This window comes from Urocitellus parryii, chromosome 9, assembly GCF_045843805.1.
Source record: "Urocitellus parryii isolate mUroPar1 chromosome 9, mUroPar1.hap1, whole genome shotgun sequence".
Lineage (NCBI taxonomy): Eukaryota > Metazoa > Chordata > Mammalia > Rodentia > Sciuridae > Urocitellus > Urocitellus parryii.
In genome coordinates this window covers 63,297,917-63,874,632 of record NC_135539.1, presented here as the reverse complement: position 1 = coordinate 63,874,632, position 576,716 = coordinate 63,297,917, and the positions used below count along the sequence as shown (strand labels likewise).

The following is a 576,716-nucleotide window of genomic DNA, read 5'->3' as shown; positions in this document are numbered from 1 at the left end:
TTGATTCTCAAAGGACCAGGAGTTTTACAAAAGAGAGAAGAAATGTATGGTGTTAGTGACAATAGGGAGAAAGGAGGGTGTTCAGGTGGGTCCTTTATTTGAAAGAGGTAGAGAAGATAGTATCCTTAAAGAACATCTAGGACTTCACTATGGGAAGACATCAATAAGATCATTCAGAGATGAAACTAAAACTAGAGACCTGCTATTACTGGTCAGAATTTTGAAGAGCACTTGATCAAGTGCCAGTGCATAATAGATGCTCAATAATTGTTTATTGATGGAATTAGTAAACTGACCCATTAAAAATGAATGCAGTAGATAAACCTGACTTGATCTTGAACCTATAACCCAGCCCAATTTGCATGTCACAGACTATTTGATTTGGAGTGGCTCAGCTTTGTTTGCTCAGTTGCCGAGGGTCTTGCTAAATTGCAAGGCTGGACTTGAACTTGCTATCCTTCTGCCTCAGACTCCTGAGTCACTGTGATTACAGACATGCACCATGGCACACAGTTGATTAGGGCAAAATTATGTAGGTGTCTAGGCAAATACTATAGGGAAAAATCAGGATAGTCTCAGACTTCTCTAAAAAAAATTTTAATGTCTACAAAGTGCTAAGAAAAAAACGATAAAGCACAAGAATATTTTTCTCAAACTGACATTCAAATATAAAAACAAGAGACAGACAAATAGTGTCAATCATAAACAAACTCAGGACCCACAGAATCAAAAACTAAGAAGTAGAGAGAAAAGCCACAAATTAAAAAACATCTTGTAATCAGGAGTCCATTAATTTAAATATAGAATTAAGATTAAATAATTTGTGAAGTATATTCATAGAACATAAATGTTAAAAACAATGATGTTATAAAAATGATGATATAACAGAAGACATCAGGTATGGAGAAAGCAATGGAAGGAAATAGAAGGAATTCATTTGTGAACGTTTCTTTGATATTTCTCTATAACTGGGAGCCAACAGATGCAGTCTGAATTTGATAAATCAAAAAATGATCTGGGCACAGTGGTGCATGCCGGTAAACCTAGCAGCTCAGGAGGCTGAGTAGGAGTATCGTGAATTCAAAGGCAGCCTCAGTTACTTAATGAGGCACTAAGCAACTCAGTGAGACCCTATCTCTAAAATAATATTTAAAAAAAAAAGAAAGAAAGAAAAGAAAAGAAATGAAAGCCAGGCATAGTGGCACAGGCCTATAGTTCTAGCAACTCGGGGGACCAAGACAAGAGGATTGCAAGTTCCAGGTCAGCCTCAGAAATTTAGTGAAACCCTGATTCAAAATAAAAAATAAAAAGGGCTGGAGATGTAGCTGTGTGGTAAAGCACCCCTGTGTTCAATCTCTTGTACCTAAAAAGAAAATGATGGTAGTACATGTAGACTATTCAAAAAGCAGATAATATGCCTCCAAAATTACCCAAAGATCCAAAATTATCCAGATAAACACACACACACACACACACACACACACACACACACACTCCTCTAAAACCTAATACAGAAGAGACCATACATAGGAGAATAGGAAATCTTAAGATAAAATGGAATAAATGCTAAACATATGTCTTATATTAATACGTATAAATGAGAAAAAGGTATAAATAACTATAAAATTATTTATATTCATTATAAAAAGTCATAGACTACAGAGAAGAAATCACAAAGTCTAACCAGACATTTATACAAAAGAAAATACAGTAGAATTACAGAGAAGAAGCTGTTTTTTGGAGGATAAAAATCTAGACAAAAAGTATATAAACCACTGACAAATGTAGTAATAAAATAAAAAGAAAAGGGAAAAAGTAACAAATAGACAAAATAATGAATGAAAAGGGCAAATAACATTTGGTATTGAGGAAATCAAAAGATCTTGAAAATACTTTTGAAAATATAAATGAAAAATATCACATAGCAAAAAAGATAAGACAAATCAAAACAAACATGGACAGAGTGGCTGAGAAAGCTACAGGAGAGTGTCATTAAAATCTCTAAGCAAAGATGGTGTGTTTTTTAAAATATTTATTTAGTTGTAGATGAACACACAGTATCTTTATTTATTTTTATGGGATGCTGAGAATTGAACCCAGTGCCTCACACACGCGAGGCAAGAACTTTACCACTCAGCTATGGCCTCAGCCCCAGCAAAGATGGTTTTATTGTCAATTCTTTAAAAATATTAAGAACCAACTAAGTGAAATAGAATTAAACTGTTCTAAAACACCAATAGAGAAAATCCTTTATATTGTATTTATGAAAGTTTAACACTACACAGAAACCTAACAAGACAGAGCAAACCTCGTGCTGCGGACAAGCTATGTCATTAACACAGACCAAACATGCTTGTGTCTTTCCACATATTAGAATTTATCAAATCACAATAAAGTGGCTACATCACTTTCCTCAGTGGCACTTCACGGAATACTTGTGGGTCACCTGGTGGTCAAAGCCAGGCACTCACAAGTTCTTTTTTTCCAGTCTTAATTTCTGACATCTGTAACATTCAAGTCATGCTTCATACTTGACACAATCATACAGAAAGCCTAAGATAGGGTTAAGGCAGCCACAGGGGTTCAGGAGGCTGAACTGAGAGCAAAGACAGAGAGCAGATACAAATGCAAAGAGTCACTGTAGGTGGTCAGATAAGATTATGAATCAGCCATAGACCCTGCGCAGGGCCACAGAGCTGTCAAACAAGGAGAACTTATTCTACGCCAAGATTCAGAGGGCAATTTCTGAGTGTCAGCTTGGAGGTCAGCATGAATGTCAAGTGGAGTGGGCCATGAGTGGTTGTCATGAGCAGGAGAAACCGCACTCCTCCAAACCCAGATAACACATTCGAAAGTTTGTAGTTTGGGATAATTTTCCCAGGCAAGTCTCCTGAGGAGTGACCAGGTGACAGGGTCAGGGTGCCACTGTATCTTGTCTCAGGAGGTTCTTCATTTTATGGTTCTTAGGTAAGGGGGTTGCTTCTAGTGAGGTTAATAAACTCCCATGTCTGGTGTTCCTGGTATGATTTGGAATATACACATGTCCAGGTACTCCTTGACTTAATTTGATAAGTCGGCTTACACAAGTTATTTATCAATTTGTGAGTTATGGTTGTGCCAGGTAGATAGTGGCTGTTTACTTGTATAGACAAGGTGTAGCATCATTCTACCTTGGCTTTGTACTGAAAAGGGTGTAGCTCATGACAAATTACTGCTTTACATAACGCAGTAACTCAGGTTTAGGCCCAACTTGAAAGCTACTGTTCTGTACATCATGAAATAACTCTGAGCCAGGCACGACCTGCCCACCACACCTTACTTATTAATATCTATGCCAAAACACCAATAAAACAGTAGTTATTGTAATTTAGCAGTATTCTTAAAATATGCCATCACTAATTGGCTTGCTCCCTGGACTGTCAAGGGGAATCAACATTAGTAAAACCAAGAAAATACTTGGGGCTAGGGTTGTGGCTCAGTGGTAGAGCGCACGTCCAACATGTGCGTAGCCCTGGGTTCACTCCTCAGCACCACAAAAAAATAAATAAATAAAAATTAAAAAAAAAAGAAATACTGTATTTTATCAATACCCCAAAGGGAAAAAGTATGTATAATCACTTTAATAGATTTTAAAAAAGGTATTTCACAAAGTTCAGCATTCAATATGTTTATAAAAATAAAAAATAAGAATAGAAATTGCCGGGCGATGTGGTGCAGGCCTGTAATCCCAGTGGCTCAGTAGGCTGAGGCAGAAGGATTTCAAGCTCAGAGCCACCCTCAACAAAAGTGAGGCACAAATCAACTCAGTGAGACCCTGTCTCTAAATAAAATGCAAAATAAGGCTGGGGATGTGGCTCAGAGGCTGAGTACCCCTGAGTTCAATCACTGGTACCCATCCCCTCCAAAAAAAAAAATGAATTGATAATATTAACAGAACACAAATTTTTCTCATGTACACAAGCATGTTCTCCAGAATAGATCATAAGTTTGTTAGGTCATAAAACAAGCTTTACTGAATTTTAGAAGATTGAAGCCATACAAATATTCTCTTTTCTGATAATAACGAAATGAAACTAGAATTAATAACAGAAAGAAAAGCTGAAAATTCACAAATATGTGAAAACCAAACAACATACTCTTGAACAACTAATGAGTCAAAGAAGAAATAATAAAGGGAGTTAGAGAATACCTTGGGCTAAATGAAAACAAGACACCACATACTAAAACTTATGGGATACAGTAAAAGTGGCTCTAAACAGTGTTTATAGTTGTAAACAGGTATAATAAATGTTATAATAAATGTTATTCTATTATTGGGTGGTTTTTTTTTCCATCAAGAGTATTATATTTTGTCACATGATTTTTCTGTATCAATTGAGATGATCACGTGCAGTTTTCTTCATTTTCTTCACTCTATTAAAGTGGAGTACTGCATTGATTGAGTTTTCATATGTTAAACCATTCTTATATTACAGGAATCAATCCTACCTGGTCATGGTGAGTAATCCTTTTAATGGGCTACTAAATCCACTTTGCTGTTATTTTATTGAGGACTTTCACATCAAGATTCATTAGAGATTTGGGTTTTTAAAAATTTTCTTCCCGTGTGTGGTTGTCTGATTTTTGGTAGCAGGATCATGCTGATTTTATAGAATAAGTTAGAAAGTGCTCCATCTCTTTAGGTTTTTGGATGGTTTTGAAAAAGATTGATGTAAATTCTTCTTGAAATATTCGGTTAATTCTTGTTTAAACATTTTGGTTTTAGAATTTGCCAGTGAAGCCCTTTGGTCTAGGGCTTTTCTCTCTTGGAAGGTTTTCTTTTTTAATATTTATTTTTCAGTTATACATAGACACATATCTTTATTTTATTTTTATGTGGTGTTAAGGATGGAACCCAGTGCCTCATGCATGCTAGGTAAGTGCTTTATCTCTGAGCCACAATCCCAGCCCCTCTTGGGAGATTTTTGATTACTGATTCAATCTCCTTGTTAGTTATAGATCTATTAAAATTTTCTGTTTAATTATGATTCAGTTTTGGTAGACTGTATGTTTCCAGTAATTTGTCCATTTCAGCTAGGTAACCCAATGAGTTGGTGTATAATTGTTCATTTTATTCTCTTATGTGTGTGTGTGTTTTGGTTTGTTTTTTCTTTTTTTCTGTAAACTAGTAGTAATGTCCCCACTTTCATTTCTGTTTTTGGTAATTTGGGTATTCTCTCTTTTTTCTTAGACAATATAACTAAAGATATGTCAACTTCATCAATATTTTTCAAGAATCAACTTTTGATTTCGTTGATTTTTTGCCATTGCTTTGCTATCCTCTGTTTTATTTATTTCTACCTTAATCTTTATTATTTCCTTTTCTCTACTAGTTTGGGGTTTAACTTGCTTGTCACTTCCTAGTTCCTTAAAGTATAAGATTAGATTATTGGGGCTGGGGATGTGGCTCAAGCGGTAGCGCGCTCGCCTAGCATGTGTGTGGCCCAGGTTCGATCCTCAGCACCACATACCAACAAAGATGTTGTATCCGCCGAGAACTAAAAAATAAATATTAAAAATTCTCTCTCTCCTCTCTCACTCTCTCTAAAAAAAAAAAAAAAAAAAAAAAAAAAAAAAAAAAAAAAAAAAAAGACAGCATGGCCCTAAGCAACTTGGCAAGACCCTGTCTTTAAAAAAAAAAAAAAAAGATTAGATTATTGATTTGAGCTCTTTCTTTAAAAAATGTGTTTACAGTAATAATTTCTCTCTTAGCGCTGCTTTTGCTATGTCCTATGTTTTGGTAAATTGTATCTTGCTTTTGTTTAACTCAATGTGTTTTCTAATTTCCTTTGTAATTTTTCTTTGACCCATTGATTGTTTAAGAGTGTGTTGTTTGGTTCCCACATGTTTATCAATTTTCCAGTTTTCCTTCTTTTTTTAAAAATTTTAGTTTCATTCCATTATGGTGGGAAAATATTCTTAGTGTGACTTCAGTCTTTTTAATTTATTAAGACTATAGCCTATCATTTAGTCTATGCTGGAGAATATTTCATATAAACTTAAGAAAAAAATGTGTATTTTTTTATTGTTGGATGGAGTATTCTAAATAGGTCTCTGTTAGCTGTTTATCTACATATCTGTTATGGTTTAGATATTAGGTATCCCCAAAAGCTCATATGTGAGACAATGCAAGAAAGTTTAGAGATTAAATGACTGGGTTATAAAAGATTTATCCTAATCAGGATATTAATCCACTGATAGGGATAAACTTGGCAGTAACTGTAGGCAAATAGGATGAGGCTAGAAGAAGTGAGTGCCTTGGAGTTTATATTTTTGTCCTTATTGAGAAGAGCGCTCTCTCTGCTTCCTGGTGCCACGTCCCTGACTGCTTTCCTCTGCCACACACTTCCACCATAATGTTCTGCTACACTGGAGCCTCGAGGAATGGAGGTGGCCTTCTATGGATTGATACTTTGGAAACCTCGAGCCATCAAATAGACTTTTCCTCCTCTAATTGTTCTTGTCAGGTCTTTGGACCACACAGAAGTGAAAAAGCTAACTAAAACACTTCCCATCCATATATCCATCCATCTGTCTTTCTCTCTGTCGCTCCCCCAAAGACTCATGTGTTGAGGGCGTGTTCCCCAGTGCAGCAATGATCAAAGGTAGGGCTTTGGGAAGGGAAGAGATTATGAGGGTTCTGACCTCATCAGTGGGTTAGTCCATTGATAGCTGAATGTACTACTGGGAAAAGGTGGATACTGTAGGCAGATAGACCACGTTGGGAAGAAGTAGGTCATCTGCCATGAGCTGAGCAGTTTTTCTCCAGCACACCCTTCTACCATGATGTCCTGCCTCACCGCAGGTCCAAAACAATGGAGCTGGCTGACCATGGACAAATCTCTGAACAGGCCAAAATAATTCTCCTCTAGTGTTTTGGGCACAGTCGTGTAAAGCTGACTAACGTACTTCCATATAGCTCTTGTGCTTTTTAGCCTGGAAAACTGCACCCAAGGATGTTCATGTGGCTATTTTCTCTTCATTACTTAGATTTCTGTTCAAATATAACCTCAGAGAAACCCCTTTTGACCACAGTGTCTAAAGCTGCCCCTCACCTCACCACATCCCCTGTCATCTTCTATCTTGTTTCCCAGCTTATTGTTTTCACAGCTTTTATCACAATCTGAAATCAAATGACTTATTTGATTCTTTACTCATATGTTCTGTCTCTCCCCATAGAATATAAGTTCAATAAAAAAGGAAATTTGCTTGCTTGCAGCAAGAGCTTAGTAAATACAGGATGAATATGTATTTGTTAACATTTGCTAAATGTCACCTTGCTCTTCAAAATAGCACATTATTTTTACTTAAATAAATTTGTTTCTATGGTTTTTTCATGCGGGGAAACTTAAGAAGCAATTCTCATCCCCTGTGTAGTTTTTCTATGTGTTTTCCTTCTCTGAAGTTACTATTTTAAAATTTCATCAAAACTCTTTGTGCCTTTGGAGTTGAAAGATTGATCATCTAGTTCAGTCTATATCCATTACAGTTTTGCATATTTCAATAAAAACCCTTATTGTTTTTTATACATTTCAGATTTTAGGGAAGTTTCTATAAAACGTCTTTCTTTTTTACAAGCACTGCTTTTTTAAAACAGTACTTTAAACAGCCATTCTATTTTTGTGTGTGTGATGCTGGGGATTAAAACCCAGGCCTTGGGCATGCTAGGTAAGTGCTCTACCAGTTGAGCTATATCCTCAGCTCAGCATTGCTGTTCTTTTCTGAATATTTACACTAATTACATTTGAGAGCAATATGTATTTTCTAGGATAATGGTTTATTAAAATAAGCCTCAAAAGCCAAATGAAAGGAGATATAGTTGAGGGCAGAAATGTTAAATTGCCTTGGTTTGGAAGAGAATATTTTTCTAAGTGACCACCTTGTTGCAAGTGGTAGTTTGAAAAATGGTAATTTCAGTGGAGAGTCTTTATTTGTATACCGTAAAAGAACCCCTTTTCGGTCTGCAAATGTTGGTGGCTAGTGTGCAGTCTGATGTTTTCTAGAGAACTGTGTATAGATGCATACTCAATTACTTTATCCTGCTAGTATATTAAATTCCAGATGAGAACACACACACACACACACACACACACACACACTTTCCACCTGTAATTCTATACTACATAGAAATGCAAAATTAAAGACAGAGATTAATTAGTTCAGCCTTTAAAAAAATCCCATTAAATATCATGTGCCCAGATACCCAGAAGCATTCACAAACTGAAAGGTGCATGCACTAGACATCACAGGGTTATGTCCTCAGAGGAGTATTTACTTTTTGAATTTAATGAAGAAGAATGCACAACATGATACTGGAAACTTGCAGAACTGATGGGTCATTAACAAACTTGAACAGGACATCAAATATCTTTGATGAATTAGGAAGTTGTCACTATGATAAAGAGAAGAAAAGGTCTTCATTATCCCTGCTAAGGGTATGAAGCACTAACAACATGATATTAGATGATCAAGTCCTTCACTCTTCACAGAGACTGCTGCAGGATAAACATCATTTTTGTAAATAATTTATGGAATTGGCTTTCTGCCTCAAAAGAGAAATGTTACCAAAATAAACCATATTAACAAGGTGCTTTAACTAATTCCCAATTGAAATTAGGTGGGTTTTTATTTTTAGGTTTTATTGTTTTTGATAATAATTCAGTCACATTCAGTACTAAGAAAATAAGAAAAAATGTTCAGAATTATGGCTCTTACATTCTTTTTTTGTGTTGTTTACCCTATATAGAACAAAAAGTGGTCACATGGTATATTTAATATTTATTTGGCTGATACTATGTTTTGAAAGACTTCAGCATGGATTTTTTTTTCTTTCTTTTTTTTTTAATTGGTTGTTCACGGGCTGGGGATGTGGCTCAAGCGGTAGCGCACTCGCCTGGCATGCGTGCGGCCCGGGTTCGATCCTCAGCACCACATACCAACAAAGATGTTGTGTCTGCCGAGAACTAAAAAATAAATATTGAAAATTCTCTCTCTCTCTCTCTCTCTCTCTCTCCTCTCTCTTAAAAAAAAATAATTGGTTGTTCACAACATTACAAAGCTCTTGACATATCATATTTCATACATTAGAATCAAGTGGGTTATGAACTCCCACTTTTACCCCAAATACAGATTGCAGAATCACATCAGTTACACATCCACATTTTTACATAATGCCATATTAGTGACTGTTGTATTCTGCTACCTTTCCTATCCTCTACTATCCCCCCTCCCCTCCCCTCCCATCTTCTCTCTCTACCCCATCTACTATAATTCATTTCCCTCCTTGTTTATTATCCCATTCCCCTCACAACCTCTTATATGTAATTTTGTATAACAATGAGGGTCTCCCTCCATTTCCATGCAATTTCCCTTTTTTCTCCCTTTCCCTCCCACCTCATGTCTCTGTTTAATGTTAATCTTTTCTTTCTGCTCTTCCTCCCTGCTCTGTTCTTAGTTGCTCTCATTATATCAAAGAAGACATTTGGTATTTGTTTTTTAGGGATTGGCTAGCTTCACTAAGCATAATCTGCTCTAGTGCCGTCCATTTCCCTGCAAATTCCATGATTTTGTCATTTTTTAGTGCTGCGTAATACTCCATGGTGTATAAATGCCACATTTTTTTTTACTCATTCATCTATTGAAGGGCATCTGGGTTGATTCCACAGTCTAGCAATTGTGAATTGTGCTGCTATGAACATCGATGTGGCAGTATCCCTGTAGTGCGCTCTTTTAAGGTCTTCAGGGAATAGTCTGAGAAGGGCAATAGCTGGGTCAAATGGTGGTTCCATTCCCAGCTTTCTCAAGAATCTCCATACTGCTTTCCAAATTGGCCGCACCTGTTTGCAGTCCCACCAGCAATGTACAAGAGTACCCTTTTCCCCACATCCTCACCAGCACTCGTTTGTTGTTTGACTTCATAATGGCTGCCAATCTTACTGAGGTGAGATGGTATCTTAGGGTGGTTTTAATTTGCATTTCCTTGACTGCTAGAGATGGTGAGCATTTTTTCATGTACTTGTTGATTGATTGTATGTCCTCCTCTGTGAAGTGTTTGTTCATGTCCTTGGCTCATTTGTTGATTTTTTTCTTTCTTTAGTGATCCAAATCCACATATTTCCCCCTTGGATTCCAGTTTCTTGAATCAACTCCTCGTGGCGTCTAAATGCCTAGTGTGTTCAAATTTCATTTTTTGTCTCTGAAACATAAGGGTGGAGAGAATAGGAGTTCCCTGGCTTTCACTTTCTTTCAAATGGAAAGACTCTTTTACTAAGCATATATTGATTGATTAAGCACCCAGTATATATATCACAGCACCTGTGCTAAGTTGCACTCAAAAGAAGACATGCCCTCATGCCTGAGTAGAGGTCTGAGCTCATGCGTTTTTCAAGCAGTTTTCTCCTCTGAACTACATAACTTTCTCCACTCTGGTGCTGTTCAAAAAGCTTGAGAGAGAGGTTTTCATTATTTACAATAGAATCCTTAAGACTTTAGGAAATAATTCTCCTTTGGAATCTCCAATAAGATAGACCTGTGAATTTTCATATGAGACAGAAAGACAAATATTAAAAGATAAACCCAAGCAGTAAATTTTCAATTGTTAAAAGAAATCATGCCCACAGGGAGATCTTCAGTCAATTCTGGTGAGGTTTAGTCAAGTTTCCCAGTTAAACCCTTTATCTTAAAGTAATAACCATACTAATAATATGTTTAACAGCATTTTAGTGACTATAAAGACAATACTTTTTAAAGAAAAATTGAAAAGCTAAAAAACATTGAAGAAGAAAAAAATATAACTCTTAATCTCATCAGAGAAAAACGTCCCTCTAATGTGTTTTCTATGTGTCTGGACACAGCTTAATTTGTTTGTAGTCAATTCTGTCGCTCTCTTGATTCATTGTTTCTGCCTTTGTCTCTTTTTTGAAATGGCCTTTTCCCCTTTTTCCTTTCTAGCGCCTTCCAGGTCATATGAAGAGTATTCAAGTCTTTCCCAAATTCTTTTATGATTTCATTTTTCTCTTGCTTTTAAGTCTTGTCTTTGAACAATTCCTTTTTTTTTTCTTTTTGGCAAGGAGTAGCAAATTGTTTCAATCCCATTTATTGATAGTTTTTCCTCATGAATTTGAATTGTTTCCTTTATATTATAATATTTATATACTACATGAATCTGTTTTAGACACTTTTTAAACACATTTTTACTTTTTGAATTTCTCTACTATCACACTGTTTTTATTTTGGTAACTAGTTATACTATGGTTCCCAGCTATTTCTCTCCTAGTTAACTTGAGATTCAATCCCACGGTTTAAAAAGTCTAGGGGAAAATTGATTGGGATTGTATTCAATTTGCATGTTAATGTTGAGAACACTGGCATATTCACCATTTTACGTTCTCAAATACAGAATATTGATTTATTTGGTCACATATAGTATTCTAGTATTTCTTATATTGTTCAAAAAAGTTTTACAGTTATCCTCAGAACAAAGCTTTATACTTATCCTCATGTAAGTATTACATATTTATTGTTAAGTTCATCAGATATATAAGTTTTTAAATTTTTTTAAATGGATATAAAAAACATAAAACATGTACATATTAAACTATTAAGTTCTAAGTTTTCAGTTCTGCAACTATTTCAACAAAATTGACAGATGTACATTAAAATAGGTTGGAAATCATAATCTAGAATTTATATCCTTTATATATATTTCACATTATATTTCATATACATGTTATTTTTTTTTCAAATAATCATACACTAATTGTACTCTAATTGCATACCTGTTACTTTTCTCAAAAGAATAGGGCCCTAAAAATGTAACATTTGTTTCAAAGTGACCATAATTGGTATATCTGTTGCTCAGTTTAAGTATTTCATCCTACATGTAAAATGATTGGATACAATGGGTTAACGGGGTATCGGATAATAATACATGTATACATTTCCTAATGTTTAAATCAAGTTAAATATATCCATTCCATCAAACATTTATTGTTCCTTTATGTGAAAACTTTGAAAATCCTTTTCCCTAGCTTTTTGAAAGGCACAATGCGTTATTGTTGTCTATATTTACCCTTCTGTGCAAGAGTACATCAGGACGTCTTGCTCTTCTTTAGTTGTGACTTAGTACCCACTGATCAACTTTTCCCTGTGTCCTTCCACCTGCCCTATTATCCACAGCCTCTAGTAATCACCATTCTACTCTCAACTTCTATGAGATCCTGTAGTATTTGTCTTTCTATGCCTGGCTTATTTCACTTTATATGATGGTCCATCTGTGTTGCTGTAAGTGGTAGGATTTCATTCTTTTTTATGGTCACATAGTATTTCTTTGTGTATATGTTACTGCATTTTCTTTATCTATTCACCAGTTGATGGACACTTAGGTTATTTCCCCTTTTTCGCACTTGTGAGAAGGGTCGCAATGAACATGGGACTGCAGATGTCTCTTCATGACATACTGATTTCATTTCCTTTGTATACGTGCCCAGTAGTGGGATGGCTGGATCATATGGTAGTTCTGCTTCTAATTTTTAAAGATTTCAACATTAGTTTATTTTATTTAGATATTTATATGGATTTTTAAAAATCTTTTATTCCAATTTGTTATATATGAGAGCAGAATGCATTACAATTCAGATTACACATACAGAGTACAATTTTTCATATCTTTGGTTGTATACAAAGTATATTCACACCATTCATGTCTTCATACATGTACTTAAGGTAATGATGTCCATCTCATTCCACCATCTTTTTTACCCCCATTCCCCCTCCCTCACCCTCCCCACTCCTTGGCTCTATTTAGAGTTCGTCTAATCCTCTCATGCTCCCCATCCCAAACCCATTATGAATCAGCCTCCTTATATCAGAGAAAATATTCAGCATTTGTTTTGGAGGGATTGGCTAACTTCACTTAGCATTATATTCGCCATCCATTTACCAGCAAATGCCATGATTTTATTCTCTTTTATTTTTGCTGAATAATATTCCGTTGTGTATATATACCACATTTTCTTTATCCATTCATCTACTGAAGGGCATCTAGTTTGGTTCCACAGTTTAGCTATTGTGAATTGTGCAGCTATAAACATTGTTGTGGCTGAGTCCCTGCAGTATGCTGTTTTTAAGTCCCTTGGGTATAGACCAAGGAATGGGATAGCTGGGTCAAATGGTGGTTCCATTCCCAGTTTCCAAGGATTCTCTATACTGCTTTCCATATTGGCTGCACCAATTTGCAGTCCCACCAGCAGTGTATGAATGTGCCTTTTTCCCCTCATCCTCGCCAAAACTTATTGTTGTTTGTATTCTTAATAGCTGCCATTCTGACTGGAGTGAGATGAAATCTTAGAGTAGTTTTGATTTGTATTTCTCTAATTGCTAGAGATGTTAAACATTTTTTCATATATTTGTTGATTGATTGTATATCATCTTCTGAGAGGTGTCTGTTCAGTTCCTTGGCCCATTTATTGATTGGGCTATTTGTTTTTTGGGGGGTTAGCTTTTTGAGTTCTGTATATACCCTAGAGATTAGTGCTCTGATGTGCAAGTGGTAAAAATTTGCTCCCAAGATGTAGGCTCTCTATTCACCTCACTGATTGTTTCTTTTGGGGAGAAGAAGCTTTTTAGTTTGAATACATCCCATTAATTGATTCTTAATTTTAATTCTTACACTATAGGAGTCTTATTAAGGAAGTTGGGGCCTAATCCCACATGACGGATTAAATGCAGGGTCTCTGGTTTTATGCCTAGGTTCTTGATCCACTTTGAATTGAGTTTTGCGCAGGGTTGAGTTTTAATTTTTTGAGGAAACTCTATACTGTTTTCCGTAATGACTGTGCCAATTTACGTTCCCATCATAGTATGTAAGAATTCCCTTTTTCTCCACATTCTTGCCAGCACTTGTTATCTTTACTCTTTTTTGATAATTGTCATTCTTGCTGTGGCAAGGTGATATCTCATTGTGGTTTTGATTTGCATTCCCATAATGATTAGTGATCTTGGGCATTGTTATGTTATCTGTTGGCCATTTATTGTCCTTATTTGAGAAATGTCTGTTAACCTATTGCCATTGCCCATTTTTAATCAGTTTATTTGGTTTACGCTGTTGAGTTTTTGGAGTCCCTTATATATTCCTACATTTTCTTCCATGCAGGAGGCTGTCTCTTCACTCTGTTGATTTTTTCCTTTGCTGTGCAGAAGCTCTTTAGTTTGAAATCCCATTTGTCTATAGTTGTATATGTTTCCTGCACTTTGAGTAATTCAGAGCATCTCAGCGGGACCCTATCTCAAATAATTAATAATAATAATAATAGGGCTGGGGATGTGGCTCATGGTTAAATGCCCCTGGTTTCAATCTCTGGTACCAAAAAAAAAATGTCTTTATTATGGTGAGGTACATTCTTTCTATATTTATATGTTGAGTTTTTATCATGAAGGATTTGGAACTTTATAAAAAAAAAACAAAACTTCTGCATCTATCAAGATGACCGTATGGCTTTTTTCCTTCATTCTGTTGACATGGCATATCACACTTATTGATTTGCATGCATTGAACAATCCTTGCATCCCTGGAATGAATCCCACTTGATTATGCATGTGTGCAAGTGTGTGTGTGTGTGTGTGTGTGTGCGCATATTTATTTATTTTGGTGCTGTGCTTCAAACCTAAGGCCTTGCACATACTAGGCAAATACTCTACCACAAAGCTACATCCCCAGACCATTATGTTTTAAAATGTACCATTGGGCTTTTTTGCTAGTATTTTGTGCATATGCTCATCAGGGATATTGACCTGAAGATTTTTTGAGGTAGAGAGTTTATAACTGGTTTGGATATCAGAGTAATTCTGGCCTTTTAGAGTGTATTAGGAAGAATTTCTTCCTTTTCTATTTTTTGAAAAAACTTAAAGAGAATTGGTCTTAGTTGTTCTGTAAGTGTTGGGTAGAATTCAACAGTGAAGGTATCTGGTTGAGGGCTTTTCTTTGATGAGATACTTTCTATTACAATTTAATCTTGCTGTTTGTTCTTGGTTTGTTCAAGTTTTCTGTTTCTTCACGATTCAGTCTTGGTAAGGTGCATGTATCTAGGAATTTGTTCATTTCTTCTAGGTTATCAAATTTGTCGCCTTATGTTTCCCATAATAATTTATAATGATCTTTTGTATTTCTGTGGTGTCAGTTGTAATGTCTCTCTTTTCATCTCTGATTTTATTTATTTGAGTATTCTATTACTTTTTTGTAGTCTAGCTAAGAGTTAATCTATTTTATTTATCTTTCAAAGAACCAGCTCTTTGTTTTCTTTGGCGGTATTGTTCTCTTGTTCTCTCTCTCTCTCTCTCTTTCTCTTTTTTGTTTCTTGTTTCCATTTCATTTATTCAACTCTGATCTTTATTATTTCTGTCCTTCTACTAATTTTGAGTTTAGCTTGTTCTTGTTTTTTTTTTTTTAGTTTCTTAAGATGCAGTGATAGTTATTTGAGATCCTTCTACTTTTTTTTATGTCGACCTTAATCACTATAAACTTTTCCTCTTAGTACTGTTTTTGCCATATCCTAAAGGTTTCAATATGTTTTGTCCTCATTTTTATTTGTTTCAAGAAATTTTAAATTTTCCTTCTTGATTTCTTCCTTGATACATTGATTGTTCAAGAACAAATTGTTTAATTTTCATGTATTTGTATAGTTTCCATGTATTTGTAATTTTTTTTCTCATTGATGATTTTTAGTTTCTTTGCATTGTGGTCAGAAAAGATACTCAGTGATTAATTATTTCAATTTTCAAAAATTTGATAAGATCTGTTTTGTGGCCTATAATTTGGTCTGGAACAGATTCAATATATGTAAATATTATAGTATAAAGAAAACAGTTTAAATTAGGAAAAATTATCAATAAATGGGATTGAAGCAATTTGCTACTCCTTGCTCAAAAAAAAATTGAGTAGTTTGAATTAAAGACTTGAAAGCAAGAGAAAAATGAAATCACAAATGACTCTGGGAGATACTTCAATACTTTTCATATGACCTAGACGGTGGCAGAAAGGAAAAACCATTTCAAAATAAAGGCAAAGGCAGAAATAATGAATCAAGAGAATGATAGATTGACTACCAACAAATTAAGCTGTCTCATAGTTGCAGCAGTCTGCATAGTCTCAGGAAATCAGTGGCTAGGCCCTAGGTCACTCACCACAAGTCTGCAAATGATGCATATGAAACTGAAGTGAGTCCCACCAGTGCTCAGGTCTCTCTGGCCAATAGCAGGCCAGGCTAGAGACTCTATCTCTGAGCTCTGGCCTGCATACAGGGCCTTCAGTTTCTACTGAGTGCCAAGTCTCACCATAGTGGGCCTGGCATTGGGCTCCAAGATGAAACCTTATGCTAGGTTTTGTACTTTGCTCCCTACTCTGCAGCCCATAGTTGAAGGAGAGGTCATGGTCATAGTCAGCCACCTGGCCTTACCATAGTTTCAGCAACTCACTCTGCGGGTATTTGCCTGGCTACAGGGGTGATTGGGCTTTGCCTAGCAGTGGAGGGCCTGGTTCTGGGTTTCAACCTGAGGATCTGGACTTTATTTTCTCTTCCTCCCCTAAGTGAAAGGCACCTCTCTCCATACTGGACTTCTTGGAGTTAGTTGGAGGGATGACACAGGAAACTCTTTCCTTCCTGATTTCTTCAATGAATCTTTTCATTTTATTATTCTAAAAATAAGCACTGTGGTTTCTCACCCAACTTCCTTAGCACTTGTGAATATAACTGGTGCATGAATAGCTGTTTAGCTTGGTGTGTCTGTGGGGAGACAATTGATGGAGGATCATAGCCATCATCTTGCTCTACCAACCTCTTATGTGTTTTTATCTTTTTACTTATTATTTTAAATAGAATCAACTTCTAATTACACAACCACTGGTTATTTTAGGGTTTTGTGCATTCATCCTATATTTTCATGTTTAGTTCAAGTTATTTTCAATTGATTGTTTTGGATTTTCTAGATGATCAAGAATATCATCTACAAATAATGATATTTTTAACGCAACCTTATTGATATTTACCATTCTTATATTTTGTATCATATTACCTAGCATTCTACAACAATGCAAAATAGAAAAAGGCATAGTAGATATTTATATATTTTTTTCTTACACTAATGGAAATGCCTGAAAGATGTACAGTTAATTTCAAAGTCTTTTTAAAGCTAGATTTTCTTCAAATATTTGAATATTTCTTGCAAACATTTTGTCTCTATTCTGTAGCTTGTCTTTTCAGTCACTTGACATTTTCATTTCACAAAGCATAACATTTTAACTTTAATAAAATTCAGGTTATCCATTCTCTCATTTGTGGATTTTGCCTTTGATGTTGTATCTAAAAAGTTATAGCTAAACCCAAGGTTATCTAGATCTTCTCCTGTTAACCTTGTAGGGTCGTTGTTGTTTTATACTTTACATCTAGGTCTGTGATTAATTTTGAATTATTTTTTGCAAAGGGAGTATGGTTTAAATTCATGTTTTTCTATATAGATTATAGATTATTTCAGCATTAAAGAAAAGATTGTCGGGGAGAAAGAAGATGGCGGCGAAGGGACTGCATCACCCCAGGGCGCCGCGTCACTAAGTGGGAGAAAGACGATGCAAAACGGCTGAAGGATATCTTTGGGAAGTTCCAGTGAAATTGAGGTGCTCCAGAATCTAGTGGACAGATTTCCATCGTGCGAAGTTCGGCTCTGAGAGCTCCATTTCCCCGCACGGAGGGTCGCATAGCCTGACAGGCGATCGCCCGGAGGCTGGAGTCTGTGGCGCGCGCCGGGGAGCGGCAGGGTGCCGGAGCGGGGGAACAGCGATACGGATCCAGGGGGGCTCCCGCCAGTGGTACATTGGAGCCCTTAGTGCTGAGTTCCAGCTTTGAAACAGAGGAGAGAAGCAGCCCAGTTTGGTTCCAGACACCGGTCGGACCACAGTGGAGAACAGCAGCCGCCATTTCGGAGAGATGATGTAATCATCCCCGTGTTCTACTGATCTCAGCCCATTCAACTACGAACAGGTGATATCAGGCTGGTATTTGCCTGCGTCTAGCAGACAGATTTCTTGCTCAGGCTCGGGGCGGGGGTTCTTGTGGAGAATACTCCTAGAGGCTCGTGCCTGGCAAGGCGTGCGCCGGGCACTGAGCAGCTGGATTCGGGTTCCCGGGGCTAACCTGGCCCAGGTCTGAGGAAACTGTGGAGACTGCCGGCGGAGGCCAGCTCCAAGTGGAGCGTGCGCTGAGCTTGGGGCGACTGGGTTCTAACTCCTGGAACAGTTTTGGCCTGGGGCTGGGGAACCCGTGGGGGTCGCTCCCTGGAGCCAGCTCCCAGCGGAGAGTGTATCAGATCGGAGAGGCGGGGTTCCGGCTACCTAAGCTGCTTTGGCCCAAGGCTAGGGAACCGGCCTTGGTGACTGCTTCTCAATCAGGGTCCGGCGGGGTGTTGTAGGGGCAGATTGGAGCTTCCTCCTGCGCCCAGAGCAGGCCAAGTGACCCGCCGGCATGGTACCATGACACCCCAAAAGCAGCTGGGGCTGAAGAGAGCAGCCGCCCACGCCTAGAATAGGACCAGCGATTCCACGGCGCAGTAGCCAAGTAACCTCATTTGGAGTAGGGGCTGTGTGGAGCTGCCATCCGAGCAAGCAGGGCAGGCAGACCTGCCGCCAACTGGCAAGACAGGCCAGGTAGCTTGCCACCGTGGTGGACACGTAAAACTGAGGCAGTCACATCACACTGGTTGGAGTGGGGGTGGAGCAGGGTCGCCGCCCGGGTCCGGAGGGGGCTCAGCGACCCATTGGAGAGGTAGTCAGGTACCCCCATTGGGAGTGGGGGCTGTGCAGAACTGCGACCCACCGGCCTAGAGGTCTGCCAGCGCTGTAGACTCGTCACACCAATTGGAGTGGGGGCCCAGCTGAGCCGCCACCCACATCCAGATCAGGACCAACGATCCCAGGGAGCGGTAGTTACGTTACCACAATTGGAGTGGGGGCAGAGCAAAGCCACCACCAGTGCCCACAGCGGGGGCAGACCTGCGACCGATCAGCGGGGTAGACAGACCACCATAATTAGAGGAGGAGCACAGCCAATACCCTCCCAGCAAGGGAGACTTCCCAACTATACAAGAGCAACATAAATAAATAGGGGGTAAATTTCAAAAACACAACAGTGGCACCAAGCAGAAAGAAACGCCAGCAGTATGAAAAGACAAGGAAAGAAAGGACCACAAGTAATGCAGGTCAACTCAACTTTAGAAGAGGTAATAGCTGCAACAGATGGAATGTCAGATAAAGACATCAGGATTTATATGCTTCAGATGATCTGGAGTCTCAAGGAAGACATGAGACAGCAAAATCAGACAATGAAAGATCACATTGACAAACAAATCCAGGAAGTAAAAGATCAATTTCACAGGGAGATAGAGGTAATAAAAAACAAACAAATAGAAATTCTAGAAATGCAGGAAACTATAAACCAACTTAAAAACTCAATTGAGAATACTACCAGCAGAGTAGATCACTTAGAAGAGAGAACATCAGACAATGAAGACAAAGTATTTCAACTGGAAAAGAACATAGACAGCTCAGCAAGTCTGCTAAGAAACCATGAGCAGAACATCCAAGAATTATGGGATAATATCAAAAGACCAAATTTAATAGTCATTGGGATACAGGAAGGCACAGAGCTCCAAACCAAAGGAATAAAAAGTCTATTCAGTGAAATAATACGAGAAAACTTCCCAGACTTGAAGAATGAGACAGAATCCCAAATCCTAGAAGCCTACAGGACGCCGAATGTGCAAAATCATAAGAGATCCACACCTAGACACATTATAATGAAAATGTCCAACATACAGAATAAGGAGAGAATTTTAAAAGCTGCAAGAGAAAGAAAGCAGATTACATTTAGGGGTAAACCAATCAGGATAACAGCTGATCTCTCAACACAGACTCTGAAAGCTAGAAGATCCTGGAATAACATATTTCAAACACTGAAAGAAAATGGGCTCCAACCAAGAATCGTGTATCCGGCGAAATTAAGCTTCAGATTAGAAGATGAAATTAAAACCTTCCACGATAAACAAAAGTTAAAAGAATTCGCAGCTAGAAAACCATCTCTTCAAAAAATCCTTGGCAAAACATTACAGGAAGAGGAAATGGAAAATAACATTGAAAACCAACAATGGGAGATAGGACAGTAAAGGGGGGAAAGTAGTCAAAGAGGATAACAAATCAGGGTTAGTAACATCAATAAACAAATATGGATAGAAGAACAAACCATATCTCAATAATAACCCTAAATGTTAATGGCTTAAACTCACCAATTAAGAGACACAGGCTAGTAGAATGGATCATAAAACAAGACCCAACAATATGCTGTCTACAGGAGACGCATCTGATAGGAAAAGATATTCATAGACTGAAGGTGAAAGGCTGGGAAAAATCATACCACTCATATGGACTGCGGAAACAAGCAGGAGTGTCCATACTTATATCTAATAAAATAGATTTCAAGCCAAAGTTAATCAAAAGGGACAAAGAAGGACACTTCATACTGCTCAAGGGAACCATACACCAACAAGACATAACAATCATAAATATATATGCCCCAAATAATGGTGCAGCTGTGTTCATCAAGCAAACTCTTCTCAAGTTCAAGAGTCTAATAGACCAACATACAATAATCATGGGAGACTTCAACACACCTCTCTCACCACTGGACAGATCTTCCAAACAAAAGTTAAATAAGGAAACTATAGATCTCAATAACACAATTAACAATCTAGACTTAATTGACATATATAGACTATACCACCCAACATCAAGTAGTTACACTTTTTTCTCAGCAGCACATGGAACCTTCTCAAAAATAGACCATATATTATGTCACAGGGCAACTCTTAGACAATATAAAGGGGTAGAGATAATACCATGCATCTTATCTGATCATAATGGAATGAAACTGAAAATCAATGATAAAAGAAGGAAGGAAAAATCAAGCATCACTTGGAGAATGAACAATAGGTTGCTGAGTGATCAATGGGTTTTAGAAGACATTAAGGAGGAAATTAAAAACTTCCTAGAGTTAAATGAAAACACAGACACAACATATCGGAATCTATGGGACACATTGAAAGCAGTTCTAAGAGGAAAATTCATTGCTTGGAGTTCATTCCTCAAAAAAAGAAAAAACCAACAAATAAATGATCTCATACTTCATCTCAAAATCCTAGAAAAAGAAGAGCAAAACAACAGCAAAAGAAGTAGAAGGCAAGAAATAATTAAAATCAGAACTGAAATTAATGAAATTGAAACAAAAGAAACAATTGAAAAAATTGACAAAACTAAAAGCTGGTTCTTTGAAAAAATAAATAAAATTGACAGACCCTTAGCCATGCTAACGAAGAGAAGAAGAGAGAGAACCCAAATTACTAGCATACGGGATGAAAAAGGCAATATCACAACAGAAACTTCAGAAATACAGATGATAATCAGAAATTATTTTGAATCCTTATACTCCAATAAATAGAAGATAGTGAAGGCATAGATAAATTCCTTAAGTCTTATGATCTGCCCAGATTGAGTCAGGAGGACATAGACAACCTAAACAGACCAATAACAATAGAGGAAATAGAAAAAACCATCAAAAGATTACCAACTAAGAAAAGCCCAGGACCGGATGGGTATACAGCAGAGTTTTACAAAACCTTTAAAGAGGAACTAACACCAATACTTTTCAAGCTATTTCAGGAAATAGAAAAAGAGGGAGAACTTCCAAATTCGTTCTACGAGGCCAACATCACCCTGATTCCGAAACCAGACAAAGACACTTCAAAGAAAGAAAACTACAGACCAATTTCTCTAATGAACCTTGACGAAAAAATCCTCAATAAAATTCTGGCGAATCGGATTCAAATACATATCAAAAAAATTATACACCATGATCAAGTAGGATTCATCCCTGGGATGCAAGGCTGGTTCAATATACGGAAATCAATAAATGTTATTCACCACATCAATAGACTTAAAAATAAAAACCATATGATCATCTCGATAGATGCAGAAAAAGCATTCGACAAAGTACAGCATCCCTTTATGTTCAAAACTCTAGAAAAATTAGGGATAACAGGATCATACCTCAACATTGTAAAAGCAATCTATGATAAGCCACAGGCCAGCATCATTCTGAATGGAGAAAAATTGAAGGCATTCCCTCTAAGATCTGGTACAAGACAGGGATGCCCTCTCTCACCACTTCTGTTCAACATAGTCCTCGAAACACTGGCCAGAGCAATTAGACGAAAGAAATTAAAGGCATAAAAATAGGAAAAGAAGAACTTAAATTATCACTATTTGCAGATGATATGATTCTATACCTAGCAGACCCAAAAGGGTCTACAAAGAAGCTATTAGAGCTAATAAATGAATTCAGCAAAGTGGCCGGATATAAGATCAACACGCATAAATCAAAGGCATTCCTGTATATCAGCGACAAATCCTCTGAAACGGAAATGAGGAAAACTACTCCGTTCACAATATCCCCCCAAAAAATAAAATACTTGGGAATCAACCTAACAAAAGAGGTGAAAGATTTATACAATGAAAATTACAGAACACTAAAGAAAGATATAGAAGAAGACCTTAGAAGATGGAAAAACATACCCTGCTCATGGATAGGCAGAGCCAACATCATCAAAATGGCGATATTACCAAAAGTTCTCTATAAGTTCAATGCAATGCCAATCAAAATCCCAACAGCATTTCTTGTAGAAATAGATAAAACAATCATGAAATTCATATGGAATAATAAAAGACCCAGAATAGCAAAAACAATGCTAAGCAGGAAGTGTGAATCAGGCGGTATAGCGATACCAGACTTCAAACTATACTACAGAGCAATAGTTACAAAAACAGCATGGTACTGGTACCAAAACAGGCGGGTGGACCAATGGTACAGAATAGAGGACACAGTAACCAATCCACAAAACTACAACTATCTTATATTTGATAAAGGGGCTAAAAGCATGCAATGGAGGAAGGATAGCATCTTCAACAAATGGTGCTGGGAAAACTGGAAATTCATTTGCATCAAAAAGAAGCTGAATCCCTATCTCTCGCCATGCACAAAAGTTAACTCAAAATGGATCAAGGAGCTTGATATTAAATCAGAGACACGGCATCTGATAGAAAAAAAAGTTGGTTATGATCTACATACTGTGGGATCGGGCCCCAAATTCCTCAATAGGACACCCATAGCGCAAGAGTTAACAACTAGAATCAACAAATGGGACTTACTCAAACTAAAAAGTTTCTTCTCAGCAAAAGAAACAATAAGAGAGATAAACAGGGAGCCTACATCCTGGGAACAAATCTTTACTCCACACACTTCAGATAGAGCCCTAATAACCAGAATATACAAAGAACTCAAAAAATTAGACAATAAGATTACAAATAACCCAATCAATAAATGGGCCAAGGACCTGAACAGACACTTCTCAGAGGAGGACATGCAATCAATCAATAAGTACATGAAAAAATGCTCACCATCGCTAGCAGTCAGAGAAATGCAAATCAAAACTACCCTAAGATACCATCTCACTCCAGTAAGATTGGCAGCCATTAGGAAGTCAAACAACAATAAGTGCTGGAGAGGATGCGGGGAAAAGGGCACTCTTGTTCATTGCTGGTGGGACTGCAAAATGGTGCAGCCAATTTGGAAAGCAGTATGGAGATTTCTTGGAAAGCTGGGAATGGAACCACCATTTGACCCAGCTATTCCCCTTCTCGGTCTATTCCCTAAAGACCTAATAAGAGCATGCTACAGGGACACTGCTACATCAATGTTCATAGCAGCACAATTCACGATAGCAAGATTGTGGAATCAGCCTAGATGCCCTTCAATAGATGAATGGATAAAAAAAATGTGGCATTTATACACAATGGAGTATTACTCTGCATTAAAAAATGACAAAATCATAGAATTTGGAGGGAAATGGATGGCATTAGAGCAGATTATGCTAAGTGAAGCTAGCCAATCTTTAAAAAACAAATACCAAATGACCCCTTTGATATAAGGGGAGTAAACAAGGACAGGGTAGGGACGAAGAGCTTGAGAAGAAGATGTACATTAAACAGGGATGAGAGGTGGGAGGGAAAGGGAGTGAGAAGGGAAATCGCATGGAAATGGAAGGCGATCCTCAGGATTATACATAAGGACATATAAGAGGAAAGGAGGGGTAAGACAAGATAATACAAATCGAAGAAATGATTTACAGTAGAAGGGGTAGAGAGAGAAAAGGGGAGGGGAGGGGAGGGGAGGGGGGATAGTAGAGAATAGGACAGACAGCAGAATACATCAGACAGTAGAAAGGCAATTTGTCAATCAATGGAAGGGTAACTGATGTGATTCAGCAATCTGTATACGGGGTATAATTGGGAGTTCATAACCCATTTGAATCAAATTGTGAAATATGATGTATTAAGAACTATGTAATGTTTTGAACGACCAACAATAAAAAAAAAGAAAAGATTGTCCTTTCAATATTGAATTACATTTGCCCCTTTATCAAACATTAGTTGGTAAAATTTGTGTGGCTCTATTTTTGAGGTCTCCATTCTGTTCTGTTGATTTCTTTTTCTATTATTTCACCAATACTGTCCTGCAGTTTTGTTTTATAGTGAAGTCTTCAAGTCAGATAATGTCAGTCCTCCAATTTTCTTCTTTTTCCAACATGGTATTGGCTCTCTTGGATCTTTTGCTTCTTCATATAAACTTTAGAAGGTTTGTCATCTGCGAAATAAGTTGCTGAGATTTTGATTGAGACTGCATAGATAAAGTTGGGAAGTATTAATACGTTGGCAATTTTGGGTCTTCCTCTTCACGTATAGCATATAGTTAGATCTTCTTTTATTTCTTTCACAAAAGTTTTATAGTTTCCTCACATAGACCTTATACATATTATGTTAGATATATATCTTTTTTTCTCTTTTTTGTTGCTGATGTAAATGATATTACATTTTTAATTCAAATTCCAATTGCTCATACTTTATATTTTGCAACTGTGATATAGTCATTCTAAGAGGCTTTTTTGTTTTATTTTGGTTTTTTAATCTTTGGCATTTTCTACAATCATGACATCTACTATCAAAGACAGATATTTTTCCTTAATATAATGGTCAATTTGAATTTTCAACTTGATTGGATTAAGAAATGAGGATTAAGAGGCTTCTGGGGTCTGTCAATGAGCGTTTGTCTAGGAGTGATTGGCATGTGGGATAGCAAACTGAAGTGGAGACCTCCGTAAGTGTGGGCAGTGCTGTCCAATAGGATGGTGGCTTGGATGGAATAGAAATTGGAAGAACAAAGAAGCAGCAGCAAAGCAAGCTCGATTCTTCTAGAATATGTTCATTGCCACTGCAAGCAATCGCCTCAAGATATCAGACTCTTGCTCCTTCATCCTTTCAAAGTGGACTCTACCAGTGATTCTCTGGGGAGTTTCTAGAAGCCTTCATTCTCAGACTGGGGTAAAACCATTGATCCCTCTTGTTCTGAGGCTTCAGCCTCTTGAACTATGCAGCTACTGGTTCTTCCAACTCTCTAGCCCGCAGATGGCCACTATGGACTATCCAGCTTCTAGTCATATGAGCCAATCTAATAAATCCCCTTTTTATAATCACACTTCTTGTTGATTCTGTTCCTCTAGAGAACCCTAATACACTTAACAATCCATAAATCTTTTATTTCCTTTTCTTGACTTATTAGCTAGGACTTCCAGTTAGATTTGAAAAAGAGTGGCAAAAGGGGACATACTTGCCATTTTCTTGATCTTAGTGACAACACTTGTCGTTACTTGACATTGAATATGATATTAATAGTAATTTTAATAGATATTCTTTATCAAATTGAGGAAGTTCTCCTCTATTCATAGTTTACTGGGAATTTTTTTAATCATCAATGTCAATATCATGATATCATTTGAAATGAATGATTTTATATTTAAAGTTGGATGCTTATACCAGCACATATTTGTGTCTTTTTTTTTCTTTAAAATCCACTCTGATAACCCTCTGTCTCCCCCTACTTCCTCCCGCCGGCACTGGGTATTAAACCCAGGGGTACTCTACCATTGAGTTACATCTCTAGCCCTTTTTATTTTTATTTTGAGACAGGGTCTCACTTATGATCCTCCTGCCTCAGTCTCTTGAGTAGCTAGGATTACAGTCATCTGCACTGTGCCTGGCTATCCTGTCTTTTGATTGTTATGTTTAGACCATTGACACTTAAAGTGGTTATTAATATATTTGGCTAAATCTACTATTCATTACTGTTTTCTGGTCATTGTCCTCTCTTTTTTGGTTGTTGTTTTCTTGACTTCCACTCTTTTTCTGCCTTCTCTAGTTTTAACAGCATTTTATAATTGCATTTTCCCTTATCTCTTTGAATATCCATTACTCTTCTCTTTTTACTTTGTTTAGCAGTTGCCCTAATAATTCAAGTCTTCATTCATCAACACTGCATCACTTTATGAGTAATGTAAATACTTCAAAACAGAGAAATTTGAACTCATTCATCCCATCTCTTACAACATCTCTTTCAACACTGATATAATTTATTTCACTTATCTGTAAGATATAACCATCAAATTATTTCTGTTATTTTGGACTGGTTTCTGTCAGATCAATTAAGAACATGAAAAATGAAAAATTTTATTGTATTTTCATCTATTCCTTCTCTGATACTCTTCCTCTGCTTAGAGGTGAGTTTCTGACTTACTTAGTTTTCCTTCTTTCTAAAGAATTTGTTTAAATATTTCTAGCAAAGTAGTTCTGGCAACAAATTCCCTCAATTTTTGTTTGCCTGAGAATTTCTTTGTTTCTCCTTTATTCTTTTTAAAGCTTAGAATTAATTTAAATATCTTCCCTCATTTTAATTTTATATTATTTTGACAAGAAAAAAAATTAAAATGCAAGTTATTGAAACAGATACACTTTTATGATTAGCTGGTTTATGTAAAAGCTGGAGGCTTTGTTCTTTTGCCTGCAAATAGGAAGCTAAGTCTTAGGAAGATGGATCAGTTATAATTTATTTTGAGAAGTATGCTACAAAAATGAGTGTCTTATTATAAATCAGGTCACGAAGTAAGGATAGGAAAAGAGAGCAACATTTTCTTTAAGAAACAGAATTCTTTAATAGTTCCAGTATTTTATTTGTATCCACAGGATTTTAATTTATGAAGGTGAGTGAGTGCCTACATGGAGAATCGAATGCCATTGAAAGAAAAAATTTATTACTCACATGTCCCAAAAGAAGAGGGCACATCCATGCTACAGAGGGCCAGCCAGGAAAGCACCAGTATAAATGCCATGTGATGAATGATACCAAATAGGCAAACACAGTCTAAGAAAACACAGTTAGAATGCCCAGCCCACCAGTTTTTCCTAAGTGTTAAGAGGAGGAGCGAATCTCAACATGGGCTTAAGGTATTGTCTTTTCAGGAAAGAAGTTGCCTTGCTGAGGAGAAGGAGGTCTAAGCTAGATCATCCCCTCTGTCCCAAGCTAGGAAAATGGCTGTGGATAATTCATTGCCCAGTGGGTCTCTAAGTTTGCAGAAACATGCTAAAAATTTCTTCTACAAAGAGATGACTTTTCCTTTTACTTCAGGCACTTGGGAAATTCCTCAGGTGTGAGGCTCAGAGAAGGAAGTCATCAGTACAACTACTTTCTTAGCCACAATGGAATACCTACAAGGTTAGAAACTCTCTAGAAGTGCACAAAGGCTGCCACCATCACCAGGACGTGGAAAATCTGATGAGGTTAGAACCATATGTGAAATTTTCTGGGACAGAAGTGCTTGGGAATTTGACCAGCTCTGGTGGTGTCCATCATAGCAATAAGGGAGAAATAGCCCGTCTGGCTCTCTGGTGGTGTTGATAAAACCCTCAGGGAGATTAAAGTGCATAGCAGGTCCAACACTACAAACCAAGTCCAGGAACACTCTTTCTCTTGCCTTCTGATGCTTAGGGGAGGCAAACCTGTCCCACTGTGCCACAGGGATTCAGAAATACTCAGGACACAGGTAGTGGAACGATGGTTATCAGAAGCAATAGGAATGACAGAGCCCAGAGACAAAGTTCTCCATAACTAGCAAAGTGATCTCTGCATAGTTCCATTGGAATGAGTCCAAGACTTCGTCTAAATGAAAATAGATGATGTGAAAGAGCTAGGGGAAACTGAGGCAGAGCACTGTACCCACAAAGAACATCCCCCAAACTACCTGCTCCTGTGGAAAGACCATGAAATACACATTTGATCTGAATATGGGCAAGATTTCCAAAAGGAAAGAGCATAAAACCAAGCAGATAAATCCAGACTGTGCCAGTTTCTGTGTGGGTATGGAAGATGCTGAGGGAGGGCATGGGCAGTCTGGGACCATGCAGCAGGCAGCCACCATGTTTCATCCAGTTAAGGAGCACATCTCTGGGATGATTGTCCAATGTTCCTCTCAATAACTTATACACAAACTCCTCCATTTTCTCTTGCTTGAAAGAGAAAATACCTGTTCTATCTCCTTTTTATGAAATGCTGGGCCTGTTTGCTCTTCTTCAGTTTTGGTTGGGTGGGTAATTATTCATTTGTCCTTCTTTTCTATCAGGGGTCCCAGTTCAACCAGTTCCACCTGTCCGTTTCTCTATTAGTGGCAAGAGTTCACTGCCATGGGCCACCACAGATCCTTTGGGGGAAGACATCTTCTGGCTGTTACTTCATACCATAAAGCTCTGCATTTGGCTTAGTTTGGAATCTCTTAGAATCTAGGTCAGAGATGTCCCTGTGATAGTGGACAGGCCAGGGGGACATGTCCTGTTAGGGGGTCACTGTTTCCTGCTGGAAGTAACTTGCAGCTGAATGGTCCAGGTTCTTCAGCACATTCCCTTGATTGGAAGAGGCATGACACAAGGTCTCCTTTACTTTTGAAGGATAATTTAGCTGGAGACAGAATCCCAGGACGATGGCATATTTTTTCTTCAATACTTGTTCACTCCATTATCTTCTCAGTTGCATGGTTTCTGAAGAGAACTCCAACATAATCCTTGTTTTTCTTCCTTTTAAAATATTCATTAGTATTAAATACACAATAGTGGGGTTCCTTTGGACATATTCATAAGTGCATATAACAAAGCTTGCTCCATTTCAATTCCCAGTATTTCTCTTCTCCCTCCCCTTCTTCCTCCCCCTCATCCCCCTTTGGTATCCTTCGAGATGTCCTCCCTATTTTCACTCTCTGCAGTTTGCATGTGACATGCTGCTATGATCTGGATGTTTGTCACTTCCAAAACTCAGGTTGAAAAGTCATATGTTAATGGTGTTTGAAAGTGGGGTCCTTGGGATATAATTAGGATTAGATGAGGTTATGAGAATGGGACTACCATGATTGCATTAGTGGCTTGATAAGAGGAAGAGAGACCCAAATTAATATGCCTGTCTTTCCATGTGATGCCCTGTACCATCTTACAACTCTGCAGAGAGCCCCCACCAGCAAGAAGGATCTCCCAAGTTCCCTTGACCTTGGGCCTCCCAGCCTCCAGAACTGTGAGAAGAAAAAAAAAACAACTTTATTCTTTATAAATTACCTAGTCTGTGATATTCATTTATAGCAATAGAAAATGGATGACGATACCTGTGTAGTATAGGTGTTTTATTTTTTAATTTATCCTGTTTGGTGTTTTCTGAGCTTCCTGCATATATAGTTTAAGGTTAATTATTACTTTTTAAAAAATATCAGTCATTATTTTTTCAAATATTTCTTCCTTCTTTTCCTTTCTTCTCTTGTGTCACATGTTATATCTTTTGTATCTATCCTACAGATCTTGAATATTCTGTTAAAACTTCTCATTCTTTTTCCTCTTTGCATTTCAGATTTGGAAGTTTTGATTGACATTATTTAAGCTCATATTCTTTTTCAGGCATTTTTTATGGTGAGTTTTTAAATTTTATTTCTAACATTTCCTTTTTAATTTTTTTAAGTTGTTAATGGACTTTTATTTTATTTATTTATATGTGGTGCTGAGAAGAGCAGGAGAATATTGTCTTTACTCAAAAATTGGTATGTTTACATGGCAAGGTAAAGATACCTATGAAACCTCTCATATCTCTCTCTTTTGACTTCACAATGACTCTCTTTCCTCTCCACCTGTCAGCAGCACAAGGATGTTTTTCTTCAGTCTTCACTATGAGAATCTGACAGGGGTCTTGGAGGTAAAACTCACTGAAGTGTGCAGGGTCTGCTTGGGATTTTAGTTCTCAGACTTGTCCACGTGGCACCTCCAGAAATTCTTCAGTTACAGGTTAAGTTTTCCTCCCCTGCCTCTGGTTCCCCAGATTCTGCTCCCGGGTTTCCTTTTCTGTACGTTGCACATCTATATGTATCATCCTGAATTCTCATTTCCATGGTGGATCCGAGAAGAATTGTTGATTTTCCATTTGTTCAGCTTTTCCATTGTTGTGAGTTCAAAAGTCATGGTTGTTAAGCTCTTTGCAAGCTGGATTATAAACCAGGAGTTCCTCACTTGTATTTTTCTTTTTTTTTTCAACTGTGCCAATTCACATTTTAAAGAATTTGGGATGGCCTACAAAACTGATTGTATGCATGTTATTGAAAGAGAAATTAGAAATTAAAGCTATGAAAAGATTGAAGCAGGAATGCTATTTATATTAACTGTGATAGGTGCACACCCGAGCATTATGTCAGACCAAGAATTTCCTGATACTGAAGTCAAAAGAGAGAAATCTGAGAGGTTTCATAGGTATCTTTACCTTGCCATGTAGACATACCAATTTTTGAGAAAAGACAATATTCTTCTGCTCTTCTTGTCTAACGTAAATTTACCACATGGAGTAAACAAAAACATATTGAATAACATGCATATCATGGACAATCTTGTCACCAACTGTCAGGAGAGACAGGTTTTTTGTGCAGCCCTTTTCAATAGTGGCTTCCAGTAAAAAGTCAACCTTAATGCTTGTCTCACTGAACACAATTCTGACATTAATATGCTCTAGCTTTATATCGTCAATGTAATGTGAAACTGGGCTAAAACTTTTACAACCTTAAGAAATGAATCGCTGGCTTGAGAGGTTGTCTTGACTAAATATAACTTTTCTCAGGGCTGGGGTTGTGGCTCAGCAATAGGGTGCTTGCCTAGCCCGTGCGAGGCCCTGAGTTCGATCCTCAGCACCACATAAAAATAAATAAATAAAAACAAAGGTATTGTGTCCAACTACAACTAAAATAAATATTAAAAAATTTAACTTTTCTCAGTTTTAGGCTTTAGTAATAATTGGGTGTTACAGGGGACCCAATAAATAAATGATGCTCCCCTCGCCTTTTTTTTTTCCAACCACATTCTGAATTGACTGAAAAATATCCATCAGCAGACAGAGGACACAAATGTCATCTTCATTGCTCACAAAGCTGATGTTTGGAAAACATGGCCTCTACATGTAGGCAAGTGGACCTCCAATGGCTAGACCTCAGAAACTCCTTGTGGGCAGTCCTGCACCTGGGAAGTCCATCCCACAAAGGGATCAGGCAGAGCAGGAAAGAACTGTTGGTCCTCTCCCATGTGACAGAAGGAGTCTAGCCTACACATAACCAGTTTGTCCTTCCAAATCCCCAAGTCAGAGTAGCTCCTGAAGGTTGTTACTGATGATACTTCACTAGAAAGGACATCTGGGAAGTAGAGAAGAAGTATTGGCTAAAGTACTATCTGAGTAGATAATTCAGGGCTCTGCTTTCTGACAATAGCTTTACAGCAATGGCTGCTAATTAAAGACATACTCGTAATATCAATTAATGTATGGATGTCGTCTGTGCCTTTCTGTTATGAGCATTGAGAAGCTTAAGCCGTTGCCCATGCACCTTAAGACTGGCCTCTCTTACTCTGAGCTGGGAACTAGAGGCACCTTTGGGCAAAACTAAAGTCTTCCCCATGAACCTAGCAAGTAGCTGGCCATGATGGCACATGCCTCCTGTAATCCCAGCAGCTCCAGAGACTGAGGCAGGAGGATTGGAGGTTCAAAGCCAGTCTCAGGAACTTAGCAAGATCCTGTCTCAAAATAAAAAATGAAAAGGGGCTGGAGATGTGGCTTAGTAGTTAAGACCCCTTGGGTTCAATCCTTGGTACAAAAAAAAAAAAAAAAGCCAGCAAGTACTTGATTGAGATAATACAATTCTACACCACAGTATATAAATGATGTGATTTGGGTCTAAAACCAGGCTTTGGAGGGGAGGGGGGATAGTAGAGAATAGGACAGACAGCAGAATACATCAGACACTAGAAAGGCAATATGTCAATCAATGGAAGGGTAACTGATGTGATACAGCAATCTGTATACGGGGTAAAATTGGGAGTTCATAACCCACTTGAATCAAACTGTGAAATATGATGTATTAAGAACTATGTAATGTTTTGAACGACCAACAATAAAAAAATAAATAAATAAATAAAACCAGGCTTCATCTGCTTTTAGGGCTGTAGCAAAAGGTCAATAATTCCCAGGGAAATGCCAGATTCTAAGCATAAGCTCTTGGTATGAACACTTGGTTTCATTCACTGAAAAATGTCCCCCCAAGGTAATGAATACAGTGACTTCCTGATACAAGCAAACAGGGAGTTTAGAGTTCTGAAATGAAACTCATATTTGGAATAGTTGAAGGTTTTGTGGGAAAATACATTAAATTTTAAAGAGAAAGATGAGAAATTGAGATAGCTGATATATAAGGTATACTTTTTGATGTGCTGTCAAAAGATTAACCAATCTGTGTCTTATTAAACAACTCAGTAATTTAATAGGTTAAGCTAATTAACCACAATCAAGGTTTACTGACATGGTTATACCACAAACAAGGATTGGAAGCTATACACAGTAAGCGGCCTAAGTTGTTTCAGACTTCAGCTGCAGCAGGTTTGCCCAGTGCAGATTTTTTGCTTTGTGCGGTTTCCTTCAGAAGGTTCCAGTGGGAGCATGAGATGAGCAACTAATAAGTCGAGTATCTGTTAGTGCTTCCATTTCTCCCAGCAAAGGGATTTCGTTAAACTCAGTTCATACGCATAATTCTCACATCTCCAATTGTTCTTTCTAAGCCCCTGTCAATATTGCTTTGGCTGCTAATTGCAGCCTGCCTAGAATGGAAGGGGAAGATTTATGCAGAGAAAACATATTCCATACTCTTTTCTTTACTTAATAAAGATGCAGATGATAAATACATCCAATAATTATAGAAGTCTAGGTATGCACACGCGCGCATGTGTGTGTGTGTGTGTGTGTGTGTGTGTGTGTGTGTGTGTACACCAAAGAAATGGGAGATTTGGATAATAATAATTTCATAAAGTTAGCAAGAGTCACTATTATTACATATTGTCTATAAAGAACTGAATTCTTTTTTCTTCATATGTAGTGTGTGCGCATAGGTTACATTGTTTCAAAATCTTCAGTTGAATCAAAATTAGTTCTTTAGGAAGTGAACACATTATAAAGAAGAGAACCAGTGATTTCTGCTGAATTTCAGTTATCTGCAAATTCCACTCATTCCTTTTAAAGGCAGATTTTATACTGTTCATTTACTAAAAAACTTTTGTAGCTCTCTATTATCCACAGAATAACTTCTATAAAAGTAAATTTGGTGAAATAATTAATTCAAAGCTTTCCATGATTTATCCTGTCTCTTGAGAAACTAGACACTCTTGTTAGTGTTCAGTCATATTAATTTATGGTTTCTTCCTTATCTGCTCTTGTTTCCACAATCAATTCTTTATGCAGCATGGTGATTATAATTACAATCTCTGAATGTCAAACTTTGTTCCACTGCTTAGTACTTGAGTCCTCTTGAACAGGTTTCTTAGTCTATCAGTACCTCAGTGTATTCATCAATAAAATGTAGCTAATAATACTCATCTCATAGTGTTTCCATGAGAATTAACTGAAAAAAAATGTATATTAGGTGCTTTGAATGGTATTTGGCCTTCAGTGAACATGCAGTATTACCTCTGATTTTGACAATGACTTTGACAATGATGGTAACAGTGATGATGACTGCATGCCTTTCACCAATGTCTAATTATTAAAATTTGAGTTGTTCACTGGATGTGGTGGTGCACACCTGTTATTCCAGAGACTCTGAGGCTGAGGGAGGAGGATCATAAGTTCAAAGCCAGCCTCAGCAACTTTGTAAGACCCTGTCTCAAAATAAAAAACAGAAAGGGCCTGGGATATTGCTTAGTGATAAAATGGCCCTGGGCTCAACCCCCAGTGTGTGTGTGTGTGTGTGTGTGTGTGTGTGTGTGTGTGTTTACTTGTTCTAGGTTAATTCAAATTGTATCCAGTCTAAAAAAATCGTACGTCCCTTCCCATGCTTCTAGCTTATTTTTAAATGGACATAAATGCATATAATTAGACTCAGAGTGATAGTATATAAAAGAAGATGAGTGGGGACAGCTTCATAAAGTAACTGAGCTTTGTCTGAAAATTTTGTATGAAGTGATCATTAATGTAGGTTTGACAAAGAACAGTCAAGCCTGAATGAAGAGGAGGTTGGGGTAATATGAAATAGGAAAAGGCATGGTATTTATAGGGAAAGTCATGAGTTTTTGTTTGGCTATACCTGAGGTCACCCAAAAGGAGAAATGATTCTGAAGTTAGGGAAATAGGACAGGGTTAGAGAGACTGTCTTGAATTGTACAGTGAAATTGCAACTATTTAAGAAATTCCCATTATCTTCTATCACCTATCTCCCTCTTTTGTTTGCATCAGCTTTTTATAAGTGTATCTTCTTTATATTTGCAAAATATTGGTGTGGATAGAAAGCAAACTAAATCTTTATTTATTTATTTGTGGAAAAATGTCCTCAAGCATTTGAAAGAATTGCCTGGGTCTCAGGCCATTAGCTGGGAAGCTGGAGTGTTGTTTTCCAGGTCACTGAGGATCATATCCAATGGTGTGGCCCTGACATAGACCTTATGGTGCTCCATTGAACTGGATAAATCATGTTGTGGGCTGCAGTCATGCTTCTAGATTTTTCCTTAGGACTATCTGTAATATTTCATCTATATGTTCCTCACTTATTAGGTGAGATTCCTGCTGTGCCCCAACATTTTTTTCAGGCCAGAAATATATAAATCCCACTATAGCCAGAATCTTTCCTCCCACTTGGCTGTAGACAATGAAGACCTCCATTGCCAGGCTAAGGAAGCACTCTGGAATTCTCTAGGGAATTCTTCTATGGCAGCCATATTAAGTAGATTTATTCATCTGCAAATGAGATATAGCATTAATCTTCTACAGTAAATCTGTATTTGGGCACTCTGGGCACACATCAGCCTCTCCAAATCTTGCTCTGTTCATGGGGCTTCCTGCTTTATCTTTTTATTTGCACAAGGATTTCAACCTTTCTTGAACTTCAACTCAGTTGACCAAGGTTCTAGCACTCTACCTAAACCTTGACTCCATTGTTCTTCAGAAGATACGTCCTCCAGGAACTGGCTGAGATTTTGTTCCTAACCAAATGTACAATTAGCAAGCATGACACTGCCACCGTTCTCTTTTCATTCTCTGCCTGGTGAACTGTTGGGGATGCAAATCAAGTCAAGATGGCACCTGGCAGTTTGCCAGGAGGAGTGGTTTGTGAAGCAACACCAGCGAGCCATTAAGATGATGAGGATTCCTTATTGACTGACTGCTGTATCTAGATGATGTTAATTAAGTTAAGCTGTGTGTAATTAGTTAGGTATATATACCTCTGCTGTCCGGCAGAGAGGCGGCTCCTGCTACCTTGGGTGCCTGCTACTTTGAGTTCTCACTCAGTTCCCGCTGAGTTCCTGCTTCAACCTTCAAGTTGCTTGTCACCTCCCAGTTATTTGCCCAGCCGGACTACGGCAGTGAACTGCACCACCTTTGATACCAGCACAAGCCCAGACAGTGCTGGGGTTCCTATGTACATTGGAACCTGTCCATTGTGGGAGTCAATTTCATGCCTGGGTTAGTTTCCACAGACTGTATCTGCCCACTGCAGAACAAATCATTGCTGAAGTCCCTGCACTCTTGGAGCTTGTTCTCACCCAAGGTTCTTGAGCTAAATTACCCTTTCTATCTGACCCTGAGTTTTCTTCTTTAAAATATATATATGGAAAGAAAAACAGGCAGTCCTTTATAGGCTGGTTAAATATTAAGTAGAATTCTGCTTCGTTTGTTTTATTTTAACTTGTCTTTAGTAAATATATAGAGTAACTTTAAGCTATTCTTAGATGCAGTAGTTGATAGATTTTTAAAACCTTCCATTTTCTACATCCCAAGCATCTTCAATTTTCCATAACAGTTACTGACATTTTTTTCTGATGGGGTTTAATTATTTTTATCATTGCTGTTGTTATTGGTAAGCAATGTCCCTTTGGCTGTCACAATGTTTAGCAGGTCTTAATAGACCAAAACTTTGAGTCCGTCAGGAGGTTCAACCAAGACTGAAAAATCCAACGTAAGAGCTGATATATGCAAGAGACATAAGTCTTTACCGAGAGCACTACAGTTAGATGCAATGATTTTTTTCCTCAAGTGGAAGTTGATTCAAATTTCCTCATAGACACAGCTAGAGATTGTTTTTATTGTAATTTCCATCTAATGCTTAATCAAAATTTCTATCACCATTGTCATTCATGGCCATCATCATTATCATTGCAGCTGACATTCTTCTGGTATAAGCTTGTATCTTTATGCATATTGTATTTTAGGAATACAGTCTCTGTGAATACAATGCTATAGGACTCAGTGTCAATTGGAATGACCTAGTAATGGTTAAAAAAAAAGTCTTTTATTTATGTACAACTTTGGCCCAGAGGCTGAATGGACCACGCAGCATGTTAGAAATTGTCAATTCAACATATCAGAGGTGCACTGTGTGGAAATCTCCTAGGATCTGGAAATTGGATAGGATGCTGTACTCCCCAGCCCAGTCTCTCACTGAAGACCTGGGAAGAGAATTCCACTATTACACAAGGCAAGGGAGAATTGACATACCCTGTCTGAATTTCAAGTAGGAATTGCTTGCTTGAAGAGGAATCAAGAAGAAATAAAACCAGCAGTTACATCAGCAAGATAGCATAATAGAGTTTTCCACTGTCATCTCCCCACAATGCACTAAATTTGACAGACACTCAAGAACAAAAGAATGTCGGGTGCAGCGATGCACGCCTCTAATCCCACAACTCAGGAGACCGAGGCAAAAGGATTGCAAGTTCTAAAGCCAGCCTCAGCAACTTAGCAAGACCCTGTCTCAAAACAAAAGGGGAGGTGACTGGGGATGTGGCTAAGTGGTTAAGCACCACTGGGTTCAATCCTTATACAAAACAAAAGTATGTTTGTGCAAGTCCCAGAGTCTATTGGAGAAGTTCTAGCACATAAAGCAAAATGTTTTAGAATAAACCAATCAAAGAGGATAAGAAAAACAGGCTTACTTCCCTTGACCCAAGTTGTCCTTCCCCCAAGGTGGCCCAGCCCAGTGCCAAGAGAGACCTGCTGGGCCCACCATTCTTTCCATAGGAGAAAGAGAGGGCATAGCCACCCTAGATTTGCCTGATGCAGCCAAAGAAACCCACCTCTTTCACATCCCACCCAGAATACTGAAGAAGTGAACAAAGCTGATCGATTGAGAAGAGTCAGGGGTCAGAGAAGAGGAGGAGGAACTTTCAGCATCAAGGCTCCCACCTCAACAAAAATCTCACCAACAACTTCCGGAATTCATCTGGAGGCTCATCCATAAGCATTAGGACTACTCTCTTGCAGATTCCTCCCCCACCCCAACTGGTCCACAGAAACTTCCAGTGCTCTGAGTGCTTCGCTATTCTTCTCCTGTGACCAGATTCCTGTATGTGTCCCCCAACAGCAAACATGAGTCTTGCAGACAGTTGATCTCTGTGGAATTAGGAGAAGACAAAGTTGAAAAGAAAATTACAGGCCAATCCCCCTGATAAACACCTATGCAAAATCCCTCAACCAAATTCTAGCAAAACAAATTAAACAGCACATTAAAATGATCATATACCATGACCAAGTGGGATTTGTCAGAGATGCAAGGATGGTTCAACATATGCAAATTAATAAATGAGTTGAACCACATTAGCAGAATGAAGGACAAAGCCAGACAGTCATTTTCACAGATGCAGAAAAAGCACTTGACAAAATTCAACATCCTTTTATGATAAGAGCTCTCAACAAAATAGAAGTAGAAGGAATATAGCTCAACAAAATAAAGGCCTCATATGAGAAGAGTCTTCATTATACCCTATGGGGGAGGGGGCAGGGGGGAGGGAAGCTGAAAGCTTTTCCTTTAGGACCAAGAACAAGACAAGGATGCTCACTCTCACCACTTATTGTTGATCATAATACCGAAAATTCTACCCAGAGAAATTAGGCAAGACAAATAAATAAAAGACATTCAAATCATAAAGGGAAAGTAAAATTGTCTCTGCTGATGAGGTGATCTTATGTATAGAAAAGAAAATCCTACAGAGTCCACTGAAAACATGTTGGAACCCATAACCAAATTCAGTAAGATTTCAGGATACAAAATTAACATACAAAAAATAGTTGCATTTCTTTTTGTTGTTATTGGTACCAGGGATTGAACCCAGGTGAGCTTAACCACTGAGCTGCATCCTCAGCTCTTTTTAATATTTTATTTAGAGATGGGGTCTCGCTGAGTTGCTTAGGACCTCACTAAATTGCTGAGGCTGGCTTTGAATTTGTGATCCTTATGCCTCAGCCTCCAAACTGCTGGGTGCACCACTGTGCCAGCTGCATTTCTTTCTATACACTAACAATGAATATCTGAAAAAGAAATTAAGAGAACAATCCCATTTACAATGGCATAGTTTAGGAATAAACTTAACCCAGGAGATGAAAGATCTCTAAACTGAAAACTATAAAACACTGATGAAAGACATTGAAGGAGATACAAATTAATGGAAAGATATCCAATATTCATAAATTGTCAGAAATAATATTATCAAAATGTCTATTCTACCTATTATGGTATACAGATTCAAGGCAATCCCCATAAAAATTCCAATGGTGCCAGGCATAGTGCCTATAGTTCCAGCTACACAAGAGCCTGAGACAAGAGAATCACTTAAGTCCAGGACTTGGTGGCCAGTGTGGGCAACATAATGAGTGAGAATCTGTCTCAAAGTGATAATATTAATAATTAAGAAATAAAAAATGTTTAAAGGAAGTAAAAAAATCCAATGGCATTTTTCACAGAAAGAAAAAGCAATTCTAAAATTTATATGTAACTACAAAAGACTACAATTAGCATCAGCAATCTTGAAAAAGAACAAAGCTGTACTACATCAGACATTCTGATTTCAAATTACATTATAAAACTATAGTAATAAAAACAGTATGTTGGGGCTGAAGTTGTAGCTCAGTGGTAGAACACTTGCCTTACATGTGAAAGGCATTGCATTTGATTCCCAGCACCACATATAAATAAGCAAATAAAATAAAGATCCTTCAGCACCTAAAATAATATTTAAAAACAGTATGTAACTAAGAGTTAAAAATGAATAAATAAAAACTTAAATCAACCAACAGATCAGAAGAGAGAGTCCAGAAATAAACATACATTTTTAGTTAACTAGTCTTTGATAAATATGCCAAGAATACACAATGGAGAAGGGACAGTATCTTCTGCAGTGTTGGGGAAACCAGGTATCCACAAGCAAAAGGATGAAATTGAACACTTATCTTATACCAGCAAAAATCAACTAAAGTTGATTAAAGACTCAAAAGTAAGACTTGAAACCAAAAAAGTTCTAGAAGAAAAGATGAGGGAAGCTCCTTGAAAGATTTTTTGAAAGGATCTTACAAGATTTTTGGATATGACACCAAACAAAAATAGCCAAGTGAGACTATAGCAAATTAAAATTTCTGCACAGAAAACAGAACAGTGAACAAAATGAAAGGAGGACCTACAGAATGGGAGGAAATACTTTTAAACCATATGTCCACTAAGGAATTAATATGTAAAACACATAAGGAATTCATATAATTCAACAGAAAAAAAAACCAAATAATTATATTTTAAACCCAGCAAAGAACTTGAATAGAAGGTCCTTTTCCAAAGAAGATGCACAAATAGACAATGAGTATATGAAAAGCTCACTGTCTCTAATCATCTAGGGAATGCAATGTCAAAAGCAAATAAATAAAATATGGGCTGTGGATGGAACTCAGTGGTAGAGTGTGTGCTTAGCATGCACAAAGTCCTGGGTTCGATCCCAAGCACCAAACATGCAAAAGATAAGTATTGGTAATGATTTGTAGAGATTGGAACATAATTCCAACAGATTGCACACTGTTGGTAGGAATGTAAAACAGTGCAGTCATTATGGAAAAATGTGGAATTTCCTCCAAAAAAATAGAATTACTATATGATCCAGCAAGTCTACTTCTCGATACATATCCAAAAGAAGTGAAATTAGAATCTTAAGAGGTATTTGTAATTCCATGTTCCAGCATGATTCACAATAGCAAAACATGGACATAACCTAAATGTCCATTAATGGATGAATGGATAAAGAAAATGTGGCATATATACACAATGGAATATTATTCAGTCATGAAAGAAGAAAATCCTGTTATGTGACTATATGGGTAAACTTCATGCTAAAATAAATAAGCTAGTCACAGAAGGTATTTTTATGAGGCATCTAAAATTATCTAATTTGTAGAACCAAAAGTAGAATTATGCTTGCCAGGGGATTAAAGTTTAGAAGAAATAGCTTTGGGCATAGAGTTCAAATTTTAGTTATCAGATTAATAAATTCTGTGAATCTAATGTACATCCTGGAGACTATGATTAATAGTATTTTATACTTGAAATTTTCCAAGATGGTTCTTATGTATTATTACCACATAAACACACACACAAACCTGGGTAACAATGTGAGGTGATGGGTATGTTAATTAGCTTGATTATGTAGTCATTTTACAAAACATATGTATATCAAATCATTGCATTGTATGTATACCTTGAATGTATACAGTTTTTACCTGTCAGTCATACCTCAATAAAGCTGGGGGAAGTCCAGATACATTTACTAAAACTAAACTTTATGGAGTGCTGCCCATTGCTAGGCACTATGTCAGCCATGTTATACACAGTCACACATTTATCCTTTCACACAACTCTGTCACATAGGAGCTCTTATTGTGTCTTGTACAGATGGGGACACTAAAGGTTAGAAGAAAATAACAACACATCTCATTAGCTACAAAGTAGCCGAGCTGAGCTTTGAAACATTTCCTCTAGAATAAGAAATAGCGGGGAGGGGTTGTAGTTCAGTGGTTGAGTATGTATCTCTGTGAACAAGGCCCTGGGTTTGAACACCAGCCCTGCAAAAATAGATAAAAACCAGAATAAGGAAAAAAAAAAGGAAAAATGAACATCATTTGTTGGGAGAGCTCGAGAAATATCTAAAAATAATCTGTTGCACAATTCAAAAGAAAATTCTGGAAAATGATTGCTTCAAGAGGCCGTTGAAGATGTTTGATAGGGTGCAAGAAGATATGGCTCCTAGGAACTGAGAAGAGAAACCATAAAAGTGATCAAGACGGATTTTGTTTTCTTTTTTGATGGGGCTGGTGATTGAACGCAGGGCCTCACCCTGGCTAGGCACGGGCTCTACACTGAGCTACACAAGTGGAAAATAAAACAAAGGAGAAAAAGGGAAGTAGGCTAAACCATCCACACTCTTACCTGTATTTGCATCTGGTTTTAGATTATTAATCTGCCATTGTGTTAGTTATCTATCCTGGTGCTACTGTCTCATTCTTTATTATAACTTTGTGATGTATTAATGTCTGTCAGGGTAAGACTGACTTCATTGTTTTTTTTTATACATGTGTGTGATTTTTAAAATCTCTTGGTAAATACAAGAAAAGGAAACTTGCTTATTCTTGTAAATGTACCTAGGGAAAAACCAGCAGCAAATATTTTTAACGGTGAAATGTTAAGAGCATGCCCTTTAAAGTTACGAACAAAACAAAATGGCCAGCCATCACTACTTTATGCAATATTATCTAGAGGTTCTACCCAGTAAGGTAAAAAATTAAAAATAAAAGATAAAGACTTCAAAAGAAGAAACAAGCCAGGGTGTGCTGGCCACACCTGTGATCCCAGCAGCTTGGGAGGCTGAGGCAGGAGGATCTCGAGTTCAAAGCCAGCCTCAGCAGTGGTGAGATGCTAAGCAACTCAGTGAGACCCTGTCTCTAAATAAAATATAAAATAGGGCTGGGGATGTGGCTCAGTGGTTGAGAGCCCCTGAGTTCAATCTCTGGTACCCACCCACCCCCCAAAAGAAAACAAAAAGAAGAAACAAAACTGGTATTATTCCCAGGTTGGATGATTTAAAACAAGCATTTCAAGGGAATCTACAGATAAACTATTAGAATTAATGTGAGTGCTCACCTACTTTCCTGGACCCAAGATTAAAATGTAATAGGCCACTGAGTTTCCTGTACAATGAGGAAAGATTACTTATGAAAAGCTGGATACCCTTAGGGCTTGAAGGGGCTAGTTAAGTAACACCCTTCTCCCCTCCTCCCACCTGAACTTAGAAAAAACTGAAAGATGGACAAATAAGTCCAGAAGAGACATCAGAACATGCACAGAGACCAAGAGAAAGTGGGGGGTTAAGACAGGAATCTCTCAAGTAGAGGTTACAGAAAGTGCCAAGATTCCTAGGTGGGAGCAAGTCTGGTGAGCTAGGGTAACCGCAAGGAGGCCAGTATGGCCAAAGCAGAGAGAGGGAACAGCAAAGTGACCAAGGGCAGGGAGGGCAGCCAGGCCAGGGAGGTCAACTGAGGTCAGAGAGGAAGCCAAGGACTCAGTGGTGCAGAGGTTGTGGACGTAATGGGGCAGGGTGATAGATAGGAAGGATGTCTTTACCAATTTTTGAGGGACTCACATTTTTATTCTAATGGGCTCTTCTTGGTGGCTTTTGAAGAGAAGGAATGCTGTGGGGAGTGGGGGGCAGAGGGCACAGATGAGGACGCAGTGGATGTGGTCCAGGTGAGAAATGGCTGTGGCTAAGGGTGAGTGGTAGATGTGGAAACTATAATAACAAACGAACATTGAACAATGATTCATAAGAATAACTCATTGAAACTGGCAAAAGTGGGAGGGGGAGAGAGAGAGGAAGTGAAAAAGTTAAATTGCTCAAAAGTGAACACATTGGAAAAGTATTTGTTATCTCACAACCAAGAATTAATAGCCCGAGACATAAAAAATACATTACCCCTGCTGGGCAGGAGCGAAGTCCACCCTGGTTATAAGTGTCCATTTATATATATATATATATATATATATATATTCTGCTTGCCTCTGTGAACTGATGGATATTCATTCACAAACTTCAACACTGGTTCTGCATAAGTACTTTGATTTTTTTAAAATTCAGGGACATGCAGAGATGAAAGAGCAACTTTTCCAAGTAGATTTGTATTCATTTTCTGTAACAGAAAGGAGCCCACCTCATTTCTGAGAGCTAAATAAACACATTCCAATTTTAAGCAAGATTATATGTTTTGACTTTTCCTTCTAGTTTTTATTGTTTTATTTTTAAACATTCCAAATGGATTTTTAAAAAAATATTTATTTTTTTAGGTGTAGATGGACAGAATGCCTTTATTTTATTTACTTATTTTTTATGTGGTGCTGAGGATGGAACCCAAGGCCTTGCCTGTGCTAGGCAAGTGCTCTACTGCTGAGCCACAACTCCAGCACAAATGGAATATTTTATATGTAAAGAATCTACAAACCTGAAAGGAAAAGCCAGCCCTTGTTGCCTGGCCCAACCTGACAGCAGCACATCTCATCAGCAGTGGAAGTGACCATGGAAGGGACAAGAGGACCTACCAGGTGGAACAGGACTGGGGACATTGCACTCCTGGCGGAAGAAGACAGGAGAAGGGATACAAAGAAAAGAAAAAAGAAACAATAGAGTGGCAAGTTAGTTTGCTGGTTGTATTTATCAGTTCTCAAGAAGCCTGTAGTAGCTGGGCATGGTGGCACACACCTGAAATCCCAGCGGCACTGGAGGCTGAGGCAGGAGGATCATGCCAGCCTCAGCAAAAGCAAGGCACTAAGCAACTCAGTGAGACCCTGTCTCTAAATAAAATACAAAATAGGCTGGAGATGTGGCTCAGTGGTCCAATGCCGCTGAGTTCAATCCCCAGTACCAAAAAAGAGGAGCTCTCAGAAATCTTTTCAGGAGAATTTCCTGGAGAGGGAGATTTTTATCTTAATACACTTCACACTCAAAGAATTATTATTTTGAAAGGTAGAGTAAAATGCCACTGAAAACAAAGGTGGTGTTTAAAGAAGCCTTAACTTGGACACCAAACAAAGCAAGTGCATTTGTTCACCTCCACAGAACTCACTTGGATTTCATCTGTGCCAGCCTGTCACAGAAGGCCTTCCTCATGCTTAAAAGTAGGCCTGGCAAATTGGTGCAACCACTATGGAAAGCAGTATGGAAAGTCCTCAGAAAGCTTGGAATGGAACCACCATTTGACCCAGCTATCCCTCACCTCAGTCTATAGTCAAAGGACTTAAAATCAGCATACTCTAGTAATGCAGCCATGTCATTGTTTATAGCAGCTCAATTCACAATAGCTAAACTATGGAGCCAACCTAGGTGTCTTTCAATAGGTGAAAGGATAAAGAAAATGTGGCATATATATTCAATGTCATATTTCTCAGCTTTAAAGAAAGAAGAATGAAATTATGGCATTTGCCGGTAAATGGCTGGAGTTGGAGAACATCATGCTAAGTGAAGTAAGCCAATCCTGAAAAAAACAAAAGCCAAATGTTTTCTCTAATATGCAGATGTTAATTCACAATAAAGGGGGACACTAAAGAAGAATAATGTTACCTTAGATTAGGTAGAGGGAAGTGAAGGGAGAATAGGGGAGGGGATGTGGGGATAGGAAGGGTAGTAGAACAAAACAGATATTATTACTTTATGTATATATATATATATGTGATTGCATGACCAATGTGATTCTACAACATGTACACTCAGAAAAATGAGAAATTATATCCCATCGATGTATGATATAATTAGTGAATCCTTAATAACTTATCGACACCCTGGCATGGGATCTGGCCAGTGCAGAATAATTTTATGAATCATCAGGCAGGTAGAGAGAGAGCCATACTTAATCCCCTTTGAACATCGGCTCCTTTGCTTAGGAGATGTGTAAGCGCTGCTGCTCCTTATCCCCTTTGTTCTCAACTTTTTGTTTTGAATAACACATTTTAAAACAAAGTGCTTGGATGCAGTTTTGGAAAGTTGTTATAATTAAAATTGAGAAAAGAAGTAGCAGCATGCAGAAAGTTGCAATAAAATAACAGTGATTTATGTATCACTGATAAATATATACACACACATACGCACATGTAAGAGAATATATTTACAAAACTTTATTGGAGTGAGTCAGGGGAAATGGAATCACACAATTTAAGCATTAAACACCCCTACAAATCTGTCACCATTTGAGGCCATAGGAGGAGTAACAATGAACATCAGTGTTTAGTTTTATATCGTTTTTTATATTAAAGACTTTGTTTCAGATTCAGCTGTCATCACAACAAATTGAGGTGATAATCAAGCTGCCTTTGATGACAACAGGAGCACAATGCCAGGGACAATGGTTAGGGAAAGGCCCTGAGACCCACCTAGTGTTTATGCTAACCCAGGCTTCCTGGAACCCACCAGCTTTGGACCATTACCCCCTAAATTGCTCTTTTACTTTCCTGGCCCATAATGAGCAACGGAAATTCTTGATGATTTTTGGAATGTGCTTAAGATACTGAAAAGTTCAGGTGGTGGAGATCTAGCTTTAGAGAATGAGCAGGAACTGGGGATCAGCCCAAGTACTGCCAGGGAGCCAGCAAGGTCAATGGCATTCTCAAAGTGCCCCTGCGCACCGCTCAGTGCTACACAGCCAGGCCCAGGCTACTGTCCCCAGTGCTTGAGGGCTGCCCTGTCCTTACATTCCTAGGCCTGATTCATGCTTGGGGTGGCTCAGTTGGTGAAGCTTGGTTCTGCCCCACCTGAAAAAGAGGCTGAGAAAATGAGGATCTGGACTTTTCAAAGCGATTCCCACTGCAATTCTCACAAGATTGGGCTGGAAGGAGGAGGAGGAGGAGGAAGAGGAGGAGGAGGAGGAGGAGGAGGAGGAGGAGGAGGAGGAGGAGGAGACCACCCCAAATGACTTCTGAACAACGTCCACTATACACCAGATTGATGACTGTTACAACTCAAAATGCAATGAAAGTTTGCATCAATCTGCACTCAGACCCCACCACTGCCTGTAAAGAAAATTCCTCATCGAAAGCTAGAAATGGGCAGCCTTTTCCTTAATTTTGCATTGGTATTCAAGTTGCTCTCACAGTTTCATGTTGACAAATGAAACTTTAAGAGCTTCTTTGGCCACTTCCTTTTGTGAGTGAGTCTGTGGGTACAGGTACGTAAACAAACATGCCCACTTGTTGGCTGTTGTCCCAACACATGAGGAAAACAGGGTCACACACCCAGTGAATCAGCCTCTGAACAAGTTCCATTCAGATCTGAGCAGGTGATCGTGGTGATCCTGAACACGAGATCAAGGAAGAGTCAATGTGAGGTAATTGTGTTTGAGATGATGTCTTGTGAATGTGAAGGAGAAACTAAATTGAAAGGCCATACTAAGTGACCAAAGGTGTTTCTTTCCATCTTCACATTTTATGTGAAAGAGAGAGAAATCCTTTAGCAGAGCTACTTGCTAAGCATGGCCCATGTGAGCCAACCCACAGACCATGCAGAAAGCAAGACTGTCTATACACAACAGGATTGTGCTAACCTGCATCTGTGCATATCTTACGAAGATTAGAATGGGAGAAGAAATAGAGATAAAGAAAGGAAAGAGTGTAACTCTAGAGCACAGCAAATCACTTAAGCTCTCTGGAATTTGGTGGGCAATATCTAGCTAACGGTATTGCCATAAAGGATTTCTCTGTCTCTCTCTCTCTGTCTCTCTCTGTCTGTCTCTCTCTCTCTCTCTCTCTCTCTTCCCAATGAAAGGTGCAGATCAGGCAACTTTCCCATGTGCTTTAAATATCCTGAGTGCCAGCAGAGCTAGAGGAGAGTTAACTCTTGGGACGAGATGGCTTTCCAGTTTTGGAGGGGTGGGGATGGAATTATATATATTATATATATGCCTTCACGAAACCCATGCTTTCAAAGAGAAGTATGTTTTTCAGAGCCCAGCAGTCAGAAGATAAAACTAGAATAGTTCACTTTAGCCACTTAGGCCTGGGGTTCCTCAGCAGATGTGATAACAGAATGTAAATATTGACATCCAGCTGTCAGCCTATTGGCCTTCCTTGCAGAGGTTAGGAGAACTTGGCTGCTCGTGCTGAGAGCTGGCTAAGGGCAGGCAGGAAATTCAGAAGAGAATATATTTATTAGATTTTTTTTTCCTTCTAAGTTTGAGGCTTTAAAAGAAAAACAAGGCAGAGGAAACACAGGGCTTCCTCCCTGCTGGGTCCTGTCTGCTCCACCCTGCTCTTCATTTCTGTCATGTTTCCAAGGGACTGAACAGCTAGCTGTTTCTGAGCACTTTTCTGATAGCCTGTATTAGCTCTTGATGGGGAGTACCACGTCTGACTTGGCTGTGAAGTACCAAGCTTGACCTTGAGAACTGCAGGCTGACCACTGGCCTCTTCCTGGTCCCCACTTTTTTTCACATCAACTGCCTCCAGTTGCAGGACCTTTTACAGGGAATGAGCTTTCAAAGTGTCAACCCTATTCTGGCTGCCAGCCTGTATTTACTGCTGAGAGGGGTCCCCCACTGAATGGAGACTTTCATTTAGTTGGCAAAGACAATATGCAGTCATGTTCCTCATAATGACATTTTGGTCAATGGTGGGCCACCTATATGATGCTGGTCCTTAGAGATTCAGTTGAAAAATCCCCATCACCTAGTGACTTTGTACACTTCCCAACATTGTAGGACATTACTCTGATTTACTCACATGCTCGTGGTGATGATGGTATAAACGCATGATTCAAGCCTTACGAAAGTAGAGCACTTATGATTATGTGCAGTATGTAATGGTAAATATTGACCATATCTTACTGGTGTGTTTATTATACTTTTTATTATTATATAGTCCTTCTACTCATATAAAAAATGTTTACCATAGTACAGTGTGTGGTGTTACTCAAGCAGCAGAGAATCATGTTACTGTCTCTTTTGATTATGCCAGGGGTCACATTGAATGATTGACCTACACCATCTAGGTACAAGTAAAAACCCATTGTGACAGGGAGGAGAGTGAAAGAAAAAGCCCTCTATCCTTGGGGGAGGGGCAAGAAGCCATCCTGGGTCTAAAATCCTACAGCACTGCCATTTGACATCTGTTGGGCTAGGGGTATAGCTAAAGGGTAGAGTACATGCCTAGCATACTCAAAGCCATAGGTTCAATCCCCAGTACCAGAGAGAATAAGAGAGAGAGAGAGAGAGAGAGAGAGAGAGAGAGAGAGAGAGAGAGAGAGAGATCTGTTACCACTTGGGAAGGGGCAAGAATACATTCACACAACAACAAAATTGGCGAATAATGCACTTCTCAGAATATGCCGTGGTCATTAAGCAATTCAGGAAAAGAAGCCGTCAAGCATGTGAAGATCTGAGAGAAGGTGACTCGAGGCCAGAAGAATATCAGAAGACACTACAATACCTAATTGGAGAAGACTGGACCCCGTAGGAAAGGAAGGAATGGGGTCTGAGAGGTATTAGTGACCAAGATATTGTGGAGACCTGGGGTCTATGACGAGGGCTGTAGACTTTACTTCATCGCTGACAGAAAAGATTAAAACAGGGGAGTATATGTAATTTTGGTGTACAGTTTTTTTAAAAAATTATGACTGCTAAGGAGAAAGGGAATTGGAGATGGGTGGGGGGATAGGTGAAGGAAGGGGAGCAATGATCACAGTGAGGAGACTGCTACAGCAGTATAACAAAGAGACAATCTGGCCCTAGTGTCAGGAGTGACAATGGGAACAATGGGTGGATTGGGGTGTGTTTTGGAAGTAGGGTTGCTGGGCCTTGCTGGGCTGCATGTGGGAGGTGAGACTAAGACGTTAACAACAGTAGGTGGGTTTTTGGCTTCAGCAACTGGAAAAGTGGCAGTGCCATTTATTAACTCTGGACAGAAGTGTGGCTTTGCAGAGGGGACACAGGAATTCAGATCTGACTGAGGCGGCTCTGAGATGCATCATAAACCAGAAGGGAGGCAGTGAGTGGGGGGCTGGTTGGTCAGTCTGAAATGGCTAGAGGCCCCAGATACTGGGGAAATTCACAGTTACTTATAGATCCTTTCCTTAAGACATCCACCTTCATATGAGAAGGTTAAGCCTCAGAACTGGACATAGGAGACAGCCTTCTGCCTGAATTCTTTTATGTGGAGCAAAAGTCTTAAGTTTCTTAGGGGAGGGATAGAAAGCAGTACTACCAAAGTGCATGTAAAAACCCACTGTGACAGGGAGAAGAGTTAAAGAAAAAGCCCTTTATCTCTGGGGAAGGGGCAAGAAACCATCCTGGGCCTAAGATCCTATAGCATTGCCATGTGACATCTGTTGGGCTTGGGGTGTAGCTAAGGGGTAGAGTACATGCCTAGTGTGCTCAAAACCATAGGATTAATCCCCAGTACCAGAAACAGAGAGTGAATTAAGAGAGAAATCGAGAGAAAGATCTGTTACCACCTGGGAAGGGTCAAGAAACTCCCCACCAAGACCAACCACAGATAAAAGGTAGTTTATTGCCTCAGGAAAGAGGTGATAGGATGCTACAAAAGCCCCACCCAAGGTTAAGAGGTATTAAGAGTGAGACTGGACCCAGCCAACAGACAGCATCGCCTTGTCCCCCTCATGTGCCAGGCACAGAGTAACAAGCAGTAAGAATCTAGCTGGGAAAGGATTGAACATAGAAAGTGACCTCCTTTCCCCCCCTTTTTGGTCACAGATATGCAGGAATAACCTAAAACTAAAATAATAACACTGAGAAAGCTCCCTAGTATCCCAGCCCCAGATGTAAATTCAGGTTATGTTAGAGGAAATTGAGCCTGGACACTGAAGTTAACCCCAGAAGCACCAAAACCCAATTCATTTCAATTTCTCACTACATTAATACAAGCCCTCACACCAATGGCCTGACAGAGGAAATATGCCCATGTCCAGTCATACGTACTATTCATTATACCACTGTTTCACACAGGATGCTCAGCATTCATTCAAAAGTCACATAAGAAAGGAAGAAAAATCAGTCCATTATCAAAATATAAAACAATCCAAGATTCAGAGGCAAGCCAGATGTGGAAATGATCAGAGATTTAAAAAGAACTATTAAAGGACTTAGTGGAAAGGATGGACAACATGCATGAATAGTTGGAAAACTTCAACAGAGAGATGGAAAAGACAAATGGAAATGTTAGCAATTAAAAATATAAGCTCAAGTTGAAGAATTTGATGGCATCATTAGTAGACTTGACAGAACTGAGGAAGCAATTGTGAATTTGAAGATAGGAATTATCCAAAGGTGAAACACAGAGGGAAAAAAGTGAGACTACAGAACAAAGTATCTAAGTCTTATGGATGATAAAAATGATTCCACATGTGTGAATTGGAGTTTCAAAAGAAAAAGAAAAGGACATAGGAAATAGTTAAGGAGATAGTGCTTGAGATTTTTCTCAAAAGAATGAAAGTCATTAAAATACAAATTCAAAAATCTCAGAGAACCTCCGAGCCTCAAATTCTATGACAAAACAAAATCATTTATGCATATCATAATCAAACTCCTGTGAAAAAACAAAAATCCTGAGAACAACCAAAAGAAAAATAAAAACATGTAGAGGAACAAAGGCAATAATTAAAGCACACTTCATGTCAGAAATTATGTAAGCCAGAAGACAGTGGATGGACATTTGTAAAATAGGGACAGAAAAATAAAACTGTTATTTTGTCAATCTTAAAATTTTTTTTTCTGAAAAACAAAAGGTAACTCATTGCTAGTAGACCTGTGCTACAAAACATGTTAAAGACAATTAGATCAAAGTTGGAAATACCATATAGAAAACTAAAAGTTGGAAAAACCATATAAAAATACCATATAGAAAACTACCAATAGAAAAATGATTAAATAAAACACTTTTTACGCAGTGAAATATTATGCATGACAGTATAGAAGGATAGATAGCAATAGTCATACAACAGTAATTATATCTGGGTGATGGGATTATTCATGATCTATATTTTCTTTAGACTTTTCTGCTTTTTTAGAATTACTTGTAATTATCATTTATAATCTTTATATATTAGGGAAAAAAAAGTCAGGCCAGGTGCAGTGGTGCATGCCTGCAATCCCAGCAGCTTGGGAGGCTGAGGCAGGAGGATCACAAGTTCAAAGCTAGCCTCAGCAAAAGTGAGGCACTAAGCAACTCAGTGAGGCCCTGTCTCTAAAATTCAAAGTAGGGCTGAGGATGTGGCTCAGTGATCAAGTGCCCCTTAGTTCAATCCTTGGTACCCCATCCTCCAAAAAAAAAAAAAAGAAAGAAAAAAAAAAGAGGAAGAGAAAAAAAACCAAAAAGTACTTTTTAATTTATTTCAAAAACTCAAACTATTATCACCTATTTACATACTAACAAAAGACTCATGTTTGTTTTTTCATTTCAATTTTCTGTAGTACTTTATGTAATACCTCTCTAATAATACTGAAACACTTTTCTTTGTTGGATAAGGAAGAGACATAAAAGGCAGGGGGATTTTCACTTATAAATTTTCTTAAAAATCCTCTATATTCTCTGCCTCTGAATATCTCATAGAGGAATAGCTATACTCATTCTCTCATGCTTTTAAAATTTGTCTAAACATCCTTCAAATTAGTTATGTGTCACTTAGCAATAGAGATATGTTCTGATAAATGTGTCGGAAATTTTGTCATTATACAAACATCAGACTGTACTTACACAGACTAAGACAGCTATGCTGTCACCTGGCAATATAGTCTTATGAGACCACCATCATATATGTGGTTCACTCTTGACTGAAACATTATGCAGTGTGTGACTTTATATACTAACATCAAAAGACAACATTAGGGCTGGGGTTGTGACTCAGTGGCAGAGTGTTTGTCTCACATGTGTGAGGCACTGGATTCAATCCTCAGCACCATATAAATAAATAAAATAAAGGTATTATGTCCATCTACAACAAATAATAATAATAATAATATAGACAACATTAAGCCAGACACAGTGGTACATATCTGTAATCCCAGCAATTTGGGGAGGCTGAAGCAGGCGGATCACCAGTTCAAGACCAGGCTTGGCAATTTAGCAAGACGCTGCCTCAAAATAATAAATAAAAATGGGTGGGGGATATAGCTCAGTGGTAGAGCACCCCTTGGTTCAATCCCCAGTACTACAACACATGCACAAAAAAAGATAACATACAGCTCAGTGGTATAAAATGCATGCTTAGCATGTGTGAGGTCCTGGGTTCAATCCCTAGCATCTATCCTACCCTGAAAGGCAACATAAAAACAACTAAAAAGGAGAGCACAAAGAGGGAGAAAATGTTTATATTAACACATCCAACAAATGTCTCATGTTTGGAATATATACATAATTACCATTAACCCACTAATTCCCAAGTTTTCAATTCAGTGAATATTTCAATGAAATTGACACAGGTGCGTTAAAATGGGTTGGAAATCCTAATTTAGACTTTATTATATAATTTTAATTTATTAAGTTATCATTATATTATCACTAATCATTCACATATTTCCTCAAAGACATAGAATTCTAAAAAATATTTATTTCAAAGTTACCACTGGTGATATACTTGTTGTTCAATTTAAGTTTTTTAGGTGTTCCATAAATGGAATGATGGGACATAATGGGTTGGTCAATTAATTAAAAAGACAGACAACTTAGTAGAAAAATGGGCCAAAGACTTTGTATTATGGATGTGCTAAGAAGTAAAGACCCAGGTGTGATTAACATACAAGAGTTTTTTTAGAAGAAATGTCTGGGTGTAAGGAAATAGGTGAGCGGCTGGGGAATGCTGAATGAGCCAATGGTTAGGCTGGGGAGGTAGCTCAGTGGTAAAAGGGTGGAGTGCTCAAGGCCCTGGTTTCTATTTCCAGTAGAAGGAAGGAAGGAAGGGAGGAAGGGGAGGACAGGGGAGGAAGGAAGGACCCACCCAATAGTCCACAATGAAAAGATGATGATGAGTGAGAGGAAGAGGGAGAAAAGAGTAGCTGGAAGCCTCTTAGATTGCTTTGTGGTGTAAGAAAGTTTCAACAAGGCTGTTGGGGAGTCATCAAACCAAAGTAGTCCATCAGATGAGTCCCAGGTTTCCTAGGAACAGGTTTGCCTTAGAATCCTCAAAACACTTACTCATTAACAGAGAGCAACCTATGGGACTGTTGACCTTGGAGCAAATACTGCATCAGTTCCAAAGAGCAAGAGCTGAGGTCACTAGGACCCTCAGGTGGTCTATGGTGAGGTCCACATTGTGAGGAACGGAAACCTCTTGCTGATAGCCACATAGGTGAGTCACCTGGCAGGTAGAGAAGTTCAGTCCCAGACCAGTCTTCAGAAAACTAGATCACAGGCACTAGAGAGCCCCAGCCAGCACCTAAGCTGGTCCTGCACTTTTGACCAAAGGCCTGTGAGATCACAAATGTTTGTTATTTTAAGCCACTAAATTAGGGGAAGAATTGTTATGCAAGAAGAGATTATTGGAATGACCTTCTTCTACATACCATGTTTTAAAATTTTTAAATATTTCAAGAATTTATTTCTATTTAACATATAATATAAATCCCTGTGTAGTATTTCACTGTATGAGTGAATAATGTAAGGTCGTTTTTTAAACTAAAATATAATAGAAATTATTGTAATTATTTTAAACAAAATAGAAGTCCTGGGTTCAATCCCTAGCACCTATCGTGCCCCCAAAGGCAACATAAAATCAAATTAAAAGATAGAACACAAAAAGGGAGAAGGTGTTTATATTAACATATCCAACAAATGCCTCGTGTGAAATACATAAATAATTCCACCCATCTTGAGAATTTCACTAGGAAGCCACTATTGATTGTTTAATGAGTATTCTCCCAGATTTTCTATACAATTGCAAATACATTATATGTTTAGTCCTATAACTTGCTTTTTAAAAATTTATAATAAATTATGCACATTTTCTGCATAAATTTATTTTAGAGTTTAACTTTGTATTCAGGTAGATGTAATATTATTCTAAGGACATATAACATTTACTTAATTTTCTTTTTCTTTCTTTCTTTTTTTTTTTTTTTTTTTTTTTTTTTGCTGTGCTAGAAATCAAACCTAGGGCCTCTAACATGCAAGGCAAGCATTCTACACCCAACTCTACCTAATGTCTGACAGTTTTGTATTCTATTGTTTTCTATCATGATTCTGGACATTACTTTGTTTCCAATCATTAACTATTACATATAGTCCTGCAATGGACAATCTTAAGCCTTAGTTTTCTACTCTGGAAAATGAAAATAATTTCATCATGCAATCTCTAGATTGTTGCCAATATCAGATGAGATGTAAAACAATTAACATAAAGCCTGACATCTTGTAAAAAATCTCTTTAGAACTTTAGCTTTTGCTGCTACTAGGCATTATTGAAGGTTATTCATGTCATGAATTTTGGTAAAGCCTGCCAAATTGCCCTCCGTAATAAATGTTATAAATAAATTATATATAGGCATAGACAAATGGTACATTTATTATGCTCTTTATATTATCAATTTTAAAAATTAATATATTTTTAGTTAAAAGACTAAAAAGTAAATCAAATAAAAACAAATACAGAATTCATTGTTCTAAATGTCACATCACACTTGTGAATTCATTAGAGGATCTTTTCTTATTTTTTTTTTTTGCCTTACTTACTTTGTCTATTTCTGTATTGTCTTTTCAAATACATTTTTCTATAACATTCTTTAACTTTTGTCTTAACCCATATATTCCAAGTTTTCAATTTTAAAAATATAATAAATATTTAAAAATTATTTCAGTTATCAGAAGTGGTATATTTTTTGCTCAATTTAATTTTTTTTTTTTTTTTGGTACTAGGGATTGAACCTAGAGGTGCTTAACCACTGAGACACATCCCCATCCCTTTTTTTATATTTTATTTAAAGACAGGGTCTCACTGAATTCCTTAGGGCCCCACTAAGCTGCTAAGCCTGGCTTTGAACTCATGATCCTCCTGAGCCACTGGGATTACAGGCCTGTGCCACTGTGCTGGTTCAATTAAAATTTGTAAAGGCATTCTACATCTGGGATAGTGGGGCAAAATGGGTATATAAGAACTCTTGATGAAACATGAGTATTATTTTGTTTCTCAGATACGTTGCAAATATTTTTCCAATTTGATCCTTTTATTTTCAACATTGCCAATGTAATTTTTCCATTCTGAGTTTTAAACTTTCATAAAGTATATATGCCAGCTTTAAAAACTTAAGTCTATCATGTTCATGGATTGGAAGACTTAATATTGTCAAGATGGTAATACTATCCAAAGCACTATAGAGATTCAGTGAAATTCCTATCAAAATTTTAATGGGCATTTTTTTAAAAAAGCATAAGTGACCCAAAAGACTGTGAGAAATGGACAAGCTGATTATCAAATTTATGTGGAATTTCAAGGGGTTCCAAATAGCCAAAATAATATTTAAAAATAAGAATAAAGTTGAAGGTCTCATGCTTCCCTATTTTGAAAATTGCTTACAATAATCAAAAGAGTGTGATCCTTTCAAAAGGATAGACATAGACAAATGAATAGAATTAAGAATCAGCAATAAACCAGTCTAAATGCCAACATCAATGTACTATAAGATCTAAAACCACAAAACTCTTAGAAGAAAGCAGGGATAAATATATATGGATTTGGCAATGAAATCTTAGATATGAAAAATAAACTACAAACAACAAAAGTAAAATAGATAAGTTCAGCCTCATCAAACTGAAAAACTATCATGTATCAAAGAGAGTAAAAAGACAATCTACAGAATTGTAGAAAATATTTGTAAACCATGTATCTGATAAGGAACTATTATCTAGACTATGATAATAAATAACATCTTTCAATGTAACAATAAAAATATAACCCAATTAAAAATGGGCAAAGGAATTGAGTAAATATCCAGGGGAGATATGCAAGTGACCAATAGCAATGGATAAAAATGCTCAACTTCATTAGACATTAGGGAAATGTGAATCAAAACCATAAGGATATACCACTCCATACCCGTTAGGATGGCACTGGGTGGGGGGGAAGATGTTAAAAAATTGGAACCCTGATATATTACTGAATGAAAGGTAAAATGGTTCAGTTGCTTTGGAAAAGTATTTGGCAGTTTTTCAAAAGTTAGGCATAGAATTAATGTATGACCCAGCAAATTCACTCTTAGATATATATTCAAAATAACAGAAAACAGTCAAATACTGTACATGAATGTACACAGTAGTACAATTGTAGTAGCCGAAAGGTAGAAACAACTCAAATGTTTATTAATACATGAATGGATAAACAAAATCTGGTGTGGTATTTACATAGAATGAAATATTCTTTAGCCATATTTCTATGGAAAGAAATATTCTTTAGCCACAGAAAGGAAGAGCCATGTGCTGTATTGTGGATGAACCTCAAAAACATGCCAAGTAAAAGAAACCTGTTACAAAATATCATGTTTCATATGATTCCTTTTATATGAACCATCCAGAATAGGCAAATTCACAGTGAGAGCAGATTGGTGGTTTCCAAGGGCTGACATCACTGAGGAGGTCACCCTTCAAGTATGACTTGACTCTGTTCTTCCCTCCTCTGGGTTTGCCTTTATGCTCAGGCTGGCTCTCTTCAGGGTAGCCTGATGGACATGGCAATGTTGCCTCTATAGACTGACCTTCCAGAAAAAGAGAGAGCTGCTATTCTCCACAACTTCAATCTTATGGGACCAATGCAGGTGACCTGACCGCTGAATCAAACACTGTAGAGAAAGATTGTATTATGCTGATTGGGTGAGGTCAAAGGTTACCCCCATTCTTTGAGCTGGAGACATTCCCACCCAAACCAGATGGCTGCTGTCCTACAGGAGACAGTGGAGACAACAGAAGCTTCTGTCTCTGGGGTGGGCACTCGGGAAGCTGGGGTAAGGAGACTTTCCATTGTATCTTAAAGATTTTTATTATCACATGTACGTAGCTTCCATTTGAAAAAACTTAAACGTTTCAAAAATGTAACTCCATCTGGAATTTATTTTGATATAAAAAAAGTGAGACAGAAACCTAGATTTAATATTTTTCTGAATTTGGTCAACACCGTTTCTTGAAGAATACCCTTTCCCCCACTGATTTAAATGCTTCCTTTATTGTATCCTAAGGCCCCAAATACACGTGGATCAATTTCTGACTTTATATTCTGTTTCAGTCTCTACCTTTCTGTTTGTCATTCCAACTCTATCTTTAAAATGTGTTTTAATCCTTTTTTTGATGTGGGGGGCAATGCACTCTCATTGCTCTTTATTTCTACAACTCTGTTGGCCATCAGCCCATGTCTATGCCTCTAGATATACTTATTTCAGGTTCCTAAGAGGTACAGTGGGATTGGAATTGGAATTGCAAGGAATGTATAGATATTTTTTAAGGAAAAAGTAATATTTTTAGGTGTTTTTTTTAATTGTCAATGGACCTTTATTTAATTAATTTATTTATATGTGGTACTGAGAATTGAACCCAGTGACTCACACATGCTAGGAAAGCACTCTATCACTGAGCGACAATTCCATCCCCAAAAGTAATATCTTTATAATATTAACTTGCCCTATTCAAAATGAAGTATACAGTTGTACCTTTGTATTCGTGGGGGATGGGTTCTAGGACCACTAGTGAACACCAAAATTCATCGAGTCTGAGCTGAGTCATTTATATAAAAAGGCATAGTTATCTGCCTATAGTCTACTTATAACCTCTCATAGACTTCAGATCACTTCCAGATTATTTATAATACCTAGGCAATTCAAAGACTCTGTATACTGTTATACTGTTAAGCTGTTATACTGCACTGTTCAGATAAAAATGACAAGGAAAATGTCTGTACATGTTCAGTTCAGATACAATTTCCTTTTTCAATTTTTTTTGATCTGCAGTTGGTTGAATCCACAGATGTGAGACTCAGATAAGGAGAGCCACTACATTATATTTATGTGCCTATTTTTAAGTCTTTTCAGTAGAATTTTAAAGGTTTCTTTGTTTTTTATTAAATTTATTCCTAGACCTGCTTTTTTTGTGTGTTGATGTTGCTATTATGAGTAAGACACTTTCATTTTTTGTTCTAACTTGTTTTCTTGATATTTTACAGAATAATTGAGTTTTATGTACTTGTTTTATAATCATCTGTCTTTCTGAATATTACTGCCAATGTACCCTCAGCTAATTTTTCTTCTTCATTTTATTTAATTTTGGAGTGGAAATTTCCATAAGCTTCTACCTACTTTGTTATCTTTATAATCATTTGGGGGGATTAGATTTGAACTAAGTCTAGAAAATCCTATGGGATTTAGATGTGGAGAGGGCACTCGAGGCAACAGGAATACTATACAAAGAGGTGGGATGGGTGAGGGGTTCTCAGAAAGGATCATTGCATCTGACTGGTTTGGTTGTGGGTTACAATAGAATCACTGACTAGATTAGTAGGGGCATTAAAAGTCACTCGAGAGAATAGACCGAGAAGGGGAATAGCTGGGTCAAATGGTGGTTCCATTCCCAGCTTTCCAAGAAATCTCCATACTGCTTTCCAAATTGGCTGCACCAATTTTCAGTCCCAACAACAATGAACAAGTGTACCCTTTTCCCCACATCCTCGCCAGCACTTGTTGTTTGACTTCAGAATGGCTGCCAATCTTACTGGAGTGAGATGGTATCTTAGGGTGGTTTTGATTTGCATTTCTCTGACTGCTAGCGATGGTGAGCATTTTTTCATGTACTTGTTGATTGATTGTATGTCCTCCTCTGAGAAGTGTCTGTTCAGGTCCTTGGCCCATTTGTTGATTGGGTTATTTGTTATCTTATTGTCTAATTTTTTGAGTTCTTTATATACTCTGGATATTAGGGCTCTATCTGAAGTGTGAGGAGTAAAGATTTGTTCCCAGGATGTAGGCTCCCTATTTACCTCTCTTATTGTTTCTTTTGCTGAGAAAAAACTTTTTAGTTTGAGTAAGTCCCATTTGTTGATTCTAGATATTAACTCTTGTGCTATGGGTGTCCTATTGAGGAATTTGGAGCCCGACCCCACAGTATGTAGATCGTAGCCAACTTTTTCTTCTATCAGACGCCGTGTCTCTGATTTGATATCAAGCTCCTTGATCCATTTTGAGTTAACTTTTGTGCATGGCGAGAGAAAGGGATTCAGTTTCATTTTGTTGCATATGGATTTCCAGTTTTCCCAGCACCATTTGTTGAAGATGCTATCCTTCCTCCATTGCATGCTTTTAGCCCCTTTATCAAATATAAGATAGTTGTAGTTTTGTGGATTGGTTTCTGTGTCCTCTATTCTGTACCATTGCTCCACCCGCCTGTTTTGGTACCAGTACCATGCTGTTTTTGTTACTATTGCTCTGTAGTATAGTTTGAAGTCTGGTATCGCTATACCGCCTGATTCACACTTCCTGCTTAGCATTGTTTTTGCTATTCTGGGTCTTTTATTTTTCCATATGAATTTCATGATTGCTTTCTCTATTTCTACAAGAAATGCCGATGGGATTTTGATTGGCATTGCATTAAACCTATAGAGAACTTTTGGTAATATCGCCATTTTGATGATGTTAGTTCAAGAGCATGCTACAGGGACACTGCTACATCGATGTTCATAGCAGCACAATTCACAATAGCAAGACTGTGGAACCAACCTAGATGCCCTTCAATAGACGAATGGATAAAAAAAAATGTGGCATTTATACACAATGGAGTATTACTCTGCATTAAAAAAATGACAAAATCATAGAATTTGCAGAGAAATGGATGGCATTAGAGCAGATTATGCTAAGTGAAGCCAGCTAATCCCTAAAAGACAAATGCCAAATGTCTTCTTTAATATAAGGAGAGTAACTAAGAACAGAGTAGGGACAAAGAGCATGAAAAGAAGATTAACATTAAACAGGGATGAGAGGTGGGAGGGAAAGGGAGAGAGAAGGGAAATTGCATGGAAATGGAAGGAGACCCTCAGGGTTATACAAAATTACATACAAGAGGAAGTGAGGGGAAAGGGGAAAATAATACAAGGGGGAGAAATGAATTACAATAGAGGGGGTAGAGAGAGAAGAGGGGAGGGGAGGGGAGGGGGGATAGTAGAGGATAGGAAAGGCAGCAGAATACAACAGACACTAGTATGGCAATATGTAAATCAATGGAAGTGTAACTGATGTGATTCTGCATTCTGTATACGGGGTAAAAATGGGAGTTCATAACCCACTTGAATCAAAGTGTGAAATATGATATATCAAGAACTATGTAATGTTTTGAACAACCAACAATAAAAAAAAATAAAATGGAAATGTAGTTACAGTGACATAGGACAGAAGCAGGAATTATATGAGAATGAGTGTTATCCATAATATAAGAAAATCAATTTGTGAATCAAGTCCACTTTCAATGTATTTTAATAAAATATTTTAACATGTGGGTATAGTACACTAAGATTTTATAGTATTAATAATCATGTAACTGTATAAAGGAAATAAAGAAAAACAAAAGTGTAATAAAATAAAAAAAGAAACAATATATTTTAGAATTCTAAAAAAAAAAGTCCCTTGATACCATTCCATATCAATTAGGATGGCTGTTTTACAAGGTAAGAATAAAAAATGGAAAATAACAAGAATTATCAAGGTTGTGAAGAAACTGGAACTCTTGCTCATTGTTGGTGGAAGCATAAAATGGTGCCTTGCTATGAAAAACAGTATAGCAAGTTCTTGAAAGTTAAACACACAGTTACCACATGATCCAGCAGCAAGTCTCTTCCAGGGATAGACCAAAAGACTGAAACAGATACTTCAATCATCAATGTTTATGGCATTATTATTTATGATATCCAAAATGTAGGAACGACCCAAGGATCTACTGCCAGGTGAATGGATAAACAAAATGTGGTGTATATACACTATGAAATATTTATTCAGACTTAAAATGCAATGAAATCCTGATACATGCTACAACATGAATGGAACTTGAAACATTATGCTAAGTGAAGTCAACCAAACACAAAGCAATAAACACTGTGTTTCTACTTATACCAGGGACCTGGAATCAGAAAATTCATAGAGACAGAAAATAGAAGAGAGATTAGCAGGTGTTGTGGGTAGTGGGCAATAGAGAGTTACTAAATAATAGATAAAGGTTTGAGATTCTAAAAACGTTCTGCAAATGGACAGTAGTGATGATTGTACAACACTGTTAATGTATTTCTTGCTACTAAATTGTCAATTGAAATGGTTAAAATGATGATTTTTTAAATGTATATGATAAAATGTATATGGGTGTGCAAAAATTATATATGAGAAAGTCAAAGTCAATTGCAGGGACATAAGCAAAAGGAAAAAACAACGCTTAAACTTAAAAAAGAAAAGACTTATTTGAATATTTTTGCAGCCAGGAGTAAGTTCAATTTGTTTTATAGGCAATGAGAACCACTAATGGTTTTTAAATAGGTACCAGAATGAAATGCTGATAATGGGAATTTTTAAATTTTATTTTTAATATTTCAAAAGTGCTTTTATCAAAGTATTATGGGTTTAGAAGATGGAACCTAGGAGAATTTGTAATGAATCCCAGCCGTAGTTCCACATCCCAGAAGCAACCTTTCTAACTGGTTTTAATTATGTATGTTTTAATTTTTGAAGGGTTATTCATATCTATAAATAATATTCTTGCCCATTTTGTTATCTTTTCAATTTTAGATACTATTTTAGTTGGAGATTTGTCTGACTTACACTACCCAATATTTCAAACCCCCAAATAAAGTGATATCAGAATCTTCAGTGCTTTGTGGAGTTCCCGTGCTGCTTTCAGATTGCATATTTTGAGCTTTATTCATTTTTACATCATATATAAGCAGAATTTCTGACATCTGTAAGCCTCCTTTCAGATGTCCTCCACTCTGATCATAATTAAGATTTCTGTTCTTTGTCTTGTATGTGATTCTAAAAGTTGAAAATCAGTCAAGCACACTCATTATTTTGACTATGTATCTTCCACAAAGGAGCCAGGGGGTATGATGGTTCCATGGCCTCTATTATATAGCTTTTGTTTTGTTGTGGCACTCTTTGTCTTCCTTTCTCTCATGTGTCTACATTTATCACACTGTGTCTTTATAAGCACTCAAAAAATGATGCGGTGCAGAATGCCCAGGTCAGGACTTACAGCTGCTTCTTCTGCTCTGGATGGATCCTCTCTATGCCTGCTGCATAGCTCTCACCCCAGGACTTTCCTCCACTTCTCTCCAGGGTTGTATTTGCTGGTATCAGAATCATGTGTTGCCTTCTTGGTTTGATCAGATTTTTTTCTTTAAGCTTTCCCAAACCTGAAACATTTGTCAAATACTCTTTAGTGGGGAGAGTCAATTTGAAGGGTTCTTGTGTGCCTTAAAATGCTTTTATCCTCTTTTGACCATTTAGATTGGTAGAGAAGGCTACATTGAAACCCACTCTTCCTCAGAACTTTGAAGACATTTTTCCATTTTATTTTAAATTGATGAGAAGTCTAAAGCCCATTTGATGTATTATTTAGGATGGGCCCTGGTGGGGGTTTTCCCTGCTTTGGAAATTTTAGTATTTTCTTTTATCACTGATGCTCCGAAAACTTTCAATTATATGTCTCAGTGGGAGTCTTTTTCCTTTTCCCATTCCTTATGTTAGGACCTTTTTAATCTTGGTGTGACCTTCATCTCTGGGAAATTTATGTTTGTTAAGTCTTCCCTTTCATCTTCTCTATCTTCCTGGAATTACTATTAGTTAGATATTAGCTGTCCTGGATTTATTTCTCTCTAATATTTTTCCTACCATGTTTTCCTCCTTGTTCTTTGTTCTACATTTGGAAAGAGATCCTTATGTTTATTATACATTTCTCTTGCTATTAATTTTTGGAAATTATATTTTTAGTTTCTAACAGTTCTCTCTTCTCCAAAGACTATTTCTCCTAAGCAACTTTTTTCTTATTTTAAAAATCTAATATTTTCTCAAATTTCTCTGACAATATTAGAGAGGGTTTTGTTTTTTGTTACTTTTGTTCTTTTATTGGAATTGTCTCCACAATATGAAGACTATATATATATATATCTTCTACATGAGTGTGTGTATATATATATATATATCAGTATAAAGAATATATATCAATATCAAGAAAATATATATATTCTCCATATATATGTATATATATAGGAATTTTTAATATCTCTCATCTGTTGATAGTCAATTTCTTCCCCCACCTACAGTGTTGAATTTGAGGTTTTTAAAAATTCCATTACTAATGGGAAGAATAGAAGTCTCCTGAGGCAGAGAGCATACATTTGTGGGGTTAGTCAGCTGACTAGATTTGGAGATGACAATAAAATTCAAAGAAACAGTACAGGTGTGGTGTGCAGTATAGAGAGGAAAAGGAGTAAAATATCACAGGGAGACATTTGCAAGGAAACTGCTACATGCAGGTAGGTGGAGATGATGATGTATTCACATACTTGCAATAGTAGTAGAAAGGAAGGGCAGATATAAAAATCAGTGCAAGCAAAGAATTAAAAGGATTTCATGTTGATTTTGTGTGGGAGGTAAGATAGAGAGAGGAGTAAGAGACATACTTTAAGGTTCAAGCCTGAGAAACTAAGAAAAAATGGTGTTAATCAGAGAAATAACAAAAAATAAATAAAATAAAAGCAAAGAGTGGGCAGGCAATTGATCTAGGGAAAGAGAGGAGTTTGGTTTTGAACATGTTGGGTTTCTAGTGACATCAGTGTATGCAAATACCATGTAGCTCTTGGGCAAGTGGAAATTTGAGGCTAAAAAATTAGAGAACAGAGCTAGAGATGCAGTTTTGGGAATTGTATAAAAAGACTGATTATCTGGGCTGGGGTTGTGGTTCAGTGGTAGAGCACTTGCTTAGCATGCGTGAGGCACTGGGTTAAATCCTCAGCACCACATAAAGTAAAAAAAAAATATTGTGTCCACCTATAACTAAAAAAATAATTTTTTTAAAAAAAGACTGATTATCAAAATTGATGACAATTCTAATGGGGACCACAGAGAATAGCTAAATGAGAACTGGGGCTGATTGACTGAGTATAGGCCACACTTCCAGGTCTAAAGAAGGAAAGGAAATCACAAAAGAAGAAACATAAGTAAAAGAGAAATAGAGCAGAAGAGCATCACACATTTTGGTGGAGGATAAATTTTGATGTGAGGATAAGTAAACAAGACAATGCTTCATAAGCCATAAGAATGAACACTGAGGGACGGTGGCATGTGGCTAAAATGAGCAGAAGACCAAGAGCAAAATGGATTTTTAGAAATCATGTCTTTCAAGCCCTCATTTTAGAGAGAAGGCCACTGACTTAAAAAAAGAAAAGAAAAAGTTAATCATCCCACCAAAGGGACACAAATATTGAGGATTTTATCTCTGCCTCTTGGCCTAACATTTTTTTGCCAGAACCAAACCCTACCACTCTGCCACTTTTCTGACCATGACATGTAGTGTCATCTATGTTTTACCATAGTGGAGTTCTTTAGAGCAGAGACATTATTTTGAAAAGAAAACTAGATAAGAAAGAATATACAATCTATTGATGTCAACAAAAAAAGGTAAAAGATAATATTATCATATTCAGGATGATGCTATACATGACTGATTTGAAAAGTCTAGCAATAAGATCAATGTAAACATATCATACAAGTTATTTTAGCAATTATTTATTTTTCTATTGTAAATGGACAAGTATTTCTTTTAATAAAACATAGAAAATACATATAAGATAAATATCACTGCATATTCTATCACTCATAGACAATTATTCAACATGTTGGTGATTTTTCTCATCCTAGTTCTGATGGTGATTTTTCTAATCCTAGTTCTCATCCTGGTTTATACAGCTGAGGTCACTCATAAGAGACAATTTGCTTCCTATTTTCTTCAATAATATTATGTTACAAATATATATTGTAGTTAACATTCTTAAATGCTTACCTTATGTCCATTTTTTACCTTCTAAATTATTGACAAAACCATGAGTTTGTTTAGGAAACAACACATTCAACTAAAACATTGAACTTCCTGGAGCCGTTTGCAGCTAGGGGTGGCTAGGTGACCCAGTTTTGGACAGTGACATTTAAGGAGAGAGGTAAAGACCTCTGAAAAAGCTTTTGGATGGAACAGACCCAACTTATCTGTGGCCTGTCGCCTCTTCCTCTCTGGTATACATACATGATACTTAGCAGGTGATGTGTGAGCAGCTACATTTGACTAAGAGAATGAAATCTACACACATAGAGAGATGGGGAGTTGAAAGAGAGAAAGACTCTGGGGTCTCTGATGTTATTAAACACGCACATCAGCCCTGGCCTGCCTTTCTCTGGACTTTTTTATGTAAGATAAATGCTTTGAGTCAAAATTATTTGGGGTTTTGTGTTGAAACCAATATTAATGAATACATTTGGTGAATGACTCTTAAATGTTTTCCCTTTGCATCATAAAAGGCTATCACACATTTAATTTTCAATTCATATTTTTTGGAAAACAAGATTTTTAGGAGCTTAGAAAAAAATGATGCACATAATACAGGACCTTTCAAACCAGGGTGTCAGAATAAGAGCCAAAAAAGGAAAGAGAAAAGTATTTATTCTAGGAAACCTAGGTGAAAGAGAGCTTCTAATGTTAAATCTAAAATTTTTTGTAACTTTATTTTATTAATTTTTTTAATGTGGTGCTGAGGATAGAACCCAGCACCTCACATGTGCTAGACAAATGCTCTACCACTGAGCCACAACCCTAGCCCTTAAATCTAAAATATTTCATTGTTCCTGGAACCAAAATTTTGTTATCTTATACCAGTTTATCAATTTTTTTCCTAGCATGTAGTTCTAAGAAAAATGTATCATGTGAATCTAATAACAGGATAGTGAAAACCATGTCTTTAAAAGCAGTTTTTTTACGATACAGCAATTTTATCATATATTATTCAATTCCTAGCCTCCAAAAAAGACAAAGTAATAATAAACTATAATAAACTGTAGTCCAATCTAGCACATTACCAAAATAGGTAATCTCAAATTCTCTACCTTTATTTTTAAAATTGTTTTTAGTTGTAGATGAACCCAATATCTTTATTTGCTTATTTTTATATGGTGTTGGGGATCAAACCCAGGGCCTCACACGTGCAAGGCAAGCACTCTACCACTGAGCGACAGCCCCAGCCTTCTGCTCTTCTTTTTGTTAGTGGTTTCTATCCGCAAAACTGACACTCTATAAGGAGAGTCTGGGTGACATCAGGTCCCTTTCTCTCCACAGCTGTACTTTCCCCTCAATGAAACCAGGTCAGAAGAGAAGTCTCAGATCAGAACACTTGTCTTCAGTTTCCCAGTTGACCTTCAAATGCTTGGCTTGATTCACTGGGGACACATGAAAGGACATTACAAAATGTCGCACTGTCAGTTGCCAGTCATCATCTGTTGGTGGTGAAGATGTCAACCATGGCCGTTCTTTCTATCTCATATGAAGAGCCAGGCCAAAAGGGGGTTTTTGTACCCGTGTGTCAGGTAAAGCTTTTTATGTACTTGTTTTTATTTTTCCCACTGGCAAGCTTTCTTTGGGACAACATAGACACAAAACTCAACACAAAATGGATCAAGGGCTTAGGAATACAACCAGAGATGCTGTGTTTAATAGAAGAACAAGTAGGTCCTAATCTCCATCATGTGGGATTAGGCCCCAACTTCCTTAATAAGACTCCTGTGGTGAAGAATTTAAATCAAGAATCAATCAATGAGATGGACTCAAACTAAAAAGTTTTTTCTCAGCAAAAGAATCTGTGAGGTGAATAGAGAGTCTACATCCTGGGAGAAAATTTTTACCCCTCACACATCAGATAGAACACTAATCTCTATCTGATATATATAATGCTAAGTGAAGTTATATAAAGAACTCAAAAAACTAAATACCAAAACAAAACAAAACAAAACAAACAAACAAAAACCAAACACCCAATCAATAAATGGGCCAAGGACTTGAAGAGACACTTCTCAGAACATAATGTATAATCAATCAACAAATACATGAAAAAATGTTCATCATCACTAGCAATTAGAGAAATGCAAATCAAAACTACTCTAAGGTTCCATCTCACTCCAGTCAGAATGGCAGCCATTATGCATATAAACAACAATAAGTGTTGGCAAGGATGTGGGGAAAAAGGTACACTCATACATTGCTGGTGGAACTGCAAATCAGTGCAGTCAATATGGAAAGCAGTATGGAGATTCCTTGGAAAATTTGGAATGGAATCACCATTTGACCCAGCTATCCCTCTCCTGGGTCTATACCAAAAGGACTTAAAAACAGCATACTGCAGGGACAAAGTCACATCAATGTTTACAGCAGCACAATTCACAATAGCTAAACTGTGGAACCAACCTAGATGCCCTTCAATAGATGAATTGATTTAAAAAAATGTGGCATATATACACAATAGAATATTACTCAGCAATAAAAGAGAATAAAATCATGGCATTTGCAGGTAAATGGATGAAGTTAGAGAATATAATGCTAAGTGAAGTTAACCAATCCCAAAAAACCAAATGCTGAATGTTTTCTTTGATATAAGGTAACTGATTCATAGTGGGCTAGGGATAGGGAGCATGGGAGGAATAGACGAACTCTAGATAGGGCAGAGGGGTTGGAGGGGAAGGAAGGGGGCATGGGGTTATTAATGATGGTGGAATGTGATGACCATCATTATCCAAAGTACAGGTATGAAGACACGAATTGGTGTGAATATACTATGTATACAACCAGAGATATGAAAAATTGTGCTCTATATGGATAATAAGAATTGTAATGCATTCTGCTATCATATATAAATATAAATAAATAAATAAATAAAAGTATTGTGTCCAACTATAACTAAAAAATAAATAAAAATAAATAAATAAATAGACTCCAATCATACTCCTTTTTTTTTACCTTTGTTTTCCAAGGAACTTGAAAGCAAATTTTTATCCCAACTTTATGTCCTCCCTTTTTTGTACTATTCATTTCTACACTCAATTTTATTTATAATTTAAATAAATTACATAATTTAAATTATATATTACAAATGAAATTATTTATTTTATAAATACAATTATATTATAAAATTATATCATAAATGACATTTATACTGTAAAATAAAATTTTTATACCTATATATCAGTCTATGTTTTCCCTGGATATGAATCTTAAAACATCTATTTCATTATATATCTGTGTTTCAAATCATTGGCAGAATATAGGTGGGTATAAATAATAAAATATGGAAAGTCAAAATAATTTGTACAAGTGTGTGGTCTTCTAGCAATCTGGTAATTAAAGGTTAGAATTAGAGAAACAAGGCATGATCTGTTAACACATACCTCCCAAATATTGGTAGCTCTAGCCGAGATTCTGGCTAGAATTAAACAGCACATACTTTGAGACCATAGTCATTTGCAAATGCAGAATAACAGCGAGAAGGATAATAAATACTGTAAGGACCCAGCTGTGCAGGTGAACTCTCCAGACCAAGGTGTGTTTATTCTTCTGCCTCACAGCAACTCCCCTCTGAAGTCATTGTAACAATTATTACCTCTGTTTTACAGATTTGTACAAGGGGTTCAGGGAGGTCCTGTGGTTACCTGGAAAGGTAGCCACTGGTTATGAGGACCGGGGAAGGGAAATGGCAAGGTTGATTTTTGTTATTTCAGGGAAATGGCCTTGGTAGAGTTCTCACCAGCATGCATCTTGGGAAGCATTCTGAATCTGCTTGGATGCTCATTGGTATCTGGTTGAAAACCCTGATTTCTGCACCCTAAGCAAGAAGAGATCACCTTTGCCTGGAAAAACTTTGGACAACAAGTGGTAACAATTATCTTCATCAAATGTGACAGCACCAATTCCTAACCCCTGTGGAATGTTTGGCCTTAAGCAGGGTTGGTGTCAGACCAGCCCTGGTGGTTTAATTCCCAAACTACCCTTAAAGTCCATGTAAACCAGAAAGGCTCAAAGGCACACAGGGGCCCTGAGAAATGATCTCATCAAGCCTCCACACTCCATCAGGTGACACCTAAACCATGTCCACACAGAAAGTCCCCAGGTTACATAGAGGAAGCTTTAAAGTAAAGCTTTCAGGGAAAAAAAAATCATGTCGTCTATGATCTGTGAAATACTGCGGCTTTGGTTCAATTTCTGCACACATACACTTGCCTCTTTGACTGCTGCACATGCCTGACAGTTCCTGGAAACATTGTGCAGAGTCAGACAGCCAGACAGGCCATGCAAGAAGCCTACAAGATGTGGGCACAGATTCAAGAAATAAGAGCAGGCCTCCTAGAGGGGAGTCAGGAGCTCTAACTTCAAACAGAATGATCTTAATGAGCCGGTGTGGAAAAAACAACAAAGATTTTTGCATTTCAGCTGCAGCAGCCTTGTGCTCCCCTCCCCAACCCTTTTTCAAGGTCAAGTCAGGTCTCTGTAGCTTGCAAACCTCTAACTAGTAGGTTCTAGCTGTGGCATTGACCCTCACCTTGGGAGAAGAACTCTAAAGTAAGAATTGCCCGTCAGAGTTGTCCTGTGTCAGTCTGAGCCACTGGTCCCTTATACCCTGACTCACTCAGTCACTGGAAGCAGGAACCCAGAACTAAAGAAACTGCCCTCAGGATATTGTTTGCGATTATATTTCCTGGAGCTGGGCAGCCAGGTCTTCTTTGAAGAGAAACTTGGAAAGAGCTGCTCTGTGTCCACTGTAAAAGCAAAACAAGGGACTCCTCTGATACCTGAAGGGCTGCCACCATGATATTTCCAAAAACTACCTTGGGGTGTCCTATTTCATAAATGTCTTAAGTTGAGGATAATCATCCTTCCAGATCCAAAGGAGATTGGTTCTAGGACTGCTGCAGTTACTGAAATCTTCAGATGTCCAGGTTCCTTATATAAAATGGCATAGTATTTGCATATAACATGCATACACCCTCTTGTATACTTTAAACCATTTCTAGATTAACTGCAATACCCAATGCAATGTAAATGATATGTAAAGAGCTGTTATACTGTATTATTTGGGAAATAATGAAAAGGAATAAACTGTCCATGTTTGGTACAGATGCAATTAAAAGTATGTATTTGAGAATGGAAGAAATATATGCTTGAGAATGGAAGAAACTCCTTAGCATCTAGAAAGCCCCTAGAAATAGATAGATAGATAGATAGATAGATAGATAGATAGATAGATAAGAAAGCAGTTATGGGACCAGATACAGAGCCCAGAAATAAATCCACACATTTTCATTTAACTGATCTTCAACAAAGGTGTTTAGAATACAGAATTGAGAAAGGACAATCTCATTAGTAACTGGTGATGAGAAAACTGGATATTCATGAGCAAAAGAATGAAATTAGACTTTTATCTCACCTCATATACAAAAATCAATTAAAAATGGATTAAAGAGCTGGGCACAGGGGCACACCCCTGTAATCCCAGCTACTAAGGAGCCTGAGGCAGGAGGATCACAAGTTTGAGGCCAACCTGGGCAACTTAGCTAGTCTGTGTCTCAGAATAAAATGTAAAAAGGGCTGGGGATGTAGCTCAGTGGTATAGCACATGACTAGCTTTTGTGTGAAGCAATACCCAGTATCAGGAGGAGAAAGAAAACAGATTAAAGACTTCAACATAAAACCTGATACTATAAAACAATTCGAAGCAACCTAGAAGAAAAGCTTCTTGACATTAGTCTAGGCAAAAGCACAGGGAAAAATAAAGAAGTGGGATTTCATCCAACTAAAAACTTAAGCACAGCCAAGGAAACCATCGGAATGAAGAGGACAACCTATGGAATGAGAAAACATGTTCGTAAACCAAACATCTAATTATAGGGCTAACATCCAAACTATACAAGGGACTCAATAGCAACAAAACAAAAATTACCTGATTAAAAAATTGGCAAAGAACCTAAACAGACATTTTTTAAAAGAACACATACAAACACATCTATGAAGAAAAAATGCCTAAGATCACCAACCATCATAGAAATACAAATTAAAACCACAGGATATCCTAGCTTCTGTTCTGATAACTATTATCAAAGCAACAAGAAATAACAAGTGTCGATGAGGATAAAGAGAAAAGACAACTCTCACACACTGGTGGTGGGACTGTAAATGAGTATAGCTGTTACAGAAAATAGCACTGGAGTTCCTTAAAAAATTTTAAGAGAACTACCATATGACCCAGTAATTCCACTTTGGGTATATATCCAAAGAAAATGAGATCAGTACATCCAAGAGAGAGATTCACTCCATGTTCATGGCAGAATTATTCACAAAAGCCAAAATATGGCAGAAAAACAGATGAAAAATAGATAGCATATATACATAATGGAACACTATTTGGCCACAAAAAAGAAAGAATTTCTGTAATTTGCAATGTCATAAACGAATCTGGGACATATTAAGCTAAGTGAAATAAGCCAGGCATAGAGAAACATTGCATGATATCATTTATAGAGAATGTATGGAATCTACAAAAGTTGAACTCATAAGAAGCAGAAAGTAAAATAGTGGTTACCAGGGGTTGGGTAGCTGAGGATTGGTGAGATGTTGGGCAAATGATTCAAAATTTCAGTTAGGAGGCATAAGTTCAGGAGATTCATCATATAATGTTGACTACAGTTGATAACAACATACTATATATGTGTGAATTGACAATATATTTGAAAGGCTCTCACCACAAAACAATGATAATTATATGAGGTAATGTGTATGTTAATTAACGTCATTTAGCTATTCCAAAATGCATATATAAATTAAAATACCATGTTCTACATCATAAATATAGGGTCCGTTTCTTTCCAGTTGGACTCACCATCATCCAAGCCACCATGAACATTTCAGCATTGCAGTTTCCAGTTATCTCTAGGCCATTCCTAACCCAGTAGCTCTGTCCTAGCTCTGTGATCAAAGCAACAGATCAGTTAGCACTCCTCCCACCACACACAGATCCTACCTTTGGTCTTCACAGCTGGGTTCAGAGCTCAGTTCACTTGAGACAAAGATCTAGCCCAGTCCTCTGTGTTTCAGAACCACAGGAAACGGCTCAACATTTTCCAGAAGGTTCCATGGAAGTCAGCCTCCTTTCCCCACCACCCACAAACTTGAGGTTAGAAAGTAACACTTTTACCCCACCCCACAAAGTAGAAAATTTGCAACCACCAGGTCCAAAGAAATTTCTTCAACAATCTCAGAAAATTCCCTTCCACACTTTAAGCCTTGCTCTCTATGTGGCTAAGGAGGTTTAAGAATCATTGACAGGTTACCCTTCTCTTCCCACAGCTAACTTCTGCACTCGGTGGTGCGGAGTGGTGGGATGTCCTGTCTTTAATGCACACTGGTATTCTGATTTCCACTGTGTTCCCCTTATTGGCACTGAGGTCAGAACCTCCTGTTTTATCTGGATCATCTTATTTAACCTACAATAGTAATGGAGTAGGTTCTACTGTCCTCCATTTATATATAAGGATATTGGAGCATATAGAGTTTTCACTGATTATAAATCAAGACTTTGGATTCTGGTTTTTCTAACTCTAATCTGTGTTCTATGACTTGGTGTGTACAGAGAAAGTTCAAAATATTCTAAACCAAATAAATAGAATAGGTAAGAGAATTTAGTAACGTTGCATGATACATTTTAATAAACAAATATCAATTTTAGATTTATATACTAGAAAAATAGTAGAAGTAAAAATTTCAGAAATATTATATAAAATAGCACAAAAATTTAAAACCAAGGAACACATCTAATAAATGAATTACATGGTCTTTTATGCTGAAACTTCAAAAATTGTTCAAAGAAGGCTGGGGCTATATCTCAGTGGTAGATTGCCTTGCACGTGTGAGGCACTGGGTTCAATCCTCAGCGGTTCGATCCTCAACACCACATATAAATAAATAAATAAATAAATAAATAAATAAATAAATAAATAAATAAAATATTGTGTCCATCTACAACTAAAAAAATATATTTTTTTAAAAAACTGCTGAAAGAAATTAAAGATAATATCTTTTAAATAGAGTGATATCATGTCACAAATTAAAATGTCAATTCTGTCCAAACTAGTCTATAAGTTCAATTCAATCTTAAGCACAGTTCTAGCAGGTTATTTATAAAAATTGCCAAGGTGATTCTAAAATGGAAATGCAGAAGACCTAAATGGCTAATGCAATCTTGAGGAAGACCTAAGTGGGAAGATTATTAACTCCCAGATGTCAATAGTCATAAATTTTGTGTAATTAGGAGATAGCTGTAATTACATAAAAATAATTAAATAGATAAATGGAATGAAATTGAAATACATCAGGAATATGTTTATGTGGTTACCTCATCTAAGACAGATGACAAACTGAAGGAGGGAAAGGATGGGTTTTTTGTAAATGCTGCAGGGTCAAGTGGATATACACTTGGAAGGAAAAAAAACGGGAACCTTGACCTTTATTTCACATGAGACACAAAAATTTATGCAAGGTAGATCTTAAACACAAATGTAAAAAGTGACACAACAGGCCTCTACAAGAAAACACCAGAGACTGTTTTCATGACTTTGGAAAACAGATTATAATTTTTATAAAGAACAAAGAAAGAAAATAAATTGATATATTGAATTCCTTGTTAGATACCCATGAGATATGGATGTATATGTCAACAAAATGACATGTTCAAGAATAGTCATAGCATGGACTGGGGTTGTGGCTCCAGTGGTAAACACTCACCTAGCACAGGTGAGGCACTGGGTTTGATCCAGAACACCACATAAAGATAAATAATTAAAGGTATTAAAAAATATTTTTAAAAAAGAAGGGACTGAGGCTGTGGCTCAGAGGTAGAGTGCTCACCTAGCATGTGCAAGGCCCTGGGTTCGATCATCAATACCACATATAAATAAATAAAATAAAGATATAAAAAAAATCACATCAATCTTTAAAAAAAAAAGAATAGTCATGGGCTGGGGTTGTAGCTCAGTGGTAGAGCGCTTGTCTTGCATGCGTGAGGTCCTGGGTTCAATCCTCAGCACCACATAAAAATAAATAAATAAAAATAAAAATGTTGTTTCCATCTACAACTTAAAAAAAAAGAAGAGTCATAGCAGTATTGTTTATTGTTTTCAAACTTGTTAACATTATCACCCTACATTATATAACCATTATATATAATTGGTGCTTTCCATGGAAAATTCATTTTTAAAATATTCATTTTTTATTTTCTGTCATGAAGACTTTAGTGTATTTATAAACAATACTGGAAACAAATGAAATACCAACAACAATACAGTAAACAAATTGTGATATAGTCCTTTGTTTGTGTGTTCCACAGAAGCATTCTATGGCACAAAAATATTTCTTTTCTTTTATAAAATAATCTTCAAATTTTTTTATATTTTATATTTATAATTTTATCATCTTTCCAGTTATTTTATATTTTATTAAAAGTTCTCTCTACATGGGTATTATGTTTTGCTTATTATTCTTTTCATATTGTATGACTTTCATAGAAATAGGGGAGGGCTAGGAGTACAGCTTGGTGGTGGAGCCCTTAACTTGCATATGCAAAGCCCTGGTTTCTGTCCCTAGCACCACACACACACACACACACACATACATCAAATATAAAAGCAAAAAACAAGAGAACCAAAAAATCTTTTAAATTTTTAAAAAAGCAAAACCATAGAAAAAATGCCTAATTTTTCAAGTTGAAAAAAAATGCCTACACCAATTTTAAAGAAAATCATCCAGAGTCAGGCACCATGGCACATGTCTGTAATCCCAATTACTCATGAGGCCAAGGCAGGGGATCACAATTTCAAGGTCAGCTTGAGCAACTTAACAAGCCCACCCTGGGTTCAAACCCCATGAAATAACACACACACACACACACACACACACACACAAATACACACAAAAGAAGGAAAGAAAGGAAGCTATCAAGAATTTTCAGAAGAATGGTGGTAGGTATTGTATGTTTTACAGTGCAAAAGTATTGCCTTATTTAGATGTAATGGTAAATTAGCTCATATCACTATAGCTTAAGAAAGTAATCATTTATTTAAAGTAATTGAATTAAGGGGAGCATAATTTGATTTAGTTCAGTAGCTACTGCCTTTATTACAAAGTTGAAAATCTGCCTTTATTAAAAGACTGTCCTCAGGTTGGAGGTATAGCTCAGCAACAGAGTACTTGCCTAGCCTGCATGAGGCACCAGGTTCAATCTCTAAAACTTAAATGTTTTTCATTTTGTAAATTTTTAGAAAATTAAAGTGAAAAATAATTAAAAAGTAAAGTGAATATCATTTCTATGGGAGTTGGGAAACCAAATAGTTTTCAAATTTGTTAACATTATCACCCTATATTATATAACCATTATATATAATTGCTGCTTTCCATGGAAAATTCATTTTTAAAATATTTATTTTTTATTTTCTGTCATGAAGACTTTAGTGTATTTATAAGAGACCAATGAATTAAGGAGCTTCAGCAGTCACAATTGCTTGATTGGCTTTCTGTTATACTATTATAGGGTAGAAATGATTTTTATATGATTTGATTTTTTTTCACACACCTGCACAGATAGACTATTTGGAACATCTTTCAGGTGGGGATAGTTCTTCAGAGGCCCAAGACTACCCTACAGAGTCGCCTGCAATGCTCCCAGAACAGTGTGTGTTGAGCTGCTGGAGAGTCTTCATAATATTCTAACCAGGTCAAACTTAGAGGACTCAGAAGCCATTCAGGTAGGATAAGTGTGAGAGGGAGTTGAAGACTGCTTGGCCTAGGGTCAACTGGAAAGAACACATTCCACTTCATGTCATTCACATTCAGTCTTTTACATGAGCGCTGGGTTGAAAAAAACCATGCACATCTGCTGCTCTGGGTTGACTATCACTATCAGAGGGTGAGTTTCGAGCTCTAGACTGTGCATCATCTTATCATCTCCAATTGTTGGCTCTCCAAGCACACCAACTACTATTGTGACAGATGGATTTGCCTATTCACAGATGACTATGAATTAAATACCCTTTAACAATGTAATGAAAAATCAAAATGCAGAAAGAAAAAAAAAGACAAGAAGGAAAGTGACATAATGGAATTGGAAAGATTGTAGGGGCAAAAGATAATTTATTTATAAAGAGAATCATCATTACTGATGGAAACCAAATTGGAGCTGCTATCTGAAGACTTTGTCTCTTGTAAGTAAAAACATGCAGCGTTATTTTGTTTTTATACAGAAATCCAAAGACGACTGTTATACAAACTGAAAATAGTAAGCAGCTCCTAGGGCCCAGATGTTTGTTTAGGCTTCTCTGGTCTCCCAGGAGCCCGGGTCCTATTTCAGCAGGAGAGCACGCAGCGTCCTTGGCTGGTGGCCACTGTTTGCCTCACACGGAGACAAGCCTGGATAAGGGTTTGGCCTGACAAACATTTTGTTAACTGATAATTTATTTAGAGACATTAATTGAACCACGATGATAAAACCTTTTAGAACTAACCAAGTTTAGAATGGGTAACTCAACAACTCTGCCGTTTTCCCATGCACAGTTTTCCGTTTTAGAGTTTACAAATTTGGTCTGTTGAATTTCCACACTCCGTGTTACCTTATTAATGAACTTAGCAAAATTTAGGTAAAAATTATTCAGAAACCAACACATTTGTTCTCTCACATGGTCACTTTAAACTGCAAACCCTCTCCTGGATTATAATACTTTTTAATCCCTAATGGGATATTCAAAATACATATAGTATAAAGTTGTGTCTTTGCCATGCAATACTTACATCTTGTTCAATAAGAAATGTATTTAGGATTCAATGTATTAAAAATAATAATTTGCTTTCATTGTGATTCTTCAAATAATTATACATTTCAATTAATTATGTATATTTAACAACTATACCAATAATTATAAGCTTTATATTACAACACAAAGTATATAATGGTGATATTTTATAATTTTTCTCAGGGCACAAGAACTTGAAAAATTGAATCAAAGAGTTTCAATTTTTTTGAGCTCCAATTCCTGACTCTCTACCCTTTTGATTCCAAGGCCATTCAGACAACTGTTCCCTCTGGTTGAAGCCTAGAAACATCCAAATACCTCTGAGGCTTTGAGTTCTGCAGCAGAAGCTACAGGTTCAGAACATCATGGTTTGCAAAGTTAGGCATTGAAAGCTGTGGAAGAGACTTGTCTTTGTAGTGACCCAGGGTGAAGACATGGATACCAAATGTGCCTGGGGTGAGGGGCACCAGCTGTCATCAGAAGACTCCTCTCTTCTTGCATAGGCTAATGAACCCGGGTTCTCCACATGTGAAGGGATTTTATACCCGAGGATATGAATCCGCCGGAAGACCACTCACCATTTAGGAGGCTACTATGACTTTAATATAACTAAATGCTCTCACATAACCAAAGCAGTTGGCACCTAAGAAACACCCCTAATCAAAGGAATAAAAGAGAATTTTATTGTGAGTGTTGAAGGATAGGCAATTAAAGCACAAAAGAAGTCTTTTAAAAGGACAGAATTTGGTTGTGTTTTTAAAATTCAATAGATGAACTGAGAAACTAAATATGCTGTACTCTGCAATGGAGTTTTAGTAGATTTACCAGAGAATATAGCCCACTATGCAGAGCAAATTTGTGAGCCATGGGTAAGAAATATTAGAAATCCAAGATGGAAAGGAATGAAGAATAACTTGGGTCTCTGGATTGAGAGTGATCACAAAGTTAGAAAGTAGAACAATGAAAAAGGACACAGCACTCTGGTGAAATTCCTGTATCCCAAGTGTACACCAAATATGTGGTACACATTCAAGATTTTACAATATGATTGGTTATTTCCAAGGCAAATAGAATCAAACAAGTACCAGTCTTCTCATCTACACTGCTGGAAGTGAGAAAATAGTGAAACCACATTTAGAGGGTACTTACAGGACAGCGAGAGAGTTCAGAATCCACTATACAGCCAAGCAATGGCAAAAGAAAGGTCATTTTCAATATACAGTGAGCTCATAAGAATATGCAGCCATGTTCTCTTTCTGGTAAACTACCAGAGGAAGAATAACCAACTAATTGAAATCCAAGAACATCTCAAGCCAAGCACTGCGGGCCATACCTATAATCCCAGCTACTTGGGAGGTTGAGACAGGAGGATCAAAAGTTTGAGGCCAGCCTGGGCAACTTAGCAAGGCTCTGCCTCAAAATAAAATGAGAAGGGATGGGGATGTAGTGTAGAGTAGTTACCTAATGTGTGAGGCTCTGAGTTCAAGCCCCAGCATTGACATGGAAAACAGCAACAACAACAACAGCAAAACCCTTAGATGGAAAGAAACAACAAGTCTAAAGAATAAGACTGGCTATTAAACCTTTTAGATCTCTAGTTGAATCTAAGTGGATGAGGATAATGTGCCTGAGAATTGCAGTGTAACTATTTGCCAAGTGTGCTTCCCACAGATGTTCTAACCCAACTACCTCTCTCCTTCCCCCATCATCACTTTTCCTCTTCATAAGTATGTTTGAGACTCTCCTGCCCCAAACCCTTCTGGGACCCCCTCAGCTCCCCCTAGTTATTTATCCATTTCTACTACTTCCATTCCATGGCGAACTTCTCTGTAGTCCCTGCTCCCATTCCTTACCTCCCTCTGCTGAACCTTCCCTTGTGAAAGTCATGAATAACCCCCTTGTTACCAAAGCCAATGGTTGTTTCTTTCACCCATTCTTACTCTACCTAGCCACAGCCTAGCCAGTCAGCAGGTGACCTGACTATGGAGGTAGATGGTCCCCTTCCTTCTTAAAACACTTTCTTTTCTTGCATTTCATAAACACCACACTCTTTATACCGGGAGCTGCACCTCTAGCTTCTTTGTGTGTGCCTCTGCCTTTGTTGGTGTGGACCAACACTCAAACATTGCCCATGTGGGCGTATTATGAGGTGAGTGTATCATGAGGACCCCTCCCTTTTGAATGGGATTTAGGTGCCCTTCTTAAAGGGTTTGATGAAAAGTTGTCCGTTTTCACCCTTTCACCTTCTGCCATGTGAGGACAGAGGATTCAGAATTCAATTGACCATCTTGGAAGCAGAGAATGGACTCTCAACCAACAACAAGTCTTCCAGCACTTTGATCATGGACTTCCCAGGCTCTGGACCTGTGAGAAATAGAGTGTTATTCTTTTTTAAATTACTCACTCTGTGGTATTATGTTATAGCAGCACAAAATGGACCAAGATTCTAATCATGAGAGAAATGTAAATCAAAATCAAAATGGCTTATCTACCTTATGCCCACTAAGATGCTCATTATTTTATAAAAAATAAAGAAAACAGTGTTGGTGAGGATGTGAAGAATTCAGAACTCTTAGGTATTGTTGGTAGAAATATCACATGATGTTAGCCACTGTGGAAAACCTAATGGAAGTTCCTCAAAAAATGAAAAATAGAATTACCATATAATCCAGAAACTCCACTTCTGAATATATATCCCAAAGAATTTAAAACAGGATCTCCAAGAGATAGTTGCACATCCATGTTCATTACAATATTATTCATAATAACCAATAATTGGGACCAATCTTAATATCCATGAACAGATGAAGGAATAATTAAAAGGGGGAAATGTACATGTACCAGAATATTGTCTAGCCTTTTTTAAAAACATAGAAAGATATCCTGTTATATTTCTCAACATGGATGAACCTTGAGAACATTGTGTTAAGTGAAATAAACCAGTCACAAAAGATAAATACTGTCCAATTCTATATATAATATCTAAAATAATTAAACTCTTAAAAACAAAAACTTGAATGGTGGTTGCCAGGAACTGTGGGGATCAGATAAAGTAAAATTATTATTCAATGGATATCGGGTTTCAGTTTTGCAAGATGAAAAATTTCTAGAGATCGGTTGCACTGGAGATATGTGTGTGTATCGTTAGCTCTACTGCACTGTTCAGTTAAAAGCTAATTACAAGAGTAAATTTTATGTGATGCATTTTTGACCACAATAAAAATAAGTAAAATCCACTTGAAAGAATAACAAAAAAGAAAGTTACATAATGTATGATTCTGTTTACACAACATCCTCAAAAAGGCAGAACTAAAATAACAAAAAACATAAATGACTGCCAGAGGTTTGGGGGGAGAGTAAGAATGCAAGAAGGCAGATGGGACTCTTCTGTCACCTGAACATGGTGGTGGTTATGTGAATTGAGCCATGAAATTATTACCCTCCAATCAATCTTTCTACATTTAATGTTGAGAATAGAAAGTACCAAAATGCCTGAATTTGTGTAAATGATTTTATAAATAGCATTAAAATATTAATGATTCTGAGTCATATTGGCATCTAGGTCAGCAATTTATGTATCTCCCAAGAGAACTCATAGAGTCATTTTATGAGAACTCTTTATAATGACCATTTTAGCCTGTATACCAGGTTACAAATTACTTTCCATGGCTTCTTTCAACATTGTTCTTCCTTTACTTGTGTGGTTTTTTTTTTCTTTTTAATTACTTGATTTGAAATTGTTCTCATGCTAAGCTATCCTTTTATACTTTTTCTGATTGAATGGGTGGGGAGCATTTATCATTTTTTCTACTCACCCCTTCTAGTCTTTTTCCCCATATCATGTTTTACACCTCCCAGCTTGAAGTCACTTAAATATGTAATTAAAAGGCTTTCTAAAAATCTGTCTTCTAGATTATTTATGAAGATGTTAAACAAAACTGGATTTGACCTTAAACCCTACCAGCTCCACTAATCTAAACCAACATCGTTCACCCACATACTGCTTCATTTTAGACTATCTATTGTTTACAGTCCTATCTGAGATCCATGTCATGGTATCAATAACCAAAAGCATTCATCCTCATTTCTCTAATGCATATGCTACCAAATGCTTACCAAAAAGTCCAGGTGTTCTATATCTTTTGACTATTCATTTGATAATTGTATAAAAAATTTGATCTCACATCCTCTTAGTGGCCACCTACAAGGAGGCAAGCAATGATGTGAGTCCATTAGAATCAGTTTGTTCTTGAGAGTTGGATAATAAGTCAGGAAGTAAACAGAATAAATGAGTGATAAAGACAGATTCCTTACACAGATAAGCAACTCTACAGCTTGGAGTAGCAACATGTGAAGAAAGAAAGAGAAGGATATAAGGCAGGAGAGAAAAGGGAGGGAAGAAGAGTAAAGCAGAGAAGGTTTATTTTGCAAATGTCTATTACAAAAGATAACAATGTGTGATTTGCAGGCACAATTAGAATTAAGTGAAGATGATGATGAAAAATCAGAGTAAATTAAGTGATGAATAATGCAATGTGCTGTATGAATATAGAGACGAAGGAACAACAGAGAAGTAGAATCTGAGCTGTACTTTTAAGAGAACTAGGGAAAGTTAAGGCTTTGAATGAGATTCATATAATGATGAAAGAAAACAGTGGAAAAGGAAAAAAAATTAGATTCCTTTCTTCCAGACAAATAAAATGGGATCCTCAATAAAAAGGAGAGCTAAAAAATAAGATGCTTTAATAACAAAATTAAAAAATAATTTTACGGGATAAAATTGGGAGTTCATAACTCATTTGAATCAAACTGTGAAATATGATGTATGAGGAACTATGTAATGTTTTGAACGACCAACAATAAAAAAAAAATAATAATTTTAATGTAGAAGATGCCTCAAAGTTCAGAACACAAATAAACACAATATTATCAAGGATATCTTCAATCTGAAAAAAATGAAATAATGTAAAGCCATGTTTCTAAATGTGAAATACTGGTGGCTTAATCTATGGGAGGAGAATGATGAGCTGTGTCACTGTTGGTGATAAAAGCATGCCATGTTACACTGCTCTGATCATGTCACTCCTCTGATCATAGCACTCCTCTGCTTAAAATCTTTATGCAACCATAACTGCCTGACCTTCAAGGCCTTTTGTCAACTGGGTTCACTCCTCTAGCAGCAGGTCATCTATGCCTACTACTTACTCATTAGGTGCTTCCTTACTGCCTCACCAGATTCTCCCTGGACAGCCAATGTTACAAAATATATAATATCTAGCACATAGTAAGTGCCTCAAAAATGTCATTTCCTTACTTACCTTATTCCCCTTCCCAGGACCCCTGTTCTGTACCCATCAGACAAAAAGTATGCTGTGCTCATAACATACCTATGTATATTTTCATATTCATTCTCAGAAATATCTTTTTGCCCCTTGTTTTTTTTATTTGGCAAATGTAATTCAGACCAGCATCAATGTCAATATTTTTATCCTGCCTGCCAGAAATGACCACTACCTGTTAGCTGCCTCCATAGCACTCATTCCTATTGCCAGGATTTTATTTCAATGAGTTCTCTTCCACTGACCACAAGTTCCCTGGGGGCAGCAAATGTGTCTAGTTATTCTTGGAATATCCAGAGTTTAGCACAGTTGATCATTCATTTGTCCCATCACCAAAACATTGATTGAGCATCTATTATGTTCTAAGCAACATGGATACAGAATTAAGAAGAAATATTCACTGCCATCAAAAGAACTCCATGCTATTGTGAGAGAAGACACATGAATACAGTCAAATGACTTCAGAGGGATGTCACACATTTGGTAATTTCTTCCTCGTGCCATTTTGGATTGTCTACATTTGTAAAATGAGAATTTTATAAAATAAAACAATCAGAGGCTGGGGATATAGCTCAGTTGCTAGAGTGCTTGCCTAGCATGCACAAGACCCTGGGTTCAATCCCCAGCACCACAAAAAAAAAAAAAAAAAACCACTTGGGGGCTGGGGTTATGGCTCAGCGGTAGAGTGCTCGCCTCACACATGCAAGGTCCTGGGTTCTATCCTCAGCACCACATATAAATAAATAAATAAATAAATAAATAAATAAATAAATAAAAGTTATTGTGTACAACTACAAAATAAATATTTAAATAAAAACAATCAGTATGTCATTTTCACATGGAAAAACATCATGGGTATGATGATAACATTCTATATAAGGAACAATTGGGGACACCAAGAAGGAAACCAAGGTGGGGGGAGTCAGGTCAAGTGATGTTTCACAGAGGAGTTAAACAATGGGTTCTGACCATTAGAATAGAAGGGCTGAGACAGAGATCTTGGCCCTTCCTGGCCCTGGCTCCCTACCCAGCAGTGGTCTCAGAAGGTTGAAATACTCAGAAAATTCTCTTCTACTTTACAATACTTTGTTTTCTTTATTCAGATCTAGATTATATGCTTTAGAAAACCCACATCCCACACTAAGGATCAGAAGAGAAGAACTCACAAACCATCCAAGTGATGTCCTATACAATTCCAGCTAACTCTTCAGATTATTTTGTTCTATCTAGCCTTTTATTCATTCATTTAGAAATACTGAGTACCTACAAGGTATACTGTGCTGTGATTAACTGTGACATTGATTTCAACTATTATCTATGACTAGCCATTAAAATAACTTGTATTTTTATATTTCAGACACTACATTAAGCAATACGGTTTGCTCACAGCATAGTATCCTAACCATGTCTTCCAATACTCTCCCTGTCTTGGTTCCTGACACCTCCCCTCTGTGAGCACCCACAATTATTTGCTAATTAATGACAAGGCACAAAAGGATGAATGAGGCAGAATCCCTGACCTCAGGGAACTCGCATTACCAACAAGGTTCTGGAGGAAGAGTAGCTTCATCTCTGTATATTACAATAGAATTGTTTCTTACAAGATATAGTGGTGACACTCTAAGCATCACATTTTTAATTGAACATGATCAGGAAGGATCTAATTTGCACAAGTTAATCGGTTTTTAAGATTAAATATTTTAAAGACAAAAGATTTCCAAAAAATGAAGTAAATATTTTTGGACATGACAGAGAGGACAGTTCATGAATTGATGTAATTTACTATACTGATATCTGTTTTATATGGACTTTTTACATAAATTTCACATGCTGTGATATTAAAGTAATATGTTGTGAAATTTTATCACTTTCAAAATCAGGACTGAAATATTTTAGAATTGTTTGATTAACTGATTTTCCTATTTATTTTGAAATATTGATATATTTTTTTAAAAAAATATATAAATCAGTACTAAATTTTAATTTTTAAAATTAATGAGCAAAATTTTATAAATTATATTTTGAAATATTAATACATTTTTTAAAAATATATACATCAGTACTAAATTTTAATTTTTAAAATTAATGAGCAAAATTTTGTAAATTAGTCCTCTTTATTCCCACTCTTTAAAATAACTACTTGGGAGTTCATCTTGTATAGGTTGTGTTTTCTATAAGACACCTGGAGGTTTTCTTACCAGAAATGATGACAGCTGAGAGTGGTTCAATTACTAAGTTATACCCTCCTGGTTAATTTACTCAAGAAAAGAGTATATAGCCTTGACATCATTTAAGCAATTTTTAAATATACAATAAGGTTTTATTCGCTGATTGCCTATTGTTCTCAGTTTAATGAAACTATTTATATTTATTAGATAACTTTCTTCCACTGAAAAGAAAAAAGTTCTCTTCATGTAAGATTTCCAATAAACATTGAACTGTACTGAGAAAGAAGGCAAGTTATACTGCAAACCCAACTAGACCATGTAAACCATTATTGAGAAAGTAATTTTCTGTTCCTGGGGGAAAACACTCAGTAATTCCATTCAAGATCCTCTATCTACTGTGGTTGGTGGAGCCACTACCATAGGTTCAGATGAATAGGATCTGGTAGAAAGAACATTGCAGGTTAAGAACACAAGAAAACACTACCCTTAAAGAAAGATTCTTCCATTCATAACAACATTGACAAACCTGGAAAACATTATGTTAAATGAAATAAGCCAAGCATGGAAAGACAAATATGCAGGATCTCACTTATTTGTAGAATTTTAAAAAGTCAAACTCGTAGAAGCGGAGAGTAGCATAGTGGTTACCAGTGGTTGGGGATATAGAGGCAGGGGATTGACGAGATGTTGATCAAAGGATACAGCAGAATGACCATGGATAACGGGAACATATTGCATAGTTGAAAATTGCTAAGAGAGTAGATCTTAAGAATTCTAATCACACAAAAATTATAAAAAAGGTTTCTCATTTATATATATATATTTACATTTTATATATAATATATATAAAATATATATTATCATAATGATAAATATGTGAGATAATGTGAAAATTTCACATACTTTGATATTAAAGTAATATTAAGTAATATCAAAAAAGTAATGTATTTAACATAACTTGATTTACTCATTCCAGAATGTGTACATATATCAAAACATTGTGTTGTATATCATAAATACATACAATTATTAGTTGTCAATAAAAAAAAAAAGAACAGTGTAGGAGAGACTAGGTAAGTGGATTCTGGTCCCTAGCACCCAACACTAACTAGTGGCAGTGATTTGGACAAGTTGTTTGGCATTATGGGTGTCAGTTTTCTTATTTGTGAAATACTGGAGTTGGACTAGAAGTTTTGTTTCAAAATCTCCAGGGAGTGCTCGCTGACTGGAAATAAGGGAGTATTGACTAGCTGGGTCTTATATACCCACTCCTCCTTCATTGCCACAGCCATTCTGCTTGTATTATGTATTTTGCTTCCACTTGAACTTTCTTTTGAAGTGAGATTTCTGAGGCTAAAAATGTCTGACCTCTCTGATCCCTTTTAGCCTGACATTCGAAGATTCTGTGAATCTATAGATGCCAGGGTTTATGCTCTCTGGTACATTTACCGTGTTAGTGAGGCGCTTTCAGGTTGAAGGAAAAGAGCAGTGGGTTTTATCTCAGGTAATAGGTGCCACGGTTTGAAGTGTGTCTCTCCAAGTTTCCCATGTTGGAACATAAATCCTAAGGTGATGGTATTAAGAGGTGGGAGATTTGGGGGAAGCGATTAAGTCACAAGAACTCAGCCCTTTTGGATAGAATAGATGACCTTATAAAAGAAGTTGAAGGACATTCTGGGGCCCTTTTTGCCCTGGTGCCACAGGAGAACACAGGAAGAAGGTGTCCTGTAAGGAACAGTCACTCACCAGGCCCTGAATATGCTAGTTTGCTTGATGTTGAACTTTCCAGCCTTAGAACTGTGAGCAGTAAGTTTCTATTATTTATAAATTACTGGTATGTGGTATTTTAGTTGTTGTTTGTTGCAGTGCAGGGCCCCACATGTGCTGGGCAAGCACTCTACCACTCAGCTACACTCCCAGTCCTTTTAATTTTAAGACAAGGTCTTGGTAAGTTTCCTGGGCTAGCCTTGAACTTGGGTCCTCCTGTCTCAGCCTCTGTGTGCCCTGCCTGATTCCTTCCCCTTTGTACCTCATCTTTCCCTCTCCCCCTCACCCCAATCTTAGTCAATTGGTTGCTTTGGTTTCTCCTCAGTAAACCTGCAAGGGCACCATCTGTCCTTGGGGAGAAGACCATAGGTTCTTCAGAGAAGGAAAAGCTCCCACCAGACCAACTCTCCTCTCTTTCCTTGTGGATAAAAGTGACCACGTTTAGAACATATGTGCAGTGAGTGTCTCTGCTCCACTCCTTCCCTTGAAAAGATCCCTCCTAGGATGCAGGGAGGGGAGAGAAAGGGAATAGAAAGAGAGGTAAAAACGCCTGCCTGGCCACAGGAACTTTTTTTTTTTTTTTAAAGAGAGAGAGAGAGAGAATTTTTTAATATTTATTTTTTAGTTATTGGCGGATACAACATCTTTGTTTGTATGTGGTGCTGAGGATCGAACCCGGGCCGCATGCATGCCAGGCGAGCGCACTACCACTTGGGCCACATCCCCAGCCCTGGCCACAGGAACTTAATGAAAATAAACAGAAAATAGGATCTGCGTGGCCCTGGCATTGCAATTGCTGCCTTTCACATTAAATTAGCTGCCTCTCCTCTGTGCACATGTAATTTCCATTAAGGTTGACTTAGTCCCAAACAGGAAAGGATGAATAGATCACATTATGTTAGCTGTATATCCATGAATGACACAGGAACTATTGCGAATGCATTTGGAATTTCTTTGGGTTTAAAAAGCGAGTCTAATTGCAAAGTTGCTATAGTATTGGATATAAATTTAAGTCAACGTGATAACCATTGCCTTATTTTGGTCGGTTTCATATTTAATGAAATTTGGATTATAGTAGGAGTTTATAAAACAAGGAGTTTTTATTTAAAAGGGGGGAAAATATCACAAAACTAGATAGAAAAAATATAATTTTAAAGTCCATATTTTCAAAAATCTATGATTGGGCTGGAGTTGTAGCTCAGTGGTAGAGCACCTGCCTAACACGTGTGGGCATTGGGTTTGATCCCCAGCACCACATAAAAAATAAGTTAATTTTAAATATAGATTATTGTGTCCATCTACAACTAAAATATTTTTTTAAATTGGGGTCAATCATAATATTTAAAAAGATCTATCACTGACCAAAAAAAAAATGAATGTAATGATATTGATTTTAGTTTAAAATGAAAAACATTTAGAAAGAGGGATCAGAACAGTCAGTATGGCAAAGGTGAATTTTCTTTAAAACAAGGGATGTGACTTTCTACTATATATAAAGCCAAAGTCACTTTTTTCTGAAATAATGCTTTCTAATCTAGTTATTGAGCCTTCTAGGAAGATTGATGTGCACTAATAGACTTAATATGATTTCACTGTTGGCTTTAATTGTATGGTTAATTACATTTCATTATTAACATCTTTGACCACAAATTCAATCCAGATTTCTTATTATCAATTCATCACAAAGTCCTCTGTCAATTCCAACTCCTAAGTTATCTTCATTTTTATTAGGAACCCCACCCCAGCATCTCTAGCTCAGATGACAGATATAGCCTTCTAATTGGTCTCCAGCTTTCCCACTGTCCCTTTCCCATCTGTTTGCCACATTGCAGATGAAAGGAGGGGTCTCAAAGGTACACAGATGAAGTGAAAGACAAACTCCACTGTCCCCCAAACGTCCGTCTGACCTGACCTTCACCTGCCTCTCTGTTCTCATCCTACTAAAGCTCCCACTCTTGGTGTCTTTCAAAACTTTACCCTGGCCTCCAGTCACAGGACCTGTCCATGAATTTAGGACCCTTGCCCAGAATCTCTGCTCTTCTCACTTTACTTAATTAACTTCAAGCACCCTCAGGTCCAAACCCAAGGGTCATTTCCTCCAAGAAGCATACCCTGGTCTCCTTCCCTTACTGCATTACATGCCCCTCTTAAGCTAGCACTGTGTGACTCTCTTTCTCATGCTTATCACATTCACACTGCTTATTGGTTTGGTAATTATGTGATTAGTGTCTCTCTCTCCTACTTGACTAAAAAATAAAGAGGCATCAAGTCTGTTTTTTGCTCACTTCAGGGCCTTCAAGGGTAACTGGCACATAATTGGCAACCAGTTGTATGAATAACATGAAAATAGCTGAACAATAATGTCAGTACATTAAGGATATGAATTGAAATACATATGTGCAAAATTGTTTTGCCATAAATTCAACTATTTTAAAAATTAAGGCCAAAAAATTTACAAAATTTTATTGGTTGGTTGGAATAGAATCAAACTATCCCAAAGATTGTTTTAATAAAATGCTTAGTTTTTCATGCTATCCATGAATATTAAATGATAAAGCTATGTATATTAGCCTTAGATCCTATGACATTCTTTCTACTCTCCAAATTTAAAAAAAAATGTTTTGTTTGGTCACGATTTTATAAGTTTAAAGTGATTAGTTTTAATTGAATTTCATAGCTTTAAAAAATAAGCAAAATAATGCAAAATTTAAAAGTGGAAAATGTTACTGATGGTAACTATAGTAGTAGAAATAACAAGAATCTAAGAAAACTGGAAGTACTGTGCTCTATTTTAAGGTGCCTTGGTGGTTTCTCATAATTTATATTTCTACCTCAATAAATATTGCTATTTTTCCCTTTTGCCTAGGTCTCATGCAGGTTTAAATGTGGTCAAAGATTTGGATAGTTAACTTTTATGTTCAGAAACATTTGATTCTAAATTTGTAATCCTTAGTGTATTTAGGAAATAGACATCTATGAACAGTCTGGAAGAAAAAAAAATTCCATTACAATCCTGAACAGAAGCAGGATTAACTCTTTAACTTGCTGTGCACAGTACACGGTGCAGCCTCTAATAGCTTGACTATTTAAATAGAAATATTTTGCCCAAGTCAGACATTAGCAATTAAATACTTTGGTAATGTAAAAAAGTACTCTTAAAACAAATCACGCTGATGAATTAAGGGCACTTTGTGTTTCTCGCTCCCAACTTATTCATATCATCTGAAAATGGTGCCTGGCATAAAATAGGCATTTAATGTGTGTTGACTGGAGTATATGCAAGTTCAACTTCAAAACCTTGATTAATATTCAGAATATAAATCTTTCATTTTGGGAAATTAATTCTTAATTCTGTTAATCTTAATGGCTGTCCAATAAGTACATCTGAAGGTCTTGTGCTTTAGTGGCAGTAAAGGTCTATTTCATTTGTATAAAGGAGAAATTCTTTTCAGCAGGTTAAAAAAAAAGTCTAATAGGGCTGCAGGCCAGAATGAATGCTCACTGTTACTTTTGAATTGTAATATTCAACTTATTCAGGCATTTAAATTCAGCTTATAGACATTGATAGTTTATTTATAAATCTAATACTTATGTGCTGAAATAAAAAAACAATGGCTCTTTCTTCTAGGGAGTCCAAGAGCCCTTGGACCCTTGCATTTAATTATATCAACATGTTTGTACAATAAGCTGTTCTGAATAGGCATGTTATACCTCTAAATGAAGGAAAATAACAATACCAATACTGAAAGTGTGACATCAATACACATGCAAGTGCCTGCACATCCATGCACAAGGAGTTCAACATCTAACATTTTAGCAATTTTTCAGATATTATTTGTGTATTTTATGGACATTTAATCTTAATCTTATGATATTCATTCATGAGGTTGGTTTTACTATATATACTTTACAAATAAAAGCTTAGCAAGTTGTCACTTGTCCATGAAATGCAAATAGCAACTAGTGAGTCCAAGATTCAAATCCAACTCTGTCATATTCTAAAGCCAGTTGTTGATTTTTAACCACTGTGATATTTCTCCCAGACACATTAAATTTATTTTTATTAAAAAACAAAAAAAGTTTATTTTATATCTATTTTATTACATCATTTATTTAGTTTTACCCTAACTTATTTCAAAAGGCTTTCTTGAAATACATCTTCCTCACACACATACCCTATACCAAATTATAAGGAGATTGAGGAGAGAAAATGAACAAGGAGAGGGGAGATGAGTATTGGTATGTTACTAAGTATGAGTGGTAAAGTAATAATAATAACAACAAAGGCTCTCACTTTTTCTTTGATTTCAGAAAGATCATAAATCTGACAGTTGATTTCTTCTATTTACTTTTTTAAGATACCAAATGTACAAAGAATGATATAATACATACCCACCTCGACTCTTGGCTTAAAAAATAAAGTATTCAGTTACATTTGAAGTTCCTCCTAAACTGTGTCTTCTATCGCCCACTCCCCCCCACACACACCAACTATTCTGAATTACATTCTATAAACACTTGCTATAGACAATATACTATATTGTTTTGCATGCTTTAAAACTTTTTATAAACAGTTTCATATGGATACAAGCGGGTAAACAAATGCTGACATAGAGTTTGCAATGTTTCTGTGTCTTTTTTTTTTCCATTCTTTTTTAAAATCTGGAATCATTTCCTAGATAGAAGTTTTAATTTTGGGGAGTCGGGGGGTACCAGGGACTGAACTCAGAGGCACTCAACCAACTGAGCGCACATCCCCAGCCCTATTTTGTATTTTATTTAAAGACAGGGTTTCACTGAACTGCTTAGCTCCTCGATTTTGCTGAATCTGGCTCTGAACTTGTGAACATCCTGCTTTAGCCTCTGGAGCTGCTGAGATTACAGGCATGTACCACTGCACCCAGCTTAATTTTTTTTTTTTTTTTTACATTTTAGGTAATCAAATTTATCAATATTTTCTTTGTGGTTTGTCCTATCTGTGTTGTATTTACAAAGTCTTTTCTTCTTAAAGATTATAAAAACATTTCCCTACATCTTAAAGTTTTGCTCTTCCCACTTATACCTTTAATCTCTGCAGTAGTTGGTTAATTTGTATGTGTAGACCTGACTCTAACATGGAGTGCCTGGATAGTTGGTCAAAAGTTATTCTGGGTATTTCTGTGGGGGTGTTTTTGAATGAGAGTAACATTAAAATCGCTGAGCTGAGTAAAATAGATTGCCTGCAGTTGAAAGCTAAATAGAACAAAATAACCAACCTCCTTAGAGGAAGGGAGAGCTGATAAGTCTTTAGTCTTCAGGTGTAACAAGGTTTATAACTAACACACACACAAACACACATACACACACAACCATATTTCTTGTGTCTCTCTGGAGGTCTCTAATACAACCCACCTGGAAATAACTTTTGTGTACATGTGAAAGGAAGGATTCAATATTACATTTGTAGAAATGGAAATTTCAATGTTCTATGACCATTGAACAGTCTACCTTCCACTCACTCATCTGTGATGGCTTCTGTGTCATAATCCGTCACACAGAGGCACAAGGGCTTGATTGACATAGCTTTAAAATGAGTCTTGATATCTGGTAGAATGATGTTTCTGCTCTCCTTTTCTTCTGGCTATTTGGCTCCCTTTTCTTTCATATAAGTTTTATAATCACCTTATCAAGTCTACAAAGTTTTCTTTTTATAATTTCATTGTATTTTATTAATTTGGAAAGAATCAACATATTTATATTATTATAAATTTCCTATATATAGGAAATTTAGGCCACTTCATGCCCTAAATAAATTAATCAAATGAAGTTCTTATGCATACATTTTAAATATGTATTTATAATATTTTTGTGTGTTTGTTCTTCTAAGCTTCTATTTGTTGCTGGGATATAGAAATGCTTCTTTTTAAAAATAATTGATATTTAGTAGAATGACCTTACTGAACTTATTTATCAAATCTAATAGTTTTTCTCTCGATATTTTTTGTATTTTCTTCATAGACATCTGTAACTAATGTTAGGAGGTTTTGTTTGTTTCTGTTTTACTTTTTCTTATCTTACTGCAAAGGCTAATCCTCTCAACCAAGTTGAAAAAGAAGCAACAATAGAAAACATTCTTACCTCATACTTGATTTTTATATTTCTAGTACTGAGGATCAAACCCAAGGCCTCGTATATGCTGGGCAAACATTTTACTGCTGAGCTATATTCATTTTTTAATTTGACTTTTGTTTTGAGACGGGGTCTCACTAAATTGCCTGGGCTGTTCTTGAACTTGCAATCCTCCTGCCTCAGCTAAGATTACAGGTGTAGGCCACACTGAATTTCATACTTGATCTTAAAAGTGTTTCTTCCAATGTTTTTTGTTTTCCATTAGGTATGATGTTTGCTGAAGATTTTTTCTATATATCTTTTTAAAAATTTTGTTTAATATCTTCATGTATTAATTTATTTTTATGTGGTGCTGAGGACCAAACCAAGTGCCTCACATGTGCCAAGCAGGTGCTCTACTACTGAGCTGCAACCCCAGCCCCTCTATATATCTTTTATCAGATTAAGGATGTTCCTTAGACTAATTTGCTGATTTTTATATAAAAATAAATGGCACTTTATCAAATGCTTCTTTCTGCATTTATTGAGATAATACACTTTTCTTCTTTAATCTGTTAATACGGTGCATTCATGAGTATTATTTTTGTCTCATTAATCTTTCTCTTTACTGTGTATCATCCTTAGAAATAAGTACATGAACTATATATGTAAGATTTTAAAAATAACTACTAAAAAAAACTGTGCAATCCCCAGCCAAGTCTAGAATCAGAAGAAATCTTAATTTTAGAAGCTTCCCATGAGCCTTTCACCCATCACATCTGCCACTTCCATAAGCAACACTACCTGGATATATGATGACCAACTCCTCACACCTCCATATGATTTGCTATCTATGTATACACATCCACAAACAATATAGTTTGGTTTTGCCTACATTTGATTTTTTTCACTCATGATTTTTGCATGAGGCTTTTAGTTTGCTCATTTTCATTGCTTTTAAGGAGATAGACTCCTATTCTTTTTTGCTAAATTTCTTTTGAAATTATCAACACATATTGAATTTTATCAAATCTTTTTCTTTCTTTCTTTTTTCCCCCCCAAAAGTAACAATTCAACACTGTTGGAGTATTTTATTCATTAGCAGTGAATCACTAAGCGCAGACTACTTTCAAGACGGAGGATTACACAAGGACACAGATGCTAGTAGATGGTGATCACTGAAGATCATTTTTGAGACTATCTGCCTCATCTACTGGAAATAATACATGGTGGTGAAGTTTACATGTTAGTTTACAACAAATAAAAGTATCGAGGACAGGAGTGATTCTCAGTGGTGGAGGCTGCGCTTAGTATGTGTGAGTCTCTGGGTTGATTACCCAGTATCACTAAATAAATTAACAATAGATATAGACTTTTTTTTTTTTCCTTCTTGGAACCAGGGATTGAATCCAGGGGCTCTTAACTACTGAATCACCCCCCCCACACACACACACACAGACACACACACACTTTTTTAAAAACTTGAGACAGTGTCTCACTAAGTTGCTTAGGGCCTTGCTAAATTGCTGAAACTGGCTTAGAATTTGCAATCCTCCTGCCTTAGCCTCCCAAGTTGCTGGGATTGCAAGCATGTGCCACCATGCCCAGCTGCATTATCACATTTAATCTGTAAATGAAATTATAGAGTAGATAATATTTTGTCCCTCTTCTCTTGAGGGGGAAGATGATATTCAAAACTATACATCTGCACACACAAATATAGAATTATAACATTATATAAATATAACTTTATAATTTCATATAACATTATAACATCATTTCCTGAATGGTTTTCTTAACTGTTTATAGTAAATTTAATTTAATAGATCATGTCCTTTCTACTAATGTATTATTTGACATTATGTAGCTAGGGGCTGGGGCTGTAGCTCAGTGCACAGTGCTTGCCTAGCATGTGTGAGACACTGGGTTTCATCCTTAACGCTACATAAAAATAAACATAAAATAAAGGCATACTGTCCATCTACACTACAAAAGAAATTTTTAAAAAAATTATTATCTCAATTTTTCATATATTTTTTTCTTTTTAATAATTAATAATGCTCTACTAAACATTTCTGAGCATGGAATTTTCTGCTTCTGATGAGAATAAATTCCCTGTGGACAGAGTATGAGTTAAAACTTATTGCTACATTTTACATTATTGTGTTTTTCAAAAAGTCTGTATCACTTTATAATGCAGAAACTACTATAACTTTGTACAATGCATTAGTATAAAAAGTCTCCATTTCTTTGATCTCAAATATACATTTGTACATGTTATTGTTGCTCTCAAAAGTGGCCATTTTTAACTTTTGAATATTTACTACCTGCCTTTTTTATGTTAACTGACCATTTTGCATTCATTTAATTATTCAAATTTTTGCATCAAATACAGTATATTACACTTAGACATTTTCTCTATATTTGAAAATTATGGACTGCTAGTAAGAGTTAAAAAACAAAAAGGATTCACTTGGTATTTCCATTTGCAGCATTATTACATCTATTTGAATGAATGACACATAATGACTTAATGTTAGGTATTTGAAAGATCTCTAGGAATGTTAGAGCAAAATCTTCCAAAGCATGTTAACTATTTTCATGATTTCAAAAGTTCTTTTGATAAAGCTGCTGTTTTGAGTTGGCTTAAACTATTTAAATGGCAGAATAAAATTGAAAGGATAGTTTTAAGAACATTTGGAAAGCAAAAATCAAAAAACAGAACAGTTTTATTTCCCATGAACATCCTTTTTTAAAGACAGACTATAATTCTCCTGAGTATATAATTCAAATAACATAGTGGATATAAAATGTAATTTATTGCAGCATTTGCAGGAAAACATAAATCAAGGAACTAGCAAAACAATTGTAAGCTATAAAAAAAATAGAGAAAAGGATTTTTGCATAAGAATGATGAAAAGAAATTCTGAGTTGTTAAAGAAATTAAAGATCCTTCATTTAAATTATTCTATTATCCCACTAGTTTCAGTACATAGAAATGTAAATAATATTCCTGAGTAATAAACACACACATTAACTTTCCCACAGTATAATTTAAGTTTTTTTCAAAATTAAACATGCTTCTTTCTCACTTGTAATATAAAACAAAAAGCAAGAGCTGAAAGAACATTCTGAAAGAGTAGAAAATCTTCCCTTAGACTTCAGTTCCTGCATCTACTTCACAGTTTGATTTCTCCATGAAAGCTGACTCATACTCCTTAGAAATAAGGAATAGGTTTATTGAACACTTTTTCTACATCAATTAGGATGAATGTGTATCCTTTATGTAGTAGTATTCATTCATTGATATTTCTAATGGCAGACCAATTTTCCATTCCTGGATTAACTCAAGTTGGTCACTGTAGATGTTAGTTGTCTATTTTTTTATTTGTTCTTTTTAGATATACATGATAATAGAGTGTATTTTGACATTATACATACATGGAGTATAACTTATTCTAATTAGGATCCCATTTTAGTTGTCTATTGTCTCCATACCAATTTAGCTTGAATATAGGAGTTTAAGTTACAAATTCTTTGTTTTGTTCTTTAATCTCATGTGGTCTTTATGGGTGGGGAGTCCAGTCGTGGCTTAGTAGGTAACTCTAGCTCATTAACTCAGGTGAAGTTGTAGTCAAGACGTTGGCTAAGGCCACGTCATTTGGGTTAACTGGACTAGAGGATCCCCTTCCACATTCATCATATAGCAGTTGGCAGGAGGTTCAAGTCCTCATCATGTGGTCCTCTCTTCAGAGCTACTCATGATAAGACACTTGACTTCGTCAAAGTGACTGACCTGAGAGAGAAATCAGTAAATCTAGAAGCAGCTATATTTTTAATAACTGAATTTCAGAAGTGAGATTCCTCTGTGTTTACTACATTCTATTGGTCACCAACAGCAACTGATAATACATGAAAGGGAGAAGTACCAAGGTGAAGATCACAGGGGACCATTTGGAAGATTGCCTACCACAATCATGTAGTTTCATACTTTCTACAGATTGCTAGATTCAGTTACTGACACATTATTACAGTTTTGGTATTTTTGAGTGAAATTACCAGTAATTTTTTTCTTGTAATCAAGTTTATTCTGGCCTCATAAAAGGAAATGAGTATTGTCTTCTTTCTATTTTCTTAAAGAGTCTGTACATAATATGAAAATTAAACAGGATTAGTTCCTTCAGTACTGGAATTCAATGTGAAGCTATGTCCTTGACTCGATTTCTTCAGCATACTGTATTGAAAGATCATTTAGGTTTTAGAACAATTCCATTTTCTTCTTCTTTTTGACATAGTTTTTATAAATTGTACCTTACTAGAATGTGCTCATTTTATCTACATTTTCACATTCAGTGATAAAATTATTCATAATGACTTGTTATTATTTGTTTAATAGCTCAAGCTTTTATAGTAACATCCTCCTTTTCTTTTCTGATATTGTTTATTGTCCTCTTTTTGTTTTCTTTTCTGATATTGCTTATTTGTGTAGTCATACTGTCTCTATTTTTAAATTTGTCTCACTAAAAATTTATTAATTTTATTAGGTTTTTATAAGAATCAATCTTTGGCTTTATTGATTCTCCATGTTTTATGTTTGTTTTCTATTTTACTGGCTGCTGTGTTCTTGTTTATTAGCAGTCCTTCCTTCTATTTCCTTTGGGTTTAGTTTGCTATTCTTTTTCTATTTTCATGAACTATATCCTTTTTAGCCATTTTCTAATATATATACATAGGACCATAACTTTCATTTAATTATAGCTTTATCTGAGTCTCACGTTTAAATACATAGTATTTCTATTATTATTCAGTTCAAACTACTTTTATATCCACTATGATTTCTTCTTTGACTTGTCGTTTACTTAAACATATATTGAGTTTGTTTTCAAACATAAGAGGGTTTTCTTGACATCATTTGATGTTGCAGATTTCTATCTTATATTATGTGAGGAAAATATGCTTGTTATTATTTTAATCTTGTAATGTTTATTAAGGCTTTTTTTGAGATCCAGCGTATGGCCAATTTTGGTGAATGTGCTTGTTATATGCAATATTCACTATGTGCTTAATTAGATCAAGTTTATTATGATGTTTGAGCCATTTGTATTCTTAAGAATATTGTTTTTGCTCATTTTCTGTATTAATTACTAGGTGGTTGTTTTAACATACAGAACACATTTTGAGAGTGGATTTATCAATTTCTCTTAATCTGTCAAAATTTTAAGTCTAATATATTAGGTGCATACAAATTTTAAATTGTTAAAAACTACTAATTGAAAGGAATCTTTTATCATCAATCATCCCTGTTCACTGGGAGTAACATAATTTGTCTTAAAGACTACTTAGTATAAAAGTAATCTGGTGAGGCTGGAGTTGTGTCTCTGTGGTAGAGCACTTGCCTAACATGAATGAGGGACTGGTTTGATTCTCAGCACCACATAAAAATAAATAAATAAAATAAAGGTGTCTGTCTACAACTAAAAAAAAAAAAGTAATCTGGCTATCTGTCTAGACCTTTTAGTTTTCCAATTACACTATAGGTGGATTTGCATTAACTTCTATCAAGGAGTCTTTATTAAGCCTCATTTTTGTATATTCCCTTTGTAACAAACTTCAGTTTATTTTACAGTTATTTAGTAAAATCATGTCCATCTTTTTCTCAATTAGCCCAAATAAAATTGAGCTCCACAGTCCTCCTTTGCTTTAAGTTACAAATAAAATTCCATAGTCAATGCTTAAAAAACAAGTTTCATAATTGACAAAAGGAATTCAAGAGGCAGATGAAGGAAATGTGCTCTGTCCCCTACATAAGAGTGACCATCTTTATGTCACAAAACATATTCAAATATTCTGATTTGATGTGGCACTGAGACCTGTGGGAATATTTATAATTCTACTTACTAGTCTTGTTCTTTATTCTTATAAATTTATCCTTGAAAGGGTAATATGAACAAAGACTCTGGAAATCATTGCCATATGCTTAAAAGTAAAGAGCCCTGTAATTCTGAAGAGTTGTCTTCCTCAATAATCTGATGCTCTCTTAATGTCATGTTTGACATTTCTGCATTTCTGTATAGTATAAATACTTGTAAGAGTATTCTGTGAAATCAGTAGATTGCTAGCATTTTTTTCCTTCTGTCACCTGCATGATAAAAAGAATAAGTACCCATGATACTACTAGATTTTTTAATAATATAATTTTATGATATTGTCTCATTTATATTAATTGGTCTAATGGCTTTAATATTTCAGTACTCTCTGTTCTGCTTGCCTGTTGCCTGAATTGGGAGTTTCCAGGCCTGGGCACAGTAACGCTGATGGCTTTGGTACACTCTGTTTTTGTGTTCACACGTATAGTTCTGTTTAAAGAAGTATACCACAGTTGCTTCCTCTCAATCAGATGTACTGCTGTCTGCTCCCATAGTTGATATAGGGGTACAGAGGGAGGTGAAAACCTCTATTTCCAGATCTTTCCTCTAATTCAGGTGGTGTCAAGCCTTTGCTACTGTCAAAAGCTGTTATCTCACCCTGTGCTCATGCCTATAATCCCAATGGCTCAGGAGACTGAGGCAGGATGATCACAAGTTAAAGGCCAGCCTCAGAAAGTTAGTGAGACACTGTCTCAGAAAACAAAAAGCGCTGGGGATGTGGCTCAGTGGTAGAGCACCCCTGGGTTCCATCTCAAATACCACGAAAAAAGAAACTGTTTATCCCTGAGGGAGTATTTGTTGCTGCTCACTCTTTGCTAAACAACCACATCCCAAGCTTTGGCCTGGACCAAATGAGGGGAAAAGGAAGGAGCAAATTGTAGTTCAGGCTAAGGTACTATTGGTGTGGACAGTAGAGGTGGTGTCATATGGAACTTTCCTAGTTTCCAGAAGTTTTTAATTCATTTTTTTAAATGGTGATAGTTCCTCCTTCTAATGCCATCATTCCAATCTTACTTTCCTCTCAGCAAGGAAAAATAAATAAATAAACCAATGTGACTGGCAAAGTGTCTAGCTTTCACTGAGTCACCAACTACCCTGCTGCGAGGAGAGAAATTTCTGTTCTGGAGCAAATTGCTGAGTCTTTCCTTCTGGGCCACCTGCCCACACACCACCACCACCTGCTCTGCTCAACTCCTGCATGAGTATCTTAGTCACAGACTAGACATCTTCCCCTTGCCTTTTTTTCACTCATTCTAGAACCACAGAAGGTATCACTGAATCAAAATGGAAAGATAAAACATTAACCACACACTATGGAGTTAGATCCTAAACATTAATTCTAGAATCAGTCAGATATAAGTTAAATTCTGGCTCCACCATTTACTATTTTGGAGACCTAAAAGAATTACTTTACTTCTCTGAATCTCTTTGTTCTTGTCCATAGAATTGGGATAATAATGCTTATCTGGCTATGCATCTATTCAAGTAGTACCTAGCCTTTGCTACTGTCAAAAGCTGTTAACCCCAAAGGAGTATTCACTGCTGCCCACTCTTAATCCACCACATTCCAAGATTTTCCCCTGGCCACATGATGGGCAAGGGAAGGATGTAATTATGAAATTAAATATATATATTTTGGTACTAGGGACTAAACCCAGGAGCACTTAAATACTGAGCCACGTCCCCAGCCCTTTGTTAATATTTTGAAACAGGGTCTCACTAGGTTGCTTACAACCTCACTAAATTGCTAAGACTGGCTTTGAACCTGCGATCCTCCTGCCTCAGTCTCCTGAGCTGCTGGGATTACAGACATGCACCACCACATCCAGTTTGAAATAAAATATATTTGTGTAAAGTGAGAGGTCCTTAATAAGTATTCAATATTTCATTAGTAACTTGTCTACCTCGTGGCTGAAGCATAGAGCAATGTGAAATCTTAGGATTTAAAAAACAAAGTATATTTTATTTAAAATATTTTTCATAATTGAACCTGAACAGTAGATTAGCTAATACCATCAATTCTGCCTAACTTTCAGTTTTGTCTCCTTTTTCACAACATTATTTTTTTTACAAATCATTATTTGTGAAAAATGATATCTTTTTTGTTTCTAAAGACAACTCTAAAGTTGAAAATTCCTGGGGTACTCCATAATAGGGGTGTAGGGGTTACATTTGTGAGTATTACTTCCAGAAACTCTACCAGATCTCACAGTGAACATTGGTGGAAAATCTCTTTGTGCTTCAAGCTGGGAGAGGGAAAGAGGAATCATTTTGAAATAAATCAAAGCATATTCTTCTTAACAAGAGCTGTCTTCCAAAGAATCTATTTTAAAGAAAACACCAAATCAGCTATAGTTATACCTACTTAATCTACCTGGAAAAGAAAATATCCAACTCTAGCCCCATCTAGTCATTCTATCTCTACTGAAAAACACTTGAAGTTCTCAGTATAGTGGCACAGGTTCACCAAAAGATAGGCCTAATAATAAAACTACAGAATGCTTCCCTTCCCCTGACCAAAAAAAAAAAAAAAAAAAAGATTATGCTGGTAATCCATTTTAAAATTGAGTTCTGGGTTGAATTTATTTTCACATATTCCAAAAATACTCTTCTATTGTGATATAAACAAAAAAAAATTCAACCAAAAGTTATCTCTTCCTGTCATCAGATAAATAAAATAGGTTTTTCACTGACATACAAAAACATACTAAAATATTAATAGGACTGTTCTCCTGATCTGGTCCTTTAAAAGCTGACCAAGGTCAGTTTTCCTGGGAAAGGACTTTGAGATGCAGATTTGTGTACAGTATAATGTGTTGAAGAGGGTCCTGGGACTCAGTACCTGTACAGAAAAACAAAGAAAATAGGATTGAGCAGAGGGAGAAACTGAGTAGTGGGACCATCCATAGGCAGCAATGGGGATGGCAAGGCCCTACAGAGTTGTCCTGTCTTTTGTTAGTCAGTGTGACTACATATTGTCCAATCCTCAACTGCAGGCTGTCCCAGGAAGGAAGGTGGGGTGACTCTTTTCTGCTGAAGGCACTTCCAGAGAGCTGGGCAGTGATGTCTGGGGTGCCTGAGTCATTGACCACAGCATCTACAACATGCCTAAATCAAATATATTCAGAATTTCTTTTTTCCCCACACTTTTTAAAATAATGATTTTTTAAATAACTATATTATTTATTTAATTATTATTTTTATGTGGTGCTGAGGATCGAACCTAGGGCCTTGCACGTGCAAGGCGAGCGCTCTACCGATGAGCCACAACCTGAGCCCCTCCCCACACTTTTTATTGATGCATTATAGTTGCTCATAATGGTGAGATTTGTTTTTACATACGTGTAAATCCATACAATGTAACAATATAACTTGGCACCGACTTTCTTAAACTTACATTTAGGTGGGTATTGTAAACTAACATCCATGAACAGTTAATAGCAACAACTTAATTCAGGCAGAGTACTTCTAAAACTCATCAAGAAGGAAAAAATGAAAATAGAATAAAATCCTTGCTCATTCAAATGGAAACAAATTTGCAGTCAGCAATATAATTGTTTAATATGCCAATTATCTGTTTAAAAAAATAAAATCAGAAGACATTTCCAAATTACATGACCCTCTTACTAACCTGTTAGTCATATTAGTGTATATCCTGTTTGAGTTGTCACTCTCTTTGACCCTCAATGCCCCAGAACAGAACACAGATTTGATACATGTAACTACAAGTCAGGAAACCTACCCTGCAGAATCTCTGAAAGATAAAAGACATGGGACTTTCAGTGACTGCTGAGCTATTTCATGGTCTGAGAGAGATTAACTTGAGCTAAGCCCTGCTGGGGAATTTATCACTTTCTTGAATCTATACTAAGAAAGTGTGTGGGGGGGGGCGGTGAAGGAATGAAAAGAAAAGCTCTTTACACTGGAATGTCAGTTAGAAAATGTTAAAGCAATAATAGCCTTAGAAAATTCACCACTTTGTCACCATGATGTTAATAGTTTATTTAATCAAAAACTCATTAATGGATGTTAAAACAAATGACTGCTTGGTAGTTTAATGGTACAGAATTTTTACACAGTCTTGAAATAACTAGAGCTGGGTGCAGTGGTGTATGCCTGAAATCCCAGCAGCTCATAAGGCTAAGGCAGGAGGATCCCAAATTCAAAGCCAGCCTCAGAGATAGGGATGAGGCTCATTGTGCTGCGTTCAACCTCTGGCACAACACCCCTACTCCCACCCCTGCAAACAACAACAACAAAAACCTTTTCCTTAGTGATTATTAATTACATAGAGAAAACAACAGTAACTATAGTGAAAAAATCTGGCACTTTCCACCTTAGCTAACTTGATTCAACTTAACATTGCTAGGAATGGGAAACTGCTGTGATATACTTACATCGTTAATGTAAAATTCCTACCAAAAATGCATACTCCTGAATTTAATCATGAGAAAACAAGCAGGCAGACTCAACTGAGACACAAGCTTCAAAACAACTGGCTTGCATTCTTTAAAACTGTCAATGGCATGAAAATAAAGAAAGGTTCAGGAATTGTTCAAGAATAAAGGAGACTAAAGTATGCAATCACTAAATGCAATGCATGATCTTGATTTGGATCTTGGACTAGAAGCAAAAACTTCTATGAAAGATATTATTAGGATAATTTGAAAATTTAAAAAGGTGCTTACACTAGAAGAAATTGTTGAATCAATGTGTGTAAAATGTCCTGACTTGCATAATCACATGATGGTAATGTAAAAGTATATTATTATTCTTAAAAAATATATACTGAATATATAGGGATTAACATTCATGATATCTGTAACTTACTTTCACTTGCTTAAGTTAATCATACTGATAATATTAGTAATAATAGATGTACATAAACATAAAAAGAACAATCAAGTAAATGAGGCCAAATGGTATCAATTGGTGAATTTAGGAAAAGGATATAGAGTTGTTTATTGCATGATCTTTGAAAATTGATTCAAGTGTAACTTTTACCAAGCAATAAGTTAAAAATAGGTAGACACACACAGAGATACATACACACATACACACACACACACACACACACACACACACACACAACTTCTGTTTACTAAAGCAGGTTGGGGGCAATGTAGCCTCTTCTGTGCCAGCTGGGTATGTCCCTCTAGGATCTGGAATTTTATTATTAATATCATTTTCTATTAAGAGAATTGGAATCTTGGGAGAAGAGTGATTTTTGTATCTAAGGCAAAGAAAGTACAATGTGAGTCTGGGACACCTTATTGAGTCAGAAAAATAAAACTTTTGTATTATGAGTTAAGTTAAAAGGAAATAATACACAGCTAAAAGAGTGTAACATTGGCCAGGATGAAACAATTGGAACATCAAAGAAAACAATGATTATATTTGAAATAAGTTGTAGAGGAAAATTCATCTTTTCTTTTCTTTTTCTTTTTTTTTTTTTATTCAGGTGACTAAGAAAAGACTGAAATTTAGGCAGAGTTTAATGCAAATGGATCCTGGGCTGTCTGTGTAATTTGCAGGACCTGATGTAAAATGAAAATGGCTAAAATATGGGCTGGGTTGTGGCCCTGCGATAGAGTGCTTGCCTAGCATGAGTGGGGAACAAGGTTTGATCCTCAGCATCACATAAAAATAAAAATAAAATAAAGATATTGTGTCCACCTACATCTAAATAATATATTTTTAAAAAATATGCTAAAATATAAAGCTTTTCTTATTTTGGTGTGGTCTCTTTCTCAATTGGTCATTGTGCTTTTTATTTGCTATTTAATGCCACTTAACATGACCTTTCTTTAAGTAAAGAAGAATTATAATTTAAATATATTAGTGTGAATTTTTACCATTCATCTTTATATTGAGTAAATTTTAAATGAAAATATGAGAGCATTTAATTTGTATGCACAATTTCTGAACCTACACAACTTATAGTTTGTCATTCTTATATGCCTACATATTTTGTTCTTACCAGAACAGTAGAAACACAGTAAAAAAATTTAACTCAATTGTTTTCTTTCACTTCTTGACACATGCCACCCATTCTGCCTATCTTTTCTTCCTTCTGTGGCATCTTTTTCAGCATAAATTGTTGACAAATTTGGGGAAGTAGGATGATTAAGAAAGGATGTAAAAGGATTAGCTGGTCCTTTATGTTGTTTAGAACAATATGGACTTCTTTCTGTGTTCAAAATAAGTTCCAGTTTGAATAGAAAACTTGGTTTTCCAGTCCTGATAGTGCCAGGCTCACTGCCAAAAAATAACATTTACCTTGAAGACTCCAGCTTTGAATTTCCATCATTTAAATGTTCATTGGAACTCTGTGCTCATGGTCCTCTCAAAACTATATGCAATAAGGCAGCAAGGAATTGCCCACACATTACATGAATGTTGCCTCTCCTCAGGTACATTGTGGAGAGCAGTGGCTTGAATCACAGTCTCTCTGACTGCCTGGTGGCTACACTGCACTGGGAACTTCCTGTGCAAAGGTGCAGGTCAAGATGGTCCAGTTGCTATGGTGATGCCCAGCCTGAAGAGACAAAAGTGCAGAGCTGTATCATTTGGGACCTTGAACTCAGGCACCAACTCCCAGATAAGAATTCTGAGCCTAACAAGATAACCCTAATGTCTCACCAGTCTTGTGTCTTTCAGATTTCCTGCTTTGCTGAAACTCCCACAAATAAACTTTTGATGATAAAACCTATACAATAAACGTGCTGTACTAGCTCTGAGTCACTTCTCCTCCATCAGAGATCAGTGTCCTACCTAGTCCCAGCTTGCTCCCTATGTGTGTCTGTTTGTCTTTTCTCAATCCCCATCACCTCTTGCTGGTTTTTCTGAATTAATGGCCACAGCTGAGAGATGAGGCCACATCACTACATGCTGCACAGTCCCTCTGGACTTCACCAACAAAGCACGCCTTCAAAGATAACATTATTAAGAACGTCAAGACAGAGGAGCAGGGACCTAGTGTGAAGCCCTGTATGATTCCATGAAGCTGGCCCTGAAGGCTCTCAGAGGATATCAGATATAGAAATCAGAGAGGGTAATTTCAAAGATAAAAAAAAAAAAAACTTTTCCTCAGAATTTTTCTTAGAATGAGGAAGATGAATGATTGAGTCAAATGATAAATCTAATTTGGCCAAAAGCCAGTTTCTTTGTATCTTTCTTTAGCAAAGAAATATTGACTTCCTGGGCAGTCACTCTCACACTTGGGCCAAGAGGCAGGGCTAGGAGAGGGCTTTCTGGTTTGGCTAAATTTTTGGAATGAGGGGAAGAAAAAATATAGAGAACTAATCTCCCTGCCCCTTTTATTTGCCCCTTTTTCCGTATAGAAATAGAACTACTGATTTTTCACTAAATGTATGGCCGTTTAGAAGGAACATTACATACTCCACCTCTTCCTGAAGCCAGGTGTAGTTATGTGATTAAGTTTCACAATAAGGTGTGTGTGGAAAGTTTTGTATGGTTAACAGAATGCACCCTTCAATGGAGTCTATGTGTGCCCTTTCTTCACCTTTCTGCCTCCTGTTGGTCAGAACATATATGATGAGAGCCATCTTGGATTTTTGAGATAAAGGAAAGACAATTTGGGATCATGAGCAATGAATGGAGGGCACTTGATTAACTGGTAACCTCATAGAGCATTTCTCTGAACCACCTAACTTCAGACTTTTGAAAATCTTGAAAATTAATTTATTTCCTTTTAGCTGCTGTTATTTATACACAACCAAATGTATTTGAAAAGCCCTCATACTTTAGAATCATAGAGAGCAGTTAAAATTTAGTTATTAATTCACTCAACTATACTCAGTACTCAGTACCAACCACTGTTCTAGACATTGAGGATACAAAGTCTGCTCTCATGAAGTTACATGTTCCAGTAGGGGGAGGTATTCTTCAATAACTAAATATACAATATGGCAGGAGGTGGTAGTGCCACCACAAAGAAGGATAAGAGAGTTAAGGAGAGCCAGAGAGTGTTTTTCTAATAATATTATATTTGAGCAGAAATCTGAAGGAAAAGTAGTAATATTGAAACCACATTGTAATTTGGGAAAAGAATACTCCAGAAAGACAGTCCAGCAAATATTAAGTGGGAAGTAGGAACAGGATGGACATGATTGAAGAATGGCAAGGCCACTAAGACTGGAGCCAAGGGAGAAAACAAAGGAAGAATGTAGATCAGAGGGCCTAAATGGTAGGGATTTTGGATTTTCCGTTTAGAGAATAATCTGAGGGCTTTAAGAAGAGGAATGAGGCAATCTACATTGTATTGTGAAAGTATCTCTGAAAAGATTAGGTGGGAGGGGACAAGAGTAGAACCAGAAACACCAAGTGAAGTTGACGGTGAAATGAATGAGGATGTTAGTTGTGGAGAAGTGAAAAGATGATGGGCATTTCTGAGATTAAAAAAGACATGATTTGCTGACAAAATGAATTGGAAGAATGGGAGAATAGTGTCTCAGAGACAATTCCAAGACTTAGCCTGATGAATCTATCTTGATAAGTATCCTGCTGTAAATTCTAGTATGTAGACAGAGATTAGAGGAACATAAAAGCTTTGTGGCACTTATCATTCATTGTAGTAGTAACTACATTCATGATGACCCCATGTGTGCTAAACACAATTTTTTAAATTTCCATAACAGTTCTGTAGAGTAGCTATCACTATCCTCACTTTTATAGACAAAGACACTGAGGTTCAAACAGTTTGCATAACTTGTTCAAAGTCATACAACAACTGAGTGGCAGAGCCGGTATCCAACTCATATCTCCAAAGCATGGGTTCCATCCCCTTCCACTGCACAATCTTTGATATTTCTACTCTTCCATCAGTTTAGAGCAGGACTCGACAAACTAAGCCACACAGGCCAAGTCTGTCTCTATGCCTGTTTTTGTATAGTTCAGGAACTTAGGGAAAAAATTTGAAAGTAAAAAATGTTTCATGGCACTTGAAAAGGATATAAAATTCAAATTTGTGTCCATAAATAAAGTTTCTTTGGAACACAGTCATGCCCATTCCTTTATATATTGCTTGCAGCTATTTTTGAGCAACAATGGCAGAGTACACTAGTTTCAACAGGGACCATAAGGCCCACAAAACCTGAATCTGGCCCTATACAGAAAAAGGTTGGTAACCCTGGTTTAAAGAGCAAATTCTAACATTTGTAAAATGCTACATCTGTGAAACATTTTTATTGTAGTTAATATCTCTAAAGTCAGAGAAGGTAACCCCCTGTAAGAATTTGTTTTGCCAGTTACGAATTAATCACTCATGTACCTTTGTTCTACTGCACAAGTACACCTTGGCTAAGAATCCAGAGTCAGAATAATGGCAAGTAATCTTGGACAACTCTCTCTCTCTCTCTCTCTCTCTCTCTCTCTCTCTCGTGCAACTGCTCACTCACTCTTTCTCTCTCTCCACTGAAACGAGCTGTGTGATTCAAGAGATTGCACATTCTTTTGAATTTATTTTTGAAATTATTAAAGGATTTGCCTTTCAGAGCTCTTTTTGAAAAGTTTAAGTTCTCAGATTTCTAGCTTTGAAACTGTATCACACACTAATCTATAGACCCTAATTGCAATCAAGTTTACTTCTACTGAACGCCAATGGCAGATAATCATGATAACATTAATCAAGGGACAGCCTTCCATAGTTGAACAAGTCACTCTATTTCTACCCAAAAGGAATTATGTAAAGTCTACAAGCATGGCTCTCCAAGTAGAAAGTTTGGTAATAACATAGTGTGAAGGACAATAAGAATACAGAAAACAAGATAAGAGCCAAATGTGAAGGGAGGGTGTTCAATCTCTATGTCAAGTACAGAAAGGCTCTCTGAGTTGAGCTGCAGTTTTTATCAGTGAATCTAGAAGCAGCTGAGACTGAACTTGTGTGTGCGTATGTGTGAGTGAGTGTGTGTGTGTGTGTGTGTTGCTGTCATTACTGCTGGCTTTCTCTTCCAATAAAACTTTATCTTCTCTGAATTGAGCTGAAACAGCTCCTTTCCATCCATCCATTGGGGCCGGTTCCAGAAAGATGAACCATCTTATCTGCAGAGTAGATTTGAAAAAGGACCCACCTGAACTGCATTCACATGTGAATAGCAATGCTGACCAGACTCCTTAGAGAGCTAGAAGAGATTCTCCCCTTTCCTTTGCTCATGTCAAGTGGCCTTTTGTCACACCCAACTATCATATATGTAAATTTTCCAGTACTGTAATTTGCCTGTCACCTACTCCTGGTAACAGGTATTTTCTTTGGGACCAAACTTTTGCTTTAAAGTCATAGGACCACAGGATTGCATTCTGTATGATTCCATTTATATAGCATTATTTTAAAAAAAACAGCTTTATAACGTGAAAAATTTACAATATAATTTACCCACATATTTACCATATACTTTACCTATTTAAAGTACACAATATTTTTTAGAATACTCATAGAGCTGTGCAACTATCAACATAGTCAATCTTGTAACATTTTCATTATCCCCTCCCCAAAAACCCTGTATCTATCAACTATCACTCACTATTCCCCCACATCTCACCAGCCCCAGTGAACAACTAACCCACTTTCTGTCTTTAAAGCTTTGTCTATTCTGGCCAGTTCATGTAGATGGAATCATCCACTGTGTGATCTTTTGTGGGTAGCTTCTTTCATTTAGATTGTTTTCAAAGTTCATCAATATGCATGTGTTAGTCCTTTGTTTCTTTTTATTACTAAGTAGTATTTCATTGAATATATTCTATGACACTCCTGAGTTGAAAAAATTACAGACATGGAGAACAGATTAACGGTTGCCAGGTGTTAGGAGTGGTGTTTTTAGTGGGTGGGTGCAATGTGACTATGGCTATGAAAGGTTAGCACAAAGCATCCCATGGTGGAACTATTACGGATCTTAACTGCAGTACTCACCACCCAAATCTACTCGTGATAAAATTGTGTAGAACTAAACACACAAATACACATAAATACTTGCAAATCTGGTAAAATTTGAGTAAGATCAGCAGACTTTAGCGGTATTGACTTTCTAATTAGGAGATAGTACTTCACTTATGCAAGCGGTTGCCACTGGGGGAAAAATGGTTGAAACGTATATAGGAACTCTTCATATTATTTTCTATGACTGCAAGTGAATCTACAATTATCTAAAAATAAAAAATTTTGAAAATAATAATAGGCTGGGCATGGTGGCACATGCCCCATAAACTCAGCGGCTCAGGAGACCGAGGCAGGAGAATAGCAAGTTCAAAACCAGCAATTTAGTGAGATCCTAAGCAACTTAGTGAGATCCTGTCTTAAAAATTTTAAAAAATAAAGGGATTGGTGATGTGGCTCAGTGTTTAAGCATCCCTGGGTCAATTCCTAGCACTACTACTATACTACTACTACTACTACTACTACTATAATAATAATAATAATAATAATTAATAAATTTAAAAATAAAAAATAACAATAGAAACTGGGGAGTGATTCAGGAATGCCAGAGTAAGGACCTCTGAAAGTTCATTCTTCCATAAAAATGACAAGAATGCTATCAAAGATTGTCAAAATCAGCATTTCATAACTCTGGAAATTAACAAAGACTTAATAATTTGACTTCAAGAAAAATAGCTAAATCCTGGTTAAGAACACTGGGTTTTATGGCATTCTAACTTACCTGTCCCCATTCCCCTCTCCCTAACTCTAGGGTAGATTTTAAAATGAAGATTCCTGAAATCATGGAGATAATAACCAACAGTTTGGCAGCCCCTAGAAGAAGCAGAATGTTGTTCTTCCTAAATCCTATTCCCAGATAACTGTCATATTGTGATCTTTAAGGTCCCCAGAACATCCCACTCATAAAACTTGTCTTTCTCTGACTTTACTCAGAGGTCATTCATTGTGAACAGCATTTTCCCCAAAGATATTTGTAGAAAACAGTCAGTTGCAATTGTTTAATATCACAACTGCCTGAGGCAGTGATAACAGCTGGGACATAAACAGCTAGCCATAAACACTTGAAAGGAAAAGCTAGGATATCAGATATTCATAGCAGGCTTTGAAAAGTTGACGAATTTCTGGGAAAATGATGGCCATACATGCACACATAGGGCTGTTTGCCTCCTAGGAAATACCTGAGAAGGTTCTTAAAGCCCATCTCTGACTAACCATTAACTAACTGTGTGTAAGCAGGAAGTGCAGGTTAAGGCCAAGTTGTAAACTGCCTGCCTGAACTTTGAAGGCGTATCCCAGCAGGTGCACAAAATCCCTCAGCAAAGTTTGGTTCACTTACTGGTCCAAACATTTAAGGAAATATCTGAATAATTGTTAACTACATGCTAAGATAACCAAATAGATGTGCCAGTGCACACCCCCGTAACACAGATTTTAGATAATTAATTCAGGAAATTCAATAACAAATAAATAGCAGCAGTAACAGCAATCCCTGGCAATCAAGAGAAATCTGATTTCCAAATTTACCACACTATAAAACTTGCAATTTTCAAAGAAAAATTAGGAGAAATACAAAGAAACAAGAAAGTATGGTCCATACAAAGAACAAACAGTACACAATAAAATTGTCTCTGAAGAAACCAGATGATGGAACTAGGCAAAAACTTTTAATTAACTATTTTAAACTTACTCAAAGAACTAAATGAAATCATGTCTAAAAAAAATAAAATAAAATACTAGCCGGGCATGGTGGTGCATCTACTCCGAGGAACAGAAAGAAAAAGAATGAAGGAAAATGAATAGAAGCTCAAAAACCTGTAGGACGCCACTGGACATACCAACATATACATGATAGGAATTGTAAAAAAAGAGGAGAGAGAAAGTGGGCAAAATGAATATGGGTGTCCCCAACTGACAATGGTTCCACCAATTATTTTTTGACTTTCAATGGTATGAAAGCAATGTGCACTCAGTAAAAACTTTTCTTTGAATTCTGAATTTTAATCTTTTCTCAGGTTAGCAATATGTATTAGGATACTATCTCATGATACTGGGAAGTTATGTATTTTTATTTGCTAAATCTGACAACCCTACAACAAAGACTTTACATTTTAAAAAATGGGAGCAAGGATTATTCTTTGTAGAAATGAGAATATCCCCATGTGCTTAGAACAAATTGTTCATATGTCAGAAGAATACAGTTTGAGATATCATTATGAAACAAACCTTAACCATAACTATGATCTTATGTGAAAAAGATAATTAGATAAAGCTAATGAAGAATAATATGAACTGAAACACAATAAGCACCACTTTTGAATATAAATGAACACAAAGATTGTGAAATGCAATTCTGTAATTAAATGGAAAAAGTAGTTGAGCTTCAAAATATTTTCTAAAGAGTGTGCAAGATTATTGTACCCTTTGCACATCTAAGTCTTCTTCAAAATGCTCTTATTCTGCATATAGAAGAACTGTCTTTAACCTTGCAGGACAAAGCTTGAGAAAAATTTGAATTGTCTGTGACATGTCCTATGACAACTGAGGAGAACATATGTGCAAATTATATTTCTTGGCTGTATTTATTCAAAATATCAATGAGAATTGTTATGTGACTGAAGAACTGTTGGATATAGAATTCATCATGGCACTCCATTAGAAACTGACTTGTTTTTAAAAATCATGGATGTTTTAATACATACTGATCCAAACCAATCTGTTATCTCGGACAAAAAAATAAAACAAAGGATTTGCATTAATAGCATGTCTCTTACCATGAGGGATCACACATGGTGAAGCACAGAATGCTTCCTGGAAGTAGTGACTTACTTCTTACTTCTCAACACTCTCTCATGACTGGAACATGAACAGTTCTCCAGTTTATTTGATTGTTTTTGTCTTGGGGATTGATCCAAAATTTAGGTTGTTGCCCTCAGAGAGGAAAAAATGGGTTTTGTTTTTAAATTGAACAATATTTATTGGAAACTTACTATAGGCTAGGCACTATTTGGGGGAATGTAAAAGACCAAGTCCCCATTATTATGGAACTTGCATTCTAGTGAGTGGATTGGACAATACCTGAATAATGAATAAACAATTAAAACAACCAGAAGTAGTATTGTGGCAGAGAATTTTACAAGGTAGTGTAAGAGAACAACTGACTGCCCTTTTAGGTTAGGTCATTAGGATGAGCCTATCTGAGGTGGTGAAGTTTGAGTACAGACCTGAATGAAAGGAGAAGGCAGCCAGGCAAAGATCTGGAAGGAGAGCTTTGGAGCAGAGGGAGTGGTGAGGCACTAATAGGAATGAGCTGAGCTCGGTGCATTCTGAAGGAAGAAACCAGCCCAGCAAAAGGGAGGCTGGTATGAGATTAGGTTGTAGTTAGGCAGAGACTAAAAGGAATTTATTTGAAGTGTAAGGAAGAGCCATGGGACTTTTCAATTAAAAGTTACATAAATAAACATACTTCACATATTCCGTAAAGGTGAAGCTGGTATTCTAACAATGAGAAAAAAGTAAACATTTTGAAAGTAGTTTCGTAAAGTAAGCAAGGAACAATTTTTTTTTTGTTTTGCTTTTGTTTTAAATAAGCTAACCTTAAACTAACATCTTAAATATTATAACAGGAAATATTTGTTAAGCCAAGATTTCCCCCAAAATAAAGAATCTGACTTTTCATTGAGACAGATATAATTAAAAATGATGTCTTATTTTGAAATCTGACTTAACATTTAACAATAAAGTGAAAATCTGATTCATATTTTTATTTATTTGGATACTTAGAGTTTCTTTTTGTGTTTTGTTGTTGTTTTGTTTTAAGATGGGGTATTGCTATGCTGCCCAGGCTGGTCTTGAACTCCTGAACTTCTGGGTTCATATAACCTTTCTGCCTAAGCCACCTGAAAAGCTGGTACTTAAGTTTCACACAACTGCACCCAGCTACATGCTGAGAGCAACAGCTGAGTCGGAATAGCCCCTGGCATTTTGCCAGTAGTATTGATTGACAGGTGAGGCATTACTATCTGCCTAGGCTGCTACTTTGCAGTTCTCACGCTACTTTGGAGTTCTCCTGGGGATTCCCGGGGATTCCCGGAGAGTTTCCATTGGTTGGGGAAGTGCAGGAGGAGGGATTTCCAGAGGATATTTCCGGCTGGCTGCTGGTTCCTGGACAAGCCATGTGGCCTTCGGGAGGAGTTCCCGGGAGCATGTGTGGAGTGTGCTGGTGGAGTTCAGAAATAAAGTTTGTTCCTACCTCAGTGGCTCGTGATTTGTGCCCAGCCAGACTGTGGCAGCTACATACTTGTATTCATGTCTAGCATATGTGAGAAAGTTTCTTCACAAAGACATAGATCTCAATAGAAGAAGTTGGCTCTGCCACCTAGCCAGAGGCTCATTTTCAGTTCCATTCAGCAATGGCACAAAGGTTTTTGCTAATATTTAATTTAGTAATTTTCTATCCCTCCTTACATTGCATAATTATTTTTACAAACTAATTGAAAAGTGAGGCCTTTAAAGGTTCTTTTTAATTAATGGATTTTGGAAGATTTTAAACTTTTTTAAAAAAGTTTTTATTAGGGATACATATCATTTTTGGCAAAGAAACAAAAAAATCATGGAATTATTGAAATGTTTTCAAATATTCATGTCCACGGGTGGCTCTGTATGGTTTGTGCTTCTTTCTCACTCATTGTTAAAATATTGGTTTTAACCTTTAAAAGTCTTCATGGTGTTTTCAAATTTTTAAGAAAAACAAATTAGAATTTCTTCTTTTAAAATGTGGCATTTTACTCATCATCATTGTCATCACAAATAGAAATCAGAAAATTTAATCCAAAGAAAGGCACCCCAATGATGTAAAGACAAAAACATTAGAAATCTTTAAAATGTTTACAATTTTAACCCAGTCTGGTTTCTTACGTATTTTGTGTTTTCTTATAAGAATAAATTCACATTTTACAAGCATTTCTTTCAGTATGGAATTAAATCATGGCATTGAAATGAAATTATATGTCAGGTAAAATTCAGTAACATCAATAGACAATATTTGGAATATGGTTAAACAGGTGGTGGAACATGGTATTGCTTAATCTGAAGAGTATGTGTCAGTATTCATGAATATTATATTTTTCTATTTTGCTCATCAGAACCAAGTTTTGAAATACATTTTCACGTTAATAGTTAAAATTTTGGCTTGGAACATGGGCTTGTCATTTAATAGTTAAAATTGTGGCTTGGAACATGGGCCTGTCATTGACTCATCTACACAGGTATCCAGAAGAGTAAGGAGTAACAATGTAAATGTGAATGATGTGACTCTTTGATGTGACTCTTCTTGCCTGATAAATAGTTGCAGATGACATCAACTTTGATGGAATATTTCTTGTTCTGACATCTTTGTATTATCTTTTTTGGACCCTTAATAAATAAGCCCCTTATATTTTAAATCAGTTTTGTAATTCTCTGTGTGATTTCTTTTTTAGTCCAAAATAATGGATACTGTTTCTTTATGTTCCAGTATTTGTTCTACATTTATGTTTTATTTTTCTTAAAGTTTTGTGTTATGGGGTTGGAAGCATGGCTTAGTAGTAGAGTACTTGTCTTGTGTGTGCAAAGCTATAGATTTGATCCCAAACACTGCAAATAAAAAGAAACAAGAAAATTTTGCCCAAGGAATGGTGCTGTCAGAGTACACTTATGAAGGGCTGGTTGAAACCAGTGTGGGACTGGTTACTTGACTGAGTCTAGTTTACATGAAAGATGAAGATTTGAGGAGATGTACCAATGTGTCTAGTACAGGTTATCATGTATGAAAGTGAAAATTTATATTTAGAACACTTGGTGGCTGAGAACCGTCAAGGACACACTTGATTCTGTCCATTCACACTAAAATAAAATTTTTAAAAAAGCAAATCAACAACAGAAAAAAATCCTCTCTTTACTTCTCTCTCCATTAACAATGTAGTAGAGGGTAGGTCTTAGAATGTTCTTTAGTGTGTCACTAAATCCTTAACACTAGCCTTTTTATAACTTCTTTTTCACCTTATTTTTGCTTTCAATATTTATTTCAGTATGATTTCATCTGGATAAAAATGCTCTTTTGATGAACATATAGTGGTCTCTGGCTCAATTTTGCAATCTGTGCTGTCAGCCCTGGCATCAGGGACTGACAGTGGAGATAGTGACCAGGTTTGGGTGAGCAGTCAAGGGAAAGAACTGGAGCAGTTCTTGCCAGATCACTTTGACATCTTCATTCTCCTCCAGCCCTCATTTGAAATAGTGGCATTATTATAATTGATTCAGGGAAATGTGGTCTAAACAGGTACTTAGGAGCAGGAAGAGGGCAGAGAAAGTAAGCCCAAGAGGGATAAAATGTGGTTATTTTCCTATACCACAGAAAGGTGGATTTTAAAACTCTCAGTTTGGCTTTCATCAAGTTACAAGTCATAAATAATCAAATTTCTTGAAACTTCACAAGTCAAGACTTACACATGTTGGACCAAATTTGCACCAAAGTGATTCTTATTGCCCATTACCAATCATTTATTGTACTGAGAGTGTCACTTACCATGTTATTCACAACTCTGGTACTTTACAAAGAAATTCAGTGCTATCAAGTTCTTAAAAGGGATAATTTATAATTTGTATTCTTATCAGTAATTTTCATTCTACACTTCTAAAATTAACAAATGGAAAACCATTACTCAAAAGAAGAATCAGTGAGCTCAGCTTTCAAAGGAGATGAAGACTTGAATATATAAGTTAATCTTATTAACAAAAAAATGAGCTAAAATACTTAGGAAGTCATTGGTCAAAAGACATCCTGTACTAAAATCATAAGGCAACCATAGACAAAGACTAGATTAGCATTTCAAAAGTTCAATTCTATTTTTCTTCCTCATGAGCAAATTTATGAAGGGAGAGAGGAAAAGGAGAGGAATATTTTCCATTCAAGTATCTAAAAACTACTGTAAATGAAGGGTATCTGGTTCATGGTAACATGTACAGTTTTCTCTTATAAACATGATTTTCCTTAAATGTACAGGTTTAGGTCAGAATCAATATCTCTTAATTTGAAATTATTAAAGTTCTAACAACAATGAACTATGTTTACCCATGATTATTCCTTTAGAATGCTAAAAATATCCTTTGCCTATGAAAATGTTGTTTGCCCCCTGGTGGTGAAATTATTATTATTATTATTATTATTATTATTATTATTATTATTATTATTCTATTCTAAAAGACTTTAATTATGGAGTCTTGACCCTAAAATCCTTTCTGTGGTAAGAAAAAAAGAGCATTAGGGCTGGGGGTGTGGCTCAGTGGTGGAGTACTTGCCTAGCACGTGAGAGGCACTGGGTTTAATCCTCAGCACCACATTAAAAAATAAAGTAAATAAAATAAAGGTATTGTGTCCATCTACAACTAATATATATATATATATTTAAAAATAGAGCATTTTATATTGGAGGTATAGAGGGATGAAGCTGAACCATGTGGCTTGGTAAAGTGGGCATGATACAAGTCATGTTTGGGTCAGCCCATTTAAATTTCTCATATCTTACCATTTGAAACTAAGCTTTTCTTAGTCCGTTTCCATATTGATCATATTGTTAATTCAGTATTGTAAAGAAGGGTGCCTCCTTTTAGTAAATCTCATAATAAGCATGTACAAGTCTTGGAATTTCTATACATAATCTAATGCCTTATCTGAGGCTGTTGATTGAGGTAAACAGTGACTCTGTACTGTTTTCTTTTGAGTTCCAATTTGGCATCACAAACAATATTAGGACTCAGCGGCAGAAGGCCCAAACCAAGCTGTTCAGCCTAAAAGAATAGATGATGAAGAGTCTGTTAAATTTTTCTTTTGCAGACTAATTGGAATCTTTGTATGTGAACAATCGCTGTGCTCAGACTGAATGGAAGAATCTGTAGGAGAAAATATCCAGGTTGGCTAAAAGGAGAAAAGTTTTAAGAAGTGATTCAAGTAAGTTACTACAAACCTTAGAAAAACTAACGATAACTCTCAAAATGTAGAAGATGTTAGAAGTTTAAACATGGATTTTATTGTTATGTGTTACAATAAATATTGTAAAGTCCACGAGAAGCAGAAAACAAGCAATGTGAAAATACAGAGCTACTTTACACAACAACAACAAAAAAATCACTGCATATAAAAAAAATCACTTCATCTTCAGTGACTCAATAGTTGAATGTGAGTATTTTCCCTTCCTTTGTTGGCTACATGCTCTTAATTCAGTATCTACTCTTTAAACTTAATCTGAATCTGGCAGGAAAAATCATGAATAATGTGTTTTTGTGAAACTAGAACAAAAAAATCAGTTTTAAAATTAAATCAGTTATTATTTCATAGAGTTTTGTCTTTCACCATCCTGGACAAGAAAGTGGATGGATATATCTCTTATGTAATAAACAATCAAAGCCTATGTTATCTATGAAGTCAACATTGAAACATTTACAAATTGATAAATTTTCTTTATGGAATCCTTAATGCAATGTAGGTGGAGATTTCCTGTAGTATGATATTAACATTTAAGTAGCTGTTACTATGTACTAGGCAGTAATTATCTTACCCACTTTCCAAAATACTCTTATGATTTTGAAACACGGTAGTATTATCTTAATTTTAGAAATGTGAAAGCCAAAACACAGAGATCCCTTAACTAGGAGAGCCAGGATTCAAATTTAATCAATCTGCCTCTAGAATCTCTGTTCTTATGCACTGTGAGATTATTTGAGTAAGTAGTACATTATTCAGAGAAGAGAAAACCATAGTGTCAACATGTTAGAAATAAATTTATTATTTATAACAGAGAACATCTGTATTTATTTATGAAGACCTTCAAAATGATTAAAATTCAATACTGCAATTCAAAGAGGATTATTTTCCAAGGAGGCGCTTCCCCAAAACAATGTTTTTCTAACCTTTGTCAACTCAATATAAGTTTGTGAATGGTGTTTGAGTAAATAAATTACTGACTGAAAATAATGTTCCATTAAAGAACAATCATATCTTAGAACCACAATTCCATATATTTGCGAAACAGCCATACAGAGACTAATGAGAACATTTCAAGATTTAATGAGAGGCAGATATTCTAAGTCACAGAATGAATAAGCCACTTATGGTTATTTTAAGAGATATTTGGATTTTAGCTAGATCAGGTATTACACATTCAACTTGGATATGGTTAAATTTGATCTTACTGAAAAGTGAGGGCTAGACTACTAAATGTTTTATGTAAACCTCTTTTGGGGGCCAGGCGCGTTGGTGCATGGTTCAGCTTGGGAGGCTGAAGCAGGAGGATAGCAAGTTCAAAGCCAGCCTCAACAAAAGTGAGGCACTAAGTAACTTAGTGAGACCCTGTCTCTAATAAAATACAAAAATTGGGCTGGTGATGTGGCTTAGTGGTTGAGTGCCCCTGAGTTCGATCCCTGGTTACCACCCCACCATACACCAAAAAAAAAAAAAAAAAAAAAGAAAAGAAAGAAAGATACTTCTTTGGGTCCTACTTATCTGTTAAATTACCAATACTCTTTTGCATTAACCCATGGAGATTTGTGGTTATTATAGTATTCAAGTTTTTATGAGATCAGAATGTCCCTCGTTACATTTATGTGAGTTACCCATTCAACAGCTTAGATTCTCTTCTTTTCACTGCCAATGGCTTACTCTCCTAATGCATCTTCACCACACAATATCTTGATTGAACCTTAAACTTTCTCAATGCCATAACCTACAAAATATGAAATATAAAAAATTCCATTTCTATATTAGAGTAGATTTGCTCCCAGCTTACTTGCATAGGCACCATGTGGAAAACAATTTGATGCCCTCATTGAAACCCTCAACGCAGGTTTATGGTTATTTATGTAATTCCTCATACTTAACTGACTGTAACTCCTTAAATTGACAGCTCACTAATTGTCTACCTTCCTTCTTCAAGACATTAAAGGGTATAAATGGTCTTTGAAGTTACTGCCTCCACTAAATTCCACAAGCTTTTTCTACAGTTTAATTATGATAGATGCTTAAGTTTGTTTTGTTGTGTTTATCCTACTTTAGGTTTGCTGAGCTTACTCTGTGTGGCTGATTTTTTCTTTCTCTTTTTCAAATAGCTCTTAGTGAGAAATATTGGACATACCACACAATTCATCCATTTTTAAATAAACCAATATCTTTTAGTTTCTGTACAAAAGTTATGCAACCATCACCACAATCTAATTTTAGAACACTTTCATAACCCTCAAAATGAATCCCTTTCCTATTTGTAATCAATCTGTAACTTCCCCTACCACCAACCCTAAGTAACCACTAGTCTTCTTTCTAAGTTTACCTATTCTGGACATTTCATTTAAATGGAATCATATAATATGTGATCTTTTGTGACTGGCTTTTTTCACTTGGTATAATTTTTTCAAGGCTCATCTGTGGCAAAGCATGTATCCACTCTTCATTTCTTTTTATTGCTCAATAATAATTGGGAATAATAACAATCCTATTATATGAATATAATATTTTGTTTATCTGTTCATTAGCTAATGGGTTTTTATGTGGGTTATTTTCAGCCTTTGGTTATTGTGAATAATGTTGTTATAAACATTTGTATACAGGTTTTTGTGTGGTCATATATTTTCCTTTCCTTGAAAATGGAACTGTTAGGTTATATAGTAGCTATATACTTAGCTTTTTGAGACACTGCCAAACCATATTCCAAAGGTGCTGCCACATTTTGCGTTCCCACCAACAATGTAGGAAGGTTCCAATTTCACCACGTGTTCACTGACACTTTTTATTGTCTTTTTTTTATAGCCATCCTAATGGATGTAAACTGGTATCTCACTGTAGTTTTGACTAGTTTTGTAATTATCAGCTATTTGTATATCTTCTTTGAAGAAATATCTATTCAAATGCTCATTTAAAAAATGAAGTTATTTGGGCTGGGGATGTGGCTCAAGCGGTAACTCGCTCTCCTGGCATGTGCGGGGTGCTGGGTTAGATCCTCATAAAAAATAAAATAAAGATGTTGTGTCCACCGAAAACTGAAAAATAAATATTAAAAAAATTCTCTCTCTCTCTTCACTCTCTCTCTTTAAAAAAATGAAGTTATTTGTCTTTTTGTTATAAGGATTCTTTATATATTCTGGGTGTAAGTACCTGATTAGGTAGGTAATTTACAAACATTTTCTCAATTTTCTTTTCCTTTCCTTGATAATACTGACTGTAACACAAACATTTTAAATTTCTTTGTGGTTCAGTTCATCTTTTTTAAAAAATTGTATAATTTATGTACTTGGTGTCATATCTAAGGAATTGTTGGCTAACCCAAGGTCACTGAGATTTATTCCTGTTTTCTCTTATAAGAGCTTTATAGTTTTAACTCTTACATTGAGGTCTATGATTAATTTTAAGTTATTTTTTTCAACCTATTGTTTTGTGTCTTTCATTCCTTCTATGATTCTTGGCTATTCTCTTTTGAACTATTGCTTCTTCCTCATTCTCTCTTACCTCTTTTTCTAGGACTCCAGTTATACCTATGTTGGATTATTTATTGTGCATTTTTTTAAACCCTATTCTGTTCTCTCCATTCTTTTTTCTTTCTGTGCTTCAGTTTAGGTGTTTCTCCCCCCCTCCCTCTCTTTCTGCATTTCAACTTTAGGTATTCTGTTGTTTTCATTCATTGAATTCTTGATTTCAGATACTATATTTTTAAATTTAAAATTTTTCCATTGATTCTTTTTATGGATTCTAATAAAATTCTGTCCCTTTTAACCCATTTGTCCACTTTTTCTTCAATTTTACAATCTATTGCTTTATTCCATGTTAGTTATTTTACTGTTCTTAAGATTTCAGTTGATCTGGCTTATCTGCAGGTCATCTGTTATATGCTTTTTCTCCTCATTATTGGACAAAATTTTCCTATCCTTTTTATGTCTTATAATTTTTTACATGCCAAATTTTTAAATAAAAAAATACAGACAATATAGATATTATTTCTCTGTAGAAATGTAAAGAGACAAATGGGTTGAAAGTCTGTTTACTTCAGTTCAATCAGGGACACAGAGGTTTGGGACTGGGTTGCAGTAAGACTTGATCTACTTGTGGTTTCTCTATTCTTCATGTGTGATTCCTCTGAGATTTCAATTGAGAGCCAGGAAGGTGACTATCTCCTCTGTCCTGGAGATTCAGTTTTGTCTTTGAGAGGTTTTAAACTTTGTTAGCCTCCTATTCATATAACTTCAGAAATATTTGCAAATGTCTAGAGTAGAGAGAATACCTGTGTATTCGAGACAGATTCTTCCTTCTGGTAGAGTTAGTTCTACATGCTGGTAGAATGTGGGGTGATTTTATTCTAGTTATTAGGCCCAGCCTCTCAACTTCCTCAACAAATGTCTTGTGGGAAAACTGGTTATATGTTTGGGGCTTCCTATGTTTCCACATGACACAACTCACATGACTATGAATGTTTTTCTGGTTTCTTTTTTTTCTACTCAGAACAAGCTTGATGGGGCCGGGGCCAGAATCAGTGAATGTGACAGGTGAAGAAAACAGCTCATGGGGCTGGGGATGTGGCTCAAGCGGTAGCACGCTTGCCTGGCATGCGTGCGGCCCGGGTTCGATCCTCAGCACCACATACCAACAAAGATGTTGTGTCCGCCAAGAACTAAAAAATGAATATTAAAAATTCTCTCTCTCTCTCCTCTCTCACTCTCTCTAAAAAAAAAAAAAGAAAGAAAACAGCTCATGGTGATAAGTTCATTAAGTTCAGGCATTAGCAAAAGAAGAGTCATTCAATGCATAGTTCCTTGTGGCATAATGACTAAGTATGTGAAGATGCCAAACTAAGAGTTTATAACATGAATGTCACTGTGATTTTGGCAGGGTCCTGGACCAGCAAGTACATCATCTCAGAGTGGACTAGTGTTATTGGAACTGAGGAAAAGGAATCTTCAAGAGAAATACCTTATGTCAGTGAGAAGCACTATACTGAAGAGATGCCAATTTTGTGTCTGCTTAGCCCTAAAAAGGGATGGTCTCCGTGTAGATAGAATATGTCCCTGGCAGAACTTTGACAATATAAGGTTACAGATCAAGAGGGAAATAATAGCTCCCAAAAGATCAGGGTAAGATTCCTGGATTTGTGGCAATATGGTACCAGTTTCAAATGTTATGTTGCACTTCTTATTTTATCATCTAATGATTAAATAAGAAAATATGGATGCTAGGATGTTACATAAAAGTAATGCTTAACACCATAGCTTTCAGATTATTTTGATGTTTATTTAGGGACTTGGTGAAGATGACTTTTCCTTTAAGAAAACTTATACATCACAAGAAAAAAAAAACCTAAAAATCATAGTAAGGAAAATGTGGTAGCAGGTATTTGCAAGATTCATCTCAACTAATTGGTTACTGTCAGATACTATACATTATGCTCAGCACTGGAGATACACAGACAAGGTAGTATCTCTTACTATGAATTAAATGTGGTGTCCTCCTGAAAGTCATATGCTGAAGCCCTTATCTCCAATGACATGGAATTTGGCGGTGGGGTCCTTGGATGGTTTATAGGAGTTTATGAGGAATTAGTGCCTTTTTATATGAAATATAAGATGTCTCTGTACCCCTCACTGTTCCTGGCCATGTGGGGATATAACAAGAAGGCAGCCAACTGAGAAACAGGGGCTCTTTACCACAACCTAGGCATGCTGGCACCATGACCTGGGACTTCCCAAATTTCAGAACTGTTGTGAAATACTGTTGTGTAAGTCACCCAGTCTGAAATATTGTGTTATAGCAGCTACAGAAGACTTAGACACTCCTGCTCTGGCATCTTTGAAAGGCCAATTTCATGATAGATTAAAATATGGTGAATTCAAGAATATGTATTATTTTAAAGCAAGATATACTTGCATTTGTTTATAACATTTAAAAATTATTCAAACTCTATGCTAAGTCCTAAGAGTTGCAACCTAATAGTCTTTAACTTTTATCAAACATAATTTATTCTTACTATGAAAGCAAAAGTAGGGTTATAATCATCCTGTTGAGGATAGCACAGTGGCACTTGCCTGTAATTCCAACAGCTCAGGAGGCAGAAGCAGGAGGGTCATGAGTTCAAAGCCGGCCTCAGTAAAAGCAAGGCACTAAGCAACTCAGTGAGATGTCTCTAAATAAAATACAAAATAGGGCTGGGGATGTAGCTCAGTGCTCAAGTGCACTTGGAGTTCAATCCCCAATACCTAATAATAATAATAATAATAATAACAACAACAACAACTATAACAACAATAACCCTGTTGTGCTAGATTTAAAAGGCCAGATCCAAGAAGTGAAAAAGCAAGGGACCAAATTTATCTAACTCAAGCACTTCAACTTAGGCAAGCTTTTTGTTTGTTTGTTTGCACTTACTTTTTCAATAACAGTAGGAAATGAGAGAGGAGAAATGTGAGAAAGGTAAAATGAAATAAAGTTTACATAAGAGAACAATAGTGGTGGAGGAAAAATATTTAAAAGGCACTGAACAGAAACAACACAAGACCAGAAGGTGAGACATTGTTACGGAAAAAAAGAAAAAAATAGGTTTTTAGCCCTAGATGTCTTTCTTTTCTCAATCAAGAAAAGAACTCCAAAGTGGATAAACTACACTTCTGAGACTATGATTGAGTCACCATTGTGAATTCTCCCAATTGCCTATTTTATGGTGTTATGCTGGTAAATCTTAATTCATAATTTGAGCTATACTTTTTGTCTTGGTTAGGATTCCTTTTCTGTTTCTTCTCTCAAAAAGATACCCTAAAACTGGTGTCTTGGCGCACATCTGTGATCCTAGCAGCTGTGAAGGCTGAGGCAGGAGGATGGCAGGTTGGAAGCTACCTCAGCAGCTTAGTGAGGCTCTAAGCAAGTCAATGAGACTTGTCTCAAAAAAAAAAAAAAAAAAAAAAAAGACAAGACTGGAGATGAAACAACAACAAAAAAACTGTAGACTACTCACTACGTTTGTCTCCTGTTTTAGGTATTGGTTCAATTCCTCCTACCTGTGCTGTATGGAATAAAAGCTACAATCGATATTCAGGCTTCTTTATGCTTTTAGTGTTCAATAGGGGAGGGCAAAACGGAAACCTACAGGTGGGATCTTCCTGGTGGATGCGTGATGTTTAACTGTCCAATCTTTTAAAAGACCTGTGTAAACACACTTTACACTTCCTAGCTGAGCGCAAGCGCCAGAGACAACTCTCCGGGAGGCCTAGATCTGGGGCGCTTAGCGTCCTTACTTCCGGCCCCGCCCCTCTCCGCAGTTGCTAGGAAACGTGATGTCACCGGAAGCGAGGCCTGCGATAGGCTGAGGCGAGGGGAAGCCTCTCCCCCTCTGAAACCTCAGCGCCCAGGCGCTGGCTCTCCAGCTGTTTGTAGGCCTGTGGGTGAGGGTCCCCGGAAGGGAGAGCCGGCTGCGGCCCCGCCCGCGCACCCGCGGGTCCGGTCGTCCGCTCCCACCGTTCCTGTGCTCCAGCTGGCACCGGCCGCCTGGCTGGTGACTCTCGAGAGGCTGCCCGCTCTTCTGACTGACAGGCACAGCTCCCACAGCCGGCGCTGCCCGCCACGTCTTGGGTCTCGGCCGACAGCACTGCGTGGCGGGTGACCTTTCCGAGCCCCGAGCGATGTCTGCTCCCAGCTCCGGGCTGGCGCGGGTTCCTCAGCGCCGCAGGCTCGTGCGGTTCTCGACCCCGCTGCCGCGGTGCCCACTGCTGCTGCCGCTGCTGCTGCTGGCGGCCGCGGTGCCGGCGCGCGGCTGGGAGAGCGGCGACCTAGAGTTGTTTGACTTGGTGGAGGAGGTGCAGCTCAACTTCTACCAGTTCCTCGGGGTGCAGCAGGTAAGAGCGAAAGCGCGCGGGTCCGGGCGGACAGGCGCGCGGAGGCGGACTCTGATCCTGTTCCTCCGAGGGAGCCGGATACCGGGGACTGGATGTGCTCACTCCCGGCTCTGCTGCCATCCTCAGCCCAATTCACCGGCGTCTCCTCGGAACTGTAGCGTGGCAAGGGTTTCGTTCACTTTTCCAGTTTTTCACCCTTGTTCCAACTTCTCAAGTTCCGGTCTCAGTGACAGGCTGGACGGTGGTGATACCTCCTCTTTGCTCTGGCATTCTGGGCAGGATCCTCTCCCCCGTCCCCATTCCCACTGTACAGGAGGAAGAAGGAAAAGTAGTGCGGGTAGAGGTTTTTATTCTTATTTCATCTGCCTCCTTTCCTCTTCCTTTCTGGGAAACATAGGCTCGCATTTTGACCAGTGTTTGTATAGCAGAAGTGTTTGTTTTGCACTGTACTTTGTAATCTTTTCAGCCTGTTGGATAGGGGTTCCTATCACAGTTTAGAAATCTGGAGGAATTGAAGCCTTCACCAGGTTGGTCCTGGGACTCACAGGAGAAGCCATGAAACTTTCAAGGCAGTAGATTACTTGGGGTGCTGCTGGAAGAGATGCTCAGCTATTATCGCAGAATCTGTTACTTTGTCTTTCCTTTGGTTTCCTTTCGTTTAGCTTGAAACGTTAACTTGTGAAATCCGTTTGTTGCCCTTTATTTCTACCATCTAGGGTGGAAGAGTGAAGGTAATTATTCAGTCTACATGAAACTTTGTGCCAAGAAAAAGATGACTTTTCACTGACTTCAGAATTGTGGAGAGTGAAAGAATTTCACACAATCTCATTTTAGTCCTTTATACAATGCTTTAAATAGTTATGCGAGCAGGGGGAAAAAAGGAAATTTACCAACAGTTGTCATTCAAGATGAATTTAACTAACTAGATGAAATGCACATTCCCCCCTAGATTACTAAAAGTTTGGGTGAACTGTTGAACTTTTAAATGGAAATTTAATTTTTCATTTAAATCAATTAAGTGGAAATTTAATTTTCCAGCATTGCATTTTCATCATTGAATCTAAAATTGCTAGGTTGTCATGGCACCATGAGTTTAACAATTTTTATTTTTGAGAATTATAAAGAACAAAAGTATTTTACTCTTAAAATTCTAATCTGCAAATAATTTTGTAATACTATGAAGTGTCATCTGGTGCCATTTCCTGCTCCAAAATATTTGTCATTTCAAAGTAAATGACGATGCAATATGTGTAATAATAATTAGTTAAGCTAAGTTTTTTTTTTTTTGAGAGAGAGAGAGAGAGAGAATTTTAATATTTATTTTTTAGTTTTTGGCGGACACAACATCTTTGTATGTGGTGCTGAGGATCGAACCCGGGCTGCACACATGCCAGGCGAGTGGGCTACCGCTTGAGCCACACCCCCAGCCCAAGTTAAGCTAAGTTTGAAGACTAATTTTTGAGAAGTCCTTTAATATAGAGAATAATTATTTAGAATTAATTGGTAAATTCTGTAGCTTATACATAACCTAATTTTAAAAAATCTTGAAGATGCTTTACAGTTATTCTTGGAGATTAAGGTATACAAAATTTTAGAAGTAGGGGCTTAAAATTTCCAATTGTGTAATCCAGCATTGCATGTGCACTCTCATAGTTTTCATTTATAATTTCATGAAGCTTAATTTTCAGTTACTTCAGCAGTGTGAACAACCAGAGCACTTCAATGTATGAGCAAACATGGGGAAGTAAAGAAGCATTGATAATGGAAAAGATTCTTTGTCGAGGTAGAATTGAAAAGAATAATTTAGAAAATTATTTTAATTTGTGTTTCTCTCTCCTACTATATTGAAATTGGACAGAAAGTGAGAAGAAACTTTTAATCAGAGAAATGGATTGGAACAAGTTCCTTATTTGAATCTTAACTTTTCTTGGAAATCTTTCAGAGACCAAATATTTGGTAGAGACAAATGCAGCCTGTTTGAGGTCTTTAATGTATAACTTTCAAGCCTTAGCTAAGAGGTCTCTTGGTAACTACACAGACATTTGGGAACAGGACAAAGTAGATAGAATACTCAAAGTGGAGACTTGATTCTGTGCACTTACCAGTTTTGTTATTATTCATTCAACAGAGATTTATTTGGTGTCTGCTGAATTTTTAAACACTAAGAGTAGTCCTTTATATAAAGCAATACTCTTGACCTCATGAAACTTAGGAAAAAACTTAGTAAGAAGGAAAACAGGTAAACATAAGTATATGGTCAGAGAAGGTAAGTCTAGTTTTGGGGGGCTTTTATAACAAAGTACCATAATTGTTTAGCTTTCAAAAACAGACATTTCTCATAGTTCTGGAGGCTGGGAAGTGGAAGATCAAGGTGCTGGCAGATTCTATGTCTGATGAACGCCTTCTGGTTTATAGATGGCACCTTCTTATTGTGCCCTTACATCACTAAGACGTGAGGCAGTTCTTTAGGACTTCTTTTATAAGTCCTCTAATCCCATGCATAACGGCTCCAACCTTATGGCCTAATCACCTCTCAAATGCCACTTCATAATATATTGGAAGTTAGGTTTCAACATAGGAATTTTGGAGGGATTCAGCTATTCAGAACATAGCATGCTCTTCAAGGAAGAGCAGAGACAAATGCAAAGACCTTGAGGCAAGAGTTGCTTGGTGTTTTAGGAACAGCAAGGCAGCCATTGTGGCTGGAGCAGAGTGATGGAGGAGAACAATAAGAGGAGATGAGATCAGAGTCATAAGTGGTAGAAGAAGATCATGTAGGGCCTTACAGGCCACTATAAAGATTTTGGCTTTTACTTATAAGTAAGTTGTGGGCCCAGTTGAGAGGGGTGGCATTGAAAAGAAGAGATATGTGAGTTGAGTTAAATTTCAAAATGAGCACTTTATTGTGTTAAAGATAGTCTATAAGGTGCCAATTACTTGGATGAATAATTGTGGTAGAGAATGTAGAATAGACGTGGGTGGTGCAAGTGGTCAGATTCTGGATTTAATGTGAACATAGAAGTGACAGAATTTTCCTGATGGTTTGAAAGTGGGGTGTGTGTGTGTGTGTGTGAGAGAGAGAGAGAGAGAGAGAGAGAGAGAGAGAGAGAGAGAGAGAGAGAGAACACAATTGAAGTCAGTTCTAAGATTTTGGCTTCAATAACCTGAAGGATGCAGTTGCCATAGTTGCCATTTATTGAGTTGGGGAAGTATGGAATAGGAATCTAGTTGAGGGAAAATCAGGAATTTGGGGTTTGAACACGCCAAATTTATAGTGTTTATTAAGCATTGAAGTGGAGATGGCATATGACTATTTGGTTTTTTAGGTCTGGAGTTCAAGCATGAAAGTTTATGTTTTAGTCAGTTTTTTTTTTTCTGTGACTAAACAACTGTAGACGAAAAAAGGTTTATTTGAGGGCTCATGGTTTTAGAGGTCTTAAACCATAGACAGCAGGCTCTATTCCTCATAGCTTCAGGTGAAGCTGAACATCCTTGTGGGACAGTGTGGTGAGGGAAGCAGAGAGAGACTCCACTCTCCAGTTACAAATATATACACCAAAGTCATGCCCTAATTCCCAACTCCTTCATGCACACCCTACCACTTTGGTTACCACTTAGTTAATCCCTATCAGGGGATTAATTCATTGATTGAGTTAAGACTCTCACAACCCAATAATTTTTCCTCTGAACCTTCTTGCAGTTGTCTCACATACGAGCTTTTGGGAGACATCTTACATCCAAACCATAATAATTTGGGCCAGAACTATTAATTACTTAGAAGATAATTGGAAACCATATAACTGGATGAGTTCACACAAGAGAATGAATGTAAAAGAGAGGAGGTCTGGGAACTAAGCTTTGGGGATCCAAATGTTGTCAGGTCAATCAGAGGGACCAGCAAAGAAGATGGGAAGGAGCAACTAGTGAGACAGAAGGCAAACCAAGGAAGGTGCTGTCTTTCAAATCAAGTGGAGACAGTATGCCAACTGATTAGCTGGTTAAAATTAAGATGATTCTAACAATTAATTGGATTTAACAGTGTGGAGGTCTTTGGCTTCCTCAGCAAAGAGCTATTTCAGTAAATTAGTGAGATCAGTAATCTGGTTAGATTGGGTTCAGGAGAGAATGAAGAGGAAGAATTGGAGATAATTAATGTAGAAAATTGGACAGTAGTGAATAACCACGGTGTCTTCTTTTAATCCCTTAATCCACCAGGTTTTAGTGTTCTCATTCACTCTCAAAGCTCTATAATTTGAATAACTAATGGTTTCTAGAACTTGGAGCAGGCCACCTGCTGGCTTTATGACCTTGGGCAAGTTAGTTGCCTCATTTTTGCAACAGATAATTATTTACTTCATAGTTAGGCACATAGGATATACTGTCATGAAGTTACAGTCACATAAATCTTCAAAAACCTTTATTTTCATCAAAAAACTTAATTGTGATTAATATTGGTCTTATACTATGTTTTAAAATATCTTATAGTATTTTAAGAGCTAAATATTTGAGTTTTGGGATATTATTTATATTTACTTTTTTTTTTAGTACAATTAGGACTTACTTAGAAATTCAAGGTAGAATTTGTTTCATTCCCCATCTTATTTAATAACAAATTCAGTGAGGCTAGGATTCATTCACTTATTGTTTCTGATTACCATCATCTAGCATCTGTACTTTCATACATAATCAGATATATTGCAAAAGCAAGGGCAGGTCTCCTTCCACATTCCGGGCTAGAGAAAATATGTATATAAAAGAATATGCTTCATCATTAGATGGATGCCAGTTTTATTGCTAGTAAGGTAGTAGACATTAGCTATGTGCATCTACACAGTCAGCTAATAGAATTTGAGTTGTTTAATTTTAAAGCTAAGTGTTTAAAATCACGGATTAAATAAAGACATGTCATAGTATAAGCAGCAGAATTAAAGTGGGAAAGAAGTAGTATTAAAATGCCACTGAGCACAATAATTAGAATTCTGAAAAGGAGTAATTTTCTTAAACAAATTTTGGAATACATATAATTTAAAGTTGTAAAAGGCACAAGAATTTTGAAAAATTACCTGAGACTTGTATATACTGTGGCATATATAGTGAACCGTATTTAAAAATGAAGGAATGCCTATTATCCCAGTGGCTTGGGAGACTGAAGCAGGAGGATTGCAAGTTCAAAGACAGCCTCAGCAATTTTGTGAATTCACAAGTAACTTAGCAAGACCCTATTCCAAAATAAAAAAGGGCTGTGGATGTGGCTTAGTGATTAAGCACCCCTGGTTCCATACTCAGTACTAAACAAACAAACCGTGTTGTCATTTGCAGGGGAAATCCATAGAGAAATCTTAAGGTGTATATGCATGCCTACTTAGGAAGATAGAAACTTCTTATTTCTAGCAAATCCTTAAGTACTTTATTCATCCATTAAAATATATCATTTTTGAGGACGTATTCATTAATCAATTGAATTTATATATTACCAAGAAACGTTTGACTTTGGGAATTTTTTTCAAAATAGCAAATCTTATCAGCAGTTATTTTCTTTTTTTATTTCTTTTTTTTAAGAGAGAGAGAGACAGAGAGAGAGAGAGAATTTTAATATTTATTTTTTAGTTTTCGGCGGACACAACATCTTTGTTTGTATGTGGTGCTGAGGATCGAACCCGGGCCGCATGCATGCCAGGTGAGCGCGCTACCACTTGAGCCACATCCCCAGCCCAGCAGTTATTTTCAATTACTGCATTTTTAGTAACACATAAAATTAATATTTAGGTTCTTTTCTGACTTTAAAAAGTGTTTTGAGTCAGTAGTTTGGTGATTAAATTTGATTTGTGGAAGTTAATGTATATATAATGTAGAAAAACTGAAATTTTGATTTTACTTGTAGTTAACTACATCTTTTTGTATGGATCTTTTATCTGCAGTAGGAAATAAACTTCCTTGGTTTAAGGAAAACATACTAATTTAGATACTGATAAAGTTAAAATAATTGCCATGTTGTACAGTTTTATAGTAGTTATACAGAATTGATATGTGATTTTTAAAATATTTTTTAGTTGTTGATGGACCTTTATTTTATTTAAGTGTATGTGGTGCTCAGAATCAAACCCAGTGCCTCATGCATGCTAGGCAAGTGCACTACCACTGAGCCACAACCCCAGCCCCTTGACATGTGATTTTTGCATTGTACCTCTTAAAGTATTTAAGACTTAATTTAGATTGATCTCAAAAGTAGTTATTATGATGCTGCAGTCATTAATACACTATTCGAGAAAGACCCCAATGCAAATCAGATACAATCCCTACACAGTGGGTGGCAAACATATCTTCAAGGAAAGAGAATCATTTGATAACTAAAACATTTTAAAGTTGTTTGAGAACTTCTACTTTGGTTACTTAAAGCTCAATTCCATTCACATGTCTCAGATTCTCAGTAGACAGCTTTGGAAACTGCACCTTGTGTGGACAAATCAACTTCCCCTGAGGTAGATCTTAGCACTGGAAATTGAACACCTCACAAGAACAGCATCAAGGAAACAAAGATGGTATCCACAGGACGTGCAGAGTATTTTGGAAAAATGTCAGCATCAACCAGGCACAGTGGTACACTCCATAAGGCTGTGCAGGAGGATCACAAGTTCAAGGCCAGCCTCAGCAATTTAGTGAGAACCCGGTTCAAAATAAAAGACTGAGGTTGTAGCTCAGTGGCAAAGCACCCCTGGGTTCAATACCCAGTACCAAACTAAAAAAAAAAAAAAAAAAAAAAAAAAGAAAGAAAGAAAGAAAAAGAGGAAAAGAAAGTAGCTACTGTGAAAAGCTTTACAATTTTCAACGATGTTGCCATCTTTGAAAACATCACTAAAATTTGTTGTTTTGAATTGCCTTCAGAACAACATATTGCAGCATATTCTTCATATTATCTTTATTGTAGTAAGTTTGCACATTGGATTTGATTTGGGAATATAGTTAATGTTATCTGGCACCAAACTGGTGATTAAATTAGGTTAACAAGCTCAAATAAATGTACTTTATATTGTTAAAGAGATTTGCATATAAATTGTGTAAGATTCATAAGCTAGCTTGAGTATTGTTCTTAGAATAGTCCTAGAGAAACTTTGAGTGATAATCATGAAGTAACTCTAATGCCTTATAGGGTAATAATATGTATTGGAGTAAATGACCTTTAGGAAAAAAATACAGAAAAAAAATGCACAAATATAAATATAGAAGGTAATAGGGTAATATCTCCATCTTGTGGCCTTCTTTGGATATTGCCATTAAAAACGTTGAGGGGTTGTATTTTCACAACTGTAGGCATAAATAAGAATAAAATATGAGACAGAAGAAAATAAAATATGGGTTAAAGATTTCTTCTAGTATATAGGAGGAAACTTTAACACTGAACTTCACAATTAATGTACTACATGCTGACATAGTGATGTTCTCCCTTGGGCATCCTTAATGGTTCACTCCAGTGTATCTTGCAAATACATTTTTTTTTTTTCTGTAAAATGCCATGGTGTGAAAGAGGTTGGGAAATACTAAGGCATGAAGTTCTGATATTTTATTCCTGGGGAAAATATGTATGTAAATTTATAAATATATATATATATATATAAATAAATAAATATATATATATATAAATGTATATGTATATGAAAAACATAAAAAATTGTATAAATTTAGTCTTTATCAACATTTTAAATAAACTGAATACCCTTATTTGGCTCTTATAAAGCTAAAGCATTTTTTAGCCTTTGAGCTAGAGAATCAAGCTAGAGAAGGAATCAAAGTTTTTGAGGAATAAGCATTTGTTGGTTACTTGATTACATGCTTTACATGGCAGAATGATGATGATTACACATTTCTGCAGTTTTCAATAAGTCAGAGGAATACAGTCAGCCCTCAGCATCCACAGTTCTATACCAACTATGAATGAAAAATATTTTGGAGAAAAAATGGCATCTGTACTAAGCATGTGCACATTTTTTCTTGTCATTATTCCCTAAACAATACAATGTAGCTACTATTTACATAGCATTCCCATTTTACTAGGTATCACAAGTAATTTAGAGATGATTTAAGGTATATGGGAGGATGTATGCTGTTATATGCAACTACTGTTCCATTTTATGAAAGAGACTAGAGCATTTACGGGTTAGGGTGTCTGTGAGGGTCCTGGAACCAATAGGATTGTACTTTAATGGTTCGTAACCATTGTCTGTAAGAAGAAGAAAGAGATGGCTTTTGGAATATGTAAATGTGTAAGTTCTTGGTAGCCTAAAGTAATATTTTGTTATACTAGGCAATATAAAATATTTCACTTACCAGCCCCGTATGGTAGGATTCAATGGACTCACCTGTAATCTCAGAGACTTGGTAGGCTGAGCCAGGAGGATCAAAAGTTCAATGATGGCCTCAGCAGCTTAGCAGGACCCTGTCTCAAAATAATAATTAAAAAAAAGCACTGTGGTTATAGGTGAGTGGTAAAGCACCCCCGGGTTCAATCCCTGATATCTAAATAAATAAAAAAAAATTTTCACTCACTCAATCTTTTTTTTTTTTTTTTTTTTTTTTTTTTAGTTTTCGGCGGACACAACATCTTTGTTTGTATGTGGTGCTGAGGATCGAACCCGGGCCGCACGCATGCCAGGCGAGCGCGCTACCGCTTGAGCCACATCCCCAGCCCCTCACTCACTCAATCTTGACCAACAACTATTTCAGATTTTTGACAGATTGCAGATTTTTTCCGATCACTTATCCCTTAAAGAAGTACTCTGTGGTAGATAACAAGCTACAGATGTAATTTTAGATTTTCTGGAAATCATATTTAAAGACATAAGAAAGAACCAGGTAAAATTAATCTTAAGAATGTATTTTATGTAACCCAGTATTACAAATATCGTTTCAACATGTATTCCCATTTATGAAAGTTGAGGGGCTGGAGATATAGCTCAGTGGTAAAGTGCTTGCCTAGTAAGCTTGAGGCCCTGGATGTGATCTCTAGCAACATACACATACCAACACCCACACACAAATACACATTACTAATGAGATATTTCACATTTTAGTTTTTTGTACTAAGTCCTCAAAAATCTGATGTGTATTTTACATTTATATTTTCACACACCTAATTTTAGATGCTAAATTTTATTGAAAATACTTTAGTGTGATTTCATAAGATGTTCTGTTAACAAGTAGACTCATATACCCATATATTCCAAAAATACATAAAAGTTTGAACTGAATTGAACATCAGTTTTAAAATGCATATATAAATTAATTAAAATTAAAAAATTGTTTTCTCTGTTCTAACACATTTTCAGTACTCAGATATGGTTATTGGACATTGGATGGCACTCATTGAATAATAAAGCATTAGAGAATAAACATTTCTGTATTTTGTAGCTGTAGTGAAGTATTTTGGGGTAAAATCACTGATTATGGCTTCTGTTTTGTCAGGGACATATTTTGTAGTTTTTATATATTTTTGTATTTTAATCCAGTGTAGTTTTTATTATTTTGTTTTTGAGGTGGTTCCAATTGTGCTAGACATCATTTTCCTAGTTAGTTATCTGTATATTTTGTCCATGCTTTTTTATTTTTTTATTTTTTATTTATTTATTTATTTATTTTAATATTTATTTTTTAGTTCTCGGCAGACACAACATCTTTGTTGGTATGTGGTGCTGAGGATCGAACCCGGGCGGCACGAACGCCAGGCGAGCGCGCTACCACTTGAGCCACATCCCCAGCCCCATGCTTTTTTAATATTTATTTTTTAGTTGTAGTTAGACATAATATCTTTATTTATTTTTATATGGTTCTGATGATCGAACCCAGGGCCTCGCATGTGCTAGGTGACCGCTGTACTGCTGAGCCATAGCCCCAACCCTTGTGCCTCCTTTTTTTTGCTCTGTAAAGGCTATTTGTATAAAGGTCATGCTGTTCTTGTAGGAACAATGAACTTCCATGCATAGGTTCTCAGTTATGAGTGGTTTCAAGTAATCAGTTTAATTCAAGTTGGTCATTTGACTTTGCTGACTCACCTGATATATTTTATAATTCTGTATTATATGTATTAATTTAATATATTAAATCTTTAATTATGCTTTGACCAAGAAATCACCTGTGTTCCTACTTTTCATTTTAACTTTGGATTTGCCTGTTCTCTCTATTTGTTCTCAAACTTATACAGTCTGATAACTATTAAATATTTATTGTATTCTCTGCTGTCATCTGTTTTGATTATTTCACATTATATATAATCAAGTAACTAGAAAGAGATTTCCAGATGCAGTTCTATTTTTGTGCCAGTCTTTTGCCTCTTTGTAATACCAATCAGAAATTCCAAAGTCATCCAGTTTTACTATCTGGCTTTGCCACCTCTTTATAGCTCCTAATGAATACTATTTTCTTTTGGACTGAATTATTAATTACCAATCTTTTGACTTTGCCTTTTATAATATCAAAAGCAGCTGAAGAAGTCAATCTTAACGTTGACAGTCCTTAAACCTACATAACTACTGTTATTTTAAATGATCTGACACATGAAACAAATTGCATGGGAGTCCAAGATGTTAAAAATTCCATGTTGAGGGAAAAATAACAACAAAACAAAAATTAAAGAACAACCAATAATTGAGTCCTGAAGTTGGAGAAGATCTCACCAATATCTGCTTCCTCACCAAGGAATTTCTTCTGTAGCATTCCCATCAGATGGTCATCCAGCCAGCTTGATTATGGCTAACAAAGGAATTATTAAACAACTTATTAAATTTTTGTATAATAGTAGTACTCTGGAAATTTTTTTCTTATTTAAAGCCAAAATCATTCTTCTTATGTATTTTCAATAATCATTCAACATCTTTTTGGGGGGTATCTTTGAATATGTATTCCTTCAAATTATTGATCTGTAATGCCTTAAAATAGATTCACAAGGGAAATAATTGTTGATTCTCTCCACACAGTAGGGTTGCTAAAACATGATAATACAGGTAATCTGATACTAATTAATGTAATACTTTTTTACATCATTTTTAAATGTGTACCAAGTCTCTTCTAGAGAAGACTTCAGCCATAATCGTTAGAATTGTCTTGAAACTACATTGAGCATGGTTTAGAGTTGTCTTTAAACTACATTGAAAATGGTTTGAAGTTTCTATAAATAATTCCAGGGGCTCATCAAAAACAACAATTATAGGAAATTTCCAGAAGATGGGAAAATAAGATGATTGGGGGTATGCATTTTTTGATAACATGAACCACAAAATTAACTTAATTAGAAATGTTCCCAGAAGTTGTTATAAATTTTTAAATCAGAAACCGTAGATACAGTTGTGTAGGTTGTGTTTTGTGTTTTTGTTTCAAACCTATTATCGTGGTATAAAAATATTTATAATTCAGGATTGTTGTGAAGAATTACACATAGGTTAAACTTTGCAGTAAATAATTTCTTTGATAATTTAAATATATTTCTGTAGGTAGAATTTTAATTTTCAAATTCATCTTGAGAGGGAGTTTCTCTTTCCTGTTTACCTCTTCCTAGTGTTTATAGTTGCTTTTACTTCTTTTCGACGAGCCACCTAGACAAGAACTAGGTTGTATATAGGCAGCTTAGGGCTCCCTCCTGAGGTTATATTGAGGCCATTGCAGATCCAGATACCAAGCCTGCAAGCTTCTTGGCCTGGTCTCAGCTGCGGGACTAAAACCATTGCCTCTTTAACATCTCAGATATATAATCTTTTATAAATTGTAGCTTTAGTGATTTTCTCACTTTAAACATTCCCCCCCCCCTGCCCCCCCGCAGGTGGTAGGATTCCATTGCAATCCCTAGTTTCAAACATCAAATCTAACTCTGATCCCAGGATCAAAATTCTGGTTTCTTCTGCCTGTTTGTATGGAGGGAGCCAAGTAGGCCTATAATGTGGTGCTGAGGATTGAACCCAGTGCCTCACATGTGCCAGGCAAGCATTCCACCACTGAGCCACAACCCCAGCCCATTTGTTTTTGTCTACAGAGATACTTAACATTTTTTTTTAAAATCATGTGTATATTTTATAATTTTTCTCTCTTTAAATTTTAGTGTTGGTGCATATTTGGAGTGGGGTTTGGTATTCTTTCAGTGCTGCTTTGATATTGGAATATTTGGGAAAGATACAAGTCTTTTATAATAATTATTATTTTTAATGTTGAGTTTTCTATTATCTAAAAACCTTTACCACTTATCATTCAGAAGTATAATCAAGTCTATTATAACAATATAAGAATCTATTACTTAGGCACTACAAAGTATTGTTCCTTTCCTGTCCCTTTCTAGTATTGTTACCAGACTATCCAAGACTGGCAAGTAACATTTTAAATAATCAGTTCCCAGAGTTTTTTAAATATAATAACAAGTAAATCTATTATCTTAGAGTGATCTTATTATTGGAGATGCACAGAGGATAGCCCTATAACATCTTTGAAAACTGGGAATAATCAAGTTATTGTAGAATATGTGAGTAAATTATGACATTCTTGAATGTGATATAATTATTAATAAAATATGTGAAAATGACATAGCAACATGGAAAATACTTATAAATGAAAAAAGCTAGGTATTAAGTTATGTTCACATTTTATTATAATTTCATAGGAATTATGTGTATGCACAGGAAATAGAAACATGAACTAAGGAGAACAGTTTCATTTGTGGGGTTGGTGGAATTTTCTTTAGGAGTGAATATTTCATTTAGAGTTCTGTTAATATTACTGACATGTAAATTATATTACTTTGGAAACAAGAATGTTATGCAATTAAATCACAATCAGATAAACTAACACGTTTTCATGTTTCTGATACGTTTTTATGTTACTTTTTATTTATAATTTACTGAAAATTATAAGTGTTAAAATAATAAAACAAATAATCTTAGATGAAAAAGCTCATTTCACAGTTTAACTCATGGTTAGTACCATTTGTTTATTTTGTTAGTTTAAAAATATTCCAAAAATTTTAATAATTATTCCAATGAATCACAAACTATTTCATTGTAATTTCAAATGTGAGTCTTGGTAAAATGAAGTAGAGTCATGGTCTCTAGTAAATAAAAGTGATTGTAAATGCACTTATAATAAGCTATGGGTGTAATTATACATTCTGGTTAATAAATACCATGGCATACTGGCCAAGAAAGCCAACTAATAAGTCTTGAGGTTGAGACCATAGTTTGGTGCTTTGAATCTTTGCATTATTCATCTGAATCCTTTTATATCTACTATATCTCTTTAATTCAACATTGCAGATACTACTGGACAACCAACCACACTGTAGAATTTATACCCTTTAAATCCTCACGGTGCTTTCAGGTTAGAGTTGTGCTGTCTAGTACTGTAGCCACTAACCACATCTGGTTATAGAGCACTTGAAATATGACTAGTTAGACTGAGAATATGAATTTTACCCTGTATTTAATTTGTAATTAATGTAAAATTAAATTTGAAAAATAGAAGGAGTAAATAATATTTTCCCATTAAGCATGATTTTATTGTTTGGGTAAGGACTACATTTCACTTGAACCATCAAAAATTTCACTTATAAATTAAGATGTGCTGTAAAAAGTAGCCACTGGAGTTTGAAGACTTAAAATGAAAAAAAAAAAAAAACAGTGTAACATTATCTCATTGATTTTTTTTAATGTTTATTGCATGTTGAAAAGATAATATTTTGATTTATTGGTTTAAGGTAATATAGTCTTTTCTTTCTTTCTTTCTTTCTTTTTGGTACTAGTGCTTGAACCAGAGGAACATTACCTCTGAGCCATATCCCAGCCCTTTTTGTTATTTTTTATTTTGCAACAAAATCTTGCTAAGTTGCTTCAGGCCTCTGTAAGTTGTTGAGGTTGGCCTTGAATTTGTGATCTTCCCGCCTCAGCTTCCCGTGTCACTGAGATTATAGGTGTATGCCACTGTGCCTGGCTAATGTAATATATTTTTTAAAAATTATTTATTTCTTTAGCTGTATTTGGACACAATACCTTTATTTTATTTATTTATATGTGGTGCTGAGGATCAAGCCCAGGGCTTCGCACGTGCTAGGTGAACGCTCTACCACTTAGCCACAACCCCAGCCCCATGTAATGTATTTTTAAAATTATTTTTTTTCTGTTTTCTTTTACTTTTTAAAATGTGGTTATTAGAAAATGTAAAGACTTGCATTGTTTTCCTATTGGATAGTACTGATTTACTGCAGGGATGGAAAAACTGTGGCATGCCCTTGGCTTAGACCTGGTATAGAACACTGGAGTTGAGTAGGGAAACAGGTATTCATATTGTCTAGAGGTACAAAAGGTAACTGGTGAGTTCAGAAAGAAACTTTCTGTTTAGTAATTCTTTAAATTTTTATGTTTTATATATCTTTTCTAATATAGCATATATTAGTACAGTAATAGAGTCTATGTAAGTTAACGAATAAATAGGTAGACAAAATTCAGATGTAAATATAAAAATTAATAATTTTTTCCTGATAAAGTATTTGATTGACAATATTTGATGACCACAGTTTAGAGGATATTGGGGTAGTGGGGTATGGGGGAAATATATGGGAGTATGAACTTTTGGAGTGAAGAAATAAGGAGCTCAAAAAATCTGCTCCCCCAAAACAATGATAAAACTTGACAAAATTGTCAAAAACAGTCATTTCAGGACTTGGAAAATTGACCAAAGGCATACAGCAAATTGACAAAATGTGTTAACAAATAAGAACGACAAAACTAGGGAATCTCAGGTATTAAAAAAAAAAAAAAGATTTGTGGTGTTTTAACCTAGGACTGCACCTATCCCTCCTTCCAGCGCTATCTGGGAGGTAGTTCTGCCAGGGTAGTGCAAGGTGTGAGAATCAATAGCTTCACTGCTGGAGGGTAGTACTTGATTAGATTTGAAGTGAAATTGAAAATAGCTGTAGCCTCTGGGTGTAGCTGGCAAATAAAGGGGGCAAGCAATAGCCCAGCAGACTTCTCAGAAAACTTAGATCCAGAGAATGAGACAGTCATAGTAGGTCTCAATAAGCTTCAACATAATCTGACAATCTGAAAGTCTTCTCATATACACAAGGATGCATGTATACTCAGGAGGGAACAGAGAGAGTTCTAGCTACTCATACATTCCTGACTGAGCATATGCAGAAAAGAGACAAGAGGGTCCAGTGAAAACTGTGAGCCTTGGAAGATTTATAAAATGCCTAAAGTTTGAATGAATTCCCTAATTCATAGACCCATCCATCAGTAAAAAAGCAGAACCCTTATTGACCCAGTGTGTTTGAGCCCAGCCTCTGACCAATGTTTGGTTAATCATCAATTGATGCTGACATAGGAACATTATCTAGAAAACCAGCCTTAAAAATAAAAATAAGGGAGAAAAATCCAAAAACATCTGAGCCTAGATTTCAGCAGACTCTAGAGGATAGTCCTCAGCAAGAAATTTAACAAACAGAAAATGGCAAAAACAACCCCTAATATGTATAGGAGGTAGGAGGGAGAGTCAAAACCTCCAATACAATATCAAATTATCAGATTTTCAACAAAAAATATGACACACTCAGGAACAAACATGTGTCACTCATAGGAAAAAGAAGCAGTCAATTGAAACTGCCATTAGATGGGCTCAGGTATTGTATTTAGCAGGCAAAAACTTCAAATTTGTTATTATAATTATATTCAAAGAAACAGAGGAATTATATATAAAGAAAAGTATGACAGTGACTCACCAAATTGAGAATATCAGTTAAGAGAGAGACATTTAAAAAATAACAACCAAATGGAAATTCTAGACTTAAAAAATATAAGAACCGAAATGAAAAATTAACTAGATGGGATTTGATATGAAGAAGAATCAGTGGACTTAAAGTTATACCAGCAGAATTATTCAATTTGTAAAATGAGAGAGAGAGAGAGACTGAAAGCCTCTGTAAGACATCATGAGCTTTAAATACCTAATTAGATGAGAAGAAAGTTTTCACATCAATAACATAAGCTTTTAGCTGGGTATGATGGCACATGTCTTGTAATCCCGGCAATTTGGGAGGCTGAGGTAGGAGTATTTCATGTTCAAGGCCAGCCTAGGCAATTTAGGGAGACTCTGTCTCAAAATAGAAAATAAAAAGTGCTGAGAATGTAGCCCAGTGATAGACCACTCCTGGGTTCAATCCCTAGGACTTGCGGGGGTGGATAGCCTAGGCTTTTGCCTTCAGTCACTAGAGAGAAAAAGAGCAAATTAAACACAAAAGCAAGGAAAAGAAAAGAATATTAAAGATTAGAGCAGGAATCAATAAATAAGACAAAAATGGTAGAAAAAAACTATGAAACCAAAACTTGGCCCTTTGAAAGGCTAACAAAATTAATAAACTCTTAGCTAGATTGATCAAGAAAACAAAACAAAACATAAATTACCAACTTCAGAAAGGAAAGAGAATGTATCACAGATAACTCTACACCAGTTAACAGGATTATTGTAGGGGCTGGGCTTATAGCTCAATGGTAGAGCACTTGCCTAGCATGTGTGAGGCACTGGGTTTGGTCCTCAGCACCACATATAAATAAATAAAATAAAGGTATTGTATCCATCTACAACTAATTTTTTTTTAAAAAAGAAAGCTTTAAAAAAAGGATTTTTGTGAAGGCAATAAAATATACTATGAAGAATGTTGCTAACAATAAATGTTGGAAAGGATGTGGGAAGAAAGGTACACTCATATATTGCTGGTGGGAATGCAGATTGGTGCAACCATTATGGAAAGCAGTGTGGAGATTCCCCAGAAAACTTGGAACAGAACCACCATTTGACCCAGTCATCCCACTCCTTGGTTTATACCCGAAGGACTTAAAATCAGCATATTACAGCGATGTAGCCATATCAATGTTTATAGCAGCTCAACTCACAATAGCTGAACTATGGAACCAACATAGGTGTCCGTCAACAGATGAATGGATAAAGAAAATGTGGAATATATGCACAATGGAATATTACTCAGCCTTAAAGAAGAATTAAATTATGACATTTGCTGGTAAATAAATGGAGGTAGAGAATATCATGCTAAACGAAACAAGCCAGTCCCCAAAAAACCAAAGTCCAAATGTTTTCTCTGGTATGCAGATGTTAATTCATAATAAGTGGCAGGAGCTAGGGAAGAATTGAGTTACTTTCGATTAGATAGAGGGGAGTGTAGGGAGGGGAGGGGTATAGGGACGGAAAGGACAGTAAAATGAATCAGACATTACTACCCTATGTACATATATGACTACATGATCATTGTGATTCTGGCACGACCAGAAGAATGAGAAATTATACTCCATTTATGTATGATGTATTAAAGTACATTCTACTGTCATGTATAACTAATTAGAACAAATTTTAAAAAGAAATAATAAAGTCTCCAAACCCTCAAAAAAAATGTTGCCAATAAATTAGACAACTTAGATTAAATGGACAAAGTCTGTTTACCAAAACTATCTCAATAGAAAATCTAAATAGACTTAAATTGAATTAGTAATTAAAAATCTTTACACAAAGAAAAACCCATTTCCAGATGGCTTCATTGGTGAATTTTTTTCTTTTTTTGTTCATTTTCTTTTTGGTACTTGGTATTGAACCCAGGGGGGCTTTATCGCTAAGCGACATCCCCAACTTTTTTATTTTGAGACAGGGACTTGCTAAATTGCTAAGGCTGATTTCTAACTTGCAATCCTCTTGCCTCAGCCTCCTGTAAAGGCATGCACCATTGTGCCTGGTCTTTATTGGAGAATGCTATCAAAAATATAAAGAAGAAATTATTATAATCTTTCACAAGCTTTCAGAAGATAGAAGAGAAGGGAATACTTCCCAACTTATTTTATAAAATAAATATTATCCTGATACCAGACAGAGATATCATAAGAAAACTAAGCCTGGCATTGTGGTACATGCCTATATTCCCAGTTAATCCCAGCTTCTAAGGAGGTTAAGGCAGGGGTATCACAAATTTGAGCCTATGTTGGGCAATGTAGCCATTACCATCTCTCAAAATAAGAAATAAAAAGGGGTATGAATCTGACTTGCGGTAGAGCCCCACTGAGATTAATCCCTAGCCCTGTAGGTGTGGAGAGAGAGAGAGAGAGAGAGAGAGAGAGAGAGAGAGAGAGAGAGAGAGAGAGAAAGAGAAAGAAATAGAGATGGAGAGAAACTATAGACAAGTAACCCTCACAAGTATACTTGTAAAAATTTCTAGCAAAATAGCTGGGAATGATGGTACATGCCTGTAACTCGTGCTACTTGGGAGGGTGAGACAGGAGGATCACTTGAGCCCAGAAGTTTGAGACTAGCCTGAGTAACATAACAAAACCCATCTCAATAAAATAACTAATTTTAAAAATTTTCTAGCAAACTGAATTTAACAACATATAAAATAGAGTAAACACTGTAATCAAATGAGATTTATCCCAGGAAGGCAATGTTGGTTTAACATCTAAAATTCAGTATAGCATACTGTATTAATAGAATAAAGAATAAAATCTAAAGGGTCATCCTGGACACACAAAAAATATTTGGAAGAATTTAACCCTTATTTCTGATAAATACTCTCAACAAACTAGAAATAGAAGGTAATTACTTTAACCTAAAAGAGAATCTAAGAAAAAAATTTAATAGACTCTTAGGCCAGAAAGATACAAGTGGTTAATAAGCATATAAAAAAGGGGATTAGCAGTATTAAAAATGCAAATTAAAGCCATAAAGAATAATATCATACCTAATAGAATGGTTGTAGTTAACATGATGGACAGTAAAAGCACTGAATGTGAAGAGAAAGGAACCTTTTACACTGGTAGTGGTAGTATAAAATGGTGCAGTCACTTTGGAAGAGTGTGGCAAGTTTTTGTTGAAGTTAAAATAAATGTAATGTATATCCCAGCAATTCCTCCTAGGTATCCCCAAAAGAGAAATAAAAATGTATTCCACATAGAATATACATGAGTGTTTGCCGCAGTCTAGCTGGGCACAAAATCACGAGCCACTCACAGCCTTGTAGATTCAAACAGCAATTCTTTATTCCTTAACTCTCACCGGCACTCTACACGCACGTTCTGGGGAAAATCCGCACTGTCCACCGGGCTCTGCATCCCAAAATACCCTCTGAATCCCACGGGAACTCAAGGAGTGGGCACCTGAGGCAGCAGGATACACCCTATTCCCAGCAGGATCCACCTTAAACCTGGAACCACCCTATTCCCAGCAGGATCCACACCCTAAACCTGGAACCGCCCTAAACCCGATCCACCCTGGTCCTTGAGCAGGGTCACCTTTCTCAAACATTCATGCAATGTCACTGCAAATGACCTGGGTCCAAGGCAAGCCCATTTCCACAATGGAGAGTCCTCCCTCTAAGCAACATTGGGTAGGCTGACAAAGAAATTGCCATGTGTCATTCCTACTTGGCTATGGCTCTCAGCAAGTATTCATAGCAGCATCATTCATATTAGCCAAAACTTGGAAACAATTTCAAATGCCCAGTAACCCAGGAATGGATAAATCAAATGAAGTATATCTATGCAGTGGAATACTGTTCAGTGTTTGGTATAAAAAAGAAAGAACTTCTAGAATAATTTGCAACATGGATGAATCTCAAGAACATTATGCTAAGTGAATGCAAGAAGTTAGACTACATGTTGTGTGATTTCACCTATTAATAGATTGATTGCACTACCAGAGATTGAACCCAGGGCCTTGTTCATGGTAGGCAAGCACTCTACCACTGAGCCCTGTATGATTTCATTTCTATGAAATATCCAGAAAAAGCAAGTACAGAGACACAAAGCAGAATAGTGATTGTCTAGAAATGGGAATTGAATGCAAATGAGCACAAGAGATTTAAAAATTTTTACTTATTTTATTGGTTTTTATTAATTATATATGACATTAGAATCTATTTTGATAAAATTATACAGGCATAGAATACATCTTATTCTAATTAGGACCCCATTCTTGTGGTTGGGCATGATGGTAGGATTTACTTAAGTATTTTCATATGTGTACACAGGAAAATTACGTTAGATACTTTCATGTGTATATAGCACAATTTCTTTATCCATTCGTCTGTCAATGGGCATCTAGGTTGGTTCCATAGCTTTGCTATTGTGAATTGTGCTGCTATAAACATTGATGTGGTTGTGTCACTGTAGTATGCTGATTTTAAATCTTTTAGATATATGCTAGGGAGTGGGATAATTAAGTCAAATGATGGTTCTATTCCTAGTATTTTGAGGAATCTTTGTAATGCTTTTCAGAGTAGTTGTACCAATTTGCAGTCCCACCAACAGTGGATGAGCATTCCCTTTTCCCCACATCCTCATCAATATTTGTTGTTACTGGTGTTCTTTTCTTATTTTTTAATATTTATTTTTTAGTTATAAGGACACAACATCTTTTTGTTGTTGTTGTTTTTATGTGGTGCTGAGGTTTGAACCCAGGGCCTCGCATGTGCTGGACAAGTGCTCTACTGCTGAGCCCCAGCCCCAGCCCCATTACTGGTGTTCTTAGTAATTCCCATTCTGACTGGAGTGAGATGGAATCTCAGTGTAGTTTTAATTTGCATTTGTCTAGAGATATTGAATAGTTCTTTATATATTTGCTGATCATTCACATTTCTTCTTTTTAGAAGGGTCTGCTCAGTTCCTTTGCCCATTTATTGATTGGTTATTTGTTTTATTGATGTTAAGCTTTTCGGGTTCTTTGTATATCCTGGAAATTAATGGCCTATCTGAGGTGCAGGTGGCAAAGATTTTCTCCCATTCTGTAGGTTCTCTCTTCACACTCTTGTTTCTTTTGCTTGTAAAGAAGCTTTTTAGTTTGATGCCATCTCATTTATTGATTTTTTTTTACTTTATATCTTGTGCTTTAGGAGTCTTGATCAGGAAGTCAGTTTTCATGCCACTATGTTGAAGTATTGCACCTACTTTTTCTTCTTGGAGGTGTGGAATTTCTGGTCTAATTCCTAGGTCTTTGATCCATGTAGAGTTGATTTTTGTGCAGGATGAGAGAAAAAGCAAACATAGCGTCAGAAAGCAAAGTAGTTAGTGGTTGTCTAGAAATGGGAATAGACTGCAAATGGGCACGGGAGATCATAAAGTGTCAGAAATATTCTAACGTGGGATTTTGGTTGCACAACTTATAAATTAAGTGAAATCATTGATTTGCACACTTACCACAGGTGAATTTTATATTATATAAATTATGCCTCAACAAAGATATGAGGAAAAATAAGATATTTTATGGGAAAATTTTTATTTTCTGTATTGAAAGTCTTGACAGATTACTCTGTAAAAGAACTTAAATTGTGAAAATTACAATATGTCTGAGCACTTCTTCCACTGACCTCTTCCATATACAGAGTAAACTAAACACATGGGTTTATTTCTACTGCTGCATCTTGCTGTCAGAACTTGGTCTTACTATGTTTTTAATTTTGATGTTCATTAAAATGTAATTTCTTTAGAATTTACCATATGATTTCTTTAAAATGTCTTAAAAGCTTGTTAATATATATTTTTATTAATTTTATACCTTTTAGAAAATAGCTCAAATAATAATCATGAAAATTGAAATTTTAGTTAGATGGAATATGATTTTAAGTGTCTGAGGGAGACCACTAATTGTCCATTCTCCTCTTTTTCAGTAGCAGAACCTCATACTATTGGATACTGAGGTTAAAAAATTGTGTGTTCCTGCCTCCTTTGCAGGCACTAGTAGCTAATAAGGGTTGGACTTCTGGTAAAGCACTTAAAGGATGATACACCATTTTTCCCTGGATGAGATATCTGTAGCAGCTATAGCAGATATCTTGAAATTTGAGGTGATCTTGAGAAACCTAGAGAGGTGGTAGGACCCTGGGTCTTTGTGACCATAACTGCCTTTACACTGTTCACCTCCATTCTTCTGGGCAAGGAAAAAGTAGACTTATGTTACTTTTTTTAAGCCATTAGTATTTTGGGCCTCCATTACATGTAGCTTTTTCTGACACAACTATTCTTACCTGTATGAGAAGTTGTTCTTTGAATATATTGAATTTGTCAGGTTTTCATTACTATGACAAAATACCTGAGAAAATCAACCTAGAGCAGGAAAGATTTATTTTGGTTCATGGTTTCAGAGGTTTTGGAAAACCATGTTCATTTAGTCCTATTGTTTCTTGTTTTGGGCTTTTGGAGAGGCAGAACATCATGGTGGGGAGAGCATGGTGGAGCAGATTTATTTACTTTATGTCATTTAGGAAGGAAAGGCACGGGGGTGAGGGGAGTCAGCTAGGGACAAGATATACCCTTCAAGGACATGCCTCCAGTGACCTACTTCTTTCCACTAGGCCTCACACCCTAGGTGATGGTGTTTCCATCACCTCCCAGTAGGGCCATAGCCTAGTCCTGAAGCCTTCAGAGCATGAACTTTTGAGATTCATTTTATATACAAACTATAGCATGTGTTTTCTTACTAAATTTTTTTATACAAATACTCAAAGAAAACCACTTTTGACATTTTTATCTATACCATTTTAGGTTTTTTTCTTTTCATACCTTTTTTTTTCTTTTAACCCCAGTAACATTGTTCATACTATTAACTGTACCTAAAATTTCTTTTGACTCCTACAGTACCCTGTGTGAGTACCTTTTATGAGAATACAGTATGCTGCTTTTATTTTTTCATTTTGATAATATATACATAATGTAAAACTGACCAATTTAACTATTTTTAAGTGTAAATTTCAATGGCATTAAGTACATTTACAACATTGTGCAACTTTTTCATTGTCACTATTAATTTCTAGAAAATTTTCATCATTCCAGATAGAAACTGTATCTATTAGACATAACTTACACTTTCCTCCTCCCCTCCAACTGATGGTAACCTCTAATCTACTTCTCTTTCTCTCTGAATTTGCCTGGTCTGTGTACCTCATATATATGCAATTATATACTATTTATCCTTTTGCATCTGGCTTATTTGACTTAGTCTTCATAGTGCTTTATGGTTCACCCATGTTGTAGAATTTCTTAGAATTTCAAACCTTTTTAAGGCTGAATAATAATCCACTGTATGTTTATGCCACTGTTTATCCATTTATTTGTTGATGGACATTTAGATTTTCACCTTTGGTTGTTGTGAATAATGCTGCTACAAATACTGGCATACCAGTGTTTGCATATAAGTATTTGTTTGTATACAAGTATTTGTTTGAGCCCCTGCTTTCAGTTCTTTGGGTAGATATCTAGAATTGCTGGATCATCTGATAATTCTCCATTTAACTTTTTGAGGAACTGCCAAACTGTTTCCCACAGCTGCTGTACCATTTTATATTCCTATCAGCAAAGCTCAAGTGTTCAAATTTCTCTACATTCTCACTAGCATTTATTTTCTGTTTTTTATTTTATTTTTTAAATTTAATAGTAGCTGTCTTGGCTTTTTGTTACTATGACAAAGTACCTAAAATAAACAAAAGGGGAAATGTTTATTTTGGTTGAAGCTACAGTCCATGGGTGCTTGGCTCTGTTGCCTTTGGTCTTGTGATATGGCAGAACATCATGGCAGGGAGTGTGCGGAGGAGGAAACTATTCACCTCATGGAGGCCAGGAAGCCCAGGGGAAGGGGCATTGGGATCACAACAGCCCTCAATGGCATGTCTGCAGTGTCCTGACCTCCTAAAGGCCCCACCCAGGCTGGCCACCATAGAACAAAAGCCCAACATGTGAGATCCAAACCATAATGGTAACTACTAAGAGAAAAGAAATGATGTCTGCTGTGGTTTTGATTTGCCCTTCTCTAATGGCTAGTAATAATTGATCTTCTTTGGGGAAACTTCTTCTATTGAAGCTCTTTGCTCACTTTTAATTAGATTTTTACTTTTTTTTATGGTTGAATAGTAGGAATACTTTACATATTCTGGATAGTAACCCCTTTTCAAACCTTTTTAAGGCTGAATAATAGATATGATTTACAAATATTTTCCCCCATTTTGTAAGTTGCTCTTATTAATGTTCTTTGGTACACAAGTTTTTCATTTTGATGAGGTCCAGTTTACTTATTTATTTCTTTTTTGTTTTCATTTCTGGAGTCATATATACGAAACATTGTCAAATTGGATATCATGAAGTTTTCCGTTGTTTTCTTATAAGCTTTGCCCTTTTGCCTCTTATGTTTAGGTGTTCAAATTATTTTGGTATACAGTATAAGATTTCAAAGAAAACCAGAGCCTGACAGTAGTAAATCAATAAAAACAGATTTTTAATGAGGAACTATTTTGATAGGGGAAAAGAGACCTCTTTATAAAATTAGGCTCAATTCTGAATGCAACTTGGAAGGTAGGGATTTGTATTTAAACAACTGAGCAAGTAGATGGAAAATTACTACGAGGAAATACCAAAGGTAAGACGAAACAATTTAATAAGACAAAAACAATTTAATAAGACTTTTGCTTTAGGCAGGAAGGTAATCAGAAGGGATGATAAGGGAGTATGGAATCTGATTAGATATATTGATGGTGGTCAGATACTGAAAACCATTGGGGAGGAATTCTGGTGCAACTGTCTTAGCAGAATTCTTGCTAAAATTGGGTAATGTATCGAAGGAGATGAAATTCAAAGATTGAGGCCTGATTAGGAATATAATTTAGAGTAGCCTAACTAAAGTTTGTTGGTAGAGTCTTTGTCAAAGATAGAGAACCAGCTTTACTCTTTTGCATGTACATATCCAGTTTTCCTAACACTATTTGCTGAAAAAAACAAATTGATTGTTAAATTATATTATTTAGTTTTAAAAACAGCACTATCTATTAGAGAAATCCAAATCAAAACTACTCTAAGATTTCATCTCACTCCAGTCAGAATGGTAGCTATTATGAATACAAACAACAATAAATGTTGGCGAGGATGTGGGGAAAAAGGTACACTCATACATTGCTGGTGGAATTGCAAATCAGTGCAGCCAATATGGAAAGCAGTATGGAGATTTCTTGGAAAATTGGGAATAGAATCACCATTTGAACCAGCTATCCCTCTTCTTGGTTTATACCCTATGGACTTAAAAACATTATATATACTACAGGGACACAGCCACATCAATGTTTATAGCAGCACAATTCACAATAGCTAAACTGTGGAACCAACCTAGATGCCCTTCAATAGATAAATGGATAAAAAAATATGGCATATATACACAATAGAATATTACTCAGCAATAAAAGAGAATAAAATCATGGCATTTGCAGGTAAATGGATGGAGTTAGAGAAGATAATACTAAGTGAAGTTAGCAAATCCCTAAACACCAAATGTCGAATGTTTTCTCAGATATAAGGAGGCTGATTCATAGTGGGGTAGGGATGGGGAGCATGGGAGGAACAGACAAACTCTAGATAGGGCAGAGGTGTGGGAGGGGAAGGGAGAGGGCATGGGGTTAGAAACAATGGTGGAATGTGATGGTCATTATTATCCAAAGTACATGTATGAAGACACAAATTGGTGTGAATATACTTTGTATACAACTAGAGATATTAAAAATTGTGCTCTGTATGTGTAATATGAATTATAATGCATTCCTCTGTCATATATAAATTTTAAAAACAGCCCTATCTAGTTTGTTATCTTACTGCCATTTTGTAATTGAGGAAATTGAATTCAGAGTCTTCCCCAGGGTCACAAAACTAAAGAGCCTTTTAGATTGAAATATCACATTCATTTTAAAGCTCATTATCATTTTATCATTACTCTGTATTTTTTTTTTTTTTTACTATCCAAGTGCTACCTGTTCTTGAACTATTTATGATCCAGCAATCCCACTGGTATATATCCAAACAAATTGAAATCAGTTTGTCAAAGAAACATCTGCATGTTTATTATAGCACTATTCACAATAGCAAAGATATGGAAATCAATACATTGCTGGTGAGACTGAAAATTTGTGCAACCAATCTGGAAAGCAGTATGGAGATTTCTTAGAAAACTTGGAATGGAACCACCATTTGACTCGGCTATCCCACTTCTCAGTCTCTACCCAAAGAATTTAAAATCAGTGTACTAGAGCAGTGCAGCCATATCAATTTTCATAGCAGCTCAATTTACAATAGCTAAACAGTGGAAGCAACCTAGGTTCCCTTCAATATATGAATGGATAAAGAAACTGTGGTATATATACACCATGGAATATTACTCAGCATTAAAAGAGAATAAAATTATGTAGGTAAATGGATAGAATTGGAGAATATCATGCTAAATGAAGTAAGCTAATGCCAAAAACCAAAGGCCAAATGTTCTCTCTGATAAGTGGATGCTGATCCAAAATGGGGAGGTGGGAGGCATGGGAAAAATGGAGGAACTTTGATTGGGCAAAGGGTGGGGAGGGTAAATGGAGACAGGAAAGATGGTGGAATGAGATGGACATCCCTACCCTAGATAATGTAAGACTGCATATAGGGTGTGACACTACATCGTGTACAGCCAGAGAAATGAAAAGTTGTGCTGCAATTGTGAATCAAATGCATTTTACTAAAATACCCAATCAAAATTAAAAAAAAAAGTGTGGAATCAACCCAGGTCCACTGATGTATGAAAAGATAAAGTGATGCACAGTAGAGTATTAATCCTAAAAAAGAATGAAATTCTGGCTGTCCCAGAAGCCACTGCCTCAGTTACCTGGGAAACAAATTACAATGTTACCTCCCTGGTCGCTGCCGCTAAACCAGAAGTCTTCTGTCAGTCAACCGCTGCCTGCACTGCTACCACCTTTGCTGCTGCCTCTGATTCTGCTGCTGCCAGCCTGAGGTCGCTTGGAGGTCTTCTTTCTGGGTGCTGCTGCCATGGAAGAAACCGCTGCCTTGGATGCAACTGAAGCTGACACTACACTGCTGCTGACCCCCAGAGATCGCCTGGTGATGCTGTCCCCATACCAGCAGCTACTGTTGATGCGCTGCTTGCTGCCAACAACCACCGCCACTGTCGCTGCTACCTTGGTCTAGAATATTGCTTTGGAGGAGACTCCAGGTTTGGTTGCACGTGACTGCACCCATTTTGGGACACCAGCCAGGGCCAGGGGCCTGGGTGCTACCAATAAACCACCACAAGAGCCTCTGTCTGGGGACTCCAGCTGGGACCTGCAGGTCCAGTGTGGGGGGTGCCTGCAGGTCCAGTGTGGGGGGTGCCTGCAGGTTTGGAGGAGCCTGGAGTCTTCCTGCTCAGAGTGCTAGTGGCACGTGCCTTGCCCCTACATCTCAGGGCTGCATTAGTGTATTCTTGGTAGTCTCTCTGCAAGTAGGAGCAGCATTGAGATCTTGAGACTGCAGTGTGTCCAAGACTGATGTATCTGAAGCCCAGATCGGTGGGATATATACTGGGTTTGTGAGGGCTGATCTGGGTTTGGTGATCCCGAGATATGTCAGAGATAGGGCTGAGAGACTGTTGAACACTGATAGAGACAGTTTGAATTTCCAGCAAGATTTATTTTATTTTTTCATTAACTAATTTCTCTCATATTTGGAACAGGATTTTTTTATGCATCAGTGTATGGAGGACAATGATATATGAATGGTGTTTTGCATTCTTGTTGTACTCTTATGTCTTTAATTTTTTCTCTTTGTTCGTATTCTTTCTCTCTCATCTATTTTCTTTCCAACTTTTCTCCAACCAACAACTAATCTCTGTCAGCTCCTTTTCCACTGTTCCTGTGAATTTTTACTTCTAGCTTCTCTCTTCCTCTCTCGCGAATATTATGTACTTCACTGCCTCTGTTTTCTCATCCACCATTTGAAATTGTAAATAGTTTTAACAAATATTCTGTTTGTACTATAGATAATTATTGAACTCATCATTTTGGTTTCATGTGAGAAAGCAGTACACATCTTAGTGGGAACTATTAGATTCAAGGCTATATATTGTGTACACTAAGTGCTGTTGATATTGGTCTCACCAGTAAAGGCGAAGCACTGCAAACCTTCGGGGGACACTATAGGTCTACAGGGTAGAATTTATACTGCCTTAGATCCATACTTTTAGATGGGAAAACACATTAACAACATGAAAAAATAAGGGAATAAAATGCCCCAAACAAACCAAGATGCTTCAACAACAGAAGCTACTGATAGCACAGTAGAAGATGTTCAAGAAGGAGTTCAGATTGTATATAGTTAAATTGATATGTGAAGTAAAGGATAGTATAAGGAGTGAAATAAAAAAATATAGGAAGTGAATGACCACTTTGATGAAAAGTTAGAGATCTTAAAAAAAAAGCAGAAATCCTTGAAATGAAGGAATCAGTAAACCACATTATAAATTCAATAGAAAGCATCACCAACAGAATAGACTACTTGGAAGTTAGAACCTCAGACAATGAAGACAAAATATATAATCTTGAAAGTAGAGTTGAACATGTGGAGAAGATGGTAAGAAACATGAACAGAACATCCAAGAATTATGGGATAACATGAAAAGACCAAATTTAAGAGTTATCAGAATAGATGAAGGAGCAGAGATACAAACCAAAGGAATGCACAATCTTTTCAATGATATAATAGCAGAAAATTTTCCAAACCTAAAGAATGGAATGGAAAATCAAATACAAGAGGCTTACATGATCCCAAGTATTCAAAATGACAGCAGACCCACACCAAGACACATTATAATGAGAATGACTAACACACAGAATAAAGATAAAATCTTAAAGGCTGTGAGAAAAAAAATCAAATTACATATAGGGGGAAACCAGTTCAGATCTCAACTGATTTTTCAACCCAGACCCTCAAAGCTAGGAGGTCCTAGAACAATATATTTCAAGCTCTGAAAGAAAACAGATTCATCCAAGAATTTTATATCCAGCAAAATTAAGTTTCAGATTTGAAGATGAAATTAAAACATTCCATGATAAATAAAAATTAAAAGAATTTTCACAACTAGGAAGTCTACGCTATTGAGCATTCTCAACAGAATATTCCATGAAGATGAAGTGAAAAGAAAAAAAAAAGTGAAAACCAGCAAAGGGAGGTTCTACACTAAAGGGACATTGAACCAGATGAGAAACTAAGATAAATCAAAAACCAGAAATAAGGGCTGGGGTTGTGGCTCAGTGGTAGCATGCTTGCCTAGCGTGCATGAGGCACTGGGTTCAATCCTCAGCACCACGTAAATGTAAAAATGAAGATGTTGTGTCCACCTAAAATTAAAAAATAAATATTAAAAAACCCAAATAAATCAAAATGGTAGGGAATACAAATCATATCTCAATAATAACCTTGAATGTTAATGGCTTAAATTCATCAATTAAAAGACATACAGTGGCAGATTGGATTAAAAAGCAAGAGCCAACATTATGTTGTCTTCAGAGACTCACCTCATGGGCAAAGACATCAGCAGGCTGAAGGTGAAAGGATGGGAAAAAACTATCACTCATATGGATTTCATAAACAAGCAGGGGTTTCCATTCTCATTTCAGATAAAGTAGACTTTGAACCAGAGTTAATCAGAAGAGACAAAGAAGACATTTCATACTTTTAAAGGGAAGTATATATAAGCAGGACAAAACAATTATAAATATTTATGCCCCAATCAATGGAGCATCTATGTACATCAAGCAAACCTTCTCAATTTCAATAGTCAAATAGACAACAATACAATAATACTGGGTGACTTTAACATATCTCTCTCATTACTGGACAGATCTTCTAAACAAAAACTAAATCAAGAAACCTATATAACTAAATAATACAATCAATAATTTAGACTTAACAGACATATTAGAATATTCCATCCATCAATGAGCAAATAAATATACCTTCTTCTCAGCAGCACATGATTCCTTCTCTAAAATAGACCATATCATATGCCACAAAGCAACTCTTAGTAAATAAATACAAAACAAACAAATAAACAAAAAACAGAGATAATACCCTGCATTCTATCAGACCACAATGTAATGAAATTAGAAATCAACAATAAAATAAAAAATAAAAGCTACTGTAACGAATGGAGATTAAATAATACACAATTGAATGATGAATGGATAGAAGAAGAAATCAAGATGAAATAAAAAAATTCAGAGGTAAATGAGAACACTGATACAACATATCAAAATCTCTGGGACACTATGAAGGCAATACTGAGAGGAAAGTTTATTGCATTGAGTGCACTTATTAAAAGAATAAAAAGTCAACAAATAAATGATTTAATACTACATCTCAAAGCCCTAGAAAAAGAAGAACAAATCAATTACCAAAGCAGTAGAAGTCAGGAAATAATTAAAATCAGAGCTGAAATCAATGAAATCAAAATAAAAGAAAGAATTGAAAAAATTGACAAAACAAAAATTTGGTTCTTTGAAAAAAATAAGTAAAATAGATAAACCCTTGGTCATGCTAACGAAGAGAAAAAGAGAGAAAACTCAATTACTAAAATATAAGATGAAGAAGAAAATAGCACAACAGACACATCTGAAATACAGAAGATAATTAGAAACTATTTTGAAAATTTATATTCTAATAAAATAGAAAATATTGAAGACATCAACAAATTTCTAGAGACATATGACCTACCCAAACTGAATGAGATCATACATGTTAAACAGATCAATTTCAAATAATGAAATAGAAAACGCCATCAGAAGTCTACCGACCAAGAAAAGCCCAGGACCAGATGGATTCTCAGCCAAGTTCTACATGACTTTCAAAGAAGAATTAACATCAATAATCCTCAAAGTATTCCATGAAATAGAAAAGGAGGAAATCCTTCCAAACTCATTCTATGAGGCTAATATCACTCTGATACCAAAACCAGGTAAAGACACATTAAGGAAAGAAAACTTTAGACCACTATGCCTGATGAACCTGGATGTAAAAATTCTCAATAAAATTCTGGTAAATTGCATACAAAAACATGTTAAAAAGATAGTGCACCATGATTTATCCCAGGGATAAACATTCGGAAATCAATAAATGTAATTCATCATATTAATAGACTTAAAATTGAGAATCATATGATCATCTCAATAGATACAGAAAAAGCATTTGACAAAATACAGCACACCTTCATGTTCAAAACACTAGAAAAACTAGGGATAGTAGGAACATACCTCAACATTTTAAAAGCTATCTATGCCAAACCCAAGGCCAGCATCATTCTAAATGGAAAAAAATTGAAAGCATTCCTGCTAAGAACTGGAACAAGACAAGGATGTCCTCTTTCACCACTTCTATTCAACATCATCCTTGAGTCTCTAGCCAGAGCAATTAGTCAAAAGAAAGAAATTAAAGGGATACAAATAGCTAAAGAAGAACTTAAACTATCACTATTTGATGATAACATGATTCTATATCTAGAAGATCCAAAAAATTCCACCAAAAAACTTCTAGAACTAATACATCAATTCAGCAAAGTACCAGGATATAAAATCAACACCCATAAATCAGATGCATTCCTATACACTGGAAGAGAAATTAGGAAAACTGCTTTATTCACAGTAGTCTCAAAAAAAATAAAATAAAATACCTGCAAATCAACCTAACAAAAGAGGTGAAAGACCTCTACAATGAAAACTACAGATCACTAAAGAAAGAAATTGAAGAAAGCTTCAGAAGATGGAAAGATTGTCAATGCTCCTAGATAGGCAGAATTAATATTGTCAAAATGGCCATACTACCAAAAGCGTACAGAGTTAATGCAATTCCTATTAAAACTCCAATGATATTTTTCATAGAAATAGAGAAAGCAGTCATGAAATTTATTTGGAAAAAAAAGAGACCCAGAATAGCTAAAGCAATCCTTAGCAAGAAAAGTGAAGCAGGAGGCATCACAATACCAGACATTAAACTATACCACAGAGCTATAGTTTCAAAAACAGCATGGTATTGGCACCAAAATAGACTTGTAGACCAATGGTGCAGAATAGAGGACACAGAGACAAACTCACATAAATATGATTATCTCATACTAGACAATGGTGCTAAAAACATTCACTGGAGAAAAGATAGTCAATTCAACAAATGGTGCTGGCAAAACTGGAAATCCATATGTAGCAAAATGAAATTAAACCCCTGTCTCTCTCCTTGCAGAAAAATCACCCAGGGGCTGGGGATGTGGCTCAAGCGGTAGCGCGCTCGCCTGGCATGCGTGCGGCCCGGGTTCGATCCTCAGCACCACATACCAACAAAAGATGCTGTGTCTGCCGAGAACTAAAAAATAAAAAATATTAAAAAAAAAAGAAAGAAAAATCACCCAAAGTGATCAAAGACTTAGGCACTTGAACAGACCCTAATAGAAGAAAAAATAGGCCCAAATCTTCACCATGTTGGCCTAAGATCTGACTTCCTTAAAAGACACCTAAAGCAGAAAAAGTTAAATCAAGAATCAATAAATGGAATGGATTTAAATTAAAAAGCTTCTTCTCAGCACAGGAAACAATAAATAATGTAAGGGCAGAGCCTACAGATTGGGAGAAAATCTTTACCACATGCATCTCCAATAGAGCATTAATCTCTAGGATATATAAAAAACTCAAAAAATACCATAAAAAAACAAATAACACAAATCAAACAAATAACCCAATCAGTAAATGGGCTAAGGAACTGAACAGACATTTCACAGAAGAAGAAATCCAATTAATCAACAAATTTATGAAAAACTGTTCAACATCTCTTAGCAATTAGAGACATGCAAATTAAAACTCTCACTCCTGTCAGAATGGTAATCATCAAGAATACAGGCAACAATAAGTGTTGCCGAGGATGTGGGGAAAAAGGTACACTCATACATTGCTCGTGGGATTGCAAATTGCTGCAACCACTATGGAAAGTAGTATGGAGATTTCTCAGAAAACTGGTAATGGAACCACCATTTGACCCAGCTATCCCAGTTCTTGGTTTATACCCAAAGGACTTAAAATCAGCATACTATAGTGACACAGCCATATCAATGTTTATAGCAGCTCAATTCACAATAGCTAGACTATGGAACCAATCTATGTGTTTCTCAATAGATGAATGGATAAAGAAATGTGGTATATATATACTCAATGGAATATTACTCAGCTTTAAAGAAGAGTGAAATTATGGCATTTGCCAGTAAATGGCTGGAGTTGAAGAATATCATGCTAAGCGAAATAAGCCAATCCCACAAAACCAAAGGTGGAATGTTTTCTCTAATATGTAGATGCTAATTCACAATAAGGCGGGGAGCACTAGGGAAGAATTGTGTTATCTTAGTTTAGGTAGAGGAAAGTAATTGGAGGGGAGGGAAGGAATGTGGCGATAGGAAAGATAGTAGAATAAAACATATTATTATTGTATGTATATATGTGACTACATGACCAATATGATTCTGCAACATGTACACTCAGAAAAATGAAATATTATATCCCATCTATGTATGATATATCAAAGTGCATTCTATTGTTGTGTAACTAATTAAAACAAATTAAAAAAAGAATGAAATTCTGTCATTTGCAACAACATGAATGAAACTAGAACATATAAAATAAGCACAGAAAGACAAATAAATACAACTTCTGACTTCTGTGGGAGTTAAAACTTTGATGTCCAAGATGTAAGGAATAGACTGTTGGTTACCAGAGCCTGGGAAGGGATTATGAAGAGATGATGGTTAATAGTATAACTTCTTATGTTTTATAGCACAGTAGCATATTTGTGATTGACAATTAATTGAATATTTTAAATAACTAGTAAAGTACTTTGAATGTTCCCAACACACACAAAAATAAATGTCTGAGGTGACAGATATGCCAGTTATCCTGATCTCATAATTTCACATTGTATACATCTATTGAAATGTCACACTGTACCTTATAAATGTGTACTATTGCTTTATGCCAATTGAAAACAAAAATATATTAAAAATCCAAATGCTACTTATTTTTAAAGGCCCACCACAAATTTAATCTAATTATTAAGATTTTCTCTATCACCTGCCCTTCCAAATCTGATATGACCAATCTTAACTACATGGAAGTTTTAATTTTATTAATTTATTTGGTGCTGAGGGTTGAACCCAGGTCCTTATACATGCTAAACACATTATCTAACACTGAGCTACTCCCCAATCCCAGTAGCAAATTTTTAATAGATTCTTATTTGTAGTTTACTGCAAACAGTATATATTTAATGTATGACAAGTTAATAAATGATAGAATTGTGAATCAGAATAGTCTAATATTGTCATGCCAGTGTAAAATATGAGTTGAAATTGCAAGGATGGTAATATTCAAGGGAAAAATGTAATTTTACAGTTGGCTTAAACAAATCAATTGCACAAGGATAAAGTGGGAAGATCTAGTTCAACCTCAATAAAAATAAATGCTCAAGTTTAATTTGAATGCACATTGAATCAGGCCAACTATATGGTTTAATCTGTTTTTAAAATTTAACTGCAATTTTCACTAATAAACATACAGCTACTCTATCCCAGAAAATGAGAAATTTAATGTATTCTGTATCGATATATTATAAACATTCCTTGTAACATTACTTTAAGAAGGCTACTGAAAACTGAGTTTTAGAAAGTAGAGCTGCAAATATAGTAGGGGTTCTGGGAATCTTATCCAAAGAGGAACATATTTAGTGTGAAAAAGAAAGGCTGAGGAGATATCTGATCTCTGAATTCAAATGTTAAACTTAAAAAAAAAATTTCTAGGCTATTGTTACTTATAATTTTTCATTTTGTAATAATTTAAGACTTTAAAGATAGCACAAATATTAGGCTGCTTGTATATTTTTCACCTCACTTTCCCAAATGTCTTTCATAACCTTAGTAAAATTATCAAAACCAGGAAATTAACACTGATACAATACTATGAACTTATGTATAGATATTATTCAAGTTTTGTCGACTATCCCCTTAACTTCCTTTTCCTGGTCCAGAAACACACATTTAGTTGTTATTGCATTAAATATCTGAGGCTATCTAGTTCTTTTTACTGGAGAATAAATAGATAGTTTAGATATCAAAATACAGGCATTAAATGTGCGTAAGTCTCCTTTGTGTATTTCTTAATGGATAGAACTAGGAAATAAATATATGTATTATAGTTTGATATCTAGATTTTTGTGTCTTTTTGTTTACTACTATTCAATAACTAGCACATGTTTAGAACAGAATTTATAGCTAATAGTATAGAAAGAATTTCTTACTTGGCATAAAATTAGACTAGGTAACCTAGAGAGTTTCCAATTTCATAAATCTGTTATGTTCTGATTCTGAGAAAGATAAACTAGAGAATTATATCAAACAAACTTACTATCTGTATGTTCATAATAAGAAAAATGCAAAAGTCATGGGAGCAAAAAGGTTTTATTATTATCAAAAACAGTGAAGGAAGTTGAAGATCTAAAAGTCCTTTTATCCACTTAGCCTGATTTGCAGAAGGCTTTATCAGTAAAGCTATGGTGAAAAAAGAAGAAAAGCAAATGAGGATATCTCCTTTACTGGTGTTCTAACGTTGCTTTCTATTCATTATTTTCTACTTTATGTAGATGAGATCAAAGTACAGGTATTTCTACAATAATACCATATATACTTTATATTCTGCAAAATAGTAGCCTAATAGTAACAGGACTGACAGAAAAAATTAATTATGTTAGAGTCTTCGAAATTTATGGAACTTTATAAGTACTAACAAAAAAAGCAGTACTTTAAAAAATTAATTAAGTCTTTATCAGCATTTCCGTCTTCTATCATGGTCAGTTCCTAAAATCCTTTAAAACCTAGTGTTCATGATATATATATATATATATATATATATATATATATATATATATATATATATATATATAATATAAAAGAAAAATTCAAAATATGATCCAGAGTACAGTGTTTTCCACTAATGCATAAGTTTAAAAATTAAGAAATTGGGGGCTGGGGATGTGGCTCAAGCGGTAGCGCCCTCGCCTGGCATGCGTGCGGCCCGGGTTCGATCCTCAGCACCACATACCAACAAGGATGTTGTGTCCGCCAAGAACTAAAAAAAAAAATAAATATTAAAAAAAAAATTCTCTCTCTCCTCTCTCACTCTCTCTTTAAAAAAAAAAAAGAAAGAAATTGTCTCTGTAGCTTCTTTTTTGTGGGGGGAAGGAGAGTACTGGGGATTGAACTCAGGGACACTTGACCACTGAGCCACATCCCCAGCCCTGTTTTGTATTTTATTTAGAGACAGGGTCTCACTGAGTTATTTAGTGCCTCACTTTTGCTGAGGCTGACTTTGAAATCAGGGTCCTTCTGCCTCAGCCTCCTGAGCTGCTGGGCTTACAGGCATGTGCCACCGCGCCCAACTTTCTTTGAGCTTCTTTTGCACCACGCCCCATGGACTCATCAGATAGCTCTACATCATGGGAGCCATAGAAGTTCTTTTTTTTTTTTTTTCTAAGAATTTTTTAATATTTATTTTTTAGTTTTCGGCAGACACAACATCTTTGTTTTTGTATGTGGTGCTGAGGATCGAACCCGGGCCGCATTCTGCATGCAATGCTGGGCGAGCGCGCTACCGCTTGAGCCACATCCCCAGCCCATGAAGTTCTTGAAGCTAGTAAACCAGCTGCTACTTAGATTAATGGAAGGCACTTCTGTAGACGTTTAGCTGTTTTTTATAAAGGTGTTCATATATTGCTAAGACTTTGTTCTTTAATTGTAAGCAAACTTGTCTCTAATCTTTAAGAAAATGGGGGAAAACAATCAAGTTGAATTCACACAATTTCTATATTATAAGGACATCACTACACTATTAACTATTATTTATGTATAAGATAATTTAAGTTAAAGAAGCCCATGTTCTAGCGGTAATTAACTGTCAATATGCTGAATGATTGCTAATATGTGTACACATCAAAGACAATGTTTAATCAGAGTTGATATTGCCTAGTTGTGTATTTTTATAGTCTTATATGTTTCTGATAACACTGTATTCACATATCACTTGTTGAATTTGCAGAGTCTTTGAATGAATGATGGTTTCATGAAGTATTTTAACCTTTGGATACCCGAGTCTTATAGAGGCTCTTTTCAGTAGTAATTTTGTGTATAATTCTAAATTGTTCTCTCCTATTCCTTTGCCTCCTTCTATTCCTTCACTCATTAGTCCTAAACTCTAGGCTAGGTCTAATGAAATTTTTTGAAGAAGTATGTGATTCCTGCTCTTTACAGATAGGAAATAATTTGGAATCATTATAAGACAAATATAATCAATTAGTAGACTGTAGTTGTAAACACTAGGCTTGCTTGTGCTGTGTCCTAGCCTTGCCCACTTTTTCAAAAAGCACTTGCTTGTGCTGTGTCCTAGCCTTGCCCACTTTTTCAAAAAGCACTTCCAATTTAAGATGTTGCTGATTGGCCAGTCTTATCAAGTTGTGAATTGATCATTTCACTTGTTGATTTCCCCACTTTGCTGAAAGGAGAGGATTTCTGAATTCTATAAATTTACTTTGTCAGTGTTATGGTTTAGATATTTGGTGTCCCCAGAAAAGTTAATTGTTAGACAATGCAAGAAAGTTTAGAGATAAATTGATTGAATTTATAAGAGATTTAACCTAATCAGTACATTAATTCCCTGAAAGGGATTAACTTGGTGATAACTGTAAACAAGCAAGGTGTGGCTGGAGGAGGTTGGTCCCTGGGGCATGCATGCCTTTGGTGTTTATATTTTGTCCTAGTGAGGGGATCTCCAGCTGGCAGATCTTTTTGCCCTCTCCCTTTCTCTCTGGGGAGAATGTTTAGTACTAGGAACTCTTTAGTACTTCTTGAATATTATATTACATATTAAAAAGTTAATTAAGAAAAATATTTCTTCATATATATTTAGTTGCTAAGAAATTAAAAAGAAGGAAGAAAATTAGAAGAGAATAACTTTAGGGAGAAAATTATTGAAGCTTATCTAAATTATATAATAAAGTAAATGCTCCCATATAGAACCTAGACAACCCCATTTAGATTAAAAATACAGGTGTAGTGGTGCACTCCTGTAATTCCAGCGATTTCAGAAGTTCAAGCAGGAGAATCAAAAGGTCAAGGCTAGCCTCAGCAACTTATGGAGGTCCTAAGCAACTTACCAAGACCCTAGCATGCATAAATCCATACATACATCCATATATGCTGGGGATATGTCTCAATGGTAAAATGCCTGTGGGTTCACTTCCTAGTACCAAAACAAACAACCCTTTATCTAATGGTTGCTTTGATATATAAAATGTAAAATCTATCTTGGGCATGGATTTTTTTTTTCCCCACATATCACTTTGGAAAAAAAAATACTAGTTTTCTTTAGATTTTTCAAGGGATTTTTGTATTATACAATTCTTTCATCTTTCCTAAAATGAGAAATGGCCTATTATAAACCCTCATTATTCAGATGGGAATGTGGAGATTGTGAATAATGTAATGATCATATGTAAGATCATAGTAGAATATAAACCTCCTGACTCTTAATGTAAATATTCTATTGGGTATATTAGGATGCTTTTATTTAATGAAAAAAAATCATAGTAATTGATTATTGGCTCCATATACTTTGGTCTCTTGCTTTGGGAATCAGTTCTAAATTGAAGTCCAAAATTGACCCTCACAATTAAGAGAATTCAGAAGACATATAGAGATATCTGTATCTTTTTGAGCCACACATGTCTTTGCATGGGTTTCCTACTTTGGGAAATTATTTTTCTTTCAGAATTTTTAACTTAATTCATATTTTAGTTTCTATAAATATCTACAAAACAAGAGAGTGAATTCTTGAGAAGAATCTGGTAATAGTTCCTTTATACAAATTAAGCTTTGTAAATTAGATTATTAGATTGTAGCTTTTAGCTAAATAGTGTTTACTTGGAATAGTCTATTGTTTTCACTTTTTAAGTTTGGTAGCTTTCTTTTTTTAAAAAATTGCTAAGAAAAAGGCTTGAGTTTTGTCTGGCATTTAAGTACTAGGATTCTGCTTTTGTGCTCATGAGACTATTTCAAGGGAGTAGAAGTCCAGTAGTGTGGTGAGGGTCCACTCTGTTCTCTACCTACCTCCAAAAAAGCATCATCATGCTCCAACTCATTCAAGAGAGTAGATGTGGGATTATATCTGCTTCTTTCTTCTGTTGCTTACCATTGGCCCTTGCCTCTTTACTGATTGTTTTGATTGATTGCTTTTGCAGTATTTGTGCTGGTGGTGTTATGGGAAAAAGAGAAATAGAAGATCCTAGTAGGTGGCCTGCATTCACAAAAAGACTAAGAGAAAGACTGAAGTTGCTATAATTGTCTTTTTCTCCACCAGTTTTAACATGGCCATGGAAGTCAACATAGCATCAGTCTCATAAGGAAGGCAGAATTCTCTAGTTCCTATGTTGGAAGAGTTGAGAAAAAACAAATCAGGGAAACATCTCTTCCTCTTAAAATGCAAGGGTAACCTTTTCAAAGTGCTGTTGACTTTGTTGGATTAAGAAATACAGTGTATTATCCCTTCACAACCCTCCTCAAAATAATCTGTTGGGATTTTCCCATTATTTGACTAGCATTTAGAAGTATAATTACTAATAAGATTCAGTAATAAATAATATGGGCAGGAGAAAATTTGACATGGAATTTCAGCTGATGGTGGGGAAGTTGGTACCTTTGGGAGCATGGATAGTGAGGAAAAGACAATGTTAGGATTAATGAATAAACATTTATGTGAATTGCCTTAGTTTGCAACTAAACAATTATGTACTTTTGTTATTTATCTTACTTCATAGAAACAAGACTTTCACATGTCAACAATGCACTTTTACCAAATATTTGTACACCTAGTTGGTACATGACACTTTTCTAGATTTTATAGAATATGTTGAGAATTTGATCCTTGCTCTCAAATATACATGATTTTAAAAAGATGTGACTGTATTTGAGAAGCAGGAAAATGAGTCAGCAGTAAATCTATCACTATCTTAAAAAATATATAGCCCTTTAAGATGTAAAGTTTCACTTTAAGTAGTTAATTGTAGTGATAGCAATATTGCTTATGCAGCAGCTATAACGTTGTTACAGACCTCTTCAGTGAATTTTAGTGTTTCTTTATTACATTTTTGCCCATCTAAATATGTTACTCTTTCTCTAATCTTTCCCTAATTTATCTAAAGAAATTTGAGGTGAGAATTACACTTTAAAAATACTTTAAGTCAAAAAGCTTGAATAGTTTAATAAAGGACTTGTGTAGGTTAAGTTTAGGGATAACTTCTCTTCCTTTGAAAGTGTTTCTTAATTAAAAACAGATGAGAGTAGAAAAGAAGGTATTCAGAACACTAAATAAAATGCTGTGTTTTGTGGAATTGACAGAATTCATCAATACATGTAACAATGATTTATCATTGCATTTGGTCCTAACACATATCAGTGTAGATCAATAGAGGCACAGTAAGAAGGATAGGTAGTATAAAACACTAAGGTGAAAGGGTTAATTGGCCTTGTTGGGTTCAATTTGCCACTCTAGTGGCACTTTCTGTTGTCTGTGTAAACAGAGTTGCTAAGTACTTTCCCACTAAGCTGCCACTCTTTTATTTATACAGTTGAACCACCAGTGAGGGATGGATCAGTTTACGATCCATCCTTTTCTTCCTCCTTTTCTGCCCACTTCATGCTTTTTTCTCCAGCTGTTGCTACACACCTCTCTAATCGTAATCTTTCCTTAGTCCTTATGTTTTTTAAGTTTCTTCTTTTCTCTTATTTATTTATTCATGTGTGTGGATATATACCTGGTTCTACTGAACTGTCCTTAATTCCTCCTCACCTCTGTTCTCATTTTATCAATTTATATCTCAAAACTTGCTGAAACTCTGAATTTTTTTCAAGTAACATTTAAAAAACTCTTTAAAAATTAAAACATTGCATATTTAGCTAAAATCCTCTTTATCTGCTAGTACCTCCACCCTACTGTGAGTTAATATATACTTCTAGACCATTTTAATATTTTTATATATTTATAAACATGATATTGCTGGAAATCTACATATGATATTCTGAAAATATCACTCTGCTTTTTCACTATATATTGTATTTTTAAGAATTATGCATATTCCACAGAGATACATTCATGTTACCTAGATCTAATTTAAACTGATAATTGCATTGTATTTCACATTTTAGTTTTTTACCTATTAATGGACATTAAAGTTATATCCAATTATTTTCTCTATTTTAAGCAATGCCACAATGAATAGACTTATAGATGTTTTTATGTATGTTTGTGCTGGTGGTGTTATGGAAAAAAGAGAAATAGAAGATTTTGCTCAACTAAATGTGTTACTCTTTCTCTAATCTTTCCCTCATTTATCTAGAAGAAATTTGAGGTGATTATTACACTTTAAAAATATTTTAAGTCAAAAAACTTGACTAGTTTAATAAAGGACATGTGTAGTTTTTCCTGGCAGTGTTTTCCAAACAGCATTAATAAAATCAGTTTAGTAGTTTGGAATCTGCATTTTAAAAGAGAACAGAATGTAGTAAAAAGTGTCAGAGTAAATGGTATTTATTTTTTCATGAAATACATATTTTGGGGTTTGAGTTGTAAATATTAAATATAGCTGTTACTGTATAACTCAATCAAAAAGTTTAATAAAAAATATATTTTATATTATATATCTTAGCCTGCTCTGGATTATGTGCTTATAAGTGGATTATTCTGGATCATAGTCTACCTCATATTTTGTTAGACACAGCCAACTTTTCCAAGTGGCAGTGCTAATTTATGCTCCCCACATGCTAATCACTATTTAATATTCTAATTAATACTTTTACTAGAATATATTTTCTATATTCTTGAGGATTAAAAATTCTTATTCTAATTTTAACTAGTGAGGTTAAGTATAACTTCTTTATAATGGAAAAGTATTAAGATCTGTCCAGTTGACAGATTACTATTCTTAAAAATCGTATGAAAGCTAGAGAAACCTTCATCTGCACAATTTTTTCTAACATTTTCTCTTTTTTTAATAATGAACATAAAACTATGGTCTTAATGATTACTAAAAATAATTTTACTTTTGATGTCACATTCTATTACTTTACAGTTTATCTCAAATTTGTTTTTAAGCACAGTTATTTTACCTAATATCAATGCCTTCACGTTCATAGCATATTGGAAGAGTATTGATATCCCTCAATATGTGAATTTAATGCATTTCAGCAAAATTCTGTTGTACCCATCTTCTCTGTTGTAGAACAACAGATGCTAGGCAAGTGCTAGGAAGTATTTCAGGCCTTTTTAAGACCACTATAGAATGAAAGAATCCTGGTAATGAATAAGAACATTAGAAAAATAATTTAGGTCTAATTGTTGTTGGTTATCTATTTTTGGCTTGTATTTATTTGATAATGGAGATATAGTCTTTTTCTTTTTAAGTTATTGTTAGTGCTTACTAAAACTTAATCAGATACCTGTTTCATTAATTGATGCTCTATTTGTCCTCATAAGTCATGTAGGAAAGACTATTCCTTTAATTATAATGGCTCAAATATTGGAATTATATTCTTCTTTGGTTGTGGGAATTTTGATTTTTATCATAACAGGTAGCCCTATTATTTAGGTAATGTGCACATAAATATGTACTGTATATGCTAATTTCATTTTTGAACTTAATATTTCCTTAAGGCTTATTCTATAAATTGCCAATTTTTAATATTGCTTTATTTTATTTAACTATGGTTTATACAGTTATGATCAAAGTTGGAAGCTGATTTGATAAATGGTATCATATTTAGAAGGGCCTTTCAGCTTTTTATTCTTTTGAAGCAAAAACTTTTTTATAAGACTGTATCATGGTATTTAGGCATTTCAGTTCTGTTTTCAATCTGAAATTACCTTATTTCCAGTTTCTTGTTGTAAAACATGAACTATTATCCAATAGAAGTTAGGGCAAAAGTAGTTCTGGATTAAAAAATCAATGAGTGCTCATTTTATACAGACCATGGCTATGGACTTCTATATACTCATTTAGAGCATGTATTGTTTTATGCTGTCAAGTAAGAATTATTTATAGGACTTATTTAACAACTAGTATAACTCTTTTTTTTCTTTTGCATTATGTATATAGTTTTTTTTTCTTTTTTTTATTGTTGGTTGTTCAAAACATTACATGGTTCTTGATATATCATATTTCACACTTTGATTCAAGTGAGTTATGAACTCCCATTTTTACCCCGTATACAGATTGCAGAATCACATCAGTTACACTTCCATTGATTTACGTATTGCCATACTCGTGTCTGTTGTATTCTGCTGCTTTTCCTATCCTCTACTATCCCCCCTCCCCTCCCCTCCCCTCCCCTCTTCTCTCTATCCCCTCTACTGTAATTCATTTCTCCCCCTTGTATTATTTTTCCCTTTCCCCTCACTTCCTCTTGTATGTAATTTTGTATAACCCTGAGGGTCTCCTTCCATTTCCATGCAATTTCCCTTCTCTCTCCCGTTCCCTCCCACCTCTCATCCCTGTTTAATGTTAGTCTTCTTCCCATACTCTTCTTCCCTACTCTGTTCTTAGTTACTCTCCTTATATCAAAGAAGACATTTGGCATTTGTTTTTTAGGGATTGGCTAGCTTCACTTAGCATAATCTGCTCTAATGCCATCCATTTCCCTCCAAATTCTATGATTTTGTCATTTTTTAATGCAGAGTAATACTCCATTGTGTATAAATGCCACATTTTTTTTTATCCATTCGTCTATTGAAGGGCATCTAGGTTGGTTCCACAGTCTTGCTATTGTGAATTGTGCTGCTATGAACATCGATGTGGCAGCATCCCTGTAGCATGCTCTTTTTAGGTCTTTAGGGAATAGACCCAGAAGGGGAATAGCTGGGTCAAATGGTGGTTCCATTCCCAGCTTTCCAAGAAATCTCCATACTGCTTTCCAAATTGGCTGCACCAATTTGCAGTCCCACCAGCAATGTACAAGTGTACCCTTTTCCCCACATCCTCGCCAGCACTTGTTGTTGTTTGACTTCAGAATGGCTGCCAATCTTACTGGAGTGAGATGGTATCTTAGGGTGCTTTTGATTTGCATTTCTCTGACTGCTAGAGATGGTGAGCATTTTTTCATGTACTTGTTGATTGATTGTATGTCCTCCTTTGAGAAGTGTCTGTTCAGGTCCTTGACCCATTTGTTGATTGGGTTATTTGTTATCTTATTGTCTAATTTTTTGAGTTCTTTGTATACTCTGGATATTAGGGCTCTATCTGAAGTGTGAGGAGTAAAGATTTGTTCTCAGGATGTAGGCTCCCTATTTACCTCTCTTATTGTTTCTTTTGCTGAGAAAAATCTTTTTAGTTTGAGTAAGTCCCATTTGTTGATTCTAGATATTAACTATTGTGCTATGGGTGTCCTATTGAGGAATTTGGAGCCCGACCCCACAGTATATAGGTCGTAGCCAACTTTTTCTTCTATCAGATGCCGTGTCTCTGATTTGATATCAAGCTCCTTGATCCATTTTGAGTTAACTTTTGTGCATGGCGAGAGAAAGGGATTCAGTTTCATTTTGTTGCATATTTCCAGTTTTCCCAGCACCATTTGTTGAAGATGCTATCCTTCCTCCATTGCATGCTTTTAGCCCCTTTATCAAATATAAGAAAGTTGTAGTTTTGTGGGTTGGTTTCTGTGTCCTCTATTCTGTACCATTGGTCCACCCGCCTGTTTTGGTACCAGTACCATGCTGGTTTTGTTACTATTGCTCTGTAGTATAGTTTAAAGTCTGGTATCACTATACCACCTGATTCACACTTCCTGCTTAGCATTGTTTTTGCTATTCTGGGTCTTTATTTTTCCATATGAATTTCATGATTGCTTTCTCTACTTCTACAAGAAATGCCGTTGGGATTTTGATTGGCATTGCATTAAACCTATAGAGAACTTTTGGTAATATCGCCATTTTGATGATGTTAGTTCTGCCTTTCCATGAACAGGGTATATTTTTCCATCTTCTAAGGTCTTCTTCTATTTCTCTCTTTAGGGTTCTGTAGTTTTCATTGTATAAGTCTTTCACCTCTTTTATTAGGTTGATTCCCAAGTATTTTATTTTTTTTTGAGGATATTGTGAATGGAGTGGTTGTCCTCATTTCCATTTCAGAGGATTTGTCGCTGATATACAGGAATGCCTTTGATTTATGCGTGTTGATTTTATATCCTGCCACTTTGCTGAATTCATTTATTAGCTCTAATAGTTTTTTTGTAGACCCTTTTGGGTCTGCTAGGTATAGAATCATGTCACCAGCAAATAGTGATAATTTAAGTTCTTCTTTTCCTATTTTTATGCCTTTAATTTCTTTTGTCTGTCTAGTTGCTCTGGCCAGTGTTTTGAGAACTATGTTGAACAGAAGTGGTGAGAGAGGGCACCCCTGTCTTGTTCCAGATTTTAGAGGGAATGCCTTCAGTTTTTTTCCATTCAGAATGATGCTAGCCTGAGGCTTAGCGTAGATTGCTTTTACAATGTTGAGGTATGTTCCTGTTATCCCTGGTTTTTCTAGAGTTTTGAACATAAAGGGATGCTGTACTTTGTCGAATGCTTTTTCTGCATCTATCGAGATGATCATATGGTTCTTATTTTTAAGTCTGTTGATGTGGTGAATAACATTTATTGATTTCCGTATATTGAACCAGCTTTGCATCCCAGGGATGAATCCTACTTGATCATGGTGCACAATTTTTTTGATATGTTTTTGTATCTGATTCGCCAGAATTTTATTGAGGATTTTTGCATCTATGTTCATTAGAGATATTGGTCTGTAGTTTTCTTTCTTTGAAGTGTCTTTGTCTGATTTCGGAATCAGGGTGATGTTGGCCTCGTAGAATGAATTTGGAAGTTCTCCCTCTTTTTCTATTTCCTGAAATAGCTTGAAAAGTATTAGTATTAGTTCCTCTTTAAAGGTTTTGTAAAACTCTGCTGTATACCCATCCGGTCCTGGGCTTTTCTTAGTTGGTAGTCTTTTGATGGTTTCTTCTATTTCCTACATTGATATTGGTCTGTTTAGGTTGTTTATATCCTCCTGACTCAATCTGGGCAGATCATATGACTTAAGAAATTTATCTATGCCTTCACTATCTTCTATTTTATTGGAGTATAAGGATTCAAAATAATTTCTGATTATCTTCTGTATTTCTGAAGTGTCTTTTGTGATCTTGCCTTTTTCATCCTGTATGCTAGTAATTTGAGTTCTCTCTCTTTTTCTCTTCGTTAGCATGGCTAAGGGTCTGTCAATTTTATTTATTTTTTCAAAGAACCAGCTTTTAGTTTTGTCAATTTTTTCAATTGTTTCTTTTGTTTCAATTTCATTAATTTCAGCTCTGATTTTAATTATTTCTTGCCTTCTACTTCTTTTGCTGTTGTTTTGCTCTTCTTTTTCTAGGATTTTGAGATGAAGTATGAGATCATTTATTTGTTGGTTTTTTCTTTTTTTGAGGAATGAACTCCAAGCAATGAATTTTCCTCTTAGAACTGCTTTCAATGTGTCCCATAGATTCCGATATGTTGTGTCTGTGTTTTCATTTAACTCTAGGAATTTTTTAATTTCCTCCTTGATGTCTTCTAAAACCCATTGATCACTCAGCAACCTATTGTTCATTCTCCAGGTGATGCTTGCTTTTTCCTTTCTTCTTTTATCATTGATTTTCAGTTTCATTCCATTATGATCAGATAAGATGCATGGTATTATCTCTACCCCTTTGTATTGTCTAAGAGTTGCCCTGTGACATAGTATATGGTCTATTTTTGAGAAGGTTCCATGTGCTGCTGAGAAAAAAGTGTAGCTACTTGATGTTGGGTGGTATAGTCTATATATGTCAATTAAGTCTAGGTTGTTAATTGTGTTATTGAGTTCTATAGTTTCCTTATTTAACTTTTGTTTGGAAGATCTGTCCAGTGGTGAGAGAGGTGTGTTGAAGTCTCCCATGATTATTGTATGTTGGTCTATTAGACTCTTGAACTTGAGAAGAGTTTGCTTGATGAATACAGCTGCACCATTATTTGGGGCATATATATTTATGATTGTTATGTCTTGTTGGTGTATGGTTCCCTCGAGCAGTATGAAGTGTCCTTCTATATCCCTTTTGATTAGCTTTGGCTTGAAATCTATTTTATTAGATATGAGTATGGACACTCCTGCTTGTTTCCGCGGTCCATATGAGTGATATGATTTTTCCCAACCTTTCACCTTCAGTCTATGTATATCTTTTCCTATCAAATGCGTCTCCTGTAGACAGCATATTGTTGGGTCTTGTTTTTTGATCCATTCTACTAGCCTGTGTCTCTTAATTGGTGAGTTTAAGCCATTAACATATAGGGTTATTATTGAGATATGGGTTGTTCTTCTATCCATATTTGTTTATTGATGTTACTAAACCTGATTTGTTATCCTCTTTGACTACTTTCCCCCCTTTACTGTCCTACCTCCCATTGTTGGTTTTCAATGTTGTTTTCCATTTCCTCTTCCTGTAATGTTTTGCCAAGGATTTTTTGAAGAGATGGTTTTCTAGCTGCGAATTCTTTTAACTTTTGTTTATTGTGGAAGGTTTTAATTTCATCTTCTAACCTGAAGCTTAATTTCGCCGGATACACGATTCTTGGTTGGAGCCCATTGTCTTTCAGTGTTTGAAATATGTTATTCCAGGATCTTCTAGCTTTCAGAGTCTGTGTTGAGAGATCAGCTGTTATCCTGATTGGTTTACCCCTAAATGTAATCTGCTTTCTTTCTCTTGCAGCTTTTAAAATTCTCTCCTTATTCTGTATGTTGGACATCTTCATTATAATGTGTCTAGGTGTGGATCTCTTATGATTTTGCACATTCGGCGTCCTGTAGGCTTCTAGGATTTGGGATTCTGTCTCAATCTTCAATTCTGGGAAGTTTTCTCGTATTATTTCACTGAATAGACTGTTTATTCCTTTGGAATGGAGCTCTGTGCCTTCCTGTATCCCATGACTCTTAAATTTGGTCTTTTGATATTGTCCCATAATTCTTGGATGTTCTGCTCATGGTTTCTTAGCAGACTTGCTGAGCTGTCTATGTTCTTTTCAAGTTGAAATACTTTGTCTTCATTGTCTGATGTTCTCTCTTCTAAGTGATCTACTCTGCTGGTAGTATTCTCAATTGAGTTTTTAAGTTGGTTTATTGTTTCCTGCATTTCTAGAATTTCAATTTGTTTGTTTTTTATTACCTCTATCTCCCTGTGGAATTGATCTTTTACTTCCTGGATTTGTTTGTCAATGTGATCTTTCATTGTCTGATTTTGCTGTCTCATGTCTTCCTTGAGACTCCAGATCATCTGAAGCATATATATCCTGAACTCTTTATCTGATATTCCATCTGTTGCAGCTATTACCTCTTCTAAAGTTGAGTTGACCTGCATTGCTTGTGGTCCTTTCTTTCCTTGTCTTTTCATACTGCTCGAGTTTCTTTCTGCTTGGTGCAACTGTTGTGTTTTGAAATTTACCCCCTATTTATTTATGTTGCTCTTGTATACTTGAAAAGTCTCCCTTGCAGGTGCGGGCGGCGGCTGTGCCCCTACTCCAATTGTGGTGACGTGTCTACCACGCTGGCGGCTCTCTGGGCCTGTTCCGGGAGTGGAAGGCGGCTCTGCTCTGTCCCTATTCCAATTGGGGTGTCGTGACTACAATGTTGGCAGATCGCTGGGCCTGTTCCAGGCGTGGGCGGTGGGCTTGGCTGGCGGGATTCCACCTAATGGCAGTCCCTAACCTCCCTGCTTGCTAATTAATGGCTTCTCTGAGGCGCCACGCCTTCTGTAGCCGCAGGGCAGGCCACGCGAATCAGTTGGCCTGGATCTCCGGGCCCTGCTGCAGGCTGCTGGGATCCCTGGCACTCTATCACTTTGATTTTTTCTGCTTGCCCCTCCCCCAGCGCTGGCTAGCCAGGTTTCCTTTTGGCTGCTACTGGGAGGAGGGGTTGGAGGTCAGGTGTCTCTGGTTTCCCCCTAGCCTGTATGGAGGCTCAGCTTGATACTCCCTCTCCCGGCAAGCCTAGGAGAGATTTTATGCGAATTCCCGCTGTCTGGGGGGTGAGCTGAATGACACCGACCTGTTTTGATGTCGCACTCTGAAGGAGAGTGGCGGTGTATCCTTCAGCTTTCCCGGATGGTGGCCGCTGACTGCCTCGGCGGAGTGTCCGCTGTGGGGGATGGGACTGTACCGCTTCCTTCCCCTTCTGAGAACCCGTGCTCGGCCCAAGGGTCCGTGTGGGCTTGGCTGGTGGGATTCCACCTAATGGCCTTCCCTAACCTCCCTGCTTGCCAATTAATGGCTTCACTGAGGCGCCACGTCTTCTGTAGCCGCAGGGCAGGCCACGCGAATCAGTTGGCCTGGATCTCCGGGCCCTGCTGCAGGCTGCTGGGATCCCTGGCACTCTATCACTTTTCTGCCTTCTACTTCTTTTGCTGTTGTTTTGCTCTTCTTTTTCTAGGATTTTGAGGTGAAGTATGAGATCATTTATTTGTTGGTTTTTTCTTTTTTTAAGGAATGAACTCCAAGCAATGAAATTTCCTCTTAGAACTGCTTTCAATGTGTCCCATAGATTCGGATATGTTGTGTCTGTGTTTTCATTTATCTCTAAGAATTTTTTAATTTCCTCCTTGATGTCTTCTATAACCCATTGATCATTCAGTAACCTATTGTTCATTCTCCAAGTGATACATGATTTTTCCTTCCTTCTTTTATCGTTGATTTTCAGTTTCATTCCATTATGATCAGATAAGATGCATGGTATTATCTCTACTCTTTTATATTGTTTAAGAGTTGCCCTGGGACATAATATACATGTGCTGCTGAGAAAAAAGTGTAACTGCTTGATGTTGGGTGGTATATTCTATATATGTCAATTAAGTCTAGGTTATTAATTGTGTTATAGAGTTATATACTTTCCTTACTCAACTTTTGTTTGGAAGATCTGTCCAGTAGTGAGAGAGGTGTGTTGAAGTCTCCCATGATTATTGTATGGTGGTCTATTAGACTCTTGAACTTGAGAAGAGTTTGTTTGATGAACATAGCTGCACCATTGTTTGGGGCATATATATTTATGATTGTTATGTCTTGTTGGTGTATGGTTCCCTTGAGCAGTATGTAGAGTCCCTCTTTATCCCTTTTGATTAACTTTGGCTTGAAATCTATTTTATTTGATATGAGTATGGACACTCCTGCTTGTTTCCGAAGTCCATATGAGTGATATGATTTTTCCCAACCTTTCACCTTCAGTGTATGTATGTCTTTTCCTATCAAATGTGTCTCTTGTAGGCAGCATATTGTTGGGTCATGTTTTGTGATCCATTCTACTAGCCTGTGTCTCTTAATTGGTGAGTTTAAGCCATTAACTTTTAGGGTTATTATTGAGATATGGTTTGTTCTTCCAGCCATATTTGATTATTTACGTTATTAAACATGGTTTGTTTTCCTCTTTGATTATTTTCCCCCCTTTACTGTCCTACCTCCCACTGTTGGTTTTAATTGTTATTTTCCATTTCCTCTTCCTGTAATGTTTTGCTGAGGATTTTTTGGAGAGATGGTTTTCTAGCTGCAAATTCTTTTAACTTTTGTTTATCGTGGAAGGTTTTAATTTCATCTTCCATCCTGAAGCTTAATTTTGTTGGATACACAATTCTTGGTTGGAACCCATTTTCTTTCAGTGTTTGAAATATGTTATTCCAGGATCTTCTAGCTTTCAGAGTTTGTGTTGAGAGATCAGCTGTTATCCTGATTGGTTTACCCCTAAATGTAATCTGCTTCCTTTCTCTTGTAGCTTTTAAAATTCTCTCCTTATTCTGTATGTTGGGCATCTTCATTATAATGTGTCTAGGTGTGGATCTCTTATGATTTTGCACATTCGGCGTCCTGTAGGCTTCTAGGATTTGGGATTCTGTCTCATTCTTCAAGTCTGGGAAGTTTTCTCGTATTATTTCATTGAATAGATTGCTCATTCCTTTGGAATGGAGCTCTGTACCTTCTTGTATCCCAATGACTCTTAAGTTTGGTCTCTTTATGTTGTCCCATATTTCTTGGATGTTCTGCTCATGGTTTCTTAACAGTCTTGCTGAGCTGTCTATGTTCTTTTCAAGTTGAAATGCTTTGTCTTCATTGTCTGATGTTCTATCTTCTAAGTGATCTACTCTGCTGGTAGTATTCTCAATTGAGTTTTTAAGTTGGTTTATTGCTTCCTGCATTTGTGGGATTTCTGTTTGTTTGTTTTTTATAACCTCCATCTCCCTGTATAGTTGATCTTTTGCTTCCTGGATTCGATTATGTAATTCATTGTTGAAGTGATCTTTCATTGTCTGATTTTGCTGTCTAATGTCTTCCTTGAGACTCCAGATCATCTGAAGCATGTATATCCTGAATTCTTTGTCTGACATTCCATCTGCTGCAGATATTACCTCTTCTAATGTTGAGTTGACCTGCATTGCTTGTGGTCCTTTCTTTGTCTCTTCATACTGTTCAAGTTTCTTTCTGCTTGGTGAAACTGTTGTGTTATTGAATTTTCCCCCTATATATTTGTATTGCTCTTGTATAGTTGCAAAGTCTCCCGTGCAGGTGCGGGCGGCGGCTGTGCTCCTCCTCCAATTGGGGCAATGTGCCTACCACACCGGCAGGCCGCTGGGCCTGTTCTGCCGGTCAGTAGCAGGTCCGCCTACCTTGCAGGTGCAGGTGGCGGCTCTGCCCCTCTGCGGGCCGCTGGGCCTGTTCTGTTGGTGGTCGCAGTTCCACCTACTTTGCAGGCGTGGGCAGTGGCTGTGCCCCTCTGCGGGCCGCTGGGCCTGTTCTGCCGGTGGGTCGCAGGTCCGCCTACCTTGCAGGTGCGGGCGGCGGCTCTGCCCCTCTGTGGGTCGCTGGGCCTGTTCTGTTGGTTGCAGGTCTGGCCTGTTCTTTTGGTGGTCGCAGTTCCGCCTACTTTGCAGGCGTGGGCAGTGGCTGTGCCCCTCTGCGGGCCGCTGGGCCTGTTCTGCCGGTGGGTCGAAGGTCCGCCTACCTTGCAGGTGCGGGCGGCGGCTCTGCCCCTCTGTGGGTCGCTGGGCCTGTTCTGTTGGTTGCAGGTCTGGCCTGTTCTTTTGGTGGTCGCAGTTCCGCCTACTTTGCAGGCGTGGGCAGTGGCTGTGCCCCTCTGCGGGCCGCTGGGCCTGTTCTGCCGGTGGGTCGCAGGTCCGCCTACCTTGCAGGTGCGGGCGGCGGCTCTGCCCCTCTGTGGGTCGCTGGGCCTGTTCTGTTGGTTGCAGGTCTGGCCTGTTCTTTTGGTGGTCACAGTTCCGCCTACCTTGTAGGCGCGGCGGGGGGGGGGGACAGCTCTGCCCCTCTGCAGGCTTCTGGGCCTGTTCTGCTGATGGGTCGCAGGTCCGCCTACCTTGCAGGCACGTGGGGCAGCTTTGCCACTCCGCGGGTTGCCTGGCCTGTTCTGACGGTGGGTCACAGGTCCGCCTACCTTGCAGGCGCGCTGGGCGCCTCCGCCCTTTCGCAGGCCCCTGAGCCTGTTCTGCCGGTGGGATGCAGGTCCTCCTACCTTGCAGGCGTGGTTGGCAGCTCTGCCCCTCCGCGGGCCACTGGGCCTGTTCTGTCGTTGGTCAAAGTTCCGCCTACCTTGCAGGCACAGGGGGAGGGGATGGCTCTGCCCCTCAGCAGGCCGCTGGGCCTGTTCTGCTGGTGGGTCACAGGTCCGCCTACCTTGCAGGCACGTGGGGCGGCTCTGCCCCTCCAAGGTTTGCTGGGCCTATTCTGCCGGTGGGACCGCAGTTCCGCCTACCTTGCAGGCGTGGTTGGCAGCTCTGCCCCTCCTCGGGCCACTGGGCCTGTTCTGTTGGTGGTCACAGTTCCGCCTCACAACTAGTATAACTCTTGAGGGAAAACAAAAGATTAGATTTTTTTAAACTTCTAGTTTCTTTTCCAAGGCCCAACTTTTTTCTCATTTAAATTAATTATATGCTCAAATATCATTCAGACTCTTCACTGGCCTTCAAATGTGATAAAGCTGCTTCTTATTTTTAAGAAGAAAGTCATATTACTGCATTTATTTTAGACTTCAATGTATACTCTTCACAAAAAAACTTAAGAGAATATTTAATACTTGAATAAAGCTTTAACCACTAATTCTTAAAGTATTTTTAATAAATGTTCTTTCTTGGGGAAAATATAGTTCAAAGTGTTGATCCAATAGTCAAAACATAGTCCAATAGTCTCTGGATTGATGCAGCTTTGCAAATTGTTACTTGTTTGCAATAATATATAAATTGAGAGTAAGACTTTTTAAAATTTTATAGTAGTTTGGCAGAGTCATGACTATCGAATCTAACAAAATATAGACTTATGTCTTTTTTTCATTTCAGTGTTCTAGTAATTCATTTATATTTTACAAAAGTCTCCCTGAAAGCATACCAAAGTCTAGGGCACTCCCAATATCAGTGAACCAGAGCTGTATGCAATTCTTTATTTTATGAAAATGGACATAAAATAAAGAAGATGTAAAGGAAAATTGGGATAGAGTGAGCTTAAATTGTGGTTTATATTCCTAAAAATTTTTTGAGAACTGGAATTTTTTTTTGTACTTGAAATCTCCTGTTTACATGACATATTCAGTCATGTTTTCTTGTTTATTCTTAATAAGCTCAGGTTATTTTTTTATGGAAAAACTAGTTAATTTATTATCAATACCAAACAAGATTTTAAATCAATTAAAATATTTCATTAAGCATAGTGTTACTTTCACATTTGCAACAATCATAGTAAACACATTTCTTGGCATAAAGGCACAGCCTTTGTTTGGAGTTTAAAATATCCCCAACTGGGCTGGGATTGTGGCTCAGCTGTAGAGCGCTCACCTAGCACAGGCCGGACCCGGGTTCGATCCTCAGTACCACATAAAAATAAAGGCATTGTGTTGTGTCCATCTACACCTAAAAATGTTAAAAAAAAAAATCCCCAACTGCAGGATTACAAATATAAAACTCCCGTGTTGTTGTTTATGTAATAGTGGATTAATCAAATTAAGTTATACCGTCCAGAATAAAATGAAATGGAAGTAATTTACTCATAAGATTCATATTTAAATCATCTTTATTTACAAAATACTATCCTAAGAATTATAATTCCATTAAGCTTAAATTGGAACAAAAGTAAAATCACTGAAGTAATAGAATAAGAGCTAAATCAAATAACTTTTGAAGAGAGATCAAAACTATTGTCAGGTTTCTTTTTGTGCTTCTGGATGTTCAGTAGCAGGCTTATTTGAAGGTGGAATTAATCCTGAAGGGAACTCACTTCTACTTTCAGAATGTGGGGGAGGGATACGGGTGGAAATCCAGCTCTTGAGGGAAGATACTGAGGAAAACACTGGGGTCCCATTGGGAATGGAGGCAGTGGTGGGCCCGGTGGAAGATAATCTTGAAATGCTGCATACATGTTTCCTGGAGGACGTGGAGGGGAAAAAGGTTCTCTTCTCATGAACCGACTACTTGGATCCACTGGGAACAATGGGCCTCTGATTTGGAGGGAAAGGTGCAAAAACAGAGCCAGAGCCAGTTGCTTGGTTTTCAGCAGGGAGAGGTGAATCAGGCACACTGGAATCACCAAGATCGACTTCCTTTCTACTATATTCTGTTTCTAAAGACATAGGCCCATCCACTTTATCTGAAGAAGGCATATTAGAACTTCTGAGTTCTGCTAGTCCCGGTGGTCTGTCATAATTAGAATAATATCCATGTTGCCTTTGTAGAGGAAGACGTGGATCAGAATATGGTTGGCCTGGTGGAGGGATCATCATCCTATGCGCCTGTTCCCATGGACTCAATGTCAGAAGGTGCTCTCTGAGGATCAGTTAACCTATCATAGTGTGAGTTTCTTCTTTCATTGCTAGTCAGATGGTCCAGAGGATTCTCTGGGCCCCTTGAGCCTCTTCCTCCTCCCAAAGGTGAGAGTGTGAGTGGACCCTTCTTTTCCAAATGAGGAGGTCTCATTTCAGATGACGGTTGGGGCCCAATGGTGAGGGACCATTTGGGGAATGCTTTCTGCCAAATGCTGTATTTGAAACATCAAGTGCAAATGTATCTTTTTCTAAAAGTTTAAATTTAAACTCCTTTTCAGTTAATTTTTGTGTGTTGTGAGCATTTTGTTTCCTTAAATAATTCAGGTTTCTTTCAGCAATCCAAGCTGCCAACTCACTATTATGTGCTTTTTTTCTCAGAGGAAGTAATCTGCCCCTGAGAGAAATGAATGGTTCTCTCCAATTCTTCTTCAAGATATTTAGCTTGCTTTCTGTAGGTCTCCAGCTGTTCGGTTGTATGGCTGATCATTTCTTCCACTTTGGGAAGTTTTTCCTCTTGCTCTACCTGGTAATTTTCCTCTGCACTTAATTTCCTGTGGAGTCTCGTTATACTTTCTTGATATCGTTCCATCATGACTTTATATTTCTGCTAAAGCTTCTGATTCTCACTTTCAAGCTGTGTATTTTCTGACTGCAAAGATGCTTGTTCAGTCTTCAGATTTTTAGTATGTTCTATAAGGTCTTCCTTTGTTTTCTCTACTTCAGATAATAAAGTAAAAATTTGACTTCTTTCTCCTTCTAAGGTTTAGTTTAGTACCATAAACCAGTTTCTTCAAAGCTCCTTTTGGTTGATTATCTAAGTGAGCACCAATTTCTGATTTACTCTTCATTTCTAATTCCAAGTTACCAGCATCTGTTTGGGCTCCTGTGCTTGGAGAAGACCTATCTTTCATCTTCAGCAAGCATTCAGTCAGAGACTCGATGTGATTTTCTTTATCACTTAGAACTTTTTCTGCATGTACTTTAAAGTCTTCAAATGGTGTTTTTTCTTTATTGCGGACACATACCTGTTCCTTCTGTACTTTCTGACTTTGCTGAAGTTGGGAATTTTCATTCAAAGCCTCTTTTATTGCCAGCATAAGTCCTTTTCATTCATTTGAAATATTCTGAAGTTTGTTTTAGCTTCATCTATTTGTGATTTGAGGGATTTTGATTCATCTTCTAGGGATTTTATCCTTTTTGATATATCCGCCATTATTTCATACTGTTTAGAATGTTTAACTTTCTGTTGTTTTAGCTTTTTCTAGAAAGAGTAATTCATCCCCACATTTAGAATTGGACTTATCTAGCTTTTCATATGTTACCTCCAAATTTTGTGCTTCTGTTAAACCCTTCTCAAAACCACCATCCTTTAAAGATAACTGTAAGCCTTCATGCTCTTTTTGAGCAAGGCTAACTTTTTCAAGTAGTTCACATTTTTCTTCAATTAGTCCAGAAAGTTTTAGAGCAAGCTTTCTTTCTCTTCCCACATAAAGCCTGCTTCTAACAGATTGAAAATGTCTCCACAAAAATGAGAGAACAGCAAAAAAATCCAATAGTTGTACATATCACCAACTCCCAAAGAATGCCATAAGGATTAGGGCCTGGTTTCATGTCTTCAGACAATGTTGTCACAACCCTGCATACTTCTTCCAGGACCACCCCCTAATATGGCTGAGGGGCAGCCCTTGGCCCCTCCATCACACCAAGATTTCTTTGGCTATTGCTACCACAACCACAGCTTGCCCAGCCACACCCACACAGGCTGTGGTCTTGTCTATGTTTGGCCTGCACCAGGCAACGGAGCAAACCACTGCAGACTGGCTGGAGGGGTTGAGGGGGAGCCATCATCACCAGCTCCCACAGGCCTCATGGGCTCACACTGCCCTCCTTTTGGGGAGTCTCTGCCCCTTCTCTATGCTGGGTGTCCTGAAGCAGCACAAGCTCAATCTGGTCTCACTTGAGCCCACTGTGCATTCTCTCCATGCCATCCACCCCTGGATTTGGTTTCAGCCAGGCCACTGTGGAGCTTATTTTGCAGTAGTTATTCTATATAGTCATAATATCCAGTTTGATGTAACTAAAATTCTAAAGCTTAGTAGACTTTTTTCAGAACTTTTATGCCATATATTCATATTTATACCACTTGTTGTTTTGTTTTAATGACTCATTCCTTTCCCTCCCCTCTTGTCGCCTCCCCTTTTCTTTCCTTCTATCTATCTTTGTCCCTTCCCTCCATTTCTGTTCTCTCTCTTCCCTTTTCTTGCAGTGTTGTGGGCTAAACTCTAAGGCCTTCTACATGGTACCAGTGAGCTACATCCCTGGCCCTGTTAAAACTTTCTGTACAAGTAATTTGAGTTACTTCTATAGGACCAACTCTCATGTTAGACATTTTAAAAAGTAATTTTAGAAGCGTTGTAACATGGGCACAAATCAGTTATGACAAGTTACTTTAAAAAAGCACAGCATATCTAATGTTCCTAAAAAGAAGGAGCTTAAAGCTTGAGTTGTTTTTCATGTCAGTTTTTCTAGGCTACTATTTAGTTAAAAGAGTCTTCAAAATTTTTTTTCAAATGTTCTTTTCTTTTGACTTCTCATAGGACTTAAAAACTTCTAAGTTGGTCATTATAAATATATAGCAAAGAGAAGGACAGATATGACTCTTTGAAATGGTTTTAGCTCCTGAAAGTGAATTATGTTCTTGTTAAGATAAATAGTTCATTGCTTGATGTAAATAAAAGACATCCAGACATATTTTTTAAAAATTTCTAGTTATGCTTGAATTGTTCATGAGACAGATCTAATGTTTGAAGGAAAACATTCACTAGTAGTCATTGGTTTTCTAAATATCTCTAAATATGTGAGAAGTTCATTATGCCACCATGTATGATTAGACTGATTATTATTTATATTTCTATGGCCAGAGTTGTATCAGTGTAAACTAAAACACTTACCCTATTCCATAGGGCATGAAAGTTTAGAAACTTTTTAACAAATTTAATTATGTGAGGTAATATATGTTAATTAGTTTGATTGTGGTGAATTTCATAATGTATATATGTGTATCAGAATCAACTTATCAGTTGGGCATGGTGTCATGCATCTATAATCCCAGTCACTTAGGAGGCTGAGGCAGGAGGATCACAAGTTCAAGGCCAGCCTCAGCAATTTAGCCAGGCCCTAAGCAATTTATTGAGAGCCTGTCTCAAACAAACAAACAAACAAACAAACAAAACAAACAAACAAAAAGCCAAGCCAAAGTATCAAGTTTGCAACTTAGATATTACAGTGCTATTGTGTGTGTGTGTGTGTGTGTGTGTGTGTGTGTACTGGAGATTGAACTCAGGGGCACTCAACCACTAAGCCACATCTTTAACCCTTTTTTAAAAAATATTTTTATTTAGAGACAGGGTCTTACTGAGTTGCTTAGTGCCTTGATTTTGCTGAGGCTGGCTTTGAACTTGCAATCCTCCTGCCTCAGCCTCCCAAGCCAGTGGGATTACAGATGTGCTCTACAAAGCCTGGTTTACAATACTATAATTTTAAACTGTCAATTATAATTCAGTAAAGTTAGGAGGAAAGTCTAGAAGCTATTCTTTCAAACTTTAAGACATAAAATGTAGAAGAGAGATCATAAATATAGACAAATTAGGCAAAACATCTCCAGAAATATTTAGGATAAGAGTCTAAATTTTTTGGCTGATAATTTTATTTTTTAATCAGTGAACATACTAATTGTGCCTGAGAAAATAATTTTAGTAATATTTTTATGGCAGTAACATAGCAGAAATCAAATCAACTTTATATTCCATTGTGATCCATGTTTGAAAATAAACATTTGGTCTGTCAACTTTAGATAGAGATGCTGACAAGGGAAGGAGTTTGTCAAGATCTACAAAGAAAAATATTCATCATGGAGCAATATTTGACAGGGTTGCAAGTACTTTCTTTTCACTTGATAAGTTTCAGATCCTTTATTATTAAGTGTTTATTAGTCTGTCTTTTAAGGGAGAATTTCCTGTTTCTGTCTGCTTTCTAGTTTTAGTGCTATTTCTACATTATTGCTTTCAAAAAGAAATCTCATATTTCAATACTTATTCAGAAACATGAAATTTTTGTTGTTTTTTTTTACTACTGACCTCCTTTAAACAACTTAGTAAAGGAGGAAAATGAGAATATTAATTTATTAACTAACTTTTAGAATGATAAAATTTGAAGAGCAACAATGGGGAAAAGGATGTATTGTCTTAAGGGCACCAAGGAAAATAACCTTAACTCTAGAAATTCTATACAAAGTGAATCTGTCTTTCAAGAAGGAGAACAAAATAAAGACATTTCCAGATAAATAACAAAAACAGAGTTAATAAGATACAGTTTCTTTTTGAAGCACATACCAAGGCTAAACTTCAAGAAGAAGGAAAGTGATTGTCATGGGGAAAGACTGAGATGCAAGATGGAAAAATTAGTATAATGATAATTACATAAGTAAATCCTAAGCAAACTTGACTGTATAAGAGAAATATCTGATTTTTTGAAAAGGGCAAATAGGATAAAACTAAAAGTTTGGGTGACAGTGTTACCGCTGTTGACTGGTGACGAGTCCTTGCTCCCTGATGTTGAAGAATAACACCAAAGAAGCACGCCGAGGCAAGGTCAGAGTAGAGATTAGAAATTTATTAAAGGACAGAAGAAAAGACTTCTCCCAGAGGAAGAAGGGGACCCAGAAGGTGGAATCCAGTTAGCGGGCAATGTGTTCCCCTTTTTATAGGTTTGGTGATGGAATGTAGGTTGGAGGGCCTGAGGGGTGGGACACAGGTGGGCCAAAGAAGTAGTCTGAGCAGGAAGGACTTCATTATCACTTCTCGGTGATGGGCTATCTCCAAATCTGCTGGGGGCTATTCATTAATACTTCTTCCAGGTGGACCTTGCCCTAGGGCCTCTTCAGGACTTCATTAACATTCCATGAATTGTCCTGTTTTCCCTGAGTCATTCCCAGCATGGCCTCCATTTTAGATTTCACTCGGTATTAGACCCAATTTACCTAACTACACTGACTACCTAACTTTAAATCTGGCTTCAACAGCAGTATATAAGTTTGGAGGAAGTGATCAGAGTTCAGGTTATTTTAAGGTTCTTATAGTTTTAAGAGGAGGAAGAAGATAATTAACTTTAGACTTTGTCAAATTTAATATGTATTTCAAACTAACTGGAGTAGCCATTAATAGAATAGAACCTGTAACTTCAAAATAAGTATGATGGGAAGTAGGGGAAAGAATGTATGAAGAAATAGTTAAAAGAACACTTATGAAATAAAGAAAACAAAAAGGAAGAAAAGAAAGAAAGAAAGAGAGAAAGGAAGAAAAAAGAAAGAAATATAAAAGGCCAGGATCAGATGTATTAATAAACCACTTTAAATGTACAAAATCATCTTGTTAAAGACAAAAGTTAACAAAATTTTTAAAAAATGGCAAAACAAAGATATAAACACCCAAGATATAAAGATTTAAAAAGAATAGAAGTTAATGGATGGAAATAAATTCATGCGACTGGACCCACCCAGTACTCTGAAGTAAAGCACAAACTGTCCTGCTCAATAGCACTTCTTATACATAGTGGAGTTTACAGTTATGTGAAGCATATTTTTAGACAATAGTTATCTTTAATAGCTCTAGTTAGTGAGAGACATTAATGTGTTTTGCTTCTTGTAAGTGTATTTGAAAATTTGTTTAAATTGACTTTTACCTGTGTATATGCTGTTTGTTGTCTTAGGATAATCAGGAAGAACCAGAAAAAAATGGGTTTTGGGAGCAAGTAGAATATAGTTTGGCCACTTGAACAAAACTGAAATATCTTACCAATGGATTGTACTTCATGACATACAGAATTAAAGACCCTCTGATTCTAATTCCTGTATGAGTTTGAACAATAATTACTTAAAACAAGAAACTAAAGGAAGAAGCCAGGTATGGCGATGGTGCCTGCCTGTAATCCCAGCCGCTCATGAGGCTGAGACAGGAAGATTGTGAGTTCAAAGCCAACCTGTCTCTAAATAAAATATAAAAAAGGCTGGGGTTTGGCTCAGTAGTTAAGTGCTCCTGAGTACCATAAATAAATAAATAAATAAATAAATAAGGTCCTTCATTAATATGTACAATTTTCATGTTTTATGTATTAATTAAAACAATTTTTTAATTGAAGGAAAATTTACTAGAGAGAGAAAATTGCATTGGAAATTAGAAGTCTTGCTTTATCAATCATTATATAATATTTTTCAGTACATAATTTTGTCATCTATTAAAATGAATAAGGAAACTTGAATTTAAATGAAACTTTAAACTTTACAGAAATAGTAATAATGATTTTCAATGATAAATTAAACATAGCAAAGGGGGGGAGTCAGTAATAAAGTAACAGGCTTTAATTATATTTAGATGGATAGAATAGACTTTAGAGTAAAAATAAAGCCCTTTCTAATTCTGAAGGTTTAAGAAGTAGACAGTCTTATATCAATAGTCTGATATTAGTATTTAGAATCATTTACTATTCATTAATTTAATAATTATTTAGTGATTACTCAATATGTGCCTGTCATGACTTTAGGGACACAGCACTAAACAAAACAGCTTAAAATTCCTGCCTCTGTGGTGTTTATATTCTACTGGAAGAGATTAAAAATCTGTGGAACATATATTAACCAGATAGTTCAAATTCTATAGAGAAACACATAGTGGAAGAGTGTAATAGGGATGTTTTGGGAGAAAGACTGCAGTTTTAGGTGGGGGTAGATGAGGAAGTCCTCACAGAGTGATTGGTATTTGAACAAAAACAATGGAGAGGATGTGAATCATGAATATAAATGGAAAGACCATTTCAGGCAGAGGGATCAACAAATGCAAAGGCTCTGAGCATGCCTATGGCCAGTGTGTTCAAGAAACATCAAGGAGGAGGCATGAATGTGGAGAAAGCCAGAGGAATTGTAGTTGGGGATGAGTTCAGAGATAATGAGACATCAGGTCCCTGTGACGTCATAGGACATTTTGAGGATTTGGGAGGTTTGGATGTGATTGTAAGGAATTTGATTTTTTAAAAAGAAATTATGTTAAAATGTATATAACAAGAAATTGTCATTTTTAAACATCTTTAGGATTAGAACTCATTGGCATTAAGTATATTCACAATGTTACACAACCATCACCATGATTTTTTTTCCAAAACTTTTCCATAATCCCATACTGAAAGTCTGTCTCCCATTCCCTCTCCTGGTAAACTAGTAACTTCTATTCTACTTTCTACCTATGAATTTGCCTGTTTTAGATATTTCATATAAGTGAAATTGTACAATGTTTGTCTTTTTGTATCTAGCTTATTTTACTCAATGTTTTCGAGGTTCATTCATGTGGTAGAACATATAGTATTTCAATCCTTTTTATGACTGGAATCTATTTTATGTATATAACACTTTTATTTATCCATTTATCTGTTGATAACAATTATGGTTGTTTTCACCTTTGGCTATTGTGAATATTTGATATACCTAGCCTAGTTATCTCATTAGATTAGAAGCCAGCTTGTCACAAGTTATGAAGGATTCATTTCTGTTTTCTGTAAAAATATCAGGATGTCTGTATGGCCTGGCCATTAGTTGATGTTGTAAAGCTGATTGGAATGCCTGCCTGTGCCCTGAACTCACCCAGGTCCGGTTTTCCCTGACCATATAACAACCCTTTCCTAAACCTTAGTGACGCCTCATAAATTCTGGCCCTCCCTGGCCAGACAACGACCCTCTCTGAGTCTCTAAGATCTCCATAAATTCTGATGCCGGGGCCAGCAAAATGTAAACTTGTGTTATGCTCTTCAGAATGTTGTTATCTGTAACCCCCCCCCCCCTTTGTGTAACTCTTTGGGCTATAAAACTGGGCCACAAAGAAGCCTCGGGGCTGTCCTTGGCTCCCATGATTTGAGGGGCAAGGCAGCCCGGCCGGTCGAAATAATAAGCTTGCTTTAATTTGATTTTAATTGGAGTCAGTGGTCTTTTCTTGCGTCCTGGTCTAACATATTGCAGCTATGAACATTGATGTACAAGTTTCACTTGAGTCCTTCCTTTCAATTCTTCTTGTTCTTGTTTCATGTTCTTTTTCTTTGTTTTTTTCCTTAATCTTATTTTTATTTTTGCAGTACTGGAGGTCCTTGCATTTCCTAGACAAGTGTTGTATCACTGAGCTACATCCCTACCCCTTTCTAAATTTTATTTTGAGATAGGGTCTTGCTAAGTTGCCCAGGCTGTCTTTGAACTAGTAATCATCTTGCTTCAGCCTCCCAAGTAGTGTGTGCCACTGATTGGCCTTGCTTTCATTTCTTTTGGGTATATACCTAGAAGTAGAATTGCTAAATCATGTGTTAATGAAATGTTTTAACCTTTTGAGTAAATGTCCTTCCGTTTTCCACATGAGTATTATCATTTTATTTTTCCACCAGTAATGTATAAACTTTTCAAATTTTTCCACATCCTCACAAACATTTGTTATTTTCTACTTTTTAAAATATAATCATCATAGGTATGAAGTGGTAGTTTTGGTTTGCATTTTTCTAATGATTAATGTTGAGTATCTTTTCACATACTTAATAGCCATTTGTGTATCTTCTTTGAAGAATGTTATTCAAGTCCTTTACCTGTTTTAAAATTGGATTATTTGTCTCCTTGTTGTTAGAGTTCTTGATACATTCAGGATATTGACTCCTTATTATATGGTTTACAGATATTTTCACCCTTCTGCTCTTGTTTTCTTGGTAGTGTCCTTTCATGTTGTTTTCTGTGTCTTGTGTTTTTGTTCCTCATTGTCTCCATTACTGTCTGTTTTTGTGTTTTCTTGGTTTTTGTTTGTTTGCTTTTGGTGGTGTAGGGGATTGAAGCCCGCACTTTTGTATTTGCTTGATGAGTACTTTACCACTGAACTACACTTCTAGCCATTTAGTTGTTGTTGTTGTTTTATAGTATATCATTATGATTCCTTTTTCTTTCTTGTTTAGTATCTATTTTAGTTATATTCTAAGTGGTTACCTAGTGTAATAAGTTAAATTAGGTTGTTAGTTGAAGGTATTAATTGTAATTCCAAAGATACCCCCACTAAGGACTTTACTTTGGCTTTTGATCTGAGTAAAATGGAAAACTATTGGAGGCTTTTGACTGGATCTTTTTTTCCTCTTAGTCTGGCTGCTATGCTAAAAATAGACTACAGAAGGTAGATGCCAAGCTGGGGCAGAAGTTGTGAAATAGATTTTATAATGAACCAGGCAAAAAATTATGGTGGCTTAAAACAAATACTGATAATGACACATGGTATTACTGGTAATTGTGTTCAGATTCAGAGTATACTTTTAAAGGAAAAATGAATAAGATTTGCTAATGAATTTTGTGTGGACTATGAAAGAGAGAAGTTAAGGGTTATGTGAAAGGTTTATGGAAGATGAATTTTCATTTACAGGTGGAATTCCAACTTTAGGATACATGTGTATTAAATGGACTCCTTATCAATATTTTTAAAAATGTATTCCACATTTAGGAAAATTGAAGCATCTCAAAGATATGATATGTTCATTTTCTTGTAAATAAATTTTAGAAAGAATTTTAACAGCAAAAGTTTTCTGCCAAAAAATAAAAGATTTTGGGGCTGGGGTTTTGGCTCAGCAATAGAGCACTCGCCTAGCACGTGTGAGGCATTGGGTTAGATCCTCAGCACCACATAAAAATAAATAAATAAATAAAGGTATTAAAAAAATAATAAAATAGATATTTTTAAAAAATAAATAAATAAAAGATTTTTTTGCTATTAAATCTTACACTTGAGTAAAATCTATTTCACAACTTCAGAAAAAACTTACTCCTTCCACTTATATGAAGTGTCTAGAAAATGTAAATCTATACAGAACATAATGAGAAATATGTGAAAAACAACTCACTTCATAAGTGTAGCTGACATATTCATGTCAAAAAGAAAAAGTTTTCCTAAAATTTGGCTTTTAAAAAGCATAGTAAACCTGGGCATAGTGGTACATGCCAGTAATCCCAGCAAATCAGGAGGCTGAGGCAGATCTCAAGTTCAAGGCCAGCCTCAGCAACTTATTGATTCCTTGTCTCAAAATAGGGCTGGGGATGTAGCTCAGTTGGTAGAGTGCTTGCCTCATATGCTCAAGGTACGATTTTGGGGCTCGATCTCCAGTACTAGGGTAAGAAAAAAATGCTTGGCCAATATACTGAGTTTCATCACCAGCATTGTAAACAAATACAAGGAAGAAGAAAAGAAAAATGTTAAATGTAATACGAAAATATTTAAAGTAAAAGGTGATACTCTCCTACTTTATCCTCAGTCCCATTTCCAGAGGTGACTGTTTTTAAAGTTTCATGAAATATATGGATCTCTATTATTTTCAAATTAACCTATATAAACTTGCATTATCAACTTTGTACCATGTGGTTTCGAATCATATCATACATTATTCACTTAATTATAAGACATGGTATTACTGTTCTGAACTATCCATATATGTATATATTTCTGTGTTGCAGTAAATAATTTTAAATTGAAAAAAACTAGTTTCAGGTAAGTTGTTCATCATTTTCTTCTGCAATGTTATAAAATTGATATAATCTTATCTCATTGATTCTCAGCTGAGGGCAGTTCTCTCTCCCCTAGGGATATTTGACAGTGGAGACATTTTTGGTTATCCCAACTGGAGATAACCAAGATAACCTTTATGCTTCAGTTTCCTAACCTATTTAATAATAGTAGCACCTATCTTATAAGGTCGTTGAGAGACATATTAATAAAACCATACATATGAAGGACTTAGAATAATGCTTGAAACATAGTAGGGATTTGGGCTGTTATTGTTATATTGTTAATTTAGCATGGAAATCCAGACCTGTAATCAAAACTATAATTTTTTTCAGTTTTTTTCTGTGATAAACAAATTTCTCATAAAAAGTAAAATCTAATCAAAAGAATGAAATGAGATCAGTCTGAGATTCCTGTTATAAATATATTAATAAAAGTGGCCTATTAATAAATGTTTGTTAGAAATTTGGGGAAATTTTAAAAATGATATGACTTACCAAGTTAACTCTATATTCATATATGTATTTCTTATGTAAATTATTTTATTTAATATTTAAAAATTATAGCTTAAGTTATAGTATAGCAGTATTCCTTGAACTGAGACATTATTTCATTGGTGTTTTCTCCTAAGTTCTGTAGTGGAAGTTTTATTTTTTGAAAGTCCTAACTCTGGGAACATAATTCAGGAAATAACTGTTCATATAAAAGAGAAAGATATTAAGTAATTTTTATTTGAATTGAATTCCCACCTTGCTTTTTAATTGTTAATTTTTGTTTTTTTTATCCTTTCCTCAGTGTTAAAATCCTTATTCTGATGTTTTCCTAGGCCAATGAAGACATTTTGAGGAAACATTGTTACAACTACATCCTAAGGGTAGAATAAGAGTGTTCAATTTATTAAATTCTAGGTTATTTGTATAAGGAATAAAAAATGCTTATTAGTCACATCATAGTTTTTATTTTCTCTTTTAATAACTGCTGTATTTTAAAATTTGTTAATCTTTGCTATGTTTCTTACCAATATCCTTATCAGTGCAGTAGTTCATGAAAACACATCATTAACTTAATAGGTTTAATTCAAAGTATTTTCATATATCTTCCAAATATAAAAATACCAAGCAACCGTTTCAGATTTAAAGGCAACATATAATGCTACTGTTTTCTAAAAACAAATACAACTTTATTGTTTCCACAATTTTTCTAAGACAATAAATGGCATAGGAGAAAAATACAAATCCATTTCTTGAACTTAAAAAAGAAGGTGGATAAGTGATTTAAAAAACACATGGATTTCTTTTCCTGTCTTTCTTTGCTTTCTTTCCTCTTTTTTTAGGTTCAGTTTTAGTTTTTACCACTTGATGGCAGTGATGGAGCTAGAGCTACCCCAAGAAGGTTAGGGCAAGAACTCATTATGAATAACAAAAGGGTAGGTACAAAGGAAATCACTGACATTTTAATATTATTCACATTTCTAGGTGATATTACTTATATTGCAAGTGACAGTAATAGGGAGAAAAGCCTCTAGATGGAGCTTCAGTACTTTCTAAGGGAGAACATTTGCTCTCTTTCTAAATTCATGCTTTATATTATTTTACATAATATATTGAATCCAAATGGACGTCTTACAAGATAATATTTAAGGATGAATTTATGTCAATTGTAATTAGGGAAATTAATTCACCATATCTACTAATAATTTGAAAAAATGGCTATTTAATGTCTTAAATTTCTATTTCATTACTATTAATATTTGTTGAAAAAGTATGTTAAAGTGTTATTCAAATGTTTTTATCTAGTATGAAAATGAGCTTGCATATCTAAAAACTTAGTAAAAGGCATTTTATTAATAAGATATCAGGTGCTTAAATTAATATTGCTTTATAAGTAAACAAAAGTATATTTTTTATTAAAGTTCCAATTTTCTTTTCACATTTTAGTTACAAGACCATTGTATTTCAACTTCTGATAGTTTATTAGAATTACATATATATATATGATTGATATTGCCACATAATTAAAACTATCTGTTATAATCAATAGTAATTAAAAAATAGGCTTGTTTAATTATGGGGCAATATCAATTTTAAGCACTTGATTTTGTATTAATAAAATGTCCTTTACTAATGTCATATATTAGCTCATTTTATGTGAATTATATATATATATATATAGATATATATGGATATCTATATATCTCTCTATATCAACTACATGTATATACATGGTATATGTCTATATATTTATACATACACTTAGTTTTGAATTGAATTTGAATTTTATAATGACAAATGTATATAGAGTCAAGTTCTTTAGTTCTTTATTAGTAAGGTGGTTGTCAGAAAAGAACATATTGATGTTAAACTTGTTAACAGGAACTTTGATTTTAGGTTTAATTTAGGTTTGACTTTAATTTCAGTTTTTAAAAATGATAGTCTTAGCTATAAGAGGTTATTAGTTTGAATAATTATAGTTAAAATTAAAATGTAGTATTTTTCACATTTATACTGGATATTATAGTGTAAGTTTGGTAATCTAAATGCAGTTGTTTTTCATTAAACTAAATGATGATTTTCTCAATAAATTTGTTGGTAGATACTTTAGGATTTGGGGATTTATGTAAACATCTAACAAACTAACTCTGAATAAAGTTAGCCATTACTCTATTATCTTGTGTTGCCTTTAGACTGGAAAACGGTGATATTATTTGAGTCATTTAGAGTTAGCTTAGATATCTAACAAATTAGTAAAAGATATTTTATTAATAGGAAATCAGGTAAAATCAATATTGCACTATAAGAAAATATACTGTCATTGTTATACCTGTTATTATTCAATGTTTCAGTTCTTAAAACAAATATTTTTCCAATTTGGTTCTCCAATTTTTAAAAATATTAACTGAAAGCCTTAGGAATTTTTACAAAAATCTTATTTTAAATAAAAAAGAACACACATGCATATATTCCTACTCTCATTATAAATGTTTTCCTTTTATAGTCACAATCCATTATTGTATATTGAAGGAAAGTTATTATTTCTATTAGGAGAAAATATTAATGTTCTCAGTGCACTGTTGATTTTAGTGTCTATTTCTTTTATGGATAACAAGAAAACTTGAAACAATAATAGTAAACTTTCTTACTTTCTAATATACTATTATTTAGGTTAATTTTAATGTCTCAAAGCATTTCAGTGAATATGTGGCTATTTTATAATTTATATTTATAGGACTCAAAATATGGGAAGGAAATATTGGATAATATTTGATTTGGAATTGACATTAGATAATAATTGTTTTATGTTGAAAGAGAATGTGTAAATGGAAAATCATATGAAAAATGGCTTGCAGTGGTTTTACTTTCTTCAATTTCTTGAATAATGATGATTTTACTTTTTCTTACTCTATTTGAGACAGAAAGCTCATTGAAATAGAATAGTTGCCATAACTTTTTATAATTACATGTAATGATAGAGTTAGAAACAGTTGATTTTCATTCTTTGGCTAAGCAAATATGGTACAGATTCATTTCAGGATATGTATAGAATCAGCTAAATTTGCAGCATAATTTGGTTGTTAATCACCTCAGTAGTAACAATCTCACAGAACACCATGTGTTCTTTTATTTGTTTTTTTATCTAATACAAGTTATTTGAAATTTAGCAAGAAGGGAACACATTTTAGAAACATCTCATAAATGTTCAAGTGTTCTTTTGTTTTTAATATCTTGTAAAGTAATATAATTGCATCAAATTAGTTTTCAATTGTGTAATGAAATGAACTTGAAAAGATATGGTTTGTTTTTCAGAATAGGAAAACTCCAAATCGAGAGACTGTTAGGTTACTATAAAGATCTATAAATATTAACTTTATAGTAGTAGTCACAAATGAAATAAATTCTTTTAAAGTGGTTCTGGTTAAGTTTCAACCAAAATTGTTGACTTGAGGAATCTCTTGACATTTTCCCATTTCTCTGAAGCATTTGTTCTATGAAGTAACAATGGTTTATATACCAGGTTAATTTTACATGTTAAACTATTTTTTTTGTTTTGTTTTTTAAACTATTTTTTAAGGAAAAAGATGAAGTGATGTAAATATTAGAACTGTAGGACTATTGTTTGCAATAGTAGTACAGGCTCAAAATTGTCTTTAGGCCAGGTGCAGTGGCACAGGACTGTAATTCTAGCTATTCAGGAGCCTTGAGACGGGAAGATTGCAAATTCAAAGCCTGCATAGGCAATTTAGTGACACCCTGTCTTGAAAACTAAAAAGGGCCAGAAATATAGCTCAGTGGTGCCCCTGGATTCAATCCTCAGGACTGCAAAATAAATCAAACAAAACAAAAAATAAATAAATACTCTCTTTAATTTGGTGGTGGAAAAACAACTCTTTTTCTGTCATTTAGGTTGTTAGATTGTATTTTCTCCTTTTTAACCCATATGTAGGCATTATATAGTACTATCACTAGCATTTAAAGCTGTTTAGATACTGTTTAAATCTTGCTGCCAGTAGTTACAAAACCTGCAGTGAAACATTTCTAAAGATTAACACTTCCAGTTACATTTAAAGTATTTATGCTCACTTTCAATCTTAATACTATAAACATCATCATTAGCAGTATATTTTATCAGTGTTGTTAAGACAAAATAACCAAGTAGAGAAAAACTATCAAAGTTCTCATTTCTTTCAGTAAACTAGGTTTGAAATAAATTTTCCTGAAATGTAATCTAGTTAACAGATTTTATTAAACTGTATGTTGAAGGTGTAATAAACACAAGGAAATCTGTAACAGTTATTATAGTTCTTAACAAAGATCTGTTTTGTCAAAACATTTTATTATACTAGGAAAAAAGTACATTGTAACAGCTCCTGCTGTTAATACAAACTATGAACAGTAGAGATTACATTTGTCAGTTCTTAAAATATATCTGGATAACTTTACACCCCATTAGTTAGTTCAGATATAATTTTCAATATGTCTTCAAGTTTGGTTTTACACTATTGGATAGTTTTTACTAATATCTGAAATATAATCAGAATAGCAGCTGGAAAAACAGTTTGGCTACCTAGTTATTTTGTTTCTCAATAAAAATTTTATTTTTTATTATTTTTATTCTAGCACTTTAAAAATTACAGTGTTTAATCTTACATTAAAATAATTCTACCATTAAGCTACTTAGATAGCTATTGAAATACTTTTAGAAAGCTTATTTTCTTTTGAAAAACATCTTTTTTTATGAAGTTGTATGACAGTGATCTCCTGGGGTTGTTTCTTACTCTGAATCCATCCCTAGTCCCTAAAATTTTCATCATTAAATCAGATAAAAAAGTAACTATTTCTCTAGTAGGACCATGACTTTTTAAATTAAAAGGCAAGATATATCAATGAATAAACAATCTGAATTTGGTCTTCGGTGTCCTTTTAATTTTTATGAATGTGAATAATGCTCTATGAAAGGCCATGTTAGTGTAAATGTAGATGAAATTTTAATAGTAAAGGTACTTTAGTTTACTTCTAAATGTAAATTTTATGTTAGTATTTTTAAGTAAAATAACCCTAATTTATGAAACATTTATTTAAATATAAATGCAGGGGCTGCGGTTGTGGCTCCATGGTAGAGTGCTTGCCTAGCATGCATAAGGCACTGGGTTCGATCCTCAGCACCACATAAATGTAATATAAAGATATTGTGTCCACCTAACTTAAAAAATAAATATTAAAAATAAATAAATAAATAAAAATAAATGTAGATGTGGTAGTCTATAAAAATTGTAATTGTGTGAACATCTCCAAATTCATTGATAGTTTTAAAAAGTTAATTCATACTGAAGTTATTAATAGTTTGTTAGTGAAGGTTAACTAAATAATGTCATGTGAGACAAGTACATATAAAGTCTATAGAGTATACATATATATGAATATAATTATAACAAAATTATCTTAGATTTTTTGGGTGTGTGTGTGTACTGGGAATTGAACTCAGGGGCACTCAATCACTGAGACACATCCCAGCCCTATTTTATATTTTATTTAGAGACAGGATCTCTCTGAGTTGCTTAGCACCTCACATTTACCGAGACTGGATTTGAACTTACAATCCTCCTTCCTCAGCCTCCTGAGCCCCTGAGATTACAGATGTGTACCACCGAGCCTGGCCTTCGATTTTTATTAAATATTTGAATTGATATTTTTATGTGTCTTTTGTAGTCATTTTATTTCCTTTTGGTTTTGACACTCAGTATCTTGAGAATGCAACTTTGTATAGAAAATGAATTCGTAAGCTCACTTTGAATCTCATCTATTCTAGGATAAAAAAGTGTGTCTTTAAAAAACTTTTCATGTGCTGGTAATGTTTATTTAGAGTATTTTCTTATTTCTAAATATGTAATTAGTGAAGAGGTAATGTATTACCTGAATGTAAAGAATCTAGTGACATATGCTTTATGAATTACCCTAAAAGTTATTTTTTATAGACTAGTATAAATACTATATTTAAAAATAATTAGAATTTAACCTTATAAATGTGATGTTTTGATATGAAGAGCCATAATGTAAATAAACCCTTTTACACCAAAAATTTTAATATGTAAGAGCTTGCTTATAAATTATTGTCAATACTTCAGTAATGATTTCTTGAACACTTCATGACAACTCATAAAATTATATGGTTTAGAATAATAAGAATTAAAATGCATAATGAAATTAAAATTGATCAGTAAATAAATATAAGCATTAGGGTACCTTGTATAAGTCATGACCCTTAGGGTTTGTTCAGAGTCTTTAAGTGTGGTGAAGGGCATTTAAATTTAGATATCCTAACATTTGATATAAACCAATAGCCAGATTTCTTATTTTAATGACTAAATGTTTTAGAAAACTTGCTCTTCTCCATTTAAAGTAGTCATGTTGTAAAAGGACTTCCAGAGTAAAGAATTAAGGAAACTTTCTGATCAAAATTTCTAACTTTTTGATCATGGGTACTATTCATGTATGTGATTCTCTCTGATTTATTGTATACAGATGATTAATATATATTACAATTACAGTGTATGCGTATGATTATATTGAGACTTTTAAAGGAAAGTCTTTTTGTTATTAATGTCATTTCTCATTTAACCTTTAAAAATTAATTTGGTTTGATTTTAATTATTTGCATAAAATTGTCTGAATAGAGTTCCATGCAAAAATCATGTAGCCTTACAGAACTGTACATGTTACAATTAGTGAAATAAGCCTCAATTATTCAGATAAAGAACTATAGATGTAATTGATAGTTTTGTTAGCTTATTAATTAAGTTGTTTTCCAAGTAATTGTTATTTTAACCAGTGATATCCAAAGATTTGTTTTGTTTTCATCTTAAGCTCCAGTTTAAGAATAGATTTGTTCTGGATTGGGGTGAAAGTGTGTTTAACTTTTGAAAAATAGTTTGATTTCTAATGTCATTATTCAAAGAAATGGGATATAATAAGAATACTACTTAGTACTAACCAGTTCTTTTTCCTTGTCAGCTTGCAGTCTTTAATATTCAAGTTATCTGTGAGACATTCTACATATTTATTACTTTTTAAGGATGCAGAAACTATTGCCCAAAATAGTTCTAGAATAAAGTAAATGACCAAATATTGAATCTAAAAAGCATTTGGATATAATATCACATGGATCTTCAAATCAGTTTGATGGAAATCAATTTGCAAAATTTCTAATTCCAGACTGATTGTGTTCAGTGACCTTTAGGCACATTAGGAATCCAAAGTTTAAGAACAACCTAAGACAAATTAAAAGCTCCCATTCTTTAAAATACACATTACTAATCTCAGCTTCATTGTCATACCTTCCAATTGGAGACTTTGATCTTAATAAAACATATCTTCCGATGTGTAGTTCAAACAAATTGTATCTCTCCTAGCAGGAGGTCAGACTTTATCAATTACATTGGAAGCAAAATATTTTTAATTCTTTGCTTACCTACAGTATTTAAAAGATTTTAATTTGAATGCATATTTTGACTAAATCTTTCTGTCTACTGCAAAACTAACAGAACAGAAGATTACAAAAAGTGAAGTGAAATAACCCTAAGAATGAAGGTTCAAATTTTTTTCCTTCATGTTACATTTGTGTTAGAATCAGGAATAGATTGTTGAAATAATTTCTGGATGTATTTGAATGTAGTCTCTCTTTTTCTTTTTTTTAATGCCTTTTTTAAAGGCATTAAATCAATGCCTTTAATTGGTTTGATAAATGATTTTAAATCATTTCCAGATTTAAAGGGTTATGTTCTATACTATTTTGAATTCCCTGTGCTTCGGTAAAGTGATTACTTTCTAATACCAAACTAGATAAACTACTTCTCTAAATCTTCGTGATTGCCTTGGTAATTGGGAGAGTTAAGAGAAATGCACTTTTATGAAAGATAGTCTACTTTTAATTTAGTAGTATATTTGTGTGCTGTTTTGCATGATGAACCATTTTAGGACAGGGTTAATTTTATTCAAACGTACTCTAGTTTTTGCTTAAATAATTGTTCCATGCTACAAGTGTTCTCAGTCCAAATATCATATAATTTTATCCTGTAGTTGTCTACAAAGGCAAAAATATGTATTGATCATCAAGAATAGATTTTAACTGACATTTGGTAATTTCTGTTGTATGTTCCTTATTCAGAGTTATTTGAACTTTAGAATTTAGTTGGGTAGGACAATTAAAATGATATTAATTGAACTTTTTTGTTAATTATTATATTTGTTTATGATCACATAGGATGATAACCTGATTATATACTACTTTCATAACCTCTTTAGCTTTTCTCCTTGAACCAGCTAAATTCCAATTTTAAGTACATCTTTGTAATACATGCTTCAAAATTATTTAATGACCATTGCATTAAATCATTTTTGTAAGGTTGAAATATAGACTTTTTGGACATTATTCATTGCAATGGCCTTTTTAAAAAATATTTATTTTTAGTTGTAGTTGGACACAATACCTTTATTTTATTTATTTTTATGTGGTGCTGAGGATCAAACCCAGGGCCTCACACTTGCTAGGCAAGCACTCTACCACTGAGCTACAACCCCAGACCTGATTGCAATGACTTTTTTAAAATCAACGTATTCCTTTTTTTTAAGAAACCAGAATTATTAAAATCTTCAACCTCCAGCAACTGAATATTTTAATTTTGTTTCCCAGATCACATCAAACTTCTAGTTAGGCTCATTTCTGTCTACAGATCACTGAGAAACTTCCTCCTTGTTTTTCATAACCATTCTGCTTCAATTATTGCCATAATCTCCTGAAACCATTCGGGCTATATACTCATCCTTTAAAACAGGTGGAACAAAATTTAGAATTTAATGACCTATATTTACTGCTGCTTCTATGTGTATGTTGTGTCATTGTTGTTGTTTATTTGTGGTTTTTCTTTTTTTTCTGTGTGATTTCTGCAATGATATGCTTCAAATTATTGCAAATAATTTGACCAAAATTTTTGTCAACAAGTCAAATGGAACAAGTATACTGAAGCAAAATCTCTCTCTCTCTCTCTCTGTCTGTCTCTCTCTCTCTCTTTCTCTCTCCCCCCCCCCCCCCGCCTCTCCCTCTCTCTCTCTCTCTTTTAGAGTAAGAACAATCAAAAACTTTCTCAGACATAATGATCAGGAAAAAAATCTGTAAGCAGCTATTACATAGTAAAATTCCTTTAAAATTCATAGAAAAGATATTCAGTATTAAAGTACATATCACTCTGTTATTAATTTTTATATTGCTTGCTGATTGTCTTCTGAATTTGTGTTCTTTCGACCTGTCTTATAACAGAGAAGAATTATTGCAAATCTTCTTTGTAGCTATACCCTTAAAATGAACTGCATAATCAAGAGGAAGAATAAAGCAGGCCCTTGTGTATCATGTCATCCATTTTATCTTTTAGAAGATCAGAAATGAGGCTTCTCTCCTTTTTTGTTTATGCAAGTTAAGGAAGAGTAGGAAAACAACTCCATAAGCCTGTGAAATAAAGCTGATTGGCAGGAATATTTTGTTTAATTTGGATGTAATCTTTTTTTGTATTTTTATTTTGCTTTTTTTTAGAAGAGAGGTTGCTTAAATGCAAACATTATATATTATTATTATTATTATTATTATTATTATTATTTTGTACCAAGGATTGAATTCAGGGGCACTCAAACCACTGAGTCACATCCCTAGCTCTATTTTGTATTTTATTAGAGACAGGGTCTCCCCTAGTTGCCTTAACGCCTCACCATTGCAAAGGCTGACTTTGAACTTGCTGTCCTCCTGTCTCAGCCTCCCGACCCACTGAGATTACAGGCATGCACTATGGCACCCGGTTTATATATTTTATTTACTATTGAATTGTTGTCTCTTTTGTAAGGAGCTCATTTGAAGAGTCAAATCTACCAAAGTCATTTAAAAGATATGCAGTTTTCTAATGTAAGCATTTTATTGAAATGTGCAAATTTATTTATTCAGAAAAAAAGCAAACCCAAAGCATACACTTGGATCAATTTTCTCAAGGGAATCCATCTGTGTAATCCCCAAATGAAGAAATACAATATTACCAGAAATCCTCTTATACCTACTTCCACTTATCCTCCTCCAAGGTAACTATTTTCCTGCCTTAATTGTACCTTTTAAAAAATGTGTATACACAGAATTATAGAGTATATACTCTAGTTGCTTGGCTTTCTTTCTTTTCTTCCTCATGAAATCTATCCATGTTGTATAGAGCAAATGTTTACTCATGTTCGTTATTATGTATTCCATTATATGAATGTACCCTAATTTATTTATTCATCCTATTGTTGATGAACATTTAGATTGTTTCAGATTTGAGACTGTTGCCAGATAAAGTGATGAGCATATTGGTACAGGCCTGTAATCCCAGCTGCTCAGCAGGCTGAGGCAGGCAGACAGCAAGTTTAAGGCTAGTCTCGTCAATTTAGCAAGACCCTGTCACAAAATAAAGCATAAAAAGGGCTGTGGATGTAGTTCAGTGGTAGAGCATCCCAGGGTTCAATCTCCAGAATTAAAACAAGAACAACAACAACAAAGAAACAACAACAACAAAAGAAAACAAATTTGGGACAATTTTGAACAATGCTTCTATGAACATTCTTTCTTGTACATGTCTTTTGATGAGCATGTATATTGATATCTTTGGATTTTTTTTTCTTTTTGTTTGTTTTGTTTTGTTTTGTTTTATTGTACTTGTGATTGAACCCAGGGGCCCTTTACCACTGAGCTACATCCATAGCCCCTTTTTATTCTGACACAGGGCCTCACTAAGTTCTTAAGTCTGGCCTCAAATTTGAGACCCTCCCACCTCAGCCTTACAAGTTGCTGAGATGACAGGCGTGTGCCACTGTGCTCAGCATTTGTATGAATTTCTATTGGGTATATTCCTAGGAATGAAATTGCCCAATATAGGATTTGTGTATGTTCAGCTTTAGTAGATACTGAGCAGTTTTCAAATGGCCATACTAATTTATATTCTCTCCAGCAATGCATTGGTGTGGATGTTGCTCTACATCCTTATTGACACTTGGTGTTGTCTTTGTTATGAAGATGTAATCTTTGGGGCTTGGAGTATAGCTAAGTGGTAGAGTGTTTGTTTAGCATGTATGATGAAGCACTGAGTTCAATATCCAGATCACTCCCCCGAAAAAATCCAGATAAAATATTTTATAAAATCTTTAATAAAAGATTTTTAAATCGTCTATTTTGTCCATTCTGGTAGCTATGTAGTGATATCTAACTGTGGCTTCAATTTGCTCTTCAATGATAAGTGAAATTGAGTATTTTTGCTTATTTATTGGCTATTAAGCTATAAAATTATAGTTTGTAAAGTACCATCTATGTTGGAGTAATTTTCTTATATAGAAAAGTAGGAAATTTAAATTTATTTGTTCTTCCTCAGTAATTATCTATTGTGATTTTGATTCTTTTTCTGTCATTTCTCAAATTATTTTTTTAAATATTTATTTTTTTAGAAGTAGTCGGGCACAATATCATTATTTTGTTTATTTATTTTTATGTGGTGTTGAGGATCGAACCCAGGGCCTTGCACATGCCAGATGATCACTCTACCGCTGAGCTACAATCCCAGCCCCTCAAATTATTATTTAAACTATCAGGTGTTTTGTATAAAATTGAAAATATGAAGAAACACTAATATAAAATAAAGGATTAAGGTAAATGTAGAATCAATAACAATATACCCCAGATCTTTTAAAGAACAGGTAGGCAAAATTGTACAGCCTATTTTACTGGTTCTCTCTCCCTTCCATTTGTCTTTCCTTCCATGTCTTTTTTCCCCATGACCTTTTACCACCTCCAATGAAGAATGTAAAAGATCTGTTACCTTTCACTTGCACCTTCATTCCTATTAATCCATAGACTATTTCTCTCAACTTTTATTTTCCATACATTTACATATCATTAGATTTCTATCATTTATGCTGTTATTTTTACTTCTAACAACTAAACTATATAGACTTAAGCTTGCATTTATTCTCTCTGTTCTTTTGCTGGAGGTGTCCTCTCTTTGAAGACCAGCTTTTCTCCTACATTTGGATTCTATTCCTCATTCTGCTCCACCTGCCATGGAAATATACTGTCAGTGATGCTATGTATTACCTACATTTAAATTCTTTTCTCAATTGGATCTTTTTCATTGGCATTTAAATAGATGTTTCTTTAAAAGGAAAGAAAACTTTACTCAGCCACACATCTCATTCCTTCCAGACAGCCAGATAACTTGAAAATCTGTCTTCTGGACTTCACTTCTTTGTCATTCCTTATCCCACCCTAGTTTGGCATCTATACCCATTACTCTACTAAAACCTCTCTCCCCAAGATTGCCAGTGACCTTCATAATACCAGATCCACTTCATACATTTTAGTGCTGATTTTACCTGACATTAACAGTGCTTTATCTGCTGACTGTTCTTTATTCTCAGAATAAAACCACACCTTTGGATTTTATATCTACCTTTCTGGTTTTGTCTTCACAGTCTTCCATTTAACTTTTCTCTATTAGAAAGTAATTGACATTTTTCAAAGCTTATTTAAGCCTGCACATATTACCACTCTGTACTTGCATCCTTAAACAATCTCATTCTTGCTTATGATTTGAATTTTCTTCATATACTATTGACTTTTAAGTTTATATGTCTACTACAAACTGTGTCTTTGAGCTTTAGATATATGCATCCAGATGCTTAATTGACAGTTCCACTTAATTTTTCAAATTCTCTCTACCATCCTAATTCTCTTCCAGTGTTTCCTATATCTGTGAATACCAATATCCTTACTTGTGCAACTCTGTTACCCACAATTATTTACAACCTTTCCTCCAATATAATTAATCAACAGAAATTCTAATAACATTGTTTCCTGTTTTTATTTTACTGCCCAGCATTACTGAAGTATAATTGACAGATAAAAACTTGAATATATTTAAGTCTTAACATGATGATCTGACTCTTTTAAAGATTTTTGATTCTGTCTCCCCTGGAGGTTATCATTACCACTCTTGCAGTATTGTAATTCTGTCTCCCCTGTGATTATATTAAATTTATCCAGTCTTCTCTGACTGTGCTACACTTGGATTTCTTTTTATCTTCAATTTTTTATTTGTTCTAATTGTTACACATGACTGTAGAATGCATTTTGACACATCAGACATAAATGGAGTGTAACTTCTCATTTTTCTGGTTGTACATGATGTAGAGTTGCACAGGTCATATAATCATTCATGCACATACGGTAATAATGTCCAATTCATTCTATCATTCCTATCCCCATACGCTCTCCCCTCCCTTCATTCCCCTCTGTCTAGTCCAAAGTACCTTTATTATTCTTCCCACCCCGCGCCGCCTTATTGTGAATTAGCGTCCACATAACAGAGAAAACATTCAGTCTTTGGATCTTTGGAATTGGCTTATTTCATTTAGCATGATATTCTCCAGTTCTATCCATTCTAGCAAATGCCATAATTTCATTCTTTTTTAATGCTGAGTAATATTCTGTTTATCCATTCATCAGTTGAAGAGCACCTAGGTTGATTCCATAGCGTAACTATTGTAAATTGAGCTGCTATAAACATTGATGTGGCTGCATCACTGCAGTATGCTGATATATATGTTATTGGTCTTTAAAAAATTATTGGTTTTAAAAAAATTATTGGTGAAATTCTTGATAGCTGTGTTTCTTTATGGTTTACTTGATATGTTAAATCTTGGGAAAGGTATATTACAGTCTTCTATGATGATTGTTTTTATCAAGTTCTTATATTTAAGAGTTTTTGCTGTTATATAGATGAAATTTTGGTAGTTTAGAACACGAAAGCTGATGACTTTAAACTTTTCAAAGGATTAGACCCTTTATTGTTGCCTATTATTTGAATTGACTTTGAATTCCATTTTTCTGATGTTAATGGCAACACTACTGCTTTTCTTGTGTTTATTTCTGTCTTTGTTCATTTATTTTCAGTTTTTTAAAAAATTTTAACCCAATTTATTGTAAAACATAAAAAATATATACATTTATATTTACTTAGAAACTAATATGCTTTATTTTCTTTTTCTCTCCTACCCTTAGTATTTATTATACTTTTTTTTGTTTTGTTTTACTTGCCTTTATTGAGTTAGTAAAATTTCTTTTCCTGTCAGTTAAGTTCTCATAATTTTTTTTGGGGGGGGAGGGTACCAGGGATTGAACTCAGGGGCACTCAACCACTGAGCCACATCTCCAGCCCTATATTGTATTTTATTTAGAGACACGGTTTCACTGAGTTTCTTAGTGCTTTGCTTTTACTGAGACTGGCTTTGAATTTGAAATTCTGCTGCCTCATCCTTCTGAGCTGCTGGGATTATAGGTGTGTGCCACTGTGCCTGCCTCTCTCATAAACTATTCTCTTACACTTCTTATCCTTAAAGATGAAAATAAAACTTATATTTCCCAATTTATGGATGTAAATAAAATAATAGCATTTGCTTCACCAATTACCCTTCTTATTCTTTCTTTTCTTTTTAAAAAGATTCTAGGTTTAATGTTTTGAACGACCAACAATAAAAAAAAAATCAAAAAAAAAAGATTCTAGGTGATTATTAGGTTGTCTCTTATGGCATGTCTCTTATGTTTAAAGAACACTTATAAAACACATATATAACAAATTACCAATCCTGCATATTGTATGAGTTAGTACTTCACTATCCTTTTATTGGTTATGGAAAAATTTAAAACATACAATAGTAGAGAGAACGTTTTAATGAATTCTCATATACTCATCCCTCAGATTTAACAACCATCAACATTTGCTGCATTCTCCTTTTTTCTGAAGTCTTTAAAAATAAATATCAGAAATTATGACATTTTACTCTGGAGTACATCACTAAGCATCTCTTTAAAGACATTTTCTTGAGTGCCTGCAAGCTAGGCGAACCTGCAACCCACGGGCGGGTCAGGTCCAGCAACCTTGCCGAGTGACAGAACAGCTACACGCGCCTGCAGGGAACACAGACAGGACCCACCAGTAGGACAGGGCCAGCGGCCTGCTGAGGGGCAGACCCGTCCCCTCCCCCAGTGTCTGCAAGGTAGGCGGGATTGTGACCACCGGCAGATCGGGCCGAGCGGCCTGCTGAGGGGCGGAACCGCCCCCACCCCCAGTGCCTGCAAGCTAGGCGAACCTGCGACCAATTGGGAGATTAGACCCAGCAACCTGCGGAATGACAGAGGTGCCCCTCGCGCCTGCTGGGTACGCGGACCTTTGACCGACCAGCAGAGCAGACCTAGGGCCTGCCAGCGTGGTAGACGGATCACACCAATTGGAGGAGGATCACAGCCACTACCTGCCCTGCAAGGGTGATTTTTCAACTATACAAGAGCAATATAAATAAATAGAGAGAAAATTTCAAAACACAACAGTTTCACCAAGCAGAAAGAAACGCCAGCAGTATGAAAAGACAAGGAAAGAAAGGAGCACAGGCAATGCAGGTCAACTCAACTTTAGAAGAGGTAATAGGTGCAACAGATGGAATGTCAGAGAGGTCAGGATATACATGCTTCAGATGATCTGGAGTCTCAAGGAAGACATGAGACAGCAAAATCAGACAATGAAAGATCACATTGACAAACAAATCCAGGAAGTAAAAGATCAATTTCACAGGGAGATAGAGGTAATAAAAAACAAACGAATAGAAATCCTAGAAATGCAGGAAACAATAAACCAACTTAAAAACTCAATTGAGAATACTACCAGCAGAGTAGATCACTTAGAATAGAGAACATCAGACAATGAAGACGAAGTATTTCAACTGGAAAAGAACATAGACAGCTCAGCAAGTCTGCTAAGAAACCATGAGCAGAACATCCAAGAATTATGGGACAATATCAAAAGACCAAATTTAGGAGTCATTGGGATACAGGAAGGCACAGAGCTCCATACCAAAGGAATAAACAGTCTATTCAGTGAAATAATACGAGAAAACTTCCCAGACTTGAAGAATAAGACAGAATCCCAAATCCTAGAAGCCTACAGTACGCCGAATGTGCAAAATCATAAGAGATCCACACCTAGACACATTATAATGAAGGTGTCCAACATACAGAATAAGGAGAGAATTTTAAAAGCTGAAAGAGAAAGAAAGCAGATTACATTTAGGGGTAAACCAACCAGGATAACAGCTGATCTCTCAACACACACTCTAAAAGTTAGAAGATCCTGGAATAACACATTTCAAACACTGAAAGAAAATGGGTTCCAACCAAGAATCGTGTATCCGGCGAAATTAAGCTTCAGGATAGGAGATGAAATTAAAACCTTCCACGATAAACAAAAGTTAAAAGAATTCGCAGCTAGAAAACCATCTCTTCAAAAAATCCTTGGCAAACATTACAGGAAGAGGAAATGGAAAATAACATTGAAAACCAACAATGGGAGGTAGGACAGTAAAGGGGGGAAAGTAGTCAAACAGGATAACAAATCAGGTTTAGTAACATCAATAAACAAATATGGCTAGAAGAACAAACCATATCTCAATAATAACCCTAAATGTTAATGGCTTAAACTCACCAATTAAGAGACACAGGCTAGTAGAATGGATCACAAAACAAGACCCAACAATATGCTGCCTACAGGAGACACATCTGATAGGAAAAGATATTCATAGATTGAATGTAAAAGGTTAGGAAAAATCATACCACTCATATGGACTGCGGAAACAAGCAGGAGTGTCCATACTCATATCTAATAAAATAGATTTCAAGCCAAAGTTAATCAAAAGGGATAAAGAAGGACACTTCATACTGCTCAAGGGAACCATACACCAACAAGACATAACAATCATAAATATATATGCCCCAAATAATGGTGCAGCTGTGTTCATCAAGCAAACTCTTCTCAAGTTCAAGAGTCTAATAGACCACCATGCAATAATCATGGAGACTTCAACACACCTCTCTCACCACTGGACAGATCTACCAAACAAAAGTTAAATAAGGAAACTATAGAACTCAATAACACAATTAACAACCTAGACTTAATTGACATATATAGACTATACCACCCAACATCAAGTAGTTACACTTTTTTCTCAGCAGCACATGGAACCTTCTCAAAAATAGACCATATATTATGTCACAGGGCAACTCTTAAACAATATAAAGTGGTAGAGATAATACCATGCATCTTATCTGATCATAATGGAATGAAACTGAAAATCAATGATAAAAGAAGGAAGGAAAAATCAAGCATCACTTGGAGAATGAACAATAGGTTGCTGAATGATCAATGGGTTTTAGAAGACATCAAGGAGGAAATTAAAAACTTCCTAGAGTTAAATGAAAACACAGTCACAACATATCGGAATCCATGGGACACATTGAAAGCAGTTCTAAGAGGAAAATTCATTGCTTGGAGTTCATTCCTCAAAAAAAGAAAAAAACAACAAATAAATGATCTCATACTTCATCTCAAATTCCTAGAAAAAGAAGAGCAAAACAACAGCAAAAGAAGTAGAAGGCAAGAAATAATTAAAATCAGAGCTGAAATTAATGAAATTGAAACAAAAGAAACAATTGAAAAAAAAGTTGGTTCTTTGAAAAAATAAATAAAATTGACAGACCCTTAGCGATGCTAACGAAGAGAAGGAGAGAACCCAAATTACTAGCATACGAGATGAAAAAGGCAATATCACAACAGACACTTCAGAAATACAGAAGATAATCAGAAATTATTTTGAATCCTTATACTCCAATAAAATAGAAGATAGTGAAGGCATAGATAAATTCCTTAAGTCTTATGATCTGCCCAGATTGAGTCAGGAGGATATAGACAACCTAAACAGACCAATAACAATAGAGGAAATAGAAGAAACCATTCAAAGATTACCAACTAAGAAAAGCCCAGAACCGGATGGGTATACAGCAGAGTTTTACAAAACCTTTAAAGAGGAACTAACACCAATACTTTTCAAGCTATTTCAGGAAATAGAAAAAGAGGGAGAACTTCCAAATTCATTCTACGAGGCCAACATCACCCTGATCCCGAAACCAGACAAATACACTTCAAAGAAAGAAAACTACAGACCAATATCTCTAATGAACCTTGACGCAAAAATCCTCAATAAAATTCTGGCGAATCGGATTCAAATACATATCAAAAAAATTATACACCATGATCAAGTAGGATTCATCCATGGGATGCAAGGCTGGTTCAATATACGGAAATCAATAAATGTTATTCACCACATCAATAGACTTAAAGATAAGAACCATATGATCATCTCGATAGATGCAGAAAAAGCATTCGACAAAGTACAGCATCCTTTTATGTTCAAAACTCTACAAAAATTAGGGATAACTGGATCATACCTCAACATTGTAAAAGCAATCTATGATAAGCCACAGGCCAGCATCATTCTGAATGGAGAAAAATTGAAGGCATTCCCTCTAAGATCTGGTACAAGACAGGGATGCCCTCTCTCACCACTTCTGTTCAACATAGTCCTCGAAACACTGGCCAGAGCAATTAGACAGACGAAAGAAATTAAAGGCATAAAAATAGGAAAAGAAGAACTTAAATTATCACTATTTGCAGATGATATGATTCTATACCTAGCAGACCCAAAAGGGTCTACAAAGAAGCTATTAGAGCTAATAAATGAATTCAGCAAAGTGGCAGGATATAAGATCAACACACATAAATCAAAGACATTCCTGTATATCAGCGACAAACCCTCTGAAACGGAAATGAGGACAACTACTCCATTCACAATATCCCCCCAAAAAATAAAATACTTGGGAATCAACCTAACAAAAGAGGTAAAAGATTTATACAATGAAAATTACAGAACACTAAAGAAAGATATATAAGAAGACCTTAGAAGATGATAAAATATACCCTGCTCATGGATAGGCAGAACTAACATCATCAAAATGGCGATATTACCAAAAGTTCTCTATAAGTTCAATGCAATGCCAATCAAAATCCCAACAGCATTTCTTGTAGAAATAGAGAAAGAAATCATGAAATTCATATGGAAAAATAAAAGACCCAGAATAGCAAAAACAATACTAAGCAGGAAGTGTGAATCAGGCGGTATAGCGATACCAGACTTCAAACTATACTACAGAGCAATAGTAACAAAAACAGCATGGTACTGGTACCAAAACAGGCGGGTGGACCAATGGTACAGAATAGAGGACACAGTAACCAATCCAAAAAACTACAACTATCTTATATTTGATAAAGGGGCTAAAAGCATGCAATGGAGGAAGGATAGCATCTTCAACATATGGTGCTGGGAAAACTGGAAATCCATTTGCATCAAAATGAATCTGAATCCCTATCTCTCGCCATGCACAAAAGTTAACTCAAAATGGATCAAGGAGCTTGATATTAAATCAGAGACACGGCATCTGATAGAAGAAAAAGTTGGTTATGATCTACATACTGTGGGATCAGGCTCCAAATTCCTCAATAGGACTCCCATAGCACAAGAGTTAACAACTAGAATCAACAAATGGGACTTACTCAAACTAAAAAGTTTTTTCTCAGCAAAAGAAACAATAAGAGAGATAAACAGGGAGCCTACATCCTGGGAACAAATCTTTACTCCACACACTTCAGATAGAGCCCTAATAACCAGAATATATAAAGAACTCAAAAAATTAGACAATAAGATAACAAATAACCCAATCAACAAATGGGCAAAGGACCTGAACAGACACTTCTCAGAGGAGGACATACAATCAATCAATAAGTACATGAAAAAATGCTCACCATCGCTAGCAGTCAGAGAAATGCAAATCAAAACTACCCTAAGATACCATCTCACTCCAGTAAGATTGACAGCCATTAGGAAGTCAAACAACAATAAGTGCTGGAGAGGATGCGGGGAAAAGGGCACTCTTATTCATTGCTGGTGGGACTGCAAACTGGTGCAGCCAATTTGGAAAGCAGTATGGAGATTTCTTGGAAAGCTGGGAATGGAACCACCATTTGACCCAGCTATTCCCTAAAGACCTAATAAGAGCATGCGACAGGGACACTGCTACATCGATGTTCATAGCAGCACAATTCACGATAGCAAGATTGTGGAATCAGCCTAGATGCCCTTCAATAGATGAATGGATAAAAAAAATGTGGCATTTATACACAATGGAGTATTACTCTGCACTTAAAAATGACAAAATCATAGAATTTGGAGGGAAATGGATGGCATTAGAGCAGATTATGCTAAGTGAAGCTAGTCAATCTTTAAAAAACAAATACCAAATGACTCCTTTGATATAAGGGGAGGAAACAAGGACAGGGTAGGGACGAAGAGCTTGAGAAGAAGATTTACATTAACAGGGTTGAGAGGTGGGAGGGAAAGGAAGTGAGAAGGGAAATCGCATGGAAATGGAAGGCGATCCTCAGGGTTATACAAAATGACATATAAGAGGAAAGGAGGGGTAAGACAAGACAATACAAATGGAAGAAATGATTTACAGTAGAAGGGGTAGAGAGAGAAAAGGGGAGGGGAGGGGGGATAGTAGAGAATAGGACAGACAGCAGAATACATCAGACACTAGAAAGGCATTATGTCAATAAGTGGAAGGGTAACTGATGTGATACAGCAATCTGTATACGGGGTAAAATTGGGAGTTCATAACCCACTTGAATCAAACTGTGAAATATGATGTATTAAGAACTATGTAACGTTTTGAACGACCAACAATAAAAAAAAAACATTTTCTTAAGTAATCATGATACTATTATCTTACCCAATATATTTTTTTTTACTTTTGAGTATTTTAATATATTTATGAAATACTTGTGATATACAAATGTGTAAATATAACTAAATAATAAACATCTGTGTAATCGATACTCCACTCACTATGTCAATATTACTAATTCAAATAATTTTATGTATATTATATTTATGCATGATGAATATATTCATTCAATGTAATTTAGTAAAGGTCAGTATAGTCTTGAAGAACAGGCATTTTATCTTATTTTTATTTTTAATTGATAACAATTTTGCTTATTTATGGATTACAGTACAATGTCTTGATACATGTATATATGATGTAATAATAATCAAAGCAGGGTTATTTAGCATACCATCTCTTCATATTTTTATCATATTTTGTGATGAGAATATTCAGAATACCTTCTTTTAGATATTTAGAAAAGGTCAATACAATATTATTAACTTTGGTCACCCAATTGTTACCAGATCATCTAACTGAAAATTAGTAATTAGTGAACCCAATATAATTAATAATTCCTTAATAGCATCTAGTAGGCAGTTATTATTTAGATGTTCCCAATTTTCTCAAAAATGTCCTTTTACTCTGGTTTTGTTTGAATCAGGGATCAAACATGTTCCATACATAACATTTAGTTGTTCTGTCTCTTAAATCTTTTTAATACAGAACTATTCCTTCTCCCCTTTATTCCCTCCCATTGACTTGTTTAAAAGAAATCTCCTTTTCAGGATAAATCAGTTGCAAAATATATTCTAAGATAGCTAATCTAGTTACCAGATTACATAAATGATTATTTTGTTTTGTGAATAGTTTACCTGATATTCCTGGCAACTCAGCAACCCAGTAATTAGATATCAGAAGCAGCTATCTCCTGAGGCTGCAGTCTTGTATATCTACATTTTGAGGATGCTTACCTTTTAAATCTTATGGGGAAGGCACAAGTGTATCCAACTCACATAAACAGGTTATTAATCCAAATACATTTGGGCTCAAGTTTAATAAAAGGACAGAGTACATCCCTCTTTTACTGTACTGGAGATTAATATCCAATTTGTCAGGAAATCATTTTTACTGACCTAAACTCTCAAAGAATAATAAATGTTCTGTATTTTATAGCAATAACTAGGGTTCTATATAGGTCAGCCTAGCATTGGTTACTATATATAGTTTAAAGCTGAGAAAGTCAATTAAAGCAATAATCCTAAATAAATTTTAGTAGATTTTTCCAGAAGTAATTGGCTTCAACAGTGATCTATAGTGGAAGAACCCAAAGCCTTTTCCCTACTCCTTTTGTAGCATATTGGCCATAAAAACCCAGACATAAAATTTATCATCAAGTAAACTGCTTTATTTTATTTATTATTTTTATTTGCCATAGAAAATTATTATTTGGGGTGGTGTGTGAGGGATTGAACCTAGGGCCTCCCACATACTAAGCATGTATTATACCATTGGCCCATACCCACAACCTCTTTATTTTAAAATTTATTTTTAAACATTTTCTGTTTTCAGTGTACTATAAATTTTATACGCATCTGTTATAAAATCCTGTAGTCCTAAAGACAGTATTTTGATACAAGTTTTCTTCCTTGCCCCCCTGAACCACAGACCAGAGACCAGATAATAAAAATTGTTTGTATTATCATTATTAACTCTTATTAATTGTACAGATGAATGGGTTTCTCTTTGACATTTCAACACATGCACATATTATGCTTTGTTCAAATCTGCCCTCTCTAATACCCTTTCTTGCCTTCCCTTCTCTTCCCTACCCCTAGTCTCCTATTAGTGTTCTCAGAGACAATGTCCTTTAAATGTCTGAGTTTTTTGTTGTTATTTTTTTGGTACTAGAGATTGAAGCCAGGAACACCTACCTCTGACCTACCCCAGTCCTTTTTAAAATTTTATTTTGAGACAGGGTCTCACTAGTTGCCCAGGTTGGCTTGAAACTTGGAATCCTTGTGCCTTAGCCTTCCAAGTTGCTGTGATTATACGTGTGCACCTCTATCCCTATCTTAAGTGTATGTTATTTAGTTATTGTAGTGATAAATGCAATTATGTCCAGACACATTGCTTTGTGTTTTTTTTTTTCATTGCATATGGTTGGGGGAGTGGGCTATGTTGACTAATAAATTTACATGAGAAGATCAGAATTAAGAAGGAAAAGTCATTATTAAGAGTTTATAATCTGTAATATCAGATGAGAGAATAACTCAAAGACCTAGTAAGAAAGATTACTGTGTGGAATTGTTGATCTTAGTTAACATCACTATACAGATTCTCAGTTGTCAATGAGAGCTAGAAGTTACTCAACTATGTACCTAAATATATTACTTTGAAGCCTTCCTCCCTATTGAATCTGATAGCCAAATAGATGATGTTTGCTTGTATTTAATATTCCTGAGGATTTTTTTCAATCACCTGGCATACCTAAAAATGTAAGTGTCAGACTCATGGGGATACTGTATAAGTAAAATGAATTTTAGATTATTGGAAATCCATTGATATAAATGGTCATCAACCTTTAGTCTATGGACCAAACCAGCCACTAATTGTTGGTTTTGTAAATAAAGTTTTATTGGAATACTACCACACTCATTTGATTTTATTGTATGTGAGTGCTTCACTACAATGGAAGAGTTTAATAGTTACCATCAAGTCAGTTTGGCTCACAAAGCCTAAAATATTTACTGTTATGCCCTTCACAGAAAAAAAATTGTCAATATCTGATATAAAATAAGGAGTCTACCTAAGTCACCTAAAGTAGAGATTTCATTGCTCTTATATAGCAAAACTTTATGAGGATAGGAACTGTGTTTATCAGGATCATTATTGTATCCCCAAATTTGCACATAGTAAGCACTCAATAAATATTGCTGAATCGGCACACATGTAATCGCAGCTACTTGGTAAACTGAGACAGGAGGACCTCAAGTTTGAAGCCAGCTACAGCAACGTAGGGAGACTTTGTCTCAAAAAATAAAAAGGGCTGGACTTGTGGTTCAGTAGTAGAGGGCCTCTTGTTTCAGTCCCCATTGCCCTCCCACACATACAAAATTGCCAAGTATATTTTTTTAAAAAACTCCAAGTCTGTTTTAATCTTCTCAGTTTCCTAGTAACACAGTCTAAAGCATGAATCCAAGTATACTACAAATCAGATTTGACAGATGTTTAAAAAAATAAAGGAGAAATGGTGACTTTCTAGCCCACCCTTTGTAATAATAACAACATTACTCATGTTTGTGGTGATGCTACTGTAAGCAAACCTGAACTGCCAGTTTTATAAAAATATAGCACATACAGTCATGTATATAATACTTTACTGTGATGCTATTTTAAGCATTTACTATATTTTTATTGTTATTTTAAAGTACATTTCTTCTATTTAGAAGACACCGCAATACCGTATTATACCAACAAGAGCCTTATACATCTAAGTCACGTTTACCGCGAACATTAATTGCATCATTTTTGCATCATTTTCCCTGCGTTTTATTTTGTTCTTCATGATCCTTGGAGCAATAGGCTACATGGTCTATTTAAATACATTTATGTATGTTTGTGTGTGTATGTGTGTATATGTATACATATTTATATCTCCATTTTCTAGATGAATAGTAGGCTATCCCATCTAGATTTTTTTTTAAAGAGAGAGAGAGAATTTTAATATTTATTTTTTAGTTTTCGGCAGACACAACATCTTTGTTTGTATGTGGTGCTGAGGATCAAACCCAGGCCGCACGCATGCCAGGCTAGCGCGCTACTGCTTGAGCCACATCCCCAGCCCCATCTAGATTTTTGTAAGTGCATACTGTCATGTTCATACATGATATATTTGTCAGAACATATCCCCATCATTAAGCTCTAATTTAATCCTCCGCACTCTACTTTCTCCCTAGCTACAGATATGTCAATCTTGTTGACATTTTCAGAGAACCAACTTTTGGTTTTATTGATTCTATTGTTTTTCTCTTTTTAAATTTAATTTATCACTGCTTTAATCTTTATAATTTCCTTTTTACTTCATGATTTGGATTTAACTTGCTATCCTTTCTTGTATTTCTGTAAGATACAAAGTTAGGTTGAAATTTTTTTTTTCTTTTTTTAAGTGTTCATAGCTGTAAATTTCCTCCTAAGTACTGTGTTTACTGCATCCTGAGTTTTGGCAAGTTATTTTTTTATTTTTGCTCACATTAAAATATTTTTCATTTTCCTAGTGATTTCTCTTTGACTTTTAAAAAATCTTAACTATCATAATTATAATTTTATTCTTGTTTAATTCTCAGTTGTCTTAAGTTGGAAAAATAGTTTTTTCATATTTCTTATTCATATTTATTATTTATTATTTGATATTTCTTATACATAATGGTAGTATTCATTGTTGCATATTTGTAAATGCACACTGTATAACAACATAATGTAGCCAGTATCATTCCCCAGTATGTCCCCTTTTCCTTTCTTCTTCCCTTCTTTTGGTCCCTTTTTCTACTATATTGGTCTCCCTTTGATTTTCATGATATCTCACATACCTTTCTTTTTCTTTTTCCTCTCTAAAAGAGTGTTCTTAAGTTCCATCCGTTTTTCTGTTAATGACATAATTTCATCCTTCATTATGGCTGAATAAAACTCCTTTATGTATATATGCCACATTTGTTAATTCATTTATCCATTCATGGACACTTAGGCTCGTTCCATAGTTTGGCTATTGTGAATTGAACTGCCATAAACATGGGTAGGCATGCATTGCTATAATATTATGATGATTTTTTAGGATAAACACTGAGGAGTAGTAGAGTTGAATCATATGGTGGTTCCATTGCTAGTCTTTAGAGGAACCTCCATACTGATATCATGGTGGTTGTATTAATATACAGTCCCACCAACAGTGTAAAAGTATTTCTTTTTCTCCACATCTTCTCTAGCATGTATTATTGTTTATATTCCTGATGGCTGCCATTGAAACTAGAATGAGGTGAATCTCAGTGTAGTTTTGAAAAGTGTTTGTGTAGTTCATTTTCCCATTTATTAATTGGGATATTTGATTTTTGTTTTCTTTTTTCTTTGTGTATTCTGGGTGTAATCTCTCTGTCAGAGGGTAAATAGATTTTCTTCCATTCTGTAGATTCTCTCTTCCTATTCTTAATTTTTTTCTTCTTCTGTGCAGACACTTTTTATTTTTATGCCATTTCATTTATTAATTCTTGTTATTATTTCCTGACCTTTAGGAGTCCTATTGAAAATGTCATTGCCTTAACCTGTATAATTTGGAGTGTTGGCCCTATGTTTTCTTCTAGGAGTTGCATACTATCTTGTCTGATCTCAAGATCTTTGATCCATTTTTCATTGATGTTTGTGCAGGGAGAAGGGTAGGGAACTAGCCTCATTCTTCTACATGTGCATAACTAGTTTACCTAGCACCATTTGTTTAAAAGGCCATCTTTCATTTAATGTGTGTTTTTGGCACCTTTGTCAAGTATTAGATTACTGTGCCTATGTGCATTTATCTCTGTGTCTTCTTTCTGCTCCATAGATCTATGTGTTTTTTATGCCAGAACCATGCAGTTTTTGTTACTATAGCCCTGTAGTATAATTTGAAATCAGGTATTGAAATGTCTTCAGCATTGCTTTTTTTTGTCTTAGAATTACTTTGGCTATTCTGAGTCTTATTCTGTCAAATGAATTTTAGGACTCTTTTTTTTTTTCTAGTTCTTTGAAGAATGTCATGGTATCTTGATGGGTATTGCATTGAATCTATGTATTGATCTTGATAATATGGCCATTTTAACAGTATTCATATTGCCTGTCTATGAACACGGAAGATCTTTCCATCTTCCAGTGTCTTCTTCACTTTCTTTCTTTAGTTTTCTACATTTTCATTGTAGGTGGAGTTCTTTAACCTTTTTGGGTAGATTTATTCCTACATTGATATGATTGATTGTTTTTTGGCACGCGCGCGAGTGTGTGTGTGTGTGTGTGTGTGTGTGTGTGTGTGTAAATGGTGTCATTTTTCTGATTTCTGTCTCAGGAGATTGATTTTTGGTGTGTAGGGAAGCTATTGAGATTTTTGTATGTTGATTTTGTAATCTGCTACTTTGCTGAATTTGTTTCTTAGTTCTCGCAGTCTTCTGGTGGAACTTTTTGGATCTTCTAAGCATTGGATCATATCATCTGCAAACAGTGATAATTTGACTTCTTCCTTTTCTGTTTTTCCTTTTCTTGCCTAATTGCTCTGGTTAGAATTTCTAGTAATATTATTGAATAGGAAGTAGTAAGAGTGGATGTCCTTGTGTTATTTCAGATTTTAAAGGAAATGCTTTCAGATTTTCTCCATTCTCTATGATGTTGGCTTTGGGTTTATCATATACAAACTTTATGATGTTGAGGTAATTTTCTCTAAGCCTAGTTTCTTCATTTTTTAAATTTATTTTTTGGTATTGAGGATTGAACCCAGGGATGCTTTACCACTGGACTACATCCCTACTCCTTTTTACTTTTTATTTTGAGACAATATCCCACTAAGTTAGAGAGCTTGGTAAGTTTCTGAGGCTGGCCTTGAACTTGAAATCCTCCTGCCTCAGCCTCCTGAACTGCTGGGATTATAGGTGTGTACCACCATGCCAAGCAATTTCTTCATTTTTTATCATGCTGAATTTTGTCAAAAGCTTTCTCTGCATCTACTGAGATGACTATGTGATTTTTGTCCTTAATTATATTTATGGAGTGAATTACATTTGTTGATTGCATAATCCATCCTTGTAATTCTGGAATAAAACCAATTTGGTTGTGATGTATTAAAATGTTGTTGAATATTATTTACTAATATTTTATTGAGTATTTTTGCATCTAAGGTCATCAGGGATATAGATCTGTAGTTTTCTCTCTTTGGTGTATCCTTATCTGGTTTTGGTATCAAGGTGATACTGGTTTCATAGAATGAATTTGGTAGCATTCCACCCATTTCTACTTCATGGAATAATTTGAGGAGCATTGGCATTATTTCTCTTTAAAGATCTGGTAGAATTCAACTGAGAATTCATCTGGAACTTGGCTTTTCTTGTTTGGAAGGCTTTTTATTAATGGTTCTATCTCATTGCTTGTTATTGGTCTGTTTATGTTTTCTGTGTCCTCTAATAACATGTATCTAGAAATGTATTCAGTTTTGTCACGATTTTCCAATTTATTGAGATATAAGATTTCAAAATAGCCCTTAGTGAATATCTGGATTTCTGTGATATCTGGGTGATTTCTTCTTTTCCATCTTTAATTTTACTAGTTTGGGTCATCTTTTTCTTTTGGTTAGTTCAGCTAAGGTTTTATCAATCTTGTTTATCTTTTCAAAGAACCAACTCTTCATTGATCCTATGTATTTTTTAAATCTCTCTTTCATTGATTTTGTCTCTGATCTTAATTATTCCTTCCTTTTTGTTATGGTTTGAATATGAGGTATTCCCTCCAAATCTCCTGTTAATGCAGGAGGTAAAATGATGACATTCTGAAACCTGTAACCTAATCAGTCCATGCTAGTTTGAATGACTTGATGATAACTGTGGGGAGGTGAGGCATGGCTGGAGGAGGTGGATCACTGGGAGTATGCCTTGAAAGTACTATTTTCCTTCATCCCTTTCCTACTCCCATCCCCACTGTTTCCTGACCCAATCATGGCTGAGCAGCTTTCCTCTGGTGGCCTCATCCCTCATTATATGCTGCCTCACCTTGGGCCCAGAGCAATAGAGTCAACCATCTCCGGACTCAGACCTCTGAACCCATGAACCCCAAATAAAATTTTCATCCTGTAGGTTGTTCTTGTTGAATATTTTGGTCACAGCAATGAAAGAACTAACTAAAACACTTCTACTGGGTTTGGAATTTCTTATTATTTTACAAGGGATTTGAGAGGCAGCAATAGGTTTTTGGGGATCTTTTGATTTTCCTATGTAGGCACTTATAGGAATAAATTTTCCTTGTAGAACTAGGTTCATATTATTCCACAGGTTCTGATACATTGTATCACTGTTCTTATTTGAGTCAAAGAATTTTTAAATTTTTCCCCTGATTTCTTCAATCATTGATGTATCATTCAAAAATGTATTATTCAGCCAGGTGCTATAATCCCAGCAGCTCAGGAGGCTGAGGCAGCAGGGGATTGCAAGTTCAAAGCTAGCCTCAGCAAAAGTGAAACACTAAGCAACTCAGTGAGACCTTGTCTCTAAAAAAATTACAAAATAGGGCTGGGGATGTGGCTCACTGGTTAAGTACTACTGAGTTCAATACCCAGTACCAAAAAACAAAACAAAACAAAACAAAACAAACCCTCAAAAATGTATTGTTTTCATTCTATTATTCCACTATTTCACTCCATTATGTATAAGATGCAAAAAAATAAATCAGTTTTTCTTTAATTTGTTCAAAGTTGCTTTGTGGCCTAAAATACAGTCTATTTTGGAGAAGGTACCATGAGCAGCTGAGAAGAAAATGAATTTCTCTTTTGTTAGATGAAATATTCTGCTGATATCTGTTACATCTATTTGAATTATAATATTTTTTAATCTTTGAAGAATTTTTACTAAGTGGATGACTGTAATGATTTAGCCTTTTGTCCCCACAAAAAGCTCATATATATGACAATGTAAAATTTTTCAGAGGTGAAATGATTAGATTATAAGAGGTATAGCTTAATCAATGGGTTAATTCACTGATATGGATTAACTGGGCAGTAACTGTAGGCAGTTAGGGTGAAGCTATAGGATATAGGTCTCTGGGGGCATGACTTTAGGTTTATATTTTGTCCTTGCAAGCATCCCCCCTTCCTGGTTGCCATGTCCTGAGCTGCTTCCCTTCACTTCACTCTTCTACCTGTTGTTCTATCCCACCTCAGGCCCACAGCTAGGGAGTTGGCCATCTATGGACTGAAATATTTGAACCATGAGCCAAAATAAACTTGTTTTCCTCTACATTTTTCTTGTTATATCTTTTGGTCACAGCAATGAAAAAGATACTAAAAAATGACCTAGCTATTGGTGAGAAAGGTTTGTTGAGACACCCAATATTATTGTATTAGGGTCTATCTGAATAGAATAGTGTCTGTTTCAAAGTACAGCATCCCTTTATGTTCAAAACACTAGAAAAACTAGGGATAACAGGAACTTACCTCAACATTGTAAAAGCTATATATGCTAAGCCTCAGGCTAGCATCATTCTAAATGGAGAAAAACTGAAGGCATTCCCTCTAAAATCTGGAACAAGACAGGGATGCCCTCTATCACCACTTCTATTCAATTTAGTTCTTGAAATACTGGCTAGAGCAATTAGACAGACAAAAGAAATTAAAGGCATAAAAATAGGAAAAGAAGAACTTAAATTATCACTATTTGCTGGTGACATGATTCTATAGCTAGAAGATCCAAAAGGGTCTACAAAGAAACTACTAGAACTAATAAATGAATTCAGCAAAGTGGCAGGATATAAAATCAACACGCATAAATCAAAGGCATTCCTGTATATCAGCAACAAAACTTCTGAAATGGAAATGAGGAAAACTACCCCATTCACAATATCCTCAAAAAAAAAAAAAAAACTTGGGAATCAACCTAACAAAAGAGGTGAAAGATTTATACAATGAAAACTACAGAACCCTAAAGAGAGAAATAGAAGAAGATCTTAGAAGATGGAAAAATATGCCCTGTTCATGGAAAGGCAGAACTAACATCATCAAAATGGCGATATTACCCAAAGTTCTCTACAGGTTTAATGCAATGCCAATCAAAATCCCAATGGCATTTCTTGTAGAAATAGATAAAGCTATCATGAAATTCATATGGAAAAACAAAAGACCCAGAATAGCAAAAGCAATTCTAAGCAGGAAGTGTGAATCTGGAGGCATAGCAATACCAGATTTCAAACAGTAATACAGAGCAATAGTAACAAAAACAGCATGGTACTGGTACCAAAACAGGCGGGTGGACCAGTGGTACAGAATAGAGGACACAGAGACCAATCCACAAAATTACAACTTTCTTATATTTGATAAAGGGGCTAAAAGCATGCAATGGAGGAAGGATAGCATCTTCAACAAATGGTGGGAAAACCGGAAATCCATATGCAACAAAATGAAGCTGAACCCCTTTCTCTTGCCATGCACAAAAGTTAACTCAAAATGGATCAAAGAGCTTGATATCAAATCAGAGACTCTGCGCCTGACCGAAGAAAAAGTTGGCTCCAGTCTACATATTGTGGGGTCGGGCTCTAAATTCCTTAATAGGATGCCCATAGCCCAAGAGTTAATAACAAGAATAAACAAATGGGACTTACTTAAACTAAAAAGTTTTTTCTCAGCACAGAAACAGTAAGAGTGGTAAATAGGGAACCTACAACCTGGGAACAAATTTTTACTCCTCACACTTCAGGTAGAGCCCTAATATCCAGAATATACAAAGAACTAAAACAATTAAACAATAAGATAACAAATAACCCAATCAACAAATGAGCCAAGGACCTGAACAGACACTTCTCAGAGGAGGACATACAATCAATCAACAAGTACATGAAAAAATGCTCACCATCTCTAGCAGTCAGAGAAATGCAAATCAAAACCACCCTAAGATACCATCTCACTCCAGTGAGATTGGCAGCCATTATGAAGTCAAACAACAATAAGTGCTGGCAAGGATGTGGGGAAAAAGGTACACTTATACATTGCTGGTGGGACTGCAAATTGGTGCGGCCAATTTGGAAAGCGGTGTGGAGATTCCTGGGAAAGCTGGGAATGGAACCACCATTTGACCCAGCTATCGCCCTTCTTGGATTATTCCCTGAGGACCTTAAAAGAGCATACTATAGGGATACTGCCACATCAATGATCATAGTAGCACAATTCACAATAGCAAGACTGTGGAACCAACCTAGATGCCCTTCAATAGATGAATGGATAAAAAAAAATGTGGCATTTATACACAATGGAGTATTACGCAGCACTAAAAAATGACAAAATCGTGGAATTTGCAGGGAAATGTATGGCATTACAGCAGATTATGCTACGTGAAGCTTAGCCAATCCTTAAAAAACAAATGCCAAATGTCTTCTTTGATATAAGGAGAGCAACTAAGAACAGAGCAGGGAGGAAGAGCATGAGGAAAAGATTAACATTAAACAGAGACGAGTGGTGGGAGGGAAAGAGAGAGAGAAGGGAAATTGTATGGAAATGGAAGGAGACCCTCAATGATACACAAAATTACATATAAGAGGTTGTGAGGGGAAAAGGGGGGGGGAACAAGGGAGAGAATTGAACAACAGCAGATGAGGTAGAGAGGGAAGATGGGAGGGGAAGGGAGGGGGGATAGTAGGGGATAGGAAAGATAGCAGAATACAACGGTCGCTAATATGGCATTATGTAAAAATGTGAATGTGTAACCGATGTAATTGTGCAATTTGTATTTGGGGTAAAAATAGGAGTTCATAACCCACTTGAATCAAATGTATGAAAGATGATATGTCATGAGCTTTGTAATGTTTTGAACAACCAATAAAAAAAATAGTGTCTGTTTCGTGTAATTAGCTGCATTGACATTTGGGTCATAAATATTTACTATCATTATTTCTTCTTATTGGGTTTTTGCCTTTATCAGCTTTTGGTTAATTTTGACTTGATGTTTGCTTTGTTGGATAAGAGAGTAGCTACTCCTGCTTGTTCTGGGGTTTCATTTGCATGAAGTATAAATTTGCATATTTTCATTTTCAGCCCATGATTGTCTTTGCCTGTAAGTCTCTTGCAAACACCATATAGTTGGGTCTTTTTTTTTTGCAGGGGGTTGGGGGTACCAGGGATTGAACTCGGGGACACTCAACAATGGAGTCACATGCTCAGCCCTATTTTGTATTTTATTTAGACACAGAGTCTCTCTGGATTGCTTAGCACCTCGCTGTTTCTGAGGCTGGCTTTGAACACACAATCCTTCTGCCTCAGCCTCCTGAGTCACTGGGATTAAAGGTGTATACCACTGTGCCAGCTACTTGGGTCTTATTTTTAATCTATTTTACTAGTCTGCCTTCATTTGGAGAGTTGAAACCATTTGCATTCAGTGTTATTACAGAGATTTTCACTAATTTCTGTTATTTTGATTTATTTATAATTTTTAGTTTGGTTCTATTTCTTATTTGTTTAGCTACTTTTCAAATGAGGTCCATTTGCAAGCTCTGGAGTTTGCTTTTAATTTTTTTTTTCTGTGTATAATTTCTTTAAGGATTTTCTGTAGTGCTGGTTTAGTAGTCATGAATTCTTTTAGTTTCTGCTTGTCTGGAATGCTTCAGTTTTGAAGGATAGCTTTGCTATATATTACAATTCTGGTTGACAGTTGTTTTCTTTCAGGAATTTGAACACATCAATCTAAGCCCTCCTTGATTTTAGTTTTTGCTGAGAAATCAAAAGTTATTCTGATTGGCTTGCCTCTAAATGTGACCTGATGTTTTTCTCTTGGAACTTCTAAGATTCTTCCTCGTTCTTCATGATAGGTATTTTAATTATAATGTGACATGGAGAAGTTCCTTTTTGATCTTGTCTATTGGGGTTCTGAATGCCTCCTATTTCCAAATATCTATCTCATTCTAAAATTTGGAAAATTTTTATTATTGTTGACCAAGAGTGGTTATCTTTGCTATTAGTCTGCAATTCACAAGTCTCTTCAATTCTGATGGTTCTTAAGTTTGGTCTCTTAATGTTGTCCCAGATTTCTTATATATTCTGGTCACAGTTACTTATTTTATTTTCTTTAATGCTATGGGAATGTTCATGGCCAGCCACTTTGTCTTCCAGCTCTGAGATTCTATCTTCTACATGGTCTACTCTATTAGACTTTCAACTGAACATTTTATTTGATTTATTGTGCCCTTCATTTCTAAGATTTCTGTTTGGTTCATTTTTACTATCTCTATCTCCTTGATTGATTTTTTAATTCATATTCTGTACTGACGTCCTAAATTAATTTATCTTTTTGTGTACTCTTGGAATTCATTGATCAATCTTATAATCAGTGTTTTGAATTCTCTATCTGATATTTCAGTCACTGCAAATTGGAATTTAAGAGATGTCATGTTACTGTGTTTTTTTTCACATTTCTTGTTATCCTATGTTGGATTTTATGTATCTATCAGTATGGATTTCTCTTCCACAATTTTGTATGGGCCTTTTTAGGGCACATGCTCTCTTGCCAAATTTTCTGGAATAAAAGGTTGTAAATTTTTCAAAATATTTCCAAGTGGGGTTTGTAGTATATTTTCCCTATTAGTTCTTCAGTGATTATTGTATTTTGACATAATGTGTATTGTGTTAGAGCTTGAGCATTCCACTTTTTCTGTAGGTCTCAAAAGAGTGAGATTCTTCTAAGAGATCCAGTAATTGCATTGATTATAGCAAAGTATTTAGGGTACACCTTCTGTGATTGCCCTTCTTCACTTAACAACCCTGTATATTCTAAAGGGATATGGGAATGATCTAGATTGGGAACCCCCATAGTTGCTTTCACAGTCTTTGCGTTAAGTCTCTGTTTTTGCTGTAGGACTGGGTGTCCAGAAGTGAGATCTGAGGGCTCCCCCACCCCATAGCTATTTGTACTTGAGGCATATTTAATGATGGGGGGTTTTATTTCCTGTATTGTTTAATTTTTAGCATGTCTTTTAGCTGGGTTTTGAGTTTAACTCAGCAGCAGAATCTCTACTTTATGAACTTTTAGTGTCCCAGCAGATTCCCAGCATCTTCCAGAAAAGGGGTAACCAACAACAGCAACAACAGCAGCAAACAATATACAGCATCAAGATAAATGCCCATTGCCTACTATGACATCTGCAACACTACAAAAACACAAATGAGGGATCAGCAATTGCCAATAGCAACAATAATAAATAGCTGTGAACTAGATCTGGCATTAATGCTGATAGCCAATGTCAACTACACCATCTAATAATTGCAGCAGCATGAGTAATAGTAGCAAAAATTATGTAAATCAAATAGTCCTAAAATGTGTTAAAAAATAGAGTTCATTAAAAGAAAATGTGATAGGAAGATAAAATTTAGAATGCTTAAAATTTGAACATAGAAAGCAGAAAAATTGTAGCAAGTGATGGCTATAAAGAAGGATAAAAAAATAAAAGATGGAGAGAGAGAACAAGAAAATTTGGGTATTAGAGGGAAAAGGAAAGAAAAAGAAACATGTGAAACAAAAATAAACAAAAAGCTGGACTCTCAAAAGACAAAACAAAAACAGCACACAATTAAAATTTTTTTAAATGAGAAAAAAAGAAACAAATATGTATATGTCCACAAATCCATCAGCACAGATATAACACCAAAAGAAAACAGAAAAAAATTGTAACATAGAATGGAAGAATTGTCTCTCCTGAGATGGTCAGAATTGTCAACAAGGATGGATGTTCACTGCCTATGCCCACCTGTCCTTCCTGTTTCTTTTTGATTTATGGACCCCAAAAATATTGGGATGGAATTTGTTAAACCCTTTCCCCTTTTTGTGTTGCTCATCATACTGCTAGCTGGAGCAGCTTAAAACTGAAGCTGGTTGAAATAACTCTCAGCTTCCCTTCTCATTAGCCTAAGGTAGGACAGATGGGAAGTACTGTCAGTTGGAGTTTTGTCTGGACAGACCACCAGACCATGCTCATCTAGGGTATTAATGCTGGGTTTTGAGTTTTGATCTAAGGTGGGGCTGCTTCAAAATTCTAAGTAAGGAGCTCTGTTAGCTGGGGCTTAGCTCTAATCAGACCTTTGGGAGTTTGACAGGTGGTATTTGCTGTGGAGAAATTGGATCAACACAACCCTAGGACCAGGTAAATGCTGATCTCTACTAGGTGTCCAGATAACAGGGGCCTCCTGCAAATTCTTCTTGTAGGGTGATGAGTCATCATCCCTCCACAGGTCTCACACACTCTAACAGTCATGAATATGGCTTTCCCAGGCTCCGTCCTGAGTGTAATCCCACCTGCCCATTCATTTTCCAACCTTCTTCAGCTGGTCACGTGAACTGACAGACAAGGCAAAGCAAGCAGCACTTCCCTCCATATTTCTGACAGAATTCCTCTGGGTACATTCTTCTCTGTGCCTGATTCAATTCATTCTTCTAGGTACATTCTAGGCCACAGGTAACTGCTTACCAGGACAGAATGGCAATATTTACTATGATCTCCTGGGCTCCAACGGCAGCAAGCTGCAGCATGGCCTCCTCAAGATGGCTCCTGCCTCAGTTCTCTGCTTGCCAATTAAGAAACACAGAGCATCTTGCTGTGTGCAGTCTCTGGTTCAGCTAAGTTCAGATTGCTTTTCTGTAAGGCTTTTCTCTGCCAAATGTGTCTGTTCTCTTGCTCTTTCTGTTTATATTGCTTTTCCCATTTGTGATGAACCAGTGCTGCTGCAACTGCTACAGTGAACTTTTCCTTGTCATTTGTTCCATGCGCCTAAATATTTTGGTCTCTTAGGAGTCTCACTGTTTAATACTGAATTTCAGTGAATTTTATCTTTCACGAGAAGCAGTACTCTTGCTGCTTGAATTTCAAGCCACAGAGCAACAGAAAATGTAGCCTTCCTCTAATTCACCATCTTTAATCCTAAACGAACATTTTCTGGCTTTCAAGGTGCCTGACATTCTCCCTATCTACAATTAACTATTAATGTTAATGAATTAAAATCTTCCATAATGCAGCAGTCTAAAAGGAAATGTCCAATAGGTGATCAAATACTGATATTTTATGGCCTTTTTGTATCAATAACAAACCTTCTAAACATAGTAGAAAAAATTTTTTTTTTAAGCTTTCCAATTTTATTCTCCTAGAGCACATTTTTCTGACTTGATAATGAGTGTGGTGTTCTATGGAGACAACATAAGGATATTTTTCATATTATGATATTTTCTGATTTTCTTTTTTATTTCTCCCTTGACTCATTGGTTTTTCAGAGTGTGTGGTTTAATTTCCACATATTTGTCAATTTTCCAAATTTCCTCTGTCATTGATTTCTAATTTTATTCCATTGTCATTAGAGAATATACTTAAAATTTCAGTCTCTTAAGATGTATTAAGACTTATTTTGTAGCTTACTATAAGGTATTCCAAGTGTACTTGAGAAAAAGGTGTTTTCTGTGTTGTTGAGTGTAATATTCTATAGATATCTGTTATGTGTGTCTAATTGTTTTGTACAATTGTTCAAATTTTGTTTTCTTGCTAATACCTCTGATTATTTCAGTTGTAATGTAAAGTGGAGTGTTTTACTATAAACTGTCTATTTCTTCTTTCAATTCCATTAAATCTTTGCTCATATTAGTTTGGGGTTCTGTTATTATATGCACATATTCAGGTTTATACTTGTTTATAATTGTTATATCCTCTTTATGGATTGACCATTGTGTCATCAAATAAGATCATTTTATGCCTCTTGTGATAAACTTTGTCTTAAAAGTCCATTTTGTCTAATGTTATATAGTGATTCCAATTCTCTTTTGATTACAGTTTTCATGGAATATCTGTTTCCATCCATTCATTTTTTGCCTATTTGTGTCTTTGGTTCTGAGGTGAATCTCTTGTAGATATCATATATAGTCTCATCATTTTTGTTCATAATCCATTCTGCCATTCTCTTTGATTGGAGAGTTAAATACATTTACTTTTAAAATAATTACTGATTTTAAAAAAAGACACTTGCTATTTTGCTCTTTATTTTCTATATCTTGTTTATTTTTCAATTCCTGCCTTCTTTTATGTTAGACTTTTTTCTGACCATTGGATTTGCTTTTCAATTCTTTTACTATGGATCTTAGTTTCTTGGTTTTCCCTGGGGACCACAGTTAACATCTTAATTCAGATTAATACCAATTTAGTTTCAATTATATGAAACAGTTTTCTTCTGTAGTGATCACTGTTCCTTCCTTATTTTATTTTCACAGATTACATCTTTATATGTGTATGCCATAATCATAGATTTATACTGTTGTTTTATTTAAAACAGACTTGTAATTATTGCTTTATAGTATAGTAATTACATTTGTATCATGTAGAAAAAAATTGGAGTCACCAAAATATATTAGTATTGTTTTTTGTATTTACATAGATATTAATCTTAGGCTGTTTAGGGTACTTTAATAAGATACTTTGCAATAGGTAAGTTATAAACGATAGAAATTTATTGCTGACAATTCTGGAGACTGGAAAATCTAAGATCAAAGCACCAGAGATTCAGTGTCTGGTGAGAGCCTGTTCCTCATAGGTGGTATCATCTATGTCCTCAGATGGTAGAAGGACAAAAAAGGGTAGCTCTTTAGGACCTTTGTTATCAGAGTATTAATTCCATTCATGAGCCCTTATGATCTGTTTATATCACATTGGCCCCAACTTTTTTTTCCCCCATGGCAGATGTGCCTTTATTATGACCGATATTGTAAAAGACAAGAAGCATACTTTATGATTAAGAACTATTGATTATATAATCAACCATGGTGGAATCAATAAATACTTAACAATTATTATCTTATAATGAAATATAAAATTCATTTTCAGCATTTTTAGTTTGTGTCACTTTTTTATTTATATATGGCAGCACAGTGCATTGTAATTCTTATTACACATATAGAGCACAATTTTTCATATCTCTGGTTGTATACAAAGTATATTCACACCAATTTGTGTCTTCATACCTGTACTTGCATAATAATGATCATCATATTCCACCATAATTAATAACCCCATGTCCCCTTCCTTCCCCTCCAACCCCTCTGCGCTATCTAGAGTTCATCTATTCCTCCCATGCTCCCGCTCCCTATCCCACTATATATTAGCCTCCTTATATCAAAGAAAACATTTGGCTTTGGGGTTTGGGGAATTGTCTAACTTCACTTAGCATTATCTTTTCTAACTTCATCTATTTACCTGCAGGTGCCATGATTTTATTCTCTTTTATTGCTGAGTAGTATTCCATTGTGTATCTATGCCACTTTTTTTAATCCATTCATCTACTGAAGGGCATCTAGGTTGGTTCCACAGTTTAGCTATTGTAAATTGTGCTGCTATACACATTGATGTGGCTGTGTCCCTGTAGTATGCTGTTTTTAAGTCCTTTTGTATAGACCCAGGAGAGGGACAGCTGGGTCAAATGGTGGTTCCATTCCCAATTTTTCAAGGAATCTCCATACTGCTTTCCATATTGGCTGCACCAATTTACAGTCCCACCAGCAGTGTATGAGTGTGCCTTTTTCCCCTACATCCTCGCCAACACTTATTGTTGTTTGTATGCATAGTAGCTGTCATTCTGACTGGAGTGAGATGAAATTTTAGAGTGGTTTGGATTTGCATTTCTCTAATTGCTAGCGATGATGAGCATTTTTTCATATATTTGTTGATTAATTTTATATCATCATCTGAGAAGTGTTTGTTCAGGTCGTTGGCCCATTTATTGATTGGGTTATTTGTTTTTTTGGTGTTTAGCTTTTTGAGTTTTTTATGTACCCTAGAGATTAGTGCTCTATCTGATGCGTGAAGGGTAAAGATTTGCTCCCAAGATGTAAGCTCTCTATTCACCTCACAGATTGTTTCATTCACAATAGCTAAACTGTGGAACCAACCTAGATGCCCTTCAATAGATGAATGAATAAAAAAAATGTGGCATATATACACAATGGAATATTACTCAGCAATAAAAGAGAATAAAATCATGGCATTTGCAGGTAAATGGATGGAGTTAGAGAAGATAATGGTAAGTGAAGTTAGCCAATCCCAAAAAAACAAATGTTGAATGTTTTCTTTGATATAAGGAGGCTGATTCATGGTGGGGATAGGGAGCGGGAGTATGGGAGGAATAGATGAACTCTAGATAGGGCAGAGAGATTGGAGAGGAAGGGAGGTGGCATGGGGTAATTAATGATGGTGGGACGTGATGATCATTATTATCCAAAGTACATGTATGAAGACATGAATTGGTGTGAATATACTATGTATACAACCAGAGATATGAAAAACTGTGCTCTATATATGTAAAAAAAAAAAAAGACTCATAGCATAAGAATTAAAATCAAGAATCAATAAATGGTCCCAAATTTTAATACTATCCCATTGGGGATTCAATTTCAACACAAGAATTTTGGAGGGTCACAAACATTTCTTTCAATTTGATTACTGTCTAGTATTTTTGTTTGTTTGTTTGTCTTTTGTTTTTGTTTTTGTTTTTTAATTATTTTCCTTTTAGGCCTGAAGAGCTCACTATAACATTGCTGGTAAAGCATGTCTACTACCACTGAATGTTAATTTTTGTTTGTTTATTCAACTGTATTTCTTTTTTTTAAAAAGAGAGTGAGAGTGTGTGTGTGTGTGTGTGTGTGAGAGAGAGAGAGAGAGAGAATTTTTTAATATTTATTTTTTAGTTTTCAGAGGACACAACATCTTTGTATGTGGTGCTGAGGATCGAACCCCGGCCGCACGCATGCCAGGCGAGCGCGCTACCGCTTGAGCCACATCCCCAGCCTTCAACTGTATTTCTTAATTTTTCATTTTGAGGGATAGTTTTGTTGAATATGAAGTTTCTTTTTGATGGATTTTTATATTATTAGCATGTTCAATATGTCATTACACGAAATTTTGACCACCTTACTTTCTGATGAGAAATTACCTATTAATCTTACTGAGAATCTCTTGTACATAATAAATTGCTTCCTTTTTCTTACTTTCCATATTCTCTCTTCTTTAACTTTCTGCAGTTTGATGATAATGTTTCTAGATGTGGTTGTCTTTTTGTTTTGCCTTAGAGTTTGCTAAAATTCTTCAATGTGTAGATTCATGTCTTTAAAAAAAATTAGCCAAGGGCCAGAGTTGTGGCTCAGTGGTAGAGTGCTTGCCTAGCATGCATGAAGCACTGGGTTCGATATAAAAATAAACAAAATAAAATAAAGGTATTGTGTCCATCTACAACTTAAAAAATATTTTTAAAAATTAGTTTTTCTTTAAATATTTTCCTTCTATTTCTATATTTTGAACTTTATTATTTATATGTTTGTATTCCTAATGGTATAGGTCTCTTAGTTGTGTTCATTTTTCTTTTTCTTTTCTTTTTTTCTCTTTGCTTTCCAGACCAGGTAATCTCAATTGGCTTATCTTCATGTCTATTGATTATATCTTCTGCCTATTCAGATATGTTGTTGAGTGTCTTTCCTAGAGAGCTTTTCATTTAAATTATTATGTTTTTCAACTCTAGAAGTTCTTTCAACCTTTTTGTTAATATTCTCAATTTGGTGAACCATCATGCTTTTTCTTTAGTTCTTTGTACATACTCTTTAAGTATATTTAAAATAGTTAAAAGTCTTTGTCTAGTGGTCAAAGATCTAGACTTTGTCAGAGACAGTTATTATTAATTTTCTCTGTGTGTGCACCAAAAACTTCTGGTTTCCTTGCATATTTCATGAGTTTTGGAAGAATACTGGACATTTTAAATATATAATGGTGACAATTAGATTCTCTTAGCTTCTCAGAGTTTTGTTTTTACAGCTTGTTGTGTGGGGTGCTATGTCTAGTGATTCTTCTGAACTTACTTTGTAAAATGTTTATTTTTTGTTGTGTGTGGCCTCTGGAATGACTGCCTATTAGCTCAGTGGTCAGCTGATGATTTGGCAAAGATTCCCTAAATATTTAGAACCAGACAAAACAAACACACACACACACACACACACACACACACACACACGTGTCTTCTTGTCCTTGCTGGTGGCTCTGTGTGTATGATGTATCATACCTTCAGTATTCAGCTGGCTAGTGTCTTATTCCCCAGTCTTTTTTCCTAGACTTTGTGATGTGTCCATTGTTTGCCCAGACATTTTCCTTTGCCCAATTTAGCACCATCTAATAAGTTGCCTTTTAATGTTTTTCACCACTGCCTTCTCTGCTCTAGTAGAGTTCTGAGTTTGGCAAAGTAAAGGCAGCTCTTTTATACAATGTCAAGGGCAGATCAAAACAACCACAGTTTTTTGAGAACACCTCTGCTCCCTCCAGCATCAGAAATGTCACCAAAAACTTAGGTTCGCATCTTCCATAGCCTAAGAATTAGCTGAGTTCTAATTCTTAAGCACTTGCCTGATTGCCGTAAACTTTGATTGGTTTCCAGAGTTCAGTTAAAGTTGATTCTGACAGATTTTGCCAGGTTATTCACTGTTTCATTGGAGGGTCGGACCCTTAGAGTTTTCTATCCTGCCATGTTCACTGACTTTTCATCACCCATTGTTTCAGTTTTGATGAGCATATATTACTTTCATTTGTTTTTTAAAGAATGACAATGTCTTTTCTTTACAGAGGTTATCCAAGTGTTAAAATCATTCATAGTGAGCTTGCCAGAGAACTATATCACACTTAGGAAAAGAATCCTGGCAAATTAATCTAGTAGAACTCTAATATCAACTGTGTTAAAAATGGTCAACTCAGTCATAGCCCTGTCAAAAACTTTTCTCTATGAGCCAAAAAGATAAAAAGCTCTCTGCTGAAGTTGGAAGTTGAATGTGTTAAGATTCAGGCCTAGCAGAAAGTGATGTAAAATGTGTTAGACAAGCCAACACATATCAGTCTTTACCTTTAAAACTTCCACTGGAAGCCAGGTGCTGTATGTATACCTATAATCCCATTTATTCAGGAGGCTGAAGCTGGAAGATCACTTGAGCCCAGGAGTTTGATGACAGCCTGGGCAACATATTGAAATTCTGTCTCAAAAAACAAAAATACACAAACAAAATTTCAATTGAATATTTTCACACTGTAGTTATGATAACATGTTTGATATACTTTATCAGATTAATGGGAATATAACAGTTCTTCTCACTCCTTCTCAAAATAGTAGCCCTTTGTGAAGTTATTCAGCCCAAAATTGAAGCTAACAAAGGGGACTGATTATGAAAAAGAATCAAGTATTTTCCTTATTTGAATTCTCTTTTTATCTATATGCAAGCAGTGTGTACTTGAAAAATTACTTAACCTCTCTCTCTCTCTCACCTCATCAGTAAAATCTGCCTGGTAATAACTGTACTTACATCATAGGCTTGTTATGTGGATAAAAACAAGTTAAGATTCATTAAGCATGTTACATTATATAAATACATAATCTAATTTTAGGTACAACATGTCTAGAGCATGTCTTTTTAGATAGAAACATCTCTAAGCTTTTCAGCTTTATCAACTTAAAATAGAGCTTTTTGGTGAAATAACTCTATTGGGTGGGTTCTTAAGAGGAAAATAGCCAGGCAGGGTTTTTGTGTAGCCTGAGAGGTCAGTTCCTTAACAGAAATTGTCTGTATACATGAAGTTGGTGAACTGCATGTTAAAATGTAATGATCTGGGAGATCAGGAGGATGGGCCAACATAGAGATAAGGCTAAAAAGATGGAAAAATACAGTTGATGAAGACACTAAAGGTAACTACTGAAATGTTTGTAATAGGAGAGCCATCTGGCCAAATTTGTTTTTTGAGTATATACTGTGGCAGAAAAAAATGGAGTATTTGGGTCAGAATGGCAAGAATGGAAGCAAGGAAATGCCTTGGGTGACTATTAGTCATTTTTTAAAAATAAGTCATAGATGTTATATGATTAGCATCTATCAGTTTTTATGTAGCTGGGCACGGTGGAGCACACTTGTATTCCCAGCAGCTCCAGAGGCTGAGATAGGAGAGGATGTGGCTCAGTGGTCAATTGCCCCAGAGTTCAATCCCCAGTACCTGCCCCCCCACACACCAAAAAAAAAAAAAAGGATATGTAAGCTCTTATTTTGTAAGAAATCTACTTTGGGAGTAATTTTCTCTCTGGTACAGTCTCAATTTAATAAAATATGAAATCCAAATTAGAGAATGGTTATTCAGTTGACACTTGGCTTCTGATCAACCAAAAGATTCATCACACATTTCCATTAGATAATCATTTCTTTCTACCACAGATAACCTGTAGTCTAATGCAGGGAAGACATCAATTTCATTGAGCAAATTAGAATGAAAAATAACCATATTACCTGCAAAACTTACTTTGCTAATTTTCTAGTTCTCAGCCTTTTAATCACAAAAATATTAATACCTAGCATAGGATACTGAGCAGAAGCAACCAGCCCCAGAAAACTGGTAATGAAAATGATAGTTTATAAAAGGAAATCTTTACAGATTAAATATAGTCTTACTTTATCTTTCTCCATCTGTTTCTTTAACAGCTTTTTAGTCCCACTGTAAAAATCCTTGTTTTTTTAATTTGTTAGTCATTTGAACTTTTTATTAGTTGGAGGAATTAATTGGACAAATAGCTATAAAATAAAAGGTAAAATTTTATAAGAAACTTTATTATCATTTTGCCTCATGAATATGTTATTGAAATTTCTTTTAAACTTAGTAGACATAAAATTTTAAATCCCAGTGTATTCTTTGTTCTTTATTTGTGTATTTTGTATTAGCCATGTAGAATGTTATTCTCTGATTTTACCTGTGCATACAAGATTATATAAAATGTAATTTTAACATTCACTTAATCTGAAGTACTGAACCAAGTGTCCTTTAGAATATATTTAAACTATATTAGTAATATACAAGTAGTGGGAAAATTTATTTCTACAAATACTGGGGAAATTGGAAAACATTGAAAACATCTTTTAAAGTACTGAAAAATATTTAAGTATAATATACATAACTATTTTAAATTATAATTTTTAGATAAATGCAAATTTAACTGCCTTCAAATACGCATACTTTTTGACATGTGAAATTGATATTCCATAAATTGTTGCTGAATGTTAAATTCAATATAAATAACAATAAATAAAGTACATATGGTAAGCCTGGGATTCAGAAATTAGCTTTAAGATTCTCAAATAAATAAAGACCTTCTTTGAAGGCACACAGATGTATTAATTTTTAATTTGCTTCTTTTTGATCTCTTAATTACTGAAAAAGATTTATTGGTTAATTTTAGGAAGGCAAGTGTTTGAAAAGTTTTGCCAAATACTGTCTTCTTTAAATGACTGTATGGTAATGAAAAGTTAAGAGGAGAGCCAAATTAGATTGAATAATTGTTCAGTCATGTGGGTCAGGCTAGCTGCGTAGCCTGGTTGTTAGACTGATTGCTCAAATTACATTGCCTGGAGTCCTGCACTTGGATGGCTGTCTTCTCAGATCTTAACAAGGTTCTGGGAATTTCTTTTTCTGACAAAGTTTGCTTTGTATTTCCCCCTCCCCCTACCACCTCCAGGATGCTTCATCTGCAGACATCAGAAAAGCATATCGTAAGCTTTCACTGACTTTACATCCAGACAAGAATAAAGATGAAAATGCAGAAACTCAGTTTAGACAAGTAAGTGAAATATGCCTTTATATATATATTGTGACAATTGTAATAATAATTATATTTATGGTTGAATATTAATTTACATGTAGAATATTTCCTTTTAAAAATGAAATAGTAGTCTAAAATATAAATTTATTCAATTTTTTAATGAAATAAGTTTTCACCAACATTTTGTAGTGTCAGACTCTCTAAATGCTTGGAGGGTCATAATTGTCATAATTTTCTTGTCTAAATTACAGCTTTTGTTTTTAAAAGGTGTATTTTAAGATAAGCTATTAGCTTTTGCTGCTTTCACAAAGATTCTTTTTGACCTCAACCATTTTTTTTATCCTCTTAAGGTGCTACCCAAAACGTAAAACATTACTTATAGTTAAGATTTATCTGTTTATTGCACTTATGCACACATAGGGTTTTCTGCATGTACATTATAGAGCCTTCACTTTCCTGTGTGTTATTTCTTATAGTTGAGAGTATTTTTGTTTTAAAGTAATGCTTCTGTTTTAGTTGGTGGCCATTTATGAAGTTTTAAAGGATGATGAACGAAGGCAGAGGTGAGTGTTTATTTGTGCTTCTGAATTAAGATGTAGTTTCATGCAACATCTTCTAAAAAGAATTTAGTCTTACTGAACATTTTATTTATTATAAGTTGGTGTTCTATTTTCATTCCTTCCCAGAAATCCAGTGTTTACAACTGTATTTTTTACAAATGTAGTTTTTAAAAAAAATTTACAATTAAATGTAATTTTTGTTGAAATATTTACTAGTTTGAATCAGTATTTATAGACTCTAAGATCAGGAGTCAAAACTTTAGGCGGTTCTGCTTCATAGATAAGATTTTTAACATGGATGTTTATGCCCTGGGAAATACAAATACCACTTGTTTCCAAACAAATGTCCATTCTATTTGATATATCTGTATTAGTTCCTATCTGATATGTGGTTGTTGGTCTTCCTTCTCTCATTTCTTAAATGTTTATAATTAGCCTGTTAAAGATAGTCAAGTTGATACATTCTCTTTCTTGGTTGTAGATGGACAGAATACCTTTATTTTGTTTATTTAGTTTTTATGTGGTGTGGTGGATCAAATCCAGTGGCTCATATGTACTAGGCAAGCACTCTATAACTGAGCCACAACCTAGCCCTTAGTACGCTTCCATGTTTCCTCACTCTCAAAATAATTAACCAAATTTATGACTGAAAAAATATTCATGCTTTTCTCATTTCTTTTGCCTTCATCCCATTTCTTAATTCTGCTCAAGTTATTGTGTTTAGTGTTAAACCTCAAAATGGAGACAGCCTCTTACTCTGGGACTTCTCTGTGCCCCTTTCATAAGAGGGTAATACTCTTACATAGTGGTTTCTAGTTCCATTGATTTAAGAAGAGATTGCAGAGAGGCTCCTTTCCTTTACTCCCTTTAGAATGTGTGGAATATGGATACTATTGTGGGGCTTCGAAGTTTTATAAGTCAGACTCACAGTAAGATATACATTCAAAATAATACCTCAGGGGACACACACACACACACACACACACACACACACACACACACACACCTGAAATAAAAGGCTCACAAAACCCTATTGTATTTGAAAGAGACTTGATTTTTTCCATTCTGGTCTGTCTAGTCTCCCACCCCACCAAAGCTGCTTTGGTCCACAAAATTGATTTCATGAGACATGATCCACAATCCAAAATTTTAAAATGTTGCCTTCCAGTTTTAAAAAAAAAAAAAAGTACTTAAAACAACAACAATCCACCAACCTCAAAGCTCAGTTATTTGAATTATAAGCTTAAAGCCAACTTAAGTATTTGTATCTATCTGTGGTACTAAAAATACATCTTAAAAACAACTCTGAAAATATGCTATGAACATCATTTTGAGTCTTTCTTCAAATGTATTGTCCAGAATTATTCTGTATCCTAAAATGTTAGCTACCACTCTTGGCTGTCATCTTGACTGTTTAGTTTGAATACCTCCTCAGTTTGTCAGATTGCAAAGCAAGGAATCAAGGTATTCTCTTGAAATATTCTTGGCTTTATAACAAGGGCTGGCATTGATCCAGGTATCATAGCAGACATTCCTTGGGTTTGAGATAATCTATAGTGTTGAAAGAGTCCTAAAAGTGTGTTGAAAGAAGTGTTGGTCATTCTGTGCAAATTTTCCAGTAGTTTCTTTCAATGAGCCCCTACTTTTGTTTCACACATCAAAAATGTGTCTGTAAAGATAGCTTTATTTAGTCTTCCAACATGTTGAGCATCAGAGTTTGTCTTTTTGTTTGTTGTTGTCAATAAACTTTGTAACAATATCTTTCAGTTACTGAAATTATCTGTCTTTTCATATGAATCACTTCTTATATATAAGCCGTCTTCTCATTAACATAAACTCATCTAACATTTTCTCTCTAGGATTAGTTCCCTCTGCGTTTATTTAGAGTATTGGTAGAAAAAATGGATCTGACAGTTACACAAACAGCTGTAGTATTTATACCCCTTGAGGCCCAAGTAACTCTTTGGTAACTGGTTTTCCTTGAGGCAAAAGTCTTAACTAATCAAGCTGAGACTCACTCCTCTAAAGCTTGTGCCTGAGGCCAGGTGACCTGTGAGTATTTAAGTGAGAAAAGCATCTCTGCAGACAATTACCTAATGTTCATAATTCCTTAAAAAATAAAAGAAAAGAAAGAAAGAATAGAACACTGCTTTATCTTCTACAGAAGATTGTCTCATATTGGCCTTAAAAGTATTCTTGATATCATAATTGTTTATAATAAATATTCATTAAATAAGTGTTTTTAAAAGTGTAACCTTCCAGGGCTAAGGATATAGTTCAGTGGCAGAACACCTGCCCAAAATGTGCAAGGTGCTGGTTTGGAGTTCATCTCCTGCGCACACATTAAAAGTGATCTTCTGGGAATTTGCAGTTTGGAAAATTGTCAGACATGTTTTCTTTTCTTTTTTTTTTCCTTACATGTGAAATAATCAGATGTATTATCTAAATTTTGATTGAAAAGGGAAGAGAAATGAAATAAGCAACAAGCTGGATAATGTTTTTAAGAAAAACACAAGTATTATTTTATTTCATAACAGCCAAAGTATTAATTATATATCATGAAAATATTTTGCTTTAAGTTTACAACTCATTTACTGTTGATAATGTACAGAGTTTTACAAACCATCACTGCAATCCAGATTTTTAATATTTCTATTATTTCAAAAAATTCACTCAAGGGATTGGGGTTGTGGCTCAGTGGTAGAGCACTTGCCTAGCATGTGTGAGGCACTGGGTTCTATTCTCAGCACCATGTATAAATAAAATAAAGGTCCATTGACAATTAAAAAATATTTTTGAAAAAATTCACTCAAAACTCATTTTCAGGCACTCTTGTCTCTGATCCCTATTTCTGGGCAATCACTGATCTACTTTACATGCCTGTAAATTTGTCAGTGCTGCTTATTTCATATAAATTGAATCATGTAGTATATAGTCTTTTGCATCTGGCTTCCTTCTAGTAAAATAATATTTTTGAGGTTTATCCATATTGTAGCACTTCATTCTTTTTTATTACTAAATAGTATTCCGTTGTGTAGATATACTACTTTTTTGCATCCATTCACCAATTGATGGACCTTTGAGTTGTTTCTACTTTTCTGTGATGTTAAATAATGCTGCTGTGAATATTTATGAATAAATCTTTGTGTAGATGTATGTTTTCATTTCTTTTAGGTAGATTCCTAGGAATGCAATTATGAATAAACTTTTAGACCCCTATTCTCCCAAAAGCATAAGCTGTATCATGAAAATAACGGGTTTTACTGGTTAGTGGTGTGAGGAAACTTAGCATAGCAGCCTTTCTTAAACTCCTTAGGTAACTTACTTATTTTGGGGAACAGTAGCCCAGCTACTGGTCCAACATAAATTTCTATACATGTGCCCTGAGTTTAGCTAAGTGTTGGGTTCCAGTCATCATACACACACACACATACACACCGTATATATGTAACTGTATATATACATACATATTAAATAAAAGTATTGGGTACCAGTTATATATATATATATATATATATATATATATATATATATATGCGCGCGCGTTTGTGTGTGTGTGTGTGTGTGTGTGTATAATATGACTAAAGTACAATCTACTTATATATATATACACACACACACATTACATTGTGCTTTAGTTATATTAACATAATTTACTTTTGTTTTAAATCTGTTATAAATTTTAACCAGTATTTTTTTTGCTCATCCAATTATGCAGATTAAAATCTTTTTGTCTATTTTGTTTCTGTATTTATGAAAATTGAATGTATTTTTTAGTTTACTAAATGAAATCATGTTTTGTTTACAGTGCAATTGAAGGTATAGTTATCAGCCTCAGTTAGATAAAATTTTAAAAATGCATTACCTAGTTATTGTTGTTTGATTACAGATTTGTTTTAATCAAAATAAACATTAAGCTGAGAATAAAAAATCTCATTTTATAACCTACCTAATTTGAAGATATGACACATATACAATGTAGAAAGTGCTAAGTACCACAATTTTTAACATATGTGTATATTGTATGTTAAATATATATATGTATACACATGTATGTATATATGTATAAACATATTTAAAGAAAGCATAGGATCAGTTAATTTTGTCTTGTTTTCTGTTTATGATCTCTATATAATTAACTTTTACTGGAAATTTTGAAATCTGACCCAAATTAAATTTATGTTGTTGTTAAGCTAAAAATTTAAGCTTTATATGATGGGAATCACAATTTAGTCAAGTGCCAGAATAATTCATTTTCAAAATACACAAATTTTCTATTTTAGTTTCTGTTTTGTTTCAAAATGTGCTGATATTTTAAATTTACATAATTTTTCCTGTTGGTAATTCAAAATTTTAAGATTTTACTTGTTTTCTAGAAACTATTTATATTAGGCTGAATATTTTTGATGAACTGTGGGTTCTGAATGGAACTTACTAAAGATTAGACAACCATTATTTCATGTTTATCACATACATTTTAAGAAAATCAAATGAAATAAGCATGCATTAGGTCATATGTTAGATATGTGGAAATGATCAGTGTTTTTATTTAGAAGAAAATACCTTACAGTTATATGACTTTTTGCATTAATGATGTTTTTATCATAGAGATTTGCTTCTGTGTGTTCTATAACACATTTATACATTTATACATTTTTAAGGAATTTTTAAAAAAATATTTATTTTTTAGTTTTAGGTGAACATAATATCTTTATTTTATCTTTATGTGGTGCTGAGGATTGGACCCAGTGCCTCACACATGCTAGGCGAGTGCTCTACTGCTGACACAACCCCAGCCCCATTTCTACATTCTTGATCTGGTTTTCACACACAATTAAGAACAGTTTGGATCAGTCTCAATTATAGAGTATTTTAACAGTATTATGTGCTTAAATATAAAAACATGATAAAGGGATGTCTTAAATTTTGTAGTGTTAACACATGTTTTTCTTTAAGTAGCTTATTGAAAAATACAGTGCCTATGTGTTTAAGAAGTGTATTTGTCTTTTCAGTGTTTTATCAGGAAAGCAGTAATTTATCTTTTAACAGTATAAATTCTAAAAAGTGAATTTTAATAGAAGCCATCTTCCCTTAAAATTATCAGTCCCCTAGGTCATAATGTTCATTGATAATAAAATCAATAGAACATGATTCTAAGCTTAATCCTTGGACACTATTGTTTAGAGTAGCAGACATAATCTAATAAATATCTGGTTGTGTTTAATATGTTCAGTACACGAGGTTTTGCTACTTTTAAATTTGGTTGTACACTAAATACAGTTTATACGGGGACTAGAAAAGTAAGTATTAACAGATGCTTAGCATTTTCAGCAGTATTAATAATAAAATATTTGATAGGAAATTCTTAACTATGAGTTCAACCATGTATTTTTCCAGTGCAGTTAAGATATAAAACAAATTTGGCATTTAGCACTGCTTCTAGAAAATTGTCTCCACTTTCTTAGATGGTCTTCATTAATAAGCTTACTTTTTTCACAAAGTCATTTCAGAGAGATTTGCTGGAGATAATAATTTTTATATTAGGCTCCTCCACCCCCAATGAATATGAAGTAAAATAAGGATTTAGAATAAACTTGGAACTTAACATTCATTGGACTTCATTTGAATGTTATAATCGTGTGCTGTAGTAATTGAAACCTTTTTACTTTTCCACATCTAGTTTTAAATGAGATAGTTTTTTTAAAAAAAATTTAAATATAATTTTTTAAGAAAAGTAATGGTAGGGTTTTTTGTCATTATATTTTGATGTTAGTATTCAAGAATTGCTGCAAATATTGAACAGGAGGATATTTAGCATCAAATTTTTCTTGACCCTGCTACTATACAACCATATTTTAATTTCTGTACTCTCACATATAATACACAGTTTGCATTTTAAGAGTTTAATGTTAATTAATTTTCTTTGTTTTCAAAATTTGTTTATTCTTATCTAATAGTATTATTAATAATCTAAGTTGATTTAAGAGTCAGATGTTCTAGAATTGCTAATAAAATATATTTTGCATTAATAACCAGTCTTTTCAATGGAAATAGAAGTTGCCTGTAATAGACCCTCTGCTTAAATTTTTTTAGCATATCTCCAAGGTATCAATTTAATAACTATCAAAGTAACTACTGCAGTTGTAGCATTTAAATTGATTTACACGTCAAGACTGGCAGTTTAGCAGCTGCGCTATTATTCCTAGATCGGTCAATTTACTTGAGAAAAACCTACTACTGAGTTCTTCTGACCTGCCTGACAATATAGACCCTATTTCTATTCCTGTAATTAGGCCTGCGACTAACTCAGAATATTTTTAATTAAAATATTTTGGTCAATGTGTTGCACCAAATTAGGCCTTTCAGTGAAGATTTAATTCTGGATATAGTGTGATTAGAATATTTAATGAGTTGTGTTCAATTAAGACTAACAGGTTGTGTGTGTTGAACATAAAAGTGTTTGTGAGCATTTTGTGTTTCACAGTCATAAACAATTACTTCTTATTTTTAATCTTAAAAATATTTGCTTTAATAACTGATAGGTAAATTTAAATTCAGTTGAAATTTTATTTTAAAGAAATTTTTTAAATAAAAAAATATACTTTATCCCTGTAGTACCAGGAAAGATAATTTAAATGTATTGCAAGGAAAGGTTTTTTTACTTATTAATGTTCTTCCTTCCCAGCAAAAGCCAAAAATGAGGAAATTGCCACTTTTTAAATGGTTACAAATAAGCAGTTTTATTAAGAAGTCTGACATAAATGTTGACTGTTTTCATATCCCTTTTTTTTTCTAAAGGAAGGTGAGCAATACAAAATACAAAGTGCTCATTTTATAGCTTTAAGTTTTTTGGATAAAATAAGGCATATAAATGTTTTAACCTTGAATCACCATAGTATGAGGTTAGAACAAAAGACACAGACTAAAAATTTTATCCTGAATTTGATTCAATATATATGTAATTCATGGTAACAAAACCTCTGATTTTGATTTTTCTCCCAGCAAGAGCCTTCCTTTTCTTATGGACTTTTGTGGTGTTAGCTTTTTCTTGTGAACTTTTTGTGATTCGAGACTGTGGTTGACAGGTAGATCATTTGTACCTCCTTTAGATTAGATCCTGGGGTTCTGTAAAACATAGTGTATTCTTACTGTGCACATTCTTAAAGGTTGTCAGTATTTGGAGCCACATACAGTGCTTTGAATTCACTAGACACTATATGCTGGTAATCTACGTAATTTATGTTATCTATTTGGGAAAATTCTTTTCTTTTTAAATATAGGTACAAATAAAGCTTTTTGTTTTTATTTTAAAGACCCCATGAATAACCTTTATATTTGCTACTGTAGGTATGATGATATTCTGATCAATGGACTTCCAGATTGGCGGCAGCCTGTATTCTACTACAGGCGGGTGAGAAAAATGAGCAATGCTGAGCTGGCATTACTCTTGTTCATTATTCTCACAGTGGGTCATTATGCTGTGGTTTGGTCAATCTACCTGGAAAAACAATTGGTAAGTATTGGTGATAAATCAAATGATCTGGCTTCCTTCATTTCATGTGGAATTTCAGACATTTATTTTTCAAGTGATGAGAATTTCTATTTTCAACATATACTCATCATTCTAATTGTTTTACACTCAATAGTTAGTGTTTTATTTATTCCTAAGAAGTACCAATGTAATAAGAAAAATAATATTGCTTTTTAAAAAATGTGGCACTCAGGGGCTGGGGTTATGGGTCAGTGGTAGGGCATTTGCCTAGCTTGTGTGAGGCACTGGGTTCGATTCTCAGCATCACATATAAATAAATAAAATAAAGATCCATTGACAACTAAAAAATATTTTTAAAAATATGGCACTCATTTTAAAACTTTTCGAAGATCTGAATATCTAGCTGAAAATAAGAAAGTACATGTTTTCTTAATTATCACCTTTTAAATAGAATTATTTTTAATATAAGATTTATTCTTGAAATTTTTTGTCACAGGCCCTTACATAATGAATGTTTATTTTAAAAACATTTTAACTAAATTCATAAGATTCAAGATTAATGTATTTTATGACTTCAGAGATTGGTTTAATAGAAAATTATTACATTTTTCTTGGTCTGAAAAGCTATTATACACTTTATTCTGCCATGGGTTTTTATTTATATGCTAAAGGTAATCAAACATATTTATCAGGATTCATGAATTAGCATCTGTTTACTCATTCCTTTTGAAGAGACATTATTAAAGTCGCATGAATGAGAAAAAGTAAGTTGAATGCTTTTTCTTAGAAAACTTTGATTGCTATGGAGATGCACATGACTGACAGTGCCAACTTCATGTGTGTTAAGGCCTGGATACCATGGCAACAGTCATTGTGAAAGATTGATGATTTTACTTAATTATGTTGGACCCTACATACATTTGCATAAATGTACCTCTGAAGTGTTTACTCTTCACAGAAGCATCTTGATAACATTTAAGAATACATGTTAATGATAACCTGTAACCATAATTCTTTCCACATTAAGGATGAACTGCTTAGTAGAAAAAAGAGAGAAAAGAAAAAAAAGACAGGCAACAAGAGTGTGGATATATCAAAACTTGGTGCTTCAGAAAAAAATGAAAGGTAGGAGTATATAAAAATACTTTATAACTTGAAACTTTTTAAATGTCTTTAATATGATTCAACATCATATGTATATCCATTTCAGATATGCTTTCATTTTTATCTATAGTAGGTTTATAAAGACTAGTGAGCTGAAGTTTGTAAGACAAATTCTAATCTTTAAGAAAATTAGTAAAGTGCTTATATATATATATATATATGTATATATATATATATATATATTTAAATAATATAAACTCTCAAATTCTTGTAGTATGAAATTTTGTACTAAACTTTAGAAACAAAATATTACTAAAAGAATCTATCTCTTAGCTCAGGAATGACAATATATAAAGAGGCAGTGATATGTGGTACACTCAAAAAGATACCATGATTTCTTCTATTGATTCATAGAAAGAAATAAGTGGTTTAAATAGTTCACACAGCATGACATAAACTGGATCAATGTGGAATGGAGATCAGAGACCATTCTGCCTGTCTTCTGTTCTGATGACATCAGTGAGTAATGCTTCAGTGAACTGCAAATGACATTAATTTTTATGTATTGGTTTGTTTATGCTACAGTCTTTGGATCTGGTTGTCAGCACTTGGGAACATTCTGACTATGGTTAGTCTTTTATAGCTGAAGTAATCATAAGGTTTAAGAATTCATTATGCAAAAGTGATGAAAGGTCCAGGTTAGAAAAGGATTTTTGTTTGTTTATAATTTGAGTATGAGTCTCCTTTCCCAAAATCTTAACCTAGATTCTCTTACTTTTTATATATTATTGCATTTGTAAGTATTGCATTTCATAGTAGAGTAAAATTAAGTGATAACATCAATATTCTTCATTGAATATTTTTACTTTTTTGATTAAAATAGGTGTTCAAAAAAGAATTCATGATCTTTTAAAAAACATTTTGTTTTGTTTCCTAGCATTTTCTGTTTCACTGATTTGTTTGGGTTTTTCCCCTTTTAGATTGCTAATAAAACCACAGTGGCATGATTTGCTTCCATGCAAGCTAGGAATTTGGTTTTGCCTTACACTAAAAGCCTTGCCTCATCTAATTCAGGTAAAAGGTACTTCTTTCATATCCTATTAGATGCTTTCTCTTTTAGTTATTCATGAAATAATTTAGGCCAGTGTCTGCTATCTGAATGCTATTATACACATATGCTTTATAAGATTGATTGAATTGAATGATATTATTATAAGTTAAACCTAATTTAGAGTAGTTTCAAGATTGTTTAGTTATCTTATTGCTATAATTATCTCTTACTTTTGCTTTTAGAACACCTTAGAATTCCAGGACACTAGGAAAAGGAAAAAAAAAATTCTATCGTTAGGACAGATATAAAAGCAGTAAAAGTTTAATCTATTATAATGAAAGGCATAACCGGTAAAAAGGAACAGAACTCAAGTGGCTTATCACCTATTATTTTAATAGCATTTGAGTACATGATGTTTTTTTTTAAAGCCCTTAACATGAGCATCTGTATAATTATGCAAAAATATATATATTGCTTTTCATTTATTTGCAATTTTAAGAAGAGTGAGGACATTTTGTTTTCTGATAATCAGAGTGTCTTTTTCAAGATAATACCCAATAAAATGTGGGTATATATATATTTATATGGCAATTAACATACAAAATGTGTTCTATTAAATTATTGCTTTTGCTAATTCTAATTGTTTTGCTTACTTAGAAAATTCCCAACACATAAATGTAATACTTGAAAGTAAGTAAATACTTTTTACTGCAGAGATTTTTGAAGTTTTTGAGATTATAATTTTGGAGGAGAAATGTTTTGCTTCAGTAAATAAGTGTATTTAAGCTAGAGAACCAGTTCTGCCTACTTTGTTTTTAGTTATCATCAGAGCTATCAATCTTAAATACTTATTTGTTATTTTACTCTAAGTAATTTGCAGTCATTTATTTGGTAAAATTAACATATTTCTTAGCATGCAGGGTAATTTTCCAAACAAGAACTAATGTATTTCAGTGGCTTAGCTTTACAATTTATTTTAAATTATTTGCCTATGGTATCTAGACCCATCAGATTAAACAACTGTTTTGCTTCATCATAAATTTTTAGAAAATAAGAAATTTTACAAAATCTTTATATTCTCTTTAGGAACTACTTTCTTAAACTGTTTGATTGGTTTGAATTTTAAAGTTTCTACTTACCTTTTGGTACCTTTTGCCTATCAACTTTTAGATACTTATGCATTAGCCTTTCAGGGCCTCTATAAATCTAACTTTTAAATTTTAAATCTAATAATCTAAATTATTTCTTCCTCACAAATGCATTCTAGAAGAAAAACAAGATGATTTTTTCCTTTTGCTTAAGCTAATGATTTGGAGATATAAGATTAATTTTTCTGAACTGGTTGTGGTAGCACACACCTGTAATCCCAGCTACACAAGAGGCTGAGTCAGAGGGAGCACAAGTTTGAAGCCAGTTTTAGTAACTTGGCAAGATCCTGTGTGAAAATAAAAAATAGCAAGGGCTGAGGATGTAGCTCAGTGGAACAGTGCCCCTGGGTTCAATTCACAGAAGGGGAGGATGGTTATAGGAGGAAGGGAGGAAGAAATGGGAGGGGGTAGTCTGAGGAAAAGGGAGGTGAAAGGGAGAGAGGGAAAGGAAGGAAGAGAGGGAGGAAGGAAGAGTCAAGATCAGTTTTTCTGGTGGTCACTGACAAAATAATGTAATACAGTTTGCTTTTACTGATTGTAGTAGTGTAATAAGTATTTTAGATTGATAGACATATAATTTATGTAAGACATTAGCAAACAATACTGAATAGTTGCTGTTAGGATTAGATTTTTGTTCACTTTTTTTTTGGTTCGTTGTGAACCTTTGTATTAATTCATAATAAAATTCTATATTGGTTCATCCATAAAACTATAATGTGAATACATATGCTTGATGATACACATTTTTATGTGATTCTTCTTTGAGAACCTCTTAAATAGCATACTTAGGACATTTAGAAAAATTCATTTTAACAGAAAGCAATCTGAATTGGTGATTGGTACAATAGTCAAAAAAGGGCCCTACTAAAGACCTAAGCATAAATGTCGGGGTATGGCAGTGCACACCTAAAATCCCAGTGGTTTAGGAGGCTTTAACAGGAAGATGGCAAGTTCAAAGCTAGCCTCAGCAATTTAGCAGTGCCCTAAGCAACCTAGAGAAAATGTTGAAAAATGAAAAACTGAAAAGGCTGAAGATGTAACTCGGTGGTAAAGTGCCTCTGGGTTAAATTTCCAGAACCCTCTTCCCCAAAACAAAAGCAAAACAAAACCAAAATAGATAGAGACCTGCACATAAAAAATGACACATATAGCCTTAAATATTTTAAACATGTACTTCACATTTATTCACCACTCTTATAATATAGATCTATTGTTGTATTTTTTAAAGAGTACTCATTTCATTGGTTGAAGTTCCCTGTCCTTTTTCTTGCATAAACCATACCTATAATCTCAGTTTCTTTAAAGACAATCCCAATCTTGATATCTTTAAAGAAGAATCTAATTAGACTCTTAGGAAACAATGTCATTGCAGAATCCTTATAGATTTTTGTGATTTCCCCCATATAGTCTTTCATCTCTAGTTAAAAGCATCTTTAGCAAACTTACATGGAGCCTTCCAAAGCACTAAACTTGGTTCTCTTAGAAACAACTTTTATTTCCTACTCGTATTTTATCTTTTTAACATGGTTTTTAATTGACTTGTGTAATTACAAAAACAAGTATAACTGACACAAATGGGTTTTTGGTTTATTTTGTGGTACTGGGCATTGAATACTGAGGTTGCTATACCTTTAAGCTATACCCCCAGCCCTTTTTATTTTTTATTTAGATAACAGGGTCTCATAATGTTGCCCATGCTTGCCTTGAACTTGTGATTCTTCTGTCTCCTGAGCTGGTAGGATTACATAGGTTTAAAAGCTAATACAAACAGCCCTTGTAAGCATAAATAAGCAGATATTAACAAGAGTTTTACATCTTGTATGAGCCTCTTGAATTTTCATGAAAAGTTAAGTAAAACTGAGCTGCAAATATTCTAGGTAATTTTTTAAAAGTGGGAATTTTCCAGCAAGTGCAATTCACTCTGGAGAATCTGTATCCAAATCTTGTCATAGCAACATCCCTTCCCAACTTATTTTCTTTCCATTCATCCTCTAAATATCCTTTTCTTTACTGCATTTGGTATATGTATAGAGTTATCTACTGGATTGGGAAAAGTGATAGTTTTGACTCAGCTTATGCTCCAGGTTCTATTTGTTACTCAACATTAAGGACCTCTTAAGAAAACTCTGTTATTTATTGCCTATTTAGGTTACCCAAATTTATTTTCTATACCCCCTAGAAATACTTACAAATGACAGTAGTTCATTCATATACATATAGATATATACACACACATATAATTTATTATATATATAATATTTAAGCTTCATGTGGTCATATGTTTAAAAATAATGCAGCCATTTGAATAAAAATGTATAAACACATGTAAAAGTAAGGTACTACAAGGGACTCTAGAAATGAATATGCCTTCTAGGACATAAGTCAGGTAACAGTTACAACACATGAATTGAAATAACCAGGATTCAATATGGCATATAAGTTTCATGTGTATAGTATAAACAGTGAGTTCTGGGGATGTTCAAAGATGTAAGTTGTCTCTATTTAGCATGACCAGGAAACACTAAAAGGAGGAGCCACTTGAACCAAGTCTTGAAAGATGAATAGACCCTTAACAGTAAAGTACCTACTTTATGAAATAGGTCAGATACAAAGATAATATCATTGATATAGTACTTCCCATACTATCAGTTTATTAAGATACTGTGTTAAATCTGAAAGAGATCTGAGAAAAACATTGCACAGTGGCTTTTTTTTAATAAAGAGGATATCACATAGCCCATTAGTATCATCTACAATTATATTCTGTGCCTCCAGATGCTGAGTATATCCATTAAGGAATTTACATTCTAATAGATGATCAGGTATTTATATTCTAGTAGATAAATATGATATAACAAGTCTAAAATAAAATATTTAGACAGAATAAAGTTACTTGATAGAATAGGAAAATATTTTTATCTTACTTGTCTGTCAAAGATATGTGTACAATGTTAGAAGTGGTAGAGACAAAGCACATAATGGTTATTAAGTGGGTAAAAAATACTCTTGAGTGATTTTGTGGTCAGGCAGGGTAGAGGTAAAAGTATGTTTTTGTGTAGTGCCCTTTGCTTTTTTCTTTTTCTGTTTCTTTCTTTCCTGTGCTAGGAATTAAACACAGGGCCCTCGCACATTCTAGGCATAAAATGTACCACTGGGTTACATCCCTACCCCATATCCCTTGCTTTTTGAGAAGGTTCTTATTCCCTCCAGTACTAAGTTGTGTTCCTTTTTTTCTCTCTAAAAAGGATTTTGTGATGATGATAAGAATTTGGTAGATTAGAAAAACAAAGCTATTATACTTGACATGTTGCTGTATAACATTATTGATAATGTTGACTTAATAAATCAAACATTTCCTAGATGGGTTCATATTCAAGGAAAAGATTGATAGAAATTGCTATTTAGCAAAATGTATGCCCCATATCATTCATGTACTTACACAGGCAGAAATGTAAAAGAAGTCAAATGAGAAACTAATGGAAAAATAATATAGAGAGTATTTGTGAATTAAGAAGTAGAGAAAAGGCTAGTGTGTGCTTGGAGAGGTAAGAACATTGGAGAAGAGTAAGATGCATTTCTATATGCAGAGAAGTTTAGGGAACTTGAGAAAGTTTGTGGAATAGTTAAGAAAGCATGTAGAATGATCAGCATAAGATGTGGAATATGAATTAGAATATATCAAGGAACTTGGACTCTATTAAGACTTGGCTTATATGCATTGAGGCTAGAAGTTATTTGTAACATGTAAAGTGTAGCCCCAATGACACTTTCACATCTTACCAGTTTGTTTATGTCTTCATGATAGTTTTGAAGGGAGTACACATTCTTTTAAGACTCAACCTGTCATTAATGTTGTTGTTATTCAGTGTTTAATTCCAGGAAATTATTCTAACCTTCATAATGTCCTTTTAGGATGTGTGTATATGTGTGCATTGGGGATTGTACCCAGAGTCTTGCACGTGATAAACATGCACTCCACCACTGAGCTATGTTCACAACCCTGGAATATTTTTAAACTGATCTTGTGTTTTGTACTCATGAAAGTAATAAAAGCTGATGAAGTATAATAAGTGTTATGTGCTTATTTTCAATCTAACTCTTACAACTTTTTAGTTTATTTTTGTCATTGTTTGTGTTGGAGCCTCATACATTTGGGTCCATAAACAATTTGGATTATTAAGATTATCTGTTTCTCAGATAAGATTAGAAAGTGCCAGATATCTTACGTGATTACCAATTTAAATCAGTCATTGTCTGAGATGAAACAGGTCTTAAGTACTCATAATTTATTTACTAGATAGTTTTACTTTCAGAGAATTCACTATTTAAGTTTCTGATATGCTTCTTAGTAATATAACTTACAAAATATAAAACTCATTTAGTTGTGCATTGCCTAAAGTTGTAATTTTTTCACATTGGTAAGTTCTAGTTCTACCATTTCTCACTACCAACCTGTTCTAACATAAACACAGTTAAAATAAAAATTATTGTAGGAAGTTTCCAGTATGTATATCCTCACTCCCATGAGAAATTAAAGATGGTGTAAGAGCAGTAACTGAGTAACGAGAAGAATCTAGTGTTGATCTAGCTTTTATTTAAATAAATAAATCAATAAAAGGGTGCTTAAGAGGGTAAAGGGAGTACGATATAGTACTTTATGGTATTATCAATAAATGAAAGCATCCTCCCTCCCAAGCAGCTTCTCCCATGGAGACTACAACTGTGGACAAGTCTGGAGGTCACCCTCCCTTACAATCAGGCCCCTTCCTTTCCAGACCCTTTTGCTTCTCTTTGCTGGGACTCTGTCAGAAACCAAACAAACAAAACATTCACAGCTAATTAGCAAGGAAGAAAAGCCTCTAAAAGACTAAGAGGCATTTGTTGCCTGTCCTTCTCAGAGTTAAGTACAGGTTTTCCAAGGGATGAAGCAGCATACTTTAGTTCTCTAAAACTTAAAAAAAAAAAAAAAAAAAAAAAAAAACCCGCTTCAGACAGATATGTTTTACACAGGAAGCACATACACAAATGAGAAGGGATAGGAAGCTGGTCTGAATTTTTATGAGTGAACTCTACTATTAAAAAGGGACAAAAAGATGCAGAAAACTGGAAAAACCTCACAACATAAGGCAAACATTCCTTACTTCAACTCTATGAGAGGAGGGCTTTAGGTGCAAGTACTCAGAAATCCAAAGACAGAATACAAAGTTTTCTAGTTTTATTGCTAAATGTAGAAAAGATGAAAAGCCATAAAATGCTAATTAGCTAGGATGTTAGAGATATTTAGTCTTATTGATTCATATTTTGTAGATGAAAAATATTTAAGACTCAGATTGATAAAGCATTTTGTCCAAAGTGATGCAACTAGTTAATGGTAGAAGTGAAACTTAAAGCAGATAAAAATAAATATTAACATATAAGAAATATAAAATCTTAAAAATAAGTTTTCTCAATAGCTGGATAACTAGAGCTTCCTATTTAGTATAATAAATTGTCTAATTCTAAACTCTCTTTCAGAATAATCAGGCTGATTTATAATTATGATAAAAGCTGTAGAAGGATTCTTAACATTGGATTGGGGCTCAATAGAGGGCTTCTATGGTCTTAGTTTATCTCTCCTCTTTGCCCAAGTGGAAAAGTAGCTTTTAGACTTTGCATCTTTTGAGTACAACTGTCTCAGGCAGAAGAGGGCACAGCTTCTGGTGTTCTGTTGTATTTTTATTTCCTTTTGTGAATTCAGTATTATTATAATTCTGTATAGAAATGTTGAATCTTATTCAAAGTATACTTATTTTTTCTATATTCTTTATTCTTTACTATAAATGTATTATACATTATGAGTAATCCTGAAATTGTAATAATAGTCAATAAAACAACAAAATTTAATATAGAGCATATCACTTTGTAGGCAGATTTTCAGAAATGTACTTTTGGTGTCTTCCTGTGATTAAGGTTATTTGTTAGCTTACAGCAAAAGAGGAGATTTGTGCTATCAAGCAATCAAAAAGAAATGGAGTGTGCTGGGACTGTACCACAGTGGCAGAGCGCTTGCCTAGCATGTGTGAGGCATTGGGTTCAATCCTTAGCACCACATAAAAATAAATAAAATAAAGGCATTCTGTCCATCTACAACTACAAAAAAAAAAAGAAAGAAAGAAAGAAAGAAAGAAAGAAAGAAAGAAAGAAAGAAAGAAAGAAAGAAAGAAAGAAAGAAAGAAAGAAAGAAATGGAGTAATGGAGTATACTCAGTCTTTTTTCCAACTACTTCTTCTCAGAGCTTTTCCACATTCTTTGTTCTCATATTTCCTGGCTTCTGCTCCCTTTAGATCAGTGCCCTTTTTTCCAACCTTTCCTTAGTTTGCTTAATGTTTTGAAGTTTATAAAAAGAGGTAAAAGCAAGCCAAAATATAACACAAGGCCAGCTCAGTATGTTATTTTTATTGTGTAATAAAGTATGTCAAAATGTTAAAAGAAAGATTTATGTATGAATTTTCTTCATATCACCACTAACCTCAGAAATATTACATCTTCAGAGTTTGGCTAAATTATCATTATTATGAAGTCTTTATAAGGACAACCAAAAAATTCCCATGGTACATTCTCTTGTACTAATTTTATAACACTTAGCATTTTGTGTTATAAATTGAACATCCCTTGATTCCAAAATCCAAAATGCACCAAAATCCAAAACTTTTTGAGTTATTGACATTGATGCTACCAGTTTGATGGCTCAGTGAACACGGAATTTATTTCATATACAATATTAAAAATGTTGTATGAAGTTACCTTCAAGAATATTGTATAAAATTATTTTCAGGCTATAAGGTATATATGAAATATAAAATAATTTTGTGTTTAGACTTGGGTCTCATCCCCAAAATATCTCATTTTATATATATATATATATATATATATATATATATATATATATATATATATATATATATAATGAAACAAATATCCAAAATTTAGAAAAAATCAGAAATCTGAAACACTTTTGTATTTTGTATGAGGGATATCCTGAAATTCCAGTAGCTGTAAATATTTTTCTAGATTATGCCATATGTCTATCATGGAAAGGGAGCATTCTGTTCTAGCTAGCCATTCAGGAACTGAGCACAATAATGTCTTTGCCAGCTTCTATCTGTGCCCATCTGAAAGATGTATTCTCCTTGCTCATCATGGCAAGTGTAGAGAGCTAGAGATTTGCATAAGCTTTTCTGTTTATTCGTAAAAGATATTATTTTTAAATTATACTTTCACCCACAGTTCATTTAGAACTAGTTCTTTGACCTACCTTATCTTAAGAGGGCATGGAAATGTGGGGGGAAAGATAAAATGCTGGGCAAGTACCATCTTCTCTTTAGCAAATATTTATGTGTCCTTACTATGTACCAGGAACTGTACCAGGCCATGGAAATTAAAATAGAAAAGAAAAATTCTGTCCTCAAGGAACTTATATTCTATATTCCAATTTAGTTTAATATTTATAATTTATTTATTTTAGCATTACCTGGGATTGAACCCAGGGCTTCACATATGCCAGATAAGCACTCTACCACTGAACTACGTGCTCATTCCTATTTTTATGCCTTTTTGAAGGACAACTTTTGTATCATATAATCCCCACATATCCTAACAACAAAAGAATACATAACAATGGTTCAGTAGATAAATATAAATAAATATGTATAACTATTTAATGACTTTTTGTGCAGGTGCCTATGCTTTACAGTTATATACAATGAATAATCATGACATAAATTTAAATTTGCCTTAGTTTCAAATGTAAAATCAAGCCCTCAACTTGTTGTCTTCACAGGTGAATATTGAACTCTTCGAGAAGTTTTGTTAAGTATAAAGAAAGTTGCTTCTAGAGTAAAAGCTTTTGCTCATAATTCTACCTATAACAATTATAAATCCCTAGAGAATCAAACTCTTTCATTTTTAATACAGTATTATGGAACTAAATCTAGGCAGTTCAGAGCCTTAATGAATTAAAGTAAGCATTCATTTATTTGTTATATATTTATTAAACCTCTATGATGAAACAGGCAATATATTAAAGATGAAGGGATGAATATGATGTTTATATTCATAGGAAATCTGTAACTCCTGTTTAGGTAAACTGGAGTTTATCCTGGACTCAAAATGATTTTTTTTTGAGGGGAGAGGTATTTTCTCTTCTAAATACAACAATTGTGTTTTCTTGAAATATCCTCTAAGGAAGAATGGGAAAGAAAAAATGTTGGAAACAGTTGATCTCTCTTTTTGAATGACTGAATCCCCTTTAGAACTTAAAGAACAGTCACCTAGTCTTTTCTTGAATACTACCTCCTGAATCAGTCTATTTTATTTTTAACAAATTTAATTACCAGAAAATGTTTCCTTGTTTGTCCAAAATCAAAACTTCCATCTCTGAAACTTATGTAGAATTCACACCATTCTTTTCTGCAGTGACCCTTAAAATATTCTGAGGTAGTTATCAGGTTATCCCAAATCTTCTCATCTCCAATCTGTTACAAGATACAGAGAGTTTCAAGCTGCCTCACCATTTGATCACTTTTCTTTTAGAGTCTTCTGTTTGTCAGTGCATCTTATAGTGTGATATCTCATGCCATAAACAAGGATAGTTGAAACAAAGTAGTTACTTAGTACAGTGGAAATTTTTTAATTATAGATTTGTTAGTGAAGTAATACTTTCTGGAAAGCACATATGTAATTATAATTTGAAAATGCAAATAGGATAAGAAGAAAAGAAAAAGCATGAGGAACATTTAAATAAAATGGAACAAATGGAAGATGCTCTGCCTTCAACCAACAGTGAATGAGACAGGAATGTATGAAAACTCTTGGATTAGCTGGAATAGGTTAAGGTGTCCAGTGCATTGCAGCCCTCAGATGAATGTTGTTTGGGATCATTTAGGTATTTTAAAGAAGAACTTTTTGTGAAATTCTGTGCTATAGCAAAAAGAAGAAACATATAGTAGAGAAATGTTCAAATTTGGCAAGACCACTAGAAAGAAGTTGCTGTTACCCAGCAACAGGTCTTTCCATTGAGGCAAGAAGGATATAGATAGAGAGAAATCATATAAGCAGCAAGACACAGGATTTGGACAGAGGCATTTGTTGAAGTATAAATCATTAAAAACTTGCCCTTTTGGTAGACAACAAGATTCTAGTCAAAATGATAAAAATATAAAGCCTAACTAGGCACAAAACATCATTCTTCAGTGTTTCCCAAACATTGACAGTTATCGTCACAATGATTTCTCTGAGTTAGGTAATTTTATTATCCCCATTTTATGGATGAGAAAATTGACCCATAGAGAAGGGAAGTGATTTGCTGAATGTCACATAGCAAGTAAAATGGCAGAGCTGGGATCTTCATCTGTGTAGTCTGGCTCCAAAATCTGTCCTCTTAATCATATCTCACTGTACTATACTATGATGATTGATTTCAACCTACCTCCTTTCACCTCTCATAAATAACTAACCTTTGCCCTTCTTTTTTTTGCATGGTGCCACATTTCCTACTCCCCTCAAGGAGCCAATGCCTTCCTGGCCTTTTCTTCTTCCCTACTATTAAAACCTACTCTGTGGAAAGAAGCTAATAAGCTCATTCATTCATTCACACCAAGGTATAAATAACTGATATGGCTTAATATAAAATAATACTCCTCCAGGGTTGAATTTTTAAGGGGGGGGGTGGGGAATATTAAGGGATGATAAAACTTTAACCCAAAACCTTGTTGAAATTTAAAGTATATATGGGCATGGGAGGATGAATAAATTGGGTGCATGACCTTCTGTACTTTTCAAGTTACACCACTGTTTAGCTGGCCCAGGACTTGTGGGAACTCTTCTAGTAGAAATGAGGTAGAAACATAAAAATGAGAATGAAAAGAATAAAGAAACATCTTTATTATATTGATGCAATGATTTTAGAAATACCTTATTATTTCCCTAATTCATTATCAGATTGATAATAAGAGTTCTGAAATAATCCTAAGAGACATAGAATGTAGAAGAAAGCTTTGACTTGGATATAGTCATAGTTGAAAAAAGATAATTCCAATCTAGGGCTTAAGTGCTCATGTATTTACTTCTGATCTGGGTGGTGTCAACGATTGGTTTTATTCCTTTATTTTCTGCAGAAATAACCTTCTCAGGTGGATCTATGATATATCTGCTTTAAAAATCTTAAGAAATCTTAGAGTCTGGGAATATTACCCTACAGTTATCTTTGATATCTTTCTTTTCTTATTCTACATTAATCATCAAGCCTTTTCATTTCTTTCTTTATAAGGTTTTTCATATATTTCAATCTAGTTGAGTTCAATTAACACTTATTGCCCACTCTATGGCAAGATACTTGCACTGGGTATACACATACCCCTATCTCAAATGTCCTATCTTCTAGGAAAGAATACAGCATTATATAATCATAAAAGTGTTTAAGTACAGAAGTAGCATACAGGAGGGAATTACTCTGCAGAAGATATTGCTTCAACAGTTTTCAACTATGGAAAGTAGTTTGCCAGAATAATGGTGGGGGAGCAAAATCACTTCAGCTAGAGGGCCAAGCGAATGTAGTCATGGAAACACAGTGTGAACTGGTAGCTACAAGTGTTGTTGCTGTAGAATATGAAGTTTAAGTCAAGGAATGTAGGGAATATGTTTTACTTTTTTTTTTCATTGTTAGGATCATCATATACCTAAAGCATCAATTTGTTTATTTTCATGTCTGTGATTATTTAAGGCCTAGTCATTTGGGGGGCACCTTGCTGAAGTCTTACATATGTGTCACTCATTGAGACTTTAGCCACTATATCTTACCTAAGTGTGTGTATTATGTGTCCTCAATCCTCCATTATTATAGTTCTCTACTGGCATCTAAAGGTGATGACTTTTCATTTATATCACCATGTTCATATTTGTTTTATCATCAGATCTGCACATAATAATTTTGAAAATATATTGGAGGTAAGGGACTAATATGAAAATAGACTGAGTGCTGCCAAATAATTCAGTTCAGAAAGTGAGTTTTTCTCTGTCCATCTAGTAGTATGATTTCAAGAAAATGCCATATGATGGAAGAAAACAGGAAGTGTAAAGCTCCTTTTCATATTTGAGAGAAAACAGTTTACTTAAATTTATACTCATGCAGTTTCTGGCTTTAGCTCTTCAGGAGAGAAAACTTGTAGAGAAGTATTTATTCAGTTTCTTGTGTTCATCATAAAATTTGAAAATATATATTAAAAAAGAATGGCTACTTATAAAATGAATATACTGCTTTAAAAGGAAATTATAGTGAAAACACTGTGAAAACAAACTGATTTTTATGTTAATTTGCTTATAACTTCTTTTTTAAGGATGCTGGGCAGTTTTATGCTAAATATAAAGAAACAAGATTGAAGGAAAAAGAAGATGCACTGACTAGAAATGAACTTGAAACACTTCCAAGTGAGTTTTAAAGATTTTCTTACTTTGTTAACAGTGTCATATAAAACTGACTAAATTTGGATTGCCTTTAAATTCATATTCAGTAGTCATTAAATTTTTTAAGATTTCTGTACACTTTCCAATAGATTCACTTGTACTTAATGTATTGTGCATAGAAAATTCTTTATTACTAAACTCAAAGTCCAAAATCCAAAGGAGGGATAAAATCAATATGGAGTCACACAACTCCTCAAGTACGGGGCCATCCAAAATCTACAAAGTCCTATTATATTCAGTACTATAATTATAATTGATTTGGGAGATGAGCACTAGGGAGTGAACCCAGGGTCACTCTACTACTGAGCTACTTTCCCAGCCCTTTTTATTTTTTATGTTGAGACAGAGTCTCACTAAGCTGGAGAGGCTGGCCTTGAACTTGTATCCTCCTGCCTCAGCTGCCTTAGTTGCTGGGATTATAGGCATACGTCACCATACCAGGCACAATTGATATTTAGTGCCAAATCTAATCAACTACCATATATTTTAACAGTACTGTACAATGCTATAGTATTGTTTTGAAAGTCTTTGTTCTGTTTGCAATATTGTTGTATGATGTGAGCAACCTTGAATAAATGATCAGCATATTATAAAGAAATCTTCCATTGAATACTAAAGATAGTTCTTCCTGATTTTAGGAAAAGTTGAACATACTATTAAAGAAGACATTTTCCAACCTTTGGTCTTTTTATCTAATTTTAGCTTTTCTATATCTTTCCCACATATAAATGCTGTGTCTCTTTACATTGCTTTATTTTACCCATAGCATCTCACACACTTAACATTATTTATTAGTTTTATTTACATCTGGTTTCTCCCAATAGAATATAATATAAGCTCCATGATGGTAGGGACTTTATCTGCATTTGTTCACTCCAAGTTTCAGAGGTTAGGGCATAGTAATTTTAAAGGTGCTATTTTTTGTCTACAATGTTCCTTCATGTTTCTGGGCAGCTTTAGGGACTGTTTCTTTTTTACATTGTGTCTGCAGCATTGAATAGTGTTCTGGCCCAAAGCAAATGTTCAGTAAATGGATGAATGGATTATGAATTATAAATAAGTATAGTTCTGTGTATATTTATAAATGTCACCTAAGCATTTAGACAAGTTTCTAGACAATTACAAAAGACAATTACAAAATAATATTCATGTTAGTTATATAATTCTTTTTTTAAAGAATGAGGGGGGGATTTTTAATATTTATTTTTTAGTTTTCAGTGAACATAACATCTTTATTTTATTTTTATGTGGTGCTGAGGATTGAACCCAGCGCACCACGCATGCCAGGCAAGCGGGCTACCGCTTGAGCCACATCCCCAACCCAAGTTATATAATTCTTTAAAGCAAACTTCTGTTGAGAGAAGAATTAGGATAATAGAAGATTACATATTAAGGTTGGCAGATGCATGTGGTGGGAAGAAATGGGCAAATGAAATTACAAATGTAATTTTTATATAATTGTTTTTAAGTAAAATAGTACATAAATATTTTCAAGCCTTTCAGATTCACCAAAAGGAAAAAAATCACATTAATAAAAAAAAGAAAATATTAAACTGACCTAGATTTTACCTGTAGAGAGAGTGTGAACACACTATATTTCATAGCTTTCATAGCTTCATATAATTTTTGAAACAAACCAGTTACTACTTTTCAATTTTTGCATATGTTAGAATTATCTAATGATAATGAACTACTTATACATATGGCCTGTAAAAGAATACAGGTTAAATATGAAGTATTTATCACAATGAAAAAGCTCCTTCTGAAGTTTGTAGTCATTTTTTCTAAAATTGTTCAAAGATTTTTGTTGTTGTTGTTTATAGTATTTGGACCTCATGCATGATATGCAGGGGCTCTACCACTGAACTGTATCCCCAGCTATGTTCAAAGAATTTTGTTCTAAGAATTTGATTAAAATTCTAAGATTTTAATAATACTTTTATTTTGTTCTTTAATTTAAAAATGTGAAGGAACACAAAATCTTAAATAAGTATCTGACAGCCCTCTCTGTTCTTCAGTAGATATATAATAGTCTTCTGAAACATTTGAAAATCTATTACTAGTTTATCAGTTATTGAAACTCAGAATGGAATAAGTAAATGTAATAAAACATTTAAAACAATACTCATACTAGGCTCTAGGTAATGAGACTGCTGTTTTTCTCTCTTTCTTTATTTTCCTATTAGTGATAGATTTGGAAAAGGTGATGGTATCAACATTAAGAATGGTAAAGAACAGTCACATTCACTGTTAACAATGTCGAAAACTGTCTTGTGTATTTTAATGTAGTTTCTAATGGTTACATGAAAAGAATATTTTAATTAATTTTGTTAATTTCATTATAGTGTTCTGCATTATGTACTGTAAAATTAATACATAAAGGCATCCCAAAACCCCCAGTGTGCATTTCATTTGCCCCATCCTTCTTAGTTTTAAAGACTATCATTGGAATACTGAGTTCATAATAATATTTCTATTTAATTGAGTTAGTGCAACTCAAGCAGATTAATTTTCACCACCTAACTGCTAATCTTCCCTCACATCTATCTGCTTTACTGCTTGCGGAGCAGTATTCTCAGAGGCTTGTATCAGAACTACCTTGAATAGGGTGTGGTTGTCTTATTAAAATGATATTTTAGAGGAGGGGGGAGTGTAAAAAAGGTAATTTCTTAAAAATAAATATCCTTCTAAGAAATCTTTGTGCAAAAAGATTGTCAGTCTCTGGGAAATGTTTGGCACTTATTTTTATAAACCTTTAATCACTTTTATAAGTTTAAATAAATAAATATTTATTTATAAGAATGTATATTTTTGAGTATTTGGGATATTTTTATACATTCTCTATTTATGTGAATTTCATCCTTAAATCATTTTTTAGAAAGTTTTCTGTGTTGGGGATCAAACCCAGGCAAATGCTTTACCACGGAGCTATAATTCCCATTCCCATTATAAATCAATAGAAGCCAATTTTTAAGAATTAAAAATGAAAATGAAACAATTCACATCATGAATGGAAAATTCATTTATATATGTACATATATATATACATACATATATATGTGTGTGTGTATTTCTATATGTAAATCTATATAATTTTCTTTATCTTTTTGGTACTAGGGATTGAACCCAGGGGCTCTCTACCACTGAGATATATCCCCAGCATTTTTTTTTTTTTTTTTTTTTTTGAGACAGAGTCTGGTTAATTTGTCAAGCCAGACTTTGACCTTGCAAACCTCCTGCCTCAGCCTCCCAAGTAACTGGAATAAAGGAGTGTGCCACCAGATCTGGCTCATTTTTTTTTTTTTTTTAAAGAGAGAGTGAGAGAGGAGAGAGAGAGAGAGAGAATTTTTTCAATATTTATTTTTTAGTTCTCGGCAGACACAACATCCTTGTTGGTATGTGGTGCTGAGGATCGAACCCGGGCAGCACGCATGCCAGGCGAGCGCGCTACCGCTTGAGCCACATCCCCAGCCCTCATTTTTTTTTTTAAGTTTTTAAATTGACCCTTAAAAATTGCACATATTTATGGGATACCATGTGATGTTTTGATACATGTATGTATTATATATGTTCAAATCAGGGCAAATATCTGTTTTCTCAATTTTTTTACATTTTTTTGGTGGCAAAAACATTTAAATCCTTTTTTACATTTCTCACTAGCTTTTTAAAAATAATACATTATCGATGAATGGAAAATAAATGTTTAGCTCATTTTATAGAGATATTGTTTGTAAAGGTCATTGTTTGAATAGATAAAAGAAAAGGTGGAAGTAAAACTTAGTAATTCCTTTGCTCTTTTCTCTATAACTTTTATGATGTTAAAATTACAAAAGTTATCAAACCTTCCTGCCAAGTACATCTTTATATGTAAAAATACTGTTTTCGACATTAGTCATGTTTTGCTGCTTGTTTTGTGTACCCCGTTGCATGTTCCAGTGGTGGACCTAAGTTGGTTACCAAGGAGACACAAAGTAGGATGAGACATTTAGTGACAGTGGGGACAGAATATGCCTTTTTAGTGTCTCAGGATGAGAGTGCATTCACCTTCCTTAAGATAAAGAATATTCGTTTCCTAGAAACTTGGGTTCATGAAGAAAGGGTTGATGAGAAAGAGGAAAAAAGAGGCTTGGAGGGGAAGTGTAGCTCCAATTTAGATTTAAAACACTTTGACTTTGCCTTATGTATAGGGTGTTCATGGATAGGAGAATAATAAGATAACTGAAGATTACTTTATTTATGATAAGGCATGATCAGTCCCCAGCTCCATTATATTTGGAAACAGGACTAATTGAAACTCTGTACCTCAACTTAGGAGCCATATTATATTTTAAAACCCAATAGAAGCCCTACTCCCAAGATTTTGTATGTAGATAAAAAATCCCTAAAGAATAGTTTACCCTAATTATAATAAAAGAGTGAATTTTTTAGATAATATAGCTCAAATATAAATTAACAATGCCTTTAATATTTCAAATCATAGTGCTATTAGTGCTATATATATATGCACTATGTTTTACTCTTCTCTCTAAAATGATTCCAGGAAGTTTTTTTTATCTAATTGAATATATAAATGTTTCTGGCTATAGATTGATAATTCAAATTTTAATCAAAAATTTACCTATTAATTTGGAAATGAATACCTAATTTAGTATTATGCTTTATAAAATAATGTGTGAATTTATAAGCTTCATGCTGTCTGGTATGTATGTATATGTGTGTGTGTGTGTGTGTGTGTATATATACATATATAATATTATTATATCATATATATATATATATATATATATATATATATCCTTTGTGGCTATAAACCTAGAGCCTAGAACAATGCCAGGCATATATATACTACATACTCAGTAAATATGTCTTTAATTAATTAATTAATTTAGAAATACTAGCACTTGGATTATAGCTCAGTGTTAGAGCACTTGCCTAGTATGCATGAGGTCCTGGGTTCAATCTCCAGCGCTGCAGGTAGTGGGGAGAAATACTCTATTACTCTTTTCCACCCTCATACTTAAAATAATTTAAACTCTTCAACAACATTTCTTCAAGAATGTCTTTGTCATCACTAAAACTGTTTTTTGAATAATCAGCTCAGTTTTCCAGACTATATCATCCTTATTCTATATATATGGTCCCTTTAAATCCATATATAATGATGTCTCTGGAAATATAAACCCAAACTACAAGTACTAGTCACCTAATATTAGAATCTTTCCTGTTTTCATTGTTGCTACAACAAAATTGTATAATGTTTTTCTGTTTGTTTTTACTTGGAAATAATTATAGACTCACAGAAAGTTACAAAGATAGCACAAAAAAAGTTCCATGTACCCTCATCTCAGTTTCTCTCATTTCTGATATCTTATCTACCAAAACCAGGATATTGACATTGATACAAAGTGTTAACTGGTACTTCTGTACTATTTTATCATATTTATATATTCATGTAACCACCACCCCAATCCATACTGGGGCATTATTAGCATTGTTTTATCTTTTTTCTTATTCTCCCCGCAGTTACTCCTGTTTCTTTCACCATGCCCTGATATCCTTAATATCCTGCAACTATTAATGTATTTTTCATCTCTATTACTTTGTCATTTTAAGAATGTGATTTTTGAGGATCATAAAATATGTGACCTTTTGAGATTGGCTTTTTTTCACACAGCATACTGCCAAGTTTTTCCATGTACCAATAATTCATTTTTCATAGAATAATAATATTCCATGGTATTCATGTATCACAATTTGCTTAAGCATTCATCAATTGTAGGGCATTTTGGTTGTTTATATTTTTGGCTATTGTATATAAACTTGCTATACATGGACAAGTTTTTGTATGAACTTAGTTTTCATTTATCTGGGAAATGGCCAAAAATGCAATTGCTGGATCATATGGTAAATTTATGTTTAGAGTGTTAGGAAACTGTAAAGCTATTTTCCAGAGTGTCTGTACCATTTTACATTCCACCAGCAATGTGTGCAGATGCTGGTCTCTGAATCCTCACTGGCATATGACATTGTCACTATTTTTAGTTTTAGCTGTCCCAATAAGTTTATAGAGATTTTATGGTATTAATTTACATTCCCCTGATGTCTAGTGATGGTGAAACATTTTGCATGTGCTTATTTGCTAACCAAATATTCTCTTCAGTGAAATGTAACCTTATATCTTTTGCCTGTTTCCTAATTGAATCTTTTTTATTGTTGAGTTTTGAGTGTTCTTGCTATATTTTAGATATGAGTCCTTTATCAGATATGTTATTTGTAAATGTTTTCTCCCAGTTGTAGCTTGTCTTTTCATTGTAGAGCAAGTTTTAAATTCTAATTTTTGATAATTAGAATGATTATCTAATTGTTTTCTATGAATTGTTTTAGGTCAAAGATTTAACAGTTTCCTGCTGTATTTTGTTGAAAAATTATAATTTTACACAATCCTGTGTTCCATTTTGGGGGGAGTATTGGGGATAGAACTCAGGAGTACTCAACCACTGAGCCACATCCCCAGCTAATTTTTTGTATTTTATTTAGAGACAGGGTCTCACTGGGTTACTTAGTGCCTGGCTGTTGCTGAGGCTGGCTTTGAACTTGCGTTCCTTCTGCCTCGGCCTCTCACTGGGGTCACAGGCATGCACCACTGAGCCAGGCCTCGGTGGTCCATTTTGAGTTCATTTGTCCTAAAGTTGTGAGATTTAGGTTGAAGTTCATTTTTTTTTTTTTTTTTTGCTTCAGCACTGTTTTTTGAAAATATATTTCTCTTCCATTGAATTTCACTTAATATTTGTCTTAAATCAGTTGTACTTACTTGTGTGGGCATAAGAATTTTCTTCTAGATTCTTTATGCTGTTTCATTGGTCTATATTTCTTTTCCTCTGTCAATATGATAGTCTTGATTATGTGGCCTTACAACTTTTAAAATTGGATTAAGTGATTCTTCCCATTTTATTCTTGTTTCTCAAAATGTTTTAGCTATTCTAGTTCCTTCGCCTTTTAGTTTCTGCTTCTGGGATGGTATTGTGTTGCTGTGTCATGGGGAGAGGACAAGTACTGTGTCCTCACATGGCAGAAGGGACAGAAGAGGAAAAGGTGCCACTGTATGAAGCCTCTTTTATATAGGCCTTAATCCTATTCCTGAGGGAGGATCCCCTATGACCATATCACCTCTTAAAAAGCCTACCTTGTTGGAGATTGTTTCAACATGAATTTTGGAGGAGCATAAGCATTCCAACTACAATATTAGGTTTCTCTTTTATATTGTTTTTTGTATGACCTTAGTATCAGAGTAATACTAGCTTTATATAATAAATTAGGAAGTGTTTTATTTTCTAAAAAATGTGTAGTATTGGTGTTAAATGTTTGGCATTGTTCTCTGGTGACACCACCTAAGCTTATCTTTTTGTGAAGTTTTTAAATTACGAATGAATTTTCCTTTGTAGTTATAAGGCTATTCAAATGTCAATTTTATATATCTATTTCGTGGAGAGTTGGTAAAATTTTTTTAAATATATTCAATTTTATTTTTATGTGGTGCTGAGAATCGAACCCAGCGCCCCGTGCATGCCAGGCGAGCGCGTTACCGCTTGAGCCACATCCCCAGCCCATAGTTGGTATAATTTGTATTTCTGAGAAATTGGTTGATTTCATATAAATCATCAAATTTATATATCTAGGGACTGGGATTGTGGCTCAGTGGTAGAACACTTGCCTGGCATGTGTGAGGCCCTGGGTTCGATCCTTAGCACCACATATGAATAAAGAAATAAAGTAAAAAATCCACTGGCAACTAAAAAAAAATTATATATCTAGAGTTTTTCTAATACTCGCTTTTTCTCTTCATTTTTGTATGTCCTATCATTTCCCCCTTTTCAGTGTTAATATTGGTAACTTTTGTCTTCTCTCTTTTTTCTTTACCAATTTTGCCAGATGTTTTTAAATTTTATCAATATTTACAAAGAATTCTTTTTTTCACTGATTTTTTTCTTGTTTTTGTTTTCAATTTTGTTGATTTTGTTATTGCCTTTCTTCTGCTTGCTTTAGGCTTGTTTTCATCTTTTTTAAAATTTGTTCTAATTATACATGACAGCAGAATGCATTTCAGTTTTGTTTTCATCTTTGTTTCCTAGTTTATTTATGTAGACATTTAGATATTGATTTGAAGCCTTCCCTCTCTTTCAGTGTAAACATTTAGTGCTATAAATCTCCCTCTCTACGAATGAGTACTGGGAACTGTGCCACCAATGAAAGGAAATCCTAAGGAAGTACACTTCTTTACAGAGCTGTGTTGTACCATCCTTTGGGCCTCTGCTGGAAAGTAGAATCAAGTCTCAAATAATGCCTTTTTAATTATATCCTCTATTATCATAGATGTAGGACAGTACTATATCATACTCTGAATGTACAACTTCTTATACCTGCTTTATGATACATAGTAGTGGTCATGCTTTATCAGAGCTGGGGTTTTTTAATTTATTTTTTTAATTGTTAAGGACCTTTATTTTTATATATTTATTCATATGTGGTGCTGCAAATCGAACCCAGTGCCTCAAACATGCTAGGCAATCTCTCTACCACTGAGCCACAACCACAGTCTGCTCAGAGCTATTTTAAAGGATATTACTCTAGAATGTTTTCTTTTCAGATAATGGTTGAAAAGTTAATTTAAAAAAAAAAAAACAGTGCCAGGTATCAATAAATAAATAAATTTCCCTCTCTGCACTGTTTGGGCTGTGTCCCACATATTTAGATATATTGTAATTTCATTTGATTCAGATTCATTGTTTTTCTTTCTTGGATTTTCTCTGTCTGATCCATTTATCATTTAAAATTATGTTCTTTAATTTCCTAGAGTTTAGGCATCTTCTTTTTACCTTTCGTTACAAATTTCAACTTTCATTCACTTTTAATGAGAAAACACACTCTGATTTCAGTTTTTTTAAATTTGTTGATGTATGTTTTATGGTCCAAGATATTGTCTCTCTTTGGCATATATTCCACATGTATTTGAAAAGAATGTGTATTCTGCTTTTGTTAAATGGAAGGTTCTACATATGTCAGTTAAATCCAGTTGATTGATGATATTGTTTAGTTCTATATCCTTTCTTACCTTCTATTTAGTTGTGCTTTTAAATATTAAAAAAAGGGGGGGGGTATTGAAGTCTTTGACTATAATTTTGAATTTGTTTTCAGGTCCATCAGTTTTATGCATTTTATTTTATAGCTCTGTTGCTGGGTGCATACACATTTAGGATTGCTATGTCTTTTTGGTAGACTGACCTTTTTTTTTAAGTCATTATACAGTATCCCTTTTCATCCCAGATTTTCTTTGTTCTGAAATCTACTTTGATAGTAATAAAGTACCTTTGCTTTCTTTTGGTTAATGTTTGCATGGTGTATCTTTCTCAATCCTTTTACTTTCAACCTACCTGTATTTATACTTGAAGTGAGTTTCTTGTGGATGGCATATACAAAAGCCATGATTTTCATCTGCTTTACCAATCTCTATCTTTCAATATTATAGAAGGTAGTATTCCAAGTGCCACTAAGCAGTTGTAAAAGCCCTGATTCTTCACTAGGCTTCCTCTGAAATCATTGTGTCAGGGAAAGACACAGATATCTTATTACTGATCAGTAGACCTGAAAGTCCAGCATACTCATGTGGTCTCCATTGACTCCACAGAGGGAGGGGAGAATCTTCATTACCTCTCAGCCTTCTCTCTCATCCTTCTGGTGGGGTAGTTGGAGTGCCTCATTGCAGGCTGGTAAGGGCATAATTCTGGTCTTCCCATTAGCCTTTACAGGGATGAGAGGTATGGGGAAGAAGGTGTGGCTACAGTTTTTCTGACTTGCTTGCCTGAAACAGTGGTTGTTATTGTCAGAATATTTTCCCAAGAAAAATTACTTGTGTGTGCTAAAAAAAGATACCTTTAAGATGTTGTGTCTTGCTTAATTTCTACAATACTATCAAGGTACAAGTGTTAATCTTAAGACCTGAAAAATAGCCTGAAGTTCCTGACCAAAGAACCTTAATCACTGTTTGGTAAATGGGTCCTGCCACAATAAATACTTGTACTTTGAGACAGAAAATATTTGATCAAAAGTAGCTGGCTTATAAATTGAGTTGTTTAAGTTTCCAAGTTTAAGTTTCCGACTACTTGTGCCGGAATGTTTTTGTTTGTTTGTTTTGTGGTGTTAGGGATTGAACAGGGCCTTGTAATAATCGGAAGTGCTCCACCACAGAGTTACACTGTCTCAGAATTAGTTTGTTTTTGTTTTGTTTATTCCTGGGCCACTTTGTTTGGAAGGAACATTAAACTGAAGGACCCCCTTAAAATGATAATTGGCTCATTTATCATTCCTTTGATAATCTTACTGAATTAATTTTGGGGGGATGATGAAACTATTTCTCTTCACCAAACATGTAATGAATCAGGGTTTTACTTTTGCTTTTTTGCTATTTGTTTTTTATTTTGTTATTTGATTTTTTTCTTTAGTTAATTGGTTTGATTTTTTTTAAAGAGAGAGAGAATTTTTTAATATTTATTTCTTACTTTTCCGCTGACACAACATCTTTGTTTGCATGTGGTGCTGAGGATTGAACCCGGGCTGCATGCATGCCAGGCTAGTGTGCTACTGCTTGAGCCACATCCCCAGCCCATAATTGGTTTGATTTTGTTTTTTGCCTTTGTCAGGCCTTTATCATTTGGAATCAATTTATCTAAACTTGATGCCAAAATTTATGAAACTTTAATAAGGACTCCCACCCCAGCATCAAGATACTCCATGTTTTTATTTAACTCAGAATTTTTCATATAAACTTCATAATGCTGGTAAAAATAGTCTGAGATTTGTTTTTTCCTGAATGAAGTATAAATAATGATATGTTCATTACTTCCAGAATTCATGATGCTTGGATCCATGCTGATTATATAGGTTTTACTAAAGGTAGAGAATCAGAGGGATGATGAGACTGCTTAGTAAATAGAAGCCTTTAATTTATAGGCATATTTTCTAAAAGACATTTAGTTTTGAAAATACCTATTTTAAAAAATATATGTAAGATCTTGCCAATTGCAAAATGTTAGATGATATAAACTTAGCCCTACATTATTAAAATGGCACAGAATTTAAAATTTACTAAGCTATTGACATGTAGTTTTAGAAATCTGCACTTTCAGATAGATTTATGTTGTATCACCTTTTTAAATCTTATGTTTATGTCAATAATTTTTAAAGTATATAAAAGTATATTCATATGTTATTTATTTTTTACTGTGGTGTTTCTTCTCTTTTCCTTTATTGTTTGTCTCTATGTTTCCTCTCTCCTCCATCTTTCTCCCAACATACCTTAGTATATTAATCCATATTTTTTTCCATATGGATTATAGACTAATATTCAAATATATTTACATGAATATATGTAATATATACAAACATATACAGATATGTACACATAGGGATTTGGAGAGGTGTTATTTTGCCTTAATGTATGGACTTATATGCTTTTCTTCATCTTGCTTTTGTTATTGAAACTCATGGAATCTCTGTTAGTCAACTGCTATAGCTCTACTTCAGTGGTGATCTAATGTTTCTCATTGTGGATGCATGTTCAATAATTATTCAGTCATGTCTCCTACTAAGCATTTATTGTTACTAGTTTTATATCTCTCTAAAGAAAAGAAAAAATAGTTATACACACACACACATATACTCATATACATACACACATACAATTACATTCTAATGCTTTTGTTGCTAGGGAAAAGGTTAAATTTTAATTTTAATAGGTGTTTATAGACTGCTTTCCTATAAGGCTATAATAATTGTCATTTTTACCACCAATTTAGAGATGGCTTTTTCTCTGCCAATAACACATATTATTGGTTTTTAATTTCTATCTATTTCATGGTTCACAACCATATTTGACATTGCTCAAATTTGCATTTCTTTAACCTTTAGAGAGTAGAACATCTTTTCTTGTTTCTTGGCCAATGGATTTGTTCATTTGTGTATTGCCTATTCATGACCTTTACCTATTTTTTTCTACTGGGTTGCCTATTCCTTTGTCAATTTATTTAATCTCTTTATTATACTCTTTATATTAATCTGTTTCTTCTCTGAATTGCAAATATTCTTTTGAAATCTGTTGTCTCTTGATAGGTTTATTCTATCTTTTGTCTTTTTGATGCGTTTATTCTATGTTCTATTTTCTTGATACGTCTGTCTTTTGAAGAATCTGGGTTTTCAGTAGTTAAGATGTACTCTTCCTTTTTAAAAATGTCATTTTTAATATAATTTGTAAGATTTGTATTACTTTTAAAATAAACTCTCTTATCCAGTTGAAATTTATTTTAGAAAATGCTTATAAGACTTTGTCCAGTTTTCTTTCAAATGAGTATTCCATTTTTGCAGAATCATGTATTAAATCCTTTTCTCATTGAATTTAAATATTTATGGGTTCAGTATTTACTTATTTTATTACATTGGCATTATAGCACACATAAACAAATGCATGCCAATACAGGGGGATGAAAATATCGTTGTGAGGTTTGGTAAGTTTTGATGATAGTAATTAAGAATGAGTCACTTCTTCATGTTGAGTCGCTGATCAGAATGGAATGTGGTAGAGAGCCCAGTTGATAGCCATTTACAGTTGGGCATTTCTTAGCAGGAATATATTATGAGAAATGTGTCATTAGGCAATTTCATCATTGTGGGAACATCATAGGGTGCTTACACACACTAAGATGGCTTTGATGTCACTAGGCAATATAATCTTATGGAATACCATTGTATGTTCATTGACAAAAACATCATTATGTCACACATGATTGTATTTATAACTATTCCTGATGTTGCCAGCTAATATTTTTATCTTTGTAAAATATTGAAAATATAAATGTATACTATTTATTGAGAGCCAGTTTATTTTACAGAAAAAATGGTTACTTATCCTAAGTATTAAGTTACTTGCCCAATATTATATAACTAATACATGTTAAACATAGGATTAAGACATGAAGTTAAAGCTCTTTCTATTGTGCCAAAATGAAATGTTTGGTGAAACGTACTTTGAAAACTAAAGGTACGGTGATAATGTCATAATCATCATATTAACATCTAAGTTTTATTTTAAAATAATGCAGTGATTAATATACAAGAAAACTGCAGCAGATTATTCAAAACAAAGAAGTTCTGTTTTGATTTAAATAAATCATCCATGTGTTCTTTCATGATATGGTCTATGACTAAACTATTAGAATATTTTTAAATCCTTTTTATTCTTAAGACATTCCAATAACTGGTTCTTTTAAACATTTTTTAGAACAGAAGAAAGTTAAAGTTAAAAAACCAAAACCCGAATTTCCTGTATACATGCCTTTAGAAAATACATATGTTCAGTCTTATGATCATGGAACTTCTATAGAAGAAATTGAGGAGCAAATGGATGATTGGCTGGAAAACAGGAACAGAACACAGAAAAAACAGGTAAATGAACTTTTAAAAAGTTGTTTTAATTGAGTAAAACACTTATAGAAAAGTACATAAAATATAGCTATACAGCTCACCAAGGTATATCCAAGGCACACCAAGTTAACCATTGCTAAGATCAATTACTAGAACATTGCCCATGTTCCTCCTAGTTGCTGCCTTCTTTTTTCCAATTATCAAGACTTCTAATGCCATAGACATTTTGCCCACATTTTGAATTTTACAAAGAGAATCGTTTTATTGTACTCCTTTACATCACATTTTCTGTGTTCAGTATTTTATTTGTAAGATTTATCCATGATTATGTTTACCAGTAGGTTATATATTGCTATATAATCATTTGTAAACAGTATATTTTATTTTGTTAGAGAAATATGGTATTTCCAGTTCATGGCTATAATAACTAATTTTCTTGCAAACATTCTCTTACATGTCTTCCAGTTTGTCTATACATAAAATTTTATTTTTGGAGTTAACTTTCAGGTCATAGCTCATCTTGAGTAAATATTTCTGAATCATTTTTTAAAATGTTTATACCAGTTTACCCTTCAATGGCAAGCAAAATATGATAGTTCCAATTACTGTACATCCTAGCCAGTACTTGGTCATGTCTTCTATATTTTAACCATTATGGTAATTTTGTGGTGATATCTAATTATGGTATAATTTTCATATCCTTTGAAGATTAAATAGAACACCATTTCTTATGTTTACTGAACACTGATAACTACTTATGTGAAGTGCCTTTCCAAGTCTTATTTTTTTACTCGATTGCCTATCTTTTGATACTGGTCTGTAAACAGTTCAGAAATTAGTCTTTGTATCCTTCTATTCTATTTTTGGCTTGCCTTTTCATTCTCTAAACAGTGCTAATGGTATCTGTGAGCAGTTAATTTCAATTCTCTGCTCTCCTCTCCCCTGGCAAACACTCATCTACTTTCCATCTATATAGATTTGCCTATTCTGGATAGTTTGTATAATTGGAATCAAATAATATGTAGCCTTATATGTTTGGCTTTTTAAATTGGGCATAATGTTCTCAAGGTTCATCCATGGGGTAACATGTAACAGTACTTCATTCTTTTTGTGACTGAATAATATTTCCATTTGTGGGTATGTGATATACTGTTTATCCATTCATCAGCTGATGGACATTTAAGTTAATTCTACTTTGGGGCTATCATAAATGAAGGTGCTATTAAAATTAACATACAAGTCTGAGCATTTTTTGTGGTTTCTGTAAGGATTATAATTAACATCTTATAACAATCTAGTTAGGATTAATGCCAACTTAATTTCGATAGAATACAGAAACTTGGCTCCCATTCACTCTGTTCCACCTCCCTTTATGCTTGTTGTCAGTTTGAAGCAGGAAGCCAGAGTGAGATTCAGGAGTCAGGCTCAGGCTTTTATAACTACTTACTCTTGGAAGAACTCCTTTCAGGAGACTAGCATTCCTTTTGTAGGGCAATATCCCAAATGACTTAAGGACTACATACTTGACCCCACCTCTTAAAGGTTCCATCAGCAACCACATTGCCACACTAGGGACCAGGCTCCTAACACATTAACCTTATGCCGACAAGCATCCAATCCAATTATACCTATGTTCAACTATTTCAAATGTTTGATTTACTCTTGAAAGAATTGTGTAACTGTGGTTTCTGTATTCTGTATATGCCAGATAGTTTATTAACTATGTTTTGAATTCTCTTGTTATTATCATTCAGTTTTTGCTTGCTTGTTAACCAGTTACTCCAAGAGATGTGTTAAAAATCCTTCCCTGAGGGCCTAGGGTTGTAGCTCAGTAGTAGAGCACTTGCCTAGCATGTGTGAAGCACTGGGTTCAATCCTCAGCACCATATAAAAATAAATAAATAAAATGAAGATATTGTGTCCATTTACAACTAATTTTTTTTTAAATCTTCTACTGAGATTATAGGTGTGTTCGTTTTTCCTTGTAGCTTAGTCACATTTTGTTTTATGGATACACAAGTCTTTGTGTGGTTATATGCTTTCTTTTTCCTAGTATGAATAAATAGTAGAATGTCTAAAATATGTGATAGGCATAATTTAAATATTTAAGCCAGGTGACTGGTACATGTCTGTAATCTCAGTGACTTGGGGAGGCTAAGGCAGGGGGATCACAAGTTTGAGGACAGCCTGGGCAACTTACCAAGACCTGTCTCAAAAATCAAAAGGGTAGGGATAGAGCTCAGTAATAGAGTGCCAGTAGGTGCAATCCCTAGACTGCAGGCGGGAGGGAAGGAAGGAAGGGAGGGAGGGAGGGAAGAAGGAAGGAAATTAAATATTTAGGAAACTGCCAAACTGTTTCCCCAAGTAGCTGTTTATTTTTGCATTCCCACCAGCAGTGTATGAGGGTTACAGTTGCTCTGCATCCTGCCCTATATTTGCTGTGACTATTCTCTTCAATTTTAGCTATTCTAGCAGATGTATAGGAGTATCTCATTATGCTTCCAAAATTCAGTTCTCTATTGAATGATAATATCTGAGTACATTTTCATGTGTTCATTTAGCATTTGAATATCTTATTTTATGAAATGTCTATAAGTGTCTACTTTATGAAGTGTCTGTTTCCTAGTTTATTGAATTTGAAAGTTTTCTATACACTTTAGATGTAAGCCCTTTGTTACTAGTTGTTTTGCAAATATTCTCTTCCAATCTATGACTTGATTTTTCTTCGTGAAAGTATCTTTTGAAAGCAAAAAGTCTTTAATTCAGATGTTCCCATTAACAAAATTTTTTCTTTTATATTAATCCTTTAAATCCTAATTAGGAAATCTTTGCAAACCCAAAGTCACTAATAAAGTCACTAATATTTTCTCCTGTTCCCTTTTAGAAATTGTATAGTTTTTTTCTTCCATTTAGATTTGTCAACTTTTCCATATTGTGTGAAGTAGACGTCAAAGTTCAAACTTTTTCTTTTTTAGATTCAAACCTTTTTACATATGACTATGCCATGTTCCAGCTCCATTTGTTGAAGATTATCATTTTTCACTGAATTGCCATGGTATCTTGATTAGAAAGCAATTGTTCATATATACATTGATTTATTTCTGATGATTTTTTACTAATACATAGAAATAGAAATGATTTTTGTATATTGATCTTATATTCAACAATTTTGCTCAACTAACTTATTAGTTCTAGTCGCTTCTTTACCCCTTGCCTTAGGATTTTCTACAGAAATAATTATGTTGCCTGCAAGTGAAGAAAGTTTTACTTCTTAACTTCCAGTTTGGAAGCTCTGTATCTTTTTGTGGGCTTTTTTTTTTTTTCATTTAGCCTAGTTTCTTTATTTTTTTTTTATTGGTTGTTCAAAAAATTACAAAGCTCATGACATATCATCTTCCATACATTTGATTCAAGTGGGTTATGAACTCCCATTTTTTACCCCAAATACAAGTTGCAGAATCACATCAGTTACACATCCACATTTTTACATAATACCATATTAATGACTGTTGTATTTTGCTACCTTTCCTATCCCCTACTATCCCCCCTCCCCTTCCCTCTCATTTTCCCTCTCTACCCCATCTGCTGTTGTTTGATTCTCTCCCTTGTTTTTTTTTCCCCTTTCCCCTCACAAACTCTTATATGTAATTTTGTGTAACAATGAGGGTCTCCTTCCATTTCCATACAGTTTCCCTTCTCTCTCCCTTTCTCCCACCCCACTCGTCTCTGTTTAATGTTAGTCTTTTCCTCATGCTCTTCTTCTGTGTTCTGATCTTAGTTGCTCTCTTTATATCAAAGAAGACATTTGGCATTTGTTTTTTAAGGATTGGCTAGCTTCACTCAGCATTATCTGCTCTAATGCCATCCATTTCCCTGCAAAATCCATGATCTTGTCATTTTTTAGTGCTGCGTAATACTCCATTGTGTATAAATGCCACCGTTTTTTAATCCATTCATCTATTGAAGGGCATCTAGGTTGATTCCAAAGTCTAGCTATTGTGAATTGTGCTGCTATGATCATTGATGTGGCAGTATCCCTATAGTATGCTCTTTTAAGGTCCTCAGGGAATAGACCGAGAAGGGCGATAACTGGGTCAAATGGTGGTTCCATTCCCAGCTTTCCTAGGAGTCTCCATACTGCTTTCCATATTGCCCGCACCAATTTGCAGTCCCACCAGCAATGTACAAGTGTAAATAAGATCGACAGACCCTTAGCCATGCTAATGAAGAGAAGAAGAGAAAAAACTCAAATTACTAACATACGGGATGAAAAAGGCAATATCACAACAGACACTACAGAAATACAGAAGATAATTAGAAAGTATTTCGAAACCCTATATTCTAATAAAATAGAAGACAGTGAAGACATCGATAAATTTCTTAAGTCATATGAGCTGCCTAGATTGAGTCAGGAAGACACACACAATTTAAACAGACCAATAACAAAGGAAGAAATAGAAGAAGCCATTAAAAGACTACCAACCAAGAAAAGCCCTGGACCGGATGGGTATACAGCGGAGTTTTACAAAACCTTCAAAGAAGAATTAATACCAGGAGGATCCAACATGGCGGCCGGCGAGCAAGCAGCATTTTCTATACCTCCGCAGTAATGGGATCAGAGAGACACATAAATACACTTGCATGGGACCTGCTGAGGATCTTCTAACAATATTCCACTGAAAGAAGACCTGCCGATAACTAGTAAGTCTGTGTGAGGGGTCAGTTTGTCCCAGGCGACTGAATCTCGGCAACGCGGATCAGGGACACAATCCCGCCGGTCACGGCGGCTGAACTGGGCCCTGCAGGGCTGAGTCTGGGATCGGCCTTAGGCGGTTCAGCGCTAGGATCCACACTCCTACCACCCCACCCCCCTCCAGCCGGGTCGGAGCAACGCGGAGCAGGGACACAATCCCGCCAGTCACGGCGGCTGATCTGGGCCCTGCAGGGCTGAGTCTGGGATCGGCCTCAGGCGGTTCAGCGCTAGGATCCACACTCCTACCACCCCACCCCCCTCCAGCCGGGTCGGAGCAACGCGGAGCAGGGACACAATCACGGCGGCTGATCTGGGCCCTGCAGGGCTGAGTCTGGGATCGGCCTCAGGCGGTTCAGCGCTAGGATCCACACTCCTACCACCCCACCCCCCTCCAGCCGGTTCGGAGCAACGCGGAGCAGGGACACAATCCCGCTGGTCACAGCGGCGGCTGATCTGGGCCCTGCAGGGCTGAGTCTGCGAACTGCCTCTGGCGGTTCAGCGTTAGGATCCACACTCCTACCACCCCACCCCCCTCCAGCCGGTCTGGAGCAACTCGGAGCAGGGACACAATCCCGCCAGCCACGGAGGCGGCTGGACTGGGCCCCGCAGGCCTGAGTCTGTGAACTGCCTCTAGCGGTTTGGCGCTAGGACTTTGGCAGCACTTAGGGCTGAGTTTCAGCTTTGAGACAGAGGAGAGAAGCGGTCCAGTTTGGTTCCAGACACTGGTCGGACCACAGAGGAGGACAGCAGCCGCCATTTCAGACAGATGATGTAATCATCCCCATGTTCTACTGATCACAGCTCATTCAGCTACGGAACAGGTGATTTCAGGCTAGTAAATTTCAAAAACACAACAGTTGCACCAAGCAGAAAGAAGCGCGTGCAGTATGAAAAGACAAGGAAAGAAAGGATCACAAGCAATGCAGGTCAACTCAACTTTAGAAGAGGTAATAGCTGCAACAGATGGAATATCAGATAAAGAGTTCAGGATATATATGCTTCAGATGATCTGGAGTCTCAAGGAAGACATGAGACAGCAAAATCAGACAATGAAAGATCACATTGACAAACAAATCCAGGAAGTAAAAGATCAATTTCACAGGGAGATAGAGGTAATAAAAAACAAACAAATAGAAATACTAGAAATGCAGGAAACAATAAACCAACTTAAAAACTCAATTGAGAATACTACCAGCAGAGTGGATCACTTAGAAGATAGAACATCAGACAATGAAGACAGAGTATTTCAACTTGAAAAGAACATAGATAGCTCAGCAAGTCTACTAAGAAACCATGAGCAGAACATTGAAGAGCTATGGGATAATATCAAAAGACCAAACTTAAGAGTCATTGGGATACAGGAAGGCACAGAGCTCCATAACAAAGGATTAAGCAATCTATTCAGTGAAATAATACAAGAAAACTTCCCAGACATGAAGAATGTGACAGAATCCCAAATCCTAGAAGCCTACAGGACGCCGATTGTGCAAAATCATAAGAGATCCACACCTAGACACATTATAATGAAGATGTCCAACATACAGAATAAGGAGAGAATTTTAAAAGCTGCAAGAGAAAGAAAGCAGATTACATTTAGGGGTAAACCAATCAGGATAACAGCTGATCTCTCAACACAGACTCTGAAAGCTAGAAGATCCTGGAATAACATATTTCAAACACTGAAAGAAAATGGGTTCCAACCAAGAATCGTGTATCTGACGAAATTAAGCTTCAGGATAGAAGATGAAATTAAAACCTTCCATGATAAACAAAAGTTAAAAGAATTCGCAGCTAGAAAACCATCTCTTCAAAAAATCCTTGGCAAAACATTACAGGAAGAGGAAATGGAAAATAACATTGAAAACCAACAATGGGAGGTAGGACAGTAAAGGGGGGAAAGTAGTCAAAGAGGATAACAAATCAGGTTTAGTAACATCAATAGACAAATATGGCTGGAAGAACAAATCATATCTCAATAATAACCTTAAATGTTAATGGCTTAAACTCACCAATTAAGAGACACAGGCTAGTAGAATGGATCACAAAACAAGACCCAACAATATGCTGCCTACAGGAGACGCATCTGATAGGAAAAGATATTCATAGACTGAAGGTGAAAGGGGGGGAAAAATCATACCACTCATATGGACTGCGGAAACAAGCAGGAGTGTCCATACTCATATCTAATAAAATAGATTTCAAGCCAAAGTTAATCAAAAGGGATAAAGAAGGACACTTCATACTGCTCAAGGGAACCATACACCAACAAGACATAACAATCATAAATATATATGCCCCAAACAACGGTGCTGCTATGTTCATCAAGCACACGCTCCTCAAGTTCAAGAGTCTAATAGACCACCATGCAATAATCATGGGAGACTTTAATACACCTCTCTCACCACTGGACAGATCTTCCAAACAAAAGTTAAATAAGGAAACTATAGAACTCAATAACATAATTAATAACCTAGACTTAATTGACATATATAGACTATACCACCCAACATCAAGTAATTACACTTTTTTCTCAGCAGCACATGGAACCTTCTCAAAAATAGACCATATATTATGTCACAGGGCAACTCTTAGACAATATAAAGGGGTAGAGATAATACCATGCATCTTATCTGATCATAATGGAATGAAACTGAAAATCAATGATAAAAGAAGGAAGGAAAAATCAAGCATCACCTGGAGAATGAACAATAGGTTGCTTAATGATCAATGGGTTCTAGAAGACATTAAGGAGGAAATTAAAAACTTCCTAGAGTCAAATGAAAACACAGACACAACATATCGGAATCTATGGGACACATTGAAAGCAGTTCTAAGAGGAAAATTCATTGCTTGGAGTTCATTCCTCAAAAAAAGAAAAAACCAACAAATAAATGATCTCATACTTCATCTCAAAATCCTAGAAAAAGAAGAGCAAAACAACAGCAAAAGAAGTAGAAGGCAAGAAATAATTAAAATCAGAGCTGAAATCAATGAAATTGAAACAAAAGAAACAATTGAAAAAATCAACAAAACTAAAAGTTGGTTTTTTGAAAAAATAAATAAAATTGACAGACCCTTAGCCATGCTAACGAAGAGAAGAAGAGAGAGAACCCAAATTACTAGCATACGGGATGAAAAAGGCAATATCACAACAGACACTTCAGAAATACAGATGATAATCAGAAATTATTTTGAATCCTTATACTCCAATAAAATAGAAGATAGTGAAGGCATAGATAAATTCCTTAAGTCTTATGATCTGCCCAGATTGAGTCAGGAGGACATAGACAATCTAAACAGACCAATAACAATAGAGGAAATAGAAGAAACCATCAAAAGATTACCAACTAAGAAAAGCCCAGGACCGGATGGGTATACAGCAGAGTTTTACAAAACCTTTAAAGAGGAACTAACACCAATACTTTTCAAGCTATTTCAGGAAATAGAAAAAGAGGGAGAACTTCCAAATTCGTTCTACGAGGCCAACATCACCCTGATTCCGAAACCAGACAAAGACACTTCAAAGAAAGAAAACTACAGACCAATATCTCTAATGAACCTTGACGCAAAAATCCTCAACAAAATTCTGGCGAATCGGATTCAAATACATATCAAAAAAATTATACACCATGATCAAGTAGGATTCATCCCTGGGAGGCAAGGCTGGTTTAATATACAGAAATCAATAAATGTTATTCACCACATCAATAGACTTAAAAATAAGAACCATATGATCATCTCGATAGATGCAGAAAAAGCATTCGACAAAGTACAGCATCCCTTTATGTTCAAAACTCTAGAAAAATTAGGGATAACTGGATCATACCTCAACATTGTAAAAGCCATTTATGATAAGCCACAGGCCAGCATCACTCTGAATGGAGAAAAATTGAAGGCATTCCCACTAAGATCGGGTACAAGACAGGGATGCCCTCTCTCACCACTTCTGTTCAACATAGTCCTCGAAACACTGGCCAGAGCAATTAGACAGACGAAAGAAATTAAAGGCATAAAAATAGGAAAAGAAGAACTTAAATTATCACTGTTTGCAGATGATATGATTCTATACCTAGCAGACCCAAAAGGGTCTACAAAGAAGCTATTAGAGCTAATAAATGAATTCAGCAAATTGGCAGGATATAAGATCAACACGCATAAATCAAAGGCATTCCTGTATATCAGCGACAAATCCTCTGAAAGGGAAATGAGGACAACTACTCCATTCACAATATCCCCCCAAAAAATAAAATACTTGGGAATCAACCTAACAAAAGAGGTAAAAGATTTATACAATGAAAATTACAGAACCCTAAAGAAAGATATAGAAGAAGACCTTAGAAGATGGAAAAATATACCCTGCTCATGGATAGGCAGAACTAACATCATCAAAATGGCAATATTACCAAAAGTTCTCTATAAGTTCAATGCAATGCCAATCAAAATCCCAAAAGCATTTCTTGCAGAAATAGAAAAGAGAATCATGAAATTCATATGGAATAATAAAAGACCCAGAATAGCAAAAACAATGCTAAGCAGGAAGTGTGAATCAGGCGGTATAGCGATACCAGACTTCAAACTATACTACAGAGCAATAGTAACAAAAACAGCATGGTACTGGTACCAAAACAGGTGGGTGGACCAATGGTACAGAATAGAGGATACAGTAACCAATCCACAAAACTACAACTATCTTATATTTGATAAAGGGGCTAAAAGCATGCAATGGAGGAAGGATAGCATCTTCAACAAATGGTGCTGGGAAAACTGGAAATCCATTTGCATCAAAATGAATCTGAATCCCTATCTCTCACCATCCACAAAAGTTAACTCAAAATGGATCAAGGAGCTTGATATTAAATCAGAGACACGGCATATGATAGAAGAAAAAGTTGGTTATGATCTACATACTGTGGGAGCAGGCTCCAAATTCCTCAATAGGACACCCATAGCGCAAGAGTTAACAACTAGAATCAACAAATGGGACTTACTCAAACTAAAAAGTTTTTTCTCAGCAAAAGAAACAATAAGAGAGATAAACAGGGAGCTTACATCCTGGGAACAAATCTTTACTCCGCACACTTCAGATAGAGCCCTATTAACCAGAATATACAAAGAACTCAAAAAATTAGACAATAAGTTAACAAATAACCCAATCAATAAATGGGCCAAGGACCTGAACAGACACTTCTCAGAGGAGGACATACAATCAATCAATAAGTACATGAAAAAATGCTCACCATCACTAGCAGTCAGAGAAATGCAAATCAAAAGTACCCTAAGATACCATCTCACTCCAGTAAGATTGGCAGCCATTAGGAAGTCAGACAAAAGTAAGTGCTGGAGAGGATGCGGGGAAAAGGGCACTCTTGTTCATTGCTGGTGGGACTGCAAAATTGTGCAGCCAATTTGGAAAGCAGTATGGAGATTTCTTGGAAAGCTGGGAATGGAACCACCATTTGACCCAGCTATTCCCCTTCTCGGTCTATTCCCAAAAGACCTAAAAAGAGCATGCTACAGGGACACTGCTACATCGATGTTCATAGCAGCACAGTTCACCATAGCAAGATTGTGGAATCAGCCTAGATGCCCTTCAATAGATGAGTGGATAAAAAAAATGTGGCATTTATACACAATGGAGTATTATTCTGCAGTTAAAAATGACAAAATCATAGAATTTGGAGGGAAATGGATGGCATTAGAGCAGATTATGCTAAGTGAAGCCAGTCAATCTTTAAAAAACAAATACCAAATGACTCCTTTGATATAAGGGGAGTAAACAAGGACAGGGTAGGGACAAAGAGCTTGAGAAGAAGATGTACATTAAACAGGGATGAGAGGTGGGTGGGAAAGGGAGTGAGAATGGAAATCGCATGGAAATGGAAGGCGATCCTCAGGGTTATACAAAATGACATATAAGAGGAAAGAAGGGGTAAGACAAGATAATACAAAGGGAAGAAATGATTTACAGTAGAAGGGGTAGAGAGAGAAAAGTGGAGGGGAGGGGAGGGGAGGGGAGGGGGTACAGTAGAGAATAGGACAGACAGCAGAATACATCAGACACTAGAAAGGCAATAAGTCAATCAATGGAAGGGAAACTGATGTGATACAGCAATCTGTATACGGGGTAAAATTGGGAGTTCATAACCCACCTGAATCAAACTGTGAAATATGATGTATTAAGAACTATGTAATGTTTTGAACGACCAACAATAAATAAAACAAAAAAAGAATTAATACCAATACTTTTCAAGCTATTTCAAGAAACAGAAAAAGAAGGAGCTCTTCCAAATTCATTCTATCAGGCCAACATCACCTTGATCCCAAAACCAGACAAAGACACTTCAAAGAAAGAAAACTACAGACCAATATCTCTAATGAACATAGATGCAAAAATCCTCAATAAAATCCTGGCGAATCGAATACAAAAGCATATCAAAAAAATTGTGCACCATGATCAAGTAGGATTCATCCCTGGGATGCAAGGTTGGTTCAATATACGGAAATCAATAAATATTATTCACCCATCAGTAGACTTAAAGATAAGAACCATATGATCGTCTGGATAGATGCAGAAAAAGCATTCGACAAAGTACAGCATCCTTTTATGTTCAAAACACTAGAAAAACTGGGGATAACAGGAACTTACCTCAACATTGTAAAAGCTATATATGCTAAGCCTCAGGCTAGCATCATTCTGAATGGACAAAAGTTGCAGGCATTCCCGCTAAAATCTGGAACAAGACAGGGATGCCCACTCTCACCACTTCTATTTAATTTAGTCCTTGAAATCCTAGCCAGAGCAATTAGACAGACAAAAGAAATTAAAGGCATAAAAATAGGAAAAGAAGAACTTAAAATATCACTATTTGCGGACGATATGATCCTATACCTAGAAGACCCAAAAGGGTCTACAAAGAAACTACTAGAACTAATAAATGAATTCAGCAAAGTGGCAGGATATAAAATCAACATGCATAAATCAAAGGCATTCCTGTATATCAGCAACAAAACTTCTGAAATGGAAATGAGGAAAACCACCCCATTCACAATATCCTCCAAAAAAATAAAATACTTGGGAATCAACCTAACAAAAGAGGTGAAAGATTTATACAATGAAAACTACAGAACCCTAAAGAGAGAGATAGAAGAAGATCTAGAAGATGGAAAAATGTACCCTGTTCATGGATAGGCAGAACCAATATCATCAAAATGGCGATATTACCCAAAGTTCTCTACAGGTTCAATGCAATGCCAATCAAAATCCCAACGGCATTTCTTGTAGAAATAGACAAAGCTATCATGAAATTCATATGGAAAAACAAAAGACCCAGAATAGCAAAAGCAATTCTAAGCAGGAAGTGTGAATCAGGCGGTATAGCGATACCAGATTTCAAACTATATTACAGAGCAATAGTAACAAAAACAGCATGGTACTGGTACCAAAACAGGCAGGTGGACCAATGGTACAGAATAGAGGACACAGAGACCAATCCACAAAATTACAACTTTCTTATATTTGATAAAGGTGCTAAAAGCATGCAATGAAGAAAGGATAGCATTTTTTTCTGGGCTTTTGATTGGATAGGACTGCCAATTCAGTGTTTTTTTTTTTTTTAAGAAGTATTGAAAAAAGACATCCTTATCTCGCTCTTGATCTCAGGAAGTATTATCTTTTCATCACTTATTATGATGCTAGCTCTAGGCTTTAACAGATATTCTTCATCATCTTGAGGAAAATTCCTTCTATTTCTAGTTATTGAGTTTTTATCATGAATGGATGTTGAATTTTTTTTCCAGATTGTTTATTTTCTGCATCTAAAAAGGATGGTTACATGGTCTTTCTCTTTTATCTGTTAATATATAATTCATTGAATTATGTTGATTTTAAAATGTTAAACCACTCTTAAGTTCCTGGGACAAACTCTGCTTTGGTCATTACATATTATCATTTTTTATACAATGTGAATTTCATTTTCTTTTTAGTTTGTGTTCATACTGGTCTTAGTGCTTTGTTTTAACATTTTTGTCTGCTTATCATATCATCTGAGGCTGACCTCATAGAATGCATTGGAAGATGTTTCTCTTCTCTTTTCCAGACACATTTGTGGAATTTTTCATCTGTTTCTTCTCTTGTGAGCTATGATAGTTTGTGTCTATGAAGGGATATGACTATTTCATCTAAGTTGTTTAATGTACTGACAAGAGTTATTCCTGGAATTCCCTTATTACTATTTTAATATATGTAGAATTTATATTGATATTTCATCTTTATTTATGCTATTAGATTTTTTTTCCCTCGTACTGGGGACTGAACTCAGGGCCACTCAACCACTGAGCCACATCCCCAGCCCTATTTGTATTTTACTTAGAGACAGGGTCTCACTGAGTTGTTTAGCTCCTGGCTTTTGCTGAGGCTGACTCTAAACTCAGAATCTTCTTGCATCAGCCTCCTGACTCCTGAGATTACAGGCATGCGTCCAGCTGGTATTAGCACAGCAATTTAATCTACTGTTTTAGTCCTGATCAGGCTGTCTAGAGGTACATCCAATTTACTGATCTTAAAAATCAGTTTTTAGTTACATTGATTTTTCTATATTGTTTTTCAGCTTTGTAAGGCATTGATTTCTACTTTTAAATTAATTTTTTCTGTATTCTGTTTAATTTTCCCTTTTTCTTTTGTCGTATAGTAGATGAAATATTGAGTCACTGGTTTGAATACTTCAGTCTTTTAGGTGTATCCTACAAATTTTAGTATTATATTCTGGTTTTCATAAAGATCAAAACATGTTCTAATTTCCTTTCCTATTTTTTATTCATGTTTAGTTTCCTAATAGATGGATATTTTGCAGATATCTTTCTGATATTGCTTCCTGTTTGCTTACAATTTTTATTATTACTAAAGTGTTATATTTACATTTAGCATTATGATGACATTTTGGAATTTGAATCTGTCATCTTAATATTTGTTTTCTACTGGTCCCTCTTTTTAAAATAAAGTTTTGTTTCCATATTTTATATGTTAATTATACATAATAGTGGAATTTTTTGTTACATATTCATTCTTGCACACAATATACCAATATACTTTGACCAGTGTCATTTGCCAGTATTTCCCCTTCTCCCTCTTATTTTATATTCATTTCTGTTTCCTCTTTTGCTTTCTTTTGGATTGATTAAATTTTAATATTTCATTTTACCCTTCCATGAATTTGGTGTGTGTGTGTATATATATATATATTTTATATATATATATATATTCCTTTTTCATTTTCTTTTAATGGATAATATAAAACATGTAAAATGCATCTTATTGCAATCTTCTATTAATTTCTTAGCCACTTCCCAGACAATGCAATAATTTTAAACCCTTTACTTCATCCATCTTCCTTCTGACTTTTGTGTTAGGAGTTGAGTTATATTCCCCCCAAATTCATGTTAAGGTCTGTGTTAGTTTTCTGTCACTGTGACAAAATGCCCTAACTTAATTTAAATATGTATTTTGCCTCATTGTTTCAGAATCTTCAGTCCATAGTTGCTTGATCCTGTTGGTTTTGGGCCTGTGGCAAAGTAATACATCATGGTGAATGTATGGCAGTTAGAAAAATAGGGGGAGGAGCAGTGACCCAACATCCCCTTTAAGCACATACTCTAGGTGAAATAACTTCCTTTCCCAAGGCCCCATCTCCTAAAGGTACCACCATCTCCCAACAGCACCATCCAGCTTAGGACCAACCCTTGAATATATAAGCCTTTGGGTGACATTTAACATCCAAACCAAAACAAAGTCCTAACCCCCAGTACCTCAGAATATAACCCTATTTGTAAATAGGATCATTACAGATGTCATACAATGAAGTCATACTGTAATTTTTGTCTGTAGAACTATGTATTTAAGTAGCATTTGCTTTCCCAGATTACTTTGTTTCAAAGCCTATATCCTTTTCTCATTAGAACTTTTTCCTGGTTTCGAACTTATCATAAAAAATGTGTATACATTAGACTCACAGTAAATATTTGTTAAATTAATCAATGCCCAAAATAATTTATCATGGTAATTTCTGCTGAGAGAGCATAATAATAGGCAAGTAGGAGACAAAATACTGAATTCTTAAAGTTGAGAGACCCAAATCTTATAGTTTTAGCATCACCATTTATTATCTACAGGATTGGGATTTGGTTGTCTTATTTAACACTTTACAAAAAGTATGAATTTTTCTGCTTCTTCTTCCTTAGAGATATGAGAATAAAATATTTTAAAAACTGAGGAACCCTAAAACATGAACTTTTCTTCTTATACTAGCCATGTTTGGGATCCTGCTATGATTTTCAAAGTTTTCATTTCAAAAGTTTCCCTTTTTTCCTTTTCATTAGTAGAAACTGAAGATAAATGTATGTTCCAGTTACCCTTGTTGCTGTTTGTATTTTCAACAACTTCTCTAAAAGCCTAAGTTTTATTTTGGTCCAGTATTTATTTGGGAAGGTTTGAAATACTTATCTGCATGCTTTTAGAAGGTACTGATGTAAAATGATGTAATTGACAGATGAGCTTTTAAGGAAGGATGCCTTGGGTTTAAATGGGGTATAACAATCATAGAGCTATGTGTCTACATGTAGTTTGTATACACAAATCCTATAAGGAAAATACCATTGGAGAAAACTAGTTGTTGGGAGTTACTTGTTATTTGACATGTTATCTTCAGTAACTCCCAACAACTAGTTTTCTCCAATGGTATTTTCCTTATGGAATTTGTGTATACAAACTACATGTAGACACATAGCTCCATGATTGTTGTATCCCATATACACATATAGTACAGGAATGATCCTATGTGCTGTACATGTAGTGCTCACTTAACCCTCATAAGAATGATATATAATAGTATTTTTTCTATTTTATAGAGAATGTTTGAATGTCAAGGTCACTATTAGATATATATATATATATATATATATATATATATATATATATATTTAAAGGGGTTTTTTTTTGAGAGAGAGAGAATTTTTTAATATTTATTTTTCAGTTATCGGCGGACACAACATCTTTGTTTGTATGTGGTACTGAGGATTGAACCTGGGCCGCACGCATGCCAGGCGAGCGCACTACCACTTGAGCCACATCCCCAGCCCTTAGATATATATTTAATTGAATTATATTCACTTATCATTTTTTAGGTCAAAACATTCAAATATTAAAAATTTTACATGGCTCAACAAATATAAGTAACTTAGGCATTAATTCATCTGTGGAATTTCTTAATCTTCTTAAGCTCTTAGGAAGGTCAAATCCAGCTAATTTCTCCCAGATTTTGCTAGGGTTTTCATCAGTGTGTCCGACATTGTGTAGAAATAAGAGAAAGACAATAAACATCCAAGTAGGAATATTAAATGAATCAAACAAATTTTTTTAAAGTTATTTCTGATTATTTTATAGTTATCTGACATATTTTATAAGTTAGTAGTAGTCTTTTTTCCCCATTTCTGAAACAGTAGCTAAATATTTTAAATCCAATAAACAAATGTCAAATAATTTTTTGTGAAAATAATCATTCAAAGTTATGATTAATGGAAGTAAGATTTTAATGTTATTGGACAACCCAAAACAAATGATTTTCCATCATAAATAGTATAACAAAGTCTTTTAAAATAAAATATGTTATTTTCCCTCCTGGTGACCTGGTGGTAACGTTCCACATTGTTTTATGTAAGAGACCTGGATTTCATTCCTGTTCTCGTTATCTCTTTCCCTGGGGCTGCAATAAATAAAATAAGAAATAAAATCACTGTCCTGTATCCTTATTGCCATGGGTTGTACCCTTGTCAGATTTCATAAGCTAAGCTAGATGGTCCTGGTTACCATTAGGGTAGAAGACCTCAAAGAAAACAAAGTGTGGACCACAACATCCTCCATGCAGCCAGTATTTCATGTTCCATGAAACCTTGTCTTACAGTTATTATTGCACTTTCCTCTGGTTGATTTGCTTGCTCTAGGGGGGAAAAGTTCTTAAAAGTAGATGTATTTCTGCTCATTTAAATTAATGCATTTATTTGTTTTCCCTTTTCAAAGGCTGTTTAGCTTGAAAGATATTTGCTTATATTCTTGAGACAATATTCTAACTAGCAATGTTTTTATTGTCTGCCGATGTCTTGGGGGGCACCAGAATCAGGAGGCACCACACAGCTTTGTAGGTTCAAACAGCAATTCTTTATTCCCGATCTCACACCAGCCTCCACACACGTTCAGGGGCAATTCCAATATGTCCGATCCCAAATCCTACTCCACGAGGCTTTTTCCAAATCCCATTTTAATCTCACGAGAACTCAACGGGAACAAGCAGCAGGAACACTCTAATCCCAGCATCAATAATCTTCAACCTCAACTTCCCTAAAAGTCCTATTGTCACGCCCTAAACCCAAGGACGGAGATACTTCCTGCAGGAATACACCCTAATCCTGGATCCACCCTGGTGATTGAGCAGGGTCACCTTTCTCAAACACACAAGCAAGGTCGCAGCAAATTTCCAAGGCAAGTCCATTTAACATGGGGTACACTGGCAAGGATTACGATGCGTCATACCTACTTGGTAATGGCCCTCAGCAATTGTCTAAAAATTTTGAGACTTTTCGCTTTTAAGTGTTTATTTTCTTTTTTTATTAGTTTGATAAAGTTGCCTTTGCTTTACAAATAATAAAATATACTATATAAAATTGTGCTTTAGCCCAAATAACATAACTGTTAAGATCCAAAATTACACTTGTTTTTTTATTCCCTTTAATATCTACATACTCTATAATCTTACCATTTAATTTTAAAGTCTCAAATACCAACAATTTCATACATATATGTGTTATGTATGTGTGTATACATGTATACCTTCTAAAACTGTTCCTGATAAATTTCACCCACACAAACATACCTTTCATATGTTCTGATGGTATACATATATGCATGTACGCCCACATACAAACACACCTACATTCGCTAACATTCTGGTTTCCTTCCTCCCTTCTTTCCTTAATTTCTTCAGTGAATATTTTTTTCTAATGACATTTTACATAAAACCTCAACATATTAAAAAATGATACAAAAAGCTTAGTTTATTTGGTTAATGCCAACACATGAGAGACTAGGGTCATCTGTGCAGCCTCTTTCTTACTCCATGTGGTAAAGCGCTTTGAAAAACTATAGAATTTTAAGAAACATGTCTGCACTGTTCAGTTTCATACTCATCCATATTCACAAAAATTTAGTGTTCTGGGGCTGGGGTTGTGGCTCAGTGGTAGAGAGCTCACCTAGCATGTGTAAGGCCCTGGGTTTGATCCTCAGCATTATATATAAATAAATAAAATGAAGGTATTATGTCCACTTAGAACTAATATATATACATACACACACACATACATATACATATATAATTTTTTTAATTTAGTGTTTTGAAAAAGTTTTCTATTTTGGTTTTTAAATGTTAGAACTAAAAGCATGGTCCTGAAAAGTATTCAACAATGATTCTTGATGGTTTTATCCTACGCTTACTCTTCATTTCTTGCTAGAGAGATCCCAAATCAAAATTTAATCCCCAAAGTCATATCTTTAAAGATGCATGACTTATACCACTTTATGAGAAAAGAATGGTCAATTATTTGTATTATGGGTTTTTTTCTTTTTAAATACTGGAAATTGATCCCAGGATCACTTAATCACTGAACTATACCCCCAGGCCCTTTTATTTTTTATTTTGAGACAGAGTCTCACTAAATTGCTTAGGCTGGCCTCAAACTTGTGATCCTCCTGCCTCAGCCTCCAGAGTTACTGGGATTGTAGGCATGTGCCACTGTGCCTAGCTACAGTGTTACCAATTTTAAACCAGCCCTCCTTATCAAACTTTTAGAATATCCCATAGGAGTGTATATTGGCAATTTTTAAAAATCAGTTCTTTGGAGGGAAAAAGCCTTGATTTATAGTATTTACCAATATCAGTGGTGTTATTTCTCCCACCATGACTGATTCCAAACTATAATGTGATATCTCTGAAAGTACATTGGGAAGAGATATATTATAGTAGTTTACCATTTTATAATATGTCTATCATGTGTGTTTATAATAGATATAAACCTCTCAAAGCATACACAATAACAAAATGCAGTAAAATAGGAAGTGATGAATTTAGCTTAGAGTTATTACATCTCTTATCTTAAAATCTGAAATTCAGAATGCTCCAGAGTCTGAAGCTTTTTGAGGTCTGACATGATACTCAAAATATTTCAGATTTTGGAGCATTTCAGATTTTCAGAGTTGGATGTTTAACCAATGAAGTCTATGCAAATTTTCTAAAATCCACAAAATTCTGAAGCCTGAAACACTTTTTGTCCTGGGCATTTCAGATAAGGCATACCAAGTTTGTATTACCTTTTTAAATTCAATTTAATGTAAGTTATATAATTTAATTCTTACTAATAGATATATTAAACAGGCTTGTAAAGTTTCTGAAAACACTTGTCTCTCCCAAGCTGGTATATAGGATCCAACACACAACTGCTCCTTAAGAAAATCCAAATCCCACTATTTTGTATAATTATAAATGCACTCATAAAAATTTAAAAAAAAAATCCTTATGCAATCTTTATGTTCAGGAAAATACATAAAATTCCCACTATAGGTCTGATTCATCCATTCCCCATTTTCTGTCTCCAAAATGTTTCACTTTAAACAGTTATATAAATTATTTTGATCTTGGTATCTAGAGATATTTAGAGGGTACAAATACCAGCCTGTTTGCTGCTATTTTTTTTTTAACCAACTTATTCTCTCCATATTATTAAGTCATTTCTTATATTATTCTATAGTCATTTAGTCCTTTACCTTTTTGTTACTTGCTTACTAAGATGACTTTAAACTCATCAAAATGAGCTTCTTTCCCATAAATAAAAGGAACTAAAAGAGACCAACCCTGAGCACACCAGAGTATTGGTTAAACAGTGTTATTAGATCTTCAGCTACCTAAAACTGCCTCGGTTGATCTGTTTTATTAAGAATAAGTTTTTTTAAGCTTTTTAATTTAGTTAGTTTAATAACAGATGAAGTCTTCAGAGATATTTCTTAAGTTGTAACCCTAGTAATCAACTATTTATATTTGTCATTGATAATACCTGCTTGCCACTGAACATTTTCATCATTCGTTAATTTGCCCTTTAATAACATTGTTTTTATTATACTCTCTGCCTAAAACATTTTTATCTTTTTAGAATAACTTGTCTATGGCAATTTTAGAACTAGAATATCTGCATTAGCCTTTTGTTAAATTTTTTAGAATAATTTCAACTTATATATTTTGCTGAATTGGCCTTTTGTAACAAAGATGTTTATCATATTAGTAAAGCATGAATAAAAAAGAAAAGGGGCTGGGAGACCCTTGCCTGGCATATATGAGGCCCTGATTTCAATCCCCAGCTGCAAAAAAAGAAAAAAACTCTCACAATCCTTCTATAAAACTATGATAAAATAAATAGAAGATACCCTAACAAATGATTACATGACACCATTAAAAGTACAGTTCACTGTTCTTTTGGTCATTAAGATAGAAAAGGCCTGTGATTTGATAGTTCAATAAATTGAGATATTTATTCACTGGATATGTGTTGCATGTTCTTTACTAAAATACTATTTTAATGGGGCTGGGGTTGTAGTTCAGTGGTAGAGCGCTTGCCTCGCATGCATGAGGCCTTGGTTCAATCCTCAGCACCACATAAAAATAAATAAATAAAAATAAAGATATTGTATCCATCTACAACTAAAAAATATTTTTCAAAAATACTATTTTAAGTCTATTAAAATCACTTCCTACAAATAGTAAGTACCAGCATTTTGTAGAATTCTGTTAGAGGTAAAACTTGTGTGACAACAAAAGACTGAAAAAAAAAAAAAAAAGTCCAGTCTCTCAGTTTTTCCAAACAAATTAAGCCCTTAGTTGACCTTAAGCCCTCCTCCATCTAGGACCAGGAGAGGTCTGTCATCAGTCATTCTTTGCAACACCCTTCCTTTCCCAAAGGACAATCAAAAGAAGTTGCTCAGCTGGGCACAGTTGTGCACACCTGTAATCCCAGCAGCTTGGGAGGCTGAGGCAGGAGGATAGGGAGTTCAAAGCCAGCCTCAGTAGAAGCAAGGCACTAAGCAATTCAGTGAGACCCTGTCTCCAAGTAAAATACAAAATAGGGCTAGGAATATGGCTCAATGGTTGAGTGCCCCTGAGCTCAATCCCTGGTACCAAAAACAAGAAATTGCTCAGTTGGGATTGTTGCTTTATGGATTATCTGAAAATGCCCTCAGATTCCTTTTTAAGTGAGTCCCACATGCTCGTTGTCTCCCTCTTAGGCCAGTGTGGTATCTCTAGTCTCTGACATGACAAGAACCCCATGGGGAGCTGCCCTCCCTAATGCCAAGCTAACCATGCATCTTCACTATTCTGTCAGGCCTCCCTCTGTGGCTAAATATGTAGTCACTCCTTTCCAAAGTCTGGTTATCTCCAGGGTGCTCTGCATATAGTACCCTAGACTTCATAAACTTAGGACCTGTTCCCAGTTTAAGAAACTCTTTCACCCTCAAAATTAGCTGTTTTTTCTTTCAACTCTTCCATTTATATTCAGATTTTCTTTTCTACCCATTTTTCTTCACACAAATGCAACCTAGTGGTTTTTTACAACCAGTAAGTACTAGATAGTTCTGTACTATGACACGTTTCTTTTAAGTAGTAAAAACTAAACAATATAGCAAGATTTCATTTTCTTCCATATTAAGTTCATAATAACTCATTTCATTGAAGTAGCTTTCTTTCAGAAGGAAAAAAGAGAATGAGTATAGTCTTGGCTTCAGAGTTTTAAATACCAAGATGAAGTAGAAGCACAAAATTAGAAAGTGTACATTTGTATGGTCTAAAATACATACACGAGATGGGTCTGGTGGGCACATGCCTATAATCCCAGCAGCTGGGGAGCCTGAGGCAGGAGAATGGCAAGTTTGAGGCCAACTTCAGCAACTTAGCAAGGCCCTAGGCAACTTTTAGGTATTATAACAAGTACTATTTTTGTAATATTTAAAACATAACTGAGACCCTGTCTTAAAATAAAACATAAACACAGCTGGGAATGTGGCTCCATGGTAAAGATCCTCTGGGTTCAATTTCTAGTACCAAATAAAATTCACAAAATACTCAGTTTATATATATATATAGCATTCATACATATATTCAAGTATATGTATGACTAGATAACAAATACTATGAGAATTAAATGAGGTATATATGTAAAAGCAGAAGACTCTTCAGAGCTCTTTGATTCATTTTTATTTAATCATAATTAGATAATTTTTTGAAAGAGTTAATGAAATTATGGTTAAAGTAGATATTTGTCAGCATATTTTTCCCACTGACCAATACTCTCTAACATTATCTTTGGTTTCATAATGTTTTTCAAAAACTATTTTCAGAGAAAATTGAGCAGCTTTTCTCTTATGATGACTCTTTTTAGTTGTGAATTTTATTTTTCTCTTGAAAATTTTATTCAATGGAAATAGCTTAAAATCAATTTTAAGAATGCCAATATTGCTAATTAAGTCTTTTAATTGGGTCTTTTGTTAAGCCTGCACATTTTATAATTAATGATTGCTACCATACCACCTGCTCTCTTCTGCCTTGAACTTATCATATCTGTGTTGCTTTGAAATTTAAGAAAGCTTTCTACTTTCTAGCAACTGATATGCTACTTGTTCTAGTCAGATATCACATTACTGATTAGCTGAATACTTTTTCTCTCCCTGTATCTCTAATTGAACCTCTTCTATCTTAGTAAGATTATGATGTTACATAAAACAGATACTTAAATAAATTAAATTTTATTTTTAAAGAAGGGAAGGAAATAATAAAAGAGACAATTTTATGTTAAATGCTTTCCAAAAATACCATTTTTGTAATATTTAAAAATATAACTTAGAGATAACTGTGGAAAAACATTTTTAATTCCACATTTGCATTTAATGTTCCCTTTATATGTTATAAATAACATAAGCTATTTTCCTATATTCTGTAGTACAGGTTTTGGGTTTTGTATTTTGTATTGTATCCAGTCTTCTTAAACATATCCCTGTATCCAGTCTTCTTAAACATATCAGGGTTTTTTCCAGAAAAAAAAAAAAACTGAGATATAATTCTTGTATTATTATTACAACTTATATTCCTCTTCTACCCCACTACAAACAACCCTGTGTTTTAATCCACTCTAATGTCTCTCTATAGAGTAAATTTAATTGAATTGTTGAATAAGATTGATCCCACTAGTTTACTTCACTCAGTACACATTACACATTTTTATCCTTTATGTGTTTTATCTTTCAAATGACAACTTTAATTCCATCATTTTAAAGTTCCTGGGAATATCTCTCCATATTCTCAACTAGTGTTAATAGGGCAAACTTATTTTGATATTGAAGTAGATAGAATGGAAGAAGGCTTTTCCCTATGATAGTCTTCTTTTTAAAATTTTTTTTTAGTTATTGGTGGACAAATACTTTTATATTCACCATTTTTATGTGGTGCTGAGGATTGAACCCAGTGCCTCATACGTTCTAGGCAATTGTTCTATCATTGAGCTACCACCCCAGCTCCTTATGATAGTCTTTTAAGAAGAGGTATTCTAATACAACAGACACACGTATGGCAATATGTAAATCAATGGAAGTGTAACTGATGTGATTCTGCAATCTGTATATGAGGTAAAAATGGGAGTTCATAACCCACTTGAATCAAAGTGTGAAATATGATATATCAAGAACTATGTAATGTTTTGAACAACCAACAATAAAAAAAGAAGAGGTATTATAATGCAACAGTATGGTTAAGAGGAAATATTAAGTTTTATATTCCTAAGTAAAATAAATGCCCAGGAAGCCAAAATATGCTTCTTAATACTAATTTATTCATTTGTCCTGTGTATCAGACTAGTTTCATAAATGTGATCAGCTTTTTTCTCTCCTGTATGTTCAGCAAAACTACATTCCAAAAACTCTTTATCAATAAATTATGAGGACCCCTAAAACTCAGGAAATAAAGCCAAGAGTTAATAAATGGGATGACAGGCGAGGGATTCCAACATGGCGGCGGGCGCGGAGAGATCAAGTCTCTGACCTCTTCAGCTGTGCAGGCATAGGGAGTCGTAAACAGCCTAAATCTGTTTGCTCAGGATCACTAGGCAATGCTGAGCTGACGTGGATCTGGGGCGAACAGTCTGGGCCTCCCAGAACACACACTGAGCCCGGATCGGCTGAATTCAAGCTCCCGTTCGCCTGCTTCCCGCAGACAAACAGCTGTGACTCAGCACTAATCCATCCGGCTGAAACAACTGGTCAGCCCTTGTGATCCTACGGAGGTAATGCCAACCAAGCCTTCATAGGTAGTGGCCACAGGTTTGAAACGGGCTTGGGAGAGACAGTAAGGACCCACCCGTTGCATTGGCCACCCAGCAAAGGGAAACGAACTGTCGCCATTTGCAAGAGATACCACCATGGCAGAGAACTGACGTCATCAGACTGTGGCGGAGGAGATAACTTCATTGAAACCTGCGGCTACAGGTGTGTAATTCCCTAGCCTTCCCTCTCCACATATCGGGGAAACCTTAAGGGCCCCTCCCAGCTCTCCCTTGAGCGCGGTAGCCACACCGAGGGAATTAGAGGTGGCGCGGGACCTGCGGCGCGGAACTACCGCTCCCACCAGTGCTGACAGCTGAGGTCTCTTGCACCAGCTACCAGGGACGTGGCTACCGGAGGGCAAGTAAAATTCCCTGAGGATTCTCAGCCCCAAGCTCTACAAACTTAGGGTCTGAGGGAATGGCAAACTGGAAGAGTGTGCCCAGTCATTCATGAAAACAGGGCTCCTGGGAGCAGCAGACCTGGCGTGTACCCAGTATTGTGGTGAGCGGCACCCGTGAGAGGGGCCTGGCTAGAGGAAAAGTGGGGAAGTGACTAGACACAAGAGGAGGCCCTAGACACTCAGGATTGGAGACTCGCCCAGTCTGGGAGGAGGAGCTGCTGCACAGTGATTGGTTCCCGCATATTGACAGGAGAAACTTGGCCTGGTCGGCACACCACTTACTGGAAGAGAAGTTAATCAAACTCTAAGACTGCATTTATTAGTTTTTTTTTTCTTTTTTCTTTTCTCTTTTTTTTTTTGATTTGGGTTATTCTTTCATTTTCATTTTTCTTTCTTGTTTTTTAAATTTTTTTTTACAATTTTTAAAAATTTTTTTTCTTCCAATTTTAATTTTAATTTTTTTAATTATTTTTTTAAATTTTTTTTCTTTTTTTATTTCCTATTTTTTTCTTCTTTTGTCTTTTCATTTCTTTTCAATTATCTTATCCCCCCTTCCTTGAATTCTACCTGCTTACTCTCATTCTCTTTAGTGACTTCTTCCCTTCCCTTCTAATACCTTTCCTCCCAAGCATCAAATAAATTTATAGGAGTAAACAGTAACTCAGCAGTCAAACAGAACAAGAAGTAACACGAGCAGCTTCAAAAAGCAAGGAAGAAAAGGAGTACAAACAATGCAGGACAGCCTAAATATTCAGGAGGACCTAGAGTCATCAGAAAAATGGTCATATAAAGAACTCATGGAACACCTTAGACAGATGGAATGGAACCTTAAAGAGGATACGAGACAGCAAATTCAAGCAGTGAAAGAACACATTGAGAATGAATTACATAAACAGATAAAAGAAGAAGTTAAGCATCTTTATCAGGAGATAGAGATTATAAAAAATAATCAAACAATAATTCTAGAAATGAAGGAAACGATAAACCAAATTAAAAACTCAATTGAGAGTATCACTAACAGAGTGGAGCAAGTAGAAGCCAGAATGTCAGATAATGAAGACAAAATATATCATCTTGAAAAGAGTCTAGCCAACTCAGAAAGGCTGGTAAAAAATCACGAGAAAAACATCCAAGAGTTATGGGATAACATAAAAAAACCAAACATACGAGTCATTGGGATAGAAGAAGGTACAGAGATTCAAACCAAGGGAATGAGTAACCTGCTGAATGAAATAATTACAGAAAACTTTCCAGAGATAAAAAAGGAAACAGATATACAAATTGAAGATGCATACAGGACACTGAGCACACAAAATCACAGTAGACCAACGCCAAGACACATTGTTATGAAGATATCCAATATACACAACAAAGAGAAAATATTAAAAGCTACAAGAGAAAGGAGACAGATTACATTCAGGGGTAAACCAATAAGGTTAAAAACGGATTTTTCATCACAGACACTGAAAGCAAGAAGGTCATGGAACAATGTATTTCAAACACTGAAAGACAATGGATGCCAACCAAGAATTCTGTATCCAGCAAAATTAAGCTTCAGGTGTGACAACGAAATAAAAATCTTTCATGATAAACAAAAGTTAAAAGAATTTGCAGCCAGAAAACCAGCATTGCAAAGCATTTTGAGCAAAACACTACATGAGGAAGAAATGAAAAACAATAACCAAAACCATCAGAGGGAATGCCTCGGTAAAGACAGAGGGCGAGGGGAAAGATAATCATGGAGAAACAAACTAAATTTTTTTAAAAAAGGATAAATAATCAAACATGGATGGAAGTACAAACCATATATCAATAGTAACTATGAATGTTAATGGCTTAAACTCTCCAATAAAGTGACATAGGCTGATATCATGGATTAAAAAAACAAATCCAACAATATGCTGCCTCCAGGAGACACATCTGACTGGAAAAGACATACACAGGCTGAAGGTGAAAGGATGGGAAAAAATATATCACGCACACGGTCCTCGTAAGCAAGCAGGGGTGGCCATCCTAATATCGAATAAAATCGACTTCAAGACTAAGTTAATCAAAAGGGATAAAGAAGGACATTATATACTGTTAAAAGGAACCATTCACCAACAAGACATAACAATTATCAATATTTATGCACCACATAATGGTGCTGCGACATTCATAAAACAAATTCTCAAGTTCAAGAATCAAATAGACCACAACACAATAATTATGGGTGACTTCAACACACCTCTCTCACCATTGGACAGATCCTCCAAACAAAAGTTGAATAAAGAAACTATAGAACTCAATACCACAATCAATAACCTAGACTTAACTGACATATATAGAATATATCAACCATCATCAAATGGATATACTTTTTTCTCAGCAGCACATGGATCGTTCTCAAAAATAGACCATATATTATGCCATAGGGCAACCCTCAGTAAATATAAAGGGGTGGAGATAATACCATGCACCATATCTGATCATAATGGAATGAAACTGGAAATCAATGATAAAAGAAGGAAGGAAAAATCCTTCATCACATGGAAAATGAACAATATGTTACTGAATGATCAATGGGTTACAGAAGACATAAAGGAGGAAATCAAAAAATTCTTAGAGATAAATGAAAATACAGACACAACATATCAGAATCTATGGGACACAATGAAAGCAGTTTTAAGAGGAAAATTCATCGCCTGGTGGTCATTCCTCAAAAAAAGAAAAAACCAACAAATGAACTCACACTTCATCTCAAAGCCCTAGAAAAGGAAGAGCAAAACAATAGCAAATGTAGCAGAAAGCAAGAAATAATTAAAATCAGATTGGAAATCAATGAAATTGAAACAAAAGAAACTATTGAAAAAATTAACAAAACTTAAAGTTGGTTCTTCGAAAAAATAAATAAGATCGACAGACCTTTAGCCATGCTAACGAAGAGAAGAAGAGAGAGAACTCAAATTACTAACATACATGATGAAAAAGGCAATATCACAACAGATGCTACAGAAATACAGAAGACAATTAGAAATTATTTTGAAAACCTATATTCCAATAAAATAGAAGATAGTGAAGACATCGATAAATTTCTTAAGTCATATGATTTGCCCAGACTGAGTCAGGAGGATACACACAATTTGAACAGATCAATATCAACGGATGAAATTGAAGAAGCCATCAAAAGACTAGCAACCAAGAAAAGCCCAGGACCGGATGGGTATACAGCAGAGTTTTACAAAACCTTTAAAGAAGAATTAATACCAATACTTTTCAACTTATTTCAGGAAATAGAAAAAGAGGGAGCTCTTCCAAATTCATTCTATGAGGCCAACATCACCCTGATTCCGAAACCAGACAAAGACACCTCAAAGAAACAAAACTACAGACCAATATCTCTAATGAACCTAGATGCAAAAATCCTCAATAAAATTCTGGCGAATCGAATGAAAAACACATCAAAAAAATTGTGCACCATGATCAGGTAGGATTCATCCCTAGGATGCAAGGATGGTTCAATATACGGAAATCAATAAATGTTATTCACCACATCAATAGACTTAAAGATAAGAACCATATGATCATCTCGATAGACACAGAGAAAGCATTCAACAAAATACAGCATCCCTTTATGTTCAAAACATTAGAAAAACTAGGGATAACAGGAACTTACCTTGACATTGTAAAAGCTATCTATGCTAAGCCTCAGGCTAGCATCATTCTGAATGGACAAAAGTTGCAGGCATTCCCTCTAAAATCTGGAACAAGACAGGGATGCCCTCTATCACCACTTCTATTCAATATAGTTCTGGAAACACTGGCCAGAGCAATTAGACAGACAAAAGAAATTAAAGGCATAAAAATAGGAAAAGAAGAACTTAAATTATCACTATTTGCAGATGACATGATTCTATACCTAGAAGACCCAAAAGGGTCTACAAAGAAACTACTAGAACTAATAAATGAATTCAGCAAAGTGGCAGGATATAAAATCAACACGCATAAATCAAAGGTATTTCTGTATATCAGCGACAAAACTTCTGAAACGGAAATGAGGAAAAACACTCCATTCACAATATCCTCAAAAAAAATAAAATACTTGGGAATCAACCTAACAAAAGAGGTGAAAGATTTATACAATGGAAACTACAGAACCCTAAAGAGAGAAGTAGAAGAAGATTTAGAAGATGGAAAAATATACCCTGTTCATGGAAAGGCAGAACTAACATTATCAAAATGGCGATATTACCAAAAGTTCTCTATGGGTTTAATGCAATGCCAATCAAAATCCCAACGGCATTTCTTGTAGAAATAGATAAAGCAATCATGAAATTCATATGGAAAAATAAAAGACCCAGAATAGCAAAAGCAATTCTAAGCAGGAAGTGTGAATCAGGCGGTATAGCGATACCAGATTTCAAACTATATTACAGAGCAATAGTGACAAAAACAGCATGGTACTGGTACCAAAACAGGCGGGTGGACCAATGGTATAGAATAGAGGACACAGAGACTAATCCACGAAGTTACAACGGTGCTGGGAAAATTGGAAATCCATATGCAACAAAATGAAACTGAATCCCTATCTCTCGCCATGCACAAAAGTTAACTCAAAATGGATCAAGGAGCTTGATATCAAATCAGAGACTCTGCGTCTGATAGAAGAAAAAGTTGGCTCCGATCTACATATTGTGTGGTCGGGCTCCAAATTCCTTAATAGGACACCCATAGCACAAGAGTTAATAACAAGAATAAACAAATGGGACTTACTTAAACTAAAAAGTTTTTTCTCAGCAAAAGAAACAATAAGAGAGGTAAATAGGGAGCCTACATCATGGGAACAAATTTTTACTCCTCACACTTCAGATAGAGCCCTAATATCCAGAGTATACAAAGAACTCAAAAAATTAGACAATAAGATAACAAATAACCCAATCAACAAATGGGCCAAGGACCTGAACAGACACTTCTCAGAGGAGGACATACAATTAATCAACAAGTACATGAAAAAATGCTCACCATCTCGAGCAGTCAGAGAAATGCAAATCAAAACCACCCTAAGATACCATCTCACTCCAGTAAGATTGGCAGCCACTATGAAGTCCAACAACAACAAGTGCTGGCGAGGATGTAGAGAAAAGGTTACTCTTGTACATTGCTGGTGGGACTGCAAATTGGCGAGGGCAATTTGGAAAGCAGTTTGGAGATTCCTGGGAAAGCTGGGAATGGAACCACCATTTGACCCTGCTATTGCCCTTCTCGGACTATTCCCTGAAGACCTTAAAAGAGCATGCTACAGGGATGCTGCCACATCGATGTTCATAGCAGCACAATTCACAATAGCTAGACTGTGGAACCAACCCAGATGCCCTTCAATAGATGAATGGATAAAAAAAAAATGTGGCATCTATACACAATGGAGTACTATGCAGCAACAAAAAATGACAAAATCATAGAATTTGCAGGGAAATGGATGGCACTAGAGCAGATTATGCTTAGTGAAGCTAGTCAATCCCTAAAAAACAAATACCAAATGACTTCTTTGATATAATGAGAGCAACTATGAACAGAGCAGGGAGGAAGAGCAGGAAGAAAAGATTAACATTAAACAGAGACATGAGATGGGAGGGAATGGGAGAGAAAAGGGAAATTGCATGGAAATGAAGGGAGACCCTCATTGCTATACAAAATTACATATAAGAGGTTGTGAGGGGAATGGGAAAATAAACAAGGAGAGAAATGAATTACAGTAGATGGGGTAGAGAGAGAAGATGGGAGGGGAGGGGAGGGGGGATAGTAGGGGATAGGAAAGGTAGCAGAATACAACAATTACTAATTGGGCATTATGTAAAATTGTGGATGTGTAACCGACGTGATTCTGCAATCTGCATTTGGGGTAAAATTGGGAGTTCATAACCCACTTCAATCTAATGTATGAAATATGATATGTCAATAGCTTTGTAATGTTGTGAACAACCAATAAAATATAAAATTAAAAAAAAATAATAAAAATAAATTAAAAAAATAAATGGGATGACATCAAATTAAAAAGCTTCTGCACAGCAAAGGAAAATTAGGAATGTGAAGAGAGAACTTGTAGAATGGGAGAAAACTTTCCTACCTACTGTTGTGACAGAGGATTAATATCTAGAATATATAAATAACTCAAAAAAACTTATCACCAAAAAGCCAATAACCCTATTAATAAATGGGCAAATGAATTAAACAGACTCTTCTCAAAAAAAGAAATACAGATGGCTAATAAATATATGAAAAAAATGTTCATCATTAGCATTTAGGAAAATGGAAATCAAAACTACACTGATATTTCATCTCACACTAGTCAGAATGGCAGTCAAGAATACAAATTCTAGGGGCTGAGGTTGTGGCTCAGTGGTAGAACGCTCACCTAGTATGTGCAAGGCCCTGGGTTCGATCCTCAGCACCACATAAAAATAAATAAAGTTATTATGTCCAACTACAACTAACAAATAATTATTTTAAAAAAAGAATTCTAAAGGAGGATGTGGAGAAAAAGGAATACTCATATTGTTGGTGGGATTGTAAATTAGTACAACCACTATGGAAATTAGTATGGAACTTTCTCAAAAAACTAGTAATGGGAGCTAGGGTACTAGTAGCCCAGTTGTAGAATGCTTGCCTCGTTTGTGTGAGGCACTGGCTTTGAGCCTCAGCACCACACACTGGCTTTGAGCCTCAGCACCACATTAAAAATAAATGAAATAAAGGTCTTGTGTCCATCTACAACTAAAAATTATAAAAATAAAAAAAACTAGGTATGGAACCAGTATATGCCCCAGCAACACCATTTCTTTGTTTATCCTAAAGAATTAAAGTCATCATACTATAGCAATACATGCATACCCATGTTTATAGCAGCATAATGCAAAATAGCCAACTTTATGGAACCAGTCTAGTTGTCCATGAACAGATAATTGGAAAAAGAAAATGTGGTGTATATATACACAGTGGATTTTTATTCAGCCATAAAGAAAAATGAAATTATGTCATTTGCAGAGAAATAGATGGAATTAGAGATGATTATGTTAAGTGAAATAAGCCAAGGGGGATTGTATGCTTTCTGTCATATGTGGAAGCTAAAAAGGAAAAGGGGGGAAAAATTGAGGGAATGGATCTTATGAAAATCAAAAGGAGATCAGTGGAGATAAGGGACCAGAGAAGGAGAGGCAGGAGGGAGGGAGGAAGTGCTGGGGAGTGAAATTGGCCAAGTTATATTGTTATATTGTGTGCTTGGAGGAATATGTAATAACAAGTCCCATAATTATGTATAACTATACTGCACCAATAAAAAATGTGTAAAGAGGAAATATAAACTGAAAATTTATTCTGATGTGACCTGACGATACTTAAAAACAGGGAGAGTAATTCTGGGAAGACATGTTGAGCCAAGACATTTCATAGCATATTCAAGATAAGAAAGCGCCAGAACTCCTTCTGCAGCATTGTGGGAGTTTATTTAATCTGAGATATTACTGGAAAGGCAGGTATATAACAAAACATGGAAGTTTTTTAATACCACATTAGGAAGTTTAGATTTTAATAGAATGGGAAATCTGGATTTAAACTGCAAAGAATGGGATGTGGTTGTGCTGTGTGCAGCAATAGACTAGAACTGTGGAATGACAGTGAAAATGAAGGAAATTTCATAAATTTTGTAGAAATAAAGTTTTCAGACTTGCCCAAAATAGTAGCTTTTTAGTAAATGGTGGAACCATGACTCAAAAATCTGACTCTAATACCATCACACTATTTACCCTGCAAAATATATTATGTTATGATTTTTTTATGTCAGTTTATGAGGAAAGAAAACCATGTCTTCATTTTATATCCTAGTATCTTAGCATCATGCATATTAAAAAAAGTGGGGAGCTGGGGATGTGGCTCAAGCCGTAGTGTGCTCGCCTGGCATGCGTGTGGCCTGGGTTCAATCCTCAGCACCACATACAAATAAAGATGTTGTGTCCACCAAAAACTAAAAAAATAATAATAATAATATTCTCTCTCTCTCTCTCTCTCTCTCTCTCTCTCTCTTAAAAAAAAAGTGGGTACTTCCATTAGTTCAATCAATAAATATTTATCAAGTACTAACCAAGCATTGTGCTAGGGTGTACATATGAGTTCAGCTCTACTAGATACTGGCAGTTTTCTCAAATAATTGTAACCAACTTACACACCACCAGTTTGTGAGGATTCCCACTGCTCCACACCCTGCCAACTCTTTTCCATTTTAGCTCTTTTGGTGGATATATCAGTGTGGTAGGATTTTTGTTTTAACGTTTTTTTTTAATTAAGGTGAAATTTTCATAACATAAAATTAACTTTTTAAAAGTGAAGAGTTCAGTGACATGTAGTACATTCACAATCTGTACAACTACCAACTTTAGCTCCAAAACATTTCATCACCCCAAAAGAAGACTCTATACCTATCAAGCAGTTACTCCTCATTCCCAACCAACCACCAATCTGTATCCTCTTTCTGTGGACTTACTTATTCTGAATATTTCATGTAAGTGGAATCAACAATATGCAACCTTTTGTTAGGCCTTCTTTTGCCTAGCATACTTTGATATTTTTCCACATTGTAGCTACTAGCCATCCTTTTATGACTACATAATATTGTCTCACCCTTAAGTATCACAATTTGTTTATCTGTTCATCCACTAATGGACATTTGAACTACTCCTTCCTTTTAGACTTTGAATAGTGTTGCTGATGAACATGTGTATACATTTATTTGAATTTTGAGTATATTCCTGAGTGGAATTGCTGGGTCATATGGTAGTTTCGTGTTTAAAGCTAAACCATTTTACACTCTCACTGGCAATGTCTGGATATTCCGTTTACTCCATAAGTTTGCCAGCACTTGTTATTTCCCATTTTTGTTGATCTTATTGTCATTATAACCATCCTAGAGTATTATCTTATATGGTTTTGATTTGCCGTCCCTGAATGATTAATGATTTTAAGAATATTTTTATGGATTTGATGGTCATTCATGTATCTTCTTTGAAGAAATGCCTCTTTTTTAAAATATTTTTTTAGTTGTTGATGGACTTTATTGTCTTTATTTTTATGTGGTGCTGAGGACTGAACCCAGTGCCTCATGCATGCTAGGTAAGCACACTACCACTGAGCCACAATTCCAGCCCCAGAAGAAATGCCCTTTTTGAATTGAGTTATTTTTTTTTCTGCTGTTGAATTCATTATGTACTCTATGCAGATGTATAATTTGCAAATATTTTTTTACATTACATATATATATATATATATTTCATTTTTTTTACACTTTCCTAAACAATGTCCTTTCATTCATAAAAGTTTTAGATTTCAATGGAGTCTAATTTATCTACTTTTTCAAGTGTTGGTTTTGGTACCATATCTAAAAGTACATTGTCAAATACAAGGTCATAGATTTTACTACTTTGTTTTCTTCTGTGAATTTTATAGTTTTGCTTCTTCTATTTAGGTTTTTGATCCATTTTACACTAAGTTTTATATGTGGCATGAGTTAGAAGTCCAGCTTTATTCTTTCACCTGTGTCAAAAAACATTTGATCATTTATGTAAGGCTTATTTCTGGGCTCTCATTGCTATTCCATTGGCCTGTATGTTTGTCTTTATGCTAGCAGCACACTGTTTTGATTATTGTAGTTTTGTAGTAAATTTTGAAATCAGTGTGAATTCTCCAGCTTTCTTCTTTTTCAAAACTATTTTGTCTATTTCAGATTTCTTGACATTCCATTAAATTTTAAGATGATTTTTTCTTTTTAGTTTTTGTTTTTTAAGTGTCTTTAGGATTTTCTTGGGAATTGCATTGAACCTGTAGATCACTTTGGGTAGTACTCACACCTTAGCAATATTAAATCTTCCAATTCATGAATATGGGATGTGTTTATATTTGTGTCTCCTTTAATTTCCTTCAATAGCGTTTTGTAATTTTCATTGTAGAAGTCCTTCGCCTCCTTAGTTTTTTCCAAAGTATATCATTCTGTTTGATGTTATTCTATTTATTGCAATACTGGGGGTGAATTCAGGGGTGCTTTACCACTGAGCTACATCCCCAGCCCTTTACTGTTCTTTCACTTTAAGATAGGATCTTGCCAAGTCTCAGAGCCTAGCCTTGAACTTGCAATCCTCCTGCCTCAGTCTCCCCTGCAGCTGGAATTACAGGTTTGCACCACTGTGCCTGACCTGGTTTTTGCTATTTTAAATGGAATTTGTTTCTTCATTTTCTGTTTTAGATTATTCACTGTTTATTATAGAAACACACTACATTTTGTGTATTGATCTTATACAATATTGCTGCAGTATTATGTCCTGCAAAATTCTAAATTTGTTTATCAATTTTAACAAATTTTTTGTGGGACCTTTAGGGTTTTTTACATATAAGATGATTTTATCTGTGAATAGAGGTAATTTTACTTCTTCATTTTAAGTTTGAATTTCTTTTATTTCTTTTTCCTACACAATTTCTCTGGTTGGAATTTAGTCTTATGTTGAATAGAAGTGGCAAAGTGGATATTCTTGTCTTGTTCCTGATCAAAAAGGGAAAGTTTTATATTGAGAACATTAGTATGGTGGTTTTCCACTTATATATAACCTTCATTATGTTGAAGCAATGTGTTAGTCAGCTTTGTATTACTGTGACTTAGTACCTGAGATAATCAGTTTAAAATGAGAAAAGGTTTATTTTGTAATTTGAATCAGGAATATCCCCCAAAATCTCATGTGTTTAAATGTGGGGCTTAGGGGAAGTGATTGGATCATGAGGGCTCTGATCTCATTGGTAGATTAATCCATTGATGGCTGATGGAGTACTGGGAGGTGGGACCTAGCTGGATGAAGTAGATTATTGGGGGTAAGCCTAGGAGGATTTATCTTCTCTCCAGCCCCTTCTTCACTTTTTTTCTGCTTTCCAGCTGTCAAAAGCTAAGTAGCTTTCTTGTACCTCGCCCTTCTGCCATTATTTCTCCCTCACCTCAAGCCCAGAGCAACGGATTCAGCCAATGATGAACTAAATACTCTGAAACTATGCACCAAAATATATCTTTCTTCATCAAAGTTGTTCTTGTCAGATGTTTTTTCACAATGGTGAAAGCTGACTAGCACATTTGTCTCATGGTTTCATAGGTTTTAGTCCATGGTTGCTTGGCCCTATTGCCTTTGGGCCTGTGGCAGGTGGTATATCATGGCAAGAGTTCCTGGTAGAGGAAACTGTTCACCTTGTAGCTGAGAAGCAAAGAAAGGGAGGGACTGGGATCTGATATTCCCTCAAGGTACACATGCAATGAACCTACTTCCTTCCTTAGTCTCACTTCCTCAAGGTTCTACCACCTCCCAGGAGCTCCTTAGACTTGGGACCAACCTTTAATACATAGGCCTATGGGGGGCACTCAACCAAACTATCATAGGTAGTTTCTTCTATTTGGGGATGTTTTTTCATGAAAGGATGTTGAATTTCATCAAATGTTCTCCATCAGTTGAGATGATCATTTTTTTTCTTTCATTCTGTTATTGTGGTGTATTACATTGAGAGATTTTCTTATTTTAAATAACCTGGCTTTCCTGGTATAAATCCTATTTCTTTTGATATATAATGGTTTTAATGTACTTTTGTCTTTTTTGCCAGTATTTTTTAAAGATTTTTTGCATCAATATGTATGGATATAATGGCTTGTAATTTTCTTCTATTATGAAGTCTTTGATTTTGGATTGAGGGTAATACTGGCCTCAAAGAATGTGTTAGAAAATATTCTCTTCTCTTGAGTTTTTTGGAAAACATTTAGAAAGATTGAATTATTTGCATTTCCCTTTTTTTCTATTTCAGTCACTTTTGGTTTATTAGTTTTATCTTTTCTAAGAACCAACTTTTTGTGTAATTGATTCTATTGTTTTCATTTTCATTTTTTCCTACCTTTTGGTCGCATTGGGCTTAGTTTGATTTTCCTTTCCTAGCTTCTTTAAGAGCTTTTTATATTAGCACATATTAATGATAAAGAATGTGGGCTTCATTGTTATATTGGTGTATGCATATAACACTTGATCAGATTCACTCCCTAGTATTCCTCTTTCCTCCCTTTTTCCTTCCCCCTGATTCCCTTCCTCTACCTTATTGGTCTCCCTTCTATTTTTAAGCTCTTTCCCCCCTTTTCTTTCTTTCTTCCTTTCTATTTTTTTCTAACTAGTTTCTACATAAAAGAGAAAACATGATACTTGTCTTTCTGAGTCTGCTTATTTCACTTAACAGATGCTCTCTATTCCATCCACTTTCATGAAAAATGACATAATTTTATTATTTTTCTTTTTTCCCACCAACCATGTATAAGAGTTCCTTTTATTCCTCATCCTCACCAGAGTTTATTGCTATTTGTATTCTTGCTAATTGCCATTCTGACTAGAGTAAGACACTAGTTTTTATTTGTATTTCCTGTATGGCTAAAGATGTTGAGTATTTTTTCATAAAATTATTGGCCATTTGTACTTCTTTCAAGAGGTGTCTGTTCGGTTCTTTTGCTCATTTATTGGATTATTTGTGGCTTTATTATTTATTTATTGTTGGTATTGAGCTTTTTGAGCTCTTTGTATATTTAGTACACTAATCCTCTGTTGGAAGAATAGCTGGCAGAGATTTTTTTCTCCTAGTCTGTAGATTGTATCTCCACTCAGTTGTTCCCTTTACTGTGCAGAAACTTTGAATGTTTGTTTCTCTCTAGTTGTGAATACTTTTTTCTCCCTTCTGAGGATTTGTTGGGCCTCTTGAATAGATTAGTGTTTTTATTCAAATGTTGGAAGCTTCAGTTATCATCTCTTCCTATAATCACCCACCCCATTTTTGCCTCATTGTGGAGACTGATTAGATGTTTGTTAGACCTTCTCACTCCATATCCTATGTCTTATAACCTTTCTATCACATTTTTCATACCTTTACCTCCTTGAATCTCATACGGGTAGCTTTTCCTTTTCTATCATGTATTTCATTAATTCATCTAGTAGGTCTTTAAATTTATATCTGTATAGCTACCAAACCCAAATAATCTCTTTTCCATTGAGAAGTTAAAAATTTATTCTTTTCAACAGCCATTTCCCCCTTCAACGATAATATCTTTAGAAGCTGTTATGTATATATTAGAAAAGCAAGTGTAAAACAAAATTATTTGAAAACCAACATGATTCAAAATGCGTGAAAAAATCAAAAACTGCAAAGGTGAATGATATTTTTAATTACTGTGTAGTCCCTTTGCTTCTGTATCCCCACCTAAAACTTTTTAGATTGCTGTTATTCTCTATGTACTCCTAGAAATCTTAATAATTCAGATCTCCTTATATAAACCCAAATCTGCACAGATAAAATACTGTCAGTAATATTGTGAAATAGGCCATGGCTGGAGAGCTGAATAAACTTATTAGGACTATAATTTGGATTTTTTTTAGGAAACAGCACTATCTTTGGTTTGAATTAAAAACTGAACTCTTTACCTAAAAGATCAGAGAGCTAGGATTTCACTATGCTTACAAAATCAGATAAGCAAATGTTTTTAGATCACCTTAATGCTATATATATGCATGACAAAAATAAAAACTAGTTTATTCTAATAATGATACTTATTTTCTCTAATTCCAATATTATATGAGGCATTCCTCAATTCAAAATGTCTCCAACTTTGAACCTCTGATTATGACATTTTGCTGAGTATTCATTTACCTTTCCAGCTATTACATTCAATATTGATAATATTTTCATCCACAAACATACTTTTCATGCTGCTTTTTATTCATTCATTCAACTAATAGGTAATGTATTGACTACTATGTACAAGATACTGAACTAAGTAATGGGTATACACATTTGAGAAAATGATAGGCCCTGCTCTCAAGGAATTTGTATTCTCATTAAAGAGATAGATTTTATTTGATGTTCCCAGTTATTTTTATATATGTCCCTCATCAAAATATTCATTGATAGTTTTTGGTAACTGGACTATTAATCTTAATAGAAACTACCCTTTGTTATAGGAAGAAAGAGGTGGAAATTTTCTCACAAACTATACTCCATCCTTTGTTCATCGTATTTGCTCCTGCCAGTTCATCTATGCCTACTTTTTCATTTTCAGCCATCAGCTCTATCCTGATTATTTCCCAATTTATATTTTAGAAACCTCTTACCTTTTCTTTATAGCTACCAATAGAACCTTTCCCCTAAGGTAACACATAATGTATTTGAAATTCAACATATCGAAAACTGAACTTAATCCTCACCAACTTTCTTATATCTGTACTTGCACCTTATTCTGTAAGTTCTATAGACTCGGAATTATATAGCTTTTTTGTTCTCATTCATTTCTTCTTATTTTACAAGTATAATTTTTTTTTGGGGGGGGTAATCCTCTTTTCATCTCTCACTTTTAAATCCCTCAGGACTGCCATCCTACTTCAGTCTCTTGTTATATCATACCTGCTAATTCATTTTTTATTAGCCTGTCAGTTCATTTTACTTGTTTCTCTCACATTAGATCTTTTTCTTGTTTTGTTTTTCAAGAAGGGGTCTGGCTATGTTGCCCACCCTGTTCACATTAGGTCTTTCAAAACGCCAATTCACTGGGGAGCCTCTCTTTCCTTTTTTAATTTTTTTAAATACTTTTTTAGTTGCTGATAAGCCTTTATTTCATTTATTTACTTATATGTGGTGCTGAGAATCGAATTCAGTGCCTCACATATTTTAGGCAAGTGCTCTACCACTGAGCCACAACCCCAGCCCCTTTCCTTATTTTTTAAATTTCTTTTTTTTTATTTGTTCCTTTTAAATATACATGACAGTTGAGTATATTTTGACTTTATTTATTTATTTATTTGACTTTATTTATTTTTGATGTGAGTCATGCTAGTCTTGTATTCATGTATGAACACAGGAAACTTATGTCCAATTCATTCTACTATCTTTCCTATTCCCATACCCCTCACTTCCCTTTATTCTTCCCTCACTACTACCACCCTTATTTGCATATCAGAGAGAACATTCAGACTCTGTTTTTTGGGGATTGACTTATTTCATTTACCAGTATCCAGTTCCATCCAATTACCGGCAGATGTCATAATTTCATTCTTCTTTCTGGCTGAGCCATATTCCATTTTGTATATATACCACATTTTTTGTATCCAGTCATCTGTTTAAGGGAGGGGGGAGTCCCTCTTTCATAAAAGTATTTTCTTACAAGTTCATCCTACAATGGATCTTTCCTTTATTTGTATTCTTATAGCACTATTTCTATACTACTTCATCTTATATTTGGTTATATAATGCTTTAAATTGTCTAGTATTTTGTTCATTGTAACTTTAGTCAAAAAGGAAAGAGTTGTTAACTGCCTGCTATGTGGAAAATAATGTGATTGGGTGATACAATGATAAATAAGAGGTACCAAACTTTGACCTTAATATTACCTAATGTTTATTAAGTGGCTACTACATGCCTAACACTATTGTATGCAATAAATAATTCTATGTGGCATACACTAGTATTTTCTTCATTTAATGAGGGAGGAAACTGAGGCAGAAAGAAGCAATTTTTCCTCAGTTACTTAGCTAATAAATGGCATAGACATGATTCAGACCCAGTTCACTGGCTTCATAATCTGTGCTTGGTGGTTATATCATCTTAGTGCTGATATCTTCTAGTTAAAAAGGTAAAACAGAGACCTAAATAATTATATTTTAAAGTACACAGTGAGAGCTTTGTGAGACATCTAAAGTACTCTTACAATTCAGTAGATGGTAAGATTACTTCCAGCTCGGAAAGAAAAAAGGTTTTATGAAGGATTTGGAAGGGAAATAGGAAAAACATTTCTAAAAGAGGAATAAAGCACTCTTGAGACAGGACTGTTCAGAGCATATTACCAAGAATAGTGAGTGAGTTAATTTAGCTGGGTCAAGGGGTACTTGAAATGATAAAAAGAAAATAAATTTATAAAAGTAGGTGACAGCCAAATCATAGATCTTAATGTGAGGCTAAAACATTTAAGTCATATTTTATAGGCAGTGGAGCAATATTATTAAGTCTGTATCTTAGAAATGTTTAGCTGTAATAGTATATAAAGCTGAAGGAACGAGACTGAACAATTAGAAGGTTATTGCAATAGTCTGAAACAGGTAGCTGGCAGGAAAAGTAGAGGCCAGAAGAGAGATTGGACAGCTCTGATTCAAGAAGTCAAATGATTGGATATGAAATGGGAAAGAGCCAGGGAGGTAGGGTGAGTAAAAATGGTGACAAGATGATGGGAAGAGACAGGAACCATTAACAAACATAGGGTGCACTGTTAGGTGATGATAGTTTGGGAGAAAAAAATTATAATTAGTTTGGAACACGCTGAGTTTATGATGTCAGTGGGATACATAGCAGGGACCCTTCAGCACACAATAGATAATGTAAATTTTAATAGATTATAATTTAAGATATAACTATTAGGAACTTTGACTTATATTTGATAACTAAAATCAGGGAAACACAATAGAATAAAAATAGGCTGAGGCAGGAGGATTATAAATTCCAGGCCAGCCTCAGCAACTTAACAAGACCTGTCTGAAAATAAAAAATAAAAGGGCTGGTAATGTGGCCCCTGGGTTCAGTCTCTGGTACATTTTCCCAAAAAACAAAGGAGGTGAAAGAGTAGAATGTTGCAGAGAGAGAAAACAAATATGGCAGCACATCAACATTTATGAAATCTATGTTGTGAAAACACAAGTATTTATGCTTATATATTTTATGCCTTATAGATGCTGTTTTCTTTCCCTTGTATTTTTATTTTCTTTGACTATTCTACTTTAATAATAGTCCTTACACCTTATTATCAATTCTAGATTTCTTCATAGCACCTGAAAGTCACAAATTAACCATCATATCTACACGGACAAAATGAATATTAATAAGTGTGTATTAAATATAGATTAGTCCTTATGAAGACTCCTTTAAGAGATTTCTGGCAATATAAAGACTGAGCTGAAATGAATGAGCCCTGTCTTTTCAGTTTAAGTATTATGAACCAACAACAAAAAAATCATAATCATAGCCTGAATATAAAGAATAAAAGGGAAGCCGTGCACACACTTGTAATCCCAACTGCTTGGGAGGCTGAGACAGGAGGATCACGTGTTCAGAGCTAGCATCAATAACTGCCAGGCACTAAGCAACTCAATGAGACCTTGTCTCTAAATAAAATACAAAATAGGCCTGGCTCAGTGATCAGGTGCCCATGAGTTCAATCCCCAGTACCCAAAAAAGAAAGAATAAAAGGGAGTTCTAGCTTTGTTACAACAGCTCAGAATCATAAACAGAAACTGACTCCACAGACTATAAGCCTTAGTGCCTAGGATTTTAATACATACTTGGAGGGGGGTTATATCTTTGGGTGGCTGGAACTGAGCCTCCAGCATAAAAGGAAATTTCAGTGTTCTAGACCATTAGAACCTCCCGGACACTAACAGAAGCCAATGCAAAAATTGTTCTCGAGGCTTACTCCAAACAGGACTTTTGGGAGTCCAACAGGAAGAGGGAAAGGAAAAAGTACTCTCAGTGAAGTGAAGGTATGCTCTCAAGAAAAGAATCAAACTCTGAGGATATTCAGCAGATGCAACAAAAAAGAAAATTTGTACTTCAAGAACAGGATAGAAGAAAACCAGTGTGAAAGAGAACATAAAACCAATTATTTTTATAAGGGTTTAAAAGGTAAAAGAAGGAATAAAGCTATAATGAAATCACATAATTGAATAAGCAAAAAGAGAAAGAACTTCTAGAAATGAATGGTTCATTGAGACTGAAAAGAAAATGAGTAAATTAGAAGATGATCTGCTCTAATCACTCAGAATATAGAACCAAGATATAAGGATGGAAAGTATAATAGCTAAAAGACATTGAAGATAGAATGTCTAATGACAATTTTAGATGGAAAGGATGGGATATGCAGTATTGAAATGGTTGCTGAGATTTTCCAGAATTATTAAGATAGATAAGTCCTCAAATAGTATACTGATATATAAAAGCAATCCACATCTAAACAAATTAAGGAGAAGCTATGGAACATTAAAGCAAACAATGTATTAAATCCAGCTACAGGGCTGGGGCTGTAGCTCAGAGCACTTGCCTCACAGTGTGAGGCACTGGGTTCGGTCCTCAGCATCACATAAAAATAAATACAAAGCTATTGTGTTCATCTTCAACTAAAAAAATATATATTAAAAAACAGCTACATAGAGAAAACAAAGGAACACCGGTTATATTAACAATTGCCTTCTTACAACAAAAAAAAAATTGGAAGAAAATCGAAAATATCTGAGAAAATAAGTTTCAATTTATTATTTTATGCTTTGTTAAATTGTAATTGAGAATAAGAATAAACTAAAGATATATTCAAACAAACTAAGAACAGTTTGCCACTAACAGACCTTCACTATGAAGGCTGCTGAAGGATATACTTCAGCAAGAAGAAAATTCAATGTAGAAAGGAGAAGACAAGAAAAGGTTCTGAGCAAGAAAGAAAAAAAGTGAACATGTTCATAAGCATTGAGTGTAAAAGAAATAACTGCACTGATGATAACTAATTTGGAGCAAGTTTAAAAACATCTAGAGATAAAATACTTAATGGAAATACTTAGAAGACAATCAGAGAAACATTTTAGGATCCTTGTGTTGAATGGGAAGAAATTAAAGATATAAACTTTAAACTTTGTTAATGATTGTTTAAAAAATATTGGAGTATACATTAATGAAATTAGAATGGAGAGCTTCTAAACTAATGAATTAAGCAAAGACAGTAAGAAAATTTCATCAGTTGAATATAGGACAAGAAAAAGAATAAAAACACAAAGTTAATAAAAAGCACAAAATAAGGAATAAGTCCAAATATTTCAATAATCACAGTCAAAATAGACTAAAATTAGCTAAAGTTAACCAAGTTGAAAAATTAAAATGCAGCCATATGTTATTTACAAAAGCATAATGTCACTAAAAAGTTGAAAGTAAAAGGATAGAAAATAAGCATCCCGATTCCAGTAATCTTTATACATCTAGTATCCCCAAAGTTAAATGTGGCAAGAAAATATACACAATTACCACAACTTTAAGGACCTGATAACCTCTGTCTTCTAGATAAATCTAATATATATAAAGGAAAATTTCCTAAAGTTCTTTTTTATTTTCAAAATTAGATAAATGCATTAGGAAAAACAAAGACCAATGCTACATAAGATAAAAAAACTCCCCAAAATATTATATACTGAGTTATTTTTTCATATGCTTGTTTTACAGTACTAGAGATTAAACTAAGGGGCCCTCTACCACTGAGGTACACCCCTATCCCTTTTAATTTTTTTAATTTTAAGACAGAGTCTTGTGAAGTTGCCAGGGCTGACCTTAAACTTGAGATCCTTCTGCCTCAGCCTCCCCAGTAGCTGAAGTTACAGGCATGCACCACCATGTCCAGCTAGATACTGAGTTACATTTGTATGTATGTATATACTGGGGATTGAACCTGTGACACTTCACCACTGAGCTACATCCCCAGTTCTTTGATACAGGGTCTCGCTAAGTTGCTGAGGTTCTTACTAACTTGCAGAGGCTGGCCTTAAACTCGTTATCCTCCTGCCTTAACCTTCCGAATGGGTGGGATGTGCCCAGCCATTGAGTTTTTTAAAGCTATTTTCTAATATCTTTGATTTCTTCAAAGTAGTACAGTAGAGGAGAAGTGGAGAGTGATTACCATGAAACAAAATTAATTATGAATTCATCATCATTGAAGCTAGGTGACGAGTCCTTCAGAATATATTTTACTATTAGTTGTACTTCTATGATATGTTTAAATGTCCTCCTCTTTAAAAGATTTTCCAAAATATGTTATAATCAAGTAAATATTCACCAGAATTTAAGGCCCTGTCTTTCCAATTTAGCTGCTTGGCCAAAATATAAAATTATATACTTATTTATAAAATATTTGAAGCATTCACTTAAAAATCATGTTCATATAAAATTCTTTTATCTCCTTCCATTCAACATTATCTAAAGATCTGATATATAAATGTTAGTTACTTCTGTGAGACCTTAGGAAAGTTGCCTTATATAAGTTTCTGAGTATAACTATAATACTTACTTAATTAAGCACATGGAATATAGGTGATCCAGCTAAGCTACTGCCCTAGAGCCCAACTTACATCAACTATCTCATGTGATAAACAAATGCTGATTGTTTTATAGATTGACATTTGCAGTTATTTGCTTTGCAATAATAACAAATTAATTTATCTGGCAAAAATCAAAATTAGATGTTGGCAAGTATATGGAAGAAAAATAGGAACTCTTCATTGCTGTGGATGGGAAAGTATATTAATACATTTTCTTTGGAGAATAATTTGATGATGTATAATTATGAAGTTGAGCCTACCCATATTCTATTAATCAGAAATTCTACTCCTAAATATATACATTATAGAAACACACACACATGTAGGTAAAGAATTATTTTAAAGATGCTCATTGCAGCATTCTAGTAGTGAAAAATTTGAAACAACCTAAATGTCCATCAATAAGGGGAATGAATAGATAAATAAATTATATATTATAGTCATACAATGTATGTTGTGTTAAGTAGTACCTACTCAAAAGTCTACACAGAACTTCAGAATGTGGTCATATTTGGAATTAGGGTCTCAATTAAGATGAAGTCCTACTGGGTTAGGATGGGCCTTAAAAGCAGTGACAAATTCCCTTATAAAAAGAGGAGAAATACACAGAAATAACCACAAGGAAGAAGACCATCTGGTTACACAGCAGAAATTGGAATGATTCAGTGCAATCCAACCTGGAAACCACCAACCACAGGAAGAAAGACATGGAACAGATTCTCCCACAGAGCCTCTAAAAGGAACTAGTCCTGCTATCATCTAGGTTTCAGACTTACAGCCTCCTGAACTGTCATAAGGTAAATGTCTGTTGTTGAAGTCACCCAGTTTGTGGTAATTTTTTATGGCAGTCCTAGGAAACTATATACAATCAAATATTATATAGCAGTCAAAATAAATGCACTAGAACCATAGTATCAATTTGTATAAATATTGAAAATGTAATGTTAAATGAGAAGAGTGTGTGCCTGATGCAATTATGTAGTCCCAAGGCAGAAATGGGGGAAGAAGGAAACTGGCCTCTGGTAAGCAAAAAAAAAAAAAAAAATTGAACTGGCTTTGAACTTCATTATAAAAAAATGACTAAAGTACACTGAAAACTAACAAACATTTCTAAAATAAATTAAAGAAAGCAAAAATAGGGCTTCTCAATGGTAGAGAACTTGCCTAATCTGAGTAAGGCTTTGGGTTCAACCCAAATAGGTAGGTCGGTAGGTAAGTAGGTAGGTAGGTAGATAGATAAATAGATAAAATTTAGAAATAATAAATAAATAAATAAATGCATAGGTAGATAGAAAGACTTCTCATGTTCATGAATTAGAAGCTAAATGTTATTAAAATGACAATAATATCCAAAGTAATCTACAGATTCAATGTAATCTCCATCAAAGTAAACTCTCAACAAAATTTTTTTTGAAAAGTTAAAGATGGGCAAAGAACTTGAATGCACATTTCTCCATAAAAGATGTACTAATATCCAAATAACTACATGAGGAATACTCAAGCTGTGTGTGTGGCACACACCTAGAATCCCAGCAATTCAGGAGGCGGAGACAGGAGGATTGCAAATTTGAGGCCAGCCTTGTCAACTTAGCAAGACCCTATTCTAAAATTAAAAAACAAAAAGGACTGTGGATATAGCTCAGTTGTAAATCACCCCTGGGTTCAATAATCCCCAGTACCAAAAAAAAGAAAAAGAAAAAATCTCAGGGCTGGGAATGTGGCTCAAGTGGTAGCGCGCTCGCCTGGCATGCTTGCAGCCCGGGTTCGATCTTCAGCACCACATACACCACATGTCATGTGTCCACCGAAAACTAAAAAATAAATATTAAAAAATTCTCTCTCTCTCTCTCTCTCAAAAAAAAAAAAAGACTGCCACTGGTTTTGAATGGAAGTTTTCCATTCCCTTAGAAAATTGAGTGAGTTTAGTCCTCTTGGTTATGTATGAGAACTGTTTAGTAGCAAATTTCTGCCCTTTGCACAATGGCCAGAATCTTTTCTTTCCATCGTTCATTCTTACTAATGGGTCATTCATTCTATGTAATTATTATAAGCTTGCTGTGTTTTAGGCACATTGTATTCTAAGATAATCAAGGAATTTGTTCATTGATGTGTTTATTATATCCAGTTTCATTCTAAGTATTGAAACACATGAAAGAATAGCAGAGTGCTTTATTTTTTATTATTTTTCAAACTAAAAAAATCTTATTGATTGATATTGTTTTATATGTAATTAGAAAGTATATCAATAGCCAGGCATGGTAGTGCACACCTGTAATCCCAGCTGCTTGAGAGGTTGAGGCAAGAGGATTGTAAGCTCAAGACCAGAGTCAGCAACTTAGCAAGACCCTGTCTCAAAAAATAAAAAGAGTTGGAATGTGGCTTGGTAGTAAACCACCTTTGGCCCAATCTCCAGTGCTGAAAAAAGAAAGAAAAGCATATCAGTAGCCAAAAATATAGACATAGAATGAATGAGGAAGGAAGAAAATATAATGACAACTGAATGTGCTTTCTTGAGCATAAGGAAAATAAACATCTATGAGAGAAAAATCACTACAAATGTTAAATTAGGAAACAAATTATGGCTGAATAAAACACCACATCTAAAAATGTTATTAAATAAATGGTGGCACATAATATGAGCATCATCAAAGAAGCCATGCTGTGATTTGGTCCCTGTGTGAGATTGGTTTTTATAATCTTGATATCCACTTCCCTCATCCTTGGAACCATTTTGCACTGGCTATAAGTAGATCTGGATGAAACAGGAAAATATACTACTGCTACCAAAAAGTAGCTCCTAAGCTCAGACTGTCTGAATTTTAGTTTTTCATCTAAAAGCCTCCTAATAGGTTTATGTTTGTGGTTTTGTAGATTTCAGTTCAACTCTCTTTGAACTTACAAAGGTTAGTAAAGACCTAAATAATATCTATTTTTGAAATTGTCATGATTTATAGGTTTCCCCTAGTTGTATTCTTATATCCCTTTTCTGTAGTACATAGATCTTGCCTTGTGAATGGTTAATTACCTGAAATTATCATGGGTTCTTATAGTCAGTTCAACATGTGTTTTCTGTGTACCTAGTATGAATCTAGGACTTTGCTATCACATACTATAACAATACTTAAAATTATTTTCTAGAATAAAAATCATTTGTCTTGATCTTATAGAATTTTTAAGCATTTACATGATTGCAATGCTATATAAAATTGTAATCCTGCCTTAATTTTGTAGAAAAATTCAAAAGATACCCCACTTTAATAATTTGTGTGTGTATGTATACACACACACACACACATACACACATAATTTTTTAAAGAGGTTACAGGACATAACATAAGATTTTATTTATTTGTTTGTTTATTTTTATGGTGGAACTAGAAATTGAACTCAGGGCCTCATGTATGCTAGACAAGTTTGCTACCACTAAGCTGCACCCCAACCCCTGGAAATGTGTTTTTTAATGAAATTTCAATGATACCTAATTGTCTGTGACAACATTTATATTTGTAACCTTAAAAACTACTGGTGATTACTGGAGCTAAAATTGGGGAACCTGAGGTCTTCCCCTAGTTCCATTACTGGTACACATAGGAAGTTTTTCACTTAAGACATTAAGCTCTGAATTTCTTATTTCTTAAAAAATAGGACATTGGACTAGATTGTCTGTAGTTGTTGAACTGAGTCTATTTTAAAATAATCTAATTCCTAAAACTTTTACCTTTTATGCTTGAAAAAGGTAATTAGATTTTAGTATACATATATGATCCCAGTTATTAAACTAAGAATCAAATGCCATTCCTTTGAATAATCTTTGATAAGTACCAGATGTACCATTGTAGAATATAATGGCAAAAAATCTTTTCAATTTCTTTTGGTTTTAGTTTTTTTCCCCAGTAAGATAATACAGAAAATATTCTGCCTGAAAACAGAATAGTTGTTCCTATGAGGTCACATTTAATTCTAAGAGCTATAAATCTATAAATTAAAATGTCCCTTGAGACATGAAAACATTTCTTTGGTAGAATTCTGACTTTATTAAGCAAAAGAGCTGCACTTTGAGCAAAGTGGCCTAGTAGCTGTCCATTTATTTCTCCTGGAGTTCTTTTGTTTTTTCCTTAAAATATTCATTCAACAATCATTTGTTGACTGTAACATGCTCCAGGCATTAAGGATGTGAGAGAGTCATAATCCTGAAACTTTAGGATTAGAATCTGTACTGAGAAAGTTATAAAAAGAGATCATCATAATAAAATGCAATAATTTTACTAAAACTATATAAAGATATGGAGGGAGGATAGCAGGAGTACCTAAGTATTCTGGGGAGTTAAAAAGATTTCACCAAGGAAACTTAGTTTCAAAAGAGGAAAAGTTACTAGGTTGATAATTTTGAGTAGTACATTCTGGGCAGAGGGAAAATATTCAAAAGGAAGAGAGATATGAAATGGTCTGAATATGTACAGCCAGTAGTTTTGGATATTTGAAGCATACTTGAGGCAGGGATCAAGAGGAAATAAAACTGGAGGCAGGAAGGGGCTAATGGGTAGTCTTTAGATGTTATGTATAGAAACTTAGATTTAATTTTTCCTATAGGAAATTAGAAGTATTGATGAATTTTTGTATTGAATTCATTTGTGACCAAATTTGTGAGATGTTGGTGAAGTTATATAACCTCTCAGTACCTCTGTAAATACCTCTGTAGCAATAATATATTATAGATTATTGTGAAGATTAAATTATTTCAAATACATAAAGCACTTGAGATAATGCCATAGTAAGCATCTATAAGAATGTCAGCAAAGCTTTGTATGATCTGTGTTTTCTGTACCTCTTGAGTCTCTCAAAATCTTACTTATGCTGAATCAAGACCCAAGATTCAGATTTATTGTGATTTTGTTTTGCATTTTCATGGTGGCTAATGATGTTGAACATCTTTTTATGTACTTACTCTTTATATATCATCTGTAGAGAAATATCTATTAAGGGCTGGGGATGTGGCTCAAGCGGTAGCATGCTTGCCTGGCATATGTGTGGCCCGGGTTCAATCCTCAGCACCACATACAAACAAAGATGTTGTATCTGCCGAAAACTAAAAAATAAATATTAAAAATTCTCTCTCTCTGTCTCCCCCTCTCTCTCTTTCTCTCTCTCTCTCTTAAAAAAAAAATATCTATTAAGATCCTTTCCCCGTTTTTTGTTAGGAAATTCGCCTTTTTAGTAGTAAGAAAACTGTGTTCTGGATACCAGACCTTTTCAGATATTTATCTAGAATATTTTTTTGCCTCAGGGAAATGTAAATCAAACACAATGAGCTATCACTCCACATCTACTAGGATTATTATAATAAAAAGGATAATAACAAGTGTTGGCAAGGGTGTGAAATTGGAACTCTGATGCACTGCTGATGGGAATGTAAAGTGGTATAACTGTTTTGGAAAATAGTGGTCAAAAATTAGAAACTAAGCTGGCTATGGTAGTGTACCCAGTTACTTCTTGGCTGAGGCAGGAGAGTCACAAGTCCAGCCTTGGCAACTTGTCTCAAAATGTAAAAAAATAAAAAGAGCTGGGGACGTAGGTCAGTGGTAGAGCACTCCTGGGTTTAATCCCTAGTACAGCAAGGGAAGGAGAGAGAAGAGAAGAGATTAGGGAGAGGGAATGAGAGTGACTCCCTGCCATTAAATAAAACTTAACTTTGTTGTTATGGTTTTTGTCTTTTTTGCCATGCTAGGCAAGTGCCCTGCCACAGAGCTATACCCCCAGGCTTCAAGGCTTATTTTTAGTTTTAAGTAGCACAACACTGGCTTGTGACTCAACCACATGTATTTCCAGTGTTCCTGGCCCCATGATTTCTATCAGGTGACAGGCCATGTGTTTCAGCCTTGAGAACAATGGCTCAGCACCATAGCCAACATGGTCTCCAACTTAGGCCATGGGATTTTCACTTCTGATTGACAAGCTTGCATAATGGTGGCCTTCTCTGAGGAATCCACCTTAATCTAAAATATCTACTCTCCCATTAGCAAGATAACATCTCCCAAGGTCTCATTTCAACATAAGGGCATATCCAGGGTGGGTAGGGTATTTCATATCCAGGGTGGGTAGGGTATTAGACTGTTCTCTGAGGACAATTCTCTCAGAGTAATAAAGGGACCAGTTAACTCTTATACAATCAGTGAGATGATACAGAAGAGGAGTCCTGAGTTTAGGAAACCCAAATCTTTTACAACAGACAGTATGGCTACTGTTCCTTCAGAGGGAGGCATTGTCTTCACTACATTAGATAATAAAAATGTTTTCCTTTTGATTCCAAGGGAGACATTATCACAACTTATTTGGGCTGCTTGCATCCTTTCACATTTTGGCAGTTGACTTCCCTAGAACCAAGTAATCCAAGAGAAAGCAAGGCAAAAGTTATGTGTCTTTTATAATCTGTGTTTAGAAGACACAACTCTGTTGTTTCCACTATCTCCTATTAGTTACGCAGGTCAGCCTAGCCACTGTGGGAGGAAACTACATAAGGGAATATATTAAGAGGTGGGAGTTACTAAGGACTATCTTAGAGACTCGTTACCACAACTTGATACATAGGATATTAATAGCATAGTTAGCTGAATAAAGAGTACATGGATGTGTCCATTATGGAAAAAAATATGAAATTTCCTCAAAAAATTAAAAGTAGAACCACCATATGATCCAGAAGTTCCACTGCTGGGTATATATCCAAAAGAAATTAAATTACTATGTCAAAGAGACATCTGAGCAGGTATGGTGGTGCTTGCCTGTAATCCCAGTGGCTTGGGAAGCTGAGGCAGGAGGATTGCAAGTTCAAAGCCAGCCTCAGCAACTTCGGGAGGCCCTAAGTAAGTCAGTGAGACCCTGTCTGTAAATAAAATATTAAAAAAGAGGCTGGGGATGTGGCTCAGGATTTTTGAATGTTGTTACCACAAAGAAATGGTAAATTTTAGAGGAGATAGGTATGTTTCATCTGATTTGAACATTACACAATATAAACATGTATTGAAACATCACATAATACCCCATTAATATGTACAATTTTGAATCCATCCCATTTATTGATCTTTTATTTTATTTCTTGCGGTAGGAGTCTTGTTAAGGAAAGCCAGGGCCTAATCTGACATGATGAAGATTTGGGCCTACTTTTTCTTCTATTAGGTGCAGGGTCTCTGTTCTAATTCCTAGGTCCTTGATCCACTTTGAGTTGAGTTTTGTGCATGGTGAGAGAGAAGGGCTTAATTTCATTTTCTTGCATATGGGTTTCCAGTTTTCCCAGAACCATTTTTTGAAGAGGGTCTCTTTTCCCCAATATATGTTTTTGGCGCCTTTCTCTAACTATGAGATAACTATTTATATGGATTTGTCTCTGTGTCCTCTATTCTGTACCATTGGTCTATAAGTCTATTTGGTGCCAATACTATGCCATTTTTGTTATTATAATTCTGTAGTATAGTTTAAGGTCTGGCATAAAAATAAAAGTATTTTGTCCATCTAGAACTAAAACAATAAAATTTTTTAAAAATTTTAGCATCTTTTTTTAAAATATATTTTTTAGCTGTAGATGGATGTAATATCTTTATTTTTATGTGGTACTGAGGATCAGACCCAGTGCCTCACTCATGTAGGCGAGTGTTCTACCACTGAACCATAACCCTAGTCCTTGTTTAAGTTTTAATTAATAAAAATAATAAAATGGAATAAGAAAAAGAGTATAGGGGAACTCTACTACTTTTATAACTTTCCTATAAATCTAAAACTACTTCATAATAAAGCTCAAAGAATTTTAAATGAAATAATATGTTACAGACTGAAAGAAAATTATATTACATATATATATATATATATGACAAAGATCTTATATTCACAAAATATAAAGAACTCTTAAAACTGAATAATAAAAAAATTTAAATGGGCAAAAAGCATGAACACATACTTTATGAAATAGATATTTAGTTTACTGATGAGCACACATAAAACAATATAACTTCTCTGGAAAAACACTTAAGTAGGTTTTTATAAAATTAGATATATACTTTCCTTATGACTTAGCAATTCCATCTCTAGGTGTTTACACAAGAGATGAAGAACAAATGCCACTTAGAGAGTTGTACATAAGTTGACATAGCAGCTGTATTATTAATACATAATAACCAAAAACAGACAGCAATTCAAATATCCATTAATAGGACAATGGATAAACAAATTTGTAATACAAATCTTTTCTGATGTGTGTTGTGAATATTTGCTCCCAGATATGGCTTTTCATTTTTCAAATCATTTCTATTAAAAACCCAAAGTTTAATTTTGGCAAAGTCCAAATATTTTTGGTTTTTCCATTTCAAAGTCTTTATTTGTATACAACTCCCTAAAACTAAGTAAAAGTTGCTCTTCAGTAAAGGAATAGAAGGGTAGGGGAATACCAGGGATGTTAGTTGTTTTGTTATAAGGGGCCTTTTGTTATAAGGGACCCCATTCATGGTGAGCCATTATGCAAGTAATAGCATAAATGGGCTTATTATAATTTGTAAATGAGTAACATATTTTCTCCAGAACCTAGAAGAGCCTAAAAGAAGTTGTGAGAGCTGATAGGATCAGTAGTTGTTTCTTAACAGTGGCATGAATGGAGCAGCCATCAATTTAACCAGATGATTTTAAGAAATTAAATCAAGGTGGCAAGTACTCTGCATTTCGTGTAAGGCAGTGACCCATCCCCTTTTTGTTAGCTTCTTTGTATTTGCATGTCCTAAATAGTGTGCCAAATAGTGTATCTAATGAATCTTCTCAGAGAAGGGTGTTATCAGTGTCATAACTGAAGTAAGATATAGTTAAGTTCTTGCCTTCAAAGATTCTGTTATGGCAGGACTGTTTCAGTACCACACAACTACATGAAAATGTATTGAGTGCCTGTAGAATTGAAGGCAAACTGCAGCCAAGAGACTATTGAAATAGACACTGAACAGACACATTCAACAAATCTATAAAGGCAAAATATTTACCAGCTCCCAATTAAATTGTTAATAATTTCAATAGTACTGGATACTGAATCCTTAATAAGTCCACAGTATTGAGATTGAAGTAATGTAACCATGAGGTACAATTCATTCTTCAGTAACTCTGCTAATATTATAGGGATACTTTGTTTAAATTTAGTGGGATGTCCAGTATTGATTAAGGCATGAAGGCTTACCAATTTTGGTATATTTCAACAGATGTTCAGTTAACTCAGAGCCAGTGTTATAAAAGGCACAAGTCACTCCCTGTCCTTTTATCTACTTGTTGCATAAATTTTTACAATAAATTTGAGATTACCAATTGGGTCAGATTATAGACTTCTATGCTGGGCATCGTAGCATACACCTGTAATCCCAGGAACTTGGAAGGCTGAGGCAAGAGGATCACAGGTTTAAGGCCAGACTCAGCAACTTAGTAAGGCCAAAAGTAATTTAGCAAGATGCTGTCTCAAAATAAAATATAAAAAGGGCTGGGGATGTGGCTCAATGATTAAATATCCCAGGGTTCAATCCCCAGTACCAATAAAAGCTTTTTTGTTATAATTTCTGTTTCAGCTTTCTTTATGTGTTTCCTCCCTGTTATGGACTAAATTTTGTCCCCTTATATTCATATGTTGAAGCCCTAGCCCCAACTGCATTTAGAGGTAGGGCCTTTGGGAAGGTAATTAAGATTAAATGAATGAAATCATAAGAGTGGGGCCTTAATGTAATAGGATTGGTATTCCTATAAGAGGAGAAAGACCAGAAATCCTACACACACACACACACACACACACACACATATGCATGCACAAAAGGCCATGTGATGACAGAACAAGAAGGTAGCCCCCAAAAAACCAGGGAAGAGAGCCCTTGAAAAAGTTTCTTTTTCCTAAGAACGATTAGTTTTTAACTTTGTCAATGTTAACATATCATTTGTTTACATAGATGTTTATCAAAGGTACCTAACTACTCAATTTTTAAGTTGGAAAGATACGTTGTATAGCTGAAAGCTAAATGCTTTCTAAAACAAAAAGTACATATTGAACATAGAGTTACAGAGTAGCAGATTACTAGATTAGTATTATGCCATTAACATTAGCTCTATATCTGATGTTTTAACTAGGTAATGGTATGTAAGGGTGCTATTTTCTTGGGTAAAATTTCTGAGAATTTATGAGTTGGGCTAAACCTTCTAAAAATCGTTGAATCTGAATTAACTATTATTACATAAATAATGATCATTAATTGGTCCTTTCAATAGAAATATTTCTCATTAGGGAGTTTCTGAATCTATTTGTTAGATAAAAAAGGACCTTTTGTCATTTAAATAGGAAAATATAATAAGTACTTTTAATTTGTTAGTTTCTTTTAATTTGGCCATAATTTTTTCATTGCCAAATAAATTGCATGATACTTTTAATTATCATTTTATGGTCTAAAGCTGTGAAAGGAAATATGTATATATAGGTTATGTGAAAATATAGTGTATTTCCCCTACAGCCCTCTACCCCTATAGCCCAAAAGTGTTGGAAGATTTTCAAAGACCCCAAATCTTTGAATATAACAGGTTTCATGACAAAAATTCACCCCAAAGGGACATTATTTGATATTACAATTTATATTTCCCAATCATTTCTTTCTGTAGATATATTTTTGGGTTATTACATACAAATACTGAATTATTTGAAAACTTACTTTTTATTTTGTATTCAATATGGAGATTTATTCCTAGAGTGGGGCTTTTCTGATGCAAAATTGGAATGCTTGTGTAGTCACAACAGCTGTCCCCACACCATGTGGTATCTTCCATTACTTTACTGTAGAGATGAATTTTTGGCCCAGTGTTTCAGTAATATTGGACACACATGGTTTTGAGTGGCAAAGCAGTATGCTTATGCATTCATTTGACTTTCACAGCTACAGTTGGCTCCAGATTAGAACAGAGAGAATACATTCACACCATGACCACCCTCATGGCTGCTGTAGTAGCTGGATCACAGTAGGCTCTGTTGCTTCTAAAGACACAACTAACTATTGCTGAGGAATTCCACATTCACCAAAGTGCCTTACAGCTGTAGGAGAGAGAATAATGAATTGCTAAAAGGCTTCTCTTAGATTTCAGACTATGGTCCTAGTTATTATTGATCTTTTTAAAATATTAATCATAAAAATCATGGCGATGAAGAGCTATGAATCTAAAAGGCAAGTTCACCATGGCAGTAGGTGATTTTTCAAGATATGGATCCAAATATTTTATTTAAAATTTTCCCTTTCCAGAAAAAAAAAGGTGGAACTTTTAGACTCTCATTAACAAGGAACTAAAATCAGATTTTTTTTTTAATGTCCATTGTTCATATATGTAGTATATTTGGAAAACCAATCTCTTAGGAATAGAAATTATTTTTTTAATTGGTTTATTATGTGAAACAATGATTTTTGGTTTTGACATTTTAGACAGTTTTGTTTTGCTCCAAAAATATGTTTAAGTTAATGCAGAAATTGGTTAATTTGGTTTAGTATGAAACTTTATTGATATACTACATGTTTGAGTACTGTATCAATGTGTGTCTTCATGCAGTTTCAACTTAATGTTCTTCATGGTGTGATTTTGTACAGTAAGTTTATATTTAAATTCCACTTAAAACTTACCTCTTGCATTTCTGAAACCTTTTTGTATAATTATTACAGCTTCAGCTTTTAGCAGTAAAAATATTATTTCCTTGAAAATCCAATTACATTTCTCTAAATAGTATCTGAATAAAAATAATACTTTTTTCCTTAAATAAGGCAAAAAGAAAGAAAAAATCCTACACGTAAATTTTTAAATCATCCGGTATGGAGAATTAGATTTCTGATATTCATTAAATATCAAAGAAATTCCAACCAAACCCAATGTAGGCTACCTTTTTATATAAGTGAATTTATGCATGTATTGTAGGGACCGTGCTGATGAATATGTTTGAGGCTTTCAGTTCTTAGTGGATACAAAATAGAATGATTGATAAAATCCTCTCTACTATTGGCTATTATTTACTGACTCTTAAGTGGCAGGTTGTATTTATGCCAATTTATCTGCTTCAGGGAACATTCTTGATAGCAGAACAAAGTGAATAAAAGTAGTTTGCTTTGCAAATGAATGCAAATGGGAGAGCCTTTCGGAAAGCCCTTTAACAGGGGCAGTGCACTTTGATTATGAGTGAAGCTGCCATTTGGACATGGTGAAAAGAGCACGCTTGAACCATTGATTGGGGGAGACAGTAAAAAGTCAGGAAGGGCCCCCTTAAGCTTGCAGTGAGGCAGGCGGATGTCAGTGTGGTTAGAGCACAGTGGGAGAATGACAGGGAGGATTAGTGTCAGGGAGAAGCTTTGCTGTAGCTGTGGAGATAGTCCCTGGGGTCACTCACCTCTGACTGTTGTTCTGTGCTGATGGTTCTGTAATGCAAACTGCCTGATGTGTGCCTGTTCATTATCGGAAATGGTGATTAGAAAAGGTATTTGTTTCAAAGATTTCCTTCCACCTCTCTCCCTTTCTTCCTTTCTTTCCTTGTCTTTTTTCTTTCTCTTTCACTCCTTTCCTCCCTTTCTTTTCTCCTTTTTACATTAATTGATTAATTAACAAAAGGAAAATAAGGTAAGCATCCTCAATCTCTCTGCTGACTACTTACTTGATTATTGTTTTATACCAAAGTGGTTACTGCCTATGATGGGGATAGCTTAGTGCTAAAATGTAATATAAAATAACCATCACATGGTTTTGTTATTTGATAATAATTTATTTTGCTTTGCTAAATTTTGGGTTTGACCACTGGTCGGGCTGAGTATAATGCAGAGAATATGGTTGCTGTTAGAATCTTTGTGTGATTTTGTAATTTTCAAAGTGTTTTACTCAGTTTAATAACTTGGCCAATTTCTAGCAGCTCTTTACCTTCTTACAACAGATATGTTGCATTGCATGAACTGGACGGTTTATATCTTAGTCACATAAGTTTCTTATTTTATTTGTTCTCAAGTTTTGTAAAATGTTATCATTTGACAAATTAAACTTCTTGAAAATTTGTTATTTTTAAAATTGAAATTTTTTCCATAAAAAATCTTTTGTCTCATTTCTGATTCTGAACCAGTACATTTACTTGTTCGTATTTTAATTTATACTTGTAAGATTTTTTGTTTTCTATAAGGTATAATTTTTTAAAACTTCAAAACCTTTAATAGTCATGTGAGGCATTTGTGAGCAGCACCACATTTCATAGGCTTTGATAATTAATGATTTCTCACTTTAAGGTAAAACTAAATTTTTTTTAAATGCCTTCAAAAACCTAGTTTTGCAATGTTCTTTCTTTCTTTTTTGGTACATTTAGGAAAATTTAAGGCTGCTGGAATTTTGTATTCTAATGTTTAATATACAACTCAAATCTTTATCTAAACTTTTAGATACATTTTAGAGTTTTGTTTTTGTTTTTGTAAAAAGCATGTTACCAATAATTTGTTTTACATGCTTGTTAAATTTTTTACCAAGCATTCTCCCAATTATCTCTTTTATTTTCTTTAATGTTTTGCAGGCACCTGAATGGACAGAAGAGGACCTCAGCCAGCTGACAAGAAGTATGGTTAAGTTCCCAGGAGGGACCCCAGGTCGATGGGAAAAGATTGCCCATGAATTGGGTCGATCTGTGACAGATGTGAGTTCACTCAGATTTGCATTGTATGGAGAGTGACAAACCAGAACAAGCCAACTATGTAGGAGGCAGACATAGATGGGTCCTACATTGTCTTTGGAGAAAGGCTGCAATTCTTTGAGGACCTGGAAGTGAACCATTAATGAAATAAGCAAGAAGCAGATGTGAATCAATCCCCTGGTCCACAATTAACAGCTGTGTGAGGAATTCTAGTGTTTGGCCTACTTGAGCTACTGAAACCTAATCAGAGAAAAACAATGCCAGCTTTTGTGTTTATAGTGACCCTTTAATTGTGGAAAAGATAGTTCTCAAACTGATCAGAATTAGAGATTATATTTCAGCTGGATCTTTTTAACATTGTACAGATTGCTAGTGTATTTAGACAGGTGGTTTGGATTAATTAAATGAGCCCTAGTCCTATAATACAAATAGAATGTTTGACTTTTTATTTCAAAGATGATACTAACTATTCATTTTGACAATCTGTGTGTCTATGTGGTATGACCACTCACACCCATGTATGGTCATTCCTATGTAGGTGTGAATGTCAAAGCTAACATTTAGAAGACAAAGTATTTACCTAAAAAGGTTTTTTACTTAACATTTTAAGTGCTTTAATTTAGGAAATTTAGAGAATCTTTAGACACTTACGTAATGTCTGACGTGGACTAAATCCTTAGTAAACATTTAATTAAAATTTAGGAAAAAACATTTCAGTGGAAAAAATTGATATTTTCATAAAGGATAGTAAATATTCTTTACTAAATTTATTTTAAATATATTCTATAGATCTAAAAATACTTAAGAAGTTACTGAAAGCAAAGATTGTAAATTTCCCCTTCATTTCTGTTAATATGCTATCAGGTCTTTTTTTGATAACACAAAATTTTAAAAAGAACTGAAAATTTTCACTGAATATAGCTACCAAAAACAAACAAAAAACCTGGTGCTATAACTTACTTTTCATAGTAAATTTCACTTTTTAAATTTAGAAACAAATTTAGAAAAATTACTGCCAAATTTTCTGAGTATTTTTTCCGTTTTTTCTCTTAAATAGAAACTTCTTTGAAAACTTTAAATTATATATATGAATATTATTACTACAAGGTCTTTTTGAAGTCACATTTTAAAACTATTTGAATATTTATAAGATGTTTTGCATTATTTTCACTTCACAGTTGAAGTATGATCATGGGGAAAATAGCTATTGTATCCTGTAACAAAGTTCTTTTGCTGTTTGATGAAGAGACCAGTACTTTAGTAAATGGAAAAACCTTACAAGGATACCTTTCTTCTGCTTAGAATGTTGTTAGGATATGCATTTTATTTTCTCATTTTTAAGTATGTTTGTAAAAGGTAAGTTAATAATGATTTATCAATGAATATCCATGGTTATTGATGTTTTAAGTCTATGACCCTATAGTTATACAACTGCTAATAATATAGTGATTTAAAAAATTACTAATTTCTACAAGGTTATAAAACATTGGTTGAAAGAGGGCCAAAACTTTTAGTTTAATTGTTTAATGAAGAAGTACATCAATTTAGTGTTTCCTTTGAAGACAGCACTAATACTAATTTTGTATGTAATATTTTTAGTTAATGCTAAAGGGAGATAGGAAATTGAGTAAAGTAATATTTTAAATTAATTTTTTGTCATTAAAATCTGATTAAATTTTTTTGTATTTTTTAGAGGAGAGAAAGTTTTTAAAAATACTAAGAATGTGCCTGATACAACCACAGAACCTCATAGATCTAGAAAATCTATACTTAATTTACAAGAGTAGTGTTGATACAAAGACATCTTTTCAAACTTTTGCAAATTCATCCTGTGTTTCTTTTCTTTTTTTCCTCTCTGTAGACCTCCCTAAGGGAGACTTGTTTTATGCCTGCATGGAAGTGGCAAATGTGACTTTTTCAGTTGTTTGCATGCACGTGCCAAGTATTAGTTCTGTTTTCATAATATCAAAAGTACCTTAGAAATAGTTAATGAACCTAAAACTTTTGTAACACCAAAAAATTGCCACTGTAAATTTTCTTCTGTCAGGATTTATCACATTGCATTTTCACACTGTATTTTTATCTTGTGAGCATCATCTCTGTAGCTGCACTGTACATTTCATTTTAGTAATTGTGCACATGCAGACACATACACACACACACACACAGTATGAATTACTCTAAAAGAGAACAGGTGTGCAAAGACTCAGAAAACTCCTTTCAGGGATGACTTGTGAATCACATTGAAGCTCCTGAATGGGTTCAGCTAATAGAGTTCCTTCAGTAAAATGTTAAGTGAAAGTTAATCACACTTTAAAAGAACACTTAGGCTTCTTTTTAGCTTATGGTGTTAATCAGGTTTGTTTTCAGTAAGTATTTGATTATGAAAAAGAAACCAGGTTCTCTCCCTTTACCTCTGCATATTGACTGATCACCTGACCAGCTTGCCCCTGCACTTCACAACTGTCCTTTGACCTGGTTTCCTTGCAGAATTTGTAGCTTCAGGCTTGCTTCTCTTTCCTTCAAGAAACAATTAACCTTTGGGGGGGGTGGGGGAAGAGGTGAATGTGTGACAGTGGTGGAATCTATATGGTTCTTTATTTGGATTGACAGATTATAGTGAAAAACCTATTTTATTCCTCAATTAAGAAGGGAATTAAGTACATTAATTCTCATAATTAGCAGTTAGATTGCTAAATTCTACTCTGGATGAGTATAAGCAATGTTTTTCACCTTTTAAAAAATTGACACAAAGTACATTTTAATTCAGATACACCTAAATAAACTCTAAGACCTATTTTATTATGGATTAAATATTTTTAAATGTTAATACATGCCTTTCAGCAAATAATTTTAGTAACCACAAAGGACACTTAAATTGTAAAAACAACAGAGGAAACAAAAACTGTCTGGCATGTTAAACCAACTTTAATGTGATTATTAACTGCAGATTTTCTAAATTAAGGTCAGGGAGCCTCATATTTCTCACTTGTGAAGTAGTGTTATTCTCTTGCCTGAAAGGATGTAAACTGATTCTCCTTCTCTCTGTGGTTACTAATCTCTTGCATTCTGGTTGTGATAACAGACTGATTGGAGATTTTCTGCTTGCTTAGAAAAGGTCCAGATAGGCAGCAAAACAAAAGACAGGTGGCTAAATTTAAACAGACTTTTATAATTAGCTTAGTGCCATAGTGTGAGGAAAGAGGCATGTAGTTAGATAAGCATCCCATTATACCACTGAGCAGAAGGAAGATAAGATTTTATACAGTACAACTAGGGTAGAGATAGAGGATGATGACATTTGGGGAAATTTATATATTGCTATGGTGGTTGTTAGTGGCACATACCTGTAATCCCTGCTACTCAGGAGTCTGAAACAGGAGGATTCGCAAGTTCACTGCCAGCCTGGGTAACTCAGTGATATCCTGTCTCAAAATTAAAAATAAAAAGGGATAGTGGGATAGCTCAGAAAACACTCCTAGGTCAGTCCCTCACTACTGCAAAAAAAAAAAAAAATCCTTAATGGATTGTTATATCGAAAACAAGCTTTATGGTTTATCAGTGTACTAAATATATAGTTATTCTTTTAGCTAATATGTTACTATTAGTTTTAGAGTCATAGTGGCCCTACCCAAAATTGTGAGGATGACAGGATTGTCCATTTTCCATTTTCATCCTTACAAACCCCTTACCAACTTTCTACTGGAGCAGTTCTTGGTCTGAGCGTGGTCTGTGTTCCTCTCCCTCCCTTGTTCCTTATCCTATCAACTTCACAACCTTCAAAGACATTTAAATTTTAGAATGGGATGAGTGCTTTATCCCATCCTCTTTGCTAGATGAGTCACTAGTTAATCTGATATACAACTTTCAATATTAATAGATGATGATATTTTAATGTCATTAGATATCATATACACACACACTTATATTTAAAATCTTTTAAGTTCTTATTGCTGTTTTGAGGTAGTAGGACATTTTGTGTCCATCAGACAAAACTACATAATTAATTAATCTCTCCATTGGTGTGGCTGAAGTTTTGTTATATATTACTTAATGATTAATGCAAACCTTTCCCCAAATCCCAGTTTAATAAAGAATTTTCAGGTTTAGCTATATTATATGAAATATATAGATAAATTTATATGAAATATATAGATAAAGATGGTTAGTGCTGGGGAAGTTTTCTTGTTTGATTTTTTTTCATTTTTAATTTATGACAGTTGTTTTGAGGAATTGATGTGAAATTCTAATAATAGTTTTAAACATCTTTTGAAGTCATTTAATTTTTTAATAAGAAGGAATATATTGTCACATTCCTTTCTTTGCATTTCCCAGATGAACTCCACTTGACCACATATATTCTTTTAATAAAAACAGCCAGATTTAACTTGTTGATTTAAAATTCTTGCATTTATATGTACAAGTGAAATGTTATAGAAATTTTAAAGTTTACTTGTTGGATATATTTAGGTAGGGACTAAATATTTAGATAGGCAACCTTCTAGAATTAATTTATTATAGCCTACTAGATTATTTCATTATATAAGCCTTCTATCATCTAGATAGTCAAGCAGATATTGAATTCATAACACAAAGAACAGGATGCCATGACAAAAATTAGAGCAAAAATGAATATCAAGTAACAAAAACAAATGAAGTAGAATGATTGAAAGTTATTATTAGGAAAATCTCCTAGAGAACAGAATAAAAAATAAAATTTGTTTTAAAATATTATAGAGGACTGGGGATGTGGCTCAAGCGGTAGTGCGCTCTCCTGACATACATGCGGCCCGAGTTCGATCCTCAGCACCACATACAAAGATGTTGTATCCGCAGAAAACTAAAAAATAAATATTAAAAAATACTTTTTTTCTCTCTCTCACTCTCTCTTTAAAAAAAATAAAATATTATAGAAAGGAAATTCAGGGAATTACTCCAGGAAGTCCAAATCTGACTAGAAGGAATAACAGTGAGAGAAAGAGAAAACGGAGGCAAGGTCTTGTTCAATAGATCATATAATAAAGTTTTTCAGAATGTAAGGACACCTGAGACAGCTTTGTGAGCGCTTTACAAAGTCAAGTGGGATACATAGAAAAGGTCCTGGGAAATATTATGAATATTTAGAATATGTAGATCTTCAAAGTTTCTATGAAGATACCTCCAAAGTAAGACAAAATATAATGATAAAAATTACAGCGGGCTACTCCTGAAAAGCTCCATTACACTGGCTCAGTGGTAGAGCACTTGCCTAGCATGTGTGAGGCACTAGGAAGGAAGGAAGGAAGGGAGGTAGGGAGGGAGGGAGGATGGACCATCACCAACTAATAAAAATATTTTTTTAAAAATTACACCAACATTAGATTCTGAGAGACGAGGGGAAAATGCCTTCTTAGTTCTGAGAGGAAATGTTCTGAATCCAGAAGAGAACAAATACAGTGGCAAATACATGAGGTAAAGACTCGTACCCTTTCTTAGTAGTCTTCCTGAGGTTTTACTCCAGCAAAAAGAGGGATGAATTAAAGAAGACAAAATGGAATCTAAGAAATAGTGGATCCACTCCAGTGAACAGAAGTCACTGCCCTCCACAGCTACACAGCGGGCAAGAGAGCAGTAAGATCACTTTGGAATAGGAGAAACATGGACTGCATGTTTGAAACCCTGGGAAGAGGGAGGTTTATAGAATAGACAGTATGGCTGAGAACTTGGAAAAAATGTATATATGGAAACAGGCATCTAGAAACTCTACAATTTATAGAAACCCACAAAAAAAGAAATAGTCCAGATTTCAGTAGATTGAAGACCAGAGTGATACAGCAAAAGAATATGTACTGCCAACGTTCTCCTTGAGTAGCACAAGTGTGATCACAGCACATTATTTGTCACAACAATGAATAGTATTTACTAGGTCACACTTATGTAATATTGTACTATCTTTTTGTACCATACTTTAACCATCTTACATGTTTTCCAAATAGGGTTTCAGTTTTTAAAATCTAAAATTGTGGAAGACTCTGGCATGTTGTTCACCAAAATATGTCTCTCCTTCCTCTTTAGTGATAGATTTATAGTTAGGCTCATATGTATCCAACAGCACTGTATTCCCAAGCCTCACAACCTCTGATATGGCTATGTTACTCTTTTCAGAGGAACATAATGGAAGTAATGTGCATTTGTAGGATCTCTTACTCATTTTTTCCTTTGCACAGAGCTAGAACACTAATTTGCCTGAAACTAAACTGCAATCATGCAGACAATGACAGTTTCCCTAAGGGAATGAGTAGAGTAAAAGTCATAGACAGGGACAGGTAATATGAAGAAAAATTAAGCAGGGTAAAAGGACAGAAACTGAAGGAAGTTGCCATTTAGAAACAGAGTTCTGGGAAGTCCTCCCTGAGTGGTGATATTTGAGCAGAGATACAAAAGTGAAGGAGCAAGTTTGTCTGAGAATGGGCATTACAGATAAGGGAAACAGCACTTACAAAGACTTTGAAGCTAGGGTAGGCTTGGGGTATGCAGGGTCAAGATTCTAGATTTTACTGAGTGAGATGGGAAAGCCCTGGAAGAGTGCAAACAAAGGAGTGCAGGAATCTAAAAGGATCATTCTGACTGCTATGCCCTGAAAAGCTCTATAAGTAGTTGCTTTCCAAGACACCTTTTTTTTTTTTTTTTTTTTTTTTTTTTTTTTTTGTACCAGGAATTGAACTCAGGGGCACTTGACCACTGAACCACATCCCCAGCCCTTTTTGTATTTTATGTAGAGATAGGGTCTCACCAATTTTTTTAGCACATTGCTTTTTTTCTAAGGCTGGTTTTGAACTCGTGATCCTCCTGTCTCAGCCTCCCAATCTGCTAGAATTACAGGCAGGCACCACCATGCCCAGCACAGACACCCTTTTGAATACATGAACCACAGAAATATTCAAGGTCTCATGAAGCTCTAGTGGACCACTTGTTCTCATTAAAGCAAAGTATATTTGAAGACTACATGAAACATTTTCTTTATAGTTCCCTTTTAATATTCTTATTTATTTTTTCTGTATCATGTTAAATGTCCTCTATGTTATTAATATACTGAGTCTGTAACTTTTACTTGCTTATCAGAACCCACTATCTTACTGAGAGGATAGTATCTACTTTAAAGCCTAATTCTCATTTACTAGTTACAATCACATGTACTTTTAATACTATGGATAACGTTATTCATAAAAGAGTTGCTTTGGTTATGGTCTGGTCATAGCATCACACTTTATAGTAGGGATTTATTTTATTGCCCCTAAATTACTTGCTTAACTTCTTATTTACAGCTTGGAGCTGCAGCAAGTCCGTAGACCCTTGAGCAGATACATAAATGTTAATGCAGTTTAAAAATCACTTTCTGGTCCTAAAAATTTGGGGAAACAATTAAGAGAAGAAGATGGGTGAATATATATAGGACTGTCAAGAATATTCACTGGATAGAATAATAATCTCTATAAAACTATACTATTGTCTGTTGACAAAAGTACTTTTTCCCAGTAAATGGTCATCTACACTATAATCGGTTAATACTCCCTTTTTTTTTTAATGGTTAAGATGAACACAATTATTATCTCTTGTATTTTTCTATCCAGACAGAGAATCCAGAGAAAATTTTTAAGACATTGGAGAAATAATAAGAGTGAACAGCACTGCTTTGTACCAGTTGGAAGCATTTCAAAGTGCTTTATTTAATGCTCAGGTAACAGTGCACTTTGTATTTGAAAGCCACAGTAATATTCAGTTATAATGAGTGCTAAATTCAAATGGAGAGTTGATAAAATAAATAAATAAAGGCAACAAATACAAATAATGAATCTCTCAATTAATTTTAAAAAAAATTAAAATATCAAGTCAGCCAAAATTTGAAAAAAATGTGACCTAAAGTTATTACTAGTAATCAACTTTTTTTTCTGAGTTATCTGAGGAAGCCAGGAATATGAACATACACTTGGATAGTTTCTTTAAATTGAGCAGAAGTATGTAACCATATAACTATCCACTAACCCTAGCTCTACCCAATGGATTATAATTTTCATTTTAATTTTGATAATTTAATATTCTATTATTTCATCAGTGTTTTCACCAGTGGGAATGACACCTATTTTGGATTTTTTTTTCCATTCATTCTACTTTAACCTGTATGTCTTAGACTGAATCATAGGGCCCCTATTTATTAAGAATTTAAAGATAAATTTGGGGCAATAGGAAGAGTAGTTTTAAAATGTTTTCCACTTAACCTCAGAACATAGTAAAACATATCCTCCCACAGTTCTGCAGTCCAGTTCCGCTAGTATACATGTGGATGCAGTGGTTTGTCCAAAAGCCTCCCCAAGCTGATGACCCATAGTATTAACTGCTCAGATAGGTCATCTTTGTGAGGCCTTTGTAGAAAGATGTGTTTTCCTTGGCTAGTTGCTCTATTGATTGGACCAACTGCACTATACCTAGTCCTCATCCACTTGTTGCTACAAGGCCCACCTCCAAAGCTCCTGTTAGGTCATTCTGCTGTAAATGTAACCTCCATGTTGTCCCACAAAGCATGTAGCATCCTCCTCTCCTGGGCTATGAGAATTTGTGATTAACAAACTGCTATCAGTCTCATCACAGAGAGGTGAAGAGAAACAGCCCATTTCTATCCTCATAGAACAAGAGCAAGCATCATATACTGCTAGATTTTAGTCAACCTTAGAATTTGTTCCCTCTCCTTAAACTAAATTCATGTTTATCTTTATACATAAACTTTTAAAGAACAAAATAAATTAATGGTATTTAAAAAAAAAAAAAAAAAAGATGTGTTTTCTTCCCACCAGATACTAGAAAAAAGTCCTGAACATCCTTGTTAAGTCAGGGACCAAATCTTTTGCAGTTGCATATGATATCCAGAATGAATTGCTAGAAAATTCATTATGGACCATTTGAGAAAATAATATTGAATGTTTCAAAAATAAGTTGGCACTCACATTATGGAAGTCATTCCAAATGTGTGGAAGGAGAGAAATAGATTTGGTGATGACCATGTTTACTGAGACACATCTTAACTTTCCTGAAATGGCATGATATCTTACTCAGACACTCTGGATGAAACTTTGTTAGATGGCTATTTATTTGGAAACTTCTTCATCAATTGCAGATACCACACCTTCTCCAAATGAAAACATTTTGTCATCATCTCCCACATTAATACCTCCTCCTGAGTCAGAAACTGAAAAGAAAAATTCTTTATAAAAATCAGTCACTTGCAGTTGTCATTTTTATAAAACCATCTTATGACATTAGAAAATAAACTTAGCGGGCTGGGGATATGGCTCAAGTGGTAGTGTGCTCGCCTGGCATGCATGCGGCCCGGGTTCGATCCTCAGCACCACATACAAACAAAGATGTTGCGTCCACCGATAACTAAAAAATAAATATTAAAAAAAATTCTCTCTCTCTCACTCTCTCTTTAAAAAAAAAGAAAAAAATAAACTTAGCAAAAAGATTAGAATATTATAGTAATTATTAAACCACGTTGAATTGGAAAATTGTACTTTGCGTCTATCTAATGAACATGTTATAAGTTCTAAATTGCCTTTTAAGTGAGCGAAAAGGTATAGCTCCAAGATGAGAGTGATGTTCCACCACTTTCATTGTTTTACACTGAGAATAAGAAGGGCTGTGATGTTGTGTAGTAGAGAATATGAAGCGTCTCTAACTAAGTATTCTCTCAGTCCAATTCATTGACTCTAAAAACAGAAAACTTGCTCTAGACTACATATCAGGAGACTCTGGATCAATACAATCTAATACTAGAGTGTCAATACTAAATGAATGATTTTAACCCCAAGTATCAATGGAATTTGCTTACTGAAGAGGATCTTTAAATTAAGAGTCTACTTGCTTTAAGAAAACATATTAACATATTTAGTATTAGCCCTTCATATATAAAGGGAAAAAAGATTGATATGGAAGTCTGTATCCTGACTCTAGGGTATCAGAGAATTATGTGTCTTGAGTTAAGAGATTCTGCAGCAAAATATATTTGTGATTTTGACTATTGACCTCAAATGAAGTTTTCTGAACTCCTGATGTAACCATGCATATTATAATTTATGAGTACAGGCAGGAATCAGACAAATAAGATCTAAAAGATAGACCATAAGCTTTTCTGAGTATTGGTCTATTTCGCTTCCTCTATTGTTTAGGTACAATAAAAGATATTCTGTATCTTTATATATCTTTGGTAAATTTTAAAGCTAAAAAAATTTACTAGAGGTAAAAAGGGACATTTAGTAATGATAAAAAGCTAATCCAGCTGGGCACAGTGACTCACGACACCTATAATCCAGAGGCTAGGGAGGCTGAGGCAGGAGGATCGCCAGCCTCAACAACTTAGCGAGATCCTAAGCAATTTAGCAAGACTCTATCTCAGGCAGAACTATACAACTATACAACAATGTTATGTATGATAATGTTTTTAAAAATTAAGTCTTGCCAGGCACAGTATTATACGCATATAATTACAGTGACTCAGGAGGCTGAGGCAGGAGTATCACAAGTTCAAGGTCAGTCTCAGCATCTAAGCAAGGCCCTAAACAACTTAGTGAGGTCCTGTTTAAAAATAAAAAATAAAAGCATTGGGGATGTAGCTGATTGGGAAAGCATATCTGGGTTCAACCCCTGGCACCAAAAACATAAACAAAATTTTTTAAAAATATGTAACATCAATTGAGAGAACAAGGATTAATTGTGATGAGAGTTGAATGTCATGATAGTGGACATCAGAGAGGTGTTCAAGAAGAAAGGCACATTTGAAAGTACACATTTGAAGGGTGGTTTGGCTCTAGACAAACACATACTTATGGAGAGCTTTGATGAAGGAAGGAAAGACATTTCAGACGATGTTGATGATAGTTGCCTTGGATTTTTCTGACATCTGGAACAGCATTAATCATTTGGTTCTCCTGAACTAAAAGATACACAAACAGGAAAGAGAATGAAATCGTAGTGTGAATTCCTTTGCATGTTAGGCTCAGAATTGAACACAATTATATAATCAGTGATTAGCCTAATCCAGACCAATACAGGTGGTGAGACTAGTTTTGCAAAGGAGGGAACTGGTGAGGTTGCTATGGTGAAGAACTTGGCAATGGGTTAAGAGGGAGAAGAAAATCTAAAAATTGACTCAGGTTTTGATCTTATGTGAATGGAATGACAGTACTATTAAGGAAAGGAGAAGGAACATAGAAGTTATTTTGGGAGAGAAGTTGGTAAGTTTAGATTGGGTTTTGTTTAGTCTAAGGAGCTAATAGATCTATAAATGAGAAATTTAGTGGCAGTTAGGGGAAAGCTATTTGGTAGAGGACAAAGAGTACCTGACCTGTTTGTCTATAAATGAGATATTTTTTTTTCAAAAGGTGATGCGTTAGAATGATTGAGAGCAAAGATTTTAGATCTTTACTTTCCTGGGTTCAACCTTGGACTTTATTTATTTTCTTCAGGCCTCAGATTTTGTAAAATGGGGATAAGAATTCTAAACCTACTTAATATGACTGCTGTGAACAATGGGTATATACACATACACATGTGCAGATCTTATTTAGAACGCAGTGTGGCACATAGGTCCTTTTCAGATCTGATAATCCATGTTACATGGTTAATTTCTGTGATATTGGCGTTCAAAGGTAGTGGGCAGGACCAGAGACAAAGGTTAATAATTTATTTTCTAAGATATTATTAAATAGATAGAATGAGATAATAAAGGAGAAAATGGGAAGAACTATAAAATGGCAAGAACCGGATGTTAAGGAAATTATATCAGGGAACAAGGGGCAGGAGCCTGTGATGGAAGAGAGAGAAGAAAAACTAGGAGAAACTCTGATGAAAGCCAAGTGGAATAGGAAAAAAAAAAAAAAAGAGCAAGGGAACATTGTCTTAGAGTAGAGCCTATTTAAGCCAAATATGAAGGTTTATGGGATGTAACTGATAGACCAGGAGAAGATGAAGATAAAAGCAAAGGAAATTTAATTTATGGGACATAGTCCTATGAGGATTCAAGTGACATCTTTAGCTTAAAAGGAAGGAAGGTAATTTTTTTTCTTTGATTTGGGCTTAAAGAAGGGAAGGATATGTGGTAGTGCAATCAAATTTTGAATTGGAAAATTTGGAAGTCAAGGACACTCATGTTGAGTAACTTCAATTTGTTTCTATTAAATAGGAAGCAAAGTCATCTGTGAAGAGAGAAGGTTGGGAATGAAATTATTTCTAAGCAACATTAAATGTTTTCTCTATTTCTGCCCTTTGTATGAATGGAAAATGATTTATTCCAATTATAATAGGAGTATTTGCTGAGTCTTTAACATCTGCTAGGTATTATGCTAAGAGCTTGTTTCAAACTTAAAACACCCATAAGACACAAGTGGTATTAGGAATGTGATCCATATATTAGAGAGGGTACCACACGTAACAAAGAAAAGAGAATGTTGCTCGAATTTACCCAGCTGATAAAAGTGGAACCAAGTTTGAATATCAGTCTACCCACCTAACTTGGAGTCCTTAACAATCATACTTTCTGAGCTTTTATTTTCAAATTTTATTAAGTGAAATATGTTGGTTCAAGAATATATGTAGATTAAGGGGCTTAGTTGTGGCTCAGTGGTAGAGAGCACTTGCCTCTCACTGTGAGGCCCTGGGTTCCATCCTCAGCACCACACAAAAATAAATAAACAAAATAAAGATATTGAAAAAAGAATATATGATTAATGGAATAGAAAAGCTTACAAAAAATTGCATGTGTACAATAGAATATTACTTTAATAACATTTTAAATTGGCAAAAGCTATCTTGTTAGAGATGCGTTGGGGCAAATAACTTCATTTAAAATTCTTAATTTGGGCTCAATATTTTAAAAAACATAGAAATCAGAACAGCAGTTGTTCATGGCAGAGTAAAAAGAGGACTTTCTGGAGTAATAAGAATGTTCTATAATTAGGAAATTATTGACATAGATCTATTTTTTAAAGAAAGTTGTTGAATTGTACATGTAAAATCATATGCTCTGTAAATTTTATCTTTTTAAAAGGGGGAAAATATATATATATATATGGAAATATATATGTATTCATGTGTGTGTGTGTGTGTGTGTGTGTGTGTGTGTGTATATATATATATATATATATATATATAGAGAGAGAGAGAGAGAGAGAGAGAGAGAGAAAGCGCTATATATATATATAGAGAGAGAACTCCAAGGCATTATCAAATAAAAAAAGCAAACTAGAGAATGAAACATACAATATGGTACTATTGGTTAAAAAGTAAAGTGGAAAAGAATTACCACTAAATAAAACTACTTGTGTGAATCTACACTCAGATGTAAATGGATCATGATTTTTGGATCCAACTGCCCCACACCACCAAAAGATTCTTCCTCTAACATTCACTGTTAAAGTTATATTATCTTAGGGTTTCTTTCTGGGATACATAGAATTTTACATTGTGAGATCATTAGTATAAATGATGATTACCGTAGTCACTGATATGACATTCCTCGATTTCTGGAACTCTTAACTAAAAAAAGAAGAAGAAGAAGAATGAAAGAAAGAGATGAAAATGACCCACTTGTATTTACTCTACCACTGAGACATATCTTCAGTCCTTTTTTAATTTTGAAACAGGGTCTTGCTAAATTGCCAAGGCTGGCCTCAAACTTAAAGTACTCTTTCCTCAGCCTCCCTAGTAGATGGGATTATAAACTTGCACCACTATTCCCAACAAAAGTAGCATGTTTTAAGAGGCAGCCTAGTGTAATGGAACTGTCACTCATAGGTAGTGAGATGATTTGAGTTCTTGTTCTGATTTTTCTGCTGAATGGATGGATATTTGGGGTCAAGCCATTTAATCTCTCTGGGCCTCAGTTTCTCCAATTGGTTAAATAAATTCATTGGACTGATTGATGGCTGAGTGTCTTCTAGGCCTAAGATACAATGAACACTGGCTGTTCACATGAACTTGACATGAAATAGGCCACTCAACTTACAAGGCACATGGAAAGTAAGATATTTTGCTTTTCTTATTTTTGAAACAGGTGACAACCAAAGCCAAGCAATTGAAGGATTCAGTTACCTGCTCTCCAGGTGAGTTATAGAACGTACCTTATCTCACTAATATATAGTGGTTTGTTCAAAATAAATCATTTCTTTATATTTATTCAAATACAAAGGTATGATAAGGTTTGCCCAATGAACTCTTATCAGTCTTAACTCTAAAAAAATTGTAGGCACCAACAAGCCAATATATATATATATATATATATATATATATATATATATATATATATATATATATATATATATATAGTTGGTGCTAAGAAGATATATTTAATAAGTTTAAAGAATTATACAAATCTTGTTCTTCTCTAGTATCTGTGAGACAGGGAACATAGTAGAGCATCTATCTGCCCATTACAGAAATTCACCACTCACATTTCCCCACACTGTCCACCACAACACACACCAGCATTACCCTTCGGGATGGATAAGCAGCTTTCCTGAGAATTTGTGTTTCTCAAAATCTGTGTCTTCCAAGATTAACTGGAATTTTATTAGAATCTCTATACTCTGCTTGGAACCAGGAAGTAAAAAGGTCCCTCCTAAATCTTCCCACCTACCTCAAAGAAGGTTCTAGAAAGAGTAATGCAGAAAAGCCAGGTATTAGCAAACCCTAAGATCTCCAGATCACCCCCCAAAAGGATTCCACTTGGTGCTTTCCTGGAAAAGGACATTTCCAGGTTCCTTTTCTACCAGTGAAGTTATTGGTTTGGACCGTGAGGCAGAGCTGGGCACTAGATGATGTTTGAGAACAGTCTGTCTGCAAGACGGTCTCCACCAATGTGTTCTTGAAAAGCACTGCAGCTTACAGTAATTAGCAGACACAGATCTTTCTAGATCATTGCTAGAGGGACAATGCTATGAAAACAACAAGAAGTATGTAGTTGAACATTTAAGGAAGCTCTGAGGTGACACCTGTGATTGGGAGAAAAGTATGTTCACCCTTTAGTGTCAGTGGCACCAGAGGCAGTTTCATGCAGTGACTAGAACCTATGTATGTAACTCACAGTTAGAGAGGGAAAAAAGTAAAACCTATATGATATTTGGCCACATCCAAATATCCTATAGCTTTCTAAAAGTAAGTCTCAATCACAAGTATATTCACTGAATTCCATATTTTATTTTTTAAGAGCCTCAAAGATCCAAAGAATTAAAGCTGGGTTCAGTGGCCTGCACCTGTAATCTCAGCTTCTTGGGAGACTGAGGCAGGAGGATCACAAATTCAAAGCCAACCTCAGCAATTTAGTGAGAACCTGTCTCTAAATTAAAATGTTAAAAAAGGGCTGGGGATGCGGTTTAGTAGTTAAGTGCCCTGTGGGTTCAATTCCCAGTACCAAAAAAAAAAAAAAAAAAAAAAAAATCCAAAGAATTTTGAAATTAAAATGTTTATTTTGTTCACTATTTTAAGTATTTTCCCATAAAACTGTGCTTTCTGAAATATTAGAAAATCTGAACTTGTTTCCAAAGATTTTGTGAATGCTTTTCAGAGATTTTGATGTAGAAAAGTTCAGAGAAATAAAGCTGGCTGATTAGAACACAAAGTAGAAATAACCATCTACCATAGGTCAAAAACACAATCCATTCAAGTAAATGGTCTTTTCTTATTAGAGTTGCTATAGTGAACATAGAAAGCAAAAATGCCCATTAGTAGAAACTCAGAAAAAGTAAAAATAAACCAAAAGAAGAAAATAAAAATCTCATGTATCCTACCCATTGGTGTTATTTCTTCAGAATTTTATGTCATATTTTATAAGAATGTGACCATAACACAATGGCTTTGTATTTTTTTCACTCCATATGCCATATTTCTATATTATCTTTTTAATGACCACATAGTAGTCCATAATATAATTGCATCATAGTTTATTTAACAAGTTCCTATTATTGGACATTTTGGCTCTTTACTCTCTTGTGAAGAGAAAGGGGTGAGGGTCTCACCATGTTGATCAGGCTAGGCAAAATGATCCTTTGGAGTATAGGAAGACTAAATTAAGATTTTTACCAATATTGGGGTGGGGGGAGCAGATTCTAGGGATAGACCCCAGGGTACTATACCACTGAGCTACATACCCATTCTTTTTTTTTTTTTTTTTTTTTTTTTTAAGACAGGGTCTTGCTAAATTTCTGAGACTGGCCTTGAACTTGCAGTCCTGCCTCAGCCTTCCACCTGCTGGGGTTACACGCATGCGCCACCACACCTGGCTTCTACCTGTTTTTATTTTTATATTAAAACAGTGAGAAGGGAATTAAGCTTATATATATATATATATATATATATATATATATGTGTGTGTGTGTGTGTGTGTGTGTGTGTATATATATATATATATATATATATATATCAGCATTTTTACTGTGTCCATTATAAAATGGTACTGCTACAGCGGAAACTGAAATTGCCTAAAGGAAGAGTGGAAATTCCACAGTGCTAACAGGTTGGGGTGGCCTTATCGTCATCCTTTCATGTTCAACATATTACAAGAAAATATCTCATCAAGTGGGGTTACTACTAGAATCTCAGTGACACTTTTTAGTAAGATGGAGAGTAACAATGTGATTATTTCATATTAAACAGTCTTCCTAATATTTTAACAAAGTGCTTTAAAAAGATATTTTTCATCAAAAAATGTTAATTTGGTGCCAGATATTAAAATAGTTGCTTTACTATAAGTTGGTTGGTTTTGTTTTGTTTTGTTTTTTCGTGGGGGGGGGGGCAAAATTATGTGACACATAAAAACTCTCATTTTTACAGATTAAAAAATGTCTTCTGGCATGATGGCTCATGCCTGTAATCCCAATCACTCTGGCAGCTAAGGCCTGAAAGATCTCAAGTTTAAGGCCAGCCTCACCAATGTAGTGAGCAATAATAATAATAATAATAATAAATTAATGAAAATGTTCAAAGTACAATTTTAACCGTAAATTCTTCAAACAAAGCTCATCTTGTTAAAATATAAGTATATAACACTTTCCATTTAATTTACAAAACAACTAATTGGTTTAGGGAACATTTCTATGAAAATCCCTACAATTTGGATTGCAAAATGAATATTACAGTCAAATAAGAAAAGCCAACAGTATGCTACACTGCATACACTATATGATGTATGATGATCATTAAAAATCAGACACCAGGGCTAGGGTTGTGGGTCAGTAGTAGAGTGCTTGCCTGGCATGTATGAGGCATTAGATTCGATTCTCAGCAACATATAAATAAATAAATAAATGTCCATTGACAACTAAAAAATACAGATAGTAAAGGTTACTTCAAGAAAGAGAGATTCTGAAAAAAAAAATCAGAAATCCTTGAAATGAAGGAAACAATAAACCAAATAAAATAATAAACCAAATAAAAAACTCAATAGAAAGCATCACGAACAGACTAGATCACTTGGAAGACAGAACATTAGATAATGAAGACAAAGTATATGATCTTGAAAATAAAGTTGACCACACAGTGAAGATGGTAAGAACCCATGAACAGAACTTCCAAGAATTGTGGGATAGCACCAAAAGACCAAATCTAAGATTTTCTGGGATACAGGAAGGCACAGAGATTCAAATTCAAAGGAAAGCACAATCTCTTCAGTGAAATAATATCAGAGAAAATTTCCAAACATGAAGAATGAATTGGAAAATCAAATACAAGGAACTTACAGGACACCAACTGTACAAAATTACAACAGATTCACATTATAATGAAAATGCCTAGCACACAGAAAAACGATAGAATCTTAAAAGCCATAGAAGAATGAGATCACATATAAGGGGAGATCAGTTCATATCTCAGCAGATTTTTCAACCCGGACCCTCAAAGCCAGTACATACCAGGCACAACACATACCAGGCTCTGAAAGAAAACGGATGCCAACCAAGAATCGTGTCCAGCAAAATTAAGCTTCAGATTTGATGGTGAAATAAAAACCTTTCATGATAAACAAAAGTTAAAAGAATTGACAGTGAGAAAGCCTGAGAGAATATCCTCAGCAAAATATTTCAGGAGGAGGAAATGAAAAACAGTGAAAATCAGCAAAGGGAGAAACTACACTAAAGGAAAGGACAATCAAAGTAGAAACCAAGTCAAGTTAAAAGACAATAATAAACCAAAATGTCTGGGAATACAAATCATATTTCAATAATAACCCTGAATGTGAATGGCCTAACCTCATCAATTAAAAGACATAGACTGACAGATTGGATTTTTAAAGAGACCCAACAATATGCTGTCTTCAAGACACTCATCTCACAGGAAAATACATCCACAGACTGAAGGTGAAAGGGTGGGGAAAACATACCACTCACATGGACCATGTAAACAAGCATCAGATAAAGTGGACTTCAAACCCAAACTAGTGAAAATGGATAAAGAAGGACATTTCATACTGCTTAAGGGATTCATATATCAACAAGACATAACAATCATAAGTATCTATGCCCCAAACAATGGGGCATCTATGTATGTCAAACAAACCCTTCTCAAACACAAGAACCAAATAGACCACAGCACAGTAATATTGGGTGACTTTAATACACCTCTCTCACCACTGGATACATCTTCCAAACAAAAACTAAACAAAAAAACTATAGAACTCAATAATACAATCAATAATTTAGACTTAACAGACATATATAGAATATTCCATCAACAAGCAAATATACTTTCTTCTCAGCAGCACATGGATCCTTCTTCAAAATATACCATGTTATACCACAAAGCAAGTCTTAGCAAATACAAAATAATAACGATACTAACCTGTATTTTATCTGACCATGATGGAATGAAATTAGAAATCAATGATAAAATTAAAAGTAGAAGCTACTCCAACACCTGGAGTCTAAAAAATACACTATTAAAAGAATAAAAGGTCAACAAAAACAACCTGACATTACATCTCAAAGCCCTAGAAAAAGAACAAACCAACACCAAAAGTAGAAGTCAGGAAATAATTAAAATCAGGACAAAAATCAATGAAATTGAAATGAAACACTTCAAAAAATTGCAAAACAAAAAGCTGATTCTTTGAATAAATAAATAAAATTGACAAAACCTTAGCCATCCTAATGAAAAAAAGGAGGGAGAAAATTCAAATTACTAAAATTCATGGTGGAAAAGGAATATCAAGACAGACACTATTGAAGTACAGAAGACAATTAGAAACTGTTTTGAAAATTTATACTTTAGTAAAATAGAAAACCTCAAAGACACCGACAAATTTCTAGAGGCATATGATAAACCCAAACTGAGTCAAGAGAACATATACAATTTAAACAGATCAATTTCAAGCAAGGAAGTATAAACACCATCAAAAACCTACTAACCAAGAAAAGCCTGGGACCAGACAGATTCACAGCTGAGTGGTACAAGACCTAAAAAGAAGAATTAATACAAATACCTTCAAATTATTCCGTTAATAGAAAAGGAGGTAACCTGTCCAAACTCATTCTACAAAGCTAGTATCATCCTGTTACCAAAGCCAAGCAGAGACACATCAAGGAAACAAAATTTCAGACCAATATCTCTGATCAACATTGATGCACAAATTCTCAATAACTTTGGCAAATCACATACAAAAACATATTTTAAAAATAGTGCACCATGAGCAAGTGGGGTTCATTCCAGGGATGCAGGGTTAGTTCAACATATGGAAATCAATTAATATAATTCATCACATCAATAGACTTAAAGAATCATACGATTAAATCAATTGATGCAGAGAAAGCATTTGACAAAATACAGCACCCTTTCATGTTCAAAAAACTAGAAAAACTAGGGATAGTAGGAACATACCTCAACATTGTAAAAGCTATCTATGCTAAACCCAAGGTCAGCATCATTCTAAATGGAGAAAAATTGGAAGCATTCCCACTAAAAACTGGAACAAGACAGGGATGACCTCTTTTATGACTTATATTCAACATAGTCCTTGAAACTCTAGCCAGAGCAATTCGACAGAAGAAAGAAATTAAAGGGATACAAGTAGGAAAAGAAGAACTCAATCTATCATTATTTGCTGACAGAATGATTCTATACTTAGAGGATCCAAAAAACTCCACCATAAAACTTGTAGAATTAATAAATGAATTCAGCAAAGTAGCAGGATATAAAATCAATACCCATAAATCAAATGCATTTCTATACATCGGTGATGAATCCTCTGAAAGAGAAATTAGGAAAACTACCCCATCCACAGTAACCTCAAAATAAATAAATAAAATACTTGGGAATCAACTTAACAAAAGAGGTGAAAGACCTCTACAAGGAAAACTACAGAACACTAAAGAAATTGAAGAAGACCTTAGAAAATGTAAAGATCTCCCATGCTCTTGGATAGGCAAAATTAATATTGTCAAAATGGCCATATTACCCAAAGCGCTATACAGATTCAATGCTATTCCAATTAAAATCCCATTGTTGGGCTGGGGTTGTGGTTCAGGGGTAGAGCACTTGCCTAGCATGTATAGGGCCCTGAGTTCCATCCTCAGCACCACATAAAAATAAATAAAATAAAGGTATCATGTCCAACTACAACTAAAAAATAAATATTAAAAAAATTATAGTTCCTTATAGAAATAGAAAAAGCAATCATGAAATTCATTTGGAAAAATAAGAGACCCAGAATAGCTGAAGCAATCCTTAGCAAGAAGTGTGAAACAGGAGGCATCATAATACCAGACCTTAAACTATACTACAAAGCTATAGTAACAAGATTGGCATGGTATTGGCACCAGAATAAACATGTAGATCAATGGTACAGAATAGAAGACACAGAGGCAAACCCACATAAATACAGTTATCTCATATTATACAAAGGCACCAAAAACATACATTGGAGGAAAGATAGCCTCTTCAACAAATGATGCTGGGAAAACTAGAAATCCATATGCAGCAAAATGAAATTAAGCCCGTATCTTTCACCATGCACAAAACTTAAAGTGGATCAAGGACCTAAGAATTAGACCAGAGACCCTGCTCCTAATAGAAGAAAAAGTAGGCCCAGATCTTCACCGCATCAGATTAGGCCCCACTTCCTTAACAAGACCCCTAAAGCACAAGAAATAAAGTCAGGAATTAATAAATGGGATAGATTCAAACTAAAAAGCTTCTTCCTGGCAAAAGAAACAATCAACGAGGTGAAAAGAGAGCCTACATTTGGGGAGCAAATTTTTGCCACACACACATCAAATAGACCACTAATCTCCAGGATATATAAAGAACTCAAAAAGACTTAACACCAAAAAAACAACCCAATCAATAATTTGGGCTAGAGGAACTGAACAGACACCTCTCGAAAGAAGGTATACATTCAGTCAACAAATACAAGAAAAAATGTTCAACATTTCTAGCAATTAGAGAAATGCAAATCAAAACTACTCTTAAGATTTCATCTCACACCAGTCAGAATGGCAGTTATCAAGAATACAGACAACAATAAGTGTTGATGAGGATGTGGGGGAAAAGGCACACTTACACATTGCTGATGGGATTGCAAATTTGTTCAACCACTCTGGAAAGCAGTATGGAGATTCCTTAGAAAACTTAGAATGGAACCACCATTTGACCCAGCTATCTCATTTCTCAGTCTCTACCCATAGGACTTAAAATCAGCATACTGTAGTAACATAGCCACATCTATGTTTATAGCAGCTCAGCTCACAATAGCTAAACTGTGGAACCAACCTAGATGCTCTTTAATAGGTGAATGGATAAAGAAACGATGGTATAAATACACAATGGAATATTACTGAACATTAAAAAGAGAATAAAGGTTGGCTCCTCCCTCTCCAGATGGCATCCTTGCTGCAGTCGGAGTGGGTTCTCTATCTAGTCCAAGGAGAAAAGAAGGTTTGGGCCTGCTTTCGAAGCTCTACTTTTGCCACTATTGTAGCAAGCTGCAGTCGCTGGAATGTGTGTCTCACGAGGTGGACTCCCATTATTGTCCCAGTTGCTTAGAAAATATGCCATCAGCTAAAGCCAAACTAAAAAAAAAAAAAAAATAGATGTGCCAACTGCTTTGCCTCTCCTGGCTACATGCACACACTATCTACCTGGGCAACAAGCATCTCCACACAGCTCCCAGATGACCCAGCTAAAACCACCATGAAGAAAGCCTATTACTTGGCCATGGATTTTGTCGCTGGACATCTAGAGATGTGGGCATGGCAGACAAATCTGTAGCTAGTGGTGGTTGGCAGGAACCAGAAAATCCTCACACACAACGGATGAACAAATTGATTGAATATTACCAGCAGCTTGCTCAGAAAGAAAAGGTTGAGCGAGATCACAAGAAATTGGCACAGTGTAGAAACTATATGCCCCTGGCTTTTTCAGACAAATATGGTCTTGGAACCAGGCTTCAGCAACCACAAGCTAGTGCATCCATCAGTACCCTTGCTGGGCTTTCCCTTAAAGAAGGAGAGGACCAGAAAGAGATAAAGATTGAGCCAGCTCAGGCCATGGATGAAGTGGAACTTCTACCTGAAGACTATTACACAAGACCAGTAAATTTAAAAGAGGTGACTACCCTTCAGCAGCGCCTCTTACAGCCTGACTTCCAACCAATTTGTGCTTCACAACTCTATCCTCGTCACAAACATCTTCTGATCAAACGGTCCCTGCACCGCTGAAAATGTGAACATAATTTGAGCAAGCCCGAATTTAATCCAACATCTGTCAAATTCAAAATCCAACTGGTTGCTGTCAATTATATTCCAGAAGTGAGAATTGTGTCAATTCCCAACCTTTGCTACATGAAGGAGAGCCAGGTCCTTCTGACTCTTTCAAATCCTGTGAAAAACCTTACCCATGTGACTCTGTTTGAGTGTGAAAAGGGGGATCCTGATGATATCAGTAGCACTGGTAAGGTGGTAGTGCCTCCCAAAGAGCTCATTTTAGCTGGCAAGGATGCAGCAGCAGAATATGATGAGTTGGCAGAACCCCAGGATTTTCAGGATGATCCTGACATTATAGCCTTCAGAAAGGCCAACAAAGTGGGCATTTTCATCAAAGTTACCCCCCAACGTGAGGAGGGTGAAGTGACTGTGTCCTTTAAGATGAAGCATGATTTTAAAAATCTGGCAGCCCCAATTCGCCCCATTGAAGAAAGTGACCAGAGCACAGAATTATCTGGCTCACCCAGCATGTGGAGCTCAGGTTGGGCCCATTTCTTAAAAGGTTACTTTGGTGGGCAGATTCCACCTGAGACAATGTCACCACAGACCTGTATTAAAACATGGAAGCTCCTGCTTCATTATGCTTTGTTTATCATGATGTACCCATGCACTTCTCGGTCCTTTTCCTAAGAGTGGGAGCATAAGCCAGGCATCAGGAACACAGGGTTCCTCTTGCTGTCCTCTTGCTGTCACCTCTATTGCCACCAGTCAATCTGTGTTTCCCTCACTGAGCAACATAGCTCCATCCCAGTAAAGGGGATGGCTGTTTCTCAGAATGGTGTTAGATTTACCACCTGAGAAACTGACTATACTATCTCTTGATCTGATCTACAAAGGATCACAATCTGACAGTTGAAACTTAATAGTGATAACCCAAAGGTGGACCTCCTATTAATGATCCAGCATTGGTTTCAATGTACCAGCTGCTTTCTGCATTCCAGTATATATCATCTAGCCATCTAAAACATACCCCTTAATTTGCCAACATGGCTCTCATTTTGTCATAGATTTATGTTTGGTAAAAAAAATAGAATTGACATATTATCTTTAGTTTTGTGATGTTTGGAAAAATCTGTAAAATAATGCACTCTCATTTACCCTCTTTTTAGATATAGGACACTAATTTATCCGTTGCTTTTAGTTTTTTTCCCAGAACAATATGAAGCTTTTTCTTTTAAGAATGTGAAAGAAGCAAGGAATTACATGTCATATCAAGAGGGTAGCAAATTCCATTTGTTTTAAGTTTTGCCCCAATACCTAGGAATGAATGCTGCCACAGGACTCAGTCTTTGTTCTTAACCCTCATCCTCTCTTTTCTGCTCTGCCTTTTTAATTCAATAGATTGTTCTGAGTTAAAAAAGAGAGAGAGAGAGAATAAAATTATGGCATTTGCAGGTAAATGGATGGAGTTGGAGAATATCATACTAAGCGAAGTAAGCTAATCCCAAAAGAACCAAAGGCCAAATGTTCTCTCTGATAAGTGGATGCTGATCCATAATGGGGGGCAGGGGGCATGGAAAGAATGAAGGAACTTTGGGCAAAGTGGAGGGAGCAGTGGGGAGGGTGCATGGGAGCAGGAAAGATTGTGGAATGAGATGGACATTATTACCCTAAGTACATGTATGACCGCACATATTGATGCGATGCTACATTGGGTTCAACCAGAAAAATAAAGTTGTGTTGCAGTTGTGTACAATGAATCAAAATGCTTTCTGCCGTCATATATTCCTAATTTAAATAAATTAATTAATTTAAAAAATCAGACACCAAAATAAACAGAATTTGGAACAAACCTGCTAATTTAGTATTTTACCCAATATTAAACAACATTTTAGTCTCTTTGTTTTTAATATTAATAATATTTTCATGATAATGTTTTGTTTCACTTAGTGTTTTTAGAGCTCAGCATAGTGGCCCATACATGTAATCCCAGCAACTCAATGCAGGAGGATTGCAAGTTCAAGGCCAGCCTCAGCAATTTAACAAGACCCTAAGCATCTTAGTAAGACCCTGTCTCAAATTAAAAAATAAAAAATAATAATAAAATATATAATAAAAATACCTAGATGAAGTAGCACTGTCTTCAATCCCCAGTACCAAAAAAAAAAAAAAAAAAAGTGGAGATGTAGCTCAGTGGTAAAATGCTACTGGGTTCAATTCCCAGTACCCCCCCCACACACACAAATTTTGTTTAATGTTTAAAATCTATTTATTTATTTAGGTTTTGGTGATTGATTACCATTGTGCTACATCCTCAGCCTTTTTTTACTTTTTATTTTGAGACAAGTTCTAGCAAAGTTGCTGAGGTCATGGCCTCTAACTTTCTATCCCCCTGCCTCAGCCTCCAAGTCACTGGGATTACAGGTGTGCACCACCACACCTAGCCGCAAATAAAACTTCTTGACAAGTAATAAAATTTATTCAAATAGCATTTAAAATTTTTTTTTAATTTTAGATAACTGTTGTTTCTCGTTTTTATCTTTAAATTGATTTTATTTTGTGGGTGTACTTCATTAACATTTGTAATATATTAATATAATTTATGAATAAGTAAATATTATATGTTAGAATTATATATTGAAAAGTGTTCTACTAATAGAACATGTTATCAAAAAGTATGGAGCTCATGCTTGAGAAATGCTGCTTGTTTGTAGCATTCAATACCAGACGAGGACCAACCAGATATCTATCTGTAAAGAGTTATTTTAGTCAATCATGACAGATCCACTCATAGCCACTAAAAATGATGTGTACTGCCACAGACATAAAGAGGGTGAGGCAAAGACAGATGCACAGTGTGTGCTTTACTTGTTTCTTTCTAGATATTTGTACACTCCACACACATACACTGTGTCTCATATCCCAATCCATTATTGCCTTGGAAGAAGGAGCCTGGGAACCAGACAGAGAGCTTACACTATTTGAATATATTTATTACGTGCAGGATTTCCTTTTATTTTAAAAAAGCTGACCCCCCCCCCCAAAAAAAAGAAAGAAAGAAAGAAACCATCACTTCAAAATGTGAGATAAGTAAAATACTGCCTCTTAATAGCTACATAATTATTTCCTTAAGAGAACCTCCTCTAAATAAAATAGTCATTAAGTAAATATATGTCAAATATATGTCAAATATACCTACATTTGACAAACTATCCTCCAGAAAGATTGTACCCTCATTGTCTGATATTCTAACCACTAGCTACTTAGAGCTATTTGAAATTAAAGTTTAAATTGTATTTTAATTAATTAAAATTTATTTATTTGTTTGTTTATTTATTTCAATGGTGGGGGATTAGACCCAGGGGCTCTCACATGTTCTGCAAGCACACTACCACCAAGCCACATCCTCAGTCCCCAGAATTAAGTAAAATCACAAACACTTCCTGGACTAGCTTATTAAGTATTTAATAGCAACACAGAATGTTTTACTAAAAGCCCAGGGATAAGACCATTTTCTGCTCTCACTACCAGCACATGAATGCACCTGTTTCTCAGCATCTTTACCAGTACCGAACATTGTCATACTTACTTGTCTTTGCCAATTTAATAATTGAAAGATGATAATTTGTTGCTTCAATTTGCACACCTATAACATTTATTAGCTATTTGCATTTCTTCCTTTGTTAACTTTTTAGTAAAAATTTTCTTTCTATGTTTAAGAATTCCTCTAATAGCTACAGAATAATTTACTCATGTGCATGCCAGAGACAGCATAGTATAAGTCTTGCCTGATTTGTTTTAGTTATGCTAATAGATATAATGAAAATGCTGGAGTATAAAGAATGTCCTTCCTTACCTAATAGCAGATTGTCCCTTTTCAGAGAGATCCTTGTGTTCTTTGATCATAATTATATATATAGTATCCCTCAGAGGAAAGAAATCAGACAAAAGTGGGTCCAGATCCTACCTCCTCTGCTTTCTGAGATTTTCCTGTAAAATTAATAATGATACCTACCTTTCTAGATTAGTATGAAAAAAAATGAGGTATGCAGAATGTCTAGCCCACTGCCCCATGTGTGGCAGACAGCTCCTGTTTTCACTGTTGCCTGGTTTACCTTGCCTAGTCATCTGTGTGCTGTGGCCTTCTTTCCTAGGGATGGTCAGACTCTCTGAACTTAGATCCACAGTTCACAATTCCAGACCCATCAAGGCAGCCACTGCCTTGCCAGATGACATCATCACCCAGCGAGAAGATGCAGGAAGGGCAGTGGAGGAGGAAGAGCAGGAAGCGGACACTGAAATGCGGCCTAGGAGGAGGAAGGCAGCCAGGCTGCTTGAGGCAGTAACAAAGGTTGAACCAGAGGAGAAGTGTAGAGGAAAGAGGCAGAAGGACTTTGACATATCAGAACAAAATGAATCCAGTGATGAGGAGAGCCAGAAAAAAGAGAGAACTCGTGCTGCAGAGGAGCCGTGGACTCAGAATCAGCAGAAGCTTCTGGAAATGGCATTACAGCAGTACCCAAAAGGGGCCTCTGACCGTTGGGACAAAATAGCCAAATGTGTCCCAGCTAAGAGTAAGGTAAGTGAATGGGGAGAAAGGTGACTCTGTGCTAGTATAGAGTACCACCAACAGGCTGCAGTCCCTGTACCTACTTCATTCATCACACACAAATCTGTCATCAGCTGTCCTTCTGCTCTCATATTTGCCAATTATCTTCCAGCATATTTTTTCCTTAGCATATGAATCTGTGTGGTCATTTGATTGGTGGGTGTAAGTGAGGTCAAGATGCTAAAATTTAATTATTATACAGACTAGCTGATTTTTCCCAGAGAAGATTCCAGTTTTAGAACATACACTTCACCTCTACAATCTTCCAGGCTCTTTGAGAGTTTGTTCTACTCAGTCAGGCAGTTGAAAGAAGCATGAACTGGCGAGCATCATCCTCACCAAAGAAGCAGCAGCCAGCCATGGTTGGAAGTGGGATGGGTCATAAAATGACAAGGCCCTCTTTGCTCTGTAAAAGGCTTAAAACCAAAGGGACCTGTGGGGTAGAACTGCCTTGCTATTATCAAGATAACCATCAGTTCTGTGATGTGAATTTGGACCTGGATGTAGCACCTGGCCGCCCCCAGGCTCCGAGGCAGGACTCTCCTGGGTGGGGTCAGTGTAGGACTGACATTTAGGTCTTGACCTGCCCTCTGTAACCTGGGCTGTTTATAATTGACCTTTTTCCTGTTTACAGCTCTTGGTATCTGCTAAAGTGCACCTGCAGGTCATTTTCAAATAAAATCTCAGAAGAGAAGAAGGGTTGTCTCCTACAGACAGCCAGTCTCTGCCCCAGGCTCGGTGCTCTCCCTGCTCTCCCTGCTGTGGGATCTGACAGTTTGGAGCTATAGAGCTTCAGGGTGTGATCTTTTCAACATGCCCTTTCCTGCCACACTTGTCTCCTGGAGTTCTCACATTCTGAGGCATCAGGAATGCCAGAAATCAAAAGAACCAATCTCTAGTGCCTTCTGTGCCTATCACCCAGTAGCCTCTGGGCATACTGATGCTCATTTACATTCTTATTTTTTTTTAATTGAAATTCTATGTTGGAAAAATCTAGCTTGTGGCCATCCATGTCCCTGAGTGCATAGGTCTAGTTATCTATCACCTACTTTAAGATGATGAAGTTGAGAGTTCCTGGGGAGAAAAATAAACCATTAGCAGTTGATCTATTTGGGAAGCACAGATTCTCTCACTCTCTCCAACTGGTTTGCCAGAAGTAATTATTTCCCCTGAGTTTCATTCGCATCAGTCAGGACACCAGCATTTATATGTGTAATAAATTGGCAATGGCTGGAAATAAAGGAGCTGGAACTGTGGATTCCTTGGGACAGAACACTCAGAAACCCATTGCCTAGGGGTTTGGAAGTGTCCCTGTTTTCAACCAGGAAAGAGCAGGGTTCCCATTAGCCTTGACTTGAGGAGTGGATTCCGGAGCAGCTGCACCCAGCCTGGCTGTGGAGGCTCCTGCCAGCCCTCTCGTGGGGATTTAGGGCGCCTGGGCAGAGCCTTGCCACCTCTCAGCTCAGCACTCGGGCTCATGCTGTGTGTCCAGGCTTCAGTTGGTTTCATACACAGAGTAGATAGGGACACATGGCTGCTGAGGAAACACTGATTATTTTTAAAGACCATAGGTGAGTGGTTTTAACAGATACAGGAAGGGCACTTCCTGGAAGATGCTTGTGCGCTACGGCCATGCTGCAGGCCTCAGAAGGGAATGTCCATGGCACCTTGTAAAGTCATCTGCTCTAGACAGAATTACTTACCCAGTCCCTGGCTCAACAAAGGCTAGTGTTGTTTGAACAGAAACAGAATGAATTCTGGAAAGTACCTGGAGGTCAGTGTGAGATTGCTGAAGCCCCTGCCCACCATCACCCCCTCCCTTCTTTAATCCCACCGAAGGTACAACACCTCCAGGCAGCTGAGCCGAAGCTAGGCGAGGACAGCAGGATAGAGCATTCCACACACTCCAGAGCTCCCTGCAGGCCAGTGTCCTGGGGATGGGCTGATGTGGCTGCCCAGGAAGGTTTCAGAAGCCCCCAGGGAGAGGTAGACACAAATGAGAGTAATATTGTGGCTGCTGGGTCTCTTGCTTCTTGGTTTTTCTGAAGTGGCAGGTGATATCAGTGGAATGTAACATAATAGCTGTCTTTAGCAAGTTGAAAGTCAAACCTTGTAAAGAGAATACTCCTCACAAACAGCTGTCCTGGGCCCTCACCCTTTGGTTAGCACTTTCACCTTGGGCGCTCTTGCTTGCCACCAGTTCCTCCTTCACCTGTCCAATGCGGCTAATCAGGTCTGCCTTGTGACTAGCTGTGCCTTCCCAGGAAACCCAGAAGGGGCTGGGACAAGGGCATGGACACAAGGCCTCCTCACTAGCACTGGGCATAGGCCAGTGCCCAGGCTGCACCCTGCTGGCGCAGCTGCACACACAGGAACAGGTCATAACTGTTCCACCTCTTCTTTTCCTTCCTACAGGAAGACTGCATCGCTAGGTACAAGCTGCTGGTTGAACTGGTCCAAAAGAAAAAACAAGCTAAAAGCTGAATGTTCTGGAAGATGATATTCACGTTCATTTTCCAAAATGAGTATTTCAAAAATCTTATGCAAAAATTTGCATTTTGTACCTCAGTATTTCTATACGTCACGTGCCTTAGTAAAAAATAAATAAATAAATAATAGATGTTGTGCTGCATTGTTTAAACAAATCCTGTGTTAAGGGGATAAAAGAATTTGGGTATTTAACAGATTATTTCTCCTCCCTGCAAAGTTTACTTTTGGGGGAATGTTTCAAAAACTATGTTTTAGCAACCAGCTATACATGTTGTTAAAGGAACATACACATGAACTAATATGTAAGAATTCAAATTTAATGTGTTTCTCTAAAAGGCATACATTTAAGCCAGGCACATGACTGTAATCCCAGCAGCTTAGGAGGCTGAGGTGGAGGATCGCAAGTTTAAGGCCAGCCTCAGCAACTTAGTAAGACCCTAAGCAACTTAGTGAGACCCTGTCTCAAAATGAAAAATAAGGGCTGGGGAGGTGGCTCAAGGGTAAAGTGCCCCTGGGTTTGATCTCCAGTACCAAAAAAAAGTGTGTGTGTGTGTGTGTGTGTGTGTATAAAATGCATAACAATTAACGTCTTCATTGGGGTTGAGTAACAGGATGAAGTTGCTTAGAGATAAACCAGCTGGCTGGCTAAGAATAACAGGAGGTTCTCTTAATTAGTTATGTGTATCTAGGGGGTAAAAAGTGTCTAAATGAGCGAAGGACATAGGACATCAGGTGGTAAAGTCAGAAGTGTGGGCTGCTTGGTAGAAATGTGGCCCCAACTAATTGAATTGCCAAGGAACATGCAGAAAAGTATTAGGAACTGATGGAACTGGGTCCTGTTTTTATAAGACCTGAGTTAAAGTGACTGTTTTGTACTGTCAGCCTCAGTGGAGGCTGGTCTCATTGTTCACAATTGAGCTGACGCTGTCTTCTGAGCCTCCCTTTTGAAATCTGTCACCATCTGCTAGTGCTGGACAGAGTGTGGTCACTGCAGCCTGAGCTTGGAAAACACAAAGGTGACCAGGGCACATTCCAGGGAAATGACTTGATAAGATGCCTATAAAGGTGTCACTCTTCCCTAAGGATTAAAATGAGGCTACAGCTTTCTAAAGGAAACATTAGGAGACAGAGGTCACCACTGCACTGAGTGAGTATTCACAAGAGGACATGGACCCAGGTAAGCCAACCCTGAGCCCCTCCCCAAAAGCAGATGACAAGAGAGGCCTCTGGTGTCAGCTGACCTGGGTGCCACACAGCTCTGAGTGGAAGTTGTGGGGAACTCACACTTCAGAGGCCAAGTTTCCTAGTCCCCAAAAGAGCAGGTGACCAGCTCTGTTTTGCTTTTCACTGGACACCTGAGTTATGGGGAAGCTTCCTTCAGCCTCAGCGACCTGGGGAAGAGAGGCTGTGTCTGCCTGGCCAGGAGGGGAGAGGGGACAGGACCTTGGCACTCATAGTGCTCACCTGCCCTCTTCCCAGCAACAAACCAGGGCCATGAGTCCTGGGGAAGGCTCCAGGTGGTGCACTCACAGGGCCACCCCCCCCTCCCTTATCTAGGGCAGCTTCAGAGAATAAAACTAGTACACAGGGAGGAACAAAGGAGAGAATGTCCTGGCTATGTTCCAGGCCTGGGTCCCTCTGGTCCAATCTCAGACCTATCTGCCATGCAGCTTGTGACATCCTGTGAACATCCTGCCGTTAGATCACCCTTTTTATTTAAAGCATCTTAAACTGGATTTCTGCTACACACACACACACACACACACACACACACACATTCCACCTTGGAATCTCCAAACTTGCTTGTCACCTTTTCTCAACTCCTTGGGAATCTAAGGCATGGTCTCTTCAGAGGCCTGTCTCTGACTTCCAGGCCAGCAGCATTCTCCATGGCTCCCCCTCTTCTGGGGACTGCAGGAGTTGAGGGGTTTGATTGAAGGAGGATCAGTGGGGAGACATGCATGGGTTCCTGGCTCTCAGAGGCCAATGAGAGGGCAACACACACAAGGCTGTGGTCCAGTGAAGCCACCTCCAAAAGGGACCTAAAACATACACAGCCTGGGGACCAAAGCCTAGGCCCCAACTGTGCTCACTGACTGCCCAACCTAGACAGCATGCTGGGGCCTTCCTGCATCTTTCCACCTCTGTCCTCCCTTCAGAAGTATCCAGGTTCCCTGCACTCCCCAGCTGCTGTGCAAGTGGCCTTTGCCTGCTTTTTTATTCTGCCTCAGCAAGGACATCAGGCAAGCACTCTGCTACTGAGCTATACCCCCTGCCCTTTTTTCTTGAAAGAAGGGGAGAGATGGCGAGCACTGCCATGTGAATGTCTGTTTGTCCGTCTTGCTCTGCCTGACTACACAGGAAGGCAGAAGGTCCCAGGTTGCAGGGTGGGGATTCCAGTTCTGCAGCACCCTCCAGGGACCTGCAGCTTCTTCGGAGTATGGTCTTCAGAGTCTGTAGGACATTCTTGGTTATATTCTCAACAAAGCCATTACTAAGTCTTTGGGGGTGAATTTGATACTTGCAAACAGCCAAAGATCCCTGGAGGACAGTCACTGTGCTGCGTGGAACAGCACTTTGGGCAGCGTCAGCAGAACAAGGCGCCATCTCTCCAGGCCTGAGCCTCAGAGGGGCCATGTGTCTTGTTCCTTTGCTGTCCTGCTGTGTGTGGCATGTGTGTAGTCAGACCCTGCTGGAGGTTGGGAGGTGGGGGTGCTGGCTCCCCAGTGTGTGCTGAGCTATGTGACATCAAGATTGTCGTCTTAATTCTTAAACAGAGAATAATGGTAGTTGCTCTAGTTGTTGGGTGATGAGTTAATTGTGAAATCTTGAACATACTACTCAGCTGGTCAAAAGCAATAGATATTAGGTTTCTTTCTGACTGTACAAGCCTCCATTACCATCATCTCTTGTGTGACTGTGGTTACCGTCACCAGAGCTGATGGGTCAGCATCAGGTTCCCTCCATTCTCATTCCTAGCCTCCAGGCCCAGGGCCCATCTTGGGTCCCTATGTGGACTCACCAGCTCTGCGGAATCTTCCTGTGTCTTCAATTGTCATTCTCAGGGAGAGGGTCTAATCATCCACCAGGTGCCCCACTGGTCTCACCCAAAAAGGCCAACGCCTGTGCTGTAATGATCATTCTGAGGCAGCCAGGAGGCCAGGGTGGACCAAGAAGAACCCGAGGCTGCACCTCAGTTCAGACCTCAGCTGGGCGACTGATGACCTGGGGCCTGGACAAATTAGTTTAGCTTCTCTCTGAAGTTTGTTTTTGGTAAGTAAAATGCAAGTGCTAATGTCTGATGACCACCTCGAGCCTAGTGAGGAAGGTGTTGGGATCAAGTTGTGCCAGATGGTTGGATTCAGGTTTGGAAAAGGCATGTGGTTCCTAGGGAGAAGGGGGCTTGGCACCTGAGGAGATGGGGGCAAGGGCCTGAGGCATGGGATCTATCCCATCCAGAGTCTCCACTGGGACCCAGCCGGGCTGAGAGCAGCAGATGGCAGATGTCTGTTTCTGTTGAGTTGTTTGGACAAAGCACTGGGCAGGCCCTGGGCACTGGCTCCCTCCCTCTACGGATACTGTGCCTGCTGGCCAGGCATCTGCTCCTGCCCACCTCTGAATAGCCAGGCCAGTGGCTCTGAGAGGGAGCCCTGCCCTGGGATCTCTGTCTTCATCTTCTCGAGTCTTATGCTTTAATGATTTAAATGTACTTTCCCTATTAAGGGCCCAAATCTTAGCACTACCGTTTCTTTAAACCCCTGATAGCACCAGTTCTTAAAACCCACTCATCTCATCTCATTTGTTCTCATAAGACCCGTGCGGTCAGGCCAAGCTGGGTTCTCTCCCAGCTGTGCCTTAGAATGCTCTGTCAGGGGACGGGGTGGGGAGTGGGCATGAGGGAAGCAAATTGCTTAGATTTTCAGCAGATCATCCGATTCTTCTGTGAAATTTGCCTTGGGAACGATGCAGACTTCCTGCGCGCCTTTCTCTCTTTGATGGCTACAGGTGGGCCTGGGGCCTGTGGCCCTCTGCCCCGCTAGGGCACTTTCAACTAGAAGCCTGCAGCCAATGGCTTTACTCTTCTACTGCTGTTTGCAAACTCCCGTCTCCATTTGAAAATCAAATCTTTAAACTTTCCACTGGAAAAGTTTATGGATGCCTTATAAAGTTCCTCTTGCTGGACTTTACCTTGACATGTGCCACCCCATTCCCAAGACCCCTCCAATATAGAGAGCTGAGGAACTGTAACAGGCATCTATCCCTGCTCAAGTCGTCAAGATATTTGCTGTAGTTATCTGTTTTAGCAGACAGGCTTTATACTGAAATTAAAATGGTGACGTGTAAACTGTGATGTTCTGTATACACAGGGAGTCCATGTGTCCCACACTGCCCAGACAGTCTCAGTTCAGACCCAGCTAGGGCCATTCAGTTACCTGGCCACCCTGGGAATGGGATATTGCTAACAGATGGCCACTCCCAGACGCCTGCAGATCCTGGAGGAATCCCCCAGAGGAAGAATGGTGGAGACTTCAGTGTGTTTTGGTTTAGGAAGCCCAGGAGGGGCGGTGGTGTGCCAAGCTGACCCCCAGGCCCCCACAGGCCCTCCACTGCCACCACACCACCCAGGTGGTCTCGGGCCTTATAAGATCAGGACTTGTCCCTGGTGGACAAGGTGAGGCAAGGCTTCGGATGAGAATGATGTGCCTGCGGTGGCTTCACCTGTCAAGGTTGGGAAGATGGCTATTTCATCCTAAATTTTAAGACCCCATCACCACCCCAGTTAAGGTCCTAATAAGCAAAGCCAACTTCATTAGCATGTGTGACTTCCCTTCTGAGTCTGCAGACACAGGTGCTATGCCAAGTCAGGGTCAGCTTGGGTGGTGGCTTCACAGACCAAACCCAAGGTTGTCAGATGAGTGGCCTCTGAACTGTGTTGGCCCTTCAGGTGACTGCAGCCTCCCTGGGCCATTTGCAAGGATTGGGGAGGCTCACCAAAGTCCTCTGCAGGTTGTAGAGGTGGTCGGGGGTGGCACAGGGCAGAGGACTAGGCGGGGACTGGTCTTTCTAGTCATAGCAGCTGTCAGTAGTAGTGCCTGTCCTCCCTGCCAGATGGCTCTGCCCTGGCGGAAGCCCACCCGCTGTCCTGCTGTCGCCCCTCTCCTGTGTGGGTGACCTGTTGGCTGCAACCTTGGACTTTATTCACTTGGGAGCTAAATGAATATGCCAGAAAACCAAGCGGCTGGTTGTTCCTCTGTGGCCGGTAAAGGAAGAATGACTGCCCAGGACAGACAGGGACCACTGGCCCCAGAGGACAGATGCATATCAGCGAAGGGGTGCTGGGCACTGCCCTGTGGAAAGCCCAGGGGGCTAGCGACATGAGGAGGGGGCATGCTCTTCCCTCCTGCCCTGCCTGGGACACAGTCAAGAGCTGGCACCTGGGCCAGAGGAACATACCGGGCTGCTCAGGCTGAAGCCAGGGAGCACAGGCTTCCTGAAAACCCCTCCCAGCAGTCAAGTTACCTTCTCCTGTCCTCCTCTGTGTCACATGCAGGAACTGCCCCAGGAACCTAATGTCATGGCGCTGGAAACGTTCTGTAGGACGGTGACTGCCTGCATCTTGCCTTTGCTACCATGAATGAACAGGCCCAAACCAAGAGTGTGAGGAGAGGCCCCAGGCGGCACCTCCTGTGTCGAACAAGGGAACTCGAACAAGGGAACTCCGGAAGCCCGTGGTCCACGTCCTTCACAACATCCTAGTGTTAGAGAAAGAAACTGAGCAGGATTGGGGTGGCGAAGAGGGAGCTGCTCTTTTATGTTCTGCATCCTGAGTCAAAGGAAAATGAACAGCCTCCCATGTTTTCCCTTTACTCAAAAAGAAATACTATGTAAAACAGAAGATAAATTAATCACTTAAACCAAATCCTCTTGGCTATAGTGTTCCAGAAGGAAGATGTCGCCATGGTAAACAGTAGGTATCTGCGTGGACTTGACCTCACCGTTTCCCTGTTGAAGAACTCGCTGACAAAATCCCACTGGAAACTTCCCCTTTGGCCACACCTAGACCTGCCCTGTATATTAGAGCTGGAATCAGGGATGGATCCTGGGAAGAGCACCTGCCTGGCATGCACGGGGCCTTGGGTCCAACCTTGACACTAGGGTTCTGGGGACAGAGCCAGAAGAGGTGGTGGGGCCCAGCCACGGCCACTGTTCTTAAAGCTGGGCTACCTGGTGGCTTTCCAGAGCCGACTGATACCCTTTCCTCCTTGCCAGGAGGGCCAGGAGGCTGGTAGTGGGGGGCCTGGCAGAGCCATTTGAGGGCATCTAGTTATGCCTTACCCCCAGGGGCAGCCCAGGCCTTTGCTGTATTTTTTCTGGTTTGGAGGGTTGGATTTTGATTCCAAAAGTAAATAAATTTAAAAAAATGTAGTGTTGGGAAGGGTTATAGCAATAAAGATTAGTGTTATGGAGATTAAACGCCATCAAAATGAAGAAACTCTCAAGCTTTCAAGAGGTTGCAGAGCAAGTAAGGGTTGCAGGACAAGAAAGGGCCCTGGTTTATGAGGTCCCAACTCCTCCTTCTCTTCACTTGGACCAAGAAAAGCATGGAAGGTTCGGCCCAGCAGAGTTTCCCTCATAGACCCGCCATAAAACCCAAGAGCACGCATTTAAGTCTGTGTTTATGGTGCCAAAGTTTCTCGTGGGATAAACCACGAAGGTATCATAGCTACGGGAAAGTCTCCCAGGAATCATGCTGGCCCTCCCAGTGAGGGGGAGTGAGTTCCAAAACAAGGCATGGTGAAGAGATGTTGGGGAGGCCAGGTGGGCTGCAGACCTGCCAGGCCAGGGGGGTCTTAGACCCTCAACTGCAGAGCATTTTAGCATCCATGTCTGGGTCGTGCTCATGGTTCTGGGTGGAGAATCCCTGCACACTGGGACTCCACTGATCAACCAGGGGAAGCACTGTGTCAGGCCGGGAGTATGCCAAGAAAACAGACACCTCGTTTGTTCCCACTGCAGAAAACCCCTGTAATCCCAGCGACTTGGGAGGCTAAGGAAGGAGGATCCCAAGTTCAAAGCCAGCTTCAGCAATTTAACAAGATCCTTCCTCAAATTAAAAATAAAGGGGCTGAAGATGTGGCTCAGTGGTAGAACACCACTGGGTTCAACAACCCATTCTGCAAAAGACAATGCCCATCTGTGTTGCTGTGTTAGGCAGGAGTGCTGGCCAGGACACAATACAGGACAGGACAAAATACCAGATCTAGATGCATCAGTCAGAATTCGAGGGAAACCAAGCAGACTTGGTCAGCAAAAAAAAGTGAATTTCTTGCTTTCATTTGAAAATTTAGATGGCCCTATCAAAATTGTGAGTTTACTACTGCAAACCATGAGGTAACTTTTACTTACTGGTTGCAAAAAAATGAATGTGTCCCCCTCTCCTAAATTTGTGTATTGAAAATCCCAATTCCAAGGTAATGGTATTAGGAGTTTGGACTTTTGGGGAGCTGCTGGGGGGGGGGGAGGCATGAGTGGGGCTGGTTTCCTCCTGAGAGACTTAAGTCCAGCTCACCCCTTTCTGACACAAGCAGAAGGCAGCTCCACAACAGGGCCCTCACTGGTCTTGTGGCACTGTGATCTTAAGACTCGTAGCTTCCAGAGAGCTACGATAAATACATTTCTGTTGTTTCTAATCTGCTCAGTCTGTGGTGCTTGGTCAAAGCAGGCCCAGCCAACACTGGTCAACCTCACTGCACACACGCTTGGGGACACAGGTTAGGAGACATTAGTCTCCCCTTACTCTTTTGCCCTTGTCATTTGACCCCTGTGCCTCTCCCCACCACCACTTTCCGTTTGTGTCACTGTATGTCCAGGAGATACTTTCAGGGTTGACTTCTTCAGTCCTGATGTGTCCTCTTTCAACTTGCCCAGCCTCGAAGTCTTTGGGGAATGAAGTGGGTGTAAATAAAACCTGAAGTCCTGGCTCCTCCTCACAGTCCTTTTCAGATGTCTCATCTCTGCTGCTTTTTCAGTCTTGACGTCCCAGATCCTTTCTAGCTGTCCTCCGCTTCTCTAAGCTTCTCCCACCCTAATGACTTCAACTACTTTCCCCTACTTTAGTCTGGTTCTAGAGCCCCTTGTTCAAAACACAAACAGCATCATCCACTCTGTCCAAGAAACTGGTTCTTTGCTGAGGACCAAAAAAATCAGAGCAGAGACTTAGAACTCTGCCTCTCTGGGTCTCTTGTCAACAAGACCCTCGTTTAGATGGTGCATGCAAACTGTCTCACCCAGAACCAGGGACAGAGCTGTTCATTCCTTCCCCCACAAAAGCCTCCACTTGGAAAAAAATAGCTCCTTTCTTTTCTACCCTGTTGCACTCATTGGTCACTGTCCCCTAGGAACCCAAATTGCCACATCAGTTTGACTTCCAATCCCACCAGGGTTTCTCCTATGTTTGTTTTCTGCAGTGCTGGGGACTAAACAAGGCCTTGGGCGTGCTAGGCAAGCATTCTCCGAGCTATAGCCGCAGCCATCTCCTGTTTCTTCACTAGTTCCTCTCCAGTCCCTGTGCCATCGGGCCTTGACTGCACTTTGTGTGCTCTGTGGCCATGACAGGGTAGCAATGCTTGAGCACAGTGGATCCAGGTTTACACAGCACCCACCCCGGCCCCACTGGAAAGGGCAGGTGGAACCACAACTTGGCTACAGCTCACAATTAATGAGAATCAAGAGATATCCCAGTTCCACCTGCAGCCACATCCAGGTCTTTGTTTCTCCTTACCACTGGCACCTGGGAGAGGCAGAGCATGAGAACAGGATAGCCTACTTCTGCTACAAGGAGGGTGGAACTGTGCTGGGAGCTAAAGCCACACATTTGGGTTGCACTCAAAATTGATCTCAATGTGACTGCATTCTAGGCAATGCTGGATCTCTGAGCTACACCCCCAGCACTCACATTTTTAAAAGTGGTTATGATGCCAGGTATGGTACACACCTGGAATTCCAGCTATTCCAGAGGTTGAGGCAGGAGGATCGCCAAATTTGAGGTAAGTCTGGGCAATTCAGCAAGACCTTGCTGCAAAATACAAAAAGGCTGGGGATGTAGCTCAGCAGCAGAGTGTCCCAGGGTTCAATCCCTACTACCACAAACACAAAAGTTAACTGTGAGGACCTAACAGTGTTAAAAAGTGCCCTGCAGGTGCCTATGCAGTGTCTGCTCTACAGTCACAACTACAACGCCAGACCCCGAAGAGCCGGAGAAATTCAAGTGGATATAAAAAGGACAAATCTGAGACCACTGGAAGGATTGTGTCCCTCACCCAAGGAAGGAATCGGCTCCACAGGGAAGAGCTGCCAAACTCAAGCTGTTTGTGAACAAAAGTCAGTCAAATGAAATCCACATTTCACAGGAATCTTACAGAACGGTACAGTCAGTCAAGAGGTGTGCAAAACACATTTCCTTTGTTGCAAATAACAGTTGGATTGAACTTTCAACAACATGAAAAATAATTTAAGAAAAAACAACTTCCTGGGCTGGTGTATGTAGCTCAGTGGTAGACGCTCACAGACACACACAAAGCCCTGGGTTCTATCCCCAGTGCCACAACATAAACAATTTTTTAACAGATTTCTAAACGTGTATAAAAGTTCATAGCTGATTTTGAAACACCTAGTTTAATTTACACAGATAACATGGAAAATGAAACACTGACAACAAATAAAACAGATGAACAGTATTTGAGATTTCTATTCAAAAGTACGTGACCCACTTACAAAAGCAAAATTCCTTTTCCTTGTAAGGCACCTTTCCTATAAAATTCCCAGAGATTATCCTGCCTGTCCACATAGTTTAGGGATCATTCCTTCCTTCCCTCCCCTGTTTGGTGACACAAAATTAAGAAAACAACATGGTGGCTTGTATTTCTTGGCCTTCACTCTTTGTGCTTGATCTTGACCACAACCCAGCACATCCCCGGGCCCAATGCACAGGGGTGACTCAGAATCCAGCCAAGACAAACCCCTCGGGGCCAGCAACTCAGCAGCAGCTCTTCAGATGCTTCCTCAAGCACAAGGCTCACTGGAGAGCCAGCAAGGCCAGCAGCCAGGCTCACCTCCAGGGCCACACGCCAGTAAGCACTGAAAGCAGCGAGCTACTACCAATAAGGACCGGAATAAAGGACATGTTTGGTTTTCATTGGTGGTGCTAGGGATGGAACTCTGGGCTCACACATGCTCCACAAGTGCTCTCCCACTGAGCTACATCCCCAGCAAGGATAGACTTTTAAGATTAAGTTAGAAACTGCACATCCAAGTAATATTTCATTTATTGTCAATTGCTTGGAGAGTTTGCAAATTAAAGAAATAAATAATGCATGAACCACCTGTCATTCTAGCAAACCAGAATCAAATAATTTTCGTCTATGTATTTAAAAACTCTCCAGGGCTGTGCACAGTGGCGCACATCTGTAATCCCAGAGACTTGGGAGGGTAAGGCAGGAGGACTGCAAGTTCAAAGCTAGCCTCAGCAATTTAGTAAGGCCCTAAACAACATAACTAGGCCCAATCTCAAAATAAATAATAAAAATGGCTGGGGGATATGGCTCAGTGGTTAATTGCCCCTGGGAAGGGTTCCTACAAAAGAGGAAGCAGTAGCAGGAAGGAGGAAAAACACACACACACATATATAAAAACCCTCTTTCCAGGAACCTAGAACCAGTTTTTTCTTATTCACTGAACCCTTAATTACCAGAAACAAATTACAAATCAGTATTTTTTGGTTTTTTTTTTTAACTTATTTTTTAGTTTTAGGTGGACACAACATCTTCATTTTATTTATTTATCTAACTATTTATTTATTTATTTATTTATTGTGGTGCTGAGGATCGAACTCAGTGCCTACTGCATGCCAGGCGAGCACACTACCACTCAAGTCACATCCCCAGCCCCCAGATCAGTATATTTTGATTCAATTAAAACTGGGATAAAATATGGGCATTTATGTTTTGAAAAGTGCCATAGGCAATTCTGATGCTTCGAAGACCTAACCCAAGAACCATCAACTAAATTTGTATTTTTCTTTCAGGGAACGCCCCTAGTTATAGCTGACTATTTATTTATTTATTTATTTATTTATTTATTTATTTATTTTAAATTTTTATTTTTTAGTTGTAGTTGAACACAACACCTTTATTTCACTTATTTATCTTTTTATGTGGTGCTGAGGATCGAACCCAAGGTCTCACACATGGGAGGCGAGTGTTCTACCGCTGAGCTACAACCCCAACCCCATAGCTGACTATTTAAACCAGACAAATTTAATCTTTACCAAGTATGAATGCTACTTTACTAATGGGCTATAATGAATGATCTCATCTGGAAATGATTTTCCTTTTATCTCCACTGAGATGGTTTCCCTCTTTATTGCATTAAAGAGAATGAGTGCATTCTCTCCTCTCTCATGATTTTCTGGAGTTTCTGAGTATGTAGTTGCCTTGCTCTGCACATAGTTCTCACACTGTACAAAATCCACTCGTGAAAAGAGTTTAGATAAGTCTGAGGTGACATTATACAGATACTCCCAATAAAAAGCCCACCCAGGCCTGCTAGAATGCACTACATGCTGCTGCCCCTACCAAACAAGAATGGCACAGGGTTATGAACATTATTAAATTTTATTAACAAAAACTTTGTACATTTTAATACATGTGGAATTTTACATCTAGGTAAAATAACAACACATTCAAAATTTACCATTTATACAAATCGTTACAGAATAACAACCAGTGGGTTAAATAAGTAAAATAAACCACACTGATTTTTTTAATTATCTACAAAAGGCTTGACTTTCTTTAAAATTCCCCTGAACATATAAAAATAAATTAATTTTACTTTTCAATTAAATCTACCAATTAGAAATATTACAAATCAAAATATCAATGTTATCTTATGAATTTTTCACAATACAAAACAGATTCACAAAACCTTATTTACAGAAATGAGGTAAGAACTGTGCAATGTTTAACCAAGAGACATATTGCAGAATTAACATGTTCTTCCAGCTAAGTACACAGTGGAGGTCTAATTACAGCTGGGTCTTTTCCACTAATAATTCACACATTTAAGAACAGATCAATGATTATGTCCCCAATTGTTAATTTATTACTCTGCTGTACTGTCACATCAAGAGCATGGCTATCTGAAGTGGAAGGGATGTAATACAGGTTTCACCTGCTTTGGGAACTGTAGTGGTGTGTGAGTGTGAGTGTGTGTGTGTGTGTGTGTGTGTGTGTGTGTGTGTGTGTGGTCAGTAATGGGAAGCTGTTTAAATAAAACAAACATATACTCTTATAAAATCCACTCATTTTCTTGTGACTCATTAGTGGATAAATACCCAGGTAATAGTTTTGCCTGAGCTATCTACAGTGGCATAGAAAGTTTTCAATAAAGGCAGAAGCATGGGGAAGGCTGCTGGTGAAAGTGCTGTTCTTCTACTCACAGGGCTGGCTGGCTGGAGACCTGCTGTCTAGAGCCACTTCTACCCCAGGAGGTGCTAATAGGCACTTGGTTAAGGCCAGACCCTACCAGCAGTTTCCAGAGTAGCCTCTTTCTGAAAGAAGTCTTTTGCTTTGAATTGATCTAGTTTCCCCAGCAGCCTTAGAACTCAAGGTCTCTTTAAAAACACTAAAGAAAAAGCATTTAGCAAATGAAAATTACCTTTAGCAGAAGCACACATTACCATCCTAACTTGATTACCAAAACTGGCCAAATCTCATTAGAAAGGCAACTTTTTAAACAAAGTTTGCAGTAGATGACCTATATAATTGCAATATTTAATGAATAAAAACTACCGGAAAAGAAAGTTGACAGTTCCTTGAAATTTAAGATCTGACTTACAGAGAGCAAGCACAATGGACCCCAAATAAGAGATCATATTTCAAATCCCAACTTGCACAAGACCAAGTAGCTTGTATATGGAACAAGTGTTTAGTTTTGCTATTTGTATCTCTAATTTATAACAAAACTAGTTGTGCACCAACTACATTAAACTTTTCATGGGTTGATAAACTCATTGCATGTAAATTATTTCATTGACAAAAGTTATTAAATTTTCTCTGAAAGTTCAAAAACTTTTGGGTTGGGGTAGGGACGTGGGAATTCCATTTCAGTGCAACAAAAGCAACAAGAAAATTAATCAAAGCCTTACAAGAAAGTCCTGTGGCAATCCTTGGTTGTGCGGTTTCTTGTTGCATTTCTTCATAGCTGTAGCAAGGACTGCAACAGCAGCCAGGTGAAGTGCCAGAGCAGCAGGATAAGCAACTTTTAGATGCTTCTCAAATGTCAACTTTTCTCTTGAGCTACAGGCCCAGTTTTATCACTAAGTCTCTGCAGTTAAAACAAACAAAAATATCAGATGCATTAGTTGAATAAATTTTGAACAACACTTGTGGTATTATCCTCTTTAAATGAAATCGTAACAGATAAACTGTGGTATACAGTTATGCCTTTTCTTCTGCAAGTTGGCATGGCTACTTTTCAGTATAATGTAAAGCCATGAATTTAATAGTAACTACTTTCAAAACATTAAATTCAGTAGTATTCCAAAATAAAAGAGGCAGTGTGCCGACCTGTGGGATAGAACTCCCAAGGCAAGAATGCAGAATTCATCCACCCAAATCAACTTTATGATGAGTTTTTTTATGGGCTACGAAAGTCACAGGCTCTGGTCTCACATTTGCTATTTGTCCTTTGAGCTTTAACTTCTTTGACTCTCCTTTTGCTGTCTATAAACAAGTGCAGTCACTACCTGTTAAAGGGTGAAATCGCATATGCCATGTATCTGACAAGGATGCCTGCCACCTGGCAGGGAAGTGGTGAGTCTCACTTCCTAGCCCTGCTCACCCCTATTAGCTAATCGGTAGGTAATCTGTTCATTTTTATATTTACTACTGTAGTTCTCCTACCAAAAAATACAACTCATACTATATAACTCAGGAAACATAAGTTTGCAATTTATTCACTTTTTAACACAAAAAGAAAAACTAGTGAACAAAAGAGTAGAAAAAAGAGTACAAAAATTTCTAAATTAATACAGAATCACTGATATTTCCCATGTTAGCAAAACAGTGGAGAAGTAACAAGGTTTGTGATAACAGTATTCACAATCAGGAAGTTGGCAAAACAAGAAGACAAACAAAAAGCATTAAAGAGTTAATGAAAAACAATTATCCTGTATTTTCAACCAGTTCTCATTACTAAATAAAAACTGAAGCTTCTGAAGACTAAAAACACAGTAGACAGAAATTTTTCAAAAGTAAATGGGAAATAGCAAACACTGTGACTTTTAACACTTTTATTTGCCAAGTCTCCCACCTCATTCTTCCCCTTCTTCCTTTTCCTGATGTCCAGTCTCCATTCTATATCCCAATATCCTTCATCTAACAGGGTTCTGCCCTCAACTGGACTTTAGGGGACACATTTATACTCCAGTAAAGTAGACCTGATTGAAGGGGAGAATTAATAGAAAGAAACAGCCTTAAAACGTGTGCCATTGTATGTACAGCATACTGTTCCTGCATCCATTGTTAATTTATCTTAACTTTTACATTGAAAGGGTAAAGATGCTATCACTTACACGTAATAAAATATTTAAATTCCACTAAAATGTGACTGTGATTTACTTTTTTAAAAATACGGAAGAATACTTTTATTACCTGTTCTAAAATTTATATATTAGTTATAATTCAATTTTAAAAAATACTTTGTATCAAAATAGAAATAGTCCTAAAATATACAGACTGCTCTATATAAATAGGAAAATCAATAAGCAAAGTCACTAGGAAAACAGCTATTTTCGTTGGATTGGGCTGTCCCATAAAACTTGCTAACTAAAACGTATTTTCATTTTGAAAATTATACAACAGATGCAAACCTATATGCAGATTAAAATCAAGATACTCAAGAGGTATATAAATTGGATTAGGTCCTTTGTGTTTATAATATCCAGATGCTGAAACAACTGGTTTATCAGAGGAATAATATGTTTTTTAAGAGACTAGAAAACAATCTTCTATGATTAATCAATACAGTTCTTATTACTTCATCAGCTGTAACACAGAACATACACTTACTGTGACTTTCTGACTTGCACTGTCTCCATGGATGGTGAGGAAGGGGTTGGTGGTAGCCGAGTGAAGTGGGGGCGCCTGAGTACCTGCAAGAAGGTTGTTGATGGGTATCTGCGCAGGGCCAGGGATCTGCAGCTGCTGAAGTTCCGGTGGGTGGTGCTGCTGGTGCTGCATCAGCTGATACAGAAAGGCCTGGTGCTGTTCCTAAAGCCAAATCATGGGATAAAATAAGTTCCTAGTCACAGAAGTCAGCAACGTCAGCCTTTTATATTTCTCTCTTTACTTTAACATTAGATATTTAAGTGATGTGTCACTTCACACTATTAAAGAAATCAAGAATCTGACCTAGAAAACAAGCTGCATTGAATAATCCCCATCCTATAAAATGACAATATCACCAGCGAACAGCTTATTTTCAAAACAGGGCAAATATAGAAGACCTCTGTTCAAATTAGGTTGCCCATGATGATCAAGGAAAAGAGCAACTTAGACGAGTCACAGTTATCTCTGATTCAGAACATATCATGTGGCTGGGCACAGTGACACATGCCTGTATTTCTAGTGACTGAGGAGGCTGAGGCAAGAGGATCTCAAGTTCAAGGCTAACCTCAGCAACTTTGTGCGAACCTGCCTCAAAATAAAAAATTAAAAGAAAGGACTGGGGGCTGGGGTTGTAGTTCAGTGGTACAGCACTTGCCTAAGCACCTGTGAGGCACTGGGTTCAATCTTCAGCACCATATACAAAACTAAGCAAATAAAATAAAGGCATGCTGTCCATGAGGAGAGAGGAGAAGAGAGAAGAGGGAAAGAAGAGAGGAGAGGAGAAGTGAGGGAGAGGAGAAGAGAGGAAGAGAAGATGAAGAGAAGGGATGTAGGTCAGTGGTAAAGTGCACCTGGATTCAATCCCCAGTATCCCTCTCCCTCCCCATATGCACAAAGAAGGGGGGCGGTGCATCATGTGAACCAAACCTTTCCCTTACCAGACTTAAAACAACTTTAAAAGTTTCATACCTCACAAAGGGTCTCTCTTAATGAAGTTATGAACTATGCTTTATAGCAAACATACAGTCTACTCAACAGACATTTCCTGAGCACTTACTATGAAGCAGGCACTGTTTTTTAGGGAGACAGGGTCCCTGGCTGCCTACCCTGAGAGATTAGGGAGAGACAAATAAGACAAAAATGTTCCAATGTGATTATTGTAAAGGGAAAGGGGTATGTGAGAGAGCCTGCTGAGGTAGGGTGGTCCCGTTGCAATTTTAAATAGACAGGTTAAGGCAGATATCATTGAGAAGTTAACATTTAGACAGAGAGCTGAGTGGATATGGACTAAGGAGGGGACCTCTAGGCGGGTGGATCAGCCAATGCCAGTGGCCCACAGAGCAGCACATCCAGGACCAGCAAGGAGTTCAGTGAGGCTGGAGTAAGTACACAGGATGTGGGAGAAGAATGCAGGGCTCACAGTTCCACATCATGAAGACTCTCCTTTTATATAAAATAAAATGGGAAGCCGATGGAAGGTTTTGAGCAGAGTGACATAATCTGAGTTTAGATTTCTTGATAGAGTCAATGTGGGGTGTATCACAGAAAGAACAGACTAGAGGGTTTTGGGCTTGAGCAACTAGAAGGATGCTCTTGTGAGGTGGAGAAAACTGGGTGGAACAGGTTTGTGGAAGATCAGCAGTTCAGTTCATGGCACAATATGTTTAAAATGTCTTTTAAGATTTGCAAGTTGAAGTGAGATGCGGTGTGAGATGCATGCCTATAATCCCAGCTGCTAGGGAGGCTGAGGCAGGAGGATCTCAAGTTCAAAGCCAGCCTCAGCAATGGCAAGGTGCTAAGCAACTTTTATTTAGAGACCCTGTCGGGGTCAGTGGTTCAGTATCCCTGAGTTCAATCCCTAGTGCCTCCCCCAAAAGTAAAGGATTTACAAATGGAGATATTGAGTAAAGCAGTTGGATCCAGAAATACAAAATTCCAAAGACAGGCCTAGGATGAAGATGTACACAGTAAACATAATTTAGAGATGTGACTGGAGGCGCTCACTGAATTCTAGGGTACCAAAAGTGAGAGGCTAAAGAGAAGAGGGAAACCCAAGAAATTAGGCAAAAAAGGAAGAACTGGGTAGGTAGGAAGAAAAGCAAAATAATGAGGAATCATGGAAATTGTGGGAAGAACATGTTTCGAAGAGCAAGAAAAGTGATCAACTCTGTCTAATGCTATTGCCAGATCAGGTAAGATGAAGAATGAGGACTGACCATTAGGTTTCACAAAGTGAATGTCTCCTGGGAGGCGATAAGAAACAGTGCTGTCCTGGTTTGAGAAGTGGGTCAAACAAGAGTTACTTTTAAGTTGGAGTTGCATGTGCCTGTAATAATAATTTTACCTACATAAAGTCTGCCCACAAAGGAACAAGCTTCACCTGTCAATGTGGCTAATGAAGAAAAAGGGAGCATTTAAACCTCTTTGTCTTCATGGTCTGAGTCAATAATTTGTGCTGAAATTTCATTAACCATGTCTTAGAAATGAGAAGTCTAAACATACTATTATTATTATTTAAAAACTTAACAGAAAGAGACCCAAATAAACTGAGTTTTAGTATTTCCTACTAAGATAAGACAAGAGGTAAGAAAATAACATCACATTTTAGTATAAATGCGGGTTTTGGGTTTTTTTCCAAAGGGTTGAAGGGGGAGTGGTTCTGAAGATTTAACAAAAGAGGCACTTTTATCACTGAGCTACATTCCCCAGGTGCCCCCCTCCCTTTTAAATTTTGAGATAGGATCTCACTCAGTTGCTGAGGCTGGTTTTGAACTCATGATCCTCCTTGCCTCAGCCTCCTGAGCCACTGTGCCCAGCTTCAAACATTTAAGAATTTAGATGCAATCTATTTAAAACATTTTTTTTAGTTGTATATGGACACACTACCTTTATTTTATTTAATTTTATGTGGTGCTGAGGATCGAACCCACGAACTAGGCGAGCCTCGTGCATACTAGGCAAGTGCTCTATCACTGTGCCACAACCCCAGCCCTTAGATATTTAAAAAAAAAACAAAACTATTTTTATACAATGTAAAACAGTGTCAGTTTTGACTCGGTCAAAACAAGTCTTTTCCATACATATTTTTACTAAAGCAAGAGAGTACGTATTTTCTTTATTTTTAAAATATTTTGTTAGATGTTGATGGATCTTTATTTTATTCATTTATTTATATGTGGTGCTGAGAATCGATCCCAGGGCCTCACACATGCTAGGCAAGTGCTCTGCCACTGAGCCACAACCCTAGTCCCAGAGAGTACGTATTTTCAAAAGAAACTATAGACAAAGTCTGGATGGCTGGCACCCCATACTAATTAATTAATTAATTAATACATTCTCCAAATAGCGCAATTAAAGTGTGCTACAGAAATGGGGCTGGGGCTGGAGATGTGGCTCAAGCAGTAGCGCGCTCGCCTGGCATGCGTGCGGCCCGGGTTCGATCCCCAGCACCACATACAAACAAAGATGTTGTGTCCGCCGAGAACTAAAAAATAAATATTAAAAATTAAAAAAAAAAAAAAGAACTGGAGGAAAAAACTGTCAACCTATAATTTCACACCCTGCAAAAATACCTTTAAAGACAAAGGTGAATTAAAAACTTTAAAAAAAAAAAAAAAAGAAATGGGGCTGAAGAAAAGTCATATAGCTTGTCAGTTGGGTCTGACTTTATAATGATGAACAGAGAGAGCCAATACTGCCCTTGCACTTGAAAGGCTTTCTCAAGTCTTTCACCCTTCTCCAAGATACATATTTCTCAGCTTTTTCTTTCCTCTATAAGATATACCCCTATCTATCTCATTCTCTGTTCCAGAAACTTTACTTCTAGTTAAGAAAATCAGCAGCCAGGTGCAGTGGTGCACACCTGTAATCCCACCAACTCAAGGCTGAGGTAGATGGATCATAAGCTTGAGGCCAGCCTGGGCAACTTAATGAGACCCTGTCTTAAAAATTAAAAGAAAATAAAAGGGTTGGAGATGTAGCTCAGTGATACAGCACTCCGGGAATCAATCATCAGAATCACAAAAGCCCAGAAACATAATGGGCTAGGAGTGTAGCTCAGTGGTAAAGGGCCTGTTTGCATGTGTATAAGGCCCTGGGTTTGATCCCCAGCACAACAGAGGGAAAAAAAAAAAAAAAAACGGAAACATTAAAAGCATAATTTCCTCAGCTTCTTATCATAAATGATTAATGGCAGTGATTTCTGCCCTGGCATTCCAGTGAGCTGCTTTATCTCCTCTTCCTTAACAACCCTGCTGCTCTGCTAGAACCCTTCCTTCCTCTCCTACACCAAGAAATTTCCCTTCAACATATACAATTGTAATATTCAAAATGAACAAAAACAGACCCTTATGCTATGTATTTTTTTTCTTTTGCTGCCTATTTTCTCTGATTTTTTTCAGTTAAAAAATGTCTTGAGTGCTGGGTGCAGTGGTGGCTCATGCCTGTAAGCCCAGCAAGTCGGAGGCTGAGACAGGAGGATTGCAAGTTTGAGGCCAGGTTCCGCAATTTAGCAAGGTCCTAAGCAACTTAGTGAGATCTTGTTTCAAAATAAAAAATAAAAAGGACTGGAGATATGGCTCAGTGGTAAAGTGCCCCTGGATTCAATCTTCAGTGCTATGTAAATAAATATCACATCATTATTTGATTCAAAACCCACTCATTAATTCTAAAAAAAAAAAAAAAACTCAAAAAACTAGAGTTAGACAAAACATGACAAAACTGGGGACCGTGTGTGATAGCTTATGCCTGTAATCCCAGTGGGTCAGGAGGCTGAGGCAGGAGGATCACTAGTTCAAATCCAGCCTCAGCAACAGCAAAGCGCTAAGCAACTCAGTGAGACCCTGTCTCTAATAAGAGCCAAAACAGGGCTGGGGACATGGCTCAGTGGCAGTGGTGCCCCTAAGTTCAATCCCTGGTACCAAAAAAAGATGACAAAACTGGGATAATTATTAAAGCCAAGTGACAGAACGATGGGTACATGGGGTTTCAGTATACTCTACTCTTCTCTTTATGTATACATGAACATTCCCAAAGTACAAAGATTTTGTCTTTAAAGACCACCAATGGCCAGGCATGATGGCGGCACATGCCTGTAATCTTGGCTACTTGGGAGGCAGAAGGCCTGCTATTTTGGTGTCAGTGTGGGCAAATTATCAAGACCCTGTCTCGAAATAAATTTTAAAAGGGGCTGGGATCTGACTAGCACATTCAAGGACCCAGGTTCAATCCCCAGTAACCCACTCCCTCAAACAAAATAAAACAAAACCTACCACCAGTGGCTTTCTATTATACTTCAAACAAAATATGAACTTCCTGCCACAGCCAAACAAGGCAACATGTGATTTCTTGATAGTACCTCCCTTACCTCTCAACTGCTCTCTTGCTGCCTGCCTTCTAGTCTTCCAGAACCTAACACATGCCAGGTCTTTACAAATGCTTCTGCCTTGAACATACCTTCTCTTTCCCCAAAGTAAAAAAGACATACTCTTCAACTTTTATGCAGGTCTTTGTTCAAAAAATCATTAACACCCCCCCTCCCCAAAGAAGGTGCAGCAACCTATCTAAAAAGATCCTTAGTGGGGCCAGAGATGTAGCTTGCCTAGCATGAGTGAAGCCCTGGGATCAATCCACAGAGCCACCTAAATAAGTAAATAAAATAACAAGGCCCCATCTCATTATTCTCTATCCCCTCGTTATGCTTTTTTCTTCTCAGTATCACTATGAAAAAGCACCTATTTACTGTCTTTCTCCCTTATCAAAATGAAGCTCCATGAAAACACAGACTTATATCTTTTTAAAATTTCTTTATTTTCAGGGGCTGAGGTTGTGGCTCAGCAGTAGAGCGTTCACCTAGCATGTGCAAGGCTCTGGTTTCGGTCCTCAGCACCATATAAAAATAAATAAAATAAAGGTATTGTGTTCAACTACAACTAAAAAAAAATTATTAAAAAATTGTTCTTTTCAGATATACACAAATGCAGGGTGCATTTTGACATTTTGTTGTACATGATGTGGAGTTATGCTGGTCGTTTTCATATGTGATCCTAGGAAAGTTATGTCCGATTCATTCTACTATCTTTCTTATTCCCATTCTTAATGCACCATTATATCACAACAGCCTATAACAGTGACTATTAGGGACTGAACCCAGGGGTGCCTTACCACTTAGCTAGTTTTGAGATAGGATCTCATTAAGATGCTGACATTGCCCTTGAACCTGCGATCCTCCTGCCTCAGCTTTCTGAGTTGCTGGGTGTGTGCCAATGAGCCTGGCCTATGATACATGTTCTAATATTTGTAGATTAATGGCTGAATGTAATATCACCTCAGGTATACCAATTATACCAAATGATGGGCAAAATTTTTGGATTATGCACTCAATAAAGTTATTTCACAAGTGAATAATCAATACCTACCTTAATTATTGTAATTCCTATTACAGTTTAGAACACTTGCTCTAAAAAAAAATCAAATGTTATCAAAAGAACTTACTGGTGTGAGCTGTTGAGAATTTAACAACTGCTGAAATTGCTGTTGATGAATTAGTATTTGTCTTTGCTGGTCAGAAAGTAATCCTAGTCCTGAGGCACTGAAAAATGATTAAAATTCTTACTTTCTACTACACACTTCTAAAGTCTTTTTTTAAATGTAAAATGAAAGAAAACTTATTAAGTATTTGATTGAAAAGTTAACAAATTTTTAACCATAACATTTAAAAAAAATTAATTATGTACAAATTATTTCTTCTCTTTCTATATAGAGCTAAACAAGAATTCACATTGCCAAGAAGTGTTTATTTCTATTTTTATTATAAACCAAGCAAGCACAAATTTGTTATGGAATAGAAATTTACATGTGTTCATTACAAAGCACATGTAACATCTTTCATTATTCAAATATAGCTTAACCCACACTAAGTAATACATACTTAAAACAAAGACAGAATCCGCCATTATTTAAACCTAGCCCTTTTTTGGGGGTGGGGGCAGTGCTGGAGATCAAATTGTACATGCTAGGCAAGCACTCTACCATTGAGCCACATCCCCAGACCTTAATATATCCTTTTTTTTTTTTTAATGGTCCCAGTGGCCAATAAAATTAAGCATCAGTTGGGGGAAAAGGAGGGGAAAAAAACAAAAAAGCCAGAAGAAATAGCTTACTAGTATCCAGTGCAAATCATTCAAAATTACTCTCTCAAAATATGTTTAATAAAACATGGTTCTATTATTACCCTTATTTTGAACAAATATTCAAGTGAAACTCTAATACAATGAAAACTAGTGAATCTTGCTTCCTGGAAATTCAAGAAACACTTTGAATAGAAAGTTAAGAAACTAGTATCAGTAGTGATAACCACTATAGTATTACTCTTCTTCAGAACTTATGATACACATGAATAAAATATACAGGGAAATGAGAAAAATTATCATTTAAAAACAGACATCACAGATCAAAACTGAAATTTTCAACACAGACAATACTTTGTTATGGACACTGATTTAATTTTAATTGGAATTACATAAGTTTCAAAAAGAAATATATTCTACATATTATATACTTAGTTTTAAATTTCTGGTAGACCGACCTACAGTACATCTACAAGAAACATATTACAAGTCCCAACTTAAGCATGGATAACACTGGTACTATCTTGTACTAAAAACCCAAAATATATTTAAGTTTCTTACCTGTTAGTCAGTGTAGCTGGCATGGGATGTGTTGCATTAGGTGGTACAGTTGTGTGGGTCAGGGGGGTAGGGTTCTGGGATATTGTCACAGGGGTCTGAATAACCCCATTTAAAGCTCCTACGATGCCATTAATTGCCAGTTGGCTCCCTGGCAAAGCGCCAATTATTCCACCCACTGCAGACACAGCAGGAATGGTGGATGTCACAGTCTGCATCCCACTAGCTAGTGCCCCTACTGTCACACCATTGACCTGCTGAACTCCACTAACTCCTGAGCCTTGTTGAGCTGGACTCTGCCCAGCAGGAGGAGGAGTAGAAAGAGCTGATGAACTGCTGGTGCTTTGTCCACTGGAGGTTAAGTCCTAAAGGAAGAAAAATTAAAATTAAGTTGTAAAGAGTACAGTAAAAGCTGTTTAAAATAATTTTAAGCCATTTAATGTTATAGACCACTGCTTATAAGTAAAACACAGAAATTACTATAACCACACAAAAATTACCTGATTTAATACAGGAAGAGAATTATCAGGTAAAAAGCTGTTTCCTATATGAGGGCTCTTACTGCTGTTCAAGGAATCAGTAGTAGGAGCTAGAATAATAAAAGACAAAACAAAACAAAACAAAACACTTATTTACCCTGTTAAATCATACTATGTGTAAGACTACAGGTTTATTTAAAAGCTTATGCTGAAGTCCATACTAATAATACTTGAATATTATTAAATCTTACTATTCCTAAAATCAGTTTGAATAGAAAAATCAAAAAATCAAAACTGTATCTCTGTTGAACACCATAGCTTTAAATCACTAATGAGATCATTACACATTTAAACAAATATCATCATTAAACTATGTATCGAGAAGTCAAAGTAGCCAGTCATCAGAGATGGTGGCACATGCCTATAATCCAAGAAACTCAGGCAGCTGAGGCAGGAGGACCACAAGTTCAAGGCCAACCTCAGTTAAGACCTACCTCAAAATAAATAAAAAGGCCTACAGGTGTAAGCTCAGTGGTTGAATGCTCTGGGTTCAATTTTCAGTATTGGGGAGGAAAAAAAATATATAGGGAGAGCAAATCAAGTCAATCACTTAATAGGATTCTCTATGCCCTTCAAAAATAACCCATCATTCCTTTTCTACATCTTCATATGAACTGGTAAGCAATTATCACCCATTTATTATGCAACTGACATTAGATTTTCCTCAGATACAAAATAAATGTTTTCATACTCACCAGTCTGTGCTGAAAACGCATGTATCTGATGAGATGGACTAGGATTTGTTGTTATTGTCGGAAAAGGCACTGAAAGTTGTGCGTTCAATAACTGAAGACGTTCCTTTTTGGCAGTTAAGTTTTTTATCTGTTCCTCTAATCTTCGATTTTCAACTTGAAGTTGATGTAATGACTTCAGCATTCCTAAAACTAGCAAACATTTGGATGGTTTTTAATGAAGACACGTTCATACCCAAGAATAAGTCTTTTACGGACACAGTGTCAATAACTTTAGAAATAAGTTAAAAATATAAAAATCCTGTACAATATTTCTAAACAAGGCTTATTTTTAAGTTTATACAGATAATAAATGTCATTGATAACTGTATGTACATAAGCATAAAAGGAGATTGTTCCTAGATGGGCCATCTAGAAACACTGTTGCCACATACCAAAAACTCCTTGGGTTCAGGTCATTTCCAGTCTCAAAGAAAAAAATGATGTTTATTTTCCTCAAAATAAAAAACTTAATTAAAACTTCAAAGTGCCTGCCATAACATTTCATTGAAGTTCTATTCACAATAGGAACCTTTTATTCGTTGCTCAATTTAAGCTAAGCATGCTAGGCTGGGGACATAACTCAGTGTTAGAATCCTTGCTTAGCTACACAAGGCCCTGGGTTCAATTCCCAGCATGGAGGAGGGTTTGTGTGTGTGTGTGGGGGGGGGGGGGGGGTGTTACTAAGCACACCACCAGATAGATGCCTGGCAGGAAGCCTCCAATACCCAGCTGCTCTCAACATGTTGCTACAAACATCCCCCAGCAGGGAGCGCTGTGTGTGCACCCCTGCCACCTCTGTCCTCTGGGACAAAGGTGCATCTTCTGGAAACTGGCTTTCTGCCCCCATCATCTCAGAAACTTTGTCAATTTCTTCCAAGCCTCAGACATCCCAACTGACAATACAGAGCCTTGCTGTTAGGCTATGGTGATGGACACTTAAAAAACTCCATGTTTTTAAGAGTTGTATTTGTTTAACATGACCTCAGGGCCTTCAAAGGACACAACTCTACTAGTAAGGACACATGTGGTCATTTCCCGAGGATTTAACTTTTATCCATCCTCTTCAAGATGCCACAAAGAAACCCTTAGTGTGCCCAAATGAGATGCAATAAGACTAGCTAAACCTGTCCTCCAGCTATCCTGTTTAAAGGATTATCCTGGCATGAATTTCCTTATACTTAGCATTTTTTGGTCAGAGATCATTCATAAAAATGTCAATTTATGGCCCCTGGCTCACTAGCAATAAAAGTTTTGCTTCGATAATTTAATAAATATATGATAAACATAATGTATACAAACTATATATTATACTAATGTGTAAATATATCTACATATACACACAAAAAATTTAGTAATTATGATTCTTCTACATTGTTAAATTAAGAAGGTAGCGGGCCTTTTTTTTTTTTTTTAACTATATTCAGGTTTTTGGGGGTTTTTTTTGTTTTTTTTTTTTTTTTAAGAAATATCCAAAAGTAAGAAAACTTTTGTCCAACAACTAAGCTTAGAGAAGATAGAGCTCATTTATTTTTGTAAACTGGTAAGGACAAAATATGATGGAGAAATAAAGCATTAATGTTATAATAATTATAAATAGTAACCAGATAAAAAAGTGCTCATGCATGCCAGGCAGTGTTCTTTGCATTTTTCATGTCCTCAAAACAACCCTAAGATATAGGTATGTTCTTACTCCAAATTCTAATAAATGAAAAAAAATTTAAGAAACTTACTCAGAATCATTTGTTAATAGCAGATGAAGGCAGGATTCAAGTAAAAGCAGTTGAATCTATTAAACTAATACATTATACTTTCTGACTAATTTCATTATTATTTTGAATTTTAAAAAGTGGCTTCTGGATCCACTTGCCTATCTGTTCATCCATCCATTCATCTTTATTTGGAGACAAGAACATCGGTACTTACTGTCACTAGGAGTACCCTGTTCTAATAAAAACTGTTGTCCTTCACTCCACTGCCTCTCCAAAAGCTGTTCTATACTGGCTGCTACTGGAGGAAGATTTTCCAAACTGCTGTTTCCTGGTTGGTCATAGCGAATCTGTAAGTTGCTTACAGGGGATCTGTTGAAAACATTAAATCTCAAGTTAAAAAGAAGGGCAATGCTTTTAAGATGAGTACATTAAGTTTCTACCTTATGTTGACCCCTTTTCTCTCTACAAGTTTCTCTGTTATAAGGTAACCTGTGCCAGAGTATCGGATTCCGGCATTTATAAAACCATAATCTACCCTAAAATTGAGTAATTATTATTTTTCCTCCTCAAATTATAAAATCAAGGAAATAGCTGATCATACTAGGTAACTAAAAAACACTAAAAAATACAAACATACCACCAATAATCTCTGAAATAAACTGTAAAAGAACTGTACATTGCATTAGAATACAAACAAGGAAAAGAAAAACTATAAAGAGTAAAGAGTTCCACCATTCTGCCTTAATATACATGATAAAAGAGTAAGGCCATACAATTATAATACTATGGAAGGTATTTAAATTTATAACTAACAAAATCTCAATAATTAATAAATTTATAACTAATAAAATCTCAAAAATCAGTGAAAAAGGACTGGAGTTGTGGCTCAGTGGCAGAGTGCTCCCCTCACGTGAGACACTGGGCTTGATCCTTAGTACCACATAAAAATAAAATAAAGGTATTGTGTTTACCTAAAGCTAAAAATTTCTTTTTATAAAACCAGAAAAAGGGCTGAGGTTGTGGCTCAGTGGTAGAGCGCTTGCCTCACATGTGTAAGGCACTGGATTTGATTCAAAGTACCGCATAAAAATAAAATGAATAAAATAAAGGTTCATCAACAATTTAAAAAAATAAATCAGTGAAAAGGAAATTTTAGCAATTCTGATACAAATTCAAAGTCACTTATTTTGAAGTATTTTCAGAACTAAGGAACGTATGACGCCATACACACACACAAAAAAAAACATACATACATACATATATGTATATATGTACTTAACCACTGAGAACATCCCCAGACCTTTTTTATTTTTTATTTTGAGACAGGGTCTCACTAAGTTGCTTAGGACCTCACTAAATTGCTGAGGCTGGTCTCAAACTTGCAATTCTCCTGCCTCAGCCTCCAGAGTCACTGGGATTACAGGCATGTTGCCACTGTGGCTGGCCAGCCCTAAACAATTGATTCCATTATACAAATATTTCAAAAATGTTTTAAATCTCTACTTCAAATGATAATCACTTAATCTTTCTAAGACAAAAACTATTTGTATTAAGATAAACATGCAATGTTCTCTTGTCCACATTATGTTTTGAATTAAAATGGGGCCAAACTCCATTCTACCACAATACATCAGTAAAGAGCCTTAAAGTTTCCAATGTGTTTCTATATAATTAACTCTTGATCTTCACATCAACCTGGTGAGAAATAAATACCTGGGGTTTTGGCTCCATTCTCAAATAAGGAAACAAAATGGGGCTTTGACAACTTGTCCAAAGACACACTACTTGTCCATTGGACACACTAATTCAAGTCTTCAAACATTTCACTAAGGTTCTTGCCATAGTTTTAATATGCTTCTCTACAAAAATATCTTAAAATAAGAAGTTCAACAAATAAAGCTTTTTATTATACACGCAAACATTATGTGCTAAATACAGTTGGCCATCCCTCTCCAAATACCACATTATGCCAGGATAATGATAGTCTAGGTTTTACATTTCAGGATGATACACACAAACCTCATTACTATACTGAGGACTGAACCCAAGGACACTGTATTAACGAATTACATTCCCAGCCACCACCTGCTGGGAACTTTTTCTAAATTTTAAGACAGAGGGTTTCCTTAAATTGCTCAAGCTGGCCTCAAACTCATGATCCTCCTACCTCAGCCTACCAAATAGCTGAGATCACATGGCTCAGGCTTTTTTTTTTTTTTTAATATTTTTAGTTGTAGATGGACACAATGTCTTTATTTATATACTTATGTGGTGCTGAGGATTGAACGCAGTACCTCACATGTGCTAGGCAGGTGCTCTACTGAGTCACAACCCCAGCCCAAAAAGTAATAAAGTTGGAAATACATGCTAAAAGTAAATTAGTACCATTTATTATGTTATGTTCCATAAAAAATAAAGATTAAAAACACCAAAGTAAGGAACACTAAGGGATTCTGAATAATTCTGGGTAACTTGTGTGAAATTTTAAGTTTAAAAGGGGGATAAAGAATATTTTTTCCACTAAAACATTATGAGCAAAAATCCACTAACTTTCTTCTTTGAAAAGAAAAATATAACAGTATAGAAATACTTATAAATCAGTGAGGATTTTTTTTTCATTGTATATTTCATATTTCTGGTTTCCAAAGAAAGAATATTTAATTTTCTGCAGAGTTCAATCAGGAAATATATGAGGGAAAAGCACTACTAGATGTACAATTAGGAAACAGAAAAATCAGGGTTGTTTGACTAATGTCTATACTGATAAAGATGTTCCTTTAGACATTACCCAACTATACTGGCAACACTAATACTCATCATTTGTCATTATATAAACTTTTTTACTAGAGATTGAACAAAATTTCAATTTTAAATAGAATTGCTCCCAGACATGAAGAAAAGACCCTGGCCTGGCCTGAGCTTTTCCCCTCCTGTTCTCCATTTTCATTCAATCTAATGTTTGAAGCAGAGTTTGTAAAATTAAAAAAACAAACTAGAAGAAGGTACAGAAGCTGAAAAAGTAAAATAAAGTGAAGACATGCATAACACTAAAGTTCCATTCTCTTTTATAGACTGACATATACTGCTTCATACTATCATTCTCCCATTTTAGAACAGGAAAAAAAAAAACCACAGTTCTGTAAGTTACATTTATTGATAAGTTGCCTATTAATAATAAATGGTACCTGAATGCTGTCATGTGTCTAGGAGAATTTCTCAAAGCATTTAATACATCTTCTATATTTTGCCTCAAACAATTTAAGAACAACAAGGACTTCTGAAACCTACCACAAGAACTCCATTTGCCAAAAAAAAAAAGGAATTACAAACTAAGGATAAGTGTACTACCCACTACAGAGTTAAAATTGAAACCCAAAGTTTTCAGACTTGAGTTTGCAGCTTTGAGAGATCTTAGGACTATTTTATGTCACCCAAATCAATGCCTGAGGAGTACAAGCAGCTAAATATAGAAGTGATAAAAACAATAGAGTTCTAACTAATTGGAAACCTAAGATATTCCTTTTAGTGCAGAAATCTTAATCATGTGTTTTAAAATTTAATTTAGAATCATTTTTCTTGACTGTCTAGACAAGCTTCCTATCTACAGAATGCTTTTAGGGCTTCACAAATGCTCACTCTACTAATAGAAGATAACAGGTTTCCAAATCTGGAATGTTTCCTTTGCAGAGATGCATGGTAGTGTAAATAGAGGTAAATAGTGCTTACCGTGGTGAGAGACTTCCTCTGGGTGAGCTTCCTCTGCCAACTAGGCTTCGGCTATTGTCTCCAAGATCTTGATCTGCAGTGTAAATATTTCAGAGCTGATAAAGTGACTCTCTCGCTAGATTTTAAGCTCTTGCCTGATTTTTCCTAAAACACACATTAAACCTTTACCACTATCTTTCCAGTACTATGAAAGGAAAAGATCTAGCATATTACTAGTTTAGAACTGCTGAACTGTGGCGTGTAAAGCGTTGTCCCTACACGTTTTTGTGGGTGTAGAAGGCCATGGATTATGTTCTGTTCTTTCATTCCTTTCAGTTTTACAGCACAGAAGCGTGGTTTGAATTTGCAGAACCCTCCCCTCAGCCACTTTTAATTTCTACGGTTAAAGTAATGAATCACAGCTGTGGACAGCTAATCTGTATGCTTATCACAGCAAATCCTTATGCTTTGTATTTTTTAACACTTTGCATCCCAAGACAAGTCATATCTTTTACCAAGCTAAAGTTACATGAATCCTTACACCAAGAATAAAATTACATAACACTAAATGTACAAATTGACACAAACAAGTAGAAATCCAGAATTCTATATTTAAAAGAAAATAATTTTTAAGTCTTCTAAATACTCTGTAGGTAACAACAGAGTATCTCTGCTTGAAGAGTAACACATTTTCCCTGCAGTTAGCCCCTTATAAAATAACCCTAACTGGCCTCTTTCAAGGTTGTCCTCCCCTTATTCTGAGTTGGGTAACCTCTGACCCTTGAAGAGTAAAGACATGACTGATCCATTCTTGGTGAACTGCTAAACCTATTCCCTTCCCCCAAACAGGCATGACTACTTGGACATGTCAACAAATCCTTAAGGATGGAATGAAACAAAGCAAATCCAGTGTCTCATTAAAACAGTACAAGAGGCAAAAGCTACAAAATGTCAACTGGTAAAAATTCACAGGATTACTAAACACTGCAGAAATTCTCTAACAGGATTTTTTTTAAAAACAAGTTTGTGTAATGCAGTTTCATGAATTATGCAAATAAAGGTTTAGGCTATTCACAGAAAAGCCTAGTGTTATGTTACTTTCATTGCATAGAACTGAGGACTGAACACATCAATCACAAAAGTCACAGGAGACATTGTTGCATTCCTGCCTGCTGATGGCTCTGCTTAAACATTTACATTTCAGACAGTTAAAAAAAAAAAAAAAAGATCACTTTTGCAGCACAGCATACTATTTGCTTCCAACTGTGATTCTTTGGGTAAAACAACAACAAACAATCCTCTATTAACCACACCTGCAAACTTCTTCAAAGAAAATGAACCAATGATGGTGGGAGAGATTATTAAAATTTAGAATTTAATTCTTGAAGGCTTACCTGTTTGATTGCTTTCAGACTGAGCTATGAGAGCTGCCATTGATGGATTTGGATTTAATCTATTGCCATACATATGAGATGGTGCCTGACTAAGAGAAGATCCAGATAGGGTATTGGCCTAAATGAAAAGAAGTACAATGATAAATATTATACCTGTTATAAGTTATAAATTCCTCCTTCTAGTTCTCTCTCCAACTTCAGAATATGAGCAGAAGTTTTTGACTTTCTGAAAAGCGAATTTCATTCCAGTTTCACCATTCCAACATGTCCTAGTCAACACTAAAACCCAGTGGTATGGTAAACATGTGGGAATACAACTGATTATTTAATCTTATTAAACCATTTATAAAATAAGGTAGGGAGACAGCAGATGACTAACAAATGCTTCAGCCACTTACATCACAAGCTGGCTAAGAAGGTCAAAGGGTCCAACTTCCACTTCTAGTATTTTAGCACAGAGCCATATTTTCATTGCTTAACTCTGTCATTAGTAAAACCTGCACACTGTTTTGTTACTTCCTATTTTGGTAGACTTGGAAGCCTGCTGCTTTTTCTGTTTTGTTTTGTTTTTATTTTAAAAGAAAGCAAACAGGCATCACAAGTATGTTTTCTATACAATGCAGGGCTCAACGAATCACAGCTTTGCCCTGACCCCTTATAAGGCACTGTCTTTTTGGCAGGAAGCCAGCTCTACTAACTGAAGAGCTCGGCCAAAGTTTGTAATTCATTCATGTTGCAAACCACAATTCTGAAGGCCTCTACTGGGACTTGCGCCAAACAAGCGAAAATGAACCCTTAAACAGATGAAGCTGAGGAGGCTGGCCAAAGTATTGCGTAATCCGATGTAATAAAAATGCCTTCTTTGATGTGCATACTCTTTCCCACTTTCCAAGAATATTATAAACTTAAAATGTGGCATTTTGGAAGCAAATCTCTTGTACACAAAATACTATTACTTACAGAAGGCTATTACTGGCCTAAAATAATTCTCAGATTTAACAGAACCACAAATTTTAAGTAAATATCTTATTGTTTCGCGTGAAAGAAGTCAAACTTAGGCTTTTATAAAATGAAATCATTGCAAAGTTATTTCATAATACAACTCTTGAAAATAACTTCAATGAACTAAAACACTTCTAACAAAGAAGTGTAATAAGAGTAGAACATTCTGACAAGTATTAACAGCACACAAGAGACTATGAGAACATAATAGTTGTAACAAGGAAATGCTACAGAGAATAAACTATTTCTGGATTGACTCATATCTGACACTATATCTTGGCCTTTAGCCAACCTAGTAAGCATAAAATATGTACTTAACAATTCACAGAAAGAGTTCATGATGCAGATCCTTGTCCTGCTTTCCACTTTTTCAAAGGGTACATTTTATAGCTTACACTTTAATATGTAAATTCAACCTGTTATTTTTTGGATTTAATTTTTCCCTCTTATTAATTATATGCATACAGAGTCATATGTTCATATTATAAAGTCCTCATAAAAGATAAGTAAAAAATCTCAACCTAGGGCTGGGGATGTGGCTCAGCGGTAGCGCGCTCGCCTGGCGTGCGTGTGGCCCGGGTTCGATCCTCAGCACCACATACCAACAAAGATGTTGTGTCCGCCGAGAACTAAAAAATAAATATTAAAAATTCTCTCTCTCTCTCTCTCTCTCTCTCTCTCTCTCTCTCCTCTCTCACTCTCTCTTTAAAAAAAAAAAAATCACATTTAGTCATTAAAAAAAAAAAATCTCAACCTAAAGATCATACTGGATATTTACTATGCATTTGGCATTATAGGATACACAAAATGTACAATTTATAAATTGGGATACTGCTAAGACTTTTTTCTCTCCAAAAATCAACTATCTGGTAATTTCAGCTATTCATAAAATAACTGAGAACAAGACAAATACAAACAAACCATCAGAAAAGCCAGATGTTACCAGTCTCATGGGTTATTAAAGTCTCAGATACCTAATACTTACAATGCCTTACGCAGAGCCAATTTACTTATTCTAGACAAAATTCTCAAAAAAAAAAAAAAATAAACTAAGCATATAACAGATTAGAAATATAAAATTAATCAGGAACAAGGAAAAATAGTAGTTTCCTGAGACAGTCTGTTGGCAGCTGACAGCAAGAGAAGAGAGAAGAATATGTGGAAAAACGAGAGCATATTACAGTTCTGATGGGGTGGTCCTCAAAGAACATACACCTCCTATAAGTAAGGAAACATTCTTAGGATTCTGACTCTGGCTAAATCACAACAAATAATTTACCAAGTAGAATACCTTTTTAGTCCCAATGGTCAGTCCCATGAGCTGCCTTAGTCTCCTAATAAGATATATTCTTGGGCTGGGGATGTGGCTCAGTTGCAGAGCGCTGTGAGGTGCTGGGTTCCATCCTCAGCACCACATAAAAACAAATAAATAAAAATAGAGGTATCGTGTCCATCTACAACTAAAAGAATATTAAAAAAAAAAAAAAAGATAGACTCTTTTAGGAAGGATTCCTTCTGCCAATGGATTCATATCTACCCTTAGTAACTTCCAAATTTCACAGGGTGGCACTTTCTCATTCTAAATTCCAAATTATCTTTAGTTTCCCTATCATCCATTAGGCCCACTAAGATCAAAACAGAAAGCAATACAACATAATCTATTTGCATAATGACGATCACAGAAAGAAAATAATGTAAACTATCTTTAGGATACAAAAGTCTATTTTTAAAAGACGGCTGGCAAAAGATGATATTAATAATAGTGTAATAAACTGAGAATACTACCCTAAATTACCAATTTCCCAAACAGGATGACTGAAAAGTAACTGATATATGTTCTTTCTTTTTAAAAAATTGTTAATCTAAACAAGAATCTTTTGTAAAAGAAAAAAACATTATTAATTTTACCAGAGTTTGTTTTGGTAAATTAAAACATCTAAATCAGTCTATATTAATCTCTGCCAGAAAGCTCAAGTTATAAATATTTTAAGGTAGGCAAAGGACTCCACTAATGTCTGTAACAGTACTTTGAAAACAATGTGTGGCATATTTAGGGCTGGGAAACTTGATGACTCTTTCTGTTGGTGCCTCCAGCCCCATATCTTAATGAAAATACCTTACAACTCATAGTAGAGAAAATGGATACATGGGAGAGTAAAGAAAAACAACTTAGTAAAGTATACACACAGCATCTGGCATTCTGTCACTAATAAGTGAAAACATTTAAGATTCAGGGGAAGTTCACATTAACCTAGGGAAGCAAGGGTTATGAAGCAAAGGACACTGAAAGCTTTTCTGTAAAAGAAAAACGAACAAGAAATAAAGGAAATACTTCTCTACAACATACTTTGGGGCATGGCTTTTTAAAAGTGCACTGAAAGCAAATTACTAATGTACCATCAGTGTGCTTCAGACGATCTGCTGTAAAGATCAAATGTGGGGACAAGTGCACGGAGTACGGCACACATGGCATACATTGAGGGCGTCTTGAGTGGCAGGCTACTCCCCTTGTGCTAGGTGTCTGAGTGGCAGGACACTTACCCTGTAGGCACAGCCCTGGGCATTAGGCCATGTGTTACAGTGCCTGTGCTTGCTCCACGGCCCACTCCTCGATTGGCCACTGCAAGGACAGTTAGAAACTGCACTGTGGCTGCCTGTAATCTGCTTAGCTACTGCCTGAGTATATGTACATGGTAACTGCGCAATAAAATCAGACCTGCTTCCTGCTTGGTCTCCGAAGGTCTTGATTAGCGACTCCACAGCCATACTCTCCTCTACCCTGTTCTGTGGACCTTCTCACTGGACAAGAGAGAGCCCATGCAATGAGAAATTCTTTTTGAAAGGAAGTACCTGTCTTATTATCCTGCCCAGGTAAGGAGAATATCTATGGTGGACAGATATTATCCTTGGACCTATTGGTACTCCAAGCATATAATTAACCCTAGGAGAAGCTAAGTAAAGGTTACCTTTAATACACACACACACACACACACACACACACACACACACTGCTGTTCTTACAACTTTTCTATTCACTTAAAATTATTTTAAAGTAAGTTAGTACTGCTATCATAAACTTCTGCTTTAATTTGAAATCTTATTCTAACACTCTAGTAAAAACCTCATTAAAAGAAGAATTATTTTACAAGATGGACCTAAAGACCAGTAGATGAAAACTAAACTGAATGATTATTGAGGTAAATCTAGGTCATTTTTAAACAAAATACGTGTAGGTCCCTGAAAACACCCTTAACAAATTTAGAATAACTTATTAAATGTCTAGGAAAAATTCATGTCTCTATGAAATCAGTATTCAAACTCAAAACAAATAAATTTAGCATTTCCTAAGTAGACTAACATATATTATAAGAAATATATTTCAGGTGGAAATTTCTCCTGTCAATCGGTTACCTCTTATATTTCAAATGTCTGCTTATGTCCACAGAGATGTGTATAAAGAGCTCTTGCTGTAAAGTAGTAACTCTAACAAACTCTTATATACTTGTTTCATCATAAATGAGTTAGTTGTATACAGATTGGAGAAAAGAGCAATGTTTGCTTAATTATGTGAAGACTTACAAGTAGGTATTGTTTGTTGTAGATTTCTCCCTGTCCTATGTTGATAAAGGCAGAAATAGGAAAAATGAGCCAGAAAAATTAGATCTGAAGGGACAGTACCTATGGGAAACTTCAACTTTGGAAAGTATTATAATATATATCAGCTAGAAGCATATTTGGAATTTCATACAATGAAAAGGTTATAGCAAGCATTTTCAAAACTGCACAATTAACCTGTCAATAAACATTAAAGTCAAATGATTCAAACAAGCTCTAAAATGAACTTACTATATATACACATCTTAGAAGAATGCCTGGAACATAGTAAGCATTTATATTTTAACTCATTTAAAAATTATTTTTGTAAGTAATTATGGTTTCTATTTTTGTAAGTAATTATGGTTTCCATTTTTCTACTAACTACATTAGAGAGTATAATTTACTAATCATATCTCGATATTGTACCAAATTCCCAAAATTAAAACCCATTTTTCAGTTAACATGGTATAACACTATAGACTGTATAAACGTCTCATTATACAGTAATATTATAATCTGTTCTATAATAATATAGCAATACTACAAAGTAAATGTTTTTAAATATAGTTTATATATTTCCTGAATTTGCAAACACAATGTTCGACCAGAAAGATCTCTAGGAAAATATGAATGAATATTACACAGAATTAGAGAACCAATGGAAAGTTTCATCTATGCTCCAGCTCGATTCAAACTTCATACTATGAAACATATTCTGGTAACAGAGCCCATTTCTGTGTGAGCTACCACCAGTAAGGCTTTAATACCCAGCGTGTGATGAGAGATGAAACCAACTGTAAACAACTTTCAGGTCCCGTGAGTAGGCTGACTGTTGAAGCTGTCAGGTTCAATTGCATCACTTCACATTATTCAATGCCCCAAACTGCTCCCTAATTGTGAAGAGCTTAATGTATTCAAAACTATTGTTTAGGCTAATGCTGAAATGTCCCACAATTGAGTTCCCAAAAAGTAGTAGGAGGGATTAAAGTGTAGTTAAATCATCACTCAATACTCATGATTGGACAACAAGACTGTACACAATACCCAACCAATTTTAAGTAGGCTTCAAAATTGGTTAATATCTTGTCCATGGAAAATTAAGTTCCTAGGAGAAAGACAGCTATTGAAGTAATTTTTGATCTGGAAAAGACCTTCATCCACAGCTGAACCCAACATAGCTACATTATGGAATTACAGGTTTTAACAACAAAAACATTTCGTACTATTTTTAATAAAGGAATTGTTTCTGTACAATTCTTCTTTGTACTGGTAACCTGGCTGTTTTTGTAACAGTTGAAATTAATACCTATTAATGTCCAAAACAAAACTATATAGCAGAAAGGTGAAGAACAAAGTATTATAAAGAAAAAACCCGAGGATCACACAAATTAAAAGACCTACCACCCAAGGTCACATTCGTGACCTGGAATCCAGGTCTTCTGACTCAAAAAATTTTTGCTATTTTTGTGTTCCATCACACAAATGGGACGTGGTAAAAATTTTTCAAAGAGTTACCTCTTAGCATAAGAGGCACATAATTGGAAAATTAATTTTTATAATAAAAAATGTTCATTAAAAGAGGTAAATTAGAGCTATCTTGATTCCAGGCTTACTTTCACCTCTCAGATATGCATTAATCTTTTCATCATCCGACATATTGATATATTAAAAAGTTATAAAAACTTAATTTTGCTTAGAAAGGTAAGTTCCTTAAAGTTTTAATTCATTATGAAATTATTTAAAAATATAAAATGTTCATTCTAATCAACTAAAACACTGATATGCCACTTTCTTTCCCCCTCAATTAGTTGAATCTGCCTAGGCCACATTCATTTTCTCAAATAGAATGAAAGTGTCATTATCAGATACCACCTCAGAACAAATCCAAGGCTACATATAAGATAATACATCCAACATGTGCATACACACACACACACAGAGGCATGTGCTATAGTACTGGAAACAAAGTGATGAAAGTGTCACAGAAATCTAAGCTGCTTTTATAAATAAAAAAGTAATATCTGTATTTAAGATACTGAAATGTCTGTATTTAGTAAATATTATATAAACAAACACTGTTTGTTTAAAGTTTTTTAACTTTAAATGCTTTTTAAACCTATATCATTCTTATAAATTCTTATACATGAAGTAGGACAAGAAACCATGATTATATACATGCAGACTACATCCAAAAGCAAAAATTGTATATGTAATATATGAAATGTATATGAATATGAATGTAATATATGAAACAATGTAATTATTTTTCATTAAATTCAATCTTAAATTCTTCTATTAAAGATGTTATTCTTCAAACAAAAGAACTTGTATTCTCCCAAAGAGACAATGAATGCAGAACTAGGAAAAAATGGAATTTGAAAGGAAAAATGAAAAATTATTGGTATTCTTACAGAAACTAATTTATTTTTCTACTTGTGATCCAACAAGGGAAGAACACACCATTAATAATCACATGGACAGGAGTTCTATCTTCCAATAATGTTAAGAGACTACAATTTCAACTACATTACTGATATATTCTAGTGTACGGTAAATGCAGGTACTCTAGTAATTATTTGTGAAAAACAATTATGCTAAAAACAAGTACAACATATTAACACAATTAACACTTAAGATTTTAAATTGATTTAGCCAACAGTTTTTCTAAAGTTTTTTTTTTTTTTTTTTTTTGAACTTGGATTGCTAATCATCAGACTTCCCTCTTCCCCACTGCCCATTAAAATCCAAAATCAAGGATCTGTGGTTGTGGCTCAGTGGGAGAGTGCTCACCTAGCCATGCATGAGGCACTGGGTTCTATCCTCAGCACCACATAAATATAAAATAAAGACATTGTGCCAACCTAAAACTAAAAAATAAATATTTTTTAAAAATCCAAAATCAAGTTAATTTCAGTTTATCAAGTTATTTTGGGTTTTAAATTTTTATTAGCCCTTCTTGATTTACCTCCTATTATGAGAATTCTTAAGAGAACAAATAAGTCAAACAAGAGGACTATTTATAAAGACAAAGTCAAAAAAGAAAAAGAATGATCCCTGGGGATTTTTATCCTCACTGGCAGCAATTCACTTACTAAAAATTACTACTTTAAATTTATTGGTAGGGGGGGTGGTAAGATGATTAAGCATAACATTAATCAAATTTAAAATTTATATTCTCTACTCATATTTTTATAATCATTTTCTTCCTAGTATGATGATTCTTGATGATTGTGATAACACTCTTAGAATTACATTTTAAGTATTGATAGTTTCCATTTATCTTATCACACACCTAAATAAAACACTAAGATGTGATTATTTAAACACAATGAATTGTATGGTTTGAAGACATACAAGGCCTCTATAAGAGTTAAACAGAAATGAACTTCGCCATTTCAGGAAAAAAATTCAATTACCAATTTTAAGAGTCCTGTTACTTATACCTAAATATTGAGGACTATCTTACTTTCCCCTTGCACTCTGCCTAGACATTTTCACATTTTTTCACATTCAACATCAGCACAATTGTCTCAGGAAGCTAAATGGAAGTAGTTCTGCACTCAGTTCAACGGAGAGGTCAATGTGCCTCAGTTGCTTGGAGACTGATGGTTGCTACAGCAGCACCAGATAAGCCAAACTAAATAAGCTTCGGCTTCAAGGCAGAAAGCATTTACTGCTAGGCAGAAACACAGATGCAGTTGTCAGCATGCAGCATTTGAATCTAACTGGATGATCATATTTATGAGAAACTCATCTTATTGAAACATGAAAAGGGGATAAAAAGTAAAGATTTTAATTGGACTGAATCCTAGTTATTGGCAACTATGATTTTTTTTCAGTGAGTCACATGTTAAATGGAATTTTCCCTCTAGCTACAAATTTCTCTTTACCTCCCTACATCCCCTATCCACCTCTCGCTAATGCTAGCCCCTAAACCCATAAACATAATGAATGAGATTTTTGCATAATTCAGCCTGGAATTAACCAGAATAATTAAAACAGACTTTTGTAAAGACAGAAACAAAAATGCACATTGAATATATTCATGTGAGACTTGGTCCAAGGATATAAAACTATCATAAGATATGGTTACACTTAATTAAAAGAGAAAAAACTATTTATGAAAGCCATTGTTTCATTTATCCTTTTACCCTCCTAACCCCAAACCCTTATACCTATCCTCACTTCTCTAGAGAAATGAATTAAAGAAAGACTCTCCTAAAGTAATCAAACTCTCCTACTCAGGTTAATAGGTTCACCAAATAGTTAACTTTCATCTTCAAAGATGATACTAGTAATCATGCCACCGATTTTCTATGCTGACCGTCTGCTGTTCATTCTGACACTTGGCTTAATTATAATGGTGATTATTTGCACTGTATCATTCACTCACATGCTTTAAAGATAACCTAATGCTGAGCTTTGATATACAGCTTACAAAAAATACTGAAAAATAATGTGTGTTTACATAGGTATGTATGTGTGTGTGTGTATATATACACACACACACACACATATATATATATATATATACACACACACATTACATACAAATACACACACATACACATTACATACATACATATTCTAAAGCCCCATACAATGGAAATTATGCACATATACTAAAAGCTCAAATTTACAGCAACTTATAAACAACTACTTAACTATCTGTTTGTAATTAGATATTTACAATTAAAATTATACTATTACAATATTGTTGAAATGTTGACTTATGACTTGAATTTTAGAAAATAACAAATAAAATGACAAAGAATGCCAAATAAATTTTAAAAAGATTTATTGCAGTTGCACCCACCTATATGCCCAGCTACTCAGGAGGCTGAGGCAGAAGGATTGCAAATCTGAAGCCAGCCTTGGTTAGCAAGACCTTATCTTAAACTAAAAACTAAAAAGGGTTGGGGCTGCAGTTCAACAGTAAAGCCTCCTAGGTTTCAATATGTACTTTAGGGATCTTAAATTATTACCTTTGGAAAAGTATGTCTACAGTTTTGCCCATTTATTGTCCTATTGATACAATTTAAGATTACAAAGTTTCCCTTCTTCCTTCCTTCCTCTTTCTTCAGTACTGGGGATTGTACTCAAGGAAGTACCATGGAGCTACATCCCAGCCCCTTTTATATTTTTATTTTGAGACAGGGTGTCAATAAGTTGCCCATACTAGCCTCAAAGTTGTGATCTTATTGCCTTGGCCTCCCAGATTGTTGGCATTACAGGTATGCACACTGCAAAAGGTGAACATTCATACTAGTTTTAAAATTTTTAGACAACAGATATTCATATATTATTTTGTGATTTTAAAGATTATTTTAAAACCCCACAAAAGTGCAAAATTGGCTCATACTTTGTCACCATTATGTTTTTAAAGAAAAGAATTCAAAACTCTCCTGAATGTATATATAATATTACATCAGGACAAAGTCAGAAATAAAGAAAGAGAAAAGAATCATTTGGTACCCACACAATCATTTGTCCTCTCTCATGAAGATCATGTAAAATTTCCTATTATTAACAAGTATAATACAATTCAGATATTTCATACATTAAAGCTCTATTTAATTTGCCTCTCCTCCAACTACCCTTACTTTAAAAAAATGGCAGACCCATCTGAACCTGACTTCACAACATTATAATATGTACCTGAGTTGTAACAACAGCAGGGGTTACAGATGATGCAGCTGAGGGGGAGAGAGCTCCCACTTGTTGCAAATGACCAGAGGACTGCTGAGGTAAATGAGAGCTGGAGACAGGAGTGCTAGATCCTGAGCCAGATACTACATTTGGAAATGATACTGCTACATCATTGCTGTTATAAATACCTGCAAGAAAAGAAATCTTATTCAACAACTTGTAGTCAAATTTGCCACAGACATACAAGATTAATTAATGAATGAGAATACTTACATTTCTTCCTGATCCCTCTCCCAATTTAAAATTGTAGGTGTTAAAAATTACTGATATTTTATAAAATACTTGTTTAAAAGAACCTAAATAATTTTTCATTGGGCAAAACACTTTTGACAAAAGACAGGAACCACATTGAGAAGGCTTTTATAAAAAACATGAAAGTTTGTAGAAGGTTCCTAAGAGCAATCAAAGTTTTCTGAAACGGGAAATAAAGCAATCAATAGCTATATAACAATCACTTGGTAAGTCTTTCAAAACGAATATGCTCAAAACCAGAAACAATGTAAAATGGGATGAGAACTTGTTCTAGAGTTCTCCTCCCATTTTAGTACCTGAGTATAAATGTGTGTGGGGGGGGGAGTAGAATGGAACTTGACTTGAATTTCAGAGAACAACAAAGACTGTGAGGCCTGATGACTTTCTATGACACAGCTGAGAGAATAAAGAATAGAAATGAATGTGAGAAACATTGAGGAGATAGAACAGACCTTATGGCTGACTGTATGGGTGTGTGGTTGGGGGTAGAATGAAAGAAAAGGGAGAATTAAGGTATGAGGATGATTTGGATGGCTAGGAAGTGGTATCATTCACTTCAGGAGATAAAACATGATAAAAGACTTGGTGAAAAATACTTTCAGTTGCTCCATGGGGGCGGGTAAAAGCCAGAAAGAAAAGCAGAAATAAGGATATGGAGGCTAGAAAAGAAAATGAGAAGAGAAAATAATCCTAAATTAAGATCAAATAAGTAGTTACTTGGGGAAAGCAAGTTTTTTTTGTTTTTTTGTTTTTTTAAAATGGAGAAAGTTGCCCATTTATGCTAATAACAAAACACATGGAGAAGAAAAGCTCTTTGAGGATAAAAGAAGAGATAGGAACACATCTATAAATGAGTAGTTCTCAAGTGCCCCATGCGGTATTTGACAATGTCTGGAACATTTTTGGTCATCAAAAACTGTAGAATAGTATTCATATCCATTGGGTAGAAGCTAAGACTGCTGCACAAGATAATTCCACAACAAAGAATGATCGAGCCCAGGGCCCAGAGTGTCGGGTTTGGAGGTTGAGAAACCTTGCTATAAATATAAACATGGGCTCACAAGAGGGAGGGAAGATCAAGAGAACTTGACATTTAAACAGAAAAGAATGATCTTAGTGGGCTGCAGTGGCTCCCCACCCAACCCCCTATAAATTGTTTTTAGAAACTGTAGCCCTAGAAGACAACAATTACTAAGTTATATTAACAGATCAATTTACTTTGAACATAAATATTGCCTGGCATGGTGGCACACACCTGAAATCCCAGCTACTCAGGAGGCTGAGGCAGGAGCATCACAAGTTTGAGGTCAGCCTGGGCAACTTAGTCAGACCCTATCTCAAAATAAAAATAAAAAGGGCTAGCTCAAGGAGCTAAACATGGCTTTCAATTTACATGAGCAAACAGATGTTTAAAGAAATAAAGTTACTTCCTTGGTGATCTAATAAGAGGCAGAATCAGGATTCAAACTCATACCTGCCTGATTCTATAAAATGAAACCATGTCATAATACATTTTTTATGATTTTTTAGGTTTTCATTTTTTGTTACAGGGGAATTGAACTCAGGGACACTTGACGATTGAGCCAAATCCCCATCCCTATGTTGTATTTTATTCAGAGACAGGGTCTCACTGAATTGCTTAGTGCCTAGCCATTGCTGAGGTTGGCTTTGAATTTGCAATCTTAATGCCTCAGCCTCCCGAGCCACTGCGATTACAGGCATGTGCCACCACGCCCAGCTCTTTCCTAATACATCTTTGAGGTTCCAGATGATCCCATTCTTTGAGACACCTGTGGGACACACGACTCCCAGCTCTTTCCTAATACATCTTTGAGGTTCCAGATGATCCCATTCTTTGAGACACCTGTGGGACACACGACTCCTGTATACACTACAATACAATGGGATGAGCCTGAGGCTTGACAGAAAAATCAGTTCTAGGCACACAGAGGGATAGTAAATTAAACTTGCAAACTCAAAAAGACTTTCTGTTGGCCTGCACTATGGCTAAAAATTTTAATTACCTGCTCATATGTAGAAATATTGAAATTTCAAATTAAAAAGTCTAGATTTCTAGCTTCCCTGGAAAAACTGAAGAACTGTCAACAATCTGGCTGGAGCTTCAAGACATAGATAATTTAATCCACCAGAATTCCCATTATCCCTTACTGTGTTCACTCACCTTTTTACCCATGTATATATATAATACCACCCAGCATCTATAAGTATTTGATTTACCACTCTTAATATGGACAATGGTCAAAGACAAGCACCAAAATGATATCTATCACCCAGGGAACGTTCTTGGCATGATTAAGAGAAGTGGACCAAAGACAGGATCTTAGGGAATTACTATTTAAAAGGTAGACACAAAAAAAACAAAACCACAAAGGACAAACTTAGAAGACTGACATCTTAGGAATCACAAGTTAAAAAAAAAAAAAAAAATTCGGGGCTGGGATTGTGGCTCAGCGGTAGAGCCCTTGCCTAGGACAGGTGGGGCCTGGGTTCGATCCTCAGCACCACATTTAAAAAAAGGTATAAAAGGAAAAAAAAAAGTCAAAGGAAAAGGTCAACAAAAACACTGATTATTGAAGGCCAGAAAAAGAAGTCACTAAATGTGGCAATAAATCTTGGTAAGAGGACACTTAAAAAAAAAAATGTTAACTATATGTTTTTTTATACCTTTTAAATTTTTATGTGGTGCTGAGGATCGAACCCAGAGCCTCACACATGCTAAGCAAGTGCTCAACCGCTCAGTTTAAGAAATTTGGTGGTACAAGACAGACGAGACCACAAGCCCTACAATCTTAGTGACTAGAGAAGCGGAGGCAGAATTGCAAGTTTGAGGCCAGCCTAAGCAGCTTACAGAGACCCTGTCTCTCTACTAAGTAAGTAAAAAGGACTGGGGATGTACTTAGTGGCAAGGAATCCCTGGGTTCAATCCCTACGACTAAAAAAAAAAAGGAAAAAGCGCATCAAGAATTGAGTATTTACAAACCTTACACTGCAAAGCACAGGCACATATCTAAGAAAAAGATATGTACTTTTAAAAATTGATCATTTCCATGGTTCATTCAATCAATATTTATTGACTCTGTATTATTTTTTTTAAAAAAAGTACTAAAGACAGCAAGAAAAAAAATTCTGCCTTCAAAGAACTTAAAGAATCTTACAGCAGAGGTGATCGGTATTCATAAGCTACTAATATTCAGAAGCGAAATGCTAGTGAGCACCCTAAAAGTACACAGGAATTATAAAAGGAAGACTCAGAGGAAGACTCAGGTGCACAACTACAGAACTACTGAACAATTCTCAAAGTGTCTTAAAAGATAAAATGCTGATTGCATTATTAATTTGATGGTGAAAAGCTTTTTGTATCACTGGGGATGAAACCCAGGGGTACTCTACCACTGAACTACATTCCCAACTCTTTTTATTTTTTCAATGAGACAGAGTTTCACTAAGGCGCCAAGGTAGGCCTTGAACTTGTCATTTGACCTAAACCTTCCAAGTCTCTGGGATTATAGGTATGTATCGGACCTGGCTGAAAGGCCTACTATACATGGATTCTCCAACATTTTTTTTTCCTTCAGATTTTTAAAAAATCTTTGTTTTTTTTTAATTTATTTATTTTTAATTTATATATGACAGTGGGATGCATTACAATGCATATTACACATATAGATCACAATTTTTCATATCTCTGGTGTTCCTTTTAGATGTATATGACAGTAGAGTGTTTTTCTTGTTTTTGTTGTTTTGGTGCCGGAGTTTGAACCCAGTGGAGAATTAACCACTGAGCCACAAGCCCAGCTCTTTTTTATAGTTTATTTAGGGATAGGATCTCTCTGAGTTGCTTAGAGTCTTGCTAAGTTGCTGGGGCTTGCTTTGAACTTGAGTTCCTCCTGCCTTACTTTTCAAGCTGCTGGGATTACAGGCATACCCTCCAACTTTTAAAACTAAAATACAAAAGTTTGAGCCTCCATAATACTGTCATTTATATAACAAAAATCATAGCTACCTAACTATCTAGAAATGTCTACCCCACAGTAAGTTTCAACGAAATGGTAGCCACAGCTATTTAGTATTTTAAATTCTAACTAAAATAAAAGTCAAACAAGTGAAATATTATAATTGTCAAGGCCTCTAATGTTCCCTACTACACTTTGAAAGCAGTAATGGCTATCACCACCACATGCAGTCATATATCAGGTAACTATAATATTCAGAAACAGAACTGTGGTGACTGAAGACTTTCGATCTTGTAACTTTAATTCTGTTTTTGATATTGTACTAATATGTGATTAAATGCAAAATTGCACAGCCAAATGACAATCCAATGATGACATTCTGAAACTATATGTCACACTCAGGTTTCTACTACAAAAGATAGCACATCAAAATTTTCCTTTTCATTCAAGGCAGAAGAGCTTAAAATTCTAAAATCTTTTTTGGAAAATAAGGATTGCTGATAGCCCTCAGCTCCCTCATACTTCAGGTATGATTGGTATGAACAGCGAAATAAAACCTCTAGATTTTTCTTCACAGGAAAATAGTCCTATTAAATTTTTCTGTATCTGCTTTCTATTTTATTTCATTCTGTTTCCATATTTTACAAGTTATATACTATTTTAACCAAACCAAGGTGACATTCATTCACTTAAACTGAATTCTAGAAATGCTCAAGCTCTAAGAAAATACTCTGAAAGGTATCTCTTCAGGATAGAGAAATAGAAACAAAGATACAGAATGATACAGAGGATGGCAGGAACAGATTGATTCATATTAATTTATCTATTCATCCATCCTCTATCTTTCCTTCTGTCTAGCAAACAAATGTTGAGAAGTTACTAGGAAACAGGCAATTTGCAAGGAGCAGGGAATAAGCAGGGAACAGCCAAGACAAGGTAAGCTCTCAAGGAATTTACAATTTACCAGGAAGGTGACCATTAAAACAAGTATATGAATATAAATGCCAACACATATTATGATGAAAGAGAAAAGGTAGTAAGAGAGTGAAAAATTAGAAATCAAGAAAGATCTGAGACAAAAGAAATTAAAGGGATACGGATAGGAAAAGAACTCAAACTATCACTATTTGCCAACCATGATTCTATACCTAGAAGATCCAAAAAAATTCACCAGAAAATTTCTAGAACTAATAAATGAATTTAGCAAAGTAGCAGGATATAATATCAACACCCATAAATCAAAGGAATTTCTGTACATCAGTGACAAATCCTCAGAAAGACAAACTAGGAAAACTATCCCATTTACAACAGCCTCAAAAAAAATATAAAATACTTGGGAATCACCAAAAGAGGTGAAAGACCTCTATTAATGAAAACTACAGAACTCTAAAGAAAGTAATTAAAAAAGACCTTAGAAGATGGAAAGATCTCTCTTGTTCCTGAATAGGCAGAATTAATATTGTCAATATGACCATACTACCAAAAGCACTAAAAAGATTTAATGCAATTCCAATCAAAATCCCAATGATATTCCTCACAGAAATAGAAAAAGCAGTTATGAAACTCATCTGGAAAAAATTAGAGACCCTGAATAGCTAAAGCAAGAGGTGGCATCACAATACCAGACTTTAAACTCTACTACAGAGCTATAGTAACAAAAACAGCATGGTGTATTGGCACCAAAACAGGTTTGTAAACCTGTGGTACAGAATAGAGAACAGAGACAAACCCACATAAATACAGTTCTCTCATATTAGACAAAGGCACCAAAAATGTATATTGGAGAAAAGATAGCCTCTTCAACAAATGGTGCTAGGAAAACTGCAAATTCATATGCAACAAAATGAAATTAAGCCCTTATCTCTCACCATGCACAAAACTCAACTCAAAGTGAATCAAGGAACTAGGAATTAAACCAGAACCTAATAGAAGAAAAAATAGGCCCAAATCTTCATCATGTCAGATTAGGCGCCGACTTCCTTAATAAAACTCCTAAACTACAAGAAATAAAATCAAGAATCAATAAATGGGATGGATTCAAACTAAAAAGCTTCTCAGCAAAAGAAAAAAAAAACAGTCAATGAGGTGAATAGAGAGTCAGAATGGGAGCAACTTTTTAACCACACATCAGATAGACCACTAATCTCTAGGGTATATAAAGAACTAAAAAACCTTAACATCAACACAACACAAATAATCCAATCAATAAATGGGCCAAGAAATTGAGCAGACACTTCTCGGAAGGTGTTATACAATCAATCAACAAATATATGAAAAAATGTTCAACATTTACAGCATTTAGAGAAATGCAAATCAAAACTACTCTAAGATTTCATCTAACTCCTGCCAGAATGGCAGCTATTAAGAATACAAACAACAGTAAGTGTTGGCGAGATATGAGGGAAAGGGCACACTCATACTTTGCTAGTGGGACTGCAAATTGGTGCAACCAATACAGAAAGCAATATGTAGATTCCTTAGAACCACCATTTGACCCAGTTATCCCACACCTCAGTCTATACCTAAAGGACTTAAAAATAGCATACTATAGTGACACAGCCACATCAATGTTTATAGTAGCTCAATTCACAATAGCTAAACTGTGGAACCAACCTAGATGCTCTTTAATAGATGAATGGATAAAGAAACTGTGGTATATATACACAATGGAATATTACTCAGCTTAGAGAATGAAATCATGGCTTCTGCAGGTAAATGGATGGAGTTGGAGAATATCATGCTAAGTGAAGTAACTCAATCCCAAAAAAACAAATGCCGAATGTTTTCTCTGATATGTGGATGCTGATCCATAATGGGGATGGGGTGCGGGGAACATGGAAGGAATGGAGGAGCTTTAGATAGGGTAAAGGTGAGGGAGGGAAAAGGAGGGGCAGGGAGTAGGAAAGACAGGGGAATGAGATGGACATCATTACCCTAAGTACATGTATGAAGACATGAATGGTGTGACTCTACTTTGTGAACAACCATAGATATAAAAAATTGTGTTCTATATGTGTACTATGAATTGAAATGCAATCTGCTGTCATGTATAACAAATTAGAATAAATTAAAAAAAAGAAAGAAAGAAAGACCTGTCTGAAATGATACACTGTGTAAGCTGAGAACTAAAAGTTGGGTAGGTGTTTGGTTAACAGACAAAGTAAAGCAAACAAATAAAGCTGTTCAAAAGACACTAAAATATTCAGTGGTGAAAAAGTAGGTAACAGCTAAAGGATAGTTAAGAGTAAGTAGTAGAAGGAAAGCTTGAAAGGTGAAAGAAGCAGATCTCACAAGACCTGGAAAGCCATGTAAAGATGTTTAGAATTTATGCTACGATCAATAGGGAGACACCAGTCATGACTTACTGTTTTAAAAGATAATCCCTCTGACCACTATGTTGCAACTGGATTGGGAGGCAGATAAATGGAAAAGAAACAGACTATTTCATAAATTAGATGAAAAACTACACCCCTCTGAACTAACAGGGAGGATCTGAAGTACATCCAAAAGTTAGAATTACCTAAACTTAATGATTACATTTGGTAGATAAGGATAGAGAAAAATATTAATGAATGACAGCTTTCCGAGTACTGATTAAAAGTGTAATTTACTGAGGTGGTCAACCCAAAAGAATCACTTGAGTTCACAAGGTCAAGACCAATCTTGGTTACACAGAAAACTCTGTACCCTCACCCCCAAACAAAAAGCCAGCCTAAGTCTTAAGGACTTCTGATACTTTAAGGACAATTCATGGAGGAGGAATTTGTAAAGCAAGATGCAATCTATAAGAGAAGGAGAAAAGCATGACTGTGGTGTCACTGAAGCCACACAAAACAGCATAAAGAAAGGGAGGGTATTAACTGTATCAAATGAGAAGTCCAGTTAAAATGTAGATAAAAAATGCTCATAAAATTTGGAAACATGGGGACAGATGGTGATCTTTAGAGTACGATGGCCCAGGGCAGTGGTACATGCCTGTAATCCTAGCTACTAGGGAAGTTGAGACAAGAAAATTCCAAGTTCAATACCAGCCTCAGTAACTTAGCAAGACTCTGTCCCAAATTAAAATGAATAAATTAAGGGGGTGGGTGATTTAGCTCAGTGGTAGACTATGCATGAGGACTTGGATTCAATTCCCAGCACCAAAATATAAATTTTAAAAATGTAAATCACAGCCTATTAAAAATCATTGCATTAGCCATTAATGGGTGGCAACTTGCAGTATAAAACCCACTAATGGGGCCGAGATTGTGGCTTAGCGGTATAGCACTCGCCTGGGGGGGGCAACAGGACGACCCGGGTTCAATCCTCAGCGCCACATAAAAATAAAGGCATTTTGTTGTGTCTATCTACACCTAAAAAATTAATAATAAAAAAAAACTTTTAAAAAACCCACTAATACATACATAAATCAAAGCATCACATTGTCTCTTATTTAAAAAAAAAAAAAAGGATAGTAAGGGCAGAAGCCAAGAGAACATTCAAGTTTTAATGCGCACTTCCAAAGCAATTACACAAAATTGATAGATTGATATCTAAGACAGACATATCTGCCTAGTGACAGAAATATTAGTATTCACCAACCTGAGTTTCTGCTAGCCAGTTTTGAACTGCCTAGGTCAAATCAGTACCATATTGAGTTGCTTGTTCAGCAAAAGAACCAAAGTAATAAACAGGATCATCTTAAGAAATAGTTAACAAAGCAGGGATGATACCAATGATTTCAGTATTGGTACAATTAGTTTTGCATATATTAGCATGTAATGTGTACATACACATTATATTTACACGTTAGTATTACATACTAAAGTTAGCATATGTCATACCATACAGTAAGCATTTAATAAGTAATAACCATAATATTAATCATAAAGGAGAAATAATATCTACTAATATTGCCTTAGCAGCCCTTCCCTTTGGCATCTAATAGATAAATGCAATATTCTTTATCTTTTACTCCCCCTTTCTAGATTATGGAATATGTCTCCATACATAACTAAGGCATTCAAACTCTGAAAGGGTAAAACAAAATTATATTAGAGCTTTGTTTCCCGAGACTCTTAGCTATCTTGATGGAATACAGTACTTGTAAATCTACTTAGGCAAGCATTAACTATTTTACTTTTTATATATTGTTTCTTTTGATATTAACTACAAAAGTTAGCACATTCACTAAAAATTTGAAATACACAGAAAAGTAGATGGGCTGGGGCTCAACGGTAGCACACTTGCCTAGAATGTGTGAGGCACTGCACTGGGTTCGATTCTCAGCACTGCATACAAATAAATAAATTAAAGGTATGTCAACAACTAAAATAATAATAATAATTATTATTATAATGTAGAAAAGAACCATAAATATTATTAAAATTGATATGTTTTCATATATTTTCAAACATCTTAATGTGTAGTTTGTAGTTTTATTCTACCTGCACATTAAATATAGAATTTTAATCCTTTATACACTTACCACACAGCAGTCCCCCTTTTACCAGCAGGGATTTCTTTCAAGATCCCCCACTGACACATGGAACCACAGACAGTACCAAGCCTATAGATACTTTTTTCCCTATTCCCTGAAGAGCATTATCACATAGTACCAGATTTAAAATGTTCTTTCGTGTTTTGTGCCCTGGTTGCTTCCTCTGTATCCCTACTCTTGGTGCTTTGGATCCATTACTAATTAAAATAGGGTTATTTGAACACAAGCACTGCACTACCATAAAAGTCAATCTGACAACTAATATAGCTAATAAGTGACTCACAGGTGTAGTATACGCAGCATGGACATGCTGGACAAAGGGATGTTTATAATTCTGAGTAGGGCAGAGTAAGAGGGTGTGAGATTTTAAATTTAGGAATAGTTTATTTCTGGAAAGTTTCCAATTAATAACTTCAGACCACTGTTCACAGTGGATAACAAAAAACACAGAAAGTGAAAGCGTAGACAAGGGATGATTACTATACATACTTTCCTATTTTTAACAACATTTTTTTTACTAACTCAATAGGACATTGCATAGTTACCTTTGTTTTATGTTTTTACATGGTGGTGCATGCTTGTAATTCTAGTGACTCGGAAGATTGAGGCAGGAGTATCTCAGGTTCATGGTCAGCCTCAGCAATTTAAGACTGTCTCAAAATTTTTTAAATATTTTATTTATTTTTTCGGGGAGGGGGTTTACTGGGTATTGAACTCGGGGGTACTTTGGCCACTGAGCCACATCCCCAGCCCTATTCTATATTTTATTTAGAGATAGGGTCTCACTGAACTGCTTAGCACCTCACTTTTGCTGAGGCTGGCTTTGAACTCACAATCCTTCTGCCTCAGCCTCCCGAGCCGCTGGGATTACAGGCGTGTGCCACCATGCCTGACCACAATTTTTTAAATATTTTTTTAAAACACTGAGGATATAAATCAAGTGGTAAAGCACCACTCAGTTCAATCCCCAGTACCAAAACCAAATTTTGTTATATAATATTATATAAAACCTATGTTGCTCCTATGCCTGGACACAATAATAAATACTATGAAAAAGAAAACTGATGCTATCTTTGTATTCATGATGCTTAAAGTAAAGGTGACAGACATTAAATGAATAATTATACGAATATTTATAGTATGAGGAAAAGGTGTAATGTGCTATGACTAAGAGATACCTTAATTGAGATAAGCAATACAAAGTGAATCTTTATGAAATAAACTAAAAGAAAGTACTTAAAGATAATTTCTATTGTTTCCCTGTCCAAAATTCTTCCTGATATCATCCTATTTTTCTACATAAGAAATACCCCTCCCACATTTCATACATTATTGGCCCAGGATGAATGTGGGATCCAAGCTGAGGAAGTCAAATTGTCTCATGAAAATTTAAATCCTAAACTCAAAAGGGTAGAAAATTGTCAGACCCCCAAGTTAGTCAAATAATATCATGGTAGAAAATTAGGAGCCTCTGGATTAATATTTGTTTATAACCACTGAAACTATCCTTATTTCCTTCCTTCCAGAGATATGGAACAAAGGGATGAGGGTTTTCTTTTCTCTAAAATAACCATATATATTCAATAAATCTTTTGCTTAAATTGGACAGGATTCACGTCTGTGGCTTATACACTATGAATCCTAGCTGACAGAGCCAGTATGGTACATTAAGCAAAGAAATACAATCCTCAACGATGGAGGTTGGGACCGGCTTAGGTAGAGGCTTACAAGCCACAAGGCTTGCTCACTCTCGAGCGCACGCCCAGGATTAAACCCAGAGTTATCTTAGCACTGAGCTATATTCCCAAATCTTTTTAAATTTTGAGATAAGATCTCACTAAGTCACTGAGGCCATCCAGAATTTGTGATCCTCCTGTTTCAAATAGCTAGAATTACAGGCATACATCAACACACCTGGCCATAAAGGACTTCTTAATTTTAAGCTAATGGAAAGAGAAGATTCTGTTTTGTTTCATTTTGCAACACTGGGAATTGAACCCAAGGGTAATCTATCACTGAGATACATACCAAGTCCTTTTCAGTTCACTTTGAGACAGGGTCTTACTAAGTTGCCTAGGCTGACCTCCAACTTGCTATCCTCCCGCCTCAGCCTACTGTTCCTGGCTCATTTCAGAGTAACCAGAAGAGTGGCATGACCAGAATAATAATTTTATAAGGTCACCGTGACTGCAGTGCAGACAATGACCTGAAAATCGAATTAGGTAAGATTATTTTAGTAGGTATTAGATATTTTAGACCAGAAATTTTAAATAGCTAAAATTTGGTGAGAATTAATGAAGAAAAGATTCTTAAAGGGCCACCAAGCTAGAGAAGCATGTTTTAAAAGCAAGGTAGTAATTAAAAAACACACACACACACTTTTAAAAGAAGGTGTTCCTAACAAATCTGCTAAGAGATCAGATAAGATAAAAACTGAAAAATACTCTTTCGATGACATGAAAGCCATTCCTGACCTGACTGGAGTTGCAGCTACAGAAGTCAGTTATCAATGGGAGAATTCCTGTATCTGACAATAGGCAGAAAGAGAACCTAAAAACCCCAATTAAAGTTACCTAAAATGAATACCTGATCTCACAAGAAAGGAAAAGAAACTATTAAGGGTCAAAAATGAAAAGTCTGATGGCTGCCCTATAGGAGTCATCCTGTCTCAATAAAATATGAGCTTTCGTTTCAGTGCTCACAAGGAAAAAGAGATGAGACCTTGATCTTCTAATGGATGGAAGATGGAAACTGATGAGACCCTATTTATATAGCTGAGACTTTCAAAGGGCTATACTTTCAATGGAAGAGTAGGTTCTCTCTCTCTCTCTCTCTCTCTCTCTCTCTCTCTCTCTCTCTCTCTCTCTCTCTCTCACACACACACACACACACACACACACACACACAAAATCCCACACCAAAAACCATAGCATAGGGAGAAAATAAAGAAGTTTGTCAAACTTGATCTATACTTCGGATACTTTGGTGAAAATCTGCCCTTAGGTACAAGATGTGAATTGAGAGAATGTGTCTGGTTTACAAAACAAAATATGAAATGAATGTGAGAAAGGGTCAGACAGGAAAGCAAGCACCACACCTCTATAAAAGGATATATGCTCAGCCACACTAAAAAGTAAATTCACGATCCTAAATTAGAAAACATGGAACAATCCCCATGATGACATATAAGCAGACAAAAATAGACCACCCTTTAAGAACCTTAGAAAATAGAGGTGGCAAATAAAAATCAAATAGTAAAAAAAATTTAAATGATTAAGAACCTAAAATGAGGAATGAAAATGAGAAAGGAACCAGGAATACCTTGCTGTGGTAGGCAGAATTCTAAAGACTTCCCCTACAAATTTCCCATTCCCTGGTTATTTAATCAAACATTAGTGTAGGTATTGCTGGAAGAAACTTTGCAGATTAAAATAAGAAAACCGGCCAGCTGACCTTAAAATAAGGTGCAATATGAGTCTTTAAGAATCAAAAGGAAGGCTGGGGTTGTGGCTCAGGGGTAGAGTGCTCACTTAGCACGTGTGAGGGTTGGGTTCGATCCTCAGCACCACATAAAAATAAATAAATAAAGGCATTGACAATTACAACTAAAATATATATATATATATATATATATATATATATATATATATATATATATATATATATATATATATATATATATATAAAGAAGAAGAACCAAAAAGGAGAGCAGAAGAGCCACTGGAAGATATGGCAAAAGAAAAGAGAAATGCAGCAGATTGGGAAATCAGAAAGATTGCGTGAGAAGAATCTACCTGGCCTTCACTAGCTCTAAAATGTAGAAGGGTAGCCCTTTTGCTAAAAACCAGTAAGAAAATCAAAACCTCAGTCCTACACCTGCAGCGAAGAAACAAGAATCTGCCAAGAACTAGCATGAACTTGGAAGTGGCTTCTTTCTGGAGCCCCCTGATAAAATCACAGCTGGCCAACACCTTGATTTCAGCTATGTGAAACTCTAAACAGAAAAATCAGCCAGCTCAACCCAAACTACTTACAAAATAAATGAAAGCTAATAAATATGTGTGCTCTTGAGCTGCTATATTTTTGGTAATTTTTTAATGGAAGCAATAGTAAAATAATATATTTGCATGCCAGAAAGCAAAGAATCATTCAAAGAATAACAGGAATGTGTCAAAAGGACATGGAACTTGTTCAAGTGCTCCTATTGGCAAAAACTGTGAACAATTTCAGTTTCAGTTTCACAATAAATCATGAGGGCTACATTATAAATATGCTAATCTGTAAATTTATACTGAAAGATGAGCAATGGGATTTTTACATAGTCCCACAGTTTATTCCACAAAATAATTAATACTTATAAAGGGGGAAAAAAAAGAAAACCTTTACATTGGAAAAACCTGATTGTGTGTCATCTGTTAATATGCAATAAAAAGATCATTTCTATGATATTCTGCCTCAAAAACAATCTAAATTTTTAGAACCTGAATCTAATTTAAAAAATTCAAAATTTAATTGGTCGTCTTCAAAAATATTAACATAACCATTCAAAAAAGACTAAATGGTAGTTGTCTCATTTACACTTGCAATATTTCTATACACTTGAGATTGTTGAAAAATATTTTTAGATGTGGAAACGAACTACATATTTCAAAAAGAAAGAAAAAAAGGAGAGAGAAATGAAAAGAAAAGAAAAGAAAAGAAAACCGGGTCCATTTTAAAGGGGACCCCAAAGAATTTCTAAAATTGAAAAACACAAATTTTTTTCCTCAACGATTAGGTGAAACAATTAATTAAACAGAACTAAAAGCAGGGCACATGCCTGTAATCCCAGCTACTCAGGAAGATGAGGCAAAGTGGATCAAGAGGACAGCCTGGGCAAGTTGGTGGGAATTTGTCTCAAAATAAAAAGGAGTAGGGATATATCTCAGTGGTAGAGCATCCCTGAGTTCATTCCCCATGGGGATGGGGGACAGTGGGAAACAGAGCTAAAGACATGATTACCAAATTAGTTAAAAAAGGAAAATAACTCAATCCAGAATAGATAGAGAAATGGAAAATATAAAAGAGAGCTTAAGGAACATAAAGGGCAGAAATAAACTCCAATTGTGTCTAACAAAAATTCCATACAATAGACTAGAAAAAATGAGGAAAAGTACCAAGCGTGGTGGTGCACACCCTGTAATCCCAGTGGCTCAGGAGGCTGAGGCAGGAGGATCATGAGTTCAAAGTCAGCCTCAGCAAAAGTGAGACATTAAGCAACTCAGTGAGACCCCATCTCTAAATAAAATAAAAAACAGGGCTGGGTATGTGGCTCAGTGGTTGAGTGCCCCTGAAGTCAATCCCCAGTACCAAAAAAAGGCGGGGGGGGGGGGGGCAGTGATTTGTAAAGTATGATGGTGAAGATTGTGTCCAGAATTGAAGAAAGAAATCAGGAAGCACAAGAAGTCTCAAGAAGAAAAAAGTCACACACAGACATGTCACAAAAACAAAGAAGGGATTTCAAAGGATCAGTAGCAGAAGTTTCAGGACAGACAATAGGAATGCAGGATCAAAAGAATTTGGGGTTGAGGTTGTATCTTTTGTTTGTTTGTTTGCTTGTTGTTTGTCATTTCTTTGGTGCTATTGTTTTCAAGAAGAAAGACAGAGTAAAGTATGATTAGAAGTAGATGGTAAAAAGAGAGAATGAAGAAACTAAAATGACAAAGTCTGCAAGAAGGCAGAAAAAGACAAAATTTAAAGCACACTTAAAGACTAGCATTTGAGGGGCTTGTGTTGTGGCTCAGTGGTAGAGCACTTGCCTAGCATGTGTGAGATGATTAGCCTTTGACTATAAGCATGACTCAGTGAAAGTAAAGAGATGGATAATATTAATCTCGTTTGCAGAATTAGGTTATAAGATGATGAGATTTTCTGGTAGTAGGAGGAAAAGACAGATCTAATATATTGGGGATGGGGAAGGAAAAGTAGGTGGAGTTCAAAATACATCAGTGAGCCAGGAAGGGTGGCATATGCCTTTAATCCCAGTGGCTCGGGAGGCTGAGTCAGGAGGATCAGCCTCAGTAACATCAAGGCCATAAGCAACTCAGTGAGACCCTGTCTCTAAATAAAATACAAAATAGGTTTGGGGATGTGACTCAGTGGTTGAATGCTCCTGAGTTCAATCCCTGGTACAAATAAGTGATGCAGAAAGTAAAAGTTTACTAAAGTATATTAACATTACAAAGTAATTTAAATGTCAACTGAGGTTATCATGAATCTATAACAATATAAATCTGTGTGATTTTTTTTCTTTAAAAACATAGATAAGTATAAAAGTATGGGTAGTCAAATTAATAAAAGAATACCTGAATTAAGAGATGAGATATATTAAAATAAATAATAATCATTAAATACAAACGTGAAACATCAAGAAATGCTATTATGCAATGATTCCTTTTGCTGTTGCTTAAGTTTAAGGGAAGTGAAAGAAAGATTTAGGAAGGGAGAAAGTGCCAACTAAAATGAAAAACAATCTTATTAGATCTGAGTGTGGTGCCTGCTATAGTTTGGATCTTTTCCCCCCTCCCTTTCTTTTCATTGGTGAATTATAATTATATATAACAGTAGGCCTCACTGTAATAATATATTTGTACCTGCACATAGCATAAATTGGTCTACTACAATTCCCCGTACATATCTCCTCTTCTCCTCTCTCCTATAGTTTGCATCTTAAATGTCCCCCAAAGACCCAGGTATTAAAGGCTTACTCCCCAGGGAGATGCTACCAGGATGTTAAAATGCTTAAAAGGTAGGACTTGATAGGAGGTCGTTAGGTCACTGGACTTATGCCCTTAAAGGGGAAAATGGGACCCCAATTCTTCCTCTTCTCTTTTTGGCTTCCTGGCAACAAGATAAGTGGCATATTCTGCCTCATGTCCTGCCATGATATGCTGAGGCCTTGCCAAAGGACCAAAAGCAAGAAGCCAACCTCTGTAGACTGAAACCCAAAACAATCCTTTTCTTTTTATAAATTTATTATCTCAGTTATTTGTTATTCTGACAGCTAAGTGTCCTAGAAATGTATCTATGATACTGGCTAGACAAACTTCCTAAATATCACTTGATTATCAAATCCAGGAAATGCTACAAAAAATGAGTGTACTCTTTGTATTACTAGTACTTTCAATTCTTTGCTATGACAAATACTTCTGTAGCCTTTTCATATTATGTACATTTCCCTGTGACAAAAGTCTTTTTTTGTCTATTAATCCTTTTAGACTTTTTCTTCCCAAGGAAAATTTCAAAACTAATAGTTCAATGTTTTAGAATTCTCCATCTTTAAATACTTTAAAATTTTTCTGCCAGATGCAGTGGTGCACAACTATAATCCCAGTGACTCAGGAGGCTGAGGCAGGAAGATCACAAGTTCAAAGCCAGCCTCAGCAAGTTAGTGAGGCCTGAAGCAACTTAGTGAAACCTTGTCTTGAAGTAAAAAACAAAAAAGGCTAAGGATGTGGCTCAGTACCCCTGGATTCAATCCCTGGTACAAAAAAAAAAAAAAAAAGACACTAAATTAAATTTAAATCAAATACATATTCCTTCAATGTCTAGATGAAATTTTTCCACTCTTTTCATTGGCACTGTATGGATGGTTTCAATCTAAGACTTTTTTTTTTTTTAAACTTTACTTCCATTATTTCTTTGAATTATTTCCTCCTCTCCACTTTTATTTTTTCCCCTCCTGGGGATTCTATTACCTGGATTCTACTTTTGTCTTCTATATCATTACAAAGTCTTTATTTAATGTATACATACGTATAATCCTTTTCTTCTTTCGAGGATTTCCTTCATCTAATTTGCCCCTTGATTACTTTGTTCCTTGGCTACCTATATTGTTATTATCTCATTTATTGTGTTTTCTGCTTCCACTGATAAAAGCTTTTAATATTAAGGTTTCTACTGTTTCTTTTTAATACTTTGTTTCAAATTACTATTCCCTTTTTGTATCTTTTATTAGACTTGTTTCTTTTCTTTTCAAAAAGGGCATGGATGTCCACACCTATAAACCCAGAGACTCAGTAGGCTGAGGCCAAAGGATTACAAATTGAAGGCCATCCTTAGCAAAATATGAACCTTCCCAAAGTACAGGTTGTACTGCTTTATTTATCAACTCAAATACTTCTAATTTCTTGACTTAGTAGCCAAGGCGGTGATTTCTCAAATATTTCATATCAAATATAATTATCACTGCCACTTTACAGCCTGTGTATTCTCAGGTCAGTGCCACTGGCTTGTACTAATTATATACCTGAGACTGGGAAGTCCAGCTGTCATCCCTATCTCTAATAGCTAAATTCTACACATTCTTTAGGAATCAGGTTAAATCAATATCTATCTATCTATCTATCTATCTATCTATCTATATTTCTCTCTTTCTCTCTCTCTCTCTCCCTCCCTCTCTCTCTCTCTCTCTCTCTCTCTCTCTCTCTCTCTCCCCCCCTCCCTCCCTCCCTCCTTCCCTTTTATTGGTGCCAGGGATTGAACCCAGGGGGAGCATGACCAGATTTCCAGAAGCCCCTTTAATTTTTTTGAGACAGGATCCAAGTTGCTTGCTAGATTATTGAAGCTATCTTGAACTTTCAATCCTCCTGCCTCAGCCTCCCGAGTCTAGTTGCTGGGATTATAGGCGCGTGCCACTGAGCCTAGCAAACGCTAACATTCTTTAGACATCTCATTCCCTCACTCCAAACTTCTTTTGTACTATAGAGATCATTAAAGATGCTTTAATTACATCCTCTGAAATTGCTATTAATAAACATATTTATCTTCCATTTTAATAAATCATTACTTTTGGTACTGGGGATATAACCCAGGGGCACTTTATCACTGAGCTATATCCCCAGCCCTTTTTATGTTTTACTTTTAGACATGATCTCACTAAGTTGCTTCGGGCCTTGTGAAATCACTGAGGCTGGCCTTGAATTTACAATTCTCTTGTGTCAGCCTCGTAAGCTACTGGGAATAAAGGTGTGTACCTGGCTCTTCCTTTTAGAAGGCAAGGTTCATCTGTGGTATGTCCTTATTTCCATAAAGTGACTAATGATCTTACACATAGAAATAATTTAATATACACTTCTCAAATTAAAAAAAATACAGGCTGGAGTGGTACAGTGTTTGTTTAGCACATGTGAGGCACTAGGTTCAAACCTCAGCAACACACATACACACAAAAAAGAAAACAAAGATATTGTGTCCACCTACAATTAAAAATATATTTTTTAAAGAAAATCTCTTTTGCTTTAAAAAAAGAAAAAAAGAAAGACGAAAAACACAGTTAAGTCAGAAGGAAAGTTGCATATTGCAAGTTTTCAAAGCCTGCAAGATTAGTGTTGTCTGTATATGAAAACTAACAATTTTAGGGAAAGAGGTGGAACAGATGCATATATTAGCTGCATAGGAGTAATGACTTCCATTCTCTAGACTTTCATTCTGTAGTTCAGAATACACACACTCATTCTCAACTGATCCAAAATTTTCTGAGAAACACACTAAAGAATTAGAGAATTATACACATAAAACAATAAGATCTCATATTCTTTCCTTCTTATGACATTATGTAGAATGCACCCTTAATAATTAAAGACCTAGGCACCTAGACCCTTGTGAATAACAGTTTTAGTAATTCTAAAAGCCATCTATTGTGTCTTAAAGTTATATAACAAACCCAAACAAGCATAACAATAAGAACCAGTTCATCCCACCTACCATCCAAGATTATGGGTAAATCCCTTCCAGGCTTCATCTTTCTATCTACAGATCCCTAGCACTGCTTAATCTAGGAAAGTTACTAAGATACCCTCAGATTATTTTACATTATTACATTTAAAACCATGCTTCAGATTGGTACATACCTATGAATTTAAGTTCCTGCTTTGTTAGTGGAGAACTGTCATCTCTGTCTGAAGAAAAGACACACTTTAATTTCTGATTTTTTTCTTTAATCACCAGTTTCTAAAAACTACCATGATAGATATGAGAAACTTCAGAAATTCTTGGGGGGCGGGGGGCGCACAGTGTCCAATAAGGTTAAAGTAAAAAAAAAAAAACCACAATGTGAATTTCAAGTCATTAGCAGCATTCTAAATATAAGGGATTGTTAATGCATTACTACATAATTAATTTAAAAGAATCTCATATAATTCCTTTCCATTTATATTACTTTCCTTACTGAATAAGGCCTCTTTTGCAGTTTAATGAGACACTCATAAATTCATTTTTATAGCAGTTAATATGCATATTGAAATATAATCTTCTCCCTAGTGGTTAAGTCAACAACTGAAGTGATAAACACAGTAAGATATTAACATAAACAGTCTTTGAAGCCTATTTTCCAGAAACCAATAGTGACAGAATAATGTGGAAAGGGGAGTCTTACTGCCTTATCTATAATATATGTCTTCTACTACTTAGTAACAAGGTTGTATAGTATTGGCTGAATTTTTTGCTACACAGGCTTAATCGTGACCCTGCCCCTAGCTTAATACCATTCCATTATGTGTTCTGTCATCCTCAAACTCATATAGCTCTATCTTATACCTTAGAACTTCTATTAATAAACATCTCTCTCTTCATTTTAGATTGTGATTAAAGAGAGCAATTCAAAGTTTTAACTTTCTTTCAGGTAACTCTTCCGGGTTTCATTCCAAACCTTCTACCAATATTCTTTGTAACCTTTTAATATGCTCCAGGTCTAGATCCCATTTCTCCCCTAATTAACTCTTATTGAACGATTCACAATTCATGGACATTTGAACAACCTTAGAGGGCTGGGTTTTAGCTCAGGGGCAGAATGCTTTCCTAATAAGTCTGCCCTGGTTCAATCTCCAGTACAGGGGCCTGGAGGGAGGGGAAGACTGAGCACTTGTAATATCCTGAGATATGATGATTTATTGTATAAGTGTAAATTATGTAAGCATCATGGGGGTGTGGCTCAGTGGTAAAGCAGCTGAGTCCAATCCCCACTACCAAAAGAACAAAATTTAAAAACTGTAATATTTCTATACATATTACTTATTTCATAATCATTACAAGTATTTAAATGTATCTAAGTAAAACAGAAGTTAAATTTATAGTTTATTAGTATCATGAAATCTGTACTCTCTTCAAAACTGTCTAATTCTAATAAAGTACCACCACAAAACCAAATATTGGTTCACCCCTCATATAGTTTTTTTTTTTTTTCAAATACATTTAAATGACTATTTTGCCTTTCCAAACTGGTTTCAAATAAGTTAACAAATTTCCTAAAAGATTTTTGCATTATATACCTCATACGACTCTACTTTTTAAAAATATGTTTTGTTGTGGTATGTTTGTGTGTTATGCTGCAGATAAGAACCCAGGGCCTTGTGCATGCTAGGCAACAGCTCTACCATTGTGCTATATATTCCCAGTCCAACTGCTTTCTTTTTATTTTGCTGGGTCAATAACTTCTACATTATTTATTTAACTTTTAAGTTCCTTGAACTTCTCTCAGCATCTAAAATTCATCCCACTGTGTCTCATTTGATTGGGAAGTATCTAAATATTTTTCTTTGTATTGATTAATTTTTCAAATTAATGGATCTTAGAACCATCAAATCAAGATGTTTGCTTGAAATGCAATGTCTGTGACTATTTTTTTCAGAACAAGTTTCAGCAAATAAAATTTAATTTTATAAAGTTCTATATAAAACACAATATATCAAATGCTAGATAGTAAATGATAAAAACCAACCAGAATCTTAACTGTCTAATAAAACAGTTTTCAAGTTCAAAAATTTAAGATAAATATAACCAAGATATAGATCACAGAAACATAAATAATTGTCAGGAAGAATAACAGAGATAGACTGAAGAAAATAATAGAACACCATTACAAAAATATTTAAAAGAATGTTAATAATTCTAGAAACATGAATGAAAAGAAAAACTTAGAGGAGATAAAACTGTGCCACTTTTACTAAATGCTACTTGATACAAATACAACCAAAATCTAAACCACAAATTTTGCAAAGAATAGTACAGTATATTAAAAAAAAAAACTATAAGTAGCTTACACTGATACTAGTTGGATAAGAGATAAGACTGGAAAATCAAGAAAGAGCCAGATTATGAAAAACTTCATATGCCATACTAAAGACTTTTAATTTTATCTTTTAAGTACCAAAAAATCCTTTAAGACAGTGTGAAAAGGTGTGATTTGCATTTTTTAAAGTATTTTGTTTGTTTGCTTGCTTTTTTTTTTCCCCAGTAGTAAGGATTGAACCCAAGACCTCATGCATGTTAAGCAACTGCTCTAGCCCTGAGATACATTCCCACCACAAGCAACTGCTCTACCCCTGAGATACATTCCCACCCTTTTTATTTTGAGACAGGTTGCCTGTGCTGAACTCAAACTTAGAATCCTCCTGCCTCAGCCTCTTGGATTGAGTAGCTGGAATTAAGAGTCATTTGCTACAGTGCCTACTCTGGTTTCTATTTTAGAGAGAACATCAATTTGCCAAGCATCTAGAGAAGGGATTAGTTAATGGTGTGAAGTTTAAGAAGCAAGTTCAGATGACAAATCATGTTCTACTTTATCAAGCAGAGGCAGTGAAAAGAGGAGAAAAAAATAAACTGATAAATAATAGAAAAAAATGTTTTTAAAGAAATGATCAAGACAATAATGGGAGAATTTAGATTAACTTCCTAGTGTATGTCTGGTTTCAGTGGCTGAGTACCATAGAGAGATGAGAAATAAAAGAATAAAACAGATTAGAGAAGAAAATAAGAACTAAGGATTATTAGTATTTTGGAAATATGAGTCTAGAATTTTAGGAGTAAAGTCTACTTAGGAGGCACAGATTTGGAGAGCTAATGAATACAGATGACAGCTGAAGCTGAAGGACATATATTTTCTGAGCCAGGTACAGCAGTTTACCTGTACTCCCAGCTCCTTAGGAGATTGAGGCAGGAAGACTTCTAGTTTGAGGCCTGCCGTGGCAACATAGCTAAAGTGTCTCAAAAGAAAAAGAAAAAAGAAAGTGGTAGAACACTTGACTGGGTTCACAGTTCTGGAGGTGGGATAGCAGCAGGGAGTAGCGAGAATATGTTTTCCAATGGAATGTGACTGGGGTAAGAAAGAGGAGAAAACACTAGAGGAAAAAACAATTAAGGAATAGGCACAGACATCATAAAAGACCTATTTTCATTTAGTTTTATTTTTTGGTACCAGGGATTGAGTCCAGGGGTTAGCCACATTCCCAGCCCTTTATTAATTTGGAGACAAGGTCTCAATAAGTTGCTGAATCTGGCTTTGAACTTTCTATCCTTCTGCCTCAGCCTCCCATGCCACTGGGATTATAGGCATGAGCCACCTCACCCGGCATTTAAAAAAAACAAAAAACCCAACCTACTTTTAGAAAGAACACTGATCTCAATCAACAACCTAACTTTTCTCCTTAAGAAACTAGAAAAAGCAAACTAAATCAATGTAAACAGAGAAGGGGAAATAATAAACATTAGAGCAGAGATTAATAAAATTAGGAAATGATAAAGAAAACAAAATCACAAGTTGGTTCTTACATCAAAATTGACAAACCTTCAGAAAAATGGAAAAAACTCAAATTACTAAAATCCAGAATAAAAGGAGGTTATTAGTACTATCCTTACCAAAAATAAAAAGGATTATAAGAATACTATGAATAATCTTATGCAAAGTAATTAAGGCATTATAGATGAAATGGGCAAATTCTAATAAACATGAAGAGACAAAAGAGAAACTCAGAATGAACCCAAAACAAATAAAAAAGATTGAGTCAGTAATAAAATTTCCTTAGTCTAATAAAGGGCATCTAGGAAAAACCTGCAGCCAACATATTTATGATTAGAAACTGAAAACTTCCTCTGTAGAGGAAAGGAAAATACAAGGATATGTACTCTCACCAATTCCAGTCAACATTATATTGAAGCTGGGAAAGGAGGAAATGAGGAGATGTTTAATAGGTATATCACTTCAATATTGCAAAATAGAAAGATTCTAGATATCTGCTGTACAACAACTTTAAATTTTTTAACATTACATAAACATTAAGATCAAGTACGAAGTTATAGGCAGATAGGAACCAGAAGTTCTGCTGTACTACTGAATAGTAAGGTGACTATAGAACACAATAATGTATTATACATATCAAAAAGCTAGAAGAAAAGATTTTGAAAAGTTTGCACCATTAAAAAAAATGATGTTTGGGGAGCCATATATGTTTAACCTGAGTTAAACATTATATAACATACACAGATACTAAAACATCACATTACTACATTAATAAATAGGTTAAATAAATTAATATTATAAAAATAATATCAGCAAATCTTTAAAATTTTGAGTTTTAGAAGATTGTGTCTGAAATAGTATTATCAAGTGCTTGTCAACTGTCCTGTTGAATTAATACAATCTAGTACTTTTGTCGGTGAATAATAACATCAAAGGATGTATGTCAGTTCATTCACAATTGTTCCCTATGATGTTTATTTTCCTTTAACTATATCAGGGCCTCCAATATTTCATCAATTAAAGAACAAGTCTAAATGTATCTATACAACTGAAAAAGATGCTAAATTTCTTCAGCTTTTATACTTCTCTACTCCAAAATGTTAACATGTTTGTTCTCAAGAATATGTTCAATCCCTTTTTCCTCAGAAGCTTCTTGTTATTCATTAGCTAAGCCTATAAGTTACAGGCTATATAGAGCAGCAAAAATTATAAATAAATGTATTAACAAAATGATCACTTACAAATTTTCCACTTTGACTGCCCACACCCTTAAAGCAATGAAACAGCATCTATGGATGCTCATTTTGCCTTCGGTTTCTTGATTACTGTTAACCCAAACACAATGCCAATTGGCCACAAATTAAACTACATTAGCAAAATATGCAATATTTCATGAAGTCACAGAAAATGTACCCGAAAAATTATTGGAGTCATATACAATCTTGAAGAAATAAAATCAACAAAGTGAGACACTAGATTTAAAAAAAGGAGTATTTTTCAAGCTCAAAGGATAAAGGAAGGTGCTTGGGAAAGCTAAAGAAATCCTACCACATTTTTACAAGATTGATCCTCATTATAATTCACAAAAATGTGGGGCTCTGGTTTGTGGCTCAGCAGTAGAGTGCTTGCCTTGCATGTGTGAGGCACTGGATTTGATCTTCAGTACTACATACATACATACATACATACATACATATACACACACACACACACACACACACACAGGTATTGTGTTATGTACAATTAAAAGAAATTTTTTTTAAATTTCACAAAAATGAGAAGTGACAGTATTTGCCTTACATGCTGATTCAGAATTCATCCCAGGAAAAGATGCAACTCCACCATAAAACCTGAGTCAAACTAGACACAATTTAAAAGGCTGTCTGCAACCTACACACTAAGTGAAACATAAGGGTACATAATAAAAGTATACAATTCATTAATAAATCAAAATTCCAAAAAACAGAATTCACATTCCAAATGGGGGTGAGATGTAGCAAATTCCTAATGTAGATATTAATCACTAACTGCCCTGGCAAGAGATAACTCAAAAGAACTAGAAAAACTATTTGCATACGTAAAAAGACTTTCAGAAACTTAGAACATTATTATCATTCTGCCACACAGAGAGACAATAAAAGCCAAACTGATGAACTACATTGACCTTCATCCTCCTATAGGCAATCTACAAAGTTTTCACTGAGGTGTTGAACAACTGACTCACCACACATCCCTGGGTTTCATATAATCAATAGAACATGCTAGCTTTCAACTGGAATTATCTACAAAAGGCAACTTTTGTAGAGATAAATCAACCACCAGAGAAGAGTCTAATAAAACTTACCATTGTGTATTGCATTCAGCAACTCTGAGAAAGCTTTTAAGTGAGGAAAAAAGGACTTCAGGTTAAGATCATTTTCAAATACACAAAAGAAATACATAGGCACAGACTACATCAGAATAATAAAATTTCATTAAGTCTCTCCTTGAACTATTATAACTTCAAGCTTCACTCAGTTTTTATATAACAAAGATTTCTAAACACTGTATTCCATTTGCCAATATATTACGTGCTAAACTGAGATGCTAGATTTATTGCCTTTATGGTGACAATTTCTTAGTGTAATAAATATATATCTTTATAAATAAATATATATCTTTAAATCATTTTTTAAAATATGTCAATGTCTTGATAAAAATGTGTCTCTATAAGTTGTAATTCTATACAGGTAAATCTACAGTAGGACACGTACAACAGTATTTATTACAATGAAAAAACCTCATTATATCATGTCAAACATTCTCATTTCCCAACCTTCAGTATAAGAAGTCACAACATGTGCAGAATCTAAGCCAATGCACAAATACTGAAAATTTTTATTAAGACTAATGGAAGCCAAAATACTGAAAATATTTTATGAAAGGGCAGAAGTCACAATTCTACAATGGAAGTACTTATATTAAAAGGCCAACAACAACTTAAATTTGCCCACAATTTGACTGTAATACAATATTGAACATAAGACAAAGCTGTTATGTTATCTTTGAAGAAACAAATCTATTAAATTAAAAACTGTATTTTGAAAAATAAAATTCAGAGGTTCAAAGGTAGACAAATATACTAGAAAAAGCACTAAAGTAAAAGTCAAAAAGCCAGGGTTACCAACCCAGTTGGACAACTTACTAGTTGTTGGACAAGCTCCATCATGCCGATACTGCATGGAAATTTCTGTTGGGAGGGAGAAGAAAGAAATCAGCAAAGAAATTGCCAGTGACTCAAAGGGAGAATAAGAAATAGACTAGAAAAATGTGGGAAATCCAACTAAAAGGCTAGCTAAGTGGGTCAAACCAAACTGCAGGAACAAAAATTTAAGCTAACAGGATATGAGAGGAAGAGAACCAAACATAATGGAATTTTCACAAATTTATTTTATGTAACAAAGGGTAAGGAAAAGGCAAAAAGGCTTATAAACAAAACTGTGTAACAAGTATCTGATAACAAATGACTTCATTAATGAGAGAATAGTTAGCAATGAGACTTTAGATAATTCATTAGATGGCAACAATTTATCAAATACAGTTTAATACTGTGGCTGACTAGAAATTACAATTTAAGAATTATAATTAGTTTATACATAAGCAAATCCATAATGACTTATACAACAGTATAAAACTCATTAAATTACACTTAGTTCACTTCCTTATACCTTTTATTTTTGACAAAGATAGTGAATAAATGAGATATTACTCTTACTATTTTATTCCACCCAAATGAGGAAAACAAGCAGAGTGACCTGAAACAATAAAACAATGCTTAAAAGTAAAAGCTGCTCAGAATATGGAAAATAAATTTCAATATGGCATGCTAAGGGAAAAATAAATGATAAAACCAAGATCAAGATAGTGAGTGACTCAAAAGATCTGGCTTGCTAGGAAGAACTGATAGTCCCTTAAAGCTAACACTTGGCAAAAAGTTAAAGGGATAGCTGGGAATTCCCTGGATATTACTTAACCAAAAGATGCCCCTTAGGAACTGTATGTACAAGAGAGGTTCCCAGAACCATCACTCACACATCTGCCAACATATGTTCCTCATAAATCTAGTCTAACCATGTCTACTCTGAGTAACTTGAGGTAGAAAGAAAGACAAAGCAAGGTAAAAACAAGCCAGCACACACCTGTAATTACTGTAATGTTTGGAGAAAAAAAAAAGTTACATGAAATGCAGTTTTAAAAATTCAAACATTTAGTCAAGTTCAGAACAATCATCTAGAAACAATTTAGGCTTTGGCTTAACTCCTTCCCAGGTGACACTCAAAAATGAGGCATCGTGGGGAATTCTCCATCTTAATGCCTCATTAACAAATATAATACTAGTAAGATTTAAAAGGGTAGGTGGCTGCTGAGGTGTTTGACATCGTCCATTATATAAAAAAATAGCAGCTGTTTGGAATATTGATGAAAAATAATCAAAGGACATTCATAATAGCAGAAGTATTTTAGTGATGGGGGAAAAAACTGAAATATGGCTAATCTGGCCTTTAATCCAGCACTTCTATAATTGTTGTTGTTTTTTTGGTATCAGAAATTGAACCCAGGAGCACTTAATCTCGGAGCCACATTCCCAGCCCTTTTTATTTTTTTAGATAGTTGGCCAGGCTGGCCTCAAATTTGAAATCCTTCTGCTTCGGCCTCCTGAGTTTACAAGCATGTGCCACCATGCCTGGCCTGGTAAATTGAGCACTTTTACAGAAAGGCAACCATGGTATGGCACTAACAAATACTCCAATCGTCCAAAACCAAAATAAAATCAGGGAATTTTCCAAACGAACAAATTCCAAGTTATTTCCTAGACTCAGGAGTATGTAATGTGATATATAATTTTCATTTATGACCCTAGATAATCAAGGTTTGTAAAATTGTGAACTGGAGTCAGTAAGATACATTTAATATTATGTTCACAAACTGCCCTAATCCCTAGTCTACATTAAGAGAGTTTATTGGACTAAGATTTGTATCTTTATAATTCCCTTATTTGCTTGCAGAATCAATACCACTAATAGAACTACTTTACCAGGGAAATACCTTTCAGTTTTATTTTACCAACCTAAATAGAAATGATATAGAAGTATGTTTAATAAGGAAACTGACAGTTCTAAGGGCTTATACTCAAACTCTCTAACCTTTAATTTTAGTAGAAGTTGTAACAACTTGTTCTATAAAATTGATCTCAATCAAGAGAGCATATTTCCAAAATCTCCTTTTGTAGCATTTATCACCACTAAAGAGTTTCACCCCTGAAATACATTTCCAAATAGCTGATCTTAGGAACAATATGGCCCGAGTGCTATCTATATTTAACAACTTAAGTCTTAGATTTGGTGAATTACACTTTTTGAAAAGAAACAGTACACTACAAGAAAATAAGTTAATACTAAATATGTTGACCTCTTGTCATTTGATGAATGAGATGTTTCTCAGAGAAAATAACATCCTGATTTTTGTTTTGGAAAAAATGTTGCAGAACTTTCACTTTAGTAAATCATAAATTCTTATAATATAATGAAGATAAACCCCAGAAAAAGGAATAAGACAAGTTCAGCATGTTAACTCTTCCAAATGCTACAGTACTCAAAAGACTGGGTACCTAGTTGTTCGGATCCCAATAAAATATCTGTAGGAAGAAATTCAATCAAAATCTTAATATAATCTAAAAGTCAAAACGTGAACAACCTATAGCAGTCACTCAAAACAAAATACGAATAATAATTCTTACAAGTCATTATAAAACATTAGGCCATTTATCAGGGTGTACTTCAATTCTAATGAAAATGTTACAATCCAAACCGTTTGATCAGATAAAATTCCTGTAAACTCCTTATTTGGTCAAGGAATTTCTATTCTAATTTTATCTAGAAATTCTAGGATAAATATCTACACTCTACTACAATTAGAACCCGTTATGATGGAATTCTGATTATTGTTAAAAGTCACGCTTTTAACAATTCCAAGAGATAATCACATCATTAGAATCTGATTCTACTTCTGTTTTATGTCCCAGTATGATAAAATAGGAGAAATAGTAATACTAATAGCAGCTGTCCTATCTGGAATGAACTATAGTACCTAAAGGTAAGCATTCTTTAGAAACATTTAAGTGCTCAAACATAACGCTATTACCATTACTATAAGCTAAATGGGGCAAAAGTTTTTCTTTTCAACTAAAAGAAATTTTTTAAATGAACGCTATTACCATTACTATAAGCTAAATGGGGCAAAAGTTTTTCTTTTCAACTAAAAGAAATTTTTTAAATGATAAGTTACCAAAATTAAGACCAGAATGCTTACTGTAGGAGAAAGACCACCATTAGGTGATTATTTATTCAGCCTGTGGAATTCAATTCTCCAGGAAACCATCCTACCGTATTTAACCAATATTACCAACTATGCTAAAAACTCAAGCTTCTTATTCCTATTAGGCTTATACCCTAAACATACATTTACTTTCTCTTCTGGTAATATTGTTGAACTTCATTTTGTGCTATTCTGAAGGAAAATTCAATATCTTTGTGGGTTTTTTTCAAACTTAATAATACTTCTTATCCTCATAGACTATGATGCTACACCAAAAGCCTTAAAAATAAAATAGTTTAACTTGCAGCCTAACGATAAACACTTAGAAGATCAAGTATAAAAATCACATGAGATACCATTACCCACATGATATGCACTCAGTGCTTAGTACTAGTAGTCATTCCTTTTTTTTGAAGACATGTTTAGTGTTTATTATCTTCAAAGCACTATGTTGGCAGTAGGGACAGAGCAATGAACATGACAAACATAACAGAACTAGTATTAGAGTGGATGTTATGGTATAACATCATGCCAACATGTGCTTACAAGGGTCCTCTCTACCATTACTAAATTATCAACTTACTTGACATTAAAGCAAATCATTCTTATAGAAGAAGTATCATAAAAACAATTTGGGGGGTGGCAGGGTTCTGGGGATTGAACCCAGAGGCGCATAACCACTGAGCCACATTCCCAACCCTTTTAATTTCTTATTTTCAGACAAAGTGTCACTAAGTTGCTGAGGCTGGCTTTGAGCTTATGATGCTCCTGGTCTCAGACTCCTTAGTTGCTGGGATTACAGGCATGTGCCACTGTGTCTGGCATGAAAACAATTTTTGATAATGCAGTGCACAGTAGACATTTCCTCCTTTATACTTATTTATATGGGAGAAAGATCCCTATTCTTACAATTACTAAATGCCTTCTCAATTTAATATTAGTCTAATGGAAAAGTTAACTTTTCATATGAGAAGAAAATATTGTTGCTGAAAGTTAAATTACTGGTTCAAATTTACTCATGGATTCTCTCTGCTTAAAGTATGACTGACATTATACTACTGTGGCTTTAGGCCCTCAACAGCAAACATCTGTCAAATTTCACAATTCAGTGAATACACATACCTCTACCACTTAGAGCTATAATATCTGTCTCAAGTTTCTTTTTCTATATAATGAGTAATAAAAATTCTATATAATGAGTAATAAGACTAAATGTTTCTTAAATGCTTAACAGTGTGTGGCACATACTGTCTATTAGTAGTCAGTAATTCTTAACTTATACTCAAGAAGCCATTAATTCCTAAATATACATGACAGTTTGCTAAGTTTCTTCTAGATAAGAATACTTTTTACAATGAGTTTTATCTGATACTCTAATAATGTGTATAGAACTAAAGAATAGGGCTGGGGTTGTGGCTCGGTGGTAGAGAGAGCACTTGCCTAGCATGTGTGAGGCACTGGGTTTGATTCTCAGCACCGCATATAAATAAATTAGTCCATTGACAACTAAAAAATATTAAAAAAAATAACTAAAGAATATATTATGTCAAATAGCTTTAAGTGAGAGATAGTATTCCATAATTATTGCTTAACAAAACTACAATCTTCAGAGTGATTTTTAACATAACTTCCAACTTCCTTGGCAAGCTCAATTTGTTATTTACTTTTGTGAAATAAGGTATCTCTGGGAAAGCACCCATAAATTACCATGAGCAAAAAATAAGATAAAGGAATTACAAATCCATTTTTTAATGCCACAGATGTACCACAAACAATGATTCTCTAAAAGTAACCATCCCTTAAGAAACAGCTTGCCATGCCCAAAATCTCCCCTAAATCTGTAACAACTAAGAAGATCTTTTTAGGGATATAAGTTAATATTTAATTACACTAATCTGAATATATGTGCTAAAATTCAGGAATTTTCAGGGTTGGAGGATATATAGCTCAGTGGTATAGCATTCGCCTAGTATGTGCCCCTAGGTTCCAGTCCCAGTAATGCAAGAATCAAAAACAAACAAACAAAAACAAAAAAAATCAGCAATTTTCAGACTGAAAATTCAGACTATGCTTCAAAATTATTGAAGATCGCTCTCCACTAAAGCAAATTTAGGCTTAATTTTCTCAATAAAGTACTCAATCTGATTACTATGCCTTTTGCTAAAAAGAATATGAACCCAATTTTTTATAAGTAGATTTATTTAAATTTAGTTCTGGTCTCACAGTGGGGGAAGAGGGCATGCACACACAGGGTGGGGTGTGTTCTGGCCTACAGGTACCAAAGCTGTTTATTAGAAATAAAAAGAAATCCCTGGCTGTGTAATCCTGGGCAACTTATCTACCTCTCAAAGTCTCAGTTTTATCAGCTACAAAATACACACAATAACAACCCTTTATACAAAAAGTTGTTAAATAATAGTAAGTATAAACTTTTAACAAAATCAAATACATCACAGACGATAGTTGCATTTACTATTCATCATATCTCCTCTTTACCTATAATGCTCCTTTCTTTTTTGAAATAGCCGTTCTTATGTTTGCTAATAAGGTTTGCATTTCCACCACTAAAAAAAATTCAAAATTGTGCATTTATAAAATATATAATGTGAAATATAATGACCATCCATCGAATTGTACTGGTTTCTCTATACCTATCTCTACTCCCCATCAACAAATATAACAAACATAACCAACAATAGTTAATCTTAGCTAAAGTCCTATTATTTCAATAAGAAATATAAAACCAGAAAAGACAAAGTTCATAATCAATATTTCTTGAAAACCATTTACCTCATATTCAAGATCCAATTTAAAAAGATAACACTAACACGTCAGTTAATATTAAAACTGTTAAGCATCTGTTTTTTTTTTTTAAAGAGAGAGTGAGAGAGGAGAGAGAGAGAGAGAATTTTTAATATTTATTTTTTAGTTCTCGGCAGACACAACATCTTTGTTGGTATGTGGTGCTGAGGATCGAACCCGGGCTGCACGCATGCCAGGCGAGCACGCTACCGCTTGAGCCACATCCCCAGCACAAAGCAACTGTCTTAAAAACATGTATTTTCAATAATCTTTTAAAAACTGAAAATATTCATATACAAACTAAAAGTAACAGAAGCATACCAACGATATGAACAACATAAACTCATGTGTACTATAATAAAAATAATGGTAAAATCACTAAACATACTTGAAAACAAAAAATCAAATTATTTTAATAAATTATTTTAATAATCCTGAAAATGTGATTGCTAAAAATATTCTAGATAAAATAATTCACAATATTTGTGTGGAAAAATTATTGAGACAGTAAAGGCAAAAAGTGAAGTTTAGAGAAAGTGAGTTCAAAATACTAGACCCTCCTAAGAGTTAGTGGGTAAGCCTCCTGCCCCTCTCTTAGGCAGTATACTTTTGTTTCAATAAATCCCCTTTTATTGTCTCAAAAAAAGAAAAAGGGAAAAAAAATGCCAAAAATTTCACATTCTAAATATGAATTCTGGGTTGGTCTTTAAAATACTAGAAAAGTAAACCAAAAACACACATAAGAAATGGATTCTAGGTGTTTCTAAGTAATAAATGACCGGATAAACTGTTCAGCCTACTTTTAGATAAGTAACATCAGATTAGTACCAAACATTTAAATACCAAATTATGTTTCTAAGATTGTAAGATATTTTTACTTTCTTAAGAAATAAAAAATTAAGAACTGTCATGCTAATTAGATAACACTTAGTAATTCAAAATATTATCATAATAACTGTTTAAAACTTTTTGGGGTACAGAAGTGGGCTGAGGTGAGAGAGAATAATGATGGGCAAATCCCTACCTGAACCAACTGGAGATGAGCCAACACTAAGACTCTGTAAACTTCCATTCCTGAGCAATGTAGGAGATTTCTGGAGACTAGAGCTTGTTACGCTTCCTGCAGCTGAGGCTACAGATGATGTTGGTGAAGCAGAAGAAACTGAGAGATGAGAAACATTCTCTTGATTTTTGTTTCCTTTGGGTCTACCAGGCCCATGCTTACTTTGTTTATTTCCTTTTCTTTTCTTTTCCTTTATAGTTTCTTCTTCTATGCCAGAAGTTTGAGCCCGCTTATATCCTGCTGTAGGAAGGCTGGAACTACCCAAATCTCCAGGTGAATTTTCAAAGCTTTTAGGCTGTGCAATAGCTGAGGTCGCAGGGTGACCAATTAAGGAACTAAAACTATTTACCCCCCCTTCCTGGCTTCCAGACTCTCCTTTATGTACATCTTTGGTTGATGATGACTGTTGGGAGTGAGTATAACTGTCATTACGCAGATCTGAGTCTGTAAAGCTCAAGAAATCTTGGGGAGACTGCACTGAACTTCCAGAAGATGATTTTACACTGCCTGGAGTTCCTGAAAAACTGCCTGTAGTAAAAAATAAAAAAAGGGGGGGAGAAAAAATTGGATGCAAAAGTTCCCATGAATAGTAGACGTGAAACAATCATCAAAAAGAAGAGAGGACTTTTTAAAAACTTAACTATAAAATTAAGGACATCAGTATTATAACAAAGCAAGATTTGAAAAGGGTTACCTAAAATTATCTTCATTAAAAACACTTGTCATTTTATAGTGTTAAATATTCACTTTTAAATTGCAAGTTATCATTTATATAATTACTAATATATAAGTTTTATTTAACCTACCTTTTACCACAGCACTCCTCAGTCATCCCTCCACACCACCACCACCACCACCACCATCCCACCCTACCCACAACACCTTGGATAGGCTTGATGAAGGACTAAAGAAGAAGCAAAGTCACCTTCTGACAGTCAAGCAAGACCCAACAAGGCCACAATCTGACCTTGCAATGTCTGGCAAATCTAATTTTTCAAATACTTTAAGATATGATTATAAATGTTCCCCAAAATACAATAACCACCCAAAATATTTCTTGGGTTATAATTTCTAAGTTTTTACTTTAAGACAGAACAGTGATTGCTATTATTCAGCTGAATCTACCCAAAGAAAACATGGATATGATAAAATAATGGTAACAAGTAGTCTAATTTACATCTTAAATTCTCTCGGTCCACTTTCTGTGAAACTACATAAAGAAAAGTCCACCACTAACATTCTCCTATTCCTTTTAGGGAAGGAAAAATAATGGGAAAGACAGTTTTTATGAACTTCTTTCACAATTCTTATTTTTTCCTTACTATCCAAAGAACAGCTCACCATGGCATTTTGTGATATAAGAACCTCAAGGTTCTTATTACCTGGTGGAAAATTAATATAGTCTGTAAGGAAATAAAGGTTTGGTTCACCAAATCATCTTATGAAACCACTTCTATGCTTGCCAAATGAAGTAGGCAAATGTTTAGACTCAGTTGTGACTACACATATTATTTATTTCATAAAACCAGACTAAATTGTATTTCAACTAGAGTGTTTCAAAAGAAAAACTCTTAAGTATTTTATTCAAGTAGAAAGGAAAGGAAATTTTAAACTAAGTATTAAATTTTATTGTAGACTATATTCATAATTAATCTCAACAAATCAACCTAAATGTTTACAAAGATTTTTTCCTTTACACACAAAAATTTCTTTTCAAATTAAGTCTCAAGGTTTTCATTTTTTAAAGTTTAACATCCTCTGAAATGGCTGTTTAAAAAGTATTAATAGGGAGCTGGGGTTGTGGCTAAGCAGTAGAGTGCTCACCTAGGCCCTGGGTTTGATCCTCAGCACCACATAAAAATAAATAAACAAAATAAAGGTATTGTGTACAACTAAGAAATAAATATTTTTTTTAAAAAGTATTAGTAGTTCTAAAACTTCACTATTTTAAGAATACATCTGTTGTATTAATTTAGAAAATATTTGTACTTATATGAGCATTTTCAGGCATTTGTACAGAAAAACATAGTAAGAGGCCATTCACATTACATCAGTCATTTAAGAATTATTCCAATTTCCCATGTAAGTAGCAAGTTATAAAGAAATTGTTTTTGTTTTAGTGGTGCTAGGGATCAACCTAGGGCCTTGTATAAAGAAGTTCTTATACATTCTGATCTGTTACCATCTTTCTTCTAAAACTTTGTGGTTGTTTTTATAGATGGTATTAAAAGATCACTGCATACTTTAATAGTATATGTAATACTTTAAATGTATATTTTCTGAAATTCATATACTACCTGCTATGAAGAAATCAACTAATTATATTAAATACCTTACCTCTAAATTTCAGTGTTTAAAACTTTTACAGATTATCTTAGATATAACATATAATTGTTAACCATGTTTTAATACTGAAAAGATTCTTCAAATATTATGAAGTTCCCCAAGAATGGGTGATTTCTCTTCCAAACAGATTAATACTTCATGGATTATTAAAATTTTTAAATGTAAGTGGGTTTATTGGCACAAGCCTGTAATTGAGCTACTTGGAAGGCCTAAGCAGAGGATCACAAGTTTATGGCCAACCTCTATAACTTACAAGACCCTGTCTCAAAATTTAAAAATAAAAACAGGGTTGGGGGTATAGGGCGCCTGCCTAATATGCACCAGGCCTTGAGTTCCATTTTCACTACTGAAAAACTTAAAAATGTGATTTAACAGTTGGAAATAAAGTATCAACTGCAGAAATATAACTGAATTCGGACAGTATCACCCTCAAAATGTGAATGAAGTTATTACATATAAGCTTATTTAAGGTTTCACTATTTTTATTTTCTTCAAGGTGGCACACTAGTAACAACAAATGTTAAATTTTACTCAAATAAAATAATAAATCTGGCATTTGATTTTATACTTAAATAGACACACACACAAAAAAAAATCCGGGACCTGAAAAAATTACTACTTGTATAAATATGTGAATATACTTTATAAGGAGAGGTCAGCAAACTAAGTAATCTACATATTCAAATAATGTTCTGCTAGATTTTCTTTATAAGTTTATTATTAGCAGAAGTTTCATAGGGTAATTTTCTTTTCTCATTTACTTCTAGGGGAAAAAGTCCTTTGGGGACACGTATGGTATATTTTCCTCCAACATTATTAATGTTTCTAACTGTCCAAATTTTACATTCATATTAAAAATGATAAAAACCAATCAGGGTTATGCTTTCTAAATTTTAGCTGTAGTCAGGCCTAGTGATACATGCCTGTAATCTGAGTGACTCAGGAGGCTGAGGCAAGAGGATCCAAATTCAAGGCCAGCATAGTCAACTTTGCAAAACTGTCAGAATAAAAATTTTACAAAGGGACTGGGTGATTATGTACTATAATTAATCTAATGATATGGAACTTTCAAAAAGTTTCAAAAAGGGACTGGGGATGTAGCTCAGTAGTAAGAGCAGCCCTGGGTTTAATCTCCGGTAACGCAAAAATCATCCTGGGTTCAATCTCCGGTACCACCAAAATTAATTAATTTGGCTGAGTTACTTTTCTCTCTCTAAAACAGCATATCCATTTAATTCTGACATTTGGTTAAAAAACAAACAGTATTTGTAACATACTTTTAGTTTATATAAAATTCAAATTTAACTGGATATCCTATAACAGCCTAACTACAGAAGATATAAAGCTGAGTAAAATTTTACTTCAAACTTCAAGCCTCACAATAAATGCACTATTGATCAACAGTTACAATGTACTGGATTCCCTAAAAATTGTTCAATCCTCTAACAATTGTTCTAATGTTTAACTGTTCTAATATTTAATTATGGTTCTAGTGTTTAATTAGGAAAGGTAAGTAAAAACAATTTACAGAAAAGATTGTTATAAAGGGTAGAAAGAAAAACTCCCATTTTTATTGTTTCTTTCCCCAGTCTTAACCTTTATTCTACAACTAAACATAAAAACTACATTTTAACTTTTTAAGCATAAATTATAACATAAAGATACCAAAAGTTCCAGAAATATTTTAACAGAAAATACTAGACTTCAAAGTAACCTTACTGTATCATCTAATTATATAATAGTCCAGAACAATTCATTAATTATAAATAAAAAATAAACTCTTTTACAAAATAAAAGTACTATTCACCATAATCAGAACAAGTGTTTTAATTAAAATATCATGATTAATACCTTGTGGAAATGGGCTAGCTGCTGACACAGTTGTTCCTGGATTTCTTCCACCACCAGGTTTTCTTCCCCTTTGACCTGAGCTATGAGCTGAAGATTTCTTCCCTTTGCCCTCTGACCCTCTAGCCTCTGAAACATCTTTTCCACTAGACGTGTGTGCAGAGACTTCCTGGAAATTTGCATTTGTAAATCGTGCCGTAGTATCTTCCAAGCGCTTCAATGATCCAGATATAGAGTTGTTGCTAGTGCTTGTGTAAGTCTAACATTTTCATTAAAGGAAGTAAAAGGAAAAAAAGAACTGATTACATTTAGATACAGAAAACAATACATGGCACATTAATAATAATTACTCAACTTGTAAGATAAACTTATGAAACTTTCAGTAGTACAAATAAGTCCCTCTGTTTAAGAAAATTATGTAAAAACAATTCAGTATAGTATACCTTTTTCCCCCCCAGTGGCAGACCTGAGGCTGAAAGCCAGGGCTTCACACATACTAAACAAGCACACTTCCATCGAGCTATATCCCTAGAACTATTATTAAAAACAAAAACAAAAAAACTATACATAATGCTTTGCTATCTGAGAGCCAGATTGCAGCAATTAATAAAGGTACATATTAATCATATTTATTAAGTGACATCAAAGGTATCACTTCTCAAGCAACAACATTTTTCACAACACATTATCTCCTAGCCACAAAATCATAATAAGCTTTAGTGTACAAAGTATGAAGGCAATATTTAGAACTAAGGTACTACAAATCTATTAGGGGACTATATCCATTATATGGCTCTTGCACAGTATAAAGTAAGACTTTTCAAAGCATTCAGATGAAGGCTCCTTTTAAAAAAAGAAAAATGTCTTTGAAACAGAAATCACTTCTTCCCAAGTATTAGTTGGAGAAAAAAATTATAATTACAGAGTTAATATTTTTATTAAAAAGTGATTTTCAAATACCCCACACTTTGATCAAGATATATGATTAGGGAAAAAACAAGATAAGGATTCCACTGAACCACTAGTTTTCAATGATCATTTTAAATACAAGGTATGTACAAAAAATGGAAATTAAAAGACTAAGTCATAGTTACATTCACACAAGCATCTAAAGCACCCGGTGCATTTAAGTTCACTAAGTGCCTTGAACAGAACTGATCATTCGTGTGTATACACATATGTGTATATTTATATACACACATATATATGTATATATATTTCATTTTTATTTATTCACTTATATATTTTAGGGTACTGAGGATTGTAACCAAGGGTGCTTTAATAATGAGCTACATTCTTAGTCTTTTCTTATTTTCAGATGGGGTCTCACTAAATTGCTGAAGCTATCCTGGAACTTATAATTCTCCTGCCTCAGCCTCCTGAGTCTCTGGGATTACAAGAGTGGGCCACTGTACCTGGTTAATATTTTTCACTTTAAATCTCTAAAAATGGGGGGGGTTCCCTAAAAATACACAAATGTGAATTTCCCATAGAAGAAATTTTAAAAATGAGAAAGTGATGAAGTTTCAGAACGGTTTATATTTTTAACAAAATCAATGTTCAAAAAGAAGAAATATCCTCAGCACCACAGGAACAACAAAAAAAAAAAGGAATATGAGAAATCATCCAACGCTGTGAAAAGTAAACCTTCTTTACTGCTATTTTCCTGCTACTTGTGCCCAGCTGCAACTCCCAAACCCATCATCTCTCTTCCAATAACAGATATCATCAAATACAAAAAACATGAGCTCATAAAAACAAAACAGTCACTATTCTAACAAACTATAATCCACAAAGAACAAAGGTTTCAAAGTAAGTATGGCCATTTAACAAACCAATCACATTAAGCTGATGAAACTTCATAGCTTACTTTAGAGACATGAACCTTTTCCATGCTAGGCAGGTCAATTTGGAAAACTACCCCACCTCGTTTTTCAAATACTTTTTTTTCAAATTACTTGAGTTGATCATAAGGTTCTCCATTCCTCTCACATCTGATCCTTGTATAACCTAGTGAAGTTTAAAAGTCATCTAAGAAAAAACAGTGGTTTTCTTCACTCATGTACGATGTTCAAGTATAAAATAAAGGCTAAAGAGAAAATGTGGTGGAGTACTATGAATGGAAATATACTATTCACTTCCACAAAACAACCTGATTAGGGGTGGGAAATTTACCCATTTATTGAACAGAATATCATTACTTCCACCCTAAAGTATGACTATGTTCATAAATTCAATAAAAATATTACATTTGGAAGAAAAGGTACTATAAAGAAAGCAATGAAAGAAACAATCAAAATTCAGTAACAAATATCACATTAAAGCCATAACTGAACACTTTTTTTTTTTTTTTTTAATTAACAGTACTGAACCCAGGGGCACTCCACCACTGAACTTTGGCCTAGTCTTTTTTTTTTTTTTTTTAATTTTGAGACAAAGTCTGGCTAAGTTGTCCAGGATGGCCTTGAATTTGCCATCTTCTTGCCTCAGTCTCCAAGTAGCTGGGATTAAAGGTGTGTACCCCTGAACCCAACTGAACATTTTACTTTAAAACAAGAACCCATACCTTTTAAGTTTCCAAAAATATCAGACTTCCTAATATGGGGGGAGAGGAAGTTAGCCAAGGATGTTAAGGGGAAAAAAATTCACATAATGATTTGCCCCTCCAAAGATACACAGGTTTCAGAGGAATCTTCACCTTAACTCCATATTGAAAGTTAATTTACAAGTACTTTTTCAATAATGTGCTAAGATAATTATAATACTAGGGAATTCCACTACAAACAATCAACTCAAAATCAAGAAGATTTAAAAAATTAAAAAAAAAAAAGCAAAGGGAAATGAAAAGGGCTGAATGAGACAATGAGCAAGACTGAGACTAAATTCACAAAGCCATTGGTTTCTCAGATTCTCATCCTAAATGCTTCTCACAGAGTAACTCACATAAAAATATAATTTGGACCACAAAATGCAAACTACTTCATTTGGTACTTGCTTATAGTTTAGACTGGCCTGTCCCTGCCAAAGAAGCATGTGTCTAAAGGTTTAACTAACTGCCACCTTGTGGTGCGACCAGGAGGTGGTACAACCTTCGGGAAGTGGTAGAACCTTTAGGAAATGGGGCCTAATGAAAGGAATTAGGTCAATGGGGGCATGCTCTTCAAGGAAATGTTGGGAAGTAGTTCCTTCCACCCCCCCCCCTCTTCTTTTCTGCCACCATGAGGAAAGCAGACCTTTTCGATCATTAGCTTTGCCATGATGTAATGTGCCACAATGGGGACAAGGAACAGGCTGAACCTCTGAAACTGTGAGCCAAAATAAACCTTTCCTGCTTACAAGTTAATGGTTTAAGTTAGTTTATCATAGTGATAGAAAAATAACACAGTACTCAGCTAAAGAAAATAGTCTTGCCGGGTGCAGGGACGCAGGGATGCAGTGGCGCACGCCTGTAATCCCAGCGGCTCAGGAGACTGAGGCCGGAGAATTGAGAGCTCAAAGCCAGCCTCAGCAACTTAGCAAGGTTCTAAGCAACTCAGTGAGACCATGTCTCTAAATAATATTCAAAAAAAGGACTGAGAATGTGGCTCAGTGATTAAATGCCCCTGGGTTCAATCCCCACTACCCCACCCCACCCCCACAAAAAAAAAGGAAGAAAATAGTCTTTTCGTTCTTTCTCCTTAAAGATAAAACTGGGGGCTGGGGATGTGGCTCAAGCAGTAGTGCGCTTGCCTGGCATGCATGTGGCCTGGATTCGATCCTCAGCACCACATACCAACAAAGATGTTGTGTCCGCCAAAAACTGAAAAATAAATATTAAAAAAAAATCTCTCTCTCTCTCTCTTAAAAAAAGAAGGATAAAACTGGATTATTTGGTTGTATTGAGTCTCCAACTTAGTGTGTAAATATATAGGTCTATATTGTGATTTGCAATGAGTAATTTAGAATGCATATAATATTTTAGTGGCTAAGTACAATTATTAGTTCTCTAAGAAGATACAACCCCAATATACCTACTCAATAGCACTAATGAGAAACAAAAATATATTTCCAACTTCAAACAAAAATTTTACATTACATTTAGAATCAAGTAATAATTCTGTAAGAGGTAATCAACACTTGATGTGATTTTTTTTTTAAAAAAAGGTATGGGTGTCTCAGATTATTCTATAAGGCTCTGTTATCTACTGTTGAAAAAGGAGGCAGAAGGAAGAGGAATGACAAGGACGTGCCTTTAAACATTAGTAAACAGAATATAGAATATGGTGCTTAAAAATTTTAAATTATGTACTATTCAAGCATATCCATAAGTTTTAACTAGGCCAAGCCTGAAAACACAGCACACAAATTATCTAACACTGAAAGAATGAAGACATTTTAAATAAACAACAACAATAACAACAACACACCCACACACAAAAAAAAAACAGTGATTTGTGGAACAACTTTAAGCATCCTAATCTACATTATGTTGGAATACCCAAAGAAAAATGGGAAGGGAGAAATAATACCAGAAAAAATTACATAACTGATGAAAACATTAAGCCCACAGATTTATGAAGCTTAACTAACCCCAATCACATGAAACTACCCAAACCCGATCATTATCAAACTGCTTATTTACTGTTAGGTAGCTAGTCAGCCATGAATTCAGGAACAGGAAAAGGACAATAAAGAGTGACTGAAAATGACAGAGAGCCTAATGGAACAGGCAAGGGCCTGGAGGATGGGGACCTGGTATGTCAAAACCATCCTTGCCGTAATTATGTCCCTTAAGAAAACTGTTTCAAGATCCTATCATACCCAATCAGGTAGCCAGGATCCTCCCTTACAACTGAAATTATGTCACAATCATCTCTCACAAAAACTTTGCTTAGGGCTAGTCAAAAGGTAATAAGCAGGTTAAGGGAATATGAGAAATTAAGGCAAAAACAATAGGCCCTGGAAATCCTTAAAAATCCCTGACTTGGTGAAGGCCACTGCCACTCTTCTTGTCCAGAGAACCCACTTTGACCCTTTCCTTTCTTCATGTTCCCTTTCCTCCTATTAATTTTGCTATTCTTTTACTGAATCTCTTGTCTTGCCTAGAATCCTCTCAAGTAAAAACACAAGAATCCAAGGTGGGGACATCCTCAGTTGCCTTGCTTGGGCTCTGCCAGAGGGTCTTCTCTACATTTATCATTTTTGGAATGTCATAAGCACTACAAAACAACGATAAAGATGAAACCAGCTGGGTGTGGTGATACACACCTGTAATCCCAGCTACTAGGAGGATCACCAAGTTTGAGGTCAGCCTTGTAACTTAGTGAGACTTTAATCTCAACATAAAGAAAAAATAAAAGGGCTGAGATTGTAGCTCAGTAGAAAAAAGCACCTAATTTTAATCTGCAGTACCTCCAAAAACAAACCAACCAAAACGATCTCCATGAAAACAAAGCACCTAGAAAAAAAGAGAGTAGTAAAAGAAACAAACTGTCAACCCAGCATTCCAAAGCCAAAACACCTTTTAAAAACAAACTCACAGCCAGGCAAGGATGGCACAAATCCTAGCAGCTTGGGAGAAAGACAGGAAGATAGGAAGTTCAAAGCCAGCCTCAGCGAGGCACTAAGCAACTCAGTGAGACCCTGTCTCTAAATAAAATACAAAATAGGGCTGGGGATGTGGTTCAATGGTCAAGTGCCCCTGAGTTCACTCCCTGGTACCAAAAAACCTCGAACACAAAGTTTTGTTTGTTTGTTTTTTAATTTGGGGGCTTTTGGTACCAGGGTTTGAACCCAGAGTCACTTGACCACTGAGCTACATCTCCAGCTCTTTTTATTTTTCTTTTAAGACACAGCCTGGCTAAGTTGCTGAGGCTTGCCTCCAACTTGTGATACTCCTGTCTCAGTCTCCTGAGTCACTAGGATCACAGGTATGCACCACCATGCCCAGCTCAAAAAAAGCTTTTTTAGATGTAAAAGCTGAGATCAATAGGAGACTGAACGGAGCTAAGGAAAAAAATTTTGAGTTTGAGGATATGACAATAGAACCCTCCAAAACTGAAAAGTAAAGAGAAAAAAAGACTGAGAAGCCAAAAAGAAAAGAGGAAGAGGAAGAGAATAGGCCAGGCAAGGTGGTACATGTCTGTATCCTGGTGATGCAGGAGGCTAAAGCAGGAGTATTACAGGTTAAAGGCCCGTCTCAGCAACTTAGTGAGGCCCTGTCTTAAAGTGAAAATTAGAGAAGAGCTGGGGGTATAGTACAGAGGTAAAGTGTCCCTGGGTTCAATCACAATATTAAAAAAAGAAAGAAAGAAATCTCTCCCAAACTAATGGCAAAAACTGAACCACGAATCAAAGAAGCTCAGAGGGCACCAAGTAGATAAATAAAACAAAGCAACTCTACACTTGGTATAAATTCAAACTGAAGAAAATAAACACATAAGGGGAAAAAAAAGTGTTTAAAGAAGTGTATGGGGGCTGGGGATGTGGCTCAAGTGGTAGCGCGCTCGCCTGGCATGCGTGCGGCCAGGGTTCGATCCTCAGCACCACATACCAACAAAGATGTTGTGTCCACCGAGAACTAGAAAATGAATATTAAAAAAATATAAATATTAAAAAAAAAAGAAGAAGTGTATGTGAGAGAGGCGGGATGGACATGGATACCTTGCCTATAGAGGAACAAGGATGAGAACTACATGTAACTTCTGCTCAGAAACCATGGAAGCAAGAAGAGAATAGAATGAAATATTTAAAGTAGGTAGAGGAAAAAAAACAAACACTAAAAACCTAGAATTCTATACCCTAGTAAATTATTCTTCAAGAGACATCTAAAGGGCAGGGGATATAGCTGTGTTGGTAGAGTATTGCCTCACATGCACAAAGCCTTGAGTTCAATCCCTGGCACCACAAAGGTGTGTATGTGGCGGGGGGGGGGGGGGGGGGGGGGGTTGGGGGGGGTTAAAAAGTTAAAAAGTTCTTAAAACAAGGAATACAGGCTGAGGTTGTAGCTCAGTGAAGAGTTCTTGCCTAGCATGTGTAAGGCACTGGGTTCAATTCTCAGCACTACATATAAATAAATAAAATAAAGGTCCATTAACAACTAAAAAATATTTTTTTTAAAAGACAAAGGACAATATGTTAGAAACTTGGACCTACATTTTTAAAAAAAAGAGCATCAGAAAATAAACAAGTGAAAATAAATCAAGGGGCTGGGGATGTGGCTCAAGCGGTAGCGCGCTCGCCTGGCGTGCGTGCGGCCCGGGTTCGATCCTCAGCACCACATACCAACAAAGATGTTGTGTCCGCCGAGAACTAAGAAAAAATAAATAAATATTTAAAAATTCTCTCTCTCTCTCTGTCCCTTTCACTCTCTCTTTAAAAAAAAAAAAAGAAAAGAAAATAAATCAAAAATTTTTGCCAGGGTGGGGGGCCCTCTACCAGTAAGCTGCACCCTCAGTTCTATATTATTTTTTAATTGATTGAGCGGGGGGGGGGGGTTCCGAGGATTAAATCCAGGGGCACTTTATCACTGAATAATATCCCTAGCCTTCTGAATTTTTTATTTCAAAACATGAGCTCAATACATTGCCCAGGCTGGCCTTGAATTTGTGATCCTCTTGCCTCATCCTTGTGCGTAGCTGGATTTATAGGCATGTACCACTGTCCCTGGTGACTTTTATTAACGAGTAAGAGTTGTTCAAAATAATAATAGGAACAATGTACATGATTAGTTATATACATGCACATGTAGTTTATGTATGTGTGAAATGAATGGCCGCAATAATACTAGGAACTGAAGGCAGATTATTGGGAACATTTGTTTATAAACTCAGACTAGTACTTACACTACTGTGGACTAGATTGGTTGTACTACAAACTCTAGAACTACTTAAAAAAGTTTTTTAAAAAATTTTAAGCATAACTGATTTCCTAAAAAAAAAAAAAAAAGAGGGAAAAATCATTTAAAATGTTCGATTAAAATCACAAAAGGTAGAAAAAAATATGGTGAACAAAAACAAGGCAACAAATAGAAAAGACTACGGTCACTATTTAAGAATCACCTTAAACATCAATTCTCTAAATACTCCAAAAGAAAACAAAGATGACCCCATAAAAATCCAAGAACTAATTATATAGGATTTGTTGTTACATATTCATACAATTATCTGACAATATAATTTGGTCAATACCATTCCAGAGTATTTCCCTTTTTCCTCTCTTCCTCCTTCCCTCTGGTCCTGGTTGCTCTACCATACTAATTTCCCTTTGATTTTCATAAGATTTCTCTACCACCTCCAACTTTGCTTCCCTTTGTCCTATCTTCCGCATATGCACAGAAAATATATGATCACTGACTTTCTGAGGTTTGGCTTATTCTGCCTAATGTTCTCTAGTTCCATCCATTTTTCTGAAAATGACATAATTTCATTTTTCTTCATAGCTGAATAAAATTTTATTGTGTCTACATGCCACATTCTTTATCTATTCATAGACTGATGGATATAAGGGCTGGTTCCATAATTTGACTATATTATGAACTGTGCTGCTATTTTAAAAATCATGGGTATGCATGTATTGCTACAGCATGATGATTGTGTGTGTGTGTGTGTGTGTGTGTGTGTGTGTGTGTGTGTTGGTGCGCATGTGCACACATGCACATGTACCAGTGCATCCAGGGGTGTTTCGCCACGGAAGTTCATCTCAAGCTCTTTTTTTTTTTTTTTTTTAAGATTTTTGAGACAGAATCTCACTAAATTGCTGAGGTTGGTCTCACACTTGCAATCCTCCTGCCTTGGCCTCTTAAGGTTACTGGTATTATAGGGGCACACCACCGAGTGATATAGCTGGGTCTTAAGGTAATTCCATTCCTAGTCTTCTGAAGAACATTTATACCGATTTCCATAGTGATTGTACTAATTTATAATCCCACCAACAATATAAAAATGTTCCTTTTTTCTCTACATCATTGTCAACATTTATTATTGTTTGTATTCTTGATAACTACTATTGTGACTGGAGTACAATAAAATTTCCAGTCTGCAATTTGATCCACATTTCCCTTAAATAGAGAGAAGTTGAATATTTTTTCATGTATTTGTTAGCCATTTGTATTTCTTCTTTTGAAAAATGTCTGTTTAGTGCATTTGCCCAACTGGGTTATTTGGGTGTTGTTTGCTCGCTTGTTCATTCGTTCGTTCTTTCTTTTTTTCTCTCTCTTTCTTTCTTCTTTTTTGTTTGAGTTCTTTGTATATTCTGAATATTAAGGATAGAAGAGAAGCTAGCAGAGATTTTCTCCTCTTTTGTACATTCTCTCTTTAAGAAACCTACTTTAAATATAGGCATACACACTTTGAAGAAAATAGATGGAGAAAAATATACTATGCTAATGTTAATTCCCCCGACCCAAAAACAGGAGTACTTAATATTAAATATGAATAAACCAGAGTAAAGAAATTTAACAGGGATAAAGAGGGATATTACATAATGATAAAGGTGTCAATAATTCCAGTGTATGTGACTAATAATAAACCATCAAAATATGTGAGGCAAAAACTGATAGAATTGCAAGGAGAAATAAATGAATCGCCACTGTAATTGAAAACTTTAACACTCTTCTACCCAAAATGGACAGATCCAACAAGTACAAAATCAGTTAATGATATAACTGAACTGAAAACACATCTTAACAAATCTGAAAGCATGTAAGTCATATATTCATTGCATTTAACAACAGAATTAAAATAATAATAAAACAACACAAAGATTAACCAGAATATCACTCAAACTACAGAGATTTAACAAATAACAAATTATTAATCAGAAATGAAAAAGAATTTAAAAAGAATACTATGAACAATTCTATGCCACCAAAATATTGGTAATGCAGTGAATGAACCCAGGGGTGCTTAACCACTGAGTCACATTCCCAGTCACATTTTTATTTTTTCTTTTGAGACAAGGTCTCACTAAATTGCTTAGGGCCTCATTAAATTGCTGAGGCTGGCCTCAAACTTGTGATCCTCCTACCTCAGCCTCCTAAGTCACTGGGATTACAAATGTGCACCACCACACATGGTGAGAAGGATCTTAACCACAGTTTAGTTTCTTTGATATAGGACTATTTAGGTTATCAACATTTATTTTAAAAATTTACCTTTCTCTCCCAGTGGTAGGCATTCACTGAGCTACATCCCCAACTTTTACTTCTTGAGCGTGCGTCAATAATTTTTACCTTCTCCCCACCCTTTCTTTCCCCTGATCAATATGGCTAAAGGTTCATGAATTCTGTTTATCTCCTAAAATAATAAAACTTTTGGGTTCATTGATTGATTTTTCTGCATTTTTATGTTCTGTATTAATTAATACTGTGATTTTTTTCCCCACTTTCTACTGTTTTTCTTTTTCTAAAACTTTAAGGTAGAAGGTGATAAAATTTACCTGGCCTTTTTCTAATATAAGCAATATAAAATTAAATCTTATATTTAGAACAGTTTTAGATTCACAGTAAAATTGAGCAGAAAGTTCTGACATATCTTTCTATCCCCACTCTTATATGGCCTCCAACCAGAGTGGTAAAATTTGTTACAACTGATGAATCTACTGACCTATCATTCTCACCCAAAGTTCATAGTTTACTTTAGAGTTCACCCTAATGTGCTCAATCTAGATTTTGACACATGTATAAGTATACACCATTTTATTATCTTAAAGAGTGGTTTCACTACCCTAAAGAACTTCTGTGCTCTATCTGTGTGTCCCTCTCTCCAAAAACCCTTGGCAACCAATCTCTTCACTGGTTACTCTTCCCTTTACCACACTGTCATTTAATTGGAATCAGCATTCAGCCTTTTAAGATTGGTTCCTTTCACTTGGTAATATGTAGTTAAGTTTCCTCCACATTTTTTTCAAGACTTGCTGGCTCATTTCTTTTTAGCATACTCCTTGAACACAAAAGCTTATCCATTTGCCCGCTGAAATTAGTTGTTTCAACTTTTTTGATTTTGTAGTTATGAAAAATACTGCTATAAGCATCCATATGCAGGTTTTTGTGTGGGCATCCATAGTAGGATGTAAGAGCAGATATTCTTGCCTTTCTTCCTCATTGTAGTGGGAAAGCATTGTTTCTCACCCATTAAGTATGATGTTAGCTGTGTAATTTTGTACATGTTCTTTATCTAAAGTTGAGGAAGTTCTCTATTTCTAGTTTGCTAGGAGTTTTTAATCATGAATGAATATTGATTTTCTCAAATACCTTTTTCACATCTGTTGACATGAGCACTTGATTTTTCTTTAGCTTGCTGATGGGACATAATACTGAGTTTCAAATGTTGAACCAACTTTAGTACCAGGGATAAATCCCACTTGATCATGATATATATAATTCTTTTTCTACATTGTTGGATTCGATTTGCTAATATTTTGTTGAGAACTTTCCCATTTTTATTCAGGAGAGAGACTGAATTGTAGTGTTCTTTAATGCTTTCATGTAGCTTTGATATTAGGTGATGCATATTTAATATTAAGCATAACAGAATGAGTTACGAAGTATTCCTTCTGATTTTGTCTTCTGGAAGAGATTGAAGAGAACTGATACGCCTTCTTTTTAAAAACGTTTATATTATATACATACAAACACACATACACACACATGTATCTTTAGTTGTAGATGGACACAATACCTATATTTTATTTATTTTTATGTGATGCTAAGAATCCAGCCCAGTGCCTCACATGTCCTAGGCGAAAGCGCTCTACCACTGAGCCACAACCCCAGCCCTGAGAATTATATAATTTCTGCAATGTTTGGTAGAATCCACCAGTAAACCCATCTGGGCATGAAAGGTTCTGTTTTAGAAGATTATTAGTGATTGATACAATTTCTTTAATACACATAAGCCTATTAGAAGACTGCTTCCTTCCTTCCTCCCTTGCCAGTCCACCTGTCTTCCTCTTCTTCTTCCTGGCCCAGCCTCCCCCTCCTCCCCCTGCAGGCCCCCTCCCCGCACGGATAATATGGTCTCTGGCGATGGATGCCTCAAGTGCAGGATATGCCTTTGAGTACCTTATTGAAACATTAAATGACAATTCAAATAAGAAGTTCTTCAATGTACCTAAACTTGGAAGCACCAAGTATGATGTTCTGCCTTACTAAGTACGGCTCCTGTTGGAAGCTGCTGTACGAAACTGTGATGGCTTTTTAATGAAAAAGGAAGATGTTCTGAACATTTTAGACTGGAAAACCAAACAAAGCATTGTTGAAGTGTCCTTAAAACCCTGACCATGTTCTTCTTCAAGATTTTACTGGAATACAAGCAATGGTGGATTTTGCTGCTATGAGAGAGGCAGTGAAAACTCTTGGAGGTGATGCTAAAAAAAGTCCATCCTGCCTGTCCGACAGATCTCACAGTTGACCATTCTTTACAAATTAAGACTTCAGTAAATGTGCAATACAGAATGCGTCAAATCTGGAGGTGGTGACCTACAGAAAATAGGAAAGCTTTCTCCACTTAAAATGCAGCCTAAGAAGCTTCCCTGCAGAGGCCAGACTACCTGCCGAGGATCCTGCGATTCTGGAGAACTAGGCCGAAACTCAGAAACATTTTCTTCACAGATTGAGAATACAACCATCTATGTCCTTTTCATTTGCAACCAGTGCCTGAGTATGAGAATGTTTTTGCTAATATTTACTACTGCTAGTTAATTTTTATTAACAAAAATAAATATTACTAATATTTTAAAAATAGACATAAGCCTATTTAGTAATGTATTTCTTTTTGTTTGAATTTTGGAAGACTGTCTTTCAAAGAACTGGTGCACTTCATCTGGGTTAACAAATTTGTGGGCGTGGAAGCCAGGTAGTGATGCATGCCTATAATCCCAACAAATCAGGAGGCTGTGTTAGGAAGACCACAAGTTCGAGGCCAGCCTCAGCCGTTTAGTGAGGGATGTGGTTCAGCAGCTAAGCGCCCCTGAGTTCAATCCCAGGTATAAGAATAAATAAATTTATGAAATAAAATAAAGAGGGGCTTGGGCTAAACACAGCACTTGCCTAGCACGTGAAAGGGACTGTGTTCCATCCTCAGCACCACATAAAAATAAATAAATAAAAATAAAGGTATTGTATCCATCTACAACTAAAAATATTTTTTTAATGAAACTTTTTTTAAAAAGATAACTCCTAGCCTCAACTGCTTTAGAAGTGTTCAGAAGTCAGGCCTAAAGACAAAAATAATAACAAACCTATCTATACCAACTCTTCTAGAAAAGAAAGGGTGAAATACTTAAAACTAATTCATTCTAAGAAGGTCAGCATTACTTTGACAACAAAACCAAACAAAAAATTATAAGAAAAGCATAAGCCAATATCCCTCTTAAACACAGATATTAATAGTTCCTTAAAATAAAAAAAAGAATTTAATGATAAGTAAAAAATGATAATACATCATCAAGACCAAGTAACAATCATCTCAAGAATCCAAGGTTGTTTTTAACATTAGAAAATCACCCAATATAATGCATTATATTAACATACTAAAAACTCCATGTAATCATTTCAATATATCTAATTGTAAAATACAGAAAAAATATTTGACGAAATTCAATATCCACAACTGATAAGAGCCTACAGAACAGGAGAAAATCTTTACAACACACACCTCAGATAGAGCACTAACCTCCTGGATATATAAAGAACTCATAAAACTACACAGACACACACACACAAACACACACACACACACACACACACACAAATGACCCAATCACTAAATGGGCTAAGGAACTGAACAGACACTTCACAGAAGAAATACAATTGATCGACAAACATATGAAAAAAAATGTTCATCATCTCTAGCAATTAGACAAATGCAAATCAAAAACTACTGTAAGATTTCATCTCACTTCAGTCAGAATGGCAATTATCAAGACCACAAACAAAGACTGGAGTTGTGGCTCAGCTTGGGAGGCTGAGATAGGTGGCCTGCAAGTCCAAAGCCAGTCTCAGCAATGGTGAGGCACTAAATAGGACTGGAGATGTGGCTCAGTGGTTGAGTCCCCTTGAGTTCAATCCCTGGTACCAAAAGGGAAAAAGAAGAAAGAAGAAAGAAGAAGAAAGAAGAAAGAAAGAAGAAGGAGGAAGGAGGAAGGAGGAAGGAGGAAGGAGGGAGGAGGAAGGAGGGAGGAGGAAGGAGGGAGGAGGAAGAAGGGAGGAGGAGGAGGAGGAGGAGAAGAAGAAGAAGAAGAGGAGGAGCAATAAGAAGTATTAGCAAGGATGTGGGGGAAAATGTACACTCATACATTGCTGGTGGGAATGCAAACTGGTGCAACCACTATGGAAAGCAGTATGGAAATTCCTCAGAAACTTTGGAATGAAACCACCATTTGACCCAGATCTCCCACTCCTTGGTTTATACCCAAAGGATTTAAAATCAGCATACTACAGTGACACAGCCACATCAATGTTAACAGCAGTGCAATTCACAATAACTAACCTATGGAATCAACATAGATGCCCTTCAACAGATGAATGAATAAAGAAAATGTGGTACATATACCCAATGGAACATATACACAATGGAACATTAAAGCCTTAAAGAAAACAAAATTATGGCATCTGAAGGTAAATAGATGGACCTAAAGAATATCATGCTAAGCGAAATAAGCCAAACCAAAAACCCAAAGGCCAAGTGTTTTCTCTGAGAAGCAGATGCTAACCCATAAGGAGATTGGGGTGGGTGGGTGAAGGGACTTTGGATTGTGCAGAGGGGGCAGGTGTGGGGATGGGAAGGATGGAGGAATGAGACAGACAATGTTACCCTATATACATGTATGATTACACTACCAGTGGGACTCTGCAACATGCACAGCCAGAGAAATGAGAAGTTATGCTCCGTTTGTATATAACCTGTCAAAATGCATTCTACTGACATGTATAACTAATTAGAGCAAATTTTAAAAATGAAAGAAAAAAAACTTTCAGCGAAGCCCTATCTCAAAATAAAAAGGGGGAGGTGGGATGGGGGCTGGGGATGTGGCTCAGTGGTTAAGTAACCCTGGACTCAATCCCCAGGACCAAAAATAACTTTCAGCAAACTAAAACTTCTTCAACATAATATGTAACACTTAAAAGTTGAATATTTCCCCCTAATGTTTAAAAAAAAAAAAATCCACTCTCACTACTTCTGTTCAACATTACACTGGGGTTTCTGGTAGATCTAATAAAAGAAATAAAGGCATCTAGATTGGAAAGAACCAAGTAAAATCATCATATTCACAGATAGCATGATCATCTATTAAGAAAATTTATGGAATCAATAACCTCCTAGAATGGAAAAGAATTTTGGCAAAGTTGCAGGATATAAGATCAACAAAGAGAAATCAACTAGATTACTATATACTAGCAAACAACAATCAGAAATTGACATTTTTAAAAATTCTACTTACAATGGCATCAATTAACAAAATGTTTAGCAATAAAACCAAAAACAAAAAACAAAAGTACAAGACTTGTACACTCATTTCTGAGATTAAAGACTTAAATAAATACAGTGATATAATGGCATCAGAAGACTCAATATTGATATTAATTCTCACATGAATATCCTATATATTAAAAGCAGTTCCAATCAAAATGTCAACAATCTAGTTTCTACAAACTGACAGTCTTATTTTAAAATTCTAAAAATGCAAAGAATTGACAGGGGATATACCTCAGTCATAGAATGTTTCATAATATGCTTTGAGGCCCCAGGTTAAATCCCTAGTGCCACAAAAACAAACTGCAAAAAACCAACTTTCAAGGAGAGAAGACAATGTTGGAGGATGAACTCTACCTAATCTAAACCAGTTAGTTCACAATAGACCATAGAACTAAACATAAAACTTAAAAATATAAAATGTCTAGAGGAAAACATAAAAAATTAAGAATACCCAGGTATTCCGATCCTTGTAATAATATGCAAAAGAAATTAAAGTTTATGTCATATATATATATATATATATATATACACACACACACACACACACACACACACACACAAGACTGTAACAATGTTCACAGCAGCTTTATTTTTAATAACTCTAAACTGGAAACAACCTGAATGTCCACCAATTATAGAACAGATAAACTACAGTATATCCATATAACAGAATAGTAGTCAGCAATAGAAATGAATGAATTATTAAAACACAAAACATGGATAAATCTCAAAATAATTATGCTAAGTTAAATAAGCTAGTCCAAAATAAAACTGTTCACACTGTGTATGTTTCTAATTGTTAATCTTTTAGAAAATTAAAACTAATTTAGTGACAGTGGACTAGTAGGTGATGGAGCAGGGGTGGGGACAGGAAGACAGGAAGGAGGAAATTAAAAGGAATCATAAGGATAGTTTGTATCAAAATTTATCAAATTTTCTACTTTAAATATATGTAACTTATTACATATCAATTATACCTCAATAATGATTAACAAAAGATTCAAAGTATTTGATATATTAAAATTTTTGGTACCTTTATTGTCAGATTCATGTTTTCTTCAAAATTTAAAAAAAGTTTACAAATTTAAAAATTCTAAAAATTTGAAGTTTAGAGTGCAAATATAATTATCTTGCTGAATAATACAGGGAAAGAACAAAGTGATAACAACTTTTGTTAAAAACATAGAGTGATATCCAGGCAAGTTGGTACATGCATGTAAGCCCAGCAACTTGAGAGAATGAAGCAGGAAACTGGCAAGTTGGGAGGCCAGCCTCACCCCAAGTTAGGGAGACCCTGGACTGGGGTTGTAGTTCAGAGGCAAAGTACTGGTTCAACTCCCAGTATGTATCTACAGATGTTTCAATAAATAATGAAGTGGGGCTGAGGTTGTGGCTCAGTGGTAGAGCGCTGGCCTAGCATGTGTGAGGCCCTGGGTTCAATTATCAGCACCACATAAAAATAAAGATATTACAACTAAAAACTAAATAAATAAAAATTGATTAAATAAATAGGTAGAGAAAGAAAGAAAGAAAGAAAGAAAGAAAGAAAGAAAGAAAGAAAGAAAGAAAGAAGGAAGGAAGGAAGGAAGGAAGGAAGGAAGGAAGGAAGGAAGGAAGGAAGGAAGGAAGGAAGGAAGGAAGGAAGGAAGGAAGAAGTTAAAATTGACATTTGGATTTCATTATAACTTAAAAGTTCTAAATATTTCTTTGATCTTTTAAAAATATTTAAAATGGCCAAGTAAGGAGGTTCATGCTGTAATCCCACCGACTCCAGGCTGAACCAAAAGAATCCCAAATTCACTGCCAGACAGGGCACCTTAGTGAAACCTTGCCTCAAAATAAAATTAAAAGGACTAGAAATGTAGCACAGTCATAGAGCACTTGCCTAGCATGTGCAAGGCCTTAATTCAATTCCCATCCCTGGAAAAAAAACAAAAAGGAAGAAACACGTAAAAACTTACACATCACAAAGAAATTATTTTACAAAAAAAAGGTTTTGTTCTATATTCTAAAAGTCTTGGGGTTGAGGTTGTGGCTTAGTGGTACAGCGCTTGCCTAGCATGTGTGAGGCATTGGATTCAATTCTAAGCACCACATGTAAATAAATAAAATATAGGTCCATTGACAACTAAAAACTATTTTTTAAAAAGTCTTACAAAAACATTATGAAAAGGACTTTTATGGTTACTTGGACTTCAATGTATATAATTAAATTTATTATAATCATAAACTAAAACCCTAAATTTTCTTAACTTATGAACCTTGCCACTCTATTTATAAGACCATTTTTAATAATAAAGAGAAAAACATTTGTCTTTAAATTAAAAAATATATATATATGAAAGTTAACAAATAATTTTAAAGGTATACTTAAAACTTAGGTCCTTCTTTATTCTCTCCCAAAAGAACTGTAAGAGACTGAAGAAAACCTGATAAGTATCTGGTGTACAGAAAAAAAATGCTGAGAAAGAAATACATTTAAAAGTCATCCAAATTTTAAAAGACTTAAAATTGTGAGTTATTTACAAAGATGGTAAAAACAACTAAGTTGTAATAATGATGAAAAGTAATAAAGACTACCTTGTTTTTTCTTCTAGTAGTGGGGACTGAATCACAGATGCTCTATCTAAATTACATCCCCAGCCTTTTTATTTTGAGATTTTCCTGCCTCAGCCTCCTGAGTAATAGGATTACAGATATGCACAACCTTACTGTGAACTGTGGTTTATAAGCATCTAAGATATTTTTTAGAAAAATAACTAACATCAAGCAAATCTTCATTAGGTCAAGAGCAAAGACTTTCTCCCCTTGTCTTCCTTGGCAATATCCTACTGTACTATGGAGAAGAGAAAACTGGTTCAAAAAGCCTATAAGAACTATAAATAGGGAATATCAGTAGAGGCAACCACAGTCCAAGATATACAAGCCATCTCTACCTGTTTATATCATTTTTTTTAGTTGCTGATGGACCTTTATTCATTTATTTATATGCAGTGCTGTCTGCATGTCTCACACATTCAAGGCAAGTGCTCTACCCCAGCCTTGTTCTTATCATATTAAAGAACTCTTTAAAACAAGTTCCTACAGACATCAAATCCCATGTGTTCCATCAAATCCTCTTTTATGTAAGAAATTAGTACCAATAAACAAAACCCACAAACATAAATATCCCAAAGACAGTCACAAAAAGCTATGTATTCTTATACCTTTATGCTCGTCCTGATAATAATCTTAGTGATTAATTTAAAAAATCCCAATTTGTTCTTAACAATATTTATTTATTCATGTATCACTAGTCATTCACTACCATGGTTATAAACGGCTTGTTTGAAAATATTATGCTAGTGTATTATAGTATTTAAAAGATCATAGTAATGCCACATTTAATATGACATCACACTGAATTTATTTGCTTGTTGCTAATTTCTTTCTACAGGGAATTGAACTCAGAGGCACTTAACCACTGAGCCACATCCCTAGCCATATATATATATATATATATATATATATATATATATATATATATATATATATATATATAACATTTAGAGACAGGGTTTCACTGAGTCACTTAAGGCCTCGCCAAATTGCTGAGGCTGGCTTAGAATTTGTGATCCTTCTGCCTCAGTATCCCTAGCTACTGGGATTACAGGCCTGTGCCACTGTGCCCAGCTCTTGTTGCTAATTTCTAACCTTAAAAATGTTTAGAGTCCAAAGGGGTTAAAAGTTGTGTGTGTGTGTGTATATATATATATATATATATATATATATGTACAATTAAAACTTGATGTAAACTTCAAGAATAAAGAAGTAAAATGTGATTTTTTTTTTTCCTGACACTGAAGATTAAACCCAGGGATGCTCTACCAGTGAGCTATATTCCTAAAAAAAAAATTTTTTTAACAGGGTCTTGCTAAGTTTTTGAGACTGGTCTCAAACTTGTAATCTTCCTACTTCAGACTTTCTAAAATGGAATTTAAAAAAAAAAAAAAGTACAGAAAATAGACCAAAATTTTAAAATGTGCAATCAAAATTGACTAACAAGCTGGGTATGGTAATTCATTCCTGTAATCTCAGGTACTTGGAAGGCTGAGGCAGGAGGACTGCAAACTCAAGTCCAGCCAGAAGAACTCAAAGAGACCCTATCTAAAAAAAAAAAAAAAAAAAAAAAAAAAAAAACAGAACAGCTGGATTGAAGCTCAGTGGTAAAGCACCCCTAGGTTCAACCTCCAATACCAAAAGATTAAAAAGACAGGGCTGGGGGTATAGCTCAGTGGTAGAGCACTTGCTCACCATGCAGGAAACAGTGGGTTCGATCCCCAGTACCAGAAAAAAAGAAAGAAGAAATAACAAAAAAGTTAGCTAACAATACAGGCATTTAAAAATCAATTAGTAAATTAAAGTTCCTTGTGACTTTTTTAAATTAAAATGTACTTTACAAACATTAAACAGAGTCTTGAAGTAGCCCTGAAATTCAAAGAATAAAATTCACACTTACATTCCCTGATCTATATCAATAAAAGATAACTGGTAAATCTACACTAAAATGACATCTTTCCCCTGAAAAGAAGCTATGGCTCAAGTCTTCCATCATCCATCAGGGTCATGAAGCCCAAACTACCATATCATGCTAACCCTTAAAAGTATTCAAGACCACACCTGCCTTAAGTCTACCAGTGTTAACAATTATAGTTTTACCCCTGTTCATGTCACTAAACCAAAAGACACCATCCAGGTCAATTCCCTATCAGCTCTAAACATACTCTCTTACACCCATATCTTCCACATCCTTCTTGACAGCTGAAACTTTCCACTGTGCTCTCTGGAACACAGTGTCATCTGGATAAGGTGCTACATAACTTAAACATTCCCTTCAGATTCTTGCTTCAACAAATACTTGGGACAACCCTGTCCACTGTGGCTATCTCAAATAAATGATGACTACTTTGCTCCCATAGCTCTTATCACTGGATAGGGAGAATGGGTAGGTTTCCTTGTTATGCAATGCGAACTGTAAGCCTCTTTCTCTAAAACCCTCCAGGTATAAAATCTCATGTCACCAGACTTTATCACACAGTAGACCTCACTGTTAGGGCAGAATTTGGCAAAGTACAAGCCCTTTGATCATTCACCTGTTTTTGTACACACAGCTCAACAGCTAAAAATGATTTTTATACTTTTAAGGTTGGAAAAAATCAATAGGGCCATTTCATGATATATGAAATTTAAATTGCAGTGTCCATAAATAAAGTTTTACTGGAATATTGCCAGATCCACTTATTTACAAATTGTCTATTATTATTTCTGTGGTATAACAGCATAAAGTTGAGTACTAGACAGAGCCAATATGTTCTGCAAAACCTAAAATATTTAGTTAGTATCCAGTCCTTGACAAAAACTTTGCCAACCACCGCTTTAGAACCTATATTACTATCACTCCCCTACACTACTCCCATCTTTCTTCTTTTGGCTCCTTGACAGACTCTCCTCCAGTCATCTTATTCTCTGCTCTCATATTCGTCATCACCTAGATTCGGTTTTCACTAACAATTGTTATCACTAAATAATCTCCATTTAGCACATCCTACTCTCTTGACTACCACCTATTTCCAATTTACTCTATTCCAACAACCCTTTAATTTCATTATTTATTATCTCTTATCTTCTGTTATCCTCATTTCCCTATTAACTTTAAATATCATGACCCATCAGTATAACCCCCTTGCACTAACACTCAACTCATTCAGTATATTCGCATAATAAAACAACCTGACTAAATTCTACTTTGTGCCCACAGCCATATATAGGAAAACCAGAAATGAGAAAATTTTAAAACTCTGCAAAATTGCTTCATTTAAAATTCTTGACCATGATCCTCAAATGGTAGACCAAACAATTAGACTAAATTCCCCTAGTAAATTTTCTTTGCCATTATTATAGTAAACTATTTTGTGTTTTGTCTGCTCAAATCTGTAATGCTCATCTCATTCTTACAACTGATAACATTGCTTCTTATGTCACACACACATACACACAAAAAAAAATATTTATCAGAAGAGAATTTCCAAAAAAAAAAATTACTCTTTTTTTAAAATATCTTTTTTTACCCCCAGTTCCCAGACCAGTTATGACCATTCCTCTTTTTGGCAAAGCTCCTAAAAACAATAATTTATATTGTCTGACCCTCCGATTCTCTCCTACATCCATTCCATTCAGGCTTTTGCTTCCACCACACTACAACTATTTATCAACGTCACTAATAATCTCCACTTGAAAAAATCTATAGCCAGTCTTTATTATATGACACACATTCCCTTTAACTTGGTTTCCTATTGCTTTTCTTCCAAACTAGGCCTCTTATTTTCTCTACCTCAACTCACCACTCCCTTGGTGATTTGATCTAGTCTCATGGCTTTAACTTCATATGCATAAAATTCCCAAAGTTATATCCAAAGTCTGGTCCCCTTTCCTGACTTGCAAGAATACATACAGCTGGTTAGTCAGTATTTCTATTTAGATGTCTAACGGATACCTCAACCCTAATATATCAATGGTATGCAGAATAGCCCACCACTATATTTACATCCTAAACCCTGGAACCTGTGAGTATTTTTTATGTTATATGGCAAAACAAACTTTGCAGTTTCTAAGCTCATGAATCTTAAAACAGGGAAAATTACTCTATTTTTTCAGGGTAGGCCCAATTTTACCACGCTGGCCCTTTAAAAAGAGAATTCTCTGACTAAAAGCAAAAGAGATGCAACAGAAGGAAAGTCGGAGAGATTCCAAATGTGAAAAAATTCAGTATGTCATGACTGGCTCCGAGATGGAGAGGAGGTAGAGGGGATTGTGTAGTAAGGAAAGCAAAGACCTCATAGAAGCCCTACAAGCTTAGGTTGGGCTCCCAGCTGATATCCAACACACAAATGGGCACCTTGATCCTATAATCACAAGGAAACAAATTATATCAATAACCTGAATGAACTTCAGAAACAGATTCTTTCAGATAAGAACACAGGCCATCAAACACCTTGATGACCTTTAAATGAAGTAAATGAATCAGCTTGAGCCCAGCCTTTCTGACTTACAAAACTGTGACATAAGTTAATGTTGTTTAAACTGCTAAATTTGCAGTAGTATGTTCAGACAGCAATGGAAAACCCAAATATACAACAAAACTGAATTCATCACCTTCCCCACAACCTATTACATTCATAGTCTTTCCTATCTTTGTTAACAACTCCATTGCTTTTATTTATCAGGGATCAAAACCTCTGGAATCACATATGGATCCTCTCTGATCTTGTAACTTATCTGTAAAAAGTCACATGGGTTCTACCTTTCGCTGTATTCAGAATCGGATCACCTCTCACTACATCTTCCACTATTACCACCGTCTCCACTAAATTATTGCCAGCAATCTCCTAATGTCCACCCTACTATTCTTGACTCTCTATTCATGAAAATACAGCCATAAGTTCTTTCAAAACTCAAGTCAGACCATGTTACATCTCAGTTCAGAACTCTTCAATTGCTTGTTTTTCACCCAAACTAAAAGACAAAGCCCTTACACTAGCATATACAACCCTTCACTCTGTCCTCATTTCCTACTGCATTTTCTCACTTGCTTACTCTATGTCGACCACCTGTCCCTGCCTATATTCATTTTCATACTTAATAATACTTAATAATACTTAATATTTGCTAAATAATACTTACTATGAACCAGATACCATTCTAATTGCTTTAGATGTATTATCTTATTCAATTACATTAATTATTTCCCCTATTTTACAGATAATAAAATTTGAGTTACAGAGAGAAAAATTAACCTAAGGGTTCCATCAGTAAGTGGTGAAGCCAGACATCAAAATCACAGGTACATTAAGCCTACCCCACAGCTCAAATTCTTAATCTCAATGGTGCCTCCCACTTATTATCCTCATTGGTCTCTGGAGACAAGTATAGAATAAACAGAAAGTGGCACAAAGAACTAAGATGTGGGTGAGAAAAATTAGGTATCAGGACACTGAGAGTTAAAACACTTCTTGGGCTAAAAATCAGCACATAATTAGATACTTTAAACTTACTTTTTCTGTAGTAACAGTCAAGGACGGAACCAATGCAGGTGATGGCTCTGGTTGCTTCTTGTGTTTTTGTTTGTGTTTGTCTTTTTCTTTATATTTCTAAAAATAAACAGAAGTAATCTAAATTTAAATCATAACTCATACATATGCAATGCAGAGATTCTTTTAAACCATATAGTAATTTAAAACATTATTAAAAACTAACTTCTGACAAAGGATAACCAAAAAAATCATCTGATTTTGGATATAAATAAGTAAAACTAATCTATTTTTAAATGAATTATCCACCCTTATCCTTGATCAATCTAAAACAACACTACTACTAAACAAATGCTACATTTATATTTAGCAAAATGTATACTTTTTCTTAAAAAAAACAAATACTTTTTATAAACAGCACTTTCAAGTTTGTATAGCCCTTTACATGTATTATCACATTGAAAAGTACCACACTCCACTTCCATACAATTCCATATCCCAAAAACTGGAGATCAGGGCATAGAAACTTAGGCAAGAAATACTTTACTCACAAAATTATGAATTAGTTATCTCTAACAACAACAACAACAACAAAAGTTAGGTGTTCTTCAAAGTACCTTAGTTTAAGTAGTTTATTAATTGAATATAAAAAAGGAAGTTAATTAAATGAGAAATCAACTACATATTAGGAGCCCAACTTTGTTTCATGTCAAGAATTTTAACCTAAATGTTCTTAGTTGTTGTAATCAGACAGGTTTTAAAAAAAAAAAAAAAAAAAGTATGGAGATCTGGGGTTGAGCTCAGTACCAAAGCATTTGACTAACATGGATGAGGGGTTGATCCCCAGCCCCATTAAAAATGAATTAATATAAAAACAGTATTGATATTTATCTATTTTTTGTACACAGGGGTACTCTGTCACTGAGCTACATCCCTAGCCCTTTAGCATTTTGAGACAGGGCCTAAGGTGCTTAGGGCCTCACTAAATTGCTAAGGCTGGCTTTAAATTTGCAATCCTCCTGCCTCAATCTCGTGAGTTGCAGGGATTACAGGTGTGTGCCACTGCACCCAGCAAATTTAGTACTAAAGACTTAGTTGAATTTATTTACTTCTTATAATGTTTAAATTTAACCATTCAAAGGACTTAATCTGTACCAGGAATGAAAAATTAATTTTTCTGTCGCTGCCCTAAAAGAGATTATATACCAGAACAAAATGCATGAAAATTATATATATAAGGATATATGTTTTACACCACACTCCCAACTACTTCTTCACTTTTACTTTGGAAGTGCATACGATATTTTCTGACCACAATGTTAATGTTGTTGCAACAGAAAATACAAATTAACACTATAATACTTTTTATTTTTTGTGGAGGAAACTTTTCTATCCTCAAGTTATATTATTGTGGCAGATGACTCCCAGGGAATCATGCTTCCCATTCTTTGCAATAGGACATTGTTCCTCCAATCATAAAACATTCTCTTTCCCACTGCATTGAACCTGAGTTAGTCACACGACCTGCTTTGATCCAGCAGGATGTGGTGTACAAATGCAGGAAACCAAAGATTTCATGGCTTCTACCTTTGCTATTTTAGATCCCAACTACCACATAAAGAACCATTACACACTCCCCTGATAATAGAGGCCAAATAGAGAACGAGAAGGAATATGTGGGAGAAATGAGGGACACTGGCCTCCAGGCAGCAACACCTAGTCCCAGACATGTGAATAAAACCAACAATGAACACTTAAGCCAGCTACCAACTTTAATGTAGCTTCATGAATAAATCCAGCTAGATACTACATGGAAAAAAGATAAACTGTCCCTGTTGAGCCCTGTCTGATAAGTCTCTAAAAGTTGTAGGGTGAGTATGAGCCAGCTATCCGACTCCGTGGTAGTTTCCCAAAACATAAAAAAATCAGAATACTATAGCAATATAGCCACCTCAATGCTTACAGCAGCACAATTCACAATAATAATTATGAAATCAACTCAGGTACTTGTCAATAAATGAATAAATTAACAAATAGTGGTGTGACACATATAAGGGAGATCTACTCAGTCATAAAGAAAAAAATGAAATTTTAGCATTTCCTGATAAATAGATGGGAATGGAGAATACCATAAATAAGCCTACTCACAAATTCAAAGGTTGAATGTTTTCTCTCATGGGAGGGAAAGATAGGATAACATAAAGGAAGATCATAGCATAGAAGGAGGAGATTAAGAGGCAGAATGGAGGGATGGGAAAGTGGAGGCAATGTGGAATGTATTCTTTAAAAAATCATTTTATGGCTGGACATGGAAGTGCACACCTATAACTTAGCAATGGTCTAAGCAACTTAGCAGAACCCTGTTCTCAAAAATAAAAAAGGCTGGGGATACAACTCAATAGTTAAGCGTTCCTGAGTTCAATTTCTGGTACAAATATATATACATATATATATTTTTTTTAATCATGTTATGTGTATAGATAAATATACACAGGGAAGTTCGCCTTTATGTATAAGTAAAAAGAACCAATCAAATGCAAATAGATGAGCTAAAGGAAGTCTAGTAGAGGATGAAGAAAGGGGGAGGAAAGGGAGAACAAGAGGGAAACAGAGGGATCAAGAAATGAAATCCAATTCCATGCATGTATGAGTTTTTCCAGATGAACCAACTACTAGTAAAACTAGAGAGAGGTCTAAGCACGCTCCCTCCTTTCATAAAGGCTTGATTTTTTTTAAATAATAAAAAATGTGAAAAAGAAAAGTTATGGGGTAGTTTACCAAGCAACAGTAAATACTTAAAACAAGACTAGAATACAAGACTGAGTTATACAAGCTAAGAAAGTACAAATTAAAAACAACAATATTGGCTTTTTTTGTTTTGTTATGTAGTACTGGATATTAAATACCACTAGCTACATCCTCAGGCCTTTTTACTTTTTGAGACAGGCTCAAACAGATTTACCCAGGCTGTCCTCAAAATTGCTCTCCCTTTAAAACACATAAGGAGTTTTCTATACTTTTTTTAAAAAATCTGTGTTCTTCCCATACTGGGCTTTATTTTTCCAGGACATAAAAGATAGAATAATTTAACAGTAAATGATCCTAAGTAACCAAAAGGCAAACAAATTCTAATAATCTCCAAGGCACGTGAGATTATTAACGTAAGGTACACACCTGTCAAATATGCAAAAATGTTACATACAGAGACAGAAAAGTCATATAGAGCAAATCGTGAATAAAACAAAACTTGGACTTACATAATACATTAAGAAATGGGGGTTTTTTGTGTTTTTTTGTTTTGTTTTGTTTTTGGTACTGGGGATTAAATCCAGGGGCACTTAACCACTGAACCACATATCCAGCACATTTTTATATTTTAGTAGAAACAGGGTCTCACTAAGTTGCTTAGGGCCTCACTAAGTTACTTAAGGGCCTCACTAAATTGCTGAGGCTGGCTTTGAACTTTTGATCCTCCTGTCTCAGCCTCCCCAGCCACTGGGATTACAGGCAAAAACCACAGTGCCCAGCATGGGTTTTGTTTTTTGGTTTTTTGTTTGTTTGTTTGTTTCATTTTTTTTATTGGTTGTTCAAAACATTACAAAGCTCTTGACATATCATATTTCATACATTAGATTCAAGTGGGTTATAAACTCCCATTTTTACCCCGTATACAGATTGCAGAATCACATCGGTTACGCATTCACATTTTTATGTAATGCCATATTAGTAACTGTTGTATTCTGCTACCTATCCTATCCTCTACTATCCCTCCTCCGCTCCCCTCCCATCTTCTCTCTCTACCCCATCTACTGTAATTCATTTCTCTCCTTGTTTTTTTTTCCCATTCCCCTCACAACCTCTTACATGTAATTTTGTATAACAATGAGGGTTCTCCTTCCATTTCCATGCAATTTCCCTTTTCTCTCCATTTCCCTCCCACCTCATGTCTCTGTTTAATGTTAATCTTTTCTTCCTGCTCTTCCTCCCTGCTCTGTTCTTAGTTGCTCTCATTATATCAAAGAAGACATTTGGCATTTGTTTTTTAGGGATTGGCTAGCTTCACTTAGCATAATCTGCTCTAATGCCATCCATTTCCCTGCAAATTCCATGACTTTGTCATTTTTTAGTGTTGCGTAATACTCCATTGTGTATAAATGCCACATTTTTTATCCATTCATCTATTGAAGGGCATCTGGGTTGGTTCCACAGTCTAGCTATTGTGAATTGTGCTGCTATGAACATCGATGTGGCAGTATCCCTGTAGTCCGCTCTTTTAAGGACTTCAGGGAATAGTCCGAGAAGGGCAATAGCTGGGTCAAATGGTGGTTCCATTCCCAGCTTTCCCAGTAATCTCCATTCTGCTTTCCAAATTGGCAGAACCAATTTGCAGTCCCACCAGCAATGTAGAAGAGTACCCTTTTCCCCACATCCTCGCCAGCACTTGTTGTTGTTTGACTTCATAATGGCTGCCAATCTTACTGGAGTGGGTTTTGTTTTAATAAGACTCAACGTTGCCTAAATTATAGGGAAATGAGCACTTACATATATTATTAAACAGAATATAAATAAATGAAGGACAATTTTTAAAACAACAATTAGAAACCATTAATGTATTCAAACCCTCTGAATGTCATTTCACCTCTAAGAGATAAACAATGGTTTAAATACAATCTACTCAATACAGATTTAAATACAGCAACATACAGATACTATGGGGGGAAATGAAAAAAAAACAATGTACAGAAGAGGTGTGTTTAAAAAATAAGCATGTTATAATCTCAGCTACTCAGAAGGATGAATTAGGAGGATCACAAATTTGAGTCCAATCTCAGCCACTCATCAAGACACTGTCTAAAAACAAAAAATAAACAGGGACAGGGATATAGCTCAGTGGTCAAGCATCCCTGGGGTCAATCCCAAGTACTGAAAAAAAGCATGGATTATTTTTATGTAAACACATAGGTTAAGATGGCCAATGTCACTCCAAACAGAATCCATATCTATAATAGTTCTTTTAAATCAGTACTATAGAAATTTGTGATTTACAAATACATGTTATAGCAATCTTTAAAATATCTGAGAAGAAATTTATATCTTCATAGATCAGAAAGGTATGGTTTCAATAAATATAAGGTGGATTCTGTTGTCTATATTTCTCCCCAGCTCAGAAAACTTAAACCTTAAAAAAAAGAAACATTTTTGAATTTTTAAAGAAAAAGGTGGGGAGGGCTAGGGCTAGGACTCAGGGATAGTGCACGTGCCTGGCATGTGTGAGGCACTGGGTTTGATCCTCAGCACCACATATAAATAAATGAATGAATGAAAATCTATCAACAATTTAAAAATATTTTTTTAAAAAAGTAGAGTACCCAGAATGAGAAATTTTAGAGCAGAAAATCCAAACAGTATGGGAATGCCAGAAGGAATGAAAAGAGGCAACTGCAGCAACAGTTAAGATTACTAAATAGTTTCAAATAAAGATATAAACACAGCAGCATTTACATCTGTTTCCAGGGTTCAAACAAAACAGGTTTAAAAAAATTATATATATATATATATATATATATATAGTTCCAGAAGCATTCCTAAAGCTAGGCATGATGGTTTATATCTGTAATCCCAACAATTTGGGAAGCTGACCAAATCCTCCCAAAATTTTGGGAGAGTTACCAACTTCAAGGTCAACCTAAGCAACTTATCAAGACCCAGTCTCAAAATTAAAAAATAAAATTAAAATAACAAGGGCTGGGGATGTAGCTCAGTGGTAGAGCACCTCTGTGTTCAATCCCCAGTAGCCCCCCCCCCAAAAAAAGTAGAAAATACTTGTAAATCCTTGGCTAAGAATTAGAAGTCTCAGAGTTTTAAACAATATACATTTAGTCAATAAACCACTAACAGAAAAGCTTGGGGCAGTGATTCCTAGAAAGAAAGCACTATTGTGCTGAAGATTACTTGTTTTGTTTTTGTTTTTGTTTTTTGGGGGGGGAACACACTCTATCTTAAATTAGCAGAGGTTTCCTAACACAGAAAAAAGAATTTCATTATCACTACTTGACAATAAGAGTTCAACAGCAAGCCCAATATTAGAAATTAATACTTGGCCACAAAATAAGAAAAAAAATACTTGTGAGCTTTTTAAACACCTCAATTCTTTATGTTGAAATTGAGTAAGGAAAGTGTGCCTTCATTGAAAAATATGAAATGTCCTTTAAAATACAGTAAACCAATCTCTTGTAAAACATGAGTCTTAAGTACTTTGAAATTACAAATTCTTCCAACATTACAAAAAAAAATTTTTTTTTTTTTTTGGTGAACAAAAAACAGTAAAAAGAGCCAACCAAATCAACCAATATGCAACCAAAAACTGGAAGCAAGGGAGATAATAATGTGTTACACAAAAAGTGTCAAAGAGTGATATAAACAATTTTTAGAAAACATTGGAAACTGCCTTTGGCTTAACCACATGATTCAATTTTTAATCCTGTCTCTAATTTCCCAATTTTTTAAGAAAATAACCAGACTCCCAAAACTGGAAAGAATCAATCTCACCTTTGTTTTCCTACCTATTTAACTTTTTCTGACTAAAAAGAGTAGTTAGTACTGCATTAGGTTCAGGAGAGAAACAGGAAAACCTGAGGTTAAGGGGAGGATACGTAAGAGGTGCTGACTCTTTCAAAGTAAAGGATCAAGGACTGAGGCTGTGAATGAGTGCAAGGGTATTCCTCCATATTAATTAGAGATACCACTTGGAATCCAATTCATTTATTGACAGGAACCTGTGTTGATTCCATAATTTATTATTATGAATTGTGCTGCTACTAGAAAGGAGAATTTGTCTGGAATTCTACAAAAAAAAAACAAAAAACTGCACATTGCCCAAAGGTGAGCTTTTATATTGTATCCCATTCTCTAACTGCAGAAAAATTGCAAAACACTTCACTCTCAAACCTCGTCTCAAAAACAGTGAAAATTTTCAAAAAAAAAAAAAAAAAAATCACCAAAATTTTAGTGAAGTGAAGCAAATGTCCAAAAAGTGCAGATGAAACAAAGCTGCATGGCAAACAGAATGTAGCCAAAACGAACTACAAAAAACATAAAATAGTAAAAATCAGGTAGAAGATGTGGCTCAGTGGTAGAGTTCTTGCCTAGTATGCACAAGGCTCTGGGTTAAATCCCAAGTGCTGTAGCGAAAAATAAAACCTAAACTTTAAAAAATATACATATATAGATGTATGTACATATAAGTCATATATATTCCAAAAATTACAACCTAGGAGCAAATTTAAATCATCTTTAATAAAGATATTTCTCAAAACTGCCCCACAATAATTAAAACTTACTTGTAAAATGAATTCAAACAGAAAAGTCGAGAATGAGCAGGGCTTGGTGGAGCACACCTGTAATCCCAAAGGCTCAAGAGGCTAAGGCAGGAGTATTGTGAGTTCAAAGACAGCTTCAGCAAAAGTGAAGCGCTAAGCAATTCAGTGAAACCCTGCTTCTAAATAAAATACAAAATAGGGCTGGGGATGTGGCTCAGTGGTTGAGTGCCCCTGAGTTCACTCCCCAGGAAACCCCCCCCAAAAAAAAATATTCAAGAATGAGATGACAATAAAAAGGATTACAGAACCAAAGTAATGAATAAAACATTATAGAATTACTAAATACAAGAGAAATGGCAAGGAAAAGACGACCAACACATTGTTGAAACTAAAAAAAAAAAGCTACTAAAAGACTTGAAATAATCACAATAAAGAAAAAAAAACAAGCCAGGTGTTGCCATGCATGCTTTCAAACCCAGCTACTAAGGAGACTGAGGCAAGATCCCAACTTGAAGGCTAGGCTGAGTAGCATAGTTGACCCTGCATCAAAAATAATAATGGACCATGGAGGTGGAGTTGTATCTCAGTACTACAGCAATTGCCTTGCATGCACAATGCCTTGGGCTCAATCCCCAACACTGTCAAAAGAAAAAAAAAAAGACATCAAGTGGGGGTGGGGGTGCTAGAAATGTACCTCAGTGGCAGAGCACTTGTCTAACCTATTAAAAAAAAAAAACTATTAAAAAAACTACAGAAAATAAAGATAATCAAACATAAAGATAACTTTTGTCCCTGAAGTAGAATCCAATAAGGGGGAATAGAAGATATAATCAAACATAGAACTGTACAAATTGAAAAAGAATTCTAAAACTTCTTTTATATTTAACACCCAAACTGATGGAAGAAGGCAAGAGGGAAAGGGATGGGAAGGTGTATCTGTAATCAATTCCAAAGCAACAGCAATATTACAGGCCCATTGTCTTGGAAATTGTGATCCACTGATTCTATATATAGCCAAGATACAGCCGAAAAACTAAGTAAGACTCCTTATTATGGAAAACTCAAGAGAATACAGGTCCTAACAACTTCTTTCAAAATGTTACTTAAAAGCAAAATTCAGCCAACGTAAGATATGAAAGAAAGAACTTATTGGAGGAGCTGTGGCATAGGACTGGAAGTAAACACCTAGCAAATAAATCTAAACACAGAATGCCCACCATACTCAGAGGATTATGGTTAAAAAAGGATATCACAGAATTTTTTATGGGAAAATTTTAACATAAAATATCTTTAAAAACATACAGACTGGACAGCAAGAAAAGTGAAATGGACACGGGCGGCCTTTCATAGCAGGAGGTCGATACAGAATTTAAAGCATTCAATGAAAACAAAACATAATAGTTTGACACCAAACAGTAACTAACATGCAGAACCCTCCCTTGTTGACAGTCCCTGACTCTCACAAAAATCATGATCTTTCTTCCCCTATGTTCTAATAAATGTAGTCTTACTTCCCAGCCCTGAAGTGAACATGGCCAGTAAGATAGATCGGGTCTATTTAGCCTTTGACTGCTTTAGGGCTGGGATATGTTTAAGTCAGTACAATAAAACAGAAGAAAAATTTTATTCATGGAGACAGCTGGAAATATTCACCTCACTCTTAAAAAGGTTCCCTGGCTTTAGATATTTAAGTGTTAGGCCATAAGCTTTGAAAAACTTCAGTAACCCGCAGTGAGGACTGAAAAAGCCAAAAGAATCACCCAAAAAAGTCAACAATGCCCTGTCACTGCTGAACTGGCTATTGTTAAATTAACCCATCTTGGGCTAGGCATGGAGGCTAATACCAGCAACCCCAGTGACTGAGGAGGCTAAGGCAGGAAGATCACTAGTTTGAGTCCAAACTTGGCAATTTAGTGAAGTCCTGAGCAACTTAATAACAGAACAGTTAAAAGGGCTTGGGGATGTAGCACCCTTGGGTTCAATCCCCAGTACCAAAAAAAAAAAAAGGTAAACATTAACCAATCTTTAGAAAATCCTAATCTCTAAACTTGGACAAAATAATAAACTTGCAATTGCTTTAGCCACACCAAGCCCCTCTGATTTGAGAATTCCATTAAGAGCTAAAAACAGGGCTGGGGCTGTAGCTCACTGGTAAAACACTTGCCTCCCATGCATGAGGCACTGGGTTCAATCCTCAGCACCACATAAAAATAAATACATAAAAAGATATTGTGTCCATTTACAACTAAAGGGGGTGTGGGGCATAAAAGCAACCAAATTAAAAAAAAAGATAGTCACATCTTCAATGTCTCGTTTGTTTTGTAATTTCTACTATTAAACTTAAAGATATCTTTAAGGAATTATGTTTTCTGTAAGGAAATTTTATTTGAAGTTCAATAATGCCAGTTTTACTTCCATTTAGCTCATTTTGACAAAAATAACTTATCTAACTATAGCTTTTATCTATCTATGCACAGAAAATCTGGAATGTTTACTTAGCAGTAATGATGGCTATTTCTGATGGTGGTATCTTGAGTGGGTTTTTTTGTTTTATAACTTTAATTTTATAAATGCTCTGCCCTTGTTTAATTCTCTATAATTACATATGGTTTACAAAAAGAATGAGCTAAATGAGGTAGAAAGAAACAGTTATTCACCAATCTCACTTCTTCTTATTTGGAATATAAACAGACATTTTCAAGCTTTCTGTGCAGTTACATGTGGCCACTGTGTGACACTTCTAGATCCAGTCCTTAATAGCCCCAGCTATTTAGTGGCCACACTGATTTATTTAATACAAATGAGCACAGTAGTCATGAAAGCAATATTTTAAAGAAGACAGAGTCACAAAAGAGAAGAAATTTAAGTCCCTGATTTATATCTTGGAGGAAAATTGTCAATCAAGAATGCCTATTTTGAACTTAGCAGTGAATAAAAAGTAAACATGGTATAAAACCAACTGTAATTTGAATTATACTGGGTTCGGAGACAACTCTACATAACAAATCATTTCTGTGTGTCTTTCAAGTGAAGCATTACTGTCCATAATTCTAAACTGTCTTTTCAGGGTTGTTTATATAGTGAATAGGCTCCAAAAATACTGTGTCTACCACAGGTGCAACAAGCAGCCATGTTTTCACCTTTAAGCATGAGAAAATGTCATCTGGCCCTTTTTCTGTTGTTGCTCTATGAATTAGGCCTTGGAGAATGGTGCAAACATGTTGATACTCTGGTTATTTCTTTGTTTTAAGTAATTAATTATCCTTCATCTCTGACCCAGAATTATCCTGTGTCCCAACAAAATATCTCACAAGAAGAGTAAATGTTATGCCTCTTTCACAGTTGGACAGTATGTTGATGAGAATGTGATGCTGTTAAAGACACTGCTTTCTGGAAGAAGAGTAAGAGTCACATAAGCCAACTATAAGATTTGAGGGAAATCTATAGTAATGAGTAGCAAAATGTGAGATATTTTATGGTCAACCAGGAAATAAATAGAATTTTACCATATGGTGATGAGAAGAAATTGAAGAGATGATTATAGACTGAATATCAGAAAATACATTTAAAGGCCAGGCGTGGTGACGCAGACCTATAATCCCAACAGCTTGGAAAGTTGAGGCAAGTTCAAAGCCAGCCTTAGCAACTTAGTGAGACGTTGTTTAAAAATAAAAAAGGCAGGGGATATGGCTCAGTCATTAACTACCCCTGGGTTCAATCCCTGGTACCAAAAAATAAAGGATTCTTTACCAAAAAATGCAAAAAATATGTGACAAAGACTATACACGGCCTACAGAGCCCAAAATATTTACTATGTGGTTCTTTACAGGAAAAGTTTTGACTACTGTTATGTCAAATGCACATCTTTATCCCCAAATGAGAACAGCATCACATACAGAAGTACTAGTGGGATATATAAATCATTCATCAAACCATATCCCTTTCCTGGGTGGTCTAACAGAAGCAATACAGAATTCCAGGAGAACAAAAGAAAGCCACAACTTTGGAAAAGGATGTAAAGGTAGCAGAGGTAGTAAGAGATTCAGTATCTCAACACAGAAGCCCTGCAGAACCAATAGGAACAAAAAAGGCTAAGAGAAACTGAACACTTATGGTGAATTACCACCATGATTAGTTATTGCTCTTATAGTACCAAATGCATGATTAAATCCATTGCACAGACTGAAGGTACTTGGTAAGTAGGTTGTCTTTGGACATTCTAATGCCTCTGCCATACCACTTCTACCTAAGGGTCAATATCAGATCACACCAAGTGGCAAAGACTCCAATATGTCTCAAGTATTCTCACAGAAGAACCTAAACTCCCTTGCCATCTGAGGCAAATAGGTATGTCAAGAATTTAGTGCAAATGCCTCATCCTCTGATTTCCAAAACCATCACTATTTGTCGGAAAATCAGATCTGTGATATAATCACACCTATGCCAGCAGTGTTGGCTGATAAGAAACACACACACACAATAAAATTCAAAGACCTAATCAACAAGTAAACTCTATGGGAAGAATTCACAATGCCAAATTCCTCTGGCAAAGAAAAACTGTTTTCTCCAGATTCGCACCATTAAAAAGGAAACAAAATACCTTAAGTGAACGCAAAATTTTGGAGGCTACTAGTGGCTTACTTCGATATTCTATTTAGTCTTATATCGGCTATTCTGCACCTTTGTTTTTTTCCCTTAGGGGTGGAGGGGAGGGGGGAGGGGGGAGGGGGGAGGGAGGGAGGGGGAGGGGGAGAGAGAGAGAGAGAGAGAGAGAATTTTTTTTTAATATTTATTTTTCAGTTTTCGGTGGACACAACATCTTTATTTTTACGTGGTGCTGAGGATCAAACCCAGCGCCCCTTGCATGCCAGACTCGCGCGTTACCGCTTGAGCTACATCCCCAGCCCTATCCTGCATCTTTTGAGAGGAGCCCATACCAGTAGGTTTACTGCAGTAAACTGTAGCACACACTTTGAGGATTCACAGACCTCCCTGTGCTTTTGAGCTGCAGTTTTCCATGAATGATGATTTTGCCAAATAAAACTGCTTATTTAACAAAAAAAAAAACTGTTCATGAATCAGGCCCTTCTTAGCTAAGCAGTTATCTCATCTCATTTTGGCCTTTCCAAACACATCCTGGACATTCTAAAGTGTTTTAAGTTCTGCCCTTTCTTAGCTCTCTACATATGCAGAAGTTGAAAGCTTCAACTTGAGTGCAAGATTTCAAAAGGGTAAGAACACAAAATAAGAAACAGGTGCCAGGTGACTCTCAAAGCTGAAAACTTTTAAAGGGACATAGAGTAGTAATGACAATGCATTGATTGAGTCTTATTTCTCCGGGTTACAGAAGAAATTAGTCTAATTCTCTCCAAAGAGATTAGTAACCTTAAAAGAGATATCCAATCAATCTCCCAGGTGCACAAAACACTAATCAAAAGGCCACAAACCTTCACCATAACAGAGTTTATGATGGAAAAGGTGTCTATATCTGTTGCCAGTTGTTAACAACAAACTGGAATTAAGGGTAGGAGATAAATCCCATCTCATTGTAAAAGGGCTCAGATGGACTTCTGGCATATATATTTGGAACTGAGTGCATTTCTACAAATAGACAGTCCCCAACTTAAGATGGTCCAACCTGTGATTTTTAAACTGGTACAAAATCTTTTCACAATACTCATTTCACAAAAGCAATACCCATTCAGTTAAAAAAAAAAAAAACATACTTTGAATTCTGAATTTTGAGCTTTTCTTGGCTAGCAATATGAGATACAATTCTATCTGGCCATCCTGGACAAAGTCAGCAAGTAGCAACTCCCAGCCAACTCTACAACCACAAGCATTAACTATACAGTATACTATACTATGTACCCCTAAACTGTGATGTTCACCAGATTAGGTGCATCAAATGGACTCTTGACTTTTCAACTTACAATAAGCTTGCTGGAATGTAGCCCCACCTGGAGTAGAGGAGCATCTGTAATACAATCACTAATGGTGACTTTTCCTATAAACTAATACTACACTTCTGACACAACATGGATTAACTGACGATGGGGAATAGAAAGATTAGTCTGAAGACGAAATGAACTGCTACAAGATTATCAATGAAATAAATAAACGCTCATTTCCAAATAATGATACTTATCCTTTAGAAATAAATTCTTAACATTTCTGAACCCTTCCCACACCTAGTTCTGTGGCAGAGCTTCTTTAAACATAAGAACAGGAAATTTAAATCAGAATAACTCCATTTTCTTCTAACTACCATGAGTTACTGTAAGTTACTAATAGTCCTTTAGCCTTCCCATGAAAAAATAGCTTAATCATTTTTTAAATTTTCAAACATTGCTTTTTTCCCATGTTTTTATTGGTGCATTATAGTTTTACATAATGATGGCAGCTTAATCATTCTTTTTTAAAAAAAAAATTTTTAGTTGTAGATGGACACAATACCTTTATTTTATTTGTCTTTATTTTTATGTGGTGCCAGGGATCAAACCTAGTTCCTCATGTATGCTAAGCAAACACTCTACCACTGAGCCACAACCCAAGGGAGCTTAATCATTCTTAAAAAGTGTTTTTTAATGCTTCAAATTGAAGTGGTTTACAAGTGAGGTTGGTTCTTTTAAAACATTTTAACAAGTATGGAACAACAGAGATGACTTCCTTATTAAAGATCACTAAAATATATTTCTAGTGATTTCTACTACAGTCAAAGAAACTGTTAATTTTATATACCACTTTACTACTTAAGAAAAATAAAATTCTATTTTGCAGTTGTGACATATAAAACAGGAAATACTTATTTGATCTCTGCCCTAAGCAATTCCTGGTACAGAGCTTTTCTTAAAACCCTCTAATCCCTGAATATTAGGGATAAGAGAAATACATTTGTTATTCATTATTATATGCCTCCTTTCAACCACATTTGAGTTCATGCTAATGATTCTTTTTTATGCTAATGACTCTTATTGGTTGAATGATCACCAGAAAATCCAACCATGTATTGGAAATTTCAGTCCTACCCCTGGGCCCCGGGGAAGAGGAGAGATACTGGAGATTGAATCCAATGACTAATGACCAATGACTTAATCAATAAGGGTGATAGCATGAAACCTCTATTTAAAAAACTTAAAAAGCAGTGGGGTTTAGAGAGCTTCCAGGCTGGTGAATGTTTGGAGGCACTAAGAGGGTTACACATTATGACAGGACATGGAAGCTCTACATACTTCCCCCATAAATTGTCATATGTATCTTTGCCATCTGGTTGTTCCTGAATTACGGTATCTTTAATAATATATCAGTAATAGTAAACATATTGGGCAATGAGTACTGGTGGCCCAAGCCTGTAGTCCCAGCAATGGAGAAAGCTGAAACAAACTGAACTCAAGTTCAAGGCAAGCCTAGACAACTTAATGAGATCATTAAAGATGAAATTTCCTTCTTCACACTTTATAATGAGTCCTACCTAAGAATGTGCAAATCATGATCTTAAAAGCTTAAATAAAATCTCATGGTGTCTCTTACTAAATTTACTAATTAAACCAACCCTGCCATTTTTAATTGGCAATTCAAACGACAGACACAAGATAGATCCCCACTATTGCAACATTATCACAAAAACAGCTCCATAACAAAGTCAAGATAAATGTGTACTTGCTGCCTAAAATCAAATATATGTATTTATATATACATACAATACACATACATACATACATAATAACTGTCCTAAACTTAGACATAAAGTTATATTTATTATTTTAATCCTAACAGGAAATCTAATCCTAATACTGAATACTGAAAAATTTTAAATGTTTACCTCAAAAAAGGCACAAACAAAGCTTGAACCAAAAGGTATTTAAATAATTATACACTAGCATTCCCCAAATCCTAATTATTTAAAAATGTGAAAATGTTGTGATGTGCCGAAATATTTTCAAAAACTAATTTATATCAACTATATAAGAAAACTCTTTTATTTAAGATGCACTTTCTAGCCTCCTTCCATTCAAACAATTAATAAATAGTACATTGGCAATATGTTCCTAAAAGAATTATAAATCAAGTATGATAATTCTACAATATTAATTTTTAGTTTGTTAAAAATTAACTATATCCTTTAACCTAAGTAAAATATATGCAGAAGACAAGTCAGAAGAAGACAGATTAGTATTTAGGCAAGATTTTAGCATTTCAATTAAAAGACAAAATAGTCTCAAACAAATAGTGTAACATTTGGCCATTAGAAAAAAATAATAAACCATTAACACGACTAAAAAAAGAAAAACCACCCAAGAATATACAAGACTTCAGATCTGTTCTATTATAAAAGAGAAAAGCTGATGAGATAATTACTTACATGTGAAGTAATCAGTTAATGATATATAGCAACAAAGTATTATTGCTGAAGTCACCTAAAGATTTCACAAGACCACAGTTAACACATGCAAGAAATCACTCTCATGCTTTCAATCAAGTTGCACTTTAAATTTTCAGTCACAATGGGTAAAACCATATTCACAAATATGGCATTATTTTAAGCCTACTCTTTGGTTTTAATACTCTTTCATTTGTCAAAAATTTTCTGTATTTCAATGTCTCAATTTAGGCATCAGAATCTTATCTAAATAAACAAATTTTTTTTATTAAATTGATGTGCTACATATTTAGCAACAACAAATCCACTTACTTTTTTCTCTTTCTCATGATGTTTATCCTGAGAGTGAGAGGAAGAATCACTTAAACTTTGATCATATGACCTATTTGATCCCCGTTTGCTCTTTTTCTAAAAAAGAAAATATATATACATATGTGTATATGTATATAAAAATTTTAAATAATTTTTGTTAGATTTAAACTAATTCAAGTGTAAAATATTTTAAATGTCTGGTAAAAGTTTTTTAAAAGTCACTATTTCAATTTATATAATCCAGTTTAGACATCATCCATTGTTATAAAGAAAAAACTAACCCCAAATTTAACATTAATGCCATATTTTTGTATATTTATTAAGTTGTGTGAAAATAGATTTCCTATTTTCAATGTCTGTCTTAAAAATATATATTTCAATCAAAAGAGAAAATGCCATTGTTAAAGAAGGATGCCAAGACTAGAAGAATAGAAAAGTAAATATTTGAAGAGTTACTTTATGCCACTACTAAAGCAAGAAGCTTTTAATCTTATACTTCCAGTATTAAGGAATATGGTTTTCTAGAAACTTATCTTTACATTTCATTAAGAAAAAAGTAAAGGAAATGTCAGTATTAGACCCATGCATTTTTCAAAGCATTACTAAAAGCATTATACATTTAAATAAAATTAAAATATTTACACAACTGCATAATAAAGTACAAAGGCAAAACTTATTTGGGGTGTTTAAAAATTATTGAGACTATAATTAGTTTAAACTAGATAAAAATGACCATAATAGAAATGATCTATGCAAATAATTTATATGATCTTATTATTAAACAGACTTCTTTCCCAACTAGCAAATGAGATAACTTTCTGTCAATAACTAGCAATGAGAAAATTCTATTTGTACAAACTTCAAAATCCATTTCATTATTTTTTATATTTTTATCTGTACCACATCTCATTTAGAAAATAAAGATTCCAGCAATACCCAGAAGCAAAATTTTCAATTTTACAATCTCAAATTTTCTCTTGAACAGTTCGTTATTTTTTATCAGTCATTAAATCAAAGCCTTCACATCACATAATAGAGATAAACCTTTAGGTACAGTCATGTGTCACTGAAAAACAGGATACATTCTAGGGAATATGCTATTAAGTGATTTTCTCATTGTACAAATATCAGACAGAGTACTCTTACACAAACCTAGATGGTACAGTTTCCTACACACCTAGGCTATATGGTATAGCCCATGATTTCTAGACTATAAACCTGTACAACATAATACTATACTGAATACTAATGCTAAGTATTTGTGTATCTAAGCGTATCTAGACATGAAAGCTAAGGTAACATTACTAAACAAATACAAATTTTTCACTTCCAATATAAACTTATGGGATACCATCTTATATGTAGTCCCTCATCATTATGTGATGACTTTAATGACTATTTCATATGGATGAAATACAGAAAACTGGAGATATGCATTGTTCATTTCATAAGACAGGAGGCCCTATTAATGTTATTAATATGAAAGGAAAGAGGAAGAAAGGAAGGAAGAAGCAAGCCGCATTCTTGAGAAAAAGGTAATAATAAACACTAAAAGAAAAACAAAGGTGCCTTAAAACTTCAGTGTATGAACGTGTAAGGACTGAGAAAGAAACACTTGGGACATTAAAGAAATACTGATCCTTCAAAGGAACATGAACATAAATATGAAATGATTAATCATATATTACTACCAACTCAATCATTCATGCTAATTTTAACAGCAAAGACTGATTAAATCTAAAACATTTCCAAAGTTGGACTTAAATACATTTTTTAAGGTCAAAAAGCCTTACTTCAATTTTATTATTTCCTAGTAAATAAAAATGAAAATAAATTTAAAATGACATGGGTAACAGTAATGAAACAGAAAAACGAGAAACAAGTGAAAAGAAATCACAAAAGGATAATGACATACCAAAAGTCAAATTAACTGAAAATAATGTAAGAGTTCTATACAAAATAATTTTTCTACTAAATGTACACCAAAATTTGCTATCAAGTACTTATATATATTCTAAGTTAGAATATTCTAGACTATTCACCTTTACAAAAGAACACAAGCAGAGCAAAATCTTTTTTAAATTAAATCTTCTCATTTCCAATAAAGAACATGCTAAACAAATTAATCATAAGTAAAAATTGAAGTAAAAGAAATTTCTTACACTTTTTTTAAATAATGGTGTCACTCTATTGTCAAAACTAATTGCTAAGTATTTTAATATTAAATTCAAAACTAATTCTTACCAGCTTACTAAAATGGTATTTACAGTAGCCACAATACTGGACGTTATCTGCACCATTACCTTCTTCTTCACATAGAAGTCCAGCAAATTGAGCACTGAAAATAAAGTCCAGGTGCATGGATTAAAAAACAATACAGCATAAAGAAATGAACAAAATTTACTCTTAAATATAAGATGTTTGTAAGGAATATATCTTCTAAGATAAAAGGCTTTATTCTACTTGTGGCAAAGTACATCTCACTCCAACCTGCAACTGATCATTTTTTAAAGGGTATGTATAGTTATGATTTAAAATAAGCTCTTTAGTACTTGGAGGCTGAGGCAGGAGGATCCCAAATTTGAGGCCAGCCTGGGCAACTTAATGAGACCCTTTCTCTCAAAAAATAAAAAGGTCTGGGAATCTAGCTCAGTGGTAGAGCACCCTTGGGTTTAATTTCCAGTACTGCAAAAACTAAGTAAATACCTAAATGAATAAATGAAAAAATAAGTTCTTCATCTCTACCAAGGATGAAGATGTATGCATATTTAATGCTACCAAACAGACATTAGGTTTGGCACAGGGGCTAGGATGTAGCTCAGTGATAGAGTGCTTGCCTAGCAAGTGCTAGGCCCTTTGTTCAATCCCCAGCACCCAAAAAAAGAAAAAAAAAGAATAAATAGAGACAGACAGAAGAGACATACAAAGACAGAGACACAGGCAGGCACAGTACAGTGTGCCTGTAGGCCCAGCTACTCAGGAGGCTAAATGAAGTAGAAAGGTCAGGAGAATCCAGAATTTTGAGATCAACCTGGACAACACTGTGACGCCACATTTTTAAAAAGAAAAAAACTTTAGGATAAATTACATCCTACTTCATAATTAACAATTCAGTTTACTTTTTCAATCTACATCAGAAGTACAAATAAAGCCCTTGCCTCTCTAAAAGGATGAAATGATATATCTAGCCCATAGATGCAAATTGAATATGTTTAAGAGGAAAAATTCATTCACCCAGAACTAAGTTCACAACTCTTGAAGGGAACAGTGACATAGCACATAGACAAGATAAACTTAAATTGTGCTCTTCAGCCAAAATCAGTAGAAGAAATGAAACTGAAACTTATGTTGTTTATATTTTTAAAAAAAAATATGAAATACAGGGCTCTGGGGTGTCTCAGTTGTAGAATTCTTGCCTGGCACCCACTAAGCCCTGTGTTCGATTCTTGGTGCGAAGATGTGCTTGTGTGTGTGCGCACCCCCCCCCCAACCTCGCCACACACACACACACACACACACACACACACACACACAAAATGCTAGTTTACAATGACAACTCTTGTCAATTTGACCTTTCATAATTTTAATACTACAAAATCACAGTATTAAAATAGTTTTCATACCCAAAAAGGGAATTTGATCTTTGAAAAATTAGGCATAGTAATCAAGATAATTTATAAAAATCTTTTCCCCCATCAAACAGCCTAGAATATACTTTGTATATCCAAATACTTAAAAGCTCAAGAAATGAGCATGTGCCTACATTAACCATCAGGCATAAACGGATTATTAAATTAATAAGTATGTGGATTATCCCCAAACAATTTTTAATTATTATGTAAAATATCTGGTTTTTAATAATTTGTGTCCTTGAAATTTGATGATGTAAATGTGTGAGAGGCAGCCCACATAACCTCAAAAATGAAACATTAATATCCCTTGAAACAAAGAAGGTAAATAAGCACCATGAATCCTTACTAATATTTCAGACACTGTGCCAAGTCTACCTATATCAGCTCATTTCATCCTAATTACAAATCAAAGGGTATGTGACCAATACCAATATTTTAAACAAGATGAAATGAGAGCTTAGTGTACATTAGAACCCAGGTCCACTTACTGCAAATTCTCATTAGTAAATATAGTCACTTATTAGAATTATCTTTACTACAAATAAGTAAATAAGCATAAAAACTATTCCAATAAAACTTACTGTAACTAATACTTGGATACCTAAGTTTTTAACTTTAATAACAAGTCGTTTACCAATTGCTTTTCTACACAATGATGGAAATGTACTCACCAGGTTACATGAAAAGCTTGCCGACATCCATGTTTATTACATGTCATGCAAGCACCAGTGGCTGCTTTGCTTTCTCTTCCTTGTTCATCACAAATGTAGCATGTCTGAAGGCAGAGGAAGAAAAACAAAAATAAAACCAAAGTCATATAATGCTTACCATTAGTCTGATTTTTGTTTTTTAATTTTTTTTTAAGTTGTAGATGGACACGATACCTTTATTTATTTATTTTTAGGTAGTGCTGAGGATCAAACTCAGTACCTCACACATGCTAGGCAAGCATTATACTACTGAGTCACAACCCCAGCCCTGTTTGTTTTTTTGAGGCAGGTCTTGCTATGATGCCCAGGCTGACCTCAAACTTTCAATCTTCCTGCCCCAGTCTCCTAGACTGGTAGAATTATTATAGGCATGCACACTAACCTGAACTAGCCAACTTCATTCATGCTTTACTGTGCTGTCTTCAGAAATGAAGGTCAGGTTTTACTGTCTAACCCACTTTACTTCTAAACATGAATATTTTTTTCTGGACAGTAATTTTTACAAACAATAGAAACAGTAAAACATAAACAATGACATACTAATAGTCCTACTTAAAAAGTCACTATAGGACTGTCTTCAATAGCCTCAAAAACCCTGCCAACAGGCTGGGGTTGGGGCTCAGTGGTTGAACCCTTCCTTGCCTAGCACATGTGACGCACTGGATTTGATAGCGCCACATAAAAATAAATAACTAAATACAGGAAGACTCTTCACAAGCACCACGGACAGGACTAGGACAGTCTACTGCACCCTATTTTCACAATACCTCCTCATCAATCTAAAACAAGTGATTCCTGTAACAAGAGGACAACAAAAAAAGTTTACCTTTCCTCTCTGCTAGAAATAAGCATATTTACAAGGAACCTATACAGATGAGCAAGATTACATTCCAACTCTCCACAAAGATTCCCATGGTCTTTAGAACCAGCGATATAATATGGTGTAGTGGAAGGAAGATACTTTAGACTTAGTAAATCAGAAACACCCCAAAGATTTGCTTGTGAGGAATTGTGTCAGTCAGGTACAGTGGCTTCTAATCACAGCTACTCAGGAGAATTGCATGTTTGAGGCCAGCCTGAACAACATACCAAGATTCTGTGTCAAAAGACATTTTCAAAACAGAAAGGACTGGGGGTACTGCTCAGAAGTAGAACACTCCTGAGAGAGAGAGAGAGAGAGAGAGAGAGAGAGAGAGAGAGAGAGAGAGAGAGAGATGACACTGAGATAGAGATGACACTGAGACAGAGATGACACTGAGACAGAGATGACACTGAGAGCTCGAAAGATGTCCCAAGAGGTAAAAGTTAACTCTGATTGCCATCTGGTCTATTTCTCATGTAAAAATAGCTAACAGTAATACTTTTTCACAGCTCAGGATCATGGATGAAGCTGGGTGTGGTGGGTGTGGTGGTGCACACTTGTAATCCTAGTGACTTATGAAGACAGGCAGAAGACTGCAAGTTCAAGGTTAGCCTGGGCAACATAGCAGATGTCTCAAAATGAAAAATAAAAAAGGCTGGGATATAGTTCAGTGGCAAAGCATTTCTGGGTTCAATACCTAATACCACCAAAAAATAAAGTATGGCTGATCATGTGATACAAGGCTGAATAACACAAACAATATTAATGAGTATCAGTATATAATGAATAAAATTATCAACTTATTGGAAGTTGACTTCACAAAAAATTAATGTCTAACCACATGTAATCAGGTAATAAATGTAGAAAAAGAAAGTGAGGCAAGGCTGGCTGGTACATGTTTGTAATCCAAGTGGCTCAGGAGGCTAAGGCAGGTAGATCACAAGTTAAAAGCTAGCCTCAGCAACTTACTGAGGACCTGTCTCAAAATAAAAAAAAAGGATTGGGGATGTGGCTTTAGAGGTTAAGTGCCCCTGGATTCAAACCCTAGGGAGGGAAGGATGGAGGGAGGGAGGGAAGGAGAAAATAGGTAAGTAGGCAGGTAGGTAGGTAGGTAGATGGAGAGTAGGAATGTTAGAATCAAATTTCTAAAGAGTAAAAAGGTATAAACTAGTGAACTTCATTCATGCAATTTTGTGGTACCAAATAATACCATGCAACAAAATTTACAAGGACAGAGTTCTTTAAAAAAAAAAAAAAAAACAAACCCTAGAATCTACTTGGGTAAATGGTTTCAACTCCTCTTTTGAAAAATACAGTTCAGTATGATCTGAATTACACATCATTTTATACTTCTAAAAAGTAAAATTGCAAATTATAACATCATCAACCTAAACACACTGAATAAAAGCATTACTAATTATTCAAAATACAAGAAGGAAGTATCAAACAATTACAAGGGAAGAGAAAGAAAAAGAAAGAGAAGGAAGGAGGGAGGGAAGCAGGGAAGGAAGAAGAGAGGGAGGGAGGGAAAAGGAAAGAAAGAAAACCAAAGACTGAAAGTGAACAGACAATGTCATTTGAATTCAATAAAACCATGATATATTCTTATTTCTTTAAAAAAAAAAAAAAAAAAACACGGCTGAGGACAGAACATCCAGAATGACAGAGTAAAGGGCTCTAGGGATCTTTTCCACACAGCAGTAAACAACTTCACAGGTGAAAGCCATTTAAAGTTTCTGTAACTGTTCCAGGACATGCATAAAATAAGAATTTTTTTTTCAAGAAAATGTAGTAAATCTAAAAAAATAGAATAGTAAAAGTCCATGGTTTGGGAGCTATGACCTGTTCCCATCATGACCTATTTCCCACTTCTTCCCCCTGGTTAGAGAAATTCCACTCTGGTAGGATGGTCAAGAAGATAAGGGATATTTCTAATATGAGAATACAGTTTCACCAGAGGGAGGACCAAGCTACCAGTGCTTCTTATGCTATTCAGCCGTGGCAGCTCCCATGCACTGACAAGTCAAGAATCCTGGAACCCTATTATCTTTGCCCCAACTTGCTGGTGTAGCAGAGGGTCCCATGTTGGCAGAGAGAAACTAAAAAAGGAAAGGACTACCATACTCATCCTCCTTCCCAAAAGCCTATCACTGAGAAAGCATATCTCTGGGAGAATACTGTCTCCACTTCCAGTTTCAAAGGAATATGTTTAGCGGTTACACAGTGAATGGGTCTTTAAGAACCAAAGAGCTCAATAATGCAACCCAAGAGGACAGACTTACTTATAAACAAACAAGGTTGGGAGTTCATGCAGAAGAGCACTCTATAAAACAATGGAGAATTTCACATTATATACATATTCTACATCATCACACTGTAACCCATAAATATATACAATAATTTGTCAATCAAAAATACAAGTATAGGGGCTGGGATTGTGGCTCAGTGATAGAGCGCTTACCTAGCACATGCAGGGTGCTGGGTTCTATCCTCAGCACCACATAAAAATAAAATAAAGATATTGTGTCCAACTACAACTAAAACAAAAAATATTTTTAAAAACTAAATAAATAAAAGTATAATAGAGTACATGAATTCCATGTCCAGTTTAATTACACAAAAAATTTAAGTAAGCTCAGGAGTAAGAAGACCCCTCCATGGAGATTTTGGCAGTAAGCAATCAAGTGAGACTAGTAACTCCAAGTTACCAGTAAAAATGAGCAAAACAGCAGACCATAAGATTAACTGAGAGAACCAAGGAACTAGACAGAAAGGAAAAGCCCTCAAATCACACCCATCCTCAGGAATCTAGAAAAACGTACACATAAACTACACTGCACCCATCAGAGAAAATGAATAAGGATCTGTGGCAGATTTAAAAGCAGTTCCCAAGCCACATACAAATCTACCAACCAATAATGCTCATGGGGCTCTCATATAACCTCTGACCAAAACCTGGCTAAACAATAAGTTACTCTGACACAGGGCAAACTCTTAAGACAAGAAACTTAAAAATAATACATATTCCCCTGATCATCTGAAAAAACTGTGCACGTAATTCAATGCTGCTCCATCAAAGGACTGACTGGAAGAAAACCTTGGATCTCCTTAAAAAATAAAATCGTCTACACCACATATACATCCAACAGTTAAAGGTAAAAACCTAGCTGGTTAAGAAGACTTAAAGGCTATGCACCATGGCACACACCTATATTCCCAGGCTAAGGCAGGAGGACTGCAAGTGCAAAGCCAATAATGGTAACCTGGCAAGACCACCTCTCAAAATAAAATAAAATAAATATTTTAAAAGGACTGGGGATGTAACTCGGGAAGGCTTAAGTACAACCGAGCCATTAGGTTTGTCATATGGGCTACAGATATGGTAAACCTACAAAGTTAAACTAAAAAATAAGTGGGGTATACATTTGAGTAGAGCTATATGAGAAAAAATAAGATTTTAGAGAATTTGTTCAATGAAATCAGGCAACAAATGACCAAACAATGACCCACAAGGAGAAACAAAAATCATTATCCAGAATGGTTACAATGTATTATCCAAAACTTGTTTTCAACTAAAAATTATAAGACATACAAAAAAAAATAGAAAAATGTGACCCATATACAAGGGGGAAAAAAAGGCAACAGAAACTGTCACTGAGGGCACCCAGATGCTAGAGAAATATATCTTTCAACCAAATGGAACTTCAAAGTGTAAATTTTACTGAAGAGGCTCAAAAGTTTTGAGCTGGTAGACAAAATAAACACACAAACTTAAAAGTAGACCAATACAGGTTATGCAATCTAAGTAAAATACTTTAAAAAGTATACCTCTGAAGAACAGCTTCAGAACTGGAACAATGGCATACCTATAATGCAAACCACTTGGAAGGTTAAGGAAAAAAGAATGAAAGTTTGAGGCCAGCCTGGATAACTTAGTAAGATTCTGCCTCAAAATAAAATATAAGGGGCTGGGGATGTGGCTCAAGCCAGGCATGCGTGCGGCCCGGGTTCGATCCTCAGCACCACATACCAAAGATGTTGTGTCCGCCGAGAACTAAAAAATAAATATTAAAAATTCTCTCTCTCTCTCCTCTCTCATTCTCTCTTTAAAAATAAATAAAATAAAATAAAATATAAAAAGGACTGGGGATGTAGCTCAGTGGTAAAGTACCCCAGGCTTCAATACCTTATAATGAGAAGAAAAGAAAAGGAGAAAAGAAGAAAAGGGAGGAGGAGGAGGAGAGGAGGGGAGGAGGAGAGGGAGGGGTAGGAGGAGGAGGAGGAAGAGGAGGAGGAGAGGGAGGAGGAGGAGGAGGAAGAGAATCATACCATTAGGTACACCAACATAAAAATAACCAAGAGAGGAAAAGGGAAACAGAACATGTATTTTAAGAAATAATGCCTGGGGTTGCAGTTGTAACTCAGCGATAAAATGCTTACCTGGCATATGTGAGGCACTGTGTTCAATCCTCAGCACCACATAAAAGTAAATAAATAAAATAAGGGTATAAAAATACAACAACTTGAGGCAGGCCTAAAGCAACTTATTGAGACTCTGTCTCAAATAAAATATTTTTAAAAAGTATATAAAAACACAAAATATTAAAAAGCACTCCTGGGTTCAACATCTGAAAAAAAACGAAAAAAAAGGAGAGAAAAAATAATGGTAGAAACTGCCAAACGTAGGTTAAAAATAATAATCCACGCATTAAAAAAGCTCCTCTACCTCAAAACAAAATATACACAGAAAAGATCCATATTCAAAATAGTGAAAACCAAAAATAAAGAAAAAATCTTGAAAACAGTAAGACAAAAGCATGACTTGTCACAATCAAAGAAAACAATAAAATTAACACCAGAAGTCCCATTAAAAACAATTGAGATACACTGCAGCCCAGATTTGGCCCACCTCCATCTTGGGACACAGCAGCCAATTCCATAGCCCTCCCCAAGCATTAGTCTCCTCCTTGGGAAAACAGATAGGATCTGGAGTCAGCTGCGTCTTTGAACAGGCAGCCCACCTTTTCAGCCCCATCTCTGAAAGTGGTTGCAGCCCACTGCTATCCTGAGTAACTGATATTGCCACCACCATGTGTTCAGTTGCAGTAGCATTTATCTTGGGACAGGGGACGGGGACTAGAAGCTCAACACCAAGGTGAGATACAGGCAATCTGCAGGAACACTACAAGATTATAGGGTAGAAACTGTAATATCTCAGATCTACACTGCAAGAAAGTAAGACACAGACAACACGAAAAAACAAGGGAGGAAAGTGTCCCCAAACAAACTAAAGTTATTACAATAATAGAATCCATGGACAGCGCAGTTCATGAAATGTCAAAGGAGTTCAGAATGCACATAATTAAAATAATCTACAAATTAAAGAATGACCCAAGTGAGCAAATATAGGCAAAAATTGATCACTCCAACAAAGAGCTAAGAGAGCAAATACAGGCAGCAAAAGATTACTTCAAGAAAGAGAGATTCTGGGGAGAAAAAAAAAAGACAATCAGAAATCCTTCAAATGAAGAAAATAATAAACCAAATACAACACTCAATAGAAAGTATCACCAACAGAATAGATCACTTGGAAGACAGAACATCAGAAAATGAAGGCAAAGTATACAATCTTGAAAATAAAGTTGACCACACAGTGAAGATGGTAACAAACCATAAAGAGAACATCCAAGAATTGTGGGATAGCATCAAAAGACCAAATCTAAGATTTACTGGGATATAGGAAGGCACAGAGATTCAAATTCAAAGGAATGCACAATCTCTTCAATGAAATAACATCAGAAAGTTTCCCAAACATGAAGAATGAATTGGAAAATCAAATACAAGACGCTTACAGGACACCAAATGTACAAACTTACCACAGATCTACACCAAAGCACATTATAATGAAAATGCCTAGCACACAGAAAAATGATAGAATCTTAAAGGTCATAGAGAGAAGAATGAGATCACATATAGGGGTAGATCAATTTGTATCTCAGCAGATTTTTCAACCAAGACCCTCAAAGCCAGGAGATCCTGGAACAACACATACCAGGCTCTGAAAGAAAATGGATACCAACCAAGAATCATATCGAGCAAAATTAAGCTTCAGTTTTAATGGTAAAAAGATTTAAAAATCTTTCATAATAAACAAAAGTTAAAAGACTTGACATCGAGAAAGCCTGCACTCAAGAGCATCCTCAGCAAAATATTCCAGGAGAAGGAAATGAAAAACAATGAAAATCAGCAAAAGAAGACACTACACTAAAGGAAAGGCCAATCAAAGTAAAAACCAAGTCAAGATAAAAACCAAAAATAAACCAAAATGTCTGGGAATACAAATCATATTTCAATAATAACCCTGAATGTGAATGGCCTAAACTCATCAATTAAAAAACGTAGACTGACTGGATTTTTTTTAAAAGACCCAACAATATACTATCTTCAAGAGACTCATCTCACAGAAAAAGACATCCACAGACTGAAGGTGAAAGGGTGGGAAAAAACATACCACTCACATGGACCATGTGAACAACAGGGGTTTCCATCGTCATATCAGATAAAGTGGACTTCAAACCAAAGCTAGTGAAAAGAGATAAAGAAGGACGTTTCATACTGCTTAAGGGATTCATACATCAGCAAGACATAACAATCATAAGTATCTATGCCCAAAACAATGGGGCATCTATGTATGTCAAACAAACCATTCTCAAACACAAGAACCAAATAGACTACAGCAATAATACTTGGGTGTTTTTAATACACCTCTCTCACCACTGGATACATCTTCCAAACAAAAAATAAACAAACTATAGAAATTCAATAAAACAATCAATAATTTGGACTTAACCAACATTTATAAAATATTCCATCCACCAAAGAGCAAATACACTTTCTTCTCAGCAGCACATGGATCCTTCTCCCAAATAGACAATATGTTATGCCACAAAAAAAAGTCTTAGCAAATACGAAGAAAACTAGAGATTCTACCCTGAATTTTATCTGACCATAATGGAATGAAATTAGAAATCAATGATAAAATAAAAAATAGAAGCTAATTTGAACACCTAGAGTAGCTTAAACAATATGCTATTGAACAACACTTGGATAACAGAAGACATCAGGAAGGAGATTTAAAAAAAAAAATTCTTAGAGGTAAATGAGAACTCCAATACAACCTACCAAAATCTATGGGACACTAGAAGGCAGTGCTAAGAGGAAAGTTCACTGCATGGAGTTCATTTATTAAAAGAAGAAAAAAGTCAACAAATAAATGACTTGACATTACAGCCCAAAGCCCTTAGAAAAGGGGGAATAAACACACACCAAAAGTAGTATAAGATAGGAATAATTTAAATCAGGGTAGAAATCAATGAAATTGAAATGAAGCAATTAAAAAAGTAGACAAAATAAAAATCTGGTTCTTTGAGAAAATGAATAAAACTGATAAACCCTTAGCCAACCTAACAAAAAGAACGAGGAAACTCAAAATACTAAAATTCGTGAAAAGGAAATATCATGACAGACACTATTGAAATACAGAAGACAATTAGAAACAATTTTGAAAATTTATACTCCAGTAAAATAGAAAACCAACAAATTTCTAGAGGTATATGATCGAGCAAAACTGAGTCAAGAAAACATGCACAATTTAAACATATCAATTTCAAGCAAGGAAACAGATGATGCCATCAAATGCCTACCAACCAAATTAATGCCAGTACTCCTCAAATTATTCCATGAACGAGAAAAGGAGGGAAGCCTTCCAAACTCATTCTACGAAGCTAGTACCATCCTGTTACCAAAACCAGGCAGAGACACAACAAGGAAAGAAAATTTCAGACCAATATCCCTGATGAACGTTGATGTACAAATTCTCAATAAAATTCTGGAAAATCACACGCAAAATCATATTTAAAAAACAGTGCACCATGAGCAAGTGGGGTTCATTCCAGGGATGCAGGGTTGGTTCAACATATGGAAAATTAATATAATTCATCACATCAATAGACTTAAAAGAATCATACGATTATATCAATGATGCAGAGAAAGCATTTGACAAAATACAGCACACTTTCATATTCAAAACACTAGAAAAACTAGGGATAGTAAGTAGGAACATACCTCAACATTGTAAAAGCTATCTATGCTAAACCCAAGGTCATCATCATTCTAAATGGAGAAAAAATAGGAAGCATTCCTACTAAAAACTGGAATAAGACAGGGATAACCTCTATCACCACTTATATTCAACATAGTCCTTGAAACTCTAGCCAGAGCACTTCAACAGTGGAAAGAAATTAAAGGGATATGAATAAGAAAACTCAAACTATCATTACTTGCTGACAACATGATTCTATACTTAAGAGGATCCGAAAAACTCCACCAGAAAACTTAAAAGAATTAATAAATGAATTCAGCAAAGTAGCAGAATATAAAATCAATACCCATAAATCAAACACATTCTAAACATCAGTGATGAATCCTCTGAAAGAGAAATCAGGAAAACTACCCATTCACAATAGCCATAAATGAATGAATGAATGAATGAATCGTTCTGAGAATCAACAAAAGAGGTGAAAGACCTGTACAATGAAAACTACAGAACACTAAAAAAAGAAATTGGAGAAGACCTTAGAAGATGGAAAAGATCTCCCACATTGTTGGATAGGCAAAATTAATTAATATTGTCAAAATGGCCATACTACACAAAGTGCTATTATACAGTTCAATGTGATTCCAATTAAAATGCCAACATCATTCCTTATAGAAATAGAAAAGGCAATCATGAAGAGATCCAGAATAGCTAAAGCAATCCTTAGCAAAAAGAGTGAAGCAGGTGGCATCGCTATAGCAGACCTTAAACTATACTACAAAGCTATAGTAACAAAAATGGCATGGTATTAACACCAAAATAGACATGTAGACCAATGGTATAGAATAGAAGACACAGAGGCAAACCCACATAAATACAGTTATCCCATATTAGACAGAGGCACCAAAAACATACATTGGAGGAAAGATAGCCTCTTCAACAAATGATGCTGGGAGAACTGGAAATCCATATGCAACAAAATGAAATTAAGCCCCTATCTTTCACCATGCATAAAACTCAACTCAAAGTGCATCAAGGACCTAGAAATTAGACCAGAGACCCTGTACCTAATAAAGGAAAAAGTAGGCCCAAATCTTCATTACATTGGATTAGGCACTGACTTCCTTAACAAGACTCCTAGAGCACAAGAAATAAAATCAAGAATTAATAAATGGGATGGACTCAAACTAAAAAGCTTCTCCTCAGCAAAACAATCAATGAGGTGAAGAGAGAGCCTACATTTTGTAAGCAAATTTTTGCCACATGCATGTCAGAGCACTAATCTCCAGGATATAAAAAGAACTCAAAAAGCTTAACACAAAAAAAAAAAAAAACCCAATCAATAAATGAGCTAAGGAGCTGAACAGACACTTCTCAGAAGAAGATATACAATCAATCAACAAATATTTAAAAAGAGGTTCAACATCTCTAGTAATTAGAGAAATACAAATCAAAACTACTCTAAGATTTCAACTCATGCCAGTCAGAAAAGTAGTTTTTAAGAATACAAACAATAAGCGTTGGTGAGGATATGGGGGAAAAGGCACACTCATACATTGCCAGTGAGACGGCAAATTGGTGCAACCAATCAGGAAAGCAGTATGGAGATTCCTTAGAAAACTTGGAATGGAACCACCATTTGACCCAGCATTCCCACTCCTCAGTCTCTACCCAAAGGACTTAAAATCAGCATACTACATTAATGCAACCATATCAATGTTTATAGCAACTCAATTCACAATAGCTAAACTGTGGAACTAACCTAGATGCCCTTTAATAGATGAATGGATAAAGAAACTGTGGTATATACATAATGGAATATCACTCAGCATTAAAAGAGAATAAAATTGTGGCATTTGCAGGTAAATGAATGGAATTGGAGAATATCATGCTAAGCGAAGTAAGTCTATCCCAAAAAATAAAGGCCCAATGTTCTCTCTAATAAATGCATGCTGATCCATAATGGTGGGTGGATGGGAAAAATGGAGAAACTGTGGGCAAAGGGGAGGGAGGGGGGGTACGGGGGCAGGAAAAATGGTGGAATGCAATGGACATTATGCTAGGTACATGTATGACTGCACATAGAGTGTGACACTACACTGTGTATAACCAGAGAAATGAAAATTTGTGCTGTAATTGTGTACAATGAATCAAAATGCATTCTACTGTTATATATACCTAATTAAAATAAATAAGTTTAAGGAAAAAAAAGAAACAGTAGATTTTAGAAAACACAATCACATATTCAAAATGTTTAAAGATTAAAAAAAAACTCTCACTAACAATCCCATATCTAGCAAAGACACCTTACAAAAATAAAGACATTTTCAAACAAAATCTCTAGATTACAAAAATTACTGCTGTCAGCCAGGTGCAGTGGCAAACTGAAGGCCTATAATCCCAGCGGCTCAGGAGGCTGAGATAGGAGGATCATAAATTCAAAGCCAACCTCAGCAATGGTGAGGTGCTTAGCAACTCAACAAGACCCTGTCTCTAAAATAAAATACAAAATAGGACTGGGGTTCAGTGGTTGAATGCCCCTGAGTTCAATTGCTGGTACCAAAAAAAAAAGACCTTACTGCTATCTTCAGAAGGCATGCTTTAGATGCAAATGTACAAACAGGTACAAAAGGATGAAAATGATATATCATAAAAAACACCAAGCACAAGACAGCTGAGTGCCTATCACTCTAAAACACAAAAGGAACTTTCAAATAAAAATGCTATTAAATATAGTGTTTATCATAATAAAATGGTCAATGACTGACTAATCCATCAGATTAAGATATAACAATTACAATCATATATGTGTCTTACAGCAAAGCCCTAAGACACATGAAGCAAAGAGGGAGGAAATGATGTGATAATTCTCTCACTAAATAGCGACTTGGTCAAGAAAACATGTGAACTAATAGGATTATTGAGAAAATGTTCCCAAATAACAAAACATCATCTAAATAAAATGTCAAGCGTGGGGCTGGGGATGTGGCTCAAGCGGTAGCGCGCTCGCCTGGCATGCGTGTGGCCCAGGTTCGATCCTCAGCACCACATACCAACAAGGATGTTGTGTCCACCCGCCGAGAACTAAAAAATAAATATTAAAAATTCTCTCTTAAAAAAAATAAATAAATAAAATGTCAAGCGTAAGACATTAAATTGCCTATATCAAGGCAAATTCATAGCCTAAAAGTTTTCACTATTTAAAGACAAAAATCATCCTTTGATTTCCTTTTTAATATAAAAAACAATGTTCTAGAACAGAGTCATATCAAAATGGTTCAGACTGGGCTGGAGCTGTGGCTCAGTGGTAGAGTGCCTGCCTTGTACATGTGAGGCACTGGTTTCGACCACTTTTACCCTTCCAATTTATCTATTTAATAATGTCCATCCTATGCCTGTTGTTTTCTACGTTTCAAGGTTCACAGATGGAAAGAAATCTGATAGACCAAAGTCTTATTCATATCCAATTTAGATGATTCAGAAGAAGAGATTTGAGATTTTTTTGAGTTTATTATTTTTAGATAAGATTTGGGACTTAGGGTTGCTGCCAAAATGAATTACAATTTTAGGGAATGTAGGGATGAAATGGAATATATTTTGCATGTTGGAAGAACATGAATTTGGGGATAACCAGAAGACAGATCATTATGAATTGTGACCCCTAAGAAAGATATGTAAAGTAGCTTGAATAGCAACCTTATTTGGAGAGAAGAGCATTGCAAATTTAAGTTAAAATGAGGCCATAGTAGAATAGGGCAAGCAGGACCTAAAAACTAGTATGTCTGACTAATGAAAAGATGCCCAGCTGGGCACAGTGCTGCATGCCTATAATCCCAGCTACTCTAGAGAACAAGGCAGAGGATATCTCAAGTTCCAGACCACTTAGTGAGACCCTGTCTCAAAAAAATAAAAAAGGCTGAACACTGTACCTCAGTAGTAGAGTGCCCCTGGGATTCAACACCCAGTGTCATTTAAAAAAGGAAGAAAAAAAAAAAAGTTGTTTTTTTTGTTTTGTTTTTTTGTTTTGTTTTGTTTTGCTGCTGCTGTTGTTGTTCTGCCAGGCATGGTGGCACATGCCTGTAATCGCAGTGGCTTGGGAGGCTGAGACAGGAGAATTGAAAGTTCAAAGCCAGCCTCAGCAATGGGGAGGTGCTAAGCAACTCAGTGAGACCCTGTCTCCAAATAAAGTACAAAAATAGGGCTGGGGATGTAGTTCAGTGGTCAAATGCCTCTGAGTTCAAATCCTGGTACCAAAAGAAAAAAAAAAAGTTTTTTACTTTTGTCAAATATCTGTGAAGATATTATATGGTATGTCCTCTAGAAATGTGGGTGGTTACAGTTCCAGACTAGGTAATGCTTTCAGAGAAAAATAAAACTGACCAATAATGAAGGTGAGAAAAGACTGACAAACTATAGCACAACTTTGTAGCCAGAGAAATATCACCAGCAGTAGCAGCCTGATCAAAGTAAGTACATGTTGGTAGATGTACTCTGCATCTAGTTTCTATATGACACCCTCATGGTTTTCTATTACCTGGGCATACTGGACATCACTGTTGGGAAATGTCCCAATTTCAGATGCAAATGTATCCTTAATATTTGCTTTTAGATGCCTTGTTGTCTATCTGGCATCTCAGGTCACGCCACTGTAATCACAGACATATACAAATAGACATATTCATATGACTCTCTGAAATAAAACCTCATGTTTTCTTATTTTTAAAATATTACCTAACATCAGTTATTCTATCTCCCAACTAAATAATCCCTTCATTTCCATACACTCCATAACCCTGCACATTCTGTTGTCACCTTGCTACTTTCCTTGCTAGCAAATTAATAATATTTACTTATACTCTATATTAATTTGTCTGAGAAAAAAAAATTTTGACAGAACACAATGCCTAATCCAGCAGTACAGAAGATGACTGTGAAGGCACCTCCATGCTGCAGGATGGGATACAAGGTAGAGACCAACTCTGCTGTAATGTGTTGTCAGAGATGTTCCAAGAGCTGTGAGAAAAACTGTCAACACATTCAAATAAGTGATCCTCACTGTTTTCTTCATCAAAAAAGAATAGATCAAGGACCCATGTGTATATTATGGCACAAAAGACATTAACTTATGACAATCTTTTACATGGTTAACATCTCAGCTTTTAGGTTTTTAGTGCTACAGATGTAACCATTATGGTAACTGCACTTTTCTCCTTAAAAGATAGCTGTTGACAATGAACAAAGTCACTTTCATCTTCCATGTGATTCTGAAAACTGCAGAATTTGTAAGGTGAAAGCATTATGTGTCTCACTCTGTGCAGGAGATATTAGATGTTAACCATCTGTGGAGTATGAGCCATAACAAGGATTGTAGTTAACACCCTGTGTTGATTTCCTGGAACTTCAGTGATCAGCAATGCAAATGTGATATAATTTTCTTAGTCCTGTATACCTATTCTTCACCTATGTATACAGATCTGTTGTTTCACAGAGAATTATATCACCAGTACAAGTGCAGAAAAATATGAATAACAACACTATAATATGGCACATAATATATATTCCTAGTTAACAAGAATTACATTTTTAAAAAATTCAATTTCTTTTCTATCACTCAGTATGTCTAACACACTCTCTCTCTCTCTCTCTCTCTCTCTCTCTCTCTCTCTCTCTCACACACACACACACACACACACACAACCTATAAAGTATAAATGTGTATAGATGAATACTGAGTATTCCCTTTAAGTCACTAAAATTAAAAGGCAAAGTAGAAAAGTACCTCTGATATAGATGGGCAAAAACTTAGATCAAGCTTACTTGCAGTTTAAGAGACAAATGAGCAAAGAAAATACAGACAATACACAACAAATACTATTCTAATAACCTCACAAGCAAACAAAATAAGTGAGGACTGCAGATGTAGTTAAGTGGTAGAGTACCTGCCTAGTATGCATGAGGCCCTGGATTCCATCCCCAGTAAAACACACACAAATTGTGTATTATTTTTCAATTATCAAATTAATAAATATTAAAATAATAATTCAGTATAGGCAATGGTATGGTAAAAATGTCCATTTTCATATGTTATAAACAACTGTATGAATCTGGGGGGAAATGAGGCAATATTATGAGTACTTTAGAAATAGCCTTTGATCCAATAATTCTATTTCTAGCCAGAGAATAACCCAAAACACAGGGGGGGGGAGGTTAAGCTTCAGTGAAACAAGATTGTTTTTGTGTTTTCATTTAATATGTGAAAAACAGCTGGATGCAACCCCCATGTTCAGTAATATGGGAATGGTTAAGCAAATTATGGCACAAACGTTAGAGTTAGGTTGTTTTTTTCTGCGGGGGGTAGTTACTGGGGATTAAACACAGGGGGCACAGGACCACTGAGCCACATCCACAGCCCTATTTTGTACTTTATTTAGAGACAGGATCTCACTGAGTTAGCACCTCGCTTTTGCTGAAGCTGGCTTTGAATTTGCAATCCTCCTGCCTCAGCCTCCCAAGCTGCTGAAATTACACGCATACACCACTGCATCTGGCTTAGATGGAGTTTTACTAACTCAAAATTAAGCAAAGAATCAAAGATAACATCTGTACATCTGGCATAATTATATAATTATACCTTTTTTTCTTATTACAGATCAAAAAGAATATACTAAAATATTACAAATTTTTAAATAGTATCTTTTTTAAATTTACTTTTTAGTTATAGGTAGACACAATATCTTTATTTTACTTTTATATGGTGCTGAGGATTGAACCCAGTGCTTCACACATGCTAGGCAAGTGCACTACCTCTCAGCTACAAGCCTAGCCCTAAAATATTACAAATGTTTTATATGCTACATTTTTTAAATATTTACTTATTTATGTATCTTTAGTTTGCTTTTATGTGATGCCAAGGATGGAACCCAGTGCCTCATGCATGCTAGGTGAGCACTCTACCACTCAGGCCACCACCCTAGCCCCTATGCTACATTTTTTATTAAGTTTATTTAAATATTACCTGGAGAATCTAAAATTTGGAAATCCTCATCATTATTGAGAAATGAGAATTTGAGGCCATTTCAGGGGTATTTCTATACTCCCCCAGAGAGTTTTATTTATGTGTTTGGAATATATATTATTCTGGGGAAAATTTCCTTATATTTTGCTAGACTCTTGAAGATTCAAAAAAGGTTTAAAATCACTAGTTTAAAAAAATCTGACATGCTTCAAAGTATGTCTCCCTGGCAACTTGATACACTTTGCTATACGTAGTATTAAAATCAAACTCACACACATCACAATTTACTCGATTTTGTGCAAATGGATTTTAAGCTGACATAAACTAATAATTTGTGCTCTTATTCCAATGTTCCAGGACATTATATAACAATACAATGAAAAAACAAGAAGTAGTTCAACAAATACATATCTCTGGATCTGTTTCTCATGAGATCAAATTACCATAACTATGTATTTAAAAAATTGTGCCCTTTGGGGCTGGGGTTGTGGCTCAGCACTACAGCACTCACCTAGCACCAGCGAGGTACCAGGTTCGATCCTCAGCACCACATAAAAATAAAGGTATTGTGTCCAACTACAACTAAAAAAATATTTTAAAAGAATTGTACCCCTCAAAAATCTCATGAATTAATACCCTTTTAGTTTACTGCAAATAAACAGGAAATTTTCAGTAAGTATGCAAAGAACATTAAATCATTTTATCATTAAAATCAAACAATTCGGAATGCTGAGGCAACAGGATCAAAAATTACAGGCCAGCCTAACCAACTTAGTGAGACTCTGTATCAAATAAAATAAAAAGGGCCAAGGGTATAAATAGTTCAGTGATAAAGTGCTTTCCCTAGTATGTATGGGGCCTTGCGTTCAATCCCCAGTACTGCCAAAAAAAAAAAAAGGAGAGAGAGAGAGAGAGAAAGAAAAAATCTGATGGAAAAAAATGGTACAAAAAAACGAATATTACAGGCCAGGCATGGTGGTATACTCCTGTAATCCAGCGGTTCAGGAGGCTGAAGCAGGATAAACACAAGTTCAAAGCCAGCTTCAACAAAAATTGAGGTGCTAAGCAACTCAGTGAGACCCTGTCTCTAAATAAAATACAAAATAGGGCTGGGGATGTGGCTCAGTGGTCAAGTGCCCCTGAGTTCAATCCTCTGCTTTAAAAAAAAAGGAATATTACAGATGGAATTGACATGCAGAGAGCTTAACAGGGCTGAGGATACAGCTGGGTGGTTAAGTCCTTGTCTAGCATATGTAAGGCCAGGGGTTCAATGCCCAACACAAATAAATAAATACATCCAAAATTATCCCTCACTATCATCAAAAATGGATTGATATCTTCCAAAGCTCAAAAATTAATTTTCAACCATTCTTATCATTTCAGAACTGCATGCCCCATAATAGGCATATAAAATGTATATGAACAGAACATTACTAATTGTTTCTGGGTGTACAGTGCTAGAGATTATTGAACTCAAGGCATCACGCGTACTACCCATTTTATCTTAAGACAGAGTCTATCTCTGTCTTAGTTGCCCAGGCTCAGTTTGAATTTGAGATTCTCCTGCCTCAGCATCCTGAGTAGCTAAGATTAGAGGTGTGTACCAACATACCCAGCTACTACTAAGGTGAAATTTCTTTGTTTGTTTTTGTTGTTTTCTGCAAACAGTCTATCTCTAAGTTGCCCAGGCTGGCCTCAATCTTGGGATCTTACTGCTTCAGCCTCCCAAGTAGACAGGGATTACAAGAGTGCACATTGCACCTGACTCATAAGGTAGCATATTCTAATGAACTATAACAATACCAACTATCTACAGCAAATATATCTACAAATATAAAGACCAATCAAGTATAAGAAAAGTATAATAAAAGAAAAAAGCAAGAAGAAAAATCAAATCCATATTTCTACAGCTCTTTTTATTTTATTTATTTATTTATTTGCTTGCTTACTTGCTTGTTTGTTTTCCCTTGTAATGGGAACTGAACCCTGGGGCATCTTACCACTGAGCTAAGTCTCCAGTCTTGCTGAGTCGGTTAGGGCCTTGCTAAGGTGCTGAGACTGCCCTTAAACTTACAATCCTTCTGCCTCAGCCTCCCCAGTCGCTGGGACTACAGGAGTGTACCAACATGCCCTGCTAAATCCATGTTTCTAAAGGGAAGATTCATATTATAAAAATATATTAATCCCTAAAAGAGTATTTCAATGTAACTCTAATGTAATTGAAGCTGCATTTTTGTTAGTCCTAATGTTTATCTGAAAAAGTAAATGACAATATTTGTTATACCAGGTACCAAAATACATAAAGACATAATAAATTTAAAATAATGTGATTTCAGGACATGAATAGATACATCCACAGAACAGAAAAAAAGAGTGCAGCAATATACCCAAGAATTCAGTAATGATTCAAACAGTATTTCAAATCACTTTATAAAAAGATGACTAACCAGGTGGCAGAGAAAAGGTTAGACACATCTCACCATATTCTAAAATTAATTCTAGACTGATAAAAAGATTTAAATATGAATAATTCATTCTTCCTTTCACCCTTCCTTTTCATCCTTTTCTTTTTAATTTTTTTTATTGTAGATGGACACATTTATTTTATGTGGTGCTGAGGATTGAATCCAGTGCCTCACACTTGCCAGGCCAGTGCTTTCACTGAGCCACAACCCAACCTTCCATTCTTTCTTGAATATTTGATTTTTAAACCATGAGGTACAGCCAAGAAAGGAAAGTCTTCATGCTGCAGAGAAAAGGGCAGTCTAATACAAGTGTCATAGCCTGAATAGGATTTGTTCCCATGAAAGAAGCAGAGGTAGAGAGGTAAGTGTGATATCAGAGCAAGGTGAAGAGATCAACACCAAAAGAGGGAGAAGGCAGTCATAGAATGGAAGCTGTTAAATCACTAAAAGAGTGAAAAAGGCCAGGGGATTTAGCTCAGTTGGTAGAGTGCTTGCTTGCCTCCCATGCAGAAGGCCATGGGTTCAATCCCAGCACCACAAAAAAAAGAAAAAGGCCAGGCACAGTGCCATACACCTGTAATCCCAGCAACTAGGGAAGCTGAGGCAGGAGGATCACAAGTTTAAAACCAACCTCAGCAACTCAGTGAGGCCCTAAGCAACTTAGCAGGACCCTGTCTCAAAAAAAAAAAAAAAAAAATTAAGAACAGGAGGGAGGTGAGTTCTAGAGGTTGTGGGGTATGCAACTCAGTAATTGAGGGGGCCTTGGGTTCAATCCCAGTACCCCCCCAAAAAAAAAAAGTGAAAAAGCCTGACATGCAGGAAAGCAGCAACAAACTGAAACAGGGTGTGGAACCTGAAAATGAGATGAGAAAGGCACCTGTATCAAGCAGTAGCAGCAACAGAATATTTATTAATACAGGAGAGCCTAATCAAATAAATTATTTAGGATAATAAGTCAAGTTTCTCTCTGAGATCAGCCCCAATATGAGAAAAAATTAATGAACCCTGTGCTGTCAAATTGGATTTAGACAAGTCACTATGTTCGTAGATCTCACTATATAGAAATGGATACAAAAACACATACAGATGTGTATGTATATATATATTCATATACTGTATCAGAATTATGACTATGACCTCGCATTATTCAACATATATAAACACAGAAATAATATGTCAATTGTGTAAAAGTTATATCTCTGTATGTATATACAGGCATATACTTCCTAATTATAACAAATGAGAGAGCCTGAGACTAGCAACATCCCAAGAACAATAAGCACACCTAGTGTCCACTTTGGTTTCTAAATTTTTTTTTTTTTTGAGAGAGAGAGAGAATTTTTAATATTTATTTCTTAGTTCTCGGCAGACACAACATCTTTGTTGGTATGTGGTGCTGAGGATGGAACCCGGGCCGCACGCATGCCAGACGAGCGCGCTACCGCCTGAGCCACATTCCCAGCCCTCTAAATATCATTCTTAACCTAAAAAGCAATAAAAAGCTCCTTGGAGAAATAGTAATTCCAGAGCTAGAACAGGAATGATACAAGTTGTGCCTGGAATATATTGTAGCACAAGGGAATGCTCACAGAATGATAGGAACATGTCAGGACACAGAAGCCAGTTTAAAGAGGTCCCACTGGCCAAATCTGAGATAATATGAATATCAACATAAATTACAGCAATAGAATATAAGCCATTAAAATAAAGTATTAACATATATGTCTATACTTATAATCAGTGAGAAGAAAGTTTTTCCTTATAATGAAATGCTAACTGACAAATGTAAATGAAATTACAGAATTGAGAAACCACCACTTATTATTAATCACCAGCATAAATTAAGCCAAAAAATACCAAGGTATGCTAAAATTGGTGAAAAAAAAGACAGAAGGCATAGAAACAAGATATTTACATACAAATTACTTCCCCAAAAAATGCTTATTGATTATAAAGGGGGAAAAGATCAACCTGATACTGAAAGAAAATGACACATAACACCATAACCAAGTGATCAAAGTAACAGCACCAGTAATGGGAAAAAACCGAAATCATGTACCACACCCTGATAGGATGCAACAGAAACACGAATCACTTCTGCAATATTCCCGTCAAAAACATATAATTTGTATTTAATCATGAAGAAACATCAGCCAAACGAGACATTTTACAAAACTACTATAAACTATATATTCAAAAGTATCAAAGTTATGAAAGTAAGGGAAAGATAAGAATTACTATTTGAGAGTAAAAGACACGGAAAAAAATGTAAATTGCAATCTTTTTGCTATAAAGAATATTTCTGGGGGAAACCATGGAAATGTGAATGAGGTCAATATCAGACAGCAATAATACATTGCTGTTAATTTCCTGATCTTCATGGTTATATTGCAGTTATATAGAAGAATACTCTTTTTTTTGAACCAGGGCCTGGGACCTCCTAGGCAGGTGCTCTACCACTAAGTCACATTCCCAGACCTTGGAATAAATACCCTTCTTTATAAGAAATACACATTACAGTATTTGGGGGTGAAAGGATATTATATTGGTAAATTACTCTCAAATGGCTTAAGGGGGAACAGCTTCTGTACTATTCCTACAACTTTACATATAAGCTCAAAATTATTTCAAAATTCAAAGGAAAAACAAATATTTTTCAAATTATTGTAGAAAATACTAAATAAAAATTTTTACATACTAGTATGGAGTATGGGGAAAAAAACTTTCATGTTTTAAACTTCTGTACTAGGGACTAGGGTTGTGGCTCAGTGGCAGAGCGACTGCCTGCCTAGCATGTGTGAGGCACTGGGTTCAATTCTCAGCACCACATATAAATAAAAAAAACAAAGGTCCATTAACAACTAAAAAATAATAAATAAATAAATAAATGAGTAAATAAATAAATGCCTGTGCTAGAAAAACTTAACCTGCTAGATTAATAACAATAAAAATTGGAGACATAATGAAAGTTAAAAAAAGAAAAAATACTTCCTCCCACCATTACTTACTTATAATGCACTGATAAAATTAAAAATGGGAGAAAAATGTTAGGGCAGCAGGGGGTTGCATAGTTCTGTAAAAGGGTGCTTGTCTTGCATGCCTGAGGCCCTGGATTTGATCCTTGGTACATTAAAATAATTTTTTAAAAAATTAAAGCCACTACTAAATTTTGGACAAAAAGATATATACAGCAAATACATAAGACAAAGAAATATTATTTCTAACATGCAACACTTTGAGGGAATAAAGTTGTAATATTAAAATAAATAAATAAGCACATAAGATAATTAACCATGAAAGGCCTATAAAAAGAATTCAAAATCTTTACTACCACTCTTCACTACAGAAATAGCATTTTTCATAATTATATACAATGCACTTAACATGATATGAAATGATGAATAATTTTACAGAAAACAATATTAAGTTTCCAATTGCATTTTGGAGGACAAACTGTTCACTCCTTTTCACACGGATTCAAACTATGTAAACTACATACCAGACACCAAACTAGGCCCTTCAATAATGAAGGCTACTTAAACTATAGTTTATTGAATCTAACTGTTCTCTGCATTACAGACTATACACTAAAAATACAGCAAAAAATATCATTTATTGACACAAAAAGATGTTCAGGATTAATAAGTTTCGAAAGCAAACAAAACAATATTTTACAAGTATATGTATTATATGTAAAGATGCACAGAAAAAAATCTAAGAGAATCTGAATGGGAAAATTTTAAAATATTTTTGTCTTTATGGTTCTATTTACTACTCTTGGGGGGCTGGGGTTGTGGCTCAGCGGTAAAGTGCTTGCCTCAACCATGAGGCACTGGGTTCAATCTTCAGCACCACATAAAAACAAACAAAATAAAGGTATTGTGTCCATCTACAACTATAAAAACAAATATTTTTTTAAAATCCCATAAGCACTAGAATAACAAATACCTATGTAAGAATAAAAGGTAACATGTCTTTTTTATCTGTTTTACACTTCTGCAGTCTTGGTAACATTTTAATAACTAGTTCGGGATAGTAATTTTATATCTTACTAAATCTCACAAAATTTGAAAAGGCCTTTAAGTTTAAAATTTTAAAAATTTCTTTCATCTAGTTTTAGAACAAAAAATAAATATTCATATAGTAACAAAATGAAATCCACTGTACCTTATTGTATCGATCATGGGGAACAGACTGTAAAACGATTGGTTCCATTGTAGAAACATTGGCAAATTGTACCTCTGGAATATACAGGGCACAAACCACATGAGCCCAACCTAAAAAAAAAAAAAAAAAAAAAATGAACAAAAGTTTATTTGTTTAAAAGTTTTATCAAAAATAAAATCACTACCTCTCTAAAAAAATTTCTTAAAAATGACTAAGGAAATGCATAGCATTAACAAATTCTCATTATTTAGTTATGCATGAGAATAGTCAAACCACTACTAACCAAGTATTCTTAACCACTTCTACAGTAATTATGCATAGTAACATAAATAAAGGAAAACATTTATAAGTTCAGATGCTAACACTGATAATTCTTCTAAGGGCAAACTAATTCAGATCAACACTACTTCTGAAAAACACCTTAAAAAAAGTTTTATAAAACAAGTTTTCATATTTTGCTGGGCAGGGATATAGGTCATTGGTACATCCACCCATTCATGCCCAGCACTATACCCCCCACAAAAAAATTAGTAATTTAATCTTAACCTTAAATGTTAACATTAAATTTTTATTTTCACGTTAACATCAACAATTTGAATATTAACATTCATTTTACTATTTTAAATTGTCACTTGAGATGTGAACGACTGATATTAAATTTAACATTTAATTTTTAAAATGTTACTGAAGATATTAAGAACTGATGTCACAGTTAAGTATACCAAAAAACTAGAAAAGAATGAAATTCCAGTAAGGTAGGTACAGACAACCAACACAGAAAGGGAAGAAGTAAAGCTCTCCCCACTTTCATATGTGACACAAGCCAGGAGAAGGAATAAACTAAAAATACATGGGTCCTCAAAGAGACTACACCTGGGCATTTATCATCTCAAACTCTAACACGTACCTAAGGTAACCCTGAACAAGTACCCCTGACCTGTGAAAAGAAGTAATTATATATCTTCCCTGAGTATTTCCCTACAAATAATTTCTACAATGTGTTAATCGGAATTCCAAAATAATAAAAAGAACAAAAGATGAGAGATGAAACAACATGAATGAAAACCAGCAGAAACAAGAAAATCAAAAGTTATGTATTTTGGAGTTATCAGATAAAGATTTTAAAATAAGTATCTTTATTCTTTTTAAATATTTATTTATTTTTTAGTTATAGGTGGACACAATTTTTTTTATATATATTTTTTTTTAGTTTTCGGCGGACACAACATGTTTATTTGTATGTGGTACTGAGGATCGAACCCAGCGCCTCACGCATGCTAGGTGAGCACTGTACCTCTGAGCCACAACCCCAGCCCAATAAGTATCTTTATTGTGATCAAATTATACAGAAGACTAAATTAAAAATGGATGTAGTGAACAAAAAACTACACATAAAAAATAAAAATTCTACGGGCTTGGGTTGTAGCTCAGGCAGAGTGCTTGCCTTGCTCACGTCAGGCACTGGGTTCGATCCTTAGCACCACGTAAAAGTAAATAAACAAAATAAAGATATTGAGTCCGTGTAGAACTAATATATTTTTTAAAAAAATAATAAAATAAAAATTTTAGAAATAAAAACAGAAATTTTAAATCAATAGGTGGGAGATTAACAATGGTTTGAATATGGATGAAAACAGAATTAATGGGCAAGAAAAATAGGTCAAATAAAAATATCTACGATGTTAACAAGATACAAGTATGAGAAATACAAAAGAAAGGGAACAGAAGACATGAAAAATGCAGCCTAACACACACCTAAGTAATTTAGGGAAATTCAAAATTTTTTTAAAAATTAAAAATTAATCTTTAAAAAGGGTGGGGATATATGTAGCTCAGTGGTAGAGCATACCTGGGTTTAATCTCCAGTACCATAAAATACATACACACATACACATATATACACACATAAATGAAAATAAAACACTGTCTGGTAGGGTCTTTGTGTTTGGGGGAGGGGGGTTTGCTAGGGATTGAACCCAGGACCTTGTGCACTCTACCAAATGAACTATATCACCAGCCCTTGGTAGGGTATTTGATGTTTGTAGATTTAACATTTTAAAACTATTTTTAAAAAGCTCATGTCGCCGAGGAGCCTGTAATACCAGCAGCTCCTGAGGCTGAGGCAGGGGGATTACAAATTCAAAGCCAGCCTCAGCAAAAGTAACATTCTAAGCAATTCAGAGAGACTCTCTCTCTAAATAAGAGCTGGGGATGTGGCTCAGTGGTCGAGTGCCCCTGAGTTCAATCCCTGGTACTGTCCACCCTCCTTCCCCCCCCAAAAAAAACAGGCTCACATCTATAGCTCCAGCAACTCAAGATGCTGAGGCAAGAGTATCACTAGTTGGACACCAGCCTCAGCAACTTAACAAGCTCCTATTTAAAAAAAAAAATTACAAAAAAGATCAAGGAAGGAACATGGTAAATGATATCTATACAGTTTTAATCTACACCTTGTGTGAAGTATGCACACAGTAACTAAAGTTATTGGTATAAAAAATTGTAATATATAAACTGTAGTAAATTATGTATGTAATGTATAACATATATGTAATACATAAACTGAAGTATTTATATATTTATATTACTCAGTCATACAGAAGAATGAAGTTATGGTATTTGCCAGTAAATGGATGGAACCGGAGACTATCGTGCTAAATCAAATAAGCCAATCCCTAAAAATCAAAGGCTGAATGAATGTTCTCTCTGATATGTGAATGCTGACCCACAATAAGGGGGGAGGATAGAAGTTATCTGGATGAGACAAGGGAATGAGGGAAGGAAGAGAGATGGAAATAGGAAAGACAGTAGAATAAACCAAACAAAACTTTCCTATGCTTATACATGAATACACGACCATGGAATCCTAATTAGAAAAGTTATATTCCATGTAACAGATAATATATACTCTGTCATATATATCTCAAAAGAAAAAAATTTTTAAATGTGTATTTTATAGGCAAATAAATAAATAAATGTGTATAGAAAAACAGAGTTAGGACATGTAGCTCTAATATAGCACTTGCCTCACATACACCACGCTCTGGTTTGGGGAGGGGAGGCAACATGACCCACAAGAAAGAGATGGCCAAAAGGACAATTCAGTGCAATTACTTTAATTCAAATGCAACAGTAATTATTTATACTGTTAATTTAATTAAAAACAGTACTAAAGACTAATCAAAAGGAAGGGAGAAAAGAAGAAATGAAAGTATAAGAGGAAAAAAAATCAACCTTAACAGCTCTAAAGTGGCTTAACAAAGACCAAATTTAGCCTTCTCTGTATAAGACAATTCACACGCTCTCAATCCAAAAAAAATGGACAAAATACCTGAGACAATGATATGCATGACATTGAATATCAGGTAATGGTGATCGAGACTGAAAGGCAATAAATAAATGAGGTAAGTTTGCCCCAATTTACTATCTTCAGAACTTTTTAGGTTCATGGCACAGGAAACTCAGAGTCTAGATAGATGAAGTCAAGACTGATGAAATCAAGACAGCTAAAACTAGCAGATCAGACTACTGAAAATGAAAACTTCTCAGAAAGAGAACCCTAGAGAAATGCAGAGGAACCATTTAAATATTCATCATAGTATCGATCAGTGCATGTACACGTATAAAGAAATTATCTGAGGTCGGAAAAAAAGCCATTCCTAAAGAATTAGACAGAATAATGGCCATCAAGCCCAAACAGCCAGAAATAGTTTGCATTCCCATAACCAGACTGGAAAAACTCATAATCATAAAGCACTGGACAGAATATTCAGGAAAGTCTTGCCTCAATAATAGGGTATAACTACCCTTAGATCAAACACTATTGTAGACCCACCTGATAAATCATAGCAGCAGGCCCAAAATATCAAACTGTTCCCACAGATCTTAACCATACCTCAGAACAAAGCTCAAAAAAGATTTATAGGAATACATGAAATCCAGATTCACTACAGTATAGTGGAGCATACAACTCCTAGGTAAAATCAAGCAAAAATTCTCAGAAACTATTTCATCAGAACCCTGGAAAACAGTAAAAGGTTTTCAGTAACTAAGAAAAATGACAACTTTTAGAATTTAAGAGAAAGGCACCTTAAAAATGACAGGAAATCTTTGGCATCTTTACTTTCCCTTGACCTTTGCAAGCCTTAGGTTGGAAGGATATCTGGAAGAAGAGAGTAGCCAGAGTTTCCCAGTGTGGAACCCTGGTCACTGGTTTCAGAAGGACCTAACTTTTATGTATAAAGAATTGTGTCAAGGGCTGGGGTTGGAGCTCAGTGGTACAGCTCTTGCCTAGCATGTGTGAGATCCTGGGTTAGATCCTCAACACCACATAAAGATAAATAAATAAGATAAAGGTATTGTATCCATCTAAACTAAAAAATATATATATATTTTAAAAATTGTGTTGACGTGGGTGCCGTGGCACACACCTATAATCCCAGCAGCTAGGAAGGTTGAGGCAGGAGGATGACAAGTTCAAAGCCAGCCTCAGCAATTTAGCAAGGCCTACACAACTCAGTGAAATCCTGTTTCTAAATAATTTACAAAAGAGGGGCTGGGGATGTGATTCAGTACTTAAGTGTCCCTGAGTTCAATCTCCAATACAAAAAAAGAAAAAAAGAACTCTACCAGGGACAGTGGTACAAACCTGTAGTCCTAGCTATTTCAGAGGCTGAGGCAGGAGGATCACAAATTTGAGGTCATCCTGGGCAACTTAACAAGAACCTACCTCAGAAAAAATAAAAAGGCCTAGGGATATAGCTTAATGAGAGAGTGCAAGCCTAGCATGCTCAAGGCCCTGGGTTCTATCCCCAGTACCACTTACCCCCCCCTCCCCCCCAAAAAAAGAATTGTGTCTATTCCTTTGTGTCTATTCCTGTTTCAAAATGTCTGGAGACTACCAAAGGACTGGGGCAATGTGCTTGTCACTCTTCTTTCTCAAAACTCAGGACAGAAAAGTGGCCCTCAAAAATCAGTGAAAGGCAGAGAAAAACCAAAGAATTCTGGAGCAAATGTTTACAGTTACATTTAAATTTAAAGTATCAAAAGCCTTCAAGGAAAAACAAGAAAGAAATCTTCTCTGGGAAATTGGTGCCTTTCAAAAACACTTGGGTATACTGGGAGATACAGAGAGCCACAGGCATGTTCAAGTCAAGACTCATTCTCAGAAGATCCTTCACTTTCATCTCTAAATGGAATTGGGACATAGGACAAGCAGGAGTGAAGGCTAGGACAGAGTTGTAAAGAGACTCAAACACTGAAGAAAAGCCCAGCACACAGCAGAGCTACAAAAGTGAGCCAGGGTGTTTCTTTTTTTCTTGTTCTCTTTTTTACTATTCAGCACCTGATTTTCAAGGAAATCTTTGTCAAAACACTTAAATGAAGACAAAGCAAAAATAAAGAGGCTTCAGTAACTACATATGATAAAGACACACACTTTACAAAAATACATTAGCAGACATTTTTTAAAAATGGCTTTAGCATATAATAAAAAACAATACCCTGAGGGAAGAATTTGACTTCTAGAGTTACCAAATTAGTTGTTTGTTGGTATGAGGATCAAATCAATGGCCTTGCACATATTAGGCAAACATTCTACATCTGAGCTATACCTCCAGCCAAACATATCCACACCTTAAAACAAATTACAGAACATGCAAAGAAAAAGTATAGCTTATTTTACAGACAATATTAACAGAAATTATACCCCCAGAAACACACCACTGGATTCACTAGGCAAAGACTTTAAAATAATTATCTTATATCTGTTCAAAGGGCAAAATATCAATTAAAAAAAAAAATAGAAGTTAGCCAGATCTAGTGGCTTTGGTGTGTAATTCCAGCTACTTAGGATCCTGACTGAGGCAGGAGGACCTTTAGTTTGAGGTTAGCCTGAGCAACTTAGTGACACTCTATCTCAAAAAAAAAAAAAAAAGTGCTAGTTATGTAGCTTAGTGATAGAGTACCATAGTACCATTGGGTTCAATTCCTAGTACCAAAAGAACAACCAAACAGGGCTAGGGCTGTGTCACACCTCAGTAGTAGAGCACTTGCCTAGCATACAAGAGGCTCTGGTTTTGATTAGAAAGAGGAGCAAAGGGGAAGAAGGAAAAAAATAAAAATTCTAGAGCTAAAATTCATAATAACTGAAATGAAAAATACACTAAACAAAAAAAAAGCAAGGATAAAAATCAGCAAATTTGGACCATTCCTAGTGAAAATATGTATAATGAAATTCCCATGAGTAGAGAAGCAGAAAAAAAAAATGGGTGGAGAGAATAAAGAAATAATAGCCTAAGCCTAGCATAGGAGCACACATCTGTAATTCTAGTGACTTGAGAGGCTCATACAGGAGTATCACAAGTTTGAGAACATCTCAGGACTTGGTGAGACTGTGTTTCAAAATAAAAAATTAAAAGGATTGGTGATATAGTTCAGTAGGAAAGCATTCCTAAGTTAGATCCTAACCCCCCCCCCAAAAAGAATAGCCCAAATTTCCCAAAACTTTAAAAAACACATGAATCTATATATTCAAGATACTCAAAAAATACCAAGAAAAAGATCAAAAAGGCAACCACACTAACACATAATAATGTTAAAAGTCAAGGGGGCTGGGGATATAGCTCAGTTGGTAGTTGCAAGCACAGGGCCGTGGGTTCAATCCTAGCATCACCAAAAAAAAAAAAAAAACTCTCTCTCTCTCTCTCTCTCTCTCTCTCTCTCTCTCTCTCTCTCTCTCCTCTCTCACTCTCTCTTTAAAAAAAAAAAAAAAAAAAAAAGAAGTCAAGGGAAGTCACATGTCTATAAGGTATAAGGTATAAGGACACATGTCTATAATCCTAGTTTCTCTGGAGGCTAAGGCAGGAGGATCTCAAGTTCAAGGCCAGAATCAGAAATTTAGGAAGACTATCACAAGATTTTTAAAAATAACAGAAGGGGTTGAGGATGTGGCTCAGTAATAGAGCACCACTGGGCTCAATTCCCAGTGTGTCTCCCTCTCTTTCCCTCTCTCTCCCTTACACACACATACACACACACACACACACACACACACACCCAAGGGAAAAAAATCTTGAGAAGCTACTTACCACAAAGGATACTCATTCAAAACACAGAGTCCCCAACTTACAAATGTGCAACTTCAAGTTTTTAACTTTACAAAGGTGTAAAACAATGTTTTCAGTAGAAATTTGAATTCTGAGCTCCTACCAGGCTAACAACATATGATACCATACTCTCAGCCACAATGACATGAGAGTAAGCTATAATGTCCAGTAGTGTAAGGGTATTACATATATTTTTAAGCTGGGTATGGCGGTATATGACTGTAATCCCAGCAACTTGGGAGGCTGAGGCAAGAGGAGCGCCAAGTCCAAGGCCAATATAAGCAACTAGCAACGACCCTAAGCAATTTAGCAAAACCCTGTCTTAAAATTAAAAAGGGCTGGGGCTGTAGCTCAGTAGTTAAGCATCCCTGAGTTCAATCCCCAACAACAACAACAAAAAAGTATTTTAAGCTCATAATACTCACATTTTAATATGACATTTTTGTCAACCACAAACCAGATATATGACCATGATCCCACAACATTATAATCCAGGTGGAAAGTTCATACTGTCCAATGAAATTACAGTGATCATAATGTCCTAATAAAATGCAATATTCACATTTTGTGGCAATGCTAAAGAAACTGACTATGCTACCAGTAGTATAAAAGTATACCACATACAATTACTTATAGTATATTAATAACTGACAATAAAGTACACTCCTACTTTTTTTTTTTTTTTAAGTTGGTTAGGGATGTGGTTAAATGACAGAGCACTTGCCTAGCATGAAGAAAGCCCTCGGTTTGATCCTTAAGCACTACAAAAACAACAACAAAACTGCAAAGCAGCCTCAGGCAGGTCATTTAGGAGAGATTCCAGAAGAAAGCCTTGTTACTATAAGTGATGACAGCTCCATACTTTCACCCTCCACAAGGCATGGGGTCTTATCCCCAGCACTGTAAAAAGTTGATTTGGGGGGGGGAGGGCGCCAACAGAATAAAGATGCAAAAAAGGGATTGGGGATGTGGCTCAAGTGGTATCGAGCTCGCCTGGCATGCGTGGGGCGCTGGGTTCAATCCTCAACACCCCAAATAAAATAAAGATGTTGTGTCCACCGAAAACTAAAAAATAAATATTAAAAAATTCTCTCTCTCTCTCTCTCTCTCTCTCAAAAAAAAAAAAAAGATGCAAAAAAAAAACCTATTGGTATTTTGTTTTTTGTGGTTTTTTTGGTTTTTTGTTTGTTTGTTCCTGTGAACATTAGGATGTCATTTACAGAAAACATGTTTGCAGCCACACATGGTGGGTGTTACATTCCTATAATCCCAGTGACTCAGGAAACTGAAGCAGAAGGATCACAAATTTGAGGACAGACTCAGCAACTTAGTAAAGTCAATCTCAAAATAAAAAGTAAAAAGAGCAGGGAATGTAGCTCAATAGCAAAGCATCCATGGGTTTAAACCCAAATACCAAAGAACTTTTTAAAAAATTAATAAAAAAGAAAGAAAACATGTTTGTAACCAGGTGGGATCCAGCTACTCAGGAAGCTTAGGCAGGAGCATCACATGTTAGAACCCAGCCTTGGCAATTTAGTGAGACATTAAACAACTTGGCAAGACTCTGTCTCAAAAAAAAAAAGTGGGGGAGGGAGTGCTGGGGATGTGGCTCAGTGGGTAAGTGCCCCTGGGTTCAATGCCTGGTATTTTAAAAAAAAAGTAAAAGGAATGGAAATGTAACTCCTTGATAGAGCATCCCTAGTTTCAATTCCCAGCACCATGAAATAAAAAATAAAGAAATAATGAACTGCGAAAAAAACTTAGTACAACCAACTAACTACAACAAACCTCAATAAAAATTAGAAATTTTAAAGAATTCTTTAACCAGCTTTAAAAAAAAAAAAGTTACTCACAATCATAACCTTCAGAAAATTCTAGGCCCAAATTTATCAGTGAATCCTACCAAGCACATAAGAATAATTTCAATCTTACACAAATGCTTCCAAAAAAACAAAAAGAATACCTCCCCACTTGCTATGAGACCAGCATGACATTAACATCAAAATCTGATACAACTATAATAAAGAAAGAAAGTCACAGATTAATTTCTTCAATGCCAACCAGGCACAGTGAAACAGGCCTATAATCCCAGCTACTTGGGAGGCTAAGGCAGGAGCAATGAAAAAGTATGAAGCCAGGGCTAGGGTTGTGGCTCAGCTGTAGAGTACTGGCCTAGCACATGTGGGGCCCTGGGTTCGATCCTCAGCACCACATAAAAATAATGATATTGAGTCCATCTACAACTAAAAAATAAATTATTAAAAAAAAAAAAAGTTTGAAGCCAGCTAGGCACAGTGACACATGCCTGTAATCCTAGCAGTTCAGGAGGCTGAAACAGGAGAATCACAAATTCAAAGCCAGCCTCAGCAAAAGTGAGGGGTTAAGGAAGTCAGTGAGACCCTGTCTCTAAATAAAATACAAAATAGTGCTGAGGAGGTGACTCTGGTCAAGTGCACCTGAGTTCAATCCCTAGTACCCGAAAAAAAAAGTATGAAGTCACACCGTGGGTAGCCAGCCAGATCTTGTCCCAAAATAAATTGAGAAGGGCCCAAAATATAGCTCAAAAGCAAAGCACTCCTGGGTTCAATCCCAGTATCACAAAATAAGAAATACATAAACAAACAAGCAGATGCCAAACGAACCATTAAACTGGATCCCACAATGATAAGAGTTTATTCTGAGAAAATATAACTTTCAAAAATAAATCAGCATAATTCTTGACAAAATAATGAAGGGTAAAAAATAATCTCAAAAGAGGTAGAAAACTGGGGCTGGGGATGTGGCTCAAGCGGTAGCACGCTCGCCTGGCATGCGTGCGGCCCGGGTTCGATCCTCAGCACCACATACCAAAGATGTTGTGTCCGCCGAGAACTAAAAATAAATAAATAAATATTTAAAAAAAAAAAAAAAGAGGTAGAAAACTATCATGGAATGAGTTTCCTATCAGTTAACTTTCATAGTATCTCATGGCTTAATATATTCATGTTACATATTTTAAAATGGTACTGAGATGGAAAGAAATCTTGATTCTTGTGATAACTACAAATGGAAATTTAAAAATGAGTATGGGTTCAGTGTCTTTCTAATATGCTTGCCTGGGACCAAAAGTGTTTCAGTTTTGAGGTTTTCATTTTGAAATATTTGCATAGACTTTACCAGTTGAACATTTCTATTTGAATATCTGAAATGTTCCAAAATCCAAATTTGATACTCATAAGTGTCATACTTTGAAGCATTTCAGATTGGGAATGTTCATCCTTTAATATAGGAGACTCAAGTCAGAATTTCTTTATATTCAAGCAACAAAAATCTTTAGGGTATAAAAATTAACATTCACTAGTAACATTATCTGTGTAGAGAGATAAAAAATGTATTATTGTTCAGCAGTTCAGGAAGCTGAGACAGGAGGATTGTGAGTTCAAAGCCAACCTCAGCAACATCGAGGCACTAAGAAACTCAGTGAGGGCCTGTGTCTAAATAAAATACAAAATATGGTTGAGGATATGGCTCTGTGTGGAGTGCCCCTGAGTTCAATTCCAGGTTATCTCAAAAAAATTATTGTTCAAAAGTTTCAAATATAATTCCCATTTTAAAAAAAGAATCAAGAGGGGCGGGGGCGGGGGCTCAGAGGTAGCGTACTTGCCTGGCACGTGTAAGGCACTGAGTTCGATTCTCAGCACTGCATAAAGGTCTATCAACAACTAAAAAATAAAACTAAAAATTTTTTTTAAAAAAGAAAAAAGAATCAAGGTTTGTGGCTCAGTGGTAGAGCACTTGCCTAGCATGTGTAACGCACCGAGTTCAATTCACATAATAAATAAATAAAAGAGAGTCCAATGGGGGCTGGGGATGTGGCTCAAGCGGTAGTGCTCGCCTGGCATGCGCAGGGCACTGGATTCGATCCTCAGCACCACATAAAAAATAAAGATGTTGTGTCCACCGAAAACTAAAAACTAAATATTAAAAAAAAAAAAAGAAAGTCCAATGACAACTAAAAAACTATTTAAAAAAAAAAGAATCAAGATTTTGATGATACTAAGTATGTTGATCATTCAGCATGAAATAGCCAATGCTTAAGTTTGTTCACACACAAAAAAAACTGTCACTACAAAAAATTACTGAAATACATCCACTACTATGAAAAATATTTTAGTAGTAAACACTGATAAAATAATATGAACCACCACTATAGTTTTAAATATTTTTTAAAAATAATATTTTCCCCCCAAAATTCTCTGTACTGGGCTGGGGCTTAGTGGCAGAGCGCTTTCCTGGCACATGTGAGGCACTGGATTCAATCCACCACATACAAAAATAAGCAAAATAAAATAAAGTCATGCTCTCCATCTACAACTACCAAAAAAAAAAAAATTTTTTTTTTAAATCTCTGTACTTACCCCCATTATCTGTTCTTTTTAAAGCTCCATCCTTATGGGGACATAGTTCACATCTCTAAAAAGAAAAAGAAAAGGAAAAGAAGATATTATTTCAGATTACCAAAAGTATATCTTCCCTATAACTTCAAAACCAATGAAAACATGGAACAACAGTTTTTGTATTAGTTGCCAAGTATATTCCAGAACAATCCTAACAAAATAACTGTTCTTAATGATATGTGATTTTCCTTAGAGCACCAGATTAACAACTTCCCCCCTTTTCTGGATATTAGGGACTGAACCTAGGGGCACTCTACAGTGAGCTACATCCCCAGACAATCTTTTTTTTTTTTTTTTTCAATTTTGATAAAGGCTCTTATTAAGTTGTTTAGAGCCTAAGTTACTACCACTGGATTTGAATTTGTTATCCTCTTACCTTAGTAACCCTCCCAAACCATTGAGATTATAGGTATGTGCCAACACACCTTGTTTAAGAACTTCTTTTAAAATATGGTATTATTTTTAAACATCCTGCCACAGTTTTTAAGATTTTACATTTATAAAAACAAAAAAGGCCAGACACAATGGTATGTACCTATGTCTCAGCTACTCGGGATGCTAAGGAAAGAGGATCAGTTGAGTCAGGATCCTGAGACCAGCCTGAGCAACATAGCAAGGCCCCTCTTAAAAACAGTACAACAAACAAAAAAGATACACTCAACATAAAACTAGGGCAAGGTTTTGGTATTTATTTATATCTATTTACTTTCTAAGATCAGTTAATATTACTGTAGTCTAGTAGGTCTCGTTTCTCCTACAATAAAGAGACAAAATCCATTGTAATTGCCAGCACACAACCATCCCACAAAAAAAAAAAAAAAAAAGATCAAACCAGAAGAATTTAGAATGTTGATTTAAAGTGGCAAGGCATGATCTCACTTATGTAATGACCTCCTCTCTAGAACTATGTTATTCTAGTTACTCTTATTACTCATACAATGTGATACTCAAAAGTTATGCACGCCAGGCAGTGGCATATGCCTATAATCCCTGGAGGCTAAGGCAGGAAGATGACAAATTCAAGGCCAGCCCCAGCAACTTGGCAAGACCCAGTCTCATAATAAAAAATAAAGCCAGGTTCGGTGTGGTGAATGCCTATAATCCCAGCAGCTCAGGAGACTGAGGTAGGAGGATCATGAGTTCAAAGCCAGCCTCAGCAATGGCACAGCGCTAAGCAACTCAGTGAGATCCTGTCTCTAAACAAACACACACACACACACACACACACACAATAGGAGGTGGCTCAGTGGCCAAGTGCCCTTGAGTTCAATCCCTGGTACCAAAAAAAATAAATAAAAAATAAAAAGGGATGGGTATGTGGCTCAGTGGTAAAGCTCCCCAGATTCAATGCCCCCTCCAAAAAAAAATTATTGTGGATCACATTCTTCCACTCCACCATTTCTTTTTAAGATCGTCAAGAAGTCAGATTTAAAAAGAATATAACATGGGCTGGGGATGTGGCTCAAGCGGTAGCACACTCGCCTGGCATGCGTGAGGCCCGGGTTCAATTCTCAGCACCACATACAAAGATGTTGTGCCTGCTAAAAAATAAATATTAAAATTCTCAAAAAAAATTTTAAAAAATTAAAAAAAGAATATAACAGAGTAAGTTTGAATACACTGCTTTACTATGAAGAATATATTCCTAGAGCTCACACTATTATTTATATCTCATCTTATTTCATAGCATACACCATAGTATACAATAAATTACCAAGGAAAAATAAGAGTAAGAAATAGTAAATAAAAACATCAAAATGCTAAGTCATGGGCTGGGGATGTGGCTCAAGCGGTAGCGCGCTTGGCTGGCATGCGTGCGGCCCGGGTTCGATCCTCAGCACCACATACCAAAGATGTTGTGTCCGCCGAGAACTAAAAAATAAATATTAAAAAATTCTCTCTCTCTCTCTTTCTCTCTCTCTCTCTCTCCTCTCTCACTCTCTCTTTAAAAAAAAAATGAATAAAGATATTGTGTCCACCTACAACTAAAAAATAATTATTTAAAAAAAAAATGCTAAGTCATTTTCTTCCAGTATTTTACTCTTCTAATTATCAACTTAACTCTTTAGCACCTCCTTTTTTATTACCTATCTAATCTTTTTTTTTTTAAGGTAGGGAGGGCTGAACTTTGGGGTACTCTACCACTGAGCTACATCCCCAGCCCTTTTTCTTTTTTTCTTTAATTTTGAGGTAAACTCTAGATTGATTGTTGAAGTTGGCCTTGAACTTGTGATCCTCTAGATTCTGCATCCTAAGTAGCTGAGATTACAGGGGTGCAGCAAGGCCCCAGGCTTGGCCACACCCCACTTTCTAACTTTAAATTTAGTCACCACATTTTACCCTTACTCCTCCTAAATGCTGGTGAGACCTGACTATCTCTCTTCACCTCTACAATTACCCTTCTGCAAGCCAACCTACCGTCTCTTAGGACCACTTCAATGACTTAGTATACAGTTTCAATGTTTTTTGGTTTGTTCAATTTTTGTTTGTTTGGTTTTTGTTTTTTGTTTTTAAGTACTGGCTATGGAACCCAGAGCCTTAAGCATGCTACACAAGCACCCTACCTCTGAGCTACATCTCCAGTGCACTCTTAACCAACCCCCAGTAATGCACAGTGTGAACTGGCTAACCTCTATTCTTCCCTCAGGTCCTTGCTTCAAGACACTTCATCTGAGATAGTATCTCGAAATCACCATATTAGGTTAGGTATCATAAATTACCTATACCCTCCTTCTTAGCAGATTGATGTATATTAATCTACTAAGATACAGGGGATGAAATCCAGGACCTAGCGCATGTTATCCAAGTGCTATACCTCTAAGCTATATCCCAGCCTCCAATATTTACTCTTAACCACCTCCACCAATGTACAGTATGAACTTTCCATAACAACACGGTGAACTCCAAAAAAATAATTATTAGCAATAAGTTATGTATGCAGGAGCTGGAGTTGTGGCTCAATGGTAGAGCGCTTGCCTGGCATGTGTGAGGCACTGGGTTCGATTCTCAGCACTGCATATAAACAAATGAACAAAACAAAGGCCTATGTTAAAAAAAAAGAATCTCTTTTTTAAAAAAATAAGTTATGTATGTGATTAAGTTTATTTTCATTGATAAATAATAAGCTTCATTTCATGACTTATAGCCCTAACATCTACCACAGTCATCAGACACAATAACCAAAATACAAGACAGAGGAAGAAGAAAACAAAAACAAGTACACTTGGGCTCGGGCTCTAACTCAGCTGCAGAGCGCTTATCTAGCATGTGTGAGGCACTAGATTCGATCTCAGTACCACATAAAAATAAACAAATAAAATAAAGTCATTCTGTCCATCTACAACTACCAAAAAAAAAAAAACACACTTGATAAAATGAAAGCAATAATTTGGTTCTAGTTGGGAATGTAGCTCAGTAGTAGAACACTTGCCTACTATGATTAGAGCTCTAAATTCAATCCCTAGCACCACAGAATACAAAACATCATTCTAAACTATAAAACAAACTTGGCACAGTAACTTATACCTGTAATCCCAGATATGTGGGAGCCAACCTGGGTAATTTGGCAAGACCACTTCTCAAAATAAAAGTTTTAAAAAGAGATGGGGGAGCTGGGTTTGTGGCTTGGTAGTAGAGCACTTGCCTAGCATGTGTGGGGCACTGGGTTCGATCCTCAGCACCTCAGCACCACGTAAAAATAAATAAATAAAATAAAGGTATTGTGTCATCTACAAATTAAAATATTTCAAGAGATTGGTGTGGGGGGAGATATGGGGACATAACTCAATGGTAAAGCATTTGCCTTTCATACATGAGGCCCTGGATTCAAATGCTAAGACTGCAAAAGAAAGAAAGAATAGACTCTATAACTATAGAAAACAACCTTCCCTTCACAGAAAGGAAGCACTATTAGTAATGATTTATCTGGAAAAGAAAGAACTTCTAATGTAAATGTAATTAAATCTGAGATCAAGACTATATATCTAGACTTACATTGTGTCTTTTCCCTGTTTTCTTTTTCTTTTTTTAATTTTTATTTAAAAAAATTAAAAAGTAGAATGCATTTTGTTATATAATACATACATGGAATGTACATACATCAATCATATTCTTTTTCTTTTTGTAGTACTGGGGAATGAACCCAGGCCCCAGTCCTGATAGATTATCCTTTCGATGATTAGATATAGATTATCCTTTCGATGATTAGGTATAAGAACTGTTGGGCAGGGGCTGGGGTTGTAGCTTGTAGCTCAGTGGAGCACTTGTCTAGTATAGTGTAAGGTACTGGGTTCAGTCCTCAGCACCACATAAATAAAATAAAAAATAAATAAAGGTATTTTAAAAAAAAGAACAGTTGGGCAAAGAGAGAAGAAAGAATTCACATAATACCCTAAAACCACTTTCTATACAACCAGAGATATGAAAAATTATGCTCTACATGTATAATAAGAATTATAATACACTCCACTGTCATATATAAATTTTTAAAAATTAACTAAAAAAAACATCCTAAAACCTTTCTGATCTTTAATATAAACTCAAAATGTCTGAATAACAATTAGGCAGAGGCAGGTATTGAACTCAGGGGCATTACAACACTGAGCCACATCCCCAGCCCTATTTTGTTTTTGTTTTGTTTTTGGTTTTGTTTTTTAATTTAGAGACAGGGTCTCACTGAGTTGCTTAGTGCCTCACCATTGCTGAGGCTGGCTTTGAACTCATGATCCTCCTGTCTCAGCCTCCCAATCTGCTGGGATTACAGGCGTGAGCCACCATGCCCAGCTTCCAAAATAACAATTTCAATACAGTAATTAAAAGCAAAAATAGGGACTGGGGTTGTGGTTCAGCAGTGGAGCATTCACCTAGCACTTGTGAGGCCCTGGGTTCAATCCTCAGCACCACATAAAAATAAATACAATAAAGGTATTGTGTCCAATAACAACTAAAGCATATTTTTTTAAAAAAAGCAAAAATAATAGTCACATCTAAGAAATCAAAATGTTCTATTTTTAAAAACCCAAAGCAATAGAGATTCTGGGAGGATGGGAATGCGGCTCAGAATAGAGTGCTTGCTTAGCAAACATGAGGCTCTGGGACTCAATCCCTCAATCCCAAGCCCTTAAAAAAAAAAAAAAAAAAACTTTTTAAAATTAAAAACAGATGAATCCCAACCAAATAAAGTAAAGCTTTTGGTAAAAGTAACTTAGTATTCACAGGAATGAGGCCCTGTGCTCAATCCCAAAAGGAAGACAGGGCACAAGACAACAAACTATCTTTCACTGTTGATGACACTATAATATCGTTCTTTTATAAAGCAATTTAGTAATATGAATCATAAAAAATACTGACTCAATTGCTTCATTCCTACAGTCAAAGGGAATAATAAATTACATTTATCAAATATCATATGCTGTTTTTTACATCATTTATATACTTTAAGACATAAAAAATATGTGTACAAATATTTTACATGGTCATTTATAACCCTAAGATTTTTATGATGGGAGTGATGGCACACATCTACAATCCCAGCCACTCAGCAGACTAAGGCAGGAGAATCCCAAATTGATGGACAGCCTGATAGATTCAGTATCAAAATAAAAAGGAATGGAGGTATAGCTCGAGCACCCCTAGTTTCAATCCAAGTACCACCCCCCCTAAAAAAAAGAATCCCAAGAAGAACCAGACATTAGAATTAGCAGAAAAGGGTCTTAAAATAAATATTACAGCAAAGTTCTATATGAGGTTAATAAAAATGTACCTACAAATAAAATAGGAAATCTCAATGAAGGAGAAAAACTATTTAAAAAAGAAGAAGAGTGTATACAGACTGGGAATAACACAATGGTAGAGAGCATGCTTAATTAAGACGGTGGATTCAATTCCCAGTACCAAAAAAATGAACTGAATGCAAAAAAAAAAAAAAACACTAAAACTGAAAAAAGCAAATATGTAAAATGAAAAATTCACTGAATTTAGACTTAAGAACTAAAAAAGACAAAGAATAGATACAATGATATTGAAGCTATATCAACAGAGAATATCTAATGTAAAAACAAACAAACAGGGTTTTAGGGGACCTAGTAGATGGTACAAAGGGTCTGATATATATATATATAACTGAAGGCCTGGGAAAAAGGGTGGTAAGAGGAGAGGAAGGAGGAAATGAGGCAGGAAAGTGTTTTGAATAAATAATGACCCAAATTTTCTCTCAATCCCAAGAAAGACAAATTCACAGATTGAAGAAAGCTTTTTTTTGCCTTCTGTTATGTGCTTTTCCGCAAGGAGCCAAACTGCTTGCGGAAAAGCACATACAGAGGGCAAAAGTCTAAACAGTGAAAAAGAAAAAAAGGATGATACATCATAAACAAGGACACAGTGATTAGAAAAATGGTCAATTTTTCTTTTTATTTTATTTTTCCTGGTACTGGGCACTTTACCACTAAAGTATATTCCCAGTCCTCCTATTTATTATTTATTTTGAGACACTGTCTTGCTAAATTGCTGAGGCTGGCCTTGAATTTATAATCCTTTTTCAGTCTCACCTCAACCCTGTCTAGTTACTGAAATTACAGGGCCTTGCTAATTTGCCTAACTGATTTGAACTTGAGATCTTCCTGCCTCAGCCTCCAAAAACTGCTGGGATCACAGGGATGTGCCACCAAGCCCAGCCCCCAATTTCTTTTTTTTTTTTTTTTAAACAGGGAGAGAGAGAGAGAGAGAGAGAAAGAATTTTAATATTTATTTTTTTAAGTTTTCTGCGGACACAACATCTTTGTTTGTATGTGGTGCTGAGGATCGAACCCGGGCCGCACGCATGCCTGGCGAGCACGCTACCACTTGAGCCACATCCCCAGCCCTCTCTCTTTTTTTTTTATATATTTATTTTTCAGTTGTAGTTAGACACAAATACCTTTATTTTGTTTATTTATTTTTATGTGGTGCTGAAGACTGAACACAGGACCTCACACGTGCTAGGCGAGTACTCTACCAATCAGTCACAACCCCAGCCCCCCAATTTCTTTTTCTAAAGGATGGAAACCCAAAGAAAGTCAAACAACATCTTTAAAATGCTGAGGGCGGGGGTGGGGGAGCACTGTCAACACAAAATTCTATATATCCATGTAAAACATCCTTCAAAGATAGTGAAATAAGATATTTTCAGCTACAAGAACACAAGCAGAACTCATCATCAGCAGACATGCATTGTAAAAATGGATAGAAATTCTTCAGAATTAAGGAAAATGATATAGAAAACTCAAATCCTCAAAAAGCAAAGAGCACCACAAATGGTAAACACCTGGGAAAAGATTTAAAAAAAGACTTAGCTTTTAAGTTCCTAAGATTATATATGATAACTGAAAGCAAACCATATAATATTATCTTTTGGGGATTAAAATATATGTAGATCTAATACATATTAAAATATTTAAATAAGGGGCTGGGGTTGTGGCTCAGTGGTAGCACACTTGTCTGTCATGTGTGAGGCACTGGGTTCGATCCTCAGCACCACGTTAAAAAATAAATAAAATAAAGGTTTTGTGTCCATCTACAATTAAAAACATATTTTTAAAAATTTTTAAATAAGGGCTGGGGATGTGGCTCAAGCGGTAGCGAGCTCGCCTGGCGTGCGCGGCCCGGGTTCGATCCTCAGCACCACATACAAAGATATTGTGTCCGCCAAAAACTAAAATAAATAAATAAATATTTTGAAAAAATTTTTAATAAGTGATACACTCTATAAATAGAATGGAAAAAAAGGAAATACGTCGAAATTACTAGAGATATGGGCAAAAGAATTAAGTTGGATCCCTATGTGATATCACATACAAAAATTAATTAAAGATGGATCATGGTTCTAAATGTTAGAGCTAAAACTATAAAATTATTGGGAAAAAAACAGTAAAACTTTAAGTTGGTCATGGTGGTATATGCCTGTAATCCCAGCCACTCAGAGGCTTAGGTGTGAGGATGAGTTGAGTCCAGGAGTTTAAGAGCCATCTGAGCAATACAGAACCCAAGACCCAACTCAAAAAATTAATAATAAAAAAAGGCTGGGCAGAGTGGCGCACATCTGTAACCCCAGTGGCTCAGGAGGCTGATACAGGAGGATCATGAGTTCAAAGCCATCCTCAGCAATGGTGAGGCACTAAGCAATTCAGCAAGACCCTGTCTCTAAAGAAAATACAAAATAGGGCTGAGGATGTGGCTCAGTGGTGGAGTGACTCTGAGGTCAATCCCCAGCCCAGGTTCAGTAGTGCGCCTCTGTAATCCCAGTGATGCAGGAGGCTGAGACGAGGCCAGCCTCAGCAATTTAGCAAAATCGTGTCTCAAAATAAAAAATAAAAAGGCCTGAGGAAGCAGTTCAGTGATAAAATGCTGCTGGGACCAGGCATTGTGGTGCACACCTGTAATCCCAGTGGCTTGGGAGGCTGAGACAGAAGAATCACAAGTTCAAGACCAGCCTCAGCAGCTCATCAAGGCCCAATTAGGTAACTTGGTAAGATCTTGTCTAAAAAACAAAAAAGGCAGGAGATGTAGCTCAGTGGTAAAGCGCCCCTGGGATAAATCTCCAGTACCAAAAATAAAAAGGAGAAGGGAAGAAAAGGGAAAAGGAGGAATAATAAAAACCTCAGGACTTGGTTTAATAATGGTTTTTTGGCCACAACACAAATAGCAGAGACAACAAAAGAAAAAATTGGTAAACTGGAATTTACCAAACTCAAAACTTTAGTGCTGCAAACAATATCATCATGAAAAAGACAGCCTCCAGAGAGGAAAAAAAATTTACAAGTCACCTATCTGATAAAGGCACTGTATTAGAATATATAAAAAGCTGTCCACTAAAAAAAAAAAAAAAAAGATATACAACCAACTAAAAATTGGGCAAAGAATCTGAAAAATTATTTAAAGAAAAAATAAAAATGACCAACAAGCACATGAAAAGAATCATAACATTGTTAATCATTAAGGAAATATGAATCAACATCCCAATGAGGTGCTACTTTATGCTCACTAGGACAGTTAAAACCAAATATCAAATAATAACATACCTTGGCAAAAATATAGAGAAATTGAAACTTCCATGTATTACTTGTGGTAATGTAAAATGGCAGACCTCTTTAGCAGTTTCTCAAGATTAAAAATTAGCACATGGCTAAAAAATCCTCCACCCAAGGGAATTGAGTTGGTACATGAATGTGCATAATAGTGCTTTTTAAATTTAAAATTCATTTATTTTTTAACTTATACATTAAAAACATAAAAAGCTTGGGGCTAGGGTTGTGGCTCAGAGTTACAGCGCTGGTCTAGCACCTGCAGGGGCCCTGGGTTTGATCCTCAGTACCACATGAAAGTAAGTAAGTGAAATAAAGGCATTGTGACCAACTACAACTAAAAAAAAACCAAACATAAAAAGCTTACATATTTATAGGGTACCAGATGATATGGTGATAAACTTGTTGAAACTAGGTGAAATATCTATCTCCTCATTTATCATTTCTTAATGGTAAAACACTCAAACTTCTTTCTTCCAGATTTTTGAAATATACATTTTTTGTTATTGATGGTGGTGTTTTTGTTTTCTCTGGTGCTGGGGATGGAACCAAGGACTTTGCACATGCTAACCAAATTCTTTACCACTGAGCTATTTCGCCATCCCAACATTATTGTTATCTACAGTCACCCTATTGTGCAACAGAACTTCTTACTCCTCATAATAGCATAATGTATAACAGCCCAAATGCAGATAAAATCTATGTCCATCAACTAATGAGGAATATGTGGTATCTCCATACAATGAAATATCTTTGTATAATAAAAAGGAATAAAGTTCTAATAAATATAGGCATGTATAGTGAAGCATGCCTGTAATCCCAGTAACTGAGGAGAGGCTGGGGCAGAAGGATTCCAAGTTCAAAGATAGCCTCAGCAACTTAGTGAGGACCTAAAGAGACTTGGAATAAAAAGGGCTAGAGATGTGGCTCAGAATCTAGGCACCCCTGAGTTCAGCCCCTGGTATACCCCACCTCCACCCTCCACTGCCAAAAAAAAGAAAGAAATGTCCAGAAGAAGCAAATCAAGAGACAGAAAATACACTTGTGGTTGCCAGGAGCAAGAGAAACAGGGTAATGGGGTGGGATTGCTAATGAACCAGAGCTTCTTTTGGAAATGATAAAAATGTTCTAAACTTGATTCTGTTGATGGTGTCACAATTCTGTGAACAGTTCACTAAAAACCACTGAATTATATATTTTAAATGGTTCAGCTCTTAAGAATAATAATATATATACTATAGACTACATATGTACATACTCTATAATACATACTATACTATGCTATACTATGTACATACTCTATAATACATACTATACTATGCTATACTATAGCTCTATAGTATGTTGTTATTTGATTTTTAAAATAATTCTGAATATATTTAAAAGTTATTTATAAGTAAATCTAAAGCATTAAAAAAGATGAGATGCAAAATTTAATGAAATGGTAGACTTCAACCCAACCAAATAATTACATTAAATGTTAATAGACTAAAAAATAAGGGACTGAATAAAAGAGTATGTTAACACAAATATGAAAAATTAAAACCAAGTTGCATGGTATTTATAAAAGACACCCTTTTTTTGTTGTTGTTTTTGAGATGGCATCTTATTTTGTCACCTAAGCCGCTCTTGAACTCCTAGCTCAAGTGATCCTCCTGGCTGATCTTTCCTAGTAACTGAGATTATGTGCACACGTCACTGTACCCAGCTGAGACACACAATTTAAAAACATAAACAAGTTAAATAAAATTAAAGTGGATAAAAATGGAAACAGCAGATGATGAAAAATTATATAGTAAAGACAAGCAGGAGCATTTCATGATAATAAGCATCAAGTAAAGATGATGATATAATAATCATAAAAGTAAGTTGAATACAGCAGCACACATCTATAATCACAGCTATTCAGGAGGCTGAGGCAGGAGGATCACAAGTTTCAAGGCCATCCTGGGCAACATAGTGAGACCCTGTGTCTAAAAATTAAAATTGCTGGGGATGTGGCTCAATAGTAGAGTACCACTGGGTTCAATCTCCAGTGCTGCAAAAAATAAATAAATGTGTGTGCCTAATAACAAATTTTCAAAATACATGGAAGTAAAAGTTATCCAAAGTAAAGGGATAAACAGCCAGGCCCAGTGGCGCAAGCCTGTAATCCCAGCAGCTTAGGAGGCTGAGGCAGGGGACTTACAAGTTCAAAGCCAACCTCAGCAAAAGCAAGACACGAAGTAACTTAGTCAGATCCTGTCTCTAATTTAAAAAAATACAAAATAGGGCTAGGGATGTGGCTTAGTGGCCGAGTGCCTGAGTTCAATCCCTGGTCCCAATAAAAAAGGGTGAAGGAAATGGAAGTGGGGAAAACAATTCTCTACAGTATGATTTTTTTTTTAATATTTATTTTTTAGTTATAGGCGGACACAATATCTTTATTTTATTTTTATGTGGTGCTGAGGTTTGAACCCAGTGCCTCATGCATGGTAAGGTGAGCATTCTACCTCTGAGCCACAACCCCATCCCAACAGTATGATATTTTAACATCTCTATCTTTGTGTAACTGACCAAACTAGACCCCTCCAAAAAAAAAAAAAACAGAAAGAGAGAGGAAGAAAGAAAAAAAATCAATAAAGACAGATAATATGAGCAAAGCTATAAACCATATATTCTTTTCAGGTAAACACTGGTACATTCAACATGAAAGACCACATTCTTGGCCACAAAACAAATACAATGAATTTAAAACCACTGAAATCAGACTATGTTCCCTGGCCATATTAGAAAAAAAGCAAGACAGCCACGCTTGGTAGCACATGCCTATAATCCCAAAGACTCAGGAGACTGAGACAGGATGATAACAAGTTTCAGGCCAGCTTCAGCAATTCACCAAGACTCTATCTCAAACAATAAAAATTAAAAGGGCTGGGACTCAATGGTAAAGTGACCCTGGATTCATTCCCTAGCAATGCAATAAACACACACATAAGGAAGTAAGGAAAGGGAACATCAAAGTTGAAACTGCAAACTTATTTTTTTTTAAAAAAAGGGAAGAGCAAAAATCATCAGTAACAAAATATAAGAGAATTATCACTTCAGAACCCAAAGATATTAAGGGACAATACAATTTGGATGAAATAGAAAACTTTCTCAGGGCTGGGGATGTGGCTCAGTGGTAGATGGCTTGCCTAGCATGCGTGAGGCACTGGGTTTAATCCTCAGCACCACATATAAACAAATAAATGAATAAAGGTCCATCAATAACTAATAATTAAAAAAAAAAAAACTTTCTCCTCCTTTGGCAGTGCTGGGCATGGAACCCAGGGCCTCGTGCATACTAGTCAAGCATTTTACCAATAAGCTATATCTACAATCCAATAAAATGGAAAAGTTCCCAGAAAATCCCAACTTCTCAAAACTGACAAGATGAAACAGAAAATCTGGGAAGGAGGGAGGGGAGGGAAAGGGGAGGAGAGGAGAGGGGAAAGGGAGGAGAGAGGAGGGGAGGGGAAGGGGAGGAGAGAGGAGGGGAGGGGAAGGGGAGGAGAGAGGAGGGGAGGGGAAGGGGAGGAGAGAGGAGGGGAGGGGAAGGGGAGGAGAGAGGAGGGGAGGGGAAGGGGAGGAGAGGGGAGGGGAGGGAGACAGGAAAAAAAAAAACACTAGGCTCAGATGTTTTTCACTGCAGGTAAATTCCTTCAAACACTTTCAGAAAATAGAGGAAACAATATTTCCCAAATCATTTTCTAAGTTCAGCAAGAATAATACTAATACCTAGGAGTAGGAACACTATCAACACCTGACAAAAAGCCTTAAAAAAATTATATGTTCACAGATGCAAAAATATTGAATATTAACAATTTGAATCTAGAAATAATTTTTTTAAAAACAGATAATACTCCATGAAGAAGCAATCTATCCCATGAACACAGGTTACTATAACACTGGAAAATGAAACAATGAAAATTCACTATAGTAATTTTTTTAAATATATCATCTCAATCAGTATGGAAAAAGCATGAGAAAACTAAACATCTATTTATGATATAAACTCTCAGAAAACTAAGACAAATCTTAAGAGAACTTAAAACTTATCTGATAAGATAATCTTATTATGTAATCATTGAATCTTATTCAACTTATGTATTATGATTTTATTTTACATTCTGCATTTTTGATGCTTTGACATCTTGAGGCTCTGCTAACCCTCTGGAGACTACTCCTCCCAGGGTTAATTAATTTCTAGACAGTAAAACAACCTGCCAGGTCTATATCTTTTATGTGCAAACCAAGGAATCCAAAGCCCATACCACTAATAATCTTAAACTTTAGGTCACAAGATCCCCTTCCTCTAGCATCCCAAGGCCAAGTACTCAAAACCACAAATGTCTCTATGCCCCAGAGCCCTAGAAATTATTCAAACTTGACAATTCTAACTTACTTACCTTTCTTCACCCATTATTTCCCTATGGTTTCCCTTTGTTCCCTCTGCCTCCAGACCCAGCCCAGTGCTTCTCCATGTGACCTTACGGTATGACATGCTTCCTCCTCTTCAGACCTATAAATATAACTGTGTGTATGTGTGTTTGTATGTGTGTTTGTGTGTGTGTGTGTTGTTTTGTTGCTACTAGGGATTGAGCCCAGGGGGTGCATTACAACTGAACTACAACCCCAGCCCTTTTTATCTTGAGACAGAGTTCTTACTAAATTGCTTAGAGCCTCGCCAAGTTGTTGAAGCTGGCCTCCTGCCTCATTCTCCTGAGTTGTTGGGATTTCAGCCATGCACCACTGCACCTGGATCAAACTATTTTCAATGGCAGTTGTGTTCCTGATCTGTTGGCTTTGCCACACCTGAATAATAAAACCTATATTTGAAATAATCTGATAAAAGTTATTAATAAAGTCTACAACTATGGGGCTGGGGTTGTGGCTTAGTGGTAGAGTACTTGCCTAGCATGTGTGAGGCACTGGGTTCAATTCTCAGCACCACATATAAATAAATAAAGTCCATCAACAACTAATAAAATATATTCTTAAAAAAAGTCTACAGTGACACTATAACACAAAATGCTCTCCTTAAATAATGGAAACAAGATTAAGTACATTCCATAATGGGAAATAATAAAAGAAACACAACTGGAAAAGATAAAACTGTGGGTGTTATTGTTATCTGTGCTGGGCTACAACCCAAGAGCCTCACACATGCTAGGAAAGAACTCCACCAATGAACGACATCCCTAGCACAAAACTAATTTATGACATGAGATCACACCTGGAAAAATCTTAAGTAATCTACCCAAAAGCTACTAGAATTAATGTGGCATAAGCAAGGTCATAAGACACAAGTCAATATACAAAAATCAATTCTATATTCTAAGATATATGCTAAGAATTAGAATCTTTTTTTTTCTTTTTTTTTTTTTTTTTTTTTTTTTTTGGTACCAGGGATTGAACTCAAGGGCACTCAACCACTGAGCCACATCCCCAGTCCTATCTTTAATTTTATTTAGAGACAGGGCCTCACTGAGTTGCTTATCACCTCACTATTGCTAAAGCTAGCTTTTGAGCTTGTGTTCCTCCTGCCTCAGCCTCCTGAGCAGCTGGGATTACAGGCCGTGTGTCACTGTACCCAGCAGAAATTGAATTTTTATAATACCACTTTATGATAGCATCAAAAGTTATTGTATTTATTTATTTTAAAATAAATAAAAATTGCAGGGCTGGGGTTGTGGTTCAGCGATAAAGCGCTCGTCTCAACACGTGCGAGACCCTGGGTTCAATCCTCAGCACCACATAAAAAAAAAAAATTAGTGAAATAAAGGTATTGTGTCCAACTACAATTAAAAAATACGTATTAAAAAAAAAACTGGGCTGGGAATGTGGCTCAACCGGTATCACGCTCAACTGACATGCACTGGGTTCAATCCTCAATACCACATAAAAATAAAATAAAGATATTGTGTTCACCTAAAAAATAAATTTAAAAAATTTTTTAAAAACTGCAGCAAAATTTTTTTAATCATGTCAGAGAAGAAAATACTGAGAAATAATTTTATTGCATTTATTTATTTTAAATAAATAAAAATTGCAGCAAAAAAATTTTAAATATATATTTATATATATTTTTTTTAAAAAAAAATTCTCTCTCTCCCCCTCTCTCTCTCTTTCTCTCTTTAAAAAAAAAAAAAAAGAGAGAGAAACAAAATGTTTTAATAATAATGGCTGAGGGGCTGGGGCTGTAGCTCAGTGGCAGAGAAGAGGCACTAGGTTTGATCCATAGTACCACATAAACATAAACAAAATGAAGAAATACTCTTTATCCCTTCATGTCAGAGAAGAAAATACTGAGAAATAAATTTTAAGATCTCAAGACCAAATAAAACTACAAAATACTGATCAGAAAAACACAAAAAGGCCTAAGTAAATGGAGTGATGTAGTATATAATGTATAAGAAGATTCAAAGATTGTTAAGTCAATTTTCCTCATAGTTTTCCTTGATAGATTCAAAGCAACTGTAGTCATAATCTCATTGGCCTTTTTGGGAACAGTGGAAAAGCTGATATCTATATAGAAATGTAAAAGATGTAGAATATGCAAACAATATTAAAAAGTGGGAGGAAAGGCTGGTCTTGGATTCTAACTTCAAGACATAAAGTTACAAATCATGTGGGGCTGGGGATGTGGCTCAAGCGGTAGCGCGCTCGCCTGGCATGCGTGCGGCCCGGGTTCGATCCTCAGCACCACATACCAACAAAGATGTTGTGTCCGCCGAGAACTAAATAAAATAAATATTAAAAATTCTCTCTCTCTCTCTCACTCTCTCTCTCCTCTCTCACTCTCTCTTTAAAAAAAAAAAAAAAAAAAGTTACAAATCATGTGATGATAATAAGACTACAGGCACAGATCAATGGGACAGAAAAAGATTGAAAGATGGCCCACTCTCTTTTTTTTTAACATTTTTATTCGTTATTGATGAATTTGTTTATTTTATTTATTTATTAGTATGTAGTGCTGAGAATCAAACCAGTGCCTCACACATGCTAGGCAAGTGCTCTATCACTGAGCCACAATTCCAGCCCATCTTTTTTATTTGTGCATATAATGGGGAGGGAGGTGGTTAGTGGGGATTGAACCCTGGATGATCTACCTCTGAGCAATATCCCAGCAATTTTAATTTTTTTAGTTTTGAGACAAGGTCTCACTAAATTTTTGAGGCTGACCTCGAACTTGCAATCCTCCTGTCTCAGCCTCCTGAGTATCTGGGATTATAGGAGTATACAACCACACCCATTATAGAGATTCTACTTATGCAGCCAGCCATGTATGCCACCAAAGCAATCCAGTGAGGAAAAGAAATTCTTTTCAACAAATGGTATAAAAACAATTGAATAGCCATATGCAAACAAAAAAAGATGAAGCCCACAAGAAATAATTTCAGATGCATCACAAACCTAAATATAAATGAGCAAAAACAAAAGCTTTTAGAGGAAATAAAGGAAATTACCTTCATGACTTCGGGGTTAGGCAAAAGTCTTAGCTCACAGTAAGCAATAACTATAAAAGAAAACACTGATAAATTAGACTTCATCAGATTTAAGTATTTCTGCTCATCAAAAGGCACAGTTAAAATAAATAAGTAAATACAGACCTGGGCAAAGTATTTACAAAACATTTATCTAACAAAAGACCAGTATCCAGGACATATAAAGATCTTGTGAAACTCAAAATACACAGGAAAAGGAGGGGAAGGGAAAGGGAAAAGGAAAGGGAAGGACTTAAAGGTTTGAACAAACTCAAGTGAACACAGGAATGGTCAATACACAAGTTAAAACATGCTCAATAATATCACAAGTCATTATGAAAATGCAAATTATCACCAAAAGGATATCATTCTTCGAGTCAAAATGGAGTAAAGGTGATTAGATTTAGCTTTCTTGTATGAAATAATAAAAACCTAAAACAATGAACAAAACAATAACACTGAAGAAATAGGACAAGTAATGTAAGACAGTGTGATCCTTGAGAAACAAGAAACAAATGACATAAGTCATACAGGTGCCCAGCTTACTGAGAGACTTTCCAGGTCGAGGAACAGGGAGAAGGAACTCAGGCAGAGCCTGTGGTCTCCCCAAGTTGAGGAAACGAAGCTGGGAGTCCAAGGAAGTCAAGGTGGCTAGAGCTCACAAGGGAGACCAGCACTGAGTAGAGAGCCTGAGAGAGAAAGAGAAATGAAGAGATCTACAAAGGCTCACCCTAGAATTTTTGGTTGAGTAACAAATCATCACTTGCATGTGAGGGACCTACCCAAGGCCAGGAAGAGAACCATCAAAAGAATTAGAGAAAACAATGACCAGAACTTAACAGAATGAGGTGATCAGTACTTATTCCCAAAAGCCAGAATGGAAACCTAGTAATTCATATCATATCAGAATACAAAGGAAATGCTTCAGAAGAAAGGGGGGGGGGAACCCTACGCATAGCTCCAGTCCCTTCAAAGAAAACTAAGGAAGATCAAGAAGCACACTCTTTTCCAGCAACTTAATGGTGTCACAGAACAAATACCTCAAATATTTTTAGGCATTCAAAAAAAAAGGTACAATGCACAGGGATCAAAAACGTCAACCAAAATTTTTAAGACTTACAAGAAGTTGCAAATTCATTCCCATAGTGAAACTAAAACCAATTTAACCCATCCTCAAATGACAGAATTAGCAGACAAGTCCTTTAAAACAGTTATAACTAAATATCACATGATCAGAAAGTTAGAAGAAACAAAATAAAAATGAGAGATTTTAAAAATTTTAAATTCTAGAGATACAGATTACAAGGTCTAAGATACTATGAGATCTATGATACATGAAAGCTAGTAATAGTTACTAATTTAAATGAAATGGGAAAATACTTTAAAAAGTAAATAGAACTTGCCAGGTGCAGTGGCACATGCCTGAGACAGGCTGAGACAAGAGGATAGCAAGTTCAAAGCCAGCCTCAGCAATGTCGAGGCACTAAGCAACTCAGTGAGACCCTGTCTTTATTTTTTTTTTTTTTACTTTTTTGGCTGTTCTATGTTCTTTTTTTTTTTTTTTTATTGTTGGTTGTTCAAAACATTACATAGTTCTTGATCATATTTCACACTTTGATTCAAGTGGGTTATGAACTCCCATTTTTACCCTGATTGCAGAATCACATCAGTTACACTTCCGAGACCCTGTCTTTAAATAAAATACAAAATAAGTCTGGGGATGTGGCTCAGTGGTAGAGTGCCCCTGAGTACAATCCCTGGTACAAAAAAATTAAAAAGTAAATAGAACTTTACATTGCAATAACTTCAAGAGGCCAAATATACTTGTCAAAGAAAATAATGCAAAAAAAAAAAACTACAGAAGTTAACAATAATTTTTGATATTTTGTGAAAATTAAAAACATATGTAACAAGGCACTCTTTCAATAAACATCACCACTAGAAAAAAGAAAAGTAAACTGGTATATATCATGATAAAACTGACTAAAACCAAAAATAAAAACTCCTCAAACCAGCCAAAGAAAAGAGTCATGTTTCTACAACATCAAAACAAAGTTGAGGGGCTGGGGATGTGGCTCAAGCGATAGTGCGCTCGCCTAGCACGCGTGCGGCCCGGGTTCGATCCTCAGCACCACATACAAACAAAGATGTTGTGTCCGCCGAGAACTAAAAAATAAATATTAAAAAATTCTCTCTCTCTTTCCCACTCTCTCTTAAAAAAAAAAAACAAAACAAACAAAGTTGAAATAGGGCTGGGGTTGAAGCTCAGTGGAAGAGCACTTGCCTAGCATGTGAGGCCCTGGGTTCGATTCTCAGCACCACATCCAAATAAATAAAAAATAAAAGGTCCATCAACAACTAAAAACTAATTAAAAAGAAAAAAAGAGGGCTGGGGACGTATCTCCATGGTAGAGAACTTGCCTGGCTCGTTTGAGGCACTGGGTTCGATCTTCAGCACCACGTAAAAATAAATAAAGGTATTGTGTCTATCTACAACTAAAAAAGTATTTAAAAAAGAAAAAGAAAAAAAGAAAGTTGAAACAGTTACATTAATATTATATAAAGTAAATTTTTACAAAGAAAAAAACAAGAGGATCCTGTCATAAAAATAATGAATTAATTGTTTAACTCATATAGGAGAAGAGGGTATAATTCAGTGGAAGAACACATCTGCCTAGCAGTGTGAAGGCTTAGATTCAACCCACAGAATTAAAATCAATCAATCAATTAATTAATTATTTTTAAAATCTACCTTCTTTAAAAAAAATTTTAAGGTGTTAAGTCATACTAATTTTCTGACCACAGTGAAATTATAGCATTAAGAGTCTATATTTAAAAAGAAATAGGCATAGAAGTACATGCCTGTAATCCCAGATACTTGGGAAGCTGAGGCAGAAGTTCAAGGCCAGCCTCAGGAACTTACTAAGACCTTGTGTCTTACTAAGACCTTGTGTCTAAATAAAAAGAGTTGGGGATGTAGGCTCAGTGGTAGAGCACTTGCCTAGTATGTGCAAGGACCAGGGTTTAATCCCCAGCTCCACCAAAAAAAAAAAAAAAAAAAAAAAAAAAATGGGGGTGGTGGACTTAGAAGAGTCTGAGAGAGAAAGTGTGTGTGTATAAGAGAGATAATAAAGATCAGAGCAGAAATCAATTAAACAGAAATAAAACACAACAGAGGAAATTCAATGAAATCAAAGGACAGGGGCTGGGGTATAGTTCAGTTGGTAGAGTGCCATGGTCACACACAAAAAAATCAAAGGACAGAGTTCCACTTCTGGGAAGATGGAATAGACATACTGCTGCTCCCTCTTTTTCCTCACTAAGTACAATCAAAAACCACAAACACTAAAAATAAATATATTTCCAAAAGTGAAGAGAAAGACCCAAGGTATAATGCAGCAGTGAGTTTCCTGGGTATTTCTTTTTCCTAGGACGCCCTACTCTTGCAATGGAAAAAATCAGCAACCAGGATGCATCAATGGGCACAAACCAAAAAGAAATGTTAAAGCCTAACAAAGTAGGACACCTGCTTGCCTACTATGCATGAGGCCTTGGGTTCAATTCCCAGCATCACACGTGAAAAATATATAAATTTAAAACTCCCAAAATAGAAATCTGAAGGCCCAAATGTTTCACTGGAAAACAGTGCCAAAATGTTTAAAGAATTAAAACCAATTCTGGCTACTCTCCTCTAAAAATGAAAAAGGAAGGAGGACTTTCCAATTCATTATGTGAAGCTAATATTACCCTAATAATAAAACCAGACAAAGAAAATATAAAGGGAATACTATACAGTAAAATGCTTAACAAAATTACACAGAATCCTACAACATATGCCATGACCAAGTGGAGCTTACTCTTGAGTTGGCTAAATATTCAAATATCAATTAACATACTCTACCATATTAGGTAAGTAAAGAAAAAGACAACTGTCAGCTACTGCATACAAAGTAATTGATCAAATTCAATGCCCATTCATGATTTTAAAAAGCTAAGAAAATTATCAATAAAGTATAGGTGTACACTTCCTCAACTTCATACAGGGCTTCTACCAAAAAAAAACACAGTTAAAGCTGAGCACAGTGGTGCATGCCTATAATTCCTGCAACTTGGGAGGCTGAGGCAGGACGACTACAAGTTTGAGGCCAGCCTCAGCAATTCAGCAAGGCCCCAAGCAACTTAGAACCTTTCTGAAAATAAAAAATAAATCAATCAAGAGAGCTGGAGTGGGCTGGGGTTGTGGCTCAGTGGTAGAGCGCTTGTCTACTACGTGTGAGGCTCTGGGTTCAATCCTCTGCACCGCATAAAGATAAATAAAGTAAAGGTATTGTGTCTAACTAAAAAAAAAAAAAAAATTAAGGAGCTGGGGATGTGGTTCACTGGTTAAGTAAAGTACCCCTGGGTTCAATCCCCAGAAGAAAAAAAATAAATTAATAAGCGGGCAGTTACTATAGTACTTACTAGTTATCACCACTGAGTGAATGCTTCCCTCTAAAGTCAAAAACACTTGTGTATTCACTCTCAACACTTTTAATGAGTACAGAGCTACAATTTCTAGCCACAAATCAGACAAGAATAAAAGGCACAAAAATTGGAACCAATATAAAAATAATCCTACATATAGATGACATCATTATCTGTACAGTAAATCCCAAGGAAAACTACAATAAAACCCTTAATTTAGAAAACTATAAATACTTAAGTCAAATATATTTTCACATACTATCAAAGAACTCCAAAATACAATATATATTATTATTCACAATTGCTCCCTCCAACATTAAATACTTAAGATATAATCTACAAAACATGTTTATAACTGATATACATTAAAAGCTATACAACACTGATATAAGAAATCAAAGAATATCTGAATGATATAACATGTCCATGGATTAAAGACTCAACATGTTTGGCTGGGGTTGTGGCTCAGTGGTAGAGTGCTTGCCTAGCATGTGTGAGGCACTGGGTTCAATTCTCAGCATCACATATAAATAAATAAAGTCGGGCTGGGGATGTGGCTCAAGCGGTAGCGCGTTCGCCTGGCATGTGTGCGGCCCGGGTTCGATCCTCAGCACCAAATACAAACAAAGATGTTGTGTCCGCCAAAAACTAAAAAATAAATATTAAAAATCAGGGCTGGGGATGTGGCTCAAGCGGTAGCGCATTCGCCTGGCATGCGTGCGGCCTGGGTTCGATCCTCAGCACCACATACAACAAAGATGTTGTGCCCGCCGATAACTAAAAAATAAATGTTGAAATTCTCTCTCTCTCTCTCTTAAAAAAAAAGAAGAAGAAGAAGAATTGCATCTTAATAAAATCTACATGTTGCATGTGGCTAAAAAGCCTAAAATAAATAAATTAATTAATAGAGCTGGGGATATGGCTCAGTAGGTTAAGCACCCGAGTTCAATCCCTGATACAAAAAAAAGATGGCATTGGAGAATTTGGAAACCCAAAGCCAAAAACCATGAACCTTGATCTCAGTCTAATGCCTTACACAAAAATTTATCCAAAATATATGACATATTAAATTTAAAGCAGAAAACAACAAAATTTTAAAGAAACAGAAGAAAAATCTTCAGGATTTAGATAATAGTTTATCAAACTTGAAAGTAAAAGTATGATCCATAATAAAAGGAAAAATTTACAAATTGCTTCATCAAAACTAATAAATCTGGGGCTGGGGATGTAGCTTAGTTGTACAGAATTTGCCTAGCACATGTGAGGCCCTGCATTCAATTCTCAGACCACCACCATCACCACCACACACACACACACACACACACACACACACACACACCCCACACACACACACAAATCACAAGTCAGAGAATCAAGAAGGTATGGACTATTCAAAATAAATACATGTATGAATAGAAAATGTCCCTGAAAAAGCCAGCCTCAGAACTGGGATATCTACTACACAAAGACTTTAAACAAGCATTTTTAAAATGCTCAAAAACCTTAAAAAAAAAAAAAAAAAAAAAGGTTGTGAAGAAAACAGTGTATGAACCAATTGAAAACATTAATAGTTAGAAAATATAAAAAGAAACCAAAAAGAAATTCCCAAGCTGAAAAGTATAATAACCAAAAAAAAAAAAAAAAATTCCCTAAAGGAGTTCAAAGCAGATCAGAGCATGCAGAAAATCGGCAAACTTGAAGATAGGACATGGAAATTATCAAGTCTGCAGAACAGAAAGAAAAAGACTGAAGAACAATGGCATATACCTGTAATCCCAGTGGCTTAGGAGGCTGAGGCAGGAAGATCGCAAGGTCAGCCTCAGCAAAAGCGAGGTGCTAAGCAACTCAGTGAGACCTTGTCTTTAAATAAAATACAAAAGACGGCTGGGGATATGGCTCAGTGGGTAAGCCCCTCATTAGTTCAATCCCTTGTATCAAAAAAAAAAGCCTGAAGAAAAGTGAACATGCCTAAGGAATCTATGGGACCAAATAGGTCAACATTTGCATTGTTTAAATCCCATAAGAAAGAAAAACACAGAGAGAATATCTCACTGAAAACTTCCCATATGTTATAAAAGAAATGAACATAAACATCCAAGAAGCTAAATGAACTCAAAGACCCACACTGAGGCACATATACTAAAATTTCAAAAGACAAAAGCCAGGTGTGAAGGCACACACCTATAATTCTGGTAGGTTGAGGCATTCCAAGTTCAAAGCCAGCCTCAGCAAGTTAGCTAGGCCCTCAGCAACTTAGTGAGACCTGTCTCAAAATAAAAAATAAAGAACTAGGGATGTGGCTCAGAGATAAGTACCTCTGGGTACCCCTCAGCCCATCCCAAAAAAAGAGAAAGAAAAGCCAAGAACATAACAGCACCTATAGTCCATTACTGGGTAAGATGAGGCAGGAAGATTACTTGCAGGCGTTCAAAAGAAGCTGAAGCAACACAGCAAAACCCCAATCCCAATCAATCAATAATGCTGAATAAACAAAAATAAAAGAAGGGGTGGGGTTGTAGTTCAGTGGTAGAGTGTTTGCTTAGCATGTGTTAGGCACTGGGTTCAATCCTCAGCACCACAAAAAATATATATAAATAAAGGTACTGTGTCCATCTACAACTAAATAAGATTTTCAAAAATAAAAGAGAATCTTAAAAGTAATGAGAGAGAGAAATGACTGTTCACCTCCCAAAGAGGACTGAAGCATATCAGAAATCTTGGAAGTCAGAATACAGCGGGCACACTTCAAAATTCTAAAGAACAGGGGCTGGGATGTGGCTCAAGCGGTAGCGCGCTCGCCTGGCATGCGTGCGGCCCGGGTTCGATCCTCAGCACCACATACCAACAAAGATGTTGTGTCCGCCGAGAACTAAAAAATAAATATTAAAAATTCTCTGTCTCTCTCTCTCTCTCCTCTCTCACTCTCTCTTTAAAAAAAAAAAAAAAAAAGAAGCAGTGTCTCTTCAAAAAAAAAAAAAAATTCTAAAGAACAAACTGTCCCAAGTACTCCAGAGGCTGAGGTAGGATTGCTTGACTCTAGAAGTTCAAGAAAAGCCCAGGTAATACAGGGAGATCCCATCTTGGAGAAAGGAAAGGAGTGAGAACTATCAAACCAAGAATTCTATATCCAGCAAAAAAAAGTCCTTCAAAGATGAAGGAGAAATTAAAAAAACTCAAAAGGATTAATTAAAAAGCAATTACAATGAAAAAAAATTTTAAATGAAAATTCCATTTAAAACATCAAAAATAAATTAATAAACTATTCCAACTAGGCAAATGACTTGTACATTAAAAACTTTAAAAGATGCTGAATAAAGAAAAGAATGTTGGGCTGGGTTTGTAGCTCAGTGGTAGAGCGCTTGCTTTGCATGCAAGAGGCACTGGGTTCGATCCTTTGCACCACATAAATATAAATAAAATAAAGATATTGTGTCCACCTACAACTTAAAAAAATTTTTTTAAAAAGAAAAGAATGTAAAGACATCCCAATACCCATGTCTCAGGATAGAGGACTTAATGATGCTAAAATGTCAATACTACCTATAGTGACCTACATAATCAATGAAATCCTATCAAAATCCCAATATCATTTTGTGGGGAAAATTTTTAAAAATTCACACTAAAGTTTATTTAAATCCTTAAGGGACCACAAAGAGTCAAACCTTGAAACAATAAATTTGAAGGATTCATACTTTCTGATTTCAATACATAATACCAAGTCAATGCATTGGCAAATGCCTTTAATTCCAGCTACTAGGTTTGAAGCAGGAGGACTGAAAGTTCAAGACCAGCCTAGGCAACTTAGGTAGACCCTATCTTAAAATAAATAAAAAAGGCTCTGGTAGAGTGCTCTTGAATTTTATATCAATAAAACTTCCAAAACAAGGCTGAGAGAGCAAATGATGAAAAGAAAAAAGAAAAAAAAAAACAAAAAACAACAGAATACCCAAATGTAGAATATCAACTAAAGGAAAATAAAAAGAGAAACAAAATGGGGCTGGGGATGTGGCTCAAGTGGTAGCACGCTCCCTGGCATGCATGCGGCCCAGGTTCGATCCTCAGCACCACATACAAACAAAGATGTTGTGCCCACTGAAAACTAAAAAAATAATTTTTTTTTTTTTAAAGAGAGAGTGAGAGAGTAGAGAGAGAGAGAGAGAATTTTAATATTTATTTTTTAGTTCTCGGCGGACACAACATCTTTGTTGGTATGTGGTGCTGAGGATCGAACCCGGGCCGCACGCATGCCAGGCGAGCGCGCTACCGCTTGAGCCACATCCCCAGCCCCAAATGTTTTTTTTTTTTTTTTTAGTTGTTGATGGACCTTTATTTTATTTATTTACATGTGGAGCTGAGAATCGAACTCACTGCCTCACACTTGCTAGACAAGTGCTCTATCACTGAGCTACAACCCCAGCCCCTAAATATATTTTTTAAAAAAATTCTCTCTCTCCCCCTCTCTCTCTCTTTCTCTCTTTAAAAAAAAAAAAAAAAAAAAAGAGAGAGAAACAAAATGTTTTAATAATAATGGCTGAGGGGCTGGGGCTGTAGCTCAGTGGCAGAGTACCTGCCTAGCATGCAAGAGGCACTAGGTTTGATCCATAGTACCACATAAACATAAACAAAATGAAGAAATACTCTTTATCCCTTCATGTACACCTACAAAAAAATTTAAAAGAAAAAATAATAAGGGCTGAAAATTTACTATAACTGATAACAAACAGCAAGTCATAGCAAATCTCAAGACAAGGAAAATTACCAAAAAACCTATACATTTAAACTGCAAAAAAAACAAAGGTAAAATCTTAAAAGAAGTCAGAGAAGATCACTGTACCTATAGGAGAACAAGGATAAAAAAAATGGACTTCCCATCAAAAACCATGCAAGGAAGGGCTGGGGCTCAACCTCAGTGGTAGAGCACTTGCCTAGAACAGGTGAGGCATTGGGTTCTATCCTCAGCACCACATAAATAATACAAAAATAAAGTTATGGGGCTGGGAATGTGGCTCAAGCATTAGCGTGCTCACCTGGCATGCGTAGTGCGCTGGGTTCGATCCTCAGCACCACATAAAAATAAAATAAAGATCTTGTGTCCACCAAAAACTAAAAAATAAATATTAAAAAAAAACTCTCTCTTTTAAAAAAATAAAAATAAAGTTATATTAAAAAAAATCCAAGGGAGAAGAGAGATGGAGTGAATATTAAAATGCTAAAAAAACTAGGTACATGGCCCATGCCATGCAATCACAATTCAGGAGGCAGCAGGACTTCAAGATCCAGGCCAGAATCAGCAATTTAGCTAAAACATAAGCAATGAGTGAGACCGTATCGAAAATAAAAAATAAAAAAGGGCTGGAGATGTGGCTCAGTGCTTAAGTGCCCCTGGGTTCAATCCCCAGTACCAAAAAAAAAAAACTGGTTTGCTCTCCACTAAATTGAACTCAATTGGGGCTGGGGATGTGGCTCAAGCGGTAGCGCGCTCGCCTGGCATGCGTGCGGCCCGGGTTCGATCCTCAGCACCACATACCAACAAAGATGTTCTGTCCGCCGAGAACTAAAAAATAAATATTAAAAATTCTCTCTCTCTCTCTCTCTCTCTTAAAAAAAAAAATAAATTGAACTCAATAACCCTTTCTGGAACATGCTCCAACAATGAGAAGAATAGCTGGGCATAGTGGCACACACCAACAATCCCAGCAACTCAGGGAGGCTTAGGCAAGATGATCCCAAGTCCAAGGCCAGCCACAGCAGCTAATGAGACCAGTCTCATTTTTAAAATTCAAAAGGGCTGAGAAGGCAGCCCAGTGGTAAAATGCCTCTCTGAGTGAAACCCTAGCACCAAAAAAAAAAAACACAAAAAAATTTCATGAACAGAGACACAGCTCATCTAAATTTCCCATCCCATCTTTAAAAGAAAATAATAAAGCTGGAACTAAACCAGTTAAAGGTATACATATACTGGCAGTAGTTAATAAATCTCAGAGAAGATCCAACCATAATAAAATAGTATCCTTATAAATGTTGCTATTTTTCCTAAATTAACATCAAGTTGAAGGCATTCACAAGTCATGAGCAAGCGCACACAGACACAAACACACAAACACTTCTACCAGGGAATGGGATTGGTGCTCAGAGGTAGAGCACATATTTTGAGGTCCTGTATTCAATCCCTAGAGTGCACGTGCACACACGCACACGGGTATACACACACAAAAAAAATTTATTTCTCTAAACTATAATCTGTACTAAAGCATATCACTTAAGAGCACCAACTCTGAAGTACCCAGAGTTCAAATCATGGCTCACTAATGTTTCATATAATTCAACAAATTACTAGATTTCTATATTACTAGTATTTACTTATCTCTTACCCACCCCCCCAAAAAAAAACAGTTAAGCATAACATCTATATCTCACTGTCCTATTGAGAGGGTGAAATTGCCTACTCCTCAATACTAAGTACCTGGCCTACAACCAGAGAACTATGCTACTTTGCAGATAAGAAAACTGAGGCTTAGATAAGCAATTGGTCACTTTTTTTTCTTGTAGTTGTAGATGGACAGCATGCTTTATTTTGTTTGTTTATTTATTATGTGGTGCTGAGGATCTAACCGAGTGCCTCACACTTGCAAGGCAAGTGCTCTATCACTGAGTTACAGCCCCAGCCCAACTGGTTCAGTCTAGTTGATCTGACGACTCCAAAGTCCATAGTCTTAACACTACTGCTATACTACCTGAGTGTCACTGGGTGAGATTTTGAATCATGGATTCTTTTTCTAAAATATTTTCCTTTACCACAATTACTCAAAAACGAGTATGCCTGCACTACTACTGATTTCAGAGCAAATTTTTTAGTAAAAATACATTAGAACAGAATAATGTTTTCCCTGTACTAGTAGTTTAAAAAAAACATAGGAGGGGCTGAGGTTGTGGCTCAGCAGTAGAGTGCTTGCCTAGCATGTGTGAGGCCCTGGGTTCAATCCTCAGCACCACATAAAAATACATAAATAAAATAAAGGTATTGGGTCCAACTACAACTAAAAAATACATATTAAAAAAAATACACACGCACAGGAGGCCAAAGGAAATAGCACATGCCTGTGATCCCATCTACTTAGAAGGCTCAAACTTGAAGACTGCAAGTTTGAGGCAAGCCAGACAACCTAGCAAGACTGTCTCAAAATAAAAACTAAAAAGGGCTGGAGAAGTACATTAGTGATAGAACATCCTTTGGTTCAATCCCCAGTACTGAAGGGGAGAAAAAAGGAAAAAAGGACTGGTAATATAGCTCAGTGGTAGAGTGCTAGAATGCCTGAGGCCCTGGATTCAAAATGGGGTGGGTGGACAAACAAATGGGGGTTGGGGGGAGGGGACAACTAGATAACTTTTAAGGACAAAATAATAGCAACATTTTTAATAGGAGATAATCTTGAGACAGAAAGGGATGTTAGGAGAATGGTAAAAAGAAGAGAAGGAGAGAGCCCAGCACCCTGGAAAATGCCTGTAATTCCAGCGGCTAGGGAGGCTGAGACAGGAGTATAGCAAGTTCAAAGCCAGACTCAGCAATGGCTGAGGTGATAAGCAACTCAGTGAGATGCTGTCTCTAAATAAAATACAAAATAGAGGGGGAGATGTGGCTCAGTGGTCCAGTGCCCAATTCCAATCCCTGATACCCAACACCCACTGCCCCCAAAAAAAGAAGGCAAGAAAGGCTAGTATGGGTACTATATTTGTAGAAAAATAAGGTATGTACATTCTTACACCCACATAAAGGCACTAGAAAATTTAAAAACTAAAACTAGGGAGTCGGAAAGAAAAATGGGTGAATGTGGGAAATTCAGGAGGAAGAATTTTTATTTTGTTATTGTTGTTTTAGGGTTTTTTTTTTTTTTTTGGATTATTTTGTGCTGAGGACTGAACTTAGCACCTCATGTCTACTAAGTACACACTCTATCACTAAGCTATACTCCCAGCTCTTGGGAAAGAGAATATTTACTGTACCATCTTTTTACATTTTTTTGACCAGATCATTATATCACCTTAGAAAAATAAAATAATTAAAGTATTACAATAATTTTAAAAAATTTGGTCTCAGATTATGATGCAAGAATATAGAGGTAGAGAAACTAAAGATACCTAGGATAGGATTTCTACTTAAGTAGAAAGTCCTGGAGGCAATTAGAAATAAGATCTGAAGTCTGGAAAAAATTGTTCAGGTGATGATGATACTGGTATCCAGAGGCACCCACATTGTATGCATAAATTCACCAAGGGTGAGTGCTGAAGGCCATTGCCAAGTAGGAATGACGCATCGAAATTTCCTTGCCAGCTTACCCCATGTTAAATGGAAATCCGCTGTGACATTGCATGTGTGTTTGAGAAAGGTGACCCTGCTCAAGGACCAGGGTGGATCCAGGTTTAGGGAGTATCCTGCAGGTTTTAGAAAGTATCTCGTTCCTTGGGTTTAGGGCGTTCCCGGTTTAAGACAATCTGGGTTTAGGGAAGTTCCAGGTTTAAGGTTATTGCTGCTGGGAATAGGGCATTCCTGCTGCCTGAGTTCCCGTTGAGTTCTCGTGGAATTGAGAAAGTTTTGGGGACGTGAATTGTACGGGAGAAATTGGATTTCCCCAGAATGTGTTTGTAGAGGCCGGTGTGAGTTCAGGAATAAAGAATTACTGTTTGAATCTACAAGGTGTGTGGTGGCTCATGATTCTGTGCCCAGCCAAGACTGCGGCAGGTGAGGTTATCAAACAGGCCAGAAAAGCAATCATGTAACTTAAATTTTAAAGTAAGAAAAGTAATGCCAAAAAAAATTCAGAGGCTATAAAAGAAAATAGCTACCCAGAAGTCATGAAAATAGTGTTTCAAGAAAGATAGCATGGATCTTGAGGGGTTTTGTTTATTGTGGTTTTTGGTTTTTTGTTTTGAAACAGGACCTCAACTATATTGTCAGGTTTGAAAGGAACTTGTGATCCTCTGGCCTCAGTCTCCCAAGTAGCTGGGATTATTGGCATGTGCCATGACACCCAGTTATAATCTTTGGCACAATGATTTTAAATGCTGAAAATAGGTTAAGTAGAATCGAAACTTTTTAAAAAGGGGATAGGCATTTAAAATTAGTCACAAAATTTAAGAGTGGTAAAGAGGCAAATGTAACAGTGTAATGGTCGAATCAAAATGTATGGTATTTTCTGTACTTACAAATAAAATTAATATTAAAAACCAGTATAAAGGACATCTATTGTTCATCTGCTTCATAAGCATCACCCTTCTTTTGTTAACAGTACCCACCCCCCTGCATTAGGGAAACTGCTCTTACCCCTGACTCCAACTATGTAGTTCTATTGAGGGTTGCCATTCATAGTACCCTCCCCACTCCAGCCAGAGGAATGGTGGGTACATGATCCAAGACAGGTCAGAGTCCTTCTCAGGATTCTTCAAGAAAACCCCTTCTCGTGGTAGAAGGGGCTGGGAAGATGAGAGCCAAGAGCTGCCAGCAGTCATGGTTCCAGCCTCATGTAGTAGAGAGTCTGTAGTATGAGAGAATGAAATCAACACGCAGAGAAACAAGAGATAAGAAGTGAAGTCCTAAACCCAATGGAAGAAGGAAGAGAAAACAAATATACTAATAATGTGACTAATTCAGCTGATGTAACTTAAGACCAGATTTGGTTCTCAGCTGCCTGGTAACCAGAACAAAAAGAAAAATAGAATATTTCATGTATCTAACAAAAAGGAAGAGATATACCAGATCCTCAAAGGAGATAATCTTCCTGAAGTTAAATCATTTAAAGAAATTCTTGCACATAGATCTTTATTTAAGGGTCACTGAAAGACAAAATGGACAGTGTCCATGATGAGTGTTATAGCAAATGAAAATTTCTTATGCTCTCATAATGACAACTGATATCATCAAACATAACTAAGAGACTAGAACACAGTAGGCTGTTGAAGAAGTGGAGCTAAAATCTATGGTTCTATTCCTTCAGGAAGTTTGAGAAAAAACGGGAAAAGGACAAAAGGGCGAAGTAAAAAGTGGAACCCATAGGAAAATTCAAAAACATGTATAATTTGAATGGGAAAAAATCAAGTAAAGAAAAAAGACAGACTGAAGATAGAAGACATAACTAGTAATTGATTTGAGGGCGGGGAGTGGTGGGGGGGAAGACCCTAGAAGAAATGGGAAGCCAGGCATGGTGAACCATGCCTATAATCCCAGTAACTCCAGAGGCTGAAGCAGGAGGATCACAAGATGAAGGCCAGTCTCAGCAACTTAGCAAAACCCTGTCTCAAAACTAAAGTACTAATGATATATCTCAGTGGTAAAGCTGGTACCACTGTACCAAGTACAATCCCCACTACCAAAAAAAATTTAAAAATTAAAAAAGGAAAAAAATGGGGAAAGAATATCAGAAACACAGGTAGTTAATTCCACTTAAAAACTATACCCTCTCCATCTACCTAAAAATATCAAATGACAATAATGAGATAAAGGTCCATAAAGCCACAAATACAAAAAAGAACACAGAGGAAGACAATAGCTATAAAATTTTAGAATCTAAAAAGGAGAAAGATATGTAGTAAGTGACTTCATAGGGGCACAAGGTGTAGCTCAGTGGTAAGAATGCATGCTAGGCCCTGGACTCAAATCTCCAGCACCAAAGAAAAAAAAAAAAAAGAAAACAAAGATTTCACAGAGTATAAAAATAAGCTGCAGGAAGACAAGCCCTAAAGAAATATATCTTACACCACACAGCACCAAAAATTAGAAGAACCTTCGGTACCAGGCAATAAGAAAAGGAAAATCCAAAGGAGAGGGGTTTCAGATGAGGCTAAAACCAGGAGGGAATGGACATAACTTGAAAAGCAATCAAACAATCTCTTTCTCTACTACACTACTAAGTAACTATTTATCTCCTATACTAGAAAAATATAATCCTTAATATTCTAGAGAAGGTATACCAGAAGAAATTAAGACTTGGGGACATTAGGATTAGCTGAGGTAAAAAGTATCAGGTTTAAAAAGAAGAATTAAATGAAAATCTAATTCTACATACTCAATTCCGGCATTCAAATAGTTCAAAGAATACTGGTAATCAAGTTTGCTGCCCTCAAACAAATAAATGGAGAGCTCTTTGAATAAACTGAGAACCCATCTGGTCACCTAGAATGCAGTCAATCAGTTTCCAATCAATCCTTCAGGAGCCTGTCTTAAATTTGAATCAATGGCTAAGAGTCACCTGTTTTTTTTAAGGAGTCTCTAACAAGAAAGATCAAAGCAAAAAATACAAAGGAAAAGTTTCACAAGAAAACATCAGACAACTAAAACAAAACAAAACCCCAATTAATATTCTCAGAAAGGATACTGCATCCAAAGAACAAAAAGTTACATATGGTGATGCACATCTGAAATCTCCACTACTTTTAAGAGACTAAGGCAGGAGGATCGTTAAGTTTAAGGCCAGCCCAGGCAACTTAGTGAGATCCTGTCTCAAAACAAAATAAAATAAAAAAGGCTGGGAACAGAGCTCAGTAGAAAGTACCTCTGGATTCAATCCCCAGTACTGGCGGGGAAAAACTCAACAACGTATTTTTTATGCACCTTTTCCTATGAAGCTCTTAGAGATATGCCAACCTAAACAAGAACCATTAAATATGAAGAAATGGAGACTAGGAAAAAAGGGAATCCAACAAAAGCAGGAAGAAAATATCCTGAAAAAGTGTCAAAGGAAAATTCCAGACCTGTTCCTATAAGATGATCCTAAAGAGCAGTCAGTCCAGGTGAAATCACGTAGATGAAACCTAGAAGGTCTTCTGGTTTGAAAAGAAGAAGAAAACAAAAGAAAGGTGGGGGGAAAAAAGTAAAGAGAAGACAGGGGAAAGAGCAGTAACAGAGGCATAGGAATGAAAAGAAATGAAGGAGAAAAGAGGAAGCAGAGGGAAAAAGCAAGAGGAGAGCAGGAGAAAAGATGAAGGGAGAAAGGGAGAAGGAAGGAGGAAGAGAATGAGGAAGAAAAGAACAGGACCAAGGATGGGAGTTGTATATGTAGCTCAGACCCTAGATTACATCCCCAGACACACATACACACACACACACACACACACACACACACACACACGCACACACACGCACGCACACGCACGCACGCACGCGCGCGCGCAGAGGACCAAGGAAAGGAAGAAAAGTGGTAAAGGAAAAGACAATAGAGAAGAAAGGAAGAGGGCTGAGGTTGTGGCTCAGAGGTAGAGTGCTCGCCTAGCATGCATGAGGCACTAGATTCGATCCTCAGCACCACATAAATGTAAAATAAAGATATTGTGTCCACCTAAACTTAAGAATAAATATTTAAAAAAAAAAAAAAGGAAAAAATCTATATACTACCTGATAGGTTAACCAAATGGGAAGATTTTAAGAGGAAAGATTTAGCCTTAGACAAAAAGCATAAAGAAAATGAAATTTTAGGCTGGGCATAGTAGCACATGCCTATAATCTCAATGATTCCAGAGATTGAGGCAGGAAGATCTCAAGTTTGAGGCTGACCTAAGCAACTTAGTGAGAACCTGCTTCAAAAAATATAAAGGGTAGCTCAATGTAGCTAATGGTTAAGTGCCCCTAGGTTCAATCCCCAAAACAAAAATAATAAAAAAAATAAAATTTTAAAAGGGCTAGGAATGTAGCTCAGTAATTCAACACCCAATACCAAAATAGAAAAAAGAAAAAAGAAAGGTCTAAAGTAATGAGCCCCATGAGGCAAACAAACGCTGCTTGCCAAAACCCACTTCTCTCTTCTTACATACTATAACAGAGTTCTTCAGTGGGCTCAACTTCAAGACCACACTTTGCTACTTCCCTAACAATTAAGAGCCAGTAAAATCAACTCTAAGTTGTTGGGTAAGATATCTAGGAGGACTTAAGAGTACAACTCAGTTGAGAGGGAAATCATATTAACACCTTACCCTCCCCACCACTTTTATATCTGCCTATAACTTCTTTGTGCTATCATAACAACTACAGATCCAACTGCAATGCTATGGCCATGAAACAAACCTAAAAATAAAAAGTATGTGCCAAAGGTGGTATAATAGGAAGACAGATGGTATAATAGGAAGACACCCAATCCCTGGTGTCCACACAGAGCTTTCATAAAAAACTATAAAATGTCTTTTTGAACTCCTTTAAGGAAAAGAATAAGCCCCTAATTTGCAGAAGTAATTATACTATGGTCTTTGTTATTAGTGGTCAAACACAGTTCTCAACACTAGCATCAACAGGGTGAAAGAAGTTGAAGCCAGATCACCCTGACATACCCAAATATAGTTCACAAAATACAGAGAAGAAATGCAAAATATTTCCCAGTGACACTTTTACAACTCACAATAAGGGAACAGGAATTTCAAGGAAGACAACGCCTACTGAATATTAGATTGCAGTCAAAAATAACAAAGCATATGAAGACATCTATCTCCACAGGTAAAGAATTTCAAAATATCTGAGCAGTGTTTTTTTGTTTTGTTGGAACCAGGAATTGAAATCAGGAGTGTTTTACCACTGAGCCATATCCCTAGCCCATTTTATTTATATATATATATATATATATATATATATATATATATATATATATATTTTTTTTTTTTTTTTTTTTTTTTTTTTTCCCTCGAGACAGGATCTCACTAAGTGCTTAGGGCCTGGCTAAACTGCTGAGGCTAGCTTTGAACTTGCAATCCTCCTTCCTCAGCCTCCCAAGTCACTGGGATTACAGGCATGCACCACCATTCCTAGCTCTGAGCAGTTTTAAAATAAATTTTTGTTTTGTTCTTTTGGTACTAGGGATTGAACCCAGGATCACTTTACTCACCCCTAGCCCTTTTTATTTCTGAGACAGGGTCTTGCTAAAGTTGTCCACACCAGCCTTAAACTTGCTACTGTAACTGTCTCAGTTTCCCAAGGAGCTGGAATTACAGGCGTGCACCACTGAACCTGCATTTGTAAAATAAGTATGTTTTAAATGTTCAAATAAAAAGAACATAAAACTTAAGCAAATAGCAAGATATTCTAAAAAGAGATAGATATATTTTCTCAAAGACTTGAAAGAGGACAAACAGAAGTTCTACATGTGGTTTACTATGGGCAGGTGTCCTCCCACAGTTTACTATGAAAAAAATTACTCACTGGGTTAGCAGTAAGCATACATTTGAAGACAGAGCTAAAGAGTCACCCCAATACAGATATAAAATAGAAAAAAAGAAAACTTAAAAGACATGGAAAACACAATGAAAATTCCAAACATACATATAAACAAACAGTTTAGGAGAAAGTGATAAAGTTTGAAAATATACCAAAGTGGAAGAAGGACACTGAATTCTCAGAATGAAAAAAAAAAAAAAAAAAAAAAGCCAGGCATGGTGACATGCACCTGTAATCCCAGCAGCTCAGTAGACTGAAGCAGGAGAATTGCAAGTTCAAAGCCAGTATCAGCAATTTAGCAAGGTCCCAACCCAACTTAGCAACTCCTTGTCTCAAAATAAAAAGTGCTAGAGATGCGGTTCAATGCTTAAGCGCCCCTGGGTTCAATCCCTAATACAAAAAAAATAATAATAATGAAAAAGAAAGTCCAGACTATCAAAAGACCATCTAGCCACGGGGTGGCACACGCCAGAGACTCAGTAGGCTGAGGCAGGAGGATCGTGGGTGCAAAGCCAGCCTCAACAAAAGCAACTCAGGTACCAAGCAACTCAGTGAGACCTTGTCTCTAAATAAAGTACAAAAAAGGGCTGGGGATGTGGCTCAGTGGTTGAGTGCCCCTGAATTCAATCCCTGGTACCCCCCCTCTTTTAGCATAAATAGATATCAAAAACAAACTATAATAAAATCTTAGTTATAAGAAAACAGCTATTATGCTAAAAATCAAAGTAGCATACAAGAGCAAAATAATGAAATACTTAAACATTTAAAAAAAAAAAAGGGAAAAAAAGAAAAAAGTAACAGAAGTTGGATAAGGTGGTACATGCCTACAATCCCAGGGACTCAGAGGCTAAGGCATGGATATCACAAATTCAAGGTAAACCTGATTAACTTAGTGAGAACCTGTCTCAAAAAAAGGGGGGAAAAAAGGCGGGGCTGGGAATACAGCTTAGTGGTAAAGCACCTCTGAGTTCAATCCTCAGGGGGAAAAAAAAATACATAGAGGCAGGAGGATGGGGAGTAAAAAGACTTTTCCATAGATTCTGAAGGAAAACACATAACAAAAACCTCAAAAGAAAAAAAACACTGCAAAATCAAGGAAAACTGGGTTTGGGGAGCTCCGTGAGCAAGCACAAATTGAGCAAGCACAATTAAAAAAAAAAAAAAAAAAAACCACCACCACAACAATAACAACTAGGTCAAATATGTAGCTATATCATCACAAGTTGAGAATACATATATAGTATGATACCACTCCTGGAAGTAAAAAATACTATACATATGGAGTTCACATGTATGTATATGTATAATATGCCAGTTTGAATACATATATAGTATGATACCATTCCTGGAATGAAAAAGTACTATACATATGAAGTTCACATGTATGTATAATATGTAAGTATTAAAACAGATGGAGCTCAGCAAGGTAGTACACAGCTACAATCTCAGCTAGAGAGGATGAGACTAGAGAATCATAAATTTGAGGACTGGCTACTTAGTGATACTCTAGAAAGAGAGAATTTTTTTTTTAATATTTATTTTTTAGTTTTTGGCGGACACAACATCTTTGTTTTGTATGTGGTGCTGAGGATCGAACCCAGGCCACACACATGCCAGGCGAGCGCGCTACCACTTGAGCCACATCCCCAGCCCTTAGTGATACTCTATCTCAAAACAAAATACTAAAACTTTTTTAAAAGACTGGAGCTGAAGTCTATTGGTAAAGTATCTCTGGCTTCAAACCCAATACCCCAAAAAAATAAAACTTAGATGGAGCTACTCAGGAAGCTGAGACATGAGTATCACAAGCTCAAGGCCAGTCTAGAATACTTAGATGTCAAAATGAAAATTAAAAAGGGCTGGGGATGTAGCTCATTGGTAAAGTGCCCTTGGGTTCAATCCCCAGTTGAGGGGTGGGAAGAGGAGGCGGGGGCATGGCCAAATTTTCCCTCAGTCCCACCTAACTAACTACTTTCAATTGCCTCTTTCCTTATAAACATCCAATCTAATCCTCGAACCTCTTCTCTCTCCAATGCACTATTATAAGACTTCTGCCCAAACCAGAGAACTATAATTGCTGTCTCAAGAACTTCTTAATCCTCTGTATGGTAACAGTGTTACTATCAATTACTATTTCCTGAAAACCCAGTTGTCTGTTCTCTTGCTTTCCCAAATGTGGATTTTTCACCATAGTTCTGTCTTCATTTTTACCAAAAGTGTCATTTGATTCCCAATTCCCTCTACACAATTCCAACTCTAACTTCACTCCATTAACTTTATTCTAAATTTCCAATAAAACATCCTAATAGTTCTGAACATGGAGGTATATGCCTGTAATTCCTGCTACTCAGGAGGCTGAAGCAGAAGAATTGCAACTTTCAAGGTCAGCCTGAGCAATTTAGGAAGACCCTGTCTCAAAAACAAATTTTTAAAAGGGACTAAGATGTAGCTCACTTGACTAGCATGTACCAGGTCCTCTCTTCAATCCCTAGTACTAGAAAAAAAATCCTAGCAGCATATAAACCAACACGCCCCAAACAGATTTGTCCTTAATGCTTCATTTGCTCTCTTCTATTTTCTCATGTTTCTCTATTAATATTACTCTGGATGCTGTCTGGTTTTGTTTGTTTATTTATTTATTTACATATGTATGTATTCTTTGGTGGAGAGGACTGAATCCAGGATATACCACATGATAAACACACTCTACCACTAAGCTTCTCTCTCAGTCCTAACTCCTATTAATGATATCACCATTTCAGAGTGATCGGCCTTGATATCTTTTTTGGGGGACAGGGGATTACTGGGGATTGAACTCAGGGGAACTCAACCACTGAGCCACATCCCCAGCCCTATTTTGTATTTTATTTAGAGACAGGGTCTCATTGAGTTGCTTAGTGCCTCTCCATTGGTGAGGCTGGCTTTGAACCCATGATGATCCTGCCTCAGTCTCCTGAACCACTGGGATTATAGGCATGTGCCACTATGCCCAGCTAGCCTTGATATCTTCAAATCACCTTTAACTGGTTCCCTTTCTTTTAGTGTTTTATCACAAGTTCAAGGTCAGCCTGATTAACTTAGTGGGAGCCTGACTCAAAAGAAAGGAAATAAAAAAGAGGGGGTAGGGGGGCTGGGAATATAGCTTAGTGGTAAAGCACCCCTGAGTTCAAAAAAGAAGGAAGCAAGCACACAGATGAAAGTTGAAATAAAATTAAGACTAATTCAATTCTCTTTCTGGTTCATGGACATATTTCCATGTTAGAGTTTTTGGTTCCTATATTTCTGTCATTTCATGTTTCAAGAAAATTCTCCCTCTATTTCTATTCTCTACTTTTCTATTCCTATATCTTTTTTTTTTTTGGGGGGGGGGGGGGGACTCAGGATTGAACCCAGGAGAACTTTACCACTGAGCTACATCCATAGCCCTTTTTATTTTTCATTTTGAGATAGGGTCTCACTAAGTTGCTGAAGCTAACCTTGAACTTGCAATCCTCTCAAGCTGCTTGCCCAGCTCTACTACAATCTTTATGGTCATTATCTCAAATCCTCCTCTTTCGGTTTCTAACCTTGCCTTTCAAATCCATCTTCTATACTACTAATCTACTCTTTTGAAAAGACTGCTTTATCTTTCTGGATCATTACTGTTCCAGAATAAACAGCCAGCTCACTTCTGAGAGAAGTGAACAGAGATCTCCTTGTGTAATCAGAGATCTCCTTACTGTTTCTGACCAACTTGACCCTACTCTCAGATCAGGGCTAAAAGGTCCAGAGCTAAGTACCTCACTCCACCCAAACCGTTCTTTTCCCTAAAGGAACATGAAATTGGGATTGAGATTTTAGTCTCTTGAAACATGAAACAGAAAATATCAGGAGGTGCCAAGCACAGTGGCACATGCCTGTAATCCCAGTGGCTTGGGAGGCTGAGACAGGAGGATCACAAGTTCAAAGCCAGCCTCAGCAACTTAGCAAGGCCTTAAGAAACTCAGCAAGATCCTCTCTATAAATAAAATATAAAAAGGGCTGGGAATGTGGCTCAGTGGTTAAGTGACCCTGGGTTCAATCCTCACTACCAATACCTGACCTCCGAAAAAAAACCTCAAGAGATTTGATAGGATGATCATATGAGCTAATTGATATAAAACATTTCAGCACAGTATCTGGCACATAATAATCACTCAAATAGTTAACTACTGATTCTTGGGAGTAAATAACTAAGAAATCTTCAAAAGAAAAAGAAAGAAGCAGGGCTGGGGTTATAGTTCAGTGGTACAGTGTTCGCATACCACATGCAAAGCCCTGGGTTTGATCCTCAACACCACATAAAAATAAATAAATAAATAAAGGTATTGTGTCCAACTACAGCTAAAAAATAAAATATTTTTTAAAAAAGGGGGGGGCTGGGGATGTGACTCAAGCAGTAGTGCGCTCGCCTGGCATGTGTGCGGCCTGGGTTTGATCCTCAGTACCTCATACAAACAAAGATGTTGTGTCCGCCGAGAACTAAAAAATAAATATTAAAAAAAAAAAAAAAGGAAGCAAGCAAACAGACGAAAGTTGAAATAAAATTAAGACTAATTCAATTCCCTTTATGGTTCATGGACATATTTCCATGTTAGACTTTTGGTTCCTGTATCTTTCAAATAAAATGCCCTTTCTTTGCTTCTATAGTCTTAGAATGAGATTCTTCATCTTACAAAGGACCCTAACTTTTATAATTGTACACTAAAGAATTTAGAGGAGAGGCTGGGGCTGTGGCCCAGCAGTAGTGCACTTGCCTGGCATGTGAGAGGCACTGGGTTCAATTCCCAGCACCACGTATAAAAAAATAAATAGATAAGTAAGATAAAGATCTATCAACAATTTAAAAAAATCTAAAAAAAAAAAATTTAGAGGAGATTGTTCCTCTTTTTTGAAACCTTTAAGGGCCCTTACATCCCATCAAATGAAGTTAAAATAAAACATACCCCCCAATGTACCTCCCAATATTCCTTTTTCAGTAACTACCTTATTTACCTTGACACCTTGATCACATTCATAGAAAATAAAGGAATAAAAACAAACAAGTGATATTTAAGACACTCTACCACACCCTAGGTATCACTTTGTCCTCTCTTCTGATGCCCACCTTTCTCTTTTTTTGTGTGTGTGTTGGGGATCGATCGAACCCAGGGCCTTGTACATCACCTATTTTCAAATGTTTTCTGGCCTTCAATCTACTGTGGCACCCCTAGAAAAATCTCACCTATCAGTATTTATTGATAAAGTGTGAAATTATTTTGCTTGGGGACCTATCTACTCCAAACCATAACATGCTACAAAAAAAAAAAAGTTGAAGAGTAAACCTATACATACTTAAAATTATTATGGTTGATTAAATCCTCCATTTGCTAAAAATCCCATTATTTTAACACTATAACAATAACTATAATTCTGCTATAATGCATTCTCAAACACAACCAAAGCTTATCAACTACAAAAATATTGCTGAGGCTCACAATCTGGCTTCTAGGCCATAATTCTACTGATTCAAAATGATGCTGGCAAAAACAGTAACTTCTACTTTTGCTATATGCATAAAGAAGAGAAGTGGAAATGTTTGTTTTCTACCTTCTATCAAATTGTGTAATAAGTAATGAGAGAAACTATCACACTGCAAACAGTTATACTTTTTTATGACTAATGAAGATTGGCCACCAAGAATAAATAAACCTCACTCATTCTTATGGAGGTTTACAAAGTGTTCAGAAAGAAGGTAGCCAAATAAGAAAAGAAGAAAGGCCCTTATGTTGCTCTGTCAAAAGGAATGAATGTATGAAAATACTGAGCGTTAAAAATCTATTAATTCACATAAAAGAATTAGGGTAATGGATAAATTTGGGCATTTTCCTCCCCCGTCAGAAAAAATATCAATATAACTTGGTCATGCTTCTACTGCCACTTATATTCCATGATTACCAATGTATCCTTCAAACCACTTCAGGTTTCTTGATTCCATAGTTAAAATAGCCTGAATATGACTATTTATATCTTTACTTTTTCAAAGTATCCATCAACATACACTTATTTGGTTCGACTTGTTTTTCAGATTTTAAAAAATCTGTTTAAAACTCCCAAGTCAAGGGGCTGAGGCTGTAGCTCAGTGGCAGAGCACTTGCCTAGCATGTGTGAGGCACTGGGTTCGATCCTTAGCATCATATAAAAATAAACAAAGAAAGGCATTCTGTCCTTCTACAACTACAAAAATAAATATATAAATAAAACTCCAAATCAATATTTGGCCCAAGTTCCCAGTTAAGTTATAATAGCTGAACAAAAGACTGACAAATCTTCAAACTGCAAAAAGTGTGGCATCCTAAGCTCCTAAGTATTTTAATGTTTCTGATAACAGTCCTTACCACTCTGGCTGCTCTCTCTTGAGATTCACATTTCCTGCAAAACCATGGTCCAGTGGGTACTTGAACAATGCCATAGCAAGCTGTTGGGAAACAAAATGTTTTGAAACATTTAGACTTGAAAAATTATGAAAAATCAAATAACCTTTTCAAAGCCCTACTAAACCAACTGCCTTTCAAACTATTCATTAATGGCTTTACAGAGAATTATAATACTTACATCTTATTTACCACATGTATATAGCTGTTTAACTAAAAACTAAATTTATATAACAACAAAAATGCTATGCCTCATATGGTCATAGTAGCACACTCTAATCCCAACTACTCTTATTTTTTTTTTTTTGGTTTTTTTTTTTTGTATTTTGGCAAGTACCAGGGATTGAACTTAGAGACACTCGACCCCTGAGTACCATCCCAAGCCCTATTTTGTATTTTACTTAGAGACAGAGTCTCACAGAGTTGCTTAGCACCTTGCTTTTGCTGAGGCTGGCTTTGAACTTGCCATTCGCCTGCCTCAGTCTCCAAAACCATGGAGATTACAGGCGTGCTCCACCATGCCTAACTGTCCCTGCTACTCTTGAGGCTAAGGCAAGAGGATGGCAACTTTGAGGACAGCCTGGGCAACTTAGCAAGACTCTGTCTCAAAATTGCTTTGTCTTGTTTTAGTACTGAGTATTGAACTCAGAGGCACTTAACCACTGAGCCACATCCTCAGCCCTTTTTTATATTTTATTTAGAGACAGGTCTTGCTGAGTTACTTACGGCCTCGCTAAATTACTGAAGCTGGCTTTGAACTCATGATCCTCCTGCCACAGCCTCAAGCCCCTGGGATTACAGGCGTGCACCACTACACCTGGCTCAAAATGGTTTTTAAAAAGAGCCGGGAAGGTAGTGAAACAATGAAGCAGTTGCCTAGCATGTTTAAGGTCCAGGCTTCATTCCCCACAGGCACACAAAAAATTTTTTTTTCCTTTGTAGTACTGGGGATTGAACTAAGGGGAACTCAACCACAGAGCCACATCCACAGCCCTATTTTGTATTTTATTTAGAAACAGGGTCTCACTGAATTGCTTAGCACCTCACTTTTGCTGGGGCTGGCTTTGAACTAGTGAACTTCCTGCCTCATCCTCCCAAATGGCAGGGATTACAAAGGTGCACCACTGTGCCTAGCTATAATTTTTTTAAATCATACTATAATAAGCAATTATGTAAAATTTAATATAAGATTTTTTGCATAAAAAACTCAGAAATACATTAAATCATTCCTATAGCCTATAGTTTAAGGAGAAAGAATTTTAGATTTATTGAAAATATTTCCAAATCATCTTTCAAAATGATCATATATTGAAGAAAACAAAATGAAATACAATGTTAGTGAAATGCCACCAGGCAGGGTGGAGCATGCCTTTAATCCCAGTGACTCGGGAAGCTGAGACAGGAAGATTTCAAGTTCAAAGCCAGCCTCAGCAACTTGGCAAGAACCTGTCTCCAAATAAAAACTAAAAAAAGAGCAACAGCGAGAGAATAGTAGTAAAATGCTTCCATTTATATTCAATGTGTCAAATAGGCAAATCCATAAACAGAGTGGCAGTTGCCTAGGGCTGGGAGAGTTGGAGGCAAATAGTGACTGCTAACAGGTCTAAGGTTTCTTAACAGAGTAAGGAAAAGGCTCTAAAATTGATAGTAGTAATGGATGCACAACTCTGTGAATATGATGAAATCCACTGAATGGATGAATTGTATGGCATGTGAATTATCTCTCGGTAAAGCTGTTACAAGAAAATAAAATTGCATGTTTATCTCTAAATATTTTATAATGTGAACACTGTGACAAGTATTCCAAGTACATATTATATATCTAAATCACAGCCTCATTGGTTGAAAGTTAGTTTTTTAATATCAATTAGCTCAAAACAAACTTTCTGAAAATCTAATACACATTCAATTGACATTCTTGAGTTTGCTCACTAGAAACTCAAAAATATCTTAAATACTGGGAAGCAATAAAGGAATATAAAATCAGCACAACTTTTTTTGGTACTGGGGACTGATCCCAAGGGCATTCTACCTCTGAACTACATCCCCAGCCCATCCATCCATTCATTCATTCATTCATTCATTCATTATTTGGGGTGTCAGGGAATGAACCCAGGGGCACTTCACCACTGAGCCTCATCCCCAGGCCTTCCTACATATTTTTCAACTTAGATTCAGGGTCTGACTAAGTTGCTGAGGCTGGCCTTGAATTGGCAATACAAGAATACACCACCCACACCACTTCAGCAAACTTTTAAACTGCAAAGGCTAAAATTCTAAGCCTTTTTCAATATATATAAATGTAAAAAAAAAAAAAAAAAAAAAGTCTTATTGGCCAAGAAACGCAGCATCAGTGTCTGAAACATAGTTTTATTTGGAAGTAGCTCTAGAAAGAAAAATTTTAGATTTAAATGAACTTTTTTATATTAAAATACTTAATTTGATAATTTATCATCTGATTTATAATTCCCCCACAATGCCTGTGAACCCTGTAATAGAAATATTATATATCAATCCTAAAACCTTATCTAGCTTTCCACAATTTTTTCACTCCTTTTAAGGAAGGAAGGAGGAAGGTATGCAATGCTGCCCTTCTTTAAAAGAAACTGGCAATAACCACATTCTCAGGTTAATTCACTATCTCAAAATCATTACCACTGCATCTCCCTTTCCAACTGTGATAACCCATACTTCAAATAATGCACTTTGACACCTTAAGTTGAGATTTTCCTCTCTCCCCTTTGGTAATGTCCTTACCAATATGCTACTAGACAACATCTGCAGCACTCAAAGCCAGTTTCATAAATGGGAAAGGGGGGGGGTGAGATGACGAATAAACAGTGAGCCACCAAAAAGTCAGATTATCTCAGCCTTAATTGCTTACCATTTGGAACAGAAAAAGTCAAAAACTTCAGAAAACCAGAAAAATCTTACTGGCTTTTTTATATATCCAAGTGGAAATAGCCAGAAATAAACTAAGACGTTCCCCAAGCCACTTGGCAGCACCACCACCTCCTTTTCAGTTACACAGGTTAAGCCAAATGCAGCCACTAACTAGCCTCTCCACCAAACTAGCCCAAATGCATCTCAGCCCCAGACACTTCCAGCACGGATATCACTGGCCTCGCGCTGTCTTCTCCGCAGGAAGCTACCCAGCGGCGTGAGCTGCCAGAAAGCTTGGGGGTACAGCAGAGACCACCTTCTTCGATCCCCGATCCAAAGAGGCAAGGTCACCCCTGCCTTCCCCCATCCTGCCCAGCGCAATCAGCCGCCTTCCAGAACCACAGGAAGTCTCTAGACACACTGCGGCAGACAGGAGCAGGCGGTGAGGGGGGAGGGATCTCCACGCTCCCAAACCCACACCCCAAGCCACCCCACCTAGGGGTGCACGTTCCCGCCCAACCCACCCGGGGCTTGGACCGCAGCCCTGCACCCTCGTGCCCCAGAGAGTCTGCAAACCCCGACTCCGGGCTCAGGCAGCGACCAAATGACACTTGAGAGAGTGAGAGCAGAATCACATGACAGTCTGGGCCACACGCACTTTCTCCCACATGCACAGCCCACACCCCCTGCGCCCCACAGCGGACCCTGCTAGGCACTCCCGCGGTCGCTGCCGCGGCACGGGGCGGGGGCGGAGGCGGGGCGGGGGAGGGGCGGGCGGTCTGGCAGTTGCTGCCAAGGTGGGGGAAGCGGTGACGGTTGGGAGCAGGCCGGTTCGGCCCGGCGGGCGGTTGGGTGTTTACCTTGATGCACCGCGACGCTGCAGCCGTGCCCGTCGCAATAAACCAGAGGGTTCTCGGCCCAGCCTCTCTCGTCTGAGCAAACGCAACAGCCTCCAATCATCTCCTTCATACTATGGGAGACCTCGTCCTCCAGTGACACGGGCCGGTCGCTAGAGACCATCTAAGAGGGAGTTGGGGGGACCATTAAAAAACACAAGCAAGCCAATGAGTGCTTCCCCCCGCACTACCCTCCACTCCCCGCGCTCTCCCCGGCTCCCCCACCCGCCCGCCCGCCGCTCGGCCACTCGCTCACTCGGGCTTTGCCGCTCAGTCACTCACGTTCCGCACAGGAGTCAGGAGCCATGTCCTTGCTGACTCCCCCCACCTCCCCTCCACCGCCTCCTCCGCCTCCTCCGCCTCCTCCTCTTCGGCGTCTTCCCTCCCCACCTCCACCCGGCCGCTAACGCTGGCGCCCGAAGAGGGCACACATAATCAAGTAGGCCTCCGCACAGGCGCACTGGGGGGGCTCCCGCTGGGCCTGGGGCAGCGAGGGAGGGGAAGAGGGCTGCGCTTCCTCCTCCAAGCGTCACTCGACGTGCGCGCCCGCCCTGCGGCCAGCGTGAGGGAGGCGGCCAGGAGAGGCGAGGCCTGCGTGCGCGCCTCCGCGTCTGGCCGCCGAGACCGGCCCCTCTCGGGCCTGTACCCCTCCCCCACGCAGCTCGCCGCCGCAGCCGAGGTGTGCCTGGGGTGGGGGTGCGTGGAGCAGGCGGCGCGCCGAGGCCGGAACGAGTCAACGGGAGGGCGCGGGGACGCGCACGCGGGGGCGGGGACGTTGAGGCCGCCCTCTGCAGCACCAGTCTCGCGGGCTGCGTTTGTGCGTCGGGAAGAGGCTGTGGAAGGAGGAGACGCTGACGGGAGGCGGATGCTGAGGGCCGGCAGGGGGTTTTATTAGAGTAGCTCCGGGGAACTCCTGGGGGCATTTCCCTTCGCTGGGAACCTACCTGACGGCCTTTTCCTGGAGAACTGGCTGGTGGTAACAATGGTTGGGAGAATATGCCAGCTTCCATGAAGGGTGTAATGAAGCATGGCTTCCTGCAGTTGGCCGCGCTAACTTAGTACTGCCGCAGCCTCTCCACCCATTAAATTCACATCCTGGATTCTTCCCAAAGTTCACCCACTGGAAGTGTTACCAGATATGCCCCTCATTTACACACCACATTGGCCCCAGTGACAGATAAAGAGCATCACAGGTCAAATACATATGTTTGGGTTATGTTCCTAGAGGGAACCCCAAAACTACTCTTTGAGTTTACTGTATAGGAATACAAATGGTTATCAGGAATTAGCAATATACTGTCATCTGAAAAATAGTTATACAATAATAGATGAAGGAATCTAAGTTCTCCTGGTCTGTCACCAAAAGATAATTAACAACATAAGATAGCAGAGTCCAGTTTTGATTGATCAGACTCTTCTCCAAATTGACTCTTGGAAATGTGAGGTAATTTAAGTGGCAGAAAGATGGGAGCTCCTTTCTCACAAACAGAAAATGGATTAGGCCTATCTGCATAGATTAATTAGCTGGATTCTGTGCAATTTTTATGCTATAAAATCTTCCTGTCACCTTTTTTCCTTTGAGATCCGCGTAAACCCACTTTTGATTTTAAGCAAAAAAGTCTATTATAAAAGTTTAGCATGAAATAGGAATTACAGATAGATTGTTTAGATGACAGTTACAAGGCAAATTCGTGGCTAATAACTTGCAGGTACAAAATGGTTTCTCAGGAATTAGCAATATAATGTGATGATTTGGAAAATGCACTTATACAATGCTAAAGGACGGAGGAAGTAAGTTCTCCTAGTCAGTCACCAGAAAATAATATAATGGTTTAAGCTTTAAAAGCATGACATTCTCATTAAAAAAAAAAAAGAAGAAGAAGAAAGAAAGAAAGAAAGAAAGAAAAGATAACAGCTATTTTTTTCTACTTCAAATTAATTGCTGGGAATCTCTTTAAGAAAGATAAGATACAATCCAATGCAAGCATGTATTTGCAAGTATATTCAAATGTTTAAAAAACAATTGAGATATCCATAGTACTAGAAATCTACCAAAGCTTACCTTAGAGAGAAAATTATACTAAAGAGATACACAGGGATAGGGGTGTAGAAAAAGACACACAAATATTTAATTTATTAATATATTTAGAAAAGGCGACTACAGGATTACATATATGTGTACATATATATTAAATGTAAGGTTTTAGGGGGAATATAAAAATAATGAATTTATGAGCCTGTGATAATTATGTTCTCAAAAAGTATTTACAATTTATGAAACTAAAATGTTCTTCAAATAAAAGTATACTGGTTTATGTATCTTTACACTATATTTAATCTTTACCCTATACAAAGGATACCAGTTTAATATACAATTCCTGCTCCAACTCCAATGCAAAGTAATTTTGAGTTAAAATCAATGTGAAATTTCCCTTTCCAAACACTGCAATCAAGCCTTATTGCACTAAATTACTTAAAAATACAATCATTTTATTTTTAATGCATTGGAGCTTAATTCTTATGATGGAATTAATTTGTATGTAAAGGATAAATACTTCACCTTATTTTGTAATACATAACAAAAGAAATGTAGGTTAAACACTTGCTCTTTCCAAATCAAAAACAAAACAAAACAAAATTTGTCATTCATTAGAGTTTTTTGAAATTTTTAAAAATAGGGGAAATATAATGTTTTATAGCAGGACTGTATATAAATATCAATATCTCCAAACAGTAACCTGACTAAAGATGTGCATAAATGTTGACAAGATATAATTCAAATTACATAAAACTGATTTGAACATGTTGTTTTGAAAAATGATAAAAATATAAAGAGTATAAGTAAGCCATTTTCATTTTAACTCAGATACTAGACATTGAACTTTTATGTTATATATCTGAAGAACAATACTTAATATATTTCTATAAAATAGTAACTGAAAAGGAAGACAGAATAATACAGTTCAAATATACAGTGAATTACTTATTCATTCAGTAAATATTTATTGAACATTTACTGTGTGCCAGGGACAGTTTTAGATGCAGGGAATATAGCAATGAGAAAGTTGTATTTTTTCTTTATGAGATACATAAAATATATTCATATATGTATATGGCACTTGGCTGAATATACTAATTCTCATGTCTCAGAATGTATAAGATTTACAATTAAATGGTCAGAATTATTAAAGTTCAAGTAAACTTTTACACATACATACTTCTGAAAAAGTAATAAATTACCATGGGATTTATAGAAAAACTTCATAGAAAAGGACAATTTCAATCTTAAAATAATGTTACCTTTTAAATCTAATTCCCAAAATATCCAAGTATATCTAGTACCTGTAGAATTAAACAAAAGCATATTGTGTCTATTATTCTCCTCATAACAGCCACTAAGAGTCTGGCTCATCTATTTCTCTAAACTAATCATCTGAGGCAAACCACAAAAAACTCAACCAAAGTATTTTATGATGTAACCTCTAACCCTACTATAATGGGAAAATGTATTTTCACTCTGTGGGTAATATATCTTCTTATAATTTTCTTTAGTCTGTACCCTAGGCACCAAATTTTTGAATTTGCTTTTCCATAATCATTTACCTAAGTAGAAACTGTGAAAGAAATATTTAAAACCACATTTATTCAGAGGTTAGCATTTCTCATATTTATCTCCTTTTCAAATTGAAGTTTTATTTGCCTTTTATTTATGCATATTATGTCTATTAGACCCAGCATTAAAGACTCATATATGTTTATGAGGTATAGAACCTGAGATGTATTTTTATAATGCTAAGACTATATACCCTTTTCTTAGCTCAGATTCTTGACTTTCACAAAGTGTTTAAAATTCTATATTGGCTCTGATGCTAAATTTAAAAAAAAAATAGAATTCATGTATTACTAAACTTTACTGGAAACTATAATCTCATTTCTAAATAAATTAGTTGGAAAACTCAAAAAGGCAAGTTATTATTATCTGTACACTTTCAGATATATTCTCTTTAATATAAAATTTTATATATTTGAATAAAATTTTGTTTTGCTCATTTGGTACCCAAGAGTTTCTACCTTTTATGTGAAAACTTTTATCATAAGCCATATATATTTATGCTAGTTTAATTAAAATACTATAGTATTTCTGAAATTAATTCTGTTATTTACCTTCCAGGAGTTTTGTATCTTTATACATACAAACCTACACATGGCCCCTATAACGATCATGCATTTGAGATTTCATTCAAGGGCATTCATTTCAATTATGTTTTCAGTTGAGATTCTATTAATGGCTTTTGCAAGATTCCATTTAATGAAGCGTGTTAGTCTTACTAGGTGATTTTTTTTTAACTTGCGATAGTGTCTAACAAGTATCTTGTACATAGTAGGATCACAGTTAACATTTGTTTAATATACAATATTGATGTTTAAAAGTTAATTGCAGCCTTGGGCTTTATCCTTCGGAATAGAGTAAAGCAAGTCTTTATTTTACATGTATAATTGAACTAAAATTTCTAAGTAATGACCAACAGAAATTTTCAGTTAAATTGGTTTCTTTAAAGATTTTCAATAATTGAAATTAATGTGCCTGAAGAGTTTTTATTTACCGGATATTTTAGAATTGTCTACATTTGACTAGCCCTAAAATACTACCACCTTTTTATATAAAAGTCACGATTGTATTATAAAAGATTCTTAGAATCAATCATATTTAATATTATTGTTAGATATACTTAATTTTTGCAGTCTAATTAATTTTCAAAACTAAAGTGTGCAATCTAAATTTTAAAATTTTTTAGGAATCAAGGTATAATATTTACTTTAAAAGGTCTGGTTTAGTTAATCTTATGTTTGGCTTGGGAACTAGCTATTCCTTTTGGTATAAAATTGATATTAACTGGTATACTTACATTTTGGGGGTACAATACCATATAATTACCAATAAAAAACAATATCTTGAAAATACTTTTAGCTCTTCTAGGTGTTACATAAAAGCCAAACATTTAATACTTGAAATTTTTTTTTCTATGATGCAGTAATACTTAAATGTGTTACACTTTGACTTTTTAGGATATTGTCAATATAATGTAAGAGTAGGACTATAAAGTCCATGGTCCACTTTTTATTGACACTGAAGATTTGCATCCCTATTATAATTAAAGTGTAATTAAAGTGACATATTTAGGTGTCTGTTTATAGAATACAATAAGATTACCATTTTGGACTTGAAAGAGGAAAATCAGTTTTTGAAATGGAAAAGAACCTTAAAATAAATTAAACATTCAAAAATGAAAAAAAAAAGGAAAGGGAAAGGAAGAAGAAGAAATTAAACTGAATTGCCAAATACTATTTGGACCAAAGGAAGTCACTTTTTAAGATTTAAATGTTTTCCTCTTCAAAAGGGGCCACTGCTTACCAAATCCAGAAACAAGTCCAAGAATATGTTAATTAAGTTCATTGTGTCCTAGAAAGAGTTTGACAAATTCATTTTTTATTCCTTCAATTAACAAACTATTTGTCTAATATATTTTAATTTTAAAAATCTACAATGTATATTTACCTCTTGAAATTGTACAGTACTAGTGCCAACTACCAACATGACCCCATAGGGTGAATCTTCTGAAGCTTACATTTCTGGCGAATTCAACACACAAGCCTCTGATCACTTTTTGTCAGTCTTACTTTACCATGGCGATTGAGAGCCAGAATGTCGGTAATTTCTATATGGTGGCACTTTAGCCCAATTAAAAAAGCAATGATCTTTGGTGTAAGCATAAGTGCAAAATATTAATAATGACAGGATATTAAAGAAGTGTATCACAAAGACTGACCAGGAATGCTCCATGTCCCTCTCTGTCCCCACCCCCATCATGCCCTTTTTTCTGCCCATTTGTTGTTTTTCTCACAAGTACATCCTGACTTGTAACTATTTTTTTTTTTTTACTTTAAATGGAACAAATACCCGAAATAGAAAAAGATGAAAAAAGATTCACCTTTTACTATCAACTACGAGGGGATGTGGGGGGGCGGGGTAAACTTGTATAGCTATTCTAAATATTCAAAGGCTTATACAAAAATGTAAATTGAATATAAAGGGTAAGGGGGGGGACTATGCGGGGGATGGATGAGTGTGGAACAGAAAGAACAGAAAATAATTTTTAACCCCCATTTTATTTTTCTGTTTGAACCTTTCCTTAGCTAGTTTCAAATGACTTCTTAGATAACAATTTCTCTATGAATCTCAAAATAACTCAATGATTTCCAGGAAGAAATACAAGTTTAGAAAAAAGATCTGCTAAATGAAAGTGTTAAAATGCAATCAACTTCTATAACATTTCAAATGTAAAATCACAACCATTACTACCTTTAACTGACTTTTAAGGGGTCTTTTCAAACATGTTATTTATGAACATCATCTATTGACTTTTTCTTGTAATTCAAAACTTGTCAAATGATGTTTTCATGATGACATGTAAATATAATATTCCATTAGAGATCAATTCTAATTGGTTTTTAAAAATCCACCCTGGGAAACACCATAGCATAATACAAGCTTGTAATGAGTATTTTAGAAGAAATTTCCACAACGTCTATTATAAATCTAAGTTGAAATTACTCTCTTGTCCTAGTACGGTTTGGGCCAGACAACTTGAAATTATTTTTTCAGGACCTTTCACGCACGATGACTTTGGTCTTGCCCACAAGAGCACTTGTTGGAAATCTTCATTTTTAAAAACCTCGACGTTTGCCAGAAATATTTTCCCCACATGCCTGACAAAGGAAAAACAAGTAGTTTCATAGATTGGGTTGCAATTATTTGTTTCCATGCGCATTTTAAAGACACACTGGACTTTTTCCCTTTTGAAATTCAATGTTATTTTGAAAATGTATTTCACGTTAAGAAATGAAGTCCTCGCTTTTAAAATTGGACTTCTTGGATACAACAAAGAGCTGAGTAATCACAAATAGGGATAGCAAAACGTGCTTTTCCGAACTCCTCTGAACCCTGACACTCATTTTGCAATCCATACATTTAAAGATCTTTCAAATATTTATATGATAAGCTCTAATTTTCCAAATGCTGAAAAAAATGTTCACTTTCGTCGCTTATCTAGTGATCAATTTACAGACATATCTAGGCTGCTTTCCCTTCTAACGTGAGTTGCAGGCTTGCCCAGCTTCCCTCAATTTAGCGGCACGTTGTAAAGCCTTTCTACGAGGTCTAGAATTGCGAACCCCTCGCTGGCCGAGTCGGATCGTAAAACTTGCAGCGCCCGCCGGGCCCGAGTCTTTGGGAGTTCTGGGAGGCGCAGGTGGGGGTCGGGTTGGGCCGCAGGACCCCTCCCAGGGCAAAGACTAGCTAGCCGAACTGCCTCGCAAGGGCCGAACAATGGGGGCGGCCGGGGAGACGCTAGCCGGATCCCGCTTCCTCCGCCGAGCCCGCCGCGCGCGTGCCCCCTCCCATTTACCCTCCTGTCCGGGTTTTCCCGCTCGCCCGGCCTAAGGCGCCTTCATTCCTCCGCCAGCCCGGGGCCTGGCCTAGTGCTTGCTTCTCAGCCGCCCCCTCGCCGCTTCCCCTCGCGCCCGGCCCTCCTTTTCGACTGCGACCCCAAGGCGTTTTCTTATGCAGCTTCTTTTCTCGCTGCGGCCTTTTTCCCGCTATTTTTTAAGGTATTTTTACAATTTCCCCCTTGATTTTCAAAAGTGGTTGAGAAGTCTCACTTCCAGTAATGCTGATTTGCTATTTCCCTCCGGAAAAAAAATTTCCTCAGGAAATCCCAAACCTAAAAGGAAATACAGCAAATCCAAGAAAACCTTTAACCTTAAACACATCTCTCGCGTTAAAATTAAACGCCATGTTATGTTGTCTAAAACCTGCAAAGCACTATCCCTCCTCTTTTATTTCTTCCTTTAAATACTGTTAAACTCTCCATCGCATGCCTTCTGAGGAGAGGGCAGAGGATGTGTCCGGCAGCACGCAGCAATCAGAGGTTTTATCTTACGCCTCCTGGGACGGGGAAAAAAGTGGAAGGTGAACGAGGGAGCTTCCAGGGCAGAAAAGCAACACAATTCGCTGGGGACGTCGCCGGGCCAAGCGGGGGCGGCGCGCGGGGGCACCCAGGGCCCGCCGGCTCCGGGCAGGGGAGCGGGTCCGCAGAGGGAGGAGGTTTTAAATAGCGGGGGCTGGGAAGCTGGGGGCCCGCGCATGACGATACTTTCCAAGAAAGGATGGGGCAGCGGTGGACTTTACCAGGCTGTCTCATCACACACACCCCCATCCAAGAAAAAAAAAGAAAGTTGGAGGGAGGCGGAGAGAACAGCCAGCCCTATTTCCTCCCCACGACTCCGTGGAAGGGTTGGGGCTGCGGCCGGCTGGGGCGCGGGTCCGGACGGACCAATAGCAGTCAACAGGTCCAGGCCTCCAAGCGCAGGGCGGCCCGCCCCCTCTCCCTCCGTGCTGTCCCCTCCGCCCCCGCAGCCCCAGCTGGGGAGGCCCGGCTGTGCACTACCCGCCCCTCCCGGCCTGGCTGCGGTCGACTCCGCCGGGCCTGGGGGTGGGGGTGGGGGTGGGGGTGGGGCGGGGGTTCCCTGCCGGAGAATCCTCCCGCGAGGCTGGCGACTGGGGGGAGGGGAGGGAACTCAGGGAATGGAGGATTAGGAAGGACTCGAGCTCGGCACGAGCGCGGCCCGCGCGAGGCATCCTGGGTAAAAAGTGGCCGCGCGGCACCGGGAGAGCGCGGAGGAGCCAGGGTCAGAGGTCAGGGCCCTAGAGCCCCTCGTGCAGAGCCCCCCACGTGAACGCAGCAAGCAGGAGGAACCTTTTTGTTTTCGACCGCGCCAGCATGCTCCCCTTTTGACCAAGCTGCTTTTCCCGATCTGCTGGAGGGAAGAGCTCCATCGCAGATCTCCTAACCCCTCCCCACCCCCTCCACCCAACACACATCCCAACTCTACCCTTCCTCTCAACTCTCATCCCAGCCCCCAGTACAGAGCTTGCAATAACGCAGTAAATTTGCTTTAACAACAAGTGGGGGTGGTTGCATTTACTCCTCCCTCTCATTTCTCCTCCCCCTCTTGCTGCGGCTCTTGACACTACTACAAACCAGGACTATAAACATAAACATGTGTCACTGTAACAGGGCAGGTAATATACGGATTTTGAGGTGGGGTGGATGGACGAGGGCTTGGTCGCCGCTTGGGGGGCAGTAAAAAAATCGCGTTTCACGTGTTCTACGGCTTTGGGGCTCACCATCCCCACACACGCCTATCCATTTATATAATGCCGAGGGCACTTGGTCACTTATTCAGCCACACAGACCCACAAAGACAAGCTTGCCGATAGCTAGGGTACCCCAAAGCAAATACATTCAAATACGAATCCCTCTCTTCCCAGCCACCGCTGCCATTTCTTCCATTAGAAAACCGTAGCGTCAACAGTTGAATCCTCTTTCCCTTTAAAATATTCTCTTCCTGATACCAATAGAGCCATTTTTGGACCTAAATTGTACACCGCTTCCTTCCCATCGATAATACCTATATATTTTGTTCGCAGAAACCCCTTTAAACAGCAATAAAGGCTATTTAAGTGACTGAGTTCGAAATCTAGTATGCATAGGTAATTTCTTGGGCTTTGCCTTCATGCATTTAGCAACTTCTGCTGCAAGTTGCTGAGACTGGCCCTGCAGAGATTCGCCATAGCAAGCCTTTACTATTATTATTTAATCTATATTTACACTGCCTCTGAACTTTTATTCTTAGTTCAACAAGCCTAGCAACAACTACTACTTAAGGTAGAGGAAAGCGAATCCTCTCACAAGCTTTTTGGCAAGAAAGGGAGGGAGATACAGAAAAATGTTCAGATGGGGAAATGGTTCCCTTTGTTCTTTCATTGTTTCTCTAGAACTGGTGCATACAAGGACAAACACTTACCTTCTCTTCTTTTTGCTCCAAAAAACAGATGCTCCCATCAGCCTTAAAATACACAATCCACCTTGAAAGTAACTACGAATGTCGAGATAGTTTGTATTCCATTCTTTTTCGCTCTCTGCCCTCTTTTAGCGTAGGATTAAGTTGCCGAGCACGTTGCTGCAAGCTGTAGCCCCCCGCCTTAGTGAATCGGTCACGTTTAGGACCCTCTAAGTCCATCCTAATTCTGCCAGTAGAATTGAGGGTATTGAAGCTCTAAACTTTCAAAAGGAAAGGGGCCTGTAACTCTCCAGAAAACTTAAAAATCCCCTGAAATTTTTTTACTATTGATTTTTGCACCACATTACCAAATAGTATTTACCAAGAAATATTAGATGTTTCTTTGAGGAAAGTTTGTTGTTGGGTTGCTTTTTTGTTTTTTTGTTTTTGTTGTTGTTGTTGTAGTTGTTGTGTTTGTTTTTTTTTTTTTTTTTCAGTTTATAGTTAGCTATGCATTAGACACATGGAGTAAAAGGCAGGTTTGTATACACATTTAGCAGAATGAGTACATTTTCCATAAGGCTTGCTGTACCATGTGTCTTTAAAAAACAAAACACTACTACAACTGAGAAAGAAAGGAAATAGAAGTTTGAATTTAAGTGTTGTAAAATAACTTAAAAAGAGACTTTTTTTGAAATTTATTATTGTAAAAATTGGTCTTTGAAATGAAAAGTAATCTTTCAATTAAAAGACTTAATTTTCACTGTATAATTCCAAAAGAGAAAATAAATTTTTCTGGTTAGTAGGTAGTGTTTAGTGTCCTGCATGCCAGGCACTACAGCCCAAACCTTGTTAAATCTGATTATGATGTGATTTGCTGATGTCATGAATATGAAATGATACTTGTATATCCATAAATTCGAACTTGTGATTTTTTGATCTCCCGCTTTTTGTGTGTTCCCAGTAGCTGCAGCAGTGGAAGACAGTGATTGGCTCCAGGGCTCCTAGAAGGATTTGGGCTGAAGCCAGGGGAACAGAACCAGAGGATTCCCTTTCCAGGGACCATCAGGCAGCTCTTGTCTTGTCTTTCTTTTCTCCCCTCCTGGGTGCTCAGGAGCTCAGCATGGCTCCAGCAGTCCATAGGTAGGCCTCAACACTTAGTGTCATCACTTCAGTCTCTACACATGTGGCCTTCGTGTAAAATAAACACAAACTGGGGCAACCCAAATAAATGGTTGTTCTTGAGATTTGTGTATTATTTAATATATAAAGGTCGAACTCTACTTTCTCTGATTTTTCTCCCTGCATTCAGGATCAATTGTGAAAGGTCCTTGTGTCTCATAAGAAAATATTGCAACAAACAAGATAATTGGGGGAAAGGCGGTTGCAGTAGGAAAAGTGGTTTTTCTTTGATAGTATTTAATTGGAATTAAAAGATTCTTGAGCTGTAAACATTCTTTATTTATTCAGCACACATAAGCAGGCATTGTTTTATCACCATCATAATTATGGTGTCCTTTAAACTGGCTGATAGCAGGAAAGATAAGGAAATGTGCCTGCAGATCATATCAGGTCTCACTCCTTTCTTTCTTTCCTTTCTTCCCTCCCTCCCTCACAGATTCCCCCTACCCCCATTCCTTCCTTGGTCACTAGGGTCCCCCACAGCCCTTGAGATGAGAAAAGCAGGAAGATTGTGGCCTAACCATTTCTTACATCATGAAAGTAATTTGTACCACACTCTAATTTGATGCAATCCATAACCTCCTTGTCTCCTGTTTATAACTGCTTTTTACCTTGCAATATATGTTATCTGAAGAGTTGCCTATTGCTCACCTGTGTAAAATCTCATCCACTAGGGTTTCCTGCTTTACCTTTGTCTCATTTAGAAAGCATACTCTTAGGGCTTTTTCAGAACAAAGCCTCACAAAACCCCTTTACCTCCAAGGATTTGCAAATTTATAAAGGCTGCATTGAATTCAAGATGGGTCAGGGGGCAAAAAAAGGGTAGAAGGTCACTGCATTTTGATTATGGGTCAGTAGACAACATGGCATATACTCTGTGTCCCAAACTTCTGTTAAGAACAGGATTTTTAAATGGCTAAGAACAGAAGGATGGCCCCCTTTGAAAGACTTGCCCCTGATATGTTTGAATGAGACCAAAAAAAAAAAAATTAAGGAAAATATATCAAATTATAATTTAAGTTATTCTTCATTTTAGCCATTTCATCTTCGTCCATTCCCATTTTCCTCTCCCAAAAGTATAGGTGTGATATTAGATAAGTTTAACCAAGAAACTGTTGAGATTTTATTGTCCTGTATGCTCCACTAATTCAACTATATGAGACTTTATTATTATTTTAGACTTCATATTGTAAATATTATACATACCTTTAGTTACTAATAAGGGATTTCTTTTATTCTTCTAACCAGTATACTTACATTGTTGAGGCCTTTGAGATGTTCCTTATTCTTTTCTGTCTGAATTCACTTTGAACAAAATATGCCCAGCAATCACTAAAACAAATGTATATGGTGAAGAGTTAGGTGGTAGGGGTGGGGGGGTGATCCTCATTTAAATTATGTATGTATGGGTGAGAGAGCTTGGAAGGAAAAGGATTATTTTAATGCTCTTCAATACTTTAATTATATGACAGTTGTAGTGTAGAAATGCAAAAGTACTCTTAGGTTTTCCTTCAGGTTTTCAAAAGAACTTTCCCCATTAGTAAACTACTCCTGCAAATTGCTATTGCATTTCCCAGCTAACCATTTAAAAGACTGTAAATGCCGTGTGCATTACTTCGCTCCAGAGGAAAGAGGTCAGACTGAATTGCTATGGTATTTAAACATAAAATACAGTGAAAATAAATCAAAATAGAGCATCTGAAGGTAAATTTAGCACATTCATATGGGATAAGTAAAGACAAATATGTTCAGATCTTCATAGTCCATCACTTTAAAAACTGAAAGTGCTGATTTTTTTACAGTAAATGCAGAAGTAAGTGGACATTAAGAATATATTTAAATCTGTATTTGCTACAGAGGATTTTCCTTGAGTAAGCAGCTTTGTTTTAAAACTAAAATACTTTTTAGAATAACATGTAGATTATGCATTCCTTACTGAGTAAAGGATCATATTTAATTGACAAACTCAATGCATATCGCATACATGCCTAAATTCACAATAAAACCCTGGACTTACAGAGATGGATATATATATATATATATATCTATATATATATATATGTGTGTGTGTGTGTGTGTGTGTGTATACACACACACACATAATACATACATAAATGTTAATTTGGGCATATTCATCCACCTATACACATGCATTATAGAAACATAGAAGTTGATATATTCTTTCTTTAAAAAGAATTTGAATACAGTCCATCATCTGAAT

The 576,716-nt window shown here is 35.8% G+C and overlaps 2 protein-coding genes and 3 pseudogenes across 6 annotated transcripts; 3 read left to right on the top strand and 2 right to left on the bottom strand.

Annotated features, from left to right (window-relative positions):
- The first annotated feature begins 124,852 nt into the window (after positions 1–124,852).
- Positions 124,853–361,149, top strand: Dnajc1 (DnaJ heat shock protein family (Hsp40) member C1). The gene is made up of 12 exons (XM_026402388.2): positions 124,853–125,448; positions 236,367–236,468; positions 236,967–237,013; positions 244,358–244,523; positions 245,530–245,627; positions 246,587–246,680; positions 259,178–259,268; positions 272,632–272,795; positions 331,129–331,248; positions 345,326–345,374; positions 358,112–358,536; positions 360,982–361,149. Exons 1-12 carry the CDS (start codon positions 125,236–125,238, stop codon positions 361,048–361,050), a joined length of 1,638 nt encoding a protein of 545 aa, XP_026258173.2. The 5' UTR covers positions 124,853–125,235; the 3' UTR covers positions 361,051–361,149.
- LOC113192286 (melanoma inhibitory activity protein 2 pseudogene) lies at positions 179,631–181,949 on the bottom strand (annotated as a pseudogene).
- LOC113192276 (dynactin subunit 4 pseudogene) lies at positions 353,134–354,547 on the top strand (annotated as a pseudogene).
- A 12,356-nt stretch (positions 361,150–373,505) lies between the features above and the next one.
- Mllt10 (MLLT10 histone lysine methyltransferase DOT1L cofactor) lies at positions 373,506–563,735 on the bottom strand. Of its 5 annotated transcripts, none has more exons than XM_077802629.1 (24): positions 563,667–563,735; positions 563,375–563,534; positions 559,596–559,675; positions 517,949–518,003; positions 506,449–506,558; positions 483,806–483,909; positions 481,747–481,840; positions 479,503–479,598; positions 463,516–463,611; positions 439,974–440,229; positions 435,738–436,304; positions 428,742–428,786; positions 427,902–427,934; positions 421,896–421,943; positions 402,247–402,425; positions 391,990–392,107; positions 390,617–390,689; positions 387,105–387,259; positions 385,143–385,331; positions 384,409–384,497; positions 383,912–384,273; positions 382,716–382,812; positions 376,185–376,385; positions 373,506–374,439 (listed from the first exon to the last, which is right to left on the bottom strand). In XM_077802629.1, the coding sequence occupies exons 2-24, from the start codon at positions 563,532–563,534 to the stop codon at positions 374,395–374,397; spliced, it is 3,252 nt and encodes a 1,083-aa protein (XP_077658755.1). In that variant the 5' UTR covers positions 563,667–563,735; the 3' UTR covers positions 373,506–374,394. The 5 variants fall into 5 exon arrangements, with proteins under 5 accessions (XP_077658755.1, XP_026258164.2, XP_077658757.1 ...); XM_026402379.2 differs by having other exon boundaries at positions 563,693–563,729; XM_077802631.1 differs by lacking the exon at positions 421,896–421,943.
- LOC113192275 (iron-responsive element-binding protein 2 pseudogene) lies at positions 451,975–452,645 on the top strand (annotated as a pseudogene).
- Positions 563,736–576,716: the final 12,981 nt, after the last annotated feature.

Coding starts and splice junctions, on each gene's coding strand:
- Dnajc1 (XM_026402388.2), top strand. CDS start 125,236: ATGTCTGCTCCCAGCTCCGGGCTGGCGCGGGTTCCTCAGCGCCGCAGG. Junction 125,449..236,366: donor AGTTCCTCGGGGTGCAGCAG/GTAAGAGCGAAA, acceptor TACCACCTCCAG/GATGCTTCATCTGCAGACAT. Junction 345,375..358,111: donor TTCAGTTACCTGCTCTCCAG/GTGAGTTATAGA, acceptor CTTCTTTCCTAG/GGATGGTCAGACTCTCTGAA.
- Mllt10 (XM_077802629.1), bottom strand. CDS start 563,534: ATGGTCTCTAGCGACCGGCCCGTGTCACTGGAGGACGAGGTCTCCCAT. Junction 481,841..483,805: donor CAAGCTTTTCATGTAACCTG/GTGAGTACATTT, acceptor CTTTATTTTCAG/TGCTCAATTTGCTGGACTTC. Junction 390,690..391,989: donor GTCTGAAAGCAATCAAACAG/GTAAGCCTTCAA, acceptor TTTACACTGCAG/ATCAAGATCTTGGAGACAAT.